This window comes from Pleurodeles waltl, chromosome 2_2 (genome assembly GCF_031143425.1).
Source record: "Pleurodeles waltl isolate 20211129_DDA chromosome 2_2, aPleWal1.hap1.20221129, whole genome shotgun sequence".
Classification (NCBI taxonomy): domain Eukaryota; kingdom Metazoa; phylum Chordata; class Amphibia; order Caudata; family Salamandridae; genus Pleurodeles; species Pleurodeles waltl.
In genome coordinates, this window is record NC_090439.1 from 36,492,575 (window position 1) to 37,069,290 (window position 576,716).

Sequence of the window (576,716 nt, forward strand, 5' to 3'; positions counted from 1 at the left end):
AAGCACCGCCAGCCTGTTGGCGGTGCTTCCGTGGTCCCCGGCCCTGGCGGTCTTGGACCACCAGGGTCGGAATGACCCCCTATATTCCCTAAACATTTTCTTCAAAAACTTTTTCCATTCATCTAAAAACCACAAGCAATCCAGTAAGATATGTTGGCCACTACATTTTACTTTAAGGACACATGTACATATGCCCAAATCATCCCTCTTTATGGCTCCTGTTTTCATGTCCATATAGCACAGGTTTAGCCCCACCCTGAATTTTAACACTGCATTCCTTAACTTGAGGTTGAGCAAGGCCTCTATATTGGGAAACGTATCCTCATTTCGCCAGCCATGCACCATGAACTGGGTAGATGTTTTACCTTCCAGATAACATAAGTCCTCTTCGCTGGCACCTTTATTTGCCATGGTGCGCAGCACCTGCTTCGGGATCTGTTGTTCTCGGTTCCACTGATCCGCGGCTAAACCCAAAGTATCACAGATCTTCTCTAACCTACCTCTCACTTGGGAGGCCCAATTCCAACCAATTATCATTATTTCCCTTTTACAGAGGCACGCAATTTTGGCAATGCACTCTTCAGCCAGTCTCAAACAAAATTTCAATGTGGTTTGCATTCCAAAGTAAGCCCACACTATCATTTAGCATTCAGCCCTTATAGTCTGGATCGTACTTGAGGAGGGTAGTGCTAGCAGCCATTTCACACATTTACCCTCTTTAGTGTCCAAATTCAACTTTCCAGCTAAAGTTAAAACTTCCAACTGATATTGAAATTGCATCCACACCATGGCATTGAAGTCAGAGAGTATGGGATGAAGAGAGGGACCTCCAAACTTCCAACTACACTGCTTTAATCCCTCAACCAATGCAGTGGATTTTAGTGACTTGGTATGTTCTTAACCATCTTAATTCAGAGTCAAACCACTTACCCAGGTATTTATATTTATCAACCCTTTCTACATTTTCACCTTCCAGGTACCAGGAAAATGCACCCTTCCTTTTTCAAAACACCATTATTTTTCGTCTTATCGAGTTTAACAGTAAGCTTTTTACTTTGACAATAGTTATTGAAGATATCTAATTTTCTTTGCAATCCCAACTCCATCATGTCAACTGTCATTAGATCATCAGCGTATAGTAATCAAGAAACATGGGTCTCATCCATTTTTGGACATAAACCCTTGCCCTCATTTAATACTTTTGGCAAATCAGACAAGAATATGACAAGCAATAGAGGGGCAAAAACACAGCCTTGTCTCAGCCCATTCGTTATTGGCATCCCCTTTGATAAAGTCCCACAGGTATCAGAAATCACTTGAGCCCAATTTTGGATATGTAATCTCTGCAGGAGAAAAAGCAATGCGTAGTCGATCCTAAGCTGCCTCAACATATCCCGCAACAAACTCAGATCCACCAAGTCATAGTGGCTCGGAAATCCACACAGCAGCAAAATAGGCAACTGCATACCTCTATCGACTTCTTTGCCAGTGCCCAAAGACTAAAACAGTGGTTAATTGTCGAGTGACCTTCCTGGAAGCCACCTTGCTCTTTTGGGACTAAATTATTTAAGTCTACGTAGGACTTAATTAGACCAAGCAATAATTTAGCAAATACTTTTTCCCCCACATTCAGCAAGCTAATTCGGCGATAATTCTTCGGTTGTAAATTGGCCTAATTACTGCACCTTTCCAACTCCCTGGAATGGGGTCGAAATCGAAAATGTTATGGAAGGTAACATAAGAGTCTTGTCTGCCAGTCCACATTATTTTTTATTACAACCGCTTGGAGGTTATCCTGCCCAGCAGCTTTAGTTAAATTAAGAGCTCCAATTAGTTAAATTAAGAGCTCCAATTATTTATTTTATCTTCTGGAGGGAGACGTATCACCTTATGTCGCCACTGATCTCGACTTTATTCTCCAGGTCTAACCTGATAGCCTTCACCCCGTATAGTCTACCCAAATGCTTTTTCCTATAGTCTTCCCCATCTAAGTACTGTATATCCCCGGGGGCCTTCCCCTGCCTCACCAACTGCCAAAACCTCCTAATATTGTTGATTCCTATCACATTTAACATAATTCGCTAATTTGTAGTTATATAGTCCCTTTTTCATTTTATTTTTCTCCAGGTAGTTTTATAATCTTGTTTAGATATACGCAGTTTCTGTTCCATTTTCCTAAATTCCCTTTCCAACTTTTGCACCTTCAACTTCTGGGTCCTATACTCGAGGTTAAACCAGGTACTTTTATAATCCCTTCTAACTCGTCCCTGTCCATTATTCACATGCATTATTTTAAAATTTACTTTCAAACGATCAGCCATTTGTTTGATTGCTCTTTCATATCCCTTAAACACATAATTTGGATCTTCAGCCAAGCTGAAACCCCTGTAATTTATCAGGCCCTTGAGCACTTTTGAACTATTCTCAGGAATGGAGAGGGTGTCCGACGTGGATCCTCTACCTGCCATAAATGTTAACTGTAGGGGCCAGTGATCACTGCGCTCTAGGTGCTCATTGCCTTTCTGCTGACTAGAGAATAGCACAGGAAGTGTACGACAGAAGAGTTGTACCTGATTACACCGGAAGCAGAAAGTGGGACCTCAGAGGCAGTCCACGCGGAAGTGCTGAGGTGTCCCTGGAGATTGGCTCCAGGCCCCCTACTCCTGGCACAAACTTGGCCCCTAGCCCCAGTGTAAGGAAATGGCTCCCTGTTGCAGTTACCCCCCACTTTTTGCCTGATACTGATGCTGACTTGACTGAGAAGTGTGCTGGGACCCTGCTAACCAGGCCCCAGCACCAGTGTTCTTTCACCTAAAATGTACCATTGTCTCCACAATTGGCACAACCCTGGCACCGAGGTAAGTCCCTTGTAACTGGTACCCCTGGTACCAAGGGCCCTGATGCCAGGGAAGGTCTCTAAGGGCTGCAGCATGTCTTATGCCACCCTAGGGACCCCTCACTTAGCACAGACACACTGCTTGCCAGCTGTGTGTGCTGGTGGGGAGAAAATGACTAAGTCGACATGGCACTCCCTTCAGGGTGCCATGAAACCTCACACTGCCTGTGGCATAGGTAAGTCACCCCTCTAGCAGGCCTCACAGCCCTAAAGCAGGGTGCACTGTACCACAGGTGAGGGCATAGGTGCATGAGCACTATGCCCCTACAGTGTCCAAGCAAAACCTTAGACATTGTAAGTGCAGGGTAGCCATAAGAGTATATGGTCTGGTAGTCTGTCAAAAACGAACTCCACTGCTCCATAATGGCTACACTGAATACTGGGAAGTTTGGTATCAAACTTCTCAGAATAATAAACCCACACTGATGCCAGTGTTGGATTTATTAAAAAATGCACACAGAGGGCATCTTAGAGATACCCCCTGTATTTTACCCAATTGTTCAGTGCAGGACTGACTGGTCTGTGCCAGCCTGCTGCTGAGAGATGAGTTTCTGACCCCATGTGGTGAGGGCCTTTGTGCTCTCTGAGGACAGAAACAAAAGCCTGCTCTGGTGGAGGTGCTTCACACCTCCCCCCTGCAGGAACTGTAACACCTAGCAGTGAGCCTCAAAGGCTCAGGCTTCGTGTTACAATGCCCCAGGGCACTCCAGCTAGTGGAGAGGCCCGCCCCCTGGACACAGCCCCCACTTTTGGGGGCAAGTCCAGGAGAGATAATGAGAAAAACAAGGAGGAGTCACCCACCAGTCAGGACAGCCCTTAAGGTGTCCTGAGCTGAGGTGACCCCTGCCTTTAGAAATCCTCCATCTTGATTTTGGAGGATTCCCCCAATAGGAATAGGGATGTGCCCCCCTCCCCTCAGGGAGGAGGCACAAAGACGGTGTAGCTACCCTAAAGGACAGTAGCCAATGGCTACTGCCCTCCCAGACCTAAGTCGAGTATTTAGGGGCTCCCAGAACACAGCAAGATAGATTCCTGCAACCTAAGAAGAAGAGGACTGCTAAGCTGAAAAACCCTGCAGAGAAGACGGAGACACCAACTGCTCTGGCCCCAGCTCTACCGGCCTGTCTCCCCCCTTCTAAAGACACTGCTCCAGAGACGCTTTCCACAGGGACCAGTGACCTCTGAAGCCTCAGAGGACTGCCCTGCATCTAGAAGGACCAAGAACTCCCGAGGATAGCGGCTCTGTTCACCAAAGACTGCAACTTTGCAACAAAGAAGCAACTTTGAAACAACACACGTTTCCCGCCGGAAGCGTGAGACTTGGCACTCTGCACCCGATGCCCCCGGCTCGACTTGTGGAGAACAATCACTTCAGGGAGGACTCCCTGGCGACTGCGAGACCGTGAGTAGCCAGAGTTGCCCCCCCTGAGCCCGCACAGCGACGCCTGCAGAGGGAATCCCGAGGCTCCCCCTGACCGCGACTGCCTGCTCCTAAGATCCGACGCCTGGTAAAGACACTGCACCCGCAGCCCCCCAGGACCTGAAGGATCTGAACTCCAGTGCAGGAGTGACCCCCAGGAGGCCCTCTCCCTTGCCCAGGTGGTGGCTACCCCGAGGAGCCCCCCCTTGCCTGCCTGCATCGCTGAAGAGACCCCTTGGTTTCCCATTGCTTTCTATTGCAAACCCGACGCTTGTTTGCACACTGCACCCGGCCGCCCCGTGCCGCTGAGGGTGTACTTTCTGTGTGGACTTGTGTCCCCCCCGGTGCCCTACAAAACCCCCCTGGTCTGCCCTCCGAAGACGCGGGTACTTACCTGCTGGCAGACTTGAACCGGGGCACCCCCTTCTCCATTGAAGCCTATGCGTTTTGGGCACCACTTTGACCTCTGCACCTGACCGGCCCTGAGCTGCTGGTGTGGTAACTTTGGGGTTGCTCTGAACCCCAACGGTGGGCTACCTTGGACCCAAACTTGAACCCCGTAGGTGGTTTACTTACCTGCAAAAACTAACAAACTCTTACTCCCCCCAGGAACTGTTGAAAATTGCACTTAGTTTTAAAATAGCTATATGTGATTTATGTGAAAACTGTATATGCTATTTTGCTAATTCAAAGTTTCTAAAGTACATACCTGCAATACCTTTCATTTGAAGTATTACATGTAAACCTTGAACCTGTGGTTCTTAAAATAAACTAGGAAAATATATTTTTCTATACAAAAACCTATTGGCCTGGAATTGTCCCTGAGTGTGTGTTCCTCATTTATTACCTGTGTGTGTACAACAAATGCTTAACACTACTCCTTTGATAAGCCTACTGCTTGACCACACTACCACAAAATAGAGCATTAGAATTATCTCTTTTTGCCACTAACTTAACTCTAAGGGGAACCCTTGGACTCTGTGCATACTATTCCTTACTTTGAAATAGTGCATACAGACCCAACTTCCTACACCCAGGCTTTCCCCTGGCTCTTCCCCTCAGCACCAGTGCCAGCCGCACTACAACAACATTGGGCAGCCAGCTTTCCCCCCTTTCAGTGCTGGCTGTGCTGGTCTTCGGCTGCGATGGTGCTCCGCTGGTTGCCAGTCGCGATGGTTGCAGCACTGAGAGCCAGGTGGGCTGTCGGCTCATCCGGTCTTCCACCATGGGGAGAAGGAGTCACCGCAGGGGGGGGGACCCTGCTCTGACTTGCTCTGCCTGGCCTGGCCAATTTGCTCCATGTGAGGTTCAATGAGGCTTGAGGCTGAGGCAGGCAGGTAGGTAGGCTGGCAGGGATTTCGATATCATCTTTGGAACTCCCCTGCAATACCGTAACGCTGTAGAGTCATCGCAGTACACCACAGGAACACAATTGAACATTTGTAACACACCAGGGCCATTGGGGCCATTGGACTTTGGTCAGCGTTTGGTGAGTTTGGAAAAATTTGGAGCACTCGGATTACCTGGAATAATTCTTGGAAACAACTTTGGCCCTCCTGACCACTCTTCAAATCATCTCTAAAAAATGTGATAGTTGCTGGATAGCAACACAGTGTATGGACTGGAGACCCTGCAGATGACCTACAGCCGAGTTAGTCAAATCAGAAAGGCATAGCAGGCGAGTGCAGTGATTGTAGGCAGTCACTTGAAGGGTGTGACCTGGGCCACTGCACAAGCGGCCTGGCTAGGCTGGGTGTGGTTTGCAGAGGGCCCGGTGAGCCTCACTTGTCTCGGCTACTAGCCACCTCCTCAACACTCCCACTTCCATCTACCTATCCATGGATCGAAGTTGGCGGGGTAAGGCTGGAACAGTGTAGTGTGATCATTTTCAGTGCCTCTGGTCTCCCCACCAGGTGAAGCAAACTAAATAGGCCCAACAGCTGATTGTCCAACAACTCGAATCACAAGAAAGCAACAGAGTGAAGGAGCCATATAGTCAGGAAAAACAAGAAGATCCCCTCCCAGCAAAACCGTGGCAGGAACGTGAAAGAGGAAATCCCAAGAATCACAGAACCACACCAAAACTCAGGCTGTCCCTTTCCTTATTGAGATAAAAGAGGCCAAGGAATAAGCGAGTCTTAGTGTTAGTACCAACTCAGATCAAGTAAAAAAAAAACATTCCATAGACGATTTCCAGCCAAAAATCTACACGAAGTTTTCTTTTCTGAAAAACATAGGATTAGCCATCTACTCAAGCAACAGCAACATTCAGGGCATTCAGCCACTGCTATAACTTCTAATTTCTACCACCCATGCCGCAGGTAGCCCCCTCCCCGCTGGCAAAATCTTCCCACATAGGAAGAAGTGTTAAGACCAAGACAAAGCCAAACTACAACTCCAAACATACTTACACTGACTAGAAAGCAAAATGAACAAATCATTCAGCAGAAGTCCATGTAGTACCTGAGAAGGTTCCATTAGCCCAGGAGTCGGAGCCTTTCAACAAAACAAGAAGCACCATTATGCGTCAGCCCTTAGCGAAACCATAGTGGCCTCTGCCATCAATGAGGAAAACCCATTGCCCACAGGCACCCACGACACAACATCACATGTAGACTTTATCTCGCAAGCATCCCCAATGATCTGCGCCAACCAAAGTTACCAATTGTCAATGCTCTCAGGGGGAACCAAATGTATCGGAAGTTCCCACAGCAGAGGACTATCGTACCTAGGCACGCAAGAGTGGGAGGACATGCTGACTGCATACTCACAGGACTCCTCACCAGTTCAGAGGGCTACCCCTAGCAAAGCATCTTACTCACCAACCCAAAACAACATCAAAGGCACCGTCGCAAGCCCAATTAGAAGTGTTGCGACACCAACAGAAATGGACACCAGTGCAAACTCTGGGGAATCAAACACAGTGCATGGGCGTCCCTACTAAATACCATGCAGCTTCTAGATAAAGCTCTCCAATATCAATCATATAAAAAGCACGTTCAACTAATACTACAATATAAGCTATCTTCATTACCTTCCATGCTCAGTAACCTGTGTGCGAACCTGAAACTGGAGGCTTCCAGCCATCTCCTTCTTCTCCACTCCAAAGCCGGCATTTCAGCTCAGGAACTGCCAGAAATGTATCCAGATACAGCAAGGGGTACAATATGTGATCAGGAAAGAAGGGACCAGTTCAGCAATTAGGCAACCATCTGACAGCACATGATGTGAAAACACCAATCACCTCAGGCTTGGGAGCCGTCAATGCACACCTTTGGGAAATACCCTACCTCCTGGCATCCCCGCGGACTGGAAAACAAATACCAAACAAAGATGGGCTCAAAAGAGAAAAGGTCACTATAAGATATCTCTAGGAATCAACAAGGATATTGCCATCATTTTTAAGTTAGGGACCGGCTCTGAACTCGGCCCTTCAGCAATGGAGACCTGCCAAGCAGCAGGGTTTTCACTGCCCCCACGATTAAAGGGGGATTCCAACAATAAAAAAATCCTTAGCAAGAAATCAAATGCTAACAGAAAACAGATCTGCATGGAAGCAGCCAACAGTCAAGGGGACGCAAACAACACAGATCTAGCCCTGCTCCCACCTTAACTACAGCACAGGAGCCCCACACAACAGGGCCTACCTGTAAAGAGCAAGCACCTAATGGAAGTGAGCAGGGTGAAGGGGTGGCCTCCCCCAATACCAACATTATTACAGACAAAATTGTACTGGCTGCACCCTCAGCAGATCTGAAGGACGGGTGGCTTCTCCCAATTCCAGCACCTCTACTGACATACTTGCACAGGTTGGCTAACCGCAGAGTGCTTCGCCAAAGGAGTTCGCAAATGACTTGTACACAACTCATCTGTCTCCGAAGGCGCACAGCTGCAGGAATCCATACTACCCAACCTCTTTCTGCCAAAGGGAACAAGTCAGAATCCGATGACCTGTAATACAGCCAGACCCAAACAAGATACTCACCTACTGATAGTGGGCAGGAGCAAGACAACCTCTGGGGCTGGAATATGGGTGAAGTATTCATTCAGCCAACACAAAAAATAGAGACGCCCACCGATTATTCAAACACCAACATTCTTATGTTACAGCTGCACTACATGTCAAGAGGCATGGGAGATACTTTGAACAGGGGTAGCATCCTCCGGTTGTTAACACATATTCTAGCCACCGCTGATCTGTGTACAACGGATCTCCTGTCTGTAGAGTTTATTCGTCTTGATGCATCATTACCACAAGAAAAAGGCGCTAAGGCTATGTGGAGGTCAACTCAATAGCTCAAATAATTTATACGGAAAGAGCCATCTTTGAGAGATGGGGCATAAGTATCACAAACACCGTGAAACAGGGTATCTGATCCCTTTACTAACGGCTATAAGCTCCCCATCTCCAATAGATTTCTGACACCTCAACAATGACTTCAGGTGGTTCTCCAGTGACAAACTTCAGATAAAAGAAGGGGTGCCTCAACAAGCAAGGACACTCTTCTGCTGTGTTCATGGAACGTATATGGCCTCCTTGCTGAAACAAAATGATGATGGACGGAGTGCTGACAATGCAAACACTCACCCCCAGTCACAGATCTGGGTTAAATCCATTGTTTTTTTGCTGCCCATGCCATTCCAGTTTGGACCCAGCCATATGCAAATCAGTCTTGACCCTGTTCCCTATGGGAACAGTCCAGCCCGAACTGCCAGGCCAGGTCTTCCCTGGACTGGAAACAAGCATCCTGGGACCGGTTTAGGGGTTTCACCCCTCATCAGCCAGGATAGCTTGAATCCAGTGGCATGGGAAGCACGGGACCCACGTCTGGGCATACCCTTCCCACTTAGGGCGACATTAGCAAAACAAAATGATGATGGACGGAGTGCTGACAATGCAAACACTCACCCCCAGTCACAGATCTGGGTTAAATCCATCGTTTTTTTGCTGCCCATGCCATTCCAGTTTGGACCCAGCCATATGCAAATCAGTCTTGACCCTGTTCCCTATGGGAACAGTCCAGCCCGAACTGCAAGGCCAGGTCTTCCCTGGACTGGAAACAAGCATCCTGGACCGGTTTCGGGGTTTCACCCCTCATCAGCCAGGATAGCTTGAATCCAGTGGCATGGGAAGCACGGGACCCACGTCTGGGCATACCCTTCCCACTTAGGGCGACATTAGCAAAACAAAATGATGATGGACCGGTCCCAGGATGCTTGCTTCCGGTCCAGGGAGAACCTGGCCTGGCAGTTCGGGCTGGACTGTTCCCATGTGGAACAGGGTCAAGACTGATTTGCATATGGCTGGGTTCAAACTGGGGTGGCATGGTAAGCAAAATAATGGATGGATTAAACCCAGATCTGTGACTGGGGGTGAATGTTTGATTGGTTCCGCATTCCGTCCATCCAGTTACGCTATCCCACAGCGTTTGTATTTTGCTTTGCTTTTGCCGCCCTAAGTGCGCCGGGTATGCCCAGACGTGGGTCCCGGGCTCACTGTGCCACTAGATTCAAGCTAGCCTGGCTGAGGAGGGGTGAAACCCTGAAACCGGTCCCAGGATGCTTGTTTCCGGTCCAGGGAGAACCTGGCCTGGCAGTTCGGGCTGGACTGTTCCCATGTGGAACAGGGTCAAGACTGATTTGCATATGGCTGGGTTCAAACTGGGGTGGCATGGTGAGCAAAATAATGGATGGATTAAACCCAGATCTGTGACTGGGGGTGAATGTTTGATTGGTTCCGTATTCCGTCCATCCAGTTACGCTATCCCACAGCGTTTGTATTTTGCTTTGCTTTTGCCGCCCTAAGTGCGCTGGGTATGCCCAGACGTGGGTCCCGGGCTCACTGTGCCACTGGATTCAAGCTAGCCTGGCTGAGGAGGGGTGAAACCCCGAAACCGGTCCCAGGATGCTTGTTTCCGGTCCAGGGAGAACCTGGCCTGGCAGTTCGGGCTGGACTGTTCCCATGTGGAACAGGGTCAAGACTGATTTGCATATGGCTGGGTTCAAACTGGGGTGGCATGGTGAGCAAAATAATGGATGGATTAAACCCAGATCTGTGACTGGGGGTGAAGGTTTGATTGTTTCTGCATTCCGTCCATCTAGTTACGCTACCCCACAGCGTTTGTATTTTGCTTTGCTCCTTGATGAAAGCCCGGACCAAGACTCTCTTCAGTTCATCAGCATCTTTGACATCATACTGTTGCAGGAAACATGTTTAGACGAACCTTTCCACCTGCAGGGTTACATGTGCTTTTTCACACCAGTGGTCAGGAAGGTGAAGTATGGTCTTCCACAGGGTGGGCTTCCCATATGCGTCTCCTTAGCTATGTCAGTACACATTTCTCCCCTCACTTCTAATTTTTCTTTCACCAATACTATAAGAATAACCATAACTGAGAATACACCCATAGCAGAGGTATTAATTGTAAAGGCTTACATCCATCCCACGCTCAAATCTAAAATCACCATTCAGTTGGCGGAACAGCAGGATAATTATTTAAGCAGTGGAAGAACAGCCGAAACTGCAAACATCATTGTCTCTGGTGATTTCAACTTGCATTTACTTGGAGCCTCCATAGACAAAGCCGTAGTTGCTTTTTCCTTTACTAGGGGAATACCAATGCAAGGAAACAATAAACACGAGTGAGCAATGACAGCAAGCATGGCACTACTTAACATCCCGGAACAACTACAATTAAGAGCCTTGAATGAAAGATTCTTGGATGACTTTACAACAGCTGCCTCATATTTTTCTGCAACCAACGACAATATATTATTCTTTTGTCTCCATGCCACTGTTCGAACAAGTTGCCTCATATCACTTAGGAGACAGGGGTGAGAGCGACCACTGCCCACAGGAGTTAGCCCTTTCACTGACGGTACCCAAATACAACAGAATACGTTGCTTCTTCAATACCATCTACAACACAAACTATAAACAGGTTAAATGCATTTAATAAAATATTGAGCACTTAACTCAGTCAGTCATGTCCTCTGTAGCTGAATTGGAATCAACAAGCAGCAGTGAGGTGGCAAAGTGGGAATCATTAACTGCTAATGTATGTGACAAGTCTGTAGAACCATTTCTCACTCAACCTCACAAAGCTCCTTTAATTACAACACGTATGTCGCAGAAACAAAGGCTTAAACTACAAGAACTTAAAAGAGGAGTAAACATTACTGTAAGGCCCCTCCAAAGTAGGCCAGGCAACCTAGACCTACTAGGAGCTTTACAGCTCCAAAAACGAACACTAAGCAAGCAGTGGTCAATCAGCAATTAACACAAAGAAGACCCATGGGCCAAGCTACATATAGATGCAAAGTTTAATAACAGCGCGCCCTTCTGGCACACCATATGCAAACTTTTTCGTTCCTCACATGGAGGCATCACATCTCATATACCCAAAGCCGCCTGGGCACCTTGGTGACCACTTTATTTGCCATTGGGTAACTCCCGTCTCCCATGAACTACCAAAGAAAGGAACAATAAACACTGGCACACCTTGGCTCTACATGTGCTCTCAGGAGACCTCCCATTTTAAAATCTCAACATCAGCCTCAAACTCCAGCGGAAAGAATTTGATAATCAATCAGATAACTAAAGGCAGGAGTGAAGGAGCTCTGGAACCAAACATACTTCCTCCCGCACACTTTTCAAGCATAATAGGGCTTTTTGGGCTATAGTCTTAGAACCCTTTTAATCACAAATCGGCCTTACTGGTATAATTCTATTGTCCTGGTAAGGATCTATAACATCACTCATCTTTAGAAACGGAGAAAGGTTACTCCCAAAAAACTACTGCTTAATTGCCCTAATTGAAAATGAAGCAAAGTACTTTGCAGGTCTCCTGCTGGAGCATCCTTCAGCATGGATTCCCGAAAAGCGAATAATCCATAATACTCCAAATGGGTTGTTGAAAGCAACTGGCACAATAACGAATATCATGACTATCACACTTCTCATCGACAAAGCAAAGGCACAGAAACAGAAGCTACATCTATGCTTTGTTGACTTTCTGGCTGCCTTTGATTATATGGAGAGGAACTGGCTCTGGAGGAAACTACCAAACTGGGATATCCCTCAACCTCTTTTAGATCTGATAATAACCCTCCACAATGGATACCTGGGTGCAGATCAAGCTGGGCACTCCCCTTTTGAGACAGATACCTCCCATCAAAGGGCTGAAAGAGGGCTGGGTCTTGGCCCCCACATTATTTAATATATAATTAGCAGATCTGGCATGAGTCCTTATTGCCACAAATGTACATGCTTCTGAACTCTGGGACTAGGTGGTGCCATGCCTAATGTACATGGACTACCTTGAATTGATAGGCCACAACACGTAGGGCTCCAGCGACTAATAAATGCTACCCAGCTATACTCGAAAGCCAACATCATGAACGGAAATTTTGAAAAAACCCGTACAGTCTCAATTAGTAACAAGCATAAGCTTGGTACTGGGGCAAGACACAGCTCCTGCAAGCCCATGAATACAAATATCTTGGGGTCATCATTGACAAGTCAGGCAATTTTGTGCAACAAAGAGGAAGCATCACAGGGAAAGGCCTGACCTTGGCAATTTCCCTAAAAAGACCAAAACCTGAATTGAACCTCATTCACTCCCCTCTTACAGATAATGAAAGCCAAGCTCCTGCCCTCAGTAACCTTTGGGAACGAGATTCAAACAGGAAGCAATGCGCAAACTCTAGATCGTACAATAGGCAAAGTCTACAGGATCCTCTTCAACCTGCTGAAATACACCTCTTTCGCCCAAATTAGACTCGAGTTCAGCCTATTGAATCAATCTCTGGCAAGACGAGTTGTATACATAAATTTTTGGAGCATAGTGCGGGGAGCCACCTCAGACTCCCTCAACCACCATCTATGGCAGGAGCTTCAGCGGAAGAATGCCTCACTGGCCAGCGCCTATCTGGAAGACTTACTGAAGAAGACAGGGCTCACGGGAGACATAAACTTTGCATAGTATCTTTAAAAAAGCAGTCTGGAGGTCAATGAGGCTCCAGTCCTTAGTGGGGTTTCTCAATGCACACTAAAAAGCATTTTTTAAGGTACCGACTGGGGCTTTTTACCGTGTGCATTAAATAAAATACAGCCCCTTGGGTGATAGATCTGGCAAACATGACCTGTCGCATGTGTACCATTGGCACAGAAGATCTTCAACACCTGCTCTGTACTTGTGAAAAAGTTGGCTGAAGGGAAAGTATGTTTAAAAAAATCTGTTCAAAGAAAGGGGCGTACAAACGAGGAGACAAGCTGTGATGGCCTGCTTCGGCTCAGGAGACATACAGCCTTAATTGTTGATTGGTAAATTTTTTTACTTTGGTAACCAAAAAGCAACAGGGGCAAACTTATCAACACTGCTAAGGCAACCGGTCTTAATGAACTTTTTTGCATCTTTTATTCAACGTAATACTTGCATGGTGGCAATGAGCCACTAGGACATGCAAATACGCAAACACAAGTTTGAACAGGAAAAGGATACTGGCTCCCTATGCTACTGATTGACCATCACCATCCTGAATCAGCATATTAGTTGACGGATAGTTTTTAGAATCCAGCCCCAGGGCAACGGAAAGTGAGATTTTTCAGCAGTTCAGAATTGCATGAAGTTTTACATTTTGTATTCAACTGTGAATATACCTTTTACTGGAATGGTTTTAAGTAACTATAAAAATAAGGTATCTGTCTTATCTATCTAGGCGCAAAACTTCAAACGTCACCACCTTCTCAAAATGCCAAACATTTGTGAAGGCATAATCAATTAGGCAGGCCTGGTTACCTACACTGAAAGTCTGCTTTGTGTGGATATAGGGAAACAACAAGCTGCAACATTTGTTTTTCCTGAACTGCGCAGCTGACCAGTTACAAATGGACCTGGACTGGAAGCTGCTGGAAGTGTCTACTAGAGTATGTTCTGACCCCAAAATGCTGACCCTGCAGTCCCGTGATACTTGGGCATGTCTAGGTAGTTTTTTTCCAGCAATCTCCAAACAGCTCGGGCTTACAAAAATTATGGACTTCCATAGGACCGAGGCCAACCACCCAAATCGATCCACCCAAGGCACGACCTCACTAAGTAAAAGAAATCAGGTTAGTCCTACTTGGAGCTTTTTGCAACTTGAAAAGCAGTGGACCCAACCAGCGAGCCTATCTGACTGCGATGCAACCTTCCCAGATACAGCATACAGCCTTGCCCTGCTTGAGGAATCCAAGCTCCAAAAAACAGACTAAGGACCAGATTAAAAATTTGGGTTATTGATTTTTACTCCATCAGGTCAATAGAATAAACCAATCCATTTCTCTGACGGATTACCTGCCTGACAAATTTAGAAATTATCACCAAGCCAGTGGTAATTTCTTAAAAATTGTCAGGGACCACCATCCGGAGGTTCCTGTCAGTGCTTTGTTAAGTTTGACACAAGGCTCTATCAACATGACAAACATTTCTTTTAATTTAAAAAAAGAAAATCCAAAGTGGCATTTACGTTTAGAAAGTTAAATAAAATGACTCCCTCACTAAGGGGTTCATTAGACAATTTTACTGACCCTTACTGTCAAGGTTTTCTTGGCAGTAACAGGCAGTAAAAACTGATCTGTATGTTCGCTTATCTAAATAAGGTTGGTGGACAAATGGGGGTCAACCTCAGACAGGCCTTACTCTATTGGGCCATCAAATCGGTGAAACTGTGCCAGAGATGTAGGAATTTCTGCTGTGGTTACACCAATGGTCCCTCTGCATTTAAATCAGGTTGGTGCACCTTTATCTTGGTGGTAAAGAGATGCCTCACAATTGCAATGGAGTATCCTTACTACCCATATGTGAATAAGGTCCTAAGTCAAGGGGCAAGGTTATGAACAGTATCCCTCTAGGTAAGCTTTGGACTCCTCTGCCTCCCTTCCAGGAATCATGTGTTAAAAATCTTAATATTGTTTCCAGTTTGGAGGGGTTACAGTGCAGGATCCCTATGACACGAGCAATGAATGACTTTAGTTGTTAGAAGAATGGCCCAATTTCTTTTAACTTCAATGAGGCACTCTGATCAAAATTTTTCACAGTACTCAAAATTCCAACAAACACCAAATCTAAAGCTGCAAATTAGTTGTTTTCGTATAATTCAGAACCCAAGGACATCTGACCCTTTGCTGTCCTTCTTATACTCTGCCATGATATAACTGTTTGTTACCAACCCCATGATTCCATTTTGGGTATTGTTTCCTATCATGATGAGATTCTAAAGATAGAAATAATGGGGGCTTCTATATTAGAGAAACAGTTGCTCATGGGAAACATTTGTATGTATGTGCAGATTATTTGCATTACATTTGTTAGGAAGTATTATTGGGTTTAAATCTTTACATATTTTGTTCACTAATCAAATTGAACATACTGAACACTCTGAACACTGCAACACTGACCCCTTTCTAAAAAGGTCCCCATTGCAATTTGTGGATGTCCCAGAAATCAAACAATAACTCTGTCATGGAGAAAACAACTTGCTGATTATAACAACTTTTTTTCATTTAAAATAATAAAAGTCCCACTTTTGGGCTGTGCTGGATGTGTGCAAAAGATATGGTACCTGCTTTGCAAAGTTATTTTGGCATCACTGTATAGGCGACTTTACCATATGCATAGAGATTCCAGTATATCAGGCAGAGATCTTTAAATCTGGTTGGCTGTGATGCATTTAGGGAGCAGGAACCATAGCCCCCACTGGTTTGGAGGATGGCTGATTGCCAGCCTGGGTCTAAATGACTGTATAAATCTCAACCACCCCCTACCCTTGTGACAGTCGACCTTTAAATTGATTGCATTTATTTCACCATCCTACAAAATCAAAGTAAAAACTCAAGAAGACTCTGGTTATATGTTCAAGAAAAAATGTATTATTAATTTAGCCCGCACATAGAGAACTCAAAGAAATCCCTGTAGTCTTCAGTTGTGTACATAAGGTACAATACTATTCAGAAGTAACTGTGAAGTATCTTATGCTCAAAAATTCTAAATTTCAAAAGGTAAAATACAATCACAGAATTTCAGTGTTGGTCTTCCTCAGTGTTCATTTAGCAATGTTCACTGTTATTCTTCAAAAATGCATTGACAAACATGTTAGAGCATAGAATTTCACATTGTCATCTTCTGCTCTGTGCTTGCAAAATAGGTCCATTCAGGGTTTGTGTATTGTCTAATAGGCACTCTGTCTCTAGGTGATCTTTTAACTGCTGGCTGTTCACTTTCACTCTTATCAGAGTCTTGTTAGTCTTGTTCTGGCTTTCTTCTGATTGCCCCTGGTCACCAGACATTCCTCTACACTCATTTTCTATGTCTCACTGGTCAAGCCCACTTGTCTCCTTGATGCACATTATCCCTTTCAAGGTCTCTTATGTCAACTACTGTATCTTCATCTTCACTTGCCACCAGATTCTCTGTTTTGTCTGAAACAGTCTGATTATAGTCTTCCACAATAAACTGACTTGTTCTCATAACTCAAATTTTCAGCTGCACTCTTTAATTCTGAGTTTCATGATTTTCTGCTTGTTGAGTTTGTTTCATCTTGTTTTTCTTGATTTTGATCTTCAAGATTTTCAATACCCTCTCCGGATCCATGCATGGAATTTGAATTTGAGTCTCTGAGTCAATAGTTGTTGTCACCACTTCTTGATCCAAAGTCATTACTCTCTGTGTATACAATCTGTGGATCTACTCTGGCAAACCTCCATACATACCAGCATTTTGCATCACAATGATGTCCTGATATGGCTCTTTCTATCTCAGCTTCAGACACATGTTTGAAGGTGCTTGTTTACCATTACCCAGTCATTAGACCGGAGGTTGCGGCACAAACCTTCTTTTGGTGAAGATGTCGACAGACTCACCTGTTGGGAGATATAATGTATATTATCAGTCAGACATTTCCCCTAGTTAAGTACAATGTCATCACTAATAAACACAAGTGCCATTGTCGGTACACAAGGAATCCTCTTGGCCCTTCCCAACTGGAACACAAACACATGGAGAGAGTCCATTGTTCTTTCGTGGGGTGTTTCTCGTGCCCATAAGGAAAAGAGGAAGTGTGTGTTGGCTATTTCAGCAACGATGAGGCACCTTCTTACATCAGTTTAGATTTTAGCGTCACTCACATATTCAACTATTCTTGATGCTTCTGGTCTGTAACTACAGTGGACTTATTTCTCAATTTGCAAAGCAGTGCACAACCGTTTCATCAACTCAGTCCTAAAAAGTGTACCTTTATGTGATTTTAAAGAAGTTGGCAAAGCAAATCTAAGGATTAATTCCCTCCACCAGTTGCATCAGTAGTATGGCCACGGTTATGCTGGCCTCTCATTTAGTTGAATGGGCTTCCACTCACTTGGAAAACAAACAAAGTCACAAATGTACCTAAGACTATTATGTACTGGAATCTAAAATAAGTTAAGGTGTACCTTGGTAAAAGGACAATCGGACTTGCCTATGTGACTCAAAGTCACTAAAGTCCTCCTTCCTGCATTAGCGGGCTGACAAGTAAGGCAACAGTGATACACATTGTCAGCAACAGATCTAAATTTTGGGTTATACTAATATTTGCTGAATAACTTTACCATGGAGTCACATTCACGATGAATCGGACCATAAATTTGCCTACTCAAAGGAAACAACATTAAATCAGGAAGAATATTGTGCTCATTATCTGTAATCCATATGTACAGCTGTACATTTCCTATTTATTTTTCTCATTTTCTGATGCCTCATCTTAAAGCTCTTTTAGTTCACTCAATGTCCGAATTGGTGTCAATAAAAAACAAAAACACTTTAACTTTTAGCTTTACATTGTTCTTGCTCATTTGAATTACTTATAGCAGATTCAAGAGCAGTGTTTAGTCACTTCTTCAGTGTAGTGATTCACAAGTGTAATCATGTTCCATCCTTATCTATGAGCTAAACATTTCACCACAGATTTCTTTAGGACACTCCAATAATCTAACCAATTCAAAATATATATCCTATTTTGTAAGGGAGTACCAGAGAATTTAATAAAACTTCTTTGTGACTACAATTGCCCAACATTGTGGACCACTCCAAAACCATCATCATTGAAGATTATACCATCAGATAAGCAACAAGCTCTTGTAAGGACAATCAGTTCTGCTACTTGTGCCTAAGTCATATCAGCCAAGTCTGAGTTTTCTGTGATATCTGATATGGTGCTGCTCTTAATGTGCAGTAACAGTCCCTGAAATAAGAACCATCTACAAATGGAATCTGAGCAGACAGTTCAAGTGGGACACCATGTAGCTTGGTATGCAATTCCATCACATGAATGCAGTCATGATCACAATCCTCATAATTTTCCTCCTTCCTGCTTGCAATTGGCAAAAGTGTTGCAGAATTCAGGGTGTTGTCTCTGATGAGTGAAATATTGTCAGCTGCCAAAAATATTTGCTCCTATTTGGTAAGACGACTTTCAGATGCTGAGGTTGTGTACAATATAGTTCTTAAATAAATAATGCACTAACACAATAAGTGTGTAACCCATCACAATCCCATCACTTTGAAGATGAATCGCAAGACAAACTGCTGCAAATGACTTCTAACATCCAGTGTGTCAGCAATTTCATCTAATGTGGCAGAAAAATAAGTCACAGGTCTTTTGATTTCACCGTGTTCTTGGACAAGCACACACAAAGCACACCTTTTTCTCATGACAGAATGGGTAACAATATTTTTCATAATTTGGCATTCCTAGAGCAGGTGTGGTACTGAGTGAGGGATACGTTTGGAGTTCACTTTCGACAATAGCCAACCATTTCCAACATTCTCACTTCTGTTTGTGTTTGAAGGATTCATTTTCAGGATTGCACAAACATATTCTTTTGACACTCTTCTAGCCCTTTTTTCAATATGATGACCCAAATAACTTGCCTCTTTCACACACTACTGCATTTTTGTGGGAGACATTTTATGACCATTGTCCGCAAGATGGTTCAAGACACAATTGTATCCTACTTGCAATCTTCTTTCGTGTTGGATATGAGCATCAGGTTCTCAATTTACTTCACTTGAACTGAATTGCAAGGCAGATACAGACTTTCCAAATCCTTCTTTCGAAGTTGGCTAAAGATTGAGGGACTTTCTTTGTACCCATGTGGAATACAACATCAAATGAGGACCTTATTGAGGAATCTGAACGCAAAATGATATTGGCTATCTTCATTAAAAGCATAATTGGTTTAAATTTCAACACCATCTGCTGTACAATAAAGTATGCAATTCATTTGACAGAGGAAGTCCCTTCCTCAGTCATGTCATTTATTATTAACTCATGGTCATTTTCAAGTGGACTAATTTTTAGAAGAACATTTGCTTAGACCTGGTTAGCTATTTATCTGTTACTAATACCAACAATGTGTATTTGTTTGCCCAAGCGGGGTAGGTTTGGAACCTCTATGGGATGAACAATGGAGCAGCTAGCACCTGTATGGATAAAAAATGATACCACCGAGCGGCTATCCGCCTCACCATTTACACATAGCTTCTCTGGTCTACTTCTAGGACTGCACCAAGCATGCAATCCTCCTCCTCCCCCAGACATATCACTGTGAGTTAATAAAATTTGCTGAAAATTGCAGGAAACCATCTTCAATCATCAAAGGACTTTGCTGAAGGCAGGCTATTTAGCATATTCTGCTGCATCACTTGAGGTACAGGCACATTTCTGTTAAATTAGCCGTGAGTCTGCATACTCTGCACTGGAGCCAGTTGGGCTGGGACCACTGACTGAGAATGTTGCAGTCCACTCTGTGCTAACTGACTGGACTCTGCTGCATTTGAGGAACAAAATCATTTCAGAATTCAATCTGGATTTGATCAACATTCTCGCTTGCAGTGCCAAAGGTGCATACAATCATGCAGGAGATACTCTTCTTCAACATATTAATGTTCACATTACCATTTAAACTATTCTCAAAACCTGATCAACAACATATACATTCTGAACACCACTTCCCTGCACACTTACATACTGCATATCAGGATTTCTACTAGGACTTGCTGAACCAAAACCCACAATCACTCAAATCCATTTGCTGATTTCTAGTACCGCTTTGAAAATGCTTCGTCTAAGCGATCATTGATTTTGCCTTCAGCTACTGCTGCTTCACATCAAAACAGTTACTGCAGGTCTTTGCACACTTCAACCACCACCTCCGATCTGCTGACCTCGCATTCGCCACAGTCCCCCGCATTCAACGCACCAACACAGGAGGCAGATCTCCTACCTCGCCCCCAAGGCCTGGAAAGCGCCTTGAGACCGTCACGGGTGAGTAGCGCGCTCTATACATTTTTTGATTGATTGATTGAACATCTCATCAATACTCTTAGTCTGCCAACATATCACACTCTGCTGAAGATGAGAACAAAGATCTGTACACAAACGGAATACAAAAGTGGACATAAAACCACCATTTTCATATGTAGGGTCTTTAACTCCACACGACTAACTATACATCTGCATAATCCTCACATAAAATACATGCACTGATTCCGTTGAGTCTCAGGTAGCTCTCATGATCTATGACCAATTCACCTCTTTGGAACTTTTTGCTTCAAATGTGCTTTTACTTCCTTGTCCTTATCCATGACAACAGCACATTGAGTTTTATGAAGAAGCACCCTTGGTGGCACCTCTCTTGACCAATTTACGGTTACTTTACACTCTGCCCAAAAATGTTTCTGAATTATAATTTCACCTTTGAAATTGTCACTAATATGCCCATCTCCATGTAGCACATTTCTGGTTCTTCCCTAAGCTTTCAAAAGTTTGTTGTAAATACAGAGATCAGACCTCTGCCATGCACATAAACACCTCCATGTACTTCTTGCAAAGGATGCTCAGTCAACCGTTTCGTTTTCAGACTCATTCACATTTGTTTCATTCTCGGCTTCTGTTTTTTTCTTCTGTGCTTTGCCACCCTCTTTAGATTCAGTCCGCATTTTTTCTGTAATTCTTTACATCTGTACATTCTTTAGTACATCTTGCTAACTCACTAATGTGTGACTGTAAGGACAGTAAACCCATTTAATTAATCTCATATACAACATATTCATTCTATCATTTTTGTGTAAATCCTTCCTTTTAAACAGATCAATACCACACTTACACAAACTCCTCAACCTTCTGATGTGCATCACATACATGCTTAGGTGCTTCCTCGTTCTTCTGGTTACACTGCAGTAATGCAGCAATAGTAACTGGCATGTCAACAGTGAGAGTACAGTTGGCACAACCTACACAGTAGGCATTGTGATAACACTAGCAAGATCAACCCGATTTGGCCTTGCAACATCATTGCCAGATGCTGCTGGAACGTCTGATGTAAACCTGTGCTGGCTGCACCAGGGTCTCCTGCTCCTCCCTGCTTGACAAGTGTTGATCTTTGGACAGGGAACATGGTGGTACGTTCAGAGTCCTGCCGTGAAACCTCACTATGTCCACTGACACAATTGGAAAATAGGTTAGCAGGTTCATACTGTGCACATCTCCAATGCAGCTGTACCGCACCTCACATAATTCTGTTACCTTATGACTCATTTTGACCATGCATGTTTACTCATGTACAGAGTTATATGGAGGGCACCATACAGTAGGTCGTCTGGCCAAGGATAGCACAGCTCCTTCCCTGGGACAGAGTGGCAGTGGGATTGCTCAATTTCAAGGGCTGCTCGGGCATTGTCAGCACAGTAGCTACAAGCCAAGTGCTAGAGTGAGGGAAAGTCAGTTGCATGGAAGCCAGTTTTAACTGCCTGATTCACGCATAGCTAGCTCCGATGTCAGATTGGGGAAGAAAGGCCCATGTTGAGACAACAAAAGATCTTAATTTTCTTGGCTGGAAAATCGGAAAAAGAGACTTGTCTAAATCAAAAGTAAGTAAACTTACGGTATTGGAGCAGGGAGAAGTGTGCAGGTTAAAGATTTAGAGAAACAGATCATCTAAATCTTTAATGAAAGGGCAAAGTAACTTCAAAGAAGAAAGCTCAAGTACTCAAGTAAGGATAAGTAGACTCTGGAGAAAATCACCTGTAAGGAACACAGAGGAGACCTTAAGTACAGGGAAAGTGCCCAAACTTACATCTTCTTTGCGCTCCTTTCTCAAAGTAGTCACTGAGAAACATTCAGGCAGGAGATCATTACCGTCATCAAGAATTATTGGGGAGGCAGCAGCAGTACTGGGTTTAGGACTTGGGCCAGTAAGGAGGTTGACTGAGAACACAGATGGAGATGTGAGCAAAATTAGTAACCTGCTGTCAAAGAGGTGATTCCGACCAAACAAGTCATAAAAGTAACTCGGGAGGGTAAGAAAGATCAAATAAACCAAGGTGGCAGATTGCCTGGCGATAGAGAGGTTGAGGAAGATGCTCAGTTAAATGCTCCTGACATAGACATTCATGGCAGGTATGCAGTGTTAAGGGAGCTTGAAGGTAACACAAGATCCCCGGACTGCAGGCAAAGCCTGTAAGGAGGTGACAGAGATAAAATAGATAAAAGTGAGAATTGGCAAAGGCATGATGCGGAGACAGGAATATTGCATCCCTGATTCATGATCTTTTCAAAGTGATTCAAAATTGTTTTGCAGGTTCAAGAAAGAATCAGAAAGGTATTCAGCAGACGTGCTCTATTCTTGGGGAAAAAAGCAACACAATTTAACTTTTACCAGCGTATAACCTTATTGAATATTTACATAAAAGCGTTGCAAAAAATACACAGAAGTAAAACAAGGAGAAATCTGAAGAAATATATATGTGAAATACGCAACCCACAGAGCATTCCATCATGACAAATCATATCCAGCATATATGTAGAACAGTATGAAATGCATACATTCAGTACAAAACATCTACTGACAATTAATAAGATACTGTTAAGAGATGTTCTTACTATCAAGAGCTAACATTGTGATATTGGCGAAAAGAAGATACAATTCATCATAACAGATCCATTTCTGCCATATATAAAATATTAAAGTAAATACAATCATTACAAATCATCCACTTCCTAAAATTTCAACAAGCTATCTTATTAGGGCATTAACCTGAAATACTTGAAAAAGATAAAGGAACAAAAATGGAATACCTAAAAGTGCATATCATCACCGCAAATCATCTTCTTACAGGGGGATAATTTAGTGGGTGCACTACTATCGAGCGCTATCATTTATTTTACGTATTGCATAGTATGGAGAACATCTGTCTCCATGCTGTGCATGCACTACTATTGAGGGCTATCATTTATTTGAGATATTGCATAGCATGGAGAACATCTGTCAAGGTCAAAGCCGGTGGAACCTTTAAAGCTAAAACCTTTGCATATATTTTCACAGCTTTAAGATCAAAGCGTGCTATTTAAAATAATAAAAAATTAGTTGTTTCACAGTGTTGTGCAATTATATGTGAAGTGCAATTTATAGCAAATTATCTAATTTAGATTAAAAAGTCTTGGTGAATGTCGAGCATTCATTCAGGTTTGCTTGCATCTGAGAGATAAACTTCCAGAATTTGGCCAGTTGGCTCCTTTAGGTTCTGGAGGGGACTTGGTGCCCTGTGTGTTTCATCCTGCCAAGGATAGGGTGAGTGGATGCCTTCTTCCAGTGGTTCCGGAGGGTGCTTGGTGCCCTGTGTGCTTCATCCTGCCAAGGATAGGGTGAGTGGATGCCTTCTTCCACTGGGTCTGGAGGGGGCTTTGTGCCCTGTGTGCTTCATCCTGCCAAGGATTGAGTGAGTGGATGCATCTCTCCACTGGTTCTGGAGGGGGCTTTGTGCTCAGTGATGTAGTACTTGGGGTGTGCCAGTACACATTCCCTCACCTGGGTGTCTGGGGCACGAGATTAGCAGGGAACAGGTAGCATGATAGTTCATGGAAGCAGGGCTGGACTCCATCCTGCAGCGGCTAGGGCTGCTGAGTGTTGGTAGTGCTGGTGGGGGTGCGGCTAGTGGTGGTGGTAGGCTCCAGCCTGTCTCCTGCAGCCTTGGACGGCCACCTACTGGGGCTGCTGGTGCTGGTAGTGGTCCTACTGTCAGCAGTGCAGGTGGCAGTGCTTGTGGCGGTTCTTGCAGCAGGGCTGCTGGCGGTGCTGGCCGTGGAGGGAGGCTCCAGCCCTTCTCCTGCAGCCTCAGACGGCTGCCAACTGGGGATGCTGCTGCTGACAATAGTGGTGGCAGCAGCAGTGCAGGTGGCGGTGCAGGTGGCGGGGCTTGTGGCAGGGCTGCTGGCGGTGCTGCACACGGTTCAGGTGGCGGGGCTGGCGGTTCTACTGGTGGGCACCAGGGCTTCATTAACAACACAAAAGAATGATGGACGGAGTGCTGACAATGCAAACACTCTCCCCCAGTCACAGATCTGGGTTTAATCCATCGTTTTTTTGCTGCCCATGCCATTCCAGTTTGGACCCAGCCATATGCAAATCAGTCTTGACCCTGTTCCCATTGGGAACAGTCCAGCCCGAACTGCCAGGCCAGGTCTTCCCTGGACTGGAAACAAGCATCCTGGGACCGGTTTCGGGGTTTCACCCCTCATCAGCCAGGCTAGCTTGAATCCAGTGGCATGGGAAGCACAGGACCCACGTCTGGGCATACCCTTCCCACTTAGGGCGACATTAACAACACAAAAGAATGATGGACGGAGTGCTGACAATGCAAACACTCTCCCCCAGTCACAGATCTGGGTTTAATCCATCGTTTTTTTGCTGCCCATGCCATTCCAGTTTGGACCCAGCCATATGCAAATCAGTCTTGACCCTGTTCCCATTGGGAACAGTCCAGCCCGAACTGCCAGGCCAGGTCTTCCCTGGACTGGAAACAAGCATCCTGGGACCGGTTTCGGGGTTTCACCCCTCATCAGCCAGGCTAGCTTGAATCCAGTGGCATGGGAAGCACGGGACCCACGTCTGGGCATACCCTTCCCACTTAGGGCGACATTAACAACACAAAAGAATGATGGACGGAGTGCTGACAATGCAAACACTCTCCCCCAGTCACAGATCTGGGTTTAATCCATCGTTTTTTTGCTGCCCATGCCATTCCAGTTTGGACCCAGCCATATGCAAATCAGTCTTGACCCTGTTCCCATTGGGAACAGTCCAGCCCGAACTGCCAGGCCAGGTCTTCCCTGGACTGGAAACAAGCATCCTGGGACCGGTTTCGGGGTTTCACCCCTCATCAGCCAGGCTAGCTTGAATCCAGTGGCATGGGAAGCACAGGACCCACGTCTGGGCATACCCTTCCCACTTAGGGCGACATTAACAACACAAAAGAATGATGGACGGAGTGCTGACAATGCAAACACTCTCCCCCAGTCACAGATCTGGGTTTAATCCATCGTTTTTTTGCTGCCCATGCCATTCCAGTTTGGACCCAGCCATATGCAAATCAGTCTTGACCCTGTTCCCATTGGGAACAGTCCAGCCCGAACTGCCAGGCCAGGTCTTCCCTGGACTGGAAACAAGCATCCTGGGACCGGTTTCGGGGTTTCACCCCTCATCAGCCAGGCTAGCTTGAATCCAGTGGCATGGGAAGCACGGGACCCACGTCTGGGCATACCCTTCCCACTTAGGGCGACATTAACAACACAAAAGAATGATGGACGGAGTGCTGACAATGCAAACACTCTCCCCCAGTCACAGATCTGGGTTTAATCCATCGTTTTTTTGCTGCCCATGCCATTCCAGTTTGGACCCAGCCATATGCAAATCAGTCTTGACCCTGTTCCCATTGGGAACAGTCCAGCCCGAACTGCCAGGCCAGGTCTTCCCTGGACTGGAAACAAGCATCCTGGGACCGGTTTCGGGGTTTCACCCCTCATCAGCCAGGCTAGCTTGAATCCAGTGGCATGGGAAGCACGGGACCCACGTCTGGGCATACCCTTCCCACTTAGGGCGACATTAACAACACAAAAGAATGATGGACGGAGTGCTGACAATGCAAACACTCTCCCCCAGTCACAGATCTGGGTTTAATCCATCGTTTTTTTGCTGCCCATGCCATTCCAGTTTGGACCCAGCCATATGCAAATCAGTCTTGACCCTGTTCCCATTGGGAACAGTCCAGCACGAACTGCCAGGCCAGGTCTTCCCTGGACTGGAAACAAGCATCCTGGGACCGGTTTCGGGGTTTCACCCCTCATCAGCCAGGCTAGCTTGAATCCAGTGGCATGGGAAGCACGGGACCCACGTCTGGGCATACCCTTCCCACTTAGGGCGACATTAACAACACAAAAGAATGATGGACGGAGTGCTGACAATGCAAACACTCTCCCCCAGTCACAGATCTGGGTTTAATCCATCGTTTTTTTGCTGCCCATGCCATTCCAGTTTGGACCCAGCCATATGCAAATCAGTCTTGACCCTGTTCCCATTGGGAACAGTCCAGCCCGAACTGCCAGGCCAGGTCTTCCCTGGACTGGAAACAAGCATCCTGGGACCGGTTTCGGGGTTTCACCCCTCATCAGCCAGGCTAGCTTGAATCCAGTGGCATGGGAAGCACGGGACCCACGTCTGGGCATACCCTTCCCACTTAGGGCGACATTAACAACACAAAAGAATGATGGACGGAGTGCTGACAATGCAAACACTCTCCCCCAGTCACAGATCTGGGTTTAATCCATCGTTTTTTTGCTGCCCATGCTATTCCAGTTTGGACCCAGCCATATGCAAATCAGTCTTGACCCTGTTCCCATTGGGAACAGTCCAGCCCGAACTGCCAGGCCAGGTCTTCCCTGGACTGGAAACAAGCATCCTGGGACCGGTTTCGGGGTTTCACCCCTCATCAGGCAGGCTAGCTTGAATCCAGTGGCATGGGAAGCACGGGACCCACGTCTGGGCATACCCTTCCCACTTAGGGCGACATTAACAACACAAAAGAATGATGGACGGAGTGCTGACAATGCAAACACTCTCCCCCAGTCACAGATCTGGGTTTAATCCATCGTTTTTTTGCTGCCCATGCCATTCCAGTTTGGACCCAGCCATATGCAAATCAGTCTTGACCCTGTTCCCATTGGGAACAGTCCAGCCCGAACTGCCAGGCCAGGTCTTCCCTGGACTGGAAACAAGCATCCTGGGACCGGTTTCGGGGTTTCACCCCTCATCAGCCAGGCTAGCTTGAATCCAGTGGCATGGGAAGCACGGGACCCACGTCTGGGCATACCCTTCCCACTTAGGGCGACATTAACAACACAAAAGAATGATGGACGGAGTGCTGACAATGCAAACACTCTCCCCCAGTCACAGATCTGGGTTTAATCCATCGTTTTTTTGCTGCCCATGCCATTCCAGTTTGGACCCAGCCATATGCAAATCAGTCTTGACCCTGTTCCCATTGGGAACAGTCCAGCACGAACTGCCAGGCCAGGTCTTCCCTGGACTGGAAACAAGCATCCTGGGACCGGTTTCGGGGTTTCACCCCTCATCAGCCAGGCTAGCTTGAATCCAGTGGCATGGGAAGCACGGGACCCACGTCTGGGCATACCCTTCCCACTTAGGGCGACATTAACAACACAAAAGAATGATGGACGGAGTGCTGACAATGCAAACACTCTCCCCCAGTCACAGATCTGGGTTTAATCCATCGTTTTTTTGCTGCCCATGCCATTCCAGTTTGGACCCAGCCATATGCAAATCAGTCTTGACCCTGTTCCCATTGGGAACAGTCCAGCCCGAACTGCCAGGCCAGGTCTTCCCTGGACTGGAAACAAGCATCCTGGGACCGGTTTCGGGGTTTCACCCCTCATCAGCCAGGCTAGCTTGAATCCAGTGGCATGGGAAGCACGGGACCCACGTCTGGGCATACCCTTCCCACTTAGGGCGACATTAACAACACAAAAGAATGATGGACGGAGTGCTGACAATGCAAACACTCTCCCCCAGTCACAGATCTGGGTTTAATCCATCGTTTTTTTGCTGCCCATGCTATTCCAGTTTGGACCCAGCCATATGCAAATCAGTCTTGACCCTGTTCCCATTGGGAACAGTCCAGCCCGAACTGCCAGGCCAGGTCTTCCCTGGACTGGAAACAAGCATCCTGGGACCGGTTTCGGGGTTTCACCCCTCATCAGGCAGGCTAGCTTGAATCCAGTGGCATGGGAAGCACGGGACCCACGTCTGGGCATACCCTTCCCACTTAGGGCGACATTAACAACACAAAAGAGCACCAGGGCTTCACCTGCATCCTCCATCGGCTAAAGTGCCTTGCCTTCGGTTTTCTGCCCCTTCCTCACCTTGGCAGATGCTGTTGTGCCCCTGGCTCTGTCAGGTGGAGGTTTGGAGGAGGCCTTGCTGGGTGGGTCATGCTCCTTGCCCTTGCTGCATGCTGGCCCCTTCATCACCTTGGCAGGTGGCGGAATGGTTTGATACTTTGCAGGGGTTGGTGGTACACTGGCTTTCCTGACGGGTGCCCCCTTTGAGCCTCTGGGAGTTGCAGGTTCCACATTGGATGGCGACTTGGTGACTTAGGTGCTGGGCTGGGTTCTGGACAACCTGGCCCGAGGGGAATGACAGGGGGAGGGGTAGGGAACAGGTCAAAGTTATCCAGGAAAATATCTTCAGACACACTGGGGCGGGAGGAGGGAGAGGGTTTGGGAGTGGAGGAAGAGGAAGTGGTTGTAGGAGGTGTCTGTTTGCTGAGTTTGGGTGGGGGAACCTGTGCTGGATGCTGTTTTGAGGTGGATGGCTGTTGGATGGGTGGTTGCTTGCGAATGTGTACTTTGGAAGGAGGGGTCACAGACACACTTGGAGAGGCCAGAGAGGACATGTGTATGGTTGTGTGGGTGGCAACTGCTCGTGAGGGGTGTGTTGTGATGGGCGTGCTGGTGATGGAGGTAGTGGATGAGGATGTAGGGCATGCAGGTGTGAGTGGAGACACTATTGGGATGGAGGATGACGACAAGAAGGAGGGGGACACAGTGGAGGCAGTGGATGTTGGTGTGTCTGCATGGGGATGGTGCTTGTGTGAATGCCTGTGGGATGATGTGTGGTGCTTGTGTTTAGCTGAGCCACTTCTGTGCGTTGATTTGGGTGATTGCTGGTCTGAAGATGTGCTTGGGATAGGCTAGGGTTGAGGGGACTGGTACTGGGTAGAGGATGTTGGAGGGGGGAGGCTGGACACAGGGACAATGGCTGCCTTCAGTGCTGAGGCCAGAGCACGAAATGCTCTCTGTTGGGCTGACACGCCAGAGTGAATGCCCTCCAGGTATGCATTTGTTTGTTGCAAGTGCCCAGCTGGACCCTGGATGGCATTCAGAATGGTTGACTGCCCAACAGTGAAGGATCTCAGGAGGTCAATAGCCTCCTCACTGAGGGCAGCAGGGCTGACTGGGGCAGGGCCTGAAGTGCCTGGGGCAAAGGAGATGCCCACCCTCCTGGGTAAGCGGGCACAGGAAACACGCTGAGGGGCTGCTGGGAGGGGGGTGCTGGTGGGGTGGGTTGGCGGCTGTACCAGTTGTTGGGGTGGACACAGAGGTGTCCGCAACTGCCAGGGAGCTTTCATCGGAGGAGGAGTCTCTGTCTGTGGTCTCCCCTCCTGTCCCCGTCGTGGTGCTCCCCTTGCCCTCTGTCCCACTGGTGCCCTCACTCTCGGTGGATTTGCCCTCCAGGCCCATGTGGGATGCAGCTCCCTCCATCGCTGGGGCCTCTGCTCCTCCGCCAGATGATGCTAATGCACAGGGAGACAAAACAAAAAGGGGGGGAGAGACAGAGGATACACTTGGTCAATGCCAGCAACACCACTACCATTGGCGTACACAACACACAGGGAACCGCCATGTGCACTATGCCATGCCCAACTAGTTCCGAAGATAGTCACAAGCCCATGGGGTACAATGCCAACGCCATCAGCTGCACCCCAGAAACCTGAAGGACCCTGCCCAGTAGTAGATGGCCACTAACAATATTGGGGTAGGTGTGCCTTAGAGCCTGTCTAGTAAGGGACCTACCCTACCATCTTCACCCTGGCCTGGGGGCACCCATAGCCCCCACCCAGGCAACTCTTAATGCGCACACAGCAGGAGTCAGAATCAGTACTCACCCCCTTGTGGCTGCTGTGATACCTACAAGTGCTCATCCAACTCCAGACAGGCCACCGCCATGATGCGGAACATCAGGGGGGTCATGGTGCGACGGGCACCCCTTCCTCGTTGGGAGGCCAGCCCCAGCTGGGCCTCAGCCGTCTTCTTTGTCCAGCGGCGCAGGTCTTCCCACCTCTTGAAGCAGTGGGTGCTCTGCCTGTCAAAGACCCCCAGGGTCCGCACCTCCTTGGCGATGGAACACCAAATACCCGTTTTCTGGTGGGCGCTGACCTGCAGGGAAAAGGCAACAGAAAAGGGAATTATTTGCCAGTCCAGACCGTCACACTCATGTCCCACCATATCCCTCCCATCCCTTTATGCACATACATTGACCACCTTACATGCAGCACACTGGCCATGGTGCCTCTGACCCCCCTACATGTGGCTTACACACACAGCACTCCAGACATTCATGGCCCACTTGTCATGCTCACAGTGTACTCACCTGTTTGTCTGGAGGACTGTGTAGTAATGTGTACTGGGGTAGGACACCATCCACCAGTTTCTCCAACTCCTCCGCAGTAAAGGCATGGGCCCTTTCCTCAGACACTTGAGCCATTGTCACTTCCAGACACAGGTCACAGCAGCACTTGCAGTGTAGGTCCTCTCCTGTTGATGGCCAGGTAGCAAGTGAGTGGATAGATAGAAAATGGCGGTGACGTCCGCGGTGGTGTGTACCGTCACCACTGGCGTACATCACCATTGGCTCCTGGAACCCATAGGGCCCAATGATAACCAATGCAAAGTACAGCGACAGCGCACAACGCCAGCGCAATTACCTAATTTCCACTTGTCACTCCTCATAGGTCAGGCATCCGCCATTTCAGGGGGCCAGAGGGCCTGACACCTAACTGCGTCACAGCAGACATTGACACAGCAACTAATTTTCGGGTTCACATTTTGTTTCTGTAAAGTAAATAAATCAGCATTAGTGCAATAGATGTGGGAATGTGACCCTGTGCTCACCATTCTCTTCCATAGGCTCCAACTGCTGAGGCTGAATATGAGATGGCGGCATCCTCCGGTGTACAGACCCCTGGTAGACCTTGCAACAATGGGGGACAGACACATTATCCTTACCTACAGACTTGATCGTGCCACAATCCAGGAACTGTGTGCCCAATTGGAGCCAGACCTGATGGCAGCCCACTGGTATCCCCCCTCTAGTGCAAATCCTGTCCGTGCTCCATTTCCTGACAAGTGGTTCCTTCCAAACTACAGTGGCCATGGCATCAGGGATGTCTCAGCCAATGTTCTCTAACGTGTTGACAAGAGTGTTGTCAGCCCTGCTGAAACACATGTGCAGCTACATCGTGTCCCCCCAGGGGGAGGATTTGGCCACAGTGAAAGCTGACTTATATGCCCTGGGATATATCCCCAACATCCTAGGTGCCACTGATGGTACACATGTAGCATTTGTCCCCCCTCCCGGAGAAATGAACAAGTGTTCAGGAATAGATAAAGCTATCACTCTATGAATGTTCATATGGAGTGTTTGGTGGACCAGTACATCTCCCATGTGAATGCCAAATACCCTGGCTCTATGCATGACGCCTTCATCTTGAGGAATAGCAGCATCCCATATGTGATGGGCCAACTCCGGAGGTACTGGGTGTGGCTAATAGGTGAGCCTAAGCTCCCCACCCAGTATATATTGGTGTATGGGTATGGGGTTGTCCCTAAGGGTGAGTGTGTGTCTTACAGGTATCCCTCGATATTTGCAGGTGACTCTGGTTACCCCAACCTCTCGTGTCTACTGACCCCAGTGAGGAATGCCAGGACAAGGGCAGAGGAACGTTACAATGAGGCACATGGGCGTACAAGGAGGATTATTGAAAGGACCTTCCGACTCCTGTAGACTGTTGGACAATGCACAAGGTAGCCTCTTAGCCTATGTCTCTGGACATTGACTGTACCCTTTGCCATCTCTATTTTCAGATCCCTGTGCCCACTCTGGCTCCTGCTATGTGTACTGCTGCCCACTACAGGTCATACCAATGTATATATAACTGGACATATGGATTGAAATGTGTACCGCTTGTTAAACTAATACATGTTGAAATCAATTGACAGACTCCGTACTTGTATATGTTCCAAGGGTGTTTATTTAAGTGCTCATAAGTAGAGGGGGATGTGCAATGGGCTCGGGGTGATGGTGAAGGAAGGTCCAGTTAGAGTCCAGTCTCTTGGTATCACAGGTGCCTTGTCCAAGGGGGCATAGGAAGAGTAGTCATGGCAGTTCAAGGTCGACAGGGTGACAGAGTGGGACAGAAGGGTGACAATCAGGAGAGTCTTATTTCCTGGCGGGGGTCTTGGCAATGTTCTCTGTCTTCTGCCTGGATCGCAGGGACCATTTGCGGGGGGGTTCTTCTTCTGCAGGGGGTGGGGTGCTGGTGGCCTGTTGTTCCTGTGGCGGGGCCTCCTGTCCACTAGCGCCGGCGGAGGTGGAAGGCTGTTCATCTGTTTGGCCAGTGTCAGGGGCCCGTTGTTGTGCCACTGCCTCCCTCACGGTCTTGGCCATGTGACTCAGCACCCCTGCAATGGTGACCAGGATGGTGTAGATGTTTTTTAGGTCATCCCTGATCGCAAGGTACTGTCCCTCCTGCAGCCACTGGGTCTCCTGAATGCGCTATCTTGTGCATGGGTGTGTTTCCCTGTACGGTTGTGATTTCCCTGTCAACTTGGCCTTGTGTTCGTGGTGGTTTTGTGGGCTGGGTGAGTCTCTGTGATGGGAATGCTGTGGTGATGAGTGTCCATTTAGGTCTATGATGGGTTTCCATGCATTGGTGTAACATGCAGGGCTTGGCATTGGGATGGGTGGGTTGTGATAGTGGGGTATATGTGAGGTGGTGGGGTGATGGTGACTCCTGCAAGGCCCTCAGGATGCATTATTGCCAAGACTTCCTCCTCCCATGTTGTTAGTTGTGGTGGAGGAGGTGGGGTCCACCGCCAGCCCTCTGTACAGCTACCTGGTGTCTAGCAACCACAGAACACACCTTCCCTCATAGGTAATTCCACTTCTTCCTGATGTCATCCCTTGTTCTTGTGAGCTGTCCCATGGCATTGACCCTGTCCACGATCCTCTGCAATAGCTCCATCTTCCTAGCAAGGGACGTCTGCTGCACCTGTGATCCGAATAGCTGTGGCTCTACACGGATGATTTCCTCCACCATGACCCTTAGCTCCTCCTCTGAAAACCTGGGGTGTCTTTGGGGTGCCATGGTTGTGGTGTGAGTATATGTGTGCGGGTGTGTGGGGTGATGTGTTGGGGTGTGTGCTGTGAGATGCGTGGATGGTGTATGGGTGATGGTGTTCTGTGCCTCTGATTGAGTGGGTGCTCCTGCCTTGTGTCTCTCTCAGTTAGTAATATTTTTATTTGAAAGGGTTGTGGGTAATGTGGGTGTTTGTTTTATAGTTGTGTGAGTGTGTGGGTGTGGTGTGTGTATGTGTGTCAGGTGTGTGTGGTTTGAATTGTCCAATGTGGTGTAGTTTTGTTAGTGTGTGTGTATTTTGAGCGCATCAGTGTGTACCGCCAATGGTTTTCCGTGGTGTTTCGTGGGTCGTGATACTGTGGGCATATTCCTGTTGGTGTAACGGCGTGGGATTAGCTATCGCCAGTTTATCACTGACCTTTGGTGTGGCAGACTTGTGTGGGTGTCTGTATGGTGGCGGATTTCTATGTGTGGGTCATAATACCCGTAGCGGATTACCGCCGCGGTCACGATGTGTTGGTGGCCGTCAGCCCGGATGTAGGTTGCATTTACCACTAGGGTTGTGATGAGGGCCTTAGTCTTGAAGATGGGCTTTCTATGAGTTTGCTTACCTGGTATATTCTGGTTATTATGAGTTCTGCCTTTACCTTCAGATGATGTAGATGGACTTTGGGCTTTCCCTTTGCTGATAACTGCACGCCCAGATAGCTATACACGTCTGTGATGCTTATGGTGTGTTGCACCATTTTCCAGCGGGAATGCTGATGTTTAAGTAACCCTCCAAAGATTATTACTTTAGTCTTGGAAGCATTCGCCTTCATTTTATTTTTCATGTTGTAACCATGCTGGGCAGTTAGTGCTTTTTGTAACCCAATTTTTTAATGGTCCAGCAGCACAGTATAGTCTGCATATTGTAAGAGGGTGATTTTAAGATTCCTGATTTTTGTTGGGATCAGGTTTGCGTGTCTTAGCACCTGGGACAGATCTGCTTTACAAAGGTTAAATTAAAGGGGTGCTAACACACACCCTTGTGTTAACCCGTTGGTGGTGTGGATCTCCTTACTGATGGCAGAGCTTGACAGCTTAACCCTTATCCAAGTGAATTTGTAAAGTAAAATGATTGCCCTAAACTTGCTTGGGATTCCCCAGCTTTGGAGTTTACTCCATAACAAGTTTCTGTCCAACGCATCAAAGGCTACAGAATAATCCACAAAGCAAGTAAAGAGTGGAGGTGACTTATTAGCTGCAGCCTCATGTATCAGAAAAGAGAGGGCCACATTGTTATCTGTGGTCATAGATTTTGCCCTGAAACCACTTCACAGAGGGGGTCTATCCCTGTGGCCTCCGCCCAGCTTTGTAATTCTTTTGAAGGAACTGAAGCGAAGCCCTTTGCTTCAATATCCAATAGGGCAATAAGTTGGTAATAAGCTGGATCTTGCCTGTCCCCTTTTTTATAAATTGTGTGTAATATGGAGCCTTTCCAATTAGATGGTATTTCCTGAGATTCTAGGCAGGAGCAATAAAGGGCAGAGAGAATTGGTGATCGAAGCTCCATATCCTCCTTGAAGATTTGTGCTGGAATGTCATTGATCGGGGGACCCCAGGCGACCTCATGCTGTGCAAAATGATGGAAATTTCGCCCAGAGAGGGGGCAAGCCCTGGATCCGGGTGAGTATCATATGTGCTGGCTTTGTCCATTGGTTGTTCTGGAGGGAGTTGGTCGGCTGCATATAGTTTTTATTACATGTTTTATCCAGGAGTCTTCATTTATCACATTGGGCCCATCTTTTTTTAATGTACCTCCATAGCTCACCATGATTATATTTTCTTACCAGGGAGTAAATATGAAGAGACTCCCTTTCTGCTTGTTTACGTTTTAAGGACCAGATCAACTGCTTGCGCTGTTTAGCATAAGCTTGTAATTTAATGCTAGCTCTGGTTTTTTTTTAAGAGTTCCTAATTTTGCCATATAATGTTCGCAGCCTGCCAAGTCTCTGCTTACTTTCCATTATAGGGTGATGAGGAAGGGCTTTTACATGGCTCCATTGTGGGGCGGTTAAGGATCCTGTTCATTGTAAAAGATTCTTGGTGATGTCTGGCCAATTGATTCAAATGGTTTCTCTTGTCCTTGGCAGCAGGATGGAGCCATTGGAGTTCTTCCAAGAATTGCATATCTTGGATGCAGTCGGTTCCCATTTTATTCGCCTGATTGTCTGTAGATCTTCATCCCCCCATGAGGCTCCCATTAATTTTTGAGTTTCCAAATGACTTGGTTTCACATCAAGATTTACTGTAAGTAGGAGGTGATCACAGGCATTTATTTGTAGGATTTCAAAGGATACCGAACAGTTAATTACTTCCTCTGAGGCAAAGATGTAGTCCAGAGTACTCTTACTCTAAAAGGTTTTTGGAAACATCTATGCAGGGGAACCTATTTCTTGAGTATGCTGGATAGAAAAAAGGCCATGTTTGCTGAGCAGATATGTAAGTTGTTGGCCCACCAAGCATACCGGCTTGCTCCTAGGAGTCTGAGGTTGAAGTCCCCACATATTAGGGTATTGTAGCCAACATGGTCATAGAGTACTCAGTCCAGGGTTTCTACTAATTGTGACATCCTTCCTGCCCTAATTTGACCAAAAGAATTGAAGTAGAGATTAACTATAAAGGATTTTAGCGTAATGCCTTCTGATGTTGAGGTTTCCAACCTTATTACTTGCAGAATTGGATCTTGAGTAAAAACCTTGCAGGCTTTAAAATCCAGGTTGACATTTAAATATATGGACAGGCCAACCAAAGATGTTTATTTTTGTTGCAAATTGTTGTATTTCATGGAATCTGGGAATTACCAGAGGGGAAGTTAACCAAGTTTCTTAAAGGCATAGTATATAAACATTCCTCAGGAGCTGTTGAGCTGCATCTTGTTTTAGAAGCCTTGTCAAGCCCGCCACATTCCAAGAGGCAACTCACAGATGGCGTTCTGTCATCCATGCCTGTTATTGTTGCTAGGAATATTGATGAGTATTGCTATAAGAGGTAGCGGGGCTCCAGTTTGTACTGATTTCATTTCCAGGGTCAAGGGATACATTTCTGATGCAATTTGTTGAGGATGAGTAAGTACAAGATATAGAGAGATTATTGTTCAAACCCACTGCCTTGAGGTGACATACCCCTTTCAAAATACATTGAGTGCTAGATTTTTGAAGTAGGATTTCACTTGATTTTTTTAGGGGAGTAGGATATTTAGGCTGGCCGAGCATCTCTGCAATTATGCCCATTCCTCAAGAGTCCTCTTGTTTATCAATATCAGTTCAGCCAGTACCGAGGTGCTTAAGGTCAATATAGTTGCATTCATTACTGTATTCAGGTAGAGCCTTAAATGCTACTCCTAAGATGTAGTTTGAATTTATGTTGATTGCATCTGGTAGTGCCTTCTGAGCGGTATTGAGGTGTAAGGACTAACTTGGCTGAGGATGTACTGTTCTTTGGAGCATTTGATCCTTTCTGGTTATTTTCTTCAGTGACTTTTGATTTTCCCATTTTAAGTCCAGCTGTCGCATTGGATCATAACACGTGAGATAATGGGTCAGCTATCCTTTGCGCTTTGGGCTTGTGAAGCAAAACACTGGTATGGACTGGAACAGAGGCGACAGGTTCGAGATCTAGTGTAGTTTTTGTTAAGGTTAAGTGGCCAGTCGGCTCACTGGGCTTTGTGCTTTGTGCATGTACTGCTGTTATTATGTGCACAAACTTGGGCCAGTAACTGATTGATTAGAGAACTCTGTGTAGGCTGATTGTATGAGAATTGCAGATATTTCTGATTTTCCTGAGTTTTATTGTCAGTCTTCCTGCACCTAAAAATGGGGTATGTGCTTATTTCATCAGGAGGTGCCATGGTTTGTTCCATGCTTTGCTGTGCCTGTAATATATCCTTTTTCACCTTGTTCTTTGCCTTCTATAACTTCTTTTTGGCTCTCTTCAATAGCGCCTTTGACCAGTAGGAATCTCATAAGTCATTTGTAGCATCTGTATTTCTCTCAGTTTCCTGTTGGGGCATAGTAGAAGATTGTTGTGGAGTGGTCTTGGCCTCTATTTGCACATTCTCCCTAACATTTGAGAAGTTGAGTGAGTTGTCCGACTGAGGCAGAGGGGCCAAGGGTACAATAAGTTTTGGCGATAATTGTGTTCTTGGATTGATATATGATTTAATGCGATCACTGAAGTCTGATCACTAATTTGGCTTGCATTGGGTCAGACACTGGTGGCCTGGCAGAGCCTGAGCTTTGCAGGGCTGTTTTCCATTCTATGATTATGGTAGTCAATACCTCCGGCAAAGACAATCGTTTGTCTACTATAGGGGTGCAGGCACATGCAGGTGTAACGAAGCTGGATGCTTTAGTGCCGATGCCTAGCCCTCTTAGTTCCAGGGCTGTAAACTTCACTTCTAGTTCATTAATGGATTTGGCTATTGCTAGTATGAGGTACAATTACATTTCTAGCTTATCTGTCTGCCGAGTGAGGGCATTTATTGTGGCTGTCAGGGTTGTATTAATCGATGCCAGTAGATCCCTCTGGTCTGCATCCATTTGAAGTAGTGGAGAAACTTCCCTTTTCTGAGCGCTTGGTAAGTCCAGCTGCCTAAGATTGTAGTGCGAGTCTTGCTGGGGTTCAAAAGAGTCACTGTACTTTCTTTCATTACTGCCCACCTGTCTGCCTTCCTCAGTAGCATAGGGGTTGGGCATGAGAGCCAGCGGCTATAATGGTTCTGCGCTGAGATGAAAACGTACTTTTTCCAATTGCAGCCTTCTTTTCTGTGTGAGCTACGGCTGCACGAACCCTGTGCTCCTGTTTATATAAAGCCGGTGGGAAAGCTGAGGGGTTTGAGAGACTGGTCGAGATGACATTTCTACTACCATATTCAATATGTTTCTCATAATTTATGTGATTTGGAATAGCTGTTATATTATCTATGGTACTGTTTGGTGATATTTCTATAATTGTGTCACCCTTTTGCTTGACCGTCCCATGACCAAGACGTTTGCTGAGCATTGCTTAGCGAATTTCTGGGCACATAGGGTGACCCCAGATGGGGACTGGCCTAAAAGTGCTGCTGGTGGTTTTGATGCTTTCATAAAGAAGTCCAGAACTGATCTTTATGCTGTTCTTTTAGCTGGCTATCCCTGTTTTGTTGTTTCTTTAGCACTGTTCCTGTTTGGGCGGCTATCTATCGATAGATCAACACTTTGCGCAGAACTAGAGACTGTCTCTTCGGCAGAGCCTTTAAGCCGCTCATTGTAATGCAGTCTCAATGTGTTAGGTAGCTGCAAGGGCCGGGGCATCCAGGACTGTGGAGAGGCTGAGTGTGAGCCCCCTGGGGCTGCTTTCCATGTCTTTTCCTGAGGAGCATTTGATAATGTTCTAGATCGTCCTAAATTAGAGGCCCGTCTGGCCATGAGACGCCTTGCCACTAGTTTAAATCCGTGGCAGAAAGACAGTAAGCTAGATATTTTCCAGGTATGTGAATGCAGGCTTGGTCTTTTTGATGGGGCTGAACACTGTCTTGTGCTGTTCTTGGTGGCCCTATATAATTTAGACACTGCTTGTGTCAGGCCTAGAGTTTGGTGCAAGCGTCCACCGATAGGGATGTATTTGAGGATGAGAAAGGCAGTAGAGGCAATGTTGACTGTAGTGCAGGCTGCATTTCAGGCATCTATGTCAGCGTCTGTGTCGCTAAAGTAAGTGAAGATAAACAAGGTGGGTGAAATGGGCAGAGTAGAGAAGGTGACAGCAGTTTGTAGTTGCAGTTAAATTTTGATTTTCAAAAATAACGTGCAGATGGCAGAGCAAGCAGGGCCTGAGCAAGATCTGAGCGGAGGAGGGCAAAATGCTCAGGGGGTTGCAGTTAAAGGCTCAGAGCGAGGCTCTCCAGACCCCTGCAAGCCTCATCCAGCACTAGCTGGGCCGTTTCTGCAAGGTTCTGGGGCACACTCTTGGCAGTGGCTGACTACAGCCACCGCGCACCACCCTTCCCAGTCATTCCCTGACCTCCCCCCAATGATCTGGATGAATATTTGTAGGCACTCAGCCTGACACCTCCACTCACAGCAACTCTCCTTGAGGGCACTGAGGTGGAGGTAGAGGTATGGGAGGGCAATGGCGATTCAGCGGGTGGCACCACGCTCACTCTCTCACTCCTCAGGTCTGTAGTCCGGGTCTGAGTGCCGATTGGCGAGTGCTCCGGTCCCCCACGGCTATCTGCAAGCTATTCATGAGCTGTTCACGGTGCCCCAGGGACTCTCCGAGGTCCGTACACACACACCACTGCGCTGCTGTGGCCATGCCTACTTCTTGTGCAAGATTACTGTTCTTCTGTGACGAATAGTACTTTCTTCGGCCCTCCTTTTGTCTCCCGTCTTCTGTGAATTTGATTTACAACACAAATTCCAGAGCGTGCACATTGTTCTGTTCCACAGACCCTAAACCATCAGAAGCCCAGAAAAATACTGATCAAGTTTTTGGCTTACACAGTTAAAGAGTGAATAGTAACTACAAACATATAAGCAAAGACTGTGTCATACAGAAATTGAATGTTTTCTATTAAATCATATATTTGCCGTTTGACAGAAGAAAGGCAGTGGGCTTTGGGGTAAAGAATGGAGAAGCTTTGCTCATTCGGCTTCTAGGTACATGTAACCGGACGCCTCCCGACGCCGGTCTTCAGGAAGATGCGGCAACTGTGGAGGAATACCCCGGGGGCACCCGAGAAGCTCTGGACGTCATGACGTCGAACGTCATGTACGCCAGGAGAGGACTTGAAAGAGAAGACGGCGCCGAGAACGCAGCGCCGGAGAGGAAGAGAGACGCTCAGCGAGCAACAGGAGGAGAAGACGAACAGAAAAACGCGCACACCAACGAAGTGGGTCCCGGAACAGAAGAGGAGCGACGCCAAGGAGGAGAGATACTCAGGGAGCCTCCCGCCCCTGCCCCAGTGAAGTCGGGAGATCGCCAGGAAGCCGGCCGCGTCCCTGGAGGGGCGTGGCCACCAGAGGTACGATCGTATCGCAATTGGGAGTGGGGCTCCGGGTGGTTACTGGGATTACGGGGGACCCAGGGGAAAGGGTTGAGGTCCTATAAGGAAGGGGAGACGGTGTGAAGGGAAACATTAAACCCTCTAACCTCACAGAAACCCAACCCTAAATAGCTGCTGTCAAAGAAAAGGGGGAGTTCGACGAACGCACTGGCGCAGGGAGAAAGACACTACAAAAGTGATCCCTCACCTACCTGCACTCCTACCTATTCCCCCACCACCCTACTAAACCTAAATAACTCTATATATTTTCCCCACTTACCTGTTTTCTTTTCTTCTTTATTCTGGGGAACCTGGGCCGCTGACATATGAGAAGACCCGAACCTTCTTAAAGCTGGACCAGACCACACCAGGAACCTTACCCGAACTCTGAAAGAAAGAAAGAGAAAGGGATTTTATTATTTTCGTTGAGAGACTAAACCAACACTGACATTGTGAGATGATAAGTTCATCTTAAAACCGAACCGAAATAAATTAGTTAACCCCTTGAACCCACGTCTGTTGCCTTCTTCCAATATCCCTTCAACCCGGTATAAAGAACCCATCACAGTGGTGTCAGAAGTGGGATATTGGACCAGGCGACAGGAAATCCAAGACCGTGGAGGATAAACCCACGATATCCGATATGATGCAGCAGTTGGCCGAGGGGCAGAGGCATCTGCAAATAGTGTGGGAAGAGCAACAGAAGGAGGCTAAAGTGGAAAGGGAGGCCCTACAAAGCGCGCCTAAAAGTCAGGCCACTATCATGGCCAACAATCAATTGGTTCATGAGACTGCCATCAAAAATCTCACGGATACAATTGCAGCCACCCGGGTACATCCGAATGTGCCCAGTTCGGTCCTACAGCGATATCAGGAAGGCGAAGACCCAGATGCCTTCTTTACCAATTTTGAACGAGTTGCCACTTCCGCTACCTGGCCCCCGGAGCGATGGGGTCAATATATCGCCCCATTATTAACAGGAACCCTCCAAGCAGCTTATCAAGCGGTGAACCCAGGCGGAATAACTCCCTATCAGGATATTAAAAAGAGCATCCTGGAACGGGTGGGTTTTGATTCAGAACATTACCGAGTCCGGTTTAGGAAAGCCAAGTGGGGGCCCTCCGAGAATCCCTGGGCCCTATACTTCCGGATCAAAGATTTGGGTCTCAAATGGTTAGGCCCCATTGGAACTAATAGGGAAGATATCATTGAGATCGTACTCTTAGAACAATATCTAGACGCCCTACCCCCCAACACGCGGCACTGGATCAAACAACACCCAAACCCAGACACTAACACCACCATCGAGTTAGCCTGTGCCTTTCACCGCTCCCTCGAGTTCAAGGTCCCCCCACTTCGGTCAACGCCTAGCCCCATTCGACAGAGTCCCGGTTCATCAGTGGGGCGAAAAACCAGCGAGGATACAGGAAAAACGCGAGGACTTGAGAGACCGTATATGCAACAACCACAGTGTTTTAGTTGTGGTGAATGGGGACATATAGCCCGGGTTTGCCCCCTAAAAACAGAAAAACCAGAACCAATGGAAATAGGAATTACTAGGGGAAGAGTCTTTTATACCGGGGGAAAGAAACCCCATATAAGAAGAGACTTGTTATCAATGGAAGAACCACACTGGCCCTCATTGATTCAGGGTGCAGTCAGTCCGTAATCCGGGCTGATTTACTTGTTAACCCTACCTTTACTTCAGGACTTACTGTATCCATCTGTTGTATTCATGGCGAAACAAGAGAATATCCCCTAACCTGGACGACCCTATCATGGGAAGGAAAAGAAACCCCCATAAGGATGGGGGTAGTGGAACGACTAGTTGAAGAAGCTATTATAGGAACAGACTTTACTGGATTCTCGGAGCTTCTGGATAGTACAAGAGATTCTGAAGAATTGAGTACCTGGTGGAAAAATGCTCCCTTCTCTAACATACCTATACCTCCTCCGTTAGACCGATACAAACCCTCCCGAAATGAAAAAAGACCAACCAGAAAAGCCTACGCAAAAGAAAACTCGAGCCCCGAGAGGGTAATTACACAGGTTCTTACCCTTACTAACCTCCCCCCCTTCCGGAGCTGTCAAAGAGAAGATCCAAGTTTGGTTCATGCCTGGAAAAATGCACGGCCCCGGACCCTCCAAGATAAGGGTCCATCGTTCACAATCGTTAAAAATCTATTATATCGGGTCACTAGCAATGACAGAGAAGAAAAGAAGCAATTGATCGTCCCCGAACCCTATAGACAACAAGTCCTACACCTAGCCCACAGCCAGCCAGGGGGTGGTCACTATGGGAGGGAGAAAACGGAAGAGTATCTGTTGAGGAAGTTCTATTGGCCGGGTGTCTTTTCACAGATTAGGAAATTCTGTCAGCAGTGTCCTAAATGCCAAATGATTGATCCTGGTGCAAGGAGAAGAGCCCCTTTACAACCTCTTCCCATCATAGATATTCCTTTCTCAAGAATAGGAATGGACATTATTGGTCCTCTCCTACCCTCTTCCAGAGGATACCATTACATATTAGTGTTAGTGGATTACGCCACAAGATACCCCGAGGCCATCCCTCTTAGTAGTATTAACACCAAGAGTGTTGCCCACGCCATGATAGGGTTCTTCTCCCGAATCGGCTTTCCCCGAGAAATCTTAACAGACCAAGGCACCCAATTCATGTCCTCCTTGATGACACAAATATGTCAACTTCTGGGGATCAAACAATTGCGGACGTCGGTTTATCATCCACAGACTGATGGTCTGGTGGAACGGTACAACCGGACTCTGAAAAATCTTCTAAAGAAATCTATCTCCGAGACAGGTAAAGACTGGGATAGGAAACTCCCCTTAGTATTATACGCTATCAGAACCCATGAACAAGCTTCTACGGGCCATAGTCCGTTTGAACTTTTGTTCGGACGACAACCTAGGACCTTATTAGACATGGCAGCGGAATTATGGGAGGAGGAGGATGGGGAAAAGACCCTTCTGAAATATACCCGGAAATTAAAAACCCAGCTACACACAGTGTGGGAAAACGTAAGAGAACACATGGAGAAGGCTCAAGAGAAACAAAAAAAGTATTATGATAGGAATACTCAGTTGAGGTCTTTTTCCGTAGGGGATAAGGTGTTAGTGCTTCTCCCCAGTTCAGACAACAAACTGTTAGCAAAGTGGCAGGGACCATATAACGTTACAGGAATAGTAACACCTGTGACCTATAAAATTCAGCTCACCGATAGTCCCAATAGGTCACAGATCTTTCACGTTAATCTACTAAAAAAATGGGAAGAACCTCTGACCGACCAGAACCGAGGATGTCTGGTTAACACCGTTAAGGAATTGGAGATAGGGTGGTGCCCCACTGATCGCCCTAGCGGAAGCGAGGTACCGGTCATAAATACAGACATCTCGGTTCAACAGAGCAAGCAGTTAAACACACTTTTAGATGAACATCCCCAGATGTTCTCCTTGATGCCCGGTAGAACCAAGCTGGTACATCATCAAATCATAACCCCTCCTGGTAAGGTAGTACGGTTACGCCCTTATCGTATCCCCGAAGCTAGGAAGGTTCTGGTAGAAAGTGAAATCGAGAAAATGTTAGACCTAGACATTATAGAACCTTCCCAAAGTCCCTGGTGCTCGCCTGTAGTATTGGTGCCCAAACCGGATGGGTCTATACGTTTTTGTATTGACTTTAGACGAGTCAATTCTATATCACAGTTTGACACGTATCCCCTTCCAAGAGTAGACGAACTCTTAGAGAAATTGGGAAAAGCTAAATATATGTCTACTCTCGACTTGACAAAAGGCTACTGGCAGATCCCGCTGGCCCCAGAAGATAAAGAAAAAACGGCCTTCTCTACTCCCTCCGGACTATATCATTTTAATGTTCTCCCTTTCGGGTTACACGGGGCACCCGCCACCTTCCAATGGCTCATTGACACCATTCTACGACCTCATACCAGATACGCTGCCGCATACCTGGATGATATCGTCATATTTAGTGAGAGTTGGGAAGACCATTTGACGCATATAGACAAAATCTTTACAGCATTACGAAGGGCTGGACTGACAGCCAACCCTTCCAAAAGCCGACTGGCCTTTAATGATATCTCTTACCTGGGCTATCACATAGGGAAGGGTATACTTAGACCCCAAATGAATAAAATTGAAGCCATCCTACGCATCAATGCTCCCACATCGAAAAAGGAGGTCCGTTCCTTTTTAGGCCTGGTAGGATACTATCGACGCTTTATACCCCATTATTCCACCTTGGCCGCCCCCCTGACCGACCTTCTGAGAAAGGGTCAACCCAAAACCATTACGAGATTAAACACGGCTCAAAATTATAGTTATCGTACCTTACAGAGATGTCTCACTACTCAACCGATTTTAAAATGCCCTGAGTTTAATAAACCCTTCCATCTTCAAACGGATGCCTCCGACGTAGGATTGGATGCCGTGCTTTTTCAGAAAGATGAAAACGAAGTAAGCCATCCCGTAGTCTTTATTAGCCGTAAACTGTTTCCCAGGGAACAGAAATATCCCATTATCGAGCGGGAGTGTCTTGCCATTAAATGGGCAATCGAAAGCCTCCAATATTACCTTTTGGGAAGGTCCTTCCTATTGTATACAGATCATGCTCCCCTTACCTGGCTCTCGAGGTATAAAGATACCAACAATCGTATCCTGAGGTGGTTTATCGAGCTTCAACCTTTCTCCTTTCAGGTTTGCCACCTCCCTGGTAACCTTATGGGTCAGGCGGACTATTTATCTCGGTTTCCGGGACCTGTGGGACTCGCACAGCCCCATTCAAGTGAGGGGATGTGTAACCGGACGCCTCCCGACGCCGGTCTTCAGGAAGATGCAGCAACTGTGGAGGAATACCCCGGGGGCACCCGAGAAGCTCTGGACGTCATGACGTCGAACGTCATGTACGCCAGGAGAGGACTTGAAAGAGAAGACGGTGCCGAGAACGCAGCGCCGGAGAGGAAGAGAGACGCTCAGGGAGCAACAGCAGGAGAAGACGAACGGAAAAACGCGCACACCAATGAAGTGGGTCCCGGAACAGAAGAGGAGCGATGCCAAGGAGGAGAGATACTCAGGGAGCCTCCCGCCCCTGCCCCAGTGAAGTCGGGAGATCGCCAGGAAGCCGGCCGCGTCCCTGGAGGGGCGTGGCCACCAGAGGTACGATTGTATCGCAATTGGGAGTGGGGCTCCGGGTGGTTACTGGGATTACGGGGGACCCAGGGGAAAGGGTTGAGGTCCTATAAGGAAGGGGAGACGGTGCGAAGGGAAACATTAAACCCTCTAACCTCACAGAAACCCAACCCTGAATAGCTGCTGTCAAAGAAAAGGGGGAGTTCGACGAACGCACTGGCGCAGGGAGAAAGACACTACAAAAGTAATCCCTCACCTACCTGCATTCCTACCTATTCCCCCACCACCCTACTAAACCTAAATAACTCTATATATTTTCCCCACTTACCTGTTTTCTTTTCTTCTTTATTCTGGGGAACCTGGGCCGCTGACATATGAGAAGACCCGAACCTTCTTAAAGCTGGACCAGACCACACCAGGAACCTTACCCGAACTCTGAAAGAAAGAAAGAGAAAGGGATTTTATTATTTTCGTTGAGAGACTAAACCAACACTGACATTGTGGGATGATAAGTTCATCTTAAAACCGAACCGAAATAAATTAGTTAACCCCTTGAACCCGCGTCTGTCGCCTTCTTCCAATATCCCTTCAACCCGGGATAAAGAACCCGTCACAGTACAGATAAAGTTCCCAGTCATGCTGATAGTGATGAGAGACAACAAAACAGATAATTTTAAACGTGTTAAGGAGATAGATGAGCTTATCAATCATACAAGAGCTGACATGGAATAAGAGAAGAGATCCATTTGTTATTTTTCATGATCCAGCATTGGAGTAATGCTCACAGTGAGGGGAATTGGGGAAATAGGTTTTCTAGGCACCTAGGTAGTGCCAGAAAAAGAAGTGGAATGGTGGGTTCCCAAGGGAGTATTGTTCACTGGATGGGGAGTAGGTTTGGGCTGGGATGTTAAAACAAAAAGTAAAAAAGCAAATCCTCATTTCTTTTCTTCCTTTCTATATCAGACCCTGGAGCTTGCCAATATAATTAAGTGGATAAGAAGAAATAATATAATAATGAAAAATCTGAGGATAAATCTTTTAACATGGAACACGCTACAAGTCAGGAAGAAGCAAAGAATTGCTCTTAGAATATCTGAAAACTTCTAAAGCCCATATTATTTTCTTGCTAGAAACACATCTTACAAACATTTTACAAACTCTGAGTGTGAGACTTTGCTTGCGTAGGTTGCGTCCAAAAGAGCAAATGGAAAGGGGTAGCAATAATATTAAGAAAAGGGAACAGTCTAGAGGTGTAGGGAATGAAACTAGGTAAATTGAGCAGATGGGCCATCTGAAGAGATTAGCATGTGAGGTGCCCCATCCATACCCGTTTTTCCTGATAACAGAACTCAAAGCTGGTAAGAGACAAATAATAGCACATGCAATGAACAAGAAACAAATCCATTCTGTGCTTGCCTGTTTTGTTAAATATGTCACCTATAGGCAATTACAAGACTTCCTTATCAATCTGAATATTTTGATTATGATGAAGATCATTTTTATAATATTAATAGTTGCACTACTACTAGTAATAATATCCTTTATCGCCTTATTACTATTAATTTTATGTACACATGTATATTCCACATAAACCTTAAACAATGAGACTGAAAAAGCTAGAGACCATTTCCTCACAAAGAACAAGTGTACATGTTCATGCAAGCACATCATATTATTACCATTAGTGACAACTGAAGGTAGCCATAATGCAGCAGTAATCTTGATGCTTTACTAATAAGAAACCTCTAACATTAGTCAACATTTATTGAATACTGCCAAGGTTTATGAATTACAAGAGTCATAAAAGAAAAACAGTAGCAAAGAGGCATTTCCACATATATATGTGTGTGACAGCCCACAACACCATTTTGGGAAAAAGGATGCAGGTAATAGCCTTTATATAAAAAGATAACTCATATTACAATCAAGGGGTGGTGAGTAATGTAGCCTTGTTTTTTGCTGTCATTTCAAAAGGCAAAGGTGTATCTACAAGCATCAAGAGACAAGACAACTATGAGGCCAGGATGAGCGACTCACAGCAACTTTAATGGCAAAAGCTGAGGTAATCCATTTTGTCTATGTTTGAAAATTACCAGCATATCATTGTGATATCACTCAGATGTCTGAGCAAAGAAGGCTTCTGTCCGGTAATTAGAATAAAATGGCTGGATGTTTTACATTTTCAATCTGGAATGTGGGAGGTATAAGTAAGAAACTGGGGACAGTTGAATGGATTAATATTACATCAAGTCTGGATATCATCTGTATTCAGGAAACCTGGTGTGTAAATCCTCTTTATGTGGAGGGTTTTTCATCCTTCTTTCTTGGGGCTTCCCCTTCGCAACGTGGGAGGGCTGTCGGCATTCAGGTTCTTATTTCTAACAATTTGCCAGTCACTGTAAAGAAAATAGTCTACAGTGGTTCCACATGCCCAGCTGTTGAGGTTAATAAAAAAAGGAGACTGTGATGTGGTATTAATTAACTTCTACAATAATGTTTTTGATTTAACAGCCAGTAGGGTAGTTAAGGCTGTGGAGTATGGCTTGGAAAGTTTTGTTCTCCCTATCCAATCAGATTTTGTTCTTCTGTGGGTAGGTACTTTTAATAGCTAATCCTGCCCTTTTCCGGCCGCATGTGTATGTGGGTACACTAACCAGGGTGGGATGCTTTATGCCCATTTCCGCCATACTGAGTACAGAGATGCATTGAATTAGATTATTACAACCTATGATTTGTTGTTATTGGAATGTGATCATGATGTCAATGGGAACCAAACCCCAACCTTCACAGGAAGAAATGCTTGCATGGTTATGGACCATTTTTGGTGTGGGCCACTGAAAGAGGCTTGTGTGGTGCACCACAAATAACCCAGTTGGCACTTAGTGACCGTGATCATATTATTCTATCCTTCTCTTTCTAGGGTGAGAAGCATTTTCTATTATCAATGAGATTGCCCCTGTCAGGCCTATTGGTGTGTGCATCCAATGGACTGGTATTGACCCAAATAATATACTTAGAAGGGTGTCACAACAAACTTTTATGAGTCAGTTATCGTTTACAAGTAGAAGTAATTTTGTCTAAATTACTGGTTAGTTTCATTAATATTACCCACACTATCAAAACCCTTTTCACATGCCCACTAAATGCTACCAGAAGTAAAAAAAAAAGGTTGGTTCGATCAAAAGTGTACTGAGGCCCTTAGGTGTTTGAAATTAGCACTGGGTAGTTCCCTTAGGAATATGAACTTAAATACGCAGCTGCGCACAAATTATGGCCAGCCCTTGGCAAATAGGGAAAAGGTATTTAGGGAAGTAGCATGGACAAAATTGACTTTGGCGATGGAAAAGGGAGATAATAAGCTATTTTGGGACACTATAAATGCCCCTTTTCTGAAAAATTATACACCCCTGAACTTCATACTTTTGTTTTATTTGTCATTTTTTTGACATACTTATGTCACGCACAAAGGCCAGCTATGCTGAAGAAGTAGAAATTGTGTGTAGTCAGGACCCGCTTCCACTGGATCTCTCTTTAGAAAAGGTGACTCGAGCCCTGCAAGATAGTATTGGGGTTAGGCTCCTGTCCCTTATGGAGTTCCAGTGGATGCTTTTAAGGCGGTTTCAAATTTGTTGGGGCCCATCCTCACTAGGGTATTTAATGTCGCTGCGGTTGGCGCAATCCCCCCCACTTGGAGTAGCTCCATCATATTGCCTATCCTTAAAAGGAGTGATAGGAATTGCCCAAAAAATTACAGACCTATCTCTCTCCTGGACTCATCAGTGAAGGTTATGAGTCAGATTCTTTTGAAGAGGTTGGAGGAGTGAGCTGAAGGACATTGTATTCTATTGCCTGCAAGGTATGGTTTTAGAAAGAGACTGGCCACAGTGGAGCAATGTGTTATCTTAGATCTTTTGATTGGGAAATACACCAGGGCCAAACATGGTTCCCTCTAGAGTGTTTTGCAGATCTAAGTAGTGCCTTCGATTTAGTTAATCATTCTATGTCTTCCAAGTGCCTAGTGATCAACAAGGGCAAAAGATTATGGGCCATATTTATACTTTTTGACGCAAAACTGCGCTATCGCAGTTTTGCGCCAAAAAGATTAGCGCCGGCTAACGCCATTCTGAAGCGCCATGCGGGCGCCGTATTTATTGAATGGCGTTAGCCGGCGTTAGCCGGCGCTAGCAGACCGGCGCTGCCTGGTGTGCGTGGAAAAAAAACACATACACCAGGCAGCGCCGGCGTTGGGGAAAATGGCGTTAGGGCGTCTTAAAATGGGGCAAGTCAGGTTGACGCAAAAAAATCGCCTCCACCCGATTTGCGCCATTTTTAACGACGCCCAGGCGCCATTTACATGACTCCTGTCTTAGTAAAGACAGGAGTCATGCCCCCTTGCCCAATGGCCATGCCCAGGGGACTTATGTCCCCTGGGCATGGCCATTGGGCATTGTGGCATGTAGGGGGGCACAAATCAGGCCCCCCTATGCCAACAAAAAACCCCCGGGGTATTCCTCATTTTGAGCCCACAGGTCCCTTAACGCCTGCCCTGACCCAGGCGTTAAAAAGAGGCGCAAATGCGGGGTTTTTTGCCCCGCCCACTCCCGGGCGTGATTTTTGCCCGGGAGTATAAATACGACGCATTTGCGTCGCAGTCATTTTTTTAGACGGGAACGCCTACCTTGCATCTCATTAACGCAAGGAAGGCGTTCACGCAAAAAAATGACGCTCATTCCTCATACTTTGGTGCTAGACGCGTCTAACGGCAAAGTATAAATATGGCGTTAGTTTTGCGCCGAATTTGCGTCTAAAAAAACGACGCAAATTTGGCACAAAAGGAGTATAAATATGCCCCTAATTGTGGTCTGTGGGCCCACACCAAAGAAATGCAGAACCTTCTATATTGGTAACATTCCAATTACTAGGGTAGATTAATTTTGCTATCTAGGGTTTTTATTTTTTGGTAATGGTTCTTGGGCACAGCACGCCTCGATTATAAACAAAAATTAATCTGTGATTTTTAGATTCTCACATAAATAAGGTAATCGGCCTATTAAAGTAATGGTGGATATTTAAAAGGGAAGGTGGGCGTCTACAGGTACTTATGTAGTAGGTATTTGGGACTATGCCCCTAGTTCAATTTTACAGGTTGAGGAAAACTGTTTTTTAAAGCAATTACTTTGTCTCCCTGCTTCAGCATCAACTACGATCATCCATCAAGAGGTGGGCCTACAAAATATAGAGGATGTTATTTTGGCCAAACCTCTGTTATGGCAAAAGAAGAGACTGGCTTCACTAAATCATTTTCTTTAGACTGTCTTACCTTAGATAAGGTCTCTTACATTCTGTGGCTGGCCTATATTTTTTATGTTTTTACCACCTTGGATAGCATATCAGTGTGGACCAACCCTTCACTGACATAGTCACTCACCCTGAAGGATATTAGAGAATTTCTCTATAAATTCAGAGAAGAAGGCCATCTGGGCTCTGAAGCGCTGAAACATTGGTTGTGCATTATCTGTTTCTCCCTGTAGAGCCAGGTTTCAAGAGCTATCTGTCCTGGGTTACTAAGACGTGACACTGATTTGTCCTGACAATGCTGAGACTTGGTATAGTGCATTACTTGAAGCCCTTTCACCACAGGAAGCTTCCCCTCCTTGATACGGACCTGTGCCCACGTGATGGTGTGAGCAAACAAAGCACTCTGCATTTATGTTTTTTGTAAATTTTATTGCCCATTTAGGCAGTATTATTTTAAACCTATTTTGGTTGCCCAGAACATCAGGTGGTATAATGCAGCCCTGGCTTACTTGATTGCACTGAATGACCTATCTGTATATTATTCGTTGCACTTTATATACTGAAGGCTATTAATGTTGGGAAAAGCATATTGGAGTAGCCTGTGCTTAGCCACTAGACCTTACCATTGTAGATTTCTTTGTAAGGATTGTTTATTCTATGTAACTTTTTATGAATCTATTTGTATTTCTTTGGAATTGTGTTCTATCTTTCTGCTTGTATGTTTTATGCACTTTTATTGTTATTCTGAATATGTCGAATACATTTCTTGAATCGAATCGACCGCTCTCTTATTTAGCATGGTATCTGCAGGCAGGCAGCCTACTGCTGATTGGGCCTACAATAAATTGGTTGTCATCTGTATTTCTTATTATGTAGGCGGTCAATAAGAAATACCTCTACTTTTTTTTTTTATTAAAGTGTAAGTCTGTGGTGCTTACCTATATTTACAGCTTGAGTGAAAACTGCACATAATGCAATATAATATAATATTGAATTGGTTAAACATAAAGTGATTGACATGACATATTCTGTATTGCAAAGGGCCCAAGAGCATCTAAAAAAGGCTGGATGTCTTTTGCATTTAAGATATTTCTCTGATCTAACCCTTATAAGAACCACTAGTGAACAATCCTGCTGGGCCAAGTTAATTACTCCACTAGCCAGCTCACAGTTCAAAATGGTCCATGAAAAATAGTTTCTTTTTGTAGAGATTAACCTTCTTGTAAAAGAAGAGGGTGAGGCAAAATCTTCATAGGATGATTAGCTGATGCTGTTTGGCAAGCTATAACATGCCCTTCTCAAATAGACAAATGCGGGTCTGGCAGAATGCTGCCACCTGTCACACCAAGGATTTCCTTTGAAGTCTTAAAGGCAATACACCCATTTTTCTGCATCATTGTGAAGGTAAGATTCAGGCATACTGTTACTTGTTTCTATCATCTTTAAAAATCTCAAGACACTGTTCACATGGGTGAGTCAGCCTGCGGTCTGGTCTCAGTGAATGTCCTTCAGGGATAGAGGGACAAAGTGGCATCTTTGGATTGGGCTAGATAACAACTGTCTAACCCCTCCCCCCCACCTCTACTTTTAAACCACTTTACATGGGTAAGGACTTTGAAAGAAGAGAGGACTACAGAAGAACATCAAACCAGATTGCTGATGAACGCCTGCATAAATAGGACATCAAGGTTGCACATTTTGAACTCTGTGGACCACGGCTCCAGGGCCAGCTGCACTTGCACCCCTTCTCACTCTACGAAACAGCATAGGATGAACTTGCCGGGGTCTCTGAAGTCATTTGAACTCCTCAGGATTAAAACTATGCTGAGTTGCCTTAAAGGAAATCTCTCATGACACCAGCTGGATACACAGACACACTACAATTGTCCATGTAGCATTGGACCAAAATGTGCAGGCAGATGGGCAGCATAATCTGCCTTGAGGGGCGCCAAGGTGAGGATGCAGAGAGACCCCAAGCCAGGAGACTACCAGGAGTGGAGGTACAGGAGGGGAGGTCACTGAAGCTCTTTCTCTAAAAAAGACAGTCACCAAATAAAGCTCCTGACAATAGCCCAGAAGAGCTACTGGAATTTTGAAGGCCAGAAGACTTTTAGAGAGCTATCTTGGTGCAGGAGCATGACGGTAAGAGAGAAACATAACAAACTCCATGGGACACAGCCCACCGGGGCCAAAGATTTCAGCAATGTATTAGTTTTCTCATGTGGAGTGTTCTTTAGCGCTGGCATTTAGGACCTGGTGCACGAAAGCACACACAGTAATGCATCCATCAAAGCTAATGGACTGCTTTGAACTAGGAGAAGAGAAGAGCCAGACACAATGCTGCTTCTCTCTTCTTCAGCAGAAACAGACTCCCTAGCGCCACATAAACAACTTTGTATCTTAGTGCAAAGATGTATGTGTGATATCTAGCATTGTGTTTATACTGGAAGTACCGCTTCCCAGTGCCTAGGTAAACATTTAACCTTTTTATACACTGGATATGTGCTGCATAAAGCAGCACACAAGCAACATGTGAAAAGTTAGGAGAAATTAAACGATTGCCTTAAGGAGGTATAATTTTTTGATAAAAGCACAGCCTAACAATTTTAGTGGATGGGGCTTTGCATCAAAAAACAAGGGTTGCAGCACAGGAACACTTATGTAGTGGGACACACCCTTGAAAGTAGTGCAAAGCAGCACAAAGAACTATTGGCCAGATGTAGCAAGCAGTTTTGCCCATTCTGTGTCTATGGGAAAATGTGTTTGTACATATGGCCCTATGTGTGTTACTTGAAGAGCTACTTACCAGTGCAAAAAACCTTCTTGGTGGAAAGTAAATACTTTCTCAACACTTTGTGCTGCTTTGTCTGACTTTTTGTTACTTTGTGGCAGCCCAAAGTGTTGCTAAATCTACCTCTGAGACCATTTTCAACGCAGATAGGAAAGACTTGATATGACCCTCAGGAACAAACGTCAGACTATAAAATGTAGTCTCAGGCACCTGACTGCATCATACCACTTTCTTTGAGCTAGCCATTGACCTTGAACAGTTACATGAACACTAACGTAGACTTGGAAGGCAAACTTTTCACTGCAGACAGAGTAACTAGGGGGTCCTGGTTAGTGGGCAACACCTGCAATCTCTTATTAGATTTCACCAGGGTGTCCCTTAGGGATTAACTGCAGGTGTCACCAGCCTATAATGGCCTCTGCTTCAATAGATATCAATGGGTAATATATTCCTCCGATTTTGTTTTCAAAATCTCTCACTTTCCTGGTCTAAATTGTTGGCATGTATGCATTGGCTATCACGTTCATGCAATACCATTCCCTAATTATATTAAAAGTAATATTAGAAGTGTGAATCTATTGCCATATATTTAACCTGATAATGTATGTGCAGCGGTTCCTTGCAAAAATGAAGTAATTTGAAACATGAACCTTGGGCAGTAGAAGAGAATATAAACTATTACAATGCAACTAATGTATTATAAATATATGCCTGATGGACATTGGCTGTAAAAAGGAATTCATTTCCGCAGGCATGCGGAAGCTTTAACAGCAGGGCCTAGGTTGTAGTTAGCAGACCGATTCCGCTGACGGCTGTGATGTTCTGCAAATGCACCTTTTGTTGATTCCAACCACGGTCCGTGCTAAAAGAAATTGAAAAGCTAGCTGAAGCAGTATTGATCCGTCCTAGAATTTCCATTAAACAATAAATCCTCCAATTGGTATTCCTCCCACAAACACAGCCCTATCCCCAAATATGTTTACTGTCTGCCATGTCTGTGAACAAAAGAAAAGAACGAGGATTTGCTGTCGCCGCTGGGAAAGACCTGGAAGTGAAAATATATTGATTTATCTAAAAGCATCCACCAGTCATGTGAGATGTATGAGAAATGTATTGAAGCTAAGCTTTCTAAATAATGCCGCAGTACATTCTGATCATATTACTACAGAGCACGATAAAGCAAGATGTTGCACTCCACATTTAATTATCTGGCTTTACCTAAAAGGGTCAAAAGTGGAAACTGCCTTTACTTAAAAGGGTCAAAAGTGGAAACTTTTGCAGATGCATTCCTGTAACAAACACACACAATAGTCTGACCGGATTTTACCCTCCCTCTGAGTGACACTAATTGTCGGAGAGGATGATGGAAATAAGTCAGTATTCCCTTCCCAGTCTATACCAAATAATGGATCTTATAGTTGGTCACTCTGATAACCAGACACAGGTCAAGTTGAAATTTAGTTTACGCACATTTGTCGTTCAGGTATATTTTACAAACCGGCCTGACTGTCAGAAGAACACAATGGTCGTTTAATTGTATTTGACTGACTAGCCTCCAGAGTGCAGTAGACGCATACATCAAGGATGTCTCTATCTATTTGGAGAAGCAAGATTTGTTATAAATCTGTTGATTCGTCTTTTAACTACATTGCTATATGAGTCGGTGAATTACTTATGTCTCATTCGTAATCATAATGTCGAGTCCTGGCCGTCAAAAAAATGTATTTTTAATTAAATTCAAACTGTTTTTCCGAAAAACATTCGGCATTCCTTTATTTTACTCAGTTATTACTTGTTTAGAAGCTTTGTATAGAAACATTGTGATAGATGTAACCCAGCACTGCTCCAACGATCACAGTTAACATGCAGGTAATGATCAGTCAGAAGCCAACCATGTGGGGCAAAGTACATCTCTTACATTTAGCTCACGATGAAAATTGTCTCCAAGGACATGCTGTGTAGGCCAAACACTGACCGACAGTCAATGGGGGAGGGTTGAATATAATACTACATACCACTAAAAACACTAACCAGAACATACGTTTAGAAACGTCCAGTTGAGACTACTTACCCCGTAGCACGTATGTATGGATTGATGGCTGGATGTGTGTATGCACTGATATTAACATAGCAGGAGGCTAGGTAATTTTTTAATGGAGCACAAGCAGATGAAACAGGACAGATCTGTATACAATAATACTAACTTGGGTGGTGTTATCTCATCACATTTAGGCTAGGAAGGTTTAGGATTCGCAGGAATGGCCAATTTTATTCAGTATTTCAACATAGATAACATCCACTGTTCCCGCTGAGAACACATAACTTTGCTGTGCCATTATGTGCTGCAACAGTGTAATTTAAAATGTAATCAACAAACATATATTGTGTGCTTGAATATTACTAATGTCAAGTGATTCATCAAAAACATATTATTCAAGGTGCATTAATTAAGTAGAAGGGTCATCATTTTATAAGTATGCTTTAATAATGACTTTAATCAGTTGAAATATAACCCGTATATGCATTATGCACGTATAACTATGTATCCTGAATGTGCATTGAATTGTTAAATTAAATTAGCTCAAATAAAAATGCCTGGAATGTCTCTCTATGCTTAACCTTCACTGTGGAGTTTTGCTTCTGTTGTACTATTCTTTATTTGAAAGAGCATCTGCACCAGCCTACAGAAGGCAGGTTGTGTATTTGCGATAGTGGGTTATGGGAGGATATGTTGGCAAGGATAATGATTTCTAATGAACTGGGAAAATAAAGAGACCCCTGTGCACATCAGGCTCCGGGAGACACCCAAGGTCTTATTGATGCTTGTTTGGTGTGATGAAAGGCTGATGAGAGTTTCAAATTCCAGTTTAGCATGGAAGATGGAAAATCACTGGTTTTGATGAAGTGGATTCTCAAAGGTTCTACTGGGTCTAATTGCATATCCAGTCAGGCAGCAGCAGACCTCTTTGTATCTTTGGACCAGAAAGGATTCCCCTAAGACATAGAGAGGTACAGACCTCTCCATTCCTAATCTGGTTGAGTTGCTTTATGCTACCCAAACCTATCTTTCAGAGGTTTCTAGTATGCTGACTGTTGGACTTTTTGCCTTACTCAGGGTCATCCCCAGTCTTTTTGCCTCCTTCCTCCTGGTTTTTCTGACCTCTCGCTGTTGGCTCTAGGACTCTGAGCACTTTATCACTGCTGACCAGTGCTAAAGTGCAGGTGCTCTCCCATCTAAAGTTGGTATGATTGGCTTATACCTAATTGGCATATTTAATTTACCTATAAGTCCCTTGTACCGTGGTATCTCTATACCCAGGCCCTGTAAATTAAATACTACTAGTGGGCCTGCAGCACTGCTTGCGCCACCCACTGAAGTGGACTTTTAAACCTGTCTCAGGCCTGCTAGCGCAGGGCCTGTGTGCGCAGTTTTCTGCCACAGGGACCTGGCATCTAAAGTTACTTGCCAGGCCCAGAACTCCCCTTTTACTACATATAAGTCACCCCTAAGGTACGCCCTAGCTAGCCCTATGGGCAGGGTGCCATGTATGTAGAAAGGCAGGACATGTGCCATATTGCATGGCCTGTCCTATCAGTGCCCTGCCTTATGTGTAAGGGGTATTGTCTGATTTATGAGGGGTAGCGTAGGCATGTTTGGTATGGTTGTGATGGTGATAATAAATGCTGCTTACTGGTATGGGTGTATTTTTTATTACCATCACAGAAATGCCACTTCTAGAAAGGGCGCATTTATCTGTGCTTATGACTCTGGTGTTTTGCAGCCTGACTCCAATCCACGTCTGGGCAGAGTGACAGTTGGGGCTTTGTGCATACTTTTCAGACAGCCTGTACACAGGGAGGGTGGAGGTGTCACAGAGGCGCATCTGCATACTGAATAGTCTTCCTGGGCTGCGAGAAGGGAGAGGCGGGGCACACGTATATTTGTAAAGGCTGTGCCCTGGCCTCACACAATAGGGTTGTTAACCCCCCACTGATGTTTGGAGCCTGTGCTGAAAAGAGAGAGGGGGCACTGCCAGAACCAGTTGTAACTGGCTGGAACCTCCTCTCCCTACCATTGTAAAACACTGTAAGAACTGACTATAAGTACAGGGGAATTTCCCCCACAATTTGAACACTTTTTGAAATTGAACCAGGACACAAGACGCTGCTGAATGGACTCACCAGGAAACCGCCTTGGACTGCCGCTGCTGTGCTAACCTGTGACCTGCATGGTCACTAGGAGGAACTGCCATCATCTGCACCCCTTGTGCTGGCCTGTAGCTGGACCCACCAACCTTGTGCTCCTTCCTGCTTCATTGTTCCCAGGGGCAGGGTGCCGTGGCCCCTGACCCCTGTAACTTTTCCCTGCACGAGGAGTGCTACCTTGATATCCCCTTTGCGCTGAGAGAGCGCTCTTCTGTGCCCTCAGGCACTTAGAGGCACCTGTTTCCTGCTGGAATCACCGCCGGAACCCTAGGCTATAAGTATGGCCTTAGCGCTTTGAAAAGCGCTTCCTGGATGCCCCAGATCACCGCCGCAGCCCGGGCGCCCTTTATTTACAAAGCGCAAGACTTGCGCACCTTCTAGTGCCCCTGGGGCACAAAGAAAACCTCCTTGCCGTCAGCTGGAGCAAGTGTGCTCCTATTGGTGCCCCCGGGGTCGAGGACCGCTCCGTGGAGCATCCATGGGGCACCGGCAGGCCCTGCCTTGGGCCAGGACGACGTCAGGAAGAGAAGGGAGAGGAGGACGCCTCTCCCTCGCCTGCGGGAGCCCCGGAGGGCTCTCCTTTCATTGCGGGTGGGGTGGAAGCCTCATCAGAGGCTCCTCGCGCCGCTAGGCTCCTTTGTTGGCCCCTCTCATGGGCCAGTGGCATTTCTGAGGTCTCCCCTTCCAGAGGAGGGCCGGTGGAGGCCCGGGGAGACCCCAGGAAATCACGGGTCCCTAAAAGGGGCCCGTTGTAACACAGAGGGGGTGCATGGCGCCCCCTCACTTCAAAAGCAGTTTTGGCTGAGGTGGGCCCCCCTCGTGAGGACCGGTGGAGGCCTAGGGGGGCCCCCAGTGTTTACGGTCCCCAGAGGGGCCCGTTCATGGACAAGAGAAGGTGCATGTCGCCCTATTCTGACCCCAGGAGATAAGGGAGGCCCCCGTTTTGCGCAGAGTAGTGCCGGGGGCCCCATTGTTCGTTCTAGGCACTGGAAGTGCCTCTTCATCTCTCACAGGTATTCCCTAAAGGACCAGTATATAGAACCTAAGTTCTTACTATAGACTTTGCGCATTTATATATTGCCTATCTGTTTTTTTGATGGTGTCTTTTATACATATGTATGCAAATGTTCCTTTTATGGACATGACTTGCTAATATGTTTTCTAATGCTCCTGCTATGGGTATTTTATGAGATTCTATGACAAGTGCTTTTGCGTAATAACGTGTTTCCTGACTACTGCTTATGTTGCAGAATATTGAGTAACTGGTGTGTTATTTGTGACTACTGATAGTTTGCAGAGTAACTAATTTGTAACGTTCTGACAACTGCTAAGGTAGCAGGATACTACTGTTATGTGATGTTGGTCTAATAAGTGCGTTGTGTACCATACAGTATATTTTTATATAATCTGGTGTTGTGTTTCCTTTGTGGTGGGGATGGTGTGTCACATGTGTTGTGTGTGTTGTGCAAACACTTTACACATTGCCTCCGGGTTAAGCCTGACTGCTCGTGCCAAGCTACTAAGGGGGTGAGCAGGGGTTATCTTGGATGTGTAACTCCCTTGCCCTGACTAGAGTGGGTGGGTTCTGCCTGGCTGGGGTGCATACCCTAGCCAACCAGAAACCCCATTTCTAACACTGACACTTTCCATTTATTTCCATTTTCCTCTGAATTAGGATTTCTCCCATACCCTAGTTATTTAGAACGAATTAGCTTTCAAATGATTGGACAAGAAGACCTGTTCTTCATTTTCTGTTTTGCTATTACTGAGGTTCTCATTTGCTTTAGGATTGTACTCTTTAATCTGATTCATTGCTTTATTGAACCTATGGTGATTCTGTACTTAAATAGCATGTTTTTGAGACTCACTTACATTTGTTTGGCCTTACATTTGGATTAAATCTTTGAACTTTAATTTCCAGCTCCTATATTTATTGTGTGACCAAATAGGTAACACTGTTAAGTCATTTGAAATATTGATTTTAATTCCCTTAACCCCTCGAGACTCCTAAAAAGGTCAGTCAAGAGAAAACAAATAGGAAAGTGGAGAGAATGCTTTCTCACCACTACGATTTTAAAGATCTTCTATTTGTTAAAGTGTGGTTTGTTCCGCACTATTTGTTTGTGACTGATGTCTTTGCAAAACAAATGACAAAAGTTTAAGCTTGTCTAATGTGCTCTGGACAAGTAGTTGAGGTCAGAGTAATCAATCATCCTTGCCCGAAATCTGTGAAGATCCCAACTATCCAGTGCTAAGAATGACTGTTTTAAAATCTTGGAGTATGTGCTATAACTTTTCTAATATTAATACCAACAATAGCTAGTATAATAAATATGAGACTATTATGGTTCTATTGTGCATATTTGGCACGTTTTGCCTTCCTCATCACACAGTCTAATGTATTGCTTACCTTATGTGTCTGATTATGAAGGGCTATCGTCAGAGGCAACAATTATGGAACTCAATGAAATTCAACACCAAGGAGTTAAGAACTTATTGAGTGTGATAATTATTGACTATTACATGCTTTTCTCATAACCCATCAGTACAGAAAGTAAAATCACTAGATCTCCCATCATCTACCTGCACAGGAAGTGACATCACTGAATTTCCCATCATCCGTCTGTTCAGGAAGTGGCATTACTGGTTTTCCACCAAAACGTGGTTTACAAGAAGAAGCCAAGCAAGAGCTCTGCATTTCCCATCACCACAGGAGATAACAACATGGCACAGTGCAATCCTTCCTCTTCCAGGACCTCCTCAATGGCTGCTGAACACAGACATGCAGCGGACACGTGCAGCATGCATGACTTTGTGTCAAAGGCATGCACATCTCGTCTGTCAATGCCTGAGAAAGGAACATTGATCCGATCACCACACAGTGATTCACTGCAGCACTACTTAGGTTGCTAGATCCCAGGTGCCGTCAGTCAGGGAAATGGAAAAACACACTTAGATAACCCCTGCTTAGCCCCTTGGTATCTTGGCACAAGCAGTCAGGCTTATCTCAGAAGCAATGTGTACAGTATTTCTACCAACACACATAGTAACACAGTGAAAATACTACAAAATGGACACCACACCAGTTTAGACAAATAGGTAATGCTTATCTAAATCAAACAAGACCAAAATGACAAAAATCGAACATACACAAGCCAAACTTACACCATACAAAACAATGGAAACATTGATTTTACACAAAGTACCTGGTTTGCGTCAAAAATTAAACCGCACAGGCGAGCGTGCACCGGAAATGTCAGCATTGAATTGATTCCTTACTCGCAAGTGAGGCAGTGCTTTCTCTAATCAGGTAGGTGATGCATTGTTTTTCTTCCTCATAAGATAGTTATGCATCGATTTCTGGATAGGGCACCTTGGGTTCCACGCCGATTCATGATGACTTTGGTGCCCAGGGACGATGCGTGTAAAATACAGTTGTACGGTGTTAGAAAAAACACACAAGGTGGTTAGAGACTGAATTGTGTGAGGGCAGGCATAGCCCATTCAGGTATAATTGACCACTACTCCCACCACTCTAGCCCAGATGACTCACCAGGATATGCAGGCTACACCTCAGTTCTCTTTGTGTGACTATCTAGAGAAGATTCACAAACAGCTCAACTGTCAGTCCGACCCAGACAGGCAATATACAAGCAGGCACAGTCACAGAATGGTTTAAGCAAGACAATGCCCACTTTCTCAAAGTGGCATTTTCAAACAAACAATTTAAAAAACAACTTTACCAAAAGATGTATTTTTAAATTGTGATTTCAGAGACCCGAAACTCCACATCTCCATCTGCTCTCAAAGGGGAACTGCAATTTAAGGGTATTTAAAGGCAGCCCCCATATTACCCTATGAGAGAGATAGGCCTTGCAACAGTAAAAAAACTAATTTGGCAGTATTTCACTGTTGGGACATGTAAAACACATCAGTACATGTCCCACCTTTAACATACACTGCACCCTACCCATCGGACTACCTAAGGCCTAGCTTAAGGGTGCCTTACTTGTATAAAAAGGGAAGGTTTAGGCCTGGAAAAGTGGGTACACTTGCCAGGTCGAATTGGCAGTGCAAGACTACACACACAGATACTGCAGTGGCAGGTATGAGAAATGTTTACAGGGCAACTAATGTGGGTGGCACAACCAGTGCTGCAGGTCCACTAGTAGCATTTGATTTATAGGCCCTGGCCAACTTTAGTGCACTTTACTAGGGACTTCCTAGTAAACTAAATATTCCAATCATGGAAAAACCACTTACACATACCCTTTACCCAGGATTACTTGCACTTTAGCACTGGTCAGTAGTGATAAAGTGCCCAGAGTACAGAAAAAGAGCAAAAGCAGGGTCCAGCACACAGTCCAAAAATGGGAAGCATAGGCAAAAAAGACAAGGGAGACCAGGCCAATGATACCAGGTCTAACATATCCACTGCCAATTCTCCCGGAGTCACCCACCAGCACCCCTACACAATTACTAACAAAGTCTTCAACACCGCCTCCCACCACACACATAGCACAAGCACAAACAATGCCCTCAACTTGCCCACCCTACACCACATGCCTCAGCAAACCCACATGTCAATACCCACTTGCATGAATGCTTCTCAACGAGTGATCACTCATCAAAAATGTAACTAAAATATGGGACCTCCTGATCAGCGATGAATCCCACATCCTCTTCATCACAAAGACCTTGCACAACCCCTCATCGGCTCCCAACATTACTTCAGCAGTCTCATGGGGGTACAAAATTGCTCATCAGGACTGCCTTCACAATCGAGGAGGAGGACTCGCTACAAGGAATTAATCAAATGCACAACATTCACAGAGCATGCGATCACATTCATGGAACACCTGCACTTCAAGCTGTAAATCTCTGAAACTTTCTCCGTAACGGAACCCTGGCCTACTACCACCCGGATCATTAGTCATCTTCACTATATACTCCATAGTCTACATTCTCCTCTGTAACCTCAACTCTCACCTGGAACACATAAATGATCCTGGCTCCACAGAAAACTTTGAAAGCTTGATCAACAGCTGACTCACACAGCTCATTTTATAACCAGCACACATCCCAGGACACATACTAGACCCCATCTTCACCACTAACAACAGCATCAAATGTAACTCCACCACACCGCTCACATGGATCGACCACTCCATCATGCACTTCCAAGTCAACACCCCTACCAGGTTCAGCATTCAGAGCTACAGCTGGGGCAAAATCAAAGAAACAGACTGAATCAGCACCCTCAGCAGGGATCAACCCAGCCCCACTGACAATATGGACAAGGACATCAACATCATCAACAACTAGATCAAGAACTCCCTCACACACATCAATCCCAACAAGCATAGTAGATCAAACAAGCAGGCCAGCTTGTACATAGAACACTTCCAAGACCCCCAGCAATACTACAAACAGCTACAAAGGAAATTGAGAGCCAGCCACGACCTACCTACAAGGCTGCACTTAGACACTGTCACCAACAAATAAGAGACACCCCAAAAAAGCACTGGTGGACGTATCAAAAGAAGCTCCAACAGCTGCAAGGAGATCTCATTCATCAAGATTTCACCTCAGCCACTGTCAGCAACATCACTGCCTCCCAACAACTCTGCGAGAACCTATCCAACTTCTTCCACAGAAAATAATAAACATTTACAGAAACTTTGCACACTAATCCAGACCCAGAGAACTCATCCCTAACCTACCCACCACCAACCAAGATGGTGACCTGACCAAATGGGCAACCCTCCCCAAAAACACACTAGTCATGCCAGCCATCCACTTGGGGCCCTAATAGACCCATGACCCGCACATCTACAACCTGACCCACATCATCAACACCGCCGTCATATCTGCACTTTCCTGGATTAATGGAAACTTGCAAAAATCAAGGGACTCCTCAAGAAGCCCACAGCCAACCTGAATCAACTGAGTAAGTTCTGACCCATCTTCCTGCTCCTCTATTGAGCTAAGAGATAGGGAAAGCCTTTACCAAGCATCTCATAACCCACCTTGAGTTTCAATATCTTCTAGAAACACTCAATCAGGATTCAGTAAGGACCAGAGCACCGAAACAGCACTCATCGTGGCCACCAAAGACATTCAAACCATCCTGGACCAAGAGAAACAGTGGCCTTCAACTGCTCAACATCTCAAACCTTCAACACGTTCACCCACAACATCTTCATCTGAAGACTCCACAAGTTTGGCGTACAACGATCCACTCTCAATGGATCATTTTCTTCCTCATAGGAAGAACCCAAAAGATCAGGCTGCCACCCTTCACATCAGAGACCATGACACTGATTTGCAGAATCCCACAGGGATCATCTCTCAGTGCCACCCTTTTCAACATATACATGACACAGCTTGCCAGTGTCATCCAATCACAAGACATCACCATCATCTCCTGGGCTGATGACACCCAACTCGTATCCCTGATAGACAAGACAACCACCACCGGAACCAACTTCATGAACTGCATGACCGTGGTTGCAGGCTGTATGTGAACCAACTGCCTGAAGCTCATATCTGACTAGGCGGAAATACTGGTCTTTGGCAAAAAGACTTCTCTATGGGGCTCCACCTGGTATCCACCACAGCTAGGACCAAACCCACACCCACAAACAATGCAAACATTCTAGGGATGATCCTAGATGACAAGCTGTTGTGATTACTGCGTCATACAACTCAATTCAACATACCTCAACTCAACATAACTCAACATTTTGGTGTTATTGCACCAAAATCCACATCTCATGTTAATTACAAGGCCTTTTTTCCTTATTTACTTCTGGCAGATTTAACCTGCTGCAATTTAATAGAGGGTGTGAAGTTTATCACCCCTGGTAATAACAAATGCACAATGCACTATCCACAATTGTGACCCCTGCGTAAATATGCTTGTGAAGGGATCTCAATTTAACCGGCTTTCTGTAATCAGGCCCAGTGACAGCAGTAATAATCCCAGTCAAATGCACTTTTGAAGTTGTAGAGAAATTCTTAGCAAATGGTGACCAGCAGTTGAACGATCAGTAATAAGGATGATTTTTGGTCAGTAGAAATCAAAAACAGGTATTGGCAAAGTCGTAAGGACTCAGCAGTGAATGTGAATTGCTACTCAGCTTCTGTGTCACTGTGTTGCTATGCTCTGCTCTGAGTGGGAAGGCTCAATTGACTGGAGTGGGCACAGGAGACTGGGCACTGAAACCCTGGGCCATGAGTTTGAGACACTAGAGGCCAGTTGGCTCTAGCTGTCACTTAAGCAGTCTAAGTTCACCTCTGCTGGCATCAGTCTTCCCCCTCAGTCTGTCTGCTCCATTCATCCTACTCAGTCCACCCACCACACATCCACTGTACATTGTACGTCCCCCGCCTCTGGACTCATTTGATACCATCTGCAGCTGGCAGCTTCAGAGCAAGTCTGGAAGTTCCAGGCACATCTGTAGTAGGGTGCCAAGGGCAGAGAGCTGCATCACTCAGAGGAGGAGGAAAGCAGTTCAATAAGCCATGCCATGACTCAGCCGAGGTGGAGCCGACCAGACAACACTGCTGAACTTCCTCAAGAGATAAGTCCGAAGCTCTCCATCTAGTGGTTTTTGTTGGACTCCTGGTCACCTGCTTGCTAGCCTGCCTGTTTACTTGACTGCTCAGCTGCAGTCAGGCTAAGTGCCCCCTCCCCTTTCAGAAGTGAACTAAACTGTTTCCACCTCTTCCCCATCGATGCCCTGTTGTGGCTGTGGGTGCAGCTGGATGGCAGGCCTATAATTGATATCTAGCCTTTCCTGCCATTGGGGCTAATAGAGAACTTCAGAGCAGCAGAGAGCATTTTGTGCCCCATGGCCATACTACCTGCAGAGACACTTGATTAAGAAATTAATGTAGCATCTGTCATTCAGAGATCTAGCCTAGCCTTTGACCCCTTTGCAAAGTCCTTGGCCACACTTCTCTGGCCTTTACCTCTTATCTGTGTTGTTCAAAGTGGATTTTCTCATATTTCCACGTTAGTCCCCAACAGTCCATGCAAGCAAGCCAGTAAAGGGAAGGAGTGGAAGAGGGATTTACTGAGTTGATTGTTGTATTGTAGGAGGCTGGCTTGCTATATAGTGTACAAAAATGATGTGCACTGTGCGGAGAGTCCAACAACCCCACTTTGGTATCCAGAGGTAAAAAGCAGACCACGCAACGCTCTGGTTTTGTGGTAGTGTGGGAGAGCAGTTAGGCTTATCAAGGAGATGTGCTAAGCATTTGCTGTATTCACAGTATAAATAAATGTAGACACAAACTCTGAAGAATAACTCAAGACCAATTTACAAAAATACTTCAGAATTTTTTTAAGTTTTTAAGACCAAGGTCATCAATCTATGATAAATACCTCTTTTGTTATGATTTTTCAAATTTTAGTTAAAATATATGCATTTTGTGAGTAGTTATGCACCACAGGAATGAACAGTAAAAATCTTTAAAAATTAATATAAAAGCAGGCAATGCTCTCCCAAGTGTAACCTTCTATTTTTAGGTCGAGGAGATGTCCTGTGGGCCAGCTGGAATGGAAAAAGCTCAAGTGGTTCCCGGTTCAAGCAGAAGCAGTGGCTGAAAGTCTTGGAGCTGGTCCACGAAGGAGAAGGGGACCACTTGGAAACACACTGCACAGGAGGACTTAAAGGTAGGTTTGGTGGGTCCCCTTGAAGGGTAGAAGTTGCAATGGGTTAGGGACCCCTAGAGCACAGCTGGTTTGGCATTGTAGGAGCCAGGGAGACAGGGTGCAATGCAGATAGGTCAGCTAGCAGTTGTTTTTGTTTTTTTTGTCCTCATTTCGCCACCCTCGCTTTCGCCACCCTACCAAGGGTAGGTCGCTCCCCCTGCCGCTGCAGCTCCTCCAAGTTCCCGAGTTCCTGTGTTCCTGAGACCCACCTAACTGTAAGTACCCCCCTCCTCCCAGCCCCTCGCCCTGCCCCGCGCCACTCACCTTCTCTCCTGCTCCTGCTTCTTTTCCTCCTCTCTGTCTCTTCCTCCTCGCTCCCCCTCTGCAATCTTCTTCTGTGTTCTTCTGTTCTTCTCTTCTGTTCTTCTGTTCTTCCCTTCTGTTCTTCTGTGTTCTTCCGGTCTTCTGTGTTCTTCTTCTCGGTGCTTCTGTGTTCTTCTTCTCGGTTCTTCTGTGTTCTTCTCTGTTCTTCTCTGTTCTTCTCTGTTCTTCTGCTCTTCTGATCTTCTGTGCTTCTGTCTTCTGTTCTTCTGTCTTCTGTTCTCCTGTCTTCGGCTCTTCTACCTCCTCCGTCTTCTTCCCCCGAGCCTGCCCTCCTGCTCCTTCCTCATCCCCCTCCCTCACTCGCCTCCCCCTCTCTCACCCCTAGCTAACCCGTTCGCTATCTACCTCCCTCACTCCTCCTATCTTCCTATCTCTCTAGCTCCCTATCTCACTATCTAACTCCCCCACTCTCCACCTCCTCCTACCTACCTATCTGTCTATCTATCTATTTCCCTATCTATCGGCTTCTCTATCTATTTTCTCTATCTATTTCTCTATCTCTCCCCCCCTCCCGCCACCCCCTCTACTACCTATCTCCCTATCCTCTCACTCTACCTCTCTCCCTCACCCACCTCTACAACCCCCCCTCCCCTATCTTCACAACCCTACTCCTATCTCTCTTCCTAATCTCCAAACCTCCTAACACTCACCCTCCTCCACCCTAAACCCCCTCCCCCAGCTCCTCTCACTCTACCTGTCCCCCCCCTCCCTCGCGCTTTCCCGCCGCGACCTCCTGCACGCCCCCGCCCCCCAGCTCCCATTCGCCCCCAGCTGACCCCTCCCCCCCCTCCTACCTCTTATGGCGGCCGCTGCGCGACAGTGGTAGCGACCCTTGACCCAAGGGTAGGTCGCTCCCCCTGCCGCTGCAGCTCCTCCAAGTTCCCGAGTTCCTGTGTTCCTGAGACCCACCTAACTGTAAGTACCCCCCTCCTCCCAGCCCCTCGCCCTGCCCCGCGCCACTCACCTTCTCTCCTGCTCCTGCTTCTTTTCCTCCTCTCTGTCTCTTCCTCCTCGCACCCCCTCTACAATCTTCTTCTGTGTTCTTCTGTTCTTCTCTACTGTTCTTCTGTTCTTCCCTTCTGTTCTTCTGTGTTCTTCCGGTCTTCTGTGTTCTTCTTCTCGGTGCTTCTGTGTTCTTCTTCTCGGTTCTTCTGTGTTCTTCTGTGTTCTTCTCTGTTCTTCTCTGTTCTTCTGCTCTTCCGATCTTCTGTGCTTCTGTCTTCTGTTCTTCTGTCTTCTGTTCTCCTGTCTTCGGCTCTTCTACCTCCTCCGTCTTCTTCCCCCGAGCCTGCCCTCCTGCTCCTTCCTCATCCCCCCCCCTCACTCGCCTCCCCCTCTCTCACCCCTAGCTAACCCGTTCACTATCTACCTCCCTCACTCCTCCTATCTTCCTATCTCTCTAGCTCCCTATCTCACTATCTAACTCCCCCACTCTCCACCTCCTCCAACCTACCTATCTGTCTATCTATCTATTTCCCTATCTATCGACTTCTCTATCTATTTTCTCTATCTATTTCTCTATCTCTCCCCCCCTCCCGCCACCCCCTCTACTACCTATCTCCCTATCCTCTCACTCTACCTCTCTCCCTCACCCACCTCTACAACCCCCCCTCCCCTATCTTCACAACCCTACTCCTATCTCTCTCCCTAATCTCCAAACCTCCTAACACTCACCCTCCTCCACCCTAAACCCCCTCCCCCAGCTCCTCTCACTCTACCTGTCCCCCCCCCCTCGCGCTTTCCCGCCGCGACCTCCTGCACGCCCCCGCCCCCCAGCTCCCATTCGCCCCCAGCTGACCCCTCCCCCCCCTCCTACCTCTTATGGCTGCCGCTGCGCGACAGTGGTAGCGACCCTTGACCTAAGGGTAGGTCGCTCCCCCTGCCGCTGCAGCTCCTCCAAGTTCCCGAGTTCCTGTGTTCCTGAGACCCACCTAACTGTAAGTACCCCCCTCCCCCCAGCCCCTCGCCCTGCCCCGCGCCACTCACCTTCTCTCCTGCTCCTGCTTCTTTTCCTCCTCTCTGTCTCTTCCTCCTCGCTCCCCCTCTGCAATCTTCTTCTGTGTTCTTCTGTTCTTCTCTTCTGTTCTTCTGTTCTTCCCTTCTGTTCTTCTGTGTTCTTCCGGTCTTCTGTGTTCTTCTTCTCGGTGCTTCTGTGTTCTTCTTCTGTGTTCTTCTGTGTTCTTCTGTGTTCTTCTCTGTTCTTCTCTGTTCTTCTCTGTTCTTCTGCTCTTCCGATCTTCTGTGCTTCTGTCTTCTGTTCTTCTGTCTTCTGTTCTCCTGTCTTCGGCTCTTCTACCTCCTCCGTCTTCTTCCCCCGAGCCTGCCCTCCTGCTCCTTCCTCATCCCCCTCCCTCACTCGCCTCCCCCTCTCTCACCCCTAGCTAACCCGTTCGCTATCTACCTCCCTCACTCCTCCTATCTTCCTATCTCTCTAGCTCCCTATCTCACTATCTAACTCCCCCACTCTCCACCTCCTCCTTCCTACCTATCTGTCTATCTATCTATTTCCCTATCTATCGACTTCTCTATCTATTTTCTCTATCTATTTCTCTATCTCTCCCCCCCTCCCACCACCCCCTCTACTACCTATCTCCCTATCCTCTCACTCTACCTCTCTCCCTCACCCACCTCTACAACCCCCCCTCCCCTATCTTCACAACCCTACTCCTATCTCTCTCCCTAATCTCCAAACCTCCTAACACTCACCCTCCTCCACCCTAAACCCCCTCCCCCAGCTCCTCTCACTCTACCTGTCCCCCCCCCTCCCTCGCGCTTTCCCGCCGCGACCTCCTGCACGCCCCGCCCCCCAGCTCCCATTCGCCCCCAGCTGACCCCTCCCCCCCCTCCTACCTCTTATGGCGGCCGCTGCGCGACAGTGGTAGCGACCCTTGACCCAAGGGTAGGTCGCTCCCCCTGCCGCTGCAGCTCCTCCAAGTTCCCGAGTTCCTGTGTTCCTGAGACCCACCTAACTGTAAGTACCCCCCTCCTCCCAGCCCCTCGCCCTGCCCCGCACCACTCACCTTCTCTCCTGCTCCTGCTTCTTTTCCTCCTCTCTGTCTCTTCCTCCTCGCACCCCCTCTGCAATCTTCTTCTGTGTTCTTCTGTTCTTCTCTTCTGTTCTTCTGTTCTTCCCTTCTGTTCTTCTGTGTTCTTCCGGTCTTCTGTGTTCTTCTTCTCGGTGCTTCTGTGTTCTTCTTCTCGGTTCTTCTGTGTTCTTCTCTGTTCTTCTCTGTTCTTCTCTGTTCTTCTGCTCTTCCGATCTTCTGTGCTTCTGTCTTCTGTTCTTCTGTCTTCTGTTCTCCTGTCTTCGGCTCTTCTACCTCCTCCGTCTTCTTCCCCCGAGCCTGCCCTCCTGCTCCTTCCTCATCCCCCTCCCTCACTCGCCTCCCCCTCTCTCACCCCTAGCTAACCCGTTCGCTATCTACCTCCCTCACTCCTCCTATCTTCCTATCTCTCTAGCTCCCTATCTCACTATCTAACTCCCCCACTCTCCACCTCCTCCTACCTACCTATCTGTCTATCTATCTATTTCCCTATCTATCGACTTCTCTATCTATTTTCTCTATCTATTTCTCTATCTCTCCCCCCCTCCCGCCACCCCCTCTACTACCTATCTCCCTATCCTCTCACTCTACCTCTCTCCCTCACCCACCTCTACAACCCCCCTCCCCTATCTTCACAACCCTACTCCTATCTCTCTCCCTAATCTCCAAACCTCCTAACACTCACCCTCCTCCACCCTAAACCCCCTCCCCCAGCTCCTCTCACTCTACCTGTCCCCCCCCTCCCTCGCGCTTTCCCGCCGCGACCTCCTGCACGCCCCGCCCCCCAGCTCCCATTCGCCCCCAGCTGACCCCTCCCCCCCCCTCCTACCTCTTATGGCGGCCGCTGCGCGACAGTGGTAGCGACCCTTGACCCAAGGGTAGGTCGCTCCCCCTGCCGCTGCAGCTCCTCCAAGTTCCCGAGTTCCTGTGTTCCTGAGACCCACCTAACTGTAAGTACCCCCCTCCTCCCAGCCCCTCGCCCTGCCCCGCGCCACTCACCTTCTCTCCTGCTCCTGCTTCTTTTCCTCCTCTCTGTCTCTTCCTCCTCGCTCCCCCTCTGCAATCTTCTTCTGTGTTCTTCTGTTCTTCTCTTCTGTTCTTCTGTTCTTCCCTTCTGTTCTTCTGTGTTCTTCCGGTCTTCTGTGTTCTTCTTCTCGGTGCTTCTGTGTTCTTCTTCTCGGTTCTTCTGTGTTCTTCTCTGTTCTTCTCTGTTCTTCTCTGTTCTTCTCTGTTCTTCTGCTCTTCCGATCTTCTGTGCTTCTGTCTTCTGTTCTTCTGTCTTCTGTTCTCCTGTCTTCGGCTCTTCTACCTCCTCCGTCTTCTTCCCCCGAGCCTGCCCTCCTGCTCCTTCCTCATCCCCCTCCCTCACTCGCCTCCCCCTCTCTCACCCCTAGCTAACCCGTTCGCTATCTACCTCCCTCACTCCTCCTATCTTCCTATCTCTCTAGCTCCCTATCTCACTATCTAACTCCCCCACTCTCCACCTCCTCCAACCTACCTATCTGTCTATCTATCTATTTCCCTATCTATCGACTTCTCTATCTATTTTCTCTATCTATTTCTCTATCTCTCCCCCCTCCCGCCACCCCCTCTACTACCTATCTCCCTATCCTCTCACTCTACCTCTCTCCCTCACCCACCTCTACAACCCCCCCTCCCCTATCTTCACAACCCTACTCCTATCTCTCTCCCTAATCTCCAAACCTCCTAACACTCACCCTCCTCCACCCTAAACCCCCTCCCCCAGCTCCTCTCACTCTACCTGTCCCCCCCCCTCCCTCGCGCTTTCCCGCCGCGACCTCCTGCACGCCCCCGCCCCCCAGCTCCCATTCGCCCCCAGCTGACCCCTCCCCCCCCTCCTACCTCTTATGGCGGCCGCTGCGCGACCGCGCGCAGCGGGCACGCCGCTGGCGCGCCGGAGGCGCGCCAGAGGCAAGCCCGTCTGCGCCCGTCCGCGCCTGGCCCGCGCTCAGCGCCACGACCCCTGGTCCCCAGCTCCCCCAAGCCCCGCTGATCCGCTACGACCCCACCACCCTCCACGCCCTCAACCCAGGGCGCTCCAAAACCTGCTTCCTAGCTCACCCCAAACGCACCCATGGGCCCTTCGCCTGCAACTCCTGCAAACGCATCTTCCACCACGCAACTACCACGACCACAAGCCCACGCGCCATCAACCACCTCAAGTGCATCCTGATCAACGCTCGTTCCGTCCACAAGCACGCCGTTGAACTTTGGGACCTCCTGGTCTCCACAGCCCCGGACGTCGCCTTCATCACGGAGACATGGATGAACGCCTCCTCTGCTCCAGACATCGCTACCCGCCATCCCCGAAGGCTACAAGATCTCCAGAAAAGACCGCACCAACCAAGTAGGAGGAGGTGTCGCCATCATCTTCAAAGACTCCATCAGCGTCACCACCTCCACCGAAGACCCCCCCCTCGCCGCTGAACGCCTGCATTTTCAGATTCGCACCGACCCAAGGACCACCCTCAGAGGATCCCTCGTCTACCGTCCTCCCGGACCTCGCGCCTCTTTCAGCGACGCCATCGCCGACTTCATCTCCCCGCACGCCCTCGCCTCACCGGACTACATCCTCCTAGGCGACCTCAACTTCCATCTGGAACAAAACAACGACCCCAACACCACCACCCTGCTCGACAACCTCGCCAACCTCGGCCTCAAACAACTGGTGAACACCGCCACCCACATCGCCGGACACACGCTCGACCCTATCTTCTCCGCCAGCAAACACGTCTTCTTCAGCCACACCTCTGCCCTACACTGGACCGACCACAGCTGCGTCCACTTCACATTCCGACGCGAGACCTCCCACCTCCACACTCAACCCATCCCTCATCGACAGTGGAACAAGATCCCTGAAGAGCAACTGTTCTCCGCTCTCGCCGCCAACCAACCCACCCCCACCACCGACCCCAACGACGCAGCTCTCAACCTCACAAACTGGATCTCCAACTGCGCTGACAACCTTGCTCCCCTCAAACGCACGCATCGACAGACCAACACCAAAAAACCTCTCTGGTTCTCTGACACCCTCAAAGAATCAAAGAAAACTTGTCGTGCCCTTGAGAAGGCCTGGCGCAAGGACCACACCGCTGACAACATGACCGCCCTCAAGAACGCTACACGCGAACACCACCACCTGATCCGCACTGCCAAAAGGAACTTTTTCACCGACAGACTAGACAAAAACAGCCACAACAGCAGAGAACTCTTCAGCATCGTCAAAGAGTTCTCCAACCCCAGCGCCAGCGCCAACGCCGTCACGCCCTCACAGGATTTGTGCGAATCCCTCGCCACTTTCTTCCATCGCAAGATCAGCGACCTCCACGACAGCTTCGGACACCAGACCCAACCATACACCACTGAACCCGCTTCCCCGGACATCACCCTCAACAACTGGACCCACATCAACACGGAAGAAACCAAATCCATCATGAACTCTATCCACTCCGGCGCCCCTTCGGACCCCTGCCCGCACTTCATCTTTAACAAAGCCGACGACATCATCGCCCCGCACCTCCAGACCGTCATCAACTCTTCTTTTTCTTCTGCTACCTTCCCCGAATGCTGGAAGCACGCTGAAGTCAACGCCCTACTAAAGAAACCTACGGCTGACCCAAGCGACCTGAAAAACTTCCGCCCCATCTCTCTTCTACCTTTCCCAGCCAAGGTAATAGAAAAGACCGTCAACAAACACCTGACCACCTTCCTGGAAGACAACAACCTGCTCGACCCTTCACAAACCGGATTCCGAACCAACCACAGCACGGAAACCGCCCTCATCTCAGTCACAGACGACATCAGAACCCTGATGGACAACGGTGAAACAGTCGCCCTCATTCTCCTCGACCTCTCGGCTGCCTTTGACACCGTCTGTCACCGCACCCTAATCACCCGCCTACGCTCCACCGGGATCCAAGGCCAGGCCCTGGACTGGATCGCCTCCTTCCTCGCTAACCGCTCCCAAAGAGTTTACCTCCCTCCGTTTCGCTCAGAACCCACCAAGATCATCTGCGGTGTACCTCAAGGCTCATCGCTCAGCCCGACACTCTTCAATGTCTACATGAGCCCCCTCGCCGACATCGTACGCAAGCACGACATCATCATCACCTCCTACGCCGACGACACCCAACTTGTACTCTCCCTCACCAAGGACCCCGCCAGCGCCAAGACCAACCTACAAGAGGGTATGAAGGACGTCGCAGATTGGATGAGGCTCAGCCGCCTAAAGCTGAACTCTGAAAAAACGGAAGTCCTCATCCTCGGCAACACCCCGTCCGCCTGGGACGACTCCTGGTGGCCCACGGCCCTCGGCACCGCACCGACCCCCGCAGACCACGCCCGCAACCTCGGCTTCATCTTGGACCCTCTTCTCACCATGACCAAGCAAGTCAACGCCGTGTCCTCCGCCTGCTTCCTCACTCTCCGCATGCTCCGCAAGATCTTCCGCTGGATCCCCGCCGACACCAGAAAAACCGTGACCCACGCCCTTGTCACGAGTCGCCTGGACTACGGCAACACCCTCTACGCCGGGACCACCGCCAAACTCCAAAACCGCCTGCAACGCATCCAAAACGCCTCGGCCCGCCTCATCCTCGACGTACCCCGCAACAGCCACATCTCCGCACACCTGAGACACCTGCATTGGCTCCCAGTCAGCAAAAGGATCACCTTCCGTCTTCTCACCCACGCACACAAAGCCCTCCACAACAAGGGACCGGAATACCTCAACAGACGCCTCAGCTTCTAGGTCCCCACCCGCCCCCTCCGCTCCGCTGGCCTCGCACTTGCTGCCGTCCCTCGCACCCGCCGCTCCACGGCGGGTGGGAGATCTTTCTCCTTCCTGGCGGCCAAGACCTGGAACTCCCTCCCCACCAGCCTCAGGACCACCCAGGACCACTCCGCTTTCCGGAGACTCCTAAAGACTTGGCTGTTCGAGCAGCGATAACCCCCCCTTTCCCCCCTAGCGCCTTGAGACCCGCACGGGTGAGTAGCGCGCTTTATAAATGTTAATGATTTGATTTGATTTGATTTGATTTGGCTAAGAGAAAAAAGGCAAAGGCCGAGGCCCTAATGTATGTTTCCAAGTGCGCGGTCCACAGCACTGCTGGGCCACCCCACCTGTTCTACATACTGCAATTTTCCCCATCGACTACCATTGACCACGTCTTACTATTTACTTCAAGACATGATCATAACCAAAGCGGTACCCAATTAGGTGAGGGGAGTTTTTATCATTGGACTTAACTACCAGGAGGAGGAAACCAGAAAAGCAAAACAAAAATTACACATCTAAACAAACTCCAAACTTATAAGCTACTGGTATGCATTTTCCCAATCCACCCAAAAATTATCTCTTCTAGTATGAGGACCACATTGTTCCATTTTACACAGCCGACTTACTGATAGTTGCCAATCCTGAACAAGGGGAGGAGATGGATCCACCCATTTACAACATATTTCCCGTCTAGCCAAAAGCATTAGTACAAACAACAAATGCTCTTGTTGCACAGACATTTTCTGATACTTTATGTCAGGTTCACAAACCCCAAACACCACCATAAGAAGATTTATTCTTAAATTTTCATCAAAAATTACCCTAAGAATACTTCCCATATCTTCCCAATACTTACTCAAAGTTGAGCATTGCCAGAACATATGAACATCATCTGCATTGGTTTCCCCACACCGTGGACAGCTTTTATTAGTTTTCCCGATAGCCGTTAATCTAGCTGGTGACCAATATACCCTGTGTAGTGTAAACAAATGATTTTTCTTCAACCCCGCAGGTTTAATAGTGAACCACAACTCTGAACATGACTTTTGCCACAAAGATATGATTTCTAAGGTTGGAAAAATCCTCCCCCATTTCAACAAAGGGACGGAAGAATCATCTTCTATTGTTTCCAACTGTGCATGATACCAACAAGCGATTTCTTTTTTAATACATGTCTGATCTAGTTTCCCCTCCCATGAGCTCCTCCCTGTTTCTCCTGCTCGTCGAGACTTAACCCAACTAGATAACTGAAGATACTTAAACTTAGAAATTGTCCCTCTAGTACACTCCTGCAATGCAAACCAAGATAATAATTCAGAACCTTCCATAATCTGCCCCCATCTTACCATCCCGCTGATTCTCAAAGGAGTTGATAATTTATCCATAAGACAATCAGGAGTACCAGGTGAATCCCAGATGGGAGCAGAACTGCAATAATAAGCTATCCCTAGCACCTTCCGAAAATGTATCCAAACCTTACAGGCATTTCTGGGGAGCTTCAAGCGCACCTTCTTAAAGTACTTTGGATGACCAAACTTATATAAGAAATTATCCGCTCCTTCCTCAAGATGTGCCGTCAAAGCTCTCCAGACCAATGAGTACTCTGACTTCTTATTCAATAACATTCTAATATTTTTTAGTTGAAAAGCCAGATAGTACCTAAAAAAATCTGGAGATGCAATGCCCCCCCACTCCTTCTTTCTACTCAACTTTTTCCATGATATCCTTACTCCCTTGGAGGCCCAAACAAATAAGGATAGTTCACCCTGTAGTTTTTTAAACCAGCTCACCTTAAACTCTAAAGGGATAGTATTAAATAAGAAAGTGAACTTTGGGAGGATACACATCTTCAATATATTGGATCTTCCAATTATAGAGAGTGGGAGAGCAGCCCACGCCTTTAACAATTTTTTAGTTTCCCTATAAGCTCTATCAAAATTTAACTTAGCTACATCATTAAGATCAGTTATAAACCGAATTCCCAAGTATTTAATCTCCTGTTTAACTAAGGGAGAAACATAAGCCATATTCCAACACATAATTTCCGTCTTTTCTGTATTTATGCTATAACCTGAAAATCTACCAAATTGCTCCATCAATGTATTGATAATGGGTAAAGTAGTCGTCACATCACTAGTGTATAACATAAGGTCGTCCGCATATAATGCTACTTTCTTTTCCCAACCCCCATTCCGAAATGGGGGAATGTCCCTGCAAGCCTGTAATGAGATTGCCAAAGGTTCGATATATAAATTAAAGAGCAAGCGAGACAAAGGACAACCCTGTCGAGTACCCTGACTGATCCTAAATTCCTGCGATAGCTGACTGTTAACCAAAATTCTCGCAGATGGGCATCTATACAGTTCCCTAACAGCCCTAATAAAAGGTATTCCCAAGCCACCTATTTCCATCACAACCCCCAAGAAGGACCAGTTGACACGATCAAAAGCTTTCGCTGCATCGAAAGTCAAAACCGCTAATGGAGCCTTTTCTTGTTCCGCCAAATCTACTTCAGCAAATAACTCGTGAGTTAACTCATGAAGTTGTCTACCCTTCATAAAGCCCTTCTGATCTGAATGAACCAAATTGCCTATAACTTTCCCCAATCTCCTAGATAAAATCCCTGTATACAATTTATAATCCGAATTCAGCAAAGAAATAGGTCTATACGATGAACAAGACATTGAATCCTTACCTGGTTTTAACAATAAACAAATTATAGCTTCTCTCCATGATTTAGGTACCTGTGGCCCTTCTAAAAGCATAGAATTGAATAATTCCAGTAAAATCGGAGTAAGTTCCTCCCCCAGTACCTTATATAACTCATTTGGTAAATTATCTGGCCCAACTGCCTTCCCTTTCTTCAAGGCTTTTATAACTTCAGCAAGCTCTCCCCCACTTATCTCACAACCCAATGACTGCTTTGCTAATTCGTCCAAAACTGGGAGATGCGCTCTTTTCAAAAATGCTCTAATCGACTCCTCTGAGTTTACCAGGCTCTCTGAATATATTTCTTGAAAAAAAAAGATACAAATGCTCCCTCAATCTCAGATTGCTCAACACAAATCTGATTCATAAGGTCTAGTTTAACCGATAAAATATGCCTTTTAGAAAAATCTGACTTAACCTTCTAAGCTAACAGTTTGCTACAAACTTCTCCGTATTCATAATGCGCATATCGACTACTTTCCCACTTTAACCTATTGCGATTCTCCAAAAAGAATTCTAAGTCCATCCGAACCTTTTTCTCTTGACGTGCCAGCTCCTCTAGTAGCTCTTCCTTCCCTTCTCTTCGTGCATTATGAGTTAAAACCTGAAAGGTATTTAAAGATGATTCCATACCCCCCAACTTCTCCTTTTCTTCGCAACGCTTGTATATTGCCAGGCTCACAAGCCTCCCTCTAATATAGGCCTTATAGGCATCCCAGACACACCATAGACTTGCTGTTCCTCGATTTAAATCAAAATAATCTCTTGTATCTTTCTTTAACATCTCTACTATTGAGTCATCTAAAAGTAAAGAGCGATTAATTGTACTCCTAGTACCCTGACTTACCACCTTAATACCCAAGTGTAGTTTTACAGCTGAGTGATCCGAAAGGTGTGCTGGGTTATGGGCTGCCTTTATCACATCTGAACATAAACTCTTATGTATTCAAAAGAAATCTATTCTAGATTTATGTCCATATTTTTTATTGTGGAAAGTATATCTATCTCCTTCACCCCCTTTCCAGTGCCAAATATCTATCAGACCTAAATCCTGCATGGCTTGCATGACTTGCTTCACCTGTGCCCTAGTTTTAGGTGAATTAACCGTACCCCGGGGGGTCGATTTATCAAGAGCAGGATCCAACAATATATTAAAGACCCTACCTAACACCACTGGGTACCTAGCTAGACGTAAGATATTAAATAATTCTTGAAATGGCGTCGGGTCATCTACATTTGGACCGTAATAACCTGCCACTGTGACCCAGTAGCCATATACACACACTTCTACCACTACCCATCTACCCCTGGAGTCTACTTGCACCTCTCCTATCTTAAACCTTATAGAGTTTTTAATCAAAATTGCTACACCTTTGATCGCACCAGATTAAGTAGAGCATGCACTAAATAATACCCAATTCATTTGTTTAAGCCAATTTTCCCAATCTTCTCGTTGTAGATGAGTTTCCTGTAGTATAATGATCTCCTCCTCAACCAATCTTAAATACTCAAAAATCTTCCTCCTCCTATGTATCACCCTTAGGCCATTAACATTCCATGAAAGAAACTTCAATCGTAAATTACTATACATAGTCATTTTCAAGAAAGAAAGAAAAAAAGGCTTGGACACAAACTTCCCCCCTCGTATCTAAGCAAATTATGAGGACTCTCCTATTTTTGTCTTTTTCTACCCGCCTACCCCTACACCCAGTGCCACACCAACCCTCCACCCACCAAACCAACACCAACACACACCCAAACCCCCCACCCCCAGGGGAACCCTCCCTATTTCTTCTAGGATAACCATCCTGCTATCCTTTATTCGAACTCTCCGTTGGACGGGAATTTCCCAATTCTACTAAGACGCCTTAATCTGTTCTATAAAAGCGCTAACCTCTCCCGGATCTCTCATATTGTACATTTTGTTTTTTCACATAATACGTAGAGAAGCCGGAAACCTTAGCTGAACCGTAGCCCCAAGAGAACGGAGCTCCTGCATAAAATTCCCCAATTCCCACTGCCTATCTAGCGTTGCTTTAGACACATCCGATCTTACAGGAAAGGACCAGTCTCCTTTAGAAAAGGCTCCAACTTTAAGGGCTTTGGATAGAATTCTCTCCTTAATTGTATATGTACTGAAGTTTATCAAAATCCTCCTGGGGTTCTTCCTGTACGGATCCCGATGAACTCTTTGGATATCCTCCTCTAAATTCAACGATGCTAAGCTCGGGATAGCCTCCTTGATTAAAGAAATCACATAACCTTTAATATCCTCCCCTTCCATTCCCTCTGGAACCCCCAAGAGCCTTTTATTGTTTTTCCTCATATTGTTTTCCAATGACTCCAACTTATCCTGCAGCATCTTTTCTCCACGTTTTAACTGTAAAATATCCTTAGAGTGTACCATCAACCGCTCCTCCTGAGCCTCCACCACAGCCTCCAGCTTACCCAACCGATCCGATAACAGATTAATTTTGTTCTCCAAAACTTCACAGGCTTCCCGGATTTTAGCTTGATTATTTTCTGAGATCTCAAATTTCTCCCTAATCTCTTTAGTAAGAGAAATTAACAAATCCTGCACGTCTGTACTGTGAGTCGCTGAAACGGCTGGGGGGGTGCCCTCTACTTCCGGCAAGGTTAATGTTACGGAAGAGGCCTCCCTCTGTCCTGCTAACTCCTTTGCTAACTGATCTGACATATTATTATCCGAGCTCGCAGATTGTTTTGATGACCCCAAATCGCCTGAAAGAGGTTGAACGTTTACCATACTCTGCGGGGGTAGGATTGTGTTCCGAAAATACCTTGTAATCAAAGACTCACTTTTCCCCGCAGGCTCAACCTGGCTTTCCTCTAGGGAGAGTTGGGGCACTTCCAAGTGTGATACTGTGTGCTCAATCCCCCTCCTCACTGAACCTTTACTGCAGGCCTCTAAACCTATACTTACAATAGCCGTTGCTATGGTCACTGGTACGTGGGGAATAATACTCGCACCCAGGGGGCCAGGCTTACCTTTCTTCGCACCCTCCAACTCACTGACCTCTGCCCGGACACCCATGGGGCGAAGCTTGGCTGGCGACATACACTGTGAAGCTACAACGCCGTTCCGTACTCCTCTTCTCAAACTTCCACTTAGGTTTCTCCTAATTGAAGACCCCAGAGTCTCTGGCAATCCTCCACGAAGAGAACAGCGAGAGGTGTAACATCTCCTGCGGCGTAAACCCCTCACCGCCTCTGCCCAAATGCTGGAGTCCGATGCGCGCTTCCAGCTCGCCACCTCACCACCTTTCGCCGAAGCACGTGTCTCCCCTCAACTATCTGCCGTTTTTCTTAATGACCCATCCCGGGCCAGGAAAACAATGTGGCAGAAGAAAAAATAGATGGATAAATAAATGGCCACAAAGCAACATGTGATTTTGGAGCACCCCCTATCTGCCGTTATGCTCCCCAGCCCATCAGGGCTGTGACCGAGCAAAAAAAAAGAAAAACAATCGGAGCTCAAAAACACACCAAACGGCTTCTTTAATCCTGGTACAACGTGCCATACCAGCGAAAAAAGCATGTACCCCTGTGATTTCTGAAGGTTTTCGTTAGTGTTTTTATTTATTTAGATAGTAGAATGTCTCTTATTTGTATCAACGAATCTGTATTGATCTATGTCTCACCAATATATTCAGGGGAAACCATGTGTAATTTACACCAGGGGTCACAGTCTGTTACAGCTGTCTGCGCCACACATATGCTAAGGAAGAGCTCACTTCACGTTGTAAATTCCAGGTTTCTGTTATAAGCATTTACAAATAAAGCCACAGGTTTGAACTTTTCTAGCATGAATCCCTTTTTATCTTGTTAAAGACAGATTTGCAGGTCGCAACGACCCCCAACCGATAAGTATCAGCCAGGCCCCCCCTCGAGTCAGACCGCGGCGTTCAGATCGGCAAAATCGCAACCCCCAAGCAACAATCCAATGATACAGCTGCGCAGAGAAAAAGCGAGCAAATCCCCGAGGCAAGCAGCAATCCGTGCCGGACCGCACAACGGAAAGAAACCTGCCGACTTGACATCGAAATTCACAGCGAAGAAGAAGCAGCTAAGCAGCCCCAAAAAACACCGCACCAGACGCGCACGACTCGGGAGCTCCAACGCTCTGCTTCTGCACTTCCGGGCACAGCGTTACAGTCTGATGACTCCTTCCCATCCGACGGAGAGCTCGCGGTCCAGCTCTCTATCTGGCCGCCATGTTCCCTCTACAGAATCATCTTGGTCAGCTAGCAGCTGTGTGTCAGGGAGTCCTTGGAGCCAGGAGCAGATCACTTGGGGGTAGATTGTAGGTCAGCAGGGCTTCTCTGGGGGGAGATCCTTGGGTGTCCTGAAGTCCCTCAACTGGTGCGACATTCTGTGCTTTGGAGAGTCTGGAGTGGACTTTGCTTCTGAGTGTCTAATGTTGGGGGTCCAGTACCATGGGCAATGGAAGGTCTCAGACCCTGAATGTCACAGTACCACCAAATTTGGCACACTGGTAGGTTTTGTCCTTCGGGTCTGTCAGGTAGATTTTAGGCAGGCTGCTGGGTTCAGTTTGCTGGTCAGTGGCCGGTCACTGAACTGGACCTCACTGGTTCATTGCTTGCAGGGTGCAAGAGAGTGATACCTTTACTCTGAGGGAGTTTCTTGGTGGTTACGGAAGGCTGGAGGTGCTCTGGGGTTTTGTAGAGTCCTTCAGGTTTTCAGGTGATACCTCAGCAGTGATTGTCGAGTCCTAGGAGCAACAGGCAAGGTTTGGCCCCTTTTTCTTGATGCAGCAGGACTTTTTGTTCCTGGTCTTCTTGTGACTGTCAAATCTGGTCTGTTGGTCTAGAGATGCCCACTAAATACTGCATTAGGAGGAGTACCTAGTTGTGGCCAATGGGCCACCTACCTTAGAGTGGCTACATCGACTAACTGACCACTTCCTTTGGGAAGCGGTCACATCCCTAACCCTAAATTGGATATTTTCCTACCAGTGAAGATGGAGGAAATTTAAATGGAGTGGTCACCTCGCCTGCCACACCTGAGGGGTGGTGCAGGCTGAGGGCGGCCACTCCTCCTACTCTGGCTAAGTTTTCCCACCAGTTTTCCCACTCAAAATGGGGAGAAAAACATTGGGCAGGTGTCTGCTGCTAGCAGCGAGTGTGGTGGTCAGGTTTCAAATGTGGTAAAGCTTTGAAAGTGACTACTAGTGCAGGGTGCCTCCCTGAGGGAAGAGGTGTATCACCTCCACGAAGGAAAGGCTTTGTGTTCTGGCTCCTGAAAGCAGAGGCTCTCACCCCAGGGGTCCAGAATTGTCTGGTGGTGGCAGGCTGGCTAGGACCAGTCAGAAACCATGCCATGGCTGTTAGGGTTTGCAGAAGGCACCTCTAAGGTGCCCTCTGGGCACATGTTATAATAAATCCAACACTGGCATCAGTGTGGGTTTATTATTCTGAGCTGTTTGATATCAAACGACCCGGTATTCAGAGAGGCCATCATGCAGCTGAGGAACTCGTAATGACTAGTATCCCGCACATGTATTTGCTATGGCTTCCTGGTACACTTACTATGTCTTAAGGTATTGTCAAGACACAATAGGGACATATTTGCTCATGCACACACATACTCTCACATGCATTGTAGTGCACCCTGCCTTAGGACTGTGAGGTCTGCCAAAGGGGTGACTTACCCATATTGCATGCAGTGATAGTGGACATGGCACTCTTAGTGAGTGTCATGCTGAGTATACAACTTTTAAATACACCTTGTCTTGCACTTGTAATGGCAGTGTGCATGGGGCTGGTGTGGGGCCTCTCAGAGGGGCACACTTGGTGCTGCAGCTTTGGGGAGTCATCTTCAGTACCCATGCCGTAGGTACCAGGGGCACCATTTACTAGGGGCTTACAAGGGGGACTGAAGTGCCAAACATAGTACGGTTTTGGGGAAAGACAGCTGGCCAAGGGAACTTGTTTAGCAGGGCCCCAGGACACTTACAGTTTGAAACCACATCATTTTGTAGGCAAAATGTGGGGTCTACCATGTCAAAAGAGGCCCTTTCTCACATGCATGCAACAAATAAAGAGAAATGCTCAAACTTTACAGACTGCCAAGCAAGCCATAAGAAATCTTCAAAGTTCATGGTCAGTTGACAAGCAGAGCCTCAGGTTGTTTTTGACAGCTCTGATACTGTTCTGCAGAAGCGGTCGGGTGTGCTTGTGTTCCCAAAGTGTGGACTCCCCGATGTGTGCTCTGTGGCTAGGTAGTTGGTAGTGGAGGAGCCTATTGCCCAGGTGAAGGCAGTCCCAGTGTGGCTGGGGAAGCTAAGGATGGTGGCCAGGACCCAAGTTCTTCCGGAAGCAATAAAATCATCAAGCAGAAGTGGAGACAAAACTGAGCTGAAGGTTGGGCCTAGCAAACCGGGACACCTGGAGGAATCACAATTGGTTTCAAAGCCAGCAAGCAATTGTGCACTGAAAGCAACCCTACAAGAAGCCCCACCAGTCATGCCCATGGTGAGAAAGAAGCTGAGGAAGGAGCTCTGAGTGCTGAACTTTGATGCTCTCAGATAGCCTCAAGATCGAGAGTGTCAAAGTTGCTGTTCTAGAGCAAGGTCAGCTCCAGCAGCATCAACAAACAAAACCATGACAATCCTGAATTGCGGCTGAACAACATATCATGCTCCAGAGCCTTGTATGTGAGAAATCAATTGCTAAATATCACCAGCGAGAGCAGAGACATTACCCCCCTGGCAACAGAAGCATTACTTGGAGCCAAAATTAGCTGAAAGAGTGACATTAAGCCACATATGTATCTCACAAGGGAGTTACACCACAAATCAGCCTGCAACACCATATTTCATCACACAGGACCATCTGCCTCTGTCATTTACACCTGACAATAACCTCAGCAATATTATTAAATTGGACATAAACCGCAAGGACAAAAGATCCGAAGAGCAATATCTGCCTCCAGGCCTACTTCCAGCAGTACCCATGCAAACATGTGCTGGCAGAAATTTTCCTTCTTTTACATATGAATCACACTCTTTAAGCGCAGCTCAACCCTTCAAAAAGGAGTAATACAGTTCATTTGACTTCAGTGGTGAAATTCCTGGGCTGGTGAACATTTATCACTCTCAGCACAATCTCTACTCATAGTCAAAGGCTTGCCTAATGTATGTATATATGTATGTATGTATGTATGTATGTATATGGATATTTATATAGCACGTTCCGGCCTTAGCATCGAAGCGCTCGAGGACATAAATAAAGAGGGAATGGCCAAGCAACATTACTGTGGAAACAGCCACGTTTTCACTCCCTTCCCTAATGTCAGGAAATGATGTTCTTTCCTAATGCCCAACGGTAGAGCCTTCCAATGTCTGGCAGCTGCCACTGTAAAGGCTTTGTCTCCCCACCTGACTCTGCGAGTTCGACAGACCTGAATCAAATAGGAATTGTTCGATCTTAGGACGCGCCCTGGGCGATACCACCTGAGTCTCTCAGCCAGGTGTTTAGCACCGCCCCCATAGAGTACTTTAAAGGTTTGGCAAAGAGCTTTAAAAATAATCCTCTCGCCAACCCGAAGCCAATGAAGACAATTCAGGCTAAGAGAAGCCGAGGCTAAACGTGGAAGGTCCAAAATCATACGAGCTGCATTGTTCTGAATTAACTGCAGTTTCCTCAAGGACCCCACATCAATATCCAACAACATGGAGTTACAATAATCCAATCTGGACATAATCAGTGTAGGAAAGTACCATCTTGCCTGGCATGTTACCCCCATATTTCTCTGTATCTATGTTGTTTTAGTCTATGTGTCACTGGGACCCTGCCAGGCAGGGACCCAGTGCTCATAAGTATGTGCTCTGTATGTGTTCCCTGTGTGATGCCTAACTGTCTCACTGAGGCTCTGCGAACCAGAACCTCAGTGGTTATGCTCTCTCTGCTTTCCAAATTTGTTGCTAGTGACTAAATTTACCAATTCACATTGGCATACTGATACACCCATATAATTCCCTTGTATATGGTACTAAGGTACCCAGGGTATTGGAGTTCCAGGAGATCCCTATGGGCTGCAGCATTTCTTTTGCCACCCATCGGGAGCTCTGACAATTCTTACACAGGCCTGCCAGTGCACGTCCACGTTATTTCACAGCCATTTACCACTGCACTTAAGTAACTTATAAGTCACCTATATGTCTAACCTTCACCTGGTGAAGGTTGGGTGCAAAGTTACTTAGTGTGTGGGCACCCTGGCACTAGCCACATTGCCCCCACATCGTTCAGGGCAAAATCCCGGGACTTTGTGAGTGCGAGGACACCATTACACGTGTGCACTATACATCGGTCACTACCTATGTATAGCGTCACAATAGTAACTCCGAACATGGCCATGTAACATGTCTAAGATCATGGAATTGTCCCCCCAATACCATTCTGGTATTGGGGGGCCAATTCCATGATCCCCCGGGTCTCTAGCACAGAACCTGGGTACTGCCAAACTGCCTTTCCGGGGTCTCCACTGCAGCTGCTGCCAACCCCTCAGACAGGTTTCTGCCCTCCTGGGGTCCAGGCAGCCCTGGCCCAGGAAGGCAGAACAAAGGATTCCCTCTGAGAGAGGGAGTTACACCCTTTCCCTTTGGAAATAGGTGTGAAGGGCTGGGGAGGAGTAGCCTCCCCCAGCCTCTGGAAATGCTTTGATGGGCATAGATGGTGCTCATCTCTGCATAAGCCAGTCTACACCAGTTCAGGGGTCCCCCATCCCTGCTCTGGCATGAAACTGGACAAAGGAAAGGGGAGTGACCACTCCCCTGACCAGTACCTCCAGGGGAGGTGCCCAGAGCTTCTCCAGTGTGTCCCAGACCTCTGCCATCTTGGAAACAGAGGTGTTGGGGGCACACTGGACTGCTCTGAGTGGCCAGTGCCAGCAGGTGACAGCAGAGGCTCCTTATGATAGGCTCTTACCTCTCTTGGTAGCCAATCCACCTAACTTGGTAGCCAAACCTCCTATTCTGGCTATTTAGGGTCTCTGCTTTGGGGAATTCTTCAGATAACGAATGCAAGAGCTCACCAGAGTTCCTCTGCATCTCCCTCTTCACCTTCTACCAAAGGATCGACTGCTGACTGCTCCAGGACGCCTGCAAAACCACAACAAAGTAGCAAGACTACTACCAGCAACATTGTAGCACCTAATCCTGCCGGCTTTCTCAACTGTTTCCAGGTGGCGCATGCTATGGGGGTAGCCTGCCTTCACCCTGCACCAGAAGCTCAGAAGAAATCTCCTGTGGGTCGACGGAATCTTCCCCCTGCTAACGCAGGCACCAAAAGACTGCAACACTGGTCCACTGGGTCCCCTCTCATCCCGACGTGCGTGGTCCCTGGAAAACAGCAACTCTGTCCAAGTGACTCCCACAGTCCAGTGACTCTTCAGTCCAAGTTTGGTGGAGGTAAGTCCTTGCCTCCCCACGCTAGACTGCAAAGCTGTGTACTGCGTGATTTGCAGCTGCTCCAGCTCCTGTGCACTCTTCCAGGATTTTCTTCGTACAGAGCCAACCCTGGGTCCCCAGTACTCCGACCTGCAGTGCACAACCTTCTGAGTTGTCCTCTGGTGTCATGGGACTCCCTTTTGTGACTTCGCGTGGACTCCAGTTCACTTTTCTTCTAAGTGCCTGTTGGGGTACTTCTGCAGGTGCTGCCTGCTTCTGCGAGGGCTCTCTGAGTTGCTGAGTGGCCCCTCTGTCTCCTCCTGCAAAAGGCCACATCCTGGTCCCTCCTGGGCTACAGTAGCACCCAAAAACCTTTACCACAACCCATGCAGCTAGCAAGGCTTGTTTGCAGTCTTTCTGCATGGGAACACCTCTGCAAGCTTTATCACAACGAGGGACATCTGTCCTCCAAAGGAGAAGTTCTTAGTCCTCTTCTTTCTTGCAGAACTCCAAGCATCATCCAACTGGTGGCAGCTTCCTTGCACCTTCAGCTGGCATTTCCTGGGCTCCTGCCCACTCTCGACACTGTCGCGACTCTTGGACTTGGTCCCCTTGTCTTACAGGTACTCAGGTCCGGAAATCCGCTGTCAGTGCACTGCTGGTGTGTGTTCTTCCTAATGAACCCCCCTATCACGACTTCTGTGCTCTCTGGGGGTAGTAGGTGCACTTTACCCCTACTTTTCAGGGTCTTGGGTTGGGGTATTTTTCTAACCCTCACTGTTTTCTTACAGTCCCAGCGACCCTCTACAAGCTCACATAGGTTTGGGGCCCATTTGTGGTTCACATTCCACTTTTGGAGTATATGGTTTGTGTTGCCCCTATACCTATGTGCTCCTATTGCAATCTATTGTAATTCTACACTGTTTGCATTACCTTTCTTGCTATTACTTACCTAATTTTGGTTTGTGTACATATAACTAGTGTATATATTTTATCCTCTTACTGAGGATACTCAGTGAGATACTTTTGGCATATTGTCATAAAAATAAAGTACCTTTATTTTTAGAAACTCTGTGTATTGTGTTTTCTTATGATATTGTGCATATGATACAAGTGGTATAGTAGGAGCTTTACATGTCTCCTAGTTCAGCCTAAGCTGCTTTGCCATAGCTACCTTCTTTCAGTCTAAGCTGCTAGAAACACCTCTTCTACACTAATAAGGGATAACTGGACCTGGCACAAGGTGCAATTACCTCTGGTACCCACTACAACCAGGCCAGCCTCCTACAATCAGCACTAGAATAACAGTGACTCTTTCCTCCTGCTTCAGAAACAGTAGACTTTTTCTCAGGAGTTTCAGTGTCCAGTAACTAGATTTGACAATGGCACTAACCTGTGGCTTAAAACCTAATGAGTCATCAAATATCACTCCCAAATTTCTGGTATTTCACAACTTCACAAACACAGAAATTAGGTGACCAAACTGAGATATGCACAAAATATCTACCCACAAAGCCCTAATAGACAAGAGAATGCACATAATGGGAAAATCTGTAACAAATTCATTAAAGATCAAAACTTTAAGAAAATCTTGCAATTTCTCAGCAATTCTAGTAAAACTAGGGGATGTTCCAGAAGTAAATAAATTGATCATTGTTTACTGTAAGAAGAGCCTACATAATGGCTACCCTACTAAATTTGATCTGCAGAGTGGAAGGGATAGCCCTAAAGGCTGCAGCAAGTATTCCACGAACAGGCCTTCCGTGGGTGAATTGGTCTTCTCCAAAAGATTTAGCACTCTAATTAATCATAAGTCAAATATACATGAACCGGCCCAAGATAAGAAAAAGGAACCAGAAAATAGCTCTACACAATCTACACAACCTCCAAAAATCATAGACCATGAAATAGACATTAAAAAAAAAATTGACCAATAAACGTTGTGACTCAGCTAAGGGAAAGACCTTTCTGCTATTGTCAGAAGGAGATAGAGATGCAGATTACACTCAATCAAATCCAGAAACTCCCTTGACCCATGTATTCCACCAAACTTTTGCCCAAATTTTACCCAATATTTTAATATGATAAATCCGAACCAGAAATGTGACCAGTGTTGCACGAAGCATATCCACGATCAATGATTTGCAACAGGACCTAGAACACCAATAGCTCCTTTCCTCCCAGTGCCTGATATTCCATTCATCATCCCCTTGCCATCAACATCTCTACTTATGCGTATCCAGGAGAGCACAGAACCAGTTCTTCCAGACCAATTAGAGCAGCCCCTTTAAGTCCCTCACATCCAGATTTTAACCAAGTCAGCCATCAGTACAGTAGTTTTTGTACATGGTGATTCAGCTGAGCTTGCTGGGTTAGCCACAACCATCACCCCTCGGATGCTAGCTCAGCTTGACCCACAAAAGCGTGAGCCTGCAAGTGGAAATTACACACAGTTTTTCAGACCACTTAAGCAGCCAGAATTACCATGGCTCACCTACCAATTTTCTGCATTGAGAGTATCTTAAAATGTCAAATTTGAAAGGCAGTAAGGCCCCCTTGCAGCTGTAAACGCTGGTTACATCCAACAATGCCTTGAGGACTCTCTTCAAAAGTGAGGAACCTAGATTTTGACCTATCATTCCAGAGGCTGTCACAATGTTTTAAATGGAGTAAACAATCTATTAAAAGAATTCCCAAGACTCGACAAAGGACTTTCCTCTGACCTGTTTTGAGTAGGATTTGTTTCTTCTTTTAATAGTAGCACAAATACCATGGTCAAACCAGAACACTTTTTAAGCTATTCCCACCCAAAAAAGCCTTACTGTCAGACTGGGGAATACATATAGTGGAAGGAAAGAAAGAAGTATTTTTTAAACGTTTCTTGACCCACAATTGTCTAAGGAACAGTGGCAGCACCATTCTGCATCTCTTCTTAAATCTGCTTGTGGCCCCATCAGTGGCTACAACGGAAAATATCATCAATATCATCTGATCTCCAGTGAGGGAGTTGCTCACCTTCCAAAATCAACTGTCAGGCCTGTATCAATAGAAAAACTATGGAACCCCATTTTGAGTTCACTGAAGTGAAAACAGAGTGGTATTTCTCAGCTTAAAACATAAGAAAGCTCCTGGTCCTAACAGAATGGGTGCCCAAGTTGATAAATCATCTTCATAGTCATTGTTTGACACTCTAAAAAGTGTATAAAACAGTGTGAGATTAAGAGATGGTGCCTGAATCATGAAAAACAGCAATTCTAGAACAGCGTCACAAAAAGGAATCCCTCGTCATGCCCAGGCAAACTATCGCCCAATTTCTTCATTAGATGGAGTAGGTAAGATTTACGGGAAACCTTTACTCAATCATCTAGAACCTCGGGTAGAAGAAGACAGGAATTTACCCATACTACAAGATGACTTCAGGAAAGGCCAATGTACAGCTGGCCAAGACACTGGGCTGTGTAATATATGTCTGATCCAAAATATACATATGGAAAGAACTCAACTTTGTGCATGACTTTCATTGACTTAAAAACAGCTTTTGACTCATCTTATTGTAAATCATGCTCCTTTGTCTTTCTGTCAAATATGTTTCTGCTCTAAAACAAGTGTACTAAGACAAGACAGCTGCAGTAAGATTTGACCCTTAAGGATAAATTACACTGAACTTTGAAATAAATAATGGCATAAGACACAGATGTGTTCTCACTTTGCACCTATTGAATCTTATTATTAACGATGTTGATAAACGCCCTTTACTATGAATGTGGATTTTTCATCTGTAGAAGCAGTTAATATTCAGATTCTTCTATTTCCTGATGATACACAAGTTGCTTAAAGGGTTTGAAACTATTTTGCTAAGAAGAACCTTACGAATAACACGCGTCAACCACATGACTACCTGGGGATCAGATTTGATGAGAAGGTGTTGTCAGCCAAGCAGACAATAAAAAGTGAAGCCACCCTGAGCCAGTATACCAGTGCCATCTTAAGATTTTTCAACAAAGGCAGCCACATAATAGACACAACTGGCCTGCAAGTGTATCAGTTGAAAGCTATAGCCACAAGCTCATGTGGGGTTAAACTCTGTTACTTTAAAAAGGTGACTGGACAAGGTAAGGGCAAAAATAGACTCTTGCTCAGCTTACTCCATCTCTGACCTAGGACCCCTATGGCAGTCCCCAGGATAACATGGGCCTGCAGTCTATTAAGAATTCACTAACATTGAAACTAGTTTTCTTTTGAGTAGGAATTTGGACAAAACCAGACCTGGTGGAATATCTAAGCCATGAACAATATCTGGAAGAGTAACTTATATTACTTTATATTACTCTGTGCCATTTTCTTGAATGCAAGGAGATCATACTTACAGACTCTTTTTAATAGATTAAACATAAGGCACTGTGAAGCTGCTTTGTCCTTATGTATTTAAGCTAACTGATAAATGTTTCATACTGGTTGCTTCTTAAATCTGTCACCAAGAAAGCTACTCGAATTTACTTCCTCAACATATACCCTCCTGTATGATCTGGGAGGGGCTATGTATTTTAGCAAACAGGAGTCTCTCATTGCTATCCTCAGAGAGCTCCCCAGGGTTAGTAGAGGGATTACATTAACCCAACTTGGCATTGAAGAGTCCACTGTATTTAACAGAGAGGGGATAACATTTACTATGAACCTGATTTAGAGGTTGGCAGAGGGAGTTACTCCGTCACAAATGTGATGGATAACCTGTCCACTGTATTATGATCTCCACAGGTTATTGTGGGATTGTGATATAGTGGACGTAATATCTTTCATGTTTGTGACCTAATAACCCCCTCCCCCAAACTCTAAATCAGGCCCTATATTTTTAGTGTATATTAAATATTTCTACGTTAGTTTACTTTCACATTCACTGTTCTGATTATAGCTGATGTGGTTCAAGAAATTAGATACAGAATTTGAGCAGCCCCTAACGGACGCTATTTATAGTTTTCAACATAAATTCTCCAAGTCCTGCAAAGGTAAATGTAGTAATAAAGTTAAAACGATCCATATATAAGAAAGGCAACCTTTATTCAGCATATATCTTCATTGTCTCCAAGCTGGCCACTGACAGGACTATCTCAACATCCTATTTCAGGCTTCAATTCATGGTTCTAAAGTGAAAGGGATGAATAGAAAGGGGAAAGATTATAACACAGTTCCCTTCTATAACACAGCTCCCTTCTTACAAAGATTAAAGTTAATGTAAACAGTATAATATGATATTGACATGCAAGAGGAACCATGCTGAACATGGTGCTAACACTGTATTGTGCAAATATTATGGAAAGAATGCGGTACAGGGAAGTACACAAGAAGGGGAATTCATTCTATTTAACTCGGTGCATAGTATTTCTGCTATGTAGGCAGCTGTTTTTGCTCCATGGGGAGTATAGATGAAGGGAATAACAAATATCTCATAAATTCATTTTATAGTCTTCTTGCCATGTTGGTGGGCCCCCTTTCCTCTTTCCCTCACAGTGTGCATCATCTTATTATATTTCCTTTGACAGGAAAGTGATCCCTGCGCAATACGCCTAGAAGGACAATCAACTAACCTACCATACTCCACATACTTCCACTGTCCAAAATAACAACATTGCGTTTTTCTTTCTTAATCCTTTCTGGTTCCGAAAATTTGTAGAATCTTGACTCAAAATTGATCAGTTTCTTCACTAGTACCTATTTCCCTTCCTTCCATTCATGGTTTTTCACATCCCATTAACTATCATACCATTTCTTTTACTTGTCTTGGTGTTGTGTGATTTTTCTTTTAATGCCCACTTGGTTCTCCTCCACCTTTTTGTTTCCGAATAATCATTTAGGGGATACTTTCGACCTAGGTTTCCTTCCTCTCAACTTCTCAAAAAAAGACAACCCAATCACACTATTGGGAGCAGTATGAAAGGACCATAGCATGTTACTTAACTGTTGATAACAGGGTTCTCCCTGCTGCAACAGCCAAATGAATGGATGTTTTAATCATTCTGTCGCAGTGTCCAATTAAGCCATTGGCTTTGGGGTAAAATAATGGAGTTCTAACATGTTGGTTGGATAAGTCTACAATGAGTTTATTTATCTCTCATCTGAGCAGAACTGAAACCCATCATCTGTAATAAGGGTGTTCGGAATCCCCACACTGGTAAAAGCCTGTGACATGAACGCTATAAGACTTTTGGTGTTGCTGTTGTTTACACATTTTAGTGAGATCCAGTGGGAATAATAATCAACCAAAACTATTATGTACTTATGGGACCTCCTATATCCAGTCCTATTTTGTCCAAGAATATGCTCCCTTAGACCTTGAGGCAAATGCTATCATTCTTTCTGAGTCTTTATCTATTTGGGATAAAGTGGTACCTAATCCCTTGTTGTAGGCATCTGTGGTTAAAACTGTGTTCATTTGAATATTAACATTGTCTTTACCAGGTGCATTGTTAACGGCTTTTTTGGATTCTTTTGAAACATTCATTGTGTACTGTGTTCCATACAAATATAGTTCCCTTCTTCAGTAAGGCTCTCATGGGTTGAACTTGGTCTGCCAAATGTTTTACATTTGTACATATATTCTGCCAAACCAAGGAATGAATTGACTTCATCTTTGTCTGATGGAATTGTAGCATTCTTAAAAGTTCCTACCAAATTCAATTTGTGCTTGATCCTTTCACGGGAGATGGTTTGTCCTAAATCTTTCACTGTGATAAGTCCAATTTTGCATTTGTCTCTCTTGATGGTAAGTCCTGCCTTATTAAGACATGTAAGTAAATTACGCAGGTTTCTGTTATGTTCTTCCTTAGTGGACCCATATGATAGAATGTCATCCTGGAAGCACATGACTTTATTGATTTCCTGCAAAATATGCTGCATATCTGCTTGAAATGCAGCAGCCACCGAGGCTAACCCAAAAGGCATCCTAAGCAATTTGTGTGTTCCAAATGGTGTCGTTAATTAGGCTAATGCCTGTAATTCTGGGTGTAGTACTACCTGGTGATATGCAGATGACAAATCTAGTACACTAAAGTACTTGGTGCTATGTATGAGACTAATGCCAATATTTATACTTTTTTAGCGCCACATCTGCGTCATTTTTTGATGCAGAATCGGCGCAAACTTCTAAAATACAATTGTATTTTGTAAGTTTGTGCCGCTTTTGCATCAAAAAGCAACACAAATGTGGCGCTAAAAAAAGTATAAGTATGGGCCTAAGCATTTTATTGATCCTAGGAAGAAGAGACCAATCTACCCATATTTTAGAATTTGAATCTCTCATATCAACACATAAACAAATATCTTCACCTCTACTCTTTGTGAGTCAATGCCATTGTGGAAAACCCTTGACCGCAATCAATTGCTTCTATAACTCCTTGTTCAAATCAGTAAAGCCAATTCTTTCTTTAAATGTGCTTTTATCATTAATGGAACTAGTCTAGTTTTGTGCACCCTGGAACAGTCATTGGCTTCAATTTAATTATGTGTGCTACTCCTTTGAGTAAACCCAACATCTTTGAATTTGTCACTGATATCTTTTCCTACTTCTGATCTGTCAAGAAATAGAACCTGTTCCTCTGTATTAGAGTCCACTTTCATAAGTAGGTCTTTTTGATGTTTCCACCCAAACAAGTTTGAACCTTGTTTAGTAATGTAAACCTTGCCCACCGTATGTCTGTCTTTGAAGGATATCCACATTTTGACTGTTTTCATCAATTGTATAGGGTTATTTGACCCTCCTGGTTTGATGTCAGATGGTTCTAACACAAAGGCCCTCATTCTGACCTTGGCGGTCGGCGGAGAGGCGGCGGTCGGACCGCGAACAGACCGGTGGTCAGAAAAATGGCATTCTGACCGCGGCGGTCACCGCCGCGATCGACCGCCACTTCCCCACTCCGACCGCCACGGCGGTCATGACCGCCGGGCTGGAGTTTGCGCACTCCGGCCCGGCGGTCGTCCCAAGACCGCCAACGGTATCATGACCCTGCCTACCGCCGCGGTTTCTGGCGGTCGGGAACCGCCATGCGAACCATGGCGGTAAGCACTATCGGGGCCAGGGAATTCCTTCCCTGGCACTGATAGGGGTCTCCCCCACCCCCCACTACCCACCCGAGTCCTCCCCCCACACCCTCCACCCCCCTGCCACCCCCCAGAGGTGGTACGAACCCCCTCCCCACCCCCACCCCGACATGCACATACATGCACCCCGACATGCACACACCCCCAACATGCACATATACACACCCCCTACACACACATACACAACGGGGACACATACCCGCACACATACATGCAGACATGCGCACCTGCCGAACAGCACACATTACCCATAGACACAGCAGCACCCCCCGCCCACATACACGCACTCACACACCCCCTCTACACACTCACACGCACACCCCCATGCACACCCTCATCACACAACACCCCCCCTCCCCCTCCCCTCACGGACGGTCAACTTACCTTGTGCGTTGGTCCTCCGGGAGGCGACGGGAGCCATGGGGAGGTGACCGCCAACAGAACACCGCCAACAGAAGACCGCCACACAGATATGTGGGTCGTAATTCTGTGGGCGGTGTTCTGCTGGCGTGGCGGTGGAGGTTGACCAGTCTCCACTTTTCCGCCGACCGCCAGTGTGGCTGCTGGCGGTTTCCCGGCGGAACGCTCCCAGCGGTCGGAATGCGCACAGCGGCATACCGCCGCGGTCGGCGGTCTTCACCGCGGCGGTAACTCGGCGGTCTCGCGAAAAGACCGCCAAGGTCAGAATGAGGGCCATAGTACCTACCTACCGTTTTTCATTAAATCTTTTACTGTCAATTAGAATGTATAGGGAACACAAATCTGTGATTACACCCATCTTAACCCCATCCAACAATATGTCTCATGTATGATATATTGATTTCCCATCAGTTGCAGAAGAATTCACTTGAAAAATAAACTGCTTACTATCCTCGCTATCACATTTACCAGTTTTTATAACATACATGTTTCTCTCCTCCACAGGCTTTGACAAAGTGACCCTTTTTGTAAATTTTCTACTTATAGCATCACGTGCATGACATCTGGGACTATTTGGTAATGTTTTTCCTTCCCACACCTAAAACATTTCAGTTTCCCACTAGTTGTGATCTTGGTATGTTTCTCATTCATAGCAGTATGATCAATACTCTTTACAGTATTGATGGCATCAGAAAGACTTGGATTTAACAATAACAGTTTCTCTTGTACTTTATGATCACTGATACACCTTACCAGTTGGTCTCTAATATGGAAAAACTGTAACTGTACTGAATTCACAAGTGGCCGAAAGTTCTTTCAAGACTGCTATATATGTAGTAACCTTTTTGTCTGAGATGACATAACAAATGTCCCTCTAACATCACATGAGTTGTTTCCTTAATGTGACTTTCCAGTTTTTTAAAGTGGTTTGAAAAAAATCTGCCTCTTCTTCTTCATCTGAGATATTTTCTAAAATGTCCACATAAACTTTTCTTCCCTGTATACCCAGATTATGTAAAATGTGCTGCTTGCATACTGACAACTTTTTCTCCCCCTTTTGCAATTAGATATTAAATAGAAATCTTGATCCATCTGTGCCAAAGCAACTCTGATTCCCCAATTTCATTTGGAAATGGAGGAGGCTGAATAATAGTAGTTCTAGCCATAGTGTGACGTTTACTGGGATTACTTTGAAAACAGGAATTTCTATAGTTTGCAAAATACAGAGAAGAGTAATCATTTAAATATTAGCTTTCAGATCTTGGGAATCATATAATATGAAAAGTATACAATTTATCAATCTCAACTCCTAGATAGTTCACTCAATGAGCAATATTAAGACCACTAACAACCTCTGAATAACATAAACATAGAAAAAAAACAGCTACTACAGACCAAGTCTCTACCAATTAGAAATTAACCGCAACAGCCAAACCCACTTTCGGCTTATCGTATGTGGCACCTCCTCCAAGGAAATGGAAAACTTTTGCCGATGGAAGCGACTTCATAGAGTTAAGGGAGGGAGCCATGTAGGTGAATTCACTCTGGATTCATGTCAGAAAACAACTGCAGAAATGGTTTCAAAGATACCAATATCCATAGCCAGCACTGATATTAAATAAGAATGAATCCCCAACCATTTGCAGCTGGGCAGATCACAGTTGATAACGTTCTCTCAAGCTTGAACGATCACAGCAGCGCTTAAGATAGCAGAAGGAAAGAATATCTTACAGGGGTGGAGACACAGCACTGCCCCATGCACAATATCCCATCCTCATCACCAAATTGTAGTAATAAAGGTAGCAACATCCGTAGGTAAGTAGGACAACTTTTATTCAACATATATCTGCAGTACCTCCAAGATTGCCACCGACTGGACTCTCAACATTCTAACTCAGGTTCCAATTTGAGGTTCTAAATAGAACATACTAATAATAATGCAGAGGGGTGGAGGAAACAGGGTCAAAATAGGAAAGAGTGATGGAAAGGGATCGATGGAAATGAGAAATATTATAACAGTAACATTTATAATGTAACCCTCGCGCTTCACTGAAGTTCATCACATCAGCTTATTGGACACCAGACCTTTACGGTGGAGTCATTTTCTGCCAGTTTACTCATCCTGCCGGTCAATTGTATAATTGCAAATGAGGGGAAATATCGGACTACCTTGTAATCCTGGCTTTAATGGTTGCTACATGAATTGCTTATTTGCTCAAGACACTGACATATTTTGATTTTTAAAATGTCTTTTAAGCTAGTTTTATGATGGCCTAATGCTCTGGATGCTGCTATTTGTCAGTTGACGTGAATTGCTTATTTGCACAAGGCAGTGCCGAAATTTGCTCGCATTTTAATGTTTTATGCTAATTTTGTGCTAGTCTAGTATTTCTGAATAGCTATATTGTCTAGATCAGTGGTTCCCAGCCTTATGACTACTGTGGATCATTACTGGATCCCGGGTACCCCTACTGAATCATTATTGGAGTCTGTGGACCCCCCCACTGAGTCATTACTGGAAGCTGGGGACCCTGACCTAAACATTGTTGATGATTTGAAACGCAAAACATTATACAAAAAATACAGAAACAAGCATTCAAACATACAGAAATGATAACACCCTTTATTTAATTTGCAAGGAAATATTAGTAAAAAAAATAAAAATGCAATTTTAATAGGAAGGGTGGAGCTTTTCTAAATTCAATTGAAGCCACACATTGTCCATACTATATCCTGTTTGATGTATGTGCACTGCTTCCACAAATCAATCTGAGGATACTAATTTAGCTCTTAGCTTCCAATTTAAAATTCCTTGACATTTGCAGCTCCGTTTAAAATGTTCTGTTGTGTATTTCGCCACTTTATTTATATACACTTTATAAATCTGTTCACATTATTAAACTTTCTAAGCAGTTGCAGACCTCCTGAGGAAGATTCACGGACCCCCAGGGGTCCCCAGACCACAGGTTGAGAACCACCTGTTTAGATGACATAAATGTTTTTGGCCAGTGCCCCTAGTTAGTTGCTTCCAGCACCACTTACCAAAGCAACCCTACAGCATGACCAGTATAAATAATCCCAGGCTGTCAACTGGCATGTATGCTCTACAGTTCGACTTGATGAAATACTTACGCTTTTTTGTAATCTTAAATGTTGTTATATTTATGTTTTATGGTACATTTGGAAAGCTGAAACAATAAGGGAGTGGAAACTATAGGCCTTGCCAAGGCTTTTTGTGCTGAATAGCTCCTGTAGCTGCACATCTCGGTAGTCAACTTTGAATGTTTTTGTTATGATATTACAAATGGTTTCAAAGCAGGCCATTATGGATGCGCACATATCTTTGAATATTTAAAAAAAAAAAAAATCAAAGTGCCTGCCGCATGAACACATGTATCTGATGCATCATTGTTTGAATGGATTTGCTAAAATAAATGCAAACTAGGTGCCTGCCAGACATGCATGTGCAAGCACATTTGTTGGGAGTCATATTGAAACAGGTATAAAATCTAGCAGGCACAACAAGTTTTTTTTTTTTTATTAAAAGGAGACATGGGTGGGGAAGGATGACAAGCAGGGCAGGTGTGTAAGCAACAACGGAGGCGATGAGGGATATTTGAAAAAAATGGGTGAGAGGGCCAGGAGAAGCAAGAAGTGTGCTGGGGAGAAGGAAGAAAGCAAAGAGCAAGAGGGGTTGGAACAAAGTGATGGGAAAGCAGCACTGGAGAAAAAATAAAAAAGCACATGCACTCCCATGAGTTGTTGAAGGAAAAGAAAAGTGCAATTCCCTGAATGCAAGCAACATGAGCAGTGGAAGGATATAAGTCAACTAATCAGAACACTGAGTGATTAAAATGCTCCTCAGTAGGATAAACACAAGACTAGGGTGGAAAGTCATCAGATCGTAGGTGACTATTTAGTTAAGCAATTTATCCATCCATTTATGGGTAAGGGGTTGACTGAAAGCCTACTCTATATATATATATATATATATATATATATATATATATATATATATATATATATATTTACGTAGTAAAAATAGGTCTTGGCAATAAATAACTGAAACTGTCTGCCCCCGAAATCTGAAAAGGCTGAGCAAGCACTTTGTCCTTAGAAAGGGAAAAAGTGGCAGGAGAGTAGAAACTCACAGTGCTACAACAAAGGCTTCTGGGTTACATGAAGATTTTTAATTTTACTCGAATAGTAAATAAAGGTAAATACCTGTACTCCTACATGTGGGTGAAATGAATCCAAGAGTAAGAGGAAGAACTGCTCTACAGTTTTTCACAACACAAATAAACAAAAAAACACTAGGTTGCTGAAAAACTATTTAAGAATCAAACTTCTACCAGAAACCTACTTGTTAATAAGAGAGGATGCGCATGGGTCGCATTTATAATTGGTGTGAAGTTTACTGCACCCTGTAATTGGGGCATTCTGTAAAATCTTCATCTACTTTCTACATTTCAGCAGGAATTAAATGGTGGAAAAGGGAAATGAGACATGAGAAATTTGGTGCACAAACATCTACATTTTATGCCCCATTTTTGGGGTAAAACATATGAGAAGTGTTGATTTTTGTACTTGGTACATTCTAAACCCCGTGGTATCAGGTTTTGCTCTCATCAATAATTATCACAGCACCCTCTAGGCACTCATAATAACCATGGTCTTAATGCTCCTCGTTGAATTTAGAGTTAACAAAAATCTTTTTAAAAAATCACAATCATTATTGGTCGAATTTTACTACAAAATTATTTCTAAAGCCTTTCTAAACTTATTTAATGTGCCTTCATCAGGACAATGGTGGACCAGAGTATATACACATAGCCCCCTTTTGAGGACTATAACCAATGCTAAAGTCCTTCAACCCAAGTTAAAGGCAAGGGCCTATAATATGGTTTTTAACAACTAGTACAGCCTGAGCCAGAAGGGTATAAATGCTTCGTTGAGTCTTGGCAAAAACACTCCTGCCTCCAGTTCGATGTTTTTCTGGCTTCACTTATCTTGTCTTACTGTCCCCGCGATGCAGCCTCCTGCTTCTCCTTCGCTCTGCTCTTCAGCAATGGCCTCCCACGGATCAAGCAGTCTTCAGATGTCACTCTTCTGCTTTCACTGTGCTGTCTGCATTTCTGTAATACCTGTAAAAGAAGCACAAGAAAAGACAAACGATGAAATCAGATGTGCTTCATTTAGGTGGCCACTTGAAGGTGAAATCACAAGTATTTTTTGTAACATGCAAGTTTAAGAAGGGCTATATTTCTCTTATTTCTTTTATGGGCAGAGCTAAGCTTTCAATGTCCTTTAAGAAGGTACAGAAACATTTTGAAGGATACTAAAATCTTGGTTTCAAAATGAAAGATGTATTTCCTCTCTTAAAAGCACCATTGAAAAGTGTTAAGCAACTCTGTTATCAATCCTGTCTGACTGAAGGTACTTGAAATATTTGACATGTGTTTGAACTTCTGAACATTGTTGCTTCTCGACAAACCAACAAAGACTGTTATATCCTTGACATATTCTGGCATTTGCTATTGTAAGAATAATTCTCTAGAAAGAGGGTTACTGTGTTACAATTCTGGATGCTATGTGTATGTCACTAAGTATTGTATACAATTATGTTAAGATTATTATTACACAATTAAAGTTAACACATGTCTTTCATTACAGGGCCAACATTTACAACTGATCCCAGACCTTGGTGGGTTCATATCCAGAGCCATGATTCCAGAGCCCATCCTCAGGACCAGAGCCCAGCAGTTTCCAGTGTAAAAACTCAGCAGCATTGGAGAGCTGGTATTTCTTTTTTCTCTCTCATCCCAAACCCTCTTCCCTTTGGTAACTAATGAGTGGGCAGTGCCTGCATTCATTGCTACTACGTTAGGTTCCATTGGGATTTAGGGACTAATGTCTCCCCATCGGAACATCTTGGAGTTTAGGTGAGTGGCTCACAACAGAAATCATGCTATAGGTTCAAACTATGATTATGGTCAAGAAGCACAATCTTCCAGAGGTTACCACTAATATGACAGGTGCCACCATAGCTGTTCTTGTGATGGCTTACCTCACAACTGGTTGCTATACAGTTCGTGCCAATGGTGCATGCACAGAAGTCATTGTCATCATCCCTGGTGAGAATAAGTTACTCAAAATACCTGGCAATAGGGAGCCTGGAAGTGAGGAATGGCCAGTGCCCACTGAAGCAGGGAGGACTTAACTGAAACCCAGATCCTGCCTTGCAACTCACCTCTCCTTCCCTCTGCGGTCCCAAAATGCCTTATATGAAAATGAAGACAGCAGTGTAAGGAAGGGGTAGAAACTAAAGACAAAAGTGATACGAAAGCTAGAGGGAATGTATTGTGGAAACACAAAGGAAAGTCTAATCCCTTGTTGGCATCAGGAAAAAGCTGAGCAATTCCAAAACAGCAGGAAGCTGAAGGGAACCAACACTACCAAGAAAGGAGTGCAGGGAGTAGAGGGATTAAAGTGTTCAGAACCAGTGACAAGGATGCTATTCTAAGGCACATGGTATCCAGCAGTGGACTTGGTGAATACGTGGAGGAAAGAGAGGAAGAAGAGACCATGGTTTGAGTACTGGTAGATGGCAGCAACCTACTGGGGAAGCCAATCATCCCACTTCAGTCCAAAAGGATTTTGGCTGGGCCGGATGGGTGATGATAAGAGGGTAGAAATGAGGAAAGGAGGGAGGAAGCTCTAAGCAAAGACAAATCCCCAAATTCATTGAAAGAGAATAAATAAGTACTAAACGTAGTGTTGTGAATGTTTTTTTTGTTTTTACCTTTTGCAGAAGGCCTTAATATATTTATAAATAGAGAGTTAGAACTAACGACAAAAGAAGAATGATGCTCCTGTCTTACAATGAGGAATGAGAATAAAAAATGGACAACACAGGATTACATTTACACTTTAGCGGGGGATGCACCATCACAAAAGTGACGGATGTCCTGTCTGCCATATTGTAAGTACATAATATCCTGCATCACTTGTAATATGGTGGGCAAGATATCCTTCACATTTGTGGTAGAGTATCCCATCCACCAAAGTTTAAATCAGGCAGTACTTTTTTCCTTAACTTTATTATTTTTAATTTAGCTTGTACCTGATTATTTTCCTGAGGATGACAATCATTTGGGAAGTGAAGTTGACCAGGAAGATTTTGCCTAAGGACTAAGAGGAGGAACTGCATCTGTGAATGATTGGTCTTCCTACCCAAACAGGAAAAAACTCTACACGTTTCCACTTTATTTCTTCTTTAATAAACTCCAAATTAACCTTAATAGCCAACAATAGTCTGCTGTTGTATTTATTTCCCCTGCACACAATTAGGGTGAACCAGGCAAATTGGAATAGGACCCGTTAATACAATAGGGAGCCAAGGGGGAGAAAATGTCTAGAATGAGTTTGAGAGCAGTACATTAGGACTTCTCTTCAAGAAAAAGACTCCCTCCATTAGATCATAAAAATGCAATCACAACAGATTTACTAGGTCTCTCTTTCAGAACAGTAGTCTTGGGAAACTAGCCAAACTTCTCACACAACAGGAAGACGTCCGCAATTTTATTAAGCTCCTGAAAATGCATAGCGGTGGCTTGATAGGATGCCATGTCGAAATGCTTTTTCAGGAATTGAGAATTCTGAGTGGCATACTCTAATCATATGTTTTGTACAGCAATTTATTACACTTTTATATGGTAAATTATGAGAAATAATAGCACAGGGGCAGGCTACATGACAGAAATTCTAGATGGTGTCATGTACAATATTAGTGGATGTGAAAGAGTCTAGAACCTGAACCCTGTCCCAACATCTTGAATCACCAAGCAAGGTTTTAGCTAAATATTGCAACTCACAAAATGATGGTGTTAGTGGGGAAAGGTAGGTGATAACCAGCTGCAATTGACATCTGTTCGGTGGCTAGTTTTTCTGAGGTGAAGAATGGAAAAGTTAGAGCAGATGGGGTGACTGCAGGTTGTGCGATGTAGCTGGGGATGCAGACAGATAGGTAATTGAAAAATTGGCAAACAATTTCTTGACATAACAAATAAGCAAATGCAAACTTTTTTGCAGATACTAATGTGGAAAGTTAGAGAAATGAATGTGAAAAGGAAACAATGGAAACAATAGTTAGTATTGCAGGAAATTGCCATCATGCGGCCAGATAGTGACTCCTTACATGAAACAAGCATACCAGGCCTGGCAAATATATAGTAAAATGGGTCACACATGAGTCTTAAATACTTTGCAAAATGTTGGAATATACAAAAAGAATGTAATTGCTTCCAAAACATGGAAAGCCCCACCTCCCTATCTAAAAGCCATTAACAATCTATTCCTCTTCAGAATAACTCTTAAAACATTTCTCTTCAATCATTAATTGTCCATGGACTGGAAGTTGTTAGATTCAGTTGAGCTAGCTACAAGACACCTTTGGGTAGACATGCGCTCAAGAAGTTAATTTAACATCACATAATATAGCTGTCCAAAATCTTATGTGAAAAACAATATCTTCAAAGTGCGGCCAAAATTGGTCAGCTGTGCATGCAGCAGTTTGCAGTACTTATCGGTAGAAACCTAAACCTAAAGTGCTTGAATTTGGCGAGAAAGTTGGTACACCCTAGGCCGCCCTGTCTCAAGATCATGTTCATGTATCATTTACGAAATATGGCTTAACTCATTGACTACACATTTTATTACTTCTGCAGATTTTGCCAAGCTTTAACTAGTAATATGCTGTATACACCCAAAACTAGGATGGATATAAATGTAAATAAAACCTCAGAAGTCAGATCACAAACCATTTTTGAATGGCTCTATTTCGGGTCCTTGCTGTATCTTAAGGCAGTGCTTGTACCAAATGTGCTTTACCATTGTATTGTGAAAACAGGATTGTGGAGGTGTTAATGCACAACAAAATTGTGGCAAAGGTAATGCACAACAAGAATATTTGTGCATATGTGTTGCTGTGACATTTTGTTGTGATTTGTTCAGTTTTCTACGTTGCTATTTACTTGTGTTGCTTTACTTCAGTGTGATTTTGTTGTATTGACACTGCAGTTGCGTTGCTTTCAGTTTTGACTTTTGGTGTGAAGTGCCATTCTATGTTTTAATTGTGCTACGTTTACTTGGTGTGCTCTTTTATGGCATCAAATGTTTCTTCATTTCCAGCCAACAGCAGCACAAGCCTTGAAAGCTCCTGTGACAACCAAGCATTTACCAATAAAATACACACCTATTCAATTGCTTACACCACCAGAACTGTGCCAGAGACATTTTATCTGATTCACAATGGTAAACTTACAATTTTGTGTAAGTATACGTTTTTTTGGTATTCAAAAACTACGAGTTAATTGTAAGTTCACCACTGTGGAGCTTTGCAGACAGGCCAAAACTCCACATATTAAAAGACAGACTTTTCCTACCTTTTTACATGTGGAGGTATCCACCTCTACTGCAGAGCCTCTGCGGTCATAAACTTAGTATTTACTTGCAGTTTGTGAATATCCAAAGAACCCACAAACTTGCGCAAAAATGTAAGTTTGCCTTTTTGAGCAGGCCCTCCTGTCCTAACTTAGTGTTCCCAGTGCACGCAAAAGTCTTAGAACCTCTAACAAGATCTCACATTCCACAGTTACCCAACAACCAGGCATCAGAACTTACTGCACCACTTTCATTGAAGTGCAAAACGTTATCAGGGTGGCACCTCAGCTATGAAGGGAACATATGCATGAGCTGATGAAATATGTCAAACATTTAATAAAATAACACCTTACGCATATTTACCTTAATTACATGAATTTGGCAAGGGTAGCTCCCCTCCTTTATTGAGGAGTACTACACTTATATTTTACTTAAACCAGGAAAATCTACAGACCTATCAATTGAGCCAGTCCCATCCTGCATCATTGTTAAATGAAGATGCAAAAAAGTACTTCAAGTATTGGCTGTCCTTTTGAATAAGATATTATAGTAATTGATTCTAGCAACCCATCTTTGTGCCTTAGTGGAGGATTGTAAAACTCGCCAGTACAACCATGGCCTGGCTATACTGAGCTGAGTTTACTGATGCCCCATTAGCAATTGTGTTACTTGATGGTGAAAAGTCATTTGAATGGATTTATTCCTGTGAGCTGAAATTGCAGCTTTGGTAATTCCTGTTTGATTTACTAATTGGATTAATTAGGTTATAGTTATGGTATTTGTATAATGCTGCATTTGTCAGAGGCTTTTTGGGAATATCTGCATGCTTAACGTGTTTCTTGCATTACTGAGACATTAAGCGGGTTAAATAGATATATATTTGAAGATTTCCTGAATTGGATCAGGGATGCTTGACTTTGAGGATTCATGAGGAGAAAGTTCTGTGATTTACGGCAGTGATAGAAAAATCTCTTTCTCCATAAGTAGTGGTGTGGGTTATTGGAACATGGAGCAGGAAAGTGTCTCTGATCACAAATAGCTAATTGGGCTAAACCAAGTGAATTTTATGGCCATAAACATTGGAGAATTCTCATATACTGCTTTATGGGTGATTGTCATAGTTTTGAAGAAAACCAAGCGATTGAAGAATCTTTAAAAGTGGAGTAATGAATTGTACTTCATAGCACCACTTATAAGGCACACCAAATATTTTTCCCTTTGTTGAAAGTGGGCAATATATTTCATTGGGACTGACAAAGAACAGTGTTTCCATTGTCTAATTTTGAATGTGTCAAGGCACTAGGTACCCCAATTCAGGGATGTTCCTTTATAAAAATAAACATTGCTCAAAGTTTTTTAAGTTGAAATAACAAGAACTTGTGATTTTTGAAAACTGGGTGAACAAATTTGAGCTTGAATCATTGTAGTTTAGACTTGGCCCTTTATGCTGGGTCAGCCCCAAACTTTTCACCTTCACCCTTCTCTTTTCCAGGACTGTGCACACTTCACCAATGGTAACCAGTGCTAACGTGTTTGTGCTTTCTCCTTTAAACATGGTGAAATTAGGTTACACCCAATTGGCACATTTAATTTACTTGTAAGTCCCTAGTAAAGTGGGACCCAGGGTATGCAAATTAAATCCTACTAGGAGGCCTGCAGCACTAATGGAGCCACCCACTGAAAGAGCCCTTTAAATATGTCTCAGGGATGCCACTGCAACCTGTGCATGCAATTCTAAACTGCCATTTTGACCTGGCATGGTAAACCTCTTGTCAGACCTGAACCTCCCTCTTATTACATTTAAATCAGCCATATGTGAAGCCCTAAAACAGCCTAGATGGCAGGGTGCAGGGTATTTAATAAGTTGGACATACACGTTTAAGTTTTACATGTCCTAGTAATGAAAAACAAGTTTCACTACTGTGAGGACTACCTCTTCTATAGGATAACCCTCGAGTAACTTATTACACTTAATTAGTGATTACTTTCTATGAGGAGCATATAGGAATGTCATGATTACTCTCTGAGAAATTGTAACTAAACATCCTCTTGAAGGATTATTAAAAGAAGTTTGTTCCGCCCGAAATGATGAACGCACAAATGATATCTCCCTCACTACTATGTTAACATCTGCACCTCTTGTGCAGAAACAAGAGGAGATGTTTCACTCTTCCCAAGTGGACTCATTTCCAACTATAACAGATAAAAGAGATTTGGCAGAAAGTAATATTACAGCAAGTATGGAAACCATGGAAAGTCAATTTCTCTCACAAGCTGCCAATAAGCCCGGGAACTCTGAGAACCCCATAACTTGAATTTTATCAAAAAGAGAACGGAAACGGGCAAGAAAAGGAAGGAAGTCTGTACGGTCTCACCAACTAATTGCTGTAAAGGCCACCGAAATCACCACAAATGAACCAAGCAAGGAGAGCCCGGCATCAAGTGGAAGGCATAACAGGGCCACGATTGTCCACGCTAACGCAAGTACCAACCTAAATGCAGATGTAAAGAATCCCCTTCATCTTGCAAGTGCCACTCAGTCAATAAGTTTTCCTTCAGGGCACCGGTCACCCACATTAGTTGGCAACCACATGGACAAAAGAGAGCAACCACATGGACAAAAGAGCAAGCCCCCTGAGGGGTCAGCAGAGTGTAACGCCAAAGTTTACTATGCCTGGACAATCTAGCCAACGATCACAGGCCAATTTAAGCAGCAAGAGAAATGAACATGGTACCAGAAAGAGTGAAGCTGGCTACATGGAACAAAACTGGCACGGGGAGCAAAACCAGTCAACTCAAACAGGTACAAATAATCATGAACTGAATTATCAGCTGCTTTGGATTCTGGAATTCATCTCAAGGTCCCCTACAGATGTTCTCAATCGCTCTACTATCTTAAGACTTATAAAAGCACTTCCAGACCTACAGCATGTGTCCACGGATGACATTATTGCTATAAAATGTATTCAAGCAAGAAGCAACCAGCATATGGACCCAACGCTTACTATTTTTTCAGTGCTGGACCTCTCCAAACAGATTATGGAGAGGACAGACCTACTGAAAGCCTGGGGTATTGAGGTGGCTATCCATAAAGCCAAGCGATATCCATCCCCGCTACTAGACTTTCAACACTCGGAAATGCCTAAGGGCACGTGATCAGTCTTGCATGGAGTACAGGCTGCTATCCATCACAGTAGAGTCACTGAAGAAATGATTAGCAAAAGGAGAGCACCCAAGTCCCCATTGAGAGTTCAAATATGGAAGGAAGAATGGAGGAAAAGACTGGTTTTAGGTCAGAGATCTCAGCCTGACTAGAAACGGTCATCGATGTCATCATCCCCAGGAGCGACGGGCAAAAGCTGAATAGCCAAGGAACAATCCCCACAAGGTGTATTAAACATCTGCTCGTGGAACATAGATGGCCTACTGGCAAAGATGGAGGACCCAGCAGTAATCTTTTTTTTTTTAGCTCACTTGACATTATATTCTTACAGGAAACCTGGATGAAGGAATCAACACTGTTAATAGGATGTATAGAATATTTCAGCCCAGCCACAAAAGCCAATAGGTCTGGCAGGGCGAAGGGAGGCCTAGCAATCTATGTTAGCACAAACATCCTAGCGATGATCACAGAGCATAAAGAGTAAGATCTACCCTTTCAACTAGTCAGGCATGATGGATGGGGAAAGAATATTTAGGAACCATTGATCTTAGTCAATATATAGATTAGTCCAAAAAAGAAAACAATTGAAGCCAACAAGTTAATAAACCAACTGGTAAGGGTAAAAAGCACAGTACACTCAGCATATTGACTAGTATGGACTGTGTGGAAAGTGATCACAAGCCGCAGATAATCGGTATTCGATCATCACCATATAAGCCAGAGGAAGCGAGAGCCCTGAAAGGGATAATTGGTACTGAATACTTAAAGCAACTGAAATAGTCATCTAATACTATCGAAAGCCAAGCAGAAGAGGCTCTATTGAGGCTAGAGTCAATGGCTATGAATTTGGCAAATTTGACACTGGCATGGGAGAACTTCGCTATTGATCTCATAAACAAAGGCTCCTCAGGAAATAGAAGGAAGGGAGTACAATTAAATTATCATAAACGCTTACATATACATCAGCCACTACTAAGGCAACTGCGTAAATTCCCAGAAAATGGATCACTATTGTCTTCCTTGTGAGAGCAAAGGATACTGCTTAAAAGGGAACTATGGTCCTTTTAAAAACATCAGCAGGTGATGCTTTGGCACAAACTACACTATGCGTCAAAAACATCTGACTCCAAAAGATTCCGGAAACTCATTAATACCATAGATAAGGGTCTAAAGGCAGCTAATAATGCAAACATAACAGAGGAAACTTGGGTATGCCACTTAAAGTCTCATCTAAGAGAGTTGTCCACTAAAGAAGAACTGCTAACTCAGGGGGTCCCTAAAAATTGTGAACCCGATGCTTTGAATAATTTGAAGATCACGGCCTCAGAATTAATAAAAATTATCGGGAAGTCGCAAACTGACTGTGCACCTGGACCAAACAGTTTACCGCAGGCACTGTTTAAACAAGCAACAGAAAGATGGACCGATTTCTTGGATGCATTGCTCAATGATGTGCTTACAACAGGAATGTCCCGGCAACATGGAGAGGTTCAAAAACCCTCCCCATATACAAGGGAGGGAACGCTGCTTCGCCAAGCAATTACAGATTAATCCTCTTAGACATCGGCCTCAAGTATTTTTCATCTTGCGTGCTACAACACTTAGGGCCAGATATAGGAAGGAAAAAATTTGCGAGTCGGAAATTGCGAGTCATTGCGAATCGCAATTTCCGACTCGCAAAATGGGATCCAAGAAAAAAAAGCAACATCAATTTCCGACTCGCAAATGATGTCGCACCGCAGATTGCGACTCCGCTGTTAGCGAGGTCGCTTTTTGCGACCTCGCTAAAAGCGAACTCGCAATTTGCGAGTCGGGTGTCGCAAATTGCGACTGGCCCGCAAATTGCATGCAGGTGCAGTAAACAGTTGGAAAACACTTCCTGGCTCTTGCTGATGACACCAGAGCCAGGAAGTCATCAAATACACCTGGGAGGAGGGAGGACCACACCCTTTTCAAACTGCTGTGCAACTACCTGGAGAGAGGAACTGCTGCTACCAGGGAAGACACAGGCAGTGCAGGCAGGAAAAGGAAACTAAAATTCTCAGAAAAAGATCTTGAGGTGCTGACAGAAGAATGCTGCCAGCACCATGACCAGCTTTTTGGCAAGGCAGCCCTGAGTGTCCCAGACACTGAGAAGAGGAGGATCTGGCAGCAAATCCAAGAGAGGATCAATGCCATTGGGGTGAGCCACCGAAGCATTGATGAGAAAGAAAAAAAAGGTGGTAGGACCTGCGCTCCAGGACAAAGGAGAGGGTGGCAGAGCGCCTCAGGGAAATGAGGGGCACAGGAGGAGGCCCATCCTCCATTCCACCACCCACAGCAATGGAGGAATTGGTGGAGCAGACACTGGAGCCTGAGGTTGTGTCAGGAATGGGAGTATTGGAAACGTCAGTGCAAGGGACATCCAAAAGTGAGTACCATGAAACATGCATGTACACTTACAAATGCTATATCCACACTCACCCAGTACACAGCAGCATCCACAACCAGACTAGCTCCATTCCAGACTAGCAACCACCAGAATGGTGCATTATGGGCAATGTAGTACAGTAGTCAGCATATAGGCAAATGTTTCTTATGAGGCATACAACAGATTTTATAGACTGGCAGTGTGTTCCCTGTGTCCCACAGGTCTCCCACAAGACACCCCCACCAGCCACACCATCCAGGGTGAAGACAGCAGGCCACAGGCAGTGCAGGAGGCTGCAGCAGCCATTACAGGGCCCAGCACGACACCACCACAGTCCCTTCGAGAAGAAGTACAGGACATGGAGGAAGGAGACACGACACCTGGCCCCAGCCACACTGTGAGACATCCAGAGACATCAGCACCACTGTGTCGCAGACGCAGAGTCCAATTCCAGGCGGTAGCCCAGGAGGATATAGGGGAGACATCAATGTCTGCAGTCGAGGCATCCCTCCATTCTGGTCAGCACCTGCAAACAAGGCAATTAAGGATTATATCAGGTGCAATGCAGAGAATGGAACACAATATCACACATGGCCTGGCTGATGTGAACACACAGTTCACAAGACTAAATGACAATGTCAGCGAACTTACACATTCAATCCGCCAACTGGTGACGGAACTGGTGGCTGAGAGACAAAGCGCAAGGCGCCGTGAGCGCCACCTAGTTCAAAGATTTGACCGCATGGCAGTGTCCATTGGCCGTCTTGCCATGAATACCACAGGCATGTCAGGACGGACTGTGAGTCTGCAGGTGGAACAGGGCCACTTTGCAGGGGATGTGGTGTGGGGTGTGGGGACTGGGCCGCATTAGCCACGCTGTGGACATGTTTGAGGCCAGGCAGGTGGCAAGGGGCACGGGTGAGACCCCTCAGGACAGTGAGGAGGGGTCCACTATCAGCAGTGTATCTGCCACTGACACACGTGTACTGGGGAGTGGCAGTGCACGTCAGGGGTCAGATGACTTACCTTGGACGAGCCATGCTGGGCGAACCAGGAGGAGGATGTAGGCACAAACACTGCAGGACTCATGAGGCACATGCAGTTAATGTGTCCTCATTAAGGGTGGACATGTGCAGCCTCTTACGGACAGTTATGTTCTTTTGTCATTAGGTTCACTAATTAAAATGTTTTGTTTGTTCCACTACACAACTGGGCTCTTTGTGTGTGACATAGGTGAGTGTGGTGTCTGTTGCCACGTACCTTCCAAAGTATTGGGTTGCAATGTGGTCCCGTCTCTGTCTGCCTTGATTTGCAAATCTCCAGTCTACCAATGTGGTAGCTCTTGCTCGTCACCCTCCGAATCTGGGTCTGCACGTCTGGTGGCAATGTTGTGTAGTATTGCGCATGCGCCAACTATCTTGAATGCTGTTTTTGGTGCATACTGGAGCGCACCTCCACTTCTGTGGAGGCATTAGAATCTTACTGTTAAAAGTCCAAAGGTCCTCTCTATGACATTTCTGGTCTGCCTATGTGCACTGTTATATCGCCTCTCACTCTCATTGCTGGATGTTAGGTACGGGGTTAGTATCCATGGTCGTAGCGCATATGCACTGTCACCTGTTAGGCAAAAATAAGCAATGTTAGCAGGGCATGGATGGTTTCTACAGTGACCTGTGTGTATGGCTTCAGGGTGTATTCAGCAATACCTAAGAGATATCCGTCTCCAAACTCACCATGGTCTAGGCGTTGGTGTATCCCACTGTGCCTGAAAATGTAAGAGTCATGTGCACTCCCTGGAAATTTGGCTACCATGTCAGTGATGACCTAATGGGCGTCACATACCACCTGGATGTTCAGTGAGTGGGTACATTTCCTATTGAGGAACAGATATTCCAGATTTGCAGGAGGGCAAATTTGTATATGTGTCCCGTCCACACACCCTATTACATGAGGGAAGTTGGCAATTCTGTAGAATTCCAACTTGGTGCTGTTAATTTCTGCATCATTCCTGGGTAGGTATATGTATCTGGACATGTTTGTGAGTATGGCATCTAGGAAACATCTGAAGAAACGTGAGAGTGCACTTTGGGATACCCCACCTGCCACTGCAATCACCCCCTGATAGCTACCCGAGGCCAAGAGGTGCAGTGAACATAGCACTTGCACATGGGTGGGGATGGTGCTGCCGCGCACAGTCTGGCGTTGAAGCATCGGATTGAGTAGATCAATTAATTCTAATATTGCTGCACTGCTGAGTCTGTATTTGTCATATAGCTCCTCCTCAGTTTGTTGGAAAAGTGTCTGCCTGGTTCTGTATATCCTCTCCTGTCTCTGGCTCCTCCTCCTCCTCTGCTGGGCGGCATGGACTCTCCTCCTCCTTTCTATCACATATATTTCAGCCATTTTGAGTAACCCAGATGCCTTCTGGGTCTCCTTTTATACTTTGGTTCTGGTTACCACCTGCTCTGAATTAGTGGTAATTTGGATGCGCAAAATGGGCTTTTTGCAACTAGTCGCAATTTGCAAGTGTTTTTTTCATATGGTTTGCGACTCGCAAATTGCGACTTCCTATTTGTGGGTCTCAAAATCAGGTCACAAATTTTGCGAGTCGGTAATGGCTCGCATTACAATTTGCACTACCGAAATGGGATTTTTGCATCCCATTTCTGATTTTGGGGGTCGCAAATTGCGATTCGGGCCATTTGCGACTCGTGAAATTTTGCTACATCTGGCCCTTAGATACATGGATTGCAGATAACAACATACTGCCCTTAAATCAAAGAGGCTTCACCAAGTGTCGAGGAACGTTAACGAACCTTATGGCAATGGGACTGATAATAAACAGAGCAATAGCAACTGGGACTTCCACCTATCTGTGCTTTGTTGATTTTAAAGCTGCCTTTGATTGTGTCCCCTTTTGCAAACTATGGGCCAAACTACAGCTTTGGGGGTTACCAGCTACTATTTTAATTGACATCAAACTGATTTACTCTGATACATGGGTGAAGGTTAAACTGGGGGGGAGGTTCACCCAGTTAAAACAACAGTTGGCGTTAAACAAGGCTGTGGTCCCAACAGATCTCTCTGCTAAGTTAAACGATCAATCAGCCCACTCCCCCTCCCTAGGTGCCAACAACTATCTAACATGTTATATGCAGATGACTTATTATTGCTTAGTAACACCAAAATAGGCATGCAAAAACTGCTAAACAATCTAGAAGAGTATACAAGAACAAACTAATTAGAAATTAGCCATAGCAAATCTAAAGTGATTACTCTCAACCGCAGACCCACTAGCCAGCGTAAATGGTATCTGAATGGAAAGACCTTAGAGGAAGTAAGCTCATACAGATACCTAGGAGTCGTGATAGATGTCAGGGGTAATTATGCGCCACAAAAAGAAGTGATAAAAAATAAGGGGCACTCACTTGTTCACGCCTTTGGCAAGCTTGCAAATTCAATCTGTGGCCATGCTCTGAATCCATTGATAGCTATATTGAGAGCAAAATTACTTAAAACCCTCAACTATGGGGCCGAAATAATGAGGGGGGTGGAGGTAGCTCTCCTGGATAGACTTCTGGTAAAGACATATAAGCGTGTATTTCGGCTACCTGGCCATGCCTCCCCTTCCCAGGTCAGACTGGAATTTATGTTGGTTAAGCAGTCGCTGGCTCATCCTGCGGCATATATTAAATGCTGTTAGAAACTAAGCCGCGCCCCAAAAGGGTCACTAGCTAATGTAGTTTGGCAGGAAATTAATTTAGAAAGATGGAATAACAATTAAAAAAGGTATCTGGAGAAGAGTATAATTCTTTTGAACTTAGGCGATGTATGGGATCAGTTGCTTCCCACCGCGGCTTTCAACAAAGCAGTGAATACATCAAGTAAATTATTCAGCTTGCTAGTAGTTCAGGGAAGTTCTGGCTGAAAGGTTGCATGGCTGATTGATTCTTAATTCATATAAAACTCTCAACGAATCACCACTTATAGCTGCCCCCTATTCACGGAAAATCAAACAACACTTTCTAAGGCTAAGGCTGGGTGAAGTCCCAACACTGGACCTCATGCCAAAATGGAAGAAGGGGCCACTAGCAGACACCCATGAGTGCCGCCTATGTCATCTGGCAAAAGAAAACTTGGCGCCTGTGTATTTGCCCAGCTCTGGCTGCTGAAAGAAGATGCTTATTGAAAAAAGAGCTAAATGTTTTAGGGATCAGATCACGTAGACAAGCTTTAACTGAAGCATTTAATCCATGAAACATCATATTGAATACTATGCTGGTTAAATTTTTGGAAATTGTTTCCTCCAAAATTGCATGTGCCAAAACAAGATAGAGATAGGGATGGTGCCAATGGAAACAAAATCCATCTACTATGAATAAATATATTAAGGAGAGGAAGGCTCTTTGGTAATATCACTGAGGATCCAGCCAACCTTGTAATTAAGCCATGTACCAGCAACTGGAATCAAGAGGTGACTAATCTGCAGAATGTATCAAATTATTTTTATTTCATAATTTTTACTGCAATATAAATGTCTTAGAGCACCAATACTGTTCTGTTAATTTTATGTTTAGGGAATATTTTTATGGTTTAAATTAACTAATAAAATAAACGTTCATTCATTCCTCTTACATGGTAAATTTGGATTTTAGGGACAAATTTGAAATGTCACCTTTAGAAAGTTGGTATTTTTCAGCCCTAACTATTTGGTGCTTGCAGCCTGTCCGTGGGTCACATGAACGGACGAAGTTGTTAACTGTGCTTTGTTTAATCCTCCAAGACATTAACAAAATAGATAGATTAGATGTGTTTGGATATCCATCAACCTCAGGATGAGGGGGCAGAGCTGGGCACAGTCCCACTTGCAACTGAATAGGCTGTGCTCTACCTTCACTCAAAGACTTATCACTCATACATTGTTCATGCAGCCAGATTGGAGCAAGGAAAGGTGGAGACAGGAAACTTCAAGGACTTAAATGGCAAACTCCAGAAATTTCTCCTACTTCACAGTAGGCACCAGATATAAATATTGGACCAAATACCCCACTCTTTAGTACACTCCTTGTTAGACCTGACAGCCTTAGGGTGGCCACCCCTAACTTTTGGCCTGCCTCCATCCACTTTTTAGATACTTTTTTTGCTGGTTTTAGGACACTTCTAACCAGTGCTAAAGTGCATATGCTCTCTTCCTTTAAACATGATGACAATCTGATCATACCCAATTGGATTATTTAATGTACTTATAAGTCTCTAGTAATGTGCACTATATGTGTCCAGGGCCTGCAGATTAAGTGCTACTAGTGGGCCTGCAGCACTGAGTGTGCCACCCACTTAAGTACCAATGTCTTAACCATGTCTCAGGCCTGCCATTGTAAGGCATGTGTGTGCAGTTTCACTTCCAATTCACTTCACTCAGACAAACCCCAAACACAGGATGCTCAGCCTCACTTGAATACATCTGCATTTTGAATAGGTCTTCCTGGGCTGGGAGGGTGGAGGGCCTGACACTTACATGTCAAAGGACAGTAGCCTGCCCTCACACAAAGGACGGCCACACCCCCTAGTAGGACCCTGACAGACAGGATTGAACTGAAAGGGGGGCCTTGTGCACTTCTAAACCATTCTTTGAAATCTCCCCCACTTCAAAGGCACATTTGAATATTTGAACAGGGCCTCTGCCTCAACCAACTCAGACACTTCCTGGAGAAGGGAACCTGAACCAGAACCTGCAACCTGGCCAGAACAACTGCCTGGCTGCCCACAGGGCTCACCTGACTACTTTCTGTGAAGGACTGCTGCCTTGCTGTTGCCGTGCTGCTCTCTGGCTGTGCCGAGAAGTACTCTCAAAGGGCTTGGATAGAGCGTGCCTCCCGTTCCCTGAAGTCTCAAGACCAAAAAAACTTCATTCCTGCAAGAGGATCTCCCTGTGCTGCGGAAATTGATGTACAGCTGGCAGAAAGCGACACACGGCCTGTATCGCGGTGAAAAATCCATTGCAAGCTAAACCGGAACGACGCAGCCTGACTTCGCAGCCTGACTTTCTTGTGGAAGGTCCTCCTTCCGCCCAAGCGGCTCGTGGAAGGAATGGGTGGCTTTGGAGGAGGAGAGACGCTGCCCAATGCTCCTACACTTAGGAGGTGCAGCTATTCATAAACTAGGAACGTCTTTGGTTGAAGAGGGCCCTCCTTTCAATTACCAGTCATTAAAAAGGGCTCTGACATCTCATTTTGAACCCTTAGCAAACCCCGACTATGAGCGCTTCTTGTTAAGGCAGGCAAAACAGCTCCCAAATGAGTCGGTTGACACCTTCTATGCCAGGTTGAGAGAACTAGCACGCACATGTACATTGGTGGACGCTGAGGATGAAATTTGTGCGCAGTTCATACAGGGCTGTGCATCGGTCAAGTTGAGAGAAAACATACTACAGGTACCTGGTATGTCAATGGCAAATATTCAAACAATGGGCCAATCCAAAGAACTATCAAAAGCAAGGGCAGCCCATATGGAAGCGGCATTGCAGGCTCAGTTTAAAGTTGAACCAGTGAATCCCATCACCACAGCTGTCACGTACAGGAAGAAAAGTCGGCAAAAGGTGGCCACGAGCTCACAAACTTGTTTTTGTGTGGTGGGCCGTTTCCTCATCAAGGTGTGTGTCCAGCCCAAGGCAGGAAATGTTCAAGCTGTAATGAGACGAATCATTTTGCCAAGGTTTGTTGATCAGCTGCCCGTGCAAAGTCGCAAAAGTCCAAAACTGTCCATTTAGTACAGCCACTGGTAGTTGGTGAAGATCTAGATGACGATGAAGAGGAAAAAGGGACTGTTCATGTGATACATGCTCTGCAGCCTGGTGGGCACCCTCGAAAGTGAGTGCCCTGTTGTTCCGTCTCTCATGCGGGTCACAAGATTCATGCCTTGATTGACACTGGTGCCTCCATTAACATATTGGTGCATTCACTTTTGAAAACTCTTCCCATTCAACCTCAGTTACTGCCGACCTTGACTCAAGCATATGCATTTGGATTGGCGCAACTGCTGCTTTTAGTGGGGGGTTTTACTACCACTTTGTCCCATGAGGAGAGTTCAGTGTGCACCAGAGGGTTTGTGATAAAGACTGAATCTGACATGCTAATAAGTTGTAGAATGGCTGAGCAACTCAACCTTGTATCATTTGCTTTCAGTGTGCACCTCAGAACTGTGGAGAGTTTACTAACTGAGTTTAAGCAGCATTTCGAGGGGATTGGTTGCCTGAATCCGCAGCAGCTCCCACAAATGTTTCTGGCGTTCATAGTTATTTAGGCATAATAAACTGTTGCGAACGCTTCATAAAAAATCTTACAGCTCTGACAGCCCCGCTCAGAGACTTGATAAAGGCCAGTGCAGTATGGGAGTGGGAACCTGAACAAGCTACTTCGTTCCAAGCCACCAAGTCAGCATTATCGGAGCACACGACACTGGTGTATTTCAATCCTCATAAAGAGTCGGAGCAATCGGTTGATGCCAGTCCTACTGGGTTGTGAGCAGTGTTGGCACAGAAACAATCGGATGGAGAGTGGGCTCCGGTTGCATATGCAAGTCATGCCTTGACTGAGACTGAACAGCGCTATTCTCAAATTGAGAACGAGGCTATTGCGGTGCATTGGGGCTGCAGTAATTTTCATCTTTAACCGTTCATAGTGCATACTGATCATAAGCCATTAATACCACTATTTAATGGTTCTTCATCCAAACCCCCACCACGAATAGAAAAGTGGATTTTGCAGTTGCAAGATTACCGTTTTCAAGTGGCATATAGACCTGGATCTCTCAACCCAGCTGATTACCTGTCAAGACATGCCCGGCCAGCTACTCCTCGAGAGATTGCTGATGCAGATGAAGTGGAGGAGTATGTGAGGCTGGTGGTAGAAAGATCTCGCCCTTTACCATTTCCATCAAAGTGGCTACCGCCGGTGATGAGTGTCTACAGCTTGTGCTGTCAGCTGTAGAATCTGGAAAGTGGCACAGTGTTCTTCAAAATGTGACTCTTAGAACGGCTAAGGCCAGAATGATATTGGCCTCACTGCATAAGGTCAGGAATGAGCTGGTCATATCTCCTGAAGGATGTTTGCTGAGAGGACCCAGACTGGTGATTCCTGTCTCTTTGCAGAATTCGGTGGTGGAATTGGCCCACTCATCGCACCAAGGGATAGTCAAAAACAAAGTCACGATTGAGGAGCAAGGTATGGTTCCCTGGGGTCGACGACCAAGTTGAACGAGCAGTGTGGCAATGTGCGATATGTCAAGCAGTTGGTCCAGCTGAGAGTCCTCCACCGGTCATCACTGAGGTCATCAATCCGGTACTGTGGTTTCAGGCCAGTGCAGATTTTGGGAATTTGCCAGACGGTCGTCACATGCTAGTAGTGATTGATGATTTCTCCAAAAATCCAGAAGTTGATATTGTAGAGTCCCTCACTGCTTCTCAGATTATCCCTCGCTTTGAAAAGATCATGACCACCCATGGCTTAATACAGACATTACGGACAGATAATGGACCACCATTTCCTAGACACGAGTTTGCTGAATATCTACAATCGCGCGGAGTCCTTCACAAAAAAATCACTCCTCGGTGGCCTCAGTGCAATGGTGAAGTGGAACGATTCATGAGAACTCTCAACACGGTATTACGGATCACTGTGGCAGGTGGTCATAATGTCGACTGTGCGATATATGTTTTTTTGCGGGACTGTCGTCTCACTCCTCATGGCAGCACTGGAGAGACGCCTAGCTCCTTGTGCATGAATTGACAAGTTTGAGACACTATTCCTCAGGTGCAGGAACCTTCTAAACTCCATGATCAAGTAAAAGAAGCACTCTCTAAAAGGAAAAACAAAAATGACAGGATGTCAAGAAAGCGAAGAGCAAAGCAGCGGACATCCGTGTGGGGGACCATGTTCTTGTGAGCAATAGAAGAAGTGAAAACAAGTTTCTACTGCCTTTTGAAAAAGACCCGTGGGTGGTGAGTGTAGTGAAAGGCACTACGGTTACTGCAAAAAGGAAGCATGAGACCATCACAAGGAACGTTTCATTTTTCAAAGATTTCCACATGGCCGATGGTGGGATGGAACTGAAACAGAAGTTCTCACCAGATAATGTGTCTAAAAGGTGGTGATGGAGGAAGTTTGAGTGGCTGCAGCACTCGTTTTCTGCTCCCGAGCACTGGTGTGGTGGTTGATGACCCGCTGTTCGTTGCTCGAGACAGTGCAGGACTAGGAAGTTACCCAAGGTCCTGATCCGGGACTGTCTGGCTCTGAGCCAGTCAACTCATTACCTTCCATGCACGTTTGGAGTATTACAATCTTCGTTCTCGCCCACAAAGGTCAACCAAGTTGCAAGATTTTATAGTAGACTGATCCTCTGTGGGGTTTTCGTATAGACCTATATTACATGGCGTGAAAGTGTTTTGTTGTGATATTTTGGTATCTCTTTGTGTTTGTTTTGGGTAAAGGACGAATGTTATGTTTGTCATGGGCTACCCCATGACGCACAAAAGTGGAGTAAGATGATCCTAATCTCCCCTGCGGTCTAGTTATGTGATGGTGTGTAACCGGAGCTAATGAAAAGGCCAAGAGAGTTTTCCCTCGTGGCCAGTAACCCAGTATCAGTGTCCACGTAGTTGTTTGAAAAGTGCTGCGACCCTAGGCCTAGCAATATTGCTTATCGAACACAACACTACTGTGTTTGATAGCGCAAATAGATTTGTTTTTTCCTTTTACAAATAATTATCATTTCGTCTTGTGACGGTTTTATAGGATTGGTAGTATCAATTGCGTATGACTTTGTCAATTTTTTGAAGGAGGGAAGCTTTTTTCGAATAACCCTGCTCTGGCTCCACACCGCAAACTGTCCTCTGATTAACAGTTCAATACAACTCTAAATTCACTTGAGGAGCTCAGAACTATAAGAGCTCTTGTCTCTACAAAATAATTTGTCACACTGTTCTCTGTAAAAAATAAATAACTTGAAGCGTCGAATGATTATGCTCGTTGTGATAAAAAATACTGTTCTAGGCACCAAAGCGCTTCCTGATATTCGTCTATTTGCTGCATCCACACATGTACAAACAGGAAGGTGTTCGAACATACATTGACCTTCTTTGCCAAGACAGCGTTCAAAAATCAATGTTTTCCTTTTAGCCTTGTGGCCCTGATCATCGACTGCGCCCTGATAAATGCTGAAAGGTCTGTTCCAGTCCTTCCTCTCAATTTGAGGCTCTCCAGAAGAATCCAACTAAAAAGGGAGGATTCGCGGTTTGCATGTCTGTCGTTCTCAATGAAGCAGTACACAAACAACCAAAAGTGAAAGCGCTAAATATAGATACATAATTGTCAGAGTCGGAATTAGACAATACACAAACGAAAAAATGGCAGTGTTGCATACAGAAACAAACAATGAATAAATGCATTCATAAGCATGTTCTGTAACTAGAGATTCTATCTACGAACTGTTAGCCTTTATATCGGAAACTGCATTTAATAAGTTGGTGTAACCAGAAAGATGGAAAAACCACAGCTGGATGTCAGAAAAATGTTAACACCTCGAGAAAACATTTCACTAAAATAAGGTGTTCACATCATGGTAGGTTACAATAGTTTTTGCAACCTCCATTAAGAGCCCAACACACTACCAGGGTAGAAGAGTGAATGCACAAGGCAAGATACTGATTATAATATTTGTGCCATACCGTGATTTTTAATACACTGTGGATAGTGGCGTTGCCAGAATGTTAGCGACTCGGGTACAAGGAAGGAATTGGGCACCCTGCCCAGGCTGCTGTTTGAATTGAAAAATAAAACAATAATGCGAAATACAGCAATAATCAGAGTTCAGTAAGTCTCTTAGGCGTCTAAGCCCCCGTGACACTGCACCTGCTGCACTAATGAAAGCTAAGCCCCTGACTTCAGATTCAAATGTTCAGCTAAACAGTTGTGCATGTCTCTGTGAAATATTATAAGTTCCCTTTCAAGTAACAGGACAATCTGGTAGTGCAAGACTGTGTGAAAGTCACAAGTTGAGGTTCACCATGGTAGAGCGTTGCTCGGATACAGAAGGCTTGTTAGTCCCGCTAAGAGTTAACTCCACAGTCCAGAGCATGGAGTTCAGTTTGTTGTGGAAGGGGTAGCGAGGAGCAGGGAGAGCATCCCCAATGGTTATCAATGTATTACAAAGAGCAGGTTGGGCATCATGGACAGTCCTCATTATAGCACAACCATTTTGCCAGCATCTCATTCAGTGGGGACAGAAGCTTTGTGTTGGTGGTCACTTCGAGCAGCCAATGCTGTAGCACAAAAAGTTGGTTGGCCTGAACTTCAGTCAAGTGGTCGGTGCAGGTGGAAAGGTTTTGGCACCAAGGGACCCATTTGCTAAGTGCCCCAAAACTTCAGGAGAGCTTAACTGAGGCCACACCAAGGGTCCAGGATCTGTTGGGCACCACATGGGTATTCAGGAACTCACTCCAGAGGGGTTCAGGTGCTCATTCAAGATGGTTGGAGCTGGGTCTGTCCCTGTGGCTCTGAACAGGAGGCCAGGAGAGTAGCCCTTGGAGTCACTCAGGTTGTCACGACTCATGTGCTGCTTGCGCCTGGAATCTGCAGATCTAGTGGCGTGGATCTTGAGGGTTCGGCTTTGGCCCAAAAAGGGGCGACTCTTTCTGGTAGCCACGGTGCTGTAGGCAATGGAACGCCAATTCAGTGCTATTTGACTACAGTTCTTTTTGATTCCTGTTCTTCTGTTCTTGTTTTCAGGAATCTTCTGTGAATCTTCTGTTGGAGGTTTTTTCCCCTTCTTTGGAAGGGGTTTTTTCCCTCTGGCGCTATTTTCTGAAGGTCACGGTCTGTTCTTGGCGTTCCATTGCCTACAGCACCGTGGCTACCAGAAAGAGTCGCCCCTTTTTGGGCCAAAGCCGAACCCTCAAGATCCACGCCACTAGATCTGCAGATTCCAGGCGCAAGCAGCACATGAGTCGTGACAGATTGCAGCGCCAAACCATCCCGACGTCTTCTAACACCATGGATGACACAGTGGTAGCTGCTGCAGATCCGGATCAATCTCTCCTGACGACAATTCAGCAACAAGCTCAAGAATTACAACAACTACGCAGTGAGAATGCTGCGTTACGACAGGCTTTGGCTTTCCGTAGTGGTGATGTTCCGACGCTCTCCGCCTCTACCCATCGTTTTTCTGGTGAACCAACCAAACTTCGTGAGTTCCTTGATTCATTAACAGTGTACTTTGCCTTCCGACCCACCCAATTCTCCCATGACAGAACAAAGGTGGGTTATCTCATCAGTGCCTTATCCGGTCCTGCCTTGGTCTGGGCAACCCCGATGGTATCATCCAACGATCCGGTATTGTCGGACTATCCCGCCTTCGTGAATCGCTTTAAGCTAATGTTTAGTTGTCCGGGATTAGAGGCCTCAGTGGAAGAAGCCTTATGCGATATTCATCAAGGTTCACAAGATGTCCTTCAATACATAACACGCTTTCGTCAGCTAGCGGCAGAGACCACCTGGGTGGAACGTACTTTGGTGACTTTGTTTCGTAGAGGACTCAAAGAAGAAATAAAAGATGAACTAGTACATTCCACCAGAGTAGAAGATCTTCGTGGCCTGATGGATCAAGCCCTTTCCATCGAGTATCGCCTTCAGGAACGGAGATCGGAGAAGAGAAGGAGTAGAGGGTCTTTCCAACCAAGCACTTCACGAGTTTATCCGCATCGTTCTGAGGAACCTCGTCCCCCTGCCAGAGACATCGAAGGAGAACCCATGCAGGTGGATACTACTCGAGGCCCTCTCTCCGCTAGCAAGCGGGAAGACAGACAAAAGAAGGGGTTGTGTCTGTACTGCGGTTCTGCCGGCCATATGCTTCGTACCTGTCCAGTACGACCATCAAGGCCATCAGGAAACGCCACTTCCCGTCCTCTGTAAGAAGGGAGGGGACGGGATTATCAGTTATACCTTCCATCAGTTCCTTTAATGACAATACCACATCCTTGTTTGTAGTACCAGTCATATTACAATTCCCTGAAGGACGTCAAGAAAAGACTATGGCACTACTAGATTGTGGAGCTAGTGGTATTTATATGGATAAGAAGTGGGCCATTACTCAACAAGTTCCTACACAACCTAAGGAGATTCCCGAACAAGTACACACAGTGGACAGATCCTTAATATCCTCGGGTCCAGTTGATACTAATACCCTGATGCTGAGTTTACAGATCAGTAACCATCAAGAATACATCTCCTTTGATCTCATAACATCCCCCAACCATACCATCATTCTTGGAATTCCGTGGTTCATCAGACATAACCCATATGTGAACTGGGCAACCCGGACAGTCTCCTTGTCTTCACAGTTTTGTCACGAGCACTGTTTTTCTTCTGATAAGTATTGGTCACCTAAGAGAACAATAATCACGGAAGGTACTACCGGTTCGACCATTAATACAGTCCAAGGAGTTCCTGAACACTATTTGGAGTTTCAAGATGTATTCCAAAAACCCTCCAGACCTGTGTTACCTCCACATCGAGATTACGATTGTGCTATTCCCTTGGAACCTGGCACTATCGTTCCTTTTGGAAGGATGTATTCCCTCACGGAACCTGAAAAGGAAGTACTAAAAGAGTACTTGGAAGAAAAAGGACACCATCTTAGATAGGGAAAAGTAGATAGAATAGAATGGAGTAGAAACCATAGAGGATAGGGAAGGAGGAATGCTGGGAAGAAAAGGGTAACCTGGGAAGGGGGAAAAGACATAAAGGAAGGTGCAAGAAACAAACCCAGGAAAAAGAAAGAAGACAGAAGAAAGAAGAAAAGAGCCACAACAGGTAAGAGGGGTCAGGCGACACTAACAAAACGGAGGGAGAGAGCAGAGCGAGGCCCCATGTAAGTTCTGGGGCCTCGCAGGGTGCAGGAAAGGCTCGGGGCGCTCCGCGTCTTTAAAACGCGATGCGCGGCCCGAGCCGAACGCCCAGCTTGTGCCGAACGCTCGGCTCACGCCGCGCGGTGCGGCTCGACACAGGTAGTCAAGGTTTCAGGTGAAGAAGCAGGGTTCAAACAGCAGGGCTGGCTTCTGAAGGAGGTTTAAGGCAGGCTCCAGGCAGAAAGGCAGTCTTTACAGGTGCAACAAAACAGTCTTGCGGAGTACACAGCAGGCAGTCCTCTGAGAGCCTTTCTGCAGGTCCAGAAAGTGAACTAAAGAAATGGCCAGTGGGCCAGTGTGCAGGCAGAGCACAGCCTATTCAGTTGCAAGTGGGACTGTGCCTAGCTCCGCCCTCTTATCCTGCCAACAGATGGCCCATTCAGGCACACCTAATTCCTCCAGTGTGTGACTGTCTGGGAAGAAGTCACAGAGTCTATTTGTCAGTTACACTCTGTAATCTGACCCAGGGGAGGCACCAGGAACCAAATGGCTAAGGGCAGAAAAATGCCATCTTTTTAAAAGTGGAATTTTCAAAATTGTGATTTAAAATCATAAAAGAGGATTTTTTATTACTATTTCATAGATACCAAACAAAAAAAGCTTATCTGGTCACAATAAAAATTTAGCACGTATTAGATGTAATAAGGCAACCTAATATTATCTTATGTGATAGATAAACCACACAATAGTGAAAAACGAATTTTGGAGTTTTACACTACCAGGACAATTAAAACTTAAAGGTACATGCCCAACCTTTCAATTTCAATGCACCCTGACATGTGGGCTACCGAGGTTCCACCTTAATGGTATCTTATATACTATAAAAGGGGAGTTTAAGGATGGGCAAGGGGATTATATTGCCATGTCAAATTGGCAGTTTAAAACTGCATTCAGCCTGCTTTGGCAGGCCTGGGACAGGCTTTATGGAGCTAGGTAAGTGGGTGGCACAATACATATTTCAGGTCCACTAATAGCATTTCATTTACAGGCCCTGGGTGTATGGTATACCAATCTAAAAGAAACCTATAAATGAATTACATATGCTAATCAGGTGTTAACCAGTTTAACCATGCTTAGTGATCACAAGCCTTTTAGCACTGGTTAGCAGTGGTAAAGTGCACCGTTCTTAGGCAAATGAAAGCAAATTCTGCAAAAATAGGAGACAATGCAAATGTTTAGGGGTTGACCTTGCAGAGAGGGTCAGTTCAAACAACGGTGATTAAACAAATCAGTAGTGTGTAAGACCGCTAAACCTTTTTTCAAAGGTTGACCAAGTGGTGTTTGTGGGACTTAGACATGCCCAATCTAATTAGGAAGTAAAGACCGGGTTCTGCTGTGTTTGGAAGCTCAGGTTTACCAGACACCTGAACAGTGCACCTGAGTCCTCAGTGTGAATCATACTCACTTGCACTGGAACACTCCTTCACTGAACAGCTGTCAGCAAGATGCAGGGTTTTTCAACAAAGTACTCTGAGAATAGGGTTGACTGTAGCTTCACTGAGTGTAAATTCACACCAAGGACACATCTTAAGACAACGGGGCAACATTTGCAAACAAAAATGAGGACATAACAGGCTGTAAGCATGTGGTTGAGGGATGGCTTCTCTACACACCATGAGACCAAAGATCACCGATGATACCAGGTGCATAGCTTACGTTGGTGCAGCAGGCACAGCAGCACCGGGGTCCAGAGGTCTGAGGGGGTCCCTGAATCCTTATTATTACTCTATTACACAGTTCAAAAAGCGCACAGGGGCCCCATTTCTTTCCTTGCACTAGGGCCCATGACACACTTACTACACTGCTGGATAAGGCTACTGCAAGGATGATGATACCTCAGTGTCACTGTATTCAAGGTGGCATATACAATTCCTTACATAGCTATCTGGGAATTAATGAGATAGAGGTGAGACTTACTCACTTTACTAGCTATACATGGGTAGGAGAAATAAAGTACTACTGAAACTGTTAGTGTGCCAGTCTCGTTGTGCGGCCAATGGTGAGAATGAGACACTTGTGAAATATTAGGACAATCACAAATTCTAAGTCTTCTGTATTCAGAAGGAACTAAAATTTGTGCCTCCTGAATGTGGGGCATGTCAGATGTCAGGCAGATCATGTCCTTGTTGACTGAGTTTTTGGAAGACAGAGCGAGGAAAACAGACTACATTTATCTCTGATCATGAAAAGATATATTCTGTGGATGTTATTCTGCCCGCCAGCTATTGATTGTCCTTACACTGATTCCTTGCGACTCAAGTGTTGCTTTAGGTGGGAAGTCCGAATAATTCAGGTGTTAAGTCTTTGTTCATAGCTTTGTTTTTATGTTGGACACTTATATCTCCACTGAAGTATGTTTGTTAGTTGAAGATGTTGGTTTAAAATAGTGTTGTCTTCATTGATTGCACATGCTTCCCCCCTGCCATTAGCTAACAATATCTTCACAATGAGAGAGAGCAACATTTATTAATTATCTAGTGAGTTAGAAGTAGCACATGGCAACTAATAAATCTGCAGTTTTATAAGCCTAACGGAGAATATAGCGTAGAAATGAAAATGTGCATGTTTGTATTGTGATGGATATTTGTGCCTACCATTCGTATTTTGACATCACATTTAACATGAAACCATTGTGCATTCATAAACATGTGAATTAAAGAATATTAACATGAAAGCATTATTTTTAAGTAGAAATAATAGAAACATAATATATATTGAGTATTAAATGAACATGAATTAAACACACTCATATTGAATTAAATAGAATTCATTTCTATATTTGCAGAAAAATAAATCCTCGTATAAAATTGCTTTAACATAACATTGGACATGGTCCCTTTTTGCAGGGTCAGCCCTAAACTTTTTGCCGCCTTCCTCCTACTTTTTCTGACCAGTGTTTGTTGGCATTAGGACTCTGGGCACTTTCCCACTGCTAACCAGTGCTAAAGTGCATTTGCTCTCTGTGTAAATTGTATTGGTGATTGGATTTTCCCTGATTAACATATTTGATTTACTAGTAAGTCCCTAGTAGAGTGCACCAGAGGTGCCCAAAGCCTGTAAATCAAATGCTACTAGTGGGCCTGCAGCACTAGTTGTGCCACCCACATGAGTAGCCCTATAAACATGTCTCAGAGCTGCCACTGCATTGTCTGTGTGTGTAGTTTGCACTGCCAATTCGACCTGGCAAGTGTACCCAGTTGACAGGCCCAAACCTTCCCTTTGTATACATGTAAGGCACGCCTAAGGTGGGCCCTGGGTAGCCCCATGGACAGGATGCAGTGTACGTTAAAGGTGGGACATATACTGATGTGTTTTACATGTCCTATCAGTGAAATTCTGCTAAATTCATTTTTCACTGCTGCAAGGGATATCTTGCTCATAGGTTGACATGGGGACTGCCTTTAAATAACTTTAAAGTGCAGATTCCCTTTGGGAGCAGATAGAAATTTGGAGTTTGGTGTCTCTGAACTCACAATTTAAAAATACATTTTTTAGTAAAATTGTTTTTCAGATTGTTAGTTTGAAAATGCCACTTTGAGAAAGTGGACATTTTCTTGCTTAAACCTTTTCTGTGACTCTGCCTGTTTGTAGATTCCCTTTCTGGGTCAGACTGACAGGTGGGCTGTTTGTGAATCCCCTCTAGACAGTGAGACAAAGAGAGCTGGGGTGTAGCCTGCATATCCTGATAAGCCATCTGTGCTAGAGTGGCAGGAGGAGTGGTCACTTACACCTGAATGGGCTGTACCTGCCCTCTCATAATGCAGTCTCCAACCTCCTGGTGTGTTTCTGGGGCCTGGCCTGGGGACAGCAGGAGTTTGTGAACAAAAGAGACTTTCCTTTGAAGTTTGCCTACTTCAAAGGTAGAAAGGGGTATAGGTAGTGGATCCAAACCCACATACATTAGGTATCTTCATGGTCACTTTTGGATTCAAGAGGAACCTCTGCAAGGTAAAGAGCTGAGGAGAAGTGCTGCCCCTGCCTGTGACTGTGCTTTGTTGGGTTGTCCTGCAGTTGCTTCTTCAGTCTGTGAAAGGGGACAAAGACTGGACTTTGTTGTGCATTCCTGCTTGAGAAGAGTCTCCAAGGACTTGAACTGAGCTTGCCTCCCTGTTTTGAAGTCTCAGGGCCATCAAAGACTTCCTCTGCCAGCACTTGAACACTGTGCTGAGACTCCTCCAATGCCAGGTGGTGCCCTATCCAGTCCCTGGGCCCTTGAAAGGTGAAGTTGGCAGAACAGAAGCTGAAAATCTACGCACAGAACGGCAGGCGGGGAAATTTTTTATGCACCATCTGCAATGCGGCTGATAAACAACGCGTTGCCGGCTTTGTGGCTGAAATTGATGCTCCGTCTGCATTGCAGCTGGGAGATTGTTGCATCATAGCTGGAAAAGGGATGTGCAACACCCGTTGTGGCTGCCGATAACGACGCAAACCCCACGCAACACAATTTTCTAACACTGTGCAACCAAATTTTACACGCATTGTCCCTGGGCGCCAAAGTCATCCCGACTCTGTGCGGATCCAAGGTTCTCTGTCCGGCAATCGATGGATCGCTCTTTTGGTAGGGAGAAAAGCGACGCATCGCCGAACCGACCAGAGAAGAAACAATGCACGGGCTGCCTTGTGAGGAAGGAATTGACTCATCGCTGACTTTTCCGATGCATGCTCGCCCGTGTGGCTTTATTTTTTTATGCAAACTATGTACTTTGTGCAAAATCATCGTTTCCATTGTTTTCTATGAAGTACGACCCTTATTCTTTTGAAAATTCATATTTAACTTATGTATGTTGGATTTTTGTTGTTTTTGTCTTGTTTGATTTAGATAAATGTTACCTGTTTTTCTAAACTGGTATGGTGTCGATTTTGTAATGTTTTCACTGTATTACTGTGTGCGATGGTACAAATACTTTACACATTGCTTCTGAGTTAAGCCTGCCTGCCCATGCTAAGCTACCAAGGGGGCGAGTGGGGGTTAACCATGTGTTTTTCTCCTTTGTCCTGACTAGAGTTAGAGTAAGTGTCCTTGCTTGGACAGGGGGTAACATGACTGCCAACCAAAAAACCCATTTCTAACACATGACATGAATAATGTTTTCAATTATTTAATTTGCTTTGCATATTTGATTTGATTGTAAGGTGTGCATTAGGTTTATTAATGTATGAATATATATTTAGTTTTCTTAACTTGACTATGCTTGAAGATTCATGTTACAAGCAACAATAGAAAATCACCTGTTCCCTCTGAACTGAATTATTTTTCTAGGCATCTTATGTAATGTTTTTTTTTTTTTTGTCCTCATTCACCCTAGGCCTTATATAAACCTCCTTTTCTTTTCAACCAAGACGAGAAGAGTTTTTCCTTGGCCAGGGGTTGCTCCTTTCCTCTCAAACAATCCTCAGACTGTCCCAATTCCAGGAGGATTTCAGAGCAAGATATAAAATCATTGGACCAATAACAGAAATACACTTTCATTCAGTAATACTTAAACAAAAAAATTCTATACCTCAGTGTCCTGATTTCCAATTCAATAATGGTGCCCAGAAGTTCCCCCACGTCCTGCCCCACCCCCGTCATTTGATCCAATTCTGCAGTGCAAAAAAGGTCCCTAAGCCATTCTGAGTGGCCTGGAGGGGTCTTTGAAACCCATTTTCTGCATATTTCCCGCCTCCCCAACAGTATTGCATAAAATATAAGCTTCTTATCTACAATTATATCTCGATCAGACCTTCCCTGCTGATCTTGATACTGACCAAAGATTTTTAGCATTTGAGAAGCTTCAATTTCCCGATCTAGTATACTCGAAATTGTTTCACATACTCGTTCCCAAAAATGTTGAATATCAGAACATTCCCAAAACATATGAATATCAGTTGCTTGGATTAACCCACACTTTGGACATCTTGCCTCCTGCCCTCCTTTCATTTTAAATAATTTCTCAGGGGAAATATAAACTCTATGTATCGTGAAATAATGATTTTTCCTAAGAGTGGCCGGTTTCACAATACAAAAAAGCATTTTTAGTGACACTTCCCACCACCTCTTAACTTCCTCTTCTGAAAAAAACTTCCTCCACAAATCACTGGGAAGTACAAATTCGCCATCCACCCCTTCTAGAATCCCCCAATACCAGGCAGACACTTCGTGGGAGCCTCCCAGTGGACTCGGGGTGATCTCACTCAATGGATTAGACATACCAACACCTTCCTTAACCCCCTGAGCCCATTTTTTATCTGTAAAAATTTCCACCTAGACAAGGAACCACCCGTCTTTAACTGCAATACTTCCCAAGGAAGAGGAACCCCCTCCGAAAACAAATCTCCCCAGTGCAATCCTGCTTGTTTTATTGGTAGCGCTAAAATATCTTGAAAGCATTCCGGGGTTCCCGGGGAGTCCCAAATAGGTGCATCGGCATTATAATAGGTAAGTTTCGCAGATTGTCTGATGTGGTACCAGCTTTCTGCCAGCCCCCGCATAATTTTCAGTTTTATCTTTTTGAAAAATTTGGGGTCCCCGAATTTAAACATAAAATTGGTTGAAGCGCTTTTGATATTAGAAGCCATTATCTTAAACATTAAACCCGTAGTCGTCGAGTCTGAGGCAAGAGACAATGTTCTAAAGTTTTTCAAAAGGAAGGCCCATGCATAATATTGCAGCTCTGGTAAAGCCAACCCGCCCTTATCCTTACACCGACGTAACTTCTTCCGAGAAATTCTAACACCTTTAGAACTCCAAATGAAGTCACTTATGAGGCGCTGCATTTTTTCTATGTATATTTTCTGCATTGGGAGTGGGGAAGCATTGGGAGTGGGGAAGTAGAGAACAAAAAATTCCACTTTGGAAGAATAGACATTTTTACCAAGTTAACTCTTCCGATAATCGTTAAGGGAAGGTGAATCCAGCTTTGTAGTAAACTCTTACATTCCAACAACAATTTTAACTGGTTCCTCTCAGCTAGTTGATTAATATTTTGAGGTATCAGAATTCCCAAATATCTGATTTCCTTTTTACAGTAAACAGATTCATACTCCATATTCCAAGCCATAATTTCTGTTTTTTCCACATTCACTTGATAACCAGACACCTTACCGAACTCCTCAGCCAGCTTGAGAGTCTCAGAGAATGCAGTTACTAGATTATCTGTGTACACCAGAAGATTGTCTGCATACAAAGCAAGTTTCCTCTCCCAGCCCTGACAACAGAAGGGAGAAATCATCCTGTTCTGCCGGATCTTCCTCACAAATGGCTCCATATATAAGTTAAACAGTACAGGAGATAACGGACAGCCCTGTCTGGTGCCCCTTGCTATAGCTATAGGGCCAGTAAGATTCCCATTCACTAATATTCTAGCTGTAGGGGCCGTGTATATCTGATTTATTACCCCACAGAGATTGTTTCCCAACTTAGCTTTTTTTAACAAGAGTTTCAAATAAGCCCAATTTACCTGATCGAAGGCTTTCGCGGCATCAACCATGATAATCCCTAAAGGGGAGTCAAAGGATACTGCCATATCTATGGCCCCGACTAATTCATATGTCAGCTCGTGCAAATATCTCCCTTTCGAGAAGCCCTTCTGGTCAGAATGTATTAAACTATTTGCTACTCTGCTTAGTCTGTCTGCCACTATTTTGGTAAACATTTTATAATCACTATTCAATAATGAGATAGGTCTATAAGAAGAGCAATTAGTCGGATTTTTCCCGGGTTTAAAAATCAATGAAATTACTGCATCATTCCATGAAACCGGCATTCCTATCTCATTAGAAAAAATCTTACCAAATAGCTCGACCAAAATTGGAGTAATAACATCGCCTAATACTTTATACAGCTCCACCGGAATGCCATCAGGGCCCGTGGCTTTCCCTTCTTTACCCCCAGCTAGAACCGCCCTCACTTCCTCAACCGTAATAGGGCCATTAAGAAATTCCTGTGTCTGCTGCGAGATTTCCGGTAACACATCCTGAGCTAGCCAGTCCTCCACTGATTCGTCTCGCACCTCCAGGTGCTCCGAATACAGAGATATAAAAAAATCCTGAAACCCTTGTTCAATATCCTCCCTACGGGATAGTTTTGTGCCAGTATCTTCCTTAACATGGCCCCTAACTTGATCTGATTCAGCTTTCCAAGCAAGCAGTTTCCCTGAACTCTCCCCATATTCAAAGTGTTTAAGTTTGCTAACCTCCCATCTCTTAACCGTTCGTGCCTGTAAAATATTTGCCAATCGTATTCTTAGCTCGGCCAGCTCTGCTCTTACTAGCTCCCCCTGGGTCCCTTCATCTTTGCCAACCAGCTTCTCACTTTTTATTAGCATTTCCTGCTCTAGCCTATTTATCTTGTCACTAAACGCTTTACGTTTACAGCATGAAATACTCTTAATTTCCCCTCGTATTAACGCCTTAAAGGAATCCCAAACCGTTGATAATGATGCTGAGCCTATATAAACCTTAAAAAAAACTTCCGTCTCTCTGCGTAGTTGCACCAAGACATCCTCATCTAGCAATAGTGCACGCTCCAATGTCCACCTCTTGAATATTCTTCTCTGGGGGAGCATCAAATGCAATGCTACCGCAGCATGGTCTGATAAATGTGGGGGCAAATATTCAATTCTATCAACATTTTCCAACATCCTATCATCTACTAAAAAATAATCGATACGTGACGCGTGGCTATATTTCTTATTAAAAAAGGAAAAGACTCTGGCCCCCCCTTCCCTCTTTCGCCATATATCACACAAACCGTAATCTTTCATCATTCTCTTTAGATAACATTGTGATTTTGGCATACCTAAGGATCTGCAAGTGTCCGTTCTATCCAGTCTATTATCCAGCACCACATTAAAGTCCCCCGTCATAATAATTGGGTCTGAAAATTCAATGGGCTGGGAAAAAACCTTTTTAAGAGGTTCAATATCATCCGTGTTCGGGCCATAGAATCCAACCAATATCAAAGTGACCTCATCAACCTGAATTCTTACTATGACCCAACGACCGGCTTGATCCGCTCTTAATTCGAGGATTTCTAGTCTAGCTTGCAGACCTTGTTTAACCAAAATGGCTACTCCCCTTGTGTGAAAATTATGAGTAGTACAGAAACACACTTGCACCCATTTTTGGGCCTTAAACAACTCCTTACACTCATCTGTGGCCAGATGAGTCTCCTGCAGAATTAAAATTTGCGCTGGTGAATCTTTTAAGTATTGTAGAATTTTATTCCGCCTTGATTTGGTCCTTTAACCATTAACGTTCCAAGAAAGTAGCTTAATCGTGAAATTCTCCTCCCCTGCCCTTTACCCAATCTAACCATTCAAAATTAACCCGTCATCCCACTGCCCTGGTGAATGAGGAACTATTTCAATGCAAAACTCAAAAACAAAAAACTCTAAAAAAGAAACAGAAACCCCCCTGCCTAATACCACCCCCTCCCTGAACCCTCCCATGGGGGACCCCCCCACTATATCGGCCGCCATGGGCCTGATTTTTAGAGCACCCCGCCTACCTGGGAGTGTAAGATTTCAAGAAAAATTCTTTTACATGATCGGCCTGTTCCTTTTTAATAAGATCTAACAACTCATCCGCCCAACCTGTTTCCCTTATATTATACATTTTATTGTTGTACATTATCCGCAAGAAAGCCGGAAACTTCAACTGAGCCGTAATTCCTAGCTTTTTAAATTCATCCAACCTTTTCCCCAACTCCCACTGCCTATCCATTGTAATCTTCGATAGATCGGATCTAATCTCAAATGTCACATTTTCAACTCTTAATGATTTCTGTTTCAATGCGCTATTCAAGATTTTTTCTTTTAGATGATAGGTTAAAAAATTAACCAAGATTTTCCTTGGTCTAGTGCTGTTGGGCCGCCTCGTAAAGGGATCACGGTGTATTCTCTGAATGTCTTTTTCAATCTCTTCCCTACTCTCTTCCAGCTCACATACAGCTTTAATGAGGGAAACCACATAGGACTTCAAGTTTACCCCTTCTGCCCCTTCCGGGACCTTTAACAGCTTTACGTTGTTCCGACGCGAATAGTTCTCCAACTGCTCAATTCTGACTTGTAAACCTTGTTCTTTTTCGTTTAAGTCTCGAATCTCATCCTTCTGATGTTTCAACTCCACCTTCATCCCCCCTACCGTCTCCTCCAGTGTCTGGATCCTCTCCATTAAACTATCAAATTTTCTTTCCAAAACCTCACAGGCCTCTCTAATCTCTCCTTGATTACTCTCCGATCTTGCAAAGCCCTTTTTTAGATTCTCCGAGATGGAGAGAATTACTTCCTCCATGGAAGGATTGTGTCTGGGGTCAGGGGCCAAAATCTGAGCAAGGGGAGGGCTATTAACCGCTTCTAGTATGGCTCCTTCCTCCTGTCACAAAATAGATGAATTACCACCTTGGCTCAAAGAAGAATTGAAATCGGCTTGTGTATTCTCCTGGTGAGCCGAAATATCAATTAAGGGGGGAGGGTGACTTTCAGCCCCCTCACCAGGGTCTGCGCTGTTTCTAGTGTACTTAATCATGTGGCTATCCATTTTTCCTTGTCCCGGTACCAACACAATATCCTCTAGCCTGACCTTAAAATAAGCCCTTAATGAGGGCGCAAGTCCGTGCTTATTTTTTAATCTCCCCTCGCTTCCTTCTTTCTTTTTCTTGAATAAGTGGTTCGCCTGATCCGTTTTGCTTTTAGATTTCCCCTGTCTTCCACCAACATCAATGTCCTTTTCCCCCCCCCTCAGCCCCAAACCCCCTACCTGTAAGGCGTTAACAGAGGTCTGGGGTGGGGGAGAACTCTTATCTCCTTGTCTATAAGCGCCCCTGGCCCCCGCGACACCCACCACCTTACTTGTAAATTCCGGGTTTAATTTTGAAGAGTAGCGCGTTGTCACGCTATCAGGCTCCTGAGAAACCTTCTCAGGAGCCTTTCCGATGCTGGCTCTGCCTGGATTCCCCGCAGAGCGGAGCTCCAGCGCGGCACGCCCCCAGTGCCGGAGTCTCTCGCCGGATGCCTCCCCCGGTCTCAGCAACGGCCGGGATTCCGCGTCTCGAACGACCGGGCAGCACATCCAGCCGATCGCTGTGTGTGCGTGCCACGCCCCCAGGAACGGCGGGAGGTGCGTCTAGCAAGCTGCACCCGCGACGCAGCCCGCCATGTCCCCCCAGAGGAAATCACTCAACACTACACTAGCACTCTTGCAGCTTATGTAATGTTGAATGTTCTATTGCATTGCAGGAGAAGAGCATGTTTCAAGTTTAGTCAATGTATCAGTATTTATTCTAGCTGTTGAACTAAACAGGAAAATCACAGATTTCATGTGAAAGAATATTAGCTTACTTTATTGTGTATCATGAGAAAGGAACTGCAAGTAACTAATTATTAGAAAATGTTACATTTCTGCGGAATTACATGATCTCATGAAGTCAACAACACACTATTGCTGAGAAGATTCTTAAAAGCTGCAAACTTGGTGGTACCACCGCCTGCTATTGGATGTTCAAACTGACACCCAGAATGGGCCTACCTGAAGAACCAATGAATTAATTTTGTGTATTTTAATTAGTGAAGAGCTTTGAAACTGTAGTTAGTTCAGTTGGCCTGTAGTCCATTACCAGCTCTTCTTCCAATCTTGTCATATTCAGTCTATTCTTGTCTTAAACTGCTTAAGTTGCTGTCCCATTCTCTTCTCTAAGTTCCCTGCTGATTTATCCTATGTGCAGCCTGTGTTCTGCACCATCCTGATGTTGGTATCAACTGATGCTGGAAGAAGGTGATTGCTCCTGTGGAATCTTTCTGTTTGCTGTCCCTTGATGAGAGGTATAATTAAATGGGGTTTCTTGTTTCTTTTAGCTTAGTAACTTACAACAGCATATTTTAGAGTTAGTTGCCCTTGTTAAATGACAATTATTTTTGTCTTTCTTTTATCTTTCTTTTGCCCACATGCGTTAGTTTATTTCCACATGTGCTAGTCCCAATTTAGGTTTCTGATAAGGATGGCCCAGCTCTGAAACTGAATGGTAATACTGTAATTTGGTGATGTCGCCATCATCTGCTTTGAAATCTTGTAATAATGCTCATATTGTGCTGTTGCTAATCTATCCCATTCTTTCCTGTATTTAACAGTATTGATGTTTAGTAGGTTGAACCTTTTCAGATGTTTTGGCCAGCCTATGGTTTTTATGGATGTTTCTAACTTAGTTTTGCGCACTATTGAAGTGAAATTGCTTTTGGGATTTTAATAAAGCTTTGAAACTTCATTCAATTTGGAGTTTTAATTTAGTTTGAAATGTTCATGGTGTTTAAATAATGTTTTTGGTTTCATGTTCTTGACTTGTGAATGTTTAATTCTGACTCCTGTCTCCATCACTAAGTCCAAAGATCCAGTCGACCCCAAAGGGTGAGTGATTGGTGATGTTGTCTCACCAGCATGCCTTTGGTTTCTAAACCAGAGGAGGGAAGAGGACCTCCGCCGGTGCACCATCACAACTATTTAGTACCTTCCTGGCACTGAAAAACGTTTGTACTAATCAATATTTATCAATAAACAGGATTATAGTTACTTTAGAACCTGCGCATTTAGCTCTAAATGATTTGCCTCTTTTCAGTACTGTATGTTGTTGCTTGCCACTGTGAACCATCTATCAAAATACTATGTGCCAGTTCTGTTCCTGACCGTCACAGAAACTCTTAAAAAACAAAAAGCTACGTAAAACTGTTACCCTCTGACTTCCAAAAAAAAACCTTTCTATACAAGCAAAGGTTTCCCGTTCATATGAGGACACACCTCTTTTAACAATTGTTTTCTGAAGTTGACTATAGAACCACACTGCTGTTGTGATGTGCTTGAGGAATAACAATGAGATCTAACTTTTCTGACTTCCACTCTGGAACTGGATCATGTACTTCTCAGGCCCTGAATTCCTTACAAGTCAGAAGCAGAGCCAAAAACCTATTTTTTTAGATTTCGCAACCAAAATTCTGGCAGTGTCTCACATATTATAAGACTCATCCTAATGAAATTGGTATGGAGCCTCTCTTGCTTAGGAAATGGACTTGCAAATATGACAAGAAAACCAGGGCAAGGAAACCAAATTCCAATTTCAAATAGTGAGCTCACCTAGTTAATCATGTAATGAAGCTGACTACCAATATGGTTCACGCCCATATTGAATCTAACCACGCATTTTCTGACTCCTTAAACCTTAATCTGAGTTACATGATTACCTTCCAAAGGCCATGAGGCACTACCTTCATGACAGAGACGTAAAAGACTGGGTGAACACATATTGTACTCATCCATTATTAGACTGTTATTTATATGCTGCGACAGGGACAATCACAGTCACTTAATGAACATCTAGGAAACTTCCTATAAAATTCCACGGTGAACAAAAAGCATCATTTTACAGTAAGAAATAGAAGGATGACGTTCTAACTGAAAACAATGCATTGGATGCCATTGGGTATTTTATGGGTAGTGGTGTATATAACTGGAAATCTGTGTGCAGATTTAAGGCTCCATATAATTTCTTCTTGATGGTTATTGATAAAAAACATACTTGTAAGAAGTGATGGTCCAGATGTTCGAAGCATTTTTGAGATCGCAAACAGATTGGTTTGCAGAATCTGGCAGCTTGCAAACAATAAATTATTTTTTTCAGGTATCAACACCAAACTGCAATTCTACAGAATTCACAACTTGTGATTCTGTATCTTGAAGGGGCATGTTTTAGGCTGTCTCTTCCAAATACCAAATACAGACATACTTATTAATGTTTTGCAACTGAATTACCAATGGGACCCTTTCCCATTTTAGAATGTTAAAAACAATTTTTTTTAGAGCTGACAGAGGTCCCACGGTCCACTGCTTACTCTTACTAAAGTAATTTTTTAAAAAGCATCCTTCTTTAAGAAAAGTGGGCTGCAGAAAAAAAGAATTGCTTTATCTAATAGCAATCACAGACATGATGGTCTGCTGACTCCAGTAGGCCATCATCCCTGAAATGGCTATCATTCATGAGGTAGGTTGATTTGCAACCCACTAGGAATATACTGTGACCATTCTCTATTATTGCCATATTATGTTTCTTGGTGCCATTTCTGCTGAAAATTAAAAACAAAGCAATTTTCTTTTTTATAAATACGAGGGGTGTGAGTAGGGGCCTTGTCCCTGAGGTCATCCTGGGCCCTGTGGAGACCATCCCCGAGGCCCTATTGAAAAAGGGAAGGGGGACACTTGGCCCCAGAGTCCATCCCCTGGGGCTGCATCCTTTAATTAAAGATAGAGGTCCGTGGTTTCCTCCCTGAGTCATTATAGGCCCCGGGGATGCCATCCCCGAGGGCCACATCCCTCACTGAGCCCTTCTAACCCTGGGAAGCCCATCCCTGGGACTGAAATGTGCACTAAAGGGTCCCTCATCTCTGAGCCTTAAATGGTCCAGGGGACCCCATCCCTGAGGCTGGCTGAGTAGTGTGGGCAGGGAAATATGCATTTTCTCCTGTCTGATGGGAGCATTTTAAAACCCCTCACCAAACAGGAGCAAACACTAAGAGCCTGATTTCAATCTCTGCGGAGGGTTTACTCCTTCACAATGGTAACAGATATCCCATCTGCCAAAATCTAAATACCATTGTTTTCCATGGTATTTAGATTTCGGCAGCCAGGATATTTGTCAACTTTGTGACAGAGTAACCCCTCCGCTGAGATCTAAATCTGTGAAGAGTTTTAAACACGCTCCCACCAGCGGGGAGCAGAACTGTGTTCTGTTCCCCTGCCTGCACTGATGCAGGCAGGAAATGGAACACATATTCCTCCTGCGTGGTTGGAGCATGCAAAAAGCAGCTGCTCCATCTGGGTGGGAGAAATGCTGGCTCTCACACCATGCGGGGAGTTGGCTGGGGCCGAGGGGCCCTAGAACATCCCCCGCTGCCCCCAATGTGTTGGTTGGGTGGTGCTCTGGATGGCCATTGGGGCACCTACCTATACTTGACACAGACAGGTGGCGATGGAGCCCCCGGGGTTAAAATAAGCTCAGGAAGAGGGAAACAGCACGGACCTCCTGCCCTTTTACAAAATGGACAGCCTCAGAGGATGGGGTCCACAGGACCAAAGGAGGGTTGGGGAGTGGGCCACATGGCCCCTTCCCATTTAAAAAAATGGACCGCCCTGGAGGCTGGTGTCCTAGAATCAGGGAGGAGGGTCAGAAAGACCCCTCACTTCCCTTTTAAACAAAAATTGTCCCCAGGGAATGCGATCCCTAGGGGCCAAAGAAGCCTCTAGGGTGGGCATTTGGCCTCCTCCCCTTTTGTGTTAAATTTAGTCCAGTGGAATGAGATCCCCGGGGCCTATGAAGATTTGGGAAGGGAGCACACAGCCCCCTCTCCTTTTTAAAAATTTGTCTCTAGGAGGTGAGGTCGCCTGGGCCTAATAAGGTCCAGGGAGGGGGACCATGAAGCTCACCTCCCCTTTTGAAAAAACAGATGTATCCAGGGGATGGGGTCCCGAGGGCCCTAGAAGACTTGGGGTAGAGTGCTGCATGGCACCTCCGCATTAAAAAAAAATTGCCCCAAGTTTTGGGATCCCTTGGGCCCTTTGAAGGTTCAAGGAGGGGGCCCTTGAGTCCCCTCTCCCGGGGTCTGAGAAGGCTCAGGGAGGGAGGCTGCGAAGCACCCCTCATATTTTGTATTATATTTATCCCTGGATGGAGTTCTCAGAGACTGTAAACCCTTGGGGAGCGGGCCATGTGTCCCCATCCCCTTTTAAACCACAGACAGCCCAGGGGGATGGGTCTAATAAGGCTCACAAAGGGGGGCGTGCAGCCCACCTCCTCTTTTAGAAAATGTATGGCTCCAGAAGATGAGGGTCCCCAGGGTCTGAGAAGGCTCAGGGAGGGGGGCTGCAAGCCCCCACACTTTTTAAAGTAAAAAATGCCCCCCGATGCTGGTTTCGCCTGGCCTTAGACGGCTTGGGGGGGTATGTGCAAATCTTCTCTTTTAAACAGAAAACAGCCCTGGGGGTGGGGCTCCAGGGCCTATGAAGGCTTGGGTAAGGAAGCAATATGGCCTGTGCCCCTTTTTGATTGGCTTTCCCCAAAGTATGGGGTCCTACCCTTAGATTTTGGCCCCAGTGTATGAGGTCCCCATGGCCTAATAAGGCTCAGGGAGTGGGGGCATGTGGCCTCTCCATTTGTAATTGGATTTGCCCTGGAGGATAGTATCCCTGTGGCCTAATGAGACTTGGCAAGGGGAGCAGTGTTTCCCCACCCCTTTTTTTATTTTATTTGGCCCCAGGGAATGTGGCTCCCAGAGCTTTTTAAGGCTTTGGGAAGTGGGCCATACAGCCACCTTCCCTATTTGTTGGAAGTGGCCCGGGAGATGGGATCCCTGTAGCCAAATAACACATACTCTTCTCCCCTTAACATATGTTTTGGCCCAGCGGGTAGGGTTACCAGGACCTGAAGGCCAACTCTATGCTGTGCATGCCAAAGGTTGTACATGGTGTGGGGTTTGCACCCTCATGTCTAAAGAATGTGCACAGTGTGGGTTTGGCTGCCTGATGAGAGTTAGAATTAGGGGTTGGTCACAAAAAAGCCCATGTATCAACATAACGCCATGCACAACCAGAGCCCATGCACAGCATGGGGTTGGCCATCTACGGGTGGTTGCCTGCAGGGAGTTGGATGCATATCCTGGCTGCAAACCAGGCTCTGCAGCGAACCCCACTCGGAGCACAACGAAAAGCTGCGCATGTAGCAGGGTTGTCTGTCTCTGGGAATTACCTGCCTTCAGGTGGGCTGGCCCTATCCTTAGGCCAGGCCCTGTTGCAAATCCTCAGCTGTGCACGGTTAAAGGCAGTGCACGTGCAGGGGATTGACTTAACATGGTAATAAAATATCCTTTTACGTAAAAAAAAAACCTAGGATATTCACTGAAAAAAACAAAGGTTTGAGTAACATTATAGTTAGATGTGATAAAAAAAATCTGTTTTTTTTAAACCTTAAACATTTACTGATTTAAACAAAGGTTAAAGTAATGTTATAGTTAAATGTATGCATAAGTGACAACATTATGGTTTTGAACTAAAGAAACAACATAGAAAATCACCAGTTATAGTTAGAAGAGCTTACTATAACTGGTCCCTCTTCCATGCACTGCTTATAACTTCACATACATATTGCATCACTCATGACATGTTCTACAAAATCATTCATAACATCACTGATGAAATCTCAAATGACACCATTGATGACATCATCCAAGCTTTGTTTTTTACACATTACTCTATGAACTAGTGTGGCAATAGAGACCTGAAATTCCATACAAAATTGCTCAGAATAATTTGATAATGCCATCACTGATACAACTCCCTCAGGTGTAGGAAGCATGTGTTATGTACAATGCAACAGTGACCCTATGCTATACACTTCACGGGTAGCCTAGTTCATATTAACAATCAACAACAGATATAGGGGAAACCCTTACTGTACACAGTGTTTAATATGTATACGTTAAGATACCCGTCTGTCCCAAAATGTAAGCCCTACTATGTACAGCTTTTATCTGTATCAAAGCCTACATAGTCACCAAACCTACATTGAGAAATGAAGTTGATGTGAGTAGAAAAGTGGGTAATGTAAACAGTGTTTCCTCTCTGAAGAGAGTTTATTCTGTGCCACACTTTTTGCAGACAGTGAAACTCTCATGACAAAGACACCGGAGTATTAAAAACTAAGAACAGTGTACACTCTATGCGACACTTGTCACAAAAGACACTATTCCCTTTTAAATAACCAAGACCTCAAGGAGCTGAGGTTCATACTACCTGCAGCCTTCATACTGTGGTGAAAACATCACAGATAGCCCATCTCACGAAGCAAAACAAGCAGATGTACATAGGTTAGTACCTGGTGCACACAGTCTTCTATTTTATGTAGAAATTGCCACGCTGAGATGATTTTGTCTAGAAAGTCAAGGCTGCTTACAATACTTAGGCCCATATTTAGGAGGGCCTAGCGCCTCCTTGCGCCACATTAGCGTAATTAATTTAAGGCTAATGTGGCCCAATGAGGCCAATATTGCAGCCCCAGATTTACAAAGTGGCGCAACGCATGCATTGCCCCACTTTGTAACACCTTGCGCCACATTATGCCTGCACCAGTCATAATGTATGCAAGGGGTGCATTTCGCCATTAGGGGGGCTGAAAAAATGGGGCAAAGAAATCTAAAAGATTTATGTGTGCCATTATTTTTTTAGCCTTTTTATCGCCATCTCTGAGCATTATTTATAATGGGCATTTATAGACTGCTGAAGGTTAGGGCCAAAAATGTGGCACAAACCCTGAACAGTACATCAGTAGCATCATACATTCTGAGGCTATTGTCCCCTACCCTGTGGCATGGTGTGCCATATTTTTAAATACAATGCACTCATGGTGGCAGGAAGAGGGCGCTAAGAGCTGCAAGAAAAGTGGTGCTGCACTGGGTAAAGAGCCACTTTTCTTAAATCTGCCCCTTATTATCTACTATGTTGAATTCTTGCCCTGTTGGAAACTTTTTTTGCAGAACCAAAAAACTTGTGTGGAACATACTGGATACAAGTCATCTGCACACAGAGATACTCTTCAGTACAAAGATTCATAGCGTTTTCAGTACCTCTATACACCTATGATCAAGGCCACTGGAATTATGCAACTGTGGGGCCACTGCGATTTCCACACAGTTATAGATTTGCCACATTTTCCACATAATCCATCAGCTGCCACATAATGTGCAGATTTTAACAAAATACATTTTGTTTCAAAAGTTACTAAAAATCCAGCAGCACTTGTTGCACACAGTGGAAGGCACTTTGCAAAGCTGGACTGGTCACCTTTCTGTTAGTTAGTGCTACATTTGGGTGTTAAACCGGAACTAATGAGGTGCAACCAATGGCCATACTGTGCTACTGTTGAAAATGGTCCTTTCTGCAGGTTCACCCCAAACGTTATTCTGGATCAATTTTGCTGACTTTTAGGATTTTAGGCACTTTACCACTGCTGACATGCTGTGGAGTGTGCAAGCACAAGGGGTCGAGAGAGGATGCTGTCACAGGAGGAGGACGAGACTCGCTGCACTCAGAGGTGGCCTTCTGCCACTTTTGTGTTGCCTGCTGCTTAGTGCTGAACCGCAAGGGCACTGGCTGTTGGAGGTCAGAGTGGTTGGAGTCCTGTGAGATTTTGAAGCCTCTGCTTTAACTTTAAGGCTAGCGTCAGCAGCTTTTTTAATTTTCGAACTCCAGCCCTATTCCTCCATTGCCTCTGCTTCACTGCATCATCGCTGCTGCATCCCCGTTCCACCTACTCCCACCAGAAAACCCAGCAAAAAAAAGAGGAGAGAGGAGGTGAGAGGCAGCCTGCGAAGGGGCAGAAGGCTTATAGCTGCAGTTCCTGAGGCTGTAAATCGGAGCAGCTTGCTCCTGCCGTGGGGCCGCTCCCCCTTACTCTCAGACCCAGCAAATTGAACAAAAACAAAAGCTAGCATGAAACAAAAATTCAGTACCGGTGTCAATCAGAATCTCAGCTGGACTCTGTACTTACCCCATTACGTCACCTCTTTCTCCCCAAGAAAATAAGGGGAAGGTGAAGGTGAAGGTGAAAAAAGATAAACAATGCAGGAGGAATTGTCTCCTGAAGCTTACACCTAGCCTCTAAAAACATAAAATCCCCCTACCTATCTGGGCCCCAAGTGGAGAGGTAGAGCTCTAAAGTTGCTACTCACCGAACAGGAACAAGAGCTGCTGTAAGTGCCTAAGTGGAGCATATCAGCGCCCCAGTGTTCTAGGCTCTCTCTAGGGCACACCAAAGAGCACATTAAAATCTATCCCTCTCATTAACCCCTCTCAGATCGAGCTGGGCAGGACTCTCAGGCTGAGCATGCTCGTGCACCCCCGGGAACAGAAAGGGTAGAGGCAGTGCTGCAGAACGTGGGCATAAGTGAAGCGCACCAGAGACTTTGTGTTCTAGGTTCTGCTGAGGCCAACTAAAGGGCGCATCAAAATCTGCCTTCTCATCAACATTTCTCTGATCCATTGGGGCAGGACCTTTGGGCTGAGCATGCTCATGCCGCTCTGGGAGGGCATAAGGGAAGAGGCAGCGATTAAAGGACATCTGCTTACTCAGTAGCATCAGCAGCAGCCCATCAATAGCCCGACAAAATGGAGGCTATAAATGACCAACCCACAACCAAGATATTCAGCATTTCATGAATTCAACTGCTTTTGCCAAGTTTAAGTATTACCGAACCAGGAGCTACAAATAAAATTCTGGTCAGGTGGGGAAAACCGTAGAAAGGCCCGCACAGGCAGACTGCACCATTATACAGTCAGGTAGAGAGAGGCATCCTGGACTATTGACAACAAATAAAAGGAAAAGGCTCTGTAAAAGGGACACAGGAGATGGACAAGGGCGCACTCCCTCATCCGATTCTGTAGCCATAGAATCAGACATAACAACTGTAACGAAAGGGCACCAGCCAAGAATATATAAAAAATGTTCCTTCGTGAAGGACGCAGGAGTCTGCTATGCTCAAGCAGCAAGGGCCTTAACGCTCTTAAATCCCCTCTGCAAACAGTGGTCGTAGACCAGAACAATTTTTCATATTCCAATTTATCAAGGGTGGCTGAAAGAAGTGTGGGTGATGGGGAAAAATCTCTACGCATCAGGGGCCTCCAGAGGGCAGTCACATCCACAGGGACAGGAAGAGAAAAGGCCCTGGGAGAAATAGGCATTATACATCAGAACAAACCACAGTATGGAGGACCACGGATACGCCATCCATGTTGTGAAGTGATTACAAGGAAGTAAGTTCTCCAGAAAAAACGGGGGCATCAAAGACTCCCCTTGAATCAAAACATATCATTCTATTGAGATCAAATGCCACCGGGAGAAAATCACAAACCCCCTCTGCTTCTCTAACATCGCCAATAGCAACTGAGAGACCCACACAACGTGAATCTGACAAAGACTCCCCCTTAGAGATGCGAAAAGGCAAACATTGATGGCGATGCAACAAATACATCATACTTGATGACACAAGAATGGGAAGAATTAGTAGCTTAATATACTCTGGAGTTAATTCAGGGGAAGGACATTAAATTGCCTGAAATTAAGAACACCAAGGAGAAGCATGAAGGGACAGACAGACGTATAGACTTCCCTGTTAAACACTATGCATGTCAATCAATGCAATGAATTATCAGTCCCACAAAATGGACTTGCAAATATCACCTCTTCACTCAATGGCTATACTTGCTCAAATATCGACACTAAGTTGCCTGATATGAATAACTTGATTAGAAAGGACCTGGCTGAACCACAACCAGCTCCATCATGCTGCAACTGCATCAAAATAGTCGATAAACTAACAACATTACCATCTGTAATAGGTGATCTCCTGTGTGACATAATATAAATTACTGCCTCTAAAGGGGACATACTCAAGGCAACCCCTTTGCAGGGAAAGGATGCACTTGACCAGACAGTTGAGAGGAAAAAGGAAGATGAGATGGAAGGAACCAGCATGGGAAATGCCCAAAAAAGGGACAAGTTCACACAGCCACATGTGGGCACAGGAAAACAAGCGATCGAAGGGCATCTGTCATGTGACACAAATGAATCAGCAATCAGGAAGGATCCCCCTCAACTAGAGCAACCACAAAAGGCTGTGACAACTGAAGCAGCAGTAAGCACCCCAAGCAATGCCAGAAACAGAAAAGGTAGGGAAAAAACGGGTGACTGATACAACAGCTTTTTTTTACACTGGACCTGCAACATCTGAGATGAGACAGCAAGGAGAGGACGGAGCTAGGGAAATAACAGAGGCTGGCACTCAGAACACTCCTATCCAGCCTGGAACAAACTTACAAGCAATAGGGGAGGATGAAGTGAGGATGGTCGGCAATATCTGGAAAGATCAAACATCAAACTCAAAACAGGAGGTGACAGTCGTCATACAGTGGGAACTCTCAATGACAGATGCAACCACTGGGAACACATTGGAACCTTGGCAGGCTGGGGTACTAAGCCCACTGGAAAGGGAAACCCGGGTACATGAAGTCTACGGCGTCTTTGACCCAGAGGCGCAGCCAGGAGCCAGCTTTACCATGTTCGTAATGGAGTACAAGTCCAGTGGTCGGGGGGACATCGTCAATAGAGGGAACATTCTACAACTACTAACAACAATGGGCAGACTTGCAGATCTAAAGTCCTGTGACTTGGAAGCAATTGAGTTCAAAGAGGATAAACAACTCTTAGTGAATGAGGTAACAACGGCAACCTGGGCTCTGCCTGGAATAGAAAAGAGGGTCCTGGATGAGCAAGCACAATTAAAAGTGTGAGGGATCGAAGTGACTCATCTCTAGGTAATAGGCTACCCAGAACCTTTGCTTCCACATCACAATGAGCAGCTGAGTTGCAGCCCAAGATTCACCATGACTTGGACAAGGACTGAAACAGTACTCAGAGGGGTGGTAGCATATCTCCAACATCCAAGGAGATAAGTGAAAGCTGGAGGGCAAGTAAAGTGAGGAATGGTACTTCAACATCCTCAACATCTGACTACTGGGGCTGGCTACCCAGAACACTAAACATTAGAAGCAATAATGTCTGACTTGGTAGGAAAAAGTCAACAATAAAAAATACCTTTCTATGATTATGATTATGGAATATGAATTGCTTTGGAGGCAAAACAGATGGTCTTCAGCTAGTTTAATACTTCCAAAACTTTGATCTTATATTCTTACAAGGGACCTGGTTAGAACAGCCGTTCCATCCACAAGGTTTCAAAACCCACTATCTTCTAGTCACCAACAGTCCTAACTTTGGTCATCCAAAAGACGGCCTCACAATATGCACCTCAATTAAGAGCATTTATGCAGTCAAAGTACTGGAAACAAAAACAACCACAACAAATGCCACATTATCACTCAGAGTTGACATAAGAAGGGATAATAAAAATTTACAATTGAGCCTCATAAACATGTACCTTCATCCCCATGACAAGACCAATGGAGCAAAACTACTGGGAGAGGAAATAGCAAGGCTACTAAATTAAGAAATCCTCACCAAATTTCATACTAACAGGCGATTTTAACATGCACTTGTTAAGTCAATCAGAAGATGAAGAACAGTTTGCAACTTGGAACATCCCACACCAGGGAAGTAGGAAATGGGGCAAGCCAACTAAACTAGCTAAAAATCTACAGAAATATCAGGAACACCTGAGTTTTTGTGCTCTAAACAGGCACTTCCCGGGACACTGACCATCCGTAGCATTCTTCCATAATGCATTGGCCAGTACTACAATAGACTACAGTTTTGTAACTCTTCCGCTGGTTCTTGTCTTTCAATTATGAACTCAAGACTACAATGACCATTTACCACAAGAAACTACAATGTGAATCTTAGGTGGTGTTTTAAATGCTCCAATGGAAAATTCTAGCTCTATGACCCGGTCAGTGCATTGCTCTGCCTCCTGTGGCTCCACCCTGTAAGTAGAGCCCTTTCCCTGGCTCCTCTGAACTCCCGACCCCTGTCAGGAGTTCAAGGCCCTCCTTCACCCACATGCTTCTGCCTGCGCCTCATCCCTGGAGTCTAGTGGGAGAGCTCTGCTTTCCTACTAGGCCGCCTTCTGCCTCTCTCCTCCCTTTGCTTTGCTTTGCTCTCTGCTCTGCTTCACTACTGTCCCTTAGTGCTCCTTTTCCTCGTTTCTCTCTCACTCTGCTCTCTCTCTCACACTTTCACTCTCCCCCTTCTCTCTCTCCGCCGCCGCTGCTGCCCCCACAGCCCTGCCCCCTTTTTTCAGCTATGCCCACTTTTTCGTGCCGTTTTTCATCCCTCTTCTGCCTCCCAGCTGTCCTATCCTTCCCCCTACCTCCCTACTTAATGGCCGCTATTGCGTGGCCATGCAGCGGACATGTGCAGCGGGCATGCCAAAGGCAAGCCTGTCTGCACCTGACTGCACCCAGCGCCAGAACCCCTGGCTCCCGTCCCCCCCACCTCCGCCACGCACGTCTTCACTACGATGCCGCCACCCTCTGCGCCCTCAACACCAGCCGCTCTCCCGCCTGCCTTCAAGTCTCCCCGCAGACCACCCGTGGCCCCTTCTCCTGCCGGAACTGCACCTTCACCAGCCTCCACACCAACGACCCACCCACCAAGGTAGGACGCAACCAACTCAGATGTATCCTCCTCAACACCTGCTATGTCCACAAGTACACAGTAGAGCTATGGAATCTACTCGACTCAGCCTCCCCAGTCGTTGCCTTCCTGACCGAGACCTGGATGAACTCCTCCTCAGCGCCTAACATCGCCATAGCCATCCTGGTTGGCTACAAGATCACCCACAGGGACTGCTCCAACAAACCAGGAGGAGGCATCGCCATTATCCACAAGAACACCCTCAGGATCACGACCAACATCGAAGACACCCTCAGCACCACCGAACACCTGCACTTCCAAATCTACACTGACCCAAACACCACCCTCAGAGGAACCCTCGTCTACAGGCCCCTTGGCCCACAACAGCAGTTCAGCGACTCCATTACCGACATCATCAGCACGCACTCTCTCACATCCACTGATTACATACTCCTCTGAGACTTAAACTTCCACCTCGAGAACACCAATGACAACAACACCACCACCCTGCTCGACAACCTCTCCAACCTCGGCCTCAAACAACTCGTCACAACACCAACCCACTCGGCAGGACACACACTCTACCCTATTTTCTCCTCCAGCAATCACGTCTCTTTCAGCCACACCACCGAACTCCACTGGACAGACCACTGCTGCATCCACTTCTCCTTCAAGAAACCCACAACACACCACCATCCACAATGGATCCCCCATCGCAGTTGGAACAAGGTCACCAAAGACCAACTTATCGCGACCCTCTCCCAGAACCCACCCATCAACACCACCGACACTGATTCAGCTGCCCGCAACTTCAGGCAATGGGTCAACACCTGTGCCAATACTCTCGCCACAATCAAGAATCCCTCCAACAGACACGCTGACTCGAAAGAAAGTGGCGCCAAGATCAGACTCTGGACAACCTCACAGCGTTCAAAAATGCAATCCGCAGACACGATCAACTCATCCGAGCAGTCAAGAGAACCACCTTCAAAGACCGAATCAGCAACAACCCACACGGCCACAAGGAGCTCTTCAATGTCATGAAGGAACTCTCCAACCAATGGCATCCCACCCTCCCAAGACCTCTGCGACTCCCTAGCCTCCTACTTCCACCACAAGATTGCATACATTCATGACAGCTTCAGCACCCAGACCCCCCCGGCAACCACCAACACCACAGATTCACCTTCGACCAACCTCCTGCTCTCCTGGACCTCCATCAACGACAACGACACCATTGAATTCATGAACACTATCCACTCCAGCTCTCCACCTGACCCCTGCCCTCACCATATCCTCAACAAAACAAGCTCCGTCATTGCACCTCAACTAAGGAAAACCATCAACAGCTCCTTGAAGTCCGCCACCTTCCCGGAGAGCTGGAAACACGCAGAGATCAACGGCCTCCTCAGAAAACACAAGGCAGACCCAAAGGACCTCAAGAACTTCAGTCCTATCTCCCTGCTCCCCTTCCCGGCAAAAGTAATTGAGAAGGCTGTCAACAGACAACTAACCCACTTCCTCAAGGAGAACCGCACTCTGGATCCTTCCTAATTTAGAATCCACAGCAACCACAGCACTGAAACTGCCCTCATCGCTGCCACAGACAACAGCAGAACCATACTGGACAGCTGCAAAACCACGGCCCTCATCCTCCTGGACCTCTCGGCCGCGTTCAACACTGTCTGCCACCACACCCTACACTCACACCTCAGCTCTGCTGTAATCCATGACAGAGCCCTGGACTGGGTCACCTCATTTCTCAACGGCAAAACCCAGAGAGTCTGCCTCCCCCCATTCCGCTCGGACGCCACCAAAATCATCTGCGGCGTACCCCAGGGTTCATCCCTCAGTCCAACGCTCTTCAAAGTCTACATGACCCGCTCGCTAACATCGCCTGATCCCACAACCTCAACATCATCTCACACGCCGACGACACACAGCTGATCCTCTACCTCCCCAAGGACTCTGCCAAGACCTAACTCCATGAAGGAATGAAGGCCATCGCCGAATGGATGAAGAGCAGCTGCCTCAAACTCAATTACGACAAGCCGGAAGTCCTCATCTTTGGCTCCACCCCCTCCGCATGGGATGACACCTGGTGGCCTGCCACTCTCGGAACCATTCCGACTCCCACCGACCGCGCACGCAACCTAGGATTCATCTTTGACCCCTCACTATCCATGACCCAGCAAGTCAACACCTTCTCCTCCTCCTGCTTCAACACCCTCTGCATGCTCTGAAAGATCTACTAATGGATACCCACCAAAACCAGAAGAACAGTCACCCAAGCCCTCGTAAACAGCAAGATGGGCTACAGCAATGCCCTCTACGCAGGAACCACAGCGAAACTCCAGAAGAGGCTGCTATGCATCCAGAATGCCTCCTCATGCCTCATCCTGGACATCCCTCGCCACTGTCACATCACAGACCACCTAAAAAACCTGCACTGGCTCCCAGTCAACAAGAGAATCACCTTCAAACTCCTCACCCATGCTCACAAAGCACCAGAGCAGAATACCTCAACAGACGACTTTCCTTCTGCCCCCGACCCGGCATCTCTGCCCTGCCGACCTCGCCCTCGCAACCATCCCATGCATCTGCAGAACTACAACCGGTGGTAGATCATTCATGCACCTCGCTACCAAAACGTGGAAGATTCTTCCCACCCACCTGGGCCAGACCAAAGACCTCCTTACCTTCAGGAAACTTCTCAAAACCTGGCTGTTCGAGCAGTAGCAGCACCTCCCCTCCTCACCTCCTCAGCACCTTGAGACCCTCACGGGTGAGTAGTGTGCTTTACAAATTCCTGATTGATTGATTGATTGATACAGTGAACCATAAAATGGTAAAATGCAAAACCTTTCACCCAGAGGGCCTACTGGTTGCTGCTAAGAACCTCTGTGAAGAAAAGCAGAGGGCAGGTCAGGAAGCAACTAGCTGCTGGGAAAGCTTCACTAAATCATGAGGAGAAGCCACTCACTGGAAAATGGGCCAGAAGTGAAATCAGAAGGAATATCCTGCAACAAGCACCACAATACAATAAAACCTGCAATTCACAGGGCAGACAAATACAATGCCTCAAAAAGGATATAAATAGAACATTTTGGGGGCTTCGCCTAACTGGCCCAGCTATCACAGCTTTAAAGGATTTGAGGCAACTAAAAGTGGCTGAGAAAAAAGGTCACGTGGCAAGTATAAAGTGTGTCAAAACCAATAATAGCACAAGATTTTGCCAGACAGTAAACAAACTACTGAAACTACTGAACCCCTTAGTCCAAGGAGATAGCTCTCATCTGACAGATGAGAGCTGGGTTAATGTCCTTATGCCCCATTTCAACACTGAAATTCCTAGCTGTGAACACATCAATAGCAGGATAGCCAAAGGCCTGGTCTTATTCAAACTAGATCTGGATTACTAGGGTGAGGCACTAAAACCAGTTTTTGAACCTACCCTCCAAACAGAAGCTATCCCAGCATCCTGAAGGGGGTCAATTATTTCCCCAATTTTTAAGAAAGGGAAAAAGAATGAATAAAACACTATAGGCTGGTCGTCCTAATAGACAACAACGTTAAATACTATGCAGGGCTCATCTTAGAAAAAATAAAAGAATCTGCAGCAGACAACCCAATAATTCTCCTTAACTACCAGGGTTCAGCAAGCACATGGGGACCACTACAAATATGTAGCCTTCACCATGTTGATTGATGCCGTAAAAACGCCCTACTTGCCATTAACTCTCTGCTTCATTTATTACGCCTCAGCTTTTGACCACATAGAAATGAGGAAACTAGGAGACAAACTTGCTGAAAGAAATATTGTGTCTGTGCTTTTGAATCAACTGATGCTACTGCATACAGTCACTTGGATTCAAGTGATTCTGGCAGCAGGTTACCAGACGGATCACAATCATCAAGAAGCTCTAACAAAGCTGTGTGTTAACCCTGACCTTGTTTAACCTCTTCATGCCAGACTAAAAAACTGAATTGGACTTGTGCAGTTCTCCCTCCATAAGATAGATGGCCTTCAGCTCTCGCACTTATTTTATGCTGAAGACCTTGTGCTTATCAGTCAAACCCTGGTTGGCCTACAGCTGTTGCTTGATTCTACCCAACAGTACTCTGATAAAAATGGACTGAAGATAAACTTAGACAAATCAAAAACTATGCAGCTAAATCAAGGCCAACAACAAGTAATACTGGCATCTCGGTGGACAACCGTTAGAAACAGTTAAAGAATATAAATACTTAGGGGTCATAATAAACAGCAAAGGTATGCTTATGGCTCACAAAGAGACATTAAAAAGAAGAGGAATCTCTATCTCAGTTGCACTGAAAAAATCTAAAAAATAAAATAGCAGGGGCAAGTCTCACCTCGCTGATCAAGGTGATATACACAAAGCTTATTCTGGCTATAACAACAGGAGTGAATGCATGAGGCGTAGGGACACCGGCATGTTGAATGGCATAGTCACAAAAGCACTGCAAATTATATTTAACTTATCAAACCTCACCTCACCAGCATAAATAACACTTGAACTTGGTATTCAGTCGCAACAGCTGGCATGCCCTATGTTAAAAGCTGGTACCAGAGTAGGGGAGCTTCACCAGACTCCCTAAATGCTCACTAATGGATGGAATTGTCAGGAAAAGAAAGAGGTGCAGCACATGGTTATTTACAAGAATCAATAAAGTAACTTGCCCTTTGAGACCTCTGGGACACCTCGATGATGTATAACAGCTTCAAACAGCTTATCAACAAGGCTGTTAAAAGGACCTTGCTCTTAGAAGATAAAGCAGTGATGGCTTGAAGGGCTCACAGATGGTATATTTTTCAGAGTTACTCTACTACAGCACCACAATTGTATTTAGGCATAGCATTCACAAAAAAACTTAAAGAGAAATATCTCCACTATTGACTTGGCCTGCTACCCTCTCTGCCCCATTTACCACTGTGGAAACGCTCAAAGACAATTGACAGCTGCCCGCTTTCTGTGGCAGCAGGAGAGGATGTGCTGCATCTGCTATGCACACATGAAGAACTTAAACAAGAATGCACAGCACTACTAAAGCCCCATTTTAATGCAAAGGGAATAGTAAAATGTAGACAAGCAGTGACAGTGTGCTTTGCTGGGGCAGATGTCCAGCTGGCCTGCGCTTTGTGAGATTCCTGAGCACTGTGGAACAGAAATTAAAAGTAAAAAATGCACTAAATATTATCTAACTTCCATGTGTCTTTGGAACTTATTAAATGACCGCACTTATGCAACAGGCACCATTTATGCAGCAAGCGGCTTAAGAATGGGACAATTCAGTATATCAAATTCCACAGCTCAAATTGTGCAGCAAAGTTTAATGTTAACGAACAAACAATTGGCTGCTTCGCTGGTCTCACTACATCTAATAACTCTCTTACCTGATGATGATGTGTTGACTTCAAACGCTAGCGACTACACCCATTGGTGAATGACACATAGAAAAAACTTTGATTTTATGACATTATAGCTGCTGAAATTTTAATTGTCAAGTTAGTTTTCTGCTTAGGCACCAACATTTTAGGTGTTTTATAGTACTAACTGGAGCGATTTCTTTGTTATTGGACTGCAACATTGTTTCTTTTAGATGGTTGCCCAAGCTAAGCAATTGGAAATTACTTTTCTTGTCTCTTAACTTTTTCTAATGGTTTCAATTAATCGTGCAAATAAAGATTACTTATTTACCCTGCGGACCAAAGCTAAAGTGCAGGTGCCCTGTAATCTAAACATGGTAACATTGGCTTCTCCGCAATTGGCATATTTAACTTACTTGTATGTCCCTAGCAAAGTGCACTATATGTGTCCAGGGCCTTTAAATTAAATGGTAAAAGTAAACCTCAGCACTGATTGTGCCACCCTCTACAGCAGACCTTTAAACATGTCTCAGGTCTGCCACTTCAGAGCCTGTGTCTGCAGTTTTAAACTGCCATTTCATCCTGGCAAGTGTACCCACTTGCCAGGCCCAAACCTTCCTTTTTCTTACAAGTAAGTCACCCCTAAGGTAAGCCCTAGTTAGCCCCAAGAGCAGAGTGCAGTGTATTTAAAAAGCTGGACATGTACTTTTAAGTTTAACATTTCAAGATAGTGAATAGCTCTAAAATTCATGTTTTACTATTGTAAGGCCTATCTCTCCCATGGGTAATGTTGGGATTGCCTTAAAACAGTTTTTAGGTGTCATATCCAAATAGGAATAGGAAAAGGTAGTAAAATGGAGTTTGGTATCCCTGGACTCAGAATTTAAAATCACAACTTATGGTGAAATCAGATTTTAAATTGTAAGTTTGAAAATACAAATTTCAGAAAGTTGACTGTTGGAAAATGGGTTATTGGTAGGGCAGGTAGGTACCTACACCTAGCAACAAGCCACTAACCTCCACATAGGTACAGTTAGGTCTCAGTAAATTAATCCCAGCTCAACCCTTGGTAGCTTGGCAACGAGTGTCAAGGCTTAACTTAGGAGACAAAGTGTAAAGCATTCAAATATCACAAAACAGTATTTAAATAAAACACAGGAAACAGTTTAAAAATCCAAAACCAATTTATAAAACTAGTTTATATTTTTATCTTTAAAATGACACAAAAACGATTAAAATCGGTTCAGGGGAACCGGAGATATGAATTTTTAAAGTATTATTATTTTCTAGCGCTTAGAAACAAAAAGCGCCAATCGGGTCATCTGGTTGCACCAGGACCGGGGCAAAGTCAAACTTTCAGGCCGACCGCGATGGAGCCCTGCTCGGCTACAAGTCGCGGGAGGCCTCGGTTAAAAAGTTACCTTCTGACTTAGTCTCTTTATTTTGAAGTTTTTCTTCACCGGGACGAACCTGCCAGTTGAATCCGACCTCCTGGAGCCCTTGTCCGGATACGCGATGTGGGTTTCCTCGGTGGAGACTTTTACCTTCGGACTTAGTCGTTTTTTCGAGATGAAAATCCTTCGACCGGGGTAAACCTGGATCTTGATCCGACGTCCATGGAGCCCTTCTCGGATACGATGGCTGGGAGGTCCCGGTCAACTTTTTACCTTCGGACTTAGTCTCTTTTTTTGATGTTTTTCTTTACCGGGACGAACCACGAAGTCAGGCCGGGTCGCGGTTGAGGCAAGCCGGCTAGAATTTCCGTGGCGGGTCGGTCCCTCTCTGGAGCTTTTTTTCCAAAAATTCTCAAATCTTTTCCAAACTTCTGGGGCTTCACCCAGATGTTCTTTTAAGGTTCTTTTGGGGTCCACAGCTCACCCCAAGGGTCCAGAAGTTCTGTGATGGTCCTTGGGAAGTGCGGACTTCAACTCCCAGAATGCACCTGGCGCAAACTCCTTTTTGGCCACTGGACAGTGGTCAGCTGGTCACTTTTTCAGGAGTTGGTGTAGGGGACTCTGGATAGCAATTTTTCACCTGTAGCAAACAGGGAGTCCCTCCTTGAACCAGTTGAAGCCAGGCAAAGTCCTTCTTGTGGTGAAGCCCAAGTGTGCAGCTGGTGCAGTCCTTCTGAGTGCAGGGTCCAGGTGCAGGCCAGGGGTCCAGCAGGGCAGTCCTTCTTCTTCTTTAGTTCCTTTCTTGTTGAATTCTGGAGGGGATCTGAGGCGTGGGTGCAGGTCTGCCAGTTTTATCCTTGCTCCTGGGTGAAAAGCAGGGGGGCCCTGGTTCTCCAATCAGGGACAGGGTCGTCCCCCTGTGATGACCACTTCCTGGGAAGTGTGGCAAAAATCCATCCCAGAAGGCAACAGTCTCTAAAAATCCAACATGGATGAATCTGATTTTTGGAGGTTACATCTGGCTGAGCCCACCCACTGGTGTGGCTAAAAATCATAAACACACCCCTCTCCTGCCCTCTCCTAATCTAATCAAGGGGGCACCTAGCTGTCTGGGGTTGCAGGATGTGGGGGTGTTGCTGGGTGCTCCAAATGTCCTTCTCTGCCTTTGAAGACCAGTTTGGCAGCCCTCCCCCTTCCTGCCTCACCATCTGCTGAGGGGAGATTCTCTCCCCCAAGCACATACCTTTGTGTGAAGCCTGGCCACTTCACACCTCATCAAGGCAGCCTGACAGAAGCTGCTGCAGGCTGGCCAATCAGAGCACAGCAGCAAAAACAATGCAGAGCTGAAATTGGCAACTTTTTAGGTAAAGTCTAAACTTTTTACCTGAACTAGTTATAATAAATCCAACAACTGGAAGTTGTAGGATTTATTACAACAATTAATTTGATACCAAATTCTTGGTATGCAACATTTAAGGAGACTTTAAAATTTAAAATAAAGTCTGCCCATTCTAGCCTATGAAGGCCATTTACTTCAATGAGGGAAAAACGAATTTGGCTGTTTTTACCTCACCAGGGCTTATAAATCTATTTTTATAAAGTCCCTGCTTATAGTTACATGGCACCCAGCCCTAGGGGCACATAGGGCACACCTTAGGGGTGACTTATATGTAAAAATAAGGTAGTTTAAGACTTTGGAAGTACCTTTAATTCCAAAGTCGAATTTGCATATAACTTTAATTTAAAAGCAGCCAGCAAGGCAGGCTTGCTTTTAAAATGACACTGGGCACCTCAGCAATGCACCTAGGTGTGCACCACCTATGCTATGGTCCCTAAACCTACATGCCCTACCATATACTAGGGACTTATAGGTAGGTTAACTTACCCAATTATAATTAGCCTAATTTGCATATCCATTTTACACAGAGCACTGGCCCTGGGACTGGTAAGCAGTACCCAGGGCACAGCCAAGAGTCAGTAACCACCAGTACCTATCCAGAAAGAGTGGGGGTGATCAGGCAAAAAAAAGGACTTTCCTACACTGCCCCCCCCCAGATGAAAGGTGATGGGTACTAACCTACACTCTGGTAGTCCTCATCAGCTAAGTGGAAAAACCTGGAAAGGCCATCTGCATTGGCATGAGCAGTCCCAGGTCTGTGCTCCACTGTGAAGTCCATCCCCTGTAGGGAAATGGACCACCTTAACAGTTTTGGGTTCTCCCCCCTCATCTGCATCAACCATCTGAGAGGTCTGTGGTCAGTTTGTACACGGAAGTGAGTGCCAAACAAGTAAGGCCTCAACTTCTTCAGGGACCAAACCACAGCAAAGGCCTCCCTCTCAATGGCACTCCATTTTTTCTCTCTGGGGAGTAGTCGCCTGCTGATGAAGGCAACTGGGTGATCATGGCCCTCTTCATTAACTTGTGCTAACACTGCCCCAATCCCTTCCTCTGAAGCATCTGTTTGCACTACAAATTCCTTGCTATAGTCAGGGGCCAGTAACACTGGTGCTGAACACATAGCCTGTTTTAGGGTGTCAAAAGCTTTCTGACACTCTGGGGTCCAAATGACCTTCTTGGGTTGTTTCTTGGAGGTAAGCTCAGTCAGAGGGGCCACTATGGTCCCAAAATTCTGAACAAACCTCCTGTAATACCCAGTCAGGACAAGAAAGGCCCTGACCTGAGTCTGGGTTTTTGGAGCCTCCCAATCCAGGATAGTCTGGATCTTGGGCTGGAGAGGTTGTACATTGCCTCCACCAACAAGGTGGCCCAGGTACACAACAGAACTTTGCCCTATCTGGCACTTGCTTGCCTTGAAAGTCAGGACTGCTTGAAGCAGGGCCTGAAGCACTTCCTTCAGGTGGACCAGGTGGTCCCTCCAGGTGGAACTAAATACAGCTATATCATCCAGATAAGCTGCACTAAAAGATTCCAACCCAGATAGGACTCTATTCACCAACCGTTGGAAGGTGGCAGGAGCATTTTTCATCCCGAAGGGCATCACCTTGAACTGAAAGTGGCCCTCTGGTGTGGAAAATGCTGACCTCTCCTTATCTCTTGGACTTAAGGCAATCTGCCAATATCCTGAGGTCAGATCAAATGTGCTCAGGAATTTGGCAGCCCCTACCATGTCAATGAGCTCATCAGCTCTAGGTATGGGGTGAGCATCAGTCCTAGTGACTGCATTTAGACCTCTGTAGTCCACACAGAATCTTAATTCTTTCTTCCCACCTTGGGGATTAGCTTTGGGCACCAGTACCACTGGACTGGACCAAGGACTATCAGAGGGCTCAATTACCTTCAGGTCCAACATCTTAGCCACTTCAGCTTTGATGTTGGCCTTGACCTGGTCAGACAGCCTGTACAGCTTGTTCTTGACAGGCAAGCTGTCACCAGTGTCAACATCATGGACACACCAATTGGTGAGCCCAGGGGTCAGGGAGAACAGACTAGCAAACTGTCCCAAGACTTGCTTACAGTCTTGTTGTTGCTGATCTGTCAATTTGGGAGAGAGTACCACTCCCTCCACTGACCCATCTTTTTCCTTTGAGGACAGGAGGTCTGGCAGAGGTTCACCCTCCTCCTCCTTCCCTTCATCAGTGACCATCAGCATGGTCATGTCTGCCCTGTCCTGGTGGGGTTTCATCCTGTTTACATGTAGGATCCTGTGAGGATTCCTGGGGGTGCCAAGGTCCACCAAGTAGGTGACCTCACCTTTTTTCTCTAGGATTGGATAGGGCCCAGTCCATTTGGCCAGTAGTGCCCTAGGAGCCATGGGCTCCAAACCCCACACCAGCTGTCCTGGGTGATACTCAGGCATGGTAGCCTTTTGATCATGCCAGAGCTTCATGAGCTCCTGACTGGCCTCCAGGTTTCTGCTTGCCTTCTTCATATACTCAGCCATGCGAGACCGCAGGCCTAGTACATAATCCAGCACATTCTCCTTGGATTCCTTGAGAGGCTTTTCCCAAGACTCTCTCACCAAGCACAATGGGCCTCTTACAGGGTGGCCAAACAGTAACTCAAAGGGGCTGAATCCAACCCCCTTCTGTGGCACCTCCCTGTAGGCAAACAGCAGGCATGGGAGGAGGACATCCCATCTCCTCCTGAGTTTGTCAGACAAACCCATGATCATGCCCTTCAGGGTCTTATTGAATCTTTCCACCAGACCATTGGTCTGTGGATGGTAGGGTGTGCTGAACTTATAAGTAACACCACACTCCTCCCACATGGCTTTCAGATAGGCTGACATAAAGTTTGTGCCCCTATCTGAGACCACCTCCTTTGGGAATCCCACTCTGGTGAACACACCAAGTAGGGCCCTAGCCACTGCGTAGAGAACTCCATCCTCCCAGTAAACCTTGTGGGTACCACTGGTATCCCCTTGTTCTTGCCTGGCAGCAGTCTGCCTCAGGCCCTCAAGAGTGGGACACTCTCTTTGTCCCTGGCACAAATCTTCTCTGGTGGGCCCACCTGCCCCTTGCAGTTCTGCCAAGTCAGGCAGAGTTTGCAGGGAAGGTGTCCCTCCCTCAGAGTTCAGATCCTCCCCCTCAGGGTTGGATTCTTCCTGACCCTCTGTACTTGTTGGGGCTGGCAAGCCAGACCCAGTGCCTTTTCTCTTTTTCTTGGAGGCTTGGCCCATTGTTCCAGGGTCCAAGTGTCCAGCATTTCCCTGTTGTGCTGCCTGTGACCTGGTCACAGCACACACCCATTCAGGGAGGTCCAGCATCTGTGCATGGACCCTTCTTTCCACTTCTGACCACTCAGATGCTTCAAGATCATTCCCCAGTAGACACTCTACTGGGAGGGCAGGAGCTACAGCTACTTTTTTAGGGCCAGTCACACCTCCCCATTCCAGACTCACCATAGCCATGGGATGGAGTTTGGTTCTGGTATCTGCATAAGTCACCTGGTGGAAGACACCAGGTAAGACCTGCTCTGGAGAAACCAGCTTTTCTGCGACCATTGTCACACTGGCTCCTGTATCTATCAGAGCTTCCACTTCAGTCCCATTGACTTTAGGCCTCTGCCTATACCTCTCCATGATGGGAGGTAAGGTGGCCATAGTTGCAATGTCCACCCCACCCACGGATACTAAGGTGACCTCAGTGTACCCTGATTCCACCCCTGGGCCAACTTCCACCCCCAACCCTACACTAGCAATCCCCTGGGATTGCCCACCAGTGGGGGGCTTCTTGGTGCAGATAGCATCTCCTCTTTTATGTCCTGGCTGATGACAGTCAAAACACTTGCCGGCCTTAGCAAGCTCCTGAAACTTTCCTGCTTTAGCAGGATCATAATTCTTTCCCTGATACCCTTTCCCTTTAAAAGTGAATTGGCTCGGGGCTCCCCCTCCCTGAGAAGTTTTTGGGGACTCTTGTGAGGACTCTTTGGGTTTTTTGTCATCTTTCCCCTGGTTCTTCCCCTGAGAAGAACCATGTCCTCCCTTTTTCTGATCACCCCCTGGGGGTTTCTGGTTAACCCTAGTTCTTAACCAGTCATCTGCTGCCTCCCCCAGCTCTCTGGGGTTGGTCAACCTAGAGTCTACTAGATACTGGCGGAGCCTCTCTTGGACACAATTAGTTAGAAGGTGCTCCCTCATAATCAAATTGTACAGCCCCTCAAAGGTACTTACCCTGTTGCCCTGTATCCAGCCCTCCAGTGCTTTTACTGAAATGTCCACAAAGTCCACCCAGGACTGGGTGCTTGTCTTTTGGGTGTCCCTAAACTTAAGCCTATACTGCTCTGGGGTTAGACCAAACTTTTTAGTCAAGCAACTCTTCATACTGGGGTATGAGTCTGCATCCTCCCCACTCATGGTTAGGAGCCTATCCCTCCCAGAGTTGGGAACTAACTCCCAAAGGAGTGAACCCCAGTACTGAGGCTTGACTTTCCTCATCTGGAGGGCCCTCTCAAAGGCCCCCAGCCACTTATCTATGTCATCCCCCTCTACATAGGCAGGAACCACCCCTTTGGGTAATCTGGGGGCAAAACCCCCACCCAGGGACACCTCAGTTTCTTTCTCGCTGCCTCCATCTTTTTTTCTTTGCTTGCCCACTTTTTCTTTTCTAGGGCAAGCTTATCTGCTTCCAAAGCTATGTAGGCTAGCTGGGCTTCCAGCTCTCTTTCCCTGATGGATGGGTTCTCTCCTCCTGAAAGGACCCCCTTCCTACCACTAGCTTTGGGTCTGCCCCTAGTGACTGTATCCACTGAGGACCGTTCCTCCTCTTCCTCACTTAGGTTCGGATGCCTTCCCTCCCCTGAGTGGTTAGAGTTAGCATCTTCCCCTTTTTCTTCCTCCTCTGGAACTTCCTCTGTCTCTACCTCTTGGGCCTCAGCCCATGCTGTCAGGGATTTAATCAGGATTTCCTTCCTGAGATTAGTGGTTGCAGGCAACCCTCTTTCAATACACAACCCCCTAAGCTGGACTACTGTCAGTGTGGGTGGGCAAGCCAGATCAAGCTCCATGGTTCCCTAGTTTTGTGTCAACAAAAACGTTTTGCAAAAATTGGAAACAAGAATTTAGAAAAATTACAAAAATTCAATAATTGAAATTAATCCAAATTAATTTAAAAAAAAAAAAAAAAATTAAAAAAAAAATTTGCACTAGGACAATTTAAAGGATTTTTAATTTGTTTTACTCAAAACTGTAACGTGATATTGAACACAAGTACAGGATCCCGTCGCTGCTTCCAATTATGTTGGAAAATGGGTTATTGGTAGGGCAGGTAGGTACCTACACCTAGCAACAAGCCACTAACCTCCACATAGGTACAGTTAGGTCTCAGTAAATTAATCCCAGCTCAACCCTTGGTAGCTTGGCAACGAGCGTCAAGGCTTAACTTAGGAGACAAAGTGTAAAGCATTCAAATATCACAAAACAGTATTCAAATAAAACACAGGAAACAGTTTAAAAATCCAAAACCAATTTATAAAAATAGTGTATATTTTTATCTTTAAAATGACACAAAAACGATTAAAATCGGTTCAGGGGAACCGGAGATATGAATTTTTAAAGTATTATTATTTTCTAGCGCTTAGAAACAAAAAGTGCCAATAGGGTCATCTGGTTGCACCAGGACCGGGGCAAAGTCAAACTTTCAGGCCGACCGCGATGGAGCCCTGCTCGGCTACAAGTCGCGGGAGGCCTCGGTTAAAAAGTTACCTTCTGACTTAGTCTCTTTATTTTGAAGTTTTTCTTCACCGGGACGAACCTGCCAGTTGAATCCGACCTCCTGGAGCCCTTGTCCGGATACGCGATGTGGGTTTCCTCGGTGGAGACTTTTACCTTCGGACTTAGTCGTTTTTTCGAGATGAAAATCCTTCGACCGGGGTAAACCTGGATCTTGATCCGACATCCATGGAGCCCTTCTCGGATACGATGGCTGGGAGGTCCCGGTCAACTTTTTACCTTCGGACTTAGTCTCTTTTTTTGATGTTTTTCTTTACCGGGACGAACCACGAAGTCAGGCCGGGTCGCGGTTGAGGCAAGCCGGCTAGAATTTCCGTGGCGGGTCGGTCCCTCTCTGGAGATTTCTTTTCCAAAAATTCTCAAATCTTTTCCAAACTTCTGGGGCTTCACCCAGATGTTCTTTTAAGGTTCTTTTGGGGTCCACAGCTCACCCCAAGGGTCCAGAAGTTCTGTGATGGTCCTTGGGAAGTGCGGACTTCAACTCCCAGAATGCACCTGGCGCAAACTCCTTTTTGGCCACTGGACAGTGGTCAGCTGGTCACTTTTTCAGGAGTTGGTGCAGGGGACTCTGGATAGCAATTTTTCACCTGTAGCAAACAGGGAGTCCCTCCTTGAACCAGTTGAAGCCAGGCAAAGTCCTTCTTGTGGTGAAGCCCAAGTGTGCAGCTGGTGCAGTCCTTCTGAGTGCAGGGTCCAGGTGCAGGCCATGGGTCCAGCAGGGCAGTCATTCTTCTTCTTTAGTTCCTTTCTTGTTGAATTCTGGAGGGGATCTGAGGCGTGGGTGCAGGTCTGCCAGTTTTATCCTTGCTCCTGGGTGAATAGCAGGGGGGCCCTGGTTCTCCAATCAGGGACAGGGTCGTCCCCCTGTGATGACCACTTCCTGGGAAGTGTGGCAAAAATCCATCCCAGAAGGCAACAGTCTCTAAAAATCCAACATGGATGAATCTGATTTTTGGAGGTTACATCTGGCTGAGCCCACCCACTGGTGTGGCTAAAAATCATAAACACACCCCTCTCCTGCCCTCTCCTAATCTAATCAAGGGGGCACCTAGCTGTCTGGGGTTGCAGGATGTGGGGGTGTTGCTGGGTGCTCCAAATGTCCTTCTCTGCCTTTGAAGACCAGTTTGGCAGCCCTCCCCCTTCCTGCCTCACCATCTGCTGAGGGGAGATTCTCTCCCCCAAGCACATTCCTTTGTATGAAGCCTGGCCACTTCACACCTCATCAAGGCAGCCTGACAGAAGCTGCTGCAGGCTGGCCAATCAGAGCACAGCAGCAAAAACAATGCAGAGCTGAAATTGGCAACTTTTTAGGTAAAGTCTAAACTTTTTACCTGAACTAGTTATAATAAATCCAACAACTGGAAGATGTAGGATTTATTACAACAATTAATTTGATACCAAATTCTTGGTATGCAACATTTAAGGAGACTTTAAAATTTAAAAAAAGTCTGCCCATTCTAGCCTATGAAGGCCATTTACTTCAATGAGGGAAAAACGAATTTGGCTGTTTTTACCTCACCAGGGCTTATAAATCTATTTTTATAAAGTCCCTGCTTATAGTTACATGGCACCCAGCCCTAGGGGCACATAGGGCACACCTTAGGGGTGACTTATATGTAAAAATAAGGTAGTTTAAGACTTTGGAAGTACCTTTAATTCTAAAGTCGAATTTGCATATAACTTTAATTTAAAAGCAGCCAGCAAGGCAGGCTTGCTTTTAAAATGACACTGGGCACCTCAGCAATGCACCTAGGTGTGCACCACCTATGCTATGGTCCCTAAACATACATGCCCTACCATATACTAGGGACTTATAGGTAGGTTAACTTAGCCAATTATAATTAGCCTAATTTGCATATCCATTTTACACAGAGCACTGGCCCTGGGACTGGTAAGCAGTACCCAGGGCATAGCCAAGAGTCAGTAACCACCAGTACCTATCCAGAAAGAGTGGGGGTGATCAGGCAAAAAAAAAGGACTTTCCTACATTGACATTTTCTTATTTGAACCATTCTGAGCCTCTGCCTTTCTGTGAATACACGTCTGGGGGTAGATGACAGATGGGCTTTTTGCATTGCCTCTAGACAGTCAGACAATGGGTACTTAGGTGTGACTTAATAAGCCTTAATGGCCCATTAACTAGCTTGTGAGGGTGGAGCTTAGCACTTCCTCACTTACACCTAAATAGGGCTGTGCCTCTTCCCTCACAAAGGCCTGCATAGGCCCGTTTTTCCCACCTTCCAGAACCAGGGTCCCACAGTATAAATACTATACCCCAAACCCCACCAAATCAGATCTCTACTGGATCCAAGGACACTCTACAAGAAGGACTGCTCTGCTGCCAGAACGGACTGACACTCTGCAACTGCATTGCTGTGTTAACCTACTGCTGATGTGTGGAAGGACTGTCACTTTGCTGTTTGCTCTGCTGTGTTGGCCTGCTGCTTCTGTCCTGTAGCAAGAGGGACTGGACTTGCTCTCTACAGCCTTGAACCCAGAAGTCTCCAAGGACGTTCTGGCTTGCCCCCTGTTCTTCTGCAGTCTCAAGGACATCAGACTACTTGCAACTATGCTGGTGCTGCTGGACTCTGCCATCTGTGAGTCCTACCCTTGCCCGAGGTGCTCCTCTCCAGTCCTGGGCCTCAGAAGTGGGATCTGCAGCTACAAACTTCAAAAATCGACTCATCACCCCAAGTGTGGAGGAAATATTGCTGCATTGTGTCCTTGCCGTCGACACATTGCTCCAACAAAGGTACCGTTCAGTAGCCAGCCTACCCTCAATTCAAATAAATACACACACACACACACACACATATATAGATATAGATACTGAAAAAACAAAAGTTACAGAGACATTATTATAGAATTATAGTTAGGTTCACATTTTACACACACAAAACCAGAGAAATTCAGCAGTTATACTTATACTAAGAAACTATAACCCGTGACTTATAGTTACTTTACAGCACAGGTTATAGTTTATTTAGGTAAGTATAACTATAACTGCTGAATTTCTAATGTATTGTGTGTGTAAAATGTGAACTTATCTGTAACGTCTCTGTAATCTTTGATTTGTTTCAGTGAATTTATAAGGTGTTTTACATTCTATTTCCTAACTATAACGTTCCTATAGCCTGTATTTTTTTTAACGTAAAGTAATATCTAATTACCACACATTACCCAACCCTTGGTGTTGATGAGTGTGTGTTTATTTCTTTCTTTGGGTTTTGGATCCACTGTTCCATTGAAGATTTGCACTGCAAACTGCACTGAGCTCCACAAGTGTTCCTCAAATTGCTATGTGCCCCCTCAAAAGAATTTTGGGTGATTTCTTGTCAATGAGGGGTCCCCTTCAGAGACCCCTCCATCAATCCCATGGGGTCAGGATACCTCTATACTGACCTCTTATGTTATTTTCTATTCCCCCAAGCCGAGCTGATAAGGAAAATGGCAGCCAGCCAGTCAGGGCCGGCTTTCACTCAGGGATTTGCAGATCCACTGCAGTGGATCCGCGCCCCTGTATGTATATGTATATATATATAGACATCTTTTTTCTTTAATTACCCAAAAACTATTGAACAGATTTACACCAAATAACAAAAAGAGATCTTTAAGGACGAATACCTTGCTTTTGCCAGATTTGCTGTAATTCTGTTCAGTGGTTCAGGTTGTACTTGTGTCTAAAATCCCTATGGAACAATGAATGTAAAAGCAGGTTTTGGGACCCGCCTTTTCCTTGACCTCTGATTGACAAATCACCCTGAAGCTTTTAAGGCAGCAGCTGAAGTGAGTGGCAAACTAGTAAGTAACATTTTGTGAAGCGTTGTTCACTGGAGTCAAAGCTATAGGCAACATTAAAAATGCTTTTCATATGGTAAGTAGGTCCTAGAAATAACTACCAACTGCTTATTGCCAGTTGGTAATGTACAGTTAGGACCATATTTCCATAGGGAAAGCGTTTTTTAGTTTACTTATACCTTTGGGACCATTTGATGGATACTTTCTAAACAAAAGTCTCATCAACTTTAACATGCAGACCCCTCCCCTAGCCTTCATGAGGGCTCATGGACCCTGTGAGATAGTCATCCTTTTTGCCCCGAACACCCCCACTTTCGGACTGATACTGGTGCTTACTGTCTCTGAATGTGCCCTGGATCCTGCTAACCAGGATCAGGGCCAGTGGTCTGTTTAAAATGCGTATGGTAATTGGTGTAATTACAATTGGTTCAGACAGCCTATCTGTAAGCCCCTAGTATATGGTAAGGCATGTAGGTTTAGAAGCCCCAGTGGATTTAACACATTTATTTGTGCACTGCTGTGGTGTCTTCTACCATTTCAAAGCCAGCCCTCCTTGCACGCTGCTTTTAAAGTCACACTGTGTCTAAATTTGACTTTGGAATTAAAAGTGCTTGCAAAGTCTAAAACTATCTTTTAATGTAATCACATATAGGTCACCCCTAAGATCTGCTCTAGGTTCCCCTAAAGTTAGAGTGATTATATTTAAAAGTAGGGACATTATAAAATATGTTTTACATGCCTTGGTGAGGAAATACCTGCCCATTTGATTGTTCCTGCATTGTAGCACTGCTAGCTCCATAGGCTAACACAGGAAGGCTTTATTAAACTTTAATAAAGGCTAACTTTTGACAGGAATAAGCTAGAAAATTGATTTGAAGCATCAAAATAAATCCAGCAACTTGACAAGGTTATATATTTATTATAACTATTACAGGAAATAAGTTCTATAACTGCTTTCCTAAAGTTACCTAAATTAGCCCTGTATCAGCCTTTTCTGTGTGGTCATTCTTTGACAGGCTGAGCAAAGCTGCTCTGATGAGATGTAAAGTGGCCTGGGCTGTAACAAATTGACCATCTAGTAGGAGGAGATCTGCTGCTGTAGATATCAGAACAGGAAGGGTAGCCAAACTGGTCTTCAAAGGGAGAAAGAAAGATAGTGGGGGAACCAGACCCAGCCCCACTTCCTATACCCCCAGCCAGATTGGAGCCCCTGTAATTGAATTAGGAGAGGGGCTGGAAGGAGAGTGTAGGAAAAAACGGTTAGCCACACCTGTGGGTTGTGATAGCCAGATCGGAACTGCAATGAGCGATTTGCACCAATTTTATTTTTAATTAAAAGTACATTCTGGGACAGAAATATGCCTCTCTTCCTAGGAAGTGGTCATCACAGACAGTGGCAACAGTAACCCCGTTGGTTGGGGTGACCCCCTTCTTGCCAGTCCAGAATGAAGAATACATATGGGATAGCTGCACAGCAGTAGAGATCTCTGTTTCAAGAAATCTGAAGTAGAATGATTGTCTTGCTGAATCCCTGTTCTGCACCAAGAAAGTACTGCACTCACAGGGACTGCACATTCCGCACACTTTGGGCTACCCAAAAGAGGACTTTTCCTAGCATCCAAGACTAAGGAGTGGATTATATGAAAGCAACAGGTTGTAAGGATCTACCAGGAGTTACCTGCTTAAACTCAGCTGAACGGTGGGAATTGAAGTACCAACGATCCAAAAAGGAAACTCAGGGGCATATTTATAAGCTCCTAGTTCCACCTTGTGCCACATTTGCGTAATTCATTTTGACACTGATGTGGCTCAAGGAGGCCAAAATCCTAGCGCCATATTTAGAAAGTGCCCCACAATGCATGCATTGCACCACTTTGTAACCCTTTGCGCTATATTATGCCTGCACCAGGCATAATGTATGCAAAGGGGGTCGAAAAAATGGTTCAAGGAAATCTATGAAATTTCCTTGAATCATTTTGTACGATACTTTTAACGCCTGCTCAAAGGAGGCGTTAAAAGTGGCCTTCCATTATTAAAAATGGGGCCCTATGTGCTTTGGAGGAGTTGCACCAATATTTTGGCTCACTCCTGCAGAGTACCTCAATAGCGTCATGAGAAATGACACTGCTGCCCCCTACCCTGCGCCAGGGTGTGTGGTATTTTAAATAAGTGCCCACATGGTGCCGGTAGGGGGGTGCTAAGGGGCACAGGGAAAGTGGCGCTGCACCATAAATCTGCCCATCAGAGTTTTCAGGCCCTTGGCTAGTGTAGTGGACCTTTAGAGACACAAAGAGACCTTCTGGAAGAAGATCCAAAAGTATGGAAACATTTGGAAAACTTTTGTCAAAAAACTCTGCAAGTTCACAAGCTTTGACGAGGAGAGTCAAGCTGCTGAACCGCGACTCGACCTGACTCCCAGGGTTGCTCTGCTGAAAGCTTGGGAGCTCTTCGACATCGACAATGAAGACAAAAGATCTCCAGAACTCACTGAGGCATAACCCTGAAGCAAGAGGCCATCGTCTAACATTTGAAGTTCAAAGAAAAAGCTCCAAAAAAGTGACTAAGTTAGAAGATAAAAACCAACCACTTGTATCCGACCCATGCTCCATCACGGTCAGCCTATAACTTTGACTTGGTCCCAGGCCAGTGCAACCAGATAGCTGGGGTTGACACCTTTCATTTTAGGTGCTACAAAGCACCTTTTTTTTCAGTCTTTAAAAATGTATAACTCCGGTCCCCTACAGTGGATTTTTGTCATGTTTATGCCATTTTGAAGATAATAATAGTCTCTATTTCTATAACTTGGTGTTGGCTTTTTTGTGTGTTGTGTCTTATCTATTTACTGTTTTGTTGATATTAAATGCTTTACAAAATTGTCTCCTAAATTAAGCCTGCCTGCTTGTCAGCCAAGCTACCAAGGGTTGAGCAAGGATTAATTTACTAAGACTTTGACTGGACCTTATTTGTGATTGTGGTGTTATTACTAGCTGTAGGTACCTACCTGCACCTACTACTAAACCAATTTCCAACAGATCCCATCCCTTGGGGCCAGTATTTTAATAATGGAGAAGGGAAAAAAAACAAAAGTTAAAGTGATGTAATAGGTTAAAGGTTTTATTGTAATAATACATTTTAAGATAAACACTGAAATCACCTGTTATAGTTAACTGAATTAACTATAACTCATGCCCCTGCCATGCATAGCGTTGTCATCAATGATGTCATTTCAGAGGTTGCATTGGTGATATCCATGATGTCATATATCATGATATGTGTGATAAAATATTTGAGGTAATAGGCAGTGCGTGGATTATTTGTTTCCATGATTTGTTTCCAAATGTGAATTAAAATTTGTCAATATTTTTTCTCACACATCTTATTAATTAACACCCTGGAATTGGTCAAAGATTTCATCCTCTCAGGGGCAGACATAAATCTGGGGCCAGAGTGGTAACGAGGAGATAAGACTTGCAAAACTGTTGAGGTGTAGGAAAGGGTGTTTTCTGCAAAGAAATATTTTGAAAACAAAGGCTGAGATTTATGAAACTGTCACACAGTCTTATTGTGGTGCTTTATGTGAGAGGGAAATAGGCGGAAAGCACCATATCTACAGATACACAGCACTATTCTGCTCTCTCACTAGTGTGGATACACACTCAGGCTGCTGAGCACCATGCACATACATTTGTACCATATTACAAAGGTGTGAGTGTGAGTTTAGGATAGGTTTTGTAATGAAAGGGTACCCTTCCAATATCAAATACGTTGCTGAGACTAATATTAAAACTTTTCCCATTTTTGATGCATGCTATACAGTGCAGTGCACATGCAAAGTGGGGACAAAATCGGAGAATAAAGCATTTCTCCTTTGTAATGCCTGCCTCAAAGTGGTGTAAATTTATTGTGCAAAAACCCTGTCTACTATTGTGAGTAGGTAAGGGTTTGCACCTGAAATTATGGATGGCTGCAGGGGAATGTCCACCTACAAACCATGGAACACACCTTTGAAGCAGACTAATGCAAAACAGCTGCTTTGCATTACTTGCAGACAACTTTCCAAAGCAAAACACATTTTGTGCTTGAAAGTAAATCCAAACCATAAAATGCATAGGTTTGCATTATTTTTCGGACACAAACTCCGCAAAAGATTTGGAAATCTGGTACAAAGGGTTGCATTCATGCAAGACAAGTATAATTACGCTACAGGAATGTCTTCATATTAGCGTTAACAAGACATTTCTGAAGTACTTCAGGGAACTTGAAACGGTCGCAGATTTCCAGACAAATTTCTGGAAAACTTTGATACTTCTGAGGAGGGATTTTCTAAATTCTTTGTCAAGTCGAACCACGGGGGTTTGGCCAGGAATGGTCCTGGAGCCTAGAAGAATAGAGCGTAAAGCAGGTTTTAACAGTAAGACAACTACACATGATTAGAATATAATGCTCCTTTTTAGCAACCCACCATTCCACAGCATAGCTCAACAATGTGAACACAGTCTGTGGGCGAAATGTCAAAGTCTTCTGATTTGTGGCATGCATTTCGTTAACTGTCGACCCATTTTAATACTCGGTTTGTGAATTAGCATTCTTTATCAAAATCTACTATTTACTCCAATTCAAACAATATGAACAATTCCACTTCTCGACGCTTTTCCTGTGCCTAAACGAGGACAGCTATATTAATAATAATGCAAGGGATTTTCTCCTACGGCTCGGTGCATTGAGTATTCTAAGGCTTCTGCTGAAGCCCGAACCAGCCTCATTATTCAGTGGGAATCCTCAACATATCCTAAAAATCTTCTGGGATTATGGACATGCAATATTAGAAGGAATATCAGAGGCATACATCTGTTCAAAGGGGATTTAGCAGAGACTTGGTTTTTCAAGTTGCTCAAATCATATAACGTACAAACATTGAAGATGAAGTTCAGCAATTTCTGAATGGGATTCTAAATACAGAAATATGACTGTTTGATAACTTGCTTACGATCGAAGCCACGTTTGTCGTTTTATTTTTAAATCCAAAATAGCAATCACTTTGAGCTTCAGGGCTTTAATAAAATAGTAATCATAATAATACAAGTTAAAATGACGTTCCAAAGGTAAAATTTACAAAATAAAGGAACGCTAGAAAAGCCAATAGGTCTGGGTTTAATGAGTTTATGCTTGCAAATGCAAGCCTGCATGAATGCTAGTTGCCAGTCGTAGCACATTATTAGGCCTATTCTTGTAACACATAAAGAGTTCAGCTTAACTGATGCACTGCACCTCAGTAAAAACCTAACTCAGACAGTTTGTCATCAATGCACACTTCATAGGACATGCCAACCTATGAAAACCCACAGAACCATTTCAAGATGGGTCGTAGACTCCCATGATGTGATAAAGTCAGAAAACCTGTTCTGTAATATTAAAGCAAATGTTTTTACAGGTTATTTATGAAGTTTGTCATGTGTTTTCCTTCCCAGTTGATGTGCAATCTTGTCAGAGATGATTGAGGGCCAGATGTCCCAAGCGTTATTGCAGTCACAAACAGTCCGCTTCAAAGAATCGGGCTGTTTGTGGCAGCTAAAAACATTCTAGTATGTTCCAATGCAACATACCTGTAAACGAATCGCTAGTTGGTTTTCACTACTAGGAAGGGACGTTTTAAGTGCGTCCCTTCCTAATAGCGACTCACAGTGGTATGTGTAAATGTTTGGCGAATGAAATGCCATCACAAAACATTTAAGACCCCTTCCCCTTTGTGAATGGTTGGTAAAGCATTTTTTAGGAGCAGACAGTGGTTCTACGGACCACTGCCGATCATAAAAAATGAAAATAAATCTTTTCATTTTAGTTTTTAAAAGCATCCCACTTTTTCTCACAAGGTAAACAGGCTGAATATAAACAAAAAAGGTTGCTTTATTTAAAGGTAAATACAGACATGTTGGTCTGCGGACCCCAGCAGGCCACCATCCCTGTGACTTTTGCGTTTAACAGTGGGTCACAAAGGAAGACCTACTTCATGAATATTAATGAGGTAGGTCTATTTTCGACCCACTGGGAATTGCAAATGAAATTCAGTGGTGTTTCAGACATTAGAAATTGTGATTTCCTAATTGCGTTTCGCATAGAATCGCAATTAGGAACTTACATTTGTACATGTGACCCTAAGTTCTTTTCGAAGATGGCGTAGAATTCAGATTGATGCAAGACAAGAAGTGCAGTACTGCAAGCTGCTAAAAGCTGACATCTTAATCAAGCACACGTCTTTTCTGTACCAGCCTGCAGAAGCTTAGGCTGTTATCAGAGTCCCCACAGGCTTCTCCGCCTAAAGACTAAGGCCTAATGTCCCAATAATATCAGGTAATGTAGAATTATAGGCAGAGTAAATGTCTTTGTTGAGTGTGAACTGTAACAATGGCAAAAAAACTCAACTGTTGTTTTCAGCTTGGCAGTTTACAGAAAGGCCCAGCCTCAACATATATATTCGCATATTCATTTTTGGTAGCATAATGATTTTTGCTTCTTGTCTATGGAGAATAAATAAATATGCAATGCTGGGTTATGGTGGTATTTTCTAGAAGAAGCAAATGAATACCCTAATAATTTTATTAATTACTGGTTACTAAATGCTTTACTTCTTAGTATGAGCAACTTTTTTATTTTAACCTGTTAAGCTGTTGGCAGTTTACAATATACATTGTCAGTTACCTTTTTCTTTGGTGGGAATGCATCATGCCGAGACATAAAATAGTTAAAATGTGAGCAAAAACACCTAGGCAAAATGAGTGAAGAAAAACAAAGATTATTTGGCAAACAAGTAGCACCACAAAGTCATTACAGCTGTGTGAGCCATGCATAAGACTTGCAGAGTTTTCCACATGCCCCTCCTCAGTCAGGCATGAGTCCCAGGCACGAGTTCACGACAATTATTCCATGAAGATGCAATGCAGCAAGCTGTCATTACATGCTTGTTTTTAAACTCCTCAATACGTCATAAAACACTCCATGAAATACACTGAAAAACGAAGTTAAAAGCCCTGAAATTCTCAAGTTATCGCATGCAATGCACTAAGCATACGTGATTCAAGCCCCCTGCATACTCTGTATACCATAGCATAAATAACCTTTCAATATGTTTTTTTCTGTGAATTAACATAGTTGTGTATGTTGGTAAAATACATGGGGCCTGCAATCCCTGTCTCTGATTTGCTTATTACATTCAAGTTCTAATGTAGGTAGTCACCTGCAATAAAGAAATGATGTAGCTTGTCAACTGTAATAAGCTAGTACAATTGATGTTTGAGGACAAGTCTGCTGCCAAGTCAGAGGGAAAGGCAGGTCATAAAACATAATTACAGCTGCAATTTAAACAAGGAAACCATGAACTGGTCTTTCCTTCTTCTGATATATTTTTAAAAAAAGAAAAAATTTGATCAGCAGAAAGAAGCTATTTCAGGCAACATGTTTCCATTTTGACATGCAATAGGCCATTGCAGGAAAGTTAGAATCTCGTTAAACTGACTTACAATAAATGGATTCTACTATGCTGTTCCAAAAAGTACTTCAATTTTTGTTGGTGTGTTTTACTTCACAGTTAGGATTCTTGGTTTATCTTTCTAGTCTTCAATTAGCATGAAAGAGCAAGGCACCAAAGATTTAAGCAGTTTGTGGGAAGGGTGTTGTGTGGCCATGTACCATACCCTTCACTTCAACCACTGTTTTTGCAGTAAATTTCAGTATGTTTTATGCATCCAAGAGTTCACTGCACCCCCCCATAATCAATGGAGCCAATCACCACTGTGGCCAGCCTAGGTGACTGCAGAGCTTGGTCATCAGCAAGATCTTGAGTCAAATCCTCAATGGGCAGCATAACCCACTGTGCAAGCTTTTGGCCATGCACAGCGGACTTGGGTGCAGGACCTGGCCCCCTTCACCCAACCTGCCACAGGTGTGCAACCCTTTATGTGCACAGCCTTCGCCCAGGCCCTGTGCCCAATTTTCCTCAGAGTCTGAGCAATGGCTTTTGAACACGTTCTTATCTATCTCCATACCCCTTTTCTTCCTTGTGTTTTTAAATTATTTTAAATCTATGGATCCTCTGTGCATTTTCAAATATGGGGAGGGCCCAAAAATCCGCACAGGAATGATACACTTGGATCCATAGCTCTTGGAGCTTGATTAGTGAATCCTATATTAAAAAACAATTTTAAGAGAGGATCCTAGGGGTTCAGAGTGTGTGTGCACCGCTCCCACTTTGCCCTTTCCAAATTTTTTACAAGACTCGCGGATGAAGTCCACAATCCTGTAATGGTGCGCACTATATTTTCTGTCATTTTATAGCCAGCCAACAAAATTATTTGGCTGTGCTGGATCCAACTTTCAATCCCTGGATCCAGAAATGGCCGACGGGAAAAAGATTTGAAGTGCTTTTTTAAATTGTGGATTTGAGGATGTCTGTGGATTGTTAACGGTCCAGTCATCTGTAACCTTTTCCAAAATGGTATCTCCTCATACCCAATCTGTGTCCCTATTTAAATCCTAATTTCTCGAAAAGTACTGAATAGAATCACACAAACCTAAAAACACAGTTTCCTGAGTTAAATTTTAGCTTCATGCCAGATGTGTTGTAATTCTGTTGAGACATTTTTTTGTGGAACACAAATAAAAACTTCATCAGAAAAGAGCACTTTTGGGTCCCCCCAACCCATTTTCTTGCCACCCACTTGATGGATTTGCACAAAATGTGCTGTGACAGACCCAAAGTGGATGATTATATTTCTCCATGCTTTATGTAGATTTGCTGAATGATACTATCATTACTAAGATAACAAAATATGTGTTCACTATAGAAAATATAACTCAACCTTAAGTACAGAAGCTGCAGCTCTGTCTCTGTCTCCGTTATAAAAACATCAAGGTGTAACAAAAAGATCATGGTTAATGCCTTTATAGCAGAACAGACATTTAAAGTGCAATTAGTGGCAATTGCCATTGTGTAGTTATGGACAGGTTTCCATTAGAAATGTATTTGTTTGATTTGCGTGTCGAGAAAAAACACATTTTACCCATGCAACTTCTCATAGGAATTTTTAACAGCACTACAGCCAATGCGGTTGAACACAAATAGACCTAATTTGTCAGAAGGCTACATTTTTAGATTTTACTTTTTGTGATATGGTGTAAATATGCCCAGTAGGTTTTGTACGATTAAGGGTCAAAATGTATACACATTTCAGGCTGTTATGTGGTTCCTACTAAAGTAATACGACTGTGTTTTTCAGAGAGTAGAGGGTGGGTGACTGACTCCATCCACACTATTAGTATCGGTGGGCCTAACTCCTGGCTAGCTAGCAGTGCCCCACACAAACCTACTAGGGTAGATGGTGATTATGGCAACCTGAACATGACACTCAGACTCCCCAGGGAAGTCATGGAAACAGATCTTCCCACTTTCATATTATTATTCATGTGTGCAAGGTGAGACATAAAAGATGCAAGATAAGCTTTCAGTACATTTACTGAAGCAGTTGCAACTGAGCATATAGAGTGTGAGCTGTCATAAATAGTCAGATAAAACAAAGCAAGGTAGTCTGCATTATGAACATGGAAAGAAGATAAATAATCCAACCATGGTGAATGTGGTTTTAGATGGTCTAGAGGTTCCTACCTAACACTATGTCTATGCTGAAAGTATTGCGGGTATACCCTCCTGCTGGGCCCAATCTAAGGGATGAGCCCCAACATCATTCTTTGAAACAATGTCAGAAGATAGTCTGTGATGTGTCTGTTAACCCCCTCAGAGGCTGGTAGATCAGCATCAGCCAAGCTGCATGTTGCATAGCATGTGTCCCAGGATAGTCATGGCCAGAATTCCCTCTGCCCCTTCTGGGTCAGTGCACTGTTTATATAATAAACTATACTGTAGTGGAAGTGCAGTTCCGATGCAATGCTGTGTCTAGGTGTTAGAAGCAGTCTCCTAAACAGAGAACACAACCAGCATATCATGAACAGAGTTCTTTAGCCATGGAGAGAAAATACTGATTACACGTCATGCAAAGGCTAACTAAACAAGCAGCTTGTTCCTCATATTCCTACAATAAACCAAGCTAATAAAAATATGTAGAAATCACCACTATAAGGAGCCTTACTAAAATGAATAAAATATGAACTGTTTACATGAAGCTAAAACAGGGGTGACCAACTCGGGTCCTAGAGGTCCTCACAACACCCTCCCCTTACCAGTTAAAGAAGACAGATTCAACTAACCCATCTAAAATATTAACTCAAACAATCAAATGGCTTATAAACCTAGAGGCAATAAAATGTTCACACCAACAAGCAGAACATTAGAAATGAGCCAATTAAAATCAATTTGGTTAAAACAAAGGCTGAATTTAAAAGTCATAGGAGGCAGCCATGATGTCATCTATCACATTTGCGGGGAGGGGGTCCAAGGAGGATCCCGCATCTGCATACTATAGAACCATCAAATCCTCAGTGAGCAATTTGAAGGAACACAGACGAATCAAAGCCTCAGCCTCCAACAGAAAGTAGACCTGTGCTCAATGGGCGCAGTTGTTGAGCCAGATGAAAACATAAGTGGAGCTGTAGTGTTCATATCCATGTAGGATGGTTCATATAAAGCATCTTGAAGCAACCGTAATTTCATAAGACTACTACAGAAATTAACCCTCAATGGGAACATCACAAGATCTATGCCCACAGTTAGTACCAATTGCTGTGCAAGTCACTCATCCATTGCACAGTTAAAATGGTACCAAAGACAGCGGAACACAGGCTGCACACAATAGAACCTTACTGATCGAAAAGACAAAGGCCAGTTGGTATTAAGTTCTTCCAGCAAAGATACTCCAAAGTATTGTACATGTTTTCATGACACAGCTGGACCGTCTGTAGTTCCACTAACATTCTGCTTTTAAATGGGAGATCCATTGGAGAAAAAATAACAGAAGTAAAATACCGCCAATTAATTCCAATGCAAGTGGCATGCCTCCAAAAACACTAAAAAACACGGAGTGTATAAAAGATGGAATTACTCCAAAGGCAGTCTGGAAGGTGCTGAACAAAACAGACCCCATTGCTTTCAAAAAGTGCATAACAGACCCGGTGTAGGAAGCATTAAAAATCCAGCTCACAAGACCACCAGAAGTGCTTTGGTAAGTGGGTCTTTAAAAGCGACTGTATCTTGAGAAACAAGCTCCCCACTTGCAATTTGAATGTTTCATGGGCAGATGTAGGCGCCAAGTGTTTTTGAAACAATAGTGCTGTTAATCGTCTGAGCTTGTCAAAGTTGACATTAAAGGTAGGAATGGAAGGCCACAACCCTGCTACCCTTATCTCATGTGTGGGGGGAAATAACACATTACCACACCAGGTCACTATTTAAAAACAAAAAATCACATATGGAACACCTGCTCTCATCCCAAAGCAGCCTAAAGCACTCAACAATAAATAACTTCCATTCGAAAGCAACTGAAACATTGGGTGAGCCAAGGGGATGAGAACTCCTTAATGTAACAAGCTAATGTGTTACATACGTCATGCAATGTCACCTGCTTACAATTATTGAGTGGCTTAAGAAGTTTCACAATCACTACCATTGAAAAAGACTTCCTTTTCCACCCTCATACATTTGTAATTGAAAGGCAATTCTCACACCTCCCCCAAAGCTGCAGCTTCAGATCTGCCTACCAGAAAATGTTTCAAACATGATGCTGTGAGACAAAGGCCAGTTGTTATTAAGTTCCTCCAACAAATGTGTTGGGAAGGCCATCTTTAGGGTGGTCCTCCCAACACATTTTACCTGCCTCCCTCTATTTTTCTGATATCGTTTTTGCTGGTTTAAAGTCTTTGCACACTTTACCACTGCTGACCTGTGCTAAACTGCTTGTGCCCGCTCTCCTAAACATGGTAACATTAGCTCCTATCCAATTAGCATATTTAACTTACCTAAAAGTCCCTATTAAAGTGCACTATATGTGCTTAGAGCATGTAAATTAAGTGCTACGAGTCAGTAGCTACATCATGTTTCATATATTTGGAATGGCAATGAAACATGATGGTAATGATAAATCTTCTTTACTGGTGAAGCCAGATTTAACATTACTATTTTAGAAATGCCATTAAAAGTAGGCATTTCTCTGCTCTTACTGCACTATGTGCCTTACAGCCTCTCTCCAATCTACGTCTAATTTATACTGAGTGACAGCTCCCCTTGTACATTCTATTCAGACAGCCATAAACATAGGGCACTCAACTGCATCCGCATTCATCTGCATACTGATGGGTCTTCCTGGGCAGAAAGGGTGGAGGGGCTCTCACTTACACTTCAAAGGGTAGTGACCTGACCCCACACAAAGGACTGATAACACCCCAGAGATATCCTGACAGACAGGGCTGTGCTGAAAAAGAACTGGTGCACTTCAAAACCACCCTTTGAAGTTCCCCCCACTTCAAAGGCACATTTGGGTATAAGTACTAGACTATGACACCATTAAGATGTACACTTCTGGACCTGGAACGGACCCTCTCTCAGAAGGACTGCTGTGCTACTCAAAGAACTCAACTGGACTGTTTCCCTGGAAAGAATGCTCTTCTGTTTGTTGCCCTGCTGCCTGTTGCTAACTGACCCTGCTCGAAGGACCCTGCCTTCCCACCAGAATGATCTCCAAGGGTTTGCTGGCTTGCCCGTGCTCCTGCAGGCTCAGGGACATCTAAGACTGCCTTAAACTATCCTGGTGCTGCTGGACTCTGCTTTCGGTAGTCTCACTCTTGCCTGAAAAGCCCCTTCCAAGCTCTGGGCCTCTGAAGTGGTTTGTGCAGATGAGTTCTACAAACATAGACACATCACCCCAAGTGCAGCAGAAACATTGGTGCATCACATCTGATGATGATGCAGTGGCTTCCTGACAACAGTGGAGTTACAGCCTGCACATTTCACCAATGACACTGCATGACTCAATGCATTGCTTTTACCTAGATGGAGTCCATCGACAATGAGGTGGCCCAACTGCATGGAAAATATTGATGCATCGTGCCCTCAGGATTGCCACATCGCTCCACCAGAGATACTATTTCAATAAGCCCAGCATGGGCTCTGTAGCCGGCCTACCTTCCATCACAGTCGGCCTGGACTTTAAATATGAACTAATCTCTCATGACCTCAAGTAACCCTTTGACTGCTAGTGACTTCTAAGCACTGTTTTCAGATTCAATCTTTAAAAATTCACATCTCAACTTCCACTGGATGGATTTTTGTAGTTTCAGTCTTGTTTTACTCAGATAAATATTCTCTATTTTCTAACCTGCTGTGGAGTGTTTTGTGTTGTTTCCACTGTTACTCTATGAGTCATTACACAAATACTTTACAAATTGCCTTTTAAGTTATGCCTGCCTGATCTGTGCCAAGCTACCAGAGGGTGAGAAGAGGATAATTTAGGTTGTACTGTGACTTACCCTGACAAGGATTGTGGTCCCTACTTGGACAGGGTGTATATCTCTGCCAAGTAGAGACCCAATTTCTAACCAATGTTAATTGAAACGTGGAGATGGGCAAGGAGATAAATTCATGTACTAACCACACTGATGATGGTGTCTCAGCCACTGAGAAAGGCAACTTTTCTAAGTTTCTATATTAAGCATTGGTTACATTGCATACTTCTTTGCCATTATCTGTTGTTTGCACCTTAAATTGAAGCGCAAAAATAACCCTTTTGAGTTCACATGCTTTCAGGGCATGCAGTTTGATTCTGGAACCTTTAATGTCCAACTCACCTGCATTATGGTACTAAGCTGACTCTAATCATGTTGTAAACGCAATATGTTTTTTTGTATGATGTTAACAGCACATGACACAATGTTTGTAGGTGTCTAAATGTGAGTGGACAATGTATTCAACAATGGCGAATGCTTTCTCCATATCTGCCTGATCTATTTGCCTTAATTGAGCAGTAGCTTCCATTTGAGAAAGATTCCATATTTCTTTGTACATTGCATACAAGAATCTTTTGTAGCGCAGTGATATAGGAACTAACAAGAAGTCTTGCCACACTTTGTCATCAGAGAGGAGAGAGAAGTGCTCTTTTGCAGCTGCAGTTGGAATGTTGCACACATTGCTGACAAAACTTTTCTACGCATTATGTAGTGACAATCCCCAAATATTGTGTCTCAATATAACCAGGATCCATGCTGCTTACTTTAAAATCCTATGTAGAGTTTATAAAATGTATATGCAACCATTTGTGTCCACTGGCCACAATAGTCACCCTTTGGGACCTGAACGTGTTGAATTAAATATTCTATTTCTAACCACACAATTGAGCCAATCTTTCTGTGTTCTTTACCAGACTTTTGTAATTGAAGAGTTACTAGGCACATTCATCTCAAATGGTCAAAGGTGCAGAGATCTGTTGAAGCTGAACTGTTGTGTCGCTGATTCAGAAACGGAAACCGAACACAGTCCGTGTTTGTGAGAGAAGCGTGGTGTGAGGCGGCTGGTGGCAGGCGCCTAGGCTGGGCTCTCCAGCTCTCCGGATCTCCGGCTCTCTATCAGCCCAGCAGCCAGGAGCTGAGGCTAGGGCTGAAGGGCCTAAAAAGTAGTCCAAAGTGCTCGAAAGCACGTGAAGGACCAGAAACAGAGCATAACTGGAGCTGGAGGCTCGGCTCAGCAGTGGCAACTCAGCAGTGGCAGCCATAGTGGCATAAGGACCAAAGCGAGGGGTGAAACGGCCCCGGCCACAGCGGCCCAAGGGGCCTGAGGAGTGAGGGGGTTGCAGTTGCAGCCACATCAGTCCCAGGAGGAAAGGGTCGAGGAGCCCGAGAGAGGTGGTTGGGGTGAGGTGGTTTTGGCTGCAAGGCTGCAGGGTTTTTCTCTGGTGGCCTGCCCAGAGAGCTCTAACCGGTGGGGCCTGAAATATGACCTATATCTGGGGAGTGACAGCAGCAACCCAGGGGGCCCAAGCCAGGAGTAGGGCCCAATGGCCCCAAAAGTAGCAGAGGTGCGGCCTGAAGTGTTTCTAAAGTATTCTGGAGGCCGATGATCGACAGAGCTGAGGCTAGTACACAGCCAAAGCAGCCGTAGCTGCCCAAACTGACCCGGAGTGCAACCCAGGAGGTCAATCTCAGGCTGGGCCCTGGTGAGAGGGGTTGGTGAAGGCAATCGGTGGTGAATTGTTTTGCCTGAGTGGGAAGACACCTTAACAGCTTCAATAGCCCTATAGGGCAGAGAGGGTAGCAAAGTACCTCTGAAGTCTGGTGCTTGGAGTTTGGTTCACAATAATTCTGGGAGGCACTGGGCTGTGAATAACTTCCAGGTGTGAGAGTGGTTGTTGTAATACATGCACCACACCAGTGCAATTGGTCATGTGTTGCTAACTGATGACTATCTAGTGGTAATTAGTCTCACACTTATCCTAGACCTCAATGACCAACCCTGCCAGGCGTAAACAGTGGAGTGAATAGTTTTGTTTTGGGGGGGAGGACTTTCGAGTATCCCTAGTACACCGTTTTGCTTTCTCTCCGAGACACTTTCTAAGACCATCAACTTGGTGTATTCTGGAGGGAGTAGCTTAACTACGAACAGGAAGAAGTTAAGCTCAGGTCGCCTGCTTCCAGGAATATCATTTATAAAAACAAAATCTAACCCCCTAGCAAATCCTGCAGTTCAGCTGAAGGTCCAGAAGCAGAAGCAAATATTTACTTTTTGGGGAAAAGAAGAAAATCCCACATGAGGAATCAAACAGAGTTGCCCCCACTAATTCGACACTTGGTATGGACCCAAAGGGCACCTTGTCTAAGGGGTCTCCAAGGGCATCTTCAATGGAGTCCTAATATGTAGAAAATAACCAGAAAAGGGGAGTTGAGGATTTGGAACAGGGCTAACTGGAGCCCTTTTCAGGGATCACAGAGAAGACCCAGAATATTCAGAACATCGAGTGCACTCAGAACCCTCAGAGGTTGTCTAGGTTACAGCCACATCAGTCTTCTCCCTCCTTGCCCGCCAGGCCAGTTAGTCCACCTTCACTAGCTTACATGGTAGTCAAAACTCCCCAAGAAGGTGGTGCCTTTTTGTTATCTACAGTGTCCTCAGTTATGGGGCCCCAAGATTTTACCTTGCCTGATTTGGATTTAGATCTCTGTCAGAGATACAATTTTTCTCTTCCACCTGGGGACTCCATGCCTACGCTTCTACCCCCATCCAAATGTTTGCATCTGTTCAATAGTACTCCCTCTCTACAAGACTCAGTGTATTCTCATCTGTCTGTGACACCTGCCCAAGAAGTAAGTGGTATCCTCCCCAGTCGTCCTCCTGTCCAGGAGGCCAGGTTTTTGGTCTCTTTGAATCGCCTGAAAAATCTGCTCTCATCAATCCTAAAGCTTCTTGAGAAATTTCTAGGAGGGTCGGATTGTATTCTCGACTCTGTGACAGCAATCTTAAAGGAACTGAATAAATATAATAAAAAGGGGGACTTGATCTTAGACCTATCGAGGATAAGGGCTGTCCCCTCGCATTTATCAGACCAGAGGTCCCCTAGGGCGACTCCTTGGGTGACTCCTATGGTATGTGCAAGAGTGGATGTGAGTATACAAGCTGGTAAACCTCAGTTCAACTGGTCCTGTGATGCAACGATATTGTTGGACAGCCCAGTGGATTTGATTTATCTTTGATATTCTGACTTCCAAGTGTAAACAATCATCAAAATCAAAAAAAGACTACGCACAAGGTATTCCCAATTTGTGAAACTTCATCCATCCAAAAGAACGGTCCCATGGAGTTACCCTCTTCATCATCTATAGCCAAAGGAAAAAATAAGGGAGACAAAACTAAAGATGTGAATAGATCGAAAAAACTGAAAAGGTACCAAGACCCATATTTATTCTCCCTTTGCGCCGGATTAGCGTAATTTTTTTACGCAAGTTTGGTGCAAAGCTAACACCATATTTATACTTTGACGCTTGACCTGTCTAACGTCAAAATATCCCAGTGTAAATCATTTTCTGGATGTGTGAAACCACCTTGCGTCAATGAGATGCAAGTTAGGGGTTCCCGTTAAAAAAATGACTTAAACACCCATGCGCCATATGTATCCACCGCGCAAAAATGGCGCACGGCTGGGAGGTGGAGCCAGAAAATGACGCACATCCTGATTTGCGCCAAATTTTAACGCCTGGGTCAGGGCAGGCGTTAAAATGGGGCAAACACACCACATCAGAGCTCAAAAAGGATGACATGGAGGTGTTATTCATCCAGCATGCACAAAGACGCAGAGCACAGGAGCAACAGCAGCAGCCTCCACCACACCAACAGGGAATCCAAAGGCAACGCAGAAGGCAGGAGAGGATATTCATGACCAGGACAACCCTTCAGGGCCTCAGGGAACTTGACATCATCCAGAGGTACAGACTAAACTGGCAAGCCATACAGCAGCTGCTGCGCCACATTGAGCCACAGTTGGCACCCAGCTTACAGACACCCCACATCATTCCACCAGAGACCAAGCTGCTAGCTGTCCTGCACATGTTGGCAAGTGGCTCTTTTCAAAACACTGGTGCCCTCGTTGCTGGGATCTCACAGCCCTCATTCTCTGCCTTCCTTCCCAAGGTACTTGATACCATCATCTCCCTCACACCCCGCCACATCAGCTTCCCCAACACACAGCAGAAGCAACAGGAGACCAAACAGGGGTTTTATCAAATCAATGGCTTCCCGCATGTGCTTGGTGCCATTGACTGCACACATTTACGGATTGTGCACCTGCTGCAACGGACCATCTATACCGCAACAGGAAGCACATACACTCCATCAATGTGCAGGCCATTGTGGATCACCGTGGATTGATCACCAACATTGTGGCAAAGTATCCTGGGAGTGTACATGATTCATCCATCTTCCACCACAGCACCATCAGTCAGCACTTCCAGGATGGACACACAGCACAGCAACCCTGTAGGACACACAGCACATACACCACTACATTGACACGTGGTTAGGAAGACACTGAGGTTGTGACACTGGTAGTCATGTTTGATATCCTGACCCAATGGGTTACACACCTATGGACAAATGACAGATGCAAATAACAAGAGATGCCACTTCAGAGCCACACAGGACCAATTTAAAACCACACAGTGACAATGACATGGCCTTAACTGGCAGTACAACTTGGAAGACGAATCTTCCAATATCACATCAATAACACTCAATCACACACCCTTCCAAGCAATACGTCCTGTGTGAGGGGTGTGTAATGTGTTTTGCTGCAGGTCAAACACCATGAGACACATATCATGATGATGCTGACTCTAATGAAGGTGACATGGAATCATTGAGGCAGCACCAACATCTGACATCACTCCTGGGGTGACATTGGCCGCTAGCAATGAGGAAGTGGACTGTGCTATGAAAACATGTGGATGTGACACTAATGCAAAGTGCACACTGCTACACATACGGATTGAGACATCCCCCATATACATAACAGATGTACAGGCACATGGACCTTCTGACACTAAAACCTTCACCCCCACAACCAAGTTAGCCAGCCTACCTGGAGCGAGTTCAGTAATGTAGGTACTTGTTTGCACATCAGCCAACACGGTGAGGGCACAAAAATAGGTTTGCATAGAACTTGTCACACATGGGATAATTGTGCATTGCCAATTGTGAACACTTCAGTGCTGCCAACTTATGGAGATGTGTTGTGCATTGTCACCTAGCCAAATCATAGGGCCTCACTGTTGCATTTCACATGCAATTATATATGTCGAAGTGGATGGGATGTTCAGCCCATATAGTGCAACCTTGTTACCACCACAGTGGAATCAATTTTGTGTGTGGAAGTATTATGTCACCTCCAGTGAAGGCACAAGGACACTTCTTTCACATTACATAATGCATGAGAGATACACACTGAACAGCAAGTTTTGAAATATACCATTGATATCAGGTCAATCAGCCAAACACCAGTTTTGATAGTTAAACAACCCAATGCAGAAAGAATATCACAGAAGCCTAGGATCCCACACAATACCACAAACACTGAAGAGTCACAGACGACACAAGATAACAACTGACATGCAAAGTGATTATCAAGGTGCAACCAACAACCAAATATTTACCCTCATATTCTCTTTCAGCTGATCAGGGTTACGGGATCCAGCCATGGATCATGACCCCATTTGCCAACCCAAGCATAGCAGCAGAGCATGCCTATAATGAGGCACATCGTAGGACACGCACCATAGTTGAGGGGACATTTGGCATCTTAAAGTCCAGATTCAGGTACCTGGACATCACCGGAGGCAGCCTCCTGCATTCACCTGAAATGGTCTGCAAGATCATTTTGACCTGTGCCATCCTGCACAACATTTGTGTAAGGAGGAACATTCCCCTCTATGAACCAGATCCACAAATGCCTGAAGAGGAGGAAGAGGAGGATGCTGTCTGTGAAAATGGGGGGGAACATCCAAACACAGCTGCAGGATTGCGTCGCAGGCAACACATCATACTAAACTTCTTCTAACTATAGTCACCATCACCACTTTGTTATCATATGTCATTAAACACCTAACTTCATCACTCAATCATGCTCTGGGTAATTTTTTATGCATCACATTATCCCTAGGAATCCTAATCAGAGTTTAGCCTCATGGAGCATTGCAGAAATACAGATTAGGATACTGAAAAAGCCACATCACATTTGATGGGTATGAATGTACAGCCAATATCACACACAGTGTATATTACATATATCCTGTCTATTTCACACACGAAGGGCAATATCAGAGGACCACAGCTATGAGACACATCCATGTTGTCAACATCGTCCATTGCAGCAAATGACACACAACTAAGACACCATCATAAGGTAAAAAAGTGTCTCATACATGAGGCAGTGGATGTGCTATTGCATTGGTAACAGGAATGTATGACCAGACCCTTGACAGCAGTAAGTGTGACATCAACTATCTCTGGAAGGAGCATGTGTGACAAGAAGTCCATCTAAGCTGAAAATGGATAGCACGAGTGCCCCAGGTACGACAAGCATTTCTCACAAGACATGCCCTGCGCAGTCCATCCCAGGCAATAAGTCCTGCCACTGCCATGTTTTAATTCTCTCCCCACCCTTCTCTAGGGGGCCCTGTAAATGGACTATCTGTACCCTTAGAATCTTCATCTACACACACCCAGACTCCCATAATGACTTGTGTGTGCTTTCCACTTCAGTATGGCATACCATAGTCATAGCTCATCAGTCTGCATGGACTTCAGGTCAAATAACGCACTGCCGGGTAGTCGGTAAGTTCTGCAATTAGCTGTCCATTGCTTTTCATGTGAAAGGTCCACTTGGCCCTTTGAACTTGATTCTCATCTCCACGACTTGTGAGAGACTGAAGCTGCATACACTTGTGAGCACTACCATGCAGACCAGCCATTTGACCTTGCCCTGCCCTTGCTGTTGCCTGGAACTGCTTAGAAGCTGCCATTTACAGAATTTCCTTGTTGTGCATTGGCGTGCAAATCACTTGTGTACCAGATTCCTTGGGGGATTGTGTAACGTTGCAGACCACAGCACAAACTGTTTTTAGTTCCCACAGTGTTGTTCCAGCTTTTCCCAGTCAGATTCTGCTCACTGTGTATTTGCCTTGTTCATGTTTGTTCCTGACAGAGCCTGCATCCTGTTAGCCAGACTGGTTCCTCTCTTTGCGTTAACCATAGAGGTTCCATGTGGCTACATTTGTCTCATAGTTGCTTTCCAAGCCCTCTCTTTCCTCCTGAGGTATTGTGTCTGGTAGGTCCACAATGAATCCTCAAATAGGTAGTATAGTTTAATCATTTTACTCACCGTAATCAGTTCTGGGACATGTTTTCAAATTGCTTAATCCATCCCCTATCCCTTGACTGGTTTTGCATGTATTTATTATTGCCAAACAGTGACAGTGTGCTATAGCTGTATGCATGGATTCAGTACGGTACCTCCAGCACAACAAACAAGGCTTGCCAATGTGTATATGAGGACAAAACATGTTTGTGCCCTGATGGTCCAGACACAGATTCATTTCAGCTGCCACCTTTTGATGGTGCTTGTGTGGTGACTAGCTGGGAGATTAATTAGCACAGAGGCACTGATGTTCCCTGTTGCAGTGGGAATTTTCAAGCCCACCCTGTGTACACATGTTGTGATGAAAGCTGCCTATTTCCTATTAATCATCCATAAAGTTTTTGAGCACACCAAGGTTGCCCTGTCGTCAGCCATATTAAAGTTCTGCAGTGCCATAGCTGGACTATCACCATGTGTATCGTTTGCTGATCTTTGGCTTTTGGTCAAATCTGCTTTGAAGGATACTGTGTTAATTCAGGGAATGGCTCCACAGACTCATGACTGGACCTACACGTAAGTATGACAAATTGGAGGCCAATACTGATACAGGGTACACATGGCCACACACTTGAACTGGACACCTTTGTGCAATGAACCACTGGAAATATGTGAACACATGCAGCATGGTCTGCTGGTCCTCCACAGCCACAGGAGAAACATAAGTCATGTACATGACTCAAACTGTGGTGTACATAACAATTTTCAGATTGGATTTGAGACTCTGGGCCAGATGTATCATCATGGCCCTTTGCGATTCGGTAATAGCGATTTTTAAGAAATCGCTATTACCGACTCGCAAAGTGCCATGTATCACATTTGCGAATCGGTAATAGCGATTTCTTAAAAATCGCAAATGCTATTACCGAATCGCAAATTGCAATACCGGCCCCATTCGCAGCTATGGGCCTGTTGGCCCATAGCTGCAAATTTTTTGCATTTCCAAAATTGCGATTTCTGAACCAGAAATCGCAATTTTGGATATGCAAATCCCCAGGGTGCTGGGGGCCTATGGCCCCCTCTGCTGCACCCCAAAAAAAATTGGGGGACATGTAAGGTGCACACACGCCAAAAGGGCATGTGTGCTTTACATGTTCAATTTAAAAATGCATTTTAAATGCATTTTTTAATTTTGCACCAGGTTACCACCTGGTTGCAGTCCATGGTATTTTGCATGTGCAAAATGCCATTCTGCGAAAAAAACTGCAATTTGCGATTTTTTGCAGCATTGCCTTGCGATGTGGATTTTTTGGGAATCGCAAATTGCGATTCGCAAAACACAGGTCGCAACGCAAGAAATCGCTATTTTAGCGATTTCTGCTTTGTGGTCTGCGAATGCCTTTCATGCATTGCAGACCACTGTCTTGCACTCGCAAACGGACGAATTTTGCGATTCGCAGTGTTTGCGAGTGCAAAACATTTTCATACATCTGGCCCTCTGTGTCAAAAACACTGTACTTACCTAGCATGTTCAAATGCCTGACTCATGGGTAGTATACACACAAGTGACAATGAAGTGGTATCCAACATTTCATTAAATGTGATGGGTTACATTTCTGACATTGCCATTATCAACCGTCCTCTATCAATCCTGTGTATAGTTTGTCATGGGAGATGTTTTGTCCCCTAAGCCAAGGAAGTACACACAGCATAAGACGAAACAGATATAACAAACACATATCATGACTGATGTACATCAATGAATGGCATCTGATGGTTATACACAATAACAACACATTCATACATGCACATTATGCAGAGCACTTCTTGTGACGTTCAAACAGAGGCACAACAACGATTGCAATAGCCAATTCACAGACATAACCACACAGGCCATGAGTCTATTTGTGTATTTGCATAGCCTTGCTATCCTCTATTGATGCAACACCTGCTCAAACTAGGAAATGCCAATTTTATTTAAAAAGTTTGTGTTGCTGTTGCATCAGTTAAGAGAGCTAATCCGGCACAACAACATGAGTATAATGGTCCGCAGTAGTGTGGTCTGCCACATTTGCCTAAACACTAGAACGCACACAGCACGTCATAACATCCTATCTTTGTATAGTTATAGGCTTCATGTATGTTAAAAAAATAAAAATGACATAAACACAGTGATGGACAGATTTGTTTATGCAAAAGCGTCAAAAAAGACGCATATGCATCAAAATATGATGCATATGCATTAAAAAATGACGCTCACACCCATAACACATTGATTGGTCCCTAGCGTTAATTCCAACACTGCACCCCATGAAATCGGTCATCTATTAAAAATGTATTGATCCTTGAATGGAGGGGAATTTTTAAACATATGCAACAAAAAATATTGACACAAAGCCCGTAAGCGTCATAAAAGTTCATGCAATATAATAAAAACGCACTGCATTTGAGACAGGAAGTGATGTAATAGGATATCCTGTTTACAGAAATGGTACAGTGGGTGTACTTTCACTTTCATTTTGCAGTTTGTGATTCTTCTAGACTGTGTGGCTGTGTATAGAGTTGTGTCTGTGAATATATTGTGCTTTTGTCTCCTCTGTGCTATTGCCATTGTCATCTGTTGTTTTTGTAAGTGTCTGTGTAAATCAGTGTAAGTGTGTTTTTGTCATTTTTTTAGATTCGATTTGTCTTTGTACTGTTGGGAGTGTGTTAGTGGGTATTGTTAGTTGGGGTATTGTTGGGCTGTTTGTGGGTTCTTTACGTTTCCTTTCCATACCTCTTTTACCTGTTTTTCCCTCTTTACCCTTTCCTATACTATTATTGTTGAGATGTTGAGAAGACCACGTCTGGGGAGAATGGGTGAGGAGGAGCTGGGGGCCTTTGTGTGGCTGGTGTGCCACTTCCGCCCCCTGATGTTGGAGGCTGGTGGCAGGGTGATACAGGGGTACCACACGGAGGCTAGGAGGCACAGGTGGGCAAAGGTGCAGTTCCACCTAAGAAGACTGTTGAACAGCCAGCGCAATGACCACCAATCAAAACATCGATGGGCTGACCTTGTGGCCCGAGAGCAGGACCTGCTGGACCACCTGGGTGTGGTGATTGGTGGCCCTGTTGGTGAGTATAAGTTAGACTAATGTGTACAGTTAAATGCTCTGTAGTGACAGTAGCAGATTTTGTGACATGCTGCATGCAATGTTTGTGGACATGTGGAATGCAAGTTGAACAAACAGTGGCCCTAATTTATACAATATTTGCTACGCATTACCGTCATTTGTTGATGCAAAAACTGCGCAAACTTACAAAAGACATCTTGTAAATTAGTGCCGCTTTGACGTCAATAGATGATGGTAATGCGGCACAAACAAAAGTATTATTCAGAGCCTGTAAGTGTACCAGGAATGACATGTATTTCACATGCCAATGCAAGGAACCAATATTGTCCCCAAATTTTTTAAACCATGTCTGAACAGTATTCATGGCCATACGTACAAAGATCTTCCTTACCTCTGTTAATATCTTAGGTTGATATTTCAACTTTGTTTGTGCAGCATTTAAAATAATTATGGATGCCAAAGTAATGCACACTTAATAATATCTAAATATTTTGTGATACTTTACATAGCTGTAGTGTTTTTCAAATGAAGCAAATGCTACACATAAAAAAAAAAAACATCTGGCCCTTAGCTCATGGTTTCTGTGTGTTTACGTCTGGACAGTTAATCTTTCACATGGCCAAACCTAATTGTGCCCATATTCTACCAGATTGCAGTAGCACTAAACAGGTTCATTTTGTGGCTTTTCGGAGTAGGCATAGACATCCTATCATTGAGTAGCATGGCCCAACAATATTTTTGCCTTGGGCACAATTGCTGGTACAGAGCTGGTGCATTTGCCATCTGTGTCGCTTTATAGCCAAAAAGTTTCTAAAGTTAATGTGTCATCATGGGATCCCTGAACTTTGTGAATTCATGGTCACAAATTATTTATTTGCATGATGTTGTACAAGGGACCACTGACTGCTTCCATCATACATTTAAAGTGATGAAATAGTTTGCTAGTTTACGTTTGGTACACCCCTGCTGATCTAATGCAGCATACAATTGTTAACTTCTCAGTATGAAGGCTATCACAGACATGGTGGTATGCTAAGATCAGCAGGCCAGCATTCCTGTGAGTGCTGCCATTCCCAAGGTGCTTATAAATAGAGACCTTCCTCATCAAGATTGCAGAAGTAGGACATTTGCTAAACCATGTTTTATTTAGCAGACAGTGTCAGTTTGGTAGTATAACCACAGCTCACCTAACTTGGCAATTCTAAGATAATGAATGTGGCAAACTGTGATCTACAATGCCTGAAATAGGTACACAGGGCCAAGAGGAACACATTTCAGGTGCAATGACTACACCTGTGCCCATGCATTCTGTCACGGATGATTAAATTAGACACTATCATCATATATGTTTTTGTTGTTTTGATTTAGATAAATGGCCAATCCATGTTTAGCGTAACATTGTCATCAAGTAACACACAGGATCCCTGCCATCATTTTGTCATAGGGGGGATATACGGCTCTGGGTACACTGCCAATGTGGCATATGTAATCTACATACAACACAGGCACACATATAATGGACCATTAAAAGCACAATAACTCCTGAACAAAGCTCACCCCACATGAGCATCACACAGTAACTCATTGTCCCTTGATGCACCAGCCACAGTACCTGAGTAACTGGTATTGCAGTGCACCAGGAATGTGGCTTTGCTTGTCTCTCATAATAACAAATGATGAAATGGAGTACCCTCTAGAAATAATTAAGCACACAATTGAGTATTCATGTTTGGCACCACATGATTGTTAGGGCCAGTGCATGTGTGCATATGTGTGTCTATCACTCACTGGAGTGACAGTGTTAATGCATGTTTGCATGACTATGTCTGTTGGTGTGTCTACATGCCTGATGTGCTGCTCTATCATAGAAAATGTCACACACAGTAATTTGTTGATCCAAGTTTTGTACACTGAGCAGACATTGAGCACATTTCACTCTTCCATGTTTGACAGGTGGACCCGCCCCATATACAATTGGTGAAGTGGCTCGATTTGCGGACCTAGATGTATCCAGTAAGTGTTAATATGTTTGTCCTGTGTTGTTTTTGCAGCTGTTGTGTGATTGACTACTGTATGTTGGACTCATTGCAAGATATGATGTGCTGGCACATGATCTGATATGCGACTTGACTGGAGGTTGACATTTTGTTCCATGTTTGACTTGGACATTCTGTGGCAGAGAGTCATATATTGGGAGTCGAGTACTGCGCTATAGGCATGGGCAGGTGAACAGGATGATTTTTTGCTACATGTATGCCACTGATTAATTTGGAGGTGGCCAGTTTCATGATTTAGTCAGCAAGTCATACTCTGATTCACACAGACCAGTGATGCCGAAGTCTTACCCACAGACTTGAGCATCCCTGTTAGGTAATGAACATGTAGGACTGTATGTTTGACTTCGTGGCAGCATCTAGCTCCACATGTTGTGCTCCGTTTATGTGGCACTTGAGTACAATTTCATAGGCATGCATGCAGGTCAAGGCCAGATGGGTGCTTGCATCAATGTGCTTGTTTTTGGAAAGGTAACAGTGAAATCTAATGATCTAATGATGTTGACAATTGTCTGCAATTAGAAAAATAAATGTGGATGTGATTGTCCAATGTTTGAGTCAATCCTAGTTGGCAGACATCCTTACCTGTGGTGGACTGACTAAACCCATGGACAGCTGTCCAAAGCTTCCTGTCTGTCCTTGATGTTTGAAAGTATGTGTTGCATGTCCATCCCCCCTGAGGCACAGGGTTAGGGTTAGAAAATATGAGTACCTAGGTGTGAGGATCCCAGGGTAGAAGACAGACATGTAATTCAAACATTCATGTGTTCCAACCTACGATGCCCCCTCATGATTGCCAACTGCATACCGTTCAGCCAGTTCCATTTACAAATCACAGGTCTTGTGGGCCTTGATTGTCATCTCGAAGATAGTCATTAGTTGGCCTGACACATGTGGAGTACTTGCAGCATTTGTTTTGTAACTAATAGCAGTGCAAAGAAGAAGAGATCATTTAATTAGGGACACACCTTGTTGTGCATTGCTGTGCTGTTAGATAGTGGATGTGTAGGCTGCATTAGCATGTCATTCCTTAGGGACATTCTATCATCTGTACTGTGATTTGGACTGTATGTGATATTTTCAATGAAGTGTTAGAATATCATCTGTAGATGTATCACACAATGATGTCACTAATGTTTGGCTTTCTCTATTTTGACAGCTGTCAACATGAATGCCCAGGAGATAAGGGAATTCCAGAGGTGGGCAGTGTGTTACCACCTCACACTAGATGTGGAGGCTGGGTTCCTCAACATGGCACATCGTTATTGCCATGAGAGAGCCACAGGGGTCTGGAGGGCATTTGCCCAAGGGGGCCAGCCTTGCCCACAATAGCCACCACCACAGCTCAGACCTCAGTAGCCCCAAGGATGACAGCCAATCTAGCAGGTCCCTCAACTTCATCTGCTCCAGGCCCACAAGCAGTACCTCCAGCACCTACCCCTCCAACCACGGCACCAGCAATGGCATCAACAAGTGGTACACAGACAATTCCAGCTGCTGTCATAGACAATGTGGAATTTCAGACACTGAGACGTTTGCATGCAACAAATGTTTCGCAGAATGGACAGGCTGCAGCAGGAGGTGTTCCGCAATAGCAAGAGACTGCAGGGTATCAAAAAATCCTGCGGAGGGTCAATTTCTAAGTAATGGATCCTCACCCATGATTCCCTCCCCTCCCTCCTCTTTCCTCGTTCTTATCTTTAGTGGGTTTAGGGGGCTTAGTGTTAGGTTAGATTAGGCTGTTATTTTAGTTAGGATAAGTGGGTTGGGGTGGAGGGGGTTATATTATTACATGTTTTTTTGTGGGTGGGGGATGATGTTGGGGTTATGTTTAAAAAAAATACAAACAAATATAAAAACATATTTAAAAAAATAAAAAAGTATATATATATTTGTTTAGAATAAGTTAGTATGTGTTTAGCTTAATATATGTTGTGTTACATGTGTCCTGTCACATAAAGGGGTTGATGTTTATAGTGTTTAGTTAAAGGTGATAAGTAAGTTTAGCTTTGGGTAGTTATGGCCAGTTGTGGGTAATGTATAGTTAGGATAGGTTAGGTTAGGTAAGGTCTTTCCCCTAGTTTAAGTTTCCTTTATTACTGTCAAATAAAGTTTTAGGTACTCCTTTACATTATGTGTCATATACTTGGGGATCAGGGCCTTGGCATGGGTGTACAGTGTCAATTTAGTATTTGCATTTCTGTTCCATCCTGCATCAGAATCCCATTATTGACATGGTTATTCCCAATCCCAAATGAGCTGTCACATTGGCAGCTACAACAAAGCTACTTATCTATGCATCTGCCATCCATTGCACTCACCACTCAAGGTTACTATGGTTCCCAATGTGTTGTGAAGGTTGGATGTGTTTTTAAATCTGTCATCGTTTGAGTCCTGAATTGGAATCTTGGGCACTGTGGGACATCTGCCTGCAGCCTGATGTTCATGTGAACCCTGATAAGCTGAGTGATGGTATAGTCTTATGTAGTTCTCTATACAAAACTCACACCTATCATTTCTTATATTGTATTCCCAGGTTACATATTTGTCCGTACACTTGTACACATCCATTCCTGCTGTATGGTGTGTGTGTGTGATTAACGTTTATAGTCAGATGTCACATACATAAAGATTGTCTCGAAGGGAATATTGGTCACATTGAGTTTCAGCTAACACATACTTTGAAGCTGACTTTTTCTGTTCTACATAGCATTATACTGTTTATTTTCATTTCACTTCAGAAATAAGCCTAAGGAACCACAGATGATGATAAAATCCAGACCCCAGTGCATGGTTATCAGCCCACATTCGTTCAACACTGTTGTAGAGACATTCTATGGCCATTGACATGTGACATACATCACTAATCTCCTACACAGTTGATGTGTCACAGTACACAGAGACAAAGTGGTTGTGTAAGTGCTATATATTTTAAAGTGCTGTAATGCAAAATTTACAAAGTCCAGGATTGGAAGTCCAATAGTGTGACACCTTCTATTGTGATGCAACACAAGTGCAATGGTGAGGGACATGCCATTGGACATGCTGGGGTGAAGTGTCATACAGTGCAGAGGAACATGATTTTCCAATGAGGTAGTGAGAGACAATTACAGTGCATAGTGTCAAGGTAAACAGTGTGCTGGAGAACAGTGCATGTTACCAACTGTGGCAAGACTGGCATGTTAGCAAGCACAGGACCTAGGATATCAGTGCCCATGTGGAATAGACTTGTGCTACCGGGTACTCCTACAGGTGAAGGTGATCTGTTCCACGTTTTCATCTTCTGATGTGTGTGTCGTCTCCTCTGCTCTTGGTGGTGGTAGGTTTGAAGGGGCAACACACACTTCAGTGTTTTAAGACGTGGAGTCAGAATTCCCACAGCTGCCAACTGTGGGGCTATTATGGGCATTACTGCAGCAAGGAGGAGCTGCTGGTTCTTGAGTATATCAGCTACATCACTGTGGTAGGCAGTCAGATCGGCCCTGAGGGGGTCATGATTGCATTAGTGCACGCAGTGAAGGTGTTGTGGCAACTCCCTAACTGCTGTGGTGAAATCCCTCACACATTGTTGTAGTCCTTGTAGGAGGGATGGTAGCACTTGCATGGCTGCTGCCTGTTCTGCAGATGACATCATGCACGTGCGCATCCCCTCATGGCTGGCTGCCATATTTTGCATCCCCACCCACACCTCCTTAGCCAGCTCTCGCTGTACTCCCACTACTGTCCTCTCAAAGGTGGTACCAGTGTCCTCAGAGTCCTCAGCTGGGTTGGAGCTGGCAGGTCGTACTATTGGGGTGGTGGATGGATCCTCTGTGATGGCTGCTGTATCTGTACTCCTCCTTGCGACTGAAGGTGGGGTCTGGAGGGTTCCAAGGACATCTTGGAGGGTTTGCTGGCTAATATTTGTCAGCTCGTCATCCACGTCCTCAGGGAAGTCCAGGACAGGCATATCCACAGGAGAGCCATTGTCCTCTGCAATGAGATATTGTACAATTAGTGTGTCTGTGTTGTGGCAGTTGTAATGTGACATTACTGACTTCCTATTAGTGAGACATAGTAATCTTGGTTCCTGTTCATTGTTCATGTCATTAATACTAGCATTCTCCCAGAACCATGCCCCATCCTGCATGTCACATGTAGTGTGGGAAGTTTGGGGAATTGTCTGCGTCCCATCCTCTAGGTGTAGGTTCTGTCGAAATTGTATCTTGCCACCTTCTTGTCCTACTCAACCCACTGTCTACTTCTATTAGCATGGTGAGGCCTTGCAATGGCTGTGGGGGTTCTGATGCCACTTGCACCACACTTATCAATATGGAACTGACGCAGTCTCGGATATTTCACATACACCTATACATTGCTGAGACCAAGAACATACTATGTATAGCATTGGCATGGCACCATACAGGTGTCAGCATTGGTAGTGTGTAATGTTGATGTTGGGGAATGTGTGCTACATTGGATTGCAATGATGGGCCTGCTGGTGTTCCATTTCCTTTTATGACGATGCGGGTGTGTTTAACTAGCTAGACACATATGTCCTCCCCCTCAATGCTGTTGTCTTAGCAGTATGACAGTTGGGATGTTGCAAGGTGGCATTGCAGCTATTGTAACACAGGCACAGGGTAGACCCTGAAATGTGCAGCATGGGTATGACATTACTACTGTGTACTTCATAATATAAGTAACAATACCTGATGTTTATAGCGCGTATAGACATGAGCATTTGACAGGATTTTCACTTTGTTAGGAATTACAGGGGATTGATAACGTTGTCATCCGGAATCCTCTATGTTGGGTGTGTTTGATCCATGTACACGTAAATGCCATTAGCTACTTGACCGGCATACACAGCACAGGTGGTAGTGGCAACTGTTGTCAGTGGTAAATGCCACTTGCGGATATGGCCTGAGCCCGGAAATTGAGCCCTAGTTCATGTTGTGACAATACCAGCTGTCGTGTGACAGCAGGCCAGTTTTACGTTGTACCATACCCTTCTGGCCTGGCTTTGCTTTTCCAACATCCTTGGCATAGCAGAGTACCCCCATGCAAAGTTTGTTGGCGTAGTGTTGTGCTGTGCCCCTGGTTACCCCTGCACAGCCCATGCACCCGTGCCATACCCCTTTGTCCTTTCCAGTGCCTGATTTTCATGGCTGACATGCATTGTGTTGTAGGTAGTTCCCCCCTGCTTACAGTTAACATTTAGGCAAGTTTGTCCCCCTTGCAACTTACCCTGCATCTGTGTGGTTTCCTGGAAGTCTGCGCTGTCCTGTCCTTGAATCCCTGTGACGATCCCCTCTGGGATGACAGCTGCCACCATCTCCTCCATCTGGTCTAGGGCCTCCTGCGGTGCTGGACTCCCACCTCCAGTCTGCAGTGCTGCAATCCTGTTCCTTGCCATCTTTTCCCTGGTCCTGCGCTTGCAGTCATGCCTGTGTTTCTTGCACTCAGTGACTGGTCTCCATACTTCTGCCACACTGTTTATCTTGTCCACAATCTCTGTCCTCCCAATTGGCAATTTTTTGGTGACAAAAAGTTGATGCTGGTGTTCTGTCACCTCTTTCACCAGTATTTCCTGCTCCTCTGCACTGAAACAACACTTTCTTTAATTCTTCCGCCTCTCCTGGGTCTTGTCTGGGTCCTCCTGGCTGAATCCTTGTCGATTGGAGGCTTCCTGGGGTCTCTCCTGGCTTCTGGGATCAATTTTGGGGCTCCTTAGCACATTTTGCTGTGTTTGCACCGCTTTTTGAAGTACTTGTGGGGAAACATGGCGCGTATCCGGTTTGCGACAACGTGAACCGGATTAAAGTCATTTTCGCTGCGTTAACGTAATTTTTCATTACAACATGGCGTAATGGTTAGTGTAAAAAAAATGACTTAAACCCGTGGTTTGTGCCACGGAGCGTCAAAGTATAAATTTGGCGCCCGGGTGGCGCAAAGAAATGGTGTTAGCTGGCATTAAACTTTTTGACGCAAAACTGCATTGGCGCTGTTTTGCGTCAAAAAGTATAAATATAGCCCCAAATCGACAGATTAATAAGAAAGGCAGAAGGAAGGTACATTTTCCTGAGTTGATAGTTTCCCCACAAACATGTCCGGAGAAATCGTCGTTGTCCCCTCGTTCTCTCCTGTTCTCACAACCTAGTTTTTCCTCCCTGGAGCCTGGAAGGGAGTATAAAATTGAACTTCCTCCTATCTATCCCTTGGGAATGCCTTCAGCCTTAAATCCAACAGTTATGCTTTTTTTGCCTCCCAGGATGGTGGCTGACTTTAGTGTCTCTAATGTTTTTTTCATCCAGGGAAGGTGCGTTTTCAATAGGTTAGAATGTGGATACCTAAGTAATAGACTTTATTCAAATTTTTGACACAGATTTAACCCTAAACAGATCCATTCTGCTAAGATGTTTTTCTGAGTCCAGTTCATTTAAACAAATTCTAAGCCATGACATTGCTCTTGTTTCTCTATTGGTTTCTAACTCAGGATTTAAGTCTAGGATCACAATTCGCTCTTTGCATTTGGCAAATTTGCTCCTTCAAAATGCTGACTTTTTGCAATGTCGTGATGTAGTTCCTCTCTTGAGTCATGTTGATGCCCCTGGGATCAAAGTAATGGATCAGGCAATTGATTGTCTTTATCTACAGAGCACCATAAATACACTGAACATTCTGTGTTCAGATCTAGAATAGGTCTTCAGGGTCTTAAGGTTTCCCTAATAGGGAATAGGGAATGATAAACAGGTGCTATTGTGGGAATTACAATCTACACCCAAGCAACAAAATACTAATGTTCTGTATGAGTGGGGTTGGCTCCCGGGTGCCCTAAATCGAGCGCGGGGTCCAGATCCCAGTCTCAACCCTCTAACTAGCATTGCCGTACAAATTATTGACTGGAATGTTATTTTAATTCCGTAAATCCTGATTTGATTCACCTCCAGGAGACTTGCTCTGATATGGATTTATTATGGGATGACAAGGCAACCACATCTCGGACACGCTAAAGGGGGAGTTACCTGTTTGTTGTCAAATACACTTAAATAGGACTTTGTTTGCTATAAACCCTTCAATTGCATAATACTTCTCGGGGTTCCACCCCGTTGTTATTAGTGAATGTTTATGCTTCTCCTGAAGCAGCTTTAGATTCCTTCCTACAGAAGGTGTTTACATATATTGAGAATGCATTAGATAGTGATTTCCCCCCAAATATAGTATTAGTGGGAGATCTAAATTGCAAGATATCCAACCAAGCTTTATGTCAAATGTGCGAGGCTGAGAGGCCGTGCTGCGAATTCCAGACTGCATCTTTACCCCCTCGATAAGAACAAATAAAAGGGGGAAACTTCTCCTCGGCCTTCCTAGGAATAACAATTGCAATATAGCCAATGGAAGATCTCCCTCTGATTCTCCTGCTTCCGTTGCACACATTTCTTCAGGGGGAAGGTCAATTTTACACTATTTGGTGCTTGTTTATTCCACATATTGCTTTCTGGATGACCTTAAGGTCATAAATACTCCTCACAGTGACCATAACTTGCTTCTTTTTACATTAGAAACAAATTTACCGTTGCCAGGATCTTGAAAGTTGGGCAGGTTAAATCCGATCTTCAATAAAAAGACAGGGAGGTCACAGTGGGATCTAAAAAGGGTTGTAGGTGTATCTGAGATGTTGGTAACAGTAGTCGGGAATGAACTGCAGAACTTTTCTAAATTCATGAAGCAACTGTTAGCTTACTCTTCTTCCGGAGACTTAAAAAATAATCGGAGAATGATCCCTCGCCTATCACTTGACTTAAACAGGGAAATAAATAACCTGGTCAGGTCCCAGTATTTAGTTTATTGAGGGGAAAGGACTTCCAGGGTGGCTTTACTAAAAAAGAGAAAGAGGCAATTGAAGGCCCGCCTCGCAAGTCAATTTGGGGATAGGCTTTTGATCCACCTTCAGGAAGCAGCAGTAAAGGGTCGGCCGGGTGTTTTTGGGCATTGATGGGTGATGGCTGTGGGTCTAGAGCTTGATCGTCACCTGTTGCCATGGCTGAAGCCTGTTGGTCTGAATTTATTGCCTCCCTTTGTGCTTCAAATGGGGTAGAACTGTTTCAGTTATCCAATAGTAATGGGATACATTCTTTCACCTCTCCCTCACTAAAGGAGATAGAATTGGCAATTCGCTCTATGCATTCTTCTGCTGCAATGGGTCCTGACAAACTTCCCATTTCTGTATTAAAACAAGATATTTGCTCTTGGAGTAAGATCTGTGATATTCAGAAGGTGCCTCCTCTCCAGAAGCATTCCTCCCTCCTGTGTTGGTAGTATTATTGTACCTTTATAGAAAAAGGGCAATCAAAATTGTCCTGCCAACTACAGGCAGATCGCCCTTTTAGATGCAGTTGGAAAAATCTTTACTAAATGTTTGCTTTCCAGACTTAACTCTTTGGTAGATGAGAATAACATTATCTCTCTGGAGCAATCGGGGTTTAGGTGTAATCTTAGTACCCTGGATAACATTGCTGCATTACAGGTTATTACAGACAAATATGTTGAACTGAGAGGTGGAGTGGTCTATGCTGCCTTCATTGATTTTACAACAGCATTCAATAAAGTGGATAGAGATTTGTTATGGAGAAAGTTGCCCAGCATGGGGATGCCTTCGTTTCTCCTAGCGTTGGTAATGGCTCTTCATTCCACTACTTGGTGTAGAATTCTTCTAGGTGGCGATAAAGGCTTATCCCAAGACATATCTACGCAGAGTGGACTAAAGGAAGGATGTCTATTTGCACCCTTTCTTTTTTCTTTATATATCTCAGATTTTCCCTTTTTCCTGTCTCAGAGCAAGGGCATTCTCCCTCAAATAGGTGGGTACTCAATATGTTGTCTTTTATATGTTTGTGACATTATAATTTTTGACTTAACACCTAAAGGTTCACAGAATTACCTCCAGTCTCTGTCAAAATACTCTGAGTCACACTTTTCAAAGATTAATGGCTCAAAAAGTAAGGTCCTCTGCTTACACAGGAATAAAAAGATGACATTTCCTCACTTCCATTGGTCATTAGGAAAACAAAAACTGGAAATGGTGAAATCATATCCCTTTTTAGGGAGAATAGTTTATTGGAACCTAAGTGATGTAGCTCATATTTCTTCGAATAAATTGAAAGCCGATTTTCAAGCAAGAGGACTAGGAGCCATTCATATAGCTACGAGAAGAAGGCATTTTTCATACCTCTTATCAGTATATTGAGCTAAAATCCCTGTGGCCCTTCTCTATTGTGTGGAATTTATTGATATCTCTAAATGGGGGTTCTTGAATCAGTCGTAGGGTAAAATCCTTAGATAACTCTTGTCTGTTAACACAGCAGTTTCTGTGGCACCCTAAGGCTGGAGATGTGGCTACAAAGCGTGCATGTCCAAGGATTATCAGGGGTCATAAGTTTGGCCGCTTTGCTTATAAGGAGCTAGGAAAACACCATAAGCTATGTGCTAAGGAAAGAAATCTTCCTAGATAATAATAATGCCAAGTATTCCCTTTGTAATAACTTCTCTTATATGCTTGAATGGTTGGAGTTAGACCCAAATCAGGTCCTGGCAATATCCCCCTTACATTTGAAAGCTGGACTGAAGCAGGCAAAGTGGTCATTGAGTTTTCAGCTTGACCTCAAGAGCTATGCAAAAAAGAGTTCTTTCACAAATTTAGCAAATTCTCTAGGAATAAAAAAAGCACAACCCTATATCTTATGGAATATTCCAGACAGCGTTAGGCGTTTTTGGATGTTGCTTCGCCAGGGGCTGCTTCCTTTGAATGCACTTCTAGTGAAATGACACAGCTCGGCCAAAGAGCGTAATTTTTGTCTTGCTGAAACTCAAGATTTAAACCATGTTTTATTTGTTTGTCCATCTCTTGCCTAACTCTGGCATAAATGGTTAAAGGCTCTTTGTCTTCAACTCTCCTTGTTGTCTGCATCTGAGTTGCATCTGAGCCTTGTATGATCCACCCAATAAACTATTTTGTTTCAGAATTTTTTATTTTTTTAATGTTTTTTTTTACATTTATTCTAAGTATGTATATGGTAAAGCAAATTCATTGATTTACATGAAAACTGGATTTGGGGTGCTGTATGAAATAATATAAATAGGTGGATCTGTTATAGTGATGCACTTTATTATACGTACATGCCATAAGGGGTCGGGCAAAGGTATTTACGTGCTCTTTTACATGTTTAACAATGCATTTTTATGTGAAGATGAACAAGGTATTTGACACTTTTTGCTCGTCTTTAACTTCATGATTTCAGTGTGGTTCTCATTTTGAAGCACTTTATTATAATGCACTTTAGGAAGAGTTGGGTACGGTTTGTGAGTACTTTATTTTGTACTCATGATACTTTTTTTGCATTTTTATGGGCAGATGGGCAAAATACTAGACTGTCTATGTATTTTTTTATCTTATTGTTTTATATATTGTATCTTATTTGCACATTTGTACTCGGTTCTTTTTATGTCAATATGGAAGGTAATGCTCTCAAAGTGTCCTGGTACTAAATCGTCTCACTCCCACTGATGTGTGCATTTGGACTATTCTGTTTTTTTTGCTCTTTATATCAGAGTACTGTACCCTGCAATTGCATATTCGTAAAAAGTAATGTTGAGCACTTTATAGAACCTTTTATTGTATAGGTGTTTAAATATGTTCAACTAGATTCCACGTGTAACGTGTGGTAGGGATAAATGTATTTTTTTATTTTTTTATTTTTATGTGGACCTCAGTTGAGTTCCAAAACATAAATAAATAAAATTGAATTGGTAGGCAAATTCATGTCTTTCATTTCTACTAAACCTAAGCAGATTGTCTACTGAATAGTGCTATTAAGAAAAATCATCTGCTGGCATGCTTAAAAGAGGCATTCATGTCCTGTACTTGCCTATTTTTTTCCCCAAACGGATTTTAAATCAGTTGTATCTTTCCAATATTCATAATCCTTAATGGCTAGTTGGGGAACAAATATATTAATTTAATAGTGATCAGGATTTGTTCTCACTTTTGTTGCTGCTAATTTGAATTAGTACGATACAGAATCAGGAACATCATGCCCTGAAAAGTATGTACATTTATCCAAATATGTTTTAGCACTCCCAACTGGTGGAGTCTAGCATTGTTCCTGAGAGAGCGTAGTTTAAATATTACATACTTTAGATGTGAAATGCTTATATTATCAATGCTGAAATGACAAGACATAAGGTATTATTCGTCTGAATGTATTCTAAACATACTTATAAGATACTAATGTCGAATATAAGAAATAATTGCTTGCATTATGATTAATTGAATATGTTAACATCTGCGAAGATTGCGTTTATTAGAATCCATAAGTCTTAACTTAGCATGAGCTGAAAACTTAGCTGTGTAGCTCGTATATTAAAGCATATTTTTCTGTTTCTTCAGTGTGCTGATTCGCAAAAGGCCATGACCCAGCATGTGTTCTTTTCTTTGTTTTATGTTGCAAGTGAGGATTCTTCTCACCCGCATGCTAGCTGTTTTAGTATAAGTTTTATACGTTTTTTGCAACATTATTTGAAACATCCAAAGACAATCGACCATGGAAAAAAGAACTTTTGACCCGAAGAACTTGCCAGAGAATGAAGTAACCCCAGATGTGCCACCTATGAAGACGTCAATTATGAAGACCAATCGAAGTGTTATAAATTATCGTGGGGTGACAATTGCATTACTTAATGTATAATTTGATAGGTTAAAGATAGTGGGGTGTAGCGACTATCCAATAGAATTTTGGGGGAATGTTTGGCAAAAGAGGAATAAAAACCCATGACACAAGAGACTCGGGGGAACTAGGTAGGGAATGATATTGATTGCATCCAGAAACACTGTCACTCTGTTTGGTGATTTGAGACTTAAAAAAAAACATCCTTATCTATAGACTGCCCCATTACACTTTCCCTCCTTATGAGGGAAGTGTCCCCTGTTCCTTAGACTAAATAGGTTGACGGTGATCTAACTGATGTCCTGAAGACGAAGACTGATCCTGTATGCTGACTCATTCCGAGGAGGGTAATTATGACAATTGCTATTGAAATTCGTCTATTTGCTTTTCCTTTCTAGGTACCAACTGCTGTATGTTTTTCGATAGAGACCGTAGTCAGATGTTTTCTAAATTAGTGTTCTAAACTGTTTTGCATGAAGTCCAACATGCTGATGCTAATTAGTGGTTAGATTAGGCATTCACCTTGACTAACGTTACCAACGCGACTGACGTTGTGCTATGCTGAATTGAGACGTATATGAGGTTTTATGCATTCTGATCTGTGTATCTCTCTCATTGGTGCTTTTATGTTTGTGATCTTTGCATTGTCAAAACCTTATCACAGTTGCTATATCGTGACTATACTCTTTTGCTTCATGGTTTTGAGATTAATACTCTTGCTATTAGATTGTAATCAATAGGGAATAACATTCACAAAACTCTCTTAAAGGTGTGGCTATTCATGACTGAAAGGTCATGGTTGCGCCAACAGCTTAATCAATGTCTAAAGTGAAGTATATTGTGGTGATATGTGTTGATAATATCATTGATATATTGCTTGAAATATTGATCAGTTATCTCGTTCTACGGTGTCTCACCACTGGGTCAAAAGATTAGTCGGCCTAAAACGAGTCCTAATGTGTATAAATTGACATAGAGGGACGTGTTAACAGTTTTGGTAGCAGAGCGACGGTTAGGCCCTTAGGGGCCCTAGGACGGAGATTCATTGTTTAATTTGTTTTTCTGTGATAATGCAATTCGGAGATATGATGGGTTTCTAAGTTTACCATGGCTTTCCCGGGATCTCGCAGCCTGCCTAAATGAGTTGGGAATGTTCTTGGCGCCATAGTGTGTGTGGTTAGGGTCTCTGTGCTTGCCTAAGCTTATGCATCTTGCAGGTGATTGTGAAAATGTGTGTGTATTCAGGCCAAATTAAGTGTTGTTTAGCAGGAGTGGGCGTACTCCACAGTATGAGAGTAGGGAAGTCGGCGTACTTCATGTGAATGTAGCGCTTGTTGCTCAAAATTATCCACGTGGTTGGTTGTTATGTACAGACCTGTCGAGGTCTAAGACTCCGGAGTATGAAGACAAATGTGGTTTATGTTGTAATCTGTGCGGTTTAATAGGTCAATCGGGCGTGGTTGACAAGTCGAGTTTGAGTTATAATGTGTGTATGAAACCTTCGATGGAGATTTGACAAATTATAAAGTGCACTAGAAGGAGTCATTGACAAGTCGAGAGTAGAATTTGCGGGTCGGATTCTGCTTGCGTATGCGGGAACTGATAAGGAGAGAGTAGCGGCTGAGGCTTCAAGTGAAATCTCTGTAAAGTTCTGAAGCTAATGTGTTACCTTTCCTGTAGTAAACCGACAGATTTGTGTTGTCATTTTAAGGTGCTCGCAATAATTTGCATTATTTTGTGTGAGTTGTAGGGGTTGAGTGAGAAACGGACAAGCCGCAAGACTTTGTCAGCCGCAGTGTGTGTGAGTGTGACGTTGTAGGAGGCTGGACTGGCTTGTAGTGAGTACCAAGGGGTACTTACACCTTGCACCAGGCCCAGGTATCCCTTATTAGTGTATAGGGTGTCTAGCAGCTTAGGCTGATAGATAATGGTAGCTTAGCAGAGCAGCTTAGGCTGAACTAGGAGACGAGTGAAGCTCCTATAGTACCACTAGTGTCATATGCACAATATCATAAGAAAACACAATACACAGATATACTAAAAATAAAGGTACTTTATTTTTATGACAATATGCCAAAAGTATCTCAGTGAGTACCCTCAGTATGAGGATAGCAAATATACACAAGATATATGTACACAATACCAAAATATGCAGTAATAGTATTAGAAAACAGTGCAAACAATGTATAGTTACAATAGGATGCAATAGGGACACATAGGGATAGGGGCAACACAAACCATATACTCCAAAAGTGGAATGCGAACCACGAATGGACCCCAAACCTATGTGACCTTGTAGAGGGTCGCTGGGACTGTAAGAAAACAGTTAGGGTTAGAAAAATAGCCCACCCCAAGACCCTGAAAAGTGAGTGCAAAGTGCACTAAAGTTCCCCAAAGGACTTAGAAGTCGTGATAGGGGAATTCTGCAGGAAAGACACAAATCAGCAATGCAACAACTATGGATTTCCAAATGAGGGTACCTGTGGAACAAGGGGACCAAGTCCAAAAGTCACAAGCAAGTCGGAGATGGGCAGATGCCCAGGAAATGCCAGCTGTGGGTGCAAAGTAGCTGCTACTGGACAGTAGAAGCTGAAGATTCTGCAGGCACAACAAGGGCTAGGAACTTTCCCTTTGGAGGACGGATCCCTCACGCCATGGAGAGTCGTGCAGAAGTGTTTTCCTGAAGAAAGACCGCCAACAAGCCTTGCTAGCTGCAATTCGTGCGGTTAGGGTTTTTGGATGCTGCTGTGGCCCAGGAGGGACCAGGATGTCGCCAATTGCGTCTGGGGACAGAGGGGGCGTCGAGCAAGACAAGGAGCTCTCTCAAAAGCAGACAGCACCCGCAGAAGTGCCGGAACAGGCACTACAAAGTGGAGTGAACTGGTGCTTACCCAAAGTCGCACAAAGGAGCACCACGTCGCCGGAGAACAACTTAGGAGGTCGTGCAATGCAGGTTAGAGTGCCGTGGACCCAGGCTGGACTGTGCACAAAGGATTTCTGCCGGAAGTGCACGGAGGCCGGAGTAGCTGCAAAAGTCACGGTTCCCAGCAATGCAGTCTGGCGTGTGGAGGCAAGGACTTACCTCCACCAAACTTGGACTGAAGAGTCACTGGACTGTGGGAGTCACTTGGACAGAGTTGCTGGATTCAAGGGACCTCGCTCGTCGTGCTGAGAGGAGACCCAGGGTACCAGTGATGCAGTTCTTTGGTGCCTGCGGTTGCAGAGGGACGATTCCGTCGACCCACGGGAGATTTCTTCGGAGCTTCTAGTGCAGAGAGGAGGCAGACTAACCCCACAGCATGCACCACCAGGAAAGCAGTCGAGAAGGCGGCAGGATCAGCGTTACAGAGTTGCAGTAGTCGTCTTTTTTGCTACTTTGTTGCAGTTTTGCAGGCTTCCAGTGCGGTCAGCAGTCTATTCCTTGGCAGAAGGTGAAGAGAGAGATGCAGAGGAACTCGGATGAGCTCTTGCATTCGTTATCTAAGGAATCCCCAAAGATAGAGACCCTAAATAGCCAGAAAAGAAGGTTTGGCTACTTAGGAGAGAGGATAGGCTAGCAACACCTGAAGGAGCCTTTCAGAAGGAGTCTCTGACGTCACCTGCTGGCACTGGCCATTCAGAGAAGTCCAGTGTGCCAGCAGCACCTCTGTTTCCAAGATGGCAGAGGTCTGGAGCACACTGGAGGAGCTCTGGGCACCTCCCAGGGGAGGTGCAGGTCAGGGGAGTGGTCACTCCCCTTTCCTTTGTCCAGTTTCGCGCCAGAGCAGGGCTGAGGGGTCCCTGAACCGGTGTAGACTGGCTTATGCAGAAATGGGCACCATCTGTGCCCATGAAAGCATTTCCAGAAGCTGGGGGAGGCTACTCCTCCCCAGCCCTAACACCGTTTTCCAAAGGGAGAGGGTGTAACACCCTCTCTCTGAGGAATTCCTTTGTTCTGCCTTCCTGGGCCAGGCCTGGCTGGACCCCAGGAGGGCAGAAACCTGTCTGAGGGGTTGGCAGCAGCAGCAGCTGCAGTGAAACCCCGGGAAAGGCAGTTTGGCAGTACCCAGGTCTGAGCTACAGACCTGTGGGATCATGGGATTGTGCCAACTATGCCAGGATGGCATAGAGGGGGCAATTCCATGATCATAGACGTGTTACATGGCCATATTCGGAGTTACCATTGTGAAGCTACATATAGGTAGTGACCTATATGTAGTGCACGCGTGTAATGGTGTCCCCGCACTCACAAAGTCCGGGGAATTGGCCCTGAACCATGTGGGGGCACCTTGGCTAGTGCCAGAGTGCCCACACATTAAGTAACTTAGCACCCAACCTTTACCAGGTAAAGGTTAGACATATAGGTGACTTATAAGTTACTTAAGTGCAGTGTAAAATGGCTGTGAAATAACGTGAACGTTATTTCAGTCAGGCTGCAGTGGCAGACCTGTGTAAGAATTGTCAGAGCTCCCTATGGGTGGCAAAAGAAATGCTGCAGCCCATAGGGATCTCCTGGAACCCCAATACCCTGGGTACCTTAGTACCATATACTAGGGAATTATAAGGGTGTTCCATTATGCCAATGTAAATTGGTAAAATTGGTCACTAGCCTGTTTGTGACAATTTGTAAAGAGAGAGCATAACCACTGAGGTTCTGGTTAGCAGAGCCTCAGTGAGACAGTTAGGCATCACACAGGGAACACATACCTATAGGTCACAAACTTATGAGCATTGGGGTCCTGACTAGCAGTGTCTCAGTGACACATAACAAACATACTGAAAATATAGGGTTTTCACTATGAGCACTGGGCCCTGGCTAGCAGGATCCCAGTGAGACAGTGAAAACACCCTGACATACACTCACAAACAGGCCAAAAGTGGGGGTAACAAGGCTAGAAAGAGGCTACTTTCTCACAGACGTCAGTGGTGCCGCGCTGAGATAGGTCAGATGTCGAGAGTGGTCGCGCACGGATTGGCTGCCGTCCGTGAGAGGCAATAGGTTGAGAAAGGCAGGTGAAGAGTATCTTGGGAACTAAGCCATTTCTGATTAAATACGAAATAAGAGAATCGCAAAAATTAATTTTGTCAAAGCATTCAAGAGCGCTCTAAAGGGAGATGTATATATTGTTGCAACCGATGGGGAACCTACACCACCTGAGGGCACAACAGCTTATACGATAATGGAAGAAAAGGGTGTTGCGCCTTGTTTATGGATGAAACAGTGGCGCAAATTAACAGAGAAAGAAGGGTGTCTAGCGTTCCCAGAACATGGGGCGTTTAATCCAAAGGTACTAGAAAATCTAAGATGGATGTTAAGTACGCAGAAACCACCTCCAAGACCGGCACAATATGAGGCTTTGGCAATTTGGGACTTGATGGCTCTTAAGCATAGACAGGAAAGGTTTCAGAGAAGACTGAGAAGGGTGGAAAAATCCTATGCAGAGGCTAGATGGGATAATGAGAGCAAAATGTGTAGACGGGGAATTGTAGACGGGTTGAAGTTGTTCCCAGCAATAACTCAGGGAGAAGAAACACAGGGAAAGAAAGCCTCCTGTAAAACCGGCAAAGAATCAGGCAAATCTAAAGAAAATAAAGGATCCTGGGAAGAGGAAGATGATTCAGATGAAGAATTTATGGATAGATTGTTACATGATCGCCCACCACCATGTGCGGTGAGCGACAGCGCTCCAAGTACTAGTCTGGATCCTGGGAACCAGACGCAGGAAAAGGGAGTTGCTGATACGGTACAGATTAGCGATACAGCTTTGACACAGAATGGTGACAGTGTACCCACTGCACCAGACTTGCCGATACAGTTGCAGCCTCCACCACAGATAAAGAGAATCTACCCTGATGTCCCAGTGCTTGAGACTACTACGAATTTGATTGTGCCGCTGGATCCGATATACACAAAGCCAAAGCTAATACAGATTGAATCAACTCCGAAATTAATGTCTCAACCACAACCACAACCACAGTTAATACCAGGGTATAACCCTGTAGCGGGACCACAGTTAGTACCTGTTCCGGGTACATTGGAACAGACATATGGAGTTGCTGCTCCAAGAAGTCTGGGTCCGGGTCAGACACCTGCCGCTATATCGTTACCCATTACTGTCGGTCCACCAGTGCCATTATATGCAAAGGGTAAAACGAACGTGTGTGATCAGGGAGTGATGACTCAGGAGGTGATAAGAGGAGGGTCCATCGGAACTCCACAGATAATGGACCCTGGAGAACAAGTAAATGAACCACCCAGACCCTTAATGGACCTTAGTCCAGTGGGGGAACCTCTTGAAGCAATGCGTCAAGCAGGGTTGGGAGTTTTAACTCCGCAAACCATGAGTACGAATACCTCACATTCTCCAATGATACATGCAGGGAACATTTCACTGCAGGGTTTTACAGTTCAACAGTTAAATGAACGGTTAGAAAAAACGTATACTTCACAAAAGACTGCAGTGACTACAGTTGAACCTGAAAAGGAAAAACAAGACGAATACCTGAACTTTGTACGACTAGGGGCAGAATCTGCTGAGTTAGTGGAAGGAACAATTGGAGTAAATAGATTGGAATCATACACAGAGGCAGAACTGAGATACTTGTGTCCCAAGGTTACCAAGGAGGTAGGCAAAGTACATCAGAGATTAGCGAACCTAGCAGACAAATACAATATTGCTATCAGAAACACTAAGCATTTGAAAAGGAGTTACAGATTAGATTTTGACTCAAAAGATTTTGAACATTTGAGATCTGCAGGCATGAAGGCACATTTGAGAGAGCTGTTGCAAAGTGCACAGATTTGGGGTGCATTGTAGAAATGGGAGAGCCGATGGGCGTCGAAAAAAGATAAGGGAAAGGGTGATAGCCCAGGGTCTAATCAAGCTAGGACCTCACCTGATTTGAAATCTGTAAAAATATTACCTATGAGAGAAACAGCTGGTGGCGTTTTAGTACATGTGCCATGGACTAGAGGAGATATTCTATCCTTTACTAATGATTATCCCAGATTGAGAGAGAAACCGATCGAGTGGTTTCAATAAACGGACAGGTTTGTGAAACTTGCAAAATGTCTTTGGGAAGACTTGAATACCTTGTTTGAGATCATTGTTCCGCCTGATTTGTGGCTCGAGTGCAAGAGAGGGGTAGATTGGCCGACGAAGGAGCCGGCGAGAGATAAGGTGACCGGAGCACCTTCAGAAGAGGTGATGAAATATTATCATAAAGTGATTGAGTTTTTGAAACAAAAGGTATCGCCGAAAGTGACTGACTGGCAGAAAATCGACCGAACTTCTCAAGAGGTTAAGGAGTCAATACATGCTTATTATGAGAGATTGTTAAAAGCGTTCAAGCATTACAGTAGTACTGAGACTATCGAACCGAAGGATATGAACCACTTGTGTTTAGTTTCGTCGAAGTATTGAGACCAGAGGTTAGCCAAATGATTAAGAATCATCTGATTTGTTGGCAAGCTAAACCGATTGAGGAGGTATTGCAGTATGCAAAGTACTGTAGTGATGAGATTGAGTTGAAGCAGAAAAAGCTGAAGGAAAGGTGATGGTGATGCAGATGAGAGCTGCACAGGCTGGAATACAGGGAAATGGAGTTCAGCATATGATAAAGCAACAACCACAAATGAATGGCGTGTTTCAGGCACAGCCGAGAGGTAGAGGTCGAGGGTTTGTGAACCGCGGGTTAGACATGAATTACGTTGTTATTCCAAATGATGTTCAAGGAGTGAAAAAGATGTCACCATGTCACGCGTGCGGGGGCGTGGGGCATTGGAAACGGGAATGTCCAAATATGGTGCAGGATGGTGCAGTTCAGCAGAGCATTAATGTTGGTACATTACAAAACTCACGAAGCCCGAAAGTAAGACATCAAAATCCAATTTTTCAGAATAATTTGGTAGAAATGCAAGGGGTACAGCCCATGCAACAGATACAAATGCCATGTTTTCAATCAATACAAATGCAACCAGTACAACAGCAGATTCCTATGGTGCCTAGACAGCCAATGCAATTACCAATGGCTCCAATGGGACAGCAACAGGTGATGCTTCCTCAGCAGGTCACAGGTCAGGTAACAAATCAAAACAATACTGTGCAACAGTTCCCACTACGAGGTGAAAATGGGATGAATGAGGATTGGTCAGACGATAGTTCAGACAGCGAAGAGTGCAGGCTTGCAGCATCCCTAGAGGTAGATCAGAGAGGCCCATATGTAGAAGGGAAGGTGATGGGCTATAAAGTTTCATTTTTGGTTGACGCAGGAGCCACACGCTCCACAGTTCGAAGTGCAGAAGTTCCAAGATTGCCTCTCTCGGGGCGTACTATACGAGTGGTCGGAGTAGCAAATCGGTACTTGACTAACCCGATTACTGATCCGGTACAAGTTGAAATTGGCAACTTCCAAGGGCTACATAGATTTGTTGTATGTGATTCAAGTCCAGTATCCCTACTGGGAAGGGACTTACTCTGTAAAACAAAATGTTCAATTACCTGTTCCAACGATGGAACTGAAGTACAGACAAATAGTGACGATGAGGGAGATGAAAGTCAAATTATAGAGGAAGAAACAGGGACAAATGAAGACTACCCTTTGATTACTCTATTCCCAATGCATACTTTGATTGATCTACCTGTGGAACTACAGGGAACAGTAACAGAGAAAGTGTGGGATTTGACCGGGAAAGAAGTAGGATTAATAAAGGGAGTAGAACCAGTCAAAGTTCAGATAAAACCGAATGCAGTGTTCCCACAAGTGCCACAATATCACATGACCCAAGATGTCGTCATTGAAGTATCACAAATAATTGCAGACTTTCTCAGACAGGGAGTTCTGAAAGAGGTCTTGAGCAGTCCATGTAACTCTCCCATAATGGGTTTAAAGAAGCCCTGTGGAAAAGTTCGAATTGTGCAGGACTTGAGAAAAATAAATGAAATTGTGATAAAATGTTGCCCTGTGGTACCTAACCCAGCAGTAATAATGTTCCAGGTTCCCTGTGATGCTGAATGGTTTACCGTAGTAGACCTATCACAAGCCTTCTTTTCGATACCTCTTCATGAGGACAGCCAATTTTTGTTCAGTTTCAAATTCCTGGATAAGGTGTACAGTTGATGCAGAATTCCTCAAGGGTTCTCAGAGTCACCATCCATCTTCAATCAGATATTGAAAAAGGATTTGGAACCTCTTGTGCTGCCTTTTAATTCAACTCTTGTGCAGTACATCGATGATTTGCTAATTGCATCTAAAACAAGAGACAGTTACAAATACGATACCATTGCATTACTAAATCATCTGGGAAAGAATGGGCACAAGGTATCACCCAGAAAGTTACTATATTGTCAGAAAGAAGTAAAATACTTGGGACATTTGATTGAGAAAGGATCCAGAAGAATATCAAAAGAAAGGATAACAGCAGTTCTGCAAATGAATCCCCCAACAACAAAAAGAGATGTCAGAATGTTTTTGGGAATGGTGGGCTACTGTCACCAGTGGATACCCAACTTCTCAATCATTTCAAAACCGTTAATAAAACTGACAGGAAAGGAAGTCAAGGATGAGCCATATACTATAACTTTGTCAAAAGAGGAGCTTGAGTCATTCATAGAATTAAAAGAATGCATGTGCAGAGCACCAGCATTGGGAATGCCAGACTACGAGAAACCTTTTCTGTTGTTTTGTCATGAACGTGATGCTTGTTCTTTGTCTGTCTTAACACAGGTCCACGGAGATGCAAATCGCCCTGTAGCATATTTTTCAGCTACTTTGGACCCTGTCGCAGCAGCCTTACCGGGTTGTTTGCGTGCAGTTGCAGCAGTTGGTCAGAGCCTTTTACAATGTGAAGGCATAGTCATGGGATACCCTCTGACAGTAATGGTTCCACATTCAGTTGAAATTCTGTTGACACGAACTAAGACTCAGCACATGACAAATGCACGTCTCACTAAGTATGAGGCGATCATACTGGGATCGCCTAATGTCACTCTTAGAAGATGCACTGTACTGAACCCGGCAACTTTGCTACCAAATGAAAATACTGAAATTGAAGATGGGGAAGAATTTGAGCATGATTGTCTTGAGGTGACTGAGTTGTGCACCAAGCCTCGTCCCGATATTCAGGACACTCAACTGAAAGAAAATGACTGCATCATGTTTGTCGATGGGTCCTGTCTAAGAGATTCTGCAGGAACCCTGAGAGCTGGTTATGCGGTATGTACCATAACTGGCATCGTCGAAGCCTCCTGGCTCGAGAAAGTGTTTTCAGCACAAGTGGCAGAATTAATCGCCCTTACTAAGGCATGCCACGCAGATGTAAATTTGAAAGTCACTATCTATACTGACAGCAGATACGGATTTGGAATTGTGCATGATTTTGGCCAACTTTGGTCACAGAGGGGTTTTATGACTTCCTCTGGTTCTCCTGTGAAAAACTGAGAACAAATAAGAGATTTGTTACATGCGATTCTGTTACATCTCGAAGTTGCCTTGGTGAAGTGCAGTGCTCACATCAGATAACAAGATTTTGTGTCTAAGGGAAACGGCTATGCAGATCAAGTTGCATGATTTTGTGCATTGAGCTGTATATCGTTTAAAGAGCAATGGGAATTGTTACCACAAACTGAAAATGATATGTGTTTAAATCTAGCATTACGGGTGGTTGACACCCTAGATGAACTGAAAACATTACAAGGTTGTGCGAGCAAAGAAGAAAAACGCTCTTGGCAAAGAATGCAATGTGTACAAAGAGCTGATGATCTATGGGTTTCAGAGGAGGGAAAATTAGTCTTGTCAAATAGCCTTTTGTCACAGTTTGCCCTGCTTTATCATGGGCAGGCACATCTGGGAAGAGATGCCATGATCAGATCCTTTAAGATCGATTGGTTCAATCCAAAATTCAGACATGCCGCAGAAATCACTTGCTACAGGTGCGTCATCTGTCAACAGATGAATGCTGGGAAAGGAACTGTGGTAACTTTGAGCCACATTGGGAGAGCTGGAGGTCCATTTAACAAAATGCAAATGGATTTTATAGAAATGCCTGTTTGTGGAGGATTGAAGTACGTGTTGGTGATTGTGTGTGTTTTCAGTCATTGGATCGAGGCATATCCCTCACGTAGGAATGACAGTCTTACAGTTGCACAACTACTACTCAGGGAACTGATACCAAGATTCGGGTTTCCGGTTTCTATAGAATCAGATAGGGGTAGACACTTCGACAATGAGGTGATTAAACTCCTGTGTGCCGCACTCAACATTGAACAAAAACTGCATTGTAGCTATCGCCCTGAAGCATCATGATTAGTAGAGCAGATGAATGGTACTTTGAAATCAAGGATGGCAAAAATGTGCACAGCAACTAATATGAAGTGGCCAGATGCCTTACCTCTAGTGCTGATGTCAATGAGAAACACCCCAGACAAGAAAAAGGGACTGTCCCCCCATGAAACCCTCATGGGCAGAGCTATGAGATTACCAGCAGTACCTGCAAATGCACTAGTGAATATTACTGATGATATGGTGTTGGATTATTGCAAAGGTTTGGCTGACGTGATTCGCTCTTTTTCTCACCAGGTGAAAGCTAACACGTTGCCGCCGATTGGCGATCCAGGTCACTCCCTACAATCCGGTGATTGGGTGGTTGTCAAGAAGCATGTGAGAAAATCGTGTCTAGATCCACGTTGGAAAGTGCCGTATCAAGTAATATTAACGACCACCACTGCTGTGAAGTGTGCCGGGGTTCCCAACTGGATACATGTCAGTCATACGAAGAGGGTAGCGTGTCCTGTTGAAGAGGAACTTGAAGTTCCCTGCACAGCAACTTTAGAAAGAGAGGTCTCAGGGTTAGAGAACAATCAAGAAGGAACTGAGACTACCGGAGAGCCCATTGAGAACAGCCTTGCCCCTCAAATTATCAATGAGTTCGAGAGAGGTGACAGAGTGCCTATCTCAGTAGAGGTAGCAGGAGAACTAAATCAAGGAGAGGTTCTCCCAGAAGTAGACGAATACGGATTAGAGTCTGAACCCAACATAGAACCGGGAGAAGAAAGAGAAGGAGAAACCGTAGAGAAAAACCAAAACGTATCAGAGTCCCCTGAACCAATTGCAGGTCCGTCAAGAGAAAACACCATATCACAAGAGGAGGGTGCTGTCCAACGTCCTGAAGGAAAACGTCGAGAAAAGACGCATAGAGGCAACAATTGGCCAGACAAGCAACTCCTTAAAATAAGGGAGGCATCAAATGACACAATAATAGAAGAGAGTGATACTTCTCAAGCAGATGATCTGAGTGAGGGAGATCAACAAGGTGAACGAAGATTAAAAAGAAAAAGAATCGCAAACAGAAGATATACAGGTCCTGAATGGGCGTACGCTACAATCTCTGAATGGCAACAAGAATTCCTAGCATTCTGTTTTGATCGAGAAATACCAGGCCAATACTACGGCACCTGAATGAGTTCGAAATTTTTGGGCTAAAATTGAAAAACTGAAAAGAAAGAGAGACTCTAGAAACTACCGGAAGTGACACTAAAACCGAATTTGACTTTTAAAGAAGCCTGATTATGACAAGCTGCTAACCTGACTTGACTGAAAGGGTCCTGGAGTGAGTGAAGACGCTTTAATATAAGCAGAAAAAAAAAAAAAAAGAAAAAAGAAAAAAAAGAAAGGTTTATCCTCAAGTTGATTGTTGATCTGCTATTCTGATTCTGTACAAACATGGCTTACAATAGAAATAGTAGCAAAGGGAGTAAGGTGTGTGGTTGGTTAGGTCTTATAATAGGTGTTGTGTGTGCAGTGATAATAGTGGGAGTGATTGTGGGAATGCCATGGAGAGAGAAAGAAACTATTAACGCAACTTCAAAACCTGAAACTACTACACTAACACTGTGGGAGAGATTTGAGCTGGATGCAAGACATATGCATGAAGGGACTAATGCAAAGTGAGAACTATCTACTAATGTCTTCTATCGCTTACTAAATGAGTATGTGGAAACCATGGATACGAAAGATTGTTATGTATGTACTAAAATTCCTTCATCTGTGCCGAAGGGAGTTACCTATCATAGTCTCCCTCTTACTTATGGAATTAGTTGCAGCTTGCTACTAACAAGATTCTATAATCAAGAGCACGTGCAATACTTTTATTAGAATTTGGATGTTGTGTTTTCCTTTGTGCCTGTGATTGAATTTTTAAATAAATTAGCTAAAGAGCACGATATAAAAATAGTTAGGAGATTCTTTGAGCCAACACTTACATTTGGAACTGCTTATGCACATCGCAATAATTTGACATGCTTACTGTCGCCTGTAGGCAAAAGCTTTTTAGATCACACAGATGATAGGCGCAAAGCACTGAAAGAAAGATTAGAAAAAGGATTAGAGAAACGTACCTATACAAATGATTATGCTTATACTGCAATCAAGACACAAGGCAAACTAGCTATTGATGCATTACATGTAGGTAGGCTCTGTGTATATAGGCCAAAATCTGATCAAGACAATTTGTTTGTGGGAACGAGTGAATTAAGGCATGTGTTTTTGTTTCAGAGTAAATGGACCTTTATGTTAAATGGACAAGATCCAGCAATCCCTGGAATCTGTTACATCTGTGGGCTAAATGCTTATTACCGTCTCCCTAAGGGATGGTATGGGACATGTTATTTGGGGATAGTATTCCCAAAGATATATCAAATTGATAACTTAAAACAAATACCTAAAGCATCTGAATTACAACATCCTAGACAAAAACGAGAATCAGTGGCGGCTGTCATTGGTGATATATGTGGAGCCATAATCCCATCAGTAGGGGTTATCTTGAATTCCATGAAAATTCAAAAGTTGTCTACTATAGTGGATAACATGTTGACAAATTTTACAGGAGCCATACTCCTGATGGATACTGAACTTGCTGCAGAAAGGGCTATGACTCTTCAAAATCGACTTGCTTTAGACATTCTTTTAGCAAAGAGTGGAGGGGTCTGCAAAATGCTCAATGCGCGTCATTGTTGCTCATTTATTCCAGATAACAGTAAGAAAATTAGAAGCATGCTTACTAACCTTACTAGAGATAGTACAGATTTGAAGGATTTGAAGGAACTTGGTTTTTGGGAGAAATTTGGAAAAGGAATTGCCCGAGTTGGAAGCTGGTTTACCAACAATGGGGTACTTGCAAAAATCCTAATGGGTTTACTAATTGTTTTGGTTTGTCTATTAGGATTATGGGGGGCATGTAAAATTAATGACAAAATAAAAAGAAATTGGACTAAAAGAACCAGAAGAAATGAAGAAAGTGAAAGAGAGAAAATGTTCAATGAGATATGGGAAAGCTCACATAAAGGACAAATGTTGAAATGGGTATTATGCGCAAGGTGAAAAATTAAATCAAAGAAAGATTTGTGTGATGACGAACGTCATCAGAGGAGGGACTGAGAGAGCGTAGTTTAAATATTACATACTTTAGATGTGAAATGCTTATATTATCAATGCTGAAATGACAAGACATAAGGTATTATTCGTCTGAATGTATTCTAAACAAACTTATAAGATACTAATGTCGAATATAAGAAATAATTGCTTGCATTATGACTAATTGAATATGTTAACATCTATGAAGATTGCGTTTATTAGAATCCATAAGCCTTAAATTAGCGTGAGCTGAAACCTTAGCTGTATAGCTCGTATATTAAAGCATATTTTTCTGTTTCTTCAGTGTGCTGATTCGCAAAAGGCCATGACCCAGCATGTGTTCTTTTCTTTGTTTTATATTGCAAGTGAGGATTCTTCTCACCCGCATGCTAGCTGTTTTAGTATACGTTTTATACGTTTTTTGCAACATTATTTGAAACATCCAAGGACATTCGACCATGGAAAAAATAACTTTTGACCCGAAGAACGTGCCAGAGAATGAAGTAACCCCGGATGTGCCACCTATGAAGACGTCAATTATGAAGACCAATCAAAGTGTTATAAATTATCGTGGGGTGACAATTGCATTACTTAATGTATAATTTGATAGGTTAAAGATAGTGGGGTGTAGCGACTACCCAATAGAATTATGGGGGAAGGTTTTGCAAAAGAGGAATAAAAACCCATGACACAAGAGACTCGGGAGAACTAGGTAGGGAATGATATTGATTGCATCCAGAAACTCTGTCACTCTGTTTGGTGATTTGAGACTTAAATAAACCATCCTTATCTATAGACTGCCCCATTACAATTTCCCTCCTTATGAGGGAAGTGTCCCCTGTTCCTTAGACGAAATAGGTTGACAGTGATCTAACTGATGTCCTGAAGACGAAGACTGATCCTGTATGCTGACTCATTCCGAGGAGGGTAATTATGACAATTGCTATTGAAATTTGTCTATTTGCTTTTCCTTTCTAGGTACCAACTGCTGTATTTTTTGGATAGAGACCCTAGTCAGATGTTTTCTAAATTAGTGTTCTAAACTGTTTTGCATGAAGTCCAACATGCTGATGCTAATTAGTGGTTAGATTAGGCATTCACCTTGACTAACGTAACCAACGCGACTGACGTTGTGCTATGCTGAATTGAGACGTAGATGAGGTTTTATGCATTCTGATCTGTGTATCTCTCTCATTGGTGCTTTTATGTTTGTGATCTTTGCATTGTCAAAATCTTATCACAGTTGCTATATCGTGACTATGCTCTTTTGCTTCATGGTTTTGAGATTAATACTCTTGCTATTAGAGTGTAATCAATAGGGAATAAAATTCACAAAACTCTCTTAAAGGTGTGGTTATTCATGACTGAAAGGTCATGGTTGCACCGACAGCTTAATCAATGTCTAAAGTGAAGTATATTGTGGTGATATATGTTGATAATATCATTTATATATTGCTTGACATATTGATCAGTTATCTCGTTCTACGGTGTCTCACTACTGGGTCAAAAGATTCGTCAGCCTAAAACGAGTCCTAATGTGTATAAATTGACATAGAGGGACGCGTTAACATTCCCATTGTGTATAATTAATGTGTTGAGTACTACCTCTGTGTAGGTAATAGTACGCATAGTGGTGATAACAATACATTTTTCAATAATTTGATGAGTTCATATACACATCTTCACTTTTAGATACAGTAAAATATTCAAGCTCAGAAAGTTTTAAAGAAACTGTTTTCACATCTCGATCATTAGACAAAACATTGGCTGTTATGATATCGTTCATAGAAATTTTGAAAACATAAGGAATCTCAATAGTTTCTATAGGACCAAATATATCACGTGGAACACTATACCAAACAATCCACCAGGAAGTGGAACAGCAGAAATCTTCACAAGGGATAAGTCTATTTGCACTTTGTGGGAAGTCAAATGAGGCTTTAATAGCTTATCTACCAGTTCAACAGCAGAGTGTTCAGGAAAATAATGCCCATTTATAAACAAGACAAAAGTAATCAGAAATCCAGTCTATAGGAAGAGAACCAGCAAGGTGAGTATAATTCACCAGAAGTAAATGGATAGATCAGATAAGTGCACTTAAGCTAGTGAAAAAGATTATGTATACCATGAAGAGAAGCTTCAGTAGAATCTGAAGAAAAGTTGTCAATGTTGACAAAGTACCCAGAAGCAATTTATGTTCAGGAGCTGCTGCAGGTGAAAGACAATAGTTAGGCGCCTCTAAAAGTAGTTCATCATAAACAAGTCCAGCATTTTGAGAAGTACTCAAAGACTATAGACTTACATCTGGTGCTTGTTGCCATAATTGGAGGTAAGAAAGTTTCATTCTCTGCCCTCCCCAGCCTAGGGTAAATAATTTCCGTGTTGTTTTATGCTTGAAGAGGTATTTCCTGTATAGCAGTGAGAGAAGATATGAAACTACCCAGGAATCCTCAAGGCCTATGGTGGAGGATTGGCCACGTGATGCAATTTTACTTGAGCAATGGAGCGTTTTTCTTTACTACCAGCAAGCGGTGGCAAGATGACAATTCTCATGTCTTGAATTCTAAGGACTGGCACCTGTGCACCGTATGACGGACCAAAATCTTTTCTCAGCACCATATTTTCTCAGACTACATCCCCAACTTTTGGAATAGAACCTGTAGATGCTGGTGTATCCCTCATTCCCACAGCAGCAACATATATAGTAGTACACTCATCTCGGAAGTCTTGGAGTTCCTGTAAGACAGTGAGATATTAATTTATGTCGAAAGGAGTTTCTGCTGCCACTGCACCAAGACCATTAAGATGTAGGACATACATCGGAATGCCAAACAAGACTTTATAGGGGCTACAGCCATCTAAAGATCTTTCAGCCAGATTATTTAATGGTCTCTGGACCCCATAAAGGTGATCGATCAAACTATGACCTGAACCTAATACGCTAGCTGTTAATGATTGCTTTAAGTTTTGGTTTGTTCCCTCTACTACCAAATTTCTCTCCGGATGATGGGAGAAGAAATATGCACAGCCAGACATAGGGTTCCCAGGGTATCCCATGTAAGCTTGGGAGGCAAAGGCAGGGCCCTGGTCCGAGTGGAATGCAGCTACTGCATATGTCCAGTCAAAGACTTGTAATTCTTTAATGACGAGCATCAGCGTTGTGGCCACACCCAAAGGAATCTGGAGCAGGAATCTACAGCAAGTGGAATACATTTGTATGCACCATCAGAAGTTAAGGGACACAATGGTCCAGGTACACACACTGCATAGGCTTGTTGGGCACTAAGAGGGGTATCTGCAGTTGGTGCTTAATAGTGGAGCCTTTACTTTGCTGGCAGATCTCACAACTAAGGACATACTGCCTGTCTATTTATACAGGCCATGCCACCAATAGCATTTATGTAACAAGGAAATTATAGCCACCACACCGCAAGGGCAGAAGCAACACCCTCATGCACTGCTTGAATGAGTCCTAGCCTACAGTCTTTGTTGGTGACCACATGATCCCTGTCCCTGGAATGGTTACATAAGGAATACAGTAGGAATATTATGCTTTTGGTAAATGAGTGCTGTCAGCTGAGGCATTTATTGCAGCCAGCATTTCTTCATCCACCCTTGTATGGTAACAAGTAATCGCAGCAACAGTTGCAGTAACAACTGCAGATTTTGCTGCTTTATCAACCAGTGAATTCCCTACAATGTGTATGCCAACATATTGATGGCCCAATGAATATTTTACATGAGCCCGTAGCAGTTTGCCTTTGAGTTCTGCCACCTTCCCCAAAGCACTTTATGCTTGAAAGTATTTCCTTTAGAGTCTCTGAATCCACTGACACGCCAATAATGTAGATTTCCATTGAAAGACTGGACACAATAGTATGAATCACACACTATAAGTGTAGAGAATTTGGGATTTCTGTGTTCCAATGCCAAAATCAATGCTTTTAGCTCTACTAGATGTGCAGTGCAATACCCAAGGGACTGCAGAAAGATTTGTTGAGGATGAAATTCTCCATCCCTCATTACTCCATAAACAGCTACGCACGCCCCGGAGTATTGATGCTTGGTACTTACAACAGGTTGAGCTGAGTCATCAGGGTAAATAAAATATTTACACTGACCAAGAGGCAGAATGTTATTGGGCAAGGGATACTCCAGTTCGTACTGGAGAAACTCTTGTGTTTGCAAATTAGAGTTAAATGGCCTGCATCAGCGGCAGTGAAGGAAGAGTCCCGTTGTATCCAACATGAATGTCAGACTTTTGCATGTGGACCACTACCCTTTGTGACAGCCTGGAAGGATGGAACTGGGCTTAAAACAATGATGCATATTCCCTGAGCCAGTGGTCTTTCCTTACTGACAGCCATCTGTATTGCAGTTAGTATTTTTTCAGTGGACGCAAAACGCATTTCAGCATTGGAATATAAACTTGATCTATATGCAGTCTGCACTGTGTCACCTTCATAGAATGGGACATAGGTAAAGCCAATGGCAATCTTGGAATTACCCAGATGACCAAATTTGTTTTGTTTTTCGTGTGTGTATAAATGTTTTGCTTCAAGCATGCCAGTCTGTAGTGATCTAAGTATTTGTGTGTGTTCTGGTATCCAGTGTTTGTTTGAAAATTCTGGACAAATTAGGTCTTAAAGTGGTTTTATAAATTGAGCATAATCTGGTATGTATGTTCTGCAAAAATTAAAGAATACTAATAAGGATTTCATTTTTGGTGTTTGGTGCACACCTCTCTAGGAAGTGTGGTTTGGCACTCTTCCCCTCATTTGAAAGCTTATATCCCAAAACTAGGGCACTGAGAAAGGCAATTTTTGTTTTCTTAAAGTTGAATTTGTAGCCATGTTCAGCAAGTCTCACAACAATGTGATCTACTCTGGCCAAATGTGTATTTAAGTCATCATCTGCCAGATATAGGTCAGTGACACAGGACAATGCTTCTGGATCAGTATCATACAATATTGATGTTACCCTGGCGGAGAACAACCCTGGACTGTTCTTATACCCCTGGGGAAGTGTGCAAATTTGGCACTGGGAGCAGAGCGCTAAAAAAAGTGGTTAGTTTCTTGCTTTTAGGTGCTATGTATTGGAGGAAAAACCCATTGGAAATATCCAAGGTTGATTTATGTTTTTTGTGCACAATGGGCCTTCTTTAGATCTTGGCTGTAATGGTCCCGCCATTGGTTTTCCACTGGAAAACCCATCCGCCGCCATGTGCGGTTCACCTGCACTAATTGGATGTTGGCGGTTCCTAGACAAAAGACAACCAATGAACTGACAACGCTGCCAGGATTTTTCACTCGCGTCGATGACGCCATAGGCAGAAACTGGCTACTGGCAGCACTCCAGCCACTTTTACCACAGAGCTAATCATAATGTGCCTTTCCTTCTACGCAACTGTGGCAGCTAAACCGCCCCGCTTGAAATGTCGGATTGGGAAGGATAAAAGCACAAAACGTACCTTTTTACTAATTTTCTCATTTTGTGCCACCATGAATCCTATCGTACAAGTCCTACCTTTGCTGCTGCTCCTGGACCAAACTAAAAATCAGCCCACCATTGCCAGAACTGAAGGTAAGTCACTGTGTTACCTGTCAAGCTCAGAATTGTCTGTCTACATTAGCTCTGGACTTGTACATGTTTAAAAAATATGTGCAAGCAACAGTACAATGATGTGCACTGCATATGTGTGTAATGTGGTAGTTATGAAAACGTTAAAAAAAACACCTCAGCATATCATTAACACTCATCAACTGGTGCCAACTGCCTGCATGCCAATGGACACTTACACACAAAGCCACAATAATCTCTAAATGTTACTTTGTCTATAAATGTGTCTGTAATCTTTTATCACAAACTACCGTTTCCTCTACATAATCAGTACACATAATTGTAAATTCATAAAGCCAATATAATGTACTACACAATGAAACAAGTGGGTTTATACAAAATGAACAACAAATGTAACCTCTAAACTTCAAAAATGTCAGCGATGTATTAAGGACATATGTCTCCTTGGTTTGTGCAATTTCTGGTAAACATTAGGTGCAATTTAACTCTAAAGTTTTATATTCCCTGTGTACTGCATATGTGTATACATGATGTTGAAATAACACACATGCATTCCCAAGTCAAAAAAATAGTAACATACATACTTTTGTGTAACTGCCCAGTAACATGAAGAAAAAAAAAATTAACAGGCCCATCACAAATTTACAACACTAATGTATGTACTATAGAAATATGTCAGAACTATTACCTGTGCATGTCATTGTCAGAAATGAGAATTAGTGCATGTCACGCAAAGTTACATGGATAACATTATCAGCAAGCACTTACCAATAATATAAAAGTAATGTGAGGGCAAAGGTATTTGAAATCAAATGCATTTTAATATGAAAATGAGATAATTCTCTCAGTGCATTTTTTTTTAGGCGCAGAAAACATTGGCCAAATTGTCCACATGGGCTTTAGGCCCTGAACTTACCTCCTAATTGCACTACCAAATACAACCTCCTTAGGAAGGGGCATTTATGGGGCACAGAGCATGTACCTCAATGATCTTACTTGGGAGGGATGGGTTTATGTTTGGGAGGGGTGGGTTTGGTGTGGGAGGGATGAGTTGTGTTTGGGAGGGGTGGCTTTGTGTTTGGAAGGGGTTTGGGATGTGGAAATGGTCAGAGACAGTGTAAATGAAAAGGTCTTCTTTCGGAAACTGGGTAGGATGGTTGGCTGGGAGTGGTGATTGGGAGGTAGAGGGAGTGGCAGTGGGTGATGTGTGTGTGTGTGTATGTTGAGGGTGCAGTTGCCTGTTGGTGTGGTGTATGGAGTGTTTTTTTTTTGCTGGGTGTCACTAGATTCCTCATCACAAGCCAAGTCATGGTCAGAGCAAACACATGGCTGCATAGGAAAAAAGAGGCACCCACATTTTTTTCATGGTATGAGTAACACTTGCACCAGACATGCCCCATTTGAGGATTGGGTTAGTGTGATCCACCATCACAAATGAGTAGGTTATGTAGGCCCTGTTACAGGTGTCATGGCATACTCAGCAGTTATGATACCATTGATGTTTCAGACTTTACGCTGGTAAGTTGGTACAATGACCAAATGATAATGAGCATCTGGTCCAAAAGTGTCAGGAATACAGGCTATTACCTTTTCACAGGGAAATTCTCTGTGAATCAAGCAGACCATACAAATGGTCAAGTCTGACCCACTGGAATGAAGGGACAAAGCTTGGTCAAGGTGGGCACCAGTCTCCCACTAGACTACGTCGAGGTTGGCTTTACAGCTTCCAGAAAAAAATAACACAGCTTAGAGGAAGAGCTAGAATATGCACAAATAAGGTTGTTATAACACTGTGTCTCCTCTTCCAAAACATGGGCTGTAGTTTAAATTGAAAGAAAAGCATCAGACAACTCCAGAAAGTTAAAGATTCTTCGTTCACTTCACATTTCTCTCATTTTGACGTAGGCTGTATGTTTTCAATTTTACTAGTGGTACAGTGACTACTGGCCACTGGAAGTAAGGGGCCTGCATTTTGTCTAATGAAATCTCGAATTGTGAGTAACATGATCTGAATATTCAGCATATTATTTCAGGTGACTTTTCATATCGGGGTACAGACATTTCTGGCATTGTCGAACCACATGCTGTACCCAGCTAAATTATTCAGTTCACTACACTCCAATCACAACACTTCACTCATGAAAAAAATGAATAAATTAGCTGGTATATAAAGAAGGAACAGGTTACTTAGTAAAACAATTCCCACACAAACATGTACCTGTTCCTATGGTTTCCCATACAGCTGGCTGTAGAAGGACAGGACCTCTATGGTGAGGAGTTCCAACTCCTCAGGACAGAAGGCAGGGACCCTGTCAACTGCTTTGCCCGGCATCCTGGCTCCCAGCGGTCGGTAACAACACCAAAAGTCAAGGAGGTGTTGTTGGCCGAAGTGTTACGAGGCAAGTGAGATTTTTTTCTTGATGCTGCATACAGGTACACAGCATATGGGATCCACAATGGACACGGACACAGCCATTGGCTTTTGTGCATAGCCATCAAACATGTTAGCCTATGGCTGTGTCTGTTATGAAGTGTTGCACCTACTACGCTGTCAACTTCCAACAACGCCATTGGATATCCGATGTTCTGACGCCAAGGTCAGGTGGCAGTAATGTCAGGATGTGAAGCAATGTATTTTTAAATTGTTTGGGTGTCACCACCACTCAAAGTGGTGGCTAGTTTGTTTGTCAGTGACACATACATACCACACTGGTTTTGCAAAAATATGACACATTAAGAAGTGAACCGTTAACTGTGTTTAACATTGATAGTGCAACCGTGTATGTTGTACCTCAGTTGACAGTAAATTAAAAACATCACAAAAAACTAATGTGCAAATAATTATTTTCAAATGTATTATTTACACATTATTTGTTAAAAATGTCAAACGTGTAAAAAATTGAGGTTTCAAGTAGCAACATTATGCAAAAAATATGTGTACATATATGACACAATAAGATTATTAGTTTTACTAAGGCATAAGATATGTTTTAATTATACATGTATTGTGTGACCATTTTAAGTGAGAGTTTGTTTTCCTTAAATGCAGACATATGAACCCAGGGAGGGGTAGAAGATGATGTCATCAAGTCTTCAGACTGTTTCCAGACCTTGCCACCATGCAGGAAAAGGACATCATTAAGAACTTCAGATTAAATAGGCAAACTATTGTGGATTTATGTCACCAGTTGGAGCTTGATCTCCTGCCTCACTATAGGAATTCAACTGTTGCGCCGCTTGCCGCAGCGCGAGCCCAGCATTCAGCTCAGGACGCGGCTGTGGGATGCGGTGCGCCGCAGCAGGATGTGCCGCGCCCCTGCAATTCATTATTTTTATCAAGGCCCCAAATGGGCATAGGGCCTTGCTACAGTAATGGCGCGACGCATCACCGCTAGTTTCTTGCCTCTCCCCACGCTCCATTTTCCCCCACTTACCTTCTGCTTCTTTTTCTTTCTTTCTTCTTTTCTGCCTCCCTCATTTCTTCCTGACTTTATGCCTTTCTTTCATGTCCATGATTCTTTTCTATTTCCCAACATGTCTTCCTTCTCCCTGCATGCCTTTGGAACCTTACTTAACATGGTGACTTTGGCTAGGAGGGAGGTGAGGAGTGGTCACTTACACCTGAAAGGGCTGTGCTTGTCCTCACATAATGCAGTCTCTGACCCCCTGGTAAGTGTCTGGGGCCTGGCCTGGGCAAGGCAGGATTTCACATTCAAAAGAGACTTTACTTTGAAGTAGGCCTACTTCAAAGGATAAATTGGGTATAAGAAGGGCACCCAAAATCACAGACTTTAAAACACTTCTGGAAACAAGAGGAACCTCTGCCTGGAGAAGAGCTCAAGAGCTGAGGAAGAAGAGCTGCCCTCCCTGAGACTGTGCCTTGTGGAGCTACCCTGCAGTTGTTGCTTCTGCCAGAGTAAGAGGGCAAAGACTGGACTTTGTGTGCCTTTCATCTTGTGAAGAAATGTCCAAGGGCTTGATTTAGAGCTTGCCTCCTGTTGTTTGAAGTCTCAGGGACAGCAAAGACTTCTCTCTGCCAGCACCTGGAGTCTCTGGAGAGAATCCTGCTCTGACAAGTGGTGCTCTATCCAGTCCCTGGGCCCTTGGAAGGAAAGCTGGTGTAAATTCAAGGAAATCGTCTTCGGACCGACGCCGCTCCAGGATCTGGTGACGCCACCTGAACCCGACTCCGTGATCTTCGCTGGAACGCAACGACCTTACCAGACCTGACATCGCTGCAGCCCACTGAAGTCCGCGACTCCGTGGAAGTTGCCGCACCACGTCGTGACCGACGCCGCACCACATCGTGACCGACGCCGCTAAACTGTGCGGATTCAACATTTCGCACAGACGCCGTGATCCCCGACTTCGCGCATCGCCTTGTTTTCACTCGTCACCAAAGCTACTGTACTTGGGGGTCTACGCGACTCCATGTCAGGCGCTGCTGGTGTCGGATTGTTGGAAACGACTTTGTCACAACGCCGTGTTAACACCTAATCGCAGCATTTTGTGTTCCTAAGCGCTATTTTTTAGTTTAATCTTTAAAAATTCATAATTTGACTTGTGTATGTTGGATTTTTGTCATTTTGGTCTTGTGTTTTTAGATAAATATTTCCTATTTTTCTAAACTGGTGTTGTGTCATTTTGTAGTGTTTTCATTAAGTTACTGTGTGTTTTGGTACAAATACTTTACACCTAGCACTCTGAAGCTAAGCCTACTGCTCTGCCAAACTACCAAGGTGGTAAGCAGGGGTTAGCTGAGGGTGATTCCCTTTTACCCTGACTAGAGTGAGGGTCCTTGCTTGAACAAGGGGTAACCTGACTGTCAACCAAAGACCCCATTTCCAACACTTTCCATCTCTGTTTACCTCGAACCTGGAAAATCCATCCAGTCTTTCATGTCTCTCAGTTGAAACCCTATACACCTGATCCTTTTTCCCGATATTACACATGTTCTCCTCCTTTGTTGGTGGATAACGAACCTGAATATGAAGTACAGGAAATATGCAACTCTCGTATATTCTGGAACCATCTCCAGTATCTTATTCATTGGAAAGGCTATTCTCTGAGTGAATGTTCTTGGGAAGATGCCTCTTCTGTTCACGCCACTCTTCTGATTCGTCAATTTTTTTGGCTGTTTCTACACAAACCTGGGGCTCCGGGGTGGGGGACCTACTGTTGCGGTGAGTGCCGCAGCACACAGCAGCAGGACGCGACGCGCCCCTGCAATTCATTATTTTTATGGAGGCCCCAAATTGAGCATGGTGCCTCGCTGCAGTAATGGCGCAACGTGCCCCGCTAGTTTCTTGCCTCTCCGCACTCTCCATTTTCCCCCATTTACCTTTTGATTCTTTTTCTTTCTTCTTTTCTGCCTCCCTCATTTGTTCTTGACTTTATGCCTTACTTTCATGTCCAGGATTCTTTTCTCTTTCCCAGCATGCCTTCCTTCTCCCTGCATGCCTTTGGAACCTTACTTAACATGGTGACTTTTACTATGGAATGCTATGTTATGTTCCCATTCCAATATGGTGTCTTTTACTTCCTGCCAGTCCCTTCCTGTTCTTTGGGTATATAAGGTGTGTGATTCCTGTTCTCTTTGCGCTGCAACATTTCCTTTGGGTGGTGATCTTCACTCCTGTTCTTCTGCGTCAGATATATGATTTCTGAGCCTGTTCCAGCTTTTTTCTTTGTCATTTTTGCCTTTTGTTCAGATTTACTTTTTACTTTTTGTTTTTGTTCCAGGGGTTCCTATTTGAGGTTTTTTCCCTTTTTGTTTTTTTGCCCTTGGGGACTCCTTCTGGAGGGCATGGACTGCCTTTGGCGTTCCCTCCGGCAGCAGCACCGTGGCTACCAGAAAGGGTCGCCCCTACTTGTGTCAAGGCAGAACCTATAAGAACAAGGACCTTGCCACATTTCCAGTGGGCCACAGACACAGTCAACGAGTAGATCGTGACAACAACAGCAATAATACCAATAGTGAAACTCATGGCAGTACTTCATTTTGTGGAACAGAACCTTTCTAATACACTGTCACGATCTGAATGCTTCTTACCGCGGTTATCTGTCAATCTCACTGCACCACTTGGTCTCTTGCTGGTTCTGGGCTGACCAAGGTAAGGGCGACCCTTTCCAGTAGCCACAGTGCTGCTGATAGAGTAACACGAGGCAGACCATGACCTCCAGAAGGTGTCCCAGAGGAAAAAAAAAACAATCCTGGGAAAAACCTCAGAAGTAAGGAAAAAGAGGTAAGAAAAAAGAGAAGCGTAAAATGAACTGGAAACAGCAAAAACTGCAGACTAGAAACAACAGAAGTCCAAAAAATCACCGGATACAAGAGTGAGGAGCACTGCCAGAACGGAAGTGTTTGCAATGGAAGGAACAGAAGACCTACTGTGCTTATATACTGGCAAACAGGAAGTGACATACAGGGAGTTCCAAAAACACCATCTTGAATTGGGAAAAGCCAAATTAGAGTGAATGGAAAAACAGCCATGGTGTAAAAGAGGAAGCAAAGCATGCAGGGAAGGAAACACAGACTCCTGGGAAGAAGAAAATATAGCTAAAAGGGAAACCACAAAGAAAGAGAAAACAAGAGAAAAGACAGAAACAATAAGCTAGGAGATTATAAGGGCAAAAAGCGGGTGCAGCGTGAAACAGCACCCAAAGAAAGATGCACCAGTCGCGCTGTGGACCGAAAAATAGGCAGCGGCCCTAAACACGGGTCAAAACGCGGCCCGCTGCAGAACTGGCCGTCCAGGACATGGACCGCTGATCTGACCATGGTCCGCAAATGGGGAGCCGCAGGTCCTTGTGGCGTCACATACACTGGGGCAGTATCCGGCGGCTTGACACAACCAACTTTCAGTGATGTGCTACAAGAAGTCCTTTCTTCAATGATGAAACACATCAACAGTTTCATTCAGTTTCCAAGACATCAAGATTTGGCCAATGTGAAGGAAGACTTTTATGCTTTGGGTGGCCTATCACATGTGGTGGGGGAAATGAATGGCACACATATTGCCTTGGTGCCAACATACGCCAAGGAACAGGTCTAACACAATTGGAAGAACTTCCATTCTATCACTGTGCAACTTGTGTGCTTACCTGATTTGTACATCTCAAGTGTGTGCGCCCATTTTCCAAGGTCAACACATGATTCCTTTGTACTACGGAACAGCACCAGACCCCTGCAAATGTCATAACTTGTACCTAAGAGAGCCTGGCTTGTTGGTAAGTGCATTATGACTTGAGGATCATTTTCCTTAATCCTAGTTTAGGAATGTACAATGGCTTAGTATGATTTTAATTTACTTATTTATGCCTTTCACGTAGGAGACTCAGCTCATCCTAACAAACCATGGTTGTTAGCACTGCTTAGAAATCCAACAATGCCAGGGGAAGTCTGCTTCAAGGAGGCCCATGGAAGTACACAGAGGCTAGCAGAGTAGGCTTTTGGCCTCCTGAAGGCTAGACTTTGCTGTCTGGAAAAGACCGGTGGAGCCCTCCTTTACTCACCCGATAAGTTATGCCATATCATGGTTGCCTGTTATATGTTGCACAGTATCAACCTGCAATGGAACATCCCAATAATCGCAGAGGATGGAGACCGTGTGAGGATGTTCAAATTCCCAATGAAGATGACAGTGGTGAAGAGGAAGAAACTAACCTATGTCAATATGATATTGACCACTCCTTCACTTGAGTATAAGTGTACCTTTACATATTGTAACTGGTGACATACTGAACATATCAATCTGTGATGGTAATTTAGTAGGAATGGTAAGTTCAGAAAAGTCCAAGGCAAAGATGTTTGTTGAGCAAAGTTTCCATACATTGGGCCTGATTACAACTTTGGAGGAGGTGTTAATCCGTCCCAAATGTGACGGATATACCACCAGCCGTATTACGAGTTCCATAGGATATAATGGACTTGTAATACGGCTGGTGGTATATCTGTCACTTTACCGTCACTTTTGGGACGGATTAACACCTCCTCCAAAATTGTAATCAGGCCCATTGACTGTGTTTTTATTGACATAGATTATATTTGCTTGTGCTAAGTATATGTGTCCTCCTAACTTATCATTTGAGTCAAATTTCTTATGTGTAATCATTAATTTTCCCTTGTTATTCTGTTTTAGGATCCTTCACCATGTCATTTTCATTTGGAATTTTCAAAGTTGTGACATTTGCAGTGAAATGTTGCTGTTGGAAAGTACAAAGGGAATATGGATTGATTGTGGGACAGACACTCAGGGGGTGATTCTAACCCTGGCGGTCGGTGTTAAAGCGGCGGCCAACCCGCCAACAGGCTGGCGGTAAAAAATATGGAATTCTGACCCTGGCGGGAACCGCCAACACAGACAGCCACTTTAACACTCCGCTCGCCACGGCGGTACAAACAAACAGCGCGGCGGTCACCGCCAACAGCCAGGCGGCAGACAATGTACCGCCCACCCTATCACAACTCACCAATCCGCCACCATTTCCGGGGCGGGAGCACCGCCGATAAAAACACGGCGGAAACAGACTACGAACGGGAAAACGCTCACCACTACTCACTCCAGGAGGAAGGAGGACAGCATGGAACCCGAATTAAACATCCTACCTGCTCTCGTCTATCTTCTCATCTACCACGAGTACGAAGTCTGGCGCAGACGACAACGGTGAGTACTGCACCTACGACACACGGGAGGGGGGAGGACGAAAGGTTACGGGCACACACATATGCAACCCCCCCCCCAACTATGTACACACCAATGCAGAGCAACAAGTCACAGTGACACCACCCAAACACCCCAGAAAAATGCTAGGACATAATCAAATTTGGAATAAATATTTATGTACCAAAAAGGTCCTGAAAAATATCGTACAACCATGAAAGATATTCACAAGAAAACAAATGACATACACATCAGTGTATAACTGAAGTAACAAGTCCTGCACATCCTACGAATTCATCATGTCCGTGGGCCAAAGTTTTGAGAAACAAGGGCAAAGCCCACACAGGAGACCTGAGTCCTTTGGAGAGAACACTGCAGGGGCATCAGATGTAAAAACTACAGGCACCTCAGGGGGAAGGGAAGGGGGGGGCACCACAGCCACATGAGTCCACGACGCCAGATCCACGAGGAGCCACCATGCCCACTGTACCATCCTGGGGAGTGCAAAGCCACAGTCTCTCAATGTCTCTACAGTGGGTGGGCTGCCTACTGGACCATCCTGGGGAGTGCAAAGCCACAGTCTCTCAATGTCTCTACAGTGGGTGGGCTGCCCACTGGACCATCCTGGGGAGTGCAAAGCCACAGTCTCTCAATGTTTCTACAGTGGGTGGGCTGCCCACTGGACCATCCTGGGGAGTGCAAAGCCACAGTCTCTCAATGTCTCTACAGTGGGTGGGCTGCCCACTGTACCATCCTGGGGAGTGCAAAGCCACAGTCCATCAGGTGGATGACAGTCTCCACTGGTCAAGGAGGAGGCATGGTGGGCACAGTGAACCATAAACAGTGATTGAGACGGCGGTGCCCAGCGGAGTGGTGCTTGAGAGGAAGGGCCCAGTGGAGCGGTGCTTGAGATGAAGGGCCCAGCGGAGCGGTGCTTGAGAGGAAGGGCCCAGCGGAGCGGTGCTTGAGACGGCGGTGCCCAGCGGAGCGGTGCTTGAGAAGAAGGGCCCAGCGGAGCGGTGCTTGAGATGAAGGGCCCAGCGGAGCGGTGCTTGAGATGAAGGGCCCAGCGGAGCGGTGCTTGAGAAGAAGGGCCCAGCGGAGCGGTGCTTGAGATGAAGGGCCCAGCGGAGCGGTGCTTGAGAGGAAGGGCCCAGCGGAGCGGTGCTTGAGACGGCGGTGCCCAGCGGAGCGGTGCTTGAGAAGAAGGGCCCAGCGGAGCGGTGCTTGAGACGGCGGTGCCCAGCGGAGCGGTGCTTGAGAAGAAGGGCCCAGCAGAGCGGTGCTTGAGATGAAAGGCCCAGCGGAGCGGTGCTTGAGATGAAGGGCCCAGCGGAGCGGTGCTTGAGAAGAAGGGCCCAGCGGAGCGGTGCTTGAGATGAAGGGCCCAGCGGAGCGGTGCTTGAGAGGAAGGGCCCAGCGGAGCGGTGCTTGAGACGGCGGTGCCCAGCGGAGCGGTGCTTGAGATGAAGGGCCCAGCGGAGCGGTGCTTGAGATGAAGGGCCTATCGGAGCTGTGCTTGAGACGGCGGTGCCCAGCGGAGCGGTGCTTGAGAAGAAGGGCCCAGCGGAGCGGTGCTTGAGATGAAGGGCCCAGCGGAGCGGTGCTTGAGACGGCGGTGCCCAGCGGAGCGGTGCTTGAGAAGAAGGGCCCAGCGGAACGGTGCTTGAGATGAAGGGCCCAGCGGAGCGGTGCTTCAGAAGAAGGGCCCAGCGGAGCGGTGCTTGAGATGAAGGGCCCAGCGGAGCGGTGCTTGAGATGAAGGGCCCAGCGGAGCGGTGCTTGAGAAGAAGGGCCCAGCGGAGCGGTGCTTGAGATGAAGGGCCCAGCGGAGCGGTGCTTGAGAGGAAGGGCCCAGCGGAGCGGTGCTTGAGACGCCGGTGCCCAGCGGAGCGGTGCTTGAGATGAAGGGCCCAGCGGAGCGGTGCTTGAGAAGAAGGGCCCAGCGGAGCGGTGCTTGAGACGGCGGTGCCCAGCGGAGCGGTGCTTGAGAAGAAGGGAACAGCGGAGCGGTGCTTGAGATGAAGGGCCCAGCGTAGCGGTGCTTGAGAAGAAGGGCCCAGCGGAGCGGTGCTTGAGATGAAGGGCCCAGCAGAGCGGTGCTTGAGAGGAAGGGCCTAGCGGAGCGGTGCTTGAGACGGCGGTGCCCAGCGGAGCGGTGCTTGAGATGAAGGGCCCAGCGGAGCGGTGCTTGAGATGAAGGGCCCAGCGGAGCGGTGCTTGAGACGGCGGTGCCCAGCGGAGCGGTGCTTGAGAAGAAGGGCCCAGCGGAGCGGTGCTTGAGATGAAGGGCCCAGCGGAGCGGTGCTTGAGACGGCGGTGCCCAGCGGAGCGGTGCTTGAGAAGAAGGGCCCAGCGGAGCGGTGCTTGAGATGAAGGGCCCAGCGGAGCGGTGCTTGAGAGGAAGGGCCCAGCGGAGCGGTGCTTGAGAAGAAGGGCCCTGTTCAGCGGTGCTCTTCTTCACGGCGGGCCCTGTTCAGCGGTGTTCTTCTTCACGGCGGGCCCTGTTCAGCGGTGCTCTTCTCCACGGCGGGCCCTGTTCAGCGGTGCTCTTCTTCACGGCGGGCCCTGTTCAGCGGTGCTCTTCTCCACGGCGGGCCCTGTTCAGCGGTGCTCTTCTTCACGGCGGGCCCTGTTCAGCGGTGTTCTTCTCCACGGCGGGCCCTGTTCAGCGGTGCTCTTCTCCACGGCGGGCCCTGTTCAGCGGTGCTCTTCTTCACCGCAGGCCCTGTTCAGCAGTGCTCTTCTTCACGGCGGGCCCTGTTCAGCGGTGCTCTTCTCCACGGCGGGCCCTGTTCAGCGGTGCTCTTCTTCACCGCGGGCCCTGTTCAGCTGTGCTCTTCTCCACCGCGGGCCCTGTTCAGCGGTGCTCTTCTCCACGGCGGGGCCCTGTTCAGCGGTGCTCTTCTCCACGGCGGGCCCTGTTCAGCGGTGCTCTTCTCCACGGCGGGCCCTGTTCAGCGGTGCTCTTCTTCAACGCGGGCCCTGTTCAGCGGTGCTCTTCTCCACGGCGGGCCCTGTTCAGCGGTGCTCTTCTCCACGGCGGGCCCTGTTCAGCGGTGCTCTTCTCCACGGCGGGCCCTGTTCAGCGGTGCTCTTCTCCACGGCGGGCCCTGTTCAGCGGTGCTCTTCTTCACGGCGGGCCCTGTTCAGCGGTGCTCTTCTCCACGGCGGGCCCTGTTCAGCGGTGCTCTTCTCCACGGCGGGCCCTGTTCAGCGGTGCTCTTCTCCACGGCGGGCCCTGTTCAGCGGTGCTCTTCTCCACCGCGGGCCCTGTTCAGCGGTGCTCTTCTTCACCGCGGGCCCTGTTCAGCGGTGCTCTTCTCCACGGCGGGCCCTGTTCAGCGGTGCTCTTCTCCACGGCGGGCCCTGTTCAGCGGTGCTCATCCAGCAGGTCAAGGGAGCCAGACCTGGCCCGGACTCCCTGCTCAGTCGCCCTCTGGACCCTTCGGGGATGGACTCCTGGCCTCCTTAGTGTCCTCCTTCCCAGCTGGGATGTGGCATGTGGGGTCCACCTTCTTCGCGCTCCTGCTGCCCTTCCGCTCCTTTGATGGGGCTCTCGGGCCCTTGCCTCCCCTAGATGGTGTGGGTGGTGAAGTGGCCGCACATTGCTCCTTGGGGGCAGCCCTGTCGGTCCTCGCACGGCGGCCCTTGTTTTTGCGGGTCCTCTTGCCGGGGGGGGGGGGCTGGAAGTGTCCTTGCTGCTGATCGATGTGTCACTGCTGGCAAAGGGTGGGCTCCAGAACCCATGCACAACAGTGACACCCGAAGCTGGGCTGGTGGTGGCTGCGGTGCTCTTGGGACTCTTTGAAGATGGATGGGGGAGCTCATCGGGGGGAAAGAGGTCAAGGTTAGCCATGAAAAGTTTTTTAGGGCCAAGGTAAAGGGTAGGAGAAGAGGAGATGGAAGTGGAGGTAGAGGAGGTGGTTGTAGGAGAGTCAGGTGTGCTGTCATTGGGTGAAGGTGCTGGTGCTGTAGGCTGTCGTGAGGTGGATGGCTGTTGGGTGGGTGGCTGCCTGCGTTTGTGTGTCTTGGAAGAGGGGGTGACAGACACAGTGTGAGAGGACACAGGGGACGTGTAAATGGCAGTGGGGGTGGTGACTGCACGAGTGTGGACTGTACTGGAGGGTGAGGTGGTGATGGAAGCACTGGCTGATGTTGGGGTGCATGCAGGTGTGAGTGTAGACGTCACAGGGAGGGAGGAGGGAGACGAGGAGGAGGGGGACACAGGGGTGGCAGTGGCTGTTGGCATGTCTGCATCTGGGTGTTGCTTGGGTGAGTGTTTGTGGGATCTGTGGTGCTTGTGTTTGGATGAGCTGCTCTTGGGTGTTGAGGTGTGTGCAGGCTGGTCTGATGGTGTGGATGGGATAGGCTGAGGAACAGAAGACAGAGAAAGGTTGGAGGCAGTAAGAAGAGGGAGGCTGGAAACAGGGACAATGGCTGCCGTCAGTGCTGAGGCCAGAGCAGTGAACGCTCGTTGATGGGCAGCCTGACCCGAATGAATGCCCTCCAGGTACGCATTGCTCTGTAGCACCTCCCTTTGCACACCCTGGATGGCATTCAAAAGGGTCGTCTGCCCAACAATGAGCGTCCTTACCAGGTCAATGAGCTCCGCACTGAGGGCAGCAGGGGCAACAGGGGCAGGGGCTGAGGTGCCTGGGGCGAAGGAGACGCGCACCTTCCTGGGCGAACGGGCACGGAGCGAAGACTGAGGGGCTGCTGGGAGGGCAGGGCTGGTGCGCTGGGTGGCGTCTGTACCTGTAGAGGCGGGGGGCACGGATGTTGCCGCCACCCCTAGGGAGCTCCCATCCGAGGACGTGTCGCTTTCGCTGCTCTCACCAGCGGTCCCCGTCGTGGTGCTCCCCTCGCCCTCCGGATCACTGGTGCCCTCGGTGTCTGTTCCTGGGCCCACCGGGGCCTTGTGTCCTGCAGCTCCCTCGTGCTCCGATGCCAAATCTCCTCCGCCTGATGATGCTAATGCACACATGCACAAGAAGATGAAGAGAAAGGGTGGGGGGAGAAAAAAGAAGACCAGGTTGAGTGCATGCAATGTTAACACCGTTGGCGGAGAGGACAGACACAGGTGCCTAATGCACTAAGCCGCGCATTCGGGGGACACTACTCAGTACTACTGACTAAGACAACAGGCCAAGAGACGTCAAACGCGCACATGGGAGATGCTGGACCTTCAATGGCTGTACTTGTCACCCTAACGAGGTGGGGGCCGGGGGCACAGGGCCATGCCTAAGGGAGAGGACTACACTACAGAAAGCGCCCTGGCCTAATGTCACCCACAGCCCTCCTCCCCCACCCATACGCCTCCACTGCGCAGAAAGATAGGAGAATGTGCTGATACTCACCCCCTTGTGTCTGCTGTGATGTCTTAAAGCGCCCATCCAATTCAGGGTAGGCCACCGCCAGGATCCGGGACATCAGGGGGGTCATGGTGCGACTGGCACCCCTCCTAGGTTGGGAGGCCATCCCCAGCAGTGTTTCTGCGGTCTTCCTTGTTCCGCGGCGGATGTCCTCCCACCTCTTGCGGCAGTGGGTGCCCCGTCTGTTGTGGACCCCCAAGTTCCGGACTTCCTTGGCGATGGCATGCCAAATCTCGATCTTCTGATGGGCGCTGACCTATTTGACATGTACAGGGTAGAAAGGAGGAAATCATCAATGACCTGCATGTTAGATGTAATTGGCCCCCCCCACCAACTTTGCCATATGGCACATGCTCTCATCTGTCGGGCGTTGCACTCCTCATTCGCCCCCCACCCCACCAACTTACATCCACCCCAATCCACACAGGCATAGCCCATTCCATGTGCACCCGGTGTACTCACTTGTTGGTCTGGAGGACCGTAGAGTAGCGCATACTGGGGGAGGACCCCATCCACGAGCTTCTCCAACTCTTCAGACGTGAAGGCAGGGGCCCTTTCCCCAGTCGCAGCAGCCATTGTATCTTCCAGACCGAGGTCACAGCAGCACTTGCAGTATAGGTCCTCTCCTGTGGATGATCAGGTCTCGAGTGATTAAGCAGATAGAAAATGGCGGTCAGGCCCGCGGCGGTGCGTACCGCGGCGGTGCGTACCGCGACCGCCGGCGCACTTCGTCATTGGCTCCTGAAACCCATAGGCTTCAATGTTAACCAATGCGGCTTTGCGCCGCGGTCTTCGACCGCCTACCGCCACGGTGTGCCCCGCCAGCGCATTGACCTCACATCCCATTGTCCCACTTCACAGGTCAGGCAGCCGCCATTTCAAGGGCCTACATGGCTTAATTTTGACTGCGACACACAGGCCTAGGCCTTGCATTGCCACACATACACGCCTTTCAACCCATTGCCATTCTTTAACTGTGCAAGCTGTCTGTACTTACCTGTGGTTTGGCTGACTCTGTGCTCCATGTTGTCCTTCCTAGGCACCGTCCGCTGGGACTTGCGATGAGAAGGAGGAATCCTCGCGTGTACCGACCGCTGGTGGACCTGTCGACAATGGAAGAACGCCATATAATACTTCGATACAGACTTGACCGTGCCACTATCCATGAACTGTGTGCCCAGCTGGAGCCAGACCTGATGTCCCCCATCCGCCAACCCACAGGGATTCCCCCTCTGGTGCAGGTTTTGTCAGTCCTCCATTTTTTGGCAAGTGGGTCATTCCAGACCACAGTGGCCATGTCATCTGGAATGTCTCAGCCTATGTTTTCTAAGATTTTGAGCAGAGTGTTGTCTGCCCTGATGAAACTCATGCGGAGCTACATCATTTTCCCAGAGGAGGGTGACTTGCCTACAGTGAAGGGTGATTTCTATGCCCTTTGACATATCCCCAACATCATTGGTGCCATTGATGGGACCCATGTGGCTTTGGTACCCCCAAAAGACGATGAGCAGGTGTACCGAAACAGAAAAAGTTATCATTCGATGAATGTCCAGGTGGTCTGTTTGGCTGACCAGTACATCTCCCATGTAAATGCCAAGTTCCCAGGGTCAGTGCATGACGCGTATGTGATGCGAAATAGCAGCATCCCCTATGTGATGGAGCAGCTACAGAGACAACGTGTGTGGCTAATAGGTGACTCTGGTTACCCCAACCTGCCGTGGCTACTGACCCCAGTGAGGAATCCCCGGACAAGGGCAGAGGAACGCTACAATGAGGCCCATGGGCGTACTAGGAGGGTGATTGAGCGAACCTTTGGCCTCCTGAAGGCCAGGTTTAGGGGCCTGCATATGACCGGTGGATCCCTAATGTACTCACCAAAGAAGGTGTGCCATATCATCGTGGCGTGCTGTATGCTTCACAACCTGGCTTTGCGACGCCAGGTGCCTTTCCTGCAGGAGGATGGTCCAGATGGTGGTGTTGTAGAAGCCGTGGAGCCTGTGGAGAGTGAAGAGGAGGAAGACTCAGAGGACGACACAGACAATAGGGACAGAGTGATACAACAGTATTTCCAGTAACACCCAGGTAAGAATCACCCACGCCATTTCACAATTGCTTATAGCCTCCTGCATCTGTACTTTCTGTAGTTCCCACCAGATCTTTTTGGGTAATTTTTGTTTTTCCCTTCCCTTCTCAGTGCTGTATGACTCAGTGCCTGACTTCTGCTTGGTTTGCCCATGAACTACAGCGTATTGACATTGGTATGTTGTCATCACTAATTGACAGAACAGATATTGAACAGTAATATGTAATACATTTGCTAATACTACAGCATGACTCCAAACTGATTTGTGTGCAATATGTGATTTATTTACAGTGCTAGATATTGGTACATGTGATTATAAGGGTGATGGGTGGGGGTGGAGTAATGTCCATGGCAGAGTCCAGTTCTCAGTCTCACAGGTGCATTGTCCTTTTGCCTGTGGAAGGATGGAGCAGAGGCAGTTCATGGTTGGACAGGGTGGCAATGTGGGACAGTGGGAAGAGTTCAGGGGGTATGTCCTGCTGGCGGGGGTCTTGACATCCTACTCTGTCTTTTTTTTGGATCTCAGGCTCCTCTTACGGGGTGGTTGTTCTTCAGCAGGAGGTGGGGATCTGGTGGCCTGTCGTGGTGTTGGGGCCTCCTGTCCACTAGCGCCGGCGGAGGTGGTAGGCTGTTCCTGGTCCGGGCTAGTGACAGGGGCCCTGTGTGGTGCCACATGGTCCCGCAACGCGTCTTCTATCCTGTTGAGGGCCAGGACGATGGTCCCCATTGCGGTCCCGATGATTCTCAGCTCCTCCCTGAACCCCATGTTGCGTTCCTCCTGCTGTGCCTGGATCTCCGTGAACCTGGCCAGTACCGTCGCCATCGTCTCTTGGGAGTGGTGGTAGGCCCCCATGATGGTGATGAGGGCCTCTTGGAGAGTGGGTTCCCTGGGCCTCTCCTCCCCCCCCTGTCGCACAGCAGCCCTCCGAGCTGCCAGGTTTCCCCCGGCCTCTGTCTCCTGGACGGTGTGCCCGCTCCCACTGCCCCCAGGTCCCTGTTGTTGTTGGGGTGTTGGGTTAGCCTGGGTGCCCTGTAGTGGCAGACACACCGCTGATTGACGTGTCCTAGAGACAGAGGCATGGGCCCGCTGGGTGGGAGCTGTGCTGGTGTTGGCAGAGGGGGTCGGGTCTGGTGTGGCCTGTGGCTGCCTGAGGGGAACCGACTGCCCAGAGGTCCCCGATGGTCCGGGCTGGTCATCAGGTTCAGTGTCGACAGAGCTGCTGTCCTCACTGTGGGCCTGTTCCAGGGGTGGGATGGACATTTCTGGACCCTCCTGGCTGGTGTGTTGGCGTTCGGGTCCTGCATGGGGTAAGAGAGTTTGGTTATTGTTTCTGTGTGTGCAATGGCATGCGTGTTATGGGTGCCCTCGTCCCCCAGTGCAGGCATTCCCTTGAGGGAGGTGTTGTGAGGGTAGTTAGTGGGGGGGGGGGTAAGTGCAGTGGTCATGCTTGGGTGATGGGTGTCCATGGATTGTGTTGGCATGCAGGAGTTGGTGTTGGGATGGGTGGGTTGTGCTGGTGAGACATTGTCAGGGAGGATGTGTGCTGGGGGGTTGGGGGTCAACTTCTAGAAGACACAGACTATTTAGTTATGCATGGTTTGTGAAAATCGTCTATGATTTTTAAAAAACACTTGTTAGCAACAAATGTATGACACCAATACATTTAGATTTCATAGTTGTATTTTCTCATTATATTAAATGGGAAACACCTGACAAAATTGTTATCGCTTATTTGTTTTTGAATCCTATTTGAGGACAGGTTAAATAAATTAAAGTGTAAAGAAGACAAAGGAAAGTACATGCCACAGTAAATACTATAACACTTTGTGTTATGTGCATTTATTTTGATAACAAAAATAAGTGCAAATCTTTGAAACCAGAAAAAACAAGTAAAAATAACTAAGGGTCATCATGGTGGATTAAACTGATGTTGTTGAGCGCAAATTGTTTAGAGTCCAATGTACAAAATACAACTGAACTCAAAAAAGGTAAATGTGTCCATGAAATAGCCCACATAGTAAATTATAGACACACACTGGAGGAATTTAGGTTCTGTGTCTTTTGGAGGTGGTAGTGGAGGTCTTGCCATTTTCTCCTGGTGGCCTGGAGGAACATCCCCATCTGGGGGATGAAGGTAGTGGGGAGAATCCACAGTTTTAGGCTCTGGTGTCGGCGCAGCAGTGTCCTTTTGTGCCAGGGCCTCCCTGTCTGTGGCTGGTGTAGTTTGTCCTGATATTGAAGGACCACAGACAGGGGTAGATTATACGAGAAAAGCCTTGAGATGTGGTGGAAAATATCATGCATCAGCCCAGTCATGGCGCACAAATTAGAGCTGAAATTCTTCATGTCTACATTGTGCACCCTCTGCACCTGCTTCATCTCATGGATCTTTGTTATGGCCTGGCCCATCATGACTTAGGACTGCTGTAGGGTTCCCAAGACTCAGTCGATGGTGGTCTGGGTGACAGTTATCCGAGTGACCTCACTTTGCTAGTCCACAGATTCCCTCCCACAACTCCTACCCCCACTACCTGTGCCCTTGAGACAGTGTGGGCCATCCCACTGGGTCCTGGCACAACTGGAGGTAGAGGTTACTTAACAGTAGCCCGGACTAGGGGCACAATATTGGTGTTATATTTTATATTTGAACACAGGAAGTGGATGTATCTTGAAGCTGAGGTGTTGCAGTAACTGGGGCGGTAGGTGTTGGCGTGGGCCGAGTGTCACTCACTAGAGCTCTTTGCACAGGCAGAACTGATGGAGTTAACATGTCCACATTCTCCGGACTTGCAGAAGTGGTGTCAACACTGAGGGCTTGATCCTGGTCTGGAGTGGAGGTTTTTTTTGTTGCAGACAGTAGTCCACTGGCCCTGGATGCTGGACCTAAGATAAATTACACACAAAATGAAATTAAAAGTCTACATTGCACCTCAAATGTATCTTCAACTACAAATGAAGCAACCTAAAAAAATATGGTTAATGGAATGATAAGGTCTTGCTTGATTTTGAACTTTGTACACATGCAGATTAATATATACAGAAGCAAACTTCAGTAGCAATGATAGAGAGATGCCCTGGAATATAAAATCTTATTTGGAAAGTGTACATTACATGTACCAGGCATGCCACTCAACACAATAGAGAAGAGATTTGAGAGGTGAGCCATTTCAAGGCCTAGCAGTCTCAAAAACAAACTGTAATACAACGTATTAGCATTAATGGCATTGGTCATCAATCAACACTGCAAAGTAAATTGTGTATCAATAGAACTTATATTCAGCATGCGCAAAACATGATTGGAAACCTTTGAATCAACAAAGTAGGATTTATGCAAGCAAGTAGATCAGTTCAATGGAGTAACAAAAAGGTAACAACATACTGGATCCACACAGCAGATAAAATGTTCATACATACCATGAAATAGTGAATGTCAAATACATAAAACTGTGACATTTGTGCATACGTGGAGGAAAAGGGAGGTTGAGCAACATCATTTGTACTCTTGTTTTCCAGAGACAAAAACGGGACATCATGGTAGTTGTAGTAATTTGTTAACACCATTGACAATACTTGTTAAAAGGTGGGTTATACATACCTACATAAGTTTCATAAGTGAATATGAACACACATATGTGTATAACCCCTTCGCTGCCAGGCCTTTTCCCCCTCCTGTGCCGAGCCTTTTTTTGGCTATTTGGGGCAGTTCACGCTTAGGCCCTCATAACTTTTTGTTCACATAAGCTACCCACTCCAAATTTGCGTCCTTTTTTTCCAACATCATAGGGATTCTAGAGGTACCCAGAGTTTGTGGGTTCCCCTGAAGGAGACCAAGAACTTAGCCAAAATACAGTGAAAATCTTGTTTTTTTCCAAAAAATGGGAAAAAAGGGCTGCAGAAGGCAGCTCGTGGTTTTTTCCCTGAAAATGGCACCAAGAAAGGGTTTGTGGTGGCAAGATCACCATCTTCCCAGCTTTCAGGAACAGGCAGACTTGAATTGGAAAACCCAATTTTTCAATACAATTTTGACATTTTACTGGGACATACCCCATTTTTACTATTTTTTGTGCTTTCAGCCTCCTTCCAGTTAGTGACCAAAATGGGTGAGAAACCAATGCTGGATCCCAGCAAACTAAACATTTCCGAAAAGTAGACAAAATTCTAAATTCAGCAAGGGGGCATTTGTGTAGATCCTACAAGCGTTTCCTACAGAAAATAACAGCTGAAATAAAAACATTGAAATTGAGGTGAAAAAAACAGCAATTTTTCTCCACGTTTTACTCTGTAACTTTTTCCTGCGATGTCAGATTTTTTAAAGCAATATACCGTTACGTCAGCTGGACTCTTTTGGTTGCAGGGATATATAAGGCTTGTAGGTTCATCAAGAACTCTAGGTACCCAGAGGCAATAAATGAGCTGCAGCTTGCAATGGGTTTCTATTCTATACCGGGTATACAGCAATTAATTTGCTGAAATATAAAAAGTGAAAAATAAGTATCAAGAAAACCTTTGTATTTCCAAAATGGCCACAAGATAAGGTGTTGAGAAGCAGGGGTTATTTGCACATCTCTGAATTCCGGGGTGCCCATACTAGCATGTGAATTACAGGGCATTTCTCAAATAGACGTCTTTTTTACACACTGCCTTACATTTGGAAGGAAAAAATTTAGAGAAAGACAAGGGGCAATACCACTTGTTTTGCTTTTCTGTGTTCCCCCAAGTCTCCCGATAAAAATGGTACCTCACTTGTGTGGGTAGGCCTAGCCCCCACAAAAGGAAATGGCTGAAAAAACAACGTGGACACATAACATTTTTTGGGTGGATTTTGGCCTCTAGCTCAGTCGGCACCTGGGGAAACCTAGCAAACCAGCACATTTTTGAAAACTAGACACCTGGAGGAATCCAAGATGGGGTGACTTGTGGGGATCTGACCAGGTTCTGTTACCCAGAATCCTTTGCAAACCTCAAAATTTGACCCAAAAAACACTTTTTCCTCTCATTTCGGTGAAAGAAAGTTCTGGAATCTGAGAGGAGCCACAAATTTAGCGCCCACGAAAGGAAATGGCCCAAAACACAACGTGGGCACATCAAATTTTTTCACAGAAAACAGAGGTGTTTTTTGCAAAGTGCCTACCTGTGTATTTTGGCCTCTAGATCAGCTGGACCCAGGGGGGGCAGAAATGGGCTAAAATAAATGTGCCCCCCAACCTCCCCGGGGAGCAACCCTTGCGTGACATTGGCGCAAAAAAAAAGATCCCCGGTGCCTAGTTGTTTCTGCCCCCTTTGGGGCAGATTGACCTTAAATCAGCCAATTTGCACCCAAGGGGAGCAGAAATGGTCTAAATACAATTTGCCCCACAGGGGAGCGACCCTTGCCTAGTGGGTAGCTCCCCATCTCTAAAAAAAAAAAAAAAAAAAAAAAACACACAAAAAAACTTTGCCCTGGCGCCTACAGGTTTCTGCCCCCCCTAGGAGCAGATCGGCCTAACAACAATAGGCCGATCTGCCCCCAGGGGGCAGAGATGGCTTAAAATAAATTTCCCCCACCCCCCCAAACCCCTCCCCGTGGAGCGACCTTTGCCTACTGGGTCGCTCCCCTTGCGTGACATTTTGCGCAAAAAAAAATCCCCGGTGCCTAGTTGTTTCTGCCCCCCTTGGGGGCAGATTGACCTAAAATCGGCCAATCTGCCCCCAAAGCGGGCAGAAATGGCCTAAATACAATTTGCCCCCTATGGGAGCGACCCTTGCCTAAGGGGTCGCTCCCCACCTCTAAAATCAAGGGGGGGCAGAAAAGGCCTTAAAAAAAAATGCCGCACCTGGGTGCGACCCTTGCCCAAGGGGTGGCTCCCTCATGTCAGTATCATTTAGAAATATAAATCCCTGGTGTCTAGTGGGTGTTTCAAAAGCCGGATTGCTTTACCATCCAGCTTTTGAAACGCTGAGAGAGACTTCAAAGGGAAGGAAATTCCTTTCCTTCCCTTTGAAGCCTCTCTTGCCTACTCCACGTGATCGGAAGAAAAATGCTTTGCTGAGCTTCCAGGGCGATGGAGGAGGCCCTCTGTGACAATCAGAGCGATCGCGCTGATGTCACAGGGGGGTCAGGGTGGAAGGTCTTCCCCTTCCATCCCTGCCTTGGGCGGGGCGGGGGAACCCCACAGAGGGAGCTCCCTCTGTGCTCTGTGCCCAGGACGTAATGGTTACATCCTGGGCACACGAGCACTGTGCCTCAGGCCGTAACCATGACGTCCTGGGCACAGAAAGGGATTATGTGAATAGGTGAAAATACTGATTACAAGCACTGTACCTTCATGTGCAAATAGATGGAGTTTGAAACCTGTTTTTATGGAGTACAACAACCTATATTGAGATAAAGCAAGGAACAAGGCATATGCAAAGGGATGATCCATGGAGAACACCACACAATCTGACAAAACATATGTATCATTGTTAAAAAGAGAGATACAACCATAATGCTAAAACTCTGGATGAATCAAGCTATGTTGGAGACTCAAGATCAGATACATATGTTTTGATAAGGGTCTTGATACAAACTGAACAGGTAACTTAAGGGCAAAAACTCCATTTGTGATTAGTGAGATACTGCAAAGTTCAACTAACCAGTCTGCACTCCACCAGGGATTCCTGTCAAGCCTTCAGGATGTAGGATCTGCAAGACCTTCTCCTCCCAGGGAAAGAGTTGTAGGGGTGGCTGGGAGAACCACCACCGGCCATCTGAGCCTCCAGGTGGCACTTGGAGGACACTGAACACACTCTCCCTGGCAGGTCATTCCAACTCTTCCTCATTTCCTCCTGTGTTCACAGATTGTGAGCTACAGTATTCGCTATTCTGGTCCACATTTCCCTTTTGATATAGTTTTATTTTGTACTTGTGCTCCAAACAATTATGGTTCAGCTCTAAAAATTTCATCCACCACTGTAAAATGTGAATTTCTCCTCCCTGCCTTAGTGAATGTCTAAAAAAGTTAGTGCCCCAAAAATTTATGAAAAATAAAACAAATGTGAGAAAAGAACTGAGGGAGAAAAATTAAATGCGCAAAACCTGACTTCCATGTGGCAATTTCAGTATCAAAGTGCTCTGATGCAGTTGAGTGGCAAAGGATCACGGTCTGAAATGGAGTGTGATTTATAGTGTGTTTTGCAGGTGTTCACAATTGTCCAATATGCATCAGGTGTGGGCTGCTAGCATCCGTCCAATTGCCACAGTCATAGTACAATGATGAATGGGTTTCGCAAAGGACTCCTGCCCTCTTGGGACTGCCGCTGGTACACCGCCAGCACAACTATGTGATCTAAATATGGTCAGCCCAATGCTGCCACCAGATGGTGACGGAGTAATAATCGCCAGCATTGGAGTCCACTGTATCCACTGCAGGATACATCTAGCACAACAGTGTAGGCTCCGTCAACACAGACAACTGTTGAACTGCCATAGATGTAAATATGGAGGCCGGAACTCCACCAGCTTGATGGAGTACTTGGGACTGCTGCTGCGGTGGGACAGCGGTATTACCATCAAGATCAAAATCAGGCACAATATAATGCTGTACTTTGTGAATTTGTTATTGCAAATGTGCATGTGTGACTATTTAAATGTACATAAGCTAAAACTATTTTATATAAATGATCTGGCTTAGCTACTGGGAACAAAGGGTTATTTATAGGCGATACGCAGGGTTCAAATACTCCCTGGTACTGTAGTTGTGAGAAAGTCACCCTCACAGGAGATTTTCCTTCATGTTTTATAGGGTATTGTGGTTGCACTTGTTTGCTGGACCTCATTGGTATTACATTATAAGGAGAATCCCTATCCCAGCTCACAAGGTTCTGGTATAAAACTGGGGCTCAATCTGCAGCATACGCTTGTTTCACTTGCTCGGGTTCGAGGGCTGAGAAAGATGATAAAATCACATCTTACCCTGGTGGGAGGGTTCTAACAAACTATGGTGGCCAATCTTTTTCAGTCAAGAAATGTTTTAAGTAAGTGTTAATCTCTCCCAGAAAATTACTTTAATTTGGGGGCATTATCTCTCCCTCAATTTGTTTATTTAGTTTATAGACTTGGTATGAAGGGGTGACTTGCCTATCTGGGGTTTCAACTTCAATGTTGTGGTTAGTTGCTCTCACATACGGAAACTCTTGAAGAATATGGTGAACTATTGTGATCTCTGCTGCACTGTCAAAGAGAGTCACTGGCCGCATCCTGTTACAGAGTAACGTTCTCAGTATGTGTGCCATATTTTGCTGAAATTCTTGCAAACTTCTTGTTTTTGAATTGAGGTTTTTGTTAAGGAGGTTTTTCTTCCTTCTATATGGTGAAGTTAGACAAGTGTTGAGTCCTTTATTGGTTTCACTTACTCCCCTGCTCTGCGTTCTGACTACCCTGCTCTCTCTGATCATTTGCCTGAGTCCTTAAAGGAATGAGAAGGATGTGTATCAGAATACTGATACATGTCAGGCTGTTTCAAATTATTACGTTTACGTAAATTATAGCATTTCTCAGAGCTCTCTGGCTGCAGAGATTCTCCCTGTGATTTTATTTTATCTTTATTTTATTTGTGTTTGTCCTAGCATTCAGAGGACTCCTGTATTTGCTTGGTTTTACCTTTTTCATGATTATCTTTAAGCTGTGGCTTATTTTTCTGGCCCCCAAGTTATTGAGACCTATACATGTATAAGCTTCAGTAAATATTTGTGTTAGCTCATGCTCAATGATCTAATAAAGGAACTTGAGTGCGACATTGGTGAACCACCAATACTGTGGCTTCCCCTTTTATACTTCCTAGAATGATTGAGGATACTGTGTCAAAATTGCCAATTAATTTCATCCCCAAGTCCAGGGAAAGGGGAGCGCCAAATTCATTTTATATTTGTTTCTGCAATCTAAAATGGAAATTCCTCCTGTTTGGTGGTTACTTTACCTATAATAGGATTAATAGTTACTGGGCTAATCCCATGTGTGCACAACTATTGTTGGACAGCTGGAACAGCTCTTGCTGGGTCAGTGTTCAACGTTCACATTTGTCAGGGCCAGCAGTGCTTGTGCCCATTCCACGCTGTCTCAAGTGAGTCGGGACAAAGAGAGGTGTGGGAAATGGCATGTCCTCGGGGCGTCAGTGGTGGAAATCCTGGCGTATTCGTATGTATGAAAATTGACTGAGGCTCTTTTCCAAGATGGCCACTTTGGGAGACACCGTTTGAAAGGTGTAAGTATTGCGCAAGTTCATTTTCAGTGCATTCATGAAGTGACACTATATTGAAGACAACCAAAGTGGGGGCTGACCCACTGAGAGAATTGTGGTGTTTTCCCTCTCAGCTTCGTGAACTCTGCCTAGTGATGTTTGTGAGGGCAGATGGAGGTTTATGTGGCTACACAGAGCATTCTGATGGGAGTGTACAGATAGAAAAGTGCCTACCCTGCAAAAGAAGAACTGCGCATCATCGGACTGGTAACACATGGTCTTACAGGTGAATGCGGCGGCAAGCACAGAGAGAGTGTGCTTTCTTGGGAGCTCCCCAATTTAGTTCAGCCCCAAATTCCACTGCCCAAATCGTATTGTGGAGACATCAAAATTATCTATCACAAAACAAACTGGTTTTGTAAGACAGGCAGCTGTTTTTGCTCCTGGGTTCGGCGGCCATATAGAGAAACATACTAAACCCAAACATTTCTGGAAACTAGACACCTGGGGGAGTCCACAGAGGTGTGACTTGTGTGGATTCCCCAAAGTTTTCTTACCCAGAATACCCTGCAAAGCTGAAATGTTGAATAAAAACTCAATTTTTCTTGCATTTCTGTCACACAAGCTACAGGAATTTGCTGAGATCCACAAAATTCCTACCACCCAGTGATTCCTCACCTGTCCTGATAAATACACTACCCCACTTGAATGCCTATACCTAGTGCCGCGTCAGGAATGGATCACCCCAGGGTCAACAGTTGCCTCATTTAAGGACCAATATTGACGGTTGTGTCATCTATTCCTGTCGCAGGCACTAGGCCTACACACACAAGTGAGGTACCATTTTTATCGGGAGACTTGGGGGAATGCTGGGTGGAAGGAAATTTGTGGCTCCTCTCAGATTCAATAACTTTCTGTCACCAAAATATGAGGAAAAAGTGTTTTTTTCACCACATTTTGAGGTTTGCAAAGGATTCTGGGTAACAGAACCTTGTGAGAGCCCTACAGGTCCGCCCCTCCTGGATTCCCCTAGGTGTCTAGTTTTAAAAAATGCACAGTTTTGGTAGGTTTCCCTAGGTGCTGGCTAAGATAGAGGCCAAAATCTACAGCTAGGCACTTTGCAAAAAACACATCAGATTTCAATGTAAAAATGTGATGTGTCCTTGTTGCCTTTCCTGTCACGAGCATTAGGCCTACCCACGCAAGTGAGGTACCATTTTTATAGGGAGACTTGGGGGAACACAGAATAGCACAACAAGTATTATTGCCCCTTGTCTTTCTCTACATTGTTTACTTCCAAATGTAAGACAGTGTGTAAAAAAGATGTCTATTTGAGAAATGGTCTGTAATTCACATGCTAGTATGGGCACCCTGGAATTCAGAGATGTGCAAGTAACCACTGCTTCTCAACATGTGACTTTTTGTGTAGGTGTCCATTTCCATGAAGGCAATTAGTACGAGATTGGCAGGTATTTCTGATATATTGAGTTGTGTTTTTAAACATTTGTATAACTACATTACATACATATGCTGTGCACATCATTGTACTACTGTTTGCAAGTATTTGTTAAACATGCACGAGCGCTATGCTACTGTACCCCAACAAGTCTGAGGATGACAGGTAAAACGTGACTTTCTGTTCTGGCGATGGATGACGAGGTTGATTTTAGTCTTGGTCTAGGAGCAGCAGCAACTACAGGACTTGTGTGACTTGATTCATGGTGGCAGGAAATGTGAAAATTCAGAAAAAAAGGTGAGTTTTGTCCTTCTATCCCTCCCAATCCACCAACTCAGGTGTGTGGGTTTATCCGTCACAGTTGCATTAGCGGGACGGCACATTGTGATTAGCTCAGCAGTAAAAGTGGCTGGAGTCCCACCACCGCTTTTGCCTATGGTGCCATCAACACAGGTGATGATTCATAGCGGTGTTGGTGATTTATCAGCAGTTTTTCGTCTATAGACCCGCCAACATCTAAATAGAGCATGCAGAAGACCTAGTAGGTGGATGGAAATCTGATAGAAACATCAACGATAGGACCGTTACCACCAAGATATAAATCAGGCCCTAAGTCTCCTTTTTTGAGAAACTCTTGTATTTGAAAGTGAAGATGTGTACATGAACACAGCGAATTATGGGGAAATGTTCTGTTATCATCATTGGAGACATGACTTTCTGCACTGAGTAACTAGACATAGAGCAGTATTCAACTACACACAATGTGAACAGTGTTCAGCTTCACCTGTGGGGAGCCCCAAAACAAATGTAGACACATTTGTTTTCTTGGCATGACACTACAAATGCAGTCATATTATTTTAAATTACCACATTCCAAAGTGTGGAAGATTTTGCTAACTGACACCAAATTAATATATTCAGATTCCTTTGTTTCCCTACTTGCTGCAGAAGGTTATGTATACTTGAAGAGCCCTATAAATATGACAAGTGTCTAGAGAACACAAGATCGGCAAATTCAGAGTAGGGAAGCTTTACTTAGAGCATGCCTTATTCCTGTCCAAATGATCTTTTTAAATGACACCGTTTAACAAACATCTTGCCTAGGGTTAGCAAACATTAAGGAACTGAATGCACCCAATATCCCCACACCAGCCAAAATTCCCAATTGGCAAACATTCCTAAATGTCACAGAGGAAGAACTGAATGCTTGGGTTCAGAATGGTACCTATAATTCCACACTTTGGAGTCCCGACGGGTGGGTTTTTGTGGCCTCTGGCCATATATGGATGTCAGGCATGTTTTGTTAACTCCTCAGGGGCTTTCAAGATTAGCCAGCCAGACCTTTGCTAGGTCTCTTGTTAACACTCCGGTATAGTTACTACACATAGTATGGGTAAACTGTGGCAACAATGGTTGTACACTAACAGCTTAGCAGCAGTTAAAAACACATCTAAGTCTCCTATCAGAGGAAGTAGATTTGCAAGATTTTTTTCTAGGTCCAAGAAGACAATGTTCTAAACGATTCTTGCATGCCATATATAATGAGAATTAGAAGCTTTCTCCAATGGAAGCGGCTGCACGTTTAAGGCAGATAGATAAGGAAAATATGGAAAAGTCTTTAGCTGTTGTCGATAATGGCATGAATACTCTGTGAAACAGATTGTACACACCAAATAATATTGTGTCTCCTGCAGCCAATATCATCCAGAGTGACATGTCCCTTTTATAACATGGGCAAAGTCAGCTACATTCCATCATGCAGTTGGCTTGAACATTACAGATTCTGAAAAATGGCCATGTCCCATGGAAACACATAAACAGTAGTGAATTGTTTGCTGCTTTTAATTTGTCCAGGGAACAACAGATAATGGCTTAAAAGGAAGCAAGTTACACCATGCTTGACATAGAGAAATTAGAAAAGCTGGTTTTCACAGTAGCAAAAACTCCATCAACTGTATGGTTAGTACATGGGGTTATAAATCTGCCTATTTCCACCTTTTGTTTCTGAAAATGTATGAAACATTTTGCTGTGGGCAGATACGAGTGGCTAGGAGATACCTAGATATAAAAAAGAGTGGGATTTACCTTTCAAGTTCAAATGTCTGAACGGTGAAACAGAGGTCTTTCTGAGCAGAAGCGAATGTGAGACTACTGTTAGTCATTCAATGATCTGCAAACAGGTGTCACTTCACAGTTTCTGCAATGTAGGGTCACAAACGTGGCATGCTTTCTGAAGGGTACTCCCATCCCTTTGATTTGTCCAGCATTTCATATACTTTTGAATGGAAGTTATGTGGTCCTGAACGATCAGAGCTGCTGTAGAATGAGATCAGGAATTACTTACACAATTTTGGTGTCTCATATTATAACTTGCTGTGGACATGTTTTATTCCCCCCACACAAGAGATAAGAGTAGCAGAAATGTGGCCTCACATTGATATTACTAATGTAAATTATGGCAATCTGAGCAGACTAAAGGTGCTACTGAAACAAGTGGCATTGACTTTGGCAGAAGAGACATATGCTCCCCAGATAACAAGATCATCAGGTGAGACACAATCCTTATTAAATACCAACTTCCCCAAGCACTTTGGAGAGCTGGTCTGTAGAATTTTCAATGGCTCAAGCACTGCAGGGATTGTACATTTCTTTGAGACTGTTGGGTCTGGATTTGTTTCTACCTTCCAGAATGTCATCTTCTGAGTCATTCCTTCAGCTATCCTTTCACTTTTTTCGAGTGTGTTTGGCGAATTTCCTGTGACTTTGGCACTGATTGGAGAAAAACTGCTACTGCTATTCCTAATACGCAGTGGTTGCACTTTCTAAGCTAAGCAGAGCAATGGAGCTACCACCAGGCCAGCTGTGTCGTGACCGCATGATACCATTCTTTGGTGCTCCATTGCTGGAAGAATTGGAGCATGATTGGTCATTGTCATTATTACCAGTCCTGTGGTGCTTGCAACCTGTCTTCCATTGCATCTGGTACCTCTTCGAGTGTCTACCTTCGATGTGTCTTGTTATTCAGTCAGTGCCTCTTGTGACAAGGAACTGCTGATGTTCTTGATGAGGGTTCATTGACGGTCGTGCATGAGTCTGAGATTGATTCATGATGCCTCTTAGGAGCCACCACTTGTGAACTATTTGGCTCCAACGACATCTGGCACTATGGATGGTGCTGCCTACACAGGTGATCCTGTGTCTGTGGCATCTGCACGCTTCTGCTCCGTGGATCCTTCTGCCAATCGTGTGATCGATCTGACAATGTGGAGCCCTTCTTGGATGCACTCCCATTTGATGACTTCGGAGACATTCTTTAAGACCATGATTGTTGTTGAATGATTCGACCATTGGCCTTATTCAAAATTTTAAATATAACACCAAATTGTCATTAATTTTGCCTGTATTTGGTCTGCTGTGCTCGTCATGATTGACATTTTATCTCTTTGTATGTTTTTAGCTTAGTTTTTAATTAGATTTTAGACTTTTAGCTCAGAGCATTTTAGTTTTAGACTCATGCTCCCTTGCTAGCTGGTGTGCTGAATCCATTTTCAGTTCTTTCTGGGACTCAGGAGATTAGTTTAGCCTTTTGGCTTGCAGGCCTGTCCCTTCATCACCTAATGACCCTTAACCTACTTAGGTTGCTCTGTTTTATTTCATTTCTTTTATTTTGTCTTCTAGGATGGCTGCCTTTGTTTATATTTTGTAGAGATGTTTTGATTTGCATTATCAGTGCCACTCTGAGAAGGCATCATTATCAGCGTCATGATCAGTGATGTACATAGGTATTTTTATCATGTACCTTTCTCACTTATGTGTGATAGGAACATAGGCCCTCATTCTGACCTTGGCGGGCGGCGGAGGCCGCCCGCCAAAGTCCCGCCGTCAGGTTACCGTTCCGCGGTCGAAAGACCGCGGCGGTAATTCTGACTTTCCCGCTGGGCTGGCGGGCGGTCTCCTTCAGACCGCCAGCCAGCCCAGCGGGAAAGAGGCTTCCACGATGAAGCCGGCTCGGAATCGAGCCGGCGGAGTGGAAGCTGTGCGACGGGTGCAGTTGCACCCGTCGCGTATTTCACTGTCTGCGCAGCAGACAGTGAAATACATTTAGGGGCCCTCTTACGGGGGCCCCTGCAATGCCCATGCCAGTGGCATGGGCACTGCAGGGGCCCCCAGGGGCCCCGCGACCCCCCCTACCGCCATCCGGATCTCGGCGGTCCGACCGCCGGGATCTGGATGGCGGTAGGGGGGGTCAGAATCCCCGCGGCGGTGCAGCAAGCTGCGCCGCCGCGGAGGATTCAATGGGGCCGCGGTACACTGGCGGGACCCCGCCAGTGGTGCCGGTCCGACCGCGGCTTTACCGCCGCGGTCGGAATCCCCATTGAAGCACCGCCGGCTTGTCGGCGGTGCTCCCGCGGTCCTCCGCCCTGGCGGTCAAAGACCGCCAGGGTCAGAATGAGGGCCATAATGTATACTTTTGGGGATTGTTTATATAGTTGCCACCACAATTCTGCCTTCCTATCAGTTGTTTAAGAACATACCTGAGTCTGGGATCATACATGATCTGTAAAAATGCATCTGACATGGATAAGTTCATTAGAGGGGTTCCTTCCAGATGCCATCTATGCTGTACAGGACCCTGCTGTAGAACCCTGCTGCAGAACTCAGCCTTTGTGTCACCATGGAGTCTGACATAGAGACCTCATTCCAAGGTAATGAGGGTTGAGTGGTGCTTCTCATGGACATAGTGCTGACAGATTTGGTTCATCATACCTAGCTCTCATTTCTTTTGTAGGAATGCTATATCTCATGTTTATAGTAAGGTGGTGGGATTTTCATATTCACAGCTGTCATCTTCACAATTCTGGTTCTACTACTGTTTATTATCCTAATCATTGCAGCCCATGCATTTTATCATAGATTGCAGTCTTTTCAATAAATATATTAAAAACTCTCCAGCATCTCCTTCATTGCCTGTGTGTGATTGAGACTAGTTGCTACTGAGAGAAAAGGGTAACTTCCGTTCCACCATGACTTCCTTGAGAGGTCTTATCTATAGTCCATGCATAAGGCTGCCAGAAATCAACTTTGCTTATTGAGTTTTGGTGAGGTACTTTTTGTGCGGCCGGGAGGGTTGGTCTGACAGTTGGGACTTATAGGAGTGACTCAGTCACCTAAAAATAAAAGTGCTGTCTCTCCTTGTAGGAAAGTACCATCTTTCTTGGCATGTTACCCGCAATTTCTACCTGCATGTCAGTATGTTTTGCCTGTCTCAATGGGATCATGCTTGTCAGGACCCCAGTTCTCATAGTTTGTGGCCTAAAGTGTGTATTGTCAGTAGTGCTTAACTGTGTTACTGAGGTTCTGCTAACCAGAACTTCAGTGCTTATGCTGTCTCTGCTTCCAAATTAGTCACTGTAGTTTAGTGACTTCATTTACCAATTCCAGTTGGCACACTGGATCCCCCTTATAAGTCCCTAGTATATGGTACCTAGGTACCCAGGGCATTGGTCTTCAAGAAGATCCTTATGGGCTGCAGCATTTCTTTTGCCACCCATAAGGAGTTCAGACAAACCCTTGCACAGGACTGCCCCTGCAGCCTGCGTGAAATAGTGCACAGCCATTTTCACTGCACTTTAGTAACTTATATTTCACAACCATTTTCACTGCACTTAAGTAACGTATAAGTCACCTATCTGTCTAACCTTCATTTACTGAAGGCTAGGTGCAAAGTTACTAAGTGTGAGAGCACCCTTGTAATAGCAAAGGTGCCCCCACGCTGTCCAGGGCCAATTCCCCAAACTTTGTGAGTGCGGGGATACCATTAAACGCATTCACCACATATAGGTCAATACCTAAATGTAGCTTCACAATGGTAACTCCGAATATGGCCATGTAAGGTGTATAAGATCATGGAATTGTCCCCCCATTCCAAATCTGGTAGTGGGGGGCCAATCCCATGTATCCTGGGGGCTCCACCATGGACACCCAGTACTGCCAAACCAGCTCTCGGACGCTTGCACTGCAGCTACAGCTGTTGCCACCTCACGACAGGGTTCTGCCCTCCTGGGGTCTGAGCAGGTCAGACCCAGGAAGAAAGAACAAAGCATTTCCCTTGGGAGGAGAGTGTGACACCCTCTCCCTTTGGAAATACGTGTTACAGGCTTGGGAGGGGTAGCCTCCCAGAGCATCTGGGAATACTTTGAAGGGCACAGATGGTGCCCTCCTTACATGAGTCAGTCTACACCAGTTCAGGGATCCCCAGTCCCTGCTCTGGCATGAAACTAGACAAAGGAAAGGGGAGAGACAGTGGGTGGTGCCCAGAGCTCCTCCACTGTGTCTCTGGCGTTAGCCATCTTATTTTCCAAGGTGTGGGGCACTCTGGAGATCTCTGAGTGGCCAGTGGCAGCAGGTGACGTCGGAGACCCCTCCTGATAGGTGCATATCTGGTTAGGTAGCCAATCCTCTCTCATGGCTATTTACGGTCTCTCCTGTGAGTTCCTCTTCAGATTCAGCTTGCAAGTTTTCACCAGGAATCCTCTGCAACTCCGGCTTCATCCTCTGACTGTCGGATCAATCTCAGACTGCTCCAAAAAATGATGTAACTGCAACAATGTATCCAGAAAGGCTACTGTGACCCTGCAACTTTAGCTCCAGACAGCAACTGAAACAGTTTTCAAGGTGTGCATGCTCTGGCGACTCCCTGTCTTTACCCTGCACCAGAAAGGCTGAAGAAATCTCCTGTGGAGTGACAGAGTCACCTCCCTGCTCCAGCAGGCACCTTCTAAGATGATGACTGGTTTCCTGGGACTCCTCTCCTGGCAACAAGTGTGCTCCCTGGAACACAGGTGGTGGACCCCTTCAACACAGACTGTCCTAATGCCCAGCTGTCTAAATTTGGAGGAGGTAAGAGCTTGCCTTCCCCGTTTGCAACAGTACCCCTGTGCACCGCATCATCTTCACCTTGTGAGGCCTCTGTGCACTATTTGCAAGAGTCCTTCATGCACAGCCTGGCCCAGGTCCCCAGCACACTATCCTGCGATGCTCAACTTGCTGAGTTGTTCTCCGTGGGACTTTCTTTTGTAGTGCTGCAGCAACTGGAATTTGCACCTTTTTTGTCCCCGTGTCCTGGGACCTCCATGGGTGCTGCCTTGTCATCTGTGGGTTCCCTCCATTGTTGGGAGGCCCCTCTGCCTCCTCAGCCATTTTGACACAATCCTTGACATTGCTTGAACCAAAGCTTGTTGGACAAATCCAGTGCTGCAACTCGCCTACATCCAACATCTCCATGTGGGACATCCTTTGCATCACACAGGAACCCGCAGGCATCTTCTTTGGTGCAATTTTGCAGACTTCTTTCAAGCAGAGAATCCTCTTTTGCAGGTTGGCAGGGGCTCTTGTCCTTCCTGGAATCTTCTGCGACTTCTGGACTTGGTCTCCTCTCTTTACAGGTCTTCAGGTCCAGGAAACAACTATGTGTTGCTTGCAGTCTTGCTTGGTTCTTGCAATAACTCTAATCACGACTTGTAGTGTGTCCTGAGGAAACTTGAAGAACTTTACTACTACTTTCCTGGGCTCTGGGGTGGGGTATTGTACTCACCTTTGTGGTTTTCTTACACTCCCAGCGCCCCTCTACACACTACACTTGCCTAGGGGGGAATTTGTGATTCAAATTCCACTTTCTTAGTATATGGTTTGTGTTTCCCCTAGGCCTATTTCTTCCAATTGCATTCTATGGTATTTTCTATTGTTTGCACTATCCTATGACTATTTACTTACCTGATTTTGGTGTCTAGTGTATATATTGTGTATAATACTTTCCTCCAGAAGGAGTGTTGCCTCTAAGAAATTTTTGACCTTTTGTCACTAAAATAAAGTCCCTTTATTTTTGGTAACACTGAGTATTGTCTTTTATTGTGTATAAGTACTGTGTAACTATAGTGGTATAGTAGGAGCTTTGCATGTCTCCTAGTTCAGCCTAGGCTGCTCTGCTACAGCTACCTCTAACAGCCTAAGCTGCTAGAACACAATTACATTTCACTAATAAGGGATAACTGGATCTGGTATAAGGTGTAAGTACCTAAGGTACCAACTACAAGCCAGGCCAGCCTCCTACACCCCTAAACCAACAGTCTGGCTTAGGAGCGAGAGTCCAACTATGACACAGGTTGATGTAATACGCTAAACATAGGACCCTGAAATGGCCTTGACTATATTACTACCATTGTCTGTGGCAACAAATCAAATTCCTAGTCCTTTCAGTCACAGTCATTCAGAGCTTTGCTGTTAAATTCATCGAAGATGTTTGCAGCCTATGGCTAAAGCACACTGGCTGGATGCACAAAACAGCCACATGGGCAAACAACAACAGCAAACAAGGAGGCAAGGAGAACAAAGAACACATGCAAGCCTATGGCAAAAGCACACTTGCTGACTGCACAAAATGGCCACCTGTCACATGTTCAAACACCAACGGCAAGCTAGGAGGCCTGGGGAACAAAGAATACATGCATGCCTGTGGCAAACGCACAGTGACTAGATTGCCAAAATGGCCTCCAGCAACATAGTCAAAGAACAACAGCAAGCAAGGAGGCATGGGGAACAAAGAACACATGCAAGCCTATGGCAAAAGCACACTGGATGGATGCACAAAATGTCCGCCAGCCACATGGTCAAACAACTACAGCAAGCAAGGAGACCTGGTGAACAAAGAACACATGAAAGCGTATGACAAAAGCACACTGGCGGGGTGCACAAAAAGGCTGCCAGCCACATGGTTAAACTACAACAGCGAGCAAGGAGGCATTGGGAACAAAGAACACGTCTAAGACTATGGCAAAAGTACACTGGCAAGATGCACATAACGGCCACCCGCCACATGGTCAATCCACAACAACGAGCAAGGAGGCATGGAGAACAAAGAACACATGCAAGCATATGGCAAAAAGCATACTGGCTGATTGCACAAAACACCCACAAGCCACATAGTCAAACAACAATAACCGGAAAGGAGGCTTGGAGAACAAAGTAAACATCCAGGCATAAAGTCACAGTCTACACAAAATGGCAACTGGCCACATGGCATGGAGAACAACAAACAGTGACCAATGAAAAACACACACATTTGCCAGAAGAAAGAGGCATTGTAACACTGAAGAAAACACTACCATTAATTTAGCAATGTAGGACAATAAAATTAACTGAGCTATACATTTTTTATAACATTTTGCAGAGAAAAAAACATGAAATACAAACATAGCCAAAAAATGTATTGAATTCATTGCCACCCTTGCCCTAAATGATGTTTTAAAAAATGTATACCACAAAAACAATTCTTTTATCCACTGATGACTAATACTGAGCCTACTTACTGGATGGCCCGCTGGAAGACTAGACCACAAAGTAAAATAAATGAATATTGCAGATGTAATAAACATGAAGAAAAGGTACTGAACTTTGCAACATTTTCCTTTACAAAAGGTGAAACAAGAATTGCAAAAAAATAACTAGGCCCCTACTTAACTCCACCCCACCCAAAACAATGAAAGTAAAAAATCTAATAAAAGTACAAAGAAATACTGGACCATGCCCTATCAAACAAACAACACCCATATACAATTGTTTTTTTTAATGTACTTGTGTGCTGTCTCAAAAACAAAGTCCTTAAATCCAAAGGTATGTATCCAGCAGACAAAGAGAGTGATCCTTCCACCTTGATTTTCAAGTGAAAAGTGACTAGTTGATGGACAAAGCACTGGGAGAAGCCTTCTGGATAGGAACAGGACGTTGGAGTCTCTGGAGCACTTCCTTCCTGTTGGAAAAAAGGCTACTTGCACTAAAAAGCAACTTGAACAGTTCGCTGGAGAAGAAAATCAACTTGAAAATGTCTTTTTGAGTACATTTATCAGCTTTTTGAGTGAAGAATCTTCTCAGGGTGTGCTTTCGAGCAGCACTATTTTGGTGTTGTTGTGGCCAGAAGCCACACAAGTAGGCATGAAATCTCACACATGACTACTCACTTGCGGCCTGAGAATATCATGGCGCGAGCAGGCAACAAAAACAAATCTTGTGCAAGCAAATGGAAAAAAAAGATTTCCGCTTCATGTCAGATGGCGGAATTTAAGAACTCTGCGCTACTCCAGAGCAGAGTTTAGTGCCGAGGCCTAATCAGGAGTTAGCCTTAGCGTGGATGTCAATCCTTTTGGGAAGCTGGAACATTAGCACCAGCAGAGCTGCATGTTGAACACAGCATTCGTCTCATGATTTTCGCAGACAGTGCACTATTTATATAATAAAAGCCACATGGTTTTAGAAGCACAGCTCTGATGCAATGCCATTTCTATTTATATATTAGAAGCTCTCTCTTGAATGGGCAACATGAGCAGTAGGACATTGTGTACTGTGTTCCTCACTTTGAATAGAATATACTAATTATATGTTGAGAAAAGGCTACCTAAAACAAACAACTCGCAAAATATATTCCTAGAATATTATCATGCAAGCAAAGTGTGCAGAATGCCACTGCTAAAGACGATGCAGCTAAAATGTGTAAAATGTAAAATAATAAAACAAAACTGAAGTAGGGACTCAAAGTGAGTCCAAGAGGGCCTCACTGCAGCAAGTTGGTATTCAGTGTACAGTCACAGCACATTCAGTGACCAGCACTGTAATCCATGTATATCATGCTAACCCCAGCATACTGACATGCAGCATACACACTCAGTCGACAAACACTGTTCTGTACTATAGTCCCTTTGTATTGTACTAGAGTGTGTCACTTGGAGGACACACTGCCAGCACTCACACATTGACCATGTGCACACTGTTCCACATTTAATCCTATGTGTTGTGAATGTCTTGTACAGGCACTTGCATTCTGCACATGATTTTATCACACATACACACTTCCAGGTAAACCTGATGTTAGGAAAGTGTGAGTGAAACACACTGCAGCATAACTTTAGAAGAGGTGAGTGGGCCATTAGGCCTGCCTTCAGTGACCCAGGGTTGAATGGTCATGTGCACTACTACTGATCACTACACAGTATGCTTCCAACCCCATGTTTGTTCTGTTTTACTACTGGCGGAGGTAGTAGCTTACATCAACTATGATGGTAGTTCTTTGGGTGGCCCTTCTGGTCCAACCAGTCTGATGTACTTGGCACAGCCCTTTGTCAGGACACATACATAGTACATGTTACCCTATGGTTATATACAAACATTAGCAATCCTGACCCCAATACACAACTCTTACCATGTATGGTACATTTCTGACCCAACACCACTATTTCACCCTATATATTTAAATCGTGTAGGTCCATAACCCTTAGTGATTGCATTTTAGCACTACTACTTCAGCAGCTTATGATGTTTTGTTATGGGCCTTTGAGCCTCCTTGCATTGCTCTGCAAAGCATGGTAAAAGTGTATTGTATCAAGTGTGGGCAAATGTAGTATTTAAAATTAATCAACCCTGGGAATGTTTTACATGTGTGCTGTTTTGTGGATTCCTAAACATGCATGAATGCATTTTTTCCACATTTCATTTTGACATCTACACCTGAGACTGGGCCTATGGCCACGGCAGATGTCTCTCATGAACTGTGATGGTATCTGCTGCAACTTAAATACCAGCAAAGTGCTGTCATTCTGCATGTTAGTCCATATGTGAAATCTGCATCAATTTGAAGGTTGCATCAGTAACTGACTTAATGGAAGGTCTATCATCCATCATACACTGAGTGCCACATTAAACACACTTTGGTGCATCACAACACATCAAGGCAGTTGACTTGCTGATTTCGTTTGTTATGAGTTGGAGATATGCCCCTATGTTTATCAACAGCTAAAAAAAGTACAAATTATACATGAGGAAGCCTACATTTAGTTGACAAGATTTGAGTGACATTGACATTCACACATACACAACATAATGGATGAGTTCAAAATACATATTTATTGGCTGATAAGTTGACATAGTTTCTGTCTTATTGATGTAATTTCAATTTTATTGTGAATCAAATTAGCCACAATTTGGCCCTGTCTCTACCAACCTGCCATTGTACAGGCAATCTCTCCCTCAGAGTCTTCATCCTCTACCTGGTCATGTGGGCTCGCCCCCCTCATAGTCCCATGGATTATTTGCCCTTACACAGATATTATGCATTATAGCACATACTAATGTGATTTTGCAGACAGTGTCAGATAACTAGAGGAGTCTGAATCTGCTGAGGCATCTGAAGCAGGACTTGAGTACCTGAAACATACACTTCATCACATTTTTGGACAAAGGTGCATTGTATTTTTCTGTAGTATGTCTGCGGATTAATGAATGGGGTCATCCTGGTCACCTGATAATAGACAACATCACAAGTCAATGTTAGTATTCTATGTGCTTTCAACATTACGACTTATGTATAATTTGTATTGAGGCATTATGAAACACAAATCATTTTAATTGACACTGATATATTTTAGTTATTGTTGAACATTGCTTTACACATGCTTGCTGCTAAATTTTGACAATATGTATTCTTTTTACAGCATGTAAGTAATACAACACATCAACAAGTGAGTTGTCATATTTAAACAGAAGATTGTAGGGAATGTGGGGTCAATTTAATTATGGCACCCAACACAGATGGGGGAAGGCAGATAGGGCTCACTGTGCTATGCCTGCCAATCTTGCAGCTGTAGTTTGGGATGATCCAGAGGCCAAGATGTGTAGCACACACATCAATTTGATGTGCGCTGGAATGGTATGGGTCTTTGTAGTTGCTGCCTAGAGACTTAGCCCTATCTTCTCCAACAATTCCATTATGGACTCTCTCTTTAACCTGTACAATTCTGTGAGGTCAATGAGGGATATGCGTTGGGGGAAAATACGTTCCTTCCTCCTCCATTATCTACATGATTGTGGTGGTCTCCAACCTACCCCTAGTTGCAGTATGATGACCACCATGGCGAAGTTGAGCTTAAAATGTTCAGTGATGTTGATGATTTTATACTATAGCCATTGCATCATTTACTAAGCCTGGTTTGCTGATGCACAAGAATTGTGGCGTATTTTCATCTTCGCATTGTGCTACTCCACGATGCCTGATGCAGTGCTAAACTTATAAATACCTCTGCGTTACCTTTGCATTGGATTTTGCAGGGGAAAACCTATGTTGCAGAAATTAAATATTGTGTGACTCAGATAGATTCAGTGCGGCTTTTGCCCCGCACAAACCTTAAAAAAGATACATTTTAACAGATTTGTCATCTTTTAAAAATGACTTACTGCTCGTGTCAGCTTTGTGACACACTACTTAATGCAAAGCCAGCACACACCTTACATAGATATCCCCCTCAGATTACACATTCATGTACACCATGTCAGCATAGATAACACCAATAACCTTATGCACATCTCACTCATCAGCACACAAACATAGCAGCAGTACAAATACTCCAAATGATATGTTATGTTATGTTATGTTATGTTAAGTCTTTTTATAGAGCGCATGGCTACCCAAAAGCCTCCCAACGCCAAGAACTGACTCGGAGGGAAAGTCCGAGGGCTAATACTCTTAAAAGCCAGATTTTTAATGCTCGCTGAAAGGAGAGTTCAGAACTAGTGAGGTGAAGGCTAAGAGGTAGCGAATTCCATAACTTGGCTCCGAGATAAGCCAGGGAGCCTCCACCCCTTCCTGACTTCTTAACTCTAGGGATGAAGGCTAAAGCTGCTGAGGAGGACCTAAGCTGCCTAACGGGTATATGAAAGGAAGCTAGTGTCCTTAGCAAAGGAGGATCTCTAGTATGACCTTAGATCATGCTTAGTAACACCCACTCTGCAAGCATTCACATTTATGACATTGCTGAAATCATAACTCAACACAAAGTCGATACACTCTTTATAACAGAAACATGGCTGTCATCTACCACTTGAAATATTTTCAACATCCTCATTCCCACAACCTACAGTATCCAAGGTGCAGGTAGCACAGATGGAACAATATGAGGACTCTCAGTAATTCACAACTCCAATTCCCAATTCAAGCTAAAAGACCACACAATACATAACTCCTCACCTGCCACTTCTCACAAACAACATCTTGAACAGCTACTTCAATCTGATTTAGAGACCCTCTGGACTTATCAAGAATATCAGTGAAAAAATCTCAGACTTCATCACCTGAAGATTCACTGAGCAGATTATCTCCACATTTGTCTGAAACGTCAACCTCCCCAGTGATCCACTAAAGAAGATGTTAAAATCACTTTTCACACTGCTCAATACATTTAACATCAAGCAGCGAAATTCCAAAGACCGCACCCTTGATTTCATCATGATCACATTATCTGCAAATTACTTCAACCTTCCTTGATGACCTGAAAAAGGACAGATCATACTCTATTGGCCATAGACCTTGGCAACCTCACTGTCTATAACCCTATCACCCCTACATTTTATTAAGAAAACCACTGAAAAACGTAGTTGCTACCCAACTGCAGGATCTAATAAACATTTGCCAAGATGATCACTGTGGCTTCAGAACACAACGTAGAACTAAGATACAGCTGCCTTTCAAATAGCGGAAGATGTCCTCTTCGTCAACAACGATAATTAACCCTGCCTCCTGATGCTGTTCTATGTTTTTGCAGTCTTCGATACAGTCAACACCAAACACTGCTTCAAGCTCTGAAAACATGCATGGGTTTCTCTCACACAGTTCTGCAACGGTTCCTTTTTTACTACATCCTCCACCCCTTACTCAGCCACATCGGAAGCTTAAGCTCCCAGAAGCTCCCAGATCTTGAAGAGTACCCCAGGGATTAATCCTCCCCCAATCATCTTCAGCTTCTACATGGTACCCCTTAATTCTGTTCTCAATATCAAGATCCAAAGTGCGCTGGCGAACACTCAACTCTCCCTCAAAATCGCTTCAGCTCTTGAATGTCATTAACTCAAGACCAGACACAAGCTACCCCAGAATTAAATGCTAAGCACCCATGTGCTCCTTTAGACTGAATGATGTGGGGAGATGGCTGGCCTATGCATATATATTGCTTTTATCTGAACATAACATAAAGTGGGGCTCTGAATATTACCTATACACCAGGTCAATCAGGACAACACCCTCTTTTGTTCTTCATCCCAGTAATTCCCATTCTTTTTCAAGTCTCCCAATGTACAGGAGTGTAGTCTTATCGCTTCCCATAAAAGCATTCTAGAATAGGCACTGTTTCTCTTGTAGGCAAAAGAAAGAAAGCAACCATTAGGGTCCATCCTACCACTGTATTAGTTCCTCCCATCACTATTTTCTGTTCCCCCTTTTATCTCTCTTCCCTCTGTGCAAATGATTGCAGATAGGAAAGTAAAAGAAATCAACCACCAGGATGGAGCCACCCACCACCTGTGGCTCCCTGAGAACCCTCTCTATTTTATGCTACTAGAATTGGTAGGCCCTTCTCCCCATTTTATCAATTCCAAGTTGTGGGTGGGTAAGCAATATTGGATTGTAGCCTCTTTTAGTGTCCCTTCTCTGGGGCTGGCTTTCTCTGTGGGCCCAATATTTTGACTCAGCTTTCCTTAAAACATGGCTTCATACCATATACAGTTGAACATCTGCTGCAAAAGTCAATCTAGCCGTAACTTGTCAGCTTCGGTGTCGGCTTCATTTTGGCAGTGTCAGCACATAAAACATGATAGAGGTAATTCAGCTTGAAATGGTTCTGTGGCCCACCTCTGTTATGTGTCTGTCCTCTCTGAGGATTCCAGTAGTTCTCTCTATTGTTGACTTCTGAGTTTGAACAACATGGGGCTTTTGAGGGGAACAGCTTACATGAGGCTGTCAGGATCAGCGCAAAATCTCCACCGCAACTACCATTGCCTCAAGAGACAACCGCTCATCTTGGGCCTCTTCATCTGGACAATAGCCATACACTAACATTTCCACAACCTATCTAGAACCCAGTTCAACTTAATATAATTCTGCTTTATCACTGGCAGAAACAACCACAAAGATTCAAGCTTGCCGTGTTTGTACTCATTCACAAGCTGACAGCCAAAGCTAAATCATTTGATTTCATCCATGGCACACACAAGCCCTTCAAAAATCTCATCATCCAGAAAACTTTCTCCACCTGAATCAATTTTACAATGGAAAATCGAGACTAGGGATGTCCAAATAAACTAATATTGTGAAAAGAAGAGTTAGGGGGGAAAACAGAAAGGTAAGTGAATATAGAGGAAGTACAGATTTATTATACTTAACTGCACATCTATGTGCCTTGAAATATTTATATTAATGATTCTCATAGTTTGGCCCAAGGTCCACTGGCAGCCCAGCACACCTTCCCTTGGGGCCCAGAGATCTTCCTCTGGGGACCCCCCAGGTAAGCAGAGAATGCAGCAGAGAAAGGTGCTCTAGTGACTTTTTTGTTGCTTGTGTTAGCCAAGCAACATTGTTTGGTGATTCTGGGCTTGCTTTCTGTAGTCAGTATAGCTTGTTTTATGAGAGGCACTGGTCTGCTCATAGTGCAAGCTGAAATGACTGTGGAAACAAATCCCAGAAACAAAAATCAATGTTGTTTGACTTTTTGTGATGTTTAGCTAATGGCCTTTGTTTATGCAGCCAGTGTAACTTGTACTTTCTTCAAGGCAGCCCTGCTCGTACTCATGAAAACTGCTTTAAAAAGTATGGAAACTGTGATTGGTGTATGATGGAGCTGGGTCAGTGAGTGTAGGGATGGGCCAGTCAGGTAGCTAAAAATAGCAAACTATTTTGTAACAAAAATGTGGTCTTCAACCTAAATGTAATTAGACTTAAAATGTCATACAGGCACCTTACCGGAACAAACATTGTCAAAGTCAATAGGCTACATGTATGACATCTATGGGCATTGGCAATGATTTTAGCCATGGTGTAGATGCAGCATGGCTGAAAATGATGAAAAAGGTACTATGACAGGCAGTTGCGTCATTTTAAAGGCACACACTGACATGGATGCTTGCACCTGCAAAATCAGGTGAGCATTTTTTTTCTTCTTTTTATTAACCAATCCCAGACGGATTAGTAAAAAAGGTTGCCCGAAAAATGCACCTTTTTGATATAGCACTAATTCGTTTTTTTGATACAGGGCTAACACGCTATAAAAAACAAAAAACAAAGGGGTGGACTGAGATGAGAATTGTCACTGCATTGATGGGGCCCTCGAGCACAACACAAACTGTATTCGTGGCCATCGAACAAATGTTTATAGGTACCCATGACTTATATATTATCATGGCATACACCTGGGAGTTATATTTAGAAAAGCTAAACTTACTTCCCTTTGGATATTTTCCCCTTCAATATTGTGTCCAAAATATTGAGGGCTATTGAGGTTCCTGTCTCAATATTCCAGGGTCACACCACCTGAACTTGACTTCAGGACAGCAGTGCAAGCTCCGATCCTCTCCAACCTGGATCGTGACAATGCTTTGCTCAACAATATTCCCCACTCTCCTTTGAATTCTCTGAAAAGCACCACACTCGCTTTGGCTGGTCAAATCAAAGGCTTGAAGGAGTTCGGTTATATCACTGTCAACCTGAAGAAACTACACTGATTCCCTCTCCAGGCTTGCATCGTTTTCAAAAACAGCCACACCACCTATAATGCCCTCAAGAACAATAACCGAACATACCAACCAAGAAAGTATTTTTTTGGGACCGAGAGAACCATACCAAGACATCACCAGACTGAAGACAAGAAGTACAAGAATTGGAAGACAAGAAAACAGACTATCTACCCATCCATGATTTGGAACAGCAACACCAAGCCATGTCTGATCTCGTCCCACCTCTTCAAATTCAGAAAAAGATCTGAAAATATTTTTTGTCAAAAGAGTATTGTCACCTCACACGATAAGCAACCTACTATCCTTTTGCATACTGTGAGTGTTCTTGAAACATCCGGGTTTTTGAGCAGTGTACAGCTCTTCGTTTTACCCTAACTAGGCATGAGCTTTATAAGTACACCTACATGATGACGTTCATACAATGCCTTCCATCTGCACAGCAAGGCCTGATTACAATATTAGTGACACTTTTATATACTTTTAGTTCTAATTAAAAAGTGTGCAATAATTCCCTTCTGCTTTTGGATTAACAAAATGGCACCCAATGGTTCTGAAGCTGCATCTGTGCACTAACGTGACAGCACATCTTTCATCCCTCAAACGCTTTTTGAACTTATGCTTCACTGAAAAGTACACGCTCATCGTTCTGGACAATTTAGGTTAAAACTGCCCTTCCCAGGCCACAGATATGGTGACCTGAGCAATGCACAGGGTAGAGTTGTGGGCGCTTAGGCTGCCTCTGTAATGGTTCATCATTATCACGCGGAATTATTTTGTGATTTTCCACGGAATAAGAGTCACTTCTCTCCTAAACCAGGCGCCGGTCGTGTGTACTACCGTCTGCAAGCTATTAAATGAGTCCTAATCACACTGTCGACATTTCATACTAATGGCCCTGTAAGTAGTTAGTTCCTTTTAATTCCCCCTTTAAATGTTTCCGTGGCTATGTGCTGTGATTTCAGCGATACGATAATATTATGTAGTGGTAATGGCACATTTGTCGGCTGAAGGCATATAAAACTGTCTCGGTGCGAGCATGAAAAGTGACGAGCTTTCAGTCGCCATCTGTCCCAAGATCTTTAATAATGTTACCCTACCGATTGGTCCTTTGTATAATAGTCTTATAAATCTGAGGTGAATAATGCTGGTTTTAGAAATTAAAACAATACATTGTGACAGGCCCCGTCTACAGATATAACAAGGAAAGTTTTCAAGCATTGACAAAGACCTTCAGTTTGCATAGTGAACTCATACAAATGCATGTGGCACAGTGAGCGATAACTACACACATACCTGCACCTTAGGCCCACAGAGACCCATCCGCAAACAGGCAACGCACATACAAGCAGTTATGCGCACAAACCAACACAAAAAAACTCACAAAAATGCGCACTGACCTACGGGCATACATAAATACAGACATATAAGTGTCAGCACACAGCCATATGCAAATCACATTCAAGTATGCGTGCATGAATGTTGAGCGGATGGATGCGTGAGTGGAAGAATCACTGGGTATGCGTGTGAGCATATATCGATAAACCGATGGAGTAGATATGCAAACATATTATTGAGGCATTATAATATTGACAACTTCACCTATTTTTCTGCTTTTGATAGACTAGACCGGTCTTTTTGTGTTGATAACATGCCACGGTATGTTGCATCAGAAGGAGTACAGTTTTGATAAATTGTTCCAAGTCCGAGTACAAAAATGTGTAGCTCAGAAACTAAACCTCATTTCTAATGTCGATTCTTTGTAATAACTCTTAACTGTGAAAACGAATTTTTTGAAAGTGACACGACACCGACCAGCCACTTAATGACATCAGACAACCAGGTTCCAGGAAAAGAAAAACATGCACTGCCTAGCTTCGTCGTGTACAGCACCAAGAAAGGCAGACAGGATGCTAATGCCATTTGTACAGTGTATGAAAAAAGTGCAGCACACATTACTTCATTGTTTCCTTTATTGATTTATTTTATGGATTACCATTGCTCTTTCAACGAAAGTACTTTAATTAACAAAATTGTAGAACAAATGTGTTGTTTAAATAGTACAGAAAAGATAGAAAATCAAAAAAATGGGTAAAAATAAACACAATATTTGAATGAATATTAATTATTTGCTTAAGGAATTAAAATACAGTAACAGTATACTTCTCAAAATGAGACAGATAGAAAAATGTGGCAAACGTCAGTGCCATGGCATAGAGTGACCTACAGTCAAAGGTGAACGGAGGCAGTTGGAACCCACAGTCCAAATATCAAGCATAAGTAAATTCATGGGAAATAAAATCCCTGTGGATTTGCGCCTGGAATTCACAAAGAAGAATGTTAGGCGTTTCATCCCATCTGATTTATCAGTCAACCAAGATACAAGTTGTAACACCTCCAGCAGTCATAGTAGGATCCCTTACTCTGATCTCCATCCCCCAGGCAGCAGAAGACCCCTAGCAGCAATAGTTAAGGTGGCAGTGTCCTGAGCAAGCATTGGCAGATCCAATCATATGGCAAATGCTCTGCAGTCCTCTGTCAGTCCATCACCCAAGCTACAAACAGACATGGGAGAAGGAAGAAAGAGCAGCAAAGCTACAAGCCACGTGTCCTCCAGACCCTAAAATTGGTGAAAAGACAATAGGGCCTCATTTACAATGCCTTTGCGCCACCGTTGTGGCATTTTGTTGACACAGTGGTGGCACTAGCAGTGCTTTACACTGATCCCGATTTAAAAACTGATGCATTGGTCCCAATGCGTCCATTTAAAAACCCTTGCATCACATTATACCTATAATGTATGCAGGGTAGGCGTTCCCACAGGAAAATCCATGCAGAACTGACACAGTTAAATTTACAGCATTTTACTACGTCATTCTGTGACTTCACTGCATCAGAATTTTAACGCCTGCTGACAGCAGGTGTAAAATTGATGCAGGGCTTTTCTCTATGAGGCCTAATCGCATTGCTGGAGTAGCATCATTTGTTTTACACTAGTCCAGCAATTCGTGAGTTTAGCACCAACAGATGCATCATAAATTCTGACGCATCTGTGAAAACCTGCACCATGGAGCTCTGTAGTGTAAATACAGCGCATCCATGGCATTGTAAGGGGATTGTAGGGTAGCACAAGAAATCAGACACATTTGGCTGATGCATCAGATTATTAGAAATGAGGCTCTAGCTTTCTTAGGCTGGTGGGGCTTATTCTGCCCTTACCTATATAATACCAGGTGCTGCACACACTCATAGTGAACCAGAATGGAAACAGTAAAAAAGTGTTGGGGACTGGTGCTGGTCTACCGGCCACTGCTCCATCGTCCTCCGCCCACCTCCGCATTGGTTCTCCATTCCAATCACAGCCTGCGACCTCAGCAATCACAAAATCAATATTTTCACAAGCAAGATCTGTTTCCCCTCTTCCTTTTCTACTTGCAATACAATCATTGGTGCTAAGGGAAGTAAAGCACCAATAAAAGCAAACATGGAACTGACGAACACCACACACAAACCAATGTAGATCTGTGTTTTCAAATAAAAAAAAAAACACGCTGTATATCTTAAAAGGCGGTAGGCTTTTGAGGCATTCTGGGACTGGCATAGTACTTTAAAATCAAGTGTAATTTTCTGCTGATTAACACATAGCGTGGTTCAGCTACGAAAACACAGTTTTAATCAACTAGAGGGCTTCTTGATTCAAAATCCTTAACATACCAAGAAGAGAAGGCTGTATGCCGTGATTGTGCATCAACCTTGCCAGGAAAGGGCGATTAAGGCAGACAGGATGCTATGAAAAAATTACACACATGCAAGTATCTTGGGTGCTGCCATACATCTTAAAGAGGAACTATCGAAAGCAACCTGCATTGCTCTATTATTTACTTCTTTAGAAATCCAGGAAAGTTTTTATTAGTACTTCTGTTTGAAGATACATAGGGTGTAAATTCAGACTCAAGAGAAGGTCTCATGAAATCCTACAGAACAATTCTGTTGCACTTGGGTGATCTTAATAGCTATATTTCAGATTTGCTTTGAGGGTGTAAGTACTGGAATGTTACTAATAAATGCAAATATGACTATGATTATTATTGTTTTTGCTGTAATCCTTATCATTATTATTTCATAAGGATGACATGATTGCTACTCATAATATTGGCATTATTATTATTCCGTGAGAAATAGTTAAATGCTTATATGTTTGTTATAAATGGGGTCTCTGGTTGGTAGTCAGTTTGCACTCTGTCCAAGCAGGGGCTCTCACTCTAGTCAGGGCAATGAAGAAACACACTTAGATAACCCCTGCTTACCTACTTGGTAGCTTGGCACAAGCAGTCAGGCGTATCTCAGAAGCAATGTGTAAAGTATTTGTACCAACACAAGCTGGTGTTGTGTCGTTTCTCAGGCCTAGATGAGTCGATCTCCTACCTTTGATGCAGGTGGCGCATAGTTTATCAGCCGTGTTGCAGATGGTGCATCGAACATTTCCCTGCACACCATTCTGTGCGTGGATCTCAACTCTTGTTCTGCCAGCTTCACCTTTCAAGGGCCCAGGGACTGGATAGAGCACCACTTGGCAGGGCAGGAGTCTCAGCAGAGAGTACAGGTGCTGGCAAAGGAAGTCTTTGATAGGCCTGAGACTTCAAAACAGGAGGCAAGCTCAGTCCAAGCCTTTGGAGATTCTTCTCAAGCAGGAATGCACAAAAAAGTCCAGTCTTTGTCCCCTTTCATAGGCAGAAGCAGCAACTGCAGGATATCCCAAAAAAGCACAGTCAGAGGCAGGGGCAGCACTTCTCAGCTCTTCAGCTCTACAGCTCTTCTCCTTGGCAGAGGTTTTGCTTGAATCCAGAAGTGAACTAGAAGTCTGGGGTTTTGGAGCCACTATGTATACCCCTTTCTGCCTTTGAAGTTGGCAAACTTCAAAGGAACGGCGCTGTTGTTCACAAGATCCTGTGTTGCCTAGGCCAGGCCCCTGACACACACCAGGGGGTTGGAGACTGCATTGTGTGAGGGCAGGCACAGCTCATTCAGGTGTAAGTGGCTATTACTCCCTCCACTCTAGCTCATATGGCTCATCCAGATACGCAGGCTACACCACAGCTTCCTTTGTATCACTGCCTAGAGGAAATTCACAAACAGCCCAACTGTCAGTCTGACTGAGACAGGGAAACCACAAACAGGCAGAATCACAGAATGGTAAAGCAAGAAAATGCCTACTTTCTAAAAAATTTAAATTGTGAGTTCAGAGACACAAACTCCATATTTCTATCTGCTTTCAAATCTGGAATCCGCACATTAAGAATATTTAAAGGCAGCCCCCAGGTTAACCTAAGAGAAAAATAGGCCTTGCAACAGTGAAAATTGAATTTGACAGTATTTCACTGTTAGGACATGTAAAACACATCAGTACATGTTCCACCTTTAACATACACTGCACCCTGCCCATGTGGCTATCTAGGGCCTACCTTAGGGGTGCCTTACATGTATAAAAAGGGAATGTTTAGGTCTCTTTGCTTAGTGGGTACACTTGCCAGGTTGAATTGGCAGTTTAAAACTGCACACAGACACTGCAGTGGCAGGTCTGAGTCATGTTTACGGGGCTACTAATTTGGGTGGCACAACCAGTGCTGCAGGTCCACTAGTAGTATTTGATTTACAGGCTCTAGGCACCTCCAGTGCACTTTACTAGGGACTTACTAGTAAATCAAATCTGACAATCAGGAAAAGCCAATAACACATACACTTTACACAGGAGCACTTGCACTTTAGCACTGGTCAGCAGTGGTAAAGTGCCCAGAGTATCAAAAACAGCAAAACCAGAGTCTGGCACACAGTCAAAACATGGAAAGCATAGGCAAAAAAGACAGGGGAAACCACGCCAAGGATGCCAGGTCTACCAATGTTTATGCTTGCATTTTTGAGCCGTGCACACTTCCTCAGTTCTTTTTGCATAGATCACTGGGTCATGGTTGCTCATATTGTGCTATTCTTCATGCAAATTGCATTCTTAGGTGTGTAAATCATAAACAGTTGTCTGAACTTACAGTGAATTATTGAATGAAAAACAAAGCAGTGCCGTTGTCCTAGATGCTGACCGGTGCCTGCAACAAAACTATTCACTACTAAACCTTTAAAGATATATTTCTTAAAATCTTGTTTCCCAAGGTTAATTTGGGCTGCTATTTATTAAAATGTAGAAGAAATATTAAGGGTCTCCCTATTTCTTTTCATTCTCTATGTTTTAACTTAAATATTGGAAAACTAGCAGACAGTGGCTGTTGTTTGACGGTGGAATAATACATGATTTCACCCTGCGTGGTTTCTGATACCCAGCACGCTTCACCATAAGGCAGCCATAGGCGACTAAAATAGAATATTTTGTTTTAGCCTCCTTTGAAACATATTAAATGCATTGTGCTTGAAAGGGTTTTGTATATGCGTTAATCACTGAACTCTCGACCTAGTGGTGCCCAGATACGAGAGACTGCGAATCCCCAAAACGAGGCTGTGGTTGGAGATTGTGCCCTCGAGCCTAGTAAATGTCTGTGCAGCTTGTGAAAGTGATGAATCACGTCCCTATGAAACCAGTTTAATCAGGAAACTCATGAAAAAAATGACAGGAGAAGAAGCAGTTAAACAGAATCACCCAGACTTCCATTAACAAGTTTGTATGCTCATGGCTAGAAAATCTTGAAATAACCAAGATGGACATAAAATTGAATATCTAATAATGAACACATTGACTCCACTAAAACACATTTCAATAATGTCTTCCTTGTGGCCAGTTTTTTACTAGATTGATATGATTCAGAAATCTTAAGTCACATTTGATGTAGAATACTTTAACCTGTTTAGAAATATTTTACATATAAGATATGTTAATGCCTCTTTGATGCTTGGTTCTTTTTATTTAACCTAGTGTTGTGTGACATTATGACCGAACTCAGGGAAGTTGAGAGGTTTAAGAGATTGGTTGGCTAAGCTGAACTTGGAAAATCAAGACTGCCATGCATTCATACTCACTAAGACCAGACCTGGAACCAAGAGCAACCCCGGCAAGTTTTTGCATACCAGCCCCATGCAACAATGATAAAGGTGATGCCTGCAAACCCTGCCCTTAGGCGAGGAAAGATAATGCTCGGGACCATGTAGAGGCTGACAGTAATTAAAAGGCTGGAAACAGGGACAATGGACGGCCCTAAGATCCAGGAAAGGAAGGGCACTGAAAAAAAGACAATGGAAAAACTAAGGACTAAGGGCCAGATGTATCAAGAATGCCTTTTGTGAGCCGGAAATAGCGATTTTTAAGAAATCACTATTTCTGATTCGCAGAATGCAATATATCACATTTGCGATTCAGTAATAGCGATTTCTTAAAAATCGCAAATGCTATTACCGAATCGCAAATTGCGATACCGGCCCCATTCGCGCCCATATTTGCAAATTTTTTTGCATTTCCAAAATTGCGATTTCTTAACTGTAAATCGCAATTTTGGAAATGCAAAACCCCAGGGTGCTGGGGGCGTAAAGCCCCCTCTGCTGCACCCCAAAACGTTTTTCAGGACATGTAAGGTGCACAAATGCCAAACGGGCATGTGTGCTTTACATGTACATTTTAAAAATGCATTTTTAATGCATTTTTAAAATTTGCTCATGGTTACCACAAAGTTCAACTTGGTGGTAAATAGCGATTCCTTAATGCCCAATTCGCATTAAGGAATTGCTTCTTACATGTGCTTTAGAAATTGCAAATAAGGAATCCTTATTTGCGATTTTTGATTTAGAGAGTCGCAATTTGCAACTCTCTAAACAGGGTCGCAATTTTAAGGAATTGCTATTTTAGCGATTCCTTAAAATTGCTTTCAGAATGCCTTTGATACATTCTGAAATGGCTTTTTGCATTTGCAAACGGGTATTCGCACCGTTTGCGAATGCAAAAAGCTTTGATGCATCTGGCCATATATAGGAGCCGGTATGGATAATCCAGATGGGCCTGGCAACCTCCGAATGACTTATGAGCAGGAAAGGAAGGAAAAGGAAGAGAAAGAAGAAGGAATGAGTGAAATAAAGCATAAACGCGTGAATTGTATAGGATGTGGATTCTCAAGTAGGTGATGGGAGCAGGGCTTCTTAGTTCTCATAATAAAATTACTTTTTGAAAATAGGTAGGCGCTGATTTTGTGAAATATTAGAGGTGGACTTCCCCTTGACAAGTTTCATTATCCGTAAGTATGTGATTGTTGAGGGAACTTGGGCAAGCTGTGGGCAGAGTGTCCAAGGTTACAGAAAAAGTGGTACATGAAAGAGGATGATGATAAGCATGAAAGGCGAGAGCCTGAGCCCAATGGGTGACCAGACAGGGATGGGCGGTGCAAGGGATGAGACACAGTTGTGATACAGACTAATCATGGCAGAGGCGCAGGGAGGAATTAGGAAAGGAATGCAGTAAAGAATCAATGATACCCCAGTAATCCGTTGCCCATCTTTCACTAGCACCACCAAGAGCAAAGAACACTGTTCTCTACACGTGTGGAGAAAGTAAGGCTGGAAAACTGGGACATGGGGAGGATGCAGGAGAGGGGTCATCGGAGGGTATATGATGTGGAGTCAGCATGGTGCCTTCAGTGCAATGGAGGACACTAGTGAAGAGTGGGTGCCAGCATAACACAGATGATAGATAGCCCACCAACATAGACAGGGTTGTTATGAATGGGATCATCAGTTGGGGCTGCAGAAGTCCAAGGAAGCTCTGGTTGTGAGAACAGAGGAGAAACAGTAGAGGTACTGGAGGAACAAAACGTTGACATTGCACCATATATGGTTGAGCAATATGGCACGAGAGATGGCACTGAGGAAAGAAGGAACACCTGATCCCAGAATTGAACGGCCATGCTTATTTTGCGGTCTCTCAGTACCAGGCTGAACCTCTGGGACTTGGTAATCATATCAAGGCATTCTCAGCACCTCTGTTGAGAAGCCAATTAACATTAAATACCACATTTACAAAGATTAAACCAATGTCTGTCTCACACCGCATACTGACAACCTCCGCAGGCCTCTACACATGGAGCCTAATCCACTTTCCTCACACATCCTATTTTTGCACGCATCTCCCCTTCTGTGGTCTCTGTGTGTGTAATTTCTGACGCAAACCTGGTACTCTGTGAAACCAAGAGAAAACTTTTGATTTCTACGATTTAAGACTCTTTTTAATCTTGCAAAAGTGATATCTCAACTTGTGCTTATTGAATCTTTATTATTTTGACCTTAATTAAACCAGATAAATATATTATATTTTCCTAAACCTGTGTGGTATATTTTTGTGGTGCTTTCACTGTGTTACTGAATGATTTCTTGCACAAATACTTCACTCATTGCCTTCTAAATTAAGCCTGACCAGAGGGTGGGCACAGGATAATTTGGATTGTGTGTCTTACCGTGACTAGGATTCTGGTCCCTATTTGGACCAAGGTGTATACCTTTACCAACTAGAGACCCCATTTCTAACATTGTGATCAGCGGTGGGGACAGGACTTGTGTTTGTGCAGTGACATACAATAGCTATGTGTATACTGCCTACCCACAGTTAAAGGTCAACTTGATCTTTCTGTTTTTGCTGCAAAAAATGTTCTGCTTGATATTTTAATCTAATCCTAATCAACATGTCTCTGGCTGGGTGTGAGAAAACAGGGCTGATTGCAGAGGCCCCCTAACTTTTTGCCCCCATGTTCCACTTTTTGCTGGTGTTTTCCTGACTCTGATGGTGCCCTAGGTACTGCTAACCAGTCCCAGGGCCTGTGCTCTGTGTAAAATCAATATGCAAATCAGGCTCATTATAATTGGCTAAGTTAACCTACCTATAAGTCCCTAGTATATGGTAGGACATGTAGGTTTAGGGACCACAGCATAGGTAGTGCACCCATAGGTGCACTGCTGAGGTGCCCAGTGTCATTTTAAAGGCAGGCTTGCCTTGCTGTCTGCTTTTAAATTAAAGGTATATGCAAATTCGACTTTGGAATTAAAGTAGTTCCATAGTGTTAAACTACCTTATTTTTACATATAAGTCACCCCTACGATGTGCCCTATGTGCCCCTAGGGCTGGGTGCCATGTAACTATAAGCAGGGACTTTATAAAAATAGCTTTATAAGCCCTGGTGAGGTAGAAACAGCCACATTTGTTTGTCCCTCATTGTAGTAAATGGCCTTCATAGGCTAGAATGGGGATACTTTATTTTAATTTTTAAAGTCTCCTTAAATGATGGATGACAAGAGTTTGGTATCAAATAATTGTTGTAATAAATCCCACAACTTCCAGTTGTTGGATTTAAAATAACTTGTTCAGGTAAAGAGTTTTAAACTTTACCTGAAAAGTTGCCAATTTCAGCCCTGCATTGTTTTTGCTGCTGTGCTCCGATTGGCCAGCCTCTAGCAGCCTGGGCAGGCTGCCTTGATGAGGTGTGAAGTGGCCTGTCTTCACACAAAGGAATGTGCCTGTGGGAGGGAATCTCCCCTCAGCAGATGGTGAGGCAGGAAGGGGGAGGGCTGCCAAACTGGTCTTCAAAGGCTGAGAAGGACATTTGGAGCAACCAGCAACACCACCACATCCTGCAACCCCAGACAACTAGGTGCCCCCTTGATTAGATTAGGAAGGGCAGGAGAGGGGTGTGTTTATGATTTTTAGCCACACCAGCGGGTGGGCTCAGCCAGATGTAACCTCCAAAAATCAGATTCAGCCATGATGGATTTTTGGAGAATGTTGCCTCCTGGGATTGATTTTTGCCACACTTCCCAGGAAGTGGTCATCACAGGGGGAAGGACCCTGCACCTGATTGGAGAACCAGGACCCCCCTGCTTTTCACCCAGGAGCAAAGATAAAACTGGCAGACCTGCACCCACACCTCAGTTCCCTATCACATCCAACAAGGAAGAACTACAGAAGAAGGACTGCCCTGCTGGACCCCTGGCCTGCACCTGGAACCTGCACTCAGAAGGACTGCACCAGCTGCACACCTGGGCTTCACCACAAGAAGGACTTTGCCTTGGTTCAAATGGTTCAAGGAGGGACTCCCTGTTTGCTACAGGTTAAAAATTGCTAACCAGAGTCCCCTGCACCAACTCCTGAAGAAATCAACCAGCTGGCCACTGCCCAGTGGCCAAAAAGAAGTTTGCGCCAGGTGCGTTCTGGGAGTTGTAGTCCGCACCCCCAAGGACCATCTCAGAACTTCTGGACCCTTGGGGTGAGCTGTGGACCTCAAAAGAACCTTAAAAGGGACATCTGGGAGAAGCGCAAGAAGTTTGGAGAACTTTGGAGAGCTTTTGAAAAAAAGCTCCATAGAGGGACCGACCCGCCGCGGCAACTCTAGCCGGCTTGCCTCAACCGCGACCCGGCCTGATTTGCTCGTTCGTCCCGGTAAAGAAAATCTCTGAAAAAGAGACTAAGTCCGAAGGTAAAAAGTTGACCGGGACCTCCCAGCCAGCGTATCCGAGGAGGGCTCCATGGACGTCGGATCAAGATCCAGGTTTACCCCGGTCGAAGGATTTTCACCTCGAAAAAACGACTAAGTCCGAAGGTAAAAATCTCCACCTAGTATTCCCGCATCGCGTATCCGGAGAAGGGCTCCAGGAGGTTGGATTGGACTGGCAGGTTTGTCCCGCTGAAGAAAATCTTCAAAAAAGAGACTAAGTGTGAAGGTAAACTTTCAACCGAGGCCTCCCGCGGCATGTAGCCGAGCAGGGCTCCATCGCGGTCGGCCTTAAACTTTGACTTTGCCCCGGTCGAGGTGCAACCAGATGACCCGATTGGCGCTTTTTGTTTCTAGGCGTTAAAAAACAAGAATTCTTTAACAATTCATATCTCCGGTTCACCTTATCCGATTTTATTCGTTTTTGTGTCATTTTAAAGATAAAAATATAATCTATTGTTATAAATTGGTTTTGGATTTTTCAACTGTTTCCTGTGTTTTATTTAATTACTGTTTTGTGATATTTGAATGCTTTACACTCTGTTTCCTAAGTTAAGCCTTGACGCTCGTTGCCAAGCTACCAAGGGTTGAGCTAGGTTTAATTTACTGACACCTAACTGGACCTTAGTGGAGGTTAGTGGCCTATTGCTAAGTGTAGGTACCTACCTGCCCTTACCAATAACCCATTTTCCAACACTGGGTCCCAAGGAGGAGCTGGAAAGTTTTACCTAGCTAAGCTGGACACATACACTGTCAGCCAGTGGAAAGGTTCTGCAAAGGGATGGGAATACCTATCTGGGGTGCCTCCAGAAAGGAGGAGTACCAATAGGTGCTGAGGGCTTGGGTAGAAGCCCTTTCACAAGAGAATGTTGTAGTGGAAGGGCCAGAGGATGGCTCACCAGAGGATTTGCCACCAGCAGTGGGGATGGCACCCCGGGATCACTGTCCCCTGCTAACCCAGGGAGCAGTATCTCAAATTTCCGGTGCAGCACAGATGATGTGTTGTTTCTTTCCACAGTGCGAGGGGCTTTGCATCTATTTTCCGGAATGCAGTCTTGACTTTTCACTGACTCTTTGATGCCCAGGGATGATGCGTTGAACTCCTGGGCCTGCGGGGAGGAGTCACAGGCGTTGCGTCGACCCAGTAGGCGATGCATCAAATTTTTCTTTCACACAGCTGGTGCTGCGTCAATTCTTCACTCAGGAAGTGGGCTTTGTGATTCTGACTCAGCTGTGCATTGATCCGGTAGGGCTGTGTGCCGAAATTCCAGTTGCAACAAAGGCGATGAATTGATCTTCGTTCAGGAAGTCGGTCTGCTTCGTTCTGGTTCGGCTGGGCGGTGATTTTTTCGTGGCAGGGCAGACTGCGTCATTTCCAGCAGGGTGTGCATCGATTTTCAGCACTCAAGGAGTTTCCTTGAAGAGATGAAGTCTTTTTAGCCCTGAGACTTCAAAAAACAGAAGGCAAGCTCAATCCAAGCCCTTGGAGAGAACTTCTCAGCAAAGTCAGAGGGCTGCAGGACAACAGCAGGGCAACAGTCCTTCACAGCAAAGCAGTCCAGATGAGTCTTTTGGGCAGCCAGGCAGTTCCTCTTGACAGGTTGCAGGTTCAGGGCCAGAAGTGTCTGAGTTGGTGGGGTTAGAGACCCAGTTTATATACCCAAAAATGCCTTTGAAGTGGGGGAAACTTCAAAGAGTGGTTTTGAAGTGCACAAGGTCCCTTTTCAGTACAGGCCTGTCTGCCAGGGTCCCAGTAGGGGGTTTGGCAGTCCACCCTATGAGGACAGGCCACTAGCCTTTGAAATGTAAGTGTGAGGCGCTCCACCCTCCCAGCCCAGGAACATCCATTCAGTATCAGATGAGTGCAGGTGTCACTGAGTATCCTGTGTTTGTGGTTGTCTGGGTGAAATGCACAAGGGATCTGTCAACCAGCCCAGCCCAGACGTGGATTGGAGACAGGCTGTAAGACACAGTTGGATATTAAGTGCATAGAAATTCTCATTTTCTAAAAGTGGCATTTCTAAAATAGTAATATAAAATCCAACCTCACCAATAACTAGTATGTTGTATTACCATTCTGTCCATAATAAATATGACCTGGTTACCTCATTCTGATCAGAATCTATCACTCCAACAGTGTATGAGGGTTGCCCTAATGGTATCCTATGAAAGAAGCAGGCCTCACAGTAGTGGAAAATGAATTTAGGAGTTTTCCACTACCAGGGCATATAAAACACACATGTACATGTGTTGCTTTTTACCTACATAGCACCCTGCCCTATGGGTTACCTAAGGTCTACCTTAGGGGTGACTAATATGTAGAAAATGGTGAGTTTAAGGCTTGGCAAGTACTTTTGAATGCCAAATCGAAGTGGCAGTAAAACTGTACACACAGGCGTTGCAATGGCAGGCCTGAGACATGGTTAAGGGGCTACTTATGTGGGTGGCATAACCAGTGCTGCAGGCCCACTAGTAGCATTCAATCTACAGGCCCTGGGCACATGTAGTGCACTTTACTAGGGACTTACAAGTAGATAAAATATGCCATTTGGGTATGAACCAATGTTACCATGTTTAAGGGATGGGCTTATGCACTTTAGTACTAGTTAGCAATCGTAAAGTGAGCAGAGTCCTAAAACCAGCTAAAACAGTGTCAGACAAGTGGAGGGAGGCCGGCAAAAAGTTGGAGGATGACTTCCCTAAGGCTGTCATGTCTAACACACATCAAAATCAGATTTCAAAGCAGATGATGGTGACACCAATAAATCATCAAAATGCACTTAATAACACTCAGTTTCAGAGCTGGGCCATCCTTATGCCTAATACGATTTTGGGCTTGCATATGTGGTGACGGGTTAACACATGCAGGCAAAACAAAAGAAGAGACAAAAACAATTTGAAAACTCATCTCACTAAGGTAACTCACATAAATATACACTGGTGTAATCATCTAAGCTGGAAAGGAAACAAGAAACCACATTATAGATTATACCTTTCCTCATAAGACAGCGGACAGGAAAGATTAGTTAAGACAGAGCATTGACAACTTCTCATCATCAATAGACAGCAGCATCAGGGCAGTGCAGAACACGGGCTTCACGTAGGGCAGGTTAGCAGTTCAGAATTTGTTGGGCATACTAGTAATGAACAGCATAAGTAAATGGGACATATAAAACTAAAGGAAACTCATAACATAAAGACTAAAATATGGCAGAAGACTTGGAGAGGAACAGGAGTTGACAGAATGAAAACCCAGAAAGAACTAACTCTATTGCTCAAATTCTCAAAGCTTTAGCATCAGATTAGAGTTACCTTTTTAACGTTAAACCAACAATAAACTTTTTTTTCCATTAACTAACGAATGCAAATAAGTATTTGCATTGGTTTGTGTGGCAAAGTAACGCAAAGCAGCACAAAACGCTGTTTTACATTATTGTGCGTCAAGGGGGCGTTACAAGGGTGGTACATGGGCGTACCCATGCTACCACCCATGCTTTTTTATGCTAAACCATATTCTGAAACATCAGAAGAAAGAGTTTAGTGCCAAAAATTAAAGCCATTTTAAAGCAAGTGCAAATGGGAGAAATGTTTTTATTTTGTCCCTGCTTTTCCAAATTGCATGTGTATTGCACTGTACAGCACACATGAAAAATGGGAAAAACATTTTCACTTGTCTAGGCATAGTATTTTGTACAGGAAGGATACCCTTCCTTTTGAAAACCTATGCTAGACTCACACACACACCCTATTACTATGGCGCTAAGGTGTGTGTGTGGCTCACAGCAGCTGAAAACAGAGACGGTGCTAGCGTAAGGGAAGGAGTGTTCCATTTCTATCAGAATATGGCACTCTCCTGGTCTCTCCTTGTCATGCAACACAGCACAGCAACTTTGGGTGCTGCACTGTGTTGCTTATCACCTACCAGAATCTGGGCCTAAGTTTCAAAAGTCCCTCTCTAACTAGAATGTATTTATTATTGGTTGACTGTGTGGGCCCATCTTGTGCAAATTAATCAATATCAAATGAAAAATCGTTGATGACATCAATTTTGCAACTATTCCAGATTTTCTCAGGGAGGATGCAAAGTCATCTCAATTAATTGATACAGTCCAGCCAAAATATAACATTTGTTCCTTGATTGCAACTTTACGATTCTTTCTCACAGTACACAGGACGATTCTAACAGTTTTCATGTGAGTTTCAATGATTCTTCTTATCTTGTTCAACAGCTAGAACAAACATTGTTACATCTGTTACAAATTAAAACAAATCCTCTCTCTTTAATACAATAGGACCTTCTCTAAAATGTCAGCAACCTAGGAATTAGTTCAGGTCAAAGGAAACACATTGAGCTAGTAAACTCTTCCAGGACTGTTGCAAAAATGAATCTTCAGGCCTAGTCTAGCCATGAAAGCCTAAACACATATTATTAATGCAAGTAATACACATAAATCCTATTGCGCACCTTACAATTTTATTCTAATAGGTAAAGCAAATTATTTAATTGCAATCATATACAACATTAGTAACAGTTTCAATATGCATTTATTTCTCTGCACACGTGCAACTCACATTAATAAATTCATTTAAATCTATAAAAGTATGATTAATTCATGTTCTTTTAATACTTCATCTCTGTTTATTTCACTAAAATAATGTTTTTTATTATAATTCATGTCAGTAATTAACTTGAACATAAATGCACATCTTTTCATGGCAAAACGCAATGTCAAAACAAATGGAGGTCACAATGTCAGCCATAATTCAAATGTGCACGTTTTACATTTCATGTTAATTTCTCTGTTAGGCTTTTTCGTGAAGGTTTGTAAGTCGCCATATACTAACTTCTATGCCACTAATGTATTAGTAAATTTTGATCTCTATCAATAGAAAGGAGTGGCCAGTCACTCATGAGGCAGAATGAGTGACTGAACAAGTGACAGAGTGGTGGGGAGGAACTGAATGATAAATTTGACGAGAAACAGCAGGTAGGGGTGCAGCAGCGTGACAACCATGGCACAAGCAGCACTTAATTTCAGGGTGGGCCTAGCACCATGCAAGGTGGTCGTCAATATTTGAAGACTGAGCAGAGTTTGGGATGGTAGAATGCATATCCTGCCTTATTAGAGCAGAAAAAGCCCTCAGGAGGGCATTCCAAGGCTACTTAAGATCTGCAGACTTGTAACTCCAGTGCTCTCAGATCAGCCTACCAATGGCCCTAAGGACAAACCTAACCAGTCCCACTCTTTTGCCCTTAACACTTGATGTGCTAGAGCAGTACTCAGCTCCTACTACTTCACATGTTGCTGTAGTTCTACACCTCCCTTCCATGTTTTATGCTCTGGCCTCCTGCATGGATCCTTCTCTGACTCCATTGCAAGACTACTTCCCATGTTTAGACTCGAGCGCTCTCTGCTCCTGAATGCATAGCATCAATTTCTGATCTTGTATTTTTTGAATGGCAAGGCAAGAGCCACATGCTTACAGTGCCTAATTTGTAAATAGGTGCCAATGCCCTCATCAGGAGTCCACTGCAGCTTGCACCACCCATTTTCCCTGCCAGCACTGCTAGTGATAGAACCAACTCAACTACTAATGATCACACTGTACAAGTGGCACAATTAAGACTATTCCTTGTTCTTAAAGCTTTAAGAATGGCATGGGCAGCTGGTGTCAGATATTTGTAATGTATATTAAATTAATGTGCTGATCTCTGAAATATATAAACATCTCCACCATATGGCAGACTTTCATAAGAGCCGATGTTGACAATTAAGTGCTGGTGCTGAGCAATGGAAGCCACCTACTCACATTAAAACTTGCATGTACAGTGTAATTGCCTGATTGGGATGTGTGCTGTCAATCAGACTGTACATGTGACATTAGCTTTGCTGCTGGTAAACAGTATTCCATGAAAGGGATGTGAGACCCATTTTCAAGGCTATCTTCTTTCTGCGATCAGCTCTCTTCTTATACAAACTCTGCATGTGTGTTTGGCTAATGTGAGAAAACAGGACTGATTGCAGAGAACCCCTAACTTTTTGCCCCCTATTTTTCACTTTTTGCTGGAGTTTTTCTGACTCTGATGGTGCCCTGGGTACTGCTAACCAGTCCCAGGGACTGTGCTCTGTGTAAAATCAGTATGCAAATTAGGCTAATTATAATTGGCCTTGCCAACCTACCTATAAGTCCCTAGTATATGGTAGGGCATGTAGGTTTAGGGACCCCAGCAAAGGTAGTGCACTCATAGGTGAACTGCTGAAGTGCCCAGGGTCATTTTGAAGGCAGGCCTGCCTTGCTGGCTGCTTATAAATTAAAGTTATATGCAAATCAATCCAACTTTGGAATTAAAAGATCTTCCAAAGTCTTAAACTACTTTTTGGGAACATATAAGTACGGTTTGTATTTAATGGAAGGTGGCGGGTCGCTATTCTGACAGATTAGAGGGAGTTGTGCTCTCCAGTTTCAGGTCCTTTGACTCAGTATGTGCCGAAACCTAGAGAAAATGAATGTTGCTGCCAGGACTTCAAATTCAATGTCATACAATGACAGGGAATAGAAATAAATTTGAGTGCTTCTCTATGTGTATTTGTTGCTTTGAAAGGGGTTAGTTGTCTATTGAATGTAGGGACTTAAGTACCAGACCTGATTTATTGTTGGGAGTATAACTAGTCTGATTAACTTAGACCATTCGTGCTAATAGTACTAGGGCCCTGATTTATACTTTTCTTCTGCTGCATTACCGTCATTTGTTGACGTGAAAGCGGCGCAAACGTGCAAAACTTACAAAATACAATTTGTTGCAGCTAGGATCTATAAAAACTTGCATCTAGCCCACCAGCACTTTGATTACTGTAGTGTGGTCTGTGGCCACTCTGGCCCTGTTAATTTGGCTGCACTATGTTTGACATCACGCAGTGAGACAGCTAAAAACTTTGCTGTGCTGTGTTTCTATGTTCAGTGATGATAGCCAGCACCAAGTTCATGTAGTATGGGGAATCCCTTGTTGGGCAGCAATGCGCTATATGAATGTTAAGGCAGAACCTTAAACACTGGGCAACAGGCACAGCGAGCTGCTATTGCTTAAAACATATTTCGGCACCTTATACCCAGCCACTGCTCAATCGCAATGAGGCTAGCCGCCAACCTCTGCTGAATGGCTAAGTGATCAATTGCTAGGTTACATAATCTGAGAGTGTAGCCTAGCAAAGCAGGTATGCAACCACCTGAATTGTTCAAATATACATTGTAATGCTTTATAGATGCAGGTGTGGAGCAATGATCCTGGAACTGATTCTGATGTGTGAAATCATCCTTTATAGTACCAAGAACTAGGCTGCACAGCAATACTGGGAAAACCATGGTGTCTGTTGAAAAATAGGCCATACCTTTGGCCTTTTTGGACATAAACATAAGTTAACTAACACTCTGCTTCCCAAAATTGTCTATTTTAAACATCCAAACATAATTCTTCCAAACATTAGTATTCCTTCACAAAGATTTACTGAAGTGAGCACTGTGAAAAAAAGCCCAGGATAGAATAGGTAAGTTCAACTTCTTTACTGTCTATCAACCTCAACGCCCCTGTAGCAACTGCCACAAGAAACCCTCCAACAGAACCCACAAAGTGTTTCACGCAGGGAACTCCCTCAACAATCCACTCCTCAGCAGGATCCAATAGTTAAGAGCAAATGTATTGTTTATCAATGCCTCGGCAGGAGCTGCCACAAAAACCCCTTCAAGAGAACCTACACAGTGTTCCATGGAGGGAACTTCCCGGTCAATCCACTCCCCACCATTCTGTGAGAATGCACCCATCCCCAGCTCATATCCCATCATGCCTACCTTCCTTCACAAAATACTAAAAAACAGAGAATAACATGCATGAGTGTATGAGGCTGGCCTGGCTTATAGTGGGTAGCAATAGTACTTACACCTTGTGCCAGGTCCTGTTATCCCTTATTAGTAGATTAGTAGTGTTCTAGCAGCTTAGGCTAATAGAGGTAGCTATAGCAAAGCAGCCAAGGCTGAACTAGGAGACATGCAGAGCTCCTACTATACCACTTATATCATATAGGTACTATAACATAAGGGTGGTGATGGACAAGGGAGTGGTCACTCCCCTTTCCTTTGTCCAGTTTTGTGCCAGAGCAGGGACTGGGGATTCCCTAAACCAGTGCAAACTGGCTTATGCAAGGAGGGCACCATCTGTGCCCTTCAAAGCATTTCCAGAGGCTGGGAGAGGATACCCCTCCCCAGCATTTACACCTATTTCCAAGGGGAGAGGGTGTAACACCCTCTCTCAAAGGAAATTCTTTGTTCTGCCTTCCCGGGACTGGGCTACCCAGACCCCAGGAGGGCAGAACCCTGTCTGTGGGGTGGCAGCAGTGGTAGCTGCAGAGAAAACCCCAGAGAGCTGGTTTGGCAGTACCCAGGGTCCATAGTGGAGCCCCGGGGATGCATGGAATTGGCTCCCCAGTACCATATTTGGCATGGGGGGACAATTTCATGATCTTAGACATGTTACATGGCCATGTTCGGAGTTACCATTGTGAAGCTACATATAGGTATTGACCTATATGTAGTGCATGCGTGTAATGGTGCCCCTGCCTCACAAGGTCCAGGGAAATGGCCCTGAACTATGTGAGGGCACCTTTGCTAGTGCAAGGGTGCCCTCACACTTAGTAACTTCGCACCTAACCTTCAGCAAGTGAAGGTTAGACATATTGGTGACTCATAAGTTACTTAAGTGCAGTGAAAATGGCTGTGAAATAATGTGTGCGTTATTTCACTCAGGCTGCAGTGGCAGTCCTGTGTAAAGGTTTGTCTGAGCTCCCTATGGGTGGCAAAAGAAATGCTGCAGCCCATAGCAATCTCTTGGAACCCCAATACCTTGGGTACCTAAGTACCATATACTAGGGAATTGTAAGGGTGTTCCAGTGTGCTAATTGAAATTGGTAAAAGTGGTCACTAGCCTATAGTGACAAACTTAAAGGCAGAGAGAGCTTCAGCATTGAGGTTCTGATTAGCAGAGCCTCAGTGACACAGTTAGTCACTACACAGGTATACACATTCAGGCCACAAACTATGAGCGCTGGGGTCCTGGCTTGCAGGATTCCAGTGAGACAGGCAAAAACAAACTGACATACATGTAAAAATGCCAGGCAAGATGGTACTTTCCTACACAACCCCCCCAAACGAAGGACAATAAGGCTAACCTTGCCCAGATGAGTCTTCATTGTCTAAGTGGCGATATCTGGAGAGTCCATCCGCATTGGAGTGGGTACTCCCAGGTCTATGTTCCACTGTATAGTCCATTCCCTGTTGGGAGATGGACCACCTCAACAATTTAGGGTTTTCACCTTTCATTTGATTAAGCCATAATAGAGGTTTGTGGTCTGTTTGAACAATAAAGTGAGTACCAAAGAGGTATGGTCTCAACTTTTTCAAGGCCCAGACCACAGCAAAGGTCTCCCTCTCTATGGCAGACCAACGCTTTTCTCTAGGGGTCAACATCCTGCTGATAAAAGCAACAGGTTGATCCTGGCCCTCAGTGTTAAGCTATGATAGAACTGTCTCTACCCCTAACTCAGAAGCATCAGTTTGAACTATGAATTTTGGCCTGTTTGAGCTCATCAAAAGCCTTTTGACATCTAGCTGTCCATAATACCTTTTTAGGCATCTTCTTTGATGTGAGGTCATTAAGAGGGGCAGCTATAGTGCCATAATTCTTCATGAACCTCCTGTAGTACCCTGTGAAGCCTAGGAAGGCTGTCACTTGGGTTTGAGTTGTAGGGTGAGCCCATTCCATAATGGTTTGGATCTTCCCCTGCAGTGGTGCAATCTGTTCCCCACCTAACAGATGGCCCAGATAAACCACTTTTCCCTGCCCTTTCTGGCACTTTGAAGCCTTGATAGTGAGGCCTACCTTTTGCAGGGCATCCAAAACTTTCCACAGGTGGACCAGGTGATCATCCCAGGTGGAGCTAAAGACAGCTATATCGTCTAGATATGCTGCACTAAAGGTTTCCAATCTTTGGAGGACTGTATTCACCAACCTCTGAAAAGTGGCAGGTGCATTTTTCAATCCAAAGGGCATAACAGTGAACTGATAGTGCCCTCCAATGGTTGAAAATGCTGTTGTTGGTTTAGCATCTTCTGATAACTTAATCTTCCAATACCCTGCAGTTAAATCAAGAGTGCTTAGATCCTTGACAGAAGCCAGTGTATCTATCAGCTCATCTGCCCTGGGTATAGGGTGAGCATCAGTTTTTGTTACTTGATTGAGACCTCTATAGTCAACCCAAATCCTCATTTCCTTTTTACCATCTTTACTATGAGGTTTCAGGACAAGCACCATTGGGCTAGCCCAGGGGCTTTCAGAAGGTTCAATTACTCCAAGATCCAAAATTTTCTGCACCTCTTGTTTAATACAATCTCTGACATGGTCAGGCTGTCTATAAATTTTAATTTTGACAGGTAAACTGTCTCCAGTGTCAACTGTGTGCTCATACCAGGTAGTTGTGCCTGGAATCAGTGAGAGGAGGTCAGAGAACTGATCAAGGAGATTTATGCAGTTGTTCTGCTCAGCAGTATGGCAATCTGCCAATACAACTCCCTCCACTAAGCCTTCAGCTTCAGTGGTGGAGAAGAGATCAGGGAGAGGGTCACTCCCTTCCTCCTCCCCCTCATCTGTGGCCAGGAGCAGGGTTAAGTCAGCCCTGTCACAGTAAGGTTTCTGGCGATTGACATGAAGCACCCTAAGGGGACTTCTGGCAGTGCCCATGTCTACCAAATAGGTGACCGCACCTTTCTTCTCCACACTGAGATGGGGTCCACTCCATTTGTTTTGGAGTGCTCTTGGTGCCACAGGCTCCAATACCCACACCTTCTGTCCTGGGTGGTACTGAGTCAGGATAGCCTTCTGGTCATGCCATTGCTTTTGGAGCTCTTGGCTGGCCTGAAGGTTTTTGCTGGCCTTTTTCATGTACTCAGCCATCCTTGATCTGAGGCTAAATACATAGTCCACAATGTCTTTCTTGGGGGCGTTTAAAGGTTGTTCCCAACCCTCCTTCACAAGAGCAAGGGGAACTCTTACAGGGTATCCAAAGAGGAGTTCAAAGGGGCTGAAGCCCACTCCTTTCTGGGGTACCTCCCTATAAACAAAAAGGAGGAATGGCAACAGAGCTTCCCATCTCCTCCTGAGTTTTTCAGAGAGTCCCATGATCATGCCTTTGAGAGTTGTATTAAACCTCTCAACCAAACCATTTGTTTGTGGATGATAAGGGGTGGTGATCTTGTAGGTAACACCACACTCCTTCCACATTGGCTTGAGATATGCAGACATGAAGTTACTACCTCTGTCTGATACCACTTCCTTAGGGAAACCCACTCTGGAAAATATTTGCCAGAAGGGATTTTGCCACTGCAGGAGCTGTAGTGGTCCTTAAGGGTATAGCTTCTGGATACCTAGTGGCATGGTCCACTACCACAAGGAAAAGGGTATTTCTTGAAGCTGTTGGAGGGTCAAGGGGGCCAACAATGTCAACCCCTACCCTCTCAAAGAGCACCCCAACCACTGGGAGTAGAATTAAGGGGGCCTTAGGTGTGCCACCAGTCTTGCCACTGACTTGGCAGGTCACACAGGAGTGACAAAACTCCTTGGTGTCCTCTGACATATGAGGCCAGTGAAACACTGGAACAAGTATGTCCCAAGTTTTACTCTGGCTCAAATGCCCAGCCAAAGGAATGTCATGTGCCAATGTCAGAAGAAACTCCCTATACTGCAAAGGGATGACCAATCTGAGGCTTGACTCAGTGTAGAGAAGGTTATCTTCCCAATATACTTTGTGGCTATCAGTGACATCCCCATTCTGCTGTTTGGCAGCTTGCTGTCTTAAACCCTCTAGTGGGGGACAGGTGTGCTGTGCCACACTCAGCTCTTCCCTAGTAGCCCTCACTGCACCCAAAAGCTCAGCAGTGTATGCTGCCAGCTCATCTGGTGTAGGTTATGCCCAGGGAGAGGATTCCTCTTCTTCTGGAGAGGGAGAGATAGTGGACACAGATTTGCCCTTTCTACCCCTAGCCTTTGGGAGCACTTGGTCCATTTTTCCAGGATCTAAGTTTCCCTGTCCTCCTTGCTCATGGGCCTGAGCCCCTGTGAGAGCAAAGACATGCCCTGGAATGCCAAGCATTGCTGCATGAGCCTCTAACTCCACTTCAGCCAAAGCTAATGTTTCCAAATCATTTCCTAGAAAGCAGTCTACAGGTAAATCAAGGGCTACCACAACTTTCTTTGGGCCAGTAACCCCTTCCCAGTCGAGATTCACAACAGCCATAGAGTGGCTAAGAGTGTTGTTATGAGCATCAGTCACTTGGTACTGCTGACCAAATAGGTGTTGTTCAGGGGCAACCAGTTTCTCTATCACCATTGTGACACTGGCTCCTGTGTCCCTGTAGGCCTCAACCTCAACACCATTTATTAGGGGTAGTTGCTTGTACTTACCCATATTAAGGGGACAAGCAACCAAGGTGGCAAAATCAATACCACCCTCAGAGACTGAAACAGCCTCTGTGGTCTCCCTAACAAGACCAACCCTAACTACATTACCAATGGTGAGCCCAGCTACACCCTTTGATTGGCTATTTGTAGCATTCTTCCCACCACCACTGCTATTACTAGGGGCACTAGAGGACGCAGTTGGGGTTGTGGTGGTGGGAGCCTTGGTGTTTTTCTTTGGACAAGTGGAATCACTAGCCCAATGACCTTTACTTTTACATGAATACCACCATGGCTTCTTTTAATTTTATGAAGAGGATTTGGACCCACCTCCCCCAGAAGATTTTTGTGGGCCTGATGAAGACTCAGAATTATTTTTGTCTTTGTCCCCACCCTTGTCAGAAGACTTACCATCCTTCTTCTTGCCATCCTTGTCACCACCAGTATGAGCTTTTCTGCTCACTCTTGTTCTGACCCATTTGTCTGCCTTCCTTCCCAATTCTTGGGGAGAGGTCAGATCTGAGTCTACCAAGTACTGATGCAACAAGTCAGACACAGAATTATTCAAAATATGCTCTCTCAAAATAAGACTATACAGGCTTTCATAGTCAGTCACCTTACTGCCATGTAACCATCCCTCCAAGGCCTTCACTGAACAGTCTACAAAGTCTGTCCAGTCTTGAGAGGAGTCTTTTCTAGTATCTCTGACCTTTACCCTGTATTGTTCAGTGGTTAAGCCAAATCCATCTAAGAGTGCATCTTTCAAAACTTTTTAATTGTTGGCATCGCTCTCCCTGACAATAAGGAGACTGTCCCTACCTTTGCCAGTGAAAGATAGCCACAATATAGCAGCCCACTGCCTTTGAGGGACCAACTGTACCATACTGGCCCTCTCAAGTGCAGAAAACCACTTGTTTATGTCATCCCCCTCTTTGTAAGGGGGGACAATCTTGTGCAGGTTTCTTAAATCTGTTTCTCTAACAGGATGACTATCAAGATTGCTGCCACCATGGGGAACTAACCCCAACTTCTGTCTTTTCCTCTGTACATCTAGAGACTCCCTGTCTAAGGCCAACTGCTGCTGTCTTAGCCTCAACCTGGCCTCTTCAAACCTCAGCTTTCTGAGTTCCCTGTGTAGGGTGTTATCCTCAGGGTGGGAGGTTTGGGAATTCTATGACACAGAGGTAATATGAGAATTAGCAGAAGTGGACCTTTCTCTAACTACCTGAACCCTAGTAACCTGGCCTTTTGGAGTGAAAGGTGCCCTACTGATGTGTAACCTCCTCCCACTACCAGCTTCACTAGGTGGCCTGATAACTGATAGGTCTTTGTAAGTACTCTCCCCAGAGACCTCAGGGTCCTCCCCTGAAACTATCTGGGTACCCCCCTCCTCTACCTCCTGATCCTGTGTTTGACCAGTCTGACTCTGGTCACTTTCAAGGAGAAGCCTAAGAAGGAGATCCTTGGCAGGGTTCTTACCAATCCCTAAACTCCTTTCTACACAGAGACCCTCAAACTTTTAAAGATTAGATACTCATAAATTGTCTTCACAACTTTGGGAGGCCTCTACCACAGACATAGTGGAAAGAAAGAGGTTAGGGAGAGAGAAAAAAGTTTAGAACATTTTTAAAGAAAAGAGAAAAACTTTTTCAAACTTTTTTGAATGTTTTTAGAAAGTTTTTAGAGAGAAAGTAAGACTGTTAAGGTTACTTGTGTATATTTCTAAGTATTTAGAATATGTTTTTTTATTAAAAGCACCAATGACAAAGTGGTAAAGCAGTTACAAGTACTTATCCCACCGCTGCACCACCAATGTAGGAGGTTGGCCTGGCTTATAGTGGGTACCAACAGTACTTACACCTTGTGCCAGGTCCAGTTATCCCTTATTAGTAGATTAGTAGTGTTCTAACAGCTTAGGCTGATAGAGGTAGCTATAGCAGAGCAGCCAAGGCCAAACTAGGAGACATGCAAAGCTCCTACTATACCACTTATATCATATAGGTACTATATCAAAAGAAAGACAATACTCAGAGTTACTAAAAATAAAGATACTTTATTTTAGTGACAATGTGCAAAAAATATCCCAGAGGATATAGTCCCTTAGGAGGTAAGTAAAATACACAAAATATACACACAAACCAAAATCAGGTAAGTAAAACAGTCAGGAAGTAGTGCAAACACTATAGAATACAATAGGATGCAATAGGCCTAGGGGCAACACAAACCATGTGCTAAGAAAGTGGTATGAGAACCACAAATGGACCCCCAGGCTAGTGTAGTGTGTAGGGGGTCGCTTGGAGCATATGAAAACACTAAGGGTGTCCAAGATACCCCACCCCAAGACTCTGGGAAATAGGAGTAAAGTAATACTATTTCCCCAGAAACACACTAAAGCCGTGATAAGGAATTTTGCAAAGACCACAACAGACTGCAAAGCACTGAAGGTGGATTCCTGGACCTGAGGACCTGCAAAGGAAGGGGACTAAGTCCAAGAGTCGCGAAAGTGTCCTTGGGGGCAGGAGCCCACTAAACCCCGGATGAAGGTGCAAAATGGCTACCTCTGGATGGAAGAAGCTGAAGATTCTGCAACAGCGAAAGGAGCTAGGAACTTCTCCTTTGTGCAGAAGATGTTCTACCGCGTGCTGGAGGATGCAGAGTTGTTTCCTTGGCAAAATACCACACACAAGCCTTGCTAGCTGCAAGAGTCACAATTGAAGAAAAAGGGTACTGCCTGGGCCCTGGAAGGACCAGGATGTTGCCACTTGGGAAAGGAGACAGAGCGGGCCCACAGCAATGTAGAGAGCCCACACACAAGCAGGAAGCACCCGCAGAAGTCCTTGAACATGGGTTCAAGATGTCTGAATACAGTGGTCATCTTAACACTGCAAAAGGAGGTCCCACAACACCGGAGATCAACTCAGGGAGCTGAGCATCACAGGACAGAGTGCTGGGGACCTAGGCTTGGCTGTGCATGCAGGATTTCTTGGAAATGTGCACATAAGCCCTTGTAGCTGCAGTTCACATGGGGCACAGGATTACTTTCTTGCAAGGGGAGGCAAGGACTTACCTCCTCCAAATTCAATTCAAATTGGACCACTGGACAGTCTGGGTCACTTCGGTACACCACCTGTGTTCCAGGGGCAATGCTCTTCAGGATGAGAGGGGTCCCAGAGTACTGGTGAAGCTGAAGTTTGGTGCCTGGTGAAGCAGGGGGAAGATTCTGTCGACCCATGGGAGATTTCTTCATGGCTTCCAGTGCAGGGTGAAGGAAGGCAGCCCCCAGAGCATGCACCACCAGGAAACAGTCAAGAAATCCGGCAGGATTAGGCGCTACAATGTCGCTGGTAGTCTTCTTGCTACTTTGTTGCAGTTTTGCAGGCATCCTGGAGCAGTCAGCAGTCGATCCTTAGCAGAAGTCAAAGAGAGAAGTTCAGAGGAACCCTGGTGAATTCTTGCAAGTCGTTATCTGAGGAAATGCTCACTGGAGAGACCCTAAATAGCCCTAGGAGGAGGATTGGCCACCTAGTCAGGTAAGCACCTATCAGGAGGGGTCTCTGACGTCACCTGCTGGCACTGGCCACTCAGAGGTCTCCAGAGTGCCCTCACACCTCTGGAAACAAGATGGCAGAGGTCTGGGGCACACTGGACGAGCTCTGGGCCCCACCCCTGGGGTGGTGATGGACAGGGGAGTGGTCACTCCCCATTCCTTTGTCCAGTTTCGTGCCAGAGCAGGGACTGGGGGTTCCCTAAACCGGTGTAGACTGGCTTATGCAAGGAGGGCACCATCTGTGCCCTTCAAAGCATTTCCAGAGGCTGGGAGAGGCTACCCATCCCCAGCCTTTACCATCTATTTCCAAAGGGGTGAGGGTGTAACAGCATCTCTCAGAGGAAATTCTTTGTTCTGCCTTCCTGGGACTGGGCTGCTCACACCCCAGGAGGGAAGAACCCTGTCTGTGGTGGGGCAGCAGCGGTAGCTGCAGAGAATACCCCAGAGAGCTGGTTTTGCAGTACCCGGGGTCAATAGTGGAGTCTTGAGGCTGCATGGAATTGGCTCCCCAATACCAAATTTGGCATATGGGGACAATTCCAAGATCTTAGACATGTTACATGGCCATGTTCGGAGTTACCATTGTGAAGCTACATATAGGTAGGTATTGACCTATATGCAGTGCAGGCGTGTAATGGTGTCCCTGCACTCACAAAGTCTGGGAAAATGGACCTGAACTATGTGGGGGCACCTTTGCTAGTGCAAGGGTGCCCTCACACTTAGTAACTTTGCACCTAACCTTCAGCAAGTGAATGTTAGACATATAGGTGACTTATAAGTTACTTAAGTGCAGTGAAAATGGCTGTGAAATAACATGTGCATTATTTCACTAAGGTTGCAGTGGCAGTCCTGTGTAAAGGTTTGTCTGAGCTCCCTATGGGTGGCAAAAGAAATGCTGCAGCCCATAGGGATCTCTTGGAACCCCAATACCCTGGGTACCTAGGTACCATATACTAGGGAATTATAAGGGTGTTCCAGTGTGCTAATTGAAATTGGTAAAAGTGGTCACTAGCCTATAGTGACAAATTTTAAGGCAGAGAGAACATAAGCACTGAGGTTCTGATTAGCTGAGCCTCAGTGACACAGTTAGTCACTACACAGGTATACACATTCAGGCCACAAGCTATGAGCTATGGGGTCCTGGCTAGCAGGCTCCCAGTGAGACAGGCAAAAACAAACTGACATACATGTAAACATGGGGGTAGCATGCCAGGCAAGATGGTACATAGCATAGTCTGTAAACTTCACAGGACTTCAGCTCACTCTACACGGGAATTTCTTATTGCAACAATTTTTATCTGGCTCAGTGTTGGTTAGCACTCCCATTTAAATATGCATGTACTAGCTTTGGATTTTGGTACAACTGAGACAAGGTATTTATTCCACATTTTGCAGTTTTCCAGCACAACCACATGATCTTTCACGTGTCTCACATGAATAGGTGCATAAAAAAAACATTTGCTAACAAAACCAAGGTCCATATTTATACTTTTTTTGTGCAGCATTTGCATAATTTTTTGATGCAAAAGCGGCACAAGTTTACAAAATATAATTGTATTTCATAAATTTGCGCCACTTTTGTGTCAAAAAATGACATAAATACAGCGCAAAAAACACATAAATATAGTCCAAAGTCTCTTAATTCTCAGTCAGCCACCAATATAAATGGTCAAGGTTCTGTGTTGGTCATCCGCTGTACTATACTTCTCCTGTACTGCAGCTCTCACATTCACCATGCCTGCAATTTTTGCTAAGTCAACAGTTTTTCTCCATATCCATTCATTGCTCAATTTGGACCCCACATCCCTACCTCTAAGTCATTTAAAAGGAGACATACCTGTACTTATCTGAGGGATTCTTCTCATGGCCCATAACATATCATCAATCATCAAGCTCCAGTGTAGCCCATTAATAAGTGAAAACTGTAACTGGTCCTTGATGACGTAGTTTACTCCCATCACTAAACCATTACTATGCGGATGGTATAAGGAAGTTCGTATGTGTTTTATGCCTGAATTTCATAGGAAATTCTTCATTTCCTGTGACACTAGCTGAGTGCCATTATCGCTCACTAGTTCTGGGAATTATCATCTTATAAATACTTCCCTGAAGGAGCTAATGACTGCAACAGAATTTATGTCCTCTACACACTTCATTTGGGGTCATTTAGTCATATAATCTGCCAAAACCGAAGCATATTTGGGTGTAATAAATAAAGTAAGGAAATGGACGGGCATACGACTTTCACTATTATTTTTGATCAGAGGGCCACTAAAATCCTCCACTAAACTGACATATTAACGCAGACAACCAATAACATACGGAAAAGGTGCACCTTGAAAGCAACAGGGAATGTAGATGTAATGGGTTCAAACACTCTTCCAGACATGCAATTAATTTAACATTCTCCTGCCAAATATTAAAAGATGGCAGCCAGCTGGTATCACCTGCCGAAGTAGCTTTCTGACACTTCTGGGAAAATCTACATTCTTGTTGTTTAGAGTCTGCTTTAATAAAAGGTATGTTTTTGTACTGATAAATGCACTTTATTAGTTATTAAATATTGGCCTGGAAAGAATTTGACCTCTACTCGTGAAGTTGAAGAAATTTGTGGCTTATTTACAAGCCCCTTGTGCCGCCGGTGCGTCACTTTTTATATGTCTCCCATGGAGTTCCCATCAAATTCCTTCAATTGCAGGGTGGCCAATTTTTTTTCCACTTCAAGTAATGCGATGACAAAGGAAACAACACAAGGCTTCCAAAAGGTCCTGCCACATGAAATGCCACTTTGCATCTTGGTGCATCTTTGACTAGAACAGAAGTGACAGAGAAGGGCATGTTGTAGGAGGCTGGCCTGGCTTGTAGTGGGTACCAGAGGTACTTACACCTTGTGCCAGGTCCAGTTATCCCTTATTAGTGTAGAAGAGGTGTTTCTAGCAGCTTAGGCTGATAGAAGGTAGCTATAGCAGAGCAGCTTAGGCGGAACTAGGAGACATGCAAAGCTCCTACTATACCACTGGTGTCATATGCACAATATCATAAGAAAACACAATACACAGATATACAAAAAATAAAGGTACTTTATTTTTACGACGATATGTCAAAAGTATCTCAGTGAGTACCCTCAGTATGAGGATGACAAATATACACAAGATATATGTACACAATACCAAAAATATGCAGTAATAGCAAAAGGAAGTAATGCAAGCAGTGTAAAGTTACATTAGATTGCAATAGGAGCACATAGGTATAGGGACAACACAAACCATATACTCCAAATGTGGAATGCGAACCACGAATGGACCCCAAACCTATGTGAGCTTGTAGAGGGTCACTGGGACTGTAAGAAAACAGTGAGGGTTAGAAAAATAGCCCACCCAAAGACGCTGTAAGGTAGGTGTAAAGTGCACCTACAACCCCCAGAGAGCACAGAAGTCGTGATAGGGGGATTCTGCAAGGAAGACCAACACCAGCAATGCAACAACAGTGGATTTCCGGACCTGAGTACCTGTAAGACAAGGGGACCAAGTCCAAGAGTTGCTACAGTGTCGAGAGTGGACAGATGCCCAGGAAATGCCAGCTGAGGATGCAAGGAAGCTGCCACCGGATGGAAGACGCTTGGTGTTCTGCAAGAACGAAGAGGACTAGGAACTTCCCCTTTGGAGGATGGATGTCCCACGTCGTGAAGAAGCTTGCAGAGTTGTTCCCACGCAGAAAGACCACAAACAAGCCTTGCTAGCTGCAAGGGTTGCGGTTAGGGTTTTTGGATGCTGCTGTGGCCCAGGAGGGACCAGGATGTCTCCACTTGGATGAGGAGACAGAGGGGGCGACCAGCAAGTCAGGGAGCCCTCACAGAAGCAGGCAGCACCCGCAGAAGTACCAGAACAGGCACTTAGAAGAGGAGTGAACCGGAGTCCACCCGAAGTCAGAAAAGGGAGTCCCACGACGCCGGAGGACAACTCAGAAGGTTGTGCACTGCAGGTTAGAGTGTCGGGGACCCAGGCTTGGCTGTGCATGAAGGAAATCTGGGAAGAGTGCACAGGAGCTGGAGCAGCTGCAAATCATGCGGTACCCAGCAATGCAGTCTAGCGTGGGGAGGCAAGGACTTGCCTCCACCAAACTTGGACTGAAGAGTCACTGGACTGTGGGCGTCACTTGGACAGAGTTGCTGAGTTCCAGGGACCATGCTTGTCGTGCTGAGAGGGGACCCAGAGGACTGGTGATGCAGTCTTTGTTGCTTGCGGTTGCAGGGGGAAGATTCCGTCGACCCACAGGAGATTTCTTCAGAGCTCCTGGTGCAAGAAGGAGGCAGGCTACCCCCAGAGCATGCACCACCAGGAAACAGGCGAGAAAGCCGGCAGGATGAAGCGATACAAGGTTGCAGTAGTCATCTTTGCTACTTTGTTGCGGTTTTGCCGGCGTCCTGAGCAGTCAGCGGTTGATCCTTTGGCAGAAGGTGAAGAGGGAAATGCAGAGGAACTTTGGTGAGCTCTTGCATTCGGTATCTGAAGAATTCCCCAAAGCCGAGACCCTAAATAGCCAGAAAAGGAGGTTTGGCTACCTAGGAAGGAGGATAGGCTAGTAAGAAAGGTAAGAGCCTATCAGAAGGAGTCTCTGACGTCACCTGCTGGCCCTGGCCACTCAGAGCAGTCCAGTGTGCCAGCACACCTCTGAATCCAAGATGGCAGAGGTCTGGGGCACGCTGGAGGAGCTCTGGGCACCTCCCCTGGGAGGTGCAGGTCAGGGGAGTGGTCACTCTCTTTTCCTTTGTCCAGTTTCGCGCCAGAGCAGGGCTGGGGGATCCCTGAACCGGTGTAGACTGGCTTATGCAGAAATGGGCACCATCTGTGCCCATAAAAGCATTTCCAGAGGCTGGGGGAGGCTACTCCTCCCCAGCCCTGACACCTATTTCCAAAGGGAGAGGGTGTAACACCCTCTCTCTGAGGAAGTCCTTTGTTCTGCCTTCCTGGGCCAGGCCTGGCTGGACCCCAGGAGGGCAGAAACCTGTCTGAGTGGTTGGCAGCAGCAGCAGTGAAAACCCCGGAAAGGCAGTTTGGCAGTACCCGGGTTCTGTGCTAGAGACCCGGGGGATCATGGAATTGTCCCCCAATGCCAGAATGGCATTGGGGTGACAATTCCATGATCCTAGACATATTACATGGCCATGTTCGGAGTTACCGTTGTGATGCTGTACATAGGTAGAGACCTATGTACAGTGCACGCATGTAATGGTGTCCCCGCACTCACAAAGTCTGGGGAATTTGCCCTGAACGATGTGGGGGCACCTTGGCTAGTGCCAGGGTGCCCTCACACTAAGTAACTTTGCACCCAACCTTCACCAGGTGAAGGTTAGACATATAGGTGACTTATAACTTACTTAAGTGCAGTGGTAAATGGCTGTGAAATAAAGTGGACGTTATTTCACTCAGGCTGCACTGGCAGGCCTGTGTAGGAATTGTCAGATCTCCCTATGGGTGGCAAAAGAAATGCTGCAGCCCATAGGGATCTCCGGGAACCCCAATACCCTGGGTACCACAGTACCATATACTAGGGAATTATAAGGGTGTTACAGTATGCCAATGTGAATTGGTGAACTTGGTCATTAGCCTGTTAGTGATAATTCGTAAAGCCGAGAGAGCATAACCACTGAGGTTCTGGTTAGCAGAGCCTCAGTGAGACAGTTAGGCATCACACAGGGAACACATACATATAAGCCACAACCTTATGAGCACTGGGGTCCTGGCTAGCAGGATCCCAGTGACACATAACAAACATACTGACAGCATAGGGTTTTCACTATGAGCACTGGGCACTGGCTAGCAGGATCCCTGTGAGACAGTGAAAAACACCCTGACATATACTCACAAAAAGGCCAAAAGTGGGGGTAACAAGGCTAGAAAGAGGTTACTTTCTCACACATGTCACTTGTGATTTGTCACTGAAGACCCATGCACAACATTGACAATCAATGTTCCAAACCATTATTCTCATTGGGCCATCAAAAATCCTCTCTCACTACACGCTTCATGCCACGGACACCAACGTGCCCTTTGTGAGCAAAATCCAGAACCCTCCTGTGAAAGCACCCCGGGATTATCAACTGTCCACCCATATGCAGATTGTCCCCTAATGTGGACAGTTCTTCCACAACTCTTATAAAGGGAATCAATGCTGCAAGATTACATTTGTTAACAAGCCACCCATTCACAACAAATCCTGCCACATCCTGAGTATCCTTCCCATGAGACAATGCTTCCAGCCACCCCGTTCAGAGAGAGACCCTTTACTATTGCCATGAATCGAACTTATTGTACATAGCATCTCCAAAGCATCCTATGTTTAGCAAAAATCTTCACTTGCCTCCAGTGGCAATCAGGACAGACAATCAGCCACAAAGTTCTTGGCTCCTGCCACATATTCCAATTTATAATGAAACTCTTGCAGTCCATTTGGCAATACGAGATGTAGCTCTTCCACCCTCTTTTGTGGTGAAGAGGTCTACCAACGGTTTGTGATCTGTGCTTAAAACAAATTCTTGCCCTATCATAAGTTCTTAAAATATTGGACCCCCACCACAAACCCAGAGCTTTCTTTTCTACCATTGAGAATGTGATATCAGCTCCCCTCAAAGCTCTATAAGTGAATGTAATGGTTTCCTCACACACACCTCTTCTTTTTTGCAGAAGTACTGCACCATGCCCTACATTAAAAGGAGATACAGGCTTAGATGCCTTGTTGAAGGGACACTTATCTTCCTTCTCTAGAATTCCCAACATTCTCTTCAGGAGCATTGAATTCCTGCCTTAGAGTGTTATACTTACAGACACTAGTTAAGTCATACCACACTTCTCCCCTCTTTAATAGAAATCATTTTATATCAACAGACCTAACTACATCATGAACATATACTTAAAAACTTTATATACTTTCAAAGTTATGAGATACAATTCTTTAAAAGTTGATACATGGACAAACTTAATCTTTCACGTGAGCAGGTGTTCAGTGTGTTCTTATGCTCCTTTTCCATGAACCTTTACCTTGTGAATCCTCATGAGACCTGACTGCTTTCAGCACTTACATGCTGGATACTGAAACATCTAAGTGTGTGTCTTCTTTTACTATTTTGAGACATGACAAACTGGTGACAGAAGGTGACAGAGTAGGGGATCCAATGATTGCTGGACGTCTGTACCTCAACATCATGCCAAACACATCATGCCAAACACTTACCTTTATCTTGCAACAAAGTGCTGTTCAAGAAAGCAGCAAAATAAGTATTACCTGTGGTCAGCAGGAAGAGAAGAATAGCTGTATGGCAGCTTGTGGGTCACCTGACCGACTGAAGAGGTATTGGGGCAGAGAGAAGTCATTGCGGAGTTGCAGGCCTAGTGGAATGCATTTTGCGCTTCACCGTGACACTTATAAACTAGCACCCTATTTCCCATGGAAAACAGGAGTTTTGGTTGTGGAACAAGTTTAACTGGTCTGTAAAAACCAACCCAATTGTGGCCTCCATTTTATTTTTGTGAGAAACAAGGCCTATCTCTACAAAAATAGACTAGTCTGCGTGCATCACGCTGGCAGACTGCCATTTTATAAGAATGGGAAGAATGCCATAAGAATACATTGAGAAAGCGGTAAACTAGAAGGAAAAATAATAAAAGCTCGAAGGTTAAGGTGATTTAACAGTTTCTAACAGATTGCAGAGTCAAAGACCGCCTATCTCAGTGATAGGCACATCATTAGAGCAGTTCATGGTAAACAGTCTGAAAAGGGAGTCGGCCTATCATTGTGATAGAGACAGCATTGAAGTTCCTGGTAAACAGTCTAGAGAGATAAAGTTTGAGATGTGACAGGCACACTATTTGAGAGAGGTAGTCTACTAAATCTGGCTGACTGAGTGATTGGTACACTTTTGGGGTGTCAGGGCCTGCATGACTTGGTGTCAGGCACGCTGTGTCTGTTGTTATCGGTGACAGGTACACTTCAAATATGCCTAGAATAGAACTTGTTGGGTGATTTAGCATTTACCTCAAGAAAAGTGAGTAATTGAGCTTAAGCTGTTGCCAAACCAGTTGTGATACGTATCACATCTGAAACAAACCCTTATGTATGTGTGAACTTTCTGTGTTCTATCATTAGCAAACTGGTGTATGAAGGGAAGGTTGTGACTAACTTTGAAGTAATATTGATAAATCAACAGATTGTAAAATGCAAAAGGTCACTCCACCTCCATTTTTCTTAAGTAGTCCAGGAGAACCTCTGGGTGAAGTGACAAAAGTGGAAAACAAATATTTGCCATCTACTCAAGTGTCTGTGATACAAATTTAAGTGCTGAACATAAATATTCATTGCTACTACATTGTCGTCATTGTGAGGATCAGGAGATTCTAGAAAATTTATCTGAACTCAGTGTGGCAGATCAAAGACCACTTAATAATTATGAGATATGTATTTTGAAACTGGACACACAATATCTGCCGCGGGTCAGCACAATTATGGAAAGGTATTATTTTGCAGATTAGATGCAAGTTATGGATTTGGGGGTGCAACAGAAGGGAGTATACATGATCAATTTGTATTAAACTGTTTTAATGATACAATCTGGGAAGATCTCTGAATAAAATAAGAGCCTCCTCTCAATGAAGTGATTGTAATAGCTAAACATGTAGAACATTTGATTAAGTGTGTAAATGAGCTCAGCAATACCAAGTTAAAAGTTGAAACAAAAGACAGACTAGAAGAAGTAGTTTGTCAAATAATAAATAAGGGCACACCTAGGACGGAAGGGAAAGTCAAACCAGAGTTTCAAGGCACTTGTTTTCAATGTGAGAGAGCAGGACAAAAGGCAAATGTGAATATATGTCCTGCATTACAATCTAAATGCAATGCATGTGGAAGAAATGGGCACATTGCAAAATGTCGAATGAATAAAGGAAGAAAGAGGTCAGACAAGAGGTGAAAGAAATAGTATTTGAAGAGTGCAGTCATTAGAGTGAAATCTTGCTGATAAATCACAGTAGAAGGAGTTGTATTGGGAATTAAATTTGATTCATGTTTATCTCACCATTATTTCAAAACAAACGCTTGATGCGCACTTTAGTAACACTATTAAATTGAATACAATAGATATATCCCCTATGGGATACAGAGGTGTACCTGTAGAGGTGTGGGTATACTTCATGGATTTTATTGAGCTTGGAGGGAAAATGTTAGCAGCAAAGGTTTATGTATCTAAGAAAGGAGATGATATCCCAGGTTGGCCACATCAGAAACAGCTGTGTGTGATACTGAGCCACAGGTTCAATTACAAAAGATGGAGAATGAATATGTACAGTTTTAAAAAGAGTATGATGGGGTATTTCATGATAAATTAGGGCGTTTGAAAGGGTACTAACATCGTATTAAGTGAAAATGGAAGTCACAGTCAGTTACAGCAAAAGTGCGCTGAATACCATTAGAGGTTAAGGAAGTTGTGCAGAAAGAGATTGATCGCCTTGTGAAAATAGGATAATTGAACCGGTAGAAGCTACCTCTTGGTTAGCCCCCATAATAGTAGCAAAAAAATCTAACAGATATATTCAACTCTGTATTGATCTTAGGGCACTAAATAAAGAGGTGATAGTGGATAACATTGATGAGGTAGCTTCAACACTAGAGAGAGCAAATGTTTTTACAACTTGAGATCTAGAATCAGCCTATCACCAGGTTTATCTAGATGAACTGAAGATGCAGGTGCATGCGCATGTTTCTACAGCTGATAGGGCCTGATGGTCCAGAACCTCAGGACAATTGGCCACTAGGCACTCACTTAAGTAAAATTGTACAAAACGAGACAGGCATTGACACATACACTGGCATGAAGGTGGAATATGGGAGCACCATAGGATAGCTGTCACCTGTATGCTGAAGCACCATACTACACACCAGCTCCGAAAAGACAATAAAGTGCCACACGCCACACCAGCAGCATGTGGACACAGGCGCACACTGGGGAAGCTGAAGTTGAAAACTCATCACCAGTGAAAATAAGCTCAGGGTCCAACAGGTAAGAGCAACTTCTTTATTGTCTATCAACCTCCAGTGCCCCAGCAGCAACTGCCACAAGAACCCTCCTATACCAACAGAACACACACAGAATTCCACCTGGGGATTTCCCTCAACAATCCAATCCTCAACATTCTGTGAGTTTGCACCCAGCTCCTATCCCGTCACACTGATTTATGATAGACTTTGTAGAAACCAAAATATCTTGCTTGCCTGTAATGACAATTATTGCCCCTCGGCATTCTTGAAAAAGTATACAGGGTATTTTTGAGTGGTCACAGAAAAGTAAACTATTTTTTATTAGCACATCATACTGTGTTCCTGGCTTTTCTATAGGCTTTAATTAACAGGTGTGTGAGAAATATTGGGTTGATTAGGTGTTAAACCTTTTTGAGCAACAGCCACAATCCATGTCAGGGTGAACCACAAGGGTCACTAAATTATTCTGCGCTTAACCCTCTGGTAGCCAGGCACAAAAGCAGTCACTTAGAGGCAACATGTAAAGTATTCATGCAGCACAAGAACAGTAATACAGTGAAAACACAACACAAGAAAAATCCCACACCAATTTAGAAAAACAGAGTAAAGTTTAATAAAACATTTGACACCAAAATTACAAAATCCAATCAATAGAACCAGATTGATGATTTTTTTTTAACCTTGAGGTAACAACTAACACCTACATGATCAAGGCACCAACTGTGGACATCTTGTCTAGTGAGACCAGGTCAAAGTCGAAAAATATGTCCAACCACTAAGAAGCGCAAGCCGAATACAAGAGGTGGATTGGGCACAGTTGTGCTTACCTTTTAGCTTAAAAGAAGTTTCAGCACAAAGCTGTCTAAGAAGGTAGAGTCAGGCAAGGTTCCATGTGGTATCCGAGAAGGAGGGATCATCTTTCAGGGAGGCCTAGACAAGGTTGAGGTGAAAATGTCCACATGTGGACTTAGTTTATTTTTTGGAAGTTAAAAACCTCCAGCAGGATACAGCAGGAGGCAGTAGCAGACAAGAGTTCCATGAGGCCGGATACCCCTTTGGCAAATACCATTGAAAAGGATTTGCTGCTGCAGAGAAGAACGTACTGGGAGTTGCTGCGAAACCAGGCTAACCAGTGATGCACCTTGGGAAGCTAGACAAGCAGGTTGGTCCTGGTCTCCTCTTAATTTTCAGTGTAGCTTTTAGCCCAAAAATGTCTAAGTCCCAAGATATGGATTCTGGGCACTTATAACAACACTACCAAGGGTTCTGGACTTAGTGTGGGCACACTTTGGGGAGTTAGGCTTCACTCAGGCTGGGTCCAGTTGCGGCTCAAGTGGTTGGAGACTTTTCTATTCCTGAGGCTCTGATCCTGGGGCCAACTAGCACTAAGAGTCACTCTGGTAGTCCTAGGTTTAAGCAGTGAAACAGGGCTCAGACAGCAGAGCAGGCCTCTAAGGGTTCAAGGCAGGCTCCTGTAGAACAGTCATTTAAGGTGCAGCAAAGCAGTCCTCTGAAATACACAGCAGCAGGAAGTCCTCTGAAAGTCCTTCTACAAGTTCAGAAAATGAAGTGACTAGTGAGTTTGAAGGTCCTATTTTTTTTATAACTGATGCCTTTTTTGCATTGGGAGTCGTTTTTAGAGAATTCTCTTTAAAGTGCTTGAAGTTTTCTGCTCCCCCCACCTTGGCTCCTGTCTGTCTGCATGAACAATGCAGAGGTGACAAGTCCTTTCTTTGAAGGCAAGGCGCAGACAATTCAGTCATAAGTGGAGCTGTGTCCAGCTTTGTCCCCATCCTGCTTGTGATGGCCTATTTAGGCCACCCCAAACCCTCTATTGCATGGCTGCATGGGAGGAATTAACAAGGTCAAACTGCCAACTACACCCAGTCATGTGACCCCGGAACAGGCTACAGGCGCCAAATAGGTAGGGCAGGAAAATGGCAACTTTCTAAAAGTGGCATTTTCAACATTGTAACTTCAAATCCAATTTTACAGATAAAGAGGATTTTAAATGACAATTTCTCAAACATCAAATGCCTGTTCCTAATCATAATTTAGCACTTATTAAATGTAATTAGGAAACACAATATTATCCTAGGGGGGCTTTACACTAGTGAAAAACAATGTAGGAATTTATCAATACCAGGACACGTAAAATTTAAAAATGCATGCCCAACCTGTTAATTACAATTCACTCTCTACTTTCTGCTACCCCAGATCTACCTTAGGGGTGATGTATGTGCAGTAAAAGGGGAGTTTGAGGCTCGGCAGTGGGTTTTTATTGCCACATTAACTGGCAGTTTAAAACTGCCTTCAGTCCGCAATGGCAGACCTAAGACATGCTTGTGAGGCTACGTAAGTGGGTGGCACAATAAGTTCTGCAGGTCTACTGGTAATTTATAGCCACCGGGTATATGGGATAGAACTTTACAAGGTACTTATGAGTAAATTAAAGTATAAGTCATTTTTACAATGTTTCAGGGAGTGAGCAGAATCACTTTAGCACTGGTTAGCAGTGCTAACGTGCACAGAGCTCTAATGCCATCAAAATCTAATTCAGAAAAATAGGAGACTTAATGCAAGAAGATTGGGGGAAGACCACCCTAAGGCTGACAGGGCTATCCAGAGTCTTCCTCCGGCTCCCAAAAGTTCCAGGATCTGAAGAAAGCAGGAATCTAGCAGGAAAGCAGGCAGCCACAAGAGGCCACCATTTTAAAGGCCACCAGCATAAAGACAGGATAGTTATATTCAAAGTCAAGTGCTCCCTGTTGCTACTTCTGTTACACTAAAACTCAGATTTATGAAGCCTTGTATTGCCATTGTGTCATGCAAGGTGGTACAAGGCAATGTAAGGCCTTTGGTAAGATGTATAGGAAACTTGGCTGTGTCTCTGGCTTCACAGCCTGTGCATGCATCACAGCAACTCTTTAGACTGTAGGGTGTGAGACTTGAGATGTTCTGCTTTTCTGTCCTCAACAGTGTCTTCTGGATGCTCAGAGGATGCTGCCTGAGCTAGGAGGTTGCCAAGAGGATGGGAAAGAAGGAACATGTCAGACTAAGCTCTTGTACCCCAAAAAGTAAGCATTGGCAGTGTGTGAACTAATGCCAACAGGCAGATGCCACAAATATAAATGCAGCAGGCAAGTTAAGTTATGATCAAGCAGAAAGTAAGGTTTAAAAAAACCTGCATGTTTGCCTTTGTAGCATACTTAAAATCATATCCCTGAAATAAGCATATAATAAATGAAGGCTACATTCTGTATATAAGCATTTTTTACTAAGGAGCTTCAGGTCAGAACTGTTATTGTCCTGACCACCCCTTACTGTTCTGATGAAAGAGGGCACTGCAGAGGCCCGGAAAAAGAGAGTGGGGTAGGGGCCTAGAACAAGAGAACACTGCAGGTGCATGGTGAAAGAGAGCACTAAAGGGGCCTGGAGGAACATTGGCCTGAGGAAGTGAATGCTGCTGGTGCCTCTAGAAAGAGAGCATTTCAGGTTTTGGCTGCACAGGGGGCCTGAAGGAAGATGTTGGTGTCAGAGGCTAAGCTGAAGAGAGTACAGCAGCAGCTGAGAATCGGAAGACTTCAAGTTCCAGAATAAGCGAGCATTTATACAGGCCTAGAAGAAAAGAGTGCTGCAGGAGCTGAAGGAACCAGAAGAAAGAGTGCCCTGCAGGGTCCTGGTGAAAGTGAGTGCCGAAAAACTGGCAGGAAGACAGTGCTTCAAGTGCCTGAAGGAAGGCAGCACCGCAGAAGACTTGAAGAAGAGACTACTACAGAGGCATGTAGGAAAAGAGTGCTGTCTGACCTAGAGAAAGAAAGCATGAAATGAGCCTCCTAAAAGAAAGCACTGCAGGTGGCTACAGAAAGGAAGCCCCAAAAGGTTCCCACAGGAGGAAAGCATTAATAGATGCCCAAGAAAGAGAGTGACAAAAATTCCAAACTCATATGATTTTGAAGTATTATAGAGTCTTTGAATGTATCAAAATATCATACAAATAAAGCAATACAATCTAAGTCAAGTCTTTTTGGAATATTGAACACATGTAGTGATGAAAGAGGCTAGAATTACTTCACAAGTGAAATTACATTACTCTATATTCAGACTGTCCACAAAGAGTGTCTTACACTTGCTGCTTTCTTTTAGTATAAAAGATGATAAACCCCCCTTTCATCAAGCTTAGTGAAGACTTGTGTTCAATGGACTGACACCAGGATGTCCTTAATAGGAGGCAAAAAACATTTGTCCTTGATCGTGATCTTATTTAGGCGTTCAATAAAAAAAGTAAGGTCATAGATCTTTGTCTTTCTTATGTTCAAAACATGGATGTTGCAGCAGTTGCTGAAGTTGATACAGCACATTCATATTGCCAATAGGGTGGGAGCTCACAATCTTTATTATTTTGAAATAATGAGAAAAGCAACATTACACTGAAGAAAGATTAGTCACTAATAAGTTGTTGTAGAATCTCTCATCTTATCAGACATTAATCACTAATTTCCAGAAGCATAACAAGGATCATGGCAAAACTAAAATAACAATGATATGGTTCAAGTACACCAGTGGACATATGGATACTGCCTCTTCACCCAAAGATTTAAAAAACACACAAATACATTCTACATACATAGGAGAAGCGATTACGTCAAAAACACTTCTTTACGATCACCTAAAGAAATATGCAATGAGGATGAGAGCTCTCAAATTGAACAAAAAATGTATGGTGAGCCATCATCAATTCTAATCACTTTACGAGTGTTATGAAGTCTCTTAAAAAATATAATTTTCAAGGCTGAACCATGGTCGATGAACATTCCAAAGGACCACTATCCACCCATGCAGAGATTTTAATGCTCTTTCTTTTTTCTGTTCTCAAACCTAACAGTAGGAGCAACAAGTGTCTGATGGGATTATTCATAGGAGATCCTTTATAGGAAAACCATTCATGTTTTCTTCACAGAAGTGGTTTGAACTCTTTAAACATTCCTCATAGGCCATTTGGCAGAGGAAAGTATTATATGTCCAGAATAGAGGCATAACAAAACCTTACTCCAGTACTCTTTCCCAACCTCAGTCAATGAACCCTTCACTTTTCCAACTTATGCTGTCTCTTCCTGAGACCATGGGTCCACAGAATTTTCAGACTGGCTAGCAGCGTATGAGTGTACAAAAATCATAATATCTTCCTCAGGAGTTTCTCCTTTCCCTTCGTCTCTCTTATATTCAGTGTTCAACAGTCAATGCTAAATCAATATTTTCAGAAGAAGAGCTAGGTTGCTGTGAAGAAACCAATTTGTCCTTCATTTCCTCCTTTGGGCCTTGTTGAAACAATGTCATCTGATTTTCCTCAACTCAGGTCATTTCAATTACCAACTCTCACAAATTAGTGACATAAATCAGTGCATCCATTCCTCCTTTACTGAATTTCACAGAAAGCTTCTTCAGAGAACTACTCCAAATCAGGATCTTGAAACATTTCGTAAAGTGTGATAAAAAGACATCATAAGATTGTAAACATGCTTCTGAATTGGTTACTAAAGGAGATGTCCAAGCCAATCCTGATCCAGAAATTAAACTAATTAGGTAATCCAACTTGGCTTAATCTTGATTGAACTGTGGGGGGCAAAAAGCAAAATATATCTTAAGAGATTCCCAAAAATGTTTTGCTGTGGCACTCAGAGGAGCTATATGGTGCAACTATTTTGACCCTTTTTCTAGGTTATGGGAAGCAACCATTTCCTTACTGAACCTAATGAGTTAATTGCGTTCCAATCTGTCAAGATCTAGAAGCTGAACCCACCTCTTGAGTGCGCATGAAAAGGGCAACTCCCTCCATTAGACAGTGTCAACCTCCACAGAATAAAAGTTCTGAAAAGTGTCAAGAATCTCCTTAAGAGGGTCCCAGTTTAGAGGAAAAAACACAGGGTAAACACATTGTCTTTGGCAATTGTGTAGTTCTCTGGGTAACGATGAGTTGACTGGAGTGATCTATAAGACGGCAAACTCCTCTAGACATCAAGAAATCAGGAAGGGGAAAACAGTCAAGTAAAAACAGAAGAACAGTCCAAAATAAAACAATAGAAATTGATGAAACAAAAATCAGGTGCCAAAAAAGTAAACATTTCAAAGAAAACACAGAGATCATGATATGTTGCAGAGTATCTTACGGTTAAAATTACTCCTTTATAAATGCTTCAGAAAGGAACTGCTATAACAGGAAAACACTGTATTGCATCTTGGATTGGGAAACTCAAACATCCTCTAAGTATGTGGGGACTATCTTTGACAGACATGTTTATAAGGTTAGTTCCTGCTGCTGCCTAGGAACTCTTTGCATTCCTTCAAAAAATGAAAAAGAAGCCAATTTCTGTGGTGCTGGATTTTGAAATTACACCTCTGCCTTTCACACTCCGCACTCGACTACATTTGTGGGCACAGTCTCTGGACTAAAGCGAATCAAGGACTTCCTGACTTAGACTGAGAATGGCATCTAACAACACCCTGATAGAAAGTGCATAGAACACTACTTTTTCCCTTAACCTAAGTGGTCTCTGGTAAGACCATGGTCTTCCTTTTACCACAACTATAAGTATAGTTCTAACAATATATAGGAAATTACAAACATGAAAATGATTGAAGAATTATAAAAATCTATGACCTGTCTGACATCTACTACTACTCTACACACAGAATCACAAAAAACACATCACAAGAAATTTCATATCCCAAACACACACACACAAACACAAACACTGAAAAGTGGCAGGAGCAGACACACAATGAAAACACTAGCTCTACACATACCATGTTTCGCACATTTTGGGTAGTGAAAGAGGAGGTCTGCATAGATAAAGCATATGCCAAAGTAGTTAGGCAGTGTCTATGCCCTAATATGCAGATATCAGGTGATCTGAGTCTTAGTGACTCCAAGTCAGTGTTTCCACATTGAGAAGAACTCACCTTCATCTCAAAGGGGGCAGACTTCTTCTGATCCTTGGGGACAAATGTGTGTGAAAAAGAGCACACTCTGGGATAAGTCAAACTCAATTCAGCTTGCCCATATGCTATTCAAGTGTTGGACCTCAGCTTAGGGTAAGCCTAACAACAGCAGTGCTATATGGAATCCAATGCACTGTAAACCAATGTACATAAAGTTTGGAATAAAGACAACGGAGCCCCGAGTTGCCCCAGTTGATTGGGCATAATTTAGAAGTTAGGGCTAGTAGGAATTATCCCTGGATGTGGCCACTGCACTCCTAAACATATAGGCCCTCATTACAACTCTTTCGGTTGGTGATAAAGTGGCAGTAATACCACCAACAGGCTGGCGGTAACTACCACCAAATTAGGACCATGGCGGAAAGATCTCAGATAGACAGCCACTTTACCACACCGACCGCCAGGGTGGAAACAACAGGCACCAAGGCAGTAGCTGCCTACAGCCAGGCGGAAGGTAATGTTCCTCCCACCACATTATGACCCCTGAAACCTCCACCTTTTCTGGGGTGGTACCAACGACATCAAAAGCCTGGTGGAAACAGACCTTAGAAGGGAAAGAACTCACCTTTGGAGACACAGGGAACAACCACGATGCCATGGAGCTCGAGCTACAAATCTTCCCCATGATATTTTTCGTCCTGTTCCACCACGAACACCAATGACGGCGAAGACGACCACAGTGAGTACAGCCACCTAGCACACAGGGGAGGGGGGATAAAAAAGAGAGTGATGAACACATGCACCATACACACACCCTCACCCTCACCCCCAACACCATACACACAATCAGATGCAGTAAGAAAACATATTGACCCCGCACCCCTCAGGAATAATGCAAGGACAACACGAATAGATGAAAGTGAGTGTAATAATATAAATTCGGTCAAAATACAAATATTCAATCAAAAAGTATATACATATGTACAGTTCAAGAGACACTGCCCAGAACTCAATGTGCGTGGGCCACTGGGCCACATGACAAAGTCCAAGGCCCCACCTGTCTCCTACACCAACATGGAGAGCACACCGCAGGGGCATCAGTTGGAAAATAGGCATGCACCTCAGGGGGATGGGCAATGGGGTGGCACCTCAGCCGGCAGATGGAACAAATCCACTGGTACTGCCCATTGCTCTGTCCTGGGGAGTACAAGGCCACAGTCTCTCAAGTAGGTGATTTGCCCACTGGCTTTAGAGGGGGCAACATGCCCATTGCTCTGTCCTGGGGAGTTCAAGGCCAGTGTTTCTCAAGTGGGTGACTTGCCCACTGGCTCTGGAGGTGGCAACATGCCCTGTGCTTGGTCCTGGGGAGTGCAGGGCCACAGTCGCTCAAGCGGGTGACTTGCCTACTGGCTCTGGAGGGGACAACATGCCCTGTGCTTGGTCCTGGGGAGTGCAAGGCCACAGTCTCTCAAGTGGGTGACTAGCCAAGATGCTCTGGAGGGGGCAACATGCCCTGTGCTTCTGATCCTGGGGAGAATGTGGTGGTGAGTGGGTGGCATAGCCACTGGTCGTGGAGGGGGCATCTTGCCATGTGCTTCTGATCCTGGAGAGGATGGGGTAAGTGGGTGTCATACCCACTGGTTCTGGAGGGGGCATTGTGCCCTGTGCTTCTGATCCTGGTGAGGATGGGGTGAGTGGGTGCCATACCCACTAGTTCTGGAGAGGGCATCATGCCCTGTGCTTTTGATCCTGGGGAGTGCAAGGTCACAGTCTCTCAGGTGGGTGTCATACCCACAGGATTTGCAGGGGGCAGGCCGTATAACAGTCCATGGAGGCAGGTCTACAGACCGTCTGCCGGCGGTGACAGCTGCTCAGTGGTGGTAGTGGTGCTGCTGCTTGTGGCAGTTGTGGGGGAAGCTCTAGCCCATCCCCTGCAGCCTCGGACGGCTGCCCAATGGAAGTGGAGGTGATGCAGCTGCTGGTGGGGGGAGGCTCCTGCCCATCCCCTGCAGCCTCGGACGGGTGCCCACTGCTTGTGGTGGTGATGTTGCTGCTGCTGGTGGCGGTTGTGGGTGGAAGCTACAGCCCATCCCCTGTAGCCTCAGACGGCTGCCCAATGGAGGTGGTGGTGCTGCTGCTGCTGGTGTGGGGAGGCTCCTGCCCATCCCCTGCAGCAATGGATGGCTGCCCACTGCTGGTGGAGGTGCTGCTGCTGCTGGCAGTTGTGGGTGGAAGCTCCTGCCCATCCCCTGCAGGCTCGGATGGCTGCACTACCATGGTTGGTGGTGAGGGCTCCAACTGAGTCCCAGTACCAGGCCCTTTGTCCTTCCTGCCTGCTGGTTCAGATCCCTTGCCCTTCCTGGCAGCATCTGGGGATTGCTCCTCACTCTTCTTTGCAGCACTTGGGGCAGGCTCCTTGCCCTGACAGGCAGCACTTGGGGATGGCACTCCTTCCTTGAGGCTGCCTGGTGCCCTAGAAACTTTACCACCACGAGTGAATGTGGACACTACTGGGACTGTGGACTGGGTGGCTGAGGTGCTTGCCTGGGTTTTTGCCACCCTGGCCAGACGGGAAAGACGGAGCGAGGCATAGGGAAGAGGTCAATGGTGGGGAGGAAAACCTGCTTAGAGACACTGGGACGGGAAGAGGGGGAAGGTTTGGGAGTGGAGGAAGAGGGAGTAGTTGTGGGAGGTGTCTGTCTGCTGTGTTTGGGTGCAGGTGCATGGGCTGGATACTGTTGTGAGGTGGATGGTTGTTGGGTGTCTGAGTGCTTGCGTTTGTGTACCTTGGAAGGGGGGGTGACAGACACTGTGGGAGAGGACACAGGGGACATGTGCATGGCTGTTGTAGTGGTGTCTGCAAGTGAGGTTTGAGTTCTGCTAGGTGTGGTGGTGATGCTGGTAGTGGATGATGGTGTGGTGCATGCAGGTGTGGGTGTAGACACAACTTGGAGGGAGGTGGAGGAGGAGGGGCACACCTTGGAGTCAGTGGATGTTGGTATGTCTGCAACTGGATGGTGTTTGTGTGAGTGTCTGTGGGATGAAGTGGGGTGCTTGTGTTTGCCTGTGTCACTCCTGTGTGTTGTCCTGTGTGCATGCTCGTCTACCTGTGTGCTTGGGATAGGTTGGGGTTGAGGGGAATGGGATTGGGAAGAGGAAGTTGGAGGGTCGAAACAGGGACAATGGATGCCATCAGAGTGGAGGCCAGAGCCTGGATTGATCTTTGTTGGGCCGCCAAGCCAGTGTAAATGCCCTCCAGAAATGCATTAGTCTGTTGCATTTGGGCTGCCAGCCCATGGATGGCATTCACAATGGTTGACTGACTAACAGAGATGAATCGAAGGAGGTCAATAGCCTCCTCACTCAGGGCAGCAGGGCTTACTGGGACAGGGCCTGAGGTGCCTGGGGCGAAGGAGATGCCCACCTTCCTGGGTGAGTGGGCATGGGCAACTCAATGAAGGGCTGCTGGGAGGGCAGTGCTGGTATGGGGGTGTCGGCTGTACCTGTAGCTGGGGTGGTCACAGAAGTGTCTGTCACCACCAGGGAGCTCCCATCAGAGGTGGTGTCTGTGTCCGAACTGTTCCCTCCAGTCTCCGCTGTGGTGCTTCGCTCGCCCTCCGTCCCACTGGTGCCCTCACTGTCGGCGGACTCTGCGCCCTGTGGGATGCAGCTCCCTCTGTTGCCGGTGCCTGTGCTCCTCCACCAGAAAATGCGAATGCACATAATGACAAGATGAGAAAACAAAAAGGGGGGAAGAGACAAAGAATACACCTGGTCGATGCCTGCACCAACACCACAGTTGGCATACATACCACCCTCACACTCAGGGAACAGGCCTACGCACTATGCAATTCACTACTAGTACCAATGCTAGCCACCAGGGCATGGTGAAGGACACACACCATCAATTGCAGCATCCCTGGAACCCACACAGCCCTGCCCAGTTGTGGATCCCTACAAGCTAGGTAGGAGGAATATCACATCTGAACCCTGCCCAGCATGGGACCTACTCTGTAATATCAGGCCTGTCGTAGGGGCACCCATAGACAAACATCCACCAACCGGATACCACCCCACCAGGCATAAGTTGTTATGATGGGCACTGTACTCACCCCCTTGTGGCTGCATTGATGCCCTCAAGAGCCCATCCAGCTCCGGATAAGCCGCTGCCAGCATGCAGGCCATCAGTGGGGTCAGGGTTTGACGTGCACCCCTTCCTCGTTGGGAGGCCATCCCCAGCTGGGCCTCTGCCGTCTTCCATTCCCAGCACCTCAGGTCCTCCCACCATTTGCGACAGTGAGTGCTCCGCCTGCCATAGACCCCCAGGATCCACACGTCCTTGGTGATCACACGCCATATACCCTTCTTTTGATGGGTGCTGACCTGCAGAGAAATACACACGGGAAAGCTATTAGTCAGACCGTCCAGCCTGTTATACTTATGGCCCACATTACCCCTTCACATCGCCATTTGCACACACAGGACCCTGCACACAAGTTGCATGCTACCCAGGGCCCATCCACCAACCCCTCCTACAGGAGGCCTTCACACACACCACTCCAGTGCATTCATGCCCCATGCATCATGCTCACAGTGTACTCACCTGTTGGTCTGGAGGCCCATACAGCAGTCGGTACTAGGGTAGGACCCCATTCACCAGTCTCTCCAACTCCTCTGAGGTGAGGCAGGGGACCTTTCCCCAGTCACACGCGCCATGGAAGGTCCCAGACACAGGTCACAGCAGCACTACCTTTCCCTCCACAAAGGACAGGCGGATGCCATTTCAGGGGGGGGGGACAGGCCCTGGGTTATAACTGTGTCACAGTTCACAATTTGGCATTCAGGACAAATGCCACTTAACCATTTCAAAGTAACATCGTGCATTGTACTGTTGTGGCTACTATGTACAGTTTGTGACCGGCTCCTCACTTTTTTGTCCCTTAGATTACAACCGCTGCGGATGAATAGGAGATGGCGACATGCTCCCGTGTTCAGACCCCTGGTGGACTTAGCTACAATGGAGGACAGGCACATTATCCTCACCTATAGACTTGACAGGGCCACAATAACAGAGCTGTGTACCCAATTGGAGCCTGACCTGATATCTGCTATCCGTCACCCCACTGGGATCCCCCCTCTTGTGCAAGTTCTATCAGTGCTCCATTTCCTAGCAACTGATTCTTTCCAAGTGACAGTGGGCTTGGCAGCAGGAATGTCACAGCCAATGTTCTCAATAGTGCTGACCAGAGCGTTGTCTGCCCTGATTAAACACATGTGCAGCTACATTGTTTTCCCCCAGGTGGAGGATTTGGCCACAGTGAAGGTTGACTTTTATACAATGGGACATATCCCCAACATAATTGGGCAATTGATGGAACACATATTGCATTTGTTAACCATCCCCGGCAAAATGAATAGGTGTTCAGAAATCGAAAGAGTTTTCATTCCATGAATGTCCAGATGGTGTGCCTAGTGGACCAGTACATCTCCTGTGTCAATGCTAAGTATTCTGGGTCTGTGCAAGATACCTTTATCCTGAGGAATAGCAGCATCCCAAAGGTGATGGCCATACTACAGAGGCAGAGGGTGTTGCTTATAGGTGAGCCCTGGTTCTAACCCAATGAACGTTGGTGTATGGGTATGGTGTTAGCCATATGGGATGGTGTGTGGCTAAATGTTGTCCCACCATATTTGAGGTGACTCAAGTTACCCCAACCTACCATAGCTACTGACACCTATGAGGAATCTCAGGACAAGGGCAAAAGAAAGTTACAATGAGGCACATAGGTATACAAGAAGGATAATAGGACGTACCTTTAGCCTCCTGAAGGTACATCCATCTAACAGGTGGATCCCTGAGCTACTCACCCAAGAAAGTCTGCAAGATCATCGTGGCATGCTGCATGTTGCACAATCTTGCCTTAAGACGCCATGTGTCTTTGCTGCAGAAGGAGGAGGCTGGAGATGGCTGTGTGGCAGCAGTGGACCCTGTGGACAGTGAGGATGAGGAAGCAGAGGATGAAGATGAGGACAACAGAACTGCATTGATCAGACATACTTCCAATGACACACAGGTAGGACAGTATTACTTCATCTTTCATTGACATTTTCTTGTTTATCTTTGTCACTGCCATGCTGTTTTTCCCACTTCTATGCCCACTCACTGTACCCTTTTGGTAACTCATTTTGCAGATGTTGGTGTCCCACTATCGCTCATGGTGTGATCACTGCAGCCGACTACAGGCCTTCCAATGTGAACATTACTGTACATTTGAAATGCAATATCTGAACCTGGTTAAACAAATACATACTTAAATAATTTGACATACTCCATACTTGTACTTTTTCAAAGGGTTTTTATTTAAGTGCTAAGGAGTAGAGGGGCAAGTGCATTGGGCTGGGATGATGATGGAGAAAAGTCCAGGGTATAGTTCCAGTCTATTTGGTGCACATGTGCATTGTTCAAGGGGACATAGGAAGGGCAGCAATGGCACTACAAGGTGGACAGGGTGACAGAGTGGGACACAAGGATGACAGGAGAGTCTCATTTTCTGGCGGGGGTCTTGGCAATAGTCTCTGGCTTCTGTCTGGATCGTAGGGAACATTTGTAGGGTGGTTCACCATCTGCAGGGGGAGGGGTGCTGGTGGCCTGTTGGTCCTGTGGTGGGTCCTCCTGTCCACTAGCGGCAGCGGAGGTGGAAGGCAGTTCAGATGTCTGGCCAGTGGAAGCTCATAATGTTGGCCATGTCTGCCAGCACCCCTGCAATGGAGACCAGGGTGGTGTTAAGGGCCTGCAAGTTCTCCCTGATCCCCTGGTGCTGTCCCTCCTGCAGCCGCCTCTTCTCCTGCACGTTGTCCAGGATCTGGCCCAGCGTATCCTGGAAATGTTGGTATGCTCCCAGGATCTCAGTGAGTGTCTCCTGGAGAGTCGGTTCCCAGGGGGAAAGGCCCGGAACAATGAGTCGTGAACCACGAAGTTGTGTAAAACGAAAGGGAAACAACGCTTCCTTGTTTTAGGGCCTTAACCACACATGTGTGAACCACGTACATGCGTGGTTAAGGCACAGAAGAAGGGAGTTGACGCGATCAAGGAGGCAGTAAGTTGGGCTTGGTCTGGGGCTGTTTTTTGGGGGTGGGGTGGGGTCTCGGGGTGATTAGGGTTTAGGGGTGGGGAGGGGCGGTCAGGGTTTAGGTTTTAGGGGTGGGTTGGGGGTTTGGGGTGCTTTAGGTTTTAGGGGAGGGGGTTGTGGTTGTGGTAATTTTGGGGGTTGGGGTTCGGGTAGTTGTGGGGGTGGTGGGGTCGCAGTCATTTTTGGGGGTGGAGGTGCTTTAGGTTTTAGGGGCGGGTTGGGGACTCTGGGTATTTTTAGATTTTGGGGGTGGGGTGGGGGGCTCGGGGTGATTAGGGTTTAGGGGTGAGGAGGGGGTCAGGGTTTAGGTTTTAGGGGTGGTTTGGGGGTTTGGGGTGCTTTAGCTTTTAGGGGTGGGGGTGGGGACTCTGGGTATTTTTTGGTTTTGGGGGTGGGCTGGGGGCTCAGGGTGATTAGGGTTTAGGGGCGGGGGAGGGGGAGTCAAGGTTTAGGTTTTAGGGGTGGGTTGGGGGTTGGGGTGCTTTAGATTTTAGGGGAGGGGGTTGTGGTTGTGGTAATTTTGGGGGTTGGGGTTCGGGTAGTTGTGGGGGTGGGGGGGGTCGCAGTCATTTTTGGGGGTGGGGGGATCATGCTGGAACCATGCATGCTGATCACTAATGCCTTTACCAGGAATACTTTTACAACAAAAAATTGTTGTTAAGGCATTCGTGGTAAAGGCATTAGTGATAACAATGAGGTTGTTGTTCTGACCTCATTGTTCAGGCATGGGTGGTTGAAGCACTAGTTGTTTCAACATATAACCGTTCCCTGGGCCTGTCCTCCCCCTGGTGCACAGCACTCCTCCAAGTTTCCCTTTTTTTCTGCGCCTCTGTCCCCTGAACAGTGTGCCCACTGCCACTGACCCTAGGTCCGTGATTGTCTTGTGGGTGAGGTGTGCCCTGGGGACCCTGTAGTGCTGGACACACTGATGGGGACAGAGGTATGGGTATGCTGGGTGGGAGCTGTGGTGGTGTTTCCTGAGGTGGGGAGGCTTTATGGTGGTGTGTGACTGGCTGGGTAACCGGCTGTCCAGAGGTCCCTGATGAGCCAGGTTGGTCATCTAGATCCAGGCGACCAGAGTCGCTGTCATCACTGTGGGCCTCTTCTGTCAGAGGACTGGATATTGCTGGCACCTCTTCTCTGCTGACATTAGCTGGGGTACCTGTGGGGATGTGAGTGCATTGTTATTGTTTCTGTGTGTGACATATTGTACATCCGTGGGTTGGCCTCTTTGGTTGTATTTGCCCTGGCAATATTCACTTGTGTGAGTTGGTATATGGTTGGCTAGCTTATTCTCTCTAGTGTGCATGCTTTAGTGATATGTGTGTAGGGCTGTGAGTGGTGTCCATGCATTGGGTGTGCATGCAGGGCTTGGCATTGGGATTGGTGATATGTGATGGTAGGGTGTGTGGGAGGTGGTGGAGTGATGGGAGTGAGGGTGAGGGTATGTGATGGCATGCAGGTAGGGGGGTGATAGTAATAGAGAGTTGACGTACCAGAGTCCAGTCCTCCTGCTACTCCTGAAAGGCCTTCAGGATGCATGATTGCCAAGACTTGCTCCTCCCATGGTGTTAGTTGTGGTGGAGGTGGGGGCCACCACCAGTCCTCTTTACACCAAGTTGGTGTCTTGCTGCAATGGAACGTACCTTCCCCCATAGATCATTCTACCTCTTCCTGATGTCATCCCTTGTTCTGGGGTGCTGTCCCACGGCGTTGACCCTGTCCATGATCCTCTGCCATAGCTCCATATTCTTAGCAATGGATATCTGGTGCATCTGTGCTCCAAATAGCTGTGGCTCACCCTGATGATTTCCTCCACCATGACCCTTAGCTTCTCCTCTGAGAATCTGGGGTGTCTCTGTGGTGCCATGGGTGTTGTGTGAGTAGTGTGGGTGAGGGTGTGTAGGGTGATGTGTTGGGGTGTGTGATGTAAGGTACATGGGTGGTGTATAGGTGTAGTTGGTGTGTGGCTCTGGTCATGTCTGTGGTCGTGGTGTCTGTCTTGTGCCAATGGTTTGTAGTCATAAAGGGTTGTGGGTACTGTGTGTGTGTGTTTAATAGTGGTGTGGGTGTGTGGGTGTGGTGTGTGTATGGGTGTCAGGTGTGTGTAGTTTGAATTGTCCAATATGGTGCTGTTTTTTTTTGTGTGTGTATTTTGAATGCAACGGTATGTACCGCCAATGGTTTCCCGCCATTGAATGTATGCTGTGGTGATTCGTGGGTCATAATGTGGTGGGTGTAGTTCTGTTGGCGTAACAGTGTGGGTTTTGATACCGCCAGTTTATCACTAACCTTTGGTGTGGCGGACTTGTGTCTATGGCTGAATAGTGATGGATTGGTGTGTGTGTGTCATAATAATGTGAGCGGATGTCCGCTGCAGCGGCGGTATGTTGGCACCAGTCAGCGTGGCCGTAAGTGGGATTTACCGCCAATGTCATAATGAGGGCCTATATGTACTAAACTGATCCACCCAGGTGCCACTGAAACCACCTATGTTGTCTAGTAAATATATATATATATATATATATATATATATATATATATATATGTGATTTAAACACAGTTCCTGCCTTTCTTCTTGGTCTCACCAACCGGAATCGGTAAACGGCTACGGGTGCAGGAGTATTCCTTATGGGGAATTACTTAGAGCTAAAAGGAATTGTAGCTCGTCTCAGAGTTTCCAGCAGGAACAGATCAATATGGGAGGAAGATTTAAATTTAGGGGATACCCAATGGAAGTGATTCGGGATGCCTGCCAAAAGGTAGGAAAGGTGAAAAGAGAAACCTTACTAGTTCCCAAAAGTAGAAAAGAAAATGAAAATACTGTGAGATGCATCACTACATACAATGCTTATTCGGATCAAGTGGGGAAAATTTTGAAACAATATTGGCATTTAATAAGAACTGCTAGAATAATTGGAAGAATTTGAAGTACCTACCCAAAAATCACATACAGGAAGAACACTTCCCTACAGGATATGTTGGTACACAGTTACTCGAATAAGAGAAGGGAGACCTTTTTAGATAGCCAACAGGGCTTTTATAAGTATGCCAAATGTGATGCTTGCAAGAAAAATGCAAACTGCAAAACATATACATTACCCAGGGGTAAAGAAGTTAAGATCAAAACATTCTTGAATTGTATTTCTGATTTTGCAATATATGTGATTTGTCGCTCATGTGAAGAAATATGTAGGATTTGTGTAGTAATTTTTTGGTAGTTATATTTCTTCCATGTTTATTAAACCTGATAGTGTATTTTCTATGGGGCATCTGTAAAACAATTTGGCAATGAAGAAGACCGTAATGGTTGAAACGCCTTGCCATTGATGTGAGCTATTAAACAACTTTTGGACCTGTCTTTAGTTCTGGCGTTTTAAATTCTTAAATTATGTCATATATATATGTCTACATATATATATATACAGAGGGCATCAAGATGTGGAAGTGTTTCCCTAGTCTCTGACCCTAAATAGGTAAATTACTTTTGGGATAGAGATCCAGCCTTCCTTATGGATTGGAACAGGGCTTCCTGGATAGAAATTGCAATTTTCTTCATAGAACTAAGGGCCCAAGCAGTCTGCTAATACGCACATATTAATTAAAAGGTACCAATAACATGAGACACCTCAAATTATCAGTGCATTATTATGTCAAGGAAAGTGGTATATGTCAATTATAGTGGTCACATTGAGACTTTTACAATTCACACAGCGGCAGATGTCTGTTAGCCCCTGCTTTGGCATTTGTGCCACTGGGCTCTTGCAGAGGTTCTCAAAGATTCATTAGCCCCCACTGCCAGCATCTTATCAGTCTTAACCTCAATGCATTTCTGAACTCTTTCTAATACCACATAAGCCATCTCCTGTGCTGTCTCAGCATCAAAGAGAACAGCCCAGAGAACTACCTAACAGAGATTTACACTCCTCCTGATTGACTGGGGAAGATTTGGACAACTTCCACTGTGCCAGCTTGTTCAGCCTCTTCCAGACATTGACTGAGGGGTTCAGCTTCCCCCCACATCTAAGGCATGAAGACATTTTGCAGGGTTCACCTGCTAGTCTTAGGGTATTTGCTTGATGATTTATAGCATGACATGGGGTTCTCTATTGACACCAAAGTCAATTAGACAATTAGCTTTTCTGATCTATAAATGTTGGTCAAACTTACATCTGGCTCACATAGTTAATGTGTGTGACTCCAAATCAGCAACAGGGTACACACTGGGAAAAACTCTTGCCCTCTTTGATTTGGCCATCATACCGACTAGAAGGTTGCTGGTCCTATGAACACAAAGCAAGGTCAGAAGACAAGCAATAAAGTAATTTATACATCAGTGCAGCAAGTAGAGGAGTGTTTCTCTACTTGAATTGTGAGACCCCTGCTTTGGTGGTAAGCAATTCATAAAATGGCAGTTCCTTCTGACCAGTTGAGTTTTGGTGTTCTGTGTCCTGAAGAGAACCCTTGAATCCAGTGGGTTCGAAATGTGTCAATAAGAGGGAGCAGCGGTGAGAGCTTTTAAAGAAGATATGGCCTTCAGGGAGGATTCAAAGCATTGTCTTGTATTGCACATCATTCCTGTTTAAGCTACCACAAAGACTTATAATAAGCACCTCAACTCCTTTCTGCTCTTTAAGGAGGAGCCATACATTGTTTTTGAATGAATGAGGCTCTGAGTTCCCTCTCTTTCAAATTGGTGCAGAACCACCTGAATTTTAGGTTGTTTTTTTGTGTCAATTTGTGTTTTTCAATTTGTATATTGTCATATGTTTTTGACGTATGTAATGTGTGCAGTGCCCAAAAACTTTTTTTGTATGAGGTAATTGCTTGCGTTTGTATGTGTTTTTTTGTGTGTGATAAATGTTATTCAATTACAATTGTTCTGGATAAATATCATGTATTAATACCAGGGAGTGGTAATTGGTTTTGCCTTCTCATTGTAAATAATATTTTTTTCCAAGTCAATTACAGTGTTGGCTCTTGTTTCTTTTGTGTAGTTTGATTGGCCTAGCCTTGCTATTTTACAGGCCATACCCCTTTTCCATTACTTTTTAGAAAGTAGGCATTTTCTTTCTTAAACCGTTCTGTGACTCTGCCTGTTTGTGGATTTTCTATCTGGGGTAGACTGACAGTTGGGCTGTTTGTGAATCTCCTCTAGACAGTGACACAAAGGGAGCTGGGGTGTAGCCTGCATATCTTGCTGAGCCATCTGGGCTAGAGCGGAGGGAGGAGTGGTCACTTACACCTGAATGGGCACCAAGGAGAAGTGCCGCCCCTGCCTGTGACTGTGTTTCGTTGGGCTATCCTGCAGTTGCTGCATCTGCCTTCAAAAGGGACAAAGATTGGGCTTTGTGGTATATTCCTACTTGAGAGGAATCTCCAAGGGCTCAGACTGAGCTTGAACTCTCAGGGCCATGAAAGACTTCCTCTGCCAACACCTGGGCGCTTGAAAGGAGAAGGTGGTGGAAAATCAAGAAAACTCAAGTATACCAACTTTGGACAAGCTCAGACTGATGCTGCTGCTGGGTTCCGTAATGCCGCCTTCACCTGAAGCCATGGTCCTCGCTGGAGTGTGATGACCCCGCAAGCCTGATGTCGCAGTGGCCCCGCCAAAGTCTTCGACTTCGTGAATCCCGAAGTGCTGTGTCACTGACGTCACTGACGTCTGTGACATCCGACTTTGTTGCACCATGCTGTGACAGCCAGATATCAACTCTGTCCGAAGTGCATGGATCCAGCGCTTCGCACCGCCACCGCCTCACCTGCACCGCTCCTCAGCAGGGACCCAACACCTCTTTGTGACGCCTTCGCTTACTTCACTCCGCAGCACTACAACCAGTGCCGCATGGGACTCAGCGACGCTGCGATCCCCGACTCCATGCACCGGCTTATTTGCTCATTTTTCACAAGGTACTGTACCAGGGGGTCTGTGTGACTCTGTGACCGGTGCCATTAGCGTCGGATTGTTGGGAACAAATCCACCACGATGCCGTGATATCACCAATTTGAGGCATTTGTGTTTCTAAGCACTATATTGAAGTTTAATCTTTTTAAAAAATTCATACCTTGGCTTGTGTATGTTGGATTTTTGTCATTTTGGTCCTGTTTTGCTTAGATAAATATTATCTGTTTTTATAACCTAATGTTGAGTCATTTTGTAGTGTTTTCTCTGTATTTCTATGTGTGTTGGTACAAATACTTTACACATTTTCGATGGATTAAGCCTGTCTGCTCATGCCAAGCTACCAGGGAGCAAGCTGGGGTGAACCGAGTGTGCCCTTACTAGAGTGAAGGTCCTTGCTTGGACAGGGAGTAACCTGACTGTCAAACAAAGACCCCGTTTCTAACAATGGCTTTAAGATTAAGCATAGATTTGTGGCTTGGATGCCTGGAAGAGCTCCGGCTCCCCGGTCCAGATTCTTTCGTCTTCTCTCAACCAGAGTTACATTTGGCCTCTGTAAATGTTAGCGGAGGATAGCTGAAGGGCAGCGGACTCTGGTGGTGAGTGTTTATTGAAGTTTCACTCACCTGCCTTCAAGTAATCAGCTCCATGTTTTCTATCACACTACGCATGGCCGGCGTGTTTCCTGCTGATTTTGCCACTGACAGGATTATAAGTGCCAACATGTGTGCATTGTGGTTGCTCCTGCTTTAAATGCATACCTGGTTCTTGCCTGCCCATCTTACTGCTACAAATTCAGGTCTGCTTTAATTTTACCTCCTAGGGATTTTCTCATTGTTCTCTTCAGTTCTTCTTTTCATCACCTATACATTTGGATAGCGCGTATTACAATATCTTCTCTATTATTGCTGGCTTATCTTTTGCAGTTATGAACAGTCAGTTTAGACATTGGTGGGTTTTTTCTCATGCCTCCTCACTGTTAGTTGTGCTTTGTTTCTTTACTGACTATTTCACTTTCAAAATGGCAGAGGGCAGTAATATATTTTCTCCAAAACTGGTTCTCTCACAAGCGTTGCTTCTGTTTCACACAAGGAGAATACTGGCAGAGGTAACAAATGAGACAAGGAGAATACTGGTGGAGGTAACAAATGACTCAAAAAAGACCAAGCCTCTCCTTTGAAATCTCCCCCAATTTCTTTGGAGGACTTACTGGATGAATCAAAAATGTTGAAACCCGTCATGGTGGAAACAGCCTCTACTCTCTCTTCAACATCCTGAAGAAAAATGGTCCTCTCTTGAGTCTAGGGTATCGGACATTGAACTACAATTTGCAGAGTCTCACAACATCACCTCAAAAGTAAACATGGCTCAGGAAATCATATCCCTCAAAACACAAACTGAAGATTCAGAAAATCAAAACAGGTGTAACAATCTTTGCGTTAATGTTTTCTGGTGGAGCTGGAAGGAGGTGAAATAATTGCTTTTCTACAGACAAACGTACCAAAGTTAGTTGGTCCTTCCAGCAGTTCACCGCTAAACATTCAAAGAGCCCATTGTCTTGGACTTAGGTCTTTCACTACCAATTCTAATACTAAACATAGAGGAATAATTATTCTCTTTCTCCAATATATAGATTTGATGCAGGTTCTAGAAGCTTACATGCAATGAAAACAGTTGATTTGGTCTGGTTACAGGATTTTTCTTTCACAAGACGTTTCCTCAACTACATCCTCTTTTCGCAAAACATTCTTGAATATGTGCCCCTAACTACATGCTAAGAACACAGTATATAATATTCTTCATCTATGCATTTTCAAAGTTACCTACAATGCCACAACCACTTCTTTCAACTCCCCTGCACTACTTAATGAATTTATTCATCTCCATAAGAGAGAATCAATGGACACTGGTGGCTCCTGAGTTATATTTATGTTCTAACTCCTTCTAATTCTGTTTTAATTCGTGAATGGTTTCTTTTTCTTGCGGTAATATATTATTCTTACTTCAGAGGTTTTTTTTTCCTCTTTTTCTTCCCTCCAGGTCCTTTGTTTGTTGCCATTAGCACCTTTTTACTCTTTGTTATCTGCATGTTGTCTAGTCTTCCTTTTATCGGACAATCACCCCAAGCTCCTCCTCCAAAATGCGTAAGATCTTAGTTTCTTTCATGGTTTATTTGTATTTTTTATTGCAGCATCCCACTTTAATATCTGTTTCCTTCTTTTTCTTTCTTCTCTGTCCTCTTTTCTCTTTACCTTTCCATTTCAGGACTATGGCCCTCATTCCTACATTGGCGGGCGGCGGTTGCCGCCCGCCATGCGGGAACCTCCAATCTGCCGCCATGTGGTCAAAAGACCGCTGGCGGCATTCCGACCTTCCCACTGGGACAGCGGGCGCTAACAATGTTAGCGCCCGCCGGCCCAGCGGGAAGGGGGCCTGAAACATTGAAGCCGGCTCCGAATGGAGCCGGCGGTGTTGCAGGTGTGCGATGGGTGCAGTTGCACCCGTCGCGCTTTTCACTGTCTGCTAGGCAGACAGTGAAAAGCAGGCTGGGGCTCTGTTAGGGGGCCCCTGCACTGCCCATGCCAGTGGCATGGGCAGTGCAGGGGCCCCCAGGGGCCCCAGGACACCTGTTCCCACCAGCCTCTTCCTGGCGGTGTAAACCGCCAGAAACAGGCTGGCGGGAAGGGGGGCAGAATCCCCTGGGCCGCGCTGCTTGCAGCGCTGCCCTGGCGGATTTGCCCAGCTGGGGGAAAACCGGCGGGAAACCGCCGGACTCGGTTTTCTGACTGCGGCTTTACCGCTGCGGTCAGAATGGGCAGGGAAGCACCGCCAGCCTGTTGGCGGTGCTTCCTCCATTCGCAGGGTCGGAATGACCCCCTATGTTTCCTGGTCTGTTTATCGCTCATGATGTTTCTCTGTGCTTAATTGACTACTTATACTGTTTCTCTCATTTTGCCTCGATGATGCTAGTCCTTCCGAACCTTTGTCATCTTTCCCTTGCTTCTCGTCCTGTGAGTCGCTTTTGGACTTGTGCCCTTCCTTTCCTTTTTTATTTATTACTGCAATCCCCTTTTCTTTTCCTATTTTATGTTTTTATATTCTATTTGTTTTCATTGGATGGTTTACAGTTATGAAGTGATGTTTTCCCTTTATTCAAATGAGGCAACTCTTTTTCTTTAGATAATGCTTAACATGAATCCTTTTGAATAGTTTTAGAATTGCTTCTTGGAATGCCAAGGGCCTTAGAAGCCCCATCAAGAGACAGAGAGTTCTCACTCACCTTTCTAAATTGTCTTATCATGTCCTCGAAACGTATCTCCTCGAAAAAGACATTAATATGTTGAAAAACCAATAGGTTGGTTCTGTTTATTGTTCGGCTGCTGTTCAACATAAAAATGGTGTGATTATTTTTCTTCTCGCTACCATCTATGGTTGCCCCTACTCCTTTTTTAGTGTTTATGAGCCTGCTGGGATGGAAACTAATTTCTCGGATTCGCTCTCACCCAAATAATTTCAGTAATGCATGCAAACTTCGTTTTTGATGGTGACTGCAGCCAAGTCATGGATCCCTTTTTAGACAGAAAATCTGCCTTCAAATATATCCCCAACAAAATGCAAAATGCCTTTCACAGAGCAATCACATACAGAGGATTAGTTGATGCTTGATGTCTTTCTAATCGCAATTTTTTAGAATGCTTCTTTTTTTCTCCTACTGATCACTCCTCCTCTCGAATAGATTATATTTTTCTGTCTAAGAATTTCACACAGCATCTTATACACACTGAACAAGATCCCATAATTGTCTCAGACCATGCCCATGTGATAATTGATTTAGCGCTCACCCAATCTTCCACTAGCTCTAGCGTTTGGCGTTTCAATAGGTCGTTGTTACAAGATTAGCAGTTTGTCATGGGATTTGAAAAATGTATTACTGTTTTTTTCATGAAGATATCAGTCCAGACCTCAAGTTTCACAATGTTTGGGACTCTTTCAAAGCTACTGCAAGAGGCTGTATCATTAACTTCGTATCCAGCAAGAAAAAGGTGACAGCCAGGCCTCTGCTCCTTCTTAACAGCATAGTAGAACATTTTAACACGCATACCACTCCTCGTCTCACAAAGATAGTTTTGACCAACTCATCCAAGTCAAATTTGATTTTAACAGATCTTCCTTTGCCAATGCTAGTAACGCCCTTATAAACATCAATGCAAAGTACTATTCCACCACTAATAAAGCAGGTAAGATGCTTGCCAACTATTGAAAAGTTTAAAAAACAGAGATCTAGGATAGAGGTCTACATGATGCTTCAGGTAATACATTATTCAAAAATCAGGAAATTATGACTTGTCTTCAAGAATTGTACTCTAATATTTACACCCTAGGAAACTTTGTCTACTTAGGATTTCCTGAATTCCTTCTTTAATATGATTCCAAAGCTACAAGCCCCACAGGTTGATTTGCCCCCAATAGAAGCAGATATTTCTCATGCTGTAATATGTTTGGCCATGTGTAAACTTCCAAAAGACAGAGCACCAGACCCAGAATGCACTCTTTTGGTTCCTCAAATGCTATCATTCTTTCAACATATTTTATCTACTAATACCAAGGTTGGCTCTTTTATGGAAGCCTTGGTCTGTCTAATTCATAAGAAAGATAACGATTTGACTGAATGCAAAAATTATAGACCACTTTCCCTTATCAACACAAATTGCAACATTTTCTCAGAAATATTGGCTCACTGGGCTAATGACTTAATCCCTTCTTTAGTCGGAATTGAACAGTCTGGTTTTGTTAAGGGCTGAAACATCTCTGATAATTCCCACACATTTTTAAATGTTATTTATGGAGCTTCCAAAAGCAAATCACCCTTGGCTGCAGTCACCTTGGACATGGAAAAGGCTTTCTAACTGTGTCCACTGCTATGTCCTTTTTAGAGCTCTTAAGTGGCACAGCTTTGGCCATAAATTTTTGTATTATGTTAAAATACTCTTTTCTCTTTCCTCTCCACTTCAATCTTCACAAACAGTCTCCAGTCTTCATATTTCCCCCTCACTAGAGGCACCATACAGGGCTGCCCCCTATCACCACTACTCTTCATCCCTACTTTGGAAGCACTCTTAGAGTCCCTATGTAGATCTCAAGCTCTTATTGGCTATACTCATAAACAGTTAAACATTAAATTTACTGCTTATGTTGTTGACATTTTACTTTATATTTCTGACCCTTCCGCCTCTATCCCTGAGTTCATTCGACTTCTGTCTTGTTACTCTTTGGTTTCTGGTTACTGACTCAAAATAGACAAATCTGAATTAATGCCTTTTAATAAATTTTGTCTTAACTCAAGAATCCTGAAAGTAAATAGTGGGATTAACTTTCCTGACTTCTCACAATATCATTCAGCTTTTGTCCTCATGCAGATTTGGTGCCCTCTAGGTGCTCTTCCTTCTACTCCTTCTCACCTTTGGCATTCTCTCAAACTTCCCCTAATTTCTCCCTTTTCTTTAATTTGTTCTTATTCCTCAAAAACCTAGGCATATGTCTTCTCCTTTACTAAATCATGCCAGTCAAATTGAACATCAGCTTTATTCGATTTTTGTTAAAATCATAAAAGCACAGCATAAAATCAATTCATAAAAATGTATACGGCTAAGATGAAGACTGACTCCTGTTCTACTGAAAAAGAGACGACTTTCTATGTCTGACAAGGGCCCATAAAGATTTGGACATAACATTACAAACATATATAGTCATCAAAGATTGTAAGAATATAAAAGCTGGACAACACTGGGCCAAATTCATAACTTTCAACAACGGCAATAAAAGTCTCTTTCTTTGTGAGTTGTACAAGTTACAAAAAATAATCAGATGTAAGGTATTTTCATTAGACACATCATCATACGGGCATCTTTCCAAGGGTCGCGACCAGTCGTTCATAGTTGGGAAGCTCACCAAGGTATGAAAAATGTCCAATCTAAACCTGGTCAATAGAAATCTATGCTGATCATTACTTACTTCTGTGCGATACACTTGCTTGCCGAATGAGTTAAAAATCAACTGATTTTTTACCACACTAGGTTTGAGCAGCTCAACAGATAACCTCAGCTCTTCCAGGTGGTTCAAACATTCCTGCTTCAGGGTTTTCTTTGAGACTAACTTTAGCATTGCAGGTCTGAGAAAATAATCTTGGTGCCCCACATCGAACAGTATGTTCTTTACATATTGTAACCACCATAGTCTTCCTGCTTGGGTGGAGCTAAGGCAATCAACAATGATGTCCTGATTCAGTTTGGTATGCTCAGAGTGCCATATCCTATACCACAGCAGAATCGACTGGTTCTTAACTAAACTTGAGATAAAAGAAACCCCTAAGTCAGCATGATAAACGAAGGCTGAGCTGCCAGGTGGTAGAGAAAGGAGGTATTTCAAAAAAGCATTTTCGGCAATCTGCAAAGGTTCGCTGTTTGCATGACCCCACAGGCCTGCCCGATACAAGACAGTAGACACACATTTAGCTTTGTATCCTGTCAATAATTTCCTAGTTTTTTTTTCCGAAGCTTACTTGCAAAACTACGCAATGCTGAAATAGCTCTCTGGAAGTGTAGCCCTCTTGTCTTGATAGCCGGTAACCAAGACCCATTGAGGTCAAACATAACCCCCAGGTATGAGAACGACTTAACATAATCAATTTTGATTCCATTTATCATAGGACTATGAGAGTTTGGTAATGCCTTTCCACACCTCATTGCGAAAGTCTTGCTCAGATTGACTAATAATCCTAGCTCCTCTATATAAGTTGCAAAATGTGTAAGTAGCTACTGGAGTGCTAAAGGTATACGTGCACTAAGCATGGCATCTTCTGCGTAAAGCAGGACGGGAATAGGGTGGTGTCCTATTTGGGGCAGATTTTTACATTCAACGCTTAACGTGCTGCCCAGAATGTTAATGTTAATGTACAGGAGAAAAGAAAGGGGGCCACCTCTATTCTAAATGACAGGGTACACTCACCCTGTAATCCATACTGGATTTTGGCCCTACTACCCTCATACATTTGCCTGATGAAGTCTATGATTGCTGGATCCACCGTAAGGTTCTTCATTATAATCCACAATTTACTGTGGATTACGCAGTCAAACGTGGCTGACAAATCAACAAAGGCCAAATATAATCTGCCTTGTTTGATGATACAATACTTCTCAACCAGCATCTTTAGGTTAAGGCACTGCTCAATGGTCACAACCTCTTCGCGAAACCCATACTGTACGTCAGATAGCACGTTAACCTCCTGGGCCCAATTCTGCAATCTCTCCAATACGATATGTTCTGCCACTTTCACCATGGAATCTAATAAGTAGATTGCCCAGTAGTAAATTGGACTATGCTTATCCCCCTTTTTGAAGATTTGAGCCAATTTTACAGCAGACATTTAACACTTGAGTAAGCAGAGGTCCCCAAAGGCTGGTATCAGCTTTAAATAAATCTATAGGGATAAAATCAGGGCTCAGGGCCTTCCCACCCATGCTAGCATTTACAGCCATTTTGCCTTGTGATTTCCATATCACTCACCATACAGAAATTTTGCTGTACCACCTGGGCTATACCATCATTGGACAAAAGATCCAATTCGATGCTTAAAGGATAATGGTTGATATATGCAATGGATGTATGATGGAGCAACGCATGCACTTACAAAGCATGCCTTTACAATGCGATAAGTACAATGCATGGTCATTACCACGCATGCACTTACCACGAAATGTTATTACAATACATATGCTTTTACCACAAATGTCTTTACCATGAAATTTCGCAGTAAAGGCATAGTTGGTAAAGAAGGCATATGCATGGTAAAAACTAGAGGTAAGTATAATATACATTTTATATCTATCTATATATATATATATATATATATATATATATATATATATATATATATATAGGCTGTTGCCGAAACGCGTTGGATGTTTTTGCTGAAATAAATTGGTCTTTCACATCGGAGGTGTCCTGGTTCTCCTGTTATGTTAAGGGAGCGTTGGAGGTATTTGGGGCGTCTCGGAGCCCGTCCAGGACCGCTGTGCTGAGCACCTGCATTCCGGGACATTTGTATATGTGATATATATATATATATATATATATATATATATATACACACACAAACACACATTTCCACCCAAAATCCCTACCTACCCTAAACCCTAAAAATTACCTTACCACCCCAAAACCCATGCCCACCCTAAAATCTAAAAAGGCCCATATATCTATCTATCTATCTATCTATCTATCTATCTATCTATCTATCTATCTATCTATCTATCTATCTATCTATCTATCTATCTATCTATAAATATATATCTCATTCAACTTACTTAATACTTACCTGTACTTACCTTTAAAACCTTTACCATGCATACACCTTTACTATTCATGCCTTTACAATGAAATTCGTTGTAAAGGTATGCGTAGTAAACGCATATGCGTTCTAAATGCATCGTGGTAAATGCATTCCGTTGCATTCACCGTGATGTAAGTGATGTTTCCCATATGCAATGAGGTGGGTTATACAATTTCTCACCCTTGGGTCATGTCTGTTTAATATTATTATACAGTCTATCACCAAACGTTTTCCTAATCCATTAAATGTATAAGTAAATGGGACTGACAGGGAGCAGATCTCATTGCAAAAAAGGCAAATCAGTATTTAAAGGAAACTCATTCAATAAGTCACCGAAGGGGGAGTGTATAAAGTGTGAAAGCCCATCATAGCCCCTTTCACTTAGACCACAAATCCTGGCGGCATCCCTGGTAAATAATTTTACATGAAAATCTCCACCCCACAGGATTATTACATCCTTATGAATATCATTCTTGATGACTTTTAGATCCTTTTTTAGTTGTCTCACAACTGAATTAACCTCCGTCTTGGGAATGTTGTTATACAAATTGACCAATGCCAGCACACATGTGGCTGGAAATACCATGGTAACAATCTGGTAAAATGGCTGTGGGGACACCCTTGTTATACTGGAAGCATTCACTGTATTTGATATGTAAGTGCAAATTCCCCCCTTCGCTCTCCCACGTTTGATGGCAGCCCGGGGGTGTGAAAAGTTCGGTAGCAATTTAAATAGATTGGAGTTACTTCCCAGGTCTCTTGAAAGTAAAGAAAATCAAAACCGTTTACAAATTCACCCCATTCAACTATTGCCAATTTAGTCAGCTATCCTGTCACATTTCAAAATGCTACTGTAAACGTTCCTGCTCCAGATGTATCTCTAGTATCAGGGAAACCTTCCAGGGAAGTATGGCTTCGCCCTGTCCCTTCACCTGGCGAACTGCACGATGGATCTAATAGGCCCCTATCATCAAGGTTAATGGACTCTGGAGAAATGTTGTCTAATGAACTGGAAGGAGACGGCATCCTAACCCCTAATGGGTTAAATGTGCTCATATCCAGTCAATCTGCACCTTCTAAACCTTCAAGACAAGAGAACCGGTTGCTAGTAGTGAGCGGGGTAGGCTTACAACTAATCTAGTAGATCGAATAGGGGCATCCCATTCGCTATAAGGTTAGGATAGGGGCTTCCCATACTCCGTTAGGTTGATAGAAGAATCCAAGGGGCAGTACTGCTACACAGTTTGGCTTCACCTCCCACAAGCCCACTCTATTTAATATGGTTTCCACCAGGTGCAGTGATTTAAAAAACATTTTCATGCAATCTCCCTTTAGCTTTTTTTGTCCACTCCTCACCCATTTAACTCTCCTAACCATTTTAAGATCCTCAATTAATTCGTGAGAGACACCCGCCTTTTTCCCTAACCAGTATGCAGCTTTGTTCCTCAAGAACATCCAATTTTCTTTAACCTCTATGCTGGTGGAGGGATTGGCACGTTTGCCAGCACAACAGTATAATTTGACGTGGCAGGGGGTAAATCCAGGTATGGGGGAACTGTTGCAGAATAAACAGCTATGGCTTTGCCTTTACTAGGCTCAGCTTCTGGTACAGCAGTGCTTCAATCCAAGGTCGCACCATCCGAGCTAATATGTATCGTCTGAACAGAGTGATCACTCGCTGGCTGATAACGACACAGGCCTACTCCCTCCTTCTGCTGTGCAGCTCCCCCTGTCTACTGTATAGGCCTGTTGGTTACATTATTATCCACTTCCATATGCAGAGGGGATATTTGGGGGTTTTACTGCTCCTGATGCTATGGCTGAATGTAGGAGTTCTGTACAGATAGAGATCATACATTCCTCCTGAGGCACTCTATTTGTGAAGGATGTCAATGACAGTTTGAAAAAGGCTTCCAGTGATTGCATAGTATTTAATAACTCCTTAAACTCCTCTGATGTTACTTTGGTCATGCTTTTCCTTGTGGCAGATTTTACTGTGCACAGTTTATTAGGTGTTTATAATCTTGCTTCATAGTCTTAATTGCCCCTGGCTGGGTTAATTGGTGTTTGGGTATGGGACCCGGTATTCTTATACGTTTTTGCGGGGGCTTGGGGTATGTGTCGCCATTTAAACTAACGAAGTTAAAGTCCCTATCCCTGTCCATCCATATTACCCCTATCTATTGGAACTATACTAGGGATAACAGGTACGCAGTGGGTGAAGTCTAACACTTCCTCCGCACATGCCGATAGGGATTCTTCAAAAGTGGTGATTTTCTTCACAATTGCTCACATTTCCCCTGTTATATAATTTAGTAAGGAGGAGCACGAGCGTCCCTGATCTTGTGCCTTCACTCCCCATCCTGAGTGTTTTCTTTTCCCCATCATCAGATTCTCACTTTCATTCAGTGCTCACTTCCCAACATTTACCCATCCTCCCCTGGCATGTCTCTATCGATTATACATAAAATCACAGTAGGTACAAATTAAAAAAAACAAGGGGGGTGGCCATGCCCTGCCGCCTCCTGTGCTGACGGGTGCAGGACGGGCCCTCCCTTGGCCCAGGTGTGGCCCGCATAGCGGGACAAAGAGACACGCTTTAAGGTGCCAAATACTGCCTGGGACCCGAGAATGCTGGTAGATGTAGTCCCCCCTTGTCATCAAAAAACAAGCTGCCCACGCAGCTGGACAAAGAGACACGCTTTAAGGTGCCAGATACTGCCACAGGTGACCACGATGCTCGGGCCATCGCCTGGGACCACATAATGCTGGTAGATGGAGGCCCCCAATGTCACCACAGAACAAGCTGCCCGCGCAGCGGGATGAAGAGAGACACGATTGAATGATCCAGATACTGCCACAGGAGAGCCCGATGCTCGGGCCGCCACCTGGGAACCCGAAAATGCTGGTAGATGTAGTCCCCCAATGTCACCAAAGAACAAGTTGCCCCATGTAAGGTCAGTAGCGAAATTGCTGATAAAAAAAACCATAAAGCTATATTTAAAAGGTTTGAACTATACAGTTAAAGAACACATTGCGATTTCAAGCTAAAGCATAAATGCCGATTTGAAGTGGCCTGATGAGAATCACAGCTCAAAATACCAAGGGCCCTGCAGAGGCAGGAGTTTCTGTCAGGAAAACAGAGCCGATATTTAAAAAAACTGAGATAATTTATAGAATGCGCCCAGTTCCTTCTGAGGGAACCTACTGTATTTTACATTCTCTCTCTCAACTCATTATTATTCCCCCATTTTGTACAGTCCTAACATCTCCATATCCAATTTCTCAAGTGACTCATCCAGGACATCCCTCACCACAGCCACATCTCCTCCCACCTGAGAGACATACACCGGCTCCCCATCAACAAACGCATCACTTTCAAACTCCTTACACATGCTTACAAGGATCTACACATTGGACCTTCCTAAATTAACCACTGCCTCTCATTCTACGTACCCGCTAGACAACTCTGCTCTGCTCAACTGTCTTCGCCATGACCCCTAGGATCCCGAAGAACACGGCTGGAGGAAAATCCTTCTCCTATCTCGCTGCGCAGACCTGGAACATGCTGCCACTTCCCTCAGGCAGACCCCCTCGCTGGCTCAGTTCAGGAATGATCTCAAGACCTGGCTCTTCGACTGATCCGGCATGCCCATCAGCACCTCGAGACCCCCTCACGGGTAATAAGTCATGCTTTTCAAATATCTGATTAATTAATTGATTGATCGAAATAGCCCTCCTGGCTAGCCTCAGGTATCCCATCCATTTCCCAAATCACTTCTAATAATGAAATTATCTCCTTTGCGAAGTTATGTAGTGGTTCGCATATTCCTCTTTCTCATAGACAGAAAAATTATCTTCTCTTGGACATCCTTAGACAAAATAACACTGATCTCTCTTCCACGTCAGTTCAATCTCTTGATGATCATACACCAATCCACGACTTCTCCACACAAGTTAAGGCTGCATTTATTTATAAACAGCTTTTAATCCCAGATAGCGCCCAAACCAAAACTGACCCTTCTTGGAAACAGTCCCTTCAGTCTACTTTCCCCATTAAGTTATGGAACAAATTGTGGCAAAAAATGCACCACAGTTCTCGCTCATCCAGCACTTCTCAGACTATGTTTTTCTTTAACAATAGGCCGTTTTTTACTCCTTCCTCTTTATTCAAAATGAAATTGCTGGACAATTACATCTGCTGGTCTTGTGGTGCCTCTAAAGGAAACTTTCTTCATGTGTTCTTCTTCTGTCCCAAGCTCTCAATTTTTTGGCAGCAAGCATGGCGTAAACTTTCTCAACTATTCTCTATTTCATACCCGTTCCACATAGTTTGTCTTTTTCTCGGCGGGTGTTCGGACATATGGTCAGGAGACATGATCATAGGTATGTGAGTGAATCTTCTTCTGGCAGTTGCCTTTCAGCTTTGACAATGTATCTTATTTAATATGGTGGAACTTGATAGGTCAAACAGAGTTTGGATACATCTCCCTCATCCACAAAACAGATGGTCATTAAGAGAGATTAGTTTCCTTTGACTTTCTACCTCTCACTCCCTTTTAGCACTAATATAAAAAATGCGAAGCCTCCAAGCCTCCTTGAATGTCCTTTTTCTAGATTTCCCCTTCAGTAATTTTTTATCCCAATTCATAGTTTACTGTATGCTTCTTGCTAACTTGATACCTTCATTTCCTTAACATTCTCCTTTTTTTCCTTTGCATTTCTTTATTAGAAACTACATGGTATAGTTTATTTCTCTCTATTTTTCTGCCCCCCCTTTTTAAAACACATCAAATTTACAAAATGCAATTAGTGTTACATTGCAAAACTATTTCCTTATTTTTCTTGTGAGAGTTGTCTTATTTTATACTGGGTCTGTAATTGTATCTCATGCATACTGTATTTCTTCTACGTTATTAATGCTGTAATATGACATGTCTCACTCATAAGTACATTTCCATATTTTGCTGTATTTCAATGTGATTATTATTCAATGAAGCATTTTTAAATTAAATAAGAGTAAGCCTGGGTGAAATTTACCAGTGTAATTAGCATACATTTTAAATTTTGAGTTACTCTCGTTACATGAAATGATGCTCTAATGCCACATGGTGTAATTACACAATGTTCGGGTAAACCTGTAGCACGATTGCACTGTTCATTGTAAAAATGTATTGCAGACGCACATAACCAACATGTAAGACAGAGCACACGTATCTATGTGTAAGTTTGTGTTATTTTGCCAAATGTTTGCAGAATTACACAAAAGCAAATCATTCATAATTTACACACTTATAACTAAGATGCATCCTATATATGATGGATGAGAGGAAGAAGGGCAAAGGCAGCCTTGGCTGTTCTCTGTGGGCAAGAGCCATGCCACGTTGAGCAACAGTCCTTACTGCAATTATAAATCAGTTAATGATAAAATGAGGTGGTCCGGCATTGATTGTGAACAGTTTGTACTGCAGGCACGTTCTAATGTTCTTGAGCAAACACAAACACATTGGCCTTCGTAACGAGTATGCAGAGTGGCATCTCTCGGGGCAAGATTCCCACTCTCTTAAATCACCTCATTTATTGGGAACTTGAAGTACTGGATCTGAAATCACAAAACACGGATTGCCGGGTATGGATCAGTACTAGGTAAAACTGCAGAGCAAAACTCAGGGACTGCAGACACTGCCAGTCTTCTGCCTCTACACCTGCAGCACCATAGGTGGAGCAGACAACACCTCTCCCGACCAGGAAACAGCCTGCCATTGCTCTGGAGTCATGTCATGCACCTTCCGTCCACACCGTCTGACCCACACTAGTACTACCCTGATATTTAATGCCTGTTCTGAGTAGGTGGCACATTTCAGTGAAATATTCATCACATGAGGGAAATGATCGGAAATTTCACTTTCTATTTCCATTTCCACATAGTTGTTCTCTATTCTTGGGATTGCAATTCATAATGGCTGAATTCAGGTGCATGGATATTGAGGTTTATGGCCAATAGTATCTCGGCACTTAGGGCCATATGTACAAACACATTTTCCCATTGATACAGAATGGGAAAAACCCTTTGATACATCTGGCCCTTAATCCTGGCAACGAATAATGAGGGCCAAAACATTCAAGAACCTTCTCTATCATATAAAAACTGAAAAACAACAGGGTCCGCACTCTGCCTTGGGCCTTCAATAGTGAGGGAGGTCACGAGACTTCACCCCCATGGGGCAGCCACTGCATACCAAGTTCGATTTTGCCTCACCTCTGGATGCAGCAACCATTGCCCAAAACCCATGACTCTTCCATCAGCCAGGGACTGCCCAAAGAGTAACAACAGGGGGTAATCCATCAGTAGTACAGGGTATGGAAACTAACTGAGAGTCTAATCAATCATGGGTCAAACCAAGTGGTACCTTGAGAGGCATCAGATCTGTACATTCAGATTTTCAGGTTTTCCTTAGGTTCATAGCCCTTGCCTAATAATTCTGAGAACAAACGGAAACGCTATTCAAGTTTAATGCATGTGAAACAGTCGAGCGGGTATGAATGAACATGGGTTGCTATGCATTAGTGTTGAGGGCTTTTGTAGTTTTAATGGGATGTGGATTGCATCTCTAAGATTAACATGATGTGGTTCTGGGATGCACTTGCTTGATGGGTGTCAAAGCGACTGAGATCAGAAGCAAAATGTAGGGCTCATAGTTGTAGTCCCTTGAAAAACCACAAATAGGCCCAAATAGGATTTGTCCCCTTCTTCTGCCCTTTCATGAGGTGCCTAGACAAGAATGCACTGTGATGGCGTGTATTTGTCATTTACTCAAAAGGTAAATAACTGAAGGGCTTATTCACAACCCCCTGTGCACCACCAGAATTTCACTTTTAGTGAAGTCCAGTAGTGCTCATTGCAGGGCCATATTTACAAGTCATTACTTTTTATGTCCTTGTAAATATGTACTGAGGCAGTGCTGCGCTAGTGGCTGCGTTGCCACATCTTGCGACAGGGAGGTGTGCCATGGGTGTTACAGTGGGTGTTCCCATGTAACACAAATGGCATTTGACACATTCCCAGATTTATGAGATTTCGTAAAGCTGGGAATGCATCAAAAGCTTACACCTCCCCATGGGAGGCGTAAGGGAGGCGCAACAAGTGGAAATACCTTTATCTCTCCTTGTTTTTCCTTTTTCTATGTATAGAAAGAGGAAAATGCCTCTTCTGATTGTTTTTAGGCAGAAGGTGTCCCTTTCTGCGAAAAATCATCCCTGCAACTCAGACACCCTTGCACCATGGTGCAAGGGTGCCTGCATTGGTGCATTGCAGCCCCCATTTTGCATCAGGGCAGGTGAAAAGGACAGGAATGCACCATATCTATTGGATACAGTGAATTCCTGCCTTTTTCTTTTGACACAGGGCAGAGCAGCAAGAAGGGTTGTGGCGCTGGCTTGTGCCAAAATGTGATGACCTGTATGGTTGTGGGAAGAAAAAAAACATGTGTTGCTGGGTTCAGAATGGTTGGTGAAGCTGCACCTGTATAATGGTATCTTTGCTGCTAAAAAGGTCAGGAAAGCCATGTTACTGACCCCAGTTGGATTGTAAGGCTTCTGTAGAATAGCAAAAACAAACTTCAAGGTTCTCATTGGTTGTGGGGCTTCTGAAAATGGGGGGGGGGGGCTCAGGGGGGTTTGAGGGGAGGAATTGATGGATCTTTAATGTTTGGAGAACCTACAGGAATTTTGTTGGACCTATGCCTAAGGGCAGGAAAATCAGCACTCATGAGCTTCCCAGGTTGTGAGCCTGAAGTGGTATGGGAAGAACAAATTTCTAACTGCTGATTGTTTACCAGAGCTGAGTTGTTGAATCCCGATCAGTGATTTAGGCTGATGTAGCTCTGGAAAAACACCTTGGTGTGTCATGGGTGGTTAGTGAAGTTGCTGCAGTGTATTGGCATTCATTCTGTGCCAAAGGGTAGGAAGACAGAGTGGTATTGACCTGACCGATTATATGGTTTCTGGAGGGAGGAAAACTAAGGTGGTCATTATGAACTTGGCGGTAAACATCGCCCCGCTGGCGTTGGCCGCAACTGCTGCCAACAGGCTGGCGGTCCGGACCGCCAAATAATGAAGCAAATGTAAAACAAGTAGCAGTCCATCCACACACCGCCATCTTTTTAGTCCCGATGAGAATGGAGTGGTCGAAACAAACAATATAAAAGGACGCACTCACCGGAGGCACACAGAAAACGCTGACGCAGACATGGAGAGAGAGTTGGAATTAATGCCAGTGCTGCTCCTTGCCATATACCTCTGGGACCGTCACCGACGACGACGGTAAGTACTGTAGCCTAGTACACATGCGAAGAAAGGAATTAGTTACACAGCCACCCCACCCACCCTGCAACGCACGCCCAACCCCTTCCACATCCCAAGCCAAACATACCATAACAATATGTACTTACCAGACACAAGCCAACAAAGACCTGCACCAAAGTACACACATGTGCACATCACCCCTCCATAGTGAAACTCTGTACAACGTCACCATATTGTGCCAACACCACTACTGGGCACTGAAACTTTATTTACAAAGACATTACGTCATGTCCAAATAAGGCTACTGGCCAGTCCATAACAAATAGCATGAAGGGCCAAAACAGGCCAAACCTGACTCCCACATGTGAAAAGGGTACTCCATTAGAAAGGGGCATCAATGGGGCAGCCAGGCACCTCAGGGAACAAGGGCAGGGGGGGTTGGGGGTGGGGACTTACATCTGGAATGGGGGGACTTGGGCTTAGGTTTGGGAGGTGAATGGGGTTTGGGCTTGCCCTTGGAAGGAGGGGCAGTGGGCTTGGACCGGGGGTGGCAGAGGGACCTGGGGCAACACAGGGCTTTTTCCTCCCTGAGGAAGGGGCACGGGAATGGAAAGGGTGGACTGGGGCAGACATGGACGTGGAAGAAGTGGACTGGGCAAGGAGATGGGTACGTTTAAGGACAAGACGGGTCGGGCCAGTGGGTTCGAATGGGAGAGGAAAAGCTTCTTAGGGGCAGTCGGAGGGGATTTGGAGGCAGGTCTGGGACTGAAGGTTGAGGGAGTGCTTGTACCAGGTGTAGATGTGCCAGACGTGGATGCAGGTGCCTGTAAAGTATGCTAATGTGTGGTGGATGTGTGCGAATGTTTGAGTGTTGTGGGAGGAGGGGGATGGACACAGTGGGAGAAGACAGGCTGCCAGTGTATTTGGATGTTGTCTGGGTGTCTGCAGGTCTGGTGAGTGTGCTGCAAGTGTCTGACAATGTAGTTGTGGTGAGTGCAGGTGTGGTGTCCGTTGTACATGTCTGGATGTCAGATATTGTGGTGACTGCATGAATGGGGGCAGCAGCAGTGACTGAGGGTGCAATGCGTGTGGGTGTGCATGGTGAAGTGACAGGGTGGCAGGGGAGGTTGACACACTGGGGGAAGTGGATGTTGTTGTGTGTGCTTTGGTATGTTGGGTGTGTTGTGGTGGGAAGTGTGATGCATGTGTTTGTCAGTGTGCTTTTTGTGTATTGATCTGTTTGCATGTCTGTCTCCCCCGTGGTACTCCCCTCGTCCTCCAACCCACTGGTCCCCTTGGCATCCGTTGACTCTGCCTCCTTGGAACCATGGGCTGCAGCAACCCCACTCGCTGGTGCCACTGCTCCCTTGCCAGATGATGCTGATGTACACAAAGGACACAAGAGCACAGGGGTGGAGAGATAAAACAAGGAAGAACTTTGTCAAAAGCTGAATATATGTACATCTCTGGCTCACACACACACTTACACGCAGCACATACAACATACGTCATAATTGTGATGATTGTGTCCCTGACTAGTGCTCATTACCCCAGAATACACCACATAACCCACATGAAACATGGACATGATACACTGTGTGAAGTACACCCTTGAGAGACCATGACCAGCCAATGCACTTACAAGTGTATGAGGCCACACAGCATACCAGATGACAGAAAGGGGACCCCCCTATGGGCCTATAGAGACTGCCCAAACTAGCCCTCACACCATCCCAGGGATTTTGAGGGGGCAGGACTGCATGAACACACCTGTCCAAATGCCTGGCAGTAGAATGCATACATACCACAGCACCAACATACATACATCAAAAAAGTTTCACAACAGTGTTGCTATTCACCACCCTGTGGCTGCTGTGCTGCCTTCAAGCGCCCATCCAAATCTGGATAGGCCACTGCCAGAATGCGGGGCATTAGGGGGGGTCAGGGTTGGACGGCACCCATTCCTCGTTGGGAGGCCTTCCCCAGCTGGGCCTCTCTGGTCTTCCTGGCCCAGCGCCTTGGGTCCTCCCACCGCTTCTTGGAGCAGGTGCTCTGCCGGTTGTAGACCCTCAGGCGTTGTAGACCCATGTCCTTGGCGATGGCTTGCCACAGGCCTTTCTTTTGATGGGCGCTGACCTGCATGGGACACACAGTGCAAAAAAACAGATGTCAGTATGTGTGCACTGAATACAGATGACATGTTGTTCCCTATGATACATGCCAGACAGTCCACGGCTGGGCAGTTACACATCGAACCCACATGCATACAGGCATCCACCACAACCACATACATCCATACACATACATACATCTAAGGATGACAGATGCCAACTCACCTGCTCCTCTGGTCACCCATGCACCTTGGCATACAGGGGTAGGACCCCTTTCACCATCTTCTCCAGCTCCTCCGCAGTGAAGGCCGGGGCCCGTTCCCCTGTAACCCATGCCATCTCAGGGACCAGAGTCAGGACACAGCAGCATACGCAGTGGAGTACTACCTTGCACAGGAATCAGGAGTCACGTGTCAAGGGTCTGACAAAATGGTGTAGCTACCACAGCGGTGTGCTCCGTCACTGCCAGAGGCGATCATGATTGGCCCAGGCTCCCCATTGACAACCATGTAATCCAATGATCGGGTGCATAGCGGTGACAACCGCCTTCCACCATGATGACTAACGCCTGCGGAATGAAGTCACTTCCACTCTATCATACCTGGATGGCAGGAGGCTGCCATTTTGCTATCACCACGTCATCATAGCCTGGCCAGGGGGCCTCTTCCAGGGCCTCAAACTCTCAGCCCTTCGTCTCTTGCTGACATGAGTCTATGGTCCTCACATGTACCCCTCTTTGGAAGTGTGTCCACACTGGGATGCCATTATGACAGAGTTAACTCAGCACACATTTGCCTGAGAGTGTACTTCCTACTTTGCATTTGTGTGTGCTACCTATGTGTCGCACTTACTAAATACAGTGACATCATGGGATGCAAGTGTAAGTTAACACTCAGATTGTGTTCTCCCCCCCCCCATAGGTACAGGCCCATGTGGCGAGAGAGGGCCCCATCGGTATACAGACCCCTGGTTGAAGTGGAAACTGTGGAGGAACGTCACATCATTATCACCCACTGAATGAATAGTGCTACTATCCATGAAATCTGTGCATTAATGGATTCTGTACTGAAACCCGCAAATCGAAATCAGCATGCCATCCCTAAAAATGTGCAAGTGCTATCTGTACTCCATTTTTTGGCTACGGACTCATTTCAGGTGACAGTGGGCATGTGTGCAGGGATCTCACAGCCAATGTTCAGCCTCATCCTGTCAAAATTCCTGGATGCCTACGTTCAACACTTGCAAACATATGTCCAGTTTCCCCAAAGGGCTGAACTCCCTGCAATCAAATCTAGATTTTATGCCTTTGCGAATATCCCCCATGTGATAGGTGCCATTGATTGAACCCACAGAGCTCTCATATCCCCAAGAGTGAATGAAAAGGTGTATAGGAATTGGAAGAACTATCACTCCATGTGTTTACAATTGGCGTGTACTGCTGACCAGTACATATCACATGTCAATGCCAGGTTCCCAGGTTCAGTCCATGATTCTTTTGTCCTAAGAAACAGCAGTGTACTACACATGATGGAACAACTACAAAGGGACAGGGGATGGCTCGTAGTTGAGTGTGTATGACACTGGATCTGTACATAGCTGACTACCAGGCTATATGCAAGTAAAGCCAGTTTGTTAAGGTCTTGTTTCACCCACTTTTGCAGGTAATTCTTGCTACCCCAACTTGCAATGGCTCCTGACACCTGTGAGGAATCCCAGGACAGATGCAGAGAGGAATTATAAGGAGGCCCATGGCCGTACTAGGAGGGTGATTGAGCGCACTACAGGTCTCCTGAATGTGAGATTTTGTTGCCTCCATCTCTCTGGGGGATCCCTGTGCTATGTCCCTGACAAGGTGTGTAAGATACTGGTGGCCTACTGCATGTTGCACAACTTGGCTGTGAGGTAAGTTATCCCTCTTCTGGAAGAGGAGAGTGCTGTCAATCCAGCCCAGAAATCTCAGAGAAGAGATGAGAGTGATGGTGAGGAAGAAGAGGGGGAAGATCTCAACTCCAGAGCCCAGCTAATCCGCCTATGCTTCCAGTGACTATAAGGTACTGTTCAATGATGCTGATGTGTTCACTGCATAGTTTCAGTCTGACTCATGTAATTGGTAATGTGGTGTCTATAGTCAGTGACAATGCTAACTGATGACTGAAGTGGCATGTGCCAGGAAACCCAATATTATGTAGGGTGTGACATACTTCAGACACTACAGTCCATTGGATCCCCTCCTGCAATAAAGGTATGATTATGAAATTCTGAAAAAAGGAGTACACTGTTCCAATCAAGAGGGAAAAAGAAGGGAGGCCTGATTCGACAGGAGCGAGAACCCTCAAGCATCACACTGGATGACAAGTTTCATCATTGGGAAAGCTCCTCGTTAGGCCGGTGCTGCAGCGCCTAATGGGCTCCCCAAAGGGGGCTCTTAACCGTATTGCAGATGGAATCAGATCGTGTCAATGGAGTAACCGAATTCCAGTACTCAGGCAATAGTGGAGAGAAAATAATAAAATTGGTTATCCATCATATAATATCGATCATGAATTTTAATCAGTGCTCCTAACGAGGAGCTTTCCCAATGATGAAACTTGTCATCCAGTGTGATGCTTGAGGGTTCTCGCTCCTGTCGAATCAGGCCTCCCTTCTTTTTCCCTCTTGATTGGAACAGTGTACTCCTTTTTTCAGAATTCATATCGGGAGACTGTACACTGGACCATTAACCTCCTGGTCCCTCCTTTGGTTTTTGTTTATGATTATGAAATTGACTGGCTAATGCATACACACTCACAATCCATTTATCATATTGACAAGGGACATATGATTTGAGGGCATAGGTGTATTTATCGAATGGCAAAATATACATAAGTGTTGGGACAGTGAAAGGGTGGGTCACATGGTGAAAAACAAACTCTGGTATATATGCTCTGGGTTTCGGTCCATGTGGCCATTGGAAGATGGTGTGATGGCATTGGCATGTAAACAAAGTAGCACAGTGGCACACAAGGGAGACAGTTCAGGGCAGAGTCACTTACTAGCGCTGGGCTTGGTCTTGGCTGGTGTTTCAGTGGCGTGTCTGGTTCTGAGGGCACGTTTGCAAAGCTGGAGCTGGGCTGCAGGGGTAGAGGTGCTGGTTTCCTGTGTGTCCTCTGCCAGTGCCACCAGTCCAGCAGCTGCTGCAGATGTAGAAGGCAGGGCAGTGCCCTGGCTCGTGGTCGGGCCTTGCAGGTGGGTGGAGGACTCAGGATGGCTGTGATACTGGTGCCACAGCACCCCTGCAATGGTGGCCATGGTGGCATTGGGCTGTTTCCATTGCTCCATGGCCTCCTGGTGGTGTGCTACCTGCAGCCTTTGATTCTGCTCCAAGGTGGCCAGGATCTGGCCCATCCTGTCCTGGGTGTGGTGGTATGCTCCCAGGACCTCAGATATTACCTCCTGGGCTGCTGCATCCATCTTTTGGCCACCACCCTAGGCAACCCTGGGCAACTGATGCCCTCCCACTGGCCCTAGGCCCCTGTGCCTGTGTTCCCTGCACAGGTCTGGCAGTTCCACTTGCAGTTGGTCCTTCGTCATACTGCCTTTTGGTGGCTGGAGACTCTGTACATGTGGGCCACCAGTCCATGCCCTGGAGACATTGGTGAGTAATCGTTTGGCTAGGGCTGATGATGGTGGCTGGGTGGCAGGGCTGTCACTGGTATCCTGGGTGGGGCTGCTGGAGGGTGACAGTTCAGGACTGTGTGATGGGCCAGGGAGTTCCTCTATTTCCAGACATCCCTCTGCACTCTCCTGAGTGGGGCCTCTGTCTTCAGGTGGGGCGCTGGCACTCCTTGGTGTTTCCGTCCAGGTGGCATGGGTGGTAGTGCCTGTGGGGGGGGAATGGACATGTGGGTGCCAGTTACTTTTTCAGCTATTGCTGCACTGCTCTGCCCCATTTGATGGTTACATTCCCCTGTTGTGGCACGCAAGGTCCCTTTGTGTACATTTCTTTGCATTTTATGTGGGGGTGGAGGTCCATTGTGGGTGTTGTAGTGCAACTGGGAATCCATGCAGGGGTAGGTGACTGTGGACTGTGAACAGATGGAGGTCTGTTTGTGGGTTAGTGGGCATGCAAGGGGGTTGAATGTGGGTGTTGTGGACTGGGTAGGGGATGGGGTCCTGGAGGCACTGAGAGGGGTGGAGTGGTACATGCATTATAGGTGGGGTGACTGTGACGGTATTGCAGGTGATTTACCCAAGTCCAGTCCTCCTGTGAGTCCAGTGAGGCCCTCCAGGTGCAGGATAGCCAGGACCTTCTTCTCCCAGTCGGTGTATTCGGAGGGTAGGTGGGGACCGCCACCAGTCTTCTGTACGGCGATGTTGTGCCTGGAGGCCATTGACGGAACCTTCCCACGCAGGTTGTTCCATTTCTTCCGAATGTCATCCCTTGTGCGTGGATGGTTTCCCACTACGTTGACCTTGTTTACTATCCTCTGCCATAGCTCCATCTTTCTGGCCACGGGTGTCTGCTGCACCTGTGCCCCGAATAGATGTGGCTCGACCCTGAGTAATTCGTCCATCATGGTCCTTAGCTCCCTACCTGTGAAGCGGGGGTGCTTAGGGGGTGCCATGGTGTGTGTTGCGGGTAGTGTGTTGTGGGTGTATTGGTGAGGGTTCTGTTGTGTGGTTGTATGTGTTGCTTGTAAAGGTGTTTGGGGTTTGTATGTGCTTTGGTGGTGTATTTGTGTGTGAGACTTGTGTGATGTTGGGTTCAGTGTATGCGTGTTGTTTTGTCAATCTCTGTCGTACTATTGGTGATTGAAAGGATTGTGGGGTATGTGTGTTAGTGTATTATAGTGTTGTGGATGTGTGTCTGGTGTGTAGGTTTCAAAGTTGGCAATGTTTGCTTTTGTTGTTGGTGGGTCTCATTCCTGGCCGTGGCGGGGCGCACTGCCAATGGACGTTCGGCATTCACTATCCCCCATGCTGATTTGTGCTTCATTATTTGGTGGGCGGAGGATTTGTCTGCATGGCGGTGGCAGGGTGGGGTGTACTGCCTTTCCTCGGTTGTAGGCCCTGGCGGTTGGTGGAGGTTTTACTTTTTGGCATCATTATTCGGGGGGGGCAGTCTACCGCCACTGGCGTCTTCTGTTCACCGTCACCACGGCAGTCGGCGGTGGTCTCCGACAAGTTCATAATGAGGGCCTTAGTCTCTTGATTCTGAATCACTGTGCAGCTGCTGTGGGTTTGCTGATATTTGTCTTGTGTAGTTTCAGGGTTCTGATTAGTTATTGAGTAGTTATGGTGTGTTGGAGAGTTGGAAAACCAAATTACTAATTCCTGAATGTTTTGTGCAGCTGATGGAGTGTGCTGAAATGTGTCCTGCATTGAGGGAGGAGAACACAAAGTTGCTGGACCCTGGTGGTTCTTTAACTTTTATCTCAGGTCACTGAGGGGCAAATTTACAATCAATTGGCTTAAGGCAGCGCCACAAGTCTTTTTATTGTGCTGCCTTATGACAGTTTGAACGAGCAGGATTGCACCGTATTCATGAGAGGAATAATGCAGCAAATACTTCCACTGAGGGAAGGAATATCAAGTTATTTAAAGTATCCATAGTCCATGAGCATTTTCAGTTAACAAATAGATGGAAAGGAGCAGGGCAATAATAGTGTTCATACTTCGTTCCACTCTGAATGGTGTAGTGCATTCTGGGATTTGTAAAGTGTCATACAAGGTCATAAATGTTCAGAAATGTATGTTCGTATGTACGATTTTTATGAACCACACTCATACATCCGCCCTATACAAAACGTACACCCTTAGCTTCATAGTTATGTAACAACACCTTCAACCAACCACACATATTCATATTGTAATGTCACATACACTTTAAAGTCTTAAAGTCTAATAACTGTTCAAACACTTGCTTGGGCGGGGTTGGGGCGGGACGGGAATTCGGACCCCGTGTTTTTCTTACGAATGAAACAACGGCTGAACTTCTAGGTGCAATAAAGTACACTCCTCCAAAATGTTTTCCCCATTTTAATGCCAGCAGGTCAAATCTGCTGAAACTTACGGGGGTAAAAATGTCAAATAATCGCGGAGAAGTGTGCAGTCTGAGGCTTTATCATGATGGGTCGACAGCCTGATTTTGATGGTGTGAAGAGCCTAAAGTTAATGCATGAACTTTAGACAGAAGTCGGCAACAGAACGGCAGTCCATGCTCACTCTTTCCAACCTATTCTGTTCAAACCTCTTGCGTGAACTCAGAGAAATTCAGACTTGTATTTTTGAACTTTAGAGACCTCGCGTGCAAAACAAAACGCTCTACCCATCCTGATAGGACCCTTATTGCGGTAGGCATCTAATTTTGCATTGCATCTGCACTATATCCCGTTTCTGTGAAAAAACTCTGATTAAAGATATTTACGGAACCGGATACCTCACCCTGCAGGGTTGGTACTTGAGGGGTTTTCGATAAACAGTTCAACACATTCCTGACACTTGTGTTAACGCATCAAATGTAAATCATTCTGAAATTATCAAAAATGTCAGGAAGTAAGGTTGGGAGACATGAATGGAAAGGTAATAATCAAAAGTATAATCTTATGTACATCAGTGGATTGAGGTTGCTAATGTTGTCACACAAATACCTAGGCTTGCACAGAACTTATTCTATAATTTGAGGAAAGATGAATCCTTCGAGCATAACTGAAAAAAAAAAAACCTTTGTTTTTGCCACGACCCACAGCAAGAGAACAGTATCAAGGCAACAATTACAATAGATCACAAAAATGTTTTACATGATGATGGAACTTCCCCGTTAAAACAGCAAAAGGCAATTTCGCTAGATGCGGGTTTGTGGTTTGGAATTTGCCTCCCGTTCCTGGTTAGCTTGAATTATTACTACATTAGCACAGAAATGAAACTGTGTAGCTCAGTCTTAGAGTTGGTGGATATATTAGTTAGAAGTTCCAAGGCCGTTTCTCACTATGACATTATAACCTTCAATTGTTTTTTGACAAATACTATTTATGGAGCACAAGAAGTACCATCCATAAAGGATGAAAATTATAGAAGTTAAGGACTATGTAGCTCTATAAAAGCGGAAAGATGCAGGCAGTGTGAAGGGTAATTTATGTATTCTTTTCCACTTTATTACACAGCCATGAATTCAAATAAACAAATAAACCACAATATAAAAATCGGGATAATTGAGTTTTAGATTCTTTCAGTGAGCAAATTAAGCTATACATTCCCCTTTCTATCACGATTAACCCATTACAGTATAGTGGCCCAATTAAAAGAGAGATACGGGTAAACAGAAATAGTACATGTGTGCGGGTATGCGTGCCTCTGCGTGTGTGTGTTTTTGTATGTATTCCACAGTGGGTATGCGTTTCAGTGTTTCTATTCAGCAAATGTTATTTTAGAGACCTCTCAGTCATTAAAAAACAGACATTTGAACAGCAGTAGCTCAATAGAATACAACCCTTACTATAGAGCATAAATGTACTGCTATGCTATATGAGATGCACCTGGTACACAGTGCACACCAAGGGGCATATTTACAAGCCCCTTGTGCAGCAGGTGCCTCACTTTGTTTTTGACACTCCGGCAGCACAGATTACAGACCCACATCTGTGAGACCACACAAAGCCACTTTGCGTGTCTTTCCATGGCCTCATAGATATGGTGTTACAGCTTTGCCTTACATTGCATCAGGGGAACGTTCCAAGGGCGTTGCGGTGGATTTCTCCACACGTCACCCAAGGGTTTTTATGCATTTCCAGATTTACAAGGCAATGTAAACCTGGGAATGCGTCAAAACCTTACGCCTCTTCAGGGCAGGAGCAATGAGGAGAAATTCCTTTATATTCTGCAGCACATATAGAAAGAGGAAAACACCTTCATGGATTGTTTTTGTGCAGGAGGATGTCCCTTCTTGCACAAAAACAATCCTTCATGCAACGCATTGTCACAAAGCAGCAAATTGCGTGTCAGCACAGGGGGAAAGGACAGAAATGCACCATGTTTGGTAAATATGGTGCATTTCTGCTCTGTACCACTTTGTTGTAAAACTGCCCCCTAGTGTCTTATATAACATACTAGTGCATATTAACAAGCATTTTCACCAGCTTTGCATTACTTTTTCTCACTCAGATTAACACAAAGTGTGGGTTGGTATTTACAATCCAATACAAATCTCTTTGCAGCCTTACATTACTTTGAGTCAAGGAGGCGTTCTATGTGTTCCCTTGCACCCACCCATGGATATTTATCCAAATTCATATCTGCAAAGACATGTGGACATGGATTTGCTCGAAATCCTGTGACTCCCTGAGGCTTCTGTAGCAAGTCAAAACATTTGTTCTCCCCTTTTTCCCTCTTTGCATTTGTGCTGAAGTTTGCAGCACACATACAAAGAGGGAATTGCCTGTCAGGATATTCTTTTGTGCTAAAAAAATATGCTGATCACTATGGAGACACCCTTGCAGTATGGTTCAAGGGAGTCTGTGTTGGAGCATGGCAGAATAAAGTGTGCCAGTGCAGGGGGACAGCAGAACGGGAAATAGCCTTTTCTACGCTGCCAGAACAACGGGTAGTGTAGCCACGCAAGCATTACTATGCTTGCCTGAACCACACATGTGCCTGAACCATGCATATGCATAATTCGGGCAAACAGCAGGAGCAGCGGGGGAGTGGAATGTGACTGCCGGGTAAGTGGGGCTGGGAAGGTGGGGTTATTTTTAAGGACACAGTGGGGGTAGGTTTTAAAGTTCAGGGTGGAGGCGGGGGTCAGTGTAGTTTCTAGGACAGGATGGGGTAGGGTTTGGATTCAGGGTGGGGAGTCAGGGTAGTATTTAGGACAGGGTGGGATAGTTTTTAGGGTGGCTCAGGGTAGTTTTAGGTTTTAGGACATATCAGGGTAGGTTTTAAGGTTTAGGGTGGGGAGGGATTTGGGGTAGTTTTTAGGACAGGGCAGGGTGGGTGTTAGGGTTCAGGGCAGCGGTGTGGGGGTCAGGGTCATTTTTAGGACAGGGCAGGGTAGGTTTTAGGGTTTAGGGCAAGGGATCGGAGTAGTTTTTAGGACAGGGTGGGCTAGGTTTTAGGGTCCTGGACGGGGCTGGTGGTTGGGATAGTTTTTAGGACAGGGTGGGGTAGTTTTTAGGACAAAGTAGGTTTTAGGGTTCAGTGCAGGGGCGTGATGTTGGTGTAGTTTTTAGGACAGGGTGTGGTAGGGTTTAGGGTTCATGGTGGTGGCAGGGGGTCAGGGTAGTTTTTAGGATGGGAAGTTTTTAGGACAGGGTAGTTTTAGGATTCAGGGCGAGGCGTTGGGGTAGTTTCTAGGACAGGGCGGGGTAGGTTTTAGGAATCAGGGTGGGGGTCAGGGAGGTGTTAGGGTTTAGAGGGGGTGGTGGCTTGGGGTAGATTTTAGGACAGGGTTGGGTAGTTTTTAGGATGGGGTAAGTTTAGAGGGGCCTGGGTAGTTTTTAGGACAAGGTGGTGGAGTTTTTAGGACAAGTTAGGTTTTAGGGTTTAGGGTGGGGACAGGGGTCGGGGTAATTTTTAGGTCAGTGTGGGGTAGTATTTAGGACAGAGTAGGTTTTAGGGTTTAGGGCAGGGAGGGGGATCAGGGAGGTTTTAGGACAGGGTGGGGCAGTTTTTAGGACAGGGTAGACTTTAGGGCAGGGGCTCGGGTAGTTTTTAGGACAGGGTGAGGTAGTTTTTTGGACTAGACATGGTTGGGGTTGGGTAGTTTTTAAGACAGGGTTGGGCAGATTTCAGGACAGGGCAAGGTAGGTTTTAGCGTTTAGGGTGGGGTAGTTTTTAGGACAGGGCAGGGTAGGTTTTAAGATTTAGGGCTTTAGGAATTTATGCCTTCCACTGGATTTCCACTCACCAACCGCCGTGAGTTTTTTCGCTCTACACACAACCCATACCACAAGGTAGTATTGATTTGTGCTTCCCTTATGATTACAACATTTTTTTTAGCCCGTATTCCTACACTATTATGTGTTCTCATTAGCCTGAGCGGCTGGAGTCGAGCCTTTTTTCTCACTGGTTTTATACCATTTCTTTCAGATCTTTATCTACTACATAATACTCACTTACATTATCATCGACTTTACCCAGCACTCACTTCCCTGGCCGGACAGCCCAGGTATAATTCAATTTTTTTACCCTTTTCTCCTATACGATTCCTGTTCTGCTTTCTACCTATTACACACATTTGACTTCACATGTGAATCACGCCTTTTTGGGTTTACACACCGGATAAAACTATCACACCCTAACACACGTTCTCGGTAAGGGGTCCTCTCTCTTTTCCTCACTTTTTTCTCCTCCCTATCTGTCTCTCTCCTCTACACAACTAACTAAGGTTCCCACATACCGTTTCTGATTGCCATGCCTGCTCCCCTTTATTTCACGGACATGGATGTGCATGTTCAATCACTTAATTATAGCACAACACGGGTACTAATCTTATGTGGACATAGATTAGACCTACTCACCTAAGAATACTCTTACATACCAGTTTGCATCAATTACTGTTTTGCAGCCTTGATGAAGTCACCTGTGTGACAAAACACGTGTTGGGTGTTTCTCGAAGACAACGCAAGTCTGTGGCAAACTGTGCCTACAATTAAAGACACTGTGCATCATTGACTGTGGACCTTCCTATTTTGTTCTCCACATCCTGAACCTTACTACCAGGGATACTTTTCCTCAACACGAACTTTGATTATACTATTTTGTGTGCCGTGGTCATACTGCTGTTATTATTATTGTGTACCTTGGTACGGATACTTGTGCCTATTAGGGTAGTTAGGCACCTGACCTATCTGGCACCAACTTCTCATTTTACTGTCACTTTTTTATCATACTTGTTGTTACTCTACGGAGCTTTTCTCACCCTTATTACCTTTGTGTTTTTTGCTTCTGGCCTTTTCCTGACCAAATGAGTTGTTTTTATGTTGCTGATCAGCTTGATTTTATTTTTTGAGGATGACACAATAAAATCTGTGAGAATTTTCCACAGCACTATACAAAATGATGGCCTTCAGATTTCAGGAACTTTAACACAGTGTCTTTAACACTGCTGCATGAAGATATCTGTAGGTTGTAGGCCTTAGAATAATTTCTCTAGATGGATCAGTTGCTGTTTTGTGGTCTACTTTCGGTAATGTGTAACAATGGTATGAAGGCATGATGCCTTGTTGTTAGTGGCCATGGCTAGGGATGCCCTTGCCTCTTGATGTTGACACAGAGAAATTTGATTTGCTTATCCTTCAACTATATGCTGACTTTCATGAAGGTTTAGTCCATGAATATTATTATCATTATGCATGTTAAAAGAATGTAGACATGTGTAAAATATCCCTCTGTCAATCTTCTTTTTAGTATAACTGACATATATACTTTCAGGAACTGTGCTAATGTATGCCTATAATGAGTAGTGTGGTCTATTGCCACTTTCTGATCTAATGTCTAGAAATCTTGCTAACCTAGGTTCTTAGATTGATGTCAAATTTGAGGCAGTACTAGGGCATCACTGTTTTTTGTAATCTCTAGATCAGGTTACATCTTTCTGTTATTATTGATATAATTGCAGGCCCAATTTTGGGGCCAGAGAGACCAGTGGGCCTGAACTGTGGGGGTCTCTGATAATTTGCCATTAGTGTTTTTGGGCCCATCATACTACCGATCTGCAAACAGGGCCAATAACAACCCTTTCTTTACCTGACTTTCAGGGTAATGGGTGTAAGCACTAATATGTTTGTCAGAGAGATAATGCAGGGTGACTAAGCACAGCACTCAACAATTAACCAATAGAGACAATAGCTACAATGTCCATCCCAGTGCTTATATTTTAGGGGCAATCAACTAGTTTTTTACTTAGCTAATTAACACTTCACAATCCAAAGCATTAATCAAGGCAGTGTCCCTGAGTGCAATCGTCCCAAGTGACCCTTCTCTGGTTGATCTCTCCTTTTTAGTAGTCAGATACATGTTTGAATTGGGCTCAGGTGCATTCTTAAGTTTCCTCATCGTCAAATGCTCACTCAGTTCACCATTGTTCTTAAGTCTACCCCCTGGTGAAGCAGTGGGGAGGTAATTGTTTATACCTTTCTCATTTTAAGCAGTTCGGGTGGCCCATCAAACTCCTGTCAGTGAGCTTACAGTGAACAAGGTCACCGGTGGGCCAGGCATATGACACACCAGTCTGTGTGCCCACACATCTCAGTCATAAGACACAGAAGCTCTGACACAATTGGGTTCCCAGCCCCAGTATTCTTCAAGGATGGCAGGGATGTCATGGGCCTGCTTCAGTTGAAGCAGCCTCTATCTGGCCAGAATAAGGTTCATGTTAAGCATGGTTCTGACTAAGCAGATAGAAGTTGCAGATCCAATCATGCCAAACAGTGATCACAGCAAAGGCAATCCCAGTCAGGCTAATGGTTGTTGCAACCCCAACTTGGTGAAATGATGATCAATGTAGATCTGATGGTGTCCCCCAGGATCCAGGGGTGAGTGACCACAAAGACCCTCTACAATGCTGACCACAGCCAAGCTTGCTTTCTAGATGTTTTCAGTTCTCGGCTCTTCTAGCAGAGTATAGAATTCAGGTGATTTCAAATCACCTCTGTGAGACTGGCTGTGAGGCAGACACAAACCTTTTTGCACAACATTTCTCCCAGTGCTCTGCAGAGCTCACCCTTCTCTGGTCATGAAGGATTTGGACTAGAGCTAAGTGGGGTGGTTTGGGTCCCACATTTGCACACCATTTCCAGACTGGGATATGGATCTAATATTTCAATCTGTAAAACTGGCTTGGGTGGTTTATCTTTCAAGTGTCTTCCCCAGGCTGCACTCTAGACTCAGCCTCTTTGTAGAGTGTACTTGCTCAGCAGCAGATAGAAATGTAGCTGTCTCTAAATTAGAGCACTAACAACACACACACAATTGGATATGAGACATTCGGGCCCGACTATCATCATCCAAATGGAAGTAGTAATGATGGACACACAAAGGAGAAGGTCTGACTTCAAAATGTCTTCATTTCACACAAAGGAACTACATCCCCACCCTCACCTCTATCATCAATGAAATGACTGTGCTCAGAAAGACTAATAAGAAGCCCCTTGCTAGCAAAAGGCCACATGGAATTTCTAATGGTGGCTATATCTCCTTTCTCCTTAGAACATTGATAACCCCCTCCAGCTACATCAATGCAAAAAATACACTTCCACTCTTTGGGAAAAGAATCTTCATCCTCTGTCTTGTGCTACAATGGGCCAGGGATATCCATAATGGGTCCCACTGGTTTCAATTTTCAGACTCACTCACACATATTCATCCTACTCCTATAAATGTCCTGCAATCACCACACAAGTGTACACACTCAACATACACATGGGATGCTGGTGTGAGATTCTGGCCATGTACTTAACAGTGGAACTTTGCACAAGTGAGCCAGTAGGCCTCACACTATATGACATGGATAAAATGGTCTGGTCACATTATTTATTCTTCCAAAATTCAGCACACTGCGACCACCACATTATGTGCTTTTTCCCAGGACAGGCAGAGCAGTCCTATGCGCATAATGATGTGGAACACTCCAGCTCATAGAGCAGCTCCATGACATAGCATAGCCATATCCAGGGACAGATCTAGGCTTTTGTGTACATGCTTAGATTAGCATGGGATCAGGGCCAAAATAAAAGTCATGATACAAGACATGCAGTTTGGAATTCAGTGCAGGGGAATACTCCTACATACCATGCAGAGACACTTACATCCCAAAATATCGCTTATGAAAATGGCAGTGCTCGCCAATATTGTAAAAGTGTTTCTAACTGTTACGATTCTATTTCTCCAGATATGTTTGGTCCTTTATTGATTTTGCAGTTCTATATAGTGTGAACAAGACCCAAATGGGTGAAACAGTGCTTTGCAAAGGAAAAGTTGCAATACAAAATAACTGTGTTATATAACATAATGCCTATGACATGTTTCAAGATAACAATTTCAACGAAACTAGAAAGCAGTCTGTGTAATATTTCTTCAACCAAGATGCAGGCCAAAAACTGATAATTAATGTATTGATTAATAGAGTCAACTAGGTCTAATTTATTTGGTTCGATTTTTCACTATTGAGTAAAATGCGGAGTGTAGCAAAATCACCTTCAATGCATGTTTGCCTAGACTTTACACCATTTTATGAACCCTATTTTTACTGGTATGAGATCACTGTACACTGTGAAACCGTTATTTTGTGCCACAGAGCATGCCATCTGGCCCTCAAATGGTACTAGGAACTGGTTTCACTCAATTGGTGTTTCTTGTCCCTCTCTTCTGTTGTTGACTGTGCTGCTGGGGAGGTACTACATCCCCCAGTAGCTATCAGGAAGTCCACGACCAGGAGGAGGGAGAAGCACAGAAGCTAGCACTGCAAGCGCTTACTGTGTCCTGTGGGATGTACCCAGGTGTGTGCCCAGGCAAAATCCAGGCTAAGAGCGGGCCAGTGTGCACCTGTCAGTGGCTGGAGAAGGCTGGGCAACCCCTGAGACTTTACTTCTCCTCAGTCAACAGTTTGGAAATGTGTGGTTGTCTTGATTACTATTTGAACAAGTGCAATTACATACGTGCTGGCACTTTAATCATGGCAACGATATAGTCCACATTCAACAAGGATAACTCCTTGACAGACTCAGGAGGAAGCTGGCCTGGTGTGTGATGAGCGCATGTGGTGTTATCATCTTATAGCAGGTCCATGTATCCCCTATTAGTGAGATGTAGACAGTGTCTAGAGGTAGCTTTGGATGAGCAGAAGAAGAGTTGCAGTCAGTCAGTGGTGTGGAAAAACCACTAACAAGCCTTGGCAAAGGCAAGAGTTGCAGATGCAGAGTTGTAGAGCTGCTGGGGACCAGGAAGGTCCAGGGATCCTCAACCCAAATGGGGGGAGTCCCAGGTGACCCTTGGCAGAGAGGAGAGGCAGAAGATAAGGATGAAGCCCCCACGGGCAACTCACAGGCAGCAGGTATGGAAGTCGCAGTGAGGCCACTCAGCATACCTGTAGAGGAGTCCCACGTCACTGGAGCAGCAGGCAGGAGACTGTCCTCTGCAGGGAAGTGTGCAGGAGGCTGGGGCTACATGGAGCCTGAATATCCCTTGGAAGAAGAGCCAACAAGCCTTGGTAGGTGCAAGAGTCATGATGCACAGGGACACTGCCTTGTTAGAAAAGGCAAGGGCCTACCATATCCCAAATTGGAAAGTTGGTAGAGAGAACCAAGGACACCACTGCAGACTACCACCTATGATGCAGGATCCACTCAGTTTTAGAGGAGAGAGGATCCATGCAGCCGGTAGTCGTTGCAGTTGGTGCCTGCAGATGCAGGGGAGTGACTCCTTCCTTCCAAGGGAGATTCCTTCTTGTTTTTTGTGCAGGCTGAAGACTCATCACCCTCAATGGATGCATAGTTAGGGAAATCTTGCAGTTGTCAGAAGGAGCCGGAGAAACAATGTTGCAAAGAGGAGTTGTCTTTGGATTTGCAGATTGATGTTTCCTGGAGGGTCCAGTTGTAGTCCCAGTGGCCAGAAGATGAAGTAAATGATGCAGAGAAGTCCTGCAGGAATCTTGCACATTGAATCTGAATACCTGCACTTTAAGGGAAACCCTAAATAGCCTAGGAAGGGTGATTGGTTACCTACAGGGTGATCACCTATCAGGAGGGGGCTGTGATGTTACCTGCCTGACCTGGTCACTCAGATGCTCCCAGGGGCCTCTGCCCACCTTGGATTCAAGATGGCAGATTCAAGTGGCCACCTGGAGGAGCTCTGGGCACCATCTCTGGGGTGGTGATGGACTGGGGAGTGGTTACTCTCCTTTCCTTTATCCAGTTTCGCACCGGAGCAGGGACTGATGCTCCCTAGACTGGTGCAAACCAGTTTATTCAAGGAGGGCATGAAATGTGCTCTTCAAAGCATACCGGTGGCTTGGGGAGGCTACACCCAAGCCATGTAAACCTATTTCCAAAGGGAGAGGGTGTTGCCTCCCTCTCCAATGGAAATCCTGTGTTCTACATTCCTCTGCCTGAGCTGGTCAAGCAGCAGGAGGGCAGGAACCTGTTTGTGGGGAGTCAGCAGTGCGGGCTGCCTGGAAAACCCCAGAAGACTGGTAGGAGCAATGCTGCCGGACCTCTAAGGAGCCCTCAAAGTGCATGAAATCATTCAACCAATACTGGCAACAGTATTAGCGTATGAATCCAACATATTTGATACCAATCATGCCTAGGTTCAGAGTTACTATTATGTAGCTGGACAAAGGTAGTAATCTATGTCCAGTACATGGGTAAAATGGCTTCCCTGCACTTATGAAGTCCAGGAAAATGGAGCTGAGTTCGTAGGGGCACCTCTGCTCATGCAGGGGTGCCCTCACACATACGTACTTGCACATGCCCTCTGAGCTAGTAGGGCCTGCCATAGGGGTGATTTACGGTGACCTGGTGCAGTGACCTATGGTGAAAGGGTGCATGTGCCTTTTCATGCAGGCTGCAATGGCAGGCCTGCAAACACATTTTGAATAAGCTCCCATGGATGGTACAATAGATGCTGCAGCCCATGGGGAACCCCTGAATCCCCAATGCCCTGGGTAACTAAGTACCATATACTAGGGGCTTATATGGGGGCACCAGTATGCCAATTGTGGGGTGTGCAAAGTCCTAAGCAACCAAATTGGTGGTGGGGGAGCACAGTCACTAGGGTCATGGCTAGCAGGATACCAGTGAACACAGTCAAAACACACTGACAGCAGGCAAAAAGTGGGAGTAACCATGCCAAAAAGATGGTAATTTCCTACAGGCTCTATAGTGTCCTACCTCACCAATGTCATGGGGCCGCTAGAACAGGAAATTGGCTCTGTCAAAGAACGATTGATCTCTGTCATGGAATCAAGAAATAGAAATGGCCCCAGGAAAGAGGCCATCCCTCCCATGGCAGTGTCTCAAACAAACAGTCCTCCCCACGGATGCTTGGAACAAGGACAAATATCCATGTGTAGCAGATTCCTCTGGTGAAATTGTTTTTTAGAGACTTTGTCCACCAGCCTAACAATATCATATTCTTCTTGTTTACTGCCCCTAGTTAAAAAGAACTAACCCCAGCACAGCCCAGGATACTCAAACAGTAGTGGGGGGTACAATTGTGTCCGCAGTGATAAACCTGTGCCCAGAGCTGGAGCTCAGCAAAAAACGTGCTTCTTTGGAAAGCAAAGTTTCTGACTTTATCAATACTATTCTTTGCAGATTGGACTCACTTGAGGATCTTGTCAGGGGTCTTGGCACACTTGCACAGCCCGTTAGGCCTTAGACAAATTATGCCAGCACGACAAACTCAATGGACTGGGGATTGACTGGAGGGCGCAGGGACATTCCAACTTCAATCCAACACCCTCTAGGAGCCCAGCCAGTACTCTGCGCCAAAGTTTTGTTTTTTTGTGCACCTTTGGAAAATCAGGGCAAATGGGGGAGCCTGAAATGGTACCGGGGCTGCCACTGCACACGCATGTTGGGAGGAGGGGAATCCTCAAATGACTCATTCTATGATCTCCCAGTTTTGTAGTTTTTACCCGAATCCACTCCTTATGAGCTAGTTCTTAAAGGTGTTACTTCTCTGAGGCCAGTTGTATCTGAGAGTCACGACCAGTTAGAAAAGAAAGTGGTTTACTGGTTTAAATGGCACAGTGGGTATCCCAGGGCAAGTTCTCAACAAAATCAATCTTGTGCATAGAGTTTCATGGGTAGGTAATCACCCCAAACAGGATAGCAGTGATTGTATTGTGGTAAACTTCAAGAGCAGATTTGTTGTGCAGGACATGTTGGGAAGGCTTAGTTATTCTGCCTGTACCTAAGCCACCACTAAAGCTCTTCCCTTGGCTTTTTCTACAGACCAGAAAGCTATCCAGTCTCAATGTTTACTCATGTGCCCCATCCTGTTGCTATTACTAACAGGTTTTTGACTTTGTCATAATTAGATCAGCTGGACTGACTTCAAAATAAAGTAATATTTATCAGTCCTCTTGACCACTTAATTGCAGGATTCAAGACTAACAGTTTTGCAGTTGCTACACTGAACTTAGCACACCTTACTGTGAGTTTAGAAGGGTAGTATGCTCGTAAGAATTGCTCTCAGAGCCAAATAGACAAATTTCCAAGACTAGCTTCATGGAATGTGGCAGGATTGGCAGCCACGCTGACAGACTAATTGGCTACATTTTATTTAAACATGGTGAAGTACTCTGTTTGCAAGAAACCTGGCTTAAAGAAAGTGTTTTATTGAAGGATTTGCTAATTTTTTTACACCTGGTATACTGCGGGGGGGGGGTGGGGAGGGCAAGGTAGGTATAATTACATTTGTTTCTCTTACTTTTCTGGGATGAGTTATATGGACAAGCCTTGATTCTCTCCATTACCAACTTTTGCCAAAAAGTGCCACTTAAATCTACTGATTAATTTCTGTAACAATGTCTTTGATGCAGATGTATGTAGATGCAATTTTGCACGTCCTACATAGTGACTCCATAGAAATCGCTATTTAGAAAATCCAAAATGAAATGTGTCAAAATTTTGATTTACTAAACGCAATTCTTACAAAGTAGGAATCGTTATTAGAAAATAAAAATTAAGAAATCTCATGCCATTTATGACAGTAGGTCGATTTTGCATTTCCCAAATAGTGTTTTCCTATTAGGCAATTGCTATTTTGGAAATGCAAAACCAAGGATGGCTATGGGCAAAAGCCAAACCCAAACTTAATGGTGCACACATATGTCCTAGGGGCATGTGTTGCACTTAAAAAACATCTTTGGTTGCTTTTTTAAGAAAGCACATGTTTACCATCAACTTGAAGTTGATGGTAATTGCATTTCCTAAATGGCCAATTCGCATTTAGGAAATGCTTTGTACATTTGATAAGTAATTGCAAATAGGTAATCCCTTTTTGCGATTTCCTATTTAGAGTATCACAATTTGAGATTTCTACTAGGTAGAAATCACAATTTACGAATCCGTAAAGGGAGTTTACATCTGAAAATCCCATTTATCATTTATTAACTGCTCAAAATAGCAATTCGGATGATTAAGAAATGCTAAATGGCTTTGTAAATCTGGCCCTAATTCTCTTATGGTGAAATTGTTACATGAGGATGCTGAGCAGAGACTGAATAATGTCAAGGGTGGGTATCTAATTATATGGATGGCTGATTTTAGTGCAAAATATTGCCACCTATCTTCTGCAGAGTCCTGTGGTATGGTGGGTGTTTGAGTGGCTTCCGTTACACATGTTCACCTCTCACCGTATGGAGAGTAACTGAATTTTCTACTCATAAAATTCAATCTGGTGTTCTCCTTTGATTATCTGACTAAAGACCAAATCATCCGCCCTACCTTTGTTGGTAGGGCACGTCAAGTTTAATCGATTTTATTCTATTATCTCAAAATCTCAGGAGCTGGATTAAAGAATATGTAGTACTAGATTCACCTTTTAGTGATCACAATTTGATAGCATTTCAATCAGTAGCACTTTCTTTCCAAAGAGCCAGGTGGTTCATGAATCCATGATGATTCCCCCACCGTTAGTCCACATGAGAAATAAAGGGGTGGTTATGATCTGGTTTAAAGTTGATACAAACTTATTTCTCTATCTCCTGGTGGACAAAACCTATTCAAATTTCTTCTTATATCTAGATAAAAATAATGCTGGGGACCACAATAACTAATAGTTATGATAGAATCTGTGAGAATGAACTTGAAATGGTTTCTGTTACAAATGGCACTCACAAAAGGAAACACATGAGATGATTTTAACTTTACTAGGGTTCATAACCTGCTGATGCTAGTGCTTAAAGCTGTCTCTAGAGATCTAGGACAAGTGAACAGCTGCAGGAAGGCATACAAAATGGTGTTAATGTCCTGGGAAAAAAACAGTAAGAGAGAAAGCCTATCACACCCTAATAATGACTAGTGAATTCAAGGAGACCAAACCCTTCTGGCAGGTGATGAATTGTAATTATTTTGAGAATACTCACGAGACTGTGTTTGATTCAGGGACTATCAGAAGACTAGGTCAGACATTTTACACAGTTATATTGATGCCCAGTCTCCACTGAGGGTTCCTCACCTACTAAGATTAAGGTAAATCCTCCTAGAGTATCTATAATCCCCCTTTATGCCCTCCTCTGGATTAAAGATTGAATTGAACCATGTCATAGATGCTACTAATAGATGCCCGACAGGGTAGGCTCCAGGGCTGAATGGGGTGTATGTACATCTTTTTAAGGCAATGATGTCCTGGTAGGCTCGTCTCTTGACCAATGTGTTGTAGGCCTAACTACAGACCCTCTTAAAACTGGGACACGTGATAATTTTTCCCATCTTTAAAAAAGGCCCCAAGGGGAATCCACAATGCTATTGCCCAATTTTGCAAAACGTCCATGGCCACATTACGGGGAGGGATCCTGTTAGAGTGTTTGCAAACTTGGGCTACCGAGAACAATGTTTCTTCGGGGCTGCTATTTGAGTTCTGGATGGGCCTTGGTGCAATTGAACAGAGCCTCAACTAACACCTTGTAATAAATAAATGCACAGTGTCCAAGGAAGGAAAGATACATCTGGCCTGTATGGATTTGAGATTGCCGTTTACTCAGTCAACATGTCAAAGAAACCTTGGACCATTATGACTGAACTTGGGGTAGAGAGGAGTATTGTGAACATTCCGAGAGAGTTACACCTAGAAGTAACTGTAAGTGGGGGGTCTGGCCGGGATGAGGAGACAACAGAAGCCTTTAAGCTCACTAGAGGTGAATGCCAGGGCTCCAGTTTAGCAACCTTTCTTTTTTCACCTTACCTTAATGGTCTTGAGAAACACTTATTAGATATTAATACTGACTGCCTATGGGTAGGAAATCACAGTGATCCTTAACTTATTTATGCTGATGATACAGTCCTATTGGCCAGTCCGGCAACTGGTTTGCAGCGATTGTTAGATCAGTTTTGTGCTTTTCTGACAAAGTTAGATCTTACTGTAAATCAAGCAAAAGCACACATAATGGTGCATGGTTCTTGTAAAAAGAAAGACAGTTTTTTCAGTGAATAATACTCACACCCATATTTGGGAACCCCATTTGATGATAACTTCACCTGGGGACCTCTGAAAACAGCAAGAGCATCTGCTCTGCAAGAAGCTTGGAGACAGCCCTTATTTAAGTGTCTAAGTTTGAAAGCAAACCCATCAGAGAACCTGTGACAATCTACAATGCAAAGTTCTGTCCAAATGCTGCTTATGGGGCCAGTGTATGGTGCATCTGTCATCTGCCTGGGTTAGAGAGGATTGAGCATGCCTTTTGGCCATACTGAAGACCACTAGAACCCATATCTGCCACACAGAAGTGGGACTAGGATAAATAAATGATTATGTGAGGCTGCAACCACTTCTGTTATGACTGAATATATGGACCAAAGAAGAAGCTATATTCAATTGGGCAGTACTAGTTGACTATCTTAAACTGGAGCACGGTCTAAAAATACATTGGATTGTTCATATATACAATATACCTGTTTTGGCCTGAACTGATCTAATTTGTTCAAGAACCTGGACCCTTCACTCGAGTCGATTCATTAAATCATTGAGGGAAATGCTTTTTGCTAAATTTATTAATGACAGATTACATAGGTATGCTGCCAACCCCACTGTTCTGTCCATGCTTCAATTTGTACTAGTCCAGGCATGACACCTTATCTAATCTGGGTCAGAAATGTGCATTAAAGAATTTAGCTCAGAAGACTTAGGATGAATATTGTACACTTTCTTGTAGCCTACCCTGTGTTGGGTACCTATGTCACTAATGTGCCGGTTTATGGTATTTTGAAAGTTATATTCTACATTGAGGAAGCTGCATATTATACCCTTTTTAAAACAGGCCAATTTTAGACAATGTTGGGCAGCTATGAAGTGTTTATAATCTTTGCCAACAACAAAGCCGTGCTGTTTTACTGCAATTTTTATCCAGCATGCCATACACTTAAGGGCAACAAATGTACTATAAATTATTTTTATTCAACATGTGCTTCATGCCTTCTTTGATATGTATCACTGAATATGCCAGCAAAAGTTTCAAGGTATTATAAAAGTTTCAATTTCTTTTACTGTAACAGTTTTGGTCATGTGATGATTGAATAAAGAAAAAATGAATGAATTGATGTGTTTAACTATCCAGCAAGGCTATTATAAATTGGCACTGAAACTGCATAAATGCATAGAAGTTAAATGTCATATGCAGGCTTCGATGTATATTCATACCACCCGCATATATGACAAAAAATGGCTTCAGGGAGCACCACTGTACTCTGACTATGCTGCAATTTAAAAGGATTGTAGTGACATATAGTATAGTTAGTAATAAGTCAGCTCTGAAATGTGACTAACAAGTCACAAGGGTGTGTGCTTAGTATCACAACACTGTATGTTGGAAATAATGTCCTCTCACATTGACTAATTATTCAAAAGTTTGTTTTACTGTGTTGTTCAATTTATGTTGAGTAGGCCTAGGTAAAATGGAAACCCTGACTTTCTATCCTTACCCAGGAAAAACTTTCAGTATAATTCAAAGGAGATTTCCACTGATATCCAATCAACATTGCATTTGGTGCAATCAATAATACCCTAGTTTGGTCATAGCTGAGGACCCTATTAGCAGTAATAGTATGGATTGTCCAGTTGTGGAAGTTTTGCTAGTTTAATGTAAGGGAGACACATAAATGTATTGTTTTTGCAAATTCTCATGCTTACATTATTTGACATAAAAATTATAGGCTTAATGCATGGAGTCTGGTGGTTACTAATTGTAACGCATCCACGTTTTTCCTGTCAACTCTCGCCTTACCTTGCTAATGACCCTCAACTTAGAATTGAGTTTCAGGCCCACATCTTGTCAATGTAAACTCTTTTGAAGATCTCCTGAGTTCATTATATGGGCCATACACTGCCCAACTGATCAAACAGCAAATGCTCAACCCTACCATCTCATGCGCTGATAGTTTTGTAAGCCCCCGCTTAATTCAAATACAGATCATGTGAAAATCACAGTACATTAGTTTCTCAATCATTTTTTGTTACACATAGGGGGTCATTCTAACCCTGGCGGTCGTTGATAAAGCGGCGGCCAACCCGCCAACAGGCAGGCGGTCCAAAAAATGGAATTCTGACCCTGGCGGGAACCGCCAACACAGCCTGCCACTTTAACACTCCGACCGCCACGGCGGGACCGACAAACAGCGCGGCGGTCACCGCCAACAGGCAGGCGGCAGACAATGTACCGCCCACCCTATCACAACTCACCAATCCGCCACCTTTTCCGAGGCGGGAGCCCCGCCGATAAAAACAGACTACGAACTGGAAAACGCTCACCTATACACACTCCACGAGGAAGGAGGACAGCATGGAGCCCGAATTACACATCCTACCAGCTATTGTCTACCTGCTCATCTACCAGGAGTACGAACGCCGGTGCAGACGACAACGGTGAGTACTGCACCTACGACATAGGGGAGGGGGAGGAGGAAAGCTTACGTGCACACACTTACGCGATACACCCATCCCCCCAACCCACCCCCCCAATACCTACACACCAATGCAGAGCAACAAGTCAGAGTGACACCCCCCAAACCCCCCGGAAGAATGCAAAGACATAATTAAAATGAAGTTTAAAATTTATGTATAAAATAGGTTCATTGAAGTCATGGTAAATATGCCAATTGAAATATACAAAAGAAATAATGAACATAGTGCAAAGTATAAACATAGTCAATAAGTCCTGCACAGTCCGTTAAATATCCATAGTCCGTGGGCCAATGTGTACAAACACATGGGCAAAGCCCACTCAGGAGACCGGATACCATTGGAGAGAACACTGCAGGGGCATCAGATGATAAAACAACAGGCACCTCAGGGGGAAGGGAAAGGGGGGCACCTCAGCCACATGAGTCCACAACGCCAGATCCACAAGGGGCCTCCATGCACACTGTACCATCCTGGGGAGTGCAAAGCCACAGTCCATCAGATGGATAACCGACTCCACTGGTATTGGAGGAGGCATGGTGGCCAGAGTACTTCATGAACACCTGCTCGACACAGAACCGGCACTGTCAATGGACCAGCGGTGCTTGAGACGGCGGTGCCCAGCGGAGCGGTACTTGAGACGGAGGTGCCCAGCGGAGCGGTGCTTGAGAGGAAGGCCCCAGCGGAGCGGTGCTTGAGAGGAAGGGCCCAGTGGAGCGGTGCTTGAGAGGAAGGCCCCAGCGGAGCGGTGCTTGAGACGGCGGTGCCCAGCGGAGCGGTGCTTGAGAGGAAGGGCCCAGCGGAGCGGTGCTTGAGAGGAAGGCCCCAGCGGAGCGGTGCTTGAGACGGCGGGGCCCAGCGGAGCGGTGCTTGAGAGGAAGGCCCCAGCGGAGCGGTGCTTGAGAGGAAGGCCCCAGCGGAGCGGTGCTTGAGATGAAGGGCCCAGCGGAGCGGTGCTTGACAGGAAGGGCCCAGCGGAGCGGTGCTTGACAGGAAGGGCCCAGCGGAGCGGTGCTTGACAGGAAGGGCCCAGCGGAGCGGTGCTCTTCACGGCGGGGCCCTATTCAGCGGTGCCTGTCTTGGCGGGGCCCTCTTCAGCGGTGCCTGTCTTGGCGGGGCCCTGTTCAGCAGTGCCTGTCTTGGCGGGGCCCTCTTCAGCGGTGCTCTTCACGGCGGGTCCCTGTTCAGCGGTGCCTGTCTTGGCGGGGCCCTCTTCAGCGGTGCCTGTCTTGGCGGGGCCCTGTTCAGCGGTGCCTGTCTTGGCGGGCCCTCTTCAGCGGTGCTCTTCACGGCGGGGCCCTGTTCAGCGGTGCCTGTCTTGGCGGGGCCCTCTTCAGCGGTGCTCCTCACGGCGGGGCCCTGTTCAGCGGTGCCTGTCTTGGCGGGGCCCTGTTCAGCGGTGCTTGTCCTGTCTTTCAAGGGAGCCAGACCTGGCCAAGACTCCCCGCTTAGTCGCCCTCCAACCTTGCGGTAGCGGGGCCCTCCTGTGATGGAGTCTTGGGCCCGTGGGTGTCGTCCGTCACACCCGGTATGGGGCTGGTGGGGCCCTCCTGGTGCGCTCGGCTGCTGCATGTCTTCTCCGCCCTGCTGCCCTTGCCCTCCTTCGCTGCAGCTCTCTGGCCCTTGCCTCCCTTAGATGATGTGGCAGGTGACGTGGCAAGGCCACTCTCCTTGGTGGAAGCCGTCTCAGGCTTTTCGCGCCGGCCCTTAATTTTTCTTGTCCTCTTCCCAGGGGGTGGGCTTGCTGTCCCCTTGCTGCTGGCCGATGTTCCTTCCCTAGGAGCTGGTGGACTCCAATAGCCCTGCACTATGTTGATACTAGATGCAGGGCTGGTGGTGGCTGAGGTGCTCTTTGGACTCTTACCAGATGGAGGGGGTGGGTCAGGTGATGCAAAGAGGTTAATTTTGGAGAGGAAAAGTTTTTTAGGAGCAATGAGAAGGGTAGGTGCAGTGGGTATGGGAGTGGAGGAAGAGGATGTGGTTGTAGGAGAGTCAAGTGTGCTGTCTTTGGGTGCAGGTGCTTGAGCTGGAGGCTGTCGTGAGGTGGATGGCTGTTGGGTGGGTGGCTGCCTGCTTTTGTGTGGTTTGGAAGAGGGGTTGACAGACACAGTGGGAGAGGACACCGGGGACGTGTAAATGGCAGTGGGGGTGGTGACTGCACGTGTGCTGACTGTAATGGAGGGTGTGCTGGTGATGGAAGTACTGGCTGATGGTGGTGTGCATGCAGGTGTGAGTGGAGACGTCACAGGGAGGGAGGAGGGAGACGAGGAGGAGGGGGACACAGAGGTGGTAGTGACTGTTGGCATGTCTGCATCTGGATGTTGTTTGTGTGAATGCTTGTGGGATCTGTGGTGCTTATGTCTGGATGAGCTGCCCTTGGGTGTTGAGGTGTGTGCAGGCTGGTCTGATGGTGTGGATGGGATAGGCTGAGGAACAGGAGACTGGGACTGAGTGGAGGGAGTTAGAAGAGGGAGGCTGGAGACAGGGACAATGGCTGCCGTCAGTGCTGAGGCCAGAGCGTTGGACGATCGCTGATGGGCAGCCTGACCCGAATTAATGCCCTCCAGGTATGCATTGCTCCGATGCACCTCCCTTTCTACACCCTGGATGGCATTCAAAAGGGTAGACTGCCCAACAATGATGGTCTGGAGGAGGTCAATGACCTCCTCACTGAGGGCAGCAGGGGTAACTGGGGCAGGGCCTGAGGGGCCTGGGGCGAAGGAGATGCCCACCTTCCTGGGTGAGTGGGCACGGAGCGAAGGCTGAGGGGCTGTTGGGAGGGCGAGGCTGGTGCGCTGGGTGGCGGCTGTACCTGTTGTGGCGGTGGGCACGGATGTTGCCGCCACCGCAAGGGAGCTCCCTTCTGAGGACGTGTCGGTGTCGCTGACGTCTCCACGGGTCCCCGTTGTGGAGCTCCCCTCACCCTCCGTCTCACTGGTGAACTCGGAGTCGGTTGCATGGCCCTCCGGGGCCATGTGAGATGCAGCTCCCTCGTGCGCCAATGCCACTTCTCCTCCGCCTGATGATGCTAATGCACACATGCACAGGAAGAAAAAGAAGATGGGTGGGGGGGAGAAATGAAGACAGGTTGAGTGCATGCATTGGCAACACCGTTGGCGGAGAGGACAGACACAGAAGCCCCCTGCACTACGCTGCGTAATCGGGGTACACTACTCAGTTCTTGTGACTAGGCCTACAGGTCTATGGGCAACAAATGCACACATGGGTGATGCAGGACCATGGATAGCTGTACTTGGCACCCTACAGAGGTGGGGGGCAGGGGCACAGGGCCATGCCTAACGGAGGGGACTAGCCTACAGAAAGCGCCCTGGCCTTGAGTCACCCACGGCCCTCCTCCCCAACCCAGACACCTCCACTGCGCGCAAAGATAGCAAAATGTGCTGATACTCACCCCCTTGTGTCTGCTGTGATGTCCTCACGCGCCCATCCAAATCGAGGTAGGCCACCACCAGGATCCGGGACATCAGGGGGGTCAATTGGCGGCTGGCACCCCTCCTACGTTGGGAGGCCATCCCCGGCAGAGACTCGGCGGTCTTTCTGGTCCCGCGGCGGATGTCCTCCCACCTCTTTCGGCAGTGGGTGCCCCTTCTGTTGTGGAGCCCCAGGGCCCAGATGTCCTTGGCGATGGCACGCCAAATGTCGATCTTCTGATGGGCACTGACCTATTTGACATGTACAGGATGGGAAAGGAAATATCATCACTTTTCTGCATGGTAGATGTGAGTGGCCCCCCCTCCCCAACCTTGCCATGTGGCACATGTTCCCATCTGTCGTGCGTTGCACTCCTCATTCGCTCCCCTCCCCACCATCTTACATACACCCCACTCAACACAGGCATAGCCCATTCAGCGTGCACCCTGTGTACTAACCTGTTGGTCTGGAGGACCGTAGAGTAGCGCATACTGGGGGAGGACCCCATCAACAAGTTTCTCCAATTCTTCGGAAGTGAAGGCAGGGGCCCTTTCCCCAGTCGCAGCAGCCATTGTATCTCCCAGACCGAGGTCACAGCAGCACTTGCAGTATAGGTCCTCTCCTGTGGATGATCAGGTCTCGAGTGATTAATCAGATAGAAAATGGCGGTCACGCCCACAGCGGTGCGTACCGCAGCAGTGCGTACCGCGACCGCCGGCGCACATCGTCATTGGCTCCTGAGACCCATAGGGTTCAATGTTAACCAATGCTGCTTTGCGCCGCGGTCTTCGACCGCCTACCGCCACGGTGTGCCACGCCAGCGCAGTGACCTCACATCCCACTGTCACACTTCACAGGTCAGGCAGCCACCATTTCAAGGGCCCACATGGCATGATTTCTACTGCGTCACACAGGCCTAGGCCTTGCATTGCCACTCATACAAGCCGTTCCATGCATTGCAATTCGTGTACTGTGCAAGCTGTGTGAACGAACCTGTGGGTTGCTTGACTCTGTGCTCCATGTTGTCCTTCCTAGGCACCATCCGCTGGGACTTGCGAGGAGAAGGATGAATCCTCCCGTGTACCGACCGCTGGTGGACCTGTCAACAATGGAAGAACGACATATCATACTTACATACCGGCTTGACAGAGCAACTATACATGAACTATGTGCCCAGCTGGAGCCAGACCTGATGTCCCCCATCCGCCAACCCACAGGGATTCCCCCTCTGGTGAAGGTTCTGTCAGTACTCCATTTTTTGGCAAGTGGGTCGTTTCAGACAACAGTGGCCATATCATCTGGGATGTCTCAGCCTATGTTTTCTAAGGTTTTATCCAGAGTGTTGTCTGCCCTGATGAAATACATGCGGAGCTACATTATTTTCCCTGAAGTGGGCGAATTGGCTACAGTGAAGGGTGATTTCTATGCCCTTGGACATATCCCCAACATCATTGGGGCCATTGATGGGACCCATGTGGCTTTGGTTCCCCCCAAAGACAGTGAGCAGGTGTAGCGAAACAGAAAAAGTTATCATTTGATGAATGTCCAGGTGGTCTGTTTGGCTGACCAGTACATCTCCCATGTAAATGCAAAGTTCCCTGGGTCAGTGCATGACGCATATGTCATGCGAAATAGCAGCATCCCTTATGTGATGGAACAGCTACAGAGACACCGTGTGTGGCTAATTGGTGTCTCTGGTTACCCCAACCTGTTGTGGCTACTGACCTCAGTGAGGAATCCCCGGACCAGGGCAGAGGAACGGTACAATGAGGCCCATGGGCGATCTAGGAGGATCACAGAAAGTTCCTTCGTGGTCCTGAAGGCCAGGTTTAGGTGCCTGCATATGACAGGGGGATCCCTCATGTACTCACCAAAGAAGGTGTGCCAGATCATCGTGGCCTGCTGTATGCTTCACAATCTTGCATTGCGACGCCAGGTGCCTTTTCTACAGGAGGATGGTCCAGATGGTGGTGTTGTTGCAGCTGTGGAGCCTGTGGAGAGTGAAGAGGAGGAAGACGACGGGGACGACACGGACAACAGGGATACAGTCATACAACAATACTTTCAGTAGCACACAGGTAAGAAACAGCCACCCCAATTTACATTTACTTAAGGCCTCATGCGTCTCCACTGTCTGTGTTTCCCCCCAGTTCCTGTTAACTGATTTGTGACTTTCCCTTCCCTTTTCAGAGCTGTATGACCCACTGCCTGACTTCAGCTTTGTTTGCCCATGGACTAAAGCTTATTGAAATTGGTATGTTGTCATCACAAAGTAACTGGACATTATTGAACCGTTATGTGTAATACATTTGTTAAGAATACAAGCAGACTCCTGTTTATTTAAGTGGAATAAGTGATTTATTTTAAGGGCTAGATATAGGTAAATGATTGGGAAGCGGGGATGGGTGGGGGTGGAGTAATGTCCATGGCAGAGTCCAGTTCTCTGTCGCACAGGTGCATTGTCCATATGCCTGTGGAAGGATGGAGCAGGGGCAGTTCAAGGTTGGACAGGGTGACAATGTGGGACAGTGGGATGACATCAGGGGGTATCTTAGGCTGGCGGGGGTCTTGCAATCCTACTCTGTCTTCTTGTGAGATCTCAGGTTCCGCTTGCGGGGTGGTTCTTCTTCTGCAGGAGGTGGGGTTCTGGGGGCCTGTCGTTGTGTGGGGGCCTCCTGTCCATTGGCGCCGGCGGAGGTGGTAGGCTGTTCCTGGCCTGGGCTAGTGACAGGGGCCCTTTGGGGTGCCACATGGTCCCACAATGTGGTGACGATCTGGGTAAGGGCCAGGACGATGGTCCCCATTGCGGAACCAATGTTCCTCAGTTCCTCCCTGAACCCCATGTACAGTTCCTCCTGCAGTTCCTGGATCTCCTGGAACCGGGCCAGTACCGTCGCCATCGTCTCCTGGGAGCGGTGGTATGCTCCCATGATGGAGGAGAGGGCCTCTTGGAGAGTCGGTTCCCCGGGCCTGTCCCCCCCCTGTCGCACAGCAGCCCTCCCAGTTCCCCTGTGTTCCTGTGCCTCTGTCCCCTGGACGGTGTGCCCACTACCACTGCCCCCAGGTCCCTGTTGTTGTTGGGGTGGTGGGTCAACCTGGGTGCCCTGTAGTGGTGGACACACCGCTGATTTACGTGCCCTGGAGACAGAGGCATGGGCCCGCTGGGTGGGAGCTGTGCTGGTGTTCCCAGAGGGGGTTGGGTCTGGTGTAGCCTGTGGCTGTCTGTGGGGAACCGACTGTCCAGAGGTCCCCGATGGGCCGGGCTGGTCGTCTGGCTCCAGGGAGAAAGAGCTGCTTTCATCGCTGGGGGCCTCTTCTGGGGGTGGGATGGACATCTCTGGACCCTCCGTGGCGGTGTGGTGGCGTTCGGGTCCTGCAGGGGTATAAAGGTATGGTTATAGCTTCTGTGTGTGGGATTTCGTGTGATGGGTGGGTGTCCGTGTACCCATGTGCAGGCATTTCCTTGTGGGGGCTTTTGTGAGGGTGGTTTGTGGGGGTGATGTGTGTGTGCAGTGGGCATGCCTTGGTGATGGGCGTCCATGCTTTGTGGTCGCATGCAGGGCTTGGTGTTGGGATGGGTGGGTTGTGATGGTGAGGCTTTTGCTAGGGGTTGGTGTGATGGGGGAGGGGGTGAGGGTGGGGGTATGATTTGGCATTCAGGTGGGGTGGGTGTGGGAAGCAGTAGTGAAGATTTGCCTTACCAGAGTCCATTCCTCCGTCTACTCCAGCGAGGCCGTCAGGATGCAGGATGTGCAAGACTTCCTCCTCCCACGTGGTAAATTCTGGGGGAGTAGGTGGGGGTCCGCCGCCAGTCTTCTGCACCGCAATGTGGTGCCTTGATACCATGGAACGCACCTTCCCCCGTAGGTCGTTCCATCTCTTCCTGATGTCCTCCCGATTGCGTGGATGCTGTACCACTGCGTTAACCCTGTCCACTATCCTTTGCCATGGCTCCATCTTCCTGGCAATTGTGGTGTGCTGCACCTGTGCCCCGAAGAGCTGGGGCTCTACACGGACTATTTCCTCCACCATGACCCTGAGTTCGGCGTCACTGAACCTGGGGTGTCTTTGAGTTGCCATGGGGGAGTGTGGTTGAGGTGTGGGGTGGCGTTTGTGGTGATGAGTGTGGTGCGTGTGGTGGTGTGTGGTGTTTGGTGCGTGGATTCTGTGTGGGTGATGGTGTTGTGTGCCTCTGTGTTGTGGGATTCTCTATTCTGTGCTCTGTCTCTAGCCTTCGTCAATGATTTCGGGTCGTAGGGGCTTGTGGGTGATGTGGGTGTGTGTTTTCTATTGTGTTGGGTGTGTGGGAGTGGTGTTAGTATGTGTATCAGGTGTGTGTACATCGGACTGACCAATGTGGCTGAGTTTTCTATGGGTGTGTGTAATTTGACCGCGGCGTTGTGTACCGCCAATGGAATACCGCGTTTGAAAGACCGCCGCGTGGATTTGTGGGTCGGAATGGTATGGGTGTATTTCTGTTGGCGTGACGGTGGAGGTTTGGTCAGCGCCATTTTTTCGCTGACATTTGGTGTGGCGGATTATTGAGGATGTCGGGTTTTCGGCGGTTTGGCAGTTGCGGGTCAGAATGACCGTGGCGGTTTACCGCGGACGCGGCGGTGTTATGGCGGACTTCTGGCTGGCGGTAAGCGCCATTTACCGCCGAGGTCAGAATGACCCCCATAGTAATGAAATTATTTTTTTCCTGTACTACATAATATGTGACGTCAAAATGATTCAAGTTGAGTAAGTGGCATAATGAGTTCCTTTAATATTACCACTGGGAGCAAATCTAGTCAGCAAGTCAGAAAGTTTAATTTTCTGGATCTATTTACTGTGGAAGACCAACATTAAAAAGGGTATTCTATGGCTGACCAGCTATCCATGCCCCTCTGCATGCAATGAACATATAAAGCATGCAAGGGATGAGATGTCTGAGAGTAGAAAGACAGGTCCTTTGTAGCTATTCTTCAGCCTCTATTAGCTGTTGCTTCACACACAGCTGAATTGACACATCCACTAGCTTTTAATGACCGGAAGGCCAATCAGCCAAAGAAAATTAGAAACATGTAAAGAAACTTGTACTATTTTTCTTCAACTGTTTGGGATTCCCTTGAGGAAAATCAAGAGGAACAGCCCAAACAGCAGTCTGTAACTTTTATCTGCTAAAAGGGAGCACTGTGGGTGGATGGAGCTTTGTTTTCTTCCAAACAGTCAGACGAGAGGAATGTGCATCTGGAAAAGCTGTTTTGTCCTCATACTGGGTTTGTGTGTCAGTAAGCAGTACTTTGAGATCATCTGCCTAAGGGCTTATGTTAAGTAATTTCTTATTTTTACATTTACATCAGGTAAATTGAAAAAAATATTATTCTTCTGGAACATGCAATGGAGCAACTTATGATACTTTTTCTAATATAGGGAGCGGTGCATGTTTATATATATCTAGCAAAAAACCTACCTCACATTATCCTGCAAAAGCACAGAGAGTTGGTTATTGAGAGATAATACTACGATATTTCATTTCACAATTACCATCATGTTTGATTTTCCTATGACAAATGACTTAAGGCGCTTCTTTGTCTTACACGAATCCACTGCAACCTGCAGCCTTTCTTGACCTCAGGAGTGATGAGTTCTGTGTCTCTATTTTCTCTCTTATTCCTTTCCATTTTCCTTACTTTTACTGGTTCTGATGCTGTAGTGTATGTGGTCACTAATGGGGACAGTAGAAGACAGAAAAATCATTGAATCTTGTATGAAGATTATTGCAGATTTTGATAGATTGCCTAGCCTACATTATGATACAATCAAAGCAATAAATGCAGATACAACTTGGACTCTGAAAGTCATAACTAAATTACAAGACAATGTCACAACTGACAATAATGCACTTCATTAGAACTAGTAACTAATAAACAGGAGATTGGCACTTTGTTGAAAACAGAGAAAAAAAGATAGCACTCAAATGTATTTTTCCTTCATGTGACAAAGGCTCACGGAAATGGACATTGCCACCTTTTTTAATATATGCCAAGTGTTCAGCACATTCCTGTTCCTCAATGATTCCAATTACACATTTAGCTCCTCCTGAGAGAGAAATTTGCACTTTCTGAATCAATGTCAATAACATTGGTCCTGTAAACTAGTAACCTCCCATCAGATGAGCAAGCTAAAGAGGCCTTTGTATTTTCAGATAAATAGGAATGAAGGCAATTTGAGTATTCCTTTACAATTTTTAGGTCTTTTGAGATCAGACGCAGAAATTGTTTTATAGGAAAACACATAACCCTCTTTAGACAGAGAGTTCAATTAATAATTGTCCAATTATCTTACTACATTCAGTTGAGTCAGGAATGGAGAGGATCAACCCCTCTGACCTGCCCTGTACCCATAGAAACAGCCTGGCTTCAACACACTTATAAAGTCTTTACTCAGGTGGACAAAACAATCTCTTTGCTTATAAGTTCAAAAGCTAAATCCCTCCTTTTATTGCAACGCTATCTGTTGAAAAGATAAAGGTTATCTGTCAGTGCATTGTTTGCCTTACCACAGTTAAAAATGCATGTTTCCTTTTTTTTGGCTCACACCATTAACACCTTTACAAATTTACTCTTTCCTGTCCTGTGCTATGCTCATATAAGGCACAGGACACCACAGGAAGGTGGTTTTGCCTCTTGTGACAACTACAGTTTACAATCATCTTCCCAGATGAATTAGATAAATCTTTAAATATTTTCCTGGTGGCAACATCTACAACCACCAAATTTGAAAGGCATATGCACTTTAAACTACCTTAACATGTAATCAGATAGGTGAAATCTTATTTTAGTTCTATACATTTTAATTTGTACAATATGTGGTTATTATTATTATTATAATTATTATTAATAACAATAACGATAGTTATAATAATAGCAATAATAATAATAACAATAATAATAATAATAATAATAATAATAATAATATCCTTTTTGCTTGATTATTAAAACCAATACAATGTAATAAATTGCATTAAAAAACACATAGAACATACTCAGCAATCCACCAGCATAGAAGATGTAGCAGAGTGTATCTCATATCAGATCTTTCAAGACAATACTTAAATCAGCATAAAACCCTCCTACCCAGCCCTTTGTTGGCAGATTATGGAAAGGGGCTCACTTCATGACCTGCATCTCACGATCATTGATCCCCTGAATATGTATGCCCTAACCTTTACCAGAAAAGCCTTCCCCTGGGGCCAACTTAAAAATTAAGTGCAAGTACAACAGATAAAATGCCATGATCATTGCTGAAATTTTAATTCAAGTGCACGACTAAAGTGCACAGTACTTTATAAAGTTAGAATGCAAGCACTCATTAAAGGTTCCTCACAGCCTTAAGTGGGACATCAGGGAACAATCAGGGAACAATAGGAAGTGGAATTAGAGTTTCATTCATTAATACCCCTCAAGCTATCCCTTTGCACAGAATAAACATTATTAAAATTAAGGTGTTTATTCTCAATTAAAGTGAACAATTCTTTGTAAAAGTTAAAAGTAAGCACCCATTGTAAAATTAAAAAGCAAATTCTGAGCAGCGTTAAACAGGGCATCGGGGGTTATAGTTATTGGGTGAAGTTCTTTATCTAACAGCCCCCCCAACCAAGCTGACCCTTTGTCCTTCTTGATGCAAAAGCTAAGTGAAATTATGAACATTTCATGGGCTATAATCTCACTGGGGCCACAACTTGGCAAGGCCAGGTAGGTTCTTTAAGGATATTGGGATGTTAAAAATGTTTCCAGCTCTCCAAATCCCACTAAGACCTTTGCTAAAGCTTTTTTCCCCAAATCTCTGCAGAAATGTCACCATAGCACATTTCAGCCCATTGTCCATTGGTTCAAAACAGTCCATGTCTTCCTCCTTAAAGGACCTTATTCCACGACCCTTCCACTTGGAAGAAGAGCCAAAAAGCCGTGGTAGGTGCAAGAGTCATGATGCACAGGGGCACTGCCTTGCAAGAAAAGGCAATGGCCTACCACCTCCCAAATTGGAAAGTTGGTAGAGAGAACCAAGGACACCACTTCAGACTACCACCTATGATGCAGGATCCACTTAGCTTTAGGTGAGAGAGGATCCATGCAGCTGGTAGTCGTTGCAGTTGGTGCCTGCAGAGGCAGGGGAGAGACTCCTTCATTCCAAGGGAGATTCCTTCTTGCTTTTTGTGCATGCTGAAGACTCATTACCCTCAATAAATGCAAAGTTAGGGAAATGTTGCAGTTGTTGGAAGGAGCCGGAGAAACAATGTTGCAAAGAGGAGTTGTCTTTAGATTTGCAGATTGATGTTTCCTGGAGGGTCCAGTTGTAGTCCCGGTGGCCAGAAGATGAAGTAAATGATGCAGAGGAGTCCTGCTGGAATCTTGCACATCGAATCTGAAGACCTGCCCTTTAAGGGAGACCCTAAATAGCCCAGGAAGGGGGATTGGTCACCTAGCAGGGTGACCACCTATCAGGAGGGGGCTGTGATGTCACCTGCCTGACCTAGTCACTCATATGCTCCCAGGGGCCTCTGCCCACCTTGGATTCAAGATGGCAGATTCAAGTGGCTACCTGGAGGAGCTCTGGGCACCAACTCTGGGGCGGAGATAGACTGGGGAGTGGTTTCTCTCCTTTCCTTTTTCCAGTTTCACACCGGAGCAGGGACTGATGGTCCCTAGACTGGTGTAAACCAGTTTATACAAGGAGGGCAACAAATGTGCCCTTCAAAGCATACCGGTGGCTTGGGGAGGCTACCCCCAAGCCATGTAAACATATTTCCAAAGGGAGAAGGTGTTGCCTCCCTTTCCAATGGAATTCCTGTGTTCTACATTCCTCTGCCTGAGCTGGGCAAGTAGCAGGAGGGCAGAAACCTGTTTGTGGGGTGTCAGCAGTGCGGGCTGCCTGGAAAACCCCAGAATACTGGTAGGAGTAATGCTGCCGGACCTCTAAGGAGCCCTCAGAGTGCATGAAATCATTCAACCAAAACTGGCAATAGTATTAGCGTGTGAATCCAACATATTTGATACCAATCATGCCTAGGTTCAGAGTTACTATTATGTAGCTGGACAAAGGTAGTAACCTATGTCCAGTACATTGGTAAAATGGCTTCCCTGCACTTATGAAGTCCAGGAAAATGGAGCTGGAGTTCGTAGGGGCACCTCTGCTCATGCAGGGGTGCCCTCACACACAGGTACTTGCACCGTGCCCTCTGAGCTAGGAGGGCCTGCCATAGGGGTGATTTACGGTGACCTGGTGCAGTGACCTGTGGTGAAAGGGTGCATATGCCTTTTCATGCACGCTGCAATGGCAGGCCTGCAAACACATTTTGCATAAGCTCCCATGGATGGTACAATATATGCTGCAGCCCATGGGGAACCCATGAATCCCCAATGCCCTGGGTAACTAAGTACAATATACTAGGGGCTTATATGGGGGCACCAGTATGCCAATTGTGGGGTGTCCAAAATCCTAAACAACCAAATTGGGGGTGGGGGAGCACAGTCACTAGGGTCATGGCTAGCAGGATACCAGTGAACACAGTCAAAACACACTGACAGCAGGCAAAAAGTGGGAGTAACCATGCCAAAAAGATGGTAATTTCCTGCAGGCTCTATAGTTTCCTATCTCACCAATGCCATGGGGCCCCTAGAACAGGAAATTGGCTCTGTCAAAGAACGATTGATCTCTGTCATGGAATCAACAAATAGAAATGGCCCCAGGAAAGAGGCCATACCTCTCATGGCAGTGTCTCAAACAAACAGTCCTCCCCACGGATGCTTGGAACAAGGACAAACATCCATGTGTAGCAGATCCCTCTGGTGAAGTTATTTTTTAGAGACTGTGTTAACCAGCCTAACAATATCAGATTCTTCTTGTTTACTGCCCCTAGTTAAAAATAACTACCCTCAGCACAGCCCAGGATACTCAAACAGTAGTGGGGGGTACAATTGTGTCCACAGTGATAAACCTGTGCCCAGAACTTGAGCTGAGCAAAAAACGTGCTTCTTTGGAAAGCAAAGTTTCTGACTTTATCAATACTATTCTTTGCAGATTGGACTCACCAGAGGATCTTTTCAGGGGTCTTGGCACACTTGCACAACCCGTTAGGCCTTAGACAAATGATGCCTGTTCGACAACCTCAATGGACTGGTGATTGACTGGAGGGCACAGGGACATTCCAACTTCAATCCAAAACCCTCTAGGAGCCCAGCCAGTACTCTGCGCCAAAGGTTTTTTTTTGTGCACCTTTGGAAAATCAGGGGCCAATGGGGGAGCCTGAAATGGTACCAGGGGATGCCACTGCACACGCATGTTGGGAGGAGGGGAATCCTCAAATGACTCATTCTATGGATCTCCCAGTTTTGCAGTTTTTACCCGAATCCACACCTTATGTGCTAGTTCTTAAAGGTGTTACCTCTCTGAGGCCAATTGTATCTGAGAGTCACGACCAGTTAGAAAAGAAAGTGGTTTACTGGTTTAAATGGCACAGTGGGTATCCCAGGGCAACTTCTCAACTAAATCAATCTTGTGCATAGAGTTTCATGGGTAGGTAATCACCCCAAACAGGATAGCAGTGATTGTATCGTGGTAAACTTCAAGAGCAGATTTGTTGTGCAGGACATGTTGGGAAGGTTTTGTTATTCTGTCTGTACCTAAACCACCACTAAAGCTCTTCCCTTGGCTTTTTCTACAGACCAGAAAGCTATCCATTCTCAACGTTTTCTCATGTGCCCCATCCTGTTGCTATTACTAACAGGTTTTTGACTTTGTCATAATTAGATCAGCTGGACTGACTTCAAAATAAAGTAATATTTATCAGTCCTCTTGACCACTTAATTGCAGGATTCAAGACCAACAGTTTTGGAGTTGCTACACTGAACTTAGCACACCTTACTGTGAGTTTAGAAGGGTCGTATGCTCGTAGGAATTGCTCTCAGAGCCAAATAGACAAATCTCCAAGACTAGCTTCATGGAATGTGGCAGGATTGGCAGCCACGCTGACAGACTCTAATTGGCTACATTTTATTTAAACATGGTGAAGTACTCTGTTTGCAAGAAACCTGGCTTAAAGAAAGTGTTTTATTGAAGGATTTGCTACATATTTTACACCTGCTATACTGCAGGGCATGGGGAGGGCAAGGGAGGTGTAATTACATTAGTTTCTCTTACTTTTCTGGGATGAGTTATATGGACAAGCCTTGATTCTCTCCATTACCAACTTTTGCCAAAAAGTGCCACTTAAATCTACTGATTAATTTCTGTATCAATGTCTTTGATACAGATGTATGGAGATGCAATTTTGCATTTCCTACAAAGCGACTCCATAGAAATCGCTGCTTAGAAAATCCAAAATGAAATGTGTCAAAATTCTGATTTACTAAAAGCAATTCTTACAAAGTAGGAATCGCTATTAGAAAATAAAAATTAAGAAATCCCATGCCATTTATGACAGTGGGTCGATTTTGCATTTCCCAAATAGTGTTTTCCTATTAGGCAATTGCTATTTTGGAAATGCAAAACCAAGGATGGCTATGGGCAAAAGCCAAACCCAAACATAATGGTGCACACATATGTCCTAGGGGCATGTGTTGCACTTAAAAAAACATCTTTGGTGCTTTTTTAAAAGAGCACATGTCCTAAATGTCCAATTCGCATTTAGGAAATGCTTTGTACATCTGATAAGTAATTGCAAATAGGTAGTCCCTTTTTGCGATTTGCTATTTAGAGTATCTCAATTTGCGATTTCTACTAGGTAGAAATCACAATTTGCGATTCCCTAAAGGGCTTTTTACATCTGAAAATCCCATTTATCATTTCCTAACTGCCCAAAATAGCAATTTGGATGATTAAGAAATGCTAAATGGCTTTGTAAATCTGGCCCTAATTCTCTTATGGTCAAATTGTTACATGAGGATGCTGAGCAGAGACTGAATATTGTCAAGGGTGGGTATCTAATTATATGGATGGCTGATTTTAGTGCAAAATATTGCAACCTATCTTCTGCAGAGTCCTGTGGTATGGTGAGTGTTTGAGTGGCTTCCGTTACACATGTTCACCTCTCACCGTATGGAGAGTAACTGAATTTTCTACTCATAAAATACAATCTGGTGTTCTCCTTTGATTCTCTGACTACAGACCCAGTCATCCGCCCTACCTTTGTTGGTAGGGAAGGTCCAGTTTAATCGATTTTATTCTATTATCTCAAAATCTCAGGAGCTGGATTAAAGAATATGTAGTACTAGATTCACCTTTTAGTGATCACAATTTGATAGCATTTCAATCAGCAGCACTTCCTTTACAAAGAGCCAGGTGGTTCATGAATCCATGATGATTCCCCCACTGTTAGTCCACACGAGAAATAAAGGGGTGGTTATGATCTGGTTCAAAGTTGATACAAACTTATTTCTCTATGTCCTGGTGGACAAAACCTATTCAAATTTCTTGTTATATCTAGATAAAAATAATTCTGGGGACCACAATAACTAATAGTTATGATAGAATCTGTGAAAATGAACTTGAAATCCTTTCTGTTACAAATGCCACTCACAAAAGGAAACACATGAGATGATTTTAACTTTACTAAGGCTCATAACCTGCTGATGCTAGTGCTTAAAGCTGTCTCTAGAGATCTAGGACAAGTGAACAGCTGCAGGAAGGCATACAAAATGGTGTTAATGTCCTGGGAAAAAAAAGTAAGAGAGAAAGCCTATCACACCCTAATAATGACTAGTGAATTCAAGGAGACCAAACCCTTCTGGCAGGTGATGAATTGTAATTATTTTGAGAATACTCACGAGACTGTGCTTGATTCAGGGACTCTATCAGAAGACAAGGTCAGACATTTCACACAGTTATATTGATGCCCAGTCTCCACTGAGGGTTCTTCACCTACTAAGATTAAGGTAAATCCTCCTAGAGTATCTATAATACCCCTTTATGCCCTCCTCTGGATTAAAGATTGAATTGAACCATGTCATAGATGACACTAATAGATGCCCGACAGGGTAGGCTCCAGATCTGAATGGGGTGTATGTACATCTTTTTAAGACAATTATGTCCTTGTAGGCTCGTCTCTTGACCAATGTGTTGTAGGCCTAACTACGGACCCTCCTAAAACTGGGACACATGATCCTTTTTCCCATCTTTAAATAAGGCTCCAAGGGGAATCAACAATGCTATTGCCCAATTTTGCAAAAAGTCCATGGCCAAATTGGGGGGGGGGATCCTGTTAGGGTGTTTGCAGACTTGGGCTACCGGGAACAATGTTTCTCCGGGGCTGCTATTTGAGTTCTTGATGGGCCTTGGTACAATTGAACAGTGCCTCAACTTATACCTTGTAATGAATAAATAACAGTGTCCAAGGAAGGAAAGCTATATCTGGCCTTTATGGATTTGAGATTGCCGTTTACTCAGTCAACATGTCAAAGAAGCCCTGGACCATTATGATTGAACTTGGGGTAGAGAGGAGTATTTTCAACATTCCGAGAGAGTTACACCTAGAAGTAACTGCAAGTGTGGGGTCTGGCCTGGGAGGGGAGACAACAGAAGCCTTTAAGCTCACTAGAGGTGAATGCCAGGGCTCCAGTTTAGCAACTTTTCTTTTTTCACCTTATCTTAATGGTCTTGAGAAACATTTATTAGATATTAATGCTGACTGCCTATGGGTAGGAAATCACAGTGATCTAGCACTTATTTATGCTGATGATACAGTCCTATTGGCCAGGCCGGCAACTGGGTTGCAGCGATTGTTAGATTCGTTTTTTGCTTTTGTGACAAACTCAGATCTTATCTAATCTGGGTCAGTAATGTGCATTAAAGATTTTAGCTTACAAGACTTAGGATGAAAATTGTACACTTTCTTGTAGCCTACCCTGTGTTGGGCACCTATGTCACTAATGTGCCGGCCTGCCCGGGTGATAGCTGCTCAGCACAAAGCACATTGCATTTTATGGTATTTTGAAAGTTATATTCTACATTGAGGAAGCTGCATATTATACCCTTTTTAAAACAGGCCAATTTTATACAATGTTGGGCAGCTATGAAGTGTTTATAATATTTGCCAACAACAAAGCTGTGCTGTTTTACTGTAGTTTTTATCCAGCATGCCATACACTTAAGGGCAACAAATGTACTATAAAATATTTTTATTCAATATGTGCTTCATGGCTTCTTTGATATGTATCACTGATTATGCCAGCATAAGTTTCAAAGTATTATGAAAATTTCCATTTTTTTTATTGTAACATTTTTGGTCATGTGATGATTGAATAAAGAAAAAATGAATGAATTGATGTATTTAACTCTCCAGCAAGGCTATTATAAGTTGGCACTGAAACTGCATAAATGCACAGAAGTTAAATGTCATATGCAGGCTTCGATGTATATTCATACCACCCGCATATATGACAAAAAATGGCTTCAGGGAGCACCACTGTACTCTGACTATGCTGCAGTTTAAAAGGACTGTAGTGACATATAGTATAGTTAGTAATAAGTCAGCTCTGAAATGTGACTAACAAGTCACAAGGGTGTGTGCTTACTATAACAACACTGTATGTTGGAAATAATGTCCTCTCGCATTGACTAATTATTCAAAAGTTCGTATTACTGTGCTGGTCAATTTATGTTGACTAGGCCTAGATAAAATGGAAACCCTGACTTTTTATCCTTACCTAGGAAAAACTTTCAGTATAATTCAAAGGAGATTTCCACTGATATGCAATCAACATTGCATTTGGTGCAATCAATAACACCCTAGTTTGGTCATAGCTGAGGACCCTATTAACAGTAATGGTATGGATTGTCCACCTGTGGAAGTTTTGCTAATTTAATGTAAGGGAGACACATACATTTACTGTTTTTGCAGATTCTCATGCTTACATTATGTGACATAAAAATGATAGGCTTAAGACATGGAGTCTGACAGTTACTAATTCTAACGCATCCACGTTTTTCCTGCCAACTCTCGCCTTACCTTGCTAATTACCCTCAACTTAGAATTGAGCTACAGATCTTGTCAATGTAAACTCTTTTGAAGATCTCCTGAGTTCATTATATGGGCCATACACTGCCCAACTGATCAAACAGCAAATGCTCAACCCTACCATCTCATGAGCTGATAGTTTTGTAAGCCCCTGCTTAATTAAGAGACAGATCATGTAAAAATCACAGTACATTAGTTTCTCAATCATTTTTTGTTACACATAGTAATGAAATTATTTTTTTCCTGTACTACATAATATGTGAAGTCAAAATGATTCAAGTTGAGTAAGGGGTGTAAAGAATTCCTTTAATATTACAACTGGGAGCAAATCTAGTCAGCAAGTCAGAAAGTTTCATTTTCTGGATCTATTTACTGTGGAAGACCAACATTAAAAAGGGTATTCTATTGCTGACCAGCTATCCATGCCCCTCTGCATGCAAGGAACATATAAAGCATGCAAGGGATGAGATGTCTGAGAGTAGAAAGACAGGTCTAGTTCGTTGTAGCTATTCTTCAGCCTCTATCAGCTGTTATTTCACACACAGCTGAATTGACACATCCACTAGCTTTTAATGACAGGAAGGCCAATCAGCCAAAGAAAATGAGAAACATGTAAAGAAACTTGTACTACTTTTCTTCAACTGATTGGGATTCCCTTGAGGAAAATCAAGAGGAACAGCCCAAACAGCAGTCTGTAAATTTTATCTGCTAAAAGGGAGCACCATGGGTGGATGGAGCTTTGTTTTCTTCCAAACAGTCAGACGAGAGGAATGTGCAGCTGGAAATTCTGTTTTGTCCTCATACTGGGTTTGTGTGTCAGTAAGCAGTACTTTGAGATAATCTGCCTAAGGGCTTATGTTAAGTAATTTCTTATTTTTCCATTTACATCAGGTAAATTGAAAAAAAATATTCTTCTTCTGGAACATGCAATGGAGCAACATATGGTACTGTTTCTAATATAGGGAGCGGTGCATGTTCCTATATATCTAGCAAAAAACCTACCTCACTTTATACTGCGAAAGCACAGAGAGTTGGTTAATGAGAGATATGACTATGATATTTCATTTCACAATTACCATCATGTTTGATTTTCCTATGACAAATGACTTAAGGCACTTCTTTGTCTTACAAGAATCCACTGCAACCTGCAGCCTTTCTTGACCTCAGGAGTGATGAGTTCTGTGTCTCTATTTTCTCTCTTATTCCTTTCCATTTTCCCTACTTTTACTGGTTCTGATGCTGTAGGTATGTGGTCACTAATGGGGACAGTAGGAAACAGAAAAATCATTGAATCTTGTACGAAGATTATTGAGGATTTTGATAGATTGCCTAGCCTACATTATGATACAACCAAAGCAATAAATTCGGATACAACTCGGACTCTGAAAGTCATAACTAAACTACAAGACAATGTCACAACTGAAAATAATGCACTTCATTAGAACTAGTAACTAATAAACAGGAGATTGGTAATTTGTTGAACACAGAGAAAAAAAGATAGCACTCAAATGTATTTTCCCTTCATGTGACAAAGGCTCACGTAAATGGACATTGCCACCTTTTTTAATATATGCCAAGTGTTCAGCACATTCCTGTTCCTCAATGATTCCAATTACACCTTTAGCTCCTCCGGAGAGAGAAATTTGCATAGTTTCTGAATCAATGTCAATAACATTGGTTGTGTAAACTAGTAAGCTCCCAACAGATGAGCAAGCTAAAGAGGCTTTTGTAGTTTCAGATAAGTAGGAATGAAGGCAATTTGAGTATTCCTTTACTTTACAATTTTTATGTCTTTTGAGATCAGATCCAGAAATTGTTTTATAGGAAAACACATACCCATCTTTAGATAGAGAGTTCCATTAATAATTGTCCAATTATCTTACTACATTTAGTTGAGTCAGGAATGGAGAGGGTCAACCCCTCTGACCTGCCCTGTACCCATAGAAACAGCCTGGCTTCAACACACTTATAAACTCTTTGGGTGGACAAAACAATCTCTTTGCTTATAAGTTCAAAAGCTAAACCCCTCCTTTTTTTGCAACCAATTAACACTATCTGTTGAAAAGATAAAGGCCATCTGTCAGTGCAATGTTTGCCTTACCACAGTTAAAAATACATGTTTAATTTTTTTGGCACACACCATTAACACCTTTACAAATTTACTCTTTCCTGTCCTGTGCTATGCTCATATAATGGACAGGACACCACAGGAAGGTGGTTTTGCCTCTTGTGACAACTACAGTTTACAATCATCTTCCGAGATGAATTAGACGCATCTTTAAATATTTTCCTGGTGTCAACATCTACAACCACCAAATTTGAAAGGCATATGCACTTTAAACTACCTCAACATGTAATCAGATAGGTGAAATCTTATTTTAGTTGTATACATTTTAATGTGTACAATATATGGTTATTATTATTATTATTATTATTATTATTATTATTATTATTATTATTATTAATAACAACAATAATAGTTATAATAATAATAATAATAATAATATATATTTTTTTTTGCTTGAGTATTAAAACCAATGCAATGTAATAAATTGCATTATAAAACACATAGAACATACTCAGCAATCCACCAGCATAGAAGATGTAGCAGAGTGTATCTCATATCAGATCTTTCAAGACAATACTTAAATCAGCATAAAACCCTCCTACCCAGCCCTTTGTTGGCAGATTATGGAAAGGGGCTCACTTCATGACCTGCATCTCACGATCATTGATCCCCTGAATATGTATGTCCTAACCTTTACCAGAAAGCCCTCCCCTGGCGCCAACTTAAAAATTAAGTGCAAGTACAACAGATAAAGGGGGTCATTCTGACCTCGGCGGTAAAAGGCGCTTACCGCCGGTCAGAAGCCCGCCATAACACCGCCGCGGTCGCGGTAAACCGCCACGGTCATTCTGACCCGCAACTGGCAAACCGCCAAAAACCCGACATCAACAAAAGTCCGCCACACCAAAGGTCAGCGGGAAACTGGCGATGACCAAACCTCCACCGTCACGCCAACAGAAATACGCCCATACCATTCCGACCCACAAATCCCCGCAGCGGTCTTTCAACCGCGGTATTCCATTGGCGGTACACACCGCCGCGGTCAAAATACACACACCTTTACAAAACACATCCACATTGGATAATTCAAAATACACACACCTGAGACACATACACACACCACTCCCACACACCCAATTAAATATAAAACACACACCCACATCACCCACAAACCCCTACGACCACAATTGCGAGTGAAGGACAGAGAGAGATAGCACAGAATAGAGTACACCATCACACAGAGGCAAATCACAACATCACCTACACAATATCCACGCACAAAACACCACACACCACCGCACTCACCACACTCTAAGACACATACACCACCCCTCACCTCATCCACACCACCCCATGGCACCCCAAAGACACCCAAGGTTCTCTGACGCAGAACTCAGGGTCATGGTGGAGGAAATCATCAGGGTAGAGCCCCAGCTCGTCGGGACACAGGTGCAGCACACCACCATTGCCAGGGAGATGGAGCTATGGCAAAGAATAGTGGACAGGGTCAACGCTGTGGGACAGCATCCACGAAATCGGGACGACATCAGGAAGCGGTGGAACGACCTACGGGGGAAGGTGCGTTCCATGGTATCAAGGCACAACATTGCGGTGCAGAAGACTGGCGGCGGACCCCCACCTACTCCCCAAGAATTCACAGCATGGGAGGAGGAAGTCTTGCACATCCTGCATCCTGAGGGCCTCGCCGGAGTAGGCAGAGGAATGGACTCTGGTAAGTCAAATCTTCACTACTTTATTCCCCCCACCCCACCTGCATGCCAAATCATACCCCCACCCTCACCCCCACCCCCATAACACCAACTCCTTGCTAATGGCTCACCATCACAACCCACCCATCCCAAAACCTAGCCCTGCATGCCTCCCCAAAGCATGGACACCCATCACCAAAGCATGCCCACTGCACACACCCATCACCCCCACAAGCCACTGTCACAAAAGCCCCCACAAGGGAATGCCAGCACTGGGGGACACGGCCACCCACCCATTACACGAAATGCCACACACAGAAGCAATAACCATACTCTTATACCCCTGCAGGACCCGAACGCCACCACACCACCACGGAGGGTCCAGAGATGTCCATCCCACCCCCAGAAGAGGCCCCCAGTGATGACAGCAGCTCTGTCTCCCTGGACCCAGATGACCAGCCCGGCCCATCGGGGACCTCGGGACAGTTGGTTCCCCACAGAGAGCCACAGGCTACAGCAGACCTAACCCCCTCTGGGAACACCAGCACAGCTCCCACCCAGCGGGCCCATGCCTCTGCCTCCAGGACACGTCAATCAGCAGTGTGTCCACCACTACAGGGCACCAAGGTTGACCCAACACCCCAACAACAACAGGGACCTGGGGGCAGTGGTAGTGGGCACACGGTCCAGGGGACAGAGGCCCAGGGAAACAGGGGAACTGGGAGGGCTGCTGTGCGACAGGGGGGGGGAAAGGCCCAGGGAACCCACTCTCCACGAGGCCCTCTCCTCCATCATGGGAGCATACCACCACTCCCAGGAGACGATGGCTACGGTACTGGCCAGGTTCCAGGAGTGATTTGGAAGGGCAATACAGATCAAGCTAAAGCCTTTGCACAATGGGTTAATACTTTAGATACTCATTTGCGTTTTACCTCTACCATCTCTGACAGTGAGATATCCTTCCTTGATTTACGAATCACACTTAAGGGTGGGCATCTACATTCTTCTGTGTTCCATAAACCCACAGATAGAAATAGCCTTTTACTTTACAATAGCCATCACCCTAAGGCTTTGCAAGATAATTTACCCGTTGGTCAGTTTCTCAGGATACGACGTAACTGCTCTGATACTAGTGACTTTCATACCCAAGCCAATATATTGTGTCATAAACTTTTTGAGCGCAACTATCCGTCTAGGAATATTAGACAAGCGAAGAAAAGAGCCAGTAACATCCCCAGGGAATCGTTGCTGATCGACAATACCCGCACACAACAATCTAGACTTACCTGCGTGACTGCATTCACTCCTTTGAGCAACCGGATTAAGAATGTTGTCCGCAAATTCTGGCCAATCCTCACAAGTGCAGGCGAAACTTTAGAATATCCTCTATTTGCATTTAAAAGAACCCATAACATCAAAGATTTGGTAGTCCACACAAGACCCATGACGTATCGCCACCTGGACAACACGGGCCCAAGCCAATGGTTGACAGTTAAGGGACACCACCCTTGTGGTGGTTGTAATGTCTGCCCTATGACCAGCAGCATACAAGTGGTGAATCTAGGTGAGTCGAATACCTGGCAATTGAGATCTCACACCAATTGCTGCACAAAAGATTGTATTTATATGATCACATGTCCTTGTGACCTTAGATATATAGGTATGACAACCAGAATGGTGAAAATCCGTATTAATGAACACAGCAGCACTATCAGATGTAAGAGGTCTTCTACGAAACTGACCAATCATTATATTGATAAACAACACACTCCTGATGACATTAAATGGATTGTTCTAGAGACCATTAAAGACAACAGAGATTGCACGACAAGACTCTTTGAGAAGGAACTGCGGTGGGTGTTCAGGCTTCAGACCCATATCATTGGACTCAATGATGACATTCAGTGGACCAGCTTCATCCACTGATTACTATATACATGGATTGTCTTATACATTTTCCCATTTTCTCAATATTTTGGGGTCCTATTTATAAGACAGGTCGCATTTTCCATCCTTTTATTTAAGACACCTGAACTAGGTCCTTATTTGTATTTTGGAAGCCCCTTTGAGTCATTTATCACAGCCCTACCTTACAACACCTGTCGATCTGACTCCCTGTTTAGAAATGGCCGACACGATACTGTCCGCCTCTCTACATTTTCCACTTGAGTCCTCCTTCTCTGTTAGTTACCTCCTCCCCCTTTTTAAGGCCTTTACTGAATACACTCTCCCTAGTTCCGGGGAGCTTTGATGAAAGTAGGTCGTCCGGCAAGGTCGGATTCACCAAAAAGTAAGTGCTTCTTGGGGGGCGTTTTCTGTGCCTCATGGTCCCTTAGTCTTGAGGCAAGTGATAACACATCCAGAACCGCGCTATTCAGCACGGCATATCTCAGCTCTGGCTGCTTTTTAATTGCCTTAGTCTTGAGGCAAGCGATAAATACGACCAGAACCGCGCTATTCAGCGCGGCATATCTCAGTTCCGACCGCTTTTTAACTGCGGACCGGAGCGGAGACAAGATGTTGTACATTTCCTTGCTTCGAACCTTTTATCCCAGCTCCGGCTGCATTCAATCGCAGGCCGGAGCTGGGGCAAGACGGGCTCTACGACCTTTCTGTAAACGAGTTCCAGACGCTCTAATTGACGCGCCCACTCGTTTCCACGTTTATGGTAGTTCTTGTCCCTTAACCAAGGGTGATAATTAACCCTTGGTATAGCATTCTCTACTCACACAATACACAATGGTTTAGGGAATTAACTACCTATACAATTCCTTACCTAGTATACTTCAAGTACCTCTGTCGAGTTTATTTTATTCCGACCATAATTGATAAATATTCTGCCATTACAGGAAATGGCCACAAAAGACTAGATGGGATATTGATTATGTTTCCCTGTTACGCACATGTATAGGCATAGTGCAATACCTGTGAACTTCTTATTTCACTATTAAATTTCTTTAGTACTCTCCTGATCTTAGTTACATAGCTTCATGTGGCTATGATATGATAAAAGGTCTGCTTCAAGGATAGGATAAAGGGTTTGATTTACTCTGCTTGTCATGATTTATACATATTTCTTTGATAAACACCTTGACTACGAATTATACTAATACGTGACTTAAGGTCTGTTTATATTTATTTTCATATGTATACCTAGACCACAGTGGATTGCTTCAAGTAGATGCTCTCCCCGATGAGGCCCTACATTTAATTTTTGAGGGTAAGCATTGTGATATACATGCGTAGTAATTCTGTATCATTTCACTGTTGGATGTTAAGCACATGGCACTTTTGGGATTCCTCACGAGTGTATGGGGTATTGTCTCAAGACATCGAGCACATGTTACGTCTGACAACAATGATTTCTCTTGACACGTGTTTCTTTTACTCTTATAGGCTTTGTTCTCCCTAATATGGGATGTCCAAGTGTTTAAAGGATTAGGTACGTCTTTAAGGTCCTGACGAATCGCATAAGATCATTTATTGACTATAAATTAGCGAGAAACATGTTGACCTGTGATGTAGAGTAACACAGGGGATCATGTGTTTACTTGTTTCGTTCTTACTACTCCCCAATGTGAGAGTTAGTAGCTGTAATTGGAAATTCTTCTTTTTATGGGGAGTGTAGACATTAATTTACTATATCCCTATTTATTGTTTTTAATCTTGTCAGAGGTACTAGGATTGAATTAAATATATGATCATATCTTACCTCTAGGCATTTTTAACCATTACTATACCAATCCTCGAATTTTTTTGATCGGTTGTGCATTTTCCTCTAAAAGATCTCCGGCAAAGAGCCCCCACGTGGGGCCCGTCAGGCATTGTAGCGCCAGCCTGACGAGGAGCATAGCCCTATGATGAAGCATGTCACCGTTAGGTGAGTGAGGGCTCGTGCTTTAAAAAAAAAAAAAATCTTCCTTGGTATGCAGAACCTCTTGGTCTAAAAGAAACCCTCTTTTTGGAATCGTGTGTGCAATTTTTAATTTGTACAGGTTCCAGGAGATCCAGGTACTGCAGGAGGAACAGTACATGGGGTTCAGAGAGGAACTGAGAAACATTAGTTCCGCAATGGGGACCATCGTAGTGGCCCTTAACCAGATAGTCACCACATTGCGGGACCATGTGGCACCACAAAGGGCCCCTGTCACTAGCATGGACCAGGAACAGCCTACCACCTCAGCCGGCGCTAGTGCACAGGAGGCCCCCACACAATGACAGGCTACCAGAACCCCACCTCCTGCAGAAGAAGAACCACCCCGCAAGCGGAACCTGAGATCTCACAAGAAGACAGAGTAGGATGCCAAGACCTCCGCCAGCAAACGATACCCCCTGATGTCATCCCACTGTCCCACATTGTCACCCTGTCCAAACTTAAACTGCCCCTGCTCCATCCTTCCACAGGCATATGGACAATGCACCTGTGAGACTGAAAATCTGGACTCTGCCATGGACATTACTCCACCATCACCCATCACCATTTTACAATCATGTTCCTAAATTTAGCACTTTAATAAAATCACTTATTGCACTTAAAAAATCTAGAGTCTGCCTGTATTTTGAACAAATGTATTAGACATAACGGTGCCAAAATGTTCAGTTACAATGTGATGACAACATACCACTGTCACACAGCTGTAGTCCATGGGCAAACAAAGCAGAGGTCACGCAGTGGGGCCCACAGCTCTGAAAACGGAAGGGAAAGTCACAACTCAGTTAACAGGAACTGGGGGGAAACACAGACAGTAGAGAGGCAGGAGACTGTAAGTAAATGTAAAATGGCGGGGTTGATTCGTACCTGTGTGCTACTGAAAATACTGTTGTATCACTGTGTCCCTGTTGTCTGTGTCGTCCCCTTCGTCTTCCTCCTCTTCACTCTCCACAGGCTCCACAGCTGCTACAACACCACCATCTGGACCATCCTCCTGCAGGAAAGGCACCTGGCGTCGCAAAGCAAGGTTGTGAAGCATACAGCAGGCCACGATGATATGGCACACCTTCTTTGGTGAGTACATTAGGGATCCACCTGTCATATGCAGGCACCTAAACCTGGCCTTCAGGAGGGCGAAGGTTCTTTCTATAATCCTCCTAGTACGCCCATGGGCCTCATTGTAGCTTTCCTCTGCCCTTGTCCTGGGATTCCTCACTGGGGTAAGTAGCCACGACAGGTTGGGGTAACCAGAGTCACCTATTAGCCACAGACGGTGTCTCTGTAGCTGTTCCATCACATAAGGGATGCTGCTATTTCGCATGATGTACGCGTCATGCACTGACCCAGGGAACTTGGCATTTACATGGGAGATGTACTGGTCAGCCAAACAGACCACCTGGACATTCATCGAATGATAACTTTTTCTGTTCCTGTACACCTGCTCACTTCCACTGGGGGGAACCAAAGCCTCATGAGTCCCATCAATGGCACCAATGATGTTGGGGATATGTCAAAGGGCATAGAAATCACCCTTCACTGTAGCCAAATCGCCCACCTCAGGGAAAACTATGTAGCTCCGCATGTATTTCATCAGGGCAGACAACACTCTGGACAAAACCTTAGAAAACATAGGCTGAGACATCCCTGATGATATGGCCACTGTTGTTTGGAATGATCCACTTGCCAAAAAATGGAGTACTGACAGAACCTGCACCAGATGGGGAATCCCTGTGGGTTGGCGAATGGGGGACATCAGGTTTGGCTCCAGCTGGGCACACAGTTCCTGTATAGTGGCTCGGTCAAGTCTGTATGTTAGTATGACATGTCTTTCTTCCATTGTCGACAGGTCCACCAGCGGTCTGTACACGGGAGGATTCCTCCATCTCCTCGCAAGTCCCAGCAGGCGGTGCCTAGGAAGAACAACATGGAGCACAGAGTCAAGCAACCCACAGGTACGTAACCACAGCTTGCACAGTACACGATTCGCTATGCATTGAATGGCTTGTATGAGTGGCAATGCAAGGCCTAGGCCTGTGTGACGCAGTAGATATTAAGCCATGTGGGCCCTTGAAATGGCGGCTGCCTGACCTGTGAAGTGTGACAATGGGATGTGAGGTCAATGCGCTGGCGTGGCACACCGTGGCGGTAGGCGGTCGAAGACCGTGGCGCAAAGCCATATTGGTTAACATTGAAACCTATGGGTCTCAGGAGCCAATGACGATGTGCGCCGGCGGTCTGGGTATGCACCGCCGCGGTACGCACCGCCGCGGGCGTGACCGCCATTTTCTATCTGATTAATCACTCGAGACCTTATCATCCACAGGAGAGGACCTATACTGCAAGTGCTGCTGTGACCTTGGTCTGGAAGAGACAATGGCTCATGCGACTGGCGAAAGGGCCCCGGCCTTCACATCTGAGGAATTGGAGAAACTTGTTGATGGGGTCCTCCCCCAGTATGCGCTACTCTACGGTCCTCCAGACCTACAGGTAAGTACACAGGGAGTACGTTGTATGGGCTATGCCTGTGTTGAGTGGGGTGGATGTAAGATGGTGGGGAGGGGAGCGAATGAGGAATGCAACGCACAACAGATGAGAGCATGTGCCACATGGCATGGTTGGGGAGGGAGGGCCACTCTTATCGACCATGCAGAAAAGTGATGATATTTCTTTTCCCACCCTGTACATGTCACACAGGTCAGCGCCCATCAGAAGATTGACATTTGGCGTGCCATCGCCAAGGACATCCGGGCCCTGGGGGTCCACAACAGACGGGGCACCCACTGCCGCAAGAGGTGGGAGGACATCCGCCGCGGGAGCGGAAAGACCGCCGAGGCTCTGCTGGGGATGGCCTCCCAACCTAGGAGGGGTGCCACACGGCAATTGACCCCCCTGATGTCCCGGATCCTGGCGGTGGCCTACCCCGATTTGGATGGGCGCGTGAGGACATCACAGCAGACACAAGGGGGTGAGTATCAGCACATTCTGCTATATTAGCGCACAGTGGAGGTGTCTGGGTGGGGGAGGAGGGCTGTGGCTATCTCTAGGCCAGGGCGGTTTCTGTAGGCTAGGCCCCTCTGTAAGGCATGGCCCTGTGCCCCCGCCCCCCACCTCTGTAGGGTGCTAAGTACAGCTATCCATGGCCCGGGCTCACCTATGTGTGCATTTGTCGTCCATAGACTTGTAGGCCAAGTCACAATAATTGAGTAGTGTACCCGAGTGTGCTGCGTAGTGCAGGGGTCTTCTGTGTCTGTCCTCTCCGCCAACGGTGTCGCAAATGCATGCACTCAACATGTCTTTCTTTCTTCTCCCCCCCCTTCTGTTTGGTTTTCCTGTTCATGTGTGCCTTAGCATCATCAGGCGGAGGAGAAGTGGCATCGGCGCACGAGGGAGCTGCATCTCACATGGCCCCGGAGGGCCAAGCAACCGACTCCGAGTACACCAGTGAGACGGAGGGCGAGGGGAGCTCCACAACGGGGACCCGTGGAGACGTCAGAGACACCGACACGTCCTCGGAAGGGAACCCAGCGCACCAGCTCTGCCCTCCCAGCAGCCCCTCAGCCTTCGCCCCGTGCCTGCTCGGCCAGGGAGCCGGGCATCTCCTTCGCCCCAGGCACCTCAGGCCCTGCCCCAGTTACCCCTGCTGCCCTCAGTGCGGAGATCATTGACCTCCTCAGGACGCTCATTGTTGGGCAGTCTACCCTTTTGAATGCCATCCAGGGGGTAGAAAGGGAGGTGCATCGGAGCAATGCATACCTGGAGGGCATTCATTCGGGTCAGGCTGCCCATCAGCGATCGTTCAACGCTCTGGCCTCAGCACTGACGGCAGCCATTGTCCCTGTCTCCAGCCTCCCTCCTACAACTCACTCCACCCAGTCCCAATCCCCTGTTCCTCTGCCTATCCCAGACACACCTACAGACCAGCCTGCACACACATCAACACCCAAGGGCAGCTCATCCAGACATAAGCACCACAGATCACACAAGCATTCACACAAGCAACATCCACATGCAGATATGCCAACAGCCACTGCCTCCTCTGTGTCCCCCTCCTACTCGTCTCCCTCCTCCCTCCCTGTGACGTCTCCACTCACACCTGCATGCACACCACCATCGGCCAGTACGTCCATCACCACCACACCCACCAGAACAGTCCGCACACGTGCAGTCACCACCCCCACTGCCATTTACACGTCCCCTGTGTCCTCTCCCAGTGTGTCTGTCACCCCCTCTTCCAAACCACACAAACGCAGGCAGCCACCCACCCAACAGCCATCCACCTCACGACAGCCTCCGTCACAAGCACCTGCACCCAAAGACACCAGACTTGACTCTCCTACAACCACATCCTCTTCCTCCACTCCCATACCCACTGCACCTACCCTTCCCATTGCTCCTAAAAAGTTGTTCCTCACCAAAATTAACCTCTTTGCATCACCTGACCCACCCCCTCCATCTCGTAAGAGTCCAAACAGCACCTCAGCCACCACAAGCCCTGCACCTACTAGGACCATCGTTCAGGGCTATTGGAGTCCACCAGCTCCTAGGGCAGGAACATCGGCCAGCAGCAAGGGGACAGCCAGCCCACCCCCTGGGAAAAGAACCAAGAAAGGGAAGGGCCGGCGCGACAGGCCTGAGACGGCTGCCCCCAAGGACACCACCCTTGCGCCGTCACCTGGCACATCCCCAAAGGGAGGCAAGGGCCCCAGAGATTCGGCGAAGGAGGGCAAGGGCAGCAGGGCGGACAAGTCCGGCAGCAGGCGAGCTGCCCAGGAGGGCCCCACCAGCCCCATTTGGGGTGTGACGGAGGACACCCACGGGCCCGAGGACTCCAGCACAGGAGGGCCCCGCAAGCGAAAGGTCGGATGGCGACTGAGCGGGATTTCTTGGCCAGATCTGGTTCCCTAGGAACACAAGACAAGCACCGCTGAACAGGGCCCCGCTGTGAGAAGCACCGCTGAACAGGGCCCCGCCGTGAGAAGCACCGCTGAACAGGGCCCTGCCGTGACAGGCACCGCTGAACAGGGCCCTTCCTGTCAAGCACCGCTCTGCTGGGCCCTTACTGTCAAGCACCGCTCCGCTAGGCCCTTCCTGTCAAGCACCGCTCCGCTGGGCCCTCCTGTCAAGCACCGCTCCGCTGGGCCCTTCATCTCAAGCACCGCTCCGCTGGGCCCTTCCTGTCAAGCACTGCTCCGCTGGGCCCTTCATCTCATGCACCGCTGGCCCATTGGCAGGGCCGGATCTGTGTCAGGCAGGGCTTCACGAAGCACTCTGCCCAACATGCCTCCTCCATAACCAGTGGAGTCTGTAATCCACCTGATGGACTGTGGCTTTGCACTCCCCAGGATGGTACAGTGGGCAATCCACCCACTGTAGAGACTTGAGAGACTGTGGCTTTGCACTCCCCAGGATGGTACGGTGGGCAATCCACCCACTGTAGAGACTTGAGAGACTGTGGCTTTGCACTCCCCAGGATGGTACAGTGGGCATGGAGGCCCATCCTGGATCTGGCGTCGTGGACTCATGTGGCTGAGGTGCCCCCCCTTCCCTTCCCCCTGAGGTGCCTGTCGTTTTATTATCTGATGCCCCAGCAGTGTTCTCTCCAATGGAATCGGGTCTCGTGTGTGGGCTTTGCCCATGTGTTTATGCACATTGGCCCACGTACAATGGAATGTTGCCAATATGTGCCGGACTTTTGGACTATGTATATATTGTTCATGTTGTAATATATTTATTTTATAGATTTCATATTTCACTTAACTTAAAATATGCTATAATATACTTCAATTTTAATGATCTTTTTATTTTGTCTTTGCATTATTCCGGGGGGGTTTGGGGAGTGTCACTCTGACTTGTTGCTCTGCATTGGTGTGTAGGGATTTGGGGGGGGGGAGGTTGGGTGTGTCGCGTATGTGTGTGCCCGTAACCTTTTCTCCTCCCCCCTCCCCTGTGTCATAGGTGCACTACTCACCGTTGTCGTCTGCACCGGCGTTCGTGCTCCTGGTAGAAGAGCAGGTAGACAATAGCTGGTAGGCTGTTTAATTCGGGTTCCATGCTGTCCAGATTCCTCGTGGAGTGTATAGAGGTGAGCGTTTTCCCGTTCGTGGTCTGTTTCTGCCGTGTTTTTATCGGCGGGGCTCCCGCCCCGGAAAAGGTGGCGGATTGGTGGGTCGTGATAGTGTGGGCGGTACATTGTCTGCCGCCTGTCTGTTGGCGGTGACCGCCGCGCTGTTTGTTTGTCCCGCCGTGGCGGTCGGAGTGTTAAAGTGGCGGGCTGTGTTGGCGGTTCCCGCCAGGGTCAGAATTCCATTTTTTTTACCGCCTGCCTGTTGGCGGGTTGGCCGCCGCTTTAACACCGACCGCCAGGGTTGGAATGACCCCCAAAATGCCATGATCATTACTGAAAATTTAATTCAAGTGCACGACTAAAGTGCAAAGTACTTTATAAAGTTAGAAAGCAAGCACTCATTAAAGGTTCCTCACAGTCTTAAGTGAGACATCAGGGAACAATAGCAAGTGGAATTAGAGTTTCATCCATTAATACCCCTATCAAGCTATCCCTTTGCACAGAATAAACATTATTAAAATTAAGGTGTTTATTCTCAATTAAAGTGCACAGTTCTTTGTAAAAGTTCAAAGTAAGCACCCATTGTAAAATTAAAAAGCAAATTCTGAGCAGCGTTAAACAAGGCATCGGGGGCTATAGTTATTGGGTGAAGTTCTTTATCTATCAGCCCCCCAACCAGGCTGACCCTTTGTCCTTCTTGATACAAGAGCTAAGTGAAATTATTAACATTTCATGGGCTATAATCTCACTGGGGCCACAACTTGGCAAGGCCAGGTAGGTTCTTTAAGGATATTGGGATGTTTAAAATGTTTCCAGCTCTCCAAATCCCACTAAAACCCTTGCTAAAGCTTTTTTCTCCAAATCTCTGCAGAAATGTCACCATAGCACATTTCAGCCTATTGTCCATTGGTTCAAAACAGTCCATTTCTTCCTCCTTAAAGGACCTTATTCCCCGACCCTTCCACTTCCTGTGTAAATCCACCCACCAATCATCCACAGCACAAGCAAAGGACGGGAATGATGTCCTCCAGCCCCTGGTTATCTAGCTGACGGGTCTCTTGATCTTTCCTTCTTTTCAACTGGGGTAGTGGCTTAAAATGGGTAATATCCTTAGCCTGTATTTCAGGAACTGTTCCTTGGTCTTGTTGCTGTAGAGATCACAAAAGTAGTCCTGTGGGTTTAATCTGGTGCAACTGCAGAGTATCATCCAACCATGTCTACATCTGGACAAATTGTCTTTATTCTCAAGCAAGGAAAGCAGCTGTGTGCTAGATTTGACCAGATTTGTGAACTTCAGGTGACTTAGGGACGAGTCCCAAATGGTAGTTAGACCAAGAGCGCACAGGGCCTGATCCAGGTAGATTTGTACCGGAGAGCCTGGCCATCCTTCTAGTTCAGACCAGAGATGATAACCCAAGGAGCCTTGTATTGTCAATTTTAGTTTGTGACAGCACACTGCATAAGTTGCATTCAAAAGCCAGTGATTGTTTGGCAATACCAAACTGCAGCCTAATCTGGGTGGGGAAGTGTAAGATGATGATTGGAAGACTGAGCTGTAGACTTTGAGTATAATTTTATCCAGAATTGCACTGTATTTTCCCCTAAGGGCCTCTCTCCTGTTGGTCAAAGTTGGAAGGATTTTTACTTCGGCCTCCTGTCCACCAGTTCAGTCTCAGTCTGGAGGCACATGCTTACAGTCTCTTCATTATTACTGTGTACAATGTTGGAAGTGGGGTGAGGCTCCTTAGCAATGTTTGGATTGTGACCAGCCCGCTTTTGAATTTAGTTCAGAAACAAGTGGGATGAGAAGCCAGGTTGTTCACCGTGGCTGGGTCAGGACTCATATTTGAATCTGGATTGAAGTGAATGAAAACAGCGTTTAAGTGCCGCGGGGAGTGTTTTAAACATCATTTGGCGTACTTTAGCATACAAGCGAGCAAGTGATATGTATGTTGAAAATTAATGGTTAATGAGCTAGGAAATGCTTCACAATAGTAGGAAATGTTCTGTTATCAACTTTTCCATCATTGTCATACTTCATAGTTGTTTATATGCATTATCACATTCTCAGATCAAATAAGCCTTTTAGAGCGATAGTGGTGCTCTCCTATTGCAGAAAATGCTAATATTTGAATCTGGATTGAAATCAATGAAAACAGCGTTTAAAGACCGCGGGCAATGTTCCTCTGTTTTCTCTAACTGGGGTGTAGGTGGCACTTAACAGGTCATGTCCTTGGGGTGTGCAACCAGGACACAAAACTGCCTTGATGCCCTATTGCATGGAGCAATGATATCCCTTTTTTGCTTTAGTGGCATGGAGAGGCTAATGCCAAAGATCTTGGCTAGTTATGCGCTGCGCGCGCTTGAATAGTCAATTTCTTGGCGCACGTATCCTTGGCTGCGGCGCACAGAGACCGCACACTGCCGCACACAGTGGAAAAAAATTAGAGGGAACATTGGTCAGGAGTATCCGGTTGGACTACTGCCTGGGATGTTCCTGTGCTGCCAGGTGTTTGAGTTACATCACTAACTTCATGCTCTATGCCCTTTATCTCTCTAATCTCTGGGGCCTCCCCAATTCTGAATTTCTTTTTGTTCATCATGGATTTGATCATGAGCAGAAAGGGGTGTTCTGTTCCTTAAGTTGAAAATTGGATAGGCCGTCAAGCTATTTGACTGTTGAAGAAGTTTGTTGGTGCCCTTCCTTTTTTAGCTCTCTTGCATTTTGACTCCTCATTCATCGTTTGATGTGACTGGCTCTTGGGTGCTTGTTGATTGTGCTGGCATCTCCCCAGGGTTGGTTCCATCATACACCTTACTAAAAAGCATGTCTTTGTTGCTTCTACAGTGGGAGTTACCTTGCTGTGACACCTCAGCTTCCCTTGCCGTTTCCTTCTTATAGGGACATTCAGACCCTGTCTTGTTTTTTGGAGCCGTTTGTGCTTCTTCTTTGACTGCCCCTTTTCTTTGTATAATCTTGCATGGGCCATACACTTAAGATCAGCAAGTAACTTCAATATTGCTTCTGGGAGTGCTGACAGCTTCTCAAAGACAGGGGAGCAATTGCAACCCTGTCCTGGCCCCTGGGCATCCACCTGTGCTTTGTTTATCAAGTTGTTTCAATTTACTAATTTATTCATTGATACCTGCAGCATACATAGTTAGGGTGTTCAGGAGGCTAATTTTATATATCCATTTTATTCTCCTCAAAGTTCAGCACCTCCACTGAGCTCTGCAGGATATGAAACATATCTGGAATTTGGGATAGGGCATGAATTTATTGGTGCGTCGTTGCCATATGAGGCCAACGTATTCTCCCATTCCTTGGAGCAGAAATAGAAAAGGTCTTTCTTGTGAGCTTGCGAGTTCTCCTCCAGTGGGCCTGTTTGGCTCCATGCATTTTGCTGGGACTGTTTGTAACGTTTCTGACTAGTTTCATTGGACGACAGTGTTACTCATGCTGGACCCCCATGCACAGTTGGAATATTACTGAAAACTCCTTCACCATTGGTCTAGGCTACCCGATCCCAATTAAGTGGCACTTTTTCTCCTCTTCCTCGAGTTGGTTTATCAAGTGAAACAGATCAGCCCCGTCCAGCGATAAGCTGAGCGCATGTTGCGAGGAGACCTCCACAACCCTGGGTTTGAAATCAACTTCTGTGACTGGAGCCTCCAGTGATTCAAACAGCTCTTGATAGGAGGGGCTAGAGTTAACACTCAAGCTGATTACAGCAGCCACCTCCTCGTCCTGAGTATTACGTTTGTGTGTGTTTGAGGAAGGGGGTGTCAATTTGCTCCAGGGATTACAGGCTTGTTGTAACTTCCAAGGTCCCCACCCATTCCGAGAGGAACCCAATCCACTGAGTAGGTATGTACAACCAATGCAGTGCTCAGGGGGGCAGGTAGCCCCTTTATGTTAATGTTGCTTGAGAATATGGCTGTTCAGATAGTTGAATTTGAACATGATTTTAGGTTGGGTACGATCCGAGTTTGCTACTCCAAGGGGGGTGATAGTATACAAATGTGCAAATGTTGCAGGTTGCTGCTTTGTCACTTGGGCTGGTAGTGAGTTCTGGCCTGGTCACTCTAATTGTTTCCTTCTTCTTTTGAGGGTCGCCACTAGCACCAGTAATTTCCCAGCTCGCATGATGCAATGTGATTATACTAATAGCCACCAGGGAGAAGTCAAAGGAGGTCAGGAAGAGATTATGGCTAACCTGAGCAATAGTGGTTTGCCTGTGTGTGCAAGAACAGTGCTTTCCTCAGAGAGATCTGTAAGCTGATTGAGAAATTTAAAGAGGGATTGGTGGTGAGAGGCAACAAACTGCAGGAGAGGTGCAAGCTGCACCAGTCTAACTCAGGCTGCTTCCGCAACACTCTCCTATGGGCGCCAGCCACCTAGGGTCTCGCGAAAAGTGAAAAAGCCTAAAAAGCTACAGCTAGTTCCGCCTCCATCCCATGGGCAATGCTCCTGAAAAAGACATCCCAGTGTCTGCACAGAGAGAGGCATGAGTACAGCAGCAATTGTTTTGCACCAATTTTGCTCTTAGGCTTTGTTATTTATGCTTATTAAAGTCACTTGTGGCTAAACCGCAGCTGAAAAGCAGCTTCTGATGGTGGCACCATTCAGCACCACTCAGCTCTAAGCACACCAGATGGGTGGTTCTTTCCCCTCTTCCTCACAGTATTGCTGTCCTTCCTGCAAGACTATGGTGGTCATTCTGACCCTGGCGGTCTTTGACCGCCAGGGCAGAGGACCGCGGGAGCACCGCCGACAGGCCGGCGGTGCTCCAATGGGGATTCCGACCGCGGCGGTAAAGCCACGGTCGGACCGGCACCACTGGCGGGGTCCCGCCAGTGTACCGCGGCCCCATTGAATCCTCCGCGGCGGCGCAGCTTGCTGCACCGCCGCGGGGATTCCGACCCCCCCTACCGCCATCCAGATCCCGGCGGTCGGACCGCCGAGATCCGGATGGCGGTAGGGGGGGTCGCGGGGCCCCTGGGGGCCCCTGCAGTGCCCATGCCACTGGCATGGGCATTGCAGGGGCCCCCGTAAGAGGGCCCCTACATGTATTTCACTGTCTGCTGCGCAGACAGTGAAATACGCGACGGGTGCAACTGCACCCGTCGCACAGCTTCCACTCCGCCGGCTCGATTCCGAGCCGGCTTCATCGTGGAAGCCTCTTTCCCGCTGGGCTGGCTGGCGGTCTGAAGGCGACCGCCCGCCAGCCCAGCGGGAAAGTCAGAATTACCGCCGCGGTCTTTCGACCGCGGAACGGTAACCTGACGGCGGGACTTTGGCGGGCGGCCTCCGCCGCCCGCCAAGGTCAGAATGAGGGCCTATGTGGCCCCACCTCAGGGATTGCTGCAGTGCTGTGAGGCCCCTGCACTGCTCCACCCGCTGTACGCTCCGATGTGGATATTTTGGAGGGGTTGGGTTGGAGTTCTAAAGCCCTGTCAAGGCACTGAAAGGCCCGGTGCTGCGGCTGTGGCTCCACGATGTGGCAGTCCTGCAGCTCCCTCTGGATCTTTCTGCTTGCAGCTCACAGTTTGTAACTGTGCCCTGACATCCACAATCCATGCATAGCTCTGAAAAACTGTGTATCCACGCCTCCATGCTTCTGAGATATAGTCAAAAGAACACAACAATACATTATATAAACCTAATGGCAGACACTCAAGTTATATATCTTCCTATCCTAGGCTAATGGATAAACAGGGCAATCTTGATTAGGGTTTAAAGAAATGGCTTACACATCTGCAATTTTAGGCTAAGCCAGGAAGCCTTCTGATTACACAAAAATTTGAATTTATGCTGGTTTTTCCTATGACCAACAGTTTGGACCTGCTAAGCAGCAGTTGCAGTTGCACCATGTTATCGTTTTCCATTGCCAGATATTTTACCTTGGGCATCCCAACAGTGAGGTGAGGAGAAGGAGAGTGGTGCCACTGAGAAAATAATAAAACTGCTAGCGAGCAGCAGCTTCCAGTTATGTGTGGCTGCTGTAACATTCAAGCTGCAGCACAGTCTGCTGTTATGCCCAATTTCCTTTTCAGAACTTCTCCAGCTTCACAGATCACAAAGCAGGCACAGTTTAAAAGAATATGCAAAGTTACAAAATCCAAGAGTCTCAAACTTTGCACTTCATCGATTACTAATCTTAATGCTAAATAATTGTCTTTAGCCTTCCTGAAAAAACTCAGAATGGAAGCCCTGTCCCACCTAGCAATATCTATAGGTGTTTAGATGTTGATGGTAGAACCTGCTGCACAAGCTTGTGGGACATTGGCATTGTTATTGCGAAGGCTCCACGTGAAATGTGTTTTTTGAAATGGGACGGTTTGGTAAAGATTAGGGTGCTGCCAGCACCTTATTTGTTCCAAGCTTAAATAAACACAGTTAAATTCCTACTTCTATTCTCCTGCCTGAGAAGTTGCAACATCCCTTTGGCAACAAGTGAGTGCAAAACTGCTCACAGGGACCCTAGTACTGCTGAAGATGGTTCGGGATACTGCAAAATCTTATCATTTCCAGTGAAGAAGCCATGATGATGAAGTTGTCGCACAAGTCAATGAGGTACATGGCTCCTAGCTGTATGTTGGCAAGCCGTCCTATATGTCAATAAGATTGCAGGGGAAAATACTGGCCATCATGCTCTTTGTAAACCACCCTGGCTTACTTAGAACGTGCCATAGGCTTTTCATGAACCGCACAGGCTCATTTTGAACGTGCCATAGAACTAGACTTCCTGCATTGCAACACACTGTATGCAAAAGCAGCTGCCGCATATCTCCAGGGGAAGGGCAGGTGAGGGAGGGGGAACGGGGATGGAGACGGGTGAAATAAAAAAAAAACAATTTAAAGAAAGTACCTCTCCTGACGCTGCTGCCTGCCGCTTTGCTACTCTGCTCTTCTTGCATACTACCAGGCCCTGGGACACCAGCACAGGTTGCCCCATGCAATTCTGGTGCAGTTCTCATGCCATGCCTAGCATGAGAGCAGTGTCAGGATAGGTCTGAACAGCTTGGACTGCCGCTCAGACAGTGCTTGGGAGTCTGTGCAGTTACACAGCCGGATTGGAGAAACCTAAGTGCACAAATGTGTTTAGCCGGCCAAACACACGTGCACTTAGGTGCACTCCATTCCTCCTCTCTTCTTTCCCCTCCCATGGCCAAGCCAGCAGCTGAAAAATAAAATGATAGTAACTATTGTTTTTTTTCCGCTGCTGGCTTAGCCAGGGGCGACGCTCCTTCGCCATTGCGAAGGAGCCTCCCCTGACTCTATTTTGTTGCACATGTGTAGGAAAACATAAGGCAGACATTTTTCCTGTCTCCAAAGATTGCCATGCCAATCTGTCAAGATTCTTTGCAGAATCTTGATGATAGATTACAACATTTATTGGAGTCGTAGTACCTTTTATATCATCTCTTGCCTTGTCTGTGCTGTGAAAAGATATCAGAACTTTTCAAAGGTCCACACCACTGAAGGTGCTAATCTAGGACTGGTGCATTGAGGGGAGGGAAGCATAACTATCATTTTGACCTAATGAGTTGTCAGCTCTATTTTGTTGGACGCTGAGTGGTGAGCGTGACAGATGAAAGGACCACAAATGAACAGCGAAAAGTCTGTTGAAGAAATTTTAAACCAATCTTTCCACGGTATGTTTGGTTCACCCATTTCATTCAAGAATGGAATTGGTTGGGACATCCCTGCTGCTGCCATTGTACTAGGTTAAGATAAAAGCACAAGGAAACAATATGAAAATCTAATTAGTTATACTTCAAACAATTACTTGTGTGGTATGTTTCTAACAGACCATAATAATCAAAATAATGTTATAATTGATTTCAATCATGCAGATTATATTTGGTTTACAATAGATCAATGTGTAGAAAACATGAATGTGCTGCGGCCGCAACAAATTCCACTGAGGCCGTAATAAATTCCTGTCAAAGGGCAGCTCCCCGTGTTCGTCGAACTTCGCTTGAACTCTGTGCAAGTGCGCCAAAACTAATAGAATTGCTGCCTGTGCGCGGCTTTTAGCGCTCGTCGAATTCCAGTCAGGCGTCAATGTAAGCAGAGATCTCTGTCTGCGCGCGGCTCTCCGTGCCCGCCGAACTCTAGTCAGATGTGCCAGAATTCAATCCGAGTACGTGAGGAGCTTAAATCTTGTAATTTTTTTCCTTTTTTAAGAAAGTTCCCTTTGAATTTGAAATAGTGCCAAATAGATTACTTATCCTTGAGTAATCTATATTATTATTTGTATAAATTAAATAGAAGGACACAGGATAGGTGGTAACGTTACCAACCTGAAAATCCTTTTTACTGAGACCAACTTTGCCATTCAAACACCTACAGCCTAGATGGAAGTCTTGAAAATGCATGAAAAACTGTATTGCTGAATAGAACTATAATATAATATAATAATAGATATATAATTTATATAATAATAGAATTATATATATATATAATTCTTTACCAATTTTTGCTAGAAAAAACTCCTTTACTTCGCTTATTCTTGTTTTAAGCTGGAGCCTGGGCTACAAAATACACTTAGAGATCTGGGACTCAGCAGAGATGAAGTTCAGTCTGGGGACTGCTGGCAATTTGCGAGTCCCCTTTCCGCCAGCCTTTGCATATCGGTAGGACTGCCATGCAAAGGCTGCCAGAAAGGGGGCATTTGGGGCTCCATGGGGGCCCCTGCACTGCCCATGCACTTGGCATGGGCAGTGCAGGGGCCCCCATTGACAGCCCCATAGCGCTTTTCACTGCCCGAATTATGAGCAGTAAAATGCGTGACAACGCACCACAACATTGCCGCTGGCTCGCTTACAAGCCAGTGTCGATGTGGTGAGTTTTCCACTGGGCCAGTGGCCGGAAACACTATTTTCGCCCACTGGTCCAGCAGAAGACTCCAAATGGGCGGCCAGCATACTGTCAGCACTGGCTGTATGCTGGCTGCAGCGGGTTCGGCAGTCTTCTGTTAAGACTGCCAAAGTCGTAATAAGGCACTAAGTATTTGGAATTAGATCGTGTCTACAAAATTCCTCCTTCACAATGTTTTGTGCTACACTTCTTACTATTTGCATGAACAGCGCAAAAGGCAAAGTCTTATATTTGGAAAAGGTTACTCATATCTGGATCCCTTTTCTATCGCCTACACACCATTTAAGAAATCTGTGCATCAATTTTGACTTTGCCCTTAGCTTCACGTAATAGATTTTTTGAAGATTCCATTTTCAACTATTACTGTTCATGGAAATCCTCCTATTCTTCCTAAATGATCACTGATGAGCTGGCACACATTTTTGAGATGTTCTATCTTGAGTAGTGCAATGTAATTTTACTTATTTAAACATTTATTCTACAGATTGATGTAGTGCTTTTTACTGGCTTGTTACTTCAGAGTGGTAGGAGAGAGGAATAGGCACGGATTTCATATTGATGGTGAAGTTAGATTTCAGCCAGTGAGAGGAAAGCCCTTTGATTACTACTGCCAAAAAAATGAATTCAGTTATAAGTGAGCATTAACAATTTGGTCTTCAGGTCTTTTCAGAAACCCTTGTAATTGTGCTCAGTTCTTAAAGTTGAATTTTGTTCACAACATTCTACACCCTGGAACTTTAGGCCCTCGTGAACCTGCATCTGGGTTTCAATAATTTTAAAGTGTGGTTGCTGAATGTTGGACTGTTAGGAACATACATTGGTGCTGTTTTTTTTAAGGTAGGTATGTCTTCTTTTCTAGTATGATTTGTGGACAGTGCAGAGGACTTTAAAAACATATCTTCACATCTACTGGGAACCAGGAAAATGTTTTCAAATCTAGTACATATTGCCAAAAGTTCATACATTTTCTTGATGCTTAATTTTGAGATCTTTGCAGTCCATCAAAAATCTTATTTTGGTGCCCAGTAGAAATTTTAGTGCAGTAGGCCAGGCAAGCCATCCACAAAGTTTCTGTAAGCACTACACAATGGCCAGTACAGAGGAAAGGAAGATTACTCTGAAGAGGGAGATCTGCAAATTGATTCTTTGTTACCTCTGTACTGAATGAGGAGCAAAACACATTTCTGAATCAAATATGATTCCCAGGTTCCTAGAGTTCAGCTTGGTGCATGGTGGGAGCCTACACTAGAGGACCAAATTAAAGGTGGTGAGTTTGATTCTGTTTCACAAAATGCCAGGATATTAGTTTTTGCCCCATTCAAACACACATAAACGTGGACAAGAATGCAGGGAAGAGTCATTTGACTTAATTCAAATGTATTGGTTGCATTTAGAGAGGAAGGAATTAATCCATCCCAAAGCAGATCTCATAACTCAAGCCCATTAACTTGTCCACCCAGCAGGATATCATGATTCACAGAATCAGTGTTTGCTACGACACCAAGGAGATGGTGAGCTGATTTCTTAATTTCATGCAAGGTCTGCAGATGGAAGCCTCCAATGTTAGGCTGGGTGATTTTAGAGACGAGTGACTAACACACTGATACTGGTGGTCATGCAGGGCATAGTTATGCTCCAGATGCTCTTGCAGCTCACTGCCCATGTTCATGCTTTGGTTTGGTAGGTTAGAGATTGTCCGGTAGTTGGGCAGGATATTTCTACCAGCTTAGCAAAACTTCAGAAAGGGTAGCAGGATGGCATGTCTCAAAGCCCTAGGGACATTCCAAAAAAAGAACAACACATACATCACAAATAAGGGACACATTTTAAGTGATGGATGGAACTGCTTCATGCATGCAACAGTGCACATCTATATTCGTTTCTTAGAAGCTATACTTTTCTGAGTCAGACTTACCAAGTTTTTAAATCCTCCTCAGTTGTCAGGTGTAAATGGGTGAGACTGGATTAACAGAAGTATAACAAAGGAAGGATAAAGCGACAGCTCAAAGTTTGCTAAAGTTTGATGAATTTATATTTAGAAACTTCCGGAAGATCTTTGCTGTGTTGGTGATCCTAATAAGGAGTGGCTTTGAGGCCATTCCAAGTTGTCACCTCATGCTACATCCTAGAACTGTCCCTTGTATGGTTTGATGCTTCTTTAATATGTTTGTTGATGTAGGACTTTTTTGCTCTGTTAATGTTTCTAGCAGCTGTTTCAGTGTTCTTTTTATCCAATGGTCTGTTCCTCTGCCATTGATTTACTCCACTAGCATTTAAGATGCTCAATAGTTCAGTCATATCTGTATAGCAATCTTTGCTGACTTTTTGGCTGTTACTGTTGTTTAGATTTTGAGTGGGACAAGCATATTGAAAAGTTGTGATTGAGATTTCTTAGAAGGATTTCAAGATCCAAGCAATTTGAACTTTCTTCTTTGATTGTTTGAACCCATCCTCCATCCCCAAAAGCTCATGTGACGTTGAATAAGGCAGCCAGAATGTAGCTGTACCTATCTTAATTCAACTCTGAAAGCATTCTGTGGAGTCATGAAGTGTTTAGGACTATATGTACAAATATTTGACACTCGAGAAGGTTTTAACACTGTAATGTCAAAAAGGGTCTCACTGTGACTGGAGCCTGCATGATTAGGGGATAGGCAAAAGGAAGCTAGCTGGCCTAGGTGAGATCCACATAACTCTGTAACAGGGTAGTCCTTTTTGAAGTTAATCAAGTTCCTCAGCCCAGCCCTCACCTCCCCACACCCAAGGCCTCTGTTTCAACTCTGGGAGCAAGTTCACACCTCATCAAGGGGGATCTTCAACTGGCTGGAAAAAGTGAAAGAGCAAAATTCAGATTAGCCTTCAGGAACGTCAGGCAGGTAAAATGAACCCATCCAAAAGTTAATATTCCTTACGCCTTACTAAAAATCTGAGTACACCATTGAAATAAATGTTTAATTATTTTTCTAGCTAGTCCCATTCCTGAGATTCAGTATTAGTACGTAATATTGCAACTTATGTAATATTTTCCTTTGGAATATCTCACCTTGCTACAGGGAAATAGATTTTGGGGGCTTTTCACTGTAAGGCCACATGTCACATTAAGCATTCACCAGTCCCTCTTTCAGTTACTTTCACCCTGGCTTATGGGCAACAAGGCTTACTTAGGAGTGACATAAATATTTAAAATGAATGTTTAGGTCTGTCAAAAGGGGTTCTTTTCACAGGCCGCATTTGAAGTTTAAAACTGCAGAGGCAGGCTAAAGAGGGTAGGCCTGAAGTCATGCTTACACTGTCACTAGAGTTGATGGAACAATGGGTGCTGCAGTCCACTAGTGATATTTGATGGACATCCATAGATACACTTTGTACCATATATTAGGGGTCTATAGGTATGTTAAATAAGCCAATTAGGAGAATTTCAATTTCCTCATTTTGAAAAGTCAAGCACTTTATCACTCATTAGGAGCAATAAAATGCAAAGAGTTTTACAGCCAGCAAAAATATAGGGTCCAGCCAAAGTGAGCAAACCTGGGGCATTATTGCAGAAAAGGTGGCACAAAGGTGGACCACAACTGTTTAACGTTCTGTAATGACAAATAACTAAATGGACAAATAAATGCATAAATAATCAAACATGTAAATACATGGAAACATACATATATACAAATAACAAAAAGAACCAGATTTAATGCCCTTTCCAGAACCTCTAATATTTATGATGTACTAAGTAATTGTACACCTGTGGGATAGAAAATCAGACATATTGAGATGCAGCTTAACTGCACTGTACAAGTAGATCATCTGGTTCCAATGAGCTAATTACAAATGACAGTTTTCACAAAAAAATCAATGAGAATAAAATGGTACACTGTGTTCTTGGAGTCAGAGCTGATTTTAATAGACTGTGAAGGCGAGGGCATAAGTATATTCCCGATGCTGTAATTTTCCCAAAAAAGCATAATTAGCATTTTACAGTCATTTGATTCCTCATTTTTGATTTTCTGACCCCCTGCATCTTCTGGCCATGCAATTACACTCTTTCATTCTCTGCTCTCACATCACCATATAATAACTTATAACTGTATGAAGTTACTTGTCCTTACTCAAGTATTATTGTCAAATGATATGGAAATTCGTGTTGAAACTTAACTTTACATTGAAGCTAGTGTGGAGTGCCTAAGGGTGATTTTTTTATCACTATTCCTCATTTATGTCCATTTTCCAGAATTATGTAAAGAAAAATGTATAGAGAAAAACAAAATGCAACCCAAGCAACAGCCCATTTCAGTTTCAGGTCATCCAGCTATCATTTCCGATATACTGACTGCCAGACACCTATTGCGTATTAGTGGCACACATTTGGCTAGACGTTTTTGCAAAATGGAATATGCTAACAATTTAGTCCAGGAAAACATGGTGTGACTCAGAGTGTCACTCCTCTGGTTAAAGAATGATTAATAAATCATTTACCAGATGTCTGAGTGAAAAATAAATGCATATTATGGACCAGATGTACGACCGACTTGCGAGTCGCAAATTGGTCGCAATCTGGTTTGTGAATGCAAAACCGGCAGTACGCAATGTACAACAAGCAGTCGCAAACCTGAAATTGTACTGCTACTGGTTTGCGGGAGTCACAAAAAAATGCTGTTGAAATAGCGACTCGCATTTAGCAAGTCAGTGAATGTGACTCGCAAAAATGCTGTACAAACGAATTGCAGTTTGCGAGTACTTGCAAAATAGGTTGTTTGCACATGCAGTTTAACACCAATCCAAAATAGGTGTGAAATCAAACCAACCAATAAAAAGAAGGCCCAGAATGCATCAGTTACCACCCACAATAGCTGCCCCATACCCGATGGCAAGGAGGAGATGGATATTAGCTGACCAGCAGAAGAGGCGGAAACAGGAGAGGATCATCAGGCTGACCCTTTTCAACAAGACGGCAGAGGAGATATTTGAGCAGTAAAGGCTGAGTAGTCAAGTGATCCTTAAGCTCATTGCCACACAAAAATCACACCTTGAGAGACCAACACTACAGAACACTGCCATCCCCACCCATGTACAGGTCCTGTGCTCCTTCCAACTATTGGCCAGTGGTAGCTACCAGCATGTCATAGCATTGGCTGGAGGGGTACTGCAAAGTGCCCTGTTGTGATTCCTTAACAACTTCCTAGACGTCATGCTCTTGCACATATCCCACCACAGCTACATGCCCAGGAACAACCAGGTAATGCAGCATGCAAAAACACAGTTTTACCAGGTTGTGGGATTCCCACAGGTCATTGGCTGCAGAGATAGGACCCATGTGCCCATACGTCTGCCATCCCGTGTTGATTACATATTTCAGAACCGTAAGAGCGCACATTCAATGAACATACAAGTAGTGTGCAATGTTCAGAATATCATCACAAACATTGTAGCAAAGTGCCCAGGGAGTATGCATGACTCATATATATTCAATCACAGTGGCTTACACCAGCTTCTAGAAAGAGATAACTTTGATGAAGGACTCCTATTAGCTGATTGAATGGATGTGCACAGGAATGTTTCCTTCTACGGACTTTTGAGGTACATGTATTAATAACCCACATTTGTGTCTCTGCAGGTAACAGTGCATATGCCCTGCGTCCATGGATCATGACACTCTACTTGACTCCCAAAACTCCATAGGAAAGGTACTACATCATGGCACATAGGTGCACAAGCACAACAATTGAACATACATTTGGCATCCTGAACTCATGTTTCAGGTGTCTACACAAGAGTGGGGGTGCCCTACAGTATGCCCCTGAAACAGTGTGCAAGCTAGTCAGAACCTGCGCAATACTGCACAACATAGCATGCAGGTGTGATCTCCACATAGATGTGATAGGATCAGATCCTGAGGATGACAACCCACCTCCATCTGCATCGAAGCCAGTTGAAGGGAGCAGAGCAGCAGAGGGGAGAAGGCGCAGGGACCACATAGCAACACATTTTTTTGCACAGTGAGATATACACTTGTTCCCAATAACAACCAATAATGACAAAGGAAATTGTTGTTTGTAAACACCAAAGGGTAACAATTTAACCCCTTCGTTGCCAGGCCTTTTCCCCTTAGGTGCCAGGCCTTTTTCTGGCTATTTAGGGCAGTTCACGCTTAGGCCCTCATAACATTTTGTCCATATAAGCTACCCACACCAAATTTGCGTCCTCTTTCACTAACATCCTAGGGATTCTAGAGGTACCCAGAGTTTGTGGGTTCCCCTGAAGGAGACTAAGAAATTTGCCAAAATACTGCAAAATTTCATTTATTTAAAAAAAATGGGAAAAAAGGGCTGCCAAAGAAGGCTTGTGGTTTTTTCCCTGCAAATGGCATCAACAAAGGGTTTGTGGTGTTGAAATCACCAGCTTCCCAGCTTTCATGAACAGGCAGACTTTAATCATAAAACCACATTTTTCAACACAATTCTGGCATTTTACTGGGACATAACCTATTTTTACAATTGTTTGTGCTTTCAGTCTCCTTCCAGTTAGTGACAGAAATGGGTGTGAAACCAATGCTGGATCCCGGAAAGCTAAACATTTCTGAAAAGTAGACAAAATTCTGAATTCAGCAAGGGGCCATTTGTGTAGATCCTACAAGATTTTCCTACAGAAAATAACAGCTGAAATAAAAATATATTGAAATCGAGGTGAAAAAATCCAGCCATTTATCTTCACGTTTTACTCTGTAACTTTTTACTGCAATGTCAGATGTTTTAAAGCAATATACTGTTACATCTGCTGGACACTTCTGGTTGTGGGGATATATAGGGCTTGTAGGTTCATCAAGAACCCTAGGTACACAGAGCCAATAAATGAGCTGCTCCTTGCAATGGGTTTTCATTCTGTACCAGGTATACACCAATTCACTAGGTGAAATATAAAGAGTGTAAAATAGAAGTGCAGCAGAATTTTTATCTGTATAGATGAGACAATGCTGGGAGGTAGAAATTTTGTGGATTCCTGCAGATTCCGGAAGGTTCCATCACACAAATGTGGGAAAAATATGAAATTTCCATCAAAGTTGGAGGTTTGCACGGCATTGTGTGTAAGAAAATGGTGCGGCGTGCATGTGAATCACACCACACTGGAATCACCCAGATGTTTAGTTTTCAGATGTGTCTAGGTCTTCTGGATTTTTCTACATGGCAGCATCCCAAAGTCCAAAAAAGGCAGCCCTCACCATTCCAAGTCGGACGATTTTGAGAGTTAGCCTAGCTCTCATGGTCCAAATGTAAAACCAAAACCCAATCTTGCTTGCTGTGGGATAAGATGTTTTAGTGAGCGGGAGGGAGAGCTGAAAGACTATTACACCCTTCAGTTGGGGTGGGGGCATAACTAGGCCCATACTGGTTGGTATCCATCACAACACTATTTATTTATTTTTAATTCCTTGGCATTTAGTAGACTTTCTGCACCTCCGGAGTGTGGATCGAGGGTAATTGCCCCACCTGCCCACTGGTGGGCAGAACAACTTTGGCCCCCTTTATTTGGGGTGGGGGTATGGTCATACCCCCACCCTCTTATTTTGAAAAAGAAATCTTCCCTGGTCTCTAGTGGGCTTTCTGCCCCCCTTGGGGGGCAGATAGGCCTTCCAAAAATAGGTTGATCTGCCCCCAAGGGGGGCAGACATGGCCAACAGTAATGTGCCCCCATGGGGAGCGACCCTTGCCCAAGGGGCTGCCCCCCCAAACAAAACACACACATACACACACACCAATCCCTGGTGCCTAAGTGGTTTTTGCCCCCTTTGGGGGCAGATCGGCCTAATAAAAATAGTCTGATCTGCCCCCAAGGGGGAGCAGAAATGGCCTAAAATAAATCCCCCCCCCAGGGAAATGACCCCTGCCTAAGGGGTTGCTCCCCTTATCTAAAAACTGGTGTCTAGGGGTTTCTTCCCTCCCTGGGGGCAGATCGGCCTAATTATAATAAAAGGCCTACAAATATTTTCCCCCCTGGGGAGCGGCCCTTGCCCAAGGGTCCGCTCCCCTTATGTATAAATATAAATAAAAACAAAATTCCCTGGTGTCTAGTGGTTTCTGCCCTTGGCCAAATAAAAATAGGCCGATCTGCCCCCAAGGGTGGGGGAGCAGAAAAGGCATAAACGTAATTTTTCCCCAGGGAAGTGACCCACATATAAAAAAAAAGAAACCAAAAAAACTAATAATCCCTGGTGTCTAGCAGTGTCTTATAATAGGCCGATCTGCACCCAGGGGAGGCAGAAATGGCCTAAAAATAAAATGCCCCCCTGGTGAGCGGCCCTTGCCCTAGGGGCCACTCCCTTATTGAATAAAAACAGAAAAATCTCTCTGGTGTCTAGTGGGCATATCTGCTCAACTTCCAGCACAGAGGGGTCGGCCTCTGATGAGGTCAGGGCGCGGGGAGTCGGGTGGTGGGAGGGTGGTGTTGTGGAACAGGAAGCAATTCCCCTTCCATCCCTGCTCAGGAGAGGGGGGTGCGAGGCTCCCGGGGAGGAGCACTAGCGCTTCCCCAGAGGGCCCCTACATGGAGGTAATGGTTACGTCCTGTACACCCAAGCAGTGCTGCCCAGGACGTAACCGTTACGTCCGAGGCACCCGAGGGGTTAATTGTGTTGGCAGTAACAGGGATGGACAAGCGGCCTATCATAAGTGCTAAGAAAATAGTACCTGCACATGTAGAACGGTTATTTCACAGAATGGGGAACCATACAGAATGGGGAAAAACTGCCTTTTGTCCAGCATGTGGGGTGCCATATGTAGGTGGTCCAGATAGGCGAATGCTCCTCCGTCTTAGTACACATGGCTCAGTAGTAGACTCAATGCTCAACCTAGACACTTCGCTGTCTGCTGCCTCTCCTGTTGCACCACTGGCAAAGCTGGTAGTTTCTATTGCTTCAACTGCAGCAGTAATTTGATGCTGCCCTCTGGCAATATCACCGCTAAAGTGGCTAATCTCCATCTGCAGTGCGAGGGCATGTGTGCTATGAAGTACGAAGGCCTGTGCCAGTCTGCTAACTTCCTTGTAGCACAGCTCTGCTCACAGTGCCTTAACAGGTATCTATCCTCTGCCATCTCCCTCCAGAGGTGATCAAGGGAACCCTTGATGCCATCCAATTTTGTGCTGAGCTCAGATTGGTTAGCAGACATCTGCTGTGATAGGTTATCAAATCCTAGGGTTGTTTTCTGTCCTATAGCGCGTATCTGTTGATTTTGCAGGCACTGATTCCTCAACATGGCCTGCTCAACATTTGTGGGGTCGGACTGCTCCCTGACTCCTGCCTGTGCTCGTGCAGTCTGCAGTGTCTGTGGATGCTTTTGGACCCTTTGTGTAGGGTGAACACTTTTTACCCTGGTCATGAGGAGGGATCGAGGGGTGGAGTGCTGTGGATTACTTGTACCCCCACTTCCAGCTATATGGGATAGTGTGTCTGCTGCACTTGAATGGCCCAGCGATGTATGGGGGGACTCATGGTGACATCACTCTGCCCTTCCTCCAGATGAGCCTGGGACTGGTCATCTCTCTCTGCACACACCCCTTCCTGTATTTAACCATGTGCATCTATTTAGGAAATTAGAAACAAAACAAAAAATATGTGTGTGACACACTGCCTTATTTGTTAGGGTACTAGGTACACATACTGCATGACAGTGACATCACTTTTCTGTACAAGGCTGCATGTTCCATAATGTACCAGTTCACTCCTTGAGTTGTTGCCATGATGTTCATATGAATGAATTTGCACTTACCTGTGGGTGTTGGAGGTCCACATGTGGCCAGGGAGCCAAATCCACTGACTTCCCCAGCACCAGAGTTATTTCAACCAGCCCCTCAGTAGCTGTTGGGGTGGCCACATTGGAAGGTCCTCCTCCTGTCCCCTGCAAGTCACGGAGCTGGGCTGCGACCCTTTCCTCTTTCCTTCGCTCTGGAGTGCAGATCGTACCACCTATTTTTAATTTCTTCAACAGATCTGTTGGACACTCCCAGGGCAATAATTTAGATCTGTATGCCCTTTCAGATTTTCCTCTTGTCTGCCTCAGGGATACTCTGGGACAAGCTCCAAAACAGCTCCTCGTGGTGGTTGCAGCAGGACTCAGTGAGGATGTCCAGTCCTCTCTCTGTGAACTTCAATTTCCTTTTGCGTTCCCCAGCACCTTTGCTCCCCTGTTGGCTGGCCATTGTTGTTGCTGTTAAGAGGTGAGTGTGCAATGTGGGCATGTGTTGCTCTCCTGGACCATGTGCTGCTCCTCCCATGCATAGATCTCCAGGGACAGCCACTTCATGGTTAGGGGTCCTTCTAATGCAATGTTTTCCCTCTATTCCTATGCTAGGTCACAATTTCCGATTTACAATTTGTGATCGGCGATCGATTTTTGCAACCAATCATTGACTTGCAGATTGCATTGTTGGTAACTGCGCTGTAACCACATTTGTGAGTCACAAAGTGGTACTCGAGTTTTTCCATAAATCATTAATAGCGACTTGCAATTTGCGAGTTGCAACTTCATGCAAATTGTGAGTCACTATTTCAGTAGATTGTACATTGGGCCCTACATCTATTAGAGGGAATTCACCATGGACAGTATATGTTTTCTTGATGGGGTTCTCTTATGTTAATCTCTGAAGTAACCCACGGAATTGCGAATTTTACTTTATTCAACATATCCGATAACTATTGAACTTGTTAAATCCTCAAGGCTCGTTAAGCTTTGGCATGTCAAACCTGCCGAAATTTAACAGGGGAAAAGCATTCGGGTCCAATTTACAAAGCTAAAGCTAGAGCTGAAGTGTAAGTTTACCTTTGTGAATCGTGCCCTCGATATTTACTGGGGTGTTAAACAACAAAATCTGCATGGTATTCCCCATAAACTCGTAATAGCTCCAGATAAATAATATCCCTGTGGTATCGTTATTAATCAGGTGAGCTAAATAGCGCCTAAATTCATAATCACAGTCCAAATCACTAATGCCCTTGTTACAAGCTCAGGGCTAAATTCTGATTCATGTTCAAATACGTATTTACACACAGATCACAAATATGAGTTATGTGATTAACATCACAACCTTGCAGTTTTCTTCTCATAAATGATGGCAAGTCAAACTTGCCAAAATGTATCGGAGGAATAGGCCTGCTGAAAAGGTGAAACATGCAGAATTCAGTGTGTTAAAAATGGTTCCGCATGTTATGCCTCCTTTTCCTGTACTAAACTTGGAATGGGGATATTTACCACACATGGGAAATACATCACCCTGGGGTATTGGTATGTACTATGTGTGATAAATATCCACCTTATTCCAACATACTCGGAGGGCCTGGATGACAAGGATAAAGTTTCACTTTGTGTATGTTTTCTTTTTTTTTGGTATACACAAACTGTGAGTTTACTTTACTAATACTAATTTTACGACTGCAGAGACTCCATGCATAAAAAGAAAAGTCTATCCTATTTTTCTTTCTGCAGAGTCTCTGCAGTCATAAAATAATCATCAAATCACTAATAATAAACCTAAGCTCGCAATTTGTAAATACCAAAAACAAAAGTATATGTTTACTTTTGTAAATCAAATCCATAATGAGGGCCTAAGTAGCACACTTGTCTTTCCAATTTCCCTTTTAGACCTATTCTGATTAACTCACATCCACAGCCCTTCAGATTTTGATCAACCAAAGCTGCAAGAGCATAGCACATTCACTGAAATATAACAGACAATTATGATACAAGGGCCCTCATTAAATATGCTCTTGTAGGCGATGCTGTAACTATTGCATCTGATGAAATTCAACACATTAAGGATTTGAATTTAGCAGGTGCCATAATTATAGACTATTAACAATCTGACATAACTGGAATATTTTAGTGCTAAACATCAAGGGTCATATTTACCAGACCCTTGCCCTGACGTTTTGTCTCTTTTTGTGATGCAGCAGCGGTGCAAACCTTCAAATCATATCTATAAGACCACACAAAGCCACTTTACATGGCTTTGAATGGCCTCATTGATATGGAGAAAGGCAAGACAACACAAATCACGTGTTGCCTTTGCTCTGCATTTGGAGGTGTTCCATGGGTGTTCCTGTGGGTGTTCCCAAGCAACACCCATGGGTTTTGACTTTGTATACCTACGGATGCGCCAAAACCTTATGCCTCTCCAGGGGAGGCACAACAATAAGAAATATCTTTATTTCTCCAAGTTTTTTCTCTTTCTATGTGTGCTGCACTCTGCAGCACACATAGAAAGAAGAAAAGGCCTGCCAGTATCCCTTCCTGCACAAAAACAATTCATCATGCAACACAGGCACCCTTTCACCATGTGGCAAGGCTGTCAGCATTGGTGCTAGGCTGCATTGGCGCTACACTGCATTAGTGCTAGGCTGCATACGTGAAAAGGACAGGAATGTGACATATGCCATAGATACGCTGTATCCCTGCCCTTTTCCTTTGACAGAGGGCAGCGCAGCAACATGACTTGCTGCACTGTCCCCTGCCAAAATCCCATAAATATGGGCCAAAATCTACATTTTCCAATAATTGGCCAGCTGTTTGTTCCCAGTTAACCTTTTCACTGCTTTGGTGCTTGTGCACCTCTAAGCCAGATCTTTTGTCAAGGAATGATTAAGCTGTTTCAACACATGAATCTCTTTGGTTTCTATGTGCACTCTTCTGAACAAATTCATGGCAATGTAGTGGTGCAAGTCCCACATCAATATCTCATTACACCTCAAGATATATTGTAAACTGCAAAGGTATTTTTATGGTTTTCACGAATTTGCTAAATCTTGTAACTGTAACACTAACCAGGGAATGCCTGTTCTGAATGTCTGGAGTCTGATAATGCCAAATTGTATATTTATTTATGTGTAGTCTAGACAATCAAATATGATTTTATTGAATAGATCACAACTTAGTGGCAGAATCTGTGGGGATGGTGCACTATTTATTTAATAACTGGTGTAAAACACAGGAATGTATGGAACATATGCTAATATATATTGTAATTCTGTGCAATTAAAAAGATCCGTGATGCTACCCAGACCTACGTTACATTCACTGGCTGCCTGGTGGAAGATGCTGAACATAACGTTTGTCAGATTTTTTAGAATATTTTTAAAAACATTATAATTGCCTCTACATTCCCTTGTTCAGGAATACACCTCTGCTGAGGCTTGTGACTTGTCTGTGTCCTTCTTTGTTTTCTTAGCATGAGAGTTCCAGGGTATTATTTGGGTATAGCATGTCAACTGCTGATAAATGGGGTGTAGTGCATCAGGAAACTTTGCAGAGCAACTGTCAGCAAAATTCCAGTTTAGGATATCTGTCTTCTTTTTGAAAGTATAATCACAAGCCTGGTGGAAAAAAATCACAACAAAATATTTTTAACATCTACCCATTAGACGTTTCAGGCTCCTGTTTGGGTGGCCAGAAGATGTTGCTGAATGTGACTTTTGGCATATGTTTAGCATCTCTCCAGTTTCCCTCACATATTGCTGTTGATGTTTGATCCCAGCTTTGTTTAAATGAATCTTCTTTCCATGGGAGTATCAGACATGTATGAGTTTTCTATGGACTTAAGGTGCCCACAGGTGACAAACTGGGTGCATTGGAAAGTTTGGAAACTAACTGAAAGCTAAATACCAGTTTGATTGTGGGTTTCCCTCCTAGGCTGTATACCAACCTGTCATAACCATATAGTTTCACTATCTACATATCCTCAAGTTTCTTTTGCTGGTTACCATACCCTTTCCATGCCTAAACGCTAGTTAGAATAATGCATTGATCATAAAAATAGTCCGTATTTCCTCAATTGTTTTCCATAATCATAGTAATTCCCTTCAAACATGCAGGATGATATCCATGGCAAGACTTGCCGTACACCTGTGTTCCTCGCTGGTGGCACCCTCCAACACCATTGCCACTGGAATACAAATTATTTGAATAACCAGTATTTTTTGGGGCAGTCTTCGGAAATGACATAAGTGATGGAGGTTCACTATGCCACCATGTCATCCCTTACTTCCCTGAATATAACTTCAACCATAGATGTAGAAACTACTTTGGAGAGCAATGTCCTCCAAACAAGGCAACAACTTGAAATTCAAATGGGCTAACTCTACTACATCCAAGTTATGATAGGTGGCTCAAAAATCGTTACTTGAACCCCGAGGTGCTGAGTTTGTTTTTTAATGAGACCTCTGCAAACATCTACGTATATCATGAGTACATTTGATCAACTATGGCAAGGGGGGGGTTGCCCTCAAGAACAAAGGTGGACTTCAATGTTGCTCACTCCCTTCACGATTAGTCACCTTGATGTTGTGTCCATTTTTGGGTACACCGATTAAAAGTGCAAAGGATTAATGGAACTTAAAAGTGTTTGACTGAGTTAAGTATTTTCAATTATCAGGGAGGTCACATCTCAGAACAAACAACTGTTGCAGAAGCTTTGTCCCAGCTCTCAGATAGTTCCTTTTAGGTTATGCAACTGTAAACCTTTTTACTTGCTAATATCACACAGGCATATCTTCTTGCTGATGTCAGTTAGACAGAGCTTCTTAATGCAAAGCTGTTAATACACTTATTGCAGCTTTAGTAGGAAAGACTTAACATTAACATTAAGGGCTCAATTTAGATATTATGGATTTAATGGGATTTAGATTTCGGCAAACAGGATATCTGTCACCGTTGTGACAGAGCAACCAGTCTTCCAATATTTAAACCAGGCCCTAAATAGTCAAAGTAAAATATGTACGTTTTCTTCGCTATGGCTTGCAACCCTTTTGCTACAGGTTAACATCTTCAATCCTAAAAGAATCGGTTTGGGGGTCTCCAGATAGCACAGATGTTCGCCAAAATAAAAAAACCAGCAGAGTTCTCTACTTTCTGTTCTGAAAAGAGCTTTCTCTCTCCTTCTGCCTACATCAATGAAATAATCACTGATGCATAAAAACATTTCAAAATTTACATCGGCTGTGCTTTGAGCCAGCATTCTATTCTAGTCCTTTATACAACAAGACCTCTGCTACCTAGGTTAACTGTCACCTTAATGTATGTTACGACTTCATCACGCAGGAAACCGAAAGTAGGTATTTAACTACTTTGATGTACCCTTGTAACAAATGAGCTGCTAGAAGTACCCCGATCTTAACACAACTGTCCAATTTTTAAAAAACACCCGTTCCATGTGGAACCTTTGCATACCAATGTCAAGGTTCCATAGGCCTGTGCAGCAGGTTCTAACATCAATTTCTAAACACTACATTGCATTTTCCTTTATATAAAAATATACATACATTACAGCGATGCATGATTCCATTTAATACATACAATAACTAAAGTGTTGAAAAGATAAGGAAAACAAAAATAGAGAACAACCCCTCCACTACATGTGAACATACATAAATCTTAACCAGGATGAAACACATATATATACACTACTCAAAAACGTTAACGTATTTACACATAATGTTTGAACAACCATAAGGAATATACACATACAAGATAAGTACCTAGGGCCAGATGTACAAAGCCATTAAGCATTTCTTAACAGTCCAAATCCCTATCTTGGGCCATTAAGAAATGCTAAATGGGATTTTCAGATGTATAAACCACTTTAGGGAATTGCAAATTGCGATTTCTACCCAGTAGAAATGCCAATTTACAATCCTCTAAAGAGGTAATCACTATTTGGGATTCCTAATCAGATGTACAAAGCATTTCCTAAATACGAATTGGGCATTTAAAAAATGCAATTACCATTGACTTCAAGTCGATGGTAACCATGTGCAATAAAAAAAAGCACCCAAAGATGCTTTTTTTAAAAGTGAAATAGAGTACACAAAAGCCCATAGGGCATATATGTGTTCTTCAAATGTACACCACTATTTTTGAGGTACATCATGGGGGTGCCTTTTGCCCATATAGGAATCGCTATTAGGAAATCAGTATTTTGATACATATCATTTTGCATTTCATAAATAGCAATTTCTATGGAATAGCTATTTAGGAAATGAAAAATTGAATCTACGTACATATGGCCCATAGTTCCTCAAATAAGGCAGTACTCTCCTTACTCTGCCACTGCATCTCAGCAACAGTCCTTGGTCCTTTTTTGCCACATCTGATTTCTGGGCACATTTAACTTCATCTTCATAATTAAACTTCAAGGAATTGTTGTCAAGAATCATAGGATCGCTCTCTTCACACTCAACTCTCTTCCTTCTATGATTAACTTTCACCACATTCCTGTTATTCCATTACTGTCCACACGCACACTGTTTCCAATAACCTCCACCACATTAACTGGAACTCCAAACTTAGTTCAACCCTTGGTCACATGTACAGGTTTACACACAAAATATTTCTTCTCTCTTTGTTGGACCTTCTCCACCCTGGGTCAGATGTTCTCCTCAGACCACTTATCCTGACTCATTTTAATCCATTTATCCATTCCCTGCAGGACAAAAGCACGTAGTGGCCCTTCTTCCCTTTAACAATTCAAAAGGTGAAACTGCTTTAGATGCATGTGGATTGTACGGAAAAAAACAAAGCATGTTCTTCACTGTATTTACTACAACACAACTGTTTGCAATGCATTCTCCCCACACATTGTTCATCCTCCCAACTAATCCTTTAGTTTGGCGATAATACAATGAACTTTTTGAATGCTTAATGGCGCTTGCTTTCAGAAAATGTTCTACTTAATTAAAAACAAATTGGACACCATTGTCTGACACTAAAGTGCCAGGCTTTCAAAAAGACTTTGTTTAAAAATTCAATGACTGCTTTATATGTGACCTCACTTACAAATTTCACTTCAAAAACTTACTATAATAATCCATCATTACTAATGCAAACCGTGGAGCACTAGCCAAAGAATTGAACAGACCAACAATGTCTATCCTAACTTTTTTCCATGGATCTGACAGCAATTAAATAGGACATAATGGTGGAGTTCTAACTTTCATGGACTTATCACAACTTAAACATTTGACACACTCTTTAACAACTTAATCAAACTCTCTATCCATCGAAGGCCACCAATAGGACAGTCTCATGTGTTTTTTGGTGATGGTAGTACCCAAATGACATTCATGAGCAGTCATTATAATAGGGTTCCTTACGGCAATGGGGTGGCACAAATGGGTGCCCATTTGTTATAAAGGGGGGCACCCACAAACCTTGACAAATGTTTTGAAATCAAAATCAAGATTTCTCTCCTTGAGTCAGCCTGATTCTACATAATTCATTACCAAATTCAATGTTATATCTTCTTTTATTGACTTACGCCAATTAAGCTCCATAAAAACACCTAGCTGGAGCAAGTCCACCAAAGCTACGGTACAGTCCTCCGTATCTTCCTCAGATCCCATTTTGCTACATTGCTCAACAATTTCAGATGAGCGGCAAAGATAATAGGCACGTCCAGTTTTCCCACCTAGTATGTACTTAGGTACAAAATCAAATTGTAACAGCTTTGTTAATACCCTGGCAACATGAAGAGTAAAACTTGACATTCTTCCCAATAAAAACGTAAACCAAAGGTTTGTAATCAGGCTATATCACAAAACGTTTACTTCATACATACTTCTAAGATTTTATGACTGCCCACCAGCAAGCCAAAAGCTCTTTCTCAATTACAGAATACTGTTTTTCAGCCTCCGTCAACACACAGGATCCAGTGGTCTGAATCAGAAAATTCTTTACGTCACCAAAGACTGCACCCAAACTAAGATTACTAGCATTCACTGTCAAAATACACTGGAGCTCAGGATCACAATATTTCAACATCTTAGCGGAAGACAATTGCTCTTTTATCAATTCAAAAATCATTTTGCACTCTGCGCTCCACTCAGACACATCTGCTCTTTTCAACATACATTGCAACCATCTCAATTTCATTGCAAAGCCTTGTATAAATGTCTAATACAATTCGCACAAACCAAGAAATTATTTTAAACCAGCCTTTTTTCGACAGGTGGCTTGGCTTGCATGATACTCTCAATCAAACTGGGTCAATTTTCTTGATTAGTTAGCAAATGTCCAAAATATTCCACTCTGTCTGCGAGGAAATTGCATTTGTTCCTTCTGAGCACATTCCGTGGGCATGAAATATTTTTAAAACCTCACCTAAACTTGTATCATGAACTTGGCTGTCAGGGGTGTGAATCAATACATCGTCTTGGACGATTGATAGACCCTGTTCTTCTTTGAGCATGTTGGCAATCACTCTCTGAAAAATTGAGGCTACCAAGGCTTATCCAAACAAAATATTGCAGTACTGAAATGCCCCAAAAGGAGGAAACAAAATCTTTTAGATGTGTTGAATTAGGATCCAGTTTGATCTCACAGCAGGCTAAAGAAAGACCAATTTTTGAAAAAAAATAAAAGTTGCTTCTTTCAGCCCATCTAACAACTCACAAATGTTGAGTAAAGGATGTTCATCAATCCAAATTTCTTTGTTAAGGCAATGATGGTCAACACAGACCCTTAACTCCCCATTATGTTTGCAAGCAACCACTAAAGGCAACAGCCACAATAAGGAATCAATAGGTTAAATCATGCCCCTCTTGCACAACATATCCAACTTTTTTTCCTAGGCCTTCATGTATGCGAAATGGCACATTTCTGAGTGTATGTTTAACTGGTCTTCCTTATTCCTTCACAATGATATTGTGTTTGAGATGATTACTTTTGGCTAGTTCACCAGAAAACACATATGGGGATCTGTTCATGATCCCTTCTAGATCATTATCATCCCTAATGGCCCATATCTTATCATCGGTGTCTGGTTTAAGGATCATGTCGAAAAGACCTTGGTGGACCCAACCTAAAATATAAAGACCTTTTTGACCTACATAAATTTTACCTGCAATCCTATGTCTTTCAAACTTGAGAATGCCATCAATGTATCCACACAAGTCAATACTCCATCCGTCATACAACACAGCCTTCCAATCTGGATGCATTAGTAGTCTGTTAGGCCATATTTTGTCATACAACTCCTGCATAATCATGGCTATTTGTGCACGGGAATCCACAAATACATTTAATACCTTATCACCCATCATAACTTCTACATAGGGATCAATATATAAACTATGGTAAACAGCTTTTACATCATCACTTTTTTTCTACAAGAACTATGTCTCTCAAGGCTCTCCCAATGTATTTTTCATATTCCATAACACTTTCCTCAGTAGCACATTTAACTGAAGATGAACCTCAGACTTTATTTCCTTGACAGACTTTTGCAAAATCCCCACCTTTATTGTATTGCCTGCAAATGACGTTCTTAGCTGGACATTGACTCCCACCTGTGAAATGCATGTGGTTCCCACAACGAAAACAAACATCTTGTTGTAAGAAGAAAGATATAGGCTAATCTATTTATTTCATATACTTCTGAGCTTTAGTCATACTAGTGTTTACTGCTGCCACCGGGACAGAGCCTTTCCATTCTAATTCCTAGGCAAAAGTTTGGGAAGTGTCAATATTTTTCACTGTCTTGACGGTTAATTCTAGCAAAAGACATGCCATAGACAAACGTTTTTGCTTAATTGCTTTATCACGAAATGACCAATAAAGTGATCCCTCACAATTTGTTCTCAGAAATTCTCAAATTGGCACTCAGCTACCAGTTTCCTCAACACTGTTATGCATGTATTCAGATCTTCACCAAAATGTTGAACCCCTTTAGAGAAGATGTACCTCTCAACTACTAAACTTGGTTGAACATCAAACAGGTTTGAAGTTTTTTTTACAATCTCCTGATATTCATCTGACTCTTCCTCTCCTTCAACATCTTCTAGAGCAGGTAAATATTTGAGTATAGATCTAAAGAGTGCAGTAAAAGATAATTTTTCTGCTCTGGATGGAAACATAAGGCTCAAGTATGTCTCAAAGGCATCAAACCACTGTTCCCATGGCATAGGTGGTTCACAGGATGTTTTTAAGAAATGAGGTGATGGATTATCAGATTGCATATTCTATATTTACTTTTTTTAAATAATATTAGGGATATTTGTTACAGAATGAAAAACTCTCAAATAGCTATTGCTATTGGATAAAGACGTTATATACTCTGATAAAAAATTCTCCCCCTTTCAGTTCACTACATTTGGACCAGAAGTACAAAATTTATATTTTGTATTTCTTAAATAGCGAATCCTAAGAAATCATGATTTAGGAATTGGAATGTACAAAACTAGAGATTTCCTTATATCAATTTCTACAAAGTAGGAATTGCTATTAGTAAATTGCTATTTACGAAATGCTGCACCATTCATTCCTAAAGGCCCATAGGCACAAAAGGTTTTGCATTACCAAATTTGTGATTACCTAAAGGAAATTGCAAATTAGAAAATGCAAAACCACCGGTGCCTATGGGCCTACGGCCCACTTGATACACCTGCAAAAAAGTGGTACACATTTAAAGCACACAAATGCCCTAGGGGCATTTGCAAAGTACATGGCACTTTTAAAAGTGCATTTTGAGTGCATTTTTTAAAATTTCACACGATTACCATCTACTTTCCTGATTTAGGAAATGCTATGTACACACGCTTAGGAAATCGCAAATAGGAAACCCCTATTTGCAATTCCTTATCTGCCTTTGTTCATCTGGAAAGCAATTTAGCTTAGTCCCTGAAATCCTGATACTAAAACAGACCTAATACCTAGAGTAATTATCACTTTCATGTAAATACTCACTCAGAGTACAAACATGCTGTGCACTTTAGCGTATGTACCTAGATCTTATAGAACAATGAAGACATCCACACCAGCTGTGCACATCAGAGTATGCAGCATGAAGGAAGTATGAACATTAGTGTGTCTGTTTTAGTAAAACCAAAGCAGCTGTGCCTATCAGCGTGCAAACAGGTACCATGTACATACAAACAGATTCCCACACTGTGCCAAGTACTTCTTCAAAGTAAAATGATAAAATTTCACAAGCGTATTCCTGTTGTTTTGGTGTACTTCAGTCAAAATGCAAGACTCAGGCTACTTAAAATGTATCTGTGCGTGTCAGGGCTTGAGAACGAGGAAAAGTAACTTGAGTGCATCAACGTCAGAGAAAGCCTGGCACACTATGTTAATTAGTGTGCACATAAGCTGAGTGCATCAGCATCAAAGAGAGACCAAAACACTCTATTAAATAGTGTGCTGACCACTGGCACGCGTTGCGCATAAGCTTCCCTACAATGTAGAACAAGCATTTGCAATACAATGGGTCTCGTGTTTGCTCGTGTTAGAGCAATTCCTGTTTTAAACTCCTAACCAGACTTTTCTTGCCACATAAACTGAAAAGTAAAACGGTTCCACATAAGCAAGCCTACTACCCCAATAAAGCATGACAGAGACACACAAAAGGAAACAGAATTTAGCTCGCAGTGAAACGTATCGGCAAATGTGCAATTATCCATGTAACCAGCAAAAGTACAAGTAGCCATGTAACAGGATCGATGTCATGCAAAGCACACGATTACTGAGAGGCGAGATCGCGCTGCCTCCAAAATGAAGAGACAAAGTAGTCCAGAAACCATACAGAAAACATGGAGCCTCATATGTTTTAAATAGTTGGCGGTTCACTCAAGGAGGGCTAAACACCGGAAAAGGCATGATGTATTCATGCCTTTCACAAATGAAATGAAGCGAATTGTAAAAGGCAAGCCCACAAACCAACCAAACTGATGGGTATGACATGGGTGTGGTTACAAGCCCATAGAGAAAGTACAACAGGGACAAAGAACTTTGCGCACTCGACCCTAAAAAGGGTGTGCATTCAAGCCGATGATTAGAATTTATTTAAATTGTCCACTCCACGTTTTCCCACTTTCACATTATATCAAAATGTTTCTTGGGGAAAGCACAAATCATGTAATTCCTCATAGCATATCCATGCAGCATTGCTTGTTCAATAATTATGCAAGATTATGCAGAATTATGCAAGAAACATCTTGTACACGTATACATAGATATATATACACACACACACACACACAAATATCTCTCTCTATATATATATATATATATATATATATACACACATATACATATATATATATATATATTCAGTGCATGTATATATATATATAATTACTTGCACTGAAAAAGGGAGGGTTACAGGTACATTATAGTTAGGAAATAGACTTAAAAAAAACAAAGGTTACAGGGACATTATAGACACAACACCATAGAATATAGTTTGAGTTATTTCAAGTAACTTTAACTCGTGCCCGAAAGAAATTCAGTGAAAAAAACAAAGGTTACAAGGATGCTATAGTTAGTAAAAAGACTTTAAAAAAACCTTAGAAATTCACTAAAAAAACGAAACTAAAAAAACAAAAGTTACATGGGTGTTTTATTCCTATTCAAAGTTTACACACACCTAACCATAGAAATTCAGCAGTCATAATTGCCTTCATCAATCCCTCAGGTTCCGTCCCCCAGGGACCTTCTTTTTTTTAAGGGAAGGGGATGTGCAACCCCCGCAAGTCGTTGTGGCCCCAGAGACCCCAGTATATGTAGCCTTTTCCATTTTTAAGGGTAAAAGAGGCATGCAGCCCCACCCTCTTTGAGCCTCCAGTGGCCCCGAGTATCCCATCCCCCTGGGGCCTTTCTCTTTTAAGATGAGGATGTGAGTAACCCCTTAAACCTTTACAGTTCATTGGGACCCCACTGCCCGGGACCCAATGTGGGTGTCCTGGTACACACCTGGGCACCCACATCACACACCATTGGGGATGCCTGTAGAGTCCCAGGGCCCCAGTGGCCCCACACACTTCACATTTGCATCCATCCTGCATCAGGAGAAGGCATTGCTCCCACCTAGCAGGAACAGGTATCCTTTCACTTCTTCCACCAGGTGGGAACAATCTAAATGTCCCTGTCTGCATGAGCACATGCAGAGAAACACATCTGCTCCCACCTGGAAGGCATATTTTTAAAGCTCCTGCTGGGAGGGAGTGTGAGAAAACTGGACTGATTGCAGAAGCCCCCTAACCTTTTGCCCCTGTTTTTCACTTTTGTTGGTGTTTTTCTGACTCTGATGGTGCCTTGGGCACTGCTAAACAGTCCCATGGTCTGTGCTCTGATTAAAATGCATATGTAAATTAGGCTAATTATAATTGGCTGTACCAACCTATCTATATGTCCCTAGTATATGGTAGGGCGTGTAGGTTTAAGCCTGCCTTGCTGGCTGATTTAAAGTTAAAGTTAACCCCAAATTCGACTTTGAAATTAAATGTATTTCCAAAGTCCTAAGCTACCTTATTTTTACATATGTCACCCCTAAGGTATGCCCTAAGTGCCCCCAGAGTTGGGTGCGGTGTAACTATAAGCAGGGACTTTATAAAATATTTTGTATAAGCCCCACTGAGGGAAAAAAAGCTACAATTGTTTTCTCCATTGTAGTTAATGGGCTCCATAGGCTAACTTGGAGAGACTTTATTTTACAATAATAAACTCTTATTTTCCATAAGTAATGAGCTAAATATGGCATGTTTAGTATCAAATTAAAAGTTATAATAAATCCAATAACTTGTTACAGTTAAATGTAATATGACTTGCACCTAGGAAGAGTTTTAGAACTCCTCCTAAAAGTTAACAACTTCAGCCCTGTAGTGCCCTTCTCTGATTTCTCAGGCTCTGACAGCCTCTGGCAGCCTGAGCCAGGCTGCCTTTATGAGGTGTGAAGTGGCCTGAACTGAAACAAAGGAAGCATCTGCTGAGAGGAGATCTGCTTAAGCAGATGGTAGAACAGGATGGAGAAGAGCAGCCAAACTGGTCTTCAAAGGAATGAAGGACATTTGGGACAACCACTGTACCTCCCCTATTTCCTGCAAAGCCGGACAGCCAGGTGCCCCCTGATTAGACTAAGGAAGGGGTGTGTTAAGGGAGACTTACCCACATCAGTGGGTGGTTTCAGACAGACCTAAACTCTAAGATTGAATTTTTGCCATCTTGGATTTTTGAGGAATCTTGCTCCCTGGGATTGATTTTTGCCTCACTTCCCAGGAAGTGGTCAGTCAAGAGGGTGGTAGCCTGCACATTATTGGACAGAGCCCCCCTTTGCTTTCCAACCCAGGAGCAAAGATCAAATTTGCAGATATGCACCCCACCTCGTGCTGGACCCATGGCCTGCACCTGGACACTGCACTCAGAAGGACTGCACTAGCTGCACACTTGGGCTCCACAAAGAAAAGGACTTTGCCTGGCTTCTACTGTTACACGAAGACACTCCCTGTAAGCTACAGGTAGAAAATAGCTGACCAGAGTCCCTTGCATCAAACCCTGAAGAAACTGACAAGCTGACCAGTTGTCGTTTTTGGGTGTGAGCCAGGTGCATTCTCTGAGTTGAAGTATTAACCCCCAAGGAGCAACTCAGAGTTTATGAAAACTTGGCGTGAGTTGTGGACATCTAAAGAACCTTAGAAGAACTTCTGGAAGAAGATCCAGGAGTTTGGAGAAATTTGGAGCAACTGTGGAAAAAAGCTCCATAAGTGGAACAACTCAACATCGTGAGTCGAGCTGGCTTACGTCGACTGAGACCCGGCCTGACTTGCAGGTTCATCGTGGTGAAAAGCTCCAGAGCCCCAGACTTCCAGGACTTCACTGAGGGCTTGTGGAAAGGCAATCTGATGAAGGTAAATCGAAATTGGCTTGCTGTGAAGAGTCTTCTGACATCAGACAGAAAAAGCTCCAAAATGTCTCTAAGTCTGAAGGTAAAAAGTTGACCGAAGCTTCCCTCGTATTGGATCTGAGGAGGGCTCCAGCAAGGTCGGCTTCAATTTTAACTGGGTCCTAGATGAAGATTTCCATCCCGAAAAATCATCTAAGTCCAAACATAGAATCCTTGACCGAGGTCTCCTGCAATGTGTATCCTAAGAGGGCTCCAACTAGACTGGTGACTTTGTCCCGGTTCAGAAACTCTTCAAGAAAGAGATTAAGGCCCTTATTATGACCCTGGCGGACGGCGGCATTTTGGAGAAGAGTACTGGCAACAGGCTGGCGGTACTCTTCCCTAGAATATGACAGTGACAGCCAGGCGGCTATCACTGTCCCACCCGTGGGATTATGACCCCACCTACTGCCATGGTTTTCGTTGCTCTTACTGCCACGACAACCATGGCGGTAGGCACAATCAGTGACAGGGAATTCCTTCCCTGTCACTGATAGGGGTCTCCCCCACCCCCTATCCCTCCCCAGAGTCCTCCCCCAACCTCCCACTTCAGACCCCCCCCACAACATAAATGCACATTCACAACCATGCATGCACACACGCATTCCACACGCCACACACCTGCATGCATGCACACACAAACATACACCCACACACACACAACACCACCCACCCCCCTCTCCTGTCAGAACAGCCGACTTACCTTTTGTAAGGGGGTCCTCCGGCAGGAGACAGGACAGGGCGCTGCTGCCAGCAGCAGCATCCGCCAGCAGAACACTGCCAGGCCATATCATGGATCATGAGACAGTCTGCGGCGGTCTACTGGCATGGCCACCTTACTGCCGTCGGCCGCCATGGCCGCAGCCGGAATTCCGCCATCCTTCTGGCAGAATTCCAGCTATGGTCATAATATGTCAGACGGTAGGTAGCCGCGGCTATGGTGTGGTGGCGGCCATCACCGCGGCTGTATGCGGTCAATACCGGCAATGTTACAATGAGGGCCTAAATGACAGATTTAAGAGCGCCATACTAGCATAATTGTTTTTCCTCACTAATGTGGCTCAATGAGGCCAAAATCGCTGCACCAAATTTACAAAGTGGTGCAATGCATGCATTGTGCTACATTGTAGCCCTTTGTGCTACATTATGCCTGTGCCAGGCATAATGTATGCTAAGGGGACATTCCCCCTTTGGGGGGGGCAAACAAATGGAGCAAAGTACTCTAAAAGATTTCTTTGCATCATTTATTTCAGCACTTTATTTGCCTGCTCAGAGCAGGTGTTAAAAGAAAGCATGCCATATTTTTCAATGGGCTTTGCAGGATTATCGTCCACATTTTTTACGCTAATCCTGCAAAGCTCCGAACTAGCGTAACATTCCTTTATGCTAGTACCTGTAACTAACGCCATAGTGTGCCGTATCTTAGGTACGGCGCACACATGATGGCATTAGGGGGGCACTAAGGGTTGCAAGAAAAGTGGTACTGCACTGGGTGCAGGCCATTTTTTTAAATAAGCGCCTGAGTCTGAAGGTAAATCTCTAACCAAAGCCTCCCACTCATTGTAGCCCAGCAGCGCTCCATTGGGGTTGGCCTCAAATTTTGACTTTGCCCCACTCGAGTGCAACCAGATTTCCAGATTGGTGTTTTCAGTTTGTATGCGCTAAAAAACATTTCATCTTTAAAAATTAATATCTCCGGTTCCCTTTATTGAATGTTTGTCATTTCTGTGTCATTTTAAAGATAAAAATATAGTCTTTTTTATAAATTGGGGTGAGACTCCTATTGTGTTGTGTTCTTTACTTATTTACTGTTTTCTGATGTTTAAATTCCACACCGGTCTCCTAAGTTAAGCCTAACTGCTTGTTTCCAAGCTACCAAGGGTTGAGCTGGGATTAATTTATTGAGACCCTGACTGAACTTAGTGCGAGTGCGAATTGTAGGTACTTAGCTGCCCTTACCAATAATCCACTCCCCAACAGGGAGCAGATATGTGTTCCTTGTCTGTGCTTCAGCATCGGGGAAACTGTGTGCCAGGGGTGGGCTCCTCATGACACAGTCAGGTAGCCAGCCTCTGTGGAATAGGGTCCTCAAGCCTTAGCAGGTTCGGGGAGGGGAACCTTGCACCCCTCTTTCGATCATTTTAGTTGCCACAGCGATGCAGTCCCTGGGCTGAAAAAGGCTTGGGGAGGGGGCCCGCCACTTCCCCTTTTTAAAAAATATTGTCCCTTATGGATTAGGTCCTCCGAACCTTAACAGGCTGAGGAAGGCGAAGGACAAAGTACCACCCACTGTATTCCAACACACCTATCCGCCACCTTTTCACGGGCCGATCCAACGCTATCAAAAGCACGGCGGAAACAGTACACAAAAGGGAAACCACTCATCTCTCGACACCCAATGAGGAACCAGGACGCCACGGGGCCCGAGTTACACCTACTGCCCATGCTGGTCTTCCTCCAGCTGTATCAGGAGCAGGACAGATGCTATCGACGACCACGGTGAGTATTGCACCTACAACACAGGGGAGGGTGGGAGGGGAAAGAGAGTGACACATACACGCAACATGCAATACACCCACCCACACCCTCACCCACAACACAATACACACAAACACATGCAGCAACATTACATATACACCCCCTCACCCCCTGGAAGAATGCAAGGACAAAAGGACATGATTGTAACAAGTGTAATCATGAAAAACAGATAGTGAAAGTTAAAAAATCAGTATATACAAATATGTACACCAACTACACAAGTCCGGATTATCAATGATGTTATGAAAGGTGTCATGAGTACTGTAATTTGTGGCGTAATTAGCAGTGCATGGCGAGGTCGCAAGTTATAGCTACCTTGGAGTGTGAGTTCTAGCTACTTGAAATAGCTATGTCTCAGGGGTGGGCACCCTGGAACATAGCAGGAGCTAGCCCTGGGGGGTGGTGGTCCCGAGGGCCATCTATGGCTCCTCAAGGTAGGCAGCATGGCCTCCCTCAAATGTTGCATTTGCTCTAGGGAGGGGGTGGTCCCCGGAGGTCCACAATGGACCCCCTTCATTCTTTTATTTTCGACCTGGGGAGGTTGTGATCCCCGGGGGCTTAGGGGCTCCCTGCATTTCATTGAATGCTTATCTTGGTAGGTAGTGGTTCCCAGGGCTGCGGGGGAGCCGTGCGGCCCCCTCACCTTTCAATATATATATATATATATATATATACACAGACATATATATAGATATATGTATACATATTCATTGAAAAAAACTCAGAATACAGGGACGTTATAGTTAGAAAATAGAACTGAAAAAAACATAAAAATGTACTTAACCTCTTCTGTGCCTTGGACGAGATGATCTCGTCCAAGGCTACAGTTCCCCTGTGCCTTGGACGAGATCATCTCATCCATGGCACAGGGGAAATTGGGGGCGCGCTAGCGCGCCCCCTGTGCACCCCCCTCCCCCCCCAAGTCGGGGATGGAAGGGGAAGACCTTCCCCTTCCACCCCCTCCCCCCCCACCCCCCTCTGTGACATCAGCGCGCGAGCGTGCGCTGATTTGTCACAGGGGCCTCCCTAGTCGCGCTGGAAGCTCTGCTTCCAGCGCGATTGAAAGAGAAATGCAAAAGCATTTCTCTTTCAATCACTGGGGAGGCCCGGAGGGGCTTCAAAGGGAAGGAAAAGTATTTCCTTCCCTTTGAAGTCTCTCCGAGGGTTTCAAAAGCCGGATTGCTTGCAATCCGGCTTTTAAAACCCCACTAGACACCAGGGATTTTTTTTTTTTTATTGTTATTGACAAAAGGGAGCGACCCCTTGGGCAAGGGTCACTCCCAGGGGGGGCATATTTTCGGGAAGGCCTTTTCTGCCCCCCCTGGGGGCAGATCGGCCTATTATTAGGCCGATCTGCCCCCAGGGGGGGGCAGAAACCTCTAGGCACCAGGGACCATATTTTTTTATTTTTTTTTTATGTTTCATTTTTTTTTTTTTTTGGTGGGGAGTGACCCCTTAGGCAAGGGTCGCTCCCCTTGGGGGAAAATTATATTTTGGCCATTTCTGCCCCCCTTGGGGGCAGATTGGCCTATTTTGATGAGGCCAATCTGCCCCCAAGGGGGGTAGAAACCACTAGACACCAGGGAGTTTTTTCTTTGCATGAATTTCACGCAAAGGGAGCGACCCTTTAGGCAATGGTCGCTCCCTGGGGGGGAGGGCAATTTATTTTAGGCCATTTCTGCCCCGCCTGGGGGTAGATCGGCCTATCATTAGGCCGATCTGCCCCCATGGGGGGCAGAAACCTCTAGGCGCCAGGGCAATTTTTTTTTTGTTGTTTCTTTTTTTAGAGATGGAGAGCGACCCATCAGGCAAGGGTCGCTCCCCTGGGGGGCAAATTGTATTTAGACCATTTCTGCCCCCCTGGGGGCAGATTGGCCGATTTTAGGTCAATCTGCCCCCAAGGGGGCAGAAACCACCAGGCACCGGGGATTTGTTTTTTGGCGCCAATGTCACGCAGGGGGAGCGACCCCGTAGGCAAGGGTCGCTCCCGGAGGGGGTGGGGTGGGGGTTGAGGGGGCAAATTTATTTTAGCCCATTTCTGGCCCCCCCGGGGGCAGATCGGCCTAATACTAGGCTGATCTGCCCCCGGGGGGGGGGCAGAAACCTCTAGGCGCCAGGGCAATTTTTTTTTTTTTTTTTTGTTTTTTTAGAGATGGGGAGCGACCCATCAGGCAAGGGTCACTCCCCTTGGGGGGCAAATTGTATATAGGCCATTTCTGCCTCTCTGTTTTTTTAGCCAAATTTTGAGGTTTGCAAAGGATTCTGGGTAACAGAACCTGGTCCGAGCCCCACAAGTCACCCCATCTTGGATTCCCCTAGATCTCTAGTTTTCAGAAATGCACAGGTTTGGTAGGTTTCCCTAGGTGCCGGCTGAGCTACAGGCCAAAATCCACAGGTAGGCACTGTTTTCTTTAAAAAATGTGGATGTGTCCACGTTGCGCTTTGCGGCGTTTCCTGTCGCGGGCTCTAGGCCTTACCACACAAGTGAGGTATCATTTTTATCGGGAGACTTGGGGGAATGCTGGGTGGAAGGAAATTTGTGGCTCCTCTCAGATTCCCAAACTTTCTGCCACAGAAATGTGAGGAACATGTGTTTTTTTAGCCAAATTTTGAGGTTTGCAAAGGATTCTGGGTAACAGAACCTGGTCCGAGCCCCGCAAGTCACCACTCCTTGGATTCCCCTAGGTCTCTAGTTTTCAGAAATGCACAGGTTTGGTAGGTTTCCCTAGGTGCCGGCTGAGCTAGAGGCCAAAATCTACAGGTAGGCACTTCGCAAAAAACACCTCTGTTTTCTTCCAAAAATTTGGCTGTGTCCACGTTGCGCTTTGGGGCGTTTCCTGTCGCGGGCGCTAGGCCTACCCACACAAGTGAGGTATCATTTTTATCGGGAGACTTGGGGGAACGCTGGGTGGAAGAAAATTTGTGGCTCCTCTTAGATTCCCGAACTTTCTGCCACAGAAATGTGAGGAACATGTGTTTTTTTAGCCAAATTTTGAGGTTTGCAAAGGATTCTGGGTAACAGAACCTGGTCCGAGCCCCGCAAGTCACCCCTCCTTGGATTCCCCTAGGTCTCTAGTTTTCAGAAATGCACAGGTTTGGTAGGTTTCCCTAGCTGCCAGCTGCGCTAGAGGCCAAAATCTACAGGTAGGAACTTCGCAAAAAACACCTCTGTTTTCTTCCAAAAATTTGGATGTGTCCACGTTGCGCTTTGGGGCGTTTCCTGTCGCGGGCGCTAGGCCTACCCACACAAGTGAGGTATCATTTTTATCGGGAGACTTGGGGGAACGCTGGCTGGAAGGAAATTTGTGGCTCCTCTCAGATTCCCAAACTTTCTGCCACAGAAATGTGAGGAACATGTGTTTTTTTAGCCAAATTTTGAGGTTTGCAAAGGATTCTGGGTAACAGAACCTGGTCCGAGCCCCGCAAGTCACCCCTCCTTGGATTCCCCTAGGTCTCTAGTTTTCAGAAATGCACAGGTTTGGTAGGATTCCCTAGCTGCCGGCTGCGCTAGAGGCCAAAATCTACAGGTAGGAACTTCACAAAAAACACCTCTGTTTTCTTCCAAAAATTTGGATGTGTCCACGTTGCGCTTTGGGGCGTTTCCTGTCGCGGGCGCTAGGCCTACCCACACAAGTGAGGTATCATTTTTATCGGGAGACTTGGGGGAACGCTGGCTGGAAGGAAATTTCTGGCTCCTCTCAGTTTCCCGAACTTTCTGCCACAGAAATGTGAGGAACATGTGTTTTTTTAGCCAAATTTTGAGGTTTGCAAAGGATTCTGGCTAACAGAACCTGGTCCGAGCCCCGCAAGTCACCCCTCCTTGGATTCCCCTAGGTCTCTAGTTTTCAGAAATGCACAGGTTTGGTAGGTTTTCCTAGGTGCCGGCTGAGCTAGAGGCCAAAATCTACAGGTAGGTACTTCGCAAAAAACACCTCTGTTTTCTTCCAAAAATGTGGATGTGTCCACGTTGCGCTTTGGGGCGTTTCCTGTCGCGGACGCTAGGCCTACCCACACAAGTGAGGTATCATTTTTATCGGGAGACTTGGGGGAACGCTGGGTGGAAGGAAATTTGTGGCTTCTCTCAGATTCCCGAACTTTCTGCCACAGAAATGTGAGGAACATGTGTTTTTTTAGCCAAATTTTGAGGTTTGCAAAGGATTCTGGGTAACAGAACCTAGTCCGAGCCCCGCAAGTCACCCCTCCTTGGATTCCCCTAGGTCTCTAGTTTTCAGAAATGCACAGGTTTGGTAGGTTTCCCTAGGTGCCAGCTGAGCTAGAGGCCAAAATCTACAGGTAGGCACTTCGCAAAAAACACCTCTGTTTTCTTCCAAAAATTTAGATGTGTCCACGTTGCGCTTTGGGGCGTTTCCTGTCGCGGGCGCTAGGCCTACCCACACAAGTGAGGTATCATTTTTATCGGGAGACTTGGGGGAACGCTAGGTGGAAGGAAATTTGTGGCTCCTCTCAGATTCCCGAACTTTCTGCCACAGAAATGTGAGGAACATGTGTTTTTTTAGCCAAATTTTGAGGTTTGCAAAGGATTCTGGGTAACAGAACCTGGTCCGAGTCCCGCAAGTCACCCCTCCTTGGATTCCCCTAGGTCTCTAGTTTTCAGAAATGCACAGGTTTGTTAGGTTTCCCTAGGTGCCGGCTGAGCTAGAGGCCAAAATCTACAGGTAGGCACTTTGCAAAAAACACCTCTGTTTTCTTCCAAAAATTTGGATGTGTCCACTTTGCGCTTTGGGGCGTTTCCTGTCGCGGGCGCTAGGCCTACCCACACAAGTGAGGTATCATTTTTATCAGGAGACTTGGGGGAACATAGATTAGCAAAACAAGTGTTATTGCCCCTTGTCTTTCTCTACATTTTTTCCTTCCAAATATAGGAGAGTGTGTAAAAAAGACATCTATTTGAGAAATGCCCTGCAATTCTCATGCTAGTATGGTCACCCCGGGATTCAGAGATGTGCAAATAACCACTGGTCCTCAACACCTTATCTTGTGCCCTTTTTGGAAATACAAAGATTTTCTTGATAGCAATTTTTTACTCTTTATATTTCAGCAAATGAATTGCTGTATACCCGGTATAGAATGAAAACGCACTGCAGGGTGCAGCTCATTTATTGGCTCTGGGTTCCTCGGGTTCTTAATGAACCTACAAGCCCTATATATCCCCGCAACCAGAGGAGTCCAGCAGACGTAACGGTATATTGCTTTCGATAATCTGACATTGCAGGGAAAAGTTACAGAGTAAAACGTAGAGAAAAATTGATGTTTTTTTACCTCAATTTCAATATTTTTCTTTTTCAGTTGTTATTTTCTGTAGGAAACCCTTGTAGGATCTACACAAATGACCCCTTGGTGAATTCAGAATTTTGTCTACTTTTCAGAAATGTTTAGGTTTCTGGGATCCAGCATTGGTTACATGCCCATTTCTGTCACTGACTGGAAGGAGGCTGAAAGCACAACAAATTGCAAAATTGGGGTATGTCCCAGTAAAATGCCAAAATTGTGTTGAAAAATTGGTTTTTCTGATTCAAGTCTGCCTGTTCCTGAAAGCTGGGAAGCTGCTGAGTTTAGCACCGCAAACCCTTTGTTGATGCCATTTTCAGGGGAAAAACCACAAGCCTTCTTCTGCAGCCACTTTTTCCAATTCTTTTGAAAAAAACAACATTTTCCCTGTATTTTGGCCAATTTCTTGGCCTCCTTCAGGGGAACCCACAAAGTCTGGGTACCTCTAGAATGCCTAGGATGTTGGAAAAAAAGGACGCAAATTTGGCTTGGTTAGCTTATGTGGACAAAAAGTTATGAGGGCCTAAGCGCGAACTGCCCCAAATAGGCAAAAAAAGGCCTGGCACAGGAGGGGGAAAAGGCCTGGCAGCGAAGGGGTTAAAAAAACAAAGATTACAGGGACTTTATAATTAAGCTCACATTTTAAATGTACCAAACAATAGAAATTCACCTGTAACTATAATTCATGCCCTAAGGTAACTATAACCTGCAAGCCCCCCACATGAGTTTACTACTGTGCTCCTGGGAGGTGGTGGCAGTGATAATATCAATGCCCCCGGGACTTGGCCCACTGGGGGGCTTCATAGAAACAAGTGTAGGAGCTCATGCTTGTTTTTTTTATTAATTTTGGTGGATGCATGGATCCACCATGATGTCTGCTGAAAATGTTTTAAAAAATTGTTTTTTTGCTCTGGAAGGGTCCCTTTGGGGACCCAGCACCAGAGCTGAGGGGCTAGGGTGTCCCTGTCCTGGCACCTTTTGTGTTTTTATTCTTTTTTTTCTTGGACTCGAAACCTGGCTGCCAACACTTCCTTGTTGAATTATTTGCAGCCAATCAGATCTCAGCACGAGATTGGGAGGGTTTGCGGAGCCTTTGCATCTCTATATATACTCATTTGGATTGTCTTTAATTTCTCTAAAGCTATTGAACAGATTTACACCAAGGGAGCTTTCTGGACCAGGCCCTAGCTTTCTGCCAACTTTGGTGTAATTCCGTCCACTGGTTTCTCTGCTATTGCTGTTGAAAAACCACATAGAAAAATGAATGCGGAAAAACCATTTTGGGACCCCCACCCGTTTTTTATCGGCCCCGCTTGACTGATCACCCTGAAACTTTCCAGACAGCAGCTGACATAGCAGGTGAATTGTTTTGGAAACTTTTTTGAAAATCCATCAACCTGCACGAAAGATACATTCAAGTAAAACTTTTATATCTTTTTATATAGGAACAAGATCCTAACTATAACTACCTAGTAGCAACCGCCACTAAGTAATATATATATATATTATTGTATTTTGCATCTCATTTATTAGGGTACACACATTAGGCATATGTTGCAGGTGTCGCCACATGAAATCATTTTGTGTTCATCCTTTTTAGTAGAAATATCTTATTTTAATTATGGTGGTGATCATGGATTAGTAATTCATACCATGAACTGCTACTGCACTGTTGGAAGTATGTATGGAAAATGTTGCCCTCTGACAAAGAATAACATCAAAAAAATTCCAACGCCACTAAGGAAACAGCAGTGCTATGGCCACTGAACAATGTGTTGAGTATTATACGTTATGGCTACTGTACAAAGAGTTGAGTACTACAATTTATTTTATTTTTTCTTTGGATCATCTAGCTACCTCCTTTTGTAAGACCTGCTCCGGAGGCACATTCCCTGTATGACACAGGAGCCTCCTGAAATTGGAGGCAATTGTGGTGTCCCTACCTGATCTTCCTTTTCATGTGTTGTAGACTACCCTCCTTACTTTACCTCGTCCAGAACTCCCTGGCAAACAGTGTTGGAAAACAGAATATGAGTGGCTATACACAACTTGCCCAATTTTGCTTGATAAGGTTGAGGAGAACCCACTATCCCAGTGTTGGTGATATTTGTATAATACTTACTGTCCTTGCTCTACCTTATGTAACTATTGCCTGCTAACTGGGTCAGTCAACATACAGCAAAAACAACAATCTCTCCTTCCCAAGATTCATTTTCTTATCCAAGTAGATAAAGAAATGTCTGCTTCTTCTCCTACAATCAGTCCATACCTTAATACAGGGTTTTGTAAAGGGCCTTCTTAATGCTAGTGGAGGAGGACCAATGGCTTTAACAGGGGCAACATCACAGGGATTAGAACAGGAGATTGTAAATGGATCGCTGAGGGGAAATAGTGCATAACAGCCACCAACTATACTAAAAAAAAACAGAATAAGTTACAAATCCATGCCTGAGACTACCATTGTAAATCAGCAATTAGCAACAGAGAATTGAGCCACTTACTAAAATAAGAAAATTGAACCCCTCAAGTCTCCGGAGTAGTCAGGAGGCCTCAGTTGAAGGTTACTTCAGTAGAATATATGTGGCGTAGATTGTGGAAAAGAGTGCACATTACCTATTCTTGGACATACATTGTTGTAATTAAAATCTTTGCACTAAAATGTTCCTTTTATGCCCGGGTAGGATGGGTGGCATGGGCAAATGCCATTTTTGGTACAATCTCCCTCCTGTAAAAGTTGGCGCCACATCCTCTCCATCAAGTATTAAATCTGTTGTTGATGGAAATTAACACACAACTCAACTGTTTACACAGCGTGGGGGAAGTAGATACTAGACAATGGTCTTTCATCTGGTCATTGTCAGTGGTTCTATAAAATTTATTTCAGGTGAAAAAATAGTGCAGTGTTGGCAAGAAAATTAAAAGACTTTGGTGACACACAATATAAGGCAGTCTTCGTTTTTAAATGTCCACTTACAGCCCAGCAAGTGAATGAAAGAAACAATAGGGATGGAAGGCATCTTGTTCTTTAGCTTCTCTTTAGGAAACAGAGGCTTTCTATTTTAGTAGCCTGTCACCATTTGTACATTTCAAAGTCAATGGTCAAACTGAAGTTTGAATTAGTCTTTCTTGGCTCTCAGGCAGCATGAGCCAAATAATTATAACTATAAATTAACAATCATTTTTAAGCAGTTCTCCTATAAGTAACTTCTGTTGTATTAGTCTGGAAAGTAAAGTTTGGCTTCAGACTCAGGGGGGGATCATCTGAAAGATAATCACTAACCAAACTTGAGATGTCAGACCAATTACCTACATAATTTCCAGTTGTTTCAGGAACTCTGTGGAGATTGAAATCTGCACTTCAGAACGTCTACCCTGGTTTGGAATTTGCATTAGTTCTTCTTCTAGATCAGTAACTCAACTAACAATCCAAATGTGGTAAACTAAGACTCTGTTTCAGTAAAAGGTACAAAAGTGGCCAGCGCATTTTGGAAAATTGTATCCAGTATTGTGGCGCAGATGTCTTTTCTGGAGGACACAATCTCTTTTTGCAGCCTTTAATCAGTGTTCAAGTGAAGGATGAAGCACTCAACAAAGGAAGCTGCTTCTTTATTGACACTGGTGAACATTGTTCCACCTTTTTAACTAGCAGATGTAATAATGGAATTGCTTGCCTCATGTACTATCTTTCTTGCTGAATTCCCATGCCATAGTCTCAAAGGAAGTAGAATTTGTATTAGGCACTCCAGTAGCCCCACCATTTATCCACCTCCATTGTCATGACTTTGACAGGTACGTTCCCTGTCCTGTCCTGATATTTGTTGATAGACTTGTACTGCTTAAATAGGCCTTTCAGCAATTTTTCCACAAAAGAAAAAAGGAGGATGTAAAGAGCTAATATTTTAGCCAGCTCCCTGTTGTAGAAACAGGCTTTTTGTGGTTACAATTTTAGAGTGCCTCTTCGGTAAACATATCCTTTACAGTAGGCTGCATGGCACTACTGTCCATGCCACCTATAGGTACCAGCAGCAGATAGGCTGCCTAGGCGCTTCAAGATGGAAGTTTCTGTATCCCACTGTGCTTTGTACGATACAGAGGTTGCTGTGAGTGAGGACTGCATACTGTGGGGGAGTCTGATATGGCTGCTTTTCATGATGCTGCTGATGGCATCTCCTTTTCTTCCCCTTCCTGACCACCTTCTTCTATCACATCAGCTGTAGGATATCACTCACCACCAGCAGCTATGTTTTATGATGCTCTTCTAACATGATTGTGCATTGTTTTTTTAAATGGGTCAGTTGACCTCCAGCACCATAGTGCCAACCTGTCTTTAAACAATAAACTTTCTTGTGAGCATTTTTCAATGTTATCTGGTTACCCGTTGCCAGGAGATGCACTTTCAAGCTGCTTTGTATCACCCACAAAGCTATACATGGAACAGGACCGCTTTTTATCAGAAAGAAAATGACCAAATACATCCAACCATGAACCCTCCGCTCAAGACTGGCACCCCGCCTTAGAACACCACCATACAAGAAAAAGACTATAGGTGGTACATCCTTCTCCGTCCAAGCAGCCAAACTATGGAATTCATTACCCCCAACTATAAGAGCCACAGATAACTTTCTGGTCTTCAGAAAACTACTCAAGAGTTGGCTCTTTCCTTCATAACCACCTTTTTCAAACAACTATGAACTGCATATGCCTATGTGGATAAATATTTTATTCAGATTATATGTATATTTCTATTTATTTATAGTTTCTTTGGAAAATATGTATTGCTACTATGTCATAACAATAACATACACACACACTCTTTAAACCTGTCTGACTAAGTATTTTTTTTTACCCATGATTCTAATTATGTATTGTATGTGCCTATATGTGTGTGTGTGTGTATATATATATATATATATGCATATATATATATATATATGTATATATATATATATATATGTGTGTGTGTATATGTATATATATGTGTATGTGTATGTGTATATGTTGTTTCTGTGCTTGGCATGTTCGTGGATCATTGCATGGCTCCTGGTTTTTTGGGTTGTTATACTAGATATCTATGAATCCCTGCTCTCATCTTATCACACTTATCTACTCATCACTCTTATGTCATGTCTCTATCAAACTATCCTCCATTCTCACTCTGACTCATCCCAAATCCCTTCTACCACTTTCATCTCCTAAATATCTCTGCCTAAGCTCTTCCCTCCACATCTAACTCACCAAACCTCACTCTACCTCTGTGACCTCCCACACAACCCTACTAAATTCTCCTGCATTCATCTCACCCTGCTACTATGCTCTCCCTAACCCTTCCACATTCTCTTCCCCTTCCACCCCCCTTTACTCATCCCAAGCCTTTGGGATGAGTAAATGAAGGATATACTCCCAATTAACACCTCTGGATTTATTTCCTCCTCCACCCCTCCATTACTCCAGTGTAACTAACAAACTCTCATATCCGTGGCTCAAATTAACTCATAATAATACTAAAACTGTACTCATTATTTAACAATACTAATCCATCACTAATTCTTGTTGGGTTCCGGAGTAGCGTGCTACTCATCGAAAAGCGCTTTGACGCCTCGTCAGGGGTAGTAAGCGCTATATAAATACGATTACGATACAATACAATACAATCCTCATGGAAGCTGTGCGTAAAGAAGCTCATACTGGGGAGGAGAGATTTCTTATTTCTGTGTTGTTGCTTGCCTTTCTGTAGGGTGTGCAGTGACTGTGGTAGGAGTGGTGGAACCTGCAGATTTTTGGGTCTTGTAGATATGGGCTTAGACTTTGTGGAATTCTGCAAAGATAAAAGATACATAAAAACTCTGGCAGATTCCACAGAGTTTTGCCAATGGGTGAAAATAGGCATGTTGCGCTGCTTGCTTTGTGAGTTAGTTCTGGTGTAGGAGGCTGGACTGGCTTGTAGTGAGTACCAAGGGGTACTTACACCTTGCACCAGGCCCAGTTATCCCTTATTAGTGTATAGGGTGTCTAGCAGCTTAGGCTGATAGATAATGGTAGCTTAGCAGAGCAGCTTAGGCTGAACTAGGAGACGAGTGAAGCTCCTACAGTACCACTAGTGTCATATGTACAATATCATAAGAAAACACAATACACAGATATACTAAAAATAAAGGTACTTTATTTTTATGACAATATAACAAAAGTATCTCAGTGAGTACCCTCAGTATGAGGATAGCAAATATACACAAGATATATGTACACAATACCAAAAATATGCAGTATAGTATTAGAAAACAGTGCAAACAATGTATAGTTACAATAGGATGCAATGGGGACACATAGAGATAGGGGCAACACAAACCATATACTCCAAAAGTGGAATGCGAACCACGAATGGACCCCAAACCTATGTGATCTTGTAGAGGGTCGCTGGGACTGTAAGAAAACAGTTAGGGTTAGAAAAATAGCCCACCCCAAGACCCTGAAAAGTGAGTGCAAAGTGCACTAAAGTTCCCCAAAGGACATAGAAGTCGTGATAGGGGAATTCTGCAGGAAAGACACAAATCAGCAATGCAACAACGATGGATTTCCAAACGAGGGTACCTGTGGAACAAGGGGACCAAGTCCAAAAGTCACAAGCAAGTCGGAGATGGGCAGATGCCCAGGAAATGCCAGCTGTGGGTGCAAAGAAGCTGCTACTGGAAAGTAGAAGCTGAAGATTCTGCAGGAACGATAGGGGCTAGGAACTTCCCTTTTGGAGGACGGAACCCTCACGCCGTGGAGAGTCGTGCAGAAGTGTTTTCTGAAGAAAGACCGCCAACAAGCCTTGCTACTGCAAATCGTGCAGTTAGGGTTTTTGGATGCTGCCGTGGCCCAGGAGGGACCAGGATGTCACCAATTGCGTCTGGGGACAGAGGGGGCATCGAGCAAGACAAGGAGCCCTCTCAGAAGCAGGCAGCACCCACAGAAGTGCCGGAACAGGCACTACGAAGTGGAGTGAAACGGTGCTCACCCGAAGTTGCACAAAGGAGTCCCACGCCGCCGAAGGACAACTTAGGAGGTCGTGCAATGCAGGTTAGAGTGCCGTGGACCCAGGCTGGACTGTGCACAAAGGATTTCCACCGGAAGTGCACGGAGGCCGGAGTAGCTGCAAAAGTCACGGTTCCCAGCAATGCAGTCTGGCGTGGGGAGGCAAGGACTTACCTCCACCAAACTTGGACTGAAGAGTCACTGGACTGTGGGAGTCACTTGGACAGAGTTGCTGGATTCGAGGGACCTCGCTCGTCGTGCCGAGAGGAGACCCAGGGTGCAGTTTTTGGTGCCTGCAGTTGCAGGGGGACGATTCCGTCGACCCACAGGAGATTTCTTCGGAGTGTCTAGTGCAGAGAGGAGGCAGACTACCCCCACAGCATGCACCACCAGGAAAACAGTCGAGAAGGCGGCAGGATCAGCGTTACAGAGTTGCAGTAGTCGTCTTCGCTACTTTGTTGCAGTTTTGCAGGCTTCCAGCGCTGTCAGCAGTCAATTCCTTGGCAGAAGGTGAAGAGAGAGATGCAGAGGAACTCGTATGAGCTCTTGCATTCGTTATCTAAGGAAATCCCCAAAGCAGAGACCCTAAATAGCCAGAAAAGAGGGTTTGGCTACTTAGGAGAGAAGATAGGCTAGCAACACCTGAAGGAGCCTATCAGAAGCAGTCTCTGACGTCACCTGCTGGCCCTGGCCACTCAGAGCAGTCCAGTGTGCCAGCAGCACCTCTGTTTCCAAGATGGCAGAAGGTAGAGCAAGGACAGTAAGTATTATACAAATATCACCAACACTGGGATAGTGGGTTCTCCTCAACCTTATCAAGCAAAATTGGGCAAGTTGTGTATAGCCACTCATATTCTGTTTTCCAACACTGTTTGCCAGGGAGTTCTGGACGAGGTAAAGTAAGGAGGGTAGTGTACAACACTGGAGCACACTGGAGGAGCTCTGGGCACCTCCCAGGGGAGGTGCAGGTCAGGGGAGTGGTCACTCCCCTTTCCTTTGTCCAGTTTCACGCCAGAGCAGGGCTGAGGGGTCCCTGAACCGGTGTAGACTTGCTTATGCAGAAATGGGCACCATGTGTGCCCATGAAAGCATTCCCAGAGGCTGGGGGAGGCTACTCCTCCCCAGCCCTAACACCATTTTCCAAAGGGAGAGGGTGTAACACCCTCTCTCTGAGGAAGTCCTTTGTTCTGCCTTCCTCGGCCAGGCCTGGCTGGACCCCAGGAGGGCAGAAACCTGTCTGAGGGGTTGGCAGCAGCAGCAGCTGCAGTGAAACCCCGGGAAAGGCAGTTTGGCAGTGCCAGGGTCTGTGCTAGAGTCCCGTGGGATCATGGGATTGCACCAACAATGCCAGGATGGCATAGAGGGGGCAATTCCATGATCTTAGACATGTTACATGGCCATATTCGGAGATACCATTGTGAAGCTACACATAGGTAGTGACCTATATGTAGTGCACGCGTGTAATGGTGTCCCCGCACTCACAAAGTCCGGGGAATTGGCCCTGAACAATGTGGGGGTACCTTGGCTAGTGCCAGGGTGCCCACACGCTAAGTAACTTAGCACACAACCCTTACCAGGTAAAGGTTAGACATATAGGTGACTTATAAGTTACTTAAGTGCAGTGTAAAATGGCTGTGAAATAACGTGGACGTTATTTCACTCAGGCTGCAGTGGCAGGCCTGTGTAAGAATTGTCAGAGCTCCCTATGGGTGGCAAAAGAGATGCTGCAGCCCATAGGGACCTCCTGGAACCCCAAAACCCTGGGTACCTCAGTACCATATACTAGGGAATTATAAGGGTGTTCCAGTAAGCCAATGTAAATTGGTAAAATTGGTCACTAGCCTGTTAGTGACAATTTGAAAGAAATGAGAGAGCATAACCACTGAGGTTTTGATTAGCAGAGCCTCAGTGAGGCAGTTAGTCATAACACAGGTAACACTTTCAGGCACACTTATGAGCACTGGGGCCCTGGCTGGCAGGGTCCCAGTGACACATACAACTAAAACAACATATATACAGTGAAAAATGGGGGTAACATGCCAGGCAAGATGGTACTTTCCTACACAACCCCCCGCCCCCCAAACGAAGGACAATAAGACTAGCCATGACCTGATGAGTCTTCATTGTCTAAGTGGAAATATCTGGAGAGTCCATCTGCATTGGAGTGGGTACTCCCAGGTCTATATTCCACTGTATAGTCCATTCCCTGTAGGGATATAGACCACCTCAACAATTTAGGATTTTCACCTTTCCTTTGTTTTAGCCAAAGTAGAGGTTTGTGGTCTGTTTGAACAATGAAGTGAGTGCCAAACAGGTATGGCCTCAACTTCTTCAGTGCCCAGACCACAGCAAAGGCCTCCCTCTCAATGGCAGACCAACGCTTTTCTCTAGGGGTCAACCTCCTACTAATAAAAGCAACAGGTTGATCCTGGCCCTCAGAATTAAGTTGTGATAGGACTGCCCCTACTCCTAATTCAGATGCATCAGTTTGGACATATAATTTTTTTGAGTAACAAGGGCTTTTCAGGACAGGTGCAGATCACATGGCCTGCTTCAGCTCCTCAAAAGCTTTCTGACAGCTAGCTGTCCACAATACCTTCTTAGGCATTTTCTAGGATGTGAGGTCATTAAGAGGGGCTGCAATGGAGCCATAGTTCTTAATGAACCTCCTGTAATACCCAGTGAGGCCTAAAATGGCTCTCACCTGAGTCTGAGTAGTAGGGGAACCCAATCTATAATAGTTTGGATTTTCCCCTGAAGTGGTGCAATCTGTTCTCCACCAACCAGGTGTCCCAGATAAACCACCTTCCCCTGCCCTATCTGGCACTTTGAAGCCTTGATAGTGAGGCCTGCCTTTTGCAGGGCCTCCAAAACTTTCCATAGGTGGACCAGGTGATCATCCCAACTGGAGCTAAAGACAGCTATATCGTCCAGATATGCTGCACTAAAAGCTTCTAGCCCTTGCAGGACTGTATTCACCAAAATCTGAAAAGTGGCAGGTGCATTTTTCAATCCAAAAGGCATTACTGTGAATTGGTAAAGGCCTCCAATGGTTGAAAATGCAGTTTTTGCTTTTGCATCTTCTGATAATTTGATCTGCCAATACCCTGCAGTCAAGTCAAAAGTGCTTAGATACTTGGCAGATGCCAGTGTATCTAAGAGCTCATCTGCCCTGGGTATAGGGTGAGCATCAGTTTTGGTTACCTGGTTGAGACCTCTGTAGTCTACACAAAACCGCATTTCCTTCTTTCCCTCTTTGGAATGAGGTTTTGGTACAAGTACCACAGGAGAAGCCTATGGACTTTCAGAGTGCTCAACCACTCCCAGTTCGAACATTTTCTGCACCTCTTGCTTTATGCAGTCTCTGACATGGTCAGGCTGCCTATAGATTTTACTTTTGACAGGCAAGCTGTCTCCAGTATCTATAGTGTGCTCACACCAAGAAGTGGTACCTGGCACAGTAGAGAAGAGTTCAGAAAACTGACCCAGGAGATTTATGCAATGGTCTTTCTGCTCTGCAGTAAGACAATCAGCCAAAACTACACCTTCCACTAGAGCATCTTGTTCTATGGAAGAGAAGAGATCAGGGAGAGGGTCACTGTCTTCTTCCTGTCCCTGATCAGTTGCCATGAGCAGGGTGAGATCAGCCCTGTCATAGTAGGGTTTCAGGCGATTGACATGGAGCACCCTTAGGGGACTCCTGGCAGTGCCTAAGTCAACTAAGTAGGTGACCGCCCTTTTTCTCAACAATTGTGTGGGGTCCACTCCATTTATCTTGGAGTGCTCTTGGGGCCACAGGCTCCAAGACCCACACTTTCTGCCCTGGTTGGTACTGAACCAAAACAGCCTTCTGGTCATGCCATTGCTTTTGGAGCTCTTGGCTGGCCTGAAGGTTTTTACTGGCCTTTTTCATGTACTCAGCCATCCTTGATCTGAGGCCAAGTACATAGTCCACTATGTCTTGCTTTGGAGCTTTTAAAGGTTGTTCCCAACCCTCCTTAACAAGTGTTAGAGGACCTCTTACTGGGTGTCCAAAGAGGAGTTCAAAGGGGCTGTAGCCCACTCCTTTCTGGGGTACCTCCCTGTAAGCAAAAAGGAGGCATGGTAAAAGGATATCCCATCTCCTGCGGAGTTTTTCAGGGAGTCCCATAATCATGCCTTTGAGGGTTTTGTTAAATCTCTCCACCAGTCCATTTGTTTGTGGATGATAGGGTGTAGTGAACTTGTATGTCACACCACACTCCTTCCACATGGCCTTTAAGTAAGCAGACATGAAATTGCTTCCCCTGTCTGAAACCACCTCTTTTGGGAAGCCCACCCTGGAAAATATTCCCAGGAGGGCCTTTGCCACTGCAGGTGCTGTAGTGGTCCTTAGAGGAATTGCTTCAGGATATCTGGTGCCATGGCCCACTACCACCAAGATAAACCTATTGCCTGAAGCAGTAGGAGGGTCAAGGGGGCCAACTATGTCAACCCCTACCCTTTCAAAGGGAACCCCAACCACAGGCAGTGGAATAAGGGGTGCCTTTGGAGTGCCACCTGTCTTGCCACTGGCTTGACAGGTTTCACAGGACTTACAAAATTCCTTTGTGTCCTCTGACATTCTAGGCCAATGAAAAAAGGGAACAAGCCTGTCCCAAGTTTTCATTTGCCCCAAATGTCCAGCTAAGGGAATGTCGTGGGCTAGAGTTAGGAGGAACTTTCTGTACTCCTGAGGAATCACTAACCTCCTGGCAGTTCCAGGTTTAGGATCCCTTGCTTCAGTGTACAAGAGGTTGTCCTCCCAGTAAACTCTGTGAGAGTCACTGACATCCCCATTTGCTTGTTTGACAGCTTGCTGTCTTAGACCCTCTAGTGTGGGACAGGTCTGCTGTGTCACACCCAGCTCCTCCCTGGCAGGACCCCCTTCACCCAAAAGCTCAGCAGTGTCTGCTTCCAGCTCCTCTGGTGTAGGTTCTGCACAGGGTGGACATTCTTCTTCCTCAGAAGTAGAATCCACTGTAGAGGGAGGGATAGTAGGTAGTGCTTTACTTCTACTAGCCCTAGCTTTAGGGAGTGCTTGGTCCATTGTTCCAGGATCCAAGTCACCCTGTCCTTTTTGCTTTTTGGTCTGAGCCCTGGTTAAAGCACAAATATGCCCTGGGATGCCCAGCATTGCTACATGGGCCTCCAACTCCACATCTGACCAAGCTGATGTCTCTAAATCATTTCCTAGTAGACAGTCTACAGGTAAATCTGAGGCAACCACAACTTTCTTTGGACCAGTAACCCCGCCCAGTTGAGATTTACAACAGCCATGGGGTGGCTAAGTGTGTTGTTGTGAGCATCGGTTACTTGGTACTGGTGACCAAGTAGGTGTTGTTCAGGGTGGACCAGTTTCTCTATTACCATTGTAACACTGGCACCTGTGTCCCTGTAGGCCTGAACCTCAACACCATTTATTATGGGTAGTTGCTTGTACTTATCCATGTTAAGGGAACAAGCAACTAAGGTGGCTAAATCAATAGCCCCCTCAGAGACTAACACAGCCTCTGTGGTCTCGCTAACAAGACCAACCCCAACTAAGTTACCAAAAGTGAGCCCAGCTACTCCCTTGGATTGGCTATTAGTAGGTTTGCTCCCACCGCCACTGCTATTAGTAGGGACACTAGGTGTAGCAGTAGGGGTTGTAGTGGTAGGAGGCTTGGTGCTTTTCTTTGGACAACTGGGATCTGTTGTCCAATGGCCTTTTATTTTACATAAATAGCACCATGGTTTCTTTTCTTTGTTTTGATTTGAAGAGGATTTGGGCCCACCACCCCCACCAGAGTGTTTTTGTGGGCCTGATGAAGACTCATTTTTAGATTTGTCCCCACCCTTGTCAGAAGACTTACCATCCTTCTTCTTATTGCCATCTTTGTCACCCCCTGTATGAACTTTTCTGTTCACCCTTGTTCTGACCCATTTGTCTGCCTTCTTTCCCAATTCTTGGGGAGAGGTCAGATCAGAGTCCACCAGGTACTGGTGCAACAAATCAGACACACAATTATTAAGAATATGCTCTCTCAGGATCAAGTTATACAGGCTTTCATAATCAGTAACTTTACTGCCATGTAACCACCCCTCCAAGGCCTTCACTGAATGGTCAACAAAATCAACCCAGTCTTGTGAAGACTCCTTTTTGGTCTCTCTGAACTTCATCCTGTACTGTTCAGTGGTTAAGCCATAACCATCCAGGAGTGCATTCTTAAGAACTGTAAAATTATTGGCATCACTTTCTTTCACAGTAAGGAGCCTATCCCTACCCTTTCCACTAAATGATAGCCATAGGATAGCAGCCCACTGCCTTTGAGGGACATCCTGTACAACACAGGCCCTCTCAAGTGCAGCAAACCACTTGCTAATGTCATCCCCCTCCTTATAAGGGGGAACTATCTTGTGCAGATTCCTGAATCATGCTCTTTTGCAGGATGACTATGGGGAATACTGCTGCTGCCACCATGGGTTTCTAAACCCAATTTCTGTCTTTCCCTTTCCACTTCTAAGGACTGTCTATCCAAATCCAGCTGTTGCTTCTTGAGCTTCAGTCTGGTTTGTTCCACTCTCAATCTATTGAGCTCCCTTTCTAACACTCTGTCATCAGGGTGGGTGGGTGGGACATTCCTTGAAACAGAAGTATGGTGAGAATGTACAGAAGGAGACCAATCCCTTACTGAAGGCATCCTAACAGCTTGGTTAACAGAAACATCACTTCTACTGTGTTGAGAAGGAATACTCTTGCTATGATGTGAGACAACACTATCAGTATGGTGTGACTCTACATCAGTACCAACTATGCTAGGCTGTCTGGTAATGGGCAGGCTAGGAAGTTTCTTTCCTGAATCTTTTTCTAGGGGTGTCCCTGGATCAGATTGTGAACCATTAGCTACTTTTTCAACAGATGGGGCACCTCTGGCCTTATCCTGTTCTATAAGCATGTTAACCAATAGTTCTCTGGGGGGATTCTTCCCTACACTTAAACCTCTTTCTATGCAGAGACTCCTTGTTCCTTTCCAGCTAAGGTGATCATAAGCAAGTTTGGACAGATCAAGAGTTTGGCCGGTGCCAGACATTTTAGAAAGTGTTTTAGTGATAGAAAAAGGAACAAAAAGTTTGTCAGAACTTTTAGAAAGACAGAAAAAAACTTTTTAAACTTTTTAAGAACTTTTTGAAAGTTTAGAAGTACTTTTCAGCACTTTAGAAAAGAAGTGAGAAAAGAAATGCAAAACTTTTTGGTTAGGTGTACATACACTGAACTTGTTTTGTATATTTTTCTCTTATGAAAAGTACAATGACAAAAGTGGTAAGTAGTTACAGAGCACTTATCCCACCACTGCACAACCAATGTAGGAGGCTGGACTGGCTTGTAGTGAGTACCAAGGGGTACTTACACCTTGCACCAGGCCCAGTTATCCCTTATTAGTGTATAGGGTGTCTAGCAGCTTAGGCTGATAGATAATGGTAGCTTAGCAGAGCAGCTTAGGCTGAACTAGGAGACAAGTGGAACTCCTACAGTACCACTAGTGTCATATGCACAATATCCTAAGAAAACACAATACACAGATATACTAAAAATAAAGGTACTTTATTTTTATGACAATATGCCAAAAGTATCTCAGTGAGTACCCCCAGTATGAGGATAGCAAATATACACAAGATATATGTACACAATACTAAAAATATGCATTATAGTATTAGAAAACAGTGCAAACAATGTATAGTTACAATAGGATGCAATGGAGACACATAGGGATAGGGGCAACACAAACCATATACTCCAAAAGTGGAATGCGAACCACGAATGGACCCCAAACCTATGTGACCTTGTAGAGGGTCGCTGGGACTGTAAGAAAACAGTTAGGGTTAGAAAAATAGCCCACCCCAAGACCCTGAAAAGTGAGTGCAAAGTGCACTAAAGTTCCCCAAAGGACATAGAAGTCGTGATAGGGGAATTCTGCAGGAAAGACACAAATCAGCAATGCAACAACAATGTATTTCCAAACGAGGGTTCCTGTGGAACAAGGGGACCAAGTCCAAAAGTCACAAGCAAGTCGGAGATGGGCAGATGCCCAGGAAATGCCAGCTGTGGGTGCAAAGAAGCTGCTACTGGACAGTAGAAGCTGAAGATTCTGCAAGAACAACAAAGGCTAGGAACTTCCCCTTTGGAGGTCGGATCCCGCACGCCGTGGAGAGTTGTGCAGAAGTGTTTTCCTGAAGAAATACCACCAACAAGCCTTGCTAGCTGCAAATCATGCGGTTAAGGTTTTTGGATGCTGCCGTAGCCCAGGAGGGACCAGGAAGTCACCAATTGCGTCTGGGGACAGAGGGGGTGTCGAGCAAGACAAGGAGCCCTCTCAGAAGCAGGCAGCATCCGCAGAAGTGCCATAACAGTCACTACGAAGTGGAGTGAAACAGTGCTCACCCGAAGTTGCACAAAGGAGTCCCACGCCGCCGGGGGACAACTTAGGAGGTCGTGCAATGCAGGTTAGAGTGCCGTGGACCCAGGCTGGACTGTGCACAAAGGATTTCTGCCGGAAGTGCACGGAGGCCGGAGTAGCTGCAAAAGTCGCGGTTCCCAGCAATGCAGTCTGGCGTGGGGAGGCAAGGACTTACCTCCACCAAACTTGGACTGAAGAGTGACTGGACTGTGCGAGTCACTTGGACAGAGTTGCTGGATTCAAGGGACCTCGCTCGTCGTGCTGAGAGGAGACCCAGGGTGCAGTTCTTTGGTGCCTGCAGTTGCAGGGGGACGATTCCGTCGACCCACGGGAGATTTCTTCAGAGCTTCTAGTGCAGAGAGGAGGCAGAATACCCCCACCACCAGGAAAACAGTCGAGAAGGCGGCAGGATCAGCGTTACAGAGTTGCAGTAGTCGTCTTCGCTACTTTGTTGCAGTTTTGCAGGCTTCCAGCGCGGTCAGCAGTCGATTCCTTGGCAGAAGGTGAAGAGAGAGATGCAGAGGAACTCAGATGAGCTCTTGCATTTGTTATCTAAGGAAATCCCCAAAGCAGAGACCCTAAATAGCCAGAAAAGAGGGTTTGGCTACTTAGGAGAGAAGATAGGCTAGCAACACCTGAAGGAGCCTATCAGAAGGAGTCTCTGACGTCACCTGCTGGCCCTGGCCACTCAGAGCAGTCCAGTGTGCCAGCAGCACCTCTGTTTCCAAGATGGCAGAGGTCTGGAGCACACTGGAGGAGCTCTGGGCACCTCCCAGGGGAGGTGCAGGTCAGGGGAGTGGTCACTCCCCTTTCCTTTGTCCAGTTTCGCGCCAGAGCAGGGCTGAGGGGTCCCTGAACAGGTGTAGACTGGCTTATGCAGAAATGGGCACCATCTGTGCCCATGAAATCATTTCCAGAGGCTGGGGGAGGCTACTCCTCCCCAGCCCTAACACCATTTTCCAAAGGGAGAGGGTGTAACACCCTCTCTCTGAGGAAGTCCTTTGTTCTGCCTTCCTGGGCCAGGCCTGGCTGGACCCCAGGAGGGCAGAAACCTGTCTGAGGGGTTGGCAGCAGCAGCAGCTGCAGTGAAACCCCGGGAAAAAAAAATAGTTTGGCAGTGCCAGGGTCTGTGCTAGAGACCCGTGGGATCATGGGATTGCACCAACAATGCCAGGATGGCATAGAGGGGGCAATTCCATGATCTTAGACATGTTACATGGCCATATTCGGAGTTACCATTGTGAAGCTACACATAGGTAGTGACCTATATGTAGTGCACGCGTTTAATGGTGTCCCCGCACTCACAAAGTCCGGGGAATTGGCCCTGAACAATGTGGGGGCACCTTGGCTAGTGCCAGGGTGCTCACACACTAAGTAACTTAGCACCCAACCTTTACCAGGTAAAGGTTAGACATATAGGTGACTTATAAGTTACTTAAATGCAGTGTAAAATGGCTGTGAAATAACGTGGACGTTATTTCACTCAGGCTGCAGTGGCAGGCCTGTGTAAGAATTGTCAGTGCTCCCTATGGGTGGCAAAAGAAATGCTGCAGCCCATAGGCATCTCCTGGAACCCCAATACCCTTGGTACCTCAGTACCATATACTAGGGAATTATAAGGGTGTTCCAGTAAGCCAATGTAAATTGGTAAAATTGGTCACTAGCCTGTTAGTGACTGTTGGAAAATGGGTTATTGGTAGGGCAGGTAGGTACCTACACCTAGCAACAAGCCACAAACCTCCACGTAAGTACAGTTAGGTCTCAATAAATTAATCCCAGCTCTACCCTTGGTAGCTTGGCATCGAGCGTCAAGGCTTAACTTAGGAGACAAAGTGTAAAGCATTCAAATATCACAAAACAGTAATTAAATAAAACACAGGAAACAGTTTAAAAATCCAAAACCAATTTATAAAAATAGCTTATATTTTTATCTTTAAAATGACACAAAAACTATTAAAATCGGTTCAGGGGAACCGGAGATATGAATTTTTAAAGTATTATTATTTTCTAGCGCTTAGAAACAAAAAGCGCCAATCGGGTCATCTGGTTGCACCAGGACCGGGGCAAAGTCAAACTTTCAGGCCGACCGCGATGGAGCCCTGCTCGGCTACAAGTCGCGGGAGGCCTCGGTTAAAAAGTTACCTTCTGACTTAGTCTTTATTTTGAAGTTTTTCTTCACCGGGACGAACCTGCCAGTTGAATCCGACCTCCTGGAGCCCTTGTCCGGATACGCGAAGTCGGTTTCCTCGGTGGTGATTTTTACCTTCGGACTTAGTCGTTTTTTCGAGATGAAAATCCTTCGACCGGGGTAAACCTGGATCTTGATCCGACGTCCGTGGAGCCCTTCTCGGATACGATGGCTGGAAGGTCCCGGTCAACTTTTTACGTTCGGACTTAGTCTCTTTTTTGGATGTTTTTCTTTACCGGGACGAACCACGAAGTCAGGCCGGGTCGTGGTTGAGGCAAGCCGGCTAGAATTTCCGCGTCGGGTCGGTCACTTTATGGAGCTTTTTTCCAAAATTTCTCCAATCGTTTCCAAACTTCTGGGGCTTCACCCAGATGTTCTTTTAAGGTTCTTTTGGGGTCCACAGCTCACCCCAAGGGTCCAGAAGTTCTGTGATGGTCCTTGGGAAGTGCGGACTTCAACTCCCAGAATGCACCTGGCGCAAACTCCTTTTTGGCCACTGGACAGTGGTCAGCTGGTCACTTTTTCAGGAGTTGGTGCAGGGGACTCTGGTTAGCAATTTTTCACCTGTAGCAAACAGGGAGTCCCTCCTTGAACCAGTGGAAGCCAGGCAAAGTCCTTCTTGTGGTGAAGCCCAAGTGTGCAGCTGGTGCAGTCTTTCTGAGTGCAGGGTCCAGGTGCAGGCCAGGGGTCCAGCAGGGCAGTCCTTCTTCACCTTGTAGTTCTTTCTTCTTGAAATTTGGTGGGGAGCTGAGGCGTGGGTGCAGGTCTGCCAGTTTTATCCTTGCTCCTGGGTGAAAAGCAGGGGGGCCCTGGTCCTCCAATCAGGGACAGGGTCGTCCCCCTGTGATGACCACTTCCTGGGAAGTGTGGCAAAAATCCATCCCAGAAGGCAACAGTCTCTAAAAATCCAAAATGGATGAATCTGATTTTTAGAGGAGAGATCTGGCTGAGCCCACCCACTGGTGTGGCTAAAAATCATAAACACACCCCTCTCCTGCCCTCTCCTAATCTAATCAAGGGGGCACCTAGCTGTCTGGGGTTGCAGGATGTGGGGGTGTTGCTGGGTGCTCCAGATGTCCTTCTCTGCCTTTGAAGACCAGTTTGGCAGCCCTCCCCCTTCCTGCTTCCCCATCTGCTGAGGGGAGATTCTCTCCCCCAAGCACATTCCTTTGTGTGAAGTCAGGCCACTTCACACCTCATTAAAGTAGCCTGGCAGAAGCTGCTGCAGGCTGGCCAATCAGAGCACAGGAGCAAAAACAATGCAGAGCTGAAATTGTCAACTTTTTAGGTAAAGTCTAAACTTTTTACCTGCACTAGTTATATTAAATCCAACAACTGGAAGTTGTGGGATTTATTATAACAATCAATTTGATACCAAATTCTTGGTATGTAACATTTAAGGAGACTTTAAAATTTAAAATAAAGTCTGCCCATTCTAGCCTATGAAGGCCATTTACTTCAATGAGGGAAAAACGAATGTGGCTGTTTTTACCTCACCAGGGCTTATAAATCTATTTTTATAAAGTCCCTGCTTATAGTTACATGGCACCCAGCCCTAGGGGCACATAGGGCACACCTTAGGGGTGACTTATATGTAAAAATAAGGTAGTTTAAAACTTTGGAAGTACCTTTAATTCCAAAGTCGAATTTGCATATAACTTTAATTTAAAAGCAGCCAGCAAGGCAGGCTTGCTTTTAAAATGACACTGGGCACCTCAGCAATGCACCTAGGTGTGCACCACCTATGCTGTGGTCCCTTAACCTACATGCCCTACCATATACTAGGGACTTATAGGTAGGTTAACTTAGCCAATTATAATTAGCCTAATTTGCATATCCATTTTACACAGAGCACAGGCCCTGGGACTGGTTAGCAGTACCCAGGGCACCATCAGAGTCAGGAAAACACCAGCATAAAGTGGAAAATGGGGGCAAAAAGTTAGGGGGCCTCTGCAATCAGCCCCAGTTTCTCACACAACCCCCCCCCCAGCCCACACGCCCAGGAGACTCAGCCCAACCCTGGGAGAGTCTTCCTGGCTTGTTAGGCGAGGAAGACAGTGAAGAAAACTGGCTGTCCCTTTGCAGGGCCTACTCTGCCTTATATCCTCCTGTCAGGGTCACTCCCTCTGGGTAGTGAAGCCATCCCAACAGTAAAAGGACCCAACCCAAACTGAAACTTCCCTCTAGGGGGGTCTTCCTCCTCTCTCTCTGCCAACTTGGGTAGTGAGGTGCCCACCTCCCCTACTCCTAACTTTGCTAGGGCAAGACCTAGCTTACCCAAAGAGGTCACCCAACACTTGAGCAACCCCACCATGACCAACAGGGTCAGGGGGCCTACTTTGCTATTGGCCTTGGGGTCTGCCTCCCAGGCCAAGTACAGTGCTGCCAGGAAGGCTAGCACCCAGCAGAGGCTACTGACAGCTGTCAGTACCCAGAACCACACCCTAAGCTCTCCACTGACAGGTGGCTGAGCTGCTTTAGGGGCATCTTTGGGGTCCTGGCACCCCTCTTGCTGTCTAGAGTGGGGGGCTACCACCTCCTGTGGCAGACACCCTCCTTCCACTCTCCCTTCTGTCAGTGCAGGGGCAACACCTTGCATCTGGACAGCTGCCTGACTACTCAGGACTTCCTTGGGGTCAGGTGAGGCCTCACCAGTGCCAACTCTGGGCTCCCCCCCTACTGGGGCAGAAGGCCTTTGGCTCCTTGGAACTCTCTTTAAGAGTGGCCTACCCTTCCTTTTCTTCTTTCCTTTTCTTGGGGACCCCTGTCTCCTAACTGTAGGGACTGACTCCCCAGGACTTTGGGTTGGGGGGGCGCCCTGGGCGACCACCCCATCTGTGACCAGACTCACCTCTGGGAGGTCATTGCCCAGGATACAATCTAGGGGAAGGTCAGCACTGACTACCACCCTAATCCAGTCAAGGATACCCTCCCTCTCTAGGGGCACTATGGCTACAGGTTTGGAGGTGACCTCCCCTGTGGCTATCCTGACTTTCTTTGTCTTTCCTGGGACATACATGTCTGGGGTCACTAACCGGTCACTCACTACAGTGTGACTGGCACAGGTGTCTCTCAGGCCAGTGGTAGGGATCCCATTCACTTGAATGTGGTGGAAGTGCCTACTCCCACCCTCAGGGATCACCAGCTTACCATCTGGTCCTGTCTCCCAGCACAATGCTAGGAGGACTTCATCATCTGAGGAATCCTCCTCTATGGCTACACTGGACAGCCCAGTGCTAACCACTTTCTTTGGACAGGCTGCATCTCCTCTGAAGTGACCTGTCTGCTGACAGTCAAAGCAAGCCCTACTGTCCAAGAGCTTTTTTAACCCTGGGTCTCCCTGTCTCTGCATGTCAGATTGGGAGTGGGATTTACTCTCCTCCTTCTTAGGGTTCTGGGGTACAGAGGGAGTCTCTGTGGTGGGCTTACCACCTCCCTCCTTAGGTTTTTGGGGACCTGTCCCCCCCTTCTTGGAGTCCCCCCCCTGGGACTTGACAACCACCCTGGTTCTCAACCACTCATCAGCTGCCTCCCCTAGCTCTCTAGGGTTGGTCAGCTTAGAGTCCACTAGATGCTGGCGTAACCTTTCTTGGATACAATTGGTCAAGATGTGCTCTCTCATGATCAGATTGTATAACCCCTCATAAGTATTTACTTTGTTGCCAATAATCCAGCCCTCCAGTGCTTTTAGTGAGGTGTCTACAAAGTCAACCCAAGACTGGGTACTGACCTTCTGGGTGTCCCTGAACTTCATTCTATATTGCTCTGGGGTCAGACCAAACTTCTTGGCTAAGCACCTTTTCATACTAGGGTATGAATCTGCCTCCTCCCCCCTTAAGGTCAGAAGCCTATCCCTCCCTGAGTTGGGGACCAACTCCCACAAAAGGGAACCCCAGTATTGAGGCCTAACCCTTCTCATTTGGAGTGCCCTCTCAAAGGCCTCCAGCCACTTATCTATGTCATCCCCCTCTACATAAGTAGGGACCACCCCCTTGGGTAATCTGGGGCAAACTCCCCCACCCATGGACACCTCAGCTTCTTTATCGCTGCTTCCATCTCTTTTTTCTTTGTATGCCCACTTTTTCTTTTCTAGGGCCAGATTCTCTGCTTCCAAAGCTATGTAGGCTAGCTGGGCTTCCAGCTCTCTTTCCCTGATGGATGGGTTCTCTCCTCCTGAAAGGACCCTCTTCCTACCACTAGCTTTGGGTCTGCCCCTAGTGACTGTATCCATTGAGGACCGTTCCTCCTCTTCCTCACTTGGGGTCTGATGCCTTCCCTCCCCTGAGTGGTTAGAGCTAGCATCCTCCCTTCTTTCTCCCTCCTCTGGAGCTTCTTCTGACTCTACCTCTTGGGCCTCAGCCCATGCTGTCAGGGATGTGATCAGGATTTGCTTCCTGAGATCAGTGGTTGCAGGCAACCCTCTTTCAATACACAACCCCCTAAGCTGGACTACTGTCAGTGTGGGTAGGCTAGCCAGATCAAGCTCCATGGTTCCCTAGTTTTGTGTCAACAAAAACTTTTTGCAAAAATTGGAAACAAGAATTTAGAAAAATTACAAAAATTCAATAATTGAAATTAATCCAAATTAAAAATTAAAAACAATTTTTGCACTAGGACAATTTAAAGGATTTTTAATTTGTTTTACCTAAAACTGTAACGTGATATTGAACACAAGTACAGGATCCCGTCGCTGCTTCCAATTATGTTGGAAAATGGGTTATTGGTAGGGCAGGTAGGTACCTACACCTAGCAACAAGCCACAAACCTCCACGTAAGTACAGTTAGGTCTCAATAAATTAATCCCAGCTCTACCCTTGGTAGCTTGGCATCGAGCGTCAAGGCTTAACTTAGGAGACAAAGTGTAAAGCATTCAAATATCACAAAACAGTAATTAAATAAAACACAGGAAACAGTTTAAAAATCCAAAACCAATTTATAAAAATAGCTTATATTTTTATCTTTAAAATGACACAAAAACTATTAAAATCGGTTCAGGGGAACCGGAGATATGAATTTTTAAAGTATTATTATTTTCTAGCGCTTAGAAACAAAAAGCGCCAATCGGGTCATCTGGTTGCACCAGGACCGGGGCAAAGTCAAACTTTCAGGCCGACCGCGATGGAGCCCTGCTCGGCTACAAGTCGCGGGAGGCCTCGGTTAAAAAGTTACCTTCTGACTTAGTCTTTATTTTGAAGTTTTTCTTCACCGGGACGAACCTGCCAGTTGAATCCGACCTCCTGGAGCCCTTGTCCGGATACGCGAAGTCGGTTTCCTCGGTGGTGATTTTTACCTTCGGACTTAGTCGTTTTTTCGAGATGAAAATCCTTCGACCGGGGTAAACCTGGATCTTGATCCGACGTCCGTGGAGCCCTTCTCGGATACGATGGCTGGAAGGTCCCGGTCAACTTTTTACGTTCGGACTTAGTCTCTTTTTTGGATGTTTTTCTTTACCGGGACGAACCACGAAGTCAGGCCGGGTCGCGGTTGAGGCAAGCCGGCTAGAATTTCCGCGTCGGGTCGGTCACTTTATGGAGCTTTTTTCCAAAATTTCTCCAATCTTTTCCAAACTTCTGGGGCTTCACCCAGATGTTCTTTTAAGGTTCTTTTGGGGTCCACAGCTCACCCCAAGGGTCCAGAAGTTCTGTGATGGTCCTTGGGAAGTGCGGACTTCAACTCCCAGAATGCACCTGGCGCAAACTCCTTTTTGGCCACTGGACAGTGGTCAGCTGGTCACTTTTTCAGGAGTTGGTGCAGGGGACTCTGGTTAGCAATTTTTCACCTGTAGCAAACAGGGAGTCCCTCCTTGAACCAGTGGAAGCCAGGCAAAGTCCTTCTTGTGGTGAAGCCCAAGTGTGCAGCTGGTGCAGTCTTTCTGAGTGCAGGGTCCAGGTGCAGGCCAGGGGTCCAGCAGGGCAGTCCTTCTTCTCCTTGTAGTTCTTTCTTCTTGAAATTTGGTGGGGATCTGAGGCGTGGGTGCAGGTCTGCTAGTTTTATCCTTGCTCCTGGGTGAAAAGCAGGGGGCCCTGGTCCTCCAATCAGGGACAGGGTCGTCCCCCTGTGATGACCACTTCCTGGGAAGTGTGGCAAAAATCCATCCCAGAAGGCAACAGTCTCTAAAAATCCAAAATGGATGAATCTGATTTTTAGAGGAGAGATCTGGCTGAGCCCACCCACTGGTGTGGCTAAAAATCATAAACACACCCCTCTCCTGCCCTCTCCTAATCTAATCAAGGGGGCACCTAGCTGTCTGGGGTTGCAGGATGTGGGGGTGTTTCTGGGTGCTCCAGATGTCCTTCTCTGCCTTTGAAGACCAGTTTGGCAGCCCTCCCCCTTCCTGCTTCCCCATCTGCTGAGGGGAGATTCTCTCCCCCAAGCACATTCCTTTGTGTGAAGTCAGGCCACTTCACACCTCATTAAAGTAGCCTGGCAGAAGCTGCTGCAGGCTGGCCAATCAGAGCACAGGAGCAAAAACAATGCAGAGCTGAAATTGGCAACTTTTTAGGTAAAGTCTAAACTTTTTACCTGCACTAGTTATATTAAATCCAACAACTGGAAGTTGTGGGATTTATTATAACAATCAATTTGATACCAAATTCTTGGTATGTAACATTTAAGGAGACTTTAAAATTTAAAATAAAGTCTGCCCATTCTAGCCTATGAAGGCCATTTACTTCAATGAGGGAAAAACGAATGTGGCTGTTTTTACCTCACCAGGGCTTATAAATCTATTTTTATAAAGTCCCTGCTTATAGTTACATGGCACCCAGCCCTAGGGGCACATAGGGCACACCTTAGGGGTGACTTATATGTAAAAATAAGGTAGTTTAAAACTTTGGAAGTACCTTTAATTCCAAAGTCGAATTTGCATATAACTTTAATTTAAAAGCAGCCAGCAAGACAGGCTTGCTTTTAAAATGACACTGGGCACCTCAGCAATGCACCTAGGTGTGCACCACCTATGCTGTGGTCCCTAAACCTACATGCCCTACCATATACTAGGGACTTATAGGTAGGTTAACTTAGCCAATTATAATTAGCCTAATTTGCATATCCATTTTACACAGAGCACAGGCCCTGGGACTGGTTAGCAGTACCCAGGGCACCATCAGAGTCAGGAAAACACCAGCATAAAGTGGAAAATGGGGGCAAAAAGTTAGGGGGCCTCTGCAATCAGCCCCAGTTTCTCACAGTGACAATTTGAAAGAAATGAGAGAGCATAATCACTGAGGTTCTGATTAGCAGAGCCTCAGTGAGACAGTTAGTCATAACATAGGTAACACTTTCAGGCACACTTATGAGCACTGGGGCCCTGGCTGGCAGGGTCCCAGTGACACATACAACTAAAACAACATATATACAGTGAAAATGGGGGTAACATGCCAGGCAAGATGGTACTTTCCTGCATCTGGCTGTTCAGCAGGAATGGCACCATGCAGCACGACAGAGTGCGCAACAACTACGTTGATTTTGCTGCTGCTCAAGTGAATTTTCTACTCGAGCAGCAGCCTTCCAACCATGAATGGTCACAACTACTCACAATGGCCTAGTTTGGAAAAATCTCACAGGATGTCCTCCTAATGACTGAAAATTGCAATAGTGGATTCCAAATCCCACTCACACTCACCAGCTTAATGTTTTGAAGCCACATGTGAGAAAAAATTCTGCTACATGGCAATTGGCATAATTTTGCCAGAACTCAACGTTTCAAGCGAAACATGGAGTTGGCAAAATTCCGCCAGTTTCGCCGGGGGAACAGAATATTTCACCCACCCCTGCTTAGCACTAGCTGTTAGAACTTAGCACTAGGAGCAGAAGCACATAGAAGTGGAGGGCTCACTGTTTTCTGATTCCCTCACAGACCTTTCTCCATATCAGCACTGTGGGGGTCATTCTGACCCTCGCGGGCGGCGGAAGCCGCCCGCCTGGCGGGAACCGCCAAAAGACTGTACCGCGGTCAAAAGACCGCAGCGGTCATTCTGACTTTCCCGCTGGGCTGGCGGGCGACCGCCAAAAGGCCGCCCGCCCGCCCTGCGGGAAAGCCCCAGCAACGAGGATGCCGGCTCCGAATTGAGCCGGCGGAGTTGCTGGTGTGCAACGGGTGCAGTTGCACCTGTCGCGATTTTCAGTGTCTGCCAAGCAGACACTGAAAATCTCAATGGGGCCCTGTTAGGGGGCCCCTGCAGTGCCCATGCCAGTGGCATGGGCACTGCAGGGGCCCCCAGGGTCCCACGACACCCGTTCACGCCATCCTGTTACTGGCGGTGAAAACCGCCAGAAACAGGATGGCGGGAAGGGGGTCGGAATCCCCATGGCAGCGCTACTTGCAGCGCCGCCGTGGAGGATTCCCCGGGGCTGCGGGAAACCGGCGGGAAACCGCCGGTTTCCCTTTTCTGACCTCGGCTGTACCGCCGCGGTCAGAATGGCCCCAGAAGCACCGCCAGCCTGTTGGCGGTGCTTCCGCGGTCGTTGGCCCTGGCGGAATGACCCCCTGTGTGTTGTGCATTTTTTAAGCACCTACAACCAAAGCAACAAAAATAGTCCCCCAAATGTGGACCATCACAAGAACCTAGCCAATGTAACACAAGTGAAGTCATCATCATCATCCTCATTATCCCAACTGCTTAACAATAGTGTATCCAGAACTAGAGGTGGGTGTAACTGGCGTAATTCTCTTTAGTGTAATTACTTGTCAGTACCTCAAAAGTAATTGAATCTACATGTAATTGTGTGTACAATGCAATACAACACTTCAGTGCAAAATGCACCCTTGCATTCAAAATGTGCTCAAGAATTCATTTTGCACTAAGAAAATAGTCCTAAATACTGCAGGACATGAATAACAGTAGCCTGAAGCCGCTCACTATCTCTTAGTTTATTGTTTCTGTGCTCCTGCAGTGGGATTTAGGCCCCAAATTACTCTTAATTTCTCAAGATGGTGTAATCACATAAATTCAGTAATCTCTCATCACAAGAGCAATACATAATTGCTGAGATTACTCTGGATAAATATACTCCCAGGCCTACCCAAAACATGCATAAGCAATTTTTTCCATGACAACATTACATGACAACATTACACAGAAAAAGGTTGGTTTATGTCCCCACTAACAGGGGCTGGGGATGCAGGCAAAATCTAATTAATATGTTAAATATTTGCTGGTGCCTCATCAGGACCAATATGGACTTTATATGGGAGATAGAGGGAGGCAGGCAAAATAATAAAAATTAAAAAAAATGCTGTGCCCTAACAGGCCCATTTGGACACTATATGAGGATTTTTTTGGGTGGTTCCCCACCAGGTCCATGTGGACTCTACAGATGGCAGCAGGAGGCAGGCAAAAAAATAATTAAATTATGGTGCCCTAGTATGGCCCATACGAACTCTACAAGAGGCAGGGGGAGGCAGAAAAAAAATAATTAGATCAACAAAGCTCTACTACAAACAGCCACAAGCCTAAAAAATTATCTGAAAAAACTAAAAAGTAAAGAAATGTCATAGGTCTTTTCTATCAATGCTCCTAGGAAATGGCTCTTAAAAGTATAATAAAGGGATTTTAGCACTGGCTGTAAAAATTGGAGAAAGCTAGCTTATCCATCACATGGACGACAAAGACAAAAAGGCCAGCAAACATGCACATACACCCTAACCTGCTCCACACAAGCGTGGTCACTGCGTTGCCAGCAAAAAAGAAGGCATACTGAACAAAGACAAAATGGCATTGTGACCACATACAAACACAGGCCACACAAAATGGCCACCACTGCAAGGCTAGCAAAGAAGAAGTATGGAGAACAATGAGCAAATGGCAAACTATGGCACTGGCAAACACACACATTGGCAAAAAAAACAAATAAATTAAACAATTGCTGGTGCCCCACAAGGACCCATGGGGACTCTAAGCAAAATACAAATAATAAAATTAATAAAAACAACTACGCTGTAAAAACTGGAATAAGGGAACAGAAGCACACACTGGCTTCACAAAATGGTAGAAAGTAGCTCATCCACCACTTGGTCATTGAAGGAGGCATGACAAATTGCCACCATAACCCCCCCCCACACACACACACATACACACTATACAAAATGGCCACCACCACATGGCTAGCAAAGAAAAGCCACAGAGAACAAAGACCACATGGCAGCCAATACAAGAAATACACCCACACTGGTTACACAAATCGGCCATCCCTGCATAGCGAGCAAGGAAAGAGACATGGAGAGCAAAGAAGCCAGTTGCCCTGTCCTGCATATAGCATCTTCCCCCTCCAGAAAAACATATTTACCCATTGCAGGGACAAAAAATAAAATAAACTACTTTTTGCATTTAGCCCACAGCCACCCACACCTTCTAAATGTTTTTGAAAAGCATATAGCACAGCAGCTGTGAGAATCTGAACCATAGGTCCAGTATCACTCCCTGTTGTAGTGCATGGCAAATTAGACCCCAAAAGGTAAAACAACATCACAGTAAAATGGTAAACAAATCAGTACAAGTTTAAAAAACAAACAGAAAATTGAAAAAGTGCTTTTACCACTATGCAGCCACCATCAAGAAAGTGCAATCATTTTCCCTTAAAAAGGTTAACCCCACATGGGTCCTCTACTCCAACCCAAACTTCAGGTCAACCACCAACAAAGATCCAAATAAAAACTAAAAACAAAAAGGAACAAAAAATACTGATGCATTGCCTCTTTCAAGCAAAAATGATATGATTACAGTGGTGTGGATATAGAAGGGATTGCAGACAAAGTGAGGGAGTGATGCTTTCCCTCCAAAATCCAAATCCAAAGTGACCAAGTGCTGGACAAAACAGAAGGAGGGGGACTCATGTGGGATTTAACATTTGTGTTAAAAGGTTTGATCTTGATTTGCAGTGTTAGGTGGTTGGAGCTGCAGATCTTATTTAGCTGAATGAAGGCAGCCCTTTCTTTGCTGATTCTTACCTTGACGGTGGTGTCTGTGCTACCCTGCTAGTCTATGACACTGCCCAGGTCAGTAGAGGCCTAAACCTCTCCCAGTGCATCACCTGCAAAAGTGACTGCGGTTGTGGTGACCATGCTATCATTCACAATCTTGGTTTTCTGCTGTAAATATTGAGGCCAAGTTGTGCTGAAGTGGCTGCCACCATTTGTCTGTCTTTTGTTGCATCTGCAGATGGGTATGGGAGAGTTTGGCCAGGTCATCTCCAAAGTCTAGTTCATCGAGCTGCGTCCAGTCCCCTGGATACCAATTCTTCTTCTTGTTGTGGATGTCTTCATGATCTACTCTATGGCCAGCAGGAAGAGAAACGTTCAGAGCAACCAAACCTGGCGGTATCCGATCCTCACTTAGAAGACTTCCATGAGCTGTCCTCCTTGGACTATTTTGCAGGTAATTCGCTTGTAGGAGTTCCTGATGATTCTTACAAGTTTTCCTGGCACACAGTAGTGGCGGAGGAGTTTCCAAAGGGTCTCTCTGTCCCGCTGTTTAATGCCTTCTCATAGTCGTTGAAGTTGAAATAAAGGGGGAGTCCTATTCCATCAACTGCTCAAGAATGACTGTGCAATTACAAATTGAGAACAATCTACTGCACTTGGTAATTACTGGATGTGATAAAACCCAGTTCCCAGGATATGGAATAATATCAGGACAGTAATAGATTCATTGTTCCCTACAATATGTCCACAGTGCATAAGGTCAAATTCTTGGATGGGCAAGGCAAGCAGAGGGGCTGCTCTTCCTGGGTGGACTGAATTGATGTATCACTTGAACCCACTCAACAAACTCTGTCACTAGAGCTACCTTTCAGAGAAGTTGAGTTAGGAGCTGATTAGGATAGTTAATTGCACAGACTGGCTGAAACTGCTTCAGATTATAAGCCTCATGTGGAGATAAGAACAGAGTTAATGGGGGCAAAAAGACTGGGATGGGCCAGACGTAGCAGATCAGATGAAAGAATTACTTCTGTAAACATATATAAAAGGTGTTTTCACTTGACTCAAAGGTCAGAAAAGAGCTGGGCTTGGATTGAACAAAATGAGAACTACCAAATATGTGTCAGACAGCTGGTTTAGCTGAAGTAATGAAAGCATAATAAGACTCCTTTCTCCACATTTTATTTGTGGCCTCAAAAAATAATTCCCTACAATTAATGAAAGTGGAATGTCTGGGAGGAAAATATAGATGTCAAGAGGATAGCTCCTTCTGTAAACTAGAAGGAACAAGGATATCTGGGATTTAAAAAAGGTATTGGGCTCACTGTAGGGCAAAGAACAGTAGAGTAACCTGGGGCAGACAAATTTGCTAGTGCACTTTCAGGGCAGCAACATACTATGGGGGTCATTACAACATTGGTGGCAAAAGCCGTTTACCGCCGTGCAGAAGACCGCCAACACACCGCCGCAGCAGCGGAATTCCGCAACGGTCATTATGACCCACTGCTCGGAATCCGCCAAAATTCAGACACCCACACAAGTCCGCCACACCAGAGGTCAGTGATAAACTGGCGAAAACAAAACCTCCACCATCACGCCAACAGAAATACGCCCACACTATCACGCACACGATTCCACGCAGCGGTCTTTCAACCGGGGTATTCCTTTGGCGGTACACACCGCTGCGCTCAAAATACACGCACATTTACAAAACACTACCACATTGGACAATTACAAATACACACACCTGATATACATACACACACTACTCCCACACACCCATTACAATATAAAACATACACCCACATCACCCACAAACCCCATGACAAAATTAATGAGAGAAGGCCAGAGAGAGACACTGCAAACAACTACCAAGCATCCACAGGCACACAATTCCATCACCCACATAACTTCCACGCACCTCACACAACACACCACTAAATATCACCCCACTTATCTCTACACACCACCCCACAAATCACCCACACCACCCCATGGCACGGCAAAGACACCGTAGGTTCTCTGAGGAGGAGCTCAGGGTCATGGTGGAGGAAATCGTCCGGGTAGAGCCACAGCTATTCAGATCACAGGTGCAGCACACCTCCATAGCTAGGAAGATGGAGCTATGGCGCAGAATAGTGGACAGGGTTAACGCAGTGGGACAGCACCCAAGAAATAGGGATGACATCAGGAAGAGGTGGAACGACCTACGGGGGAAGGTGCGTTCCGTGGTCTCAAGACACAACCTTGAGGTTCAGCGGCCTGGCGGCGGACCCCCACCTCCTCCCCCACAAGTCTTGGCGATTCTGCATCCTGAGGGCCTCGCAGGAGTAGATGGAGGAATGGACTCTGGTAAGACAAATCTTAACTATTACATCCCCCACCCTACTTGCATGCTATCACATACACCCACCCTCACCCCCATCACTCCTACTCCTCACAAATGTCCCAACATCACGAACCACACAGCCGAACAACAAGCCCTGCATGCAACAACAAAGCATGGACACCCATCACCAAAGCATGGCCACTGCACATACCCATACACCCCCTCAAACCACCATCACACAAGGACCCCCACAGGAATGCAAGCTCTGGGTACATGGTCACCCACCCATTGCACACCATGGTACACACAGATGTAATAAACATCCTTTTACACCCCTGCAGGACCCCTACCCAACGTCACCGGACAGGAGGGTCCACACATGTCCACACCACCAACAGAAGAGGCCCACAGTAATGACAGCAGCTCTGTCCAACTGGATCTAGATGACCAGCCCGGCCCATCGGGGACCTCTGGACAGTCGGTTCCCCTGACACGGTCACAGGCCACCACAGAGCTTCCCTCCTCTGGAAACACCAGCACAGCACCCACTTAGCGGGCCCATACCTCTGACCCCAGGACACGTCAATCAGCAGTGTGTCCCCCACTACAGGGAACCCAGGCTAACCCACCACCCCACAACAACAGGGACGTGGGGACAGTGGGAGTGGGCACACGGTCCAGGGAAAGGAGGCCCAGGAACACAGGGGAACTGGGAGGGCTGCTGTGCGAAAGGGGGAGGACAGGCCCAGGGAACCCACTCTCCACGAGGCCCTCTCCAACATCATGGGAGCCTACCACCATTCCCAGGAGCCGATGGCAACGGTACTGGCCAAGTTTCAGGAGACCCAGCGCCTGCAGGAGGAACAGTATTTGGGCTTCAGGGAGGAACTCAGATCCATCAATTCCACCCTGGGCACCATCGTTGGGGTGCTGAAGGAAGTACTCAACACCAGGAGGGACACTGTGGCACAACAAGGGGCCCCTGACACTGGCCTGGATGATGAACTGCCCACCACCTCCGCCGGCGCTAGTGGACAGGAGGCACCGTCACAGGACCACCACACCAGCACCCCACCCCCTGCAGAGGGAGAACCACCCCGCAAACGGTCCCTGAGATCCAGGACAAAGACAGAGAATGATGCCAAGACCCCCGCCAAAAAATGAGACCACCCTGAATGTCATCCTTCTGTCCCACCTTGTCACCCTGTCCATCCTCAAACTGCCCTAACTCCACTTCCTATGCCCATTTGGGCAATTCACCTGTGAGACTAATAGACTGGACTCTGCCATGGACATTCCTCCACCATCACCCCTCACCATTTTACAACCCCCTCCAATATTGAGCACTGAAATAAACACACTTAAAGCACAAAACTATCTGGAGTCTGTCTGTGATTTTGAAATAGTGTATTAGCAATTACAGTGACAAAATGCTCTTTCAATTCTAATGTCAACATACCTATGTCACACACCTCTAGTCCATGAGGAAACAAAGCAGATGTCACACAGTGGGACCCACATCTGTGAAATCGTAAGGGAAAGTGAAAACTCAGTGACCATACACTGGGTGAAAATGACAGACAGTAGAGAGGTAGTAGTGTTAAAGTACATGTAGTAGGCAGATTTGTATTCTTACCTGTGTCTCACTGGAAGTATTGCAGGATAACCGAGTTCCTGTTGTCGATGTCTTCTTCTTCTGCTTCCTCGTCTTCACTGTCCACAGGCTCCATAGCTGCCACAACACCGCCATCTGGACCATCCTCCTGCAGAAAAGGCACCTGTCGTCGCAAAGCTAAGTTGTGAACCATACAGCAGGCCACAATGATATGGCATACCTTCTTTGGTGAGTAGAATAGGGATCCACCTGTCATATGGATGCACCTGAACCTGGCCTTCAGGAGGCCGAAGGTCCGCTCTATAATCCACCGAGTTTGCCCATGGGCCTCATTGTAGCGTTCCTCTGCCCTTGTCCTGGGATTCCTCACTGGGGTCAGTATCCATGACAGGTTGGGGTAACCAGAGTCACCTGCAAATGGCGAGGGCAACTGTTAGACACACACTAACTTGTAGGGATATACCCAGACAACCATTCCCACTGACTTGCTTCCAGGTGCTCAACTAATAGCCACACATGGTGCCTCTGGAGTTTACCCATCAGATAAGGGATGCTGCTATTCCTCAGGATGTAAGTGTCATGCACTGAGCCAGGGAAGTTGGCATTCACATGGGAGATGTACAGGTCTGCCAAACACACCATCTGCACATTCATGTTATGATAACTCTTGTGGTTTCTGTACACCTGTTCACTCCTGTGGGGGGGTACCAAAGCCACATGTGTCCCATCAATGGCACCTATGATATTGGGGATATGTCCCAGGGCATAGAAGTCACCTTTCACTGTAGGCCGATCCTGCACCTGAGGGAAAACAATGTAGCATGTGTTTCAGCAGGGCACACAACACTCTGGACAACAAGTTGGAAAACATAGGCTGGGACATCGCTGATGCTATGGCCACTGTTGTTTGAAATTACCCACTTGCAAGGAAATGGAGTACTGACAGCACCTGCACTAGAGGGGGGATTCCTGTGGGATGGCGTATAGCTGACATCAGGTCTGGCTTGAGCTGGGCACACAGTTCCAGGATTGTGGCACGATCAAGCCTGTAGGTGATGATCACATGTCTTTCCTCCATTGTCGACAGGTCCACCACTGGTCTGTACACCAGAGGATGCCGCCATCTCCTCACATGTCCCAGCGGACGGTGCCTATGAAGGACAACAGCGAGCACAGAGTCAACCAACTCAGAGGTATGTACCCATAGCTTACAAAGAACATGAATTACAATCCGAAATTTGGCCTGTGTGAGGGTTGAGGCAAGGCCTAGGTATGTGTGGCGCAGTTAAAAATTAAGCCATGTGGGCCCCTGAAATGGCGGCTGCCTGACCTGTAAAGTGGGACAATGGGATGTGAGGTAACTGCGCTGGCGTTGTACACCGTCGCGGTAGGCGGTCGAAGACCGCAGCGCAATTCTGCATTGGTTAACATTGGACCCTATGGGTCCCAGGAGCCAATGACGATGAACACCGCCGGTGAAGGTACGCACCGCTGCGGACGTGACTGCCATTTTCTATCTGTTCAATCACTCGATACCTGATCTTCGACAGGAGAGGACCTACACTGCAAGTGCTTCTGTGACCTCGGTCTGGAAGAGACAATGGCTCGTGCGTCTGGGGAAAGAGCCCCTGCCTTCACATCGGAGGAGTTGGAGAAACTTGTGGTTGGGGTCCTCCCCCAGTACACGCTACTATACGGTCCTCCAGACAAACAGGTAAGTACACTGGGAGCATACTGTATGGGCTATGCCTGTGTGGAGTGGGGCGGATGAAAGATGGGGGGGAGATTGAGGCGTGCATAAAACGATGGTGAGTGCATGTGCCACATGGCAAGGGTAGGGATGGGGGCCAATGACTGTGACGGTGCGGACGATCATATCTTCTCTTTTTCCCCTGTGCTATTCCTGTAGGTCAGCGCCCACCAGAAGAAGGATATTTGGCATGCCATTGCCAAGGAAGTCCGGACCCTGGGGGTCTACCAGAGATGGAGCACCCACTGCCGTAAAAGATGGGAGGACATTCGCCGCTGGAGCAAGAAGACCGCATAGGCCCAGCTGGGGATGGCCTCCCAACGTGGGAGGGGTGCCCGTCACACCATGACCCCTCTGATGTTCAGGATTCTAGCGGTGGTGTATCCAGAGTTGGATGGGCGCTTGAGGGCATCACAGCAGCCACAAGGGGGTGAGTACACTCTCATTCTGCTGATTTTGCGCACAGTGGAGGTGTCTGGGTGGGGAAGGTGGGCTGTGGGTTTTCCTAAGACAGGGCGAGTGTGCTAGTTAGGTCTCCTTGTTCTGGCAGACCCTGTGGCACCCCACCCCACCTGTGTACAGTGCCAAGTACACCTAGTCAGGCTCCTGTGACATCCATGTGTACAGATGTCAGCCATAGCCTTGTAGGCCATGTCCCAGGGATTGAACAGTGGACCCCAATTGCGCTGCGTAGTGCAGGGGGCTTCTTTGTCTGTCATGTCTGCCAGTGGTAGCGGTAATGCATGCACTCAACATCTCTTTCTTCTGTCGTTCCCCCCTTTTTGTAGTCTCCCTGTTCTTGTGTGCATTAGCATCATTAGGCGGAGGAGCTGTGGCACCGGAGCAGGAGGGAGCTGCATCCCACATGGCCCTGGAGGGCGAGACTACAGACTCGGAATTCACCAGTGGGACGGAGGGCGAGGGGAGCTCCACGGCAGGGACAGGAGCTGACACCAGTGATACGGACTCGTCCTCTGATGGGAGCGCCCCTACCAGCACCGCCCTCCCAGCAGCCCCTCAGCCTTTGCCCCGTGCCCGCTCACCCAGGAGGGTGGGCATCACCTTCGCCCCAAGTACCTCAGGCCTTGCCCCAGTCACCCCTGCTGCCCTCAGTGAGGAGGCCATTGACCTCCTCAGGTCCCTACTGTTGAGCAGTCTACCATTTTGAATGCCATTCAGGGTGTAGAAAGGCAGTTGCAACAAACAAATGCATTCCTGGAGGGCAGTCATTCTGGTCAGGCAGCCCTTCAGCGAGCTTTTCAGACTCTGGCCTCAGCACTGCTGGCAGCTATTAGTCCCTGTCTCTAGCCTCCCCCTCCAACTTCCTCCACCCAGACCCAATCCCCTCTACCTCAGCCTATCCCAAGCACACCTTCAGACCAGCATGCACACACGTCAACACACAAGGGAAGCTCAGGCAAACATACGCACCACACATCCCACAGGCACTCACCGAAGCATCACACACATGCAGACACACCAACATCCACTGCCTCTACTGTGTCCCCCTCCTCCTCGTCTCCCTCCTCCCTCCCAGTCTCGTCTACACTCACACCTGCATGCACTACATCTACAGCCACTACTTCCATCACCAGCACACACACCACCACACCCCGCTCACATGCAGTCACCACCCCCACTACCATTCACACGTCCCCTGTGTCCTCTCCCAGTGTGTCTGTGATGCCACCTCCCAAGATACACAAACGCAGCCACACACCCACCCAACAGCCATCCACCTCACGACAGCCTCCAGCACATGCACCTGCACCCAAAGTCACCAAACGAACACCTCCTACAACCACAACCTCTTCCTCCACTCCCAAACCCCCTCCAGCTACCCGTCCCAGTGTTCCCAAGAAACTTTTCCTGTCCACCCTTGACTTCTTTCCCTCACCTCACCCACCCAGTCAGTCTCCTAGGGCGTGACTCTCCAGGCCCCAACCTAGCACCTCAGCCACAACATCTCCGGGACCAGTGGTGCCTGTAGTCACTGGAATCTGGAGTACACCGGGCAGCAGGGCAGCCAGTGTGGCACGTAGCCACAGCACGGACATTCTCCCACCTGTCAAACATCAAAAGTTGGCCAGTGCCCGGCGGGAGAGGGGAAAGACTCCAGCCACTAAAGCCGCTCCCCGGGGTACAGGTGGGAGTGTGCAGTCATCTGCAACACTTTCCAAGGTGGGGAAGGTGCACAAAAAACTCAACAAGTCTGGGAAGAGCAGCACGACAGAGAAGACCGCCATCATCCCCGCTGCCCAGGAGGCCACCGCCATCATCTCCGATGCCCAGGAGGCCATCGCCATCATCCCCGCTGCCCACGAGGCCACCGCCAGCACCAGCCGTGCTGCCCAGGTGGCCACCGCCAGCACCAGCCCTGCTGCCCAGGAGGCCACCGCCATCATCCCCGCTGCCCAGGAGGCCACCGCCATCATCCCCGAGGCCACCGCCATCATTCCCGCTGCCCAGGAGGCCACCACCAGCCCTGCTGCCCAGGAGGCCACCGCCATCATCCCCGCTGCCCGGAAGACCACCACCAGCACCAGCCCAGCTGCCCAGGACAGGACCACCACCACCAGCCCATCTGCCCAGGACAGGACTGCCAGCACCAGCCCCGCTGGGCCATAAAAGACCACCAGCACCAGCCCCGCTGGGCCATAAGGGACCGCCAGCACCAGCCCCGCTGGGCCATAAAGGACCGCCAGCACCAGCCCCGCTGGCCCAGACAGGACCGCCAGCAGCTGAGTCACTGCCAAGGACCACGCCGCCACGAGCACCGCTGAACAGGATACTGCCGCCACAAGCACCGCTGAACAGGACACTGCCACCACAAGCACCGCTGCCAAGGACACCGCCGCCACAAGCACCACTGAACAGGACAATGCCGCCACAAGCACCGCTGGCCGATGAGCGCCAAGGGCACTGACGCTACTGAGTCCGTCACAAGCAGGATGAAGCACTCTGGGCACAAGGCCCCCTCCAGAACCAATGGAGTAAGGCATCCACTACCTCAGTCCTTGGCAGGATGAAGCACTCTGGGCACAAGGCCCCCTCCAGAACCAGTGGAGATTGACATCCACTACCTCAGTCCTTGGCAGGATGAAGCACTCCGGGCACAAGGCCCCCTCCAGAACCAGTGGAGAGATACATCCACTATCTCAGTCCTTGGCAGGATGAAGCACTCTGGGCACAAGGCCCCCTCCAGAACCAGTGGAGTAAGGCATCCACTACCTCAGTCCTTGACAGGATGAAGCACTCTGGGCACAAGGCCCCCTCCAGAACCAGTGGGGAATGACATCCACTGCCTCAGTCCTTGGCAGGATGAAGCACTCTGGGCACAAGGCCCCCTCCAGAACCAGTGGAGAGATACATTCACTACCTCAGTCCTTGGCAGGATGAAGCACTCTGGGCACAAGGCCCCCTCCAGACCCAGTGGAGTAAGGCATCCACTACCTCAGTCCTTGGCAGGATGAAGCACTCTGGGCACAAGGCCCCCTCCAGACTGTTATCCACTTGAGAAACTGTGGCTTTGCACTCCCCAGGATTGAACAGTGGGCAACCCACCCACTGTAGAGACTTGAGAGACTGTGGCTTTGCACTCCTCAGGATGGAACAGTGGGCAACCCACCCACTGTAGAGACTTGTGAGACTGTGGCTTTGCACTCCCCAGGATGGAACAGTGGGCAACCCACCCACTGTAGAGACTTGAGAGACTGTGGCTTTGCACTCCCCAGGATGGAACAGTGGGCAACCCACGCACTGTAGAGACTTGAGAGACTGTGGCTTTGCACTCCCCAGGATGGAACAGTGGGCCACCCACCCACTGTAGAGACTTGAGAGACTGTGGCTTTGCATTCCCCAGGCTTGAACAGTGGGCTTCCCCCTGAGGTACCTGTTTTATTGCTATCTGATGCCCCTGCAGTGTTCTCTCTGTCATGTTCGGGGATTGAGTGTGGGCCTTGCCCATGCCGTGTGGGCCCAGTGTTCCACGGACTTCAATGGAACACTACCTGGACTACTATTCTTGGTGTATATATGTGTTTATAGTGTATATATATGTTTGCGTACTGGATTTTTATATATTACAATGGTTACACTAATTTCCTTTTGTCTTTGCATTCTTCCGAGGGGTTTGGGGGGTGTAACTGTAATGTATTATGCTGTATTAGTGTGTGTGTGTTGTAGTGGGTGAGGGTGGGGGTAATGCGTGTGTGTGTCCCTGTTTTTTCCCTCCCCCTCCCCTGTGTCGTAGGTGCAGTACTCACCGTGGTCTTCGCCGCGGGCGTTCGTGCTCCTGGTAGAGGAGCAAGAAGATAAGGGCTGGCAGGATCTGGAGCTCGGGTTCCATGGCGTCCGGATTCCTCGTGGGGTGTGTAGAGGTGAGCGTTTTCCCTTCGAAGTCCTGTTTCCGTCGTATTTTTGTCCACGGTGAATCCGCCCCGGAAAAGGTGGCGGATTGGTAGGTTGTGATACTGTGGGCGGTACATTGTCCTCCGCCTGTCTGTTGGCGGTGACCGCCATGCTGTTTGTTTGTTCCGCCGTGGCGGTCGGAGTGTTAAAGTGGCTGTCTATGTTGCCAGTTGCCGCCACGGGCGTGATTCCATTTTTTTTTTCCGCCGGCCTGTTGGCAGTCTTACTGCCGCTTTACCACCGACCGCCAGGGTTGTACTGAGGGCCTATGTGTTTTATCTCTCATCCTTATGTGTGAGGGGTACCAGTCTGGCTAGGGCCTGAGCCACAAACTGACTAGGGCTCTTCTAACTGATGGGTCCATGTCATCAGGCACTTGGAACGTGTTTGTGAGATTAATTTTATTCAAAAATGTTTCTTTATCCAGCCAAGCATGCGCAAGTGGATTCTGGGCCTTTTAAACATTGTGTAGTTTCTGCTCAAATTCTCATGTTTGAATGCTGTTCCAAAACCCTTCCTTGTTGATGGAGTGGAGTTGCTGAGCATCACTCTGTATCCTTGACTTTAAATACAAAGGTGTGTGGCTACTATACATGTTACTGATTCCCATTCTTGCCCTTTTACTAATTCAACACCATCTCCGCTTGGTGTATATGGCCATATGGATTACTGGGCATTTTATGATCTCTTCTTTTTTGATGTCCATGCATACAGTATTATACTATCCCTATGGCTGGTTTTGTGCTATGTAGCTGCTATATGTTTTAATGTATCTTATAATTATCATTTGTATGGGTAAGCACTTCATCCTTTGTAGTAAACACTCATCAGCTGCTACAATATGATACAATACATCTGGTGCAGTGAGCTTGTAAAGAAGGTAGTAAGGAAAAAGAGTATGAGCTGGTGAATGTGTCAGTATAGAACCTGTCTCCCTGCCAAAAGCCTTCCCAGACCCAAGGTGCCTGTCTGGGGATTGACGCATTGCTCTCTTGTGGGAGAGAGGAAACGATGTACGCCGACTGAACTGGAGAAGGAACGCCGCACGGTCGCTGAACTTTTTCGCCCCATGCGGCTTTATTTTTTATGCTAACCAGGTACTTTATGTAACAACAGCATTCTCACTGTTTTCCAAAGATTAAGACTCATTCTTTTTAAAGTTCATATCTTGATTTGTGTTAGTTTAATTTTTGTTGTTCTGGTCTTGTTTGATTTAGATAAATATTACCTATGTTTCTAAACTGGTGTGCTGTCCATGTTATAGTGTTTCACTGTATTACTGTGTCTGTTGGTGCAAATAGCTTGAACATTGCTTCTGAAGTTAAGCCTGCCTGCTTGTGCCAAGCGACCAGGGTGGTGAGTGGGGGTTAACTAAGAGTGATTGTCCGTTACCCTGACTAGACTGAGGGTGCTTGTTTGGAAAGGGGGTAACCTGACTGCCAACCAAAGACCCCATTTCGGCCCATGCGGCTTTATTTTTTATGCTAACCAGGTACTTTATGTAACAACAGCATTCTCAAAGATTAAGACTCATTCTTTTTAAAGTTCAAATCTTGATTTGTGTTAGTTGAATTTTTGTTGTTCTGGTCTTGTTTGATTTAGATAAATATTACCTATGTTTCTAAACTGGCTGTGGTGTCCATTTTGTAGTGTTTCACTGTATTACTGTGTGTGTTGGTGCAAATACCTTGAACATTGCTTCTGAGGTTAAGCCTGACTGCTTGTGCCAAGCTACCAGGGTGGTGAGTGGGGGTTAACTGAGAGTGATTGTCCGTTACCCTGACTAGACTGAGGGTCCTTGTTTGGAAAGGGGGTAACCTGACTGCCCACCAAAGACCCCATTTCTAACAGTGAGTGACCCATCTAAACCCACCCTCAGAGGGACACAGTCAAACAACATCTTGGCAGAAAAAAAATGTTGATTAAGGAAGGCATTTGTTTCTCAATGCCTACGATATCCATTTCAACTATGGTGTCTGGTCCAAGTTCCATAAGGCTATTCGGTTATAGAAATGAGAACATCACGTAAGAGCCACAATGCAGCTTCAAACTGGCCTATGGTATAGCTGATACTCAGTATATCTGCGTTCAAAAATCAGAAATCGTGTCTTTGAATGTAATTCATTGTCGGTAAAGCTTGTTGTAGTCTCAATTGGAAGCCTTTAAAGCACGTTTTCATCTCACTTATGTAGAGGGATGCATGATGATAAAAGGTCTAGATTGAAGGTGAATTTCACAGATATTTTGAAAGTATTCATAGGGCATAACCAAAAAAAGCACTGACAAAGCCAACAGGTCTGACCTCAAAATATAATTTATAAATTTAATGAAAGAATGAGATTGTAGGTATGTTTTTAGATTTCACATACAATGGTGTTTGAACCAGTATTAGGTTTAGTGTGTAATGGTGCTTGCATCATTTTGGCTAAAATATTGTATCAAAACGTACTCCATATGTGAAGAAAGATGCTTCAGGTCAGCGTTCTTCCACTAATGACTAGAGACATTGTTGAACACATCTTGGATCATTCCACAGTAGCATTTAATCTCAAAGCCTTTCCATGATCTTAGATATGTTCTTTTGTTTTTTGTGGAATGCATACTTTATATCAGAAAAGCAGACTCTGTAATCGCACATTTAATTCTTTCTCAGTCACAGATTGTATATACAAAGCCATTTTTTGTTTGCCACTGCTGCAGGATTTTTTTATTTGCTTTTGTCAGCGTTCTAGAGACATTAGCCTCCACATAACAGAAATAAATGAAAGCTTGGCCCTCCTTTTACCTAAAGCATTCTGAGGTTGCTACAGGCAACCAAGCAAGGACCAGGAAAGATGCAGTTTTACAAGATATTCCACACTTGTCCTCAAAGGAGAATGCAGTTGTTTGAAAGCTGAAGGTGCACTAAACCACTGAAATATTTACTCACAGAAGAATACAATCTAGATGAAAGGCAGTAGTTGCACTGTTCTACCATCAGAGGTCACCACAAAAGAAAGCATTGGCGATTAGAATATTCAGTTACACTATACTACCAACAGAGGACCTTAGACAAGAATGCAATAGATATGGAAAGCTTTTTGCACTATACTGCCAATCAGAGGTTCTTGAAAAACGTGTTCCTTCCTGGGTGAATAGTTACACTTTGGAATTGTAAATTATGCAAAAGGAACAACACATCGACATACTGAGAAAATACATACAACACTGCTTTGTACCTAGGAACAAGTTTTCCTCAGCAAGCACAATAAATAAACATTTTAACTTCTTCAAGATCACATTTTCCATGGATTGGCTTACACTATTAAACTTTTCCTTTCTTCTTAGGAATTATGATATGCACCCGAACTGAGAATGGCAACTGCTTAAATATTTTGAGTGTTATGGAAATAGTTAACACCCAACTACACATAGAAACAAGCAGATACTTGTAAGTATAAGTGCCTAAAATGCTCCATTCAGGGGAAACTATTTCTTAGGTGTATATATGCACATGAAAGGACAAGTGTATTCACTTGATATGAAGGCATCAAGGGCCAGATGTATCATCACGGCCCTTTGCGATTCGGAAATAGCGATTTTTAAGAAATCGCTATTTCTGACTCGCAAAGTGCCATGTATCACATTTGAGATTCGGTAATAGCGATTTCTTAAAAAGCGCAAATGCTATTACCGAATCGCAAATTGCGATACTGGCAACTTTCGCAGCTATGGGCCTGTTGTCCCATATCTGCGAATTATTTGCATTTCCAAAATTGAGATTTCTGAACCAGAAATTGCAATTTTGGAAATGCAAACCCCCAGGGTGCTGGAGGCCTAAGGCCCCCTCTGCTGCACCCCAAAAGTTTTTGGGGGACATGTGAGGTGCACACATGCCAAAAGGGCATGTGTGCTTCACATGTACAATTTAAAAATGCATTTTAAATGCATTAAAAAAATTTGCACCAGGTTACCACCTGGCTTCTTTTCATGGTATTTTGCATGTGCAAAATGCCATTCTGCGAAAAATCGCAATTTGCGATTTTTTGCTGCATCTCTTTGCGATGTGGATTTTGCGAATTGCAAATTGTGACTCGCAAAACCATGTTGCAACGCAAGAAATCGCAATTTTTGCGATTTCTTATTTGTGGTCTGCGAATGCCTTTCAAGCATCGCAGACCACTTTTTTGCACTCGCAAACGGATGATTTTTTAGATTCGCACCGTTTGCGAGTGCAAAAAAATGTCATACATCTGGCCCCAAATGTCTGAAGTTGGTTAGTTGAATGACATGAGAACAGATCAATCACAAAAGTGTTGATTGAGGGCTGTTTTTGTATGATACTTTTTGGAAAACGTGAGGCAAACTGCAGTTGCTCTACACTACCAACAAAGTTTCCCACAGATGCATACTATGTAGATAAAAAAAGCTTTTTGTACTCTCCTACAAGTGCAGTCCTCACAGAAGCGAACAACAAAGATGGAACGTTGCAGTCAGTCTATAGTGCCAACTAGGATCTTCAAAGAAGAGTGCAATGGATATGGAAAGCTGCACTTGCTCGATACTATCGACTGAGGCCCTCGAAGAAGAGTACAATGTAGATCAAAAATGTGTTGCACACTGCCAACAAAAGAAAGAAGATAACCTTGTTGTTTGCTCTGAAAAGAGGAGTCACCTCTCCTGTAGGTGCCCCAAGTATGTCAACTGAGGATCATTGGGCTAACAGAGCCTTTTAGTTCTTCAACTGTGCACAAGATTTCTGACCAAGATGCTTAAAATACCATGCATCCTCAAAGAACGTGTTCTTTGAACCCTACTACTCCACAACCTCTCTCCCATCATCTGAGTGGATAGGATCTATTCTGTGAAGTCTCGGAATAGTGAGTTGTCCCCTATAAAGTATTTTATGTAAGGTTTTCCTACCTTGTGAAAGGCAAGCAAAGTCATTCTCAGACTTGCCAACTAAATAAAAAAATCAAAGATGTGAGAAGTAGGTGGGCCATGGAGGGGGCAGGGCCTTCTGCTGGGAAGCCCCTAAGAGGCACTTGTGCCCCTATCTATTCCAAAACTGTCTACTCAAAAAAACTAAACAAAAATAGGCTTGCTGAGGCTATTGCTGATATCCTTGGGTATTTTCACACCCTTTAATCTTTGAGGGCAGTTCAAATCCTCTGAAAAGTAGCTGAAAATGCACTGCTTACAGTGGCTTTCAGATCCGTTTTCCTGCCACCTTGCTATTGGTTCCTCAAGAGTGACCATGTGAAGGGAGTCGATATTGTCTGTCACACAGTGGCACCATGTGGGTTGGAAAGTCTGCATTCTGTCTGTGAATAATTTAATTCCTTTATGTGTTGTCTAATGTGATATTAATGTTTTTCTCTGGTAATGGGGCCTCTGTCCCTTTGGGTTCATCAAGTATTTTTTTTATATAGATGACATGACTGCCTTTGAGCATAGGGTGCATCACCCAGTGACTCATTTAAAGTGTTGATTGATAGTTTCACACAATTTTGTGACAATTGTGGTCTTAAAATTAATACAACCAAGACCAAATATATTATCTGTACCAAGAGGGGTGGAGTGAGGGGATTATCAAGTTGGGCTCTGAAGCACTAGAAAGTGTCCGGTCACTTGATTATCTGGATATCAGGTTGGATGATACCGGCTGGTTCGACGATATCAGCTCCTGGGACCCACAGATCACCAAGAGTAGCCTGATTGTGAAACGTCGAACTGCGGCCATACACAAATTTGCAAAAAAGCAGCCTGGACCCCTGCCCATCCAGCAATGGAAATCTACAAAGCACAAGCAAAGGGGGCAGTGCTCTATGGGGCGGAACTCTGGAGCCATTGCAGCACGAGAGCTCTAAGCACAGCAAAAAACAGTTTCCTTAGATGCCTTCTGGGCTTAGGGAAAGGTACATGTTTAGTACCTCTTTGCTTTGATTTGAGGATCATTAAGATTTGGATGCAGATACAGTTGAGACCTCTACTGTTTTGAGTTTGCATCTGGTGTACTCATGAACTGAGCTACCCCAGTGCCTGGATCAAGTTGGAGCTAGAGAATATATGGTCCGAGCAGCAGTCGATTCATCGAGCAGATTCTCTTGAAGATAAAAAGCTGACTGAGGAAAAATCTACCAGTAGTAGGGACCGCTCATCCATGCTAGCCCGCTTGACAAGTGACTTCCTGCCGCATAAATCTGTACCCAAGGCAGTGGAATTTCTAGATTTGTTTTACCTGGTGGGTGCTTGGCCCCTTTTCCTTCAATTTAGGTATGGAACTCTGCCAGTAGCTGCTTTCACTGCTAACTGGGAGAAGCAGAGACAAGAATATAACCATTGCTTTTAAAGCGATGAGCACTTGTTGTTTTTTTTCTCCCACTTTTTTACTAAATCCAGAAGCAAATGGATTATTCCCTTGTGTAGATCTCTCAGTTTACAAATTCGAGTTGAAGCCCTTAGAATATGTAAAAATGACCCTGCTTTGATTGTGGTTGTGGATGTTTCGAAGTTTTGGTATTGTGCCTGGGCAATTATAACTAAACCACTAGGGCCAGTATGAGCAGGCACGCCCCAAAATGATATATGCATTGTTTTATAATTTGTCTTGTTCTTAATCGTGTGATGATGTCCTATGTGTTTTTAATTATTTATTGGTGTTTTACTGCTTTTAATGTTTTTGAAGTGTTTTTAATAATTTTTGATAATGTATGTCGATGATTAGATTTATGTTTCAATAAAATGGAATGGGATGGACTCATCGAAAATATAATCTCTCTGGTAAGCCTTATTCCTTTTACATTTGTGTAAAGGAAACAATCTGGCCAGTGTGTAAGAGGCTTCCTTGTGTATTGCATCTACACTAGAGCCAATATTTGCATACACTTTTCATTGTGTTTGCGTTGCATTTTTAACACAAATCTGAAGCAAAGTGTCACAAATGTTTTGATGGCTGCGCGTTCTGGTCCCTTAAGGATCCTGTTGATTCACACATTATTCCTCTGTGAGCAGTTTTTCAAATATTTATGCTTTTACTTGACTTGAGGAGTATGTTCTGTTCTTCTAGTAGTACCAACTTGGCATTGTATTTGTCAATGTCCATTGTTATTTATTCAAAGGTGCTTTCTATGGTGTTCTCTTGCTCAGCCAGTTTTGAGACATCTCCTTGAATGTCTTTCAAATTTTGCCAAAGTTTTTCTCTCAATGCCATGACATCCTACCTAAGTTCATCACAGAATTCCCTCATGAAGCATTTGGTGAAAATTCTGGCGTCATCATTATGTAGTTTTGATTCTTTCTGCTTGTCCACATCCTGGTGCCTGGTGTGTTGGTCTCCCTGGTCTCTTCCCACCAGCTTTGATGTTTGAAGGAAGTATTTTATGGACCCTGTTAGAAATTGGATCTCTGGTTGGCAGGCAATATGCACTCTGTCCATGCAGGGACCCATTTGAAACCTCCCTGTAGGCGAACAGAAGGCATGGCAGGAGGACGTCCCACTTATGCCTCAAAGACTCTGACAGGCCCATAATCTTCCCCTTCAGAATTCAGTTGAATCTCTCAACCAAACCATTTCCATGGGGGTGGAAAGGAGTGGTAAACTTGTAGGTCACCCCACACTCCTTCATGCATTTGGATATGAAGTTGGTACCCCTATCAGATACCTCCTCCTCAGGGAACACTATGTGGGTAAAAAAAATCATAAATGCACGTCCCACCACAGGGACAGTGATTGATCTCAAAGGAATGGCTCCTGGTGGTATGGTCCACCAAGACCAGGATAAACCTGTTGCACATGGCTGTCTTAGGATCCAGAGGCCTAAAAATGACAATACCAACCCTTTCAAAGGGGGGTGCTGACAACAGAAAAAGATTGGAGGGGAGCCTTCCATTTCCCCCACTCTTGCCACTTGCCTGACAAGTTTGACAAGACCGACTGTGTGCATCTGAATGCCTGCACATCTGGGGCTGTGAAAGTGGGTGACAAGCCTTTCAAAGGTCTTACACTGCCTTGTGCTAAAGGCACATCATGAGCCAAACCCAGTAGGAAGGCTCTGAAGCACTGGGATACCACCAGCTTTCGGGCTGCCCCAGCCACAGCAACTCTAGGCTTGCTATAAAGGAGGCTGTCCTACAAATAAATCAAGTATGAACCAGCCTCCTTGCCAGATGCCTGGTCTACAGCCTGCTGCCACAAACCCTCCAGAGTAGGGCAGGTTTTCTGGGCCTCACAGAATGCTTTCCTGGTGGGTCCTCCTTCCTGCTGCCACTGAGTTAGCTCAGGGACCTCCCCTTGTTCAGCCACCTGTTCACCTGTAGGCTCCAGGCCATCCCCCTCAGGTTTAGCTTCCTCCCAGACCATGGGAACTTCTGGAGCGGGTTTCCGCCTTGTGGCAGACACCTGGGTCACACTGGCTCCTGTGTCTCTCAGAGCCTCCACCCTCTGTCCACTGATGGTCACCCATTGCCTATACATTTTAGTGTTCTCGGGCACAAGGGACCTCTGGTTCATCTCACTGTCCCCTAGTGAGATAAAGGTCATCTCAGCTGGTTCCCACCCACCTGGAACCAACTCCTCCCCAAGGGCTACACTAGCTAACCTTGTGACTGAGCACCGTTGGGTGCCTGTGTCTGCTTGGGACATTTGGGATCCCGTCTCATGGGACCAACCTGATCACATGCAAAGCACTTGTGAGGACCACTCTCCGCAGGTTCCCCTTCAGAGAACCATGGTTTCTTTTCAACTGGGGGCTGGGAATCTATACCCTTGGGGCACTTTATAGAACTCTCCCTGTTCACCCTTACCCCCCTACTTCTTCTGATGGGGACCCTGCCCATCCTTGGCATGGTCTCCCCCATACCCAATATGGACCCTGGTGCTTTCCCACCGGACTGCTTCCTGAGCAAGCTTTCAGGGATCAGTCAGCTTGCTGTCAATTAGGTGCTGGTGCAGCTCTGGAAAACGAAAACTGTACAAGTGCTCCCAAGCATTTAAGTTATAAATCCCCTCATATGTTGTTACCTTACTGCACTTCACTCAACCATCCAGTGATCTGCAAAAAGAGTCAACACATTCTAACCAGATGTGGGATTCCTTCTTTTCGACAGGGGAGACCACGCCAAGGTTGTCAGGTCTAATAGACCCCTTTTTCTTGCTAGTAGCTTTGATATTCACCATTGAAGATGCTCAAAGCTGGGCTATCGTTACCCCACCCGGTGTTACATGTCCTCCCGGATTATTGTTGGTCCTCTGCTCACAGACCCTCTCTGCTGAGCTATCCTTCTCCCACCAGGTGTTATAGGCACCCCCAGGTTGTCCCTGGTCCTGCGCTCACAAATCCCCTGTAGAGTGGTTCTTTTTTGGTTTTCTGACCTGGGTGGCTTACTGTCCATTCAGCATTGATGTCATAGACGGATCACTGACTATGTTTTGTTCTGTGTCTTCCAAAGTCGCTAGTACCTTGTTATATTGAACATTATTTCCAGCTCTTAGTTTGGCAATTTGTCTCCACTCAGTTTTGGAGTTGATATTCACCCTGCGTCTGGGTGCTGGATTAGTGCTGTCTCCACTGGCATATGGCCAGCACCACACAGGAGTGTATTCTTGGAGCCAACAGTTTCCTTTCCAGGTACCAGCAGTGAGGCAGGCCCTCAAGACGGAGCTAGTCAGATCCCCAGCCAGCTGAGACCAGCACTAGGGAAAGAATTGCATGCCCACCAACCCAGCCAGGCTCTGCACCTCTTTTAGTCACTGTATATCAACTCAATCCCCAACTACAACACTCTGGCACTCATTATGACATTGACGGTAAATGCCGCTTACTACCACGGTGACGGCTGTCAGCATATCGCCGCCATGGCGAATATCTGGCATATTATGACACACACACACACCAATCCGACAGAATATAGCCACATACACAAATCCACCAGCCCAAAGGTCAGTGGAAAAGTGGTGGACCCAACACCCATACCGTTACGTCAACAAAACAACCCCATCACATTATGACCCACGAATCACCACCGCTGACATTGAACGGCAGTAAACCATTGACGGTACATACCGCTGCGTTCAGAATGGACACCCACATACAAAGCAACACAACATTGGCCAGTACTAAAAATACACACCTGACACTCATACACCCACACACCCACAGCACTATAAAACACACACCCACATTACCAACAACCCTGTATGGACAACAATTACTGCCAGGAGATTGACACGAACAGCATAGAAACAACTAGACACACACCATATACACCCATACATCCTTCACACACCCCACATCACACACTCCGCCTGTCAGGAATCCCTAAGGTGCCTCCTGTTTTATCTGTCAGCCTCCCCAGGGATTAGGGTTAAATCATATCACTGTTCTTGGTTAAACCTTCATGTTTCTAAGTAAACATAATGTGCTGTGTTACACAATTGGTTTTATCAATGCTTGTTTGCTAATGTGAGCAGGTGTAGACATGTGCTTCTAATTGGGTGTGGTGTAGAAATGTGCTTCTAATTGGGCGTGGTGACTCATCCACATGTGGAAACTCAACTGCTTTCCTGATTGGCTATAAATAGCAGAGTGAAGCATGCCTCCCTGCTTGGCTTTGATTTGCTTCTTGATCTCAGAGTCTGATTTGGCAGTCCAGCCCCTGCTGTCATCCTCGTATTCAGGACTTTTGAGGCAATTCTTTTCTTCATTCCTGTACCAGCTGACATCAGGCATTCCTCCAGCACTCCGTAAAAGAATGCAGCTAAGTGACTAGTATTCTCCAGGGAGTTTGTTCTTTGAGCGTCGCACTTTCCTGGAACAGCTGGTGTATTTCAGACCTCATATTTTGGAAGAGTGCTTATCCTGAAGAGACAAATGCATTTCTGAACATTCTACAATATTATTGTAGTTACTTGCCTAAATGTGCTTAAGGAAATCTGCTTGAGCTCAAGTACTACAAAAAGTGACAGTGCAATATTAAAAGAGCATTTACATGACTTTTCTTTCTCTAATGGCATAACTCTTGGATTTAAATTGTGTCATTCATGCCTGTGTTTCAGGTTTTAGGAATTTGCTTTTGAAGGGTTTTTCACACACACACTGAAACCAAATCAAACTGTGCCATCCTAACTGTTTAAACCCAGAGCGGATATTTGTATTTCTTGGATTGTTTTTGTTCCTTTTTGTTTAATCCTATGCATGCAGGAAAGTTATACGTGATATAATTAATGCCCTTGTTTGTCTTTCTTGTGCATGATAAGTGCAACCACAGTTCTAATTGTAGTGTGCAACAGAGAATCTCTGTGAAGCCAGCCCTAGTGTTGCAGTACTTATTGTTAGGGTACGCAGTTTGTTTTTTTGGTAATGCAGCGTTAGTAATTGTGCCAACAGGTATTATTATCCAAGAAAAGTGCTGGAGCATCCCGGTGTTCTTCTACCGCTCCCATGCCCATATCAGAAAGAGAGATTCAGTTTCAAGGAAGTTGAGTGCACTAACTCTACTATCACTCTGTCAACAACGACCTCCCCCCCGAAGATACAGAGTGCCTGGCTGGACCAGCAAGACGTGTCAGTGCTTTGTCTCTTTCTCTTCCACACCCCCTTTCCTTTTGGGACACATGCTGGGGTTTCTGTGTCCACCAGGAAGTGCTGAGAGGTGTTCCAGGAGGTCGGGGCATACCATCGCTCCTGCAGGCATCCTGCTTTTCAGGTGATTGGTCCCGTCTCAACACCACCTCATTACTCAACACATTCTCACCAACACACACCACACAACACCCATATCCCCACAAAGGCACCCCCATTTCACTGATGAGGAGTTAAGGATCATGGGGTAGGAAATTGTCAGGATTGAGCTGCAGCTGTTTGGAGCACAGGTACAGCAGATCCCCATTGCCAGGAAGATGGAGCCATGGCGGAGAATCGTGGCCTGGGTGAACGCCGTGGGACAGCACCCAAGAACAAGGGACGACATCAGGAAGAGGTGGAACGACCTACGGGGGAAGGTATGTTTCATAACAGCAAGACACCAGCTCACCATACAGAGGACTAGCGGTGGACCTCCACCTCCTCCCCACAGCTCACAGCATGGGAGGAGCAAGTCTTGGCAATACTGCATCCTGAGGGACTCGCTGGAGTAGCCAGAGAACTGGACACTGGTAAGTCAATATTTACTACTTATCACCCCCACACCTGCATGCCATCACACCCCTTCACCCTCATTCCCATCACTTCACTCCATCCCACATACTACACCTACACATATGACTAATCCCAATGCCAAGCCCTACAAGCTATACCAATGCATGGACAGCCCCCCCAGCCCTGCATGGACACCCATCACTAAAGCATGCACAGCATAGGGAAACTAACAATCCCACAATACATTACCATATACAAGCAAAAGGTGGCAGGGAAACACCAACGATAGAGGGGAAGTCAGGGATGTACAATATGTCACACACATAAAGCATAATACATCGTACATCCCTACAGTTGCCCCAGCCGATGTCAGCGGAGAGGAGGTGCCACGATTATCCAGTCCCCCAACAGAAGATAACCCCAGTGATGACAGTAACTCTGGACTTCAGGATCTGGATGACCTACCTGGCCCATCAGGGACCACTGGGCAGTAGGTCACCTAAGCCCACTCACAGACTACCACAGAGCCTCCCCCTTCAGTATCCAACACCACAGCACCCACCCAGTGTACCCATACCTCTGTCCACAGGACACATCAATCAGCAGTGTGCCCACCTGTGCAGGGACCCGAGGCCAAATCTCGCCCCTAAGGCAATCAGGGACCTTGGGTCCATGGCAGTGGGCACATCATTCAGGGGACAGAGACACAGGCCAACAGGGACAATGGGAGGACTGCTGTGTGCCAGGGGGAGGACAGGACCAGAGAACCAACTCTCCAGGAGGCACTCTCCGAGATCCTGGGAGCCTACCAACATTCCCAGGACATGATGGGCCAGATACTTGACAACGTGCAGGAGAACAGGTGGCTGCAGGAGGACAGCATCAGTGGATCAGGGAGGACTTTCAGGCCATTAACACCATCCTGATCTCCATAGCAGGGGTGCTGGCAGACATGGACAACATCATGAAAGAAGCAACAGCACACCAGCGGGTCCCTACCACTAGCCAGTCCATTGACCAGCCCTCCACATCCGCTGCAGCTAGTGGGCATGAGGCCCCACCACAGGACCCACAGGCCACCAGCATCCCTTCCCTGCAGAAGGTGAACCACCCACAAACGTTCCCTGCGACCCAGACAGAAGCCAGAGACACTTGCCAAGACCCCGCGAGGAAATGAGACTCTCCTGATTGTCCCCCTTGTGTCCCACTTAGTCACCTTGTCCACTAGCCAGTCCATTGACCAGCCCTCCATATCCGCTGCAGCTAGTGGGCATGAGGCCACGCCACAGGACCCACAGGCCACCAGCATCCCTTCCCTGAAGAAGGCGAACCACCCGCAAACGTTCCCTGCGACCCAGACAGAAGCCAGAGACACTTGCCAAGAACCCCACCAGGAAAGGAGACTCTCCTGATTGTCCCCCTTGTGTCCCACTCAGTTACCTTGTACACTTTGAACTGCTGTTGCTCTCCTTTCAATGGCCAATTGGACACTGCACCTTTGCTACAAACAGACTGGAACAATTCCCAGGACTTTCCTCTACCATCACCCCATTCCATTGCATTTTTCCCTCCATTTCCTAGCACTATAATAAACACCCTTGAACACAACTTGACTACTAGTAGTTTATGTTTTGAAAATGTGTATTTAGAGAAACAGTCACATCCATTGCAAATGAACAGTACACTGTGAGAGCATAGAAATAATGACCTGTAGCTGGCTTTAGTCAGCACATCACTATACAGTTGTAATATCACCAACATCTGTAAAATGACAAACCATAGGTGACTGTAAGTTAATATAAAAAGGAAATCAATGCCATCATGCCACAGCCATACAAAATACATCAATAGTCATAGAAATGTGCAGTTGCACTGTCTCACCTGTGTGTCATTGGAAGTACTAAAGGATAACTGTCCTTCTATTGTCCCCATCCTCATTCTCGGCCTCTTCATCCTCACTGTCCTCAGGGTCTACTGCTGCCACAGGGGCATCTCCAGTTTCCTCCTCCTGCAGAAAAGGTACATGGCATCTGAGGGCCAGGTTGTGCAACATGCAGCATGCCACTAGTATCTGACAGACCTTTTCAGGTGAGTAGCACAGGGATCTACCTGTCAGATGGAGGCACCTGAACCTGGCCTTCAGGAGGCCGAAGGCCCTTTCGATGATCTGTCTGGTTCACCCATGTGCCTCATTATAACATTACTCATCCCCTGTCCTGGCATTCCTCACAGGGGTTAGCAGTCATGATAGGTTTGGGTAACCAGAGTCTCCTCCAAGTATTGAGGGAGCACATTGAACCACACACAATCCTATGGTGTTAAAACCAGAAGGCATACACTTACATGCAGTGGGTGGGGACCAACTCTCCCCCATTAGCCACACTCTGTGCCTCTGTAGTTGGGCCATCTCATTTGGGATGCTGCTATTACTCAGAACAAAGACATCATGCACCGACCCAGGATACTTGCCATTGATGTGGAAGATTTACTGGTCCTCCAGGCACACCGTCTGTACATTCAGTGAGTGGAAACTCTTACAATTTCTGAACACCTGTTCATTCTGGCGGGGGGACAAACGCAGTATGTGTACCGTCAATCGCCCCAATAATATTGGGGATATGTCCCATTGCATAGAATCCAGCCTTCACAGTGGCCAAATCTTCCACCTGGGAGAAAGCAAAGAAGCTGCATATGGGTTTTACCAGGGCAGACAGCACTCTTGCCAGCACGATTGAGAACATTGGCTGTGACATTCCTGCTGCCAAGCCCAGTGCCACTTAGAAGGAACCAGTTGGCAAGAAATGGAGCACTGATGGAACTTGCACAAGAGGGGGGATCCCAATTGGATGACGGACAGATGAGATCAGGTCTGGCTCCAATTGGGCACCCAGCTCTGTGACTGTGGCCCTGTCCAGTCTATAGGTGGGGATAATGTGCCTGTCCTCCAGTGTAGCCAAGTCCACAAGGGGTCTGTACACGGGGGTATGTCTCCACCTCCTATTAATCTGCAGAGGTAGGTATCTAAGGGACACAAGAGTTAGTAGGCTGTCACAATTGGAACAATGGAACCACAACTTTAGTAGATTTGGTATACTTATGTCATGGGACAGTGGCAATGGTGAAGTATGTGGCAATCTAATCAGTGACACAGTTATTGCCAATATTACTGTTTCCCCCCCTGAAATGGCGACCGCCTGTCCTGTATGTAGGGACAGGTGGAAGTGAGGTAATGCCTCCGACGTTGGGCGTCGTGGCAGAAGGTGCTCTTGCACCACCGTGCAATTCCTCATTGGATAATATGGAGCTCTATGGAGTACAGGGGCCAATGGGGATCTGTGTCGGCTGTGAAGGTGTACACCGCTGCGGACATGACCACCATTTTCTATCTGATTCCTCACTTGTTTCCTGACCTTCAACAGGAGAACACCTACACTGTGTGTGCTGCTCTGACCTGTGTCTGGAACTTACCATGCTCATGTGACTGGGTGAAAGGGCCCCTGCATTCACATTGGAGGAATTGGAGTGACTGGTGGTTGGGGTCCTACCCCAGTACGGACTGCTGTATGGGCCTCCAGACCAACAGATGAGTACACTTTGGGCACAATGCATGTGGGTAAGATACATGGGGATTCGTGTGCAAGCATCGTGTAAGGTGGGGTAGGGGGTTTGTCTTGTGGTGGTGTACATGGTGGGCGCTGGGCGATGTGTCTGCCAATGGTGATGGAAACAGGTTTGGTGGGCCTTTTGTGTAACAGGCTGGACTGTTTGTTTAATGGTGTTCTCTTGTCTGTATTTCCTCTGCAGGTCAGCGCCCATCAAAAGAAGGGAATATGGCATGCCATCGCCAAGGATGTACGGACCCTGGGGGTCTATGGTAGGCAGAGCACCCACTGTCAGAAAGGGTGGGAGGACCTGAGACGCTGGGCATGGATGACCACGGAGGCCCAGCTGGGGATGGCCTCCCAACAAGGAAGGAGTGCCTGTCAGACCCTGACCCCCTTGATGGCCTGCATACTGGCGGTGGCCTACCCTGAGCTGGCTGGGCGCTTGAGGGAATCACAGCAGCCACAAGGGGGTGAGTACAGTGGATATCCTTACATATTTTGGCAGGTGGGGTGGTATCCGGTTGGTGGATGTGTGTTAGTGGGTGCCCCCTATGGCCAGGCCAGACATTGCAGCGTGGGTCATCTCAAGGGTAATGGGTGAATGGCAAATACAGGTAACCTAGCTTGTTAGCTGTCCATTTCAGGCAGGGAATTGTGGGTCCCAGGAGTGCTGCAGTTGGCAGTGTGTGGCCCTCATCTTGCCTTAGTAACTAGCCATATGACTGGCAGTGCAATGCATAATGCTTAAGCCTGTTCCCTGTGTGTGATGGTGATGTGTATGCCACCTGTGGTGTTGATGCAGTCATTGACCCAGTGTATCCTTCGTCTCTCTCTCCCCCTTTTTTGTTTTGTTATTCTGTCCTCGTTTGCATTAGCATCATCTGGCGGAGGAGCAGGGGCACTGGCGACAGAGGGAGCTGCATCCCACAGGACCCAGGAAGCAAAGTCCACCGACGCCGAGGGAACCAATGGGACAGAGGGCGAGGGGAGCACCACGGCTGAGACTGGAGGTGACAACACAGACTCAGATACCTCCTCCGATGAAAGCTCCTTGGTGATGGCGGATACCTCTGTGAGCACTTCAGTTGCAGGTACAGCCGCCACCCCCATTACCAGCACCCCCCTCTCAATAGCCCCTCAGTGAGTTGCCCATGCCCGCTCACCCAGAAGGGTGGACATCTCCTTTGCCCGAGGCACCTCAGGCCCTGCCCCAGTGACCCCTGCTGCCCTGAGTGAAGAGGCTATTGACCTCCTGAGATCCATCTCTGTAGGGCAATCAACCATTGTGAATGCCATCCAGGGCCTGGCATCCCAGATGCATCAATGCAATGCATTCCTGGAGGGCATTCACAGTGGATTGGTGGCCCAACAGAGATCGATTCAGGCTCTGGCCTCCTCTCTGATGGCAGCCATTGTCCCTGTTTCTAGCGTCCCCCCTCCAACTACCACTTCCCAGTCCCATTCTCCTCAACCTCAACCCATCCCAGGTAAACATACAGATGAGCATGCACACAAGATAACACTCAAGAGTGGCACAGGCAAACACAAGCACCACACTTCAATCCCCAAGCACTCACGCAAACACTATACAGTTGCAGACATGACAACATCCACTGCCTCTACTGTCTCCCCCTCACCCTTCTCCTCCACCTTCCTCCCAATCATGTCCACACTCACATCTGCATGCACTACATCAACATTCACCACCAGCATCACCCCACCAAGCAGCACACACACCTCACAAGCAGACACTTCCACAACAGCATTGCACGCATCCTACCCTATCTTTCTGTCCCCTAAAGGACACAAACGCAAGAACTCACACACCCAACAGCCATCCACCTCACATCAGCATACGGCCCATGCACCTGCACCCAAATCCAGCAGACATACACCTCCTACAACCACTGCCTCTACCTCCACTCCCATCACTCCTCCTTCCCCCTGCCCCACCATCCCTAAAAAACTTTTCCTTGCCCAACTTGAGCTCTTCCCTCCCTTCCCCCCCCTTGTCCTGACCATATGAACAGGGTGCCGAAGCTCCAGCCCAGCACCTCAGCCAAACAGTCCACGGGGACAGTGGTGGCACCACCTACTAGTGGTGGCAAGGATACCACACCTCCAGGCAAGAAGAGGAAGGAGCCTGCGCCTCCATCCAAGAAGGTGAAGGAGCCTGCAACTCCATCCAAGAAGGGGAACGAGCCTGCTCCTCTATCCAAGAAGGGGAAGAAGCCATCCACCCCTGTCAGGAAGGTCACTGCCAGCTGAGGATCTGCAGCCATCACCACCTGCAGAGGCTGCCCAGGACACACCTCCATCCACAACCACACTGCAGCCATCACCAACTGCAGAGGCTGCTCAGGAGGAACCGCCTTCCACCAACACACTGCAGCCATCACCAACTGCAGAAGCTGCCCAGGAGGAACCACCATACACCACCACACCGCAGCCATCACCACCAGCGGACGCCATGTAGGCCATCCTCCAGGGGCGGCTGTACGAGGGACACCCCCAGAAGCAGTGGGGAAGTCACCCACCTGAAAGACTGTGGCCTTGCACTCCCCAGGACAGAGCAATGGGCATGTTGCCCCCTCCAGAAGTAGTGGGAAAGTCACCTACCTGAGAGACTGTGGCCTTGGATTCCGCAGGACAGAGCAATGGGCATGTTGCCCCCTCCAGAACCAGTTGGAAAGTCACCCACCTGAGAGATTGTGGCCTTGCACTCCTCAGGTCAGAGCAATGGGCACTTTGAACTTTGGACTGGACAGTGTCCCTTTGTGTACATGTGTACATATCTGTTTACTTGTCAATTCAATGTTTTTTAACTGTTGTTATGAATACATTCACTTTTGTCAATTTCTGTTGTCCTTGTATTATTCTGCTGTGTCTCTGGTGCCATTGTTTTCCGTGTGCAGCTGGTTGTGTGTATGGTGTGTGTGCGTCTGGTGTGTGTTGTGCGTGTGTGTCACTCTCGTTTTCCTCCCTCCCTCCCTTTGTGTGCTAGGCGGCTGTACTCACCGTCGTTGTCTTCGTCGGTGTTGGTGTTCCAGGTGGAGCACAACGTAGAAGATCATCGGGAAGACTTGCAGTTCAGGTTCCATGGTGGCATTGTTCGCACTTGTGTCTCCGATGGTGAGTCAGTTCTCTTCTGTGCAGTGTTTCCGTCAGGCTTTTGAAGGCATTGGTACCACCCCGGAAAATGTGGTGGTTTGCAGTGTCATTATATGGTGGGTGGTACTTTGTCTCCCACCTGGCTGTTGCCGACTACCACTGTGGTGAGTGCTGTTTCCGCCCTGGCGGTTGGTGTGGTACATTGGCTGTCTATGGGAGTTATCACCGCCATTGTCATGATTTGGCGGTATTACCGCCACTTTATCACTCACTGCCAGGGTCATAATGAGAGCCTCTGTGTTGACACTGGTGTTTTTCAGTCCGTGTAGATTCGCTGATGTAGCTGCTCAGGTGAGGTCCCTTTCTCCCCACATCTCCATTTCTTCTAAATTGGGAGCTCTTTCTGTCCTATGGCAATGTAGGCAATCTGGATTCCGGCTCAGTACTCAATAGCAATTACCCTGTGTTTAGCACTTGGACTTCTCTCATCTTTAGTTTTATAAATGAGGTGGGCTTACATTGTAAAGAGTCATGAGAATCCTCCTGCTCCTGAGAGGGATCAAATGAGCAAAATTAAAGATGCATGTTCTTTGTGACCATGCGGAAACATGGTAGGGCTTGTAGGAGAAACAAAGATGCCTGCAAGTCTCAGGCCACACTCTACCCTGGTAACGAATGAAGAATGCTGGAGCTAGTGACAACATTCAGGCTGCATAGCGTGAGCTTAGACTAACTAGCATGTAGAGACCAAGGGGCATATTTACGGATCCTGTTGCATTGCTCTTGCACAAACCAGCTTTAAAATGATATTTATGAAGCCACACAAGGCCACCTTGCATGGCCCTGGGTAGCTTCATAAATCTCAAGTAAAACAATGCACCACAAATCACTGCGTTACCTTACTCTGAACCAGTAAGAAGTTCCATGGATGTTGCATAAGTGTTCCCATGTTGCATAAGTGTTCCCATGGGTTTTGACACATTCTCAGATTTACCAGAAGTGGTAGACCTGGGAATGCTCCAAAAACCTTCGCCTCCCCAAGTATAACTTTATTTCTCAGCGTTGTTTCTTCTTTCTACGTGTGCTGCATTTTGAAGCACACATAGCAGGAGGAAAAAGCTTCAGGTGATAGTATTTGTGCAGGAAGGTGCCCCTTCCTGCACATAAATAATTCTACATGCAACAGAGGCACTCTTGAACCATGGTGGAATGGTGGAAGATTTGGCAACCCATTCTGCGCTTGCACTGGGGAAAGGACAGGAATGAGCTCTGTTGGGATAAATATGGTGCATTCCTGCCCTTTCCCTGTGACCTAACACAGTGAAGCAAGGTGACTTGCTGCGCCGCACCACTTTGTCATAATTATGGCCCACAGAGACCATTCTATTGTTGTCACAATTTTGGCCAAAACTTTAGACGTCAGCAATGTATCGCCTCACGCTTTTCCTCCAGTCACAAAGTAATTCACGTATTTGAACATGGAAGGGTATAAATGATACAAAAAACGCAAAATATACATCAGAGAGTGACGTCACAACCACAATGGAGGACGTTGAACAAATGACCAAGGGGGCAATAGAAACACATATGTATCTCCAAAATGGAATAGAAAAGGCGATGTAACATTATTTATAAAAACGTTGAACACCATAAACAGATACAGACCAAGAGCATGCAGACGGGCACTTAATAGATCATGGAGCAGGAATCAATGTTTATAGATTCTAAACAGTAATTGCTGTCTGAGAACAGAGTAGATACACTTAAGTAATCACAATGAAGTGATTGCATTGAATGAAGGAACCCATAAAAAATGCTCGTCAAAATCAAGACATCTTGTGTGACAAGACACACACGGTTTACCAAGAAATCTTCGGCTTTTGAGTTTCCAAGTCAACCAGTAGCTACTGTCTATAAAAAAAAAGTATATTAAAAAAAATGTATTTTTTTTACCTTATGAATGAATGCGTTCTATAGACATAAGGTCAGGCACGTCCTCTGGGCAGCCATTTGGTAACGGACAAAGAATAGGGAAGAAAACGTTGCTTTAAAGCAGCTCATACAGCAGTAATACCTCCTTTGTATAGCTGCAGAGATTTTACACGGCCTTCTATAATGTGCCCCGACAGAAACTTCTCAGTCTATCATAAGAGGTATATCTGGGGGAAATGCAAATTTACAGATTTTACACAATGCAGGTCTATTTGTAATTCGCTTTACACCACTTGAAACATCTGCTAAAGAGGAAAATTGCTCCAATTTTTACATGAGCTCTTTCTTCCGCCACAAAATGTGGCTTTGCACTCCAGTAGTGAAAAGCACTGATATCAGTGCATGCATTCACATCTTCACAAATTTGGCACATTTGATGATGACAGTGCAACAAGGAGTGACAGCTTCCCTGCTGCTATGTGTTTGTTGTGAAGGACCTCCCTCATCTTACAGAAAGTCACCCTGTTTGAGGGCGTTCGGGAACCTATTGGGGCTCTGGTGCAATCTTTAGTGCCCTGCTGGGCATGTCACTGTACTCAGCCACTCCCTGAGGGCTGGCTCTCACACTTACCCCACACCCATCCAACACAGGTATCATGAATGATGTGGCACCTGTCAATAAAAGGGTCTGGCTTCACGTGCCCTGGCCCAATTCCATGCACAGTACACATGTCAGTGTTGTTACGCTATCTGCATGCGCGCCTAAGGCACTGAGACATTACAATGGCAGACCTGAGACTGGTGAAAGGGTACTACATGCCCCCTTGTGGTGAACGGCCACGACCACAAGCAAGCAGAGCATGTAGACAAGGTGCCATCAGATGACACCCATGAAGAGACAGGCTAGTAGCCCATCACTGCCTAAAAGGACCTCGGCTCGGCAGGGTACACACTGTCAGAGAAAAGACGCAGACAGAGCACAAACTCAAGGGGTGTAAGAAGAACACTACCAGCATATGCACTGCACAAAACAGACCACTCCAGCTGGCCATGCCTGAACTGAATTATTACCATTGGCCCATCCATGAGAGTGTCACATGGAGTGACTAACCCTGCCAAGCATGCACAACCATAAGCAGGATCAAGCAGCGCAAAGGTGCTGCCTCAAGGCACAAGCACTGCTCCCTCGAGTAAAGGCTGAAGGAAGGTGATCCTCCATCCATCCCTGAGGAAGGAACAGGTGGAGTGTGGGTGATTACCACATCCACAACAGGAGAAGATATGCCATCCTATAAACAGGATGCGGCTAGTGAGAGGTCCAGGTGAAGTGAACATGCAACATGTGGCAGGATGCCACATCACAGGAGTGAGCAGAAAAGGAGAAGAGATGAGTGTGCATGACCAGACCTGGTCAGAAGAAGAGTGGCAAGTGGCATGGCTGCACATCAACAAAGAAGAATTGAAGAGGAGGAAAAGGGTGTGTGAGAGACCTGTCACACTGATGTTTCCGGCATTGGAGAAATGAAGAAATGTGTCAGGTCTAAGGACTCGTAACACTCCCTGACAGTGCATCTATCAATATAAGCCAGAAACTGGGGTGCAGCAACTTCATTGGAGACAGCCCAGCAGGAATACCGAAAGTAAGCCACTTGCATGCACAAACCGTGCATCTGCCCCACGCTTCACAGTGCAACCATCCAGCCACCTGTCACTGACTACTTGAGACAGATGGCATCCCTGCTAGCAACTGCACATGCCAAAGAAGAATAAGAACCGCACCACTGATTTGACTATGAAGTCCCTCCAGTCATCCTCACTCTCAGCAAGTCATCGCCATCTGTCGAACATGTTGTCAAATGGTAACAACGTCATCATTAACATGTGCATCACCATAAGCACCTAAGGAGCATCTCACCACCAAAGTGGAACCTTATGCCTGTGAACCATCAGGAAACTGACAAAGCACTCCGGGTGCCACAGGAGACCAATCACCCAGAGACTATTTGTTAGACCCCATGTGCACTGGAGTCCTCCTGGCAAGACTACATCTGACCGTGCGTCACTTCCCCTTGTGGTTGCACGAGTGACTTGGCCTTGGTCCTGTTGGTGGCGCTGCAGCAACCCCCTTCATGCAGCCCACACACGGCTCCACACAGCCCATACAACCGTAGGCAACCCAGCAAAAAACGCCTCAAGGGAATTCCTTAGTGAAGGAATCCTGGCACAAGAGATGAGTCTGAAGCTGCTCCACCAACAGGTACTTGGAGTCACCAGGCCTCGGAGGAAGACAGCTAAGTACCATTGATGTCGTCCCAGCCTTTGCAGGTTTTCTTTTCACAGAGCCAGGGCACCTACAAAGACACCTCTGCTGTGGACTCCTTGAATACTCCTGATGCTCCCCAGTTTGAACTGATGACACCAACTCTGACACCATGAAAGCAGGCAGAACTGATCAGCATTGCATATGTGGACTGTAACCCATCTAACAAGCCTTTGAAGGATCCTGACCCTTCTATACTGTGTTCCTGCTCATATTCATCCGGTTCAACTATGGATGTGAGCAGTGATCTCTGGGAACTCCCAGTTGCACCTTTCCATTCATCCTGTACTGTCAAGCTGACTGCCTGAAGAGACTGAAAACCTCATTTACATGAAATGATGCATCGCTGCTGCAACGTACCAATGTCTCAAAAATGTATTTACAAAATGGTGCACCATGGAGTTAGGATCTAGGCGGTGTAAAAAACAATGACTCTAGCCTGTGCACCGCGTCCAAAGAAAAAATGACACTACTGCTGCAAAAGTGAGGCTAGGCTGAATAGTGAGACATGATTTGATGCAAGCCATTCTACAGTCACTTTTGAGTGCCAAAAGCGTCAAAAAAGAGTTGAAAAATGACACATTTTGGAAAAAAAACAACAGAACACAAACCCTAAAGCAGGCATGCGGGAACCCAGGAGACCAGCGACCACAGGACAACCCCAGCAACCTCTGTACCAGCCAGGATGTCCAGACAGACTCCCAGGAGACCGGGAGAGGAAGTGGATGTGTAGTGAGGAGGAGAATAACATCCTGATCACTGAGGTGACGGAGCATCAACACCAGCTATTCGTCATCTCAAAATTATCATTAGGGAGGAAAGAGGCCTAATGGCAGTCCATTGTGGACAAGATCAGCAGTATGGCAGAAGTCAAGAGGACAGTGATTGATTGTAAAAAGTATGGGCATGATTGCAAGCGCATGACAAAGGAGAAACTGGCCAGCAACCACGAGGCAGCATTGCAAACCAGAGGTGGAAGTCCAGCACCCAAGAAACAGCTGGATGAGTTAGAAGAGATGGTGGCAGCCTCTATCTCTGAGGAGATGGTGACAGAAGTCAGGAAACAGGACACTGCAGCCTATCATGAGCTGCAAGAACCACAGGGTAAGTCACAGCGAGGGGCAACATGGCAACTAGGTTATGTTGCAAGGTGCATGCAGCTATGTCCCAGCACTACAATGCACTGTCTGCAGGCCAAAGGGTAGTATGCTAGCACATCACTGGTTAAACAGCAAAGAAATGTAATATGCACTGACCACTCACAATTTGCACAGCACAGTAAAGATCTGTCACTTACCCCCTGCAATGTGTGAAGTGCAGCATCAGTTCATGTTTACCTTTCTTTGTATTCTGGCACTTGCAGTGCAATGTAAAACAGAACTCACCACATCTACAACTCCTAAAATACACAATAAAAAACATGGCCTGAACAGTACACCAAGCATGCACACTGCTACCTTGCATAATCTGACTGTGACAATGCAGGCCACCTTGCACCAAGTAGCTACTTGGTCCTACTTGGGCCCATGCACACTAATCTAGAATGTAAAGCCTCTGAATAGAATGACTGTGTCACAGGAGAAACAACTCATCTGAGAGGGGAGGGTCAGGTGTGGGTTATTGGAGGTATCCACATATAGGGACATGGTAAGAGACATGTCTAATGCACCCTGCATAACACTACATTGCACCCAGATGACCTGGCATGCAGGGTGAGTGCACACAAGTGTCAACGGCCAAGGGAGGGACCAGAGGAACCCATCACAACTAATCAATTGGGCTGGGTGTGGGGGGGATGCAAGAGAGGTATACCACAGGACCATTTGTGTACAAACTAATGATGATGTGTGGGGCTTTGGGACCACTGCTACTACTGTGCATCATATGTGCTGACTGTGCATGTCAAACTGCCCTTCAATCTGAATGGGGAGACTGTGCAAACTGGGAAGGTGGGAATGGACATGTGTCCTGCAATGTAGCCACTCAAATACACATGCTCTGCTGGATTTGAACTTGCAATGTGTGTCTCACACCTGTAAATTAGTAAAATGTAAATTAGCACTTGTATAGCACACTACTCACCCGTTAGGGTCTCAAGGCGCTGTACTCATACCGCTATGGAACCCCTCCTGGCTTTTCCCTGTGAGGCGCCCACTCCTGAGCACCCCCAGGGTGAAGCCAGGCATCCAAGCGCTGTTGGGGCCGTTGTGGAGATTAAGCAAGCTATTGCCCAGAGTTGCAGAGTGGGACCCATGAATTAGATTAGGCACCGAGGCGAGAATTATCTGGTCAAGGGGAATTGAGCCCAAGACCTGCCGAAGCGGGACTTGAACCCTGGTCTTGAGCCAGATCTCTGCTTCAGGGTCTGCCGCTCTAACCATTGAGCCACACTTCTCCAGTCACCTGGGAAGAGATGGCAGAGAATAACCCTTTGGGGGACTACAACCTACATTTCATGTGGACCTGGGCAAAGATACAGCATGTGTTATGAGGGAGTATGATGCAACATTGTCTCACGGTGCACATGGAAATCTTGGAGGATGTCAAACAGGGACCTGACTAGGGATTCCAGTAACCACTTAGACATCACAAATGGCAGAAGTCATGGAAGCACCCAGGCTGAAGTGGGTGGGCCTTGTGATGTGGGAATCCTATGTAGGTACTTCCCACTATATACAACGTTACTACCATGTGGGGTGATGCCAGTCCCATAGCTTTCACTAGTAAAGCAACATGTAGGACCATTGGCTATGGTCACGCATAATCCATGTGTTGTAGGCATGTGAGTATGATCTGGGTAGCATCACTGTGTGACACTAACCTGTGTACCAGGAACCTGGTGCCAGATGTAGCAAACCATTTGTGATCGCATAAATGCATTTTGGTATGTAACAAGTTCAATTTTGCGATTCAGTGACTTGTTACCGAATCGCAATTTGGATTTGCGACTCCATACTGATTCGGTATTAGGATGGGACATGTCAAGGGGGTCCCTTCCTAATACTGAAACACAGAGGTATATGATTGTTTTGTGACCGTGAATGCGGTCGCAAAACAATCGCAGTTACCACCAATTTCAAAATGGTGGTAACCCATTCGCAAAGAGGAAGGGGTCCCCCAAGGGACACATTCCCCTTTGTGAATGCATATGAAAACGTGTTTTAAGAGCAGGCAGTGGTCCCACGGACCACTGCCTACTCTTAAAAAATGAAAAGAAAACTTTTCAATTTTAATTTTTCAATGCATCCCATTTTCCTTTAAGGAAAATGGGCTGCATTTAAAAAAAAAGAAGATTGCTTTATTGAAATGCAATCACAGACATGGTGGCTGCTGAGCCCAGCAGTCCACCACCCCTGTGATTGTAGCCATTCGCAAAGGCTTGCAAATTGCGGCCTACCTCATTAATATTAATGAGGTAGGTCCATTTCCAAGCCCTTGCAAATCGCAGTATGAAACTCCTGGAGTTTCATACATTCCAATAGCTATTACTTAATTGCGATTCGCTAAAAGTCGCAATTAGGTAATCGCTATTGTGAAGAATGATACATATGGCCTCATAAGTGGCTGATCAGAGGAGACATGTATACCTACAAGTGTGTGAGCCTGAGTCACAGGACGTGTAACACTCTGCAGATAAACAACTAGGAGTTTTATGAAATGGGGGTAATGTCAGTGAATGTCATCTACCCATTAGGACAGGGTCCATCCCCTCAGAGTATGGACACAGTGTGAGAACAATGAAGAGATACTGGCATCACTAACTAAAATACTGTGAAATTAGGCATCAAAACCCATGCCTAACAGGTGTACTGCACTGAAAGTGCTAGATCTGAAAACTTGAATGTCAACCTGATAATTAATGTTAGCATCTAACAGAGATCACCATTAACATTTCTCTATCTCACTGCAGAAGATAAAGGTATACCTCCTGGCCAGCTGACTGTCCTGGACTTTACCAATAATGTGGATGACGAGCTGCAAGCCATTAACCCAGACACCCTCCAGCTCATCCTGGGCCCCATCCAGACACCATCTCCAGTTGCAGGGTGCCTTGACAGCATTGCAGGGGTCTCCAGATGATCTTCCCAATAACTAACAGACACCATCCACCAGCCTATCCAGAGCCCTGGACTCCCGGGACCCACAACTAACTTTTAAACAGACTGCAGTAGGAGTCAAGTGGGAGCTGGCAGATAAGGTGTAGGTGGGGATGGAGACCATGACGGGTACCCTAGGGTCAGTACATAGATGCCTCAGTCCAAATAAGCATAATCCATCTGCCATACAAGCACCCATTCACTGCTCTGTGGCCTCTAGCAGTCTCTGGCTAACATCAATGGTGTCATGAGGCAGAGGCATGAGCAAATGCCCTGCCAAAGTGGCACCAGCGGGTTGCCAACCAGCTAGGGGCAACCCAAAATGTCTTGGAGTCCATGGAGCAGAAGCAGGATTCCTTCATTGCCACCATGGGTGCCTACCACCATGACGTTGCTACTGTGTTGCAAAATCAGCAGATGCTTCTTGCTGCTGTGCTGCCTTATGTGTTGCCACAGGTGAAGCTGCCATTGACACAGGATCCACATGTTTAGACCCTAATGTGTGTGTGGTTCCCTCTACTTAAACCTATAATGCCCTTATCACAGGAGGCACTGCATACATCAGAGGAAGAAGATATGGATTGCATACCTTTGTTTCTGAAAAAGTGTCTGGTAGTATTTCTCTGTGCCACATACCCACTTTCTCCTTTGCCCTGTGCTTAACAGCAGACCAGTGTCAAAACAACAGCACTGTACTTAATATGACGCTCCCTCTGTTGTCCTCACACATTTGTGGACTGTTATAGTGGCCAATCTACTCCAATGGCAATGTGATTCTCCTACTCACCGAAGCACCCCTCTCCTATACATGTTCCATGACATGTTCTCCAAATGGACTCTGTCTGGATATCCACTGGTTTGAAACATCTGCCCTTCTGAACAACATATCATTTTTTACTTGTAACTGAATGCACAAACTATAACCTGTGTGTTGTATGAGTGTCTGGGGCAGGACTACTTTGAAAATGTTTCATTGCATGATGCAAATACACTGACAACTTGCCAAAGAAAAAGCGTGTGGACTGGAGCATGAGCAAAGTCACAAACTCAGATTGGAGCATATTTGCTGATCTGGATGTGTATGTTGACTAGCAATCAGTTACTGAGGCTTCCAAGCATTAATTGCAACAGGTCTTATGCAGCCATTGTGAAAGCTGATGTAACTCATACCACAGGTGGCTGGTCTAACCATGGATAGTAGCATCCAAATATTATTGATGTGACAGTCAAATAATGTAAGTATGAGTGTGTAAGGGGCAGGCATCAGTGTGTGAGTTAAAAATCCTTGGATTAACGTGAGTGCAATAACAACAACATTCCACCAAAGCATTCACCATGGCTTACCTCCAGAGAGCAACCATATGTGAATACCTGTGTGGTGCTGTGTTTCCTTTCACATCCAGATTGTCACACACACTGCTCAACCATGTTTGTAGATATCTCATGTGTTTCCATGACCAAACTGACAGGTACCTGTCCATAGGGAAATCACCTAGTCCCACATGTAGCCAAATACTGCTAGCAAAGACAGAGGCATGTACCTAACATTACCCGAGCAGCCATGGTAATTCCTACACAGTAAATCATGATGGAGAGTAATATGTAGCAAACAGCAGCATTTAAATAAAACTTAAATATATGTAACTAACACTACCTAACATATAAAACCTAACTATTTTAACCTAACCTATATACCTTAAATTAACTTCTACCTACAACCATCTTAACATACTTTACTCTATACATTTAAAACACTATGATAAACATCAACCCCCCTTAAAACAGCAAAGACAACAGTAACTACATCTATACATAAATTAACTAACTATTTAGGCCTAAATAAATATATACTTTTTTACTTTCTTTCTGTTACATTTCTCTTGGATTTTTTCATTTGATTTTAAACTCATAATTTACACATCAAACTGCATCCACTAAACAGTCATGATAAAACCAAACCTCTAAAAATGTACTCAACCCTATGAAAAACTACAACCTGTTAACATTATCCTACACCACACTAACATACCTAAACTAAGCTTTCTAAAAACATGGACAATAAAAACAAAATCTACAAGGTGAAGAGAAAAAATGGTTCTTGTGGCTCATCCTACCCATTAGTGTATCTGTACTGCCTGTTTAGTCTCCCCAAACAGGATGAGCGTATTGTCCATCTTATGCTCCAGGCTGGCAACACGAAACTTAAGGTCTGCAACTTTTCTTTGCAGGTCCTGCTCAAAGTCCTGTGTGAGTCTTTGGATTTAAGCATGGGAGACAGTTTGGTGAGTGTGACTGTTGGGGAGGTGATGGTCCTGCTCCTGCAGACCCACCCATGTCTGCACCCGAGCCTTGCTGGTGGTAGGCATTTCAAGCATTGGTTCACCTTGTGGAAATGCCCTCCAGGCCCCAATGCCTTCTCCTTCTCAAAGGTCTTTCCCAACTTCCTGAATGGCTTGTGCACTTTACACATGTGCCAGTAACGATCTTTCCTTATCTGGTTCTGCTTCTTTCAGGGTCATGTTCCCTGTGTTATCATAAAGAAAACATGTCATACAAAGTTTAACTTGGTAAACAGTCATCAACCATGATAGAAAATACTATCTTCAAACATCGTATGTTGCACTTTACATATCCCAAATATATCTTGAAGGCCAAATTTATCATATAGCTGCACAATATTTATCTTCTCAATAATTACTATGGTCAATTTACTAAGGCTAAGCAAATGTTGCATAATGAAACATCTAGGCATGACTATGTCAGCATTGAGTAAGCTTAGGAACAATTCTGTTTTCTGACTATGATATGGCACGCACTTCATGTTGCATTGATCATCAGTGTCCCTTCTGCATTCTGAAATGTCCTTGATTCCATTGGCAGTAGGCAAAGAGGAGCAAGGACTGCAAACTATACGTATTGTCACAACACTGGGTGCCTGATATGGCAAGGACACACATCTGGACATATTGCTAGATAGAATTTACATGTGCCAAGTATCATATGTGAGCATGGAGCGTGGATATCTCACTCACATCACACAGCAATGTATGAAGCCACTCCTGTATGAACTCCTGTTAGTACATGGTGGGCTGTTCCACAACTTCTTACATCTTCACAAAGTAAGTGCATGTGTCCCCACTATGCAACCCATCACCTGTTCATTTGTGCCAGATATTCATGTCACCTTGGTGCCCACCAGCATTTGATGGGTGTGTGCATGCATGCCCTCCATCTCATCTGCACAGGGATCTTGGGGAGGCAATGGCTAGGCTGTTCATAGTATAATCCTGTTTGTGGTACATTTTGGAGACTATCATGTCCAGCACTATCTGAAGATAGATTGGGTATTGGCATTGCATGTGAGTATGCTGTGCAGGCATTCCTCTGGACCAACACACATTACCATATCTGAATATATTACAGGGGATAGCAATGTTGATCCATTCAACTTAAACACTTTGAACACTACATGATACCACACTGAATGGCTTGTTGGGACCTTGTAATTTTGGCACATAGCCTTACTGTCATTGTGGTGTTGTGAGTCACCACCCCCGTGTGGGCTAGCCATACACATCGTAGTTAGGTTTTCCATCCCCCGCCATATTCACCTATGAATTCACTACCACACCTGTTCACAGATCCTGGCACTGTGGTCATTGCTGTTTGGTCATATCAGCAAACATGTGGCCCCTCAGAGATAGCACTCAGATCCTCCTTGACATTAGTCAGAGGCAACTGCACATCCAGAACACAACCTCTACCTTCCTGTCCAGTTTTATAGGTAATATATGGAGTTCGATTTGAAATAGATGCACATTGAACATGTCATTGCACAAAGCATTCAACATCACACACAATCCTTGCACTACATATTAAACATAGAGAATGACACTCACTGGTAGCTTTGGGGTCACGGAAGCTCTCAACCTCTCCAGCAGTGTAAGGCTTGGGTCCACAAGCAAGGCATAACTTGAGACACTGCACTGTGATTGTAGAACACAAACACTGTGGTCAAATATTGAACATTACACATTGCACATTGCAATTGGCCATGGAACCATTCTGGTTGCAACAACTTAAATGGCTCATTTGTAATGCCTCAATGATATACATTGGTAGGGCAGACTGACATGTATAGTAGGGGTGGGCGGTGAGCTCTGCTCCGCTGGTGGAGGTAACAGAGGTTTTTGGCACTCTGTGCTTGAGTTTGACCAAAAGCTCAGCTGGCTCCGCTAGCGGATCAGAGCTCACCACATGCGCACTGCAGCCCAGTTATGGGCCACACAGCACAAGCACAGACATTCTGTGCTTGTGCTGCGTGGTCCATAGCTTGGCGGCAGTGTGCACTCTCGGCTCAAGGTCGGCGGCATGGAGCTGCTGCCAGCACCAGCTCTGGATCCAGGCCTCCCTCTGCCAGCAGCCCTCGAGCAGGGGGCAGAGGGAGGTAGAGAGCCAAGACGATGGGAACGAGGATCCCCTGTGAGGACCCAGGTCAGTCCTTGTTTTTTTTTCTTATGTGCACACTAGTGCACAAGAGGCCTCAAACAGCAGCTTTTAGGCCCGGGCACCAGGAAAGCTGCAGTTTCAGGCCTCTTGTGCACCGGCCTGCCACATGTACAGTGCACATGATTTAAGAACATTAATTGTTAAAACTTGATACTTGCTGACTTGAAATTTGATAGGCGAATGTTCCGGGATGTAATGCGCCTAAAAAGGCACATCTTTGGGTTTTAAGGTCTTTGGGATGTTTGCCACTTGTCATGCTATAATGCTTATTGTAGTTGCTTGCATTATACCACAGAAAGGAGTTTCTATTGAACAATTATTATGAAAACGATACTGTGAATACGTTTCTTATCGCTGACTTTAATGTGTCATTCCTATTGTTGTTAGCAGATATGATGTACTGTGAATATGGTTATTATTGCTGTGTTCAAAGTGGTATTTACATTATTTCAACTTGTTGCTGCTGCTGATGCAGAACGTTCTGTGTTTTGCGCCTCAGCAAAGTTGAAGCTTATCTTTGTCACGCTCAAAACTACGCTGTGATGCCAGTTGCTCATGAAGTTGACGCAATTGATTAACCCTGTGTTTCCATAGTATTACGTGAATCGTAATACTTGATATTAACCCTCTGTTTTCAGTGCAATTTAAACATTATTAAATATAATTGCATTCCTCACAATACTAGCACAATACAATGTTTAACCATGAATATCTGGAAAATCTAATTCCCTGAGAGTTTGTTAATATTGTTGCCTATGTAAAAATCTGTTAGTCAAGTGAGTCAGTATCATGGGAAATCTCATCAAGGTGAAGCACGCAAGATAGCCACTAAAGGAACATCTAGGTAGGCTTAATTGAGGTGATGTGGTACTAATCTGGGATCACAGTGGGAGTAGTTATGGATAGTATTGGAGGTTCAAGGATCCTATTTAATTATAGGCAACCCACATTGTTTATGAAAATTCCTAGAGAGAGAGAGACATCAAAAGCTGGAAAGTGGACCACAACAGGTAAATCTAGATTGCACATCATAGTTTAACAGTAGAGTTTACATGTGTTATGAGATTTTAGTTATTTGACTGATGTGTCTTTTATCATAGGAAAGACCGGCTCTTACAGAATTCAGCCCTGCGACTCCAGTGTCTCTCTACTTCTCTCACCCTTCCCCTTTCCCCCGGACGTTGCAGTACCAATCATGTGTATTTAAGTAGGGAGGCATGCAATTTTTAGTTGGAATTGGGAGCAAGCAGCTTGGTCAACATTGTGTCTCCGTGGGACGAACAGGTTAGTGATTGACAGCTACCCATACAGCTGTACTGTTCTTTGTGATACACTTACTGTTTGTCATACATGTGAGTGGAAATGCAGTGAATGTGATGACTTGTCATCAGTAAGAAGAGTCATATAGCCTTTGAGTAGTCACATGTCTCACACTGATGTATTGTCTCAGTTTAGGACTACTATTTTCCTATGTAAGCATCACGTTTGGGCCGAGTATATCACATAGAGATCGGATCTCTCTGTTTTTTTTTTTTACCAACACATATTTGGCTGATATGTCTCTCTTCAATACACACATTACATGCCACACTTTTAAGAGATCAGTGCATTGTGTCTGGCATTTTGAGGGTGGTGACATTGCTCAAACTTGATTGATGATTGTTGTGGCTTACTTATGGTTTTCTGGATGTGGGTGAGTTTATTTTACTGGAAGTGTGACATAAACTCCACCCCAGATGTTACAATTTATCATTTATTTACATGTTGAAGCACTAGCATACATTTACAGACATGTACTTATGTGAAGAAATTCTGCACAATATGTGTGCATCTGTGAGCACCTGCAGCTGTGTTTTGGATGTCGCCACTGTGAGCTGGCTCCTCCTCCTTCCTGGGTTCTCCCCTTGCTCATTTCCATCTCAGGGGACATTTGTGTGCAAACATATGTTGTGTAGTATGACACAGACCACAATCATTTTGCAGACAGGGGAGAATAAAAAAGCCTACCCCTAGAAACATCCAGCCAAAGGTCTGCTGTACATCATTACGTGACTAGATGTGGGCCTGGTTGTATGCCTTCTCCAGTTTGGGTTTGCATATAGGGTCATTGCTGTATCCCATATCCTTGGTCAACTGAAATGTAAAAAAGAAACAGTGTCAATGTTAAGGCTAACTGTATTGGCTAAAGCCCTGAAGTCCTGCCCATGTGTGTTAAGTGTAGTGGTATTGTCTTGCACTTCTATCACATGATGTGTCAATCATGCTGGTGTCATGACATTTTCAGGGGCCTGATCAATCACTCTATGGGGTGTCAAATGCAGTACATGAGCAGATACATCATACAATTCAACATCCTGACTGTCATATTTATGCAGCAGATTTTGGTGGTGGGTATTTTCCATTGCTCTAGTCTACTCGATGTTATGTGTTTACACTACATGTGCAGAGAGACAGAATGTGCATGGCATTATTTTATATGGGGCCTCCCTAGGTAAGTGGTAACATACCAGACATACTGGACATGGCTGGCACAGACACATGCTTGGGTCCATGGTAATGCCAAGATGTTGGTGTTGGCCTGCATTAAAGTGGCACAGGCATTTGAGTGTATATGGCCTGATTACAACCTTGGCGGATGGGATACTCCGTCACAAACGTGATGGATATCCTGCCTGCCGTTTTACAAGTTCCATTGCATATAAGGGAACCTGTAATCTTTTGGGCCTTCTGCACTTTATGGTTCCTTCGAAATAGACTTGTGCACAAGTTGCGTAGCAAGTACACATTAACACTTGCAACAGGGGTTGTAGGGGTTCTTCCTTAATTGCAGAATTGTATTTGTGTGTGCAGGTGTACCTTCCAGCCAAGAGTGCTGCCTCAGAGGCATGGTGAGTGATAAATGTGTATAGCATTACACATTGCAAATTTGATATGGGAGCCATTTTGCTGATTATTACCTGTACAGTTAAATATCACCTACCCATGAGCCATGGTTTGTTACCTTGCACCTAGTTCTTGGTGTGGGAGCCATGACATGGTTGATGCACTATGGGCATTGCATGGGAACACCCTCCAGTGGACACAGGCCACCACTCTTTCACACAGTGATGTTGGCTAGATTTTCTGCCTGTCATGCATTGCTGTGTGACTTTACACAATGCAACCTATGCAAAATTGACTTGCAATGTATTCACATGTATGGCACATGTATGGCAGGGTGATTTACATTGCATATATAACATGAAGCATGGTACATGTATCTGAAACAGCCCTCGGAAGTCCCTATCTGTGTAGGCAGACAGTGAGTTGGCTATTGTGTCCCCCATTTCTATTTGTTATTGTGTCTGTTAGGTACTTAATGTTTGCTTACCAATAAGTAGGCCGTTCCCATATTGTCCATTCTGGAATTGTTGATTGATGGTTGTCATATGGAATATGCACGCATCATGCACACTGCTGGGATATTTTGCCACCACATTAGTGAACAACCCACAATGGTGAACTATGGCCTAGGCCTTGATGGAGTGTGTGTGTTTTCTGTTGTGGTTGAAATGGGCAGTTGCAGCAGAGTGAACCAGTTACACATGTGTGCAGTCCATGGCACTCAGCACATGTGGGAGGCTAAGAGTAGCATAGAATCCTTGTTTGATCTCCTGCTAAAATTGCTGGGTATTGGGGAAGAGGATGTATGCACGGCCATGAGCTTTGTCTGTGGTGGGATGTTGGTGACCATGTTAATTGTTGCCTGTTGTATTGGTGCAATCCGGTGAAGCAGCTGTACGATGAACTCCGTTCTCAGATGGTAATGGTTGATTACCTCTTCCTCCCTGAGTCCAATTAGTTCTGGCACGCTGTTGATAGATGTGCTCCCTTCTCCTGCACTCCCTCAGTGGTACAGGTGGTGGTGATTGTGGTGGTGGAGGTTGTGGTGGTCATTTTGGTGCTTCAAGATGCACTAGGAATAGGTCCCTGGTGTCCTAGAGCTTGCCAGAATGATTTGGGTATGTTCTCCTTATGTATCTGTGCCAATTCGTCATTTTACACCTTGTCTGACTAGGCATTATTTTTTTGACACAGTTTTAAAGAGGGAACACCTACCTTGCATATAATTATCACTATCTGATGCAGCCAGATCCAGCAGTAAGAGAAAAGGACACACATGGGTGAAAAGTGAGGCGAAAGGCCTCTACCGTCACTTTGCAAATATGGAGTTAATATTGATGTAATGGGAGCACAAGCTCTTGTAAATGAGGCTCTAATAGTCTCAGTGGTTGTTTTGTTGTTTATCCATTCCTACAGGCTAGGATTGTTTTTTTAAAATAAAGTTTGTAGGCCAAGAGCCAGGACCCCAGATTTTGGCCATTGGTACCACTCAAGGGGATGGGTTCTAACATGATTTTTTTGCAAGGTATAGATGCCTTGAGATTGAAAATATGTGATAGCAAGTCATCACTCTTTGCTCATTGTCCGATAATATTGGATTAGCAACCACGCAGAAAAAAATTAAGATTTTCATATTTTTTATAAATAGTATACAAATTCATCATAATATGTGGAAAACTAAATCAAATTCCACCAGATGAGTTATATCCAATATTATTTAAAAAAAAATTATGGTTATTAATTGTAGTAATAACAGTATAGTCATTAAAACAATGACAGTACCACTCCATTGCATTCCTTATACATTAATATAGATTATATACATAATTTTCACTTACAATTTCAAATAATGATAACTGTTGTCACATCTTACATAGGCAATGTATGTCATGAGTGAACAAAAACACAAGTTTATAATTCACATTCATCATCATCATCATCTTCTTTTTCTGAATACAGTGTCATCATTCTCAGCATCTGTTTGATTTTCACAGGCTGGAAGTCTGCACATGTCAGTGTACAACTTGGTAGTTTGCAGTTCCTAATGCAGTTGCAAGCTAGTGGATCTAACGCAGCCTGAGGTGCTGGCCTGCCCCTCCATCCAGTCCACTACCAGTTGCTCTGTTCCCTTGTGTTTTGATAAACTTCTACCCTCTCCCAATTGGATTAGGTGCGTGTGGAACATTCAGAAGACACCACTTGCTTATAGTGGCTTGTTTCTTCAAGGTGGAAGTTGATGACTGTCTATCTCACCATTTCTTTACAAGAATAGGTGATATCTCAAGTCATTCAAGTGAGGTCCATTAGTTCTTCAGAGCAATCCCATTTGTCTCAGAGCTGCAAAAATGTTGACAGACAGGATTTCCTTTTCCCGCGAATTCACTTATTGCTTCACATCCGGTAAACATATGGAGACCTATCATAGCTCGACAAACATTTTCACCAAGAGCTGAAGCTATTTTCCTAATGTCAAGGACTCACATGCGTATTTTAGTACCACATTTCAGAAACTATTTAGTCATGATTCTTTTTTGGAACCCCAAACACATAATAAACACATATGTATCATCTGAGCTTTTCAATACTGCCTCATAACCCTCATTAGCAGTGTGTGTAGCATGAAGCAACAAATGACCATCTTCTTCTTCATGTGTGATCAGTACTTGTCATCAATGGCTGAGGCCCAACTCGTTCACCAGAATCATACATGAACAATTCTTCAGTATTTGTGTTGGCCAATGTTCTTTGCTTTTGTTTCTGATTGCTTGGAGAGGAGCTTCAAAAGGTTGTGGTCCAAACAACATGGGCTGCACAGCTATACCGTTTACTTGATGAGTTGTCTCCTTACCAGTTAGAGTCTCTTCCAGGCTATCAATGTTATCCCATGCTAAGTTAGTCAAGGCATGAGGCTGAATGTCGGCTAGAAGAACAATTTGCTCATTTAAGGTAGCAGCAAGTTTCTGAAGACACAAGGCGGTATCATTTTCTTCCAGTTGTGAGTATGAAATTCCATGACCAAGTCTGTTTAGAGTGTGAATGGCTTCAACATTGCCTGTAACTGTTTTTACGGTGTATGGGAGCAACAATTGCTTGGGGGGGGTCTGCTGGCCATTTGTTACTGCATATATATAATGTCCTGACTGAATGATTGCATAAGTAAGGTGACCCTTTTGGGTGGCTTTGTGTTTTATTGATCTTCAGTCAGAAGTCCTAATAGGAACTGTTTTAGGTAATCAGGCACTGTAAATGAATCTTTATATATGTGAGATGGATGAAATGGCCAAGTGATGTTTGATCAACGATGTTTTTCACATCTGTTGTTTTAACCTTTAAAACTGATAATTCTCTTTCCAAACTCTGGTTTTCTCTTACAACGTCCTGTAGCATGGCAATATGAGGTTGTGCCAATAATTTTCCTTGGTTGTCTGGGAATATGTGGAGGCTGTCTCTGAACTCAGAGTTCAATTTTCTTTGAATATGCTTCTTTGTTGATTGGTCTATTACCTGTATCGGTCTGCATGTCATGAGGGTTTCACGCCTTTAAGTGAGAGTCGTCACACATGTTACCCCTTTGGTAGGAATAATCACAGTTCTAATGTATTGAAATATTTCATTATATGCTTCATCTCTCATATGTTTGTGGTGATCATCGGTTTGAATGCTAGATGCATGATCTTCCTTCTTGGCTTTAACCCTTGTATAGTCCCTATAAGAATTTGAAAGATAATGGGCTTTTGCAGCCCCTCTGGCATGATAACAGGTTTCTGAAGCCACTATTTGTAGGGATGTAGTGTGCTGTTGGTCACCTCACTGTACTCAGCCACTGGCTGAGGGCTGGCTCTCACACTCACCTCATACCCATCAACACAAGCATCATGAGTGACGTGGCACCTCACAATAAAAGGGGATGGGTGCATGTGCCCTGGGCCAGTATGTGCAGTACACCTGTCAGTGTTGTTACTCTATCTGCATGTGTGCCTGGGGCCCTAAGACCCTACACAAGGGACTCTTGTGCAACACTTGTGCAGTGTTAATGTTTGCACAAGTACCTATTCAACCTGCTTTTAGACTAAGGTGGGAATACAACTGTATAGGAGAGCAATATGTGTCTGCAATCCCTTTTATGGGGTTCAGTGGGCCCCTAAAGTTTCCTGAGATCATTGTTTCCCCTGCCTTGAGATTACACATGGATTTGTGCTGAATTCGTGTTGGCATTTGCAGGCCATATTTAAAGTGCCTTCTAGGCCATTTTATATGAGGTTTTGGACCTTGGTTGCCTAATATTATGGAAATTTCATTCATGATCATATGAAGAAGTGCATTCCTTAGCATGGTCTTTCGTGAGTATAGAATAGCAGTGCCAGGCAAATCTAGGAAATTATATACCCGCTAGGCAGGTACTGAAAGGATGTGAGTTGTCTGCCTAACAGGACACCACCATTAACACAGCTCCTCCTCACTCCTGGCTCATGCCAAAACTATATTTCAGAATCTTGTTAAGGGACGATGGAGGAAAATTGTGCTGTAGCCCTTATTGCCCTTGTGGATGTTAAGACCCTGAACCAACAGGGGCTCAATGTCTGGACCACTCCTACCCCAGTTTGCACCACAAGCACTGGTCTGATTTAGGGCAACATGCTCAGGACATTTAAAAATGTACTTGTCCACACACATCAATGGCAATTCAATGAGATCCAGAGGAAATTCCAAATAGACTTTGCCTCTGAAGTCATTTTGCCCGTTAGTACATGTCAGTACCTGTCTCTCACAGTGGGCTCATTACCAATTATAGTGATGGTTTATGAATTAGAGCTCAATAAATGACAACACATGCTCACCAGTAAAATATATGCTGGGTTCTTTGGCCACTGAGATATTCAGTGAAGGACTGTAGTTAACATGGATTAAAGATGTAGGACTCCCTTAGAGGGTGTTGGTAGAGGGGCCGTGACCTGTCCCATACAATAGAATCATCAGAAGTATTAGAAGTATTGAGAAGCACCATCCTAGTACAGTTGAGTTTGAAGAAGTTGACAGACATCAGCCAAGAGACAGCAGAATTGGTCAGGAATGATGGATCATAGGCCCCCTATCTCTGAAACGGGTTGCTCTGATAGCAGTATGACCCCAGTATGTATTTAAAAGCAGGCCCCTACATGATACAGAAGTTTGGCTGGTGGTATCACACTAATATTAAATTGAAAAAGGAGAACATTTTAACCCATTTTGGATAGCACAGCTGACTTCTTTGGACTGGAAGATAAATTTGCTAAAGGTAATTGAAACTACTTTAGCCAAATCTAGATGTAGTCTGCATATCTGGTTTCTGTCAATCTGGTTGCATGGATGGCACAGTAGAGGATGTATCTAGCAACATCTGCACTTTGACTCCACGTTCATCAACATAGTTATTGTGGTCATCTATCCCAGGCAGCACAACCAATTCTGTGCTTCTACCCAGGCTGAAACCAGCGTGAAAGGGATGTAAAAGTTCACTTGCTTCAGCAAATTTCCAAGACAATGAGAAAAGAAACTTCTCAAGCAATTTGCTGAACCAAGAAAGTAAAGTGAGGGGGCAAACATTACTTGGCACTCAAGGGCAGCTTCCTAATAAGTGCCTAAGCTATTGCAGTTTTTCAGGCATTCCAAAATAAATAATCCATGTACAAATGTGGACCATGCTACTACAAAATACTGAATGGACAAATGCCAAAGGATGAGCTGTCAGAAATAATAGCAGAGACAGGATTTATATGTTTTAGAAAGAGAGTCAGCCCCCTTAGGGTGTGTCCTTTGACATGATTTCATGATCAATCTAAGGGCAAATTTGGATAGGTCCAAATATAGCTTGTTTTTGTGGAAGAAGATGGATTGAGTAGTAGCAGGAAATTGTAACTCTGATATTTCTGATTTACCAATTCAATCAGTTGTATGTCGATTGCCACCTTAAAGTGATATTTATATTTAGCCAAGGAAGGAGCGTAAGTGGTTTTAAATGTGATTGAATATGTTCTCTTCCACTCACCTTAAGTTGACATCCTTCCATTTTGTGTTTGGCTTGTTGTGTGGAGAACATAATCTACATAACAAAGGAGTGTAAATAGTTATCCTAACTACCCCCTTCCCATCTTGGCAACCAAATATTTATATTCTCAGTGCAGGAGCTCCAAGTTCTAATAAAAAATGCAACAGAAAACTAAGGGCAGGTGAAGTAACATATTCTTTTTCACATGTAACACAAATCTTGTGAAAACTGCAGGGATGTGGTTTTGAAAATCAAGACTCTTAAGACATTTTGTTTGCAAGACACCATTTTCAACAGGTGTTCCCTAGTATAAACAATCTCGTATGCCTTTATCTTGTGTCTGTCCATTGTGCTGTAACTCAAAAGGTAAATGTGGGGAACACCTGCATTTATGTTCAAAAGGATTTAGGATATCATCATGTAACGGTGCACAATGTGCATCAGCCATTGTATATCATTTTGGAAAATTGGGACATATTTATCAAAGATTTGCTGTTCTCTTGCAACGTGGTGCAAGACTGACATAAGTCATAACCCCTTCGCTGCCAGGCCTTTTCCCCTCCTGTGCCGAGCCCTTTTTTTTGGCTATTTGGGGCAGTTCGTGCTTAGGCCCTCATAACCTTTTCTCCACATAAGCTACCTATGCCAAATTTGTATCCTTTTTTACCAACATCCTAGGGATTCTAGGGGTACCCAGACTTTGTGAGTTCCCCTTAAGGAAAATACAGCAAAAAGGTTGTTTTTTAAAAACAAAATGGGAAAAAAGGCTGCAGAAGAAGGCTAATGTTCTTTTTCCCTGACAATGGCATCAACAAAGGGTTTGCGGTGATAAACTCACCATCTTCCCAGCTTTCAGAAACAGGCAGACTTGAATTAGAAAACCCCATTCTTCAACACAATTTTGACATTTTACTGGGACATACCTCGTTTTTACTATTTTTTGTGCTTTCAGCCTCCTTCCCATTAGTGACAGAAATGGGTGAGAAACAAATACCGGATCCCAGAAAGCTAAACATTTCTGAAAAGTAGACAAAATTCTGAATTTATCAAAGGGTCATTTGTGTAGATCCTACAAGTGTTTCCTACAGAAAATAACAGCTGAAATAAAAGAATGTTGAAATTGAGGTGAAAAAAACCCAGCCATTTTTCTCCACGTTTTACTCTGTAACTTTTTCCTGCGATGTCAGATTTTTGAAGGCAATACACTGTTACGTCTGCTGGACTCTTCTGGTTGTGGGGATATATAGGGCTTGTAGGTTCAACAAGAACCCTAGGTACCCAGAGCCAATAAATGAGCTGTACCTTGCAATGGGTTTTCATTCTATACCGGGTATACAGCAATTAAGTTGCTGAAATATAAAAAGTGAAAATAGGTATCAAGAAAACCTTTGTATTTCCAAAATGGCCACAAGATAAGGTGTTGAGAAGCAGTGATTATTTGCACATCTCTGAATTCCTAGATGCCCATACTAGCATGTGAATTACAGGGCATTTCTCAAATAGACGTCTTTTTTCACACACTATCTTACATTTGGAAGGAAAAAATGTAGAGAAAGACAAGGGGCAATCACACTTGTTTTACTATTCTGTGGTCCCCCAAGTCTCCTGATAAAAATGGTACCTCACTTGCATGGGTAGGCCTAATGCTCGCGAGTGGAAACACAAAATGGACACATCACATTTTCACAAAGAAAACAGAGCTGTTTTTTGCAAAGTGCCCAGCTGTGCATCTTGTTCTCTAGCTCACCCGGACCTTGGGAAACCTAGCAAACCTGCGCATTTTTTAAAACTAGACATCTAGGGGAATCCAAGATGGGGTGACTTGTGGGGCTCTGACCAGGTTCTGTTACCCAGAATCCTTTGGAAACCTCAAAATTTGGCCAAAAAAACACTTTTTCCTCTCATTTCGGTGACAAAAAGTTCTGGAATTTGAGAGGAGCCACAAATTTCCTTCCACCCAGCGTTCCCCCGAGTCTCCCGATAATATGGTACAAAACTTTTGTGTGTAGACCTAGTGCCCGCGAAAGGAAATGACACAAAACACAATGTGGACACATCAAATTTTCACAAAGAAAACAGAGCTGTTTTTTACAAGGTGCCTAGCTGTGGATTTTGCCCTCTCGCTCAGCAGGCACCTGGGGAAACCTAGCAAAACTGTGCAGTTTTGAAAACTAGACACCTAGGGGAATCCAAGATAGGGTGACTTGTGGGGCTCTGACCAGGTTGTGTTACCCAGAATCCTTTGCAAACCTCAAAATTTGGCCAAAAAAACACTTTTTCCTCTCATTTCGGTGACAGAAAGTTCTGGAATCTGAGAGGAGCCACAAATTTTCTACCACCCAGCATTCCCCCAAGTCTCCCAATTAAAATGGTACCTCACTTGTGTGGGTAGGCCTAGCACCCTCGACAGGAGTTGCCCCAAAACACAACGTAGACACATCACATTTTCACAAAGAAAACAGAACTGTTTTTTACAAAGTGCCCAGCTGTGGATCTTGGTCTCTAGCTCACCCGGACCTTGGGAAACATAGCAAACCGGCGCATTTTTTAAAACTAGACATCTAGGGGAATCTAAGATGGGGTGACTTGTGGGGCTCTGACCAGGTTCTGTTACCCAGAATCCTTTGGAAACCTCAAAGTTTGGCCAAAAAAACACTTTTTCCTCTCATTTCGGTGACAGAAAGTTCTGGAATTTGAAAGGAGCCACAAATTTCCTTCCACCCAGCGTTCCCCCGAGTCTCCCGATAAATATGGTACAAAACATTTGTGTGTAGACCTAGCGCCCGCGAAAGGAAACACAACGTGGACACATCACATTTTCACAAAGAAAACAGAGCTGTTTTTTACAAGGTGCTTAGCTGTGGATTTTGGCCTCTCGCTCAGCCGGCACTTGGAGAAACCTATCAAACCTGTGCATTTTTTAAAACTAGATATCTAGGGAAATCCATGATGGGGTGACTTGTGGGGCTCTGACCAGGCTGTGTTACCCAGAATCCTTTGCAAACCTTAAAATATAGCCAAAAAAAACAACTTTTTCCTCTCATTTCGGTGACAGAAAGTTCTGGAATCTGAGAGGAGCCACACATTAACTTCCACCCAGCGTTCCCCCAAGTCTCCTGATAAAAATGATACCTTACTTGTGTGGGTAGGTCTAGCACCCGCGACAGGAAATGCCCCAAAACACAACGTGGACACATCATATTTTCACAAAGAAAACAGAGCTGTTTTTTACAAAGTGCCTAGCTGTGGATTTTGGCCTCTAGCTCAGCCGGCACCTGGGGAAACCTACCAAAACTGTGCATTTTTGACAACTAGACACCTAGGGGAATCCAAGATGGGGTGACTTGTGGGGCTCTGACAAGGTTCTGTTACCCAGAATCCTTTGCAAACCACAATATTTGGCCAAAAAAACACTTTTTCCTCTCATTTTGGTGACAGAAAGTTCTGGAATCTGAGAGGAGCCACAAATTTCCTTCCACCCAGCGTTCCCCCACGTCTCCAGATAAAAATGATAAATCACTTGTGTGGGTGGCCCAGGTGCCTGCAAGAGAAAAATGCCAACAACCTTTAGTGATTGAATGGATAGCACAGCGAGTTGATAAGCACATATTTTTCTTTTATACATCTTTTAGGCTGACTCTGCTTTGGGGACCCACGCAAGTGAGGTATCATTTTACCTGGAGACTGAGGGGAACGCTGGGCGGTAGGAAATTTGTGCCGCAGCGGTGATCCTACAAAGAAAAGTCAGGAAAATATGCTTTTGGAAGCAAATTGTGAGGTTTGCAGAGGAATCTGGAAAAATGTTGGGGGATCCAGGCAAGCCACTCCTCCTTGGACTCCTTGGAATGTCTATTTTTAAAACATGTCTTGGTTTGGTAGGTTTCCTTGGATGAAGGCAACACCCGGGACCAAAAACATAGGTGCCCTCCCCAGACACAGGTAGTTTTGCAATAGATCATTTTGGTGTGTCCACATACTTCAGTGATGTTCCCAACACTAAAATTGTGAAAAGAAACACACTTAGGTTATGTTAAAAATACCTCTCACCCACCAACTAAGTTGGTGGCTTGCTTCATCATCGGGGTCCCACCGAGACACTTAGCGTGTCACAGGTGTGCTACGACGCCTGATTACAGCGGAGTAGGTTTTGTCACTTTTACCACACATACTGGTTGGATTTGGCACGAGGGTGAGTGATGGTTCCGTGGATCAAATTTTATTAACAAGAGATTTCACAAAAATGAAATGCACTGTTAATAACTGAAAGGCCAAAAAACTGAACCAATGACTCACAGCTCATGAGCTGTAAAGCGACGACAAGGCATCTACTGCATTACAGTCCATTCACACACCTTTCATACATGACATGCACAAGACCATTCACGCCGCCAGCCACAGGCCGAATACATTACAACACTTGCATTGACAGACAGCGCCACTCAAAGGCACATCACTTACAGAACGCCCACATGCCTGATACAGCAATCACACCAGCTGATGGGAGTGTGTGGACTGGCGTTTGGCTGGCAGTGTGTTGCAGTAGCCAACAGCAAGTCAATATGTACACCGGCAGCCAAGCGCCACTCCACACACAATGGCATCACTTTTTTTTTTTTTTAAACAAAGAAACCACTCACTCACTAATTAGAAATAATTACAAAACTACAAACACAAAAGCTCTAACTAAGTACATGACAGAAATGCCAACCATGAAACCGAACACATGAAAATATAAAACAGGCAGTTTACACTCATGGTAGTTCCCAGTAATTCTTCTGGGTGTGGTAAATCGTGAAACAACCACCCACACACAGCCCAGGCTTTGAAGGACGATCTGGGCAGTACATTTGAGTCTCCTTCAGGATACTTTTTCGAGCACAGAGTCTACATTTCTTAGCTGGAAAGTCTTATTTGGGTGTGGGAGGAATGTCCTCAGCAAAGTGGCGATCTTTCAATCTAGCCACATCCTCCATCACTGCTTCCCTAGGAACTCTTGCCTGTTCCACCACAATAAGGCTCTCTATCACTGACTCCTGAAATTTCACAAATGTCATCTTTGACTCTGGAGACCTATCCTTAAACACAATAAAAGCATTAAAAGTTGCCAAGTGGAAGAGGTGAATTGCTAACTTCTTATACCATACGTAAGTCTTACAAATAGCAGTATAAGGTTCCAACCTCTGATCAACTCTATCTACACCTCTTATGTGCTTATTATAATCTAAAATGCACACAGGTTTTGGCACTTCAGCAACCTGGCCCCAAACAGTCACGGGGGAAGTACTCTCATCATGGATTGTACTTAGCATGTAGACATCCCTCCTGTCTGAAAATTCAAAGCTAGCAGCTCATCATTCCGCAAGGCACAGCACTGTCTCCTACAGACAAGCTCCCTTGGATAGCCTTTCCGGTTACAACGAATTGAACCACAAGCAACGGTGTCCACTCTAAACAATTCCTTGAACAATTGCACTCCAGTGTAGAAGTTATATACATACAAATGGTGACCTTTGTTGACCAGTCCTCTACCAAGTTCCCACACAATTTTTTCTAAGTAACTCCAAAAGTGGTAGAACAACCAGCGGGGTCAATACTGGAATCTGTACTAGTGTAGACATTGAAACTATACACATATCCTGTACTACTTTCAGACAGCATATACAATTTAATTTCATATAGTGCCCTCTTGCTAGGAATGTACTGCCTAAAAAACAAACGACCCTTGAAGAGGACCAAAGACTTGGCCGCAGCTATTTCTTTGCCTGGAACACAGACCTCTGAAAACCGATCCACAAAATGATCAAGGACAGGCCTAATCTTAAAAAGACGGTCAGAATCAGGGTGATCTCATGGCAAAGCTAATGCATTGTCAACAAAATACAGCATTCTAAGAAGAAGCAAATACCGATTATGACTCATGGTTGCAGGAAATATAGCTTTTGCCATCAAGGGACTAATAGACCAATAAGAAGCCAGTGATGGCTTCCTTATCAACCCCATCAAAAGAATCAAACTCAAAAACCTTTTCATCTCCTCAAATTTGTGGGAATCCACTGGGTAGCTCTAGAGTGTGGCCTAAGTCTAGCAGTGTTGTCCCTCAAATACTGCTCTGCATACAAATTAGTCTGCTCAACAAACCCTTCTAAAAACACACCATCCCCAAATAACTCAAAGAAATTGACAGGCAAAAAGTTATCTGTATTGACTCTACACCAGGCAGGCAACTCTGGCTGCTCCATGTTTGGGGCCACCCAGAGTTCAGGTCTTCTAATGGGGAACCTTTCAGCCCCAGGTTGCTGCACTAATCCTCCTCTAAAGCAGGCCCTTCATCTGCACTGAGAGTTGCTTCCTCGTCAGAAGATTCCTCTCTGACAGAAACTTCACTGCCAGAATCTCTCACTTCCTCCTCTGCCTCAGATGCAGAGTCTGTCTTATAATCATGATAAGACAATGATTCAAAAAGCATACCAACCACCTGCTGAGCCGTCATCCTGCAGCTAGCCATGATCTTTCCTACGAAAAGTAACTGGACAGATGCACCACCAACAACCAGCACTGTGCAAGATAAGTAATAAAGTGTAGCTTTATCAGTAAGAGTTATAAACTCAAAAACTATACCGCTCGCTAGCCTGAAAAAAGCTTGACTCACCAGCAACTACTCTGCACAGACACAGCAATCAGCAATGATATCCCACTAAAAAGAAAGAAAGAAAAGCAAGTTAGAAATAAGACAACACAAATATCATTGTGCACAATTCTAAGGACAATTTCACACACAATCCTGCATTTAGTACACCACCTACAAACATGTCATTCATGCATGGCAACAATACTCCTTTGGAGTAAATTGTTTTTACTTACCTAAATGTAAACTATGCAAACCGCAGGTCAACGTCCGCCAAAACCTCAAGGAGCCACACCAAAGAAAGCAAAAGCTTTAAACTAGAACAAAAAGGAGAATTATTCTTTATCACAAATGCAAATACTTCGCCAGTTGACAAACACCCCACCATCAAGCATTTAGAAATTGGTGCCTAAGTGGATTCTGCCCCCCACAGGGGCAGATGGGCCTACTAAAAAATAGGCAGAAAATACCTATAGTAGTGTGTCCCCATGGGGAGCAACCCTTGCCCAAAGTGCCACCCCCCAAACTAAAAAAACACACACACACACACTATCCCTGGTGCCTAAGTGGCTTCTGCCCCCCCTTGGGGGCAATGGGCCTAAAAAAAATAGGTCAAAATGGCCAACAGTTCTATGCCCCCCCACATAAATAAACAAATAAAAAAAATCGCTGGCGTTCCAGTGGTTTCTGCCTCAACATAATAGGTAGATCTGCCACCAAGGGGGGCTGAAATGGCCATAAAACACATGTCCCCAAAAGGGGAGCTACCCTTGCCCAAGGGGCCGCCACCCCATCCACTAAACACACACACACTATCCCTGGTGGCTAAGTGGCTTCTGCCCCCCCTGGTGCCAGATTGGCCTAAAAAATAGTCTGAACTGCCCCCAAGGGGGGGGGGCAGAAATGGCCAACAGTTCTATGCCCTCCTTGGGGGTTGCCCCTTGCCCAAGGGGGCACCCCCACATAAATAAACAAATAAAAAAACATCCCTAGTGTTCCAGTGGTGTCTCAGCCTAAAAATAATAGGCAGATCTGCCCCCAAGGGGGGCAGAAATGGCCATGAAACACATGCCCCCCAATGAGGAGCGTCCCTTGCCTAAGGAGCCTCCCCCCCATCCACTAAACACACAGGCACACACTATCCCTGGTGCCTAAGTGGCTTATGCCCCCTTGGGGGCAGATGGGCCTAAAAAATAGGCTGATCTGCCCCCAAGGGGGACAGAAATGGCCAACAGATCTATTCCCCCCTTGGGGGGATGCCCATTGCCCAAGGGGGTGCCCCCCACATAAATAACCATATAAACAAACATCCCTGTTGTTCTGGTGGTTCCTGCCCCCCGTGGGGGCAGATCACCCTAAAAATAATACACTGATCTGCCCCTAAGGGGGGCAGAAATGGCCATGGTACGCATGCCCCCAAAGGGGAGCGACCCTTGCCCAAGGGGCTTCCCCCCATCCACTAAACACACACACACACACCATCCCTGGTGGCTAAGTGGCTTCTGCCCTCTTGGGGGCAGATGGGCCTAAAAAAAATAGGCCGATCTGCCCCCAAGGGAGGCAGGAATGGTCAACAGTTCTATGCCCCCCCCCCCTTGGGAGGGCACCCCTTGCCCATGTGGGCACCCTTCCACATAAATAAACATAAATAACAAACATCCCTGCCGTTCTAGTGGTTTCTGCCCCCCTTGGGGGCAGATCAGCCTAAAAATAATAGGCCGATCACCCCCAAGGGTGGCAGAAATGGCCAAAGTATACATGCCCCCAAGGGGAGCAACCCTTGCCCAAGGGGCCGCTCCCCGACACAGAAACACGCAAAAAAAACATAAAAAAGAAAATCCCTGACATCTAATACGGAGTCCTGCTGCCCGATCGCCTCTTTGTTTCAAACCTCACCTCATCTACAGACCTCCCAGACCCCACACACAGTTCAGTGACACCATCGCCGACCTCATCAGCACCCACGCCCTTGCTTCCACGGACTACATCCTCTTAGGGGACCTGAACTTCCACCTCGAGAACAACAATGACGCCAACTCCACCGCCCTGATCGACAACCTCGCCAACCTCGGACTCAAACAGCTCGTAACGACACCTACTCACGCCGCTGGACACACGCTCAACTCCATCTTCTCCGCAAGCCCCCACGTCTCCTTCAACCACACCACCGAACCACACTGGACCGACCACAGATGCATCCACTTCACCTTCAGAAAACCCACCACACACCACCGCACCCAACAGCTACCACGCTGCTGCTGGGGCAAGGTCAATGAGGACCAACTGACTACCGCCCTCACCCTGAGACCACCCACCGACCCCACCGACCCAGACACCGCTGTGACCAACCTCACACAGTGGATCAACGACTGCGCCCACACCCTCGCCCCTCTCAAGACCTCTACAACCAACGACACCAACAAGAAGCCGTCTGGTTTACCGAGGACCTCCGGATCTCCAAGCACACCTGTCGGAAGCTGGAGAAAAAATGGCTCCACGACCGAACACCAGACAACCACACAGTTCTCAAGAGCGCCACCCGCAGACACCACCAAATCATCAGGACCGCCAAGAAGACCGCCTTCAAGGACCACCTAGACAACAACGCACACAACACCAAAGAGCTCTTCAGCATCATGAAAGAACTCTCCAACCCCAGCTCCATCACCAACGACATCCCGCCATCTCAAGACCTGTGCCACCTTCTTCCACCGCAAGATCACCGACATCCACGACAGTTCAACCCCGACCCCCCCGCTCCCACCACCGAGTCCACCAGCTCTGCGACTACCACTCGCACCAGTCGGCCCATCTCCCTGCTCCCTTTCCCGGCAAAAGTGACTGAGAAGATTGTCAACAAACAGCTGACCCGCTACCTCGAAGTAAACAACATCCTGGACCCTTCCCTATCTGGTTTTCGCAGTAACCACAGCACTGAGACCGCCCTCATCGCCGCCACTGACAACATCCGGACCCTGATGGACAAAGGAGAAACAGCCGCCCTCATCCTCCTGGACCTATCAGCAGCCTTTGACACGGTCTGCCACAGCACCCTATCAGCACGCCTCCATGACGCTGGTATCCAAGAGAAGGCCCTGGCCTGGACCGCATCCTTCCTCTCCGGCAGAACCCAGAGCGTCCGCCTCCCACCCTTCCGCTCCAAAACGACCAAGATCATGTGCGGCATCCCACAGGGATCCTCCCTCAGCCCGGCACTGTTCAATATCTACATGGCCCCCATCGCCCAAGTCGCACAACAACACAACCTCAACATCATCTCCTACGCCGACGACACCCAGCTGATCATATCCCTCACCGAAGATCCCCACACCGCCAATGCTAACCTCCACTGAGGAATGAAGGCCATAGCCGACTGGATGAAGGACAGCAGACTGAAGCTGAACTCAGACAAGACGGAGGTCCTCATTCTCGGACCCACCCCATCAGCCTGGGACGACTCTTGGTGACCCACGTCACTAGGCACAGCCCGGAACCCACGGACCACGCACGCAACCTGGGGGTCATCCTCGACTCCACTCTCTCCATGACCAGGCAAGTCAACGCCGTCTCCGCGTCCTGCTTCAACACCCTCCGTATGCTCCGCAGGATCTTCAAATGGATCCCCCTCGACACGAGAAAAAACGTTACCCAGGCCCTCATCACCAACAGACTCGACTACGGGAACACCCTCTACTCAGGAACTACAAACAAGCTCCTGAGACAACTCCAACGCATCTAGAACGCCTCAGCCCGACTCATCCTCGATGTCCCCCACTGCAGCCAAATCACACTCCACCTGAGAGGCCTGCACTGGCTCCCCGTCAACAAAAGGATCACCTTCAAGCTCCTGATCCACGCACACAAAGCACTGCACAACACCGGACCCACCTACCTCAACAACCGACTCAGCTTCCACACCCCCACCGGAAACCTCGGCTCAGCCAACCTCGCCCTCGTCACAGTCCCCCGCATCCGAAAAACCACTGGCGGTGGCAGATCCTTTTCCTACCTCGCCGCCAAGACCTGGAACACTCTTCCCACCATCCTATGACAGACCCAGGACCTGCTGGCCTTCAGAAAACTCCTCAAGACCTGGCTCTTCGACCAGTAGCACCCCCCCTCCCCAGCACCTTGAGACCCTCCCGGGTATGTATCACGCTTTACAAATGCAGTGATTGATTGATTGATTGATTGAAACCCCCCACCCGCCGGAGGAGAAACTTACCTGTTTCTCCGATCGCGCACTGGAAGCAAATGGCTTCCAGTGCCACCAACACCCTGAAATGACGTCAGCGTGCAATCGCGCGCTGACGTCATTGGGGGGAGTGCGGGGGTGGAAGGGAAAGGTCTTCCCATTCCATCCCTGCCTTGGGGTGGTGGGAGGGAAGCCCACAGAGGGAGCGCTAGCACTCACTCTGAGCTCCATGCCAAGGACGTAATGGTTATGTCCTCGGCACAGGAGCAATGTGCCAGTGGACGTAACCATTAAGTCCCCGGCACAGAAGAGGTTAAAACAGATTTAGCAAACCGGGCAAGTACACCTTGCTTAGCCTTGCATGGCATGCAGTGCAGTGCAGTTCACTGTGTTGTGTTATTCTGCCCTGGGACTGGATCCCATGGGTACAGTGTTGTTGCCATGCATCCACCCATGGATGTTGGTGCATTCCTATATTTACCATCACTAATAAACTTGAGAATGCATGAGAAACTTATGACCTCCCCAGGTGAGGCGTAACAAGGAGAAATATGCCTCTCACAATTGTTTTTATGCAGGAAGGTGCCCCTTCCTGCCAGAAGAAAACAATCTTGCTTACAATACCGGTACTCTTGCACTCAGTCAGGGATTTGAGGTTTTAGTCTCTGCTTTTTCTGTGATGAGTTAGGAAATGGCAGGGTGACAGGCTGATTGGCTTATAGCCACGGGCAATGCAGCACCAATTTCTACCTTTAGCTGTGTTGCTTATCACATCACAAATGAGGGAGGCACAGAAGCATACCAGGGCTCCAAGGAAAGCGATGGAAGTTCTCCAGCAATGGTGATCTCTCTCTGAAGGCTGGTGGAGGTGCTGTTGCACACCTGCACCAACCATCAGACAGAGGCTGTTGCTGAAGCCATCAGACAGAGCCTGTTGTGGGAACAAAAGAGGTGGCATTTGTATTATACCAACAGTGCAAAATACATTATTATTCATTTTTGGTGTAATAAAAACAAATGGGTTGAAGTGCCCAAGTCCATTAAGATCTGCCACTACCTAGATATACACTGACATGCTCAATAATTCCCTTTAAGTAGAGTTACTTGGAATGTGTGCCCTGAATTGCAGGTCTTTTCAACACCTGAATGATGCATGGTGGTGCAGGATATTAATGTTAACTATGGTAAAGGGTTACCAAAAATGGCAATAGTATTTGGGAAGTTTGCTTAGTGCATCATTGTTGTGGTGCACCTTGCTAAACATAGTAAAGGCTGTGGTAGTCTTACTTTTCTAGTCCTACAAAATGATTAGTCAGGCTGTCCAGTTTGTGTTTCGGATATGCAACTCTGCCACTCTTTGCCAAATATTGCATGGCTCCAAGGCAACATGTGTCCCATCAACGGCGCCTGTGACATGTGGAATGCTGCCCAAAGCCATAGGTGTTGGAAGTAGGGATGCTGGGCGTGCTAAGATTATTTTAAATTTTGTTTTCATTTTGTCACATTGCCTGTGCATTCAAAGACAGGTCAAAAGTCGGGGTAATCCTCTGACACATTGCTGCCTATTCTTTTAACATAGAGATTGGTGTTTACTTTTTTCTCTGACTTCAAAGTAAGAGGACTTTGTAAAGTTACCTATTTGAAAATTGGAAGAACATGCTGTTGGAGTTTGTTCTTTCTAACACACAACACAATTTAAGTACATGCAAATGAACTGAACAAATAGTTCAAAATAAAAAAGGACCTAAGAATGCACAAATAAAGTATTTTTTGTAACTCTGAAGTGTGATGAAACCAAAGATTTTACAACCACCACCACACCCTCAACCACCACCCCAATCACCACCACATGGACAACTATACCACAACCACCACCATGCCCACCATAACCATGACACCATTAACCACCAACATACATACAACCACAACAACACCAGCAACCTGCACCACACTCACAATCACAACCTCACCACTGCCACATCATCCAAACCTCACAAGGGTAATCTATTATCCACACCACATAAACACAAACCCTCAGATAAGCACACACCATCACCAAAACAAACACCACAGAAACACACACCCTCTGCCACGCACACACCTTTACTCAAATAAACACCACATAAACTGACATCCAAAGCCACTACATCCACAAAAAAGCCACATTAATCCCAACCAAATACATCACACACACTACGGGATACAGCCAAACACACACCCAAATGCACTACCACTCTTCACCATTGCATTTCTGATACACACTCAGCTGCACAAGAACACATGCATACATCCATAACCACTGCAACTGCTCCTACACCCTCTACTTCTCACATATCACCTACCCTTCCTCCTCCCTTCCAAACCATCCCTGCTACTCCTAAACCCCAAAAGAAAAGGCCCACCCATCCTCCCGATTGGCAAATGGAGGAATTGGCTGCCATGTGTATGTTCATGGAGTGACATATTCGCCTTTGCCAGGAGGTGATTTGGATGCTATTGACTATGGAGCAAGATTTATATATGATTGTGATTTTGGACATATATTTTTCAATAGTGTTTGGTTTATATTGTTTGATTTGTGATGAATATTATTCAATTAAGTTTTTATTTGCGAGAAGTACAGCATTCATTAATACATTTTATTTTTGCGTACAACTGCTTTATTCTTCTGGTGTACACAGACACATTGTTCAAGATGTATTAGTGTTTCAACCATTTAAAAGTGGAATACACAATTCATATACTTTGCAGTCTACAGTAAGGTGAGCTTTGTTATTCTGCTCTTAATAATAGATTCCTATGTGATTTACACTACATTATTTGATGACACCTCTAAACTTACATATTTCTAAACATAACTGCACATATCCTGTAATGACAAGTCTTTTTATTTACCACTGTTTCAGTAGTTCTCACAAAGAGTGCTCTTAGAACATAAGTTACATCAGATGAACAGGCCCTGGCTGCATTGATGTACAGTTTCTTCCACATGCAGTTGTCAATGTGATCTTGCCATAGGTGTAGGTCAAATGAGAGCAGCATATTATTTTCTGATTGGATTGTATAGTTAAAGGAACCACATTGATGAAACATGCCAGGCATGTTGAAATAACAGGAGCGGTGATGGATGACATATACTTGGGGTCACACTCCAGGCAGGGCAAAGTTTAAATGTAAATAAAAACAATATAAATATTATCATGGCAATTTATTACATGTGTGTGTATACATTAGCTGTTCTTTTTTCTGATAGTAGGTTATGAAACTTTTAAATTAGGAGGCCTATGACACACACTTAAAAGGGTAAAGTCCCGATTTAGATATTGACAGATGAGTTACTCCATGGTTAAAAAAGGAATGAGGTTGGGTGGGAGCTGGTCCTTCTGACATTGTGCTGCCTCACAGCCCAGGAACAAAACAGTCTTTCTATCCCCAGGTGAGGGTTGTTGGGGGATTTGCTCCAGTAATACCATCTCAGGGGGCAGAAAGAAACCATGTTTTTTTTTCTTAAACGAAAATGATAGACTGGACTGGGGGTCAGCCAGTCCTAGGACCAAACTCCATAACCACCCCTGAAGCCCAAGCCTAATGGATTTACCCCAATCAGCCCTCTCTAGGAGGGGCACAAAGCACATGAGACTCAAGGGTTGCTCTTACAGAAAGTGTCCCAGGGAGTTAAGGGCATTTGCACCATCTTCTTGAGGCTCCAGTGTACTTTCATAACATGTACAATGCCTCAGAACCTTGTACAACAATTTCCACAATACGGATAATGTCAGCACATATCTGGCACCAAATCAAGAAGGGTCATTCCTTCATTTGCATGGGACCTGATTCCTTGCATTTGCCTATCCATCTGTGTTGTACTACTGACACAGGCAGAGAGGCAAAAACATCCAGCAGGCACACAGACTGTGCCCTGCATCTGGTGCCCCGTGACAGGGAGACATATGAGACTCTGGAAATCACTGCACCTACCCATCTCAAAAGACAGGCTAGATTGCCAAAAGTGAAAGATGGAGCTGCAGCTTTAACCTCTGCCCTGTCTTTTACTAATGCACTTCACTGCAGTACAAGTGTGGTGCAAACAGGGACAGTGTGTGCAGTCTGTACTTCAGGCCTACAAATTAAAACAAATAATAATAGAATAGGTCTTGAAGTTGTCTGTCCTAGCAATGGGTCATGTCCCCACCCTTTGAGCCCAGATAGGCTTTCCAGCTACGTAGGACTCAGAATCTTAACATTACAGCCATTCCCACAGCACGTGAGGGGAAAGTTTGATTTCTTTGGGCATATGATTGACTTAGGAGCTATCAGTGAATGGGTAAAACTTCCCTTCTGCCTGCCCCACATGGCAGAATACAAATCTGGTGGCCATGGTTAGGACCTGATGCCCACACTGGCTGGCCACCATTCCTTTCTTAGACACCAATCTCTGGTATCTAGTGGGTTTTCTGCCCCCTACGACAGGACGATAGAAGGTGAACCCTTAACCTTAACACTAAAGTACGTGAAAGACTGTCTGGTGGCTAGGGGTTGGGTCTCCAGTTCTGTGCCGAATGGGCAAGTTCTGCAACCAATTCAGTTTCTCACTTTATTCATAAATGGTCTGGTTGCCTTTCTGACACCCATCCCTGAAACTGGCAAATATCACCCCAATCTTCCCACTTTGCGTACTAGGGCAAAAAGAATTCAAATTAATGAGATGGTATGCTTGAAATCTTGGTATTGGATCACATTTTCTGCATCAGACCACATTTCTGGTCTTGGGGAGGCAGAGTGTGCTGTTTATTTTGTTTCTGCCAGCCCATATACCACACTTACACCCTAACAAATGCCAATTTCCTCTCAATTGTCTTGGGGAATGACTGCATAATTCAGGCTTTAGCTCAGCTGGAAATTGAGAAAACCCATTAACCCAGAAGTTTCTGAAACATAGAAACCCAGGGCAGTCCAAGATGGTGTGCTCTGGGTGCATTCCCACGCATTTGCTTACTTACAATGCCCTGCAAACATTACAAATGTGCTTAAAACGCCCAATGTCATGTCTCTTTTCAAGTGTTATGGCTGAAACCCTTCAACTCATTGCTGCTCAGAACCCGGCAACCCTTTAAGCCATGGAACTTCCTGAAACCTAGAGATTCAGGGAATCTAGGGTAGTGTGGCTTCAAAAATGTTTTCTTATGCAGTATGCCCAGCAAACATCAATGTACGTAAAATACAATTTTTCTCAATTTTGGATGTCCAAACATAGAGGAATCCATACAAGTAACACTACCATGGACTTCCTTGAGTGTCCAGTTTTCAGAAATATATGGAGTTTGTAGGTTTCCCTGGAACCTGACTGAGCCCAGGCCCAGACACTGCAGCAACCCACATTGCCTCAATGAGTGAACTTGAACTGCAAATTTTCAATGTTTCCCTGTTTTGAGTTTCATGTGATTTATTATGGTGGGAGATCAAGCAGAAAAGTAGAGTACCCTTTTGAAAATGAAAAGTGTGTGAATGCTAGGTGGTAGGAATTTTGTGGATCCTTGCAGCTTACAGACGTTTCCCTCAAAGAAATGTAAGGAAAATCTATGCTCTTACCAAATGTTTTCCATTATCAGTGCACATTGGGTAAAAAACATAGAAAACTCCACACGAGTTACAGCACCACGGACTGTCCTGGGATGTCAAGTATTCAGAAATTTATGGGTTTGGTAGGTTTCCCATGCCAGGGCTCAAGTATCCCAGCTACCCACATTGCCAAAATGGAGGAATTTGGAAAGCGAAATCTTGACTTTTCTTGCTACATTTTGGGCCTTTTATTTTGTGGGTTATGAGCCAATTCTCGCAAATAAGGTGTTATTTGTATCAGCAGGAGAGTAGCAACACAGAACAGTAGAACATGTTTGAATTTCTAATTGAATTTCACTCCATTTTCTGCTTCCGGTTGTAAAACATTCAACTGCAAGCCAAAGTCTTCAGCACCCTGGTAGTTTAAAGATCCCTCTGCAGAGAGGAAAGAACATGGAATAAATACAAAACTCATGATGACCTTATGATATTGAAGTCCATTCCACACAGTAGGTACTTCATCTTTCACACCCACCCTTCCCTATAGATTCCCACTATGGTCATCCTTCAAAGCCCATGTCTTTCAGATATCTCCAAGATACTCAACTGCTCCAGAGCCACTTGTTATTAATTGATGTCTAACCATCGTCCTTCATCAAATCTCTCTGTGGAGAAACGTTTTACACCCTACTCACCATAGTTATTGCCTCCATCACTCATGGCATCCTCCCAGAAACACTCACAACAGGCCAGATCTTTTCTTTTTCTATAGAAAACTACACTTGACTCTGATAGCCTTACCAACTCCTGACCTATCAGTCAACTTCATCATTGAAAAAAGGGGCCTATGTACAACTCCAACGCCACATTCATGCTAGCTATTCCCTGCATTACTATCAGCCTGGTTTCAGATCACATTGCGGCATGAAGGCTTCCACTTAACACATCATTGACTAAGTCCTACCGATCAGACATGAAAATGAGACTTGACTCATATTGCTGGACCTATCAGCTGCCATCAACACAGTTGACCAAACCAGTTGTTCACATAGATCACACATGACCCTTATAACCAATGGAGTCCCCTGGGTCTCCATACTGTCTCCTGTCATATTTATCCTTTACTTTGAGCTGTTTGTTGCTCTACTGACAGATGACAGCAGTAAGATTCACAAATATGCCAATGACACACAACTCTACTCAAGGGTCCCTTCTGATTTTGATATCCTATGCCTCATACCCTACTTGCACATCATCAAAACCTGGATGTCCAGATCCTATCTGAAGCTCAACCCAACCAAGATAGAATTGCCAAGAACAACAAACAGGAAACAGTACAAACCTAGAGCAATGACATTGACAGCATGAACCCCAACGTTCAGTGAATGCCAAACCATTGGGATTCACCCTGGACACCAAACTCACCGTCATGGAAAACATTGTAAAAAAATAGACAGTTCACTATCCACCTGTAGATCCTGCGGAGCATGCAGAGGGTGTTGTAGCAGGAGGAGGTGACTGCATTGACCTGTTTTGACATGGAAAGGAAGGAGTCGAGGACAAAACCCAGGTTGTGTGCGTGGTCGGTCGGCGTCAGTGGGGTTCCCAGTGAGGTTGGCCACCATGAGTCGTCCCAGGTGGAGGGGGTGGTTCCGAGGATGAGGACGGTCAGTTTCAGACGGCTGCTTCTCATCCAGTCGGCGACGGCCTTCATTCCCTCGTGAAGGTTGGTTTTGGTGGTGTGCAGGTCCTTGGTGAGGGAAAGGATGAGCTGGGTGTCGTTGGCATGGGAGATGGTGTTGAGGTCGTGTTGGCGGGCCACTTGTGCGACTCTCTGGGTTCTGCCGGAGAGGAAGGATGTGGTCCAGTCGAGGGCCTTTTCTTGTATTCCGGCTTCGTGGAGGCGTGCTTTTAGACTGCGGTGGCAGACCGTGTCGAAGGCGGCTGACAGGTCCAGGAGGATGAGGGCTGATGTTTCGCCGTTGTCCAGTTGGCACCTGATGTCGTCTGTGGCGGCGGGAAGGGTGATCTCGGTGCTGTGGTTTTGTCTGAATCCTGATTATGAGGGGTCCAGGATGTCGTTGTCTTCGAGGTGGCGGGTCAGCTGCGTGTTGACGATTTTCTCGATGACCTTCACTGGGAATGGGAGTAGGGAGATGGGTTGGAAATTTCTGAGGTCCTTGGGGTCCGCCTTGGGCTTCTTGCGGAAGGTGTTGATTTCGGCGTGCTTCCAGCTTTCCGGGTAAGTCGCTGCTTCGAAGGAGATGGTGATGACCTTCCGTAGTTGGGGGGCGATGGCTGCATCAGCTTTGTTGTACACATGGTGTGGGCATGGGTCTGACGGAGATCCTGAGTGGATGGAGTTCATGATCTTGCGTGTCTCGGTGTCGTTGACGTTGGTCCAGTAGGTCAAGCGGCGGGCACTGGTGGTGTTTGTGGGGGTGGGGTCTGGCGTGGTCGGGGTGGTCGTGGTGTTGAAGCCGTCGTGGATGTTGGTGATCTTCCGGTGGAAGAAGGTGGCCAATGAATCGCAAAGTTCTTGGGATGGTGGGATGTCGTTGGAGCTGGGGTTGGAGAGTTCTTTCACGATGCTGAAGAGCTCTTTGTGTGCGTTGTTGTCCAGGTGGTCTTTAAAAGGGGATTTCTTGGCTAGTCTGATGAGTTGGTGATGCCTGCGGGTGGCGTCCTTGTGGGCTGTTTGGCTGTCAGGTGTGCGTTCGTGGAGCAATTTCTTCTTTAGTTTCCAGCAGTTGCGCTTGGAGGTTTGAAGCGCGTCGGTGAACCAGGTGGTTTTTCTGCTGGCTTGGTTGTTGGTGGTCTTCTTGAGTGGTGCGAGGGAGTTGGCGCAGTCGTTGATCCACTGTCTGAGATTGTGAGCGGCAGTGTCTGGGTTGGTAGGGTCGGTAGGCGGGTTCTGGGCAAGGGTGCTGGTCAGCTGGTCTTTGGTAACTTTGCTCCAGCATCGACAGGGTGGTTGTTGGTTGCGGTGGTGCTTGGTCTGTTTCTTGAAGGTGAAATGGATGCAGTGGTGGTCGGTCCAGTAGAGTTCGGTGGTGTGGTTGAAGACGACGTGGGTGCTTGTGAAGAAGACGGAATCGAGCGTGTGGCCGGCAGCGTGAGTAGGTGTGGTGATGAGTTGGTTGAGGTTGTTGAGGTTGTCGAGGTTGTCGATCAGGGTGGTGAAGTTGGTGTTGTTGTTGTTCTCGTGGTGGAAGTTAAGGTCCCCGAGGAGGATGTAGTCCATGGAGGTGAGTGCGTGGGTGCTGGCGAGGTTGGCGATGGAGTCACTGAAAGGTGCCCGAGGTCCGGGGGGTCTGTAGACGAGCGTACCTCTGAGGGTGGTATGGGGGTCGGTGTGTATTCGGAAGTGCAGATGTTCGGTGGTCTTGAGGGTATCGTCTGTGAGGGTGTAGACTTTGAGGGTGGATTTGTGGGCGATGACTATTCCTCCTCCGATTCTGTTGGTGTGGTCCCTGCGGGAGGTCTTGTAGCCGTCTGGGAAGGCTATGGCGATGTTAATACCTATAGGTAGCTTCACAATGGTAACTACGAATATGGCCATGTGAGGTGTCTAAGGCTTGCACTGCAGCTACAGCTGCTGCCACTTCACAGACAGGGTTCTGCCCTCCTGGAGTCTGAGCAGCTTTGTCCCAGGAAGGCAGAACAATGCATTTCCTTTGGGAGGAGGGTGTTGCACACTCTCCCTTTGGAAATTAGTGTTTCAGGCTTGGGAGTGGTAGCCTCCCAGAGCCTCTGGAAATACTCCTTGCATAAGACAGTTTACAGCGGTTCAGGGACCCCCAGTCCCTGCTCTGGCATGAAACTGGACAAAGGAAAGGGGAGTGGCCACTGCCCTGTCCATCACCACCCAGGGGGTGGTGACCAGAGCTCCTCCAGTGTGTCCCTGGTATTAGCCATCTTGTTTCCAAGGTGTGGAGACACTCTGGAGATCTCTGAGTGGCCAGTGCCAGCAGGTGACGTCAGAGTCCCCTCCGGATAGGTGCATACGTGGGATTGATAGCCAATCCCCCTTTCAGGGCTATTTAGGGCCTCTCCTGTGGGTGTCTCTTCGGATTCATCTTCCAAGACTCCTCCAGGAATCCTCTGCATCCTCTGCTTCAGCTTCTGCTCATCGGATCAACCGCAGGCTGCTCCAGGAACCGCTGTAACTGCAACAGGTATTCAGGATGACTCCTGTGACCTGCAACTTCAGCTCCAGCCAGCATGTGCAACAGTTTCTAAGGTGTGCACGCTCTGAGATCTCCCTGTCTTCACCCTGCACCAGAAGAACCGAAGGAATCTCCTGTGGAGCAACAGAGTCCCTTCCCTGCAGGCACCTTCTGCGATGATGACCGTCTCTCTGGGTCTCCTCTTCTGACGACAAGCGTGCTAACTGGAACACAGGTGGTGGACCAACACGATCTAGACTGTCCTAAGGTCCAGCTGTCCAAGTTTGGTGGAGGTAAGAGCTTGCCTTCCCAGCTTGCAACAGTACCACTCTGCACCCCATCATCTTAGCTCCTTGGACTTCTGTGTACTTCCTCCAAGAATCCTTTGTGCCTAGTGTAGCCCAGGTCCCCAGCACTCCATCCTGCTACGCACAACTCACTGAGTTCTTCTACGGCTCAGTGGGACCTTCTGTTGTTGTGCTGCACCAACTGCATTTTGCACCTCCTTTGTCCTGGAACTCCCATGGGTGCTGCCTGGTCATTTGTGGGCTCTCTCCAGTGTTGTGAGCCCCTCTGCCTCCTCAGTCCAAGTTTAGGCCCCCTGATCCGTCCTGGGTCCAGGCAGTACCATTTTGATGCAAACCGCATCCTTGCTTGAACCAAGACATGTTGGACGAATCCAGCGACTCAAACATCCTGCATCCAACATCTCGACTTGGGGCATCGCTTGCACCATGCAGGAACATGCAGCCATCTTCTTTGGTGCTCTTCTGCAGACTTCTTCTAACAGGAGTATCATATTTTACACCATCTTCTAAGTTGGCAGGGGCTCCTGTCCTTCCTGACATCTTCTGCAACTCTGGACTTGGTCTCCTCTTTTCACAGGTCTTCAGGTCCAGGATTCCACCATTTGTTGCTTGCAGTCTCGATTGGTTCTTGTAATAACTCTTATCACGACTGGTAGTGTGTCCTGAGTAAACTTGCAGTACTTTACTCCTAATTTCATGGGCTCTGGGGTGGGGTATTTTACTTACCTTTGGTGTTTTGTCACACTCCCAGCACCCCTCTATACACTACACTTGTCTAGGGGGGAATTTGTGATTTGCATTCCACTTTCTTAGTACATGGTTTGTGTGTCCCCTAGGCCTATTGCATTATATTGTATTTTCGAATGTGTGCACTATTCTAGGATTATTTACTTACCTGATCTTGGTGTCTAGTGCTTATATTGTGTGCAATACTTACCTCTAGAGAAGGAGTATTGCCTCTAAGATATTTTTGGCCTTGTGTCACTAAAATAAAGTACTGTTATTTTTGGTAACACTGAGTATTGTCTTTTATTGTGTATAAGTACTGTGTAACTATAGTGGTATTGCAGGAGCTTTGCATGTCTCCTAGTTTAGCCTAAGCTGCTCTGCTACAGCTACCTCTAGACAGCCTAAGCTGCTAGAACACTGCCTACATTGCACTAATAAAGGCTAACTGGACCTGGTATAAAGTGTAAGTACCTTAGGTGCCCACTACAAACCAGGCCAGCCTCCTACAACATGTTCCTCTGGAGAAGTGATATCCCAGAGACCAGACAGATGTACACAGTTTCAGAAACAAATAATCAGACAGAGTCTCTTTCCCTCTATGCTTGTTTTGTTTCCCCTTTTCCCCTCAGTGCTGTCTCTAAATGAGCTTGCTGGGAATATATATATCATCTTTATTGTTTAGTTAGTAAAAACCATAACAATCATCTCATAATACAACATGTTTAAAGATAAAACATCTCTAAAATTCTATAAAATTCCGTAATTTCCTTGGCCGTGAAACCATGCGAGGATCTAAAAGCAGTTTCTTAATTCTAAGATGCAAAAAAGTGCGTGATTAAGTATGCGTCCCGGATGGCAGGTTTACGTCTTTGGTGTGTGCAGTCAAGAATTTGATAAATTTGCATATTGATTGTGGATCATTTGGATCAAACATTGACATCACCGCTGACCGGCAGGAACGAGTCCCATTTCTCATAAAAAGCAGTTTTAATAGTTGTCTGCAGGACAAATACAAATCAGGTGAACCATATCTTCTTTCGGGCCTTTGCATAGCCTGCAGGAAGTCTCTCCTCTATTCTTCCACGATGGTTGATCCGCTCTAGCAGGAAATGCTCCCAAACGCAGAGTCAAGAAGCGATGCTTGATGTGAAGTGCGAAGGTTTCGGCCAAGCATTGTGACGAGGCCATAGTGGTATAAGTGTGCATTACCAGCCAGGCGTTTGAGCGTTGCGCAAGTTTAGCTTTATCATCTAGAAAAGATTGGATACTTATTTCCTTTTTTACCGCTCGACACAAAAGGGAATACTACATGTTGAAATCCCATAGGTACTTTGTTTTCGTCTCTTGCAAGGAGTTGTTCAGGTGTCTATTGTATACTGAATTAGTATTGCTGTTTACTGACCTCCATAGTGCCGCTACTAGGGGGCTGACAATTCCAGCCTTATCTGTGCAGGGGAAGCAGAGCGAGGGAGATTGAAGACTTGCTTATAGATTTTTATTTGCTGCCTTTCCAGGAGGCTAGCATCTTTCCCGTATTGGGCTGCGCTTCCGTACGTAATTGCTGGAAGGAGTTTGGCCGACATAACCGACATTAGTGGTTTATATGATGGGCCCTTTAATCTTTTAGCAAGAGTGCAGAAATGAACGTCAGGGCTTTGGACTTCTGTAGAATATACTGGTTTTGCGGCACAAAATTGATCTTATTGTCTACTGTAAATCTAAGATATTTGTAGCTGCAGATCGTATCGAGAGTGAAACCGTTTAATTTAGTTTTATTTGCAGGATTCAAAGGGCAGCCTATTGACATTGTTTTTGTCTTTGAAGTGTTAACCTCTAGTTTGTTTGTCTTTGCAAATTCTCCCAAGGCAGTAACCAGTCGTTGCAACCCTATTTTTGTGTGGCTTAACAGAACAATGTCATCAGCATATGACAGATGTGTTATAGCCAGACTTCCCATCCTTGGAGAATGTGAGTTGGTTGCATCTAGTTTTGCAGAGAGATCAGCCATGAAAAGGTTGAAGAGGTGCGGGGCCAACACGCAGCCTTGCTTTAATCCTATATTTGTTGGTATTCTCCTGGAAACTTTTGAGCCGTCTGCTACCTTGATTCGTACCCAGGTTCTGTCATACAGCATTTCTATACACCTCAAAATACGTTCTTGCAAACCCCAACTCCGTAGTTTGTTCCAGAGAATTGCTCTGTCCACACAATCAAAAGCACTTTTGAAGTCCACAAAACATATGTGTACATTTTTCTTTAAGCACTTTGCTCGGTTGGCTATATCTCCTAGCGCAAGAATGTTAGTCACTGTGCCGTAGCCCTTCCGGAAACCAGTTTGATTCATAGGGGCCAAGTTATTTAAATTGGACCAGGTGAGCAAGTCTGCTAGGATTAAAGAGGCAAGGTATTTGGCCTCACTGTCAATTAGAGCTATCAGCCCATAGCTAGCTGGGTTTGCCCTGCTGCCTCCTTTGTATATAGGATTAATGATGGATCCTTTCCAACTATCAGGAATGGTACTGTTACGTTCGACTTCGGCATGTAATATTGACAGAGTGGCTGACCAATAATCGAGATCCGCCTTAAATATAGCTTGGGGGAGACCCTTAGGGCCGGGAGCCCTGTCCCTACGGCTCCTTCTGATCACCTGGGCTACTTTATTGGCACTAAATTTCATATCACTCTGAGGAACGTCTGTAGGTTTTAGTGAAGCCTTCCGTTGCTGATTTTCTACAGGAGGGGTTGACTTAAAAAAGATGTCTAACAGGTACTCCACCCATTTATCTTCTGAAATTGAAGTACAGTTTATTACTCTTGCTTTTCTGTCTATTTCATTCACTGACATCCAGAATTCTCTAGTATTAGCCTTTCTTAAGTTGAAAAGTAATTTGATCCAAAAATCATCCTTCTTTTGGGTTCGTATTTGCCATAGCTGTTTCTTATAATTTTTCCGAAGGGTTTTTATTTGGGCACATAAAGATTCTGTAGGAGGTCTATCTTTTGTGGATCTGAGTTCACGTCTCAGATCCTTTCTTAATTCTAAGATATTTGGTGGCATAGTTAGTGGCCTCCGGTTATGATTTGGAGCTTGACGCCTGGCCGAGCCAAGTGATGGTACTAACTGTAGAAAGCTGGCCCACACTTCCCCAGCTGAGAGATCTTGGCATGCTGTTGATTGAAGAAGGGTTTTTATATTTTTGCACAGCCGTGGTAAAGGACTCTGTCCAAAACAAGCGGTTTAGATTGACAGAGGTTACTGTTCCTAATTCATTTATGGCTGGAAGAAAACACGGAGCGAGTGGTCACTGTGAAGAGTAGGTATGATTTTGAATTCTTAACATGTGCCAGCAGGGGAAGAGAGACGGCAGAATAGTCAATTGTAGTTGCAGATTTTGCACTATGATGAGTAAAGCTGGGCGAGACATCACCTTTCACCCTGCCGTTTAGCACCCTCATACTCAGATGTTCTGAGGCCTCGACCAATTGCTTGCCACTTATATCCAGTTTCATCTGTATTGATGGTAACTGTGGCAACACTGACCCAATTGCGTTTTCTGCTGCCAATTGCTAGTCCGGTTCTGGAGTATATATCAGATTACTGTTAAAGTCGCCTGTTACTAAGATGTCCCATGCTGGATTAGCGCACTGTATCTTTTCTACCTTTTGTAGTAACTTCTCAAAGAGAAGTACTTTGCGATGTTTCTGCGGATGGGCGTAGACATTAAAGATAATTAGTGGAGCGTGACGATTGAAACTAAAATTTATTTGTATTGCCTGTAAGTCCGTTGATGAGAAGGCCAGCTGTTCTGTTGTGACCTGAAGTGCCGCAGAGATGTATGTGGCTAGACCACCGCTTGCCCTGCCTGATTTGTTAGATTTTTCAGCTCCAATGTGGTGTAGAGAATAGCCTCCTAGTTCTATTGGGTCTACCAGTCATGTTTCTTGCAGCACTATTATCGAGTAGTTGCAACTGGACATTACTGTAAATCCTTCTGCTCCTGCAATGTTCCAGGACATAATAGTAAAGGTCGGCCTTTGATCTGTATCTGGTGTAATACGCATGGTGGGTCAATTACTTCTCCTTGAATTTAGGGTACGTGCCATCCATCTCCATTCGTCTTGTGCTCCATTCCCAACAATTAAGGGGTCAATAGAGGTATTTGAATCTTTTTCCCCCCATTTGGATTGACGCTGTTCCGCTTCCCCGACATCCGGGCCCCATCCGCGCTTGTGGGCCTGTGATTCTGTTTTTTTAATTGGTTCATTTTTCAGATTTAACAATAGGTGAAAAGGATAACGTGGGCTGGTTGGTTGTGATAGCCGTATACCCCAGATTTCAAACTATTGCTTAACTGACATAATTGAAGCAGCGATTTCGCTTGATCTCCACATAGTCAGAGTTTGTTCCCGGTCATTCTGAGTGCTGTTGGAGAGGAATTTCAGTGATATTAAATATGGGGACATGATTTTCTTAGTTGAAGGAAGCTCTGCCAAAAGCCTCAGAATGTTGCCCCTGTTCAGGCTATCTTGTTGGCCGCGTGAGTCATAATCTGGGGTTAGAATGACCTGCCTTGATTCCCTATCATTTTCAATAACATGACTAGATTGGGAATGCTCTATAATTCTGTGTGGCATAGGCCTGTTCCGTTGACCATCCTCCGACTTGTTTCTACTTGGGGCCCTTTTGAGCGTGCCTGGTTGTTTGCTTAAAAAGGCTTTGTTTTCAAGGTCTGTTGTGGCTATTTGAGTATTTTGAATCATTACTTTTGTCTTTATTCGTCCATCATGATGAGTAGTTGCAACCTCCCTAGAAGGATATTTGAGATTTCGGTGACAGGTGTGTTTCTCTGGTGCGAGGATTGAGTCTGGACTGGGAGTCGTCTGCTAAAGGAGTGAGTTTATTGTTCTTTGTGCCTGCGGGGATAACTATAACCTGCCCCGCATTGACCTGGGCGGACGATCTCTGCCTGGAAGATGTTTTGAGACTCGACAAGATGCCCTGGGTCTTGTCCGGAAGGGTTATTGTAGATAGTGAGGAAGTGGCTTGTGCGACAGCTGCATAGGAGGGTGGCTCTGGTGGAATCCTCACTGGTAATTGGGTATCTAAATGGATTTCAGATTTATCCTTGTAGATGCAATTTCCTGCCCCTAGGTCTCCCTGACACGGAGCTGCCAACCTTGTGGCCAATGCGTGCCTGTTCAATTGGTCTTGGGATGTTGGGTGTGACTTGTTATATCTGGGCGACATTGGCAAGTCAGCAGGTAGATGTTCTCCAGTGAATTGTTGTTCTGGACTGGTGACTACCCCCTCCCTTATGGCTTTGAAGCTATTTGAGATTTGCATGCTGCTTGCGGTTCCTAAAGCTCAATTTTGCGGTTGCCGAAGGGTTGAAAATATGGGATGCAGATTGTCATTAATAGCTTTGGCACGTGTTTGCTTCCTTGCCTTTCTTGCTCGCTTTTTTTGTCTCTTTGTTAGGGGTTTCAGTGCTGGAGCTGGCTGTTCAATTATACTCTCCAAATTGGTAGACGCTGTTTGTTCCGACTGTGAAGATCTATCTGATCCATCTGTGACCATTGGGTTAATGCACTGAATGTTTGCATCTTTTTTTGCTGGGCTGCTTACCCCAAAGGCTGGTGTCTTTTCAGATATATCTTGGTTCCTGGAGATGGCCTCATTGGTTTTCCCTGCTTTGACTTCCTACAGAATCTCTACTAAGACTTGTGGTAACGTGCACAGTTTATCTAATATTGGGCCACAATTACAAGGAAGGAGCTGGAGGTTGGAATTTTGTTCAGTTAGATAAATGGCCAGCGAGTCCAGTTTGTGATTGATGCCAGCTATGCATGTGGCCATTACCTTCATTAGATCCATTTATAAGTCTAATTTATCTGACTGCATGTTAAGAACCACTGTTGAAGTATGTAGAGCATTCAGCAATTAGGTGTGTAGTCGTGTTAGATCTCCCATTTCACAAGTAGGGTGGCCTGCGTGAGCGGGATTTTTGAATAGAATTTCCCTGTTAATGGACTTTGAGGGGATATTATTGGAAGGTGAAGCAATCAAGTTGCTTTTTACTATTAATTCTTCAAGTGATTGTATTTTGGACATCTCGCTAGAAAGTTCAATAATCGGGTTAAAAGCTCTTTCTTGTTGGTGTGTAGTAATACTGTTTTTAATGCTTTCTACCACCAGAGGATAGCTCGACTGCTGGTCCTTAGGATTCACTAGATCAAAAGTTTTTTAAGTCCATCGCTTCTCCCAGGTCTTTGTTATTTGTTATAGAGAGCGACTGTAACGAGGAATCTTCCAACCCTGTATTTACTTCGGAACCAATGACCAGTCTCTCATTGTTCCCCTGGGTGTTGAAATTTGACCGCGGGATTGGGGTTGATTGTTGGTGGGTTTTCACATACCCAGTGTAATTATGTACCTCTGTCGCATTACCCGTAGAGGTTGGAAGCTCGGAGTTATTTGGGTTGCCCGTTAAAACCTGTAGATGAGCACCTAGAGAAGTTTCCCGCTCCTGGGCATGTACCTGAGCCATAGTCATGATTCTTCCTGCTTGCGAATTTTTGTGCGCTATTGGGCTACTTAAGTAACTGAAGTTGATTTGTTGCCCTTGGAGCAGGGGATCACTAAGCTCTTCAGGAGCTTGGACCTTTGATGTTTCCTGACCGGGGAGGGCTACCCCTAATTGTTGTGTCCGGTTTGTTAACAGCCGGGGCCCCAGCTGCCCCGTGATGAGAGGTTGTGGAATCAGTGGGGTTGGAAGGCCCACGTCGGTGTCAGGATTTGAGACGAAAGCCGCTGCTGGATCTTTCAAAAAGTCTGCCTTGTTAGTGAGTTCTGTTTGTTTGAAGTAGAGCTGAAAAGGAGTGAGGGGCGCTACCAGCTGTTCCTGTCTGCTACTTTGCGGACATGGCGCTGAGTGCTTCGCTGAGCACTTTCCCTTCCCTTGAGTCCTCCTTTGGGGTTTCAAAGGTTTGACTTTGCCCTCTGCTAGAATCCTGAGTCGCCCTGATCTCATGGTGGCTATCTCTTGGCCTGGATTGGCGAAAGAGAAGCACAATTTGCGTTTTCCTGATGTTTAGGATTACAGGGTAACAGTGACTGACCGCAGCAGGTGAGCGGGGCACCCGGGGGATTCACAAGCCGCACCCAACCTAGCGGGCCGCCTCTGTTTAACCCTGGTGCACTCTCTCTGCAGCAGTTTACAAGAACTGCTGCACTCACTGCGGCCTGTAGAGAATGGTGGGCCCTGGTAGACCCTGCGCACTACACCCTCTGCTTAGATGATAGTAGGTGAAGTAGTACACACGACGATGTACAGCAGTGGGCTGGAAGTCCGAGGGCTGAATGTTCGTAGGTTTGTAGGTTTCGTAAGTGAGGAGGTAGGTGGGGAGCAAGGTGCAGTTGGGAGGTGCGGTGGGTAAGCGGGGCACACAGGGCCCACAAGCTGCACCCAGACCTGGCTGGGCCGCTTCCGTGTGGCCCTGGTGCACTCACTCCGCTGCTGTGACTGACACAGCTGCGCTCACCCTGCCTCTCTCAGTAGCCTTCACGGCAACAGCAATGTCCGCAACGGCAGCGGATGCCCTCGTCCGCGGCGCTCTTGTTAGCGCGTCGGCTCCATCTCACTCGCTCGCTCCGTCTCACTCAGGGCGTCCCGTCTCACTCAGTGTGTCCACTTGTGTACGTCTCCTCCTGCTGCTTCAGGGCTTTGATTCGGGCCACCGATCCCGATTTTCTGAACAGACCTTCTGTATGTAGATGCTGGCTCAAGAACTGGCAAATCTCCGCCAGAAACTGAGGGACGGCTTCATCACTTTCTGAAAGAGGCAGTGCTTGCAGCGGGATCCCAAACAGACCTATGCGGGGAGAGGAAACCTTTTCCAGCAAGACTTCTTGGCTTCACTGCCTCATAGTCACCTTCCAGGGGAGTGCTTGCCTCAGAGAGCAACCAGACGTTCTAAGACAGTCCCACTAACTGCGCGTGCCTCTCACACCTGCAGACCCTCTCCTTCTACATCAAGTGACTCTGTAAACTCTTCTAATGCCTCGCTATAGTATAGCGGCAAAGTTGCAGGAATCGGAGATAGGAGACATAGGTTTAAACTCCAACTGCCCCAATTTACAAAACTGGGTGATCAAGGTCCAAATGTTCAGTTCACTTGTCTATTAAAATGCGTGTAGTTCAATGAAAATAGATATATTTGCACACGTAACAGTAACACAAAAACCATTCAAGTTTCAATGATGTATTCAGATCATATTGACATCTAATATATACAGAAACAAAAATCAAATTGTTTTACAGTCCAATCTCCAATCAAATCTTCTTCCAATATAGGTTCCACACAAATCAGTCCAAAATATTTGTATTATCTCCACAGTCCAAAAATAGTATCTACAAGTCCAAATTGAGTTTCCTATATGATTAATTTCGGAGTTATCAATTTAGTCCAGCAACTTCCTCCTTTATCCCTTAGTCAAATTGTGTTGTCTTATGTAATTTGTTCCAAAGTTACCATTCAGTCCAGCAACTTCCTCCTTTGTCCCTTTGTCAACACGTGTTTCATCCGGGGAGTACCCCTGGATTTCGTCAGGACCTCCTATAATAACATTGTGCACATAATGTTATACATTACATATATTGTATATTCCATAAACTATTCGATTAGTTGCATTGTGGCAAAATTACATGCTTGGCAGTGGAAATATATGTATATATCTATTACTTGATTGTAACAGGTTTAGCATTACTACTCCACATTTACAAATCCAACTACCATGTGTGAAAAACTGTGACTAGTTATCCAAAGTGTGCATGCATATCCTTTACATCACAAGACAGACAGAAGTGTACATCTCATGCACAGGTCACCCTATTGTGTAGTGTGTTCATAGAGGATGCTCCCCAAACTTAGCCAAGTTTCTCAAGCTATATTTAAAGTAATCATACCTTCAGAGTAACCTTGATTGTTATCTATACACCATAGTATCCTTTATAGCTTATTTGTTTGCCCATAATATAACCTAAAAGAGCCTCGGTTTCTAACACTGGAGCCGAACAGGACGGCAAAACAATAGCGTACTCGCTTACGTTAATATATTTATCAGGTAAGAATAGAATACTAGGACTATGAATATAACTTTTAGGTTATATTATGGGTGATTTTGGATTTAAGGACAAGGATTTATCAAATATTGCATTCTTCATATAATTTTATAGGGATACAAAGAAGATTATAATTAACGATTGGAGCTACTAAAAAGAAAATAAAGAAAATGTAGACATACTGGGTGAGTGGTATATATATATACATTGCAGTAATGTATATTTTTTAGATTATACTTAAAAAGAAATGTTTGCTGAAGAGTTTAATATTTTACATGTGTTTAAAATAGGATATAAGAAACAAACAAATAAGCTATAAAGGATACTATGGTGTATAGATAACAATCAAGGTTACTCTGAAGGTATGATTACTTTAAATATAGCTTGAGAAACTTGGCTAAGTTTGGGGAGCATCCTCTATGAACACACTACACAATAGGGTGACCTGTGCATGAGATGTACACTTCTGTCTGTCTTGTGATGTAAAGGATATGCATGCACACTTTGGATAACTAGTCACAGTTTTTCACACATGGTAGTTGGATTTGTAAATGTGGAGTAGTAATGCTAAACCTGTTACAATCAAGTAATAGATATATACATATATTTCCACTGCCAAGCATGTAATTTTGCCACAATGCAACTAATCGAATAGTTTATGGAATATACAATATATGTAATGTATAACATTATGTGCACAATGTTATTATAGGAGGTCCTGACGAAATCCAGGGGTACTCCCCGGATGAAACACGTGTTGACAAAGGGACAAAGGAGGAAGTTGCTGGACTGAATGGTAACTTTGGAACAAATTACATAAGACAACACAATTTGACTAAGGGATAAAGGAGGAAGTTGCTGGACTAAATTGATAACTCCGAAAATAATCATATAGGAAACTCAATTTGGACTTGTAGATACTATTTTTGGACTGTGGAGATAATACAAATATTTTGGACTGATTTGTGTGGAACCTATATTGGAAGAAGATTTGATTGGAGATTGGACTGTAAAACAATTTGATTTTTGTTTCTGTATATATTAGATGTGAAGATGATCTGAATACATCATTGAAACTTGAATGGTTTTTGTGTTACTGTTACGTGTGCAAATATATCTATTTTCATTGTTGACAACATGATGTTGTCTTTTTGGGGGATGTAGAGGGTTTAACCCCAATCATTTGCACCGTATGATATTGTGAATTATAAATATCACAGAGTTGGAGTGGGACGCGTTTATCACTCACTACTTACCCTCTCTTTTGATGTATACCTGTGGAGTGGGCTGCTCCTTACTCTAGAAATAGAATAAATAATTTTTGGGTATCTCTAATTTCAAAATGGAGAAGCAGAAGAATTATTTAAGAATTTAGATAAAGGGGCCACGGTACGACAAGCTGTGGGCAGTGGGAATCAGAGGATGAAAGAAGGACTTAGAGACAAATTCATTAGGTTGGAAAAACTAAAAAGAAATGAAATGTCTAGATGGTGGGATGCAATAACATTGAAGCAATATAGAAAGTTGGACAGAATACCAAGGGGTTTACGCTCACATTTATTTCCTACATATGATGATCTAGAGATTGATTTACTGAAAAGATGGGAAGAAGAATTAAAGATGAATTCAATGAAGTTGATGGACATTCTGATAGAGAATGCAGAAAGAAAGGTTGGGAAACTACAATTAGAGATAGATGTACTAGAAAAGGACATAAGAGAAATGGGGCTGAAAGAAGCTACGGATAAGAATTATACTATCTTGAATGATGTGATTATGAAATTTCAAGACAAGATTAAACAGAGGAAAGCTAGGAAACTGAGGAGAGATGAATTGGATTATGTAAACGGGAGAGTTTTTACGTTCTCGCGGAAATATGATCATTTGATCAAAAGTGGGACAGCCATAGGGGAATCCAATATTTCTATGGAATCTCCATCTACATCTAGGAGTAGCTCAGCTACAAATATTAGTTATACAGGATCAAGTGACCCACAGGTGGAAATAAGTTCACAAGGAGTAGGTTTTTTACAAGAATTAAAGAGAATAAAACAGGGGAATTGGGAATTAAATCAAAGACGGAATCGAGCAGGAAGACCAGAAGAGGCAAAAGAGGAGGAAAAAAGCGAAATATACTCAGGAATGAAAACAAGGTCACGGGACAAAAAGATATAGAATCATGTACAATGGTTGAGAATAATGTAGTGAATTTGTCAAATAAAGAGTTATCTTCAGATATGATATTGTTGCTAAATAAGGGTCTTGGTTTCTGTCCATCATCTAAGGGTGATATTTGCAATTCTAAAATAGACCTGTATAAATTTATAAGGAAACTAAAACTTAAGAAATATTTTCATTTAAGAAGGAGAGATGAGGATGCAACCCAACAAGTTGAAAAGGTATTGGGTGGTTTATCCATCCAGGACATTTATGATACGGTGACATTAATGTCAATTACAGATTATGAGGAATATCCAATTACTGTTGCTAGTGTTTTACAAGATTTAGACCTAGCATCAAATAGACATATCACAAGTGGTCTTAAACAAAGATCCACTTGGGTACCTAGATCCCTGATAGATGGGAATTTAGAAACCTTTTTCAAAATGGTATGGACTGATCTCAATAAAGAGGCGAGGAGGAAAACGATCTTGAGAAAACCAAACCTTACCAGTCGAGAATATATTGCATTAAAAGCTCTTAGAACAGATAAAGATATAGTTATAAAAAGAGCGGATAAAGGTGGAAATATAGTGGTGATGAACTGCAAGGAATATGAGCAAGAAATTTATACGCAACTAAATGATACAAATTGTTATGAGAAGGTGGTACAAAATCCTACTATGACTTTAACTAGGGAAATCAATGACATGTTAAAAAATTATAGGGATAAAGAGCTATTGGATGAAGATGAGTTTCTATATCTAAGGGTACATCGTCCAAAGTATCCATGTCTATATACCCTACCGAAGATACATAAACAGTCACTCTTCCCGCCTGGAAGACCGATTGTTTCTGGTATGGGGGGTCCTACGGAGAGACTCTCAGAGTTCGTGGACATATTTTTACAACCATATGTTTGTAATTTACCATCTTTTATTAAAGATACCAGACACATACTCAGTATATTATCGGACATACAGTGGGAACCGGGTATGTTTATGGTCACTCTTGATGTAGTACCACTATACACCTCCATACAGCACGATTTTGGAGTGAAGGCAGTAGAACATTTTTTGAACAGAAGAGCAGCACATTATTTAGAACATACCAAGATGATTCTGAATTTGATAGACTTCATACTGAATAATAATTATTTTTTATTCAAGAAAGAATGGTTTAAACAAAAACGGGGCGTAGCAATGGGATCTAAATTTTCCCCCTCGTATGCTAACCTATTTATGGGGTGGTTAGAAGAAACATGGTTATGGGGCCCGGGTGCAGCAAGCTGGCATACACATATATTGTACTGGGGACGGTACATTGATGATTGTTTTATGTTATGGACAGGAGATGAATCATCATTACAAGAGTTCTGCAATTATTTGAACACAAATGAGACGAACATCGAGTTTACATGTAAATACAGTGCGACCCATTTGGAATTTCTCGATGTCGAATTATTTATAGAGGGAGATAAAATTGAAAGTAGATTATATCGTAAGCCAACTGCTTGCAATACCTTGCTGCACGCCACTAGTGCCCACCCTCGACATCAGATCGAAGCAATACCATTGGGAGAGATGATAAGAGCGAGGAGGAATTGTAGCAAGACTGAAGAGTTTGGTGAACAAATTAGGGATATGGGACAAAGATTTATAGCTAGAGGCTATTCTGAGACACTCATACATAAATCTTTACAGAAGGTGTGGAAAATACCCCGTAGGCAGACACTGGATCTAGGTAGAAGTCGAAAGAAAGATAATGTAAGGGATCACAAAATTAGAATCATCTTGGACTATACGGAAAATTCTCAAAGATTAGTACAAATCATGAATAAGCATTGGTTCTTATTGAGTCGGGATGAAACATTAAAGAAATTCATAGGCAAAAGACCAGAGGTGATTTATAGAAGAGGAAACACCCTCAATAATATTCTCTGTCCGAGTTATCTGACAGAGGAAACTACAAAGGATTGGCTTACGAAGCGAAATTTGGGCTTCTTTAAGTGTGGATCATGCGCAGTATGTAAATGGGCATGGCAACCAAAAAAGGATTTGGAGGGCATTAGAGGAGAAAAAATACCCATAAGATCACATATTGATTGCAATACAAAATTTGTTATATATATGCTCATATGTGCTTGCGACAAAATATATATAGGCAGTACGATACGGCCTTTGAAAGTTAGAATATCGGAACACTGTAGGGCAATTAAACAAGGGGATGAACGGTATCCCATAGCATCTCATATGAAAACATGTACAGCACAGGATGTTCATAAAATGTTTAAATTCATAGGTTTTGATTATTGTGAAATAAACCCACGGGGGGTAATAGGGAGTTAGAATTACGGAGAAGAGAATCGAAATGGATCATGAGACTGGGAGCAGTAGAATGTGGTTTGAACACAGATTATGAGTTGGAATATTTTTTAGGTGATAGATAGTTTAATTGAGAGCAGGGTCTAGGTTTCATTTTAAAAAATTGTGTAGATATATATGAGATTTGTCCTCTAGAATATAATACATTAATTTAATTATACTACATTTGCTCTATAATAATCTAGTCCATTTTAAAAGAGTAGTATATATTTATCTAGACATAATGTATTTATAGTATAAGAGTGGAACATAGTGAAATACATGAGACACAAGGTATATATTAGCTCTTATTATATGGAGTAAGATACATGCAATTAAATTTATAGGGAAGTTTGATAATATACTATTTCTGCATTTTACTTATTAGTTTTTTTCAAAAAAATGGTGAAAGCGGCATATATATTACTGCTGGAGTAGATTGGAACATTATAGCTGCAGTTGACAACATCGGGGAAATGTTATTGTTATAACAGAAATATTGAAAAGAATTCCGTCATTAGTTTCTACCATCCCGGAAACGGTGATGGGAATGTTTGAAGTCCGTCCTCCATTTCCATCTTAAGGAAAGACGTATAAATGGCTGGAGGTTACGGAGCCTCGGTTTCTAACACTGGAGCCGAACAGGACGGCAAAACAATAGCGTACTCGCTTACGTTAATATATTTATCAGGTAAGAATAGAATACTAGGACTATGAATATAACTTTTAGGTTATATTATGGGTGATTTTGGATTTAAGGACAAGGATTTATCAAATATTGCATTCTTCATATAATTTTATAGGGATACAAAGAAGATTATAATTAACGATTGGAGCTACTAAAAAGAAAATAAAGAAAATGTAGACATACTGGGTGAGTGGTATATATATATACATTGCAGTAATGTATATTTTTTAGATTATACTTAAAAAGAAATGTTTGCTGAAGAGTTATAATATTTTACATGTGTTTAAAATAGGATATAAGAAACAAACAAATAAGCTATAAAGGATACTATGGTGTATAGATAACAATCAAGGTTACTCTGAAGGTATGATTACTTTAAATATAGCTTGAGAAACTTGGCTAAGTTTGGGGAGCATCCTCTATGAACACACTACACAATAGGGTGACCTGTGCATGAGATGTACACTTCTGTCTGTCTTGTGATGTAAAGGATATGCATGCACACTTTGGATAACTAGTCACAGTTTTTCACACATGGTAGTTGGATTTGTAAATGTGGAGTAGTAATGCTAAACCTGTTACAATCAAGTAATAGATATATACATATATTTCCACTGCCAAGCATGTAATTTTGCCACAATGCAACTAATCGAATAGTTTATGGAATATACAATATATGTAATGTATAACATTATGTGCACAATGTTATTATAGGAGGTCCTAACGAAATCCAGGGGTACTCCCCGGATGAAACACGTGTTGACAAAGGGACAAAGGAGGAAGTTGCTGGACTGAATGGTAACTTTGGAACAAATTACATAAGACAACACAATTTGACTAAGGGATAAAGAAGGAAGTTGCTGGACTAAATTGATAACTCCGAAATTAATCATATAGGAAACTCAATTTGGACTTGTAGATACTATTTTTGGGCTGTGGAGATAATACAAATATTTTGGACTGATTTGTGTGGAACCTATATTGGAAGAAGATTTGATTGGAGATTGGACTGTAAAACAATTTAATTTTTGTTTCTGTATATATTAGATGTGCAATATGATCTGAATACATCATTGAAACTTGAATGGTTTTTGTGTTACTGTTACGTGTGCAAATATATCTATTTTCATTGTTGACAACATGATGTTGTCTTTTTGGGGGATGTAGAGGGTTTAACCCCAATCATTTGCACCGTATGATATTGTGAATTATAAATATCACAGAGTTGGAGTGGGACGCGCTTATCACTCACTACTTACCCTCTCTTTTGATGTATGCGTGTAGTTCAATGTTAGCACTCTTTGCAGTACGTACTACAAGGAAAGCAATATCCTGATTCTCACTCAAAAACACAAGGTGCACCTCAAGGATATTTGTGACACCGCAGACGAAGGGGATATTGGTTTTGCCTCGTGTCGAACAAGCACTTTATCTTTCACTTTTTCGCTGCAGCACCCAGGAGGGCCGCTCTCCCGGGCAGGGCCTCTCCGGTGTTGATCACTGGCGCCGGAAGTTTGTTACAGGAAGTGTTCACAGTTCAAAGAAAAAAGATGTAACTTCTGCTACCTCTGTGTCTCTCTTAATCAATTAATCAATGTCCTTCTTCCATCACAGTTTCAAAAACACACGGTAGGCATTTCATAGGGGGCTTATGGATCAGTTTCAGGGCCATGCTGGATTTGTCCGAGGCTCCCTGCGGTCCCTGTTCTGGCAGCTGGGGGGAGGGCGGTAGCGGAAGGGCGAGGGTCAGGTGGGGTCAGGGCACCGCGAGAGCCGGTCTATCGGCGGAGGGCGGGCATGGCTCCTGCGCACAGATCGGCTGCTCTTCAGGATTGGGGTGCCGCGCTCACCCTCGCGTGCGCTGCTGACAAGTCACCGCAGCCCGCGCGCCCTCCTGCCTCGCCACTCGTGCCTCTGTATCCGCGGCACCAGAGGCCTCTCTTGTTCCGCTGTCCCGCTTCCTCCTTCTGCTAACGCGCAGACCGAGCCTCTGCGGTGACGTACAATTCGGCAGTTCGGCCCTCCACTAAACACCAGAAGGTAAACAAAAAACAGGCAGACCAAAGGACCTTGCTTGCTGGGAATAGTGCAGTCAGGCATTAGTGGACTCACATCTCGACCCCTCCTACTGGGTTCAATGTCATCAGGTTAGTGCATCTGTTGACTCTTTCTTTGAGCCTTTTACTTAGACTTGAAGCTTGCTTGGCCTATTAGATTTCTTTAAATTTGTTAACCTGGAATTGCAAAGAATTTGTGGATCCAAAGCAGCACCGCTTTAACCCTTTAAAATCTGCTTGACAACATTTTTAAATACCTATATGTAAAATACTATTGAATAGATTTACAGCAAACTAACAAAAGCATAGTTTCTGAGTAAAGTTCTTCTTTCATGCAAAGTTTCTATTTAACTTATAAACATTTACAAATATTTATATTATGCTGGTGGCTATTGTGGCAATGTAGTTATGGTTAAGATAAAATTTCAAAAATAAATCTACTTTTGTTTTGTTAATATATTGGTGCTGAGAGAGCGTAGTTTAAATATTACATATTAGATGTGAAATGCTTATACTTACCAATGCTGCGTACAAAACGATCACAAAATATTATTTGCTTAAAAATATTCCTAACGATTTATAAGTGTGAAGTTGCTATTGTGCACATATACTAATGTCGACTATAAAAAAATAAAGTGCGTGTGTAGGAAAGTCCTCCTTTTTGCCCTGGTCACCCCCACACTTTTTGGACAGGTACTGGTGGTTACTGACTCTTGGCTGTGCCCTGGGTACTGCTTACCAGTCCCAGGGCCAGTGCTCTGTGTAAAATGGATATGCAAATTAGGCTAATTATAATTGGCTAAGTTAACCTACCTATAAGTCCCTAGTATATGGTAGGGCATGTAGGTTTAGGGACCACAGCATAGGTGGTGCACACCTAGGTGCACTGCTGAGGTGCCCAGTGTCATTTTAAAGGCAGGCCTGCCTTGCTGGCTGCTTTTAAATTAAAGTTATATGCAAATTCGACTTTGGAATTAAAAGTAGTTCCAAAGTCTTAAACTACCTTATTTTTACATATAGGTCACCCTTAAGGTGTGCCCTATGTGCCCCTAGGGCTGGGTGCCAAGTAACTATAAGCAGGGACTTTATAAAAATAGATTTATAAACCCTGGTGAGGTAAAAACAGCCACATTTGTTTTTCCCTCATTGAAGTAAATGGCCTTCATAGGCTAGAATGGTGAGACTTTATTTTAAATTTTAAAGTCTCCTTAAATGTTGCATACCAAGAATTTGGTATCAAATTAATTGTTGTAATAAATCCCACAACTTCCAGTTGTTGGATTTAATATAACTTGTTCAGGTAAAAAGTTTTAGACTTTACCTAAAAAGTTGCCAATTTCAGCCCTGCATTGTTTTTGCTGCTGTGCTCTGGTTGGCCAGCCTGCAGCAGCTTAGCCAAGCTGCCTTGATGAGGTGTGAAGTGACCTGGCTTCACACAAAGGAATGTGCTTGTGGGAGAGAATCTCCCCTCAGCAGATGGTGAGGCAGGAAGGGGGAGGGCTGCCAAACTGGTCTTCAAAGGCAGAGAAAGACATTTGGAGCAACCAGCAACACCCCCACATCCTGCAACCCCAGACAACTAGGTGCCCCCTTGATTAGATTAGGAGAGGGCAGGAGAGGGGTGTGTTTATGATTTTTAGCCACACCAGTGGGTGGGCTCAGCCAGATGTAACCTCCAAAAATCAGATTCAGCCATGTTGGATTTTTAGTGGTCATCACAGGGGGACGACCCTGTACCTGATTGGAGAACCAGGACCCCCCTGCTTTTCACCCAGGACAAAGGATAAAACTGGCAGACCTGCACCCACACCTCAGATCCCCACCAGAATTCAACAAGAAAAGAACTAAAGGAGAAGAAGGACTGCCCTGCTGGACCCCTGGCCTGCACCTGGAACCTGCACTCAGAAGGACTGCACCAGCTGCACACTTGGGCTTCACCACAAGAAGGACTTTGCCTGGCTTCAACTGGTTCAAGGAGGGACTCCCTGTTTGCTACAGGTGAAAAATTGCTATCCAGAGTCCCCTGCACCAACTACTGAAGAAAGTGACCAGCTGACCACTGTCCAGTGGCCAAAAAGGTGTTTGCGCCAGGTGCATTCTGGGAGTGGTAGTCCGCACCCCCCAAGGACCATCTCAGAACTTCTGGACCCTTGGGGTGAGCTGTGGACCCCAAAAGAACCTTAAAAGAACATCTGTGTGAAGCCCCAGAAGTTTGGAGAAGATTTGAGAATTTTTGTAAAAAAAGCTCCATAGAGGGACCGACCCGCTGCGGAAATTCTAGCCGGCTTGCCTCAACCGCGACCCGACCTGATTTGGTGGTTCGTCCCGGTAAAGAAAAATCTCCAAAAAAGAGACTTAGGTGGTCATTCTGACCCTGGCGGTCTTTGACCGCCAGGGCGGAGGACCGCGGGAGCACCGCCGACAGGCCGGCGGTGCTCCAATGGGGATTCCGACCGCGGCGGTAAAGCCGCGGTCGGACCGGCACCACTGGCGGGGTCCCGCCAGTGTACCGCCGCCCCATTGAATCCTCAGCGGCGGCGCAGCTTGCTGCACCGCCGCGGGGATTCCGACCCCCCCTACCGCCATCCAGATCCCGGCGGTCGGACCGCCGGGATCCGGATGGCGGTAGGGGGGGTCGCGGGGCCCCTGGGGGCCCCTGCAGTGCCCATGCCACTAGCATGGGCATTGCAGGGGCCCCCGTAAGAGGGCCCCTACATGTATTTCACTGTCTGCTGCGCAGACAGTGAAATACGCGACGGGTGCAACTGCACCCGTCGCACAGCTTCCACTCCGCCGGCTCGATTCCGAGCCGGCTTCATCGTGGAAGCCTCTTTCCCGCTGGGCTGGCTGGCGGTCTGAAGGCGATCGCCCGCCAGCCCAGCGTGAAAGTCAGAATTACCGCCGCGGTCTTTCGACCGCGGAACGGTAACCTGACGGCGGGACTTTGGCGGGCGGCCTCCGCCGCCCGCCAAGGTCAGAATGAGGGCCTAAGTCCGAAGGTAAAAAGTTGACCGGGACCTCCCAGCCATCGTATCCGAGAAGGGCTCCATGGACGTCGGATCAAGATCCAGGTTTACCCCGGTCAAAGGATTTTCACCTCGAAAAAACGACTAAGTCCGAAGGTAAAAATCTCCACTGAGGAATCCAGCATCGCGTATCCGGAGAAGGGCTCCAGGAGGTCGGATAGGACTGGCAGGTTCGTCCCGCTGAAGAAAATCTTCAAAATAAAGACTAAGTCAGAAGGTAACTTTTTAACCGAGGCCTCCGGCGACCTGTAGCCGAGCAGGGCTCCATCGCGGTAGTCCTGAAACTTTGACTTTGCCCCGGTCGAGGTGCAACCAGATGACCCGATTGGCGCTTTTTGTTTCTAAGCGCTAGAAAAATAATAATTCTTTAAAAATTCATATCTCCGGTTCCCTTTATCCGATTTTATTCGTTTTGGTGTCATTTTAAAGATAAAAATATAAACTATTTTTATACATTGGATTTGGATTTTTAAACTGTTTCCTGTGTTTTATTTAATTACTGTTTTGTGATATTTGAATGCTTTACACACTGTCTCCTAAGTTAAGCCTTGACGCTCGTTGCCAAGCTACCAAGGTTTGAGCTGGGGTTAATTTACTGAGACCTAACTGGACCTAAGTGGAGGTTAGTGGCTTGTTGCTAGGTGTAGGTACCTACCTGCCCTTACCAATAACCCATTTTCCAACAGCTTGCATTATGATTAATTGAATATGTTAACACCTACGAAGATTACGTTTATTAAAATCCATGAGTTTTAAGTTAGCGTGAGTTGAAAACGTAGTCATGTAGCTCTCAAATTAAAGCATATTTTTTCTGTTTCTTCAGTGTGCTGACTCGCAAAAGGCCATGACCCAGTATGTGTTCTTTTCTTTGTTTTATGTAGCAAGTAATGCTCCGTTCCCATCCGCATGCTAGCTGTTTTAGTATAAGCTTTATACAGTTTGCAACAAATATGGAAACTTTCAAGGACATTCAACCATGGAAAAGGGAACTTTTTACCCGAAGAACGTGCCAGAGAATGAAGTAACCCCGGATGTGCCACCTAAGAAGACGTCAATTATGAAGACCAATCAAAGTGTTAAAAGTTATCATGGGGTGACAAGTTCATTACTTAATGTATAATTTGATAGGTTGAGGATAGTGGGGTGTAGTGACTATCCAATAGAATTTTGGGGGAATGTATTGTGAAAAAGGGATAAAAACTCATGACACGGAAGACTGGGAAAATTAGGTAGGGAATGATATTGATTGCATCCAGAAACTCTGTCACTCTGTTTGGTGATTTGAGACTTAGAACCATACTTATCCATAAGACAGCCCCATTACACTTTCCTCCTTATGAGGGAAGTGTCCCCTGTCCCTTAGGTGAAATAGACTGTCTGCGCTCTAACTGATGTCCTGAAGTCAAAGACTGATCCTGTATGCTGACTCAATCTGATGAGGGTAATTATGACAATTGCTACTGTGATTTGTCTACATGCTTTCCTTTCTAGGTACCCACTGCTGTATTTTTGGATAAAGAATTAGTTAGATGTCTTCCAAATTTGTGTTCTAAATTGTTTTGCATGAAGTCCGACATGCTGATGCCAATTAGTGGTTAGGTTAGGCATTCACTTTGACTGACGTGACTGATGTGACTGACATTGTGCTATGCTGAACTAAAGGGCAAATGATGTTCTATGTATTCTGACCTATGTATCTCTTATATCGGTGTTTTCATGTTCGTGATTTTTGCATTGTCAAAATCTTATCATAATTGCCATATCGTGATTGTGCTCCTTTGCTTCATGGTTTTGAGATTAATACTCTTGCTATTAGATTGTAATCAATAGGGAATAAAATTCACAAAACTCCTATAAAGGTGTGGTTATTCATGACTGAAAGGTCATGGTTGGGCTGACAGTTTAACCAATGTCTAAAGTGAAATATATTATGGTGTTATATGTTGATAATATTATCGATATATTGCTTGACATATTGATCAGTTATCTCGTTCTACGGTATCTCACCACTGGGTCAAAAGATTCATCGGCCTAAAACGAGTCCTAATGTGTATAAATTAACATAGAGGGACGCGTTAACAGTTCTGGTAGCAGAGGATGGTTTGGTCCCTCGGGGCCCTAGGACGGAGATTCATTGTTTAATTTGTTTTTCTGTGATAATGCAATTCGGAAGTATGATGGGTTTCTAAGTCCGCCATGGCTTTCACGGGATCTCGGAGCCTGCCTAAATGAATTGGGAATGTTCTCGGCGTCATAGAGTGTGTGGTTAGGGTCCTTGCGCTTGCCTAAGTTTATGCATCTTGCGGGTGATTGTGAAAACTTTGTGTGTATTTAGGCCAAATTAAGTGTTGTTTAGCAGGAGTGGGTGTACTCCACAGTATGAGAGAAGGGAAGTCGGCGTACTTCATGTGAATGTAGCTCTTGTTGTTCAAAAATTATCCACGTGTTGAGGTCTTAGACTCCGGAGTATGAACATAAATGTGGTTTATGTTGTAATCTGTGCGGTTTAATAGGTCAATCGGGCGTGGTTGACCAGCCGAGTTTGAGTTATAATGTGTGTATGAATCCTTCGATGGAGATTTGACAAATTCTAAAGTGCACTAGAAGGAGTCATTGACAAGTCGAGAGTAGAATTTGCGGGCCGAATTCTGCTTGCGTATGCGGGAACTTATAAGGAGAGAGAGCGGCTGAGGCTTCAAGTGAAATCTCTGTAAAGTTCTGAAGCAAATGTGTTACCCTTCCTGTAGTAAACCGACAGATTTGTGTTGTCATTTTAAGGTGCTCGCAATAATTTGCATTCGTTTGTGTGAGTTGTAGGGGTCAGTGAGGAGCAGACAAGCCGCAAGACTTTGTCAGCTGTAGTGTGTGTGAGTGTGACGTCAGTGGTGCCACGCTGAGATAGGTCAGATGTCGATAGGGGTCGCGCACGGATTGGCTGCCGTCCGTGAGAGGCAATAGGTTGAGAAAAGCAGGTGAAGAGTGTCCTGGGAACTAAGCCATTTCTGATTAAATACGAAATAAAGGAATCGCAAAAATGAATTTTGTCAAAGCATTTAAGAGCGCTCTAAAGGGAGATGTATATATTGTCGCAACCGATGGGGAACCTACACCACCTGAGGGTACTCCAGCCTATACGGTTATGGAAGAAAAGGGTGGTGCACCTTGTTTATGGATGAAACAGTGGCGCAAACTAACAGAGAAAGAGGGGTGTCTAGCGTTCCCAGAACATGGGACATTTAATCCAAAGGTACTAGAAAATCTGAGGTGGATGTTAAGTACGCAGAAACCACCTCCGAGACCGGCACAATACGAGGCTTTGGCGATTTGGGACTTGATGGCTCTTAAACATAGACAAGAAAGGTTTCAGAGAAGACTGAGAAGGGCAGAGAAATCCTACGCAGAGGCTAGATGGGACAATGAGAGCAAAATGTGGAGACGGGGAATTGTATACGGGTTGAAGTTGTTCCCAGCAATAACACAGGGAGAAGAGACGCAGGGAAAGAAAGCCTCCTGTAAAACCGACAAAGATTCAGGCAAAACTAAAGAAAATAAAAGGCCCTGGGAAGAGGAAGATGATTCTGATGATGAGGAATTTATGGAGAGATTATTACATGATCGACCACCACCATAAGCGGTGAGCGACAGCGCTCCTAGTACTAGTCTGGATCCTGGTAACCAGACGCAGGAAAAGGGAGTTAATGATACAGTACAGACTAGTGATACAGCTTTGATACAGAATGGTGACAGTGTACCTACTGCACCAGACTTGCCGATACAGTTGCAGCCTCCACCGCAGATAAAGAGAATTTACCCTGATGTTCCAGTGCTTGAGACTACTACAAACTTGGTAGTGCTGCCAGACCCGATATATACAAAGCCAAAGCTAATACAGATTGAATCGACTCCGAAATTGATGTCACAACCACCACCACAACTGATGCCAGGGTATAACCCTGTAGCAGGACCACCGTTAGTACCTGTTCCAGGTACATTGGAACAGACATATGGAGTTGAGGCTCCAAGAAGTCTGAGTCCAGGTCAAACACCTGCTGCTATATCGTTACCCATTACTGTTGGTCCCTCAGTGCCATTATATGCACAAGGTAAAGCAGGGGTGTGTGACCAGGGAGTGATGACACAGGAAGCGATAAGAGGAGGGCCAGGGGAACTCCACAGATAATGGCCTCTGGAGAACAAGTAATTGAACAGCCCAGACCCTTGATGGACCTTAGTCCAGTAGGGGCACCTCTCGAAGCGATGCGTCAAGCAGGATTGGGAGTTCTAACTCCCCAAACCATGAGTACAAATACTTCACACTCTCCAATGATACATGCAGGGAATATTTCACTGCAGGGTTTTACAGTACAGCAGTTAAATGAATATTTAGAAAAAACTTATACTTCACAGAAGACTGCAGTGACTACAGTCGAACCTGAGAAAGAAAAACAAGATGAATACCTGAACTTTACACGACTAGGAGTAGAAGCTGCAGAGTTAGTGGAAGGAACAATGGGAGTAAATAGATTGGCATCATACACAGAGGCAGAACTAAGATACTTGTGTCCCAAGATTACCAAGGAAGTAGGCAGAGTTCATCAGAGATTAGCGAATTTAGCAGACAAATACAATATCGATATCGGAAACACTAAACATTTGAAAAGGAGTTACGGATTAGATTTTGACTCAAAATATTTTGAACATATGAGATCTGCAGGCATGAAGGCACATTTGAGAGAGCTGTTGCAAAGTGCTCAGATTTGGGGTGCATTGGAGAAATGGGAAGGCCAATGGGCAAAGAAAAGAGATAAGGGAAAGGGTGGTAGCCCAGGGTCTAATCAAGCTAGGACTTCACCTGATTTGGAATCAGTAAAAATATTTCCTATGAGAGAAACAGCTGGTGGTGTTTTAGTACATGTGCCATGGACTAGAGGAGACATTCTATCTTTTACAAACGATTATCCCAGATTAAGAGAGAAGCCGATCAAGTGGTATCAACAAACGGACAGGTTTGTGAAACTTGCAAAATGTCTTTGGGAAGACTTGAATACCTTGTTTGAGATCATTGTTCCAAAAAAAACTCAGAAGTCAGGGCACTCGTGAATCAAAAACCAATTAAGTATAGAGTAATTTAAAAGTCCTTGGTGATCGCAATTTGGAACAGGTACTACGAGATACCGCGCTTAGATACACACGCGGTATCCCGCTCCAACATATTCGTTTACGTACAAATAGGATACTCAAAGTTACAGGCGCCATACTGTCTGGATATATATTTCAATTTGTGGGTACTAATAAGGATACTCGATGCTATAAGCGCCACGATTTCCTGAATTTCTCTTATTCTCAGCCACCACTAGTTGGTTATCCTGGAATTTTCCCGGATTCATAATACTGACTGATGTATAGATATTAGCACAGCCCTGATGAAGTCTTTAGAGATTTTACTCTCTCTCAAGACGAAACACGTGTTGGCGTTGGTTGCTACATGATTTTAAGGATTGTTCTCTATTACTGTGATGTAATCTGTCTTCCAAGAATAAATTTCTTCATGATCACCAGTTTCTTCACATGATTCCCTATCGGCACAACAAGGACTTTTAAATTTCTCTATACTTAATTGGTTTTTGATTCACGAGTGCCCTGACTTCTGACTTTTTTATGTATAGGCTTCCTTGGAAGCCTTAGAGGATAAGGGAAGTTCCTCTTGCCAGGAGCACCGTGTCTTACTTATTATTGTCTCCCTATTACTATGTGGATTCACTGTGAGCGCCCATTTACTATGTTCTTTCTTCCCGTGTGCTAGTGTTCTGAGATCATTGTTCCGCCTGATTTGTGGCTCGAGTGCAAGAGAGGGGTAGATTGGCCGACAAAGGAGCCGGCGAGAGATAAGGTGACCAGAGCACCTTCAGAAGAGCTGATGAAATATTATCATAAGGTGATTGAGTTTTTGAAACAAAAGGTGTCGCCGAAGGTGACCGATTGGCAGAAAATCGACCGGACCTCTCAAGAGGTTAAAGAGTCAATTCATGCTTATTACGAGAGATTGTTGAAAGCGTTTAAGCATTCCAGTGGTACCGAGACTATCGAGCCGAAGGATATGAATCACCTTGTGTTTAGATTCGTCGAAGGATTGAGACCAGAGGTTAGTCAAATGATTAAGAATCATTTGATTTGTTGGCAAGCTAAATCGATTGATGATGTATTGCAGTATGCAAAGTACTGTAGTGATGAGATCGAGTTGAAGCAGAAAAAGTTAAAGGAAAAGGTGATGGTGATGCAGACAAAGGCTGCACAGGCTGGAATACAGGGAAATGGAGTTCAACAGATGATACAGCTTCAACCGCAAATGAATGGTGTGTTTCAGGCACAGCGAGGGGCCGAGGTCGAGGGTTTGTGAATCGTGGCTCGGACATAAATAATGTTGTTGTCCAAAATAATGTTCAAGGGGTGAAAAAGATGTCACCATGTCACGCGTGCGGGGGGGCACTGGAAACAGGAGTGCCCGAATATGATACAAGATGGTGCAGTTCAGCAGAGCACTAATGTTGGTACATCACAGAATTCACGAGGTCCGAAGACGAGACATCAAAACCCGAATTTTCAGAATAATTTGGTGCAAATGCAAGGGGTACAGCCCATGCAACAGGTGCAAATGCCGCGTTTCCAATCAATACCAATGCAACCAGTGCAACAGCAGATTCCTATGGTGCCTAGACAGCAAATGCAATTACCAATGGCTCCGATGGGACAGCAACAGGTGATGTTTCCTCAGCAGGTCAGGTAACAAATCAAAACAATACTGTACAACAATTCCCATTACGAGGTGAAAATGGCATGATGAGGATTGATCAGATGATAGCTCAGACAATGAGGAGTGCAGGCTTGCAACATCTTTAGAGGTGGATCAGAGAGGCCCATATGTAGAAGGGAAAGTGATGGGCTATAAGGTTTCATTCCTGGTTGACACAGGAGCTACGCGCTCCATAGTTAGAAGTGCAGAAGTTCCAAGATTACCTCTCTCAGGGCGTACTATACGAGTGGTTGGAGTATCAAATCAGTACCTGACTAACCTGATTACAGATCCAGTACAAGTTGAAATTGGCAACTTCCAAGGGCTACATAGATTTGTAGTATGTGATTCAAGTCCAATATCCCTATTGGGAAGGGACTTACTCTGTAAGACAAAATGTTCAATTACCTGTTCCAACGATGGAATTGAAGTACAGACAAAGAGTGACGATGAGGGAGATGAAAGTCAATTTATAGAGGAAGAAGCAGGGACAAATGAAGACTACCCTTTGATTACTTTATTCCCAATGCATACTTTGATTGACCTACCTGTCGAATTGCAAGGAACAGTGACAGAGAAAGTGTGGGATTTGACCGGGAAAGAAGTAGGATTGATAAAAGGAATAGAACCAGTCAAAGTTCAGATAAAGCCAAATGCAGTGTTCCCACAGGTGCCACAATATCACATGACCCAAGACGTCCTCATTGAGGTGTCACAAATAATTACAGATTTTCTCAGACAGGGAGTTCTGAAAGAAGTCTTGAGCAGTCTATGTAACTCTCCCATAATGGGTTTAAAGAAGCCCTGTGGGAAAATTCGAATTGTGCAAGATTTGCGAAAAATAAATGAAATTGTGATAAAGTGCTGCCCTGTGGTACCTAACCCAGCAGTAATAATGTTCCAAGTTCTCTGTGATACTGAGTGGTTTACCTTGGTAGACCTATCACAAGCCTTCTTTTCAATACCTATACATGAGGACAGTCAATTTTTGTTTAGTTTCAAATTCCTTGATAAGGTGTACAGTTGGTGCAGAATTCCTCAAGGGTTCTCAGAGTCACCATCCATCTTCAATCAGATATTGAAAAAGGATTTGGAACCTCTGGTGCTGCCTTTTAATTCAACTCTTGTGCAGTACATCGATGATTTGCTAATTGCATCCAAAACCAGAGACAGTTGTAAATACGATACCATTGCATTACTAAATCATCTGGGAAAGAATGGACACAAGGTGTCACCCAGAAAGTTACAATATTGTCAGAAGGAAGTGAAATACTTGGGACATTTGATTGAAAAGGGATCCAGAAGAATATCAAAAGAAAGGATAACAGCAGTTTTGCAAATGAATCCCCCGACAACAAGAAGAGATGTCAGGATGTTTTTGGGAATGGTAGGTTACTGTCGTCAGTGGATACCCAACTTCTCAATCGTCTCAAAGCCATTAATAAAATTGACAGGAAAGGAAGTAAAGGATGAGCCATATACTATAACTTTGTCAAAAGAGGAGCTTGAATCATTTGTAGAATTAAAAGAATGCATGTGCAGGGCACCAGCATTGGGAATGCCAGACTACGAGAAACCTTTTCTGTTGTTTTGTCATGAACGTGATGCTTGTTCTTTGTCTGTCTTAACACAGGTCCACGGAGATGCAAATCGCCCTGTAGCATATTTTTCAGCTACCTTGGACCCTGTCACAGCAGCCTTACCGGGTGGTTTGCGTGCAGTTGCAGCAGTTGGTCAGAGCCTTTTACAATGTGAAGGCATAGTCATGGGATACCCTCTGACAGTAATGGTTCCACATTCAGTTGAAATTCTGTTGACACGAACTAAGACTCAACACATGACAAATGCACGTCTCACTAGATATGAGACAATCATACTGGGGTCGCCGAATGTCACTCTTAAGAGATGCACTGTACTGAACCCGGCAACTTTACTTCCTAATGAAAGTACTGAAATCAAAGATGGGGAAGAATTTGAACATGATTGTCTTGAGGTGACTGAACTGTGTACCAAACCTCGCCCAGACATACAGGATAACCAGTTAAAAGAAAATGATTGTATTATGTTTGTCGATGGGTCCTGTCTAAGAGATTCTGCAGGAACATTGAGAGCTGGTTATGCGGTATGTACCATAACTGGCATTGTCGAAGCCTCCTGGCTTGAGAGAGTGTTTTCTGCACAAGTGGCAGAATTAATCGCCCTTACTAAGGCATGCCACGCAGCAGTAAATTTGAAAGTCACTATCTATACTGACAGCAGATATGGATTTGGAATTGTGCATGATTTTGGCCAACTCTGGTCACAGAGGGGTTTTATGACCTCCTCTGGTTCCCCTGTGAAAAACGGTGAACAAATAAGAGATTTGTTACACGCGATTCAGTTACCTCTCGAAATTGCAGTGGTGAAGTGCAGTGCTCACGCCAGATCACAAGATTTTGTGTCTATGGGAAATGGCCATGCAGATCAAGTTGCAAGATTTTGTGCACTAAACTGTATATCGTTTAAAGAGCAATCAGAATTGTTACCACAAACCGAAACCGACACATGTTTAAATCTAGCATTACGAGTGGTTGATACCTTAGACGAACTGAAAACATTACAAGGTCGTGCCAGGAAGGAAGAAAAACGTTCCTGGCAAAGAATGCAATGTGTACAAAGAGCTGATGATCTATGGGTTTCAGAGGAGGAAAAGTTGGTCTTGCCAAATAGCCTTTTGTCTCAGTTTGCCCAGCTCTATCATGGACAGGCACATCTGGGAAGAGATGCCATGATCAGATCCTTTAAGATTGATTGGTTTAATCCAAAATTCAGACATGCCGCAGAAATCACTTGCCACAGGTGCGTCATCTGTCAACAGATGAATGCCGGAAAAGGAACTGTGGTAACTTTGAGCCACATTGGGAGAGCTGGAGGTCAATTCAACAAAATGCAAATGGATTTTATTGAAATGCCTGTTTGTGGAGGATTGAAGTACGTGTTGGTGATTGTGTGTGTTTTCAGTCATTGGATTGAGGCATACCCTACACGTAGGAATGACAGTCTTACAGTTGCAAAACTACTACTCAGGGAATTAATACCAAGATTCGGGTTTCTGGTTTCTATAGAATCAGATAGGGGAAGACACTTCGACAATGAGGTGATTAAACTTCTGTGTGCCGCACTCAATATTGAACAAAAGCTGCATTGTAGCTATCGCCCTGAAGCATCAGGATTGGTAGAACAGATGAATGGTACTTTGAAATCAAGGATGGCGAAAATGTGCGCAGCAACTAATATGAAGTGGCCAGATGCCTTACCTCTAGTACTGATGTCAATGAGAAACACCCCAGACAAGAAAACGGGACTGTCCCCCCATGAAATCCTCATGGGCAGAGCTATGAGATTCCCAGCAGTACCTGCAAATGCACTAGTGAATATTACAGATGATATGGTGTTGGATTACTGCAAAGGTTTGGCTGACGTGATTCGCTCTTTTTCTCACCAGGTGGAAGCTAACACGTTGCCACCGATTTGCGATCCAGGCCACACTCTACAAGCCGGTGATTGGGTGGTTGTCAAGAAGCACGTGAGAAAATCATGTCTAGAACCACGTTGGAAAGAGCCATATCAAGTAATATTGACAACTACTACTGCTGTGAAGTGTGCCGGAGTTCCCAGCTGGATACAAGCCAGTCATACAAAAAGGGTAACGTGTCCTGTTGAAGAGGAACTTGAAGTTTCCTGCACCGCGAATTCAGGAGGAGAAGTCTCAGAGTCAGAGAACAGTCAAGAAGGAACTGAGACTATCAGAGAGCCCACTGAGAACAGCCTTGTCCCTCAAACTATCAATGAGTTCGAGAAAGGTGACAGAGTCCCTATCTCAGTAGAGGCAGCAGGAGAACTAAGCCAAGGAGAGGTTCTCCCAGAAGTAGACGAATACGGGTTAGAATCTGAACCCAACATAGAACCAGAAGGAGAAAGAGAAGGAGAAACCGTAAATACAAATCAAAACGTGTCAGAGTTTCCCGAACCAGTTGCAGGTCTGTCAAGAGAAAACACCATATCACAAGAGGAGGGTGCTGTTCAACGTCCTGAAGGAAAACATCGAACCAAGACACATAGAGGCGATAATTGGCCAGACAAGTCGCATACTAAGATAAGGGAGGTATCGAATGACACCACAATAGAAGAAAGTGATACCTCACAAGCAGATGATTTGAGTGAAGGATGTACTGCCATTTGATAAGTTTTGTTTTGACCAATGACTTTGTGTTTCACCACTGCGCATATTAGTTGCTCAATGTTCACCAGTAGCACATGGTATGTTTTGTTCAGTTGAGCCGCCTATGGGCTTTGACATGGCATTAGCCATTACTTTCTGTATTCAGTTTAGCCGCCTATGGGCTTTGACATTGCATTAGTCATTACATTCTGTATTGTGCCTATTGGCTTTGACATGGCATTAGCCATTACTTTCTGTATTCAGTTTAGCCGCCTATGGGCTTTGACATTGCATTAGCCATTACATTCTGTATTCTGCCTATTGGCTTTGACATGCTGTATCCAGTCTAGCCACCTATTGGCTTTGACATTGCATTCCTATTGGCTTTGACATGATGTATTCAGTTAAACTGCCCATTGCCTTTAACGTGGAGTTAGACATTGCAGTTGAGAATCCAAGCTGTATTTTTCCAAGCTGTGTTTTTGCACAAGATGAACCAAGATGTTTTTCTCACAGTAGACTAGACATGATAAGAGAGAGTACATGGTGTTGTTCTCTCTGCTTGAGCTTGGGAACAGGAGTAGTCTTGGAGACCTGGCCAGTCTCCAAAAGGCTTGCTCAGTTTCCCAGGTCTGAGAGGAGGGGGCACACCTTTGTAACAAATGTAACAGGCTGCAGAGAGTCAGATTCGAATCTGCCGGACCTCGTGCTGGAGCTTGGCGCAGGCTGCCAGCAATCCCGTGTGGGTAGATGAATCTTTCTTTCTCGCGGCTGACAGGGGTCATCAGCTTGCAGACCTTAGAAAGATGAAGCTGTAGATAGTTCCCACACGGCGAAGTATTTGTTTTGCTTTGCATTCAATATCTTATAAATATAACCTGCTGTGTATATTGCAAACTGATATATTTTGTTTGATTAACGCGGACTTGAAAGCTACTAATTCGTCATTCATAAATATTGTGGTTGGGGAAGAATTAACAACAATAAAAGTCTTCTTTGACCTCAGAAGTGCATTTCTGTTGTGTTATGTTAGTGCTTAGAAACTAGATAAGAGGAAAGCACTACAAAGGAGAACAACAAGGTGAACGAAGATTAAAAAGAAAAAGAATTGCAAACAGAAGATATACAGGTCCTGAATGGGCATACGCTACAACCTCTGAATGGCAACAAGAGTTCCTAGCATTCTGTTTTGATCGAGAAGTACCAGGCCAATACTACGGTACCTGAAAGTATTCAAAGAAAACTTGGCTAAATTCAAAAATTTGAAAACTGGAAAGAAAGAGAGACTTTAGAAACTACCGGAAGTGACACTAGAAAACGGAATTTGACTCTGAAGAAACCTGATTACGACAAGCTGCTAACCTGAATTGATGAAAAGGGTCCTGGAGTGAATGACGAAGCTGTAATATATGCAACAAAAAAAAAAAAGGGCTTATCCTTAAGTTGATTGTTGATCTACTATCCTGATTCTATACAAACATGGCTTACAATAGAAATAGTAGCAAAGGGAGTAAGGTGTGTGGTTGGTTAGGTCTTATAATAGGTGTTGTGTGTGCGGTGATGATAGTAGGAGTGATTGTGGGAATGCCATGGAGGGAAAAGGAAACTATTAACGCAACTTCAAAACCTGAAACTACTACTACACTAACACCGTGGGAGAGATTTGAGCAGGATGCAAGACATATGCATGAAGGGACTAATGCAAAGGGAGAACTATCTACTAATGTCTTCTATCGCTTACTAAATGAGTATGTGGAAACTATGGATGCGAAAGATTGTTATGTATGTACTAAAATTCCTTCGTCTGTGCAGGAGGGAGTTACCTATCATAGTCTCCCTCCTACTTATGGAATTAGTTGCAGCTTACTACTAACAAGATTTTATAATCAAGAGCATGTGCAATACTTTTATTCAAACTTGGATGTTGTGTTTTCCTTTGTGCCTGTGATTGAATTCTTAAATAAATTAGCTAAAGAGCACGATATAAAAATAGTTAGAGGATTCTTTGAGCCAACGCTTACATTTGGGACTGCTTATGCACATCGCAACAATTTGAATTGCTTATTGTCAGCTTTTTAGATCACACAGATGATAGACGCAAAGTACTGAAAGAAAGGTTAGAAAAAGGATTAGAGAAACGTACCTATGCAAATGATTATGCTTATACTGCAATCAAGACACAAGGCAAACTAGCTATAGATGCATTACACGTAGGTAGGCTCTGTGTCTATAGGCCAAAATCTGATCAAGACAATTTGTTTGTAGGCACGCGTGAGTGTAGGCATGTGTTATTGTTTCAGAGTAAATGGACCTTTATGTTGAATGGACAAGATCCAGCGATCCCTGGAATCTATTACATCTGTGGGCTAAATGCTTATTACTGTCTTCCTAAGGGATGGTATGGGACATGTTATTTGGGGATAGTATTCCCAAAAATATACCAGATTGATGACTTAAAACAAATACCTAAAACGTCTGAATTAGAACATCCTAGACAAAAATGAGAATCAGTGGCGGCTGTCATTGGTGATATATTTGGAGCCATAATCGCATCAGTAGGGGTTATCCTAAATTCCATGAAAATTCAAAAGTTATCTACTATAGTGGATAACATGTTGACAAATTTTACAGGAGCCATACTCCTGATGGATACTGAACTTGCTGCAGAAAGAGCTATGACTCTTCAAAATCGGCTTGCTTTAGACATTCTTTTAGCAAAGAGTGGAGGAGTCTACAAAATGCTTAATGAGCGTCATTGTTGCTCATTCATACCTGATAACAGTAAGAAAATTAGGAGCATGCTTACTAACCTTACTAGAGACAGTACAGATTTGAAGGATCTTAAAGAACTTGGTGTTTGGGAGAAATTTGGAAAGGGAATTGCCCGAGTCGGAAGCTGGTTTACCAACATTTGGAATGGGGTACTTGCAAAAATTCTCATGGGTTTACTAATTGTTTTGGTTTGCCTATTAGGACTATGGGGGGCATGTAAAATTAATGACAAAGTAAAAAGAAATTGGACCAAAAGAGCCAAAAGAAATGAAGAAAGTGAAAGACAGAAAATGTTCAATGAGATATGGGAGAGCTGTCATAAAGGGCAAGATGTTGGAATGCGTATTATGCGCAAGGTGAAAAATTAAAATCAAAGAGAAATTTGTGTGATGACGAGCGTCATTAGGGGAGGGACTGAGAGAGCGTAGTTTAAATATTACATATTCGATGTGAAATGCTTATACTTAACAATGCTGCGTACAAAACGATCACAAAATATTATTCGCTTAAAAATATTCC